General features: G+C 42.0%; 2 protein-coding genes, 1 long non-coding RNA gene and 1 pseudogene across 11 annotated transcripts; all 4 read right to left on the bottom strand.

Moving 5' to 3' along the window:
- Window positions 1-13,473: 13,473 nt before the first annotated feature.
- LOC133042323 (uncharacterized) lies at window positions 13,474-23,786 on the bottom strand. The gene is made up of 3 exons (XR_009689471.1): window positions 23,701-23,786; window positions 14,209-14,304; window positions 13,474-13,701 (listed from the first exon to the last, which is right to left on the bottom strand). It is a non-coding gene; the product is annotated as an uncharacterized LOC133042323 (long non-coding RNA).
- A 22,792-nt stretch (window positions 23,787-46,578) lies between these two features.
- Window positions 46,579-48,200, bottom strand: LOC133042209 (peptidyl-prolyl cis-trans isomerase FKBP4-like; annotated as a pseudogene).
- A 32,307-nt stretch (window positions 48,201-80,507) lies between these two features.
- Window positions 80,508-327,822, bottom strand: ZNF704 (zinc finger protein 704). Of its 2 annotated transcripts, XR_009689561.1 has the most exons (10): window positions 327,334-327,822; window positions 272,949-273,190; window positions 136,164-136,267; window positions 130,683-130,915; window positions 115,205-115,305; window positions 106,727-106,994; window positions 104,327-104,431; window positions 94,146-94,243; window positions 92,161-93,233; window positions 80,508-90,638 (listed from the first exon to the last, which is right to left on the bottom strand). XR_009689561.1 is itself a non-coding variant. In XM_061123549.1 (9 exons), the coding sequence occupies exons 1-9, from the start codon at window positions 327,820-327,822 to the stop codon at window positions 93,122-93,124; spliced, it is 1,752 nt and encodes a 583-aa protein (XP_060979532.1). In that variant the 3' UTR covers window positions 80,508-93,121. The 2 variants fall into 2 exon arrangements, 1 of the variants encoding a protein (XP_060979532.1); XM_061123549.1 differs by having other exon boundaries at window positions 80,508-93,233.
- A 76,128-nt stretch (window positions 327,823-403,950) lies between these two features.
- PAG1 (phosphoprotein membrane anchor with glycosphingolipid microdomains 1) lies at window positions 403,951-566,243 on the bottom strand. Of its 8 annotated transcripts, XM_061123557.1 has the most exons (12): window positions 565,752-566,243; window positions 522,421-522,518; window positions 516,222-516,292; window positions 511,327-511,429; window positions 473,966-474,063; window positions 471,044-471,121; window positions 432,295-432,502; window positions 430,636-430,687; window positions 427,390-427,486; window positions 424,711-425,312; window positions 419,867-419,926; window positions 403,951-413,432 (listed from the first exon to the last, which is right to left on the bottom strand). In XM_061123557.1, exons 7-12 carry the CDS (start codon window positions 432,417-432,419, stop codon window positions 413,061-413,063), a joined length of 1,308 nt encoding a protein of 435 aa, XP_060979540.1. In that variant the 5' UTR covers window positions 432,420-432,502; window positions 471,044-471,121; window positions 473,966-474,063; window positions 511,327-511,429; window positions 516,222-516,292; window positions 522,421-522,518; window positions 565,752-566,243; the 3' UTR covers window positions 403,951-413,060. The 8 variants fall into 8 exon arrangements, 7 of the variants coding, with proteins under 7 accessions (XP_060979540.1, XP_060979537.1, XP_060979535.1 ...); XM_061123554.1 differs by lacking the exon at window positions 471,044-471,121; XR_009689562.1 differs by lacking the exons at window positions 471,044-471,121; window positions 511,327-511,429; window positions 522,421-522,518 and having other exon boundaries at window positions 403,951-411,291; window positions 412,095-413,432.
- Between the last annotated feature and the right edge of the window lie 10,473 nt (window positions 566,244-576,716).

A 576,716-nucleotide genomic window follows, 5' to 3' on the forward strand; every position in this document is an offset into this window, starting at 1 on the left:
TTTTGCAGTTGTGTTTTACATTTTTAGGGCAATGTAGCTTACCTGATCATGACATCTGACAGGAGTAAACATCAGTAATAAGTTGTCATAGTAAAGAAGATCTATTTACATACACTTTATCATATATATACATACACACCTACAAACACCTATCTGTTGGAAATGTACTTTTTTCTTTTTTCAAACTAGCAGATTTTGTCCTAATGCTTTTATTTAATCAACTATAAGGCACAATGTTGGATAACTGCTTAAATGACCTTGTTAGAATGACAATATTATCACTTTAGCATTGTATTATTCAAACACACACATGTACAAAAATAAAAAGTGGAATTAAAATTACTGTCTTTATCATCCAATATTTATCTGCAGAACAAGAAAAATACAAATAAAAGTCAACAGTGAGGGGAGAAAAGATGAACAAAACACTTTCATGGGTAGAATGTGTCATCATAAATGTAGAAAAGCAGACCCAAGGCACTCTGTCAATGCTCTAAGGACAAAACCTGGTGGATGTCACTGACGGACAGACAGGCAAACTATTCCAGTGAATGCCTGAGGTTCTAGAAACCCACGTAAAACAACAGTATAAACCAAACATGTAGGCGTGCTACCAACATAGGCTGAGGCGCATTCAGTACCCTAACCGATATGTTGATTTCTCTCACCAAGCCTCTTTCTGTTAGTGATTTACTGTTCTTTTTAAAAGCCTCATTTTCTTTTCTGAAGATTTAAGATGGCATTATCTTGCCTTGTATAAAAGAAATCATTGCATACCTAAGTTTCCAAATACATAATAATATTTTTCTTTTGGATATTCTATTATGCCAAACAAAAATTATAGCAGAAAAATACATTTTCTTGTAAAACTGTAGGCATATTTAGGTCAGGATTCAGAAATGTAAAGCCTTGCCTCCCTCTCGGTCAGGGTTTGTGTTCTATCTAGTTTTGAGCCTTAATAGCTTTTGTCCATTTCTAGTCTCCCTACACTTTTAAAGTAACTTAAGAGTTTATTTTAGTTTAACTCTGAAACCTTTTTCAGATTGGATTTTAGTAATTAGCTAATTTAGGACAATTTACTTGTATTTTAATTTTTTCATTTGTTACTGAAACCACGCCCGATGCTTGCTTAGCATTTTAGACTTTTTTCCCCACAAGCATACTTGGAAATATCCAAGTTCCTTCCCTCTAAAGTGCCACTTACAGATTTTGTATTTATCTGTTTTTGGCCTGTGTGTGTTCTCATTCTTTCTCCTCTTTTAGGTTATGTTAGGCTTACCTACGAGACCCTGCCGTCGAGGGAGAGGCGCTCAGCGTGGACAGTACCAAGTTGAACAGTTTTTACAAGTCTGCCCTCCGTGACCTTGTGAACCTCGGGCGCGCGGTGGGCGGGTGTTGATGACGTCACGGCCCAGATGCTCGGGCCGGCAGTGACCTCCTACGAGCCCCTCGGGTGTGGGTGGATGGAGCAAGGAGGGAGAGAGTTAGGATTTCACACCGTCGTGGGGCATCCGTGTTTTTGCCCATGGGGTAAATCTCGTTTTAGCCTGGCCCCCATCCCTGCTCCAGGAGGAAATAAAACTCCCTCCCATGTGCGCCCCTGGACTGTTTCAGAATGAGAGGGGGTAGGAGGGAGATCAGAGCCTGGTGTGAGCAGGAAGTCAATCCCCAGGCGCTGGAAATAAAGGGCAGGAATTCGCCGCCACCTCCCAAGAGTATCTGTGTACAGGAGATTTTCCTCCCCGAAGTAAGCTACCTTCAGTGGGACTAAAGAGATACCTCGCAAGGAGCACTCTGGAGCCGGCACCCGTGTAGGGACCAGGAGAACTTGGATAATTTGGGGAAAATTCACTCAATTATGGGGCTATTCTGTTGCACACCTAGCTAAGATTTTTACGAGAGTAAAGAGGGATAGGAAATGAATCTGTTTGTAGTCACATATCAACCAGATAGTGTACAGTGTTTGTAGTTCTTATTCTGCAGTGTCGGTTCAATCATTACTACCATCAGTTACTCCTTTTGTTGTCTTTATAAAGCTCTGGTGTAAAGAGCTACCATGTTGTTACGGATACATGTTTGGGCTGGCAAAACTCCCACATCACTCTAAGTGACTAGTAGGCTGTTTTTCTGTCTGTTTACTTCAGTGCTGCACCTAACACTTGCAATAACAAATACAATGAATGATGACATGAGTGAAAAATGACCAGCAAATGGGTAAAGTAAATTACAGTAAGCTGACAATAGCTTCCCATTTAGTGACTTGCACTCTTCACATCTCCATTCCTTCTATTTACTTTGGGAAGAGAAAAGCCCTTTGAACCCAAACATTTATTGACCCCAGAACCAGACAAGTCACAGAAGAGGCCAGAGGGAAGGCCACTCTCTCCAGCATCTACTTCTACCCTGAGTAGAATTGCAGGGAGTGACTGCTCAAGGATAATTTAAGCAAAATTGGCAGTTTTCCGTGACACAGCTAAAAGAATGGACTTGGAAACCACCCTCATACAGCCAGCTACTGAAAACATAAGTACAATATATTTACCAAATTGAATGTGAGTGATGTTTGAATTGTTCTCACTGCTGTTCTTTCTTGTAGATTCTCTTTAATTACCTGAAATAAATGTATGTATTTTGGTTAAATAAAAAGAAGGAAGGAGGACTTTCCTGGTTATCCAGTGGTTAAGAATCCACCTGCCAGTGCAGGGGACACGGGTTTGATCCCTGGTCTGGGAAGATTCCACATGCCCTGGGACAACTAAACCCATGTACCACCACTACTGAACCCAGGAGATGCAATTACTATAGCCTGAGTCCCTAGAGCCTTGAAAAGAGGCCATTACAATGAGAAGGCTGAGCACCACAGCTAGAGAGGAGCTCCTGCTGATCACTTGAAAAAGCCCATGTGCAGCAATGAAGACCAAAAGTTAATTAATTAATTAATTATTTAAAAGGAAGGAAGGGGTAGGTTGTGAAATGATCAGAAATAGAGGCACCTATCTTGAAAGTATCCTGATACTCTGAGGTGGAAAAAAGAATTCCCCTACTTATATATAACCAGTTTATTGATACTTCTTTTATTATCTGTTTTCTAACTTTTAGAAGTGTGGACAGCAAGATGTTTTCAAGGATTACAAAATTTTACACTTGATCTTAGCCAAAAGGCTGAGAAGCGGTTGATCAGAAAATTTTAAATTAGTCTGAATTTCTAGGAAGTCGGAGAATTTGAGAATATCTACAAAGTGAGGTTCGTGGTGGTAAAACTTGGATTTCAGTGTTGTTTGAAAGGCAAGTAGTATTTCCATGTACTCATGTGTATATTACTCTATAATCACTTACCATCTGTCTGAACCAGCTCTTAACCTCAATTTTACACTGCTTTGGGGAAACATCATGCTTTTGATACCCAAGAAACTAAAGTTTATTCCAAAAAGTAGTAAATAGGTTTTGAAACTTTCAAAGTATTTGTTCTGCATAGAAAGTGAAAGGAGCTCTTTTGTTTGAGAAATTGTGGTGGATTAAAGATGATTGTAAGTTCTGTCATCACCTCCCTTCCCTCAAAGGTGGAATTTATTTCCCCTTACTTTGACTAGGGACTGACTGTGCATGTGTGTGAGCTCGGTCTCTTGTCGTGTCTGACTCTTTGTGACCCTATGGACTGTAGCCCGCCAGGCTCCTCTGTCCATGGGGTTGTCCAGGCAAGAATACAGGAGTGAGTTGCCATGCCCTCTTTCAGGGGACCTTTCTGACCCAGCTATCGAACCCAAGTCTCCTTCATCTCCTGCATTGCAGGTGGATTCTTTACTGCTGAGTCACTGGGAAAGCCCACGGGCTAATTCTTGGACTACTTAATTAATAGAAGATGGCACAGAGAGGATGTGCCTGGTTTAGGCCTAGGCCTTACGAAGGCCTGGTGATTTCCATTTTGTATTTCCTTTGGGGAGCCCCAACTACCACACAGAGAGACCATATCCCCTGAATGGAGAGAAGAGAGACTCAGCCTGCCTGCCTGCCTCCTGGGGTGAGGGGAGGTCTCCCCATGCCTCCAGTTCCAGCCATCCTTTGGATGACTCCAAAAGAGACCAGCAGAACTGCCAGTTGAACTGTCAACATCTAGAAAGCAATATCTAGGAAGCAAACAAAGTGGTTGCCTTTTTAAGTCACTAAGTTTGGGGTAATTTGTTCCATAGCATGAAATAACCAAAATAGGAAGCAAGCCATTCATGGTCACCTGTAACTCTTGGCTCATAGGGAGTGGCTTTGCCTTATAGAAAAGACAGCTAGATGGGTTTCTGGCTGATACATTATTGTGAGTTGCAAAGGACTTGGGCAAGAGTTCCCTTAGTTAGGGAGGGTATGGAGATGAACTCAGAAAAAATGGTGCAGAGAGTTCAGTAGCGAGTAGGGGGCAAGAAGTGACCTTCTGGGCCTGGGATTCTGGTGGTAGATATGAGGAACCAAATAAAGAGCTGTAAATAAAACCAATGACCAAGGAAGCGTATAAGAGGTGGGTGGGTGGAGGGGTGAATGATAAAAATCTATGCATGATTATTCACATAAAAAGTTTATTCAGGGGCAGTGGAGAGATAAATTAGGTGTTCGAAATTAATATAGACACACTACTATATATAAACTAGGTAAACAACAAGGACCTACTGTATAGCACAAGGAACTATATTCAATATCTTATAATAACCTATAATGGAAAAGAATCTGAATTAGAATATATATATATAATAAATATATATATATATCTGAATCACTTTGATATACAGTTGAAAATAACATAACATTGTAAATTAATGATGCACCTCAATAAAAACTTTATTTATATGCTACATTAAATTATTTACCCCACTACAGTTTTGGAAATGCTGCCTAGAAATAACACCCTTTTTATACCTCATGACTCCTTCTCAAGAATTTCTTCATGAGAAAGTAAATACATTGGGATTTTCTCATTTTTTAAAAGACTGAGATATGTTTTCTTACATAATGAAACTCAGATCTTTCTTCATTGCTCCATGTAGCAGTCACACTTAGCCCCATCAACATGGTTAGGCAGATACATTCACATACTGAGAAACAACACACACAAACCTAGGCACACACACAGTCCCAAACATACATTCTTTAAATGGATGTTTTTCAAATTGGCAAACAGGAAGAAAATTTATCAATTTTTATACTTACAAAATTTCCTAATATTTGTCAATTTAATAGCAATTTTAAGGGAAATAAGTTTATTCATGTTTTTCAAATATGTCAGCATAAAACTGTATAATTTTAAAAATCATATATATCCTTGATTGCATAACTGCCTTAACATTTAACTATAAAGTTGAGATTTCATGGCTAGCCTTTTTTGAAAAATCAAAATGAAAGTAGGCTCATTGGGGAAAACAGTTTTTCTTGTTTTAAAAAAATTTCAAATTCTCCCATCTCTTGAAACCTTGGGCTATGGACACAGCAGCATGTAATTTTGCCTGAGACATATTAAATAATTCTTTGAATCACACTGTCTTTGCTTGTAAAAAGGGTTTTTATCTGCTTCAGAACAGGATCACTGCCATAGGATAATCCATGTTTAAAGAGCTCCGTAAACTACAGAAGAGAATAACTTGGTTAAGTCTTAAAGATTTAACATACAGTGTTTCATTTCATAATTTTAAAATTATTTATTGTTAAGACTGTTTTTTCCTTTACACAGTGGTTACAAGAGCATTTTCTTACAATTCTTAAGCAGTTCATTATTTGGGCTTTGGTTTTTAAATATCCTGGATTTTTAAAAATTGCATTTATTCTGAGTACTATCTACCCCTTTTGCATTTTATTATATGATAGATTTCTCCTATTCTTTTTATATATTTATTATGGATCGGTGGGAGCAGTCATGGCAGTCCCTTAGTTCTTATCCAACCATTTCATTTGGTAATGGTGACCCAGAGAGAGTCATTTTTGCATGTGATTTCTCCAAGAGATCTCATTTCTATGATGCAGCAGCGCTTTTAGCAGAGGGAACATTGTGCCCTAGAGGTGAACCACAGCCCAGACACCATCACTGACCTTTCTTGGAGCAAACCTTCTCCAGAATGCAGAAGATTTAGAAGAACACCACATGTTGAGACCTGATCATCCCAAGTCCTGCCCTTGGAAACATTTGTATGATTGCATGGCACCATGGCATGATCACCGTGACAGAGTGAGCCCATCACTAAAGGTTGCCCACCCTGAGCTGAGACATACACTGGTGGTGAAGTTCCTGCTCTTCCTTTTTTTGCTCTTTGTCTTGGTCCCTGATACACTTGGGTGGAAAGCAGCATGTTACAACTGAAAAGGCTCTGTACAAAAAGTTCTGCCACCTGTGAGGTGTGTGACCCCAGGCAAGGCACTTAGCACCTTTAGTTCTTAATAGACTGGATTAGTACGGCAGAGAGTGAAGAGGAACTAAAAAGCCTCTTGATGAAAGTGAAAGAGGAGAGTGAAAAAGTTGGCTTAAAGCTTAACATTCAGAAAACTAAGATCATGGCATCTGGTCCCATCACCTCATGGGAAATAGATGGGGAGACAGCGGAAACAGTGTCAGACTTTATTTTGGGGGGTTCCAAAATCACTGCAAATGGTGACTGCAGCCATGAAATTAAAAGATGCTTACTCCTTGGAAGGAAAGTTATGACCAACCTAGACAGCATATTAAAAAGCAGAGACATTACCTTGTCAACAAAGGTCCGTCTGGTCAAGCCTATGGTTTTTCCAGTGGTCATGTATGGATGTGAGAGTTGGACTGTGAAGAAAGCTGAGTGCCGAAAAATTGATGCTTTTGAACTGTGGTGTTGGAGAAGACTCTTGAGAGTCCCTTGGACTGCAAGGAGATCCAACCAGTCCATCCTAAGGGAGATCAGTCCTGGGTGTTCATTGGAAGGACTGATGCTGAAGCTGAAACTCCAATACTTTGGACACCTCATGCGAAGGGTTGACTCATTGGAAAAAACCCTGATGCTGGGAGGGATTGGGGGCAGGAGGAGAAGGGGGAGACAGAGGATGAGATGGCTAGATGGCATCACCAACTCAATGGGCATGAGTTTGAATAAACTCCGAGAGTTGTTGATGGACAGGGAGCCTGGCGTGCTGCGATTCATGGGGTCGCAACGAGTCGGACACGACTGAGCGACTGAACTGAACTGAGCTGAACTGAAGATAAATGAGAAAAAAACAACTGAAGCTTGTGTTTGTGTGTCCTCAGTTGTGTCTGACCCTTTGTGACACTGGACTGTAGCCTGCTAGGCTCCTCTGTTCATGGGATTTTCCAGGCAGGAATATCAGAGTGGGTTGCCATTTCCTTCTCTAGGAGATCTTTCCGACCCAGGGATCATCTGTCACTGTTTCCATTGTTTCCCCATTTATTTGCCATGAAGTGATGGGACCGGATGCCATGATCTTAGCTTTCTGAATGTTGAATTTTAAGCCAGCTTTTTCACTCTCCTCTTTCACTTTCATCAAGAGGCACTTTAGTTCCTCTTTGCTTTCTGCCGTAAGGGTGATGTCATCTGCATATCTGAGGTTATTGATATGTCTCCCTGCAATCTTGATTACAGCTTATGCTTCATTCAGCCCACCATTTTGCATGATGTACCCTGTATATAAGTTAAATAAACAGGGTGACGATATACAGCCTTGACATACTCCTTTCCTGATTTGCAACCAGTCCATTTTTCCATGTCCCGTTCTAAAGGTTGCTTCTTGACCTGCATTCAGATTTCTCAGGAGGCAGGTCAGGTGGTCTGGTATTCCCATCTCTTGAAGAATTTTCCACAGTTTATTGTGATCCACACAGTTAAAGGCTTTGGCATAGTCAATACAGCAGAAGTAGATGTTTTTCTGGAACTCTCTTGCTTTTTCTATGAGCCAATGGATGTTGGCAATTTGACCTCTGGTTCTTCTGCCTTTTCTAAATCCAGCTTGAACATCTGGAAATTCTCAGTTCATGTACCGTTGGAGCCTCCCTTGGAGAATTTTGAACATTACTTTGCTAGCTTGTGAGATGAGTACAATTGTGCGGTAATTTGAACATTCTTTGGCACTACCTTTCTTTGGGATTGGAATGAAAACTGACCTTTTCCAGTCCTGTGGCCACTGCTGAGTTTTCCAAATTTGCTGGCATATTGAGTGCAGCCCTTTCACAGCATCATCTTTTAGGATTTGAAATAGCTCAATTGGGATTCCATCACCTCCACTAGCTTTGTTTGTAGTGATGCTTCCTAAGGCCCCCTTAACCTCACATTACAGGATGTCTGGCTCTAGGTGAGTGATTAGATCATTGTGGTTATCTGGGTCATTAAGATTCTTTTTGTATGGTTCTTCTGTGTATTCTTGCCACCTCTTCTTAATATCTTCTGCTTCTGTTAAGTCCATAATATTTATGTCCTTTATTGTGCCCATCTTTGTATGAAATGTTCCCATGGTATCTCTAATTTTCTTGAAGAGATCTCTAGTCTTTCCCATTCTATTGTTTCCCTCTATTTATTTGCATTGATCACTGAGGAAGGCTTTTCTTGGGCTCCAAAATCATTGCAGTTGGTGACTGCAGGCATGAAATTACAAGACACTTGCTCCTTGGAAGAAAAACTATGACAAACGTAGACAGCATATTAAAAAGCAGAGACATTACTTTGCCCACAAAGGTCTGTCTAGTCAAAGCTATGGTTTTTCCAGTAGTCATGTATGGATGTAAGAGTTGGACCATAAAGAAAGCTGAGCACCGAAGAATTGATGCTTTGAACTGTGGTGTTGGAGAAGACTCTTGAGAGTCCCTCAGACTGCAAGGAGATCAAACCAGTCAATCCTAAAGGAAATCAATCCTAAATATTCATTGGAAGGAGTGATGCTGAAGCTGAAGCTCCAATATTTTGGCCACATGATGAGAAGAATTGACTTATTAGAAAAGACTCCAGTGCTTGGAAAGATTGAAGGCAGGAGGAGAAGGGGACAATAGAGGATAAGATGGTTGGATGGCATCAGAGACTCTATGGACATGAATTTGAGCAAGCTCCAGCAGTTGGTGATGGACAGGGAAGCCTGGCGTGCTGCAGTTCATGGGATCGCAAAAAGTCAGACACGACTGAGTGAACTGAACTATACTTCGTTGCCTTGCCATAATTCAGCCTTCCTTGCTGCCCCTTATGTTGTTCAGTTGCCCAGTCATGTCTGACTCTTTGTGACCCCATGGACTACAGTACAGCAGCCTCTCTGTCCCTCACCATCTCCCAAAGTTTACCCAAGTTCATGTCCATTGCATTAGTGATGCCATCTGGCCATCTCATCCTCTGACGCCCTCTTCTCCTTCTGCCCCTTAAACCAGAAACAAAAAGAATGGAGGGGGGAATTCATGGAAGATTGTGGTCTATCTTGTGGAAGGATGAAAGTGTTGTGAAGTTGGGGCTATGGAAAGTAGAGAACACATTTATTATTATTTTTAAAATAATGAGAATGAATAGCAATAAGCATGGAAAAAGGGGAAAAAAGCATATTTTTGAGAAGAAGGAAGTCAAGATATGAGGATTTAAAACATGATGTGGGGATTGTGTAGGAGACTGCCTTTCTAGTTCATCTCAAAGCCCTTTCTCAGAGAGGGACCCTCCTCCCTATATGGTATCAACATCCTCAACTCTGGGTGACTGGCTCACGGGCGGACACGTGACTGAGTTGATCAATCTCATATTTGCCCTCACATTTGGCTATGAGATTCAGTGTGTAGTGTTCCTGGAACTAAAGTGATGTAAATTAAACTCTTCTCTGACTTCACTGATCACATGTTCAGAGGAGCAGCAGAACAGATCTGCAGAGGTGAAAAGGTAAGGGCTCCTGAAGAAAAATAGAAACAAAAGGCAGAAATGGGGAAGGCACTCTGTCTCACTCCTGACGACCTTTGAATTTAGAACCAAGTCCTTTCTGGGCCAGGGTGCACCTGCCCTTGGGTGCCATGAAATATGCTTATGGCCCTGAATCCTGACAGTAAACTCCCTGGGTAAACATTGTTAAGGCATCATATAAAAGGGGGCGGGAATATTCTTGTCTAATTTAGGCTAATGGGGAAGATCAGTAAAGATAAAACATGTCCTTGGTCTGGAAGTTTGGTTGTTAGACAGCAGAGGAAAGGGTGGAATCCCAGAAAAATTGAAGCTGTCAGTTTCACAAGGTCTTTGCAAAAGCTGCCCCAAACCAGCCCCACCCCCCACATCCCCATCTCTCTTCCATCCCAGCTCTGCTCAGGGTTGGCGCCTTCTTAACCAGTGCAAGTGTTAGTCCCTGAGTCCTATCTGACTCTGTGCGACCCTATGGACTGTAACCAGCTGGGCTCCTCTGTCCACGGGATTCTCCAGGCAAGAATACTGGAGTGGGTTGCCATTTCCTTTTCCAGGGGATCTTCCTGGAAGATCCAGAATCAAACCTGGACCCAGGGATCAAACCTAGGTCTCCTGCATTGCAGGTGGATTCTTTACCATCTGAGCCACAGGGAAAGCTCATTAAAGCAGGTGGAAGTCCTGCTAAATAAAGTCAGCACCTCAGGGAGACCTTCCCTCCTCCGTCCCAGTGCTTCTATCCCTGATTTTCCTCAGACCATAAAGAAATACACTAATGATTTCCAAATAAGCACATTCCACAAAATGAAGATCGTTTGATTAGATTTAATAATAAACTTATTAACATTATCCTCCATCCTTATTTCAAGTTTCAGCTAGTAGATTAGCTAAGAATGTTTCTGTCCCATTCTTCTTCAACTCACTCCTAAGCAGTCATCACCCCCTCAGTTCTATTAGGTCAAAACTTTTGGTTTAATACTGAAAACTACAGTCAGTCTTCTGGATTTTTCTAAGCATGTCTTGGATGCTCAAGAGATAACCTCTGCTTTCCACTCAATTCTGGGTAAAAGAGATGATATTATCTAAAAACTTCTCTCCGTAAGGAAAGCTAGCAACACCCCCAGCTCTGATGCCTCCCCCAGTGATACGACTAACACAGAGTACAAGACTAGGAGCTCTAAACAGCTGAAAAGTGCTTGTCGAGGTGTTCTTTACCATGGGGGTCTCCATCCACCTCCCCCACCCCCCACCCCCCCACCACACACTAATCACTGGGATGGAAGGATGACAAGGGAGAAAGGAGAGGGAATTCCATCTTTGCCGCCTCTGTCCTGGGTGTGCTGGGGTCAGTTATTCAGCCTATGCCATCCTCAGGCTCCTCACCCGTACAATGGGTCAGCGTTCGTCCTTCAGTCATCCAACTCTTTGGGACCCCATGGACTGTAGCCTGCAAAGCTCCTCTGTCCATGGGATTTTCCAGGCAAGGATACTGGAGTGGGTAGCCATTCCCTTCTCCAGGCGATCTTCCTAACTCAGGGTTTTGAACTGTGGTCTCCCCATTGTGGGCAGATTCTGTACTATCTGAGTCACCAGGGAAGTCTATACAATTGTGCAGTAGTAATAATACAGTGGGTGAGAGAGTCTTATAGGGTCAATATGAGGATGGCAAAAAAATAAATATATATAAGGATGGCAGATAATATATGCAACTTTATTGCCCAGCATCTTGCACACACACAAAAAATGCCAGCTATTCTTCTTTTTATCCAAGCAGAGAAGCCCACCTGGACACTCAGTCTATCACTCTTGTCCATTCAGACTTCTCTCCTAACGTAGCCCTCATCCTGAGTCTTATCTTCTGTCTCTGGACAGTATTACAGCTTCCGCTAAATAATGTCCTGCCCAATAAAGTTGTTTTCTAGTGTGACAGTGTCCCAAGTCCCATTTTATAAGTTTTTCCTCTTTTCCTCATGGTAATGAGGTCCAGATATAGTGTTGTTGCTTTTATTTTTCTAAGAAAATATATTGCTTCCTTTCTATGTAAATAGCACATGTGCTTAGAATTATTTGGTGATCAATACTAATTAGGTATTCTGTTCAGTGGATGTTTAATGCTTTAATTCTAGACTTTCATCTAGTTAATTTGAATTGGTTAACCCAAACTCTATATGGATTAAATAGTCTTCTTTTTGTTTGATCTCAGCTGTGAGTATAAAAGAAAAAGCAAGGCATGCAATAACGTTATGGCAAAATGTTGTCTATAAATTCAATTAAAATGAATTCTGTTGAGACAAAACCTAGAATCCTGTGAAAAATTCTTATCATCTCTCTTTCTCTCCCTCCCTCATCCCTTCAATCTTATTTTCTAATAAATGTTATTCAGACTTGAAACTCTACTGGGAAATTTCACTTTTGGTTTTGAGAAATGTCATCTGCCAGTGGTGGGAATATCACAATTTTTAAGCAGAGATAATAACCTCTCTCACACATGTTAAAAAGAGTCACAGGGCATTCTCCCTCACTGCTAAATTCTGTAAAAGGAAAAAAAAAAAAAGACTACCCCCTGGACTAAATTAATGAAAAAGTGTTTTCCTAAGAGGAAAATCTTTTTAGAAAACTAAAAGAAGCACAAAGATTTGAAATTGCAGTCACTCAGCAGAAGGACAGAACTGCCCCATAGCATCTGCTCGGGTAGAGCTCATCAGCTCCCTTTCTTTCCTTCCTCCCTTCCCCCTTCCTTGGGACAGGTCATCAGGGAAAATGGCTCTGGCCATGACCAAACATCCTTTTTTCCCCTTCAGTTTCTCAATTCAGTTCAGTTCAGTTCAGTCACTCAGTTGTGTCCAACTCTTTGCGACACCATGAACCGCAGCACCCCAGGCCTCCTAGTCCATCACCAACTCCCGGAATTTACACAAACTCATGTCCATTGAGTTGGTGATGCCATCCAACCATCTCATCCTCTGTTGTCCCCTTCTCCTCCTTCCCTCAATCTTTCCCAGCATCAGGGTCTTTTCAAATGGGTCAGCTCTTTGCATCAGGTGGCCAAAGTATTGGAGCTTCAGCTTCAACATGACTGATCTCCTTTAGGATGGACTGGTTGGATCTCCTTGCAGTCCAAGGGACTCTCAAGAGTCTTCTCCAACACCATAGTTCAAAAGCATCAATTCTTCAGTGCTCAGCTTTCTTTATGGTCCAACTCTCACATCCATATATGACCACTGGAAAAACCATAGCCTTGACTAGACAGACCTTTGTTGACAAAGTATTGTCTCTGCTTTTTAATATGCTGTCTAGGTTGGTCATAACTTTCCTTCCAAGGAGTAAGTATCTTTTAATTTCATGGCTGCAATCACCATCTGCAGTGATTTTGGAGCCCCCCAAAATAAAGTCAGCCACTGTTTCCACTGTTTCCCCATCTATTTGCCATGAAGTGATGTGACCGGATGCCATGATCTTAGTTTCCTGAATGTTGAGCTTTAAGCCAACTTTTTCACTCTCCTCTTTCACTTTCATTAAGAGGCCCTTTAGTTCTTCTTCACTTCCTGCCATAAGGGTGCTGTCATCTGCATATCTGAGGTTATTGATATTTCTCCTAGCAATCTTGATTCTAGCTTGTGCTTCTTCCAGCCCAGTGTTTCTCATGATGTACTCTGCATATATGTCAAATAAGCAGGGTGACAATATACAGCCTTGACATACTCCTTTTCCTATTTGGAACCAGTCTGTTGTTCCATGTGCAGTTATAACTATTGCTTCCTGACCTGCATACAGGTTTCTCAAGAGGCAGGTCAGGTGGTCTGGTATTCCCATCTCTTTCAGAATTTTCCACAGTTTATTGTGTCTAGCAGGAGAAATAAGGAAGAGTAAGTTTGAGTAAGTCCTAGGACTTCCTTGGTGGTCCAGAGGGCTAAGATTTTGTGTTCCCAATGCAGGGAGCCTGGATTTGATCGCTGGTCAAGGAATTTGATCCCATAAGTTGGAACTCAAGTTCCCGCATGCTGCAAGCAGAGATCCTGCATACGACAACTAAGACCCAGTGCAGCCAAAGAAATAAAAATAAATAAATCTTAAAGAAAAAGAGAGTAAGGCCCACCCTCTGAAACTTCCTGGGGGCCTGGCTTCTTGGGCAGACATCTTATCTCACCTCTGGTGAGTCAACCGAAATTCAAGCTTGACTTCTAAGCCAAGCCCAAAAAGAAGCTCTTGCTTCTAGTTAGCCTAAAAATTGGACCTTAGCCTTCTTACCAGTTCTCATCTCATTCCCCATCCCTCCTCCATCCTGAGTCTTGCCCATTTTGAGTCCAGCATTTGCTAAACCAGCACATGAAAAAATCAGGTCTTTGCTTACTTCTGTGGCAAATGTTCCACTTCTGTTTCTTCTGTATTCCTTTCCTTTCCTTTTCTTCCTTTGTTTCCTTAGATGGGTCAAGTGAAGACTGGAGAACTGATTCAGATACGAGAAGAGAAAAGATTTCAGAGGCAAACATTTTAAGGGTGGGTATAGTCTCATTGGGGACTTCCCTGGTGGCGCAGAGGTTAAAGCATCTGCCTGCAATGCGGGAGACGTGGGTTCGATCCCTGGGTCGGGAAGATCCCCTGGAGAAGGAAATGGCAACCCACTCCAGTATTCTTGCCTGGAGAATCCCACGGACTGAGGAGCCTGGTAGGCTACAGTCCACGGGGTCGCAAAGAGTCGGACACAACTGAGCAACTTATTCTCCTATTCTATAGTCTCATTATCTACTGACAGAGGCTAAATTCAGCAGAAGACTGAATGTCTTGGAGTGTGCAGGTGATGCTTATCCATTTCTCCAAATTTGCAGATGACTAAGAATTTAAGGTTGTTGTCAAATCTTAGATAAAAAAAATAAACAAGTCAGTATAAGTAACAGGACAACCCCAAATGTAGGGAAACTTGCATCCATCCAGGTTCTGGATAAAGAAAGAAACTTAAGGCAAGGGTAATCAAAATAAAACCACCTGTGTGGTCTATAGACCCTTAAGTTTTCCTGGCTTCTATGGCTGTCCCTGGAGTAGGAAATGGCAACCCACTCTAGTATTCTTGCCTGGAGAAAATCCCATGAGGAGCTTGGCAGGCTTCAGTCCATAGGGTCGCCAAGAGTCAGACACAACTGAGCATGATATAACAAGAATGGCTGTCATCTTTCCAGCCCCCAGCCACAGACTCAAACTGGAAATACCAGGGTCACTCATGATTCAAAATTCACTTCCTCTGTTCAGGTGCCTATACCCCTGAATAGAAAATTAAGTGAGAATGAGGCTTTAATCAGCATTCTTTCCTTAACTCTTAAAGATATTGAAGAATTTGCCACTAAAGCAAATAAAAATCCCTAGACTGTCTGGCTAAAGTTGTTCTTGATGATAGGATAGCCCTTGATTATCTGTTAGCTGAGCACAGAGGTAACCATCTGTGCTGTGATCGACAGTTACTACATTTCTGGAGAAGTTGAGACCAAGCTACATAAAGTCACTAAGCAAGCCACTTGGTTTAAATAAGTGGCTCCTTCAGCAGACTTTTTCTCTGATCTGCTTGATTTAAGTTGTTTTGGGTCATAGGGACCATGCCTTCAGAGTGCCCTCCAATCATTGGGTATTATTCTGTGTATAGTCTTTCTAATCATCTTTCTGGCTTGCTGTATTCTCTCAAAAGCTTTACATGCATGCATGCAGTTGCTGATGACCAGACAAATGATCTCCCTTTGCCTAGAATGCCAAAAATGGGATGAAGAAAGTCAGCTCAGAGAACAAGACTTTGATATTCCAACTTTTTTTTTTTTTTTCCAGTTGGAGATTCAACCTGACTCCAACATCAACAAGTGGTAGCTCAGAGTAGCACTAATACCTTAAACTTTGACTACAACTGAGAAAATTGATCAAAAGGGGGAACTGATAAAGTTAATTTGAATATTGGCACCCATAAAATGGAGGCCAACTCAGTGGCCTAGCCCATGTCACAAATCTAAACTTACGTCAGCCTGCACTTATGGGAAACCCCTGTCAATGAAACCTAATATATATCTATCATAATCCTCCAACCCAGCTTTAGCTAGCTTAACTTACCCTAGAAAACAGGACTTTCAGGCTTTCTAAGGAAATCCCTGATCTCCTAGTTAATCATGCCATGTTTCTATATCACCTCTTTCTAACTCTATAAAACTCCCTCTTGTCACAGATTCCTAGAGAGCAGTACTCCTCTGCTTATGAGGCACAGTACTCCATGATTCATAGATTGTTTTCTCTTGAATAAAGGACATCAAACTCTATTGAAAAAAAAAAGTATAAGCAACAGGGTATAAACAACTAAAAATGTTTGGTTTATCATTGAACTCAGAACATATGCTTTCACATGTTGCCACAATTCTAAGTGCTCATGTGAAACTATATTAACATTTGTACTTAGTAGGTTTGGGCCTGGTAGGTTGCTGCTTTTTATATTTCTGAAGTTTACAATATAGTACCAAGATTTTTTAGAGGAAGACTTAAGAAATAAAAAAAATAATAACTTGTGAATTTACCTGTCTATCTAATGCCAGAAAAACTAGGTGAAATTGAGAAATTCAGTTAACCCATACACATATTGATCCATAGTTATATTCGGTTAATCCATACATATATTGATCCATAGCTATATTCAGTATTATTCTAGATGAGATGTAAGAGAAATCCCACCCTTGAGGAATGTGTGGTCAGGGAACACACTATTCTGTGACAGCTGGCTTCGTGGGTCTTCATCCCAACCTTTCTAACTACAGTTGTCAGGATCTGCACATGTTTTATGCCCTCTCTAAGCCTCAGTTTCTTCATCCATAAAATGGGATAGTATTAATATTTACTATGTTTAAGAAGATTAAATAAAATGCTAATGTCTATAAATTTCTGAGAATAATGCCTGGAATGCAGTGAACTCTCAAAAACTATTACATACCAACTAGTTGGGAAGTAAAGACTAGAAGTCATTCGTTTTATGTCAAAATAAGTTAACATTTAGAACAGACATACTTGGAAGTTTGCCTATGTTTTCATCTTTTCTTTTTGGTCAAAGAGTTGAAACCAGATGGGATATTGTACAATTACAAGCCTACAAATTTTCCTGTTTCTTTTAATTTGATACCTAATTTGGGAATATGTGGGGAAAAGAAACCAAAGAATATTCCTCTGAGTGATTACCTGAAAACAAGAGTTACAGATTAGGGTTTTCAGAATAAACAACAAAACCAAAGCCCTGGCTATCTACACAGAAAGTGTTATCTTTAAGGCTTGACAGGATTCTTTGACCTTCGTTTTATGAAACATGGACAATCTTACACTTGATTGGTGAATTTTCTGCTGGCTTTTTTTTTTCTTCTTAAACCATGTTCCCTGCCTGCAAAGCTAAACCTATTTATGGTGAGCACTGTTTTTTCAATTAGGTTTATTTTCATTTTCCCATAGGCCAAGTTAGCTGAGAATGTCCCAAAGTTTATTTTCCTTTCCTTTCCTTTGTATAATGGTTTTTAAAATTAAAATATACAGCTCTTATAGCTATTGATTTTTTTTTAAATAGTCTAATTTTTTTTTTCTTTTTTGCACATTAGTGCTACGTCATGAGACGTGTTATTCAAAATACTTTTCACTATTCAAAAATGCTTCTCAAGAGTGTAATGGTGGTCCATTTTTGTGGTCAGCTCTTAGAGAACAAGGATCAAGTGCATTCCGCCAACTTTGTGAAATGTCTCGTACAAGCTGGTGCTCAGCAGAGTACTTAAGAAAGCTGATGTGTTTGTGACTTGGCTTTTCCCCAAACTTTTCAGCTGGATGTCAGCATTCCATCCAGATTGTCAATTTCTCAAGCTTAATACTGGCAAAACATCCTTTCCAAGAGGCCTCTCTTTTTGGGGGTGTGGGTGGGGGTGGGATAGGGAGAAAAGGACTCTAAGCTCTGCATCAACTTTCTAATAGTTTTGTAACACTATTCTCTGGTGAGAACCCTGGGTGAGAGCGAGTCTTAGCTAAGAACTTTGCTTTCGGGAGAGCGCTTCAGGTTTACAGCCCTTAGGGAAGAGGGTTTGCTCATCCCTGGAAAACTGCGGGCGGCTCTGGGGCCGGGGAGCTGCGGGCGGCTCTCGGGGGCTGGGAAGGTCACCGCAGCTGGAGAGGGGCCCTCTAGCCTCGGGGTAAGGGGAGAGTCCTCGTTCGCTCCCGGGGCGCTCCCCACGGGCAGGGGTGGGCGGACCCCCGGACCCCGGAGCTCCTCCCCGCGCGGCCTCCAGCTTGCCGGCCGCGGTCCCCGCCCGCGCCAGCGCTCGGCCGCCAGCTCCCGCCCAGAGGCGCGGGGGCAGGAATTCGGCCGCCGAGCTCCCCGGGGCACCGCGCCCTGGAGGGCTGGGCCGCGCCCTCCTCCCCGGCTCCTTCCCCCGCCGAGCTCCCCTCCTCCCGGCCTCCCCCTCCCAGCGCTCTCCCCTCCCCATCCCGGCCGCTCCGGACTCCTCCCGTTCCCCTCCTCCCCGCACTCCTCCCTGCCCCCCACCCACGCTCCCTCTCCCTTCCTTCTTTTCTCGCCTGGGTCCTTCTTCCTGCTCCCTTCTCCTCCCTGCTCCCCTCTCCTCCCCGCTCCCCTCCTCTCTTCCTCCAGATACCCATCCGCGCCCATTCCCCACCCTCCCCTCTTCCTCCTCTGCTCCCCCTGCGCGCGCCTTCTCCGAGCTCCCCCCCCCCCCCCCCCACTTTCCTCCTCGGTTCCTCCCTGGACCCCCTCCCTTCTCCGCTCCTCCCGGCTTATTCCTCTCCTCTGCTCCCCGCCTTCCTGCCGGGCTCCTCTTTCCCGGTTCGCGGAGCTCCCACGCGGTTGCTATGGAGGCGCCCGCGGCTGCTAGCCGCCCGCCGGGAGCTGCCCTGGGGCCCCGGGGACAGAGTGGTGACTCTGCCCGAGGCCGTGGCGCCTCGCCCCCTTGGGGCCCGGGAACAAAGCGCGCCTTCCCCCATCTCGGGAGTGCCCTGCGAGACCTTCAGGCGCCCCGGACCCGGAGGGCGAATCTGCTGGCCCCCAACCTCTGGGGATCGGACCCCAGGGGTCGGGGTGACCGCTGCGTGCTACGAGCTACCTTGAGGCCCCCCGAAGATCACTCCCGCGCTCCCCCATCCCTACCCCCCATCCCGGAGGTGTCTCTGAGGCCGGGAGACGACCAGATGGCCCCATTTAAAAGGATCGTCCCCTTTTGTTGGGGGGCTGAAGCAGCGCCCAGGCCAATTTACATAGGAAAATGGGGTTTGTGTCCCCAATTCAGGGCGGTGCCCCGACAGCTGGTGGTTCTGTCATCGTGTCAGGACCCCACAGCGTGGTGTTTAAAATGACTTGATGTGTGCAGATGTTTGCGTGTGAATAGCAATTGATTGAGAACCGGTAGCTATTAGGTCAGGCTTGGAGAAACTCAGTTCACAGAGAAAATTTTTATCAGCCTGGGCACAACGTAAGATGGTAGAATGGAATTATCCTGCTGGACACTTAGGATGCTCTCTTAGAGAACTTACAGTTTATCAAAATCTAAAAAGCCCAATAGTTGAACCTGAAGAGAATTTTGAAATCCTTACTGTTCATTTTGGTTGCTCCTTGTCAAAGTTGTAAGGTTGAACATAAAGAGGTGAGGAGGACTGCTAGGACTTCAAAATGATCCATGAAAGATCTAATCTAATTAATTTTATTAAAATAATTCAGCCAGCTGCTATAGCCTGTAGCAGACTGAAAGTTGTTGCTAGTTTGAAATCAGTAGTTTAAACATGTATATGTAAATGACAGACTGTTTAGAACAGAGGACCTTCAATTCTTATTTTACCAGTAAGGAATTTGAATCTCAGAGAGGTTAAGTGATTTTCCCAAGATCATAACAACTCTTGGAATATGATCTCAACGAAGGAAAAGGAAACTTTAAGACAGATTTAGGAGCCCTTGAAAATACCCTAATCAGGACGCTCTCAAACCTTTCCACCAGTCCGCTGGAGCCACCAACAGGTAACTCCCTAGAAGACAAGGAATGGAGAGGAATTTTTTTCCCTCTGTCTGCATTCATCAACTTCAGCTCAAGTCTGTTGTTCTTGTTGTTTAGTTGCTAAGTCGTGTGCAACTCTTTTTTGACCCCATAGACTAGCCTGTCTGTCCATGGGATTTCCCAGGGAATACTGGAGTGGGTTGCCATTTCCTTCTCCAGGGGACCTTCCTTACCCAGGAATCGAACCAGCGTCTCCTGCATTGGCACGCAGATTCTGTACCACTGAGCCACCAGGAAAGCCACAGGGCTTTGGAGCCAATTTCAGCCACTAGACTCTTCCTGAACCCTGAACTGAAACTTGTGACTTCATTTCCATCAGAGTGTTCATTTTGTGATGAAATGGAAAGGGACTGGTTAGAATTTGTATGAAATGGGAAATCAAAGCTGGGCAGGAACGCTTGGTCTCATTTTCAGGAAGAAGGCCAAAGTGATCAGTGGAACCAGTGTTCACCTTACTAGAAGGTAGGATAGCTCATTTGGAAAGGCTTTGTGGTTAAGACTTTATACTCCCAATGCAAGGGGTGTGGATTTGATCCCTGGTTGGGAAACTAACCCTACATGCTCCAAAAAAAACATTGAAAAGAACATTTGAAATGTGGTCTCCTTAGTTCAAGGATTGTGTTGGAAGAGTTTTATCTGCTAAACTTGCCAGTAGACTTATATTGGAAAAAACTTCTGCTTTTAAACCTGAAGTAACTGGGAAAAATTAGGAAAGAGTGTTTCTGGGTAAGATTTTAGAAGAATTGTAGAATGCCACATAAAAGAAGAACATGAGTTCACACACTGTACTTCAAACATGAGAAATACCAAGAAATGTGCAGCTGGGTTGGAACTGGACATGGGTGTTAATTTATGCTCTGCCTCTTCTACCAAACAAAGCAGCGTTTTTTTTCTGCCTCCTATTTACTTGGACCCAAGTGGTACTAAGATGAGAGTGCCAAATATGTGATGAGTATATTAGGTAATGAATGTAAGAACCTCTCGATTCTTAGAGAGTACTTTTAGAATTATATGCTATATTTAAAAAATAACTATACTCAAGAAAATTATTTGAAATGGACTCCCACATTACTACCACATATGTATTCTCTTATCTCTCTTTACTATTTTGACTACCCTTTAGTACTTGTATTGGTTAGTTATTGAGGTGTAACAAACAACCCCCCAAAACACCAAAAAACAGCTGTTTATTAGTATAGCTCATGCACCCATGGGTTAGTAGGAGGTCAGCTCCTCTAGGTAGGGCGCATTGGTGGCCCTGCTAATGCTGGCTCAGTTTAAGCATGCATCTCAAGGTCTCCTGGAGCTCTGCTTTAGACTAGGTTTGGCTGAGGAAGTTTAGCTGAAACAGCTTCACTCCATGTCTTTTATCCTCCTGGCGGATCATCTCAGGCACCTTCTTCCCATGGCGATGATAGAGGAGCAAGAAGGGCATGGGAATCATGGGCTCTGGTGGTCTATATTTTACTAGAGTCAGGAGCTGGCACCCTGCACTTCTGCCTTATTCTACTGGCCAAATCAGGTCACATGGCCAGACTTGATCAAATCAAGTCACAATGAAAGAAGGAAGCCTAGCTCACTGCAGAAAATGGGACAGAGGGAATGGGTAGAGGTAGGGTAAAGAATTAGTGCCTTGAATGCAGTCAAACACAGCTCTTGTCAACGTCTGCTATAGTATTCATTTACTTATAAGTTTATTCAGAAGTTTTGTTTCTGTTCCTGCTAGAATGTAAACTCCATATGGGCAGGAATTTTTGTCTGCCTTGTTTGTTGCTAATCCTCAAAATCCAAAACAGTGGCACATTTTAGATGCTTAATAAGCCTTGGATGCATCTTTAAGGAGGTTTACATTAATTATTTGGCTTATATATAAAGCCCAAATTCCCTGGGAGAGAATGTAATTTTATTAGTTTTTCTTCATCTTCTGATTTAAAGATCATGGTTTGCATTTGCTCACAATGGAAACTGCTGTCTGTTTGGTATAAACATTATTTCTTAAGTTTTTAAAAAATTTCCAGATCTCAAAGTAATTTAACATTTGTCTAGAACATATAAATAGGTACTACGTAAAAGTTGATTATTAGATGGGCAGAAAATTTGCAGGAGAGGGAGGATTTTACATATATTTTGGCAAAGAATACATTGATTCTTCCGATGTGGGAATAATACTGATAAAAATTTCAAACTTTCAGAATTTGAATCTGAAAAATAACCAAGATCTTTGAATTTGAAGTTCTCCAAAATGTGTAGGGTACAGGATAGTTGTTGTCATTGTTCAGTCACCAAGTCGTGTCCGACTCTTTGTGACCCCATGGACTGCAGCATGCCAGGCTTCCCTGTCCCTCACCATCTCCTGGAGTCTGCCCAAGTTCATGTCCGCTGAATCAGTCATGCTATCCAACCATCTCATCCTCTGTTGCCCTCTTCTCCTTCTGCCTTCAATCTTACCCAACGTCAAGGTCTTTTCCAATGAGTCAGCTGTTCGCATCAGGTGGCCAAAGTAGGTACAGGATAGTACCTACCCAAATTATCTTTGTTGGCCTTTTGGGGCCATAGAAATTCAATCATTTCTTTCTCCTCTCTACCCCTGTTTACCCTATCCAAAAGACATAGGGCAAAGGAGTTTTCTTAAGGTCATGCATGAAAGGGGAATTCCTGTGCAATATATTTTTTTATTTCCTTGAAATTTGAGTTTATGCTGCCACTTTTTGACTGTGGCAGAAGATGTGGTAGGAGATAAAGTAGGCGTTAATGCTTAGTTACATAAAGGGGAGCTTTGCAAATGTCCATACTTAGCAGCAGGTTAATTTGGGACTCCCATGAGAAACCCAGGTCTTGGACACTGGAGTGAGTGTCTGAATTGTCATCATGTCAGGTGACTAACTCCACAGACACGCAGGTGTTAGTTAGACCTGAAAGCTCGATTCTAGGTGGATCTATAATTTTCGAAAAGACAGTAACCTGGAAAGTTAAGGGCTTAGAGACATCCTGAATTATAGTCATTTCCTTCTCTGTCTCCCTCCCAACCCCCTCCTGTCTCCACCCCTTATCCCCTCTACATCACTCAATCGAGTCCCCACACAATGACTATTGTGTTATAGATCTGTAAGTTGTGAATATTTCTCAGAAAGGTTTTACTTACAAATTTATGATTAGGGGCTTCCCAGGTGGCGCTAGTAGTGATAAAGAATCCGCCTGCCAATATAGGAGATTTAGGAGATGCAGGTTCGATCCCTGGGTCAGGAAGATCCCCTGGAGAAGGAAATGGCCACCCACTCCAGTATTCTTGCCTGGGAAATCCCATGGACAGAGGAACCTGAAAGGGTGCAGCCCATGGGAACGCAAAGAATCGCCTTATTAGTAGTGAGTCTCTAAAAGCGCACACTTTGTTTCGTTTAACTTTGGTCTTTGGGGTTGCAAATTTGGAATTTAGAGGTTTCTGCATTCAGCAAACAGCAGCCTGGTGAGCTACAGCCCATAGGCTGGCAGAGTCAGCCTGGCTGAAGCGACTTAGCACAGCAGAGCACACTCAGCAAACATTCATCAAAGGGCTCCTGGCCGCACTAAACACAGTTAGATGAAGCCCTGGGCCCTGAGAGAGCTCAGAAACTTGGGGAAGATGTGCAGGTTGATGGGCAGTTTCAGCACAGGGGGATAAAGGCTGCGGGTGAGGAAGACTTGGGGTGGGAGCTCAATGGAGACAAAGTAAGCAAGCTAACACTAGTAACTGAATAATGCCTTCCGATTTGCAGAAGTTCTCTTGCATTCATCTCCTTTCATCCTGGCAGTTTCCCTACCTGCAGGCTGGGACAGGGTATTATCCCCATGATGTTCAGAGGAGGAGACAGCGAGAGCCATACTCTTTGTAAGGGGTGAACCAGCCTTCACACTTGCCTCCCCTAAAGCTCTCTTTCCAGGCTCTTTGCATCCTGGTTCTGCTCCTGCTCCCTCTCTCTGCCAGACTTGCATGGTTTCCAGAAGTGTGGTCTGGTCCAGGCCTTGCATCCCTCAGGTGTAAAATGAGTACATGGTTCAGAATGATTTCTAAGATCTTGCGTCCCTTTATTGTTACTGTTCAGTTGCAGCGTCCTGTCCGACTCTTTGAGACCCTGTGGACTGCAGCACACCAGGCTTCCTTGTCCTTTGCTGTCTCACGGAGCTTGCTCAAACTCGAGTCCATTGAGTCGACGATGCCATCCAGTCATCTCATCCTCTGTTGCCCCCTTGTCCTCCTGCCCTCAATCTTTCCCAGCATCAGGGTCTTTTCCAGTGAGGGTCCTTTGCACCCATAACTGTCTCAGATTCCAAGAACGGTTGCTTTTGTAGTCAGTCTGAGGAAGTTTAATGTGAAAGTCCTGTTAAGTTTTTATTCATGTTTTGCAAACCCCTTTGTGGCAGGTTGGTCTTAATTTTTTAAAAAAAATACCTCTTTCAAGATGAAGATATTGAGGAAGTAGCACCTGCCACTTCTCTGTGGCCCCATAGTGTCCTGGCAGGGTCAGCATTCACGCTTCTGGCTCCTGAGTTTCTGATCTCCTATTCTTGTCTGTGAAATGGCTTTCCTCGTAACTCTTAACTTTTATTTTACTTCCTTTTCTAATGGGTAATGTTTAAAACTCTGTTCTGTTATTAAATGTCCTAAGTGGCTTCTTGCTCTGGATGTTTTCAAGTATGTGTGTATGTGTGCCTGCGTCTGTGTCCTCCGTAATTTGTTCATTGCTCCAAAGAGAAGCCGCACACTGAAGGTTGGAGAGTCAAACATTTACTTGCAGACATATTTTTGTCAACTTTTTTACTTTATATTGGAGTAGAGCCTATCAACAATGTTGTGGTGGTTTCAGATGGACAGTAAGGGAATTCAGTCATGCATATACATGTACCCGTTGTCCCTCAAACTTCCCTCCCATCCAGGCTGTCACATAACACTGAGCGGAGTTCCATGTGCCATGCAGTAAGTCCTTGTTGGCTATCCATTTTAAATATAGCAGTGTGTACACGTCCATCCCAAACTCCTCAACTATCTCCTCCCTCATTCTTCCCCTTGGCAACCATAAGTTCATTCTCTAACAGATAGATTTTAAAATATTGTTTTATTTTGAATAAATTACCCCGAACAATGGTATACATTCCAAAATGACTTGTATAAATATTTTTAAGTTTAAGCTGATATTTAATGATTGAGGAATTTCAAATATAAAAATCTGGGTTTATGACTTTTCATGAAAGTTAGATCTGGCAACTTGGCCCAGATTTCCTATTATGTCACCAATCAGTCTTACCTTCTTTGGGTTAACTGTGGGCTCCTCAGACCTCCCGCCCCCCCCCCCCCCCCCCGACTCCCAAGTCCTCACCACTGACAGCTCGGTGAGTCATTTAAATCCCTGGCTGGCCCCTTTAGACATTAGTGGTTGGCCTGCTCACCTCAAGTATTTGTACCTTAGATGTCCCACCAACACACAAGGGAGCCTGGTGGACCTGGGGCTGACCTGCTCTGAGGCAGCTGATGGCGAGAAGGTGTCTTTCACCTGCAATATCAGGATGAAGTGGGTGGAATCAAACAGGAGGCCCAAGAAGAAAATGCCAATCAATCAGGAGGAAAGCTTGGGATTGGCCGGGTTATTTGTCCTTTGGAAAACAAGCAAGAAAACAGCAGTAACAAATAAAATGGGAAGACCAAGGGAGAAAGAAAGGAAGAACAAAATAGGGCCTGTTGAAGGACAAAATGTACCAATGAGAGCAAACTGAAGCAAGACACGAGATGATGAACATGAACAAATTTATTATCATTATTATTAGGCTCGCAGGATCTCAGTTTCCTGAGCAGTGATTGGACCCCAAGCTGTGGCAGTGAAAGTGTGGAATCCTAACCACCAGGCCACCAGGGAACTCTCCATGAACAAATTATTAATTTCCTTAATTCTCAACCACAAAATGGGGTATTTTCCTTAAAGGGTAGTCAAGAAGATAACAGGCAGTGTAATTGAAGACTTGACCACAATGCCTGGACTTTGACAGATGCTAGACGACTGAGTGATAACTCGCGAGTCTCTGTGTAACGGCTTTACTACATGCTCTAGAGAGTAAAAAAATACATCGCTTTTCCTGGATAAAATTCTATTTTTAAATAAAGCATCTGTACTTTGCGGAGGCTTTGAGAATAAGCTTTTGAATATGGCAGCGTTTCTCTTCCCAGTTTCATGGGGGCCTCCTGGTCCCACAGGTTACACAGGGCCTACAAAACAGGCAGCTACACAGTCAGGGTGACATCTGGAATTCCCAAAGTAAGCTGACCTCACCAATCTCCTCACCACGGCAAGGTTCTGGCTGAGCCCCAGCCGGGGTTCAGAGTTTGGCTGTGTGTGCCCCTGACAGGGGGTCACCAGCTATTTGAATGGCTTTATTTGATGGCATCAGGCTCTTCACAGCTATTCTGCTTCTCTTCCTTCCAAGCACATAGTAAGATTGTACTTTCCTGTTGTCTTGAGTTTGGGCACACCCGTGACACTTTGGTTGATGAAATGCATTTAGAGGTGATTTGTGTCACATGGAGCAGCTGCTGGGCCACGAAAGCCAGAGGAGCATGTTAAGATGATACTTCCATCAGCTTGGTTTCCTAGGTAACCCAGGTGAGCAGAGAAACCCCCTGACTGCACTGAACACACAGGAGACTCAAGGAATACACTTTTGCTGCTACTCACTGTTAATTTTGGTTTGTTACTGCTGCATAACATGGCCTATCCTTACTGATAGAGTTGGTATTCTAGAGCCTTTTTTTCTTTTTTAACTGAAGGAGGAGAGAGGTTTTTTGTTTGTTTCTCTTTCTTCTTTTATGGAGAGAAAAGGAGGGATGAAAACAAGGATGGTGGAAAGAGATGGCCTTGGTGTGTATCTGTTCTCCATCTAGGCCCTTGACCTAGTTGGAAGGCCCCACTGGAGAAAGAAGTTGAGCTGGAAGCTGAAAGAACCCTTCTTTAGGTGATTTTCAGAGAATCTTGCCATAAGTTTTCAGGCCTGAGTGACAGAGAGGTGCCCTGAAATCAGCAAGAGGCCATGCTTGCCCTTCCCCCACCCCCACCCCCACCCCATGACATCTCATGCACTGTGATTCTGGGAAGATCTTGACATGGCCTTTCTTTGTCCCACACTGGGGAGCAGCAAAGGCAGGTATGACATCCTGAAGGGACAGCAGGAGCAAGGAAACGTGAGTAGATTTGATAGGACGTGCCCTAGGTATCACTCTGAACGCTCCCAGAAATAAGCGGGGAAGATTTGGGAGGAGCGATAGCATCCTGGCATCACACTGGGGATGCCAAGAGCCACTGTCATTTGAAGTTAATATTAGTAGGACCTCAAATGGATATTCAGGCTTGGGAGGTGTGAGGACAGTGAGTCAGCTGCTTTGGTTCAGCTGGCCCTGAGGTCTGGCTACCCGCTGGTTACTATACACACCTACTGACCTTTCTGACCGCCCACCAGCTTTTCGTTCTGTCATTTTCCCACATAAGCTACTTTTTAAAAAAAACCATTAAAAACTGAAGTATAGTTGATGTACAATATTATGTAAGTTAAGTACACATAGACTACTTTGATTTGACCTTATGGATCAATGTTTATTTTCTTCAAAGTCAAATTGATGCATGAAATATTCATTCCTTGATGAAGAAAACCAAGCTGTCTGATATTATTTTAAATACCACTGTAATTTCTAGACTTTGTTACAGGACTAATTTTCCTTTAATTTTCTTTTTTATTAAAAAAAAAGAATTTCTTTTTAGGCAAGAGTTTGGGAGGCAGTTTGCTAAACTACACTGAAATTTCCTTGTCAAAGAAATACCTTTAGGAAGCCAACATATGCTCCTAAGGGAGATTTGATCATGAGTGAAGAGTGTTTTAAAGAAAGAAATAGAGAAACTGCTATAGAAACAGATATCTGTGTTAGTCTGAATGATGCAAAAAATTAGAGATTATTTTATTATAATCAAACTGAAACTGGGTTGGGGGGAGTTCCATTTTAACACTCTTTACAAATCCACAAATTCAGTCCTACCACCTAGGGAATGTTATTAACAGCTTGCACTCATACTCAGATAACAAAGGGGGTTATCTGCCCCCAGGAGGTGACCTAAGAGGATTGACTGCTCCTCTCTCTCTCTCTTAGTTTTATTATCTTTGTCCCTGTCTTTAGGCAGCAGCAAATTTCCTGATGACACCTGCAGTGGTGAAGCTGGCTTTGAGAATCCATTAATTCTTCTCCATCTTCTTGGATCGATGGCCTAGGCAACCCTGGGCATTATGGTCTTGTGCACAGGGAAGCCATCTTCCTCTTGAAATACAGTGCAAAAATCTGGGACAACATCAACATGGAAAATAGTTTTCATTCTCTTTGTGTGTGTATGTGTGCGTGCGCACTCAGTCGTGTCCAGCTCTTTACAACAGCATGGACTGTAGCCCGCCAGTCTATATGTATAATTCTCCAAGCAAGGATACTGGAATGGGTTGCCATTTCCTACTCCAGGGGTCTTCCTGACCCAGGGGTTGAACCAGCATGCCTTGTGTTTTCTGCATTGGTAGGCGGATTCTTTACCACTGCACCACCTGGGAAGCCCTATTCTCTTTATAAGCAGTGACAAATTTTCGTACTTGTTAATACAGTCACATTTCTTTCAGATATTATAACTTAAAATTTATAGCCATCTTTCAAATACATTAATACAATTTCTCACCCCTAAATGGTGAAGTCCTAAGTCTTTCTCAAGGTCACCAATTAGAAGCAGAAATGGAATTCAGACTCAGGACTTCATGCTCCTTGATTGTCCCTCTCCTCCCTTAGTTTGGGGACATTGGTAAATGATTAAAGGGGTGATGTTTTCTATAATACTTTTAATGCTTCAACACTGTTATTTTGCTTTTATAGAAAGGATTACAGAAAAAATATTTCTCTTTTGATGTACAGTACAATGGTATGCTACCAGTGCATGAATTGCTATATTTCCCTGAATAAAGCTCTCTTTCTTAAACTGGCAAAACAAGTCTGTGTTTCTATAAACCACCCTACAAATTCATCCAAAAATCTAGTTGCCGAAGAGCGTATATAAAGCAGATAGCTAGTATTTGACAGTTAAAGAATATTGAGAGAAAAGTAAATAGTTGCCTTTAATTAATCCAAACCCTCCCTTATTAGTTTTAAAGAGAATAATAATAATAGACTGTCAGCAGCAGCCTTACTGAATGACTATTCTGAGGTCAAGTGTGGCACTCAGCCTGATACTCATCTCCTGTCATTTAATGCTCACGATAACCCCTTGACGTCAGTACTATTTTAGCCCCATTTTACTAGTGAGGAACTGAGGTTTATAGAGCTTGTGCAACTTGTCCAGGTTTAACTGCAAGCAAGAAAGCAGCTGAGTGGTGTTTAAAACATACCACTGCTTTTTACTCTTCTATCTGAGGAAACCTCATTTCTGGAAAAAGAAATTTTTTCCACACACACATAAACAAATTCAGCCAACAGAGAAATGAGTTGAAGAAGCCAAGAGACCTATGTAACCGATTTCAGCTTCACTTATTGGAACCTGGCTTCAATGGAGACTTATTAATCTTGTCAATTTCCTTGGAAAATTAATTTGCTTTGAAGCAAAGCCTTAGGACTATGTATATTAAATATTGCAATTAAGCTAGACCCAGTCTACATTTAGCCAGGCACAAATTGTATAATTTAGAGGGAAAAAACAGTAAATTAAGATGAAGCAACATGAAACATTTTTCATTTAAAGAAAAGCTAACAGCTCAATATATTATTTTTTCTAGCTACAGGGGCTTGACCCTTTGGGGATGTTGAAAGGAAAGGAATAATGGAATTGATTGAAGAAAGGGAAAAACAGCAACTTGAAAATGGTTGTGGCAGATTAGATGGCATTATAATGCCTGTCATGACTTCCTCCTGCCAAAATGAGATTCATTAAAGAAAACTCTTAACTAAATGAAAACTCTTCTCACCAATATCCTCCCCTCCAGATGTGAACAGCAGACTGTGGCCTGGTTAACAGGACTGTGGGTAATGGGCGGAAATATTTCATAACATTCTAATAAGAGGAAGACAAGAAACACTGAGAAACATTTTATTTACTTTTAACCCCAAATGAGGAAGACAGCTGGTTGACTGATGACTTCTTGTATCAGGAATCCGCAAGGAGACAGCGAGATGTTGTCTCCGTGAGAGGCGATTGCTCAGCTGCGGCCACTCTGCTCTAGCGCCATGCTGTGGTTGTTGCCTGACTTACACACAGGATGAAAAGAGGGTTTAAGAGTGGCAGCGAGGAGGAGCAGTTGGCTCAGAGAGCGTCAGTTCCTTGGGTGAATTGTGTTCTGTTCTGGACTTTACTGGGATCATCTATACTGTGGGAAACAGCAACAACTCCTCCTGTGGGCATTTCAGTTTATGGAACGTGGTAGAAAACAGAACTGTCCATGTCAAACAAAATACACTTCCAGTTCTCTTTTATTATTATTATCTAAAATATTTATTTAGTTAGCTGTGCTGGGTCTTACTTGTGGCTTGTGGTATCTAGTTCCCCACTCAGGGATCGAACCTGAGCTTTCTGCATGGGGAGCGTGGAGTCTTAGCTACTGGACCACCAGGGAAATCCCTGTTTTACTGTTTTTTTGAGAGAGCTCTCAAAAACTTCCTGGGTGGCTCAGATGGTAAAGAATCTGCCTGCAATGTGGGATACCCAGATTCAATCCTTGGGTAGGGGAGATCCCCTGGAGAGGGAAATGGCAACCCACTCCAGTATTCTTGCCTGGAGAATCCCATGGACAGAGGAGCCTGGCGGGCTACAGTCCGTGGGGTTGCAAAGATTGGACATGACTGAGAGACTAACACCTTCTCTCAAAGGGCACGTTGGATTATTGGAGCTGCTGAAAGATGCAGCTCCCGCGCAGTGTGGCAGGTGGAGTTCTGCTCCTGGAAGAAGATGGTGTAGGTCACACATCTTGTGTTTCATTTAACTCTGAGGGGGTAGTTTAGAGTTCCTCCCTCTGTCACCTAAATCCCAGGGAATAGGAGTGTCGACGTGAATCAAGGTGCTATTTGTTTCCTTGAATCTTGAAGAATTTTTAAAAATTAATTAATTGAATTTTCCTTCAACTTACACTGAGTTGACGTTCAGCACTGTATTTTTTTTAAGGTGTACAGCGTAGCGATTTGGCTTACGTGTGTGTGTGTGTGTGTGTGTGTGTGTGTGTGCACGTGTTAAGTCGCTTCAGTCATGTCTGACTCTTGGTGACTCTATGGACTCTAGCCCACCAGGCTCCTCTGTCCCTGGGATTCTCTAGGCAAGGATACTGGAGTGGATTACTATGCCCTCCTCCAGAGGATCTTCCCAACCCAGGGATCAAACCTGTGTCTTTCATGTCTCCTGCGTTGGCAGGCAGGTTCTTTACCACTAGCGCCACCTGGGAAGCTTGATTTGACTTACAGACACCATGAAATGATTATCACAGTAAGTTTAGTGAACATCTACCATCTCATCTCATGGATGCGAAATTAAGGAAATAGAAAAAAATGTATTCCTCGTAATGGGAACACTCAGGATCTACTCTCTTAACAATCTTCATGTATAACATACAGCAGTGTTAATTATATTTATCCTGTTGTACATTACATCCTATAACTTATTTATCTTATAACTGGAAGTTTGCACCTTTTGACTGCCTTCTTCCAGCCCTCTCCTTTCACCAGGTCGCTGGCCTCTGGTAACCATAAATCTGATCTCTTTTCCTGTGAGTTTGTTTGAAGCTTATTTAACCTATAATATTATGTTAGTTCTATTACACAACATAGTAATTCAGTATTTCTATACATTTCAAAATGATTGCCAGGATAAGTATAGTTACAATCTGTCACCATAAAAAGATACTGCATGGTTATTGACTGCATTCCCCACATGATACTTGTCATACCCAGGACTCATATATTTAGGAACTGGAAGCTTGTACCTCAACCTTCCCCACATATTTCTTTTCTCTCCCAACCGTCCTGCCCCTCTGGCAACACCTGTTCATTCTCTGTATCTATGAGTCTGTTTTTGTTTTGTTTTTTAGATTCCATATAAATGAAATCATACAGTATTTGTCTTTCTCTGACTTATTTCACTTATCCTCTAGGTCCATCCATGTTATTACAAAAGGCAAAATTTCATTCTTTTTTGTGGCTAAGTAATATATGTATATATATATATATATATACACATATATTTATATATCTCATCTTCTTTATTCATCTATTGATGGGCACTTATGTTGCTTCCCTATCTTGGCTATTATAGATTATGCAGCAATGAACATAGGAGTGCATATATCTTTTCTAATTAGTGTTTTAATTTTATTCAGCTAAATTCCAAGGAATTGAATTGCATAATCATTCTATTTTTAATTTTTGGAGGAATCTCCATACCATTTTCCACAGTGGCTCTGCTGATTTACATTCCCACCAATAGTGCATGTTGTTGTTCAGTCGCTCAGCCATGTCCGACTCTTAGTGACCCCATGGACTGCGGCACGGCAGGCTTCCCCGTCCTTCACTATCTCCCAGAATTTGCTCAAACTCATGTCCAGTGAGTTGGTGATGCCATTCAACCATCTTATCCTTTGTCACCCACTTCTCGTCCTGCCTTCTCCCTTTTCTCCACATCCTTGCCAACTTTTGTTGCTGTTGTTGTTGTCTTTTTAATAATAGCCATTCTGATAGATGTGAAGTAATTAGTTATGTTGACCATATTTTCATGTGCTTGTTGGCCATATTTGCTTGAATCTTTTGCTAGAACATGAACTCCTTAAAAGCAGGGACACAACTTGTTTAATTATATTCTCAACTTCTAGTTTAGTGCTGGCTCATAATAGGAACATAAATATTTTGAAGGAATGAATGAGTTTAGATCTGACTATAAAATGGAGTTCAGTTCAGTTCATTTGCTCAGTTGTATCTGACTCTTTGCGACCCCGTGGACTGCAGCATGCCAGGCTTCCCTGTCCATCACCAATTCCCAGAGTTTGCTCAAACTCATGTCCATCAAGTTGGTAATGACATCCCACCATCTCATCCTGTGTCGTCCCCTCCTCCTGGCCTCAATCTTTCCCAGCATCAGGATCTTTTCCAGTGAGTTGGTTCTTCACATCAGTGGCCAAAGTATTGGAGATTGTTTCAGCATCAGTCCTTCCAGTGAATATTCAGGATTGATTTCTTTTGGGATGGACTTGTTTGATCTCCTTGCTATCCAAGGGATTCTCAAGAGTCTTCTCCAACACCACAGCTTAAAAGCCTCAAAAGTAAAGTGGAGGAGGCCACTTTGTTCACTATCTTGGAGGATGCTGCACTTAGGCAGGAGGCAGGGGTGCCTTTTGCCAGGGGAGAGTCTCACCCTTAGGAGACAAGTGTGTCCCATGTGTGCACGAGGGGGAACGGAGGTGTGGAAAGGGCTGCTTTGCTCACCCTGTCCAAGAGCTTAGAAAAGGAGATACTTGTGGTTTTAAGTTTATCCTAAAGCCAATCTGGAAGCCATTTGGAATTCCCTATTCTCCTGAAAGCCATTTGGAATTCTCTATTTTTACCGAACTTCAGAAGCTACTGGGAATATTTTTCTTAAAATATAGATGCCTACTCCAGACTAATTAAATCAGAAGCTGGGATGATGACACCAAAGGGAAAGAAAACTTCAGAAAGTCTCTAATGTGTAGCCAGAGCTGGGCCACAGTGCCAGTTCAGTGGTTCTGAGCCCTGTGGGTGTTAGAATCACTGGTGAATGTTCAACATGTGTAGCTGCTTGGCCCACTTCCAGAGGTGGGATTCAAGAGGTCCACTGGGCTCACACTTCTATATTGACACAGGGTTTGGAAAAACATCAAGGGCTGAGAGAACTCCTTGGCTGATGGTTTCACTGTTCTAAGAACAGTCTGAGGTGCTTGTTGGTGGCTGAGTAATATTCCATGGTGTATATGTACCACAGCTTTCTTATCCATTCGTCTGCTGATGGGCATCTAGGTTGCTTCCATGTCCTGGCTATTATAAACAGTGCTGCGATGAACATTGGGGTGCACGTGTCTCTTTCAAATCTGGTTTCCTCGGTGTGTATGCCCAGGAGTGGGATTGCTGGGTCATATGGCAGTTCTATTTCCAGTTTTTTAAGAAATCTCCACACTGTTCTCCATAGTGGCTGTACTAGTTTGCATTCCCACCAACAGTGTAAGAGGGTTCCCTTTTCTCCACACCCTCTCCAGCATTTATTGCTTGTAGACTTTTGGATAGCAGCCATCCTGACTGGTGAGGCTTGTTGGGAACACAGATTCTGGGTCCTCCAGCACCTACTGTCTTGACTCTAACAGAGGGGCATGGGTCTCGCTAATTTTAAAGGTGCTCCAGGTGATTCCCATGATTAGGGAAACATCACTCATTTTGTGTTTCTCAAAGTGTGGCTCCCAGACCAGCAGCATCAGTACCATGTGGGAATTTGTTCCTACAGATTCTGGGGCTCCACTTTAGGTCCCCCAAATCAGAAACCCTGGGAGGAAAGGCTTCCCTGGTGGTTCAGTTGTTGAGAATTAGCCTTGCAATGTAACAGTTTCAATGCCTGATTCTGGAAGATCACATATGCCTCGGGGCAACTAAGCATGAGCTTCACAGCTGCTGAGCCCTGGAGCTGCAACTACTGAAGCCTTCGAACCCTAGAGCCTGTGCTCAGCTATGAGAGAAGCCACCGTAAGGAGGAAGCCATGCGCAGTAGCTAGAGTAGCCCCTTCACTCACTGCAACTAGAGAAAGCCCACTCGTAGCCAAAAATAAACAAATATTAAAAAAAATAAAGAAAGAAACCCTGTGCGTGGGACCCACCTCTCTGTCATCTCACAAGCCCTGCAGGGGATTCCAGCACTTCTAAAACTTGAGAACCACTGCTCTAGTTCCTGTTTCTCAAAGTGTGGGACCCAGACAAAGGCATTAGTATCGCCTGGGAACTTGCTAAAAATGAAGTATCTCAGTATCCCCGCCCCAGACCAAATGAGTCATAATCTACATTTTAAAAAGATCCCCGGTGATTCCTATGCACATTAAAGTTTGAGAAGCCCTCGTTATTATCCAGATAAATATCACTTTGCTGTGGAAATAGAAAAATGTAAGCTGCTTTAATAAGAAGCAGAACCAAAATTAGTAATACGTCTCCCTTTAAGAACAGAAGTGACTTTAATTAAAGAGAAATTAGGAGGCAGATCATTTAGAGCTGTATTAATGATAATAAATAAATCCCAGTTTTGTGTTGTTAACTGGGTTAAAGAATTGAAGTAAGATTAAATGTAAAGATATTCTAACTCCTATTCTATATTATTTCTCTCCATAGTGTTTCTTAATTCAATATACTACTACTACTGCTACGTCACTTCAGTCGTGTCCGACTCTGTGCGACCCCATAGACGGCAGCCCCCCAGGCTCCCCCATCTCTGGGATTCTCCAGGCAAGAACACGGGAGTGGGGTGCCATTTCCTCCTCCAATGCATGAAAGTGAAAAGTGAAAGGGAAGTCGCTCAGTCATGTCTGACTCTTAGCGACCCCATGGACTGCAGCCTACCAGGCCCCTCCATCCATGGGATTTTCCAGGCAAGAGTACTGGAGTGGGGTGCCATTGCCTTCTCCGTAATTCAATATAGGGTCTATAAAATTGTTTTACTCTAGAGTCTGACTCCATTCCTTTGGAATATAAATTTCTGCTGTGTGTATGTATACATGCACTCATATACACGTATTAATGTGTTAGGGTTCGCCTACAGTTCAAAATCTGTAGGGCAGACTGGCAGCCTAGAAATTTCAGCAAGAATTGACACTGAAGTCTTGTCTTCAGTCTGGAGACAGAATTTCTTCCTTCTTGGAGGATGTTATTCTTTTTCCCTTAAGGCCTTAAACTGATTGCATGAGACAGTAATATATAGAGAATAATTTATGTTAATTAATTAGATTAAATAATTAATCTCCACTTTGTAGAGAGTAATCTATTTTACTCAAAGGCTACTGATTTAAATGTTAATAGCATAAAAAATATCTGCACAGAAACATCCAGATTGGTGTTTGACCAAACTTACTGGGTACCACAGTTGAAGCCAGTAGACACATAAAATTAACCATTTGTATTCATAAAACATATCTTTGAAAGTTCTAGAAAGTCATAAAATACGGCTAGAATTAGAGTTAGTGATAATTCACTAGCTTTCGTCATGCATTTTAAATGTAATTGAGCTCTTTGAGTTTTTCTTCTGCCCCCTCCACCCCAACTTTGCATTAAACTTCTGTTCAGACAGTATAAACTCTTAGTGCAACCTCTCTGCTGTTACACTGGCTCGTACTTTGTTAATAACAAATTTGATTTAAATAAATAATTTATGACAGTTGTAAATTTTTAAAAAATGAAGTATAGTTGATTTACAAAGTTGTGTTAGTTTCAGGTGTATAGCACAGTGATTTAGTCATATATATGTGTGTGTATATATATATATATATATATATATATATATATATATGTATATATATATTCTTTTTCAGAGACAGTTGTAACTGAAAACAGACTGTGGATAGTCATTTATCGTCCACATTGCTCTCTTTAGGGGTTTAAGTCAACCTAGCCTGAACCCATTTTTCAGGTATGAAGTCCTTCTTACTCTTATTTTGAATTGCCAGTCTAATTGCCTCACTTCTCCATTTGCCTCCACTTCTGTATCCAGGTGTTTAGTTATGGCCCCAGCTGTGCAGAAAGATAAACTTGGTCCAGACAAAGGCAATGAGATAGCCCTCTTGGTGACTGTCATCTATTAATTTTGAGATCTTTTCCCTTAGCGTGTTATTTCTTTAATGAGATAAGTGATTTCTGTATGATAGCATGGAGGTAATTTTGTATAACCAAGACTCTGAAGATACTGTGGTTCTGCATGGCCCAAAGAAAGAGAAAAGAGAATGTCTGTGTGTAGTCCCAGGTAGCTCCCTGGATTTGGACTTTGGCTTGTCTGAACTGCTATGCAGATGAGTCACTCTAGAGGACAACGGAGGTAGGGATGGCTGGTACCAAAATCATGCAAAACTCTGTGCAAATGACAGCGAGTCCACAGATGCCTTTGGCCACCATTTAAGGTGAATGACTTCCCTGGTGGCTCAGAGGGTAAAGCATCTGCCTGCGATGCTGGAGAGCCGGGTTCGATCCCTGGGTCGGGACGATACCCTGGAGAAGGAAATGGCAGCCCACTCCAGTATTCTTGCCTGGAGAATCCCATGGACAGAGAAGCCTGGCAGGCTACAGTCCATGGACTCACAAAGAGTCGGACACAACTAAAGCAACTTGGCATACAGCATGTATGAGGCTGAGAGCAGCTTCAGGCACTCGGGGATGGCTTATCCCTCGTCGTCTTCTCAGGCTTTGCTATGAGGTAAGTGGGGCCTGATGCTGACTGAGCTGAGGTCAGGTGAGTGTCACTCATGGTCAAAGAGGGAGCAGGCTTTCTCACCTGCCTCAGCAGAAAAATCTCTGTTGAGGACTTCACTTGGCCCCAGTTGTGTTCCATGCCCATCCCTGGACCAGTCACTAAGGCAGGGAGAGGGTCTTGTGACACTCAAGCTGGGGTCACATGTGTACATTCTTAAGGAAGGGGGTTAGGGTTTGTTTCTAGGGAAAGTAGAGACAAAGTGGGCTGGGCAGATAAAAACAAAAGCTATTGGGGTTAACCAAGAATTAATTTACTTATTCATGGATTTTAATAGCTTTATTGGAAGCCCCTTCTGTGAGAAAGATCTGCTCTTCTGTAAGAGGATTTTCAGCGTTTTGTTGTATGCTTCCCAAGGTAGCCATTTTCTCCCATGGAGGGTTTTCACGTTCCATCTCATATTTATTTATTTTCCTTGGGGAACTCTTGCTATGATGACAAGATATTTTATTTTGTATATATTGAGGTTCTATTTGATGATGGTATTGCGTTATGTGATAGGTGATATAATAGTTATTTTAACGGTTTTGTAAGTAGATACTCTTGTACTTTACTTAGCCAACCCTGTGGGACACCTAAAGTATTTCTACTTTTTTCCTCTTGTAAATGTGGCAGGATGGAGCTATCTTTCACCTTCAAACCTACCTTTCCTTTCTCTCATAATCTTTTGTGAGAGAAGACATTTTGTAGACAGAGTAGAGACAGATTCTGTTGAATAATAACTTCAGAATTTTGCTATGGGAGGTGGCCAATGTGAGGAAGTAAAAGGTTTGTTTTTCCAGTAGAAGTTCTGCTCTAAAGAGTATTAAAGTCCAAAACTTCTCCCAAGAAGCATGATGAGAACCTCCTGTGACCCCTCAGGTTGGAGAAACTAAGGACTTCGTGGAAAATGCAAGAAGGAGCAAGTATGATGAGGGGGAAAAAAGGAAATTAAAAAAAAATTTTTTAGCTTTTTATTTTATATTGGAGTATAGCTGATTAACAGTGTTGTGATAGTTTCAGGTGGATGGCAAATGGACTCAGTCACATATATATATATATATATATATATATATATATATATATATATATATATATATATGCATCCATTCTTCCCCAAACTCCCTTCTCATCCAGGTTGCCACATAACACTGAGCAGAGTTCTCTGTGCTATAAAGTGGGTCCTTGATGGCTATCCATTTTAAATATAGCAAAGGTGGACATGTTGATCCCAAACTCCCTAACTATCCCTTTACTCCTTCCTTCCTAAAAAGGGAAAAATGTTTAAAAAGACAAAGAAGTGGGGAGAACATAGAAAAAAGAGGTTCCTGAAAACTTATCCTTGGAAAAATCTGGAGGGATAGTAAGGGTTACATAAGGTATACAGAATAGAAATCAACTATGGATAACTTAAAGATTGGAGAGGTATGGATAAGTCATGGGATTTAAAAATAAATTCATGAACTAGACTCAGAGAGGACACTTGGAAGAGCAGCTCTACCCTGTGAGTAAGTTCTCGCTGGTTACCAAATTTGTATATAGTAATGTGCAAAGTAGTGTCATTTCCCCTGGAGAAGGAAATGACAACCCACTCCAGTATTCTTGCCTGGGAAATCCCATGGACCAAGGAGTCTGGTGGACTACAGTCCATGGGGTTGCAAAGAGTCGGACACAACTGAACAACTGAGCACATACACACACATGAAAAACCTGTACACTTAAAGAGAAAAGAAAGCATGGAACCAAGGAGAAATGTACAATAACTAGTTTATGTCTTAAAAATGTGAATGCAATCAAATACTTTTATATAAGGGTGATAATATATTTGATAGCTATAGGTGGAAAGATTTTGCTTTTTAAAGATAGTGAAGATAGTGCAAGATGTTATAAATATAACAGTTTTAAAAAGAAAAATAACCTTATTATATGTAAGAAAAAGAATACATGATCTTGTTGAAATAAAAATGTGTATTCAGTGGTTTTACTCTATAACTGAAGTTGTTTAAAACAATAGCCATTAAACTGAAGAAGAAGAAAAAAAAAGATCAGCTCCAGAGACCTAGGGAGCAGGAACCCATGAACAGTCTTCAGGGCTAGACTCAAGGATAAATTAGCTTCAGTTACTGGCTTACCTGGGTGTGGTTCAAGGATTCTTGGAAAGTCACACCAAGTCTTGGCACAGTGGTGCGAAGGTATTTCTCAAAGCAAACTCAAAGTGTTTGTACCCAAAGAAAAGGGCATGGATGCTGTCCAGGCAAAAACAACAGTCGAGGAAAACCAAACCCTGAGCAGGGTGCTCGTGCCTCACCACTCCTTTGATTTTGCCTGTAAAAGCACCGACCACTCTCCCAGAAAGACGTTCCCTTACTTCCTACTTATATTCCTAAAATTGTTTCAATTGTCAAGTTGGGCCTTTCTTGCTCTTGAGCCCTAATAGAAAATTGCTGATGGGACCTCCTCTGTCAATGCCCACCTGTCTTGGGTTAGACAGATTCAGAGATGGTTTTATGTATATATTTTAGTGAAGTATAGTTGATTTACAATATTGTGTTAATTTATGCTGTATAGCAAAGTGATTCAGTTATACATACATATATATATTCTTTTCAAAAAAAATATTCTTTTCCATCATGGTTTATCATAGGATATTGAATATAGTTCTCTGGGCTATACAGTAGGAAACTTGTTTATGAGATGATCCTGTAGCTGAGCATGAGAAGGTATTGAGGAAACCGTGGACAAGTCTCCGCACGGCAGATCCCAGATGGCCTCAGACTTTCCAAGCTTGCAGAGGTGGGAGGAGGTACAGGCAGGCCTAACAGCCTGGTTTCTGATTTCCAAGGCCAGCACTTTTATTTTGATGTACCTGGTTGTGATGGTTAATTTTATGTGTCAATTTGACTTGGCCTTGGGATGTCCAGATAACTGGTTAAATATTCTTCTGGGTGCCTATGAGAATGTTTAGGCTTCTCAGGTGGTGTTAGTGGTAAAGAACCTGCCTGCCAATGCAGGAGACAAAAGAGACATGGGTTCGATCTCTGGGGCGGGAAGATCCCCTAGAGGACAGCATGGCAGCCCACACCAGTATTTTTGCCTGGAGAATCCCATGGACAGAGGAGCCTAGTCAGCTACAGTACATAGGGTCGCAAAGAGTCAGACATGACTGAAGCCAACTTAGCATGCAGGCACGTGAGGTTGTTTCCAAGAGAAATACATGATTTGGTGGACTAAGTAAAGCAGATGGCTCTCCCCAGTGTGTGGGGGTATCATCTAATCTCCTGGTGGCCTGAAGAGAATGAAAAGGCAGGGGAAGTTTGAATTGTCTCTCTGCCTGACTGCTGAGCTGGGTCATTGATTTGGAAGCTCCTGGTTCTCGGGCCTTCAGACCTGGACTGGAATCTACACCACTGGTTCTGGCTGTAAGGCTTCCCAACTACACCATCAGCTTTCTTGGGTCTCCAGGATGATGGTGTGGGACTTCTTAGCCTCTGTAATATTATGAGCCAATATATGATAATAAATAAAGAATGTATGTATATAATCTCCCACTAGTTCTGTTTCTCTGGAATACCCTGACAAGTACACTAGTCATTACAACTTCAGACAGAAGGTTGTGCTCCATGGATGTGTTTTTGCAGAATTTGAGAATCTCTGTGAAAAGTCAAAGAATAATTAAACCAAATAGTTGGAAGGAGAAATATTATTGATGGTAAGGGGGCATGAATGGGACAGAAACATTTCAAGGGAAGTCTTAGATTTAGAATGGTGCTATTGATGGGACATAAGGCAAGATGCTGCAGGCAAAAAGATGAAGCTCTTTATAACTTAAAAAAATTGTATATTTATTTTAAAAATTATTTATTTATTTATAATTTTAGCTGTGCTGTGTCTTTGTGGCTACATGCAAGCAGGGGCCACTCGCTGGTTGTGGTGCATGGGTTTCTCATTGCAGAGTACAGGCTCTAGGCATTCGGGTTTCAGTAGTTGCAGCATGCAGGCACTAGAGCAAGGGTTGTTGCCCCTTGGCATGTGGGATCTTCCTGGACCAGGAATGGAACCAGTGTCCCCTGCATTACAAGGCAGATTATTAACCACTGGACTACCAGGGAAGCCCGATGGAACTCTTTAATCCTGAGACCGATTGATATATTACAAGCACAAGATAGAAATCAGTGTCCACAAATCTAAAAATAAATGATACAAATGAACTTACAAAACTGTAAGAAACTCACAGACTTCGAGAAAGAATTTATGGCTGCCAGGGGACAGGATGGTTAGGGAGCTTGGGAAGGTCATATAATCACACTGCTATAGTCAAAATGTATAACCAACAAGGACCTATGGTATAGCATGTGGAACTCTGCTCAATGTTATATGCCAGCTTGGATGGGAGGCAGGTTTAGGGGAGAGTGGATACATGTCTATGTATGGCTGGGTCTTTTTGCTGCTCACCTGAAACTACCACAACATTGCTAATCAGCTATACCCCAATACAAAATTAAAAGTTTAAAGTTTGGGAAAAAAAATCAGTGTCCACAGAGAAAGTTCACTTTTTGATACATACATATTTTGTCCCCCCACAATCCATAAAACACTATGTTCTAGTTCAGAAACAAAGAGTAGGGGGTAACAATAAACACAGATCCTGATAGAAGTGAGGACCAAGAATCAGGCTCAGGCAGGCTCAGGCTAAGTGTCTGCATACTCCAGACTCAGGTCATTTCAGGGTGAAACAGGAGGGAAAGACAGATGAATGGGATGCTGTCTAGAAAACAAAGCAGAGAGATTTAAAGGACTATAGCCTGTTGGTTTAGAACCTACATAAAACACAATTAGATGATGTGGCTATCAGACACAGCCAGAAACTAGTTACACCTGTTCTTTAGTTTTACAAACTTTGTTTAAAAATGATATGCTGAAAGAGTACAATAGTAAAAAAGTTAGCACTCTCTGTTACAATTCCTTAAATTGAAGTTAAACTCTGAAGCTCTCAAGTTCTGAAAACTAAGGTTAAAATTTTGTTTTCAGTTTTCATAGAGAGAGCAAAGCACAGGTGATTTGGAACAGCTGGAGGGGTGAGCTAACCTAACCGTGCAGCCACAGAGACCACATAAGAGCCAGGACTACAAAGAATTAGAAAACTTTAGATGTGGATGGTATGTAAAAAGTACTCACAAAATCTGCTCTGAACTGACCTAAAGCTTTTTTTTTTTTCCAACTTTACTTATTTATCCATTTGGCTGTGCTGGGTCTTAGCAGCAGCATGTGGGATCTATCTAGTTCTCTGACTAGGGGTCAAACCTGAGCCCCCTGCACTGGGAGTGCAGAGTCTTAGCCACTGGACTACCACGGAAGTCCTATTTAAAAAAAAAAAAATTTCCCATTTAGTATAATAATTTTTTCTGCTGCAGAGTTAAAAAACATTTTTTATTGCAGTATACTTGATTTATAATTTGTGTTAGTTTCAGGTGGATAGCCAAGTGATTCAGTTATACATCTATATATTGTTTTTCACATTCTTTTCTCTGATAGGTCATTACGAAATATTGAGTATAGTTCTCTGTGTTGTACAGTAAGTCCTTTTTGGTTGTCTATTTTATGTACAGTGCTGTGTACACGCTAATCCCAAACTCCTAATTTATCCCTTCCCTGCCTTTCCCTTTCGGTAGCCATAAGCTTCTTTTCTGTGTCTGCTGATTACAGGCAGCTTTTGGGCTCTCATTTCACATACATTCTATTGCCCAGGACTTAGGAAATAGTCATTCTGGATACTTCTTAAGGTTTTCTCTTCCTGACCCTTGATTTTGGCCTACAGCAGATGTTTCCATTATCCCAGAGTTGTGTCCCAAGATAGGATGGGAATGGAACAAGTGCCTAATAGGATGAGCAAAAAAGAGCGAGGGTAACTTGCCACGTCTTGATCTTTCCCCACTTGCCTTCTTTTATGATTCTACTTCTTGAGTCTTCGTTTGGAGTTCAGTGGAAAACTCCCAAGTGAGAAGAAGAATTCTTTCCCATCCAGAACTTTTTCCCATCCAGAAATAGTAAATCACTTTCTATCTCTGTTATTAGTACAACTTCGGCATCCCCCGTCACACAAGCTCCCTGCCCATGCCTCCAAGGACTCTTCTTTGCACCTGGAAATTGTTACTTGCCTGAGCCTTGACGTGTTCTTCTCCCTAACATGACCTTGTTTGTGAGTACTCTAATATAAAATATGTCCAGATATTAAAATATATAAAGTATATAAAATATATAAAGTATATAGAAAGTGAAAGTGAAGTCACTCAGTTGTGTCCGACTCTTTGCAACCCCATGGACTGTAGCCTAACAGGCTCCTCCTTCCATGGGATTTTCCAGGCAAGAGTACTGGAGTGGGTTGCCATTTCCTTCTCCAGATCTTCCCAACCCAGGGATTGAACCCGGGTCTCCCATGTTGTAGGCAGATGCTTTACCATCTGAGCCACCAAGGAAGTCCATAAGGTATATAACGCAAGCATAATTAATTTGCACACAATATATTGAATACTCATGAAAATAACACATTTCCTGGCATTCTATTAAGATTCCATACCACATCATCAGGATGAGCATGTTGTTGATGTTGACAGTAGTTATGATCTAAAAGCCAGACTCTCCAGTCAGCCTTGTCATTATACCACACTCATTTCCCTTACTGGTGACCCTGAGCTCATCTTGTACTTTCTGATGCTTGTTGTTTGGGTGAAAGCAAATCAGGTTTTCCCATTTTCTTGGAATCTCAAGGATCCAGCTGAGTTCCAGCCTCTCTAGGTCTTCCTCTGGATTGTATCGTCATCCAGGGAAGTGGCTTGGACAAAATCATCCCAGGACTGATGATTTTGGGCAGCACAAACTTACAGGTAGAAAAGCCTCTCTGATTTATCCTAGAACCGTGGTTATATTCTCTCTTCATACATCATAACACTACTTACTTCTTTTTTTCTCTCTTTCAAGTAAGCCCACCTTTCCCATCCCACAAGAGAATAACAAATTCTGACTCTGAGAATACCTCCACAAGTTCCAAATTTGCTGCCTTCTTGATGCTTCCAAGAGCAAATTCAAATATTATATACCTTTGCTCTCCCTGGAAAACATATAATCTATGAATTATTTAGCTTCTTAACCCACATAGAGTGTTCATACATTTTATTTCATTATCATATTAATAACCAGTGCTTATTGCAGATGAATTAGAAAATATGCATTTTCTACATATGAAAAAAGGAAAACAAAATTATGTGTAATTTCAACATCCAGGATTTTCTCTGTTAGCATATTAATGTGTGGGCTTCCATATTGCTTCATATGGTCCAGTCCTTGAGATGGGATCATTGCATACATACCATTTTTAACCTGATTTTAAAAATTTTAATTTAATATATTTTGAAAATCTTTACATATTAATAAATCAAATCCAGTGAAAACCCATCATTGAGGTTTGATGATGGCAAAGAGGGGACATATGGTATGTAGCAAACAATCTTACTGATGGTTCATTAGCATCCACATGGAACCCCAAAATACACAAACATCACTATAGCCAAGGCCACCACATGTCTTGCCTTGTTGTTCTTAAGAGATCTTATCTCTGCTTATTTTTTTTTTATGTGTCATTTGTGGGTTGTCTCTCCTCCCAGAAGAATATAAGCTTTGTTTTATTTATCATCATATTGCTGGCACTAGAACTATATCTGGTACAAAATCTACTACTCAACCCAAATTTGTTGAATAAATTAATGAATAAACCCCACATTAGTTCATTAATTAATTAATAAAATTCATGTCACAATCTGTGATTCCCTCCTTGCTTATTTATCTGGTATCTTGTTTATTGCCTAGGTAAGTGAGAAATAAAACTCTGTGGCAAGAGGGCGGGGGGTTGTTAAGCCACTGATTTTTAGAGTTTTTCTTTTTAGGACTTACTGTAACATTAACCAAGATTATCCTGACTAACACATATATAAAGCCAGAGCTAGAAATTTGCTCTTTGGCCATGGAATTAAACAAATTCAATTGATATAAACTAGGATTTAGGCCTATGGTTTTCACCTAATGGTCTTATTTTCTTTTTTGTTATTAGAATACTCATCCTGCACTCCTGGCCTAAAAGCAAAAGATATAAACCCTGAAAACATTCTGAATACAAATTAGATTTCTTCAGATATTTGTTGAGCTTGAAATAAAATATTTCAGTTTCGTATGCTATCTAGATTGTCTCTATTGTAAATTCGAATTTCACCAAACCCATAGTTGTTTATAATACTGAATGGGAACAATTAATTCCCTTAGAGCTGGAGTAAGAAACAAATATTTGTGCTCTTTGTGGTGGGGGTGATCTTATTTTTAGGCTGATAGCTTCAGTGATGGTAAATTTGAGGAAGAGAGAGTGCTGGAGTAAAGTATTTACCTGCTTCAGATTTTCCCAAACTTTCTAGGCTCATGGTTATAGTCAGCTCAGTTATTTATTCATGGGTATATGTATAAGGTTTTAGATTATTAAGTAGTTAGATCCAAAGTAATTTACTGACTGTAATTTGTATGGCACCCAACAAGTGTTCTTGTGTTTTCCTCAAAAGTTTAAAATGTCCTAAAAAAATAAATAAATAAATAAAATAAAATAAAATGTCCTGCAGGGTTCATCTGATTCACTGCAGTGACCCTGGGTCCCTCAGCACACATAGTTTGGGAATTATAGATCTCTGACTTGATAGGTGGAAGGATTTGAGGAGCACTATATTTGGAGGAGATCTTTGGGGAAGTTCCTAGCTCTGCGTGAGCTTCTGTTTTGTTTTGAGGAGTCTATATTTTATTTATTTAAGTCATTTTTTTAAAGCTCTAATTCACTGAAAATTCTTCAGTTTGTGGTGGCTCAGGTGGTAAAGAATCTGCCTGCCATGCAGGAGACCCCAGTTCGATCCCTGAGTGGGGACGATCCCCTGACCCACTCCATAATCTTGCCTGGAGAATTCCATTGGCAGAGGAGCCTGGTGAGCTACAGTTCACGGGGTTGAAGTCAGACACAACTGAGAGATTCTCTCTCTCTCACACACACACACACACACACACACACACCCCAGGGTAGAATAGGGTGGGGGCTAGGGGTCAGGGGGACAGGCAGTCGTGGGGACAGGGTTGGGGCGAGGCTGAGGCTGCCCCACTCCCACCCCCTCACCGCCCCCCGTCATTCTTCTGCTCTCTCATCTCCATGTCAGCCGGCTGTTATCCTGCAGCCACTGCGGCCTGGGCCTTTTGCTTGCCTCCTCAGCCAGCCTCTCAGACATGTTGGCACAGAGCTTCTCCCCTCCAGCTGCTTGTGGATCTGCTGCGGGCACATGGCCAACTGAACCTTGGCCGCCTTGTTGCTGGGTAGAGCTGCAGGCCCTTCTGCAAGTCAGCCCGGGCGTTCACCGCCAGGTGGGCCTCTCCCTCGTGGACAAGGCCCTTCTCATCGTTGCTGTCTGCTTCATGGGCCTTGTTACTGTTTTCAGTGGCAGCTGAGAAGACTTGCAGCTTCAGATGACACATGGCCAGGTTGAGGTGGGAGACCAGCTGAAGGGCCTGCACCTTCTTGTGCGTCCTCCTCAGAGAAGCTCCACTTTTATTCCAGCCAGGACACAATCTTTTTTAAAAAAAATTAGTTATTTATTTATGTCTGTGCTGGGTCTTCCCTGCTGTGTGCAGGCTTTCTCTAGTTGCAGGGAGTGGGGGCCACTCTCTAGTTGGGGGGCACAGACTTCTCACTGCCGTGGCCTCTCCTTGTGGCAGAGCACGGGCTCCAGGGTGCTCGGGCTTTGGCAGTTGGGACGCACGGGCTCGGCTACCCCATGGTATATGGGATCTTCCTGGACCAGGGATTGAACCAGTATCCCCTGCGCTGCAAGGCAGGTTCTCAACCATGACCACCAGGGAAGCCCCAGGACACAGTCTTCTTCTACTGCAGCACAGCTTGCTTGGACTTGGCCTTCCTTGAAGTTCACAGTACCTCGCTCCTTCACTACGGTCCTCTGCTCCAGCGTCTCGGAACTCATCTCCCAGGACTCAGCCCTCTCAAATATTCTTGTGCTGTATTTCATACATCAGCTCAGCATTTGGTGGGATCTGGAACTTCTCCTTCCCAGCATTGCTGAAAGCACACAGGTATTAAGATACACAATGGAATGTTCTCTTTTATCCACACACTGAATGGCTTTCTCCAGCCCACAGGGCAAGATGCATGCTCTCTCCCTCACCAACTTCAAAGCTGAGCTCCCGTGGGTCAAAGATCTGGTCCTCGAAGTATCCTTCCAGTGCAACCTCCAGGGTGGCGCTGTCATTGGACTTGGCGTAGCCCTTCCCATCACCTCCGTATTCTCCTGATGATCCCTGTGGTCCTCTTCCTTGAACTCCAACAACTCCACCTCAAACACAAGTGTGGTGTTGGGAGGGATCCTGGGAGGGCAGCCTGCTGAGCCCTAGGCACGCTCTGACTTGCAGGTAATGTGGCACAATTCGCCTGCCTTCATGGTCGCTACAGCAACATCCCAAGCCTTGATGACCTTCCCTCTCCTCAGGTCAAAGGAGAACCTGTCCTTGTGGTCCAGGCTGGAGTGGAACTTGGTACCATCGAGCAGCCAGCCCCTGTAGTGGACAGAGACTCAGTCCCCGATCACGGGCATCTCTGTGCCAGGGCCTTCTCGCTTGATGAATTTAAGCACACTCTCATCCTGCTTGGGGCTGAGGTCCACTCCCTTGAGGGGCTGCGGCACCAACTGTGCCCTACTCTTGGCCGCCTTCATCTCCTTGGTGGTCATTGAACTGTTTCTTGGGCAGCGGTTGCCAGTGGCTGGCCCGGGCTTGCGCCTTATTTTTTTTTTTTTTAAGTATTTATTTATTTATTTGGCTGCTCCAGGTTTTAGATGCAGATGTAGGATCTTTCATTGCAGCATGCAGGATCTTTAGTTGAGCGTGTGAACTGAAAGATTTCAAAACCAAGGATCAAACTGGGGTCCTCTGCATTGGGAGTACAGTGTCTTAGGCACTGGGCCACCAGGTAAGTCCTTACATTTCATCTTATTTCTTTAAAAACGTTTTCATTTTACATTGGAGTGTAGTTGTTTAACAATGAAAAAGTGTTAGTTTTAGGTGTACAGCAAAGTGATTCAGTTACACAAATACATATATTTAATCTTTTTCAAGTTCTCTCCCCTTTCAGTTTATTACAAAATATTGAGCAGAGTTCCCTGTACTATATGAGCTTTTTTTTTTTTTTTTTTCGGTAGAGAAATCTGAGTATCTATGGACAACATATCCAAGGGAAGTAACTTGAGCTTCCAGTGAAATTTGGAGCATTGTTGCCATCACTCTAAATATTCACATTTCACTGAAAGAAGTCACCAGCATAGATGACACCAGGTGAGGTCAGTAGATAAAAGACTAAAGTGGGTGAGCTCGTTCCTGGTGCTTTCAGCCTTTGTTCTCTTGGCTTCCAGAGTCCATGCTCTTGTGGATTTCCTGTGACCTGCTCTGGATAATCCTTCGCAGCTTCTTTGATCAACTAATCCTTGCTATGGAGCTTTTAATTGTTGACATTCTTCGGGTCTTGGTCTTAGATTTCAATTATAGTCTATGAGCAGATGGCTCTCCAAACCTTTAATTTTTTTTTTCCTTCCTATTGGTGTTTTCCTTTTAAAATCACCCCAGTCCTTTAGTAAAAGAAAATCAACCTTGACAGCCATATGCAGAGACCTTGGGGAGATAGAAAGGCAGGGCAGTCTAGGGGTCCCTCTGTCTAGCCCCACAGAGAGACATGGAATTCTTTGAAGGGAACTCAGATACGGAGGTTCAGGGGGTCCCCAGCCATTCAGTAAGGACTCAATGGAGGAGACACATGACACCCACACACAGCGTCTGGGGACCTGACTCCAAAGACATTCAAGAGGCAAAGCTTCCACTTTTCCATGGTATGCTAGATCAAGCGTTCTTCACTCTGGATAAACAACAGAATCACCTGGGGAAATTGCTAAAATGCCAGAGTCCCACCCCGACCAATAAAGTTAGATTTAGAAAGAAAGGCTTGGGTATCGGGGATTTTAAAAAACTCCTGAAGGGATTTCAATGAGTAGTCAGGATTGAGAACCACTTTGCTAGAGGAGGCTGACTTGAAAAACTGGTGGAGACATGATGGAACAGAGTGAATGTGCACTGCTCCTGGCCCACCAGCAGGTTCAGAGGAGGGGCCTGGGTCTGTGGGCAAATATCTTGCCACCATGTGAAGCATAGGAATTAACCCACCATGGAGGACTATAGAGCCAAGATATGGAGAAAGGCCACATCTTGATGACACCCCTGAATTTAGCACGGTGTCTGAGAATTTCAGTTTTATTTCTCATGCTTCCCTGGTGGGTCAGTTGTTAAAGAACCTGCCTGCCAATGAAGGAGAAGCAGGTTAGATCCCTGGGTTGGGAAGATCCCCTGGAGAAGGAAATAGCCACCCACTTCAGTACTCTTACCTGGGAAATCCCATGGACAGAGGAGCCTGACTTATTTCAGTCCATAGGGTGGCAAGTGTTGGACATAACTTAGCGACAACATCACCACCACCACTTTCTCTGTTTACTTAAGCCAAAATCCACATGGACAGAGGAGCCTGATGGGTTACAGTCCATGGGGTAGCAAAGAGTCAGACATGACTGAACAGTTAGGCACAGCACATAGAGAGACAGCAGAGGGCTGTCACTCCCTGCTCCCCCTCCTCTGCCAACAATCTTCAAGGTACCTTCACATTTTATTTTTTGGCTGTGATGGTCGTTGTTGCTGTGCTTGCAGGCTTTCTCTACTTGCGGTGAGAGGGGGCTATTTTCTAGTTTTGGCGCTTGGGCTTCTCATTGCAGTGACTTCTCTTGTTGTAGAACCCTGGGCTTTAGGTGCTTGGGCTTCAGTAGTTGCAGCTCATGGGCTTAGCTGCTCTGTGGAATGTGAGATCTTCCTGGACAAAGGATCAAACCCATGTCTCCTGCATTGACAGGTGAATTCTTAACCTCTGGACTACCAGGGAAGTCCGACATTAGCATTTTAGACCTTCTTTAGGTCTTTGTTTTTGCTTTGGTCAGTAAAGACTACTCATTGTGTCCTATTATTTATTCTCCCTTTTTTCCACAGCACAGTTTTCTAGCTGAACTTCCCAGAGAAAGAAAGACTACAATTCTTAGCCTCCATTATAGCTATGGCCATACTAAGTTTTGGCCAGTAGGATGCAGCAGGATAATGTGATTTTATCCAGAATCCTTAAAGCAAGAACAGACCGTTTTCTCCATCCTTTCTCCATTTTGCTATCTGAAACATAAATGTTTCCATCTTTGACCTGACGATGAGGCTGTATCTTAGGAATGGGACAGACGGGGAGCTTGAGTCCTGGGAATTCCAGGGGGTGGAGCCACCCCATTGACTCTGGCCTGACACTTCCAGAGTTCATTTGTGTGAATGAGAAATATCAAATTTCTCTCTTGTTAAGCCAATGCTATTTTGGGTTTTCTGTCACTCAAAGCTGAATTTAATCCTAACTAATATACCCTATTAAGTTTCACCTTGAGATATTTGGACCATCACTTTATGTCTTTGGGTACTAATGTCATCATTCAACATCTCTATGCCATCCAGCTCTCTATCATCGGTTAATGAGATGGGTGTGCCATCTGTGCTTCCACCGTCATTAATAAAAATAGGATAAGGAGAGGGTCAAGGACAGCAGTCTCCAGTCTACTCTGAAGAGCTCTCTCCTGGTGATCTAGCCACCTTCTCTTTGGACACAGGTGTGAGGTGGTGCGGAGGGAAGCTGAGGGGTGTCATCCACAGATCAGTGGATCTCAAGCTTTAGTGTGTAGCAAGACCACCTGGAGGGCTTGTAAAAGCACAGATTACTGGGCTTCAGCCCTGGAGTTTCTGATTCAGGATGTCTGGAATATGACCCAAGTGTTATTTTTTAAATATATTTTATTGAAGTATAGCTGATTTACAATGCTGTATTAATTTCTGCTCTACAGCAAAGTGAGCCATATATATATGCATATATACACACACATATTCTTTTTCATATTCTTTTCCACTATGACTTATGACAGGATATTGAAGAGCTGATTCATTGGAAAAGACCCTGATGCTGGGAAAGATTGAGGGCAGGAGGAAAAGGGGATGACAGAGGATAAGATGACTGGATGGCATCACTGACTCAATGGACGTGAGTTTGAGCAAACTCCAGGAGACAGGGAAGGACAGGGAACCTTGGCGTGCTGCAGTCCATGGGGTCACAAAGAGTTGGAGATGACTTAGTGACTGAACAACAACAATTGAAAATAATTCCCTGTGCTATACTGTAGGACCTTGTTGTTTATCCACTTTATATGTAATAGTTTGCATCTGCTAATCCCAAACTCCCAGTCCAGCTCTCTCACCACCCCCTTCCAAGTATTTGTGTTTCTAACAAATCCCAGGTGATACTGATATTGATGGTCCAGGGACATACTTTGAGAACCATCATCCTAGCATATCATCTTTCAGTTGGAAGATGATTTATAAAAGAGAAAGAATATTTAAAAGTTGTTTGCAGATGGAAAGAAAGTCTTTGAGGGGACAAAAGGGGTGGACTGCAGAATATCATGGAGGGTTGGATGCTGGTAGGACCAGAGCACTGTCTTGTGGCTTCCAAGAAGACCAGCAAGACCGGGAGCAGGTAAAGGCAGACTGGTCCATTTGCTTTGAGGAGGCTGTAGGGGCTTCTGTCTAGGGTCTTTTATTTTCTCAGTGAAGAATATACAAGGGCATTAACTGAGGCAAGGGACATTAGCTGAATGAGAAATTTTGAAATACTTTTGGCATGTCCAATATCCCAGGGGAGTGTAATATGCACCAGGAAATGATAGGACACAAGCAGGGTTGATATCTGTTTAACGAGCTAACTAACTAGTTTTTTTGCTTTAGCATATTACTAAGAACATCTAAATGTTAAACCTTAAGCAGTTCCACGGAAGATATGGTACTAAATTCACCAAGATATCTCCAGACCCAGAAAAGTGCTTAGTGAATGTTCAGATCAGATTTAACAGTAAACAAGCAGGTGAAATTCAATTTGTAGTTAAGATTATACCCTTGGGGGAAAAATGACACAAAATGACAGCTCATTACTTTTTCAGTTAATTATTTAATTAATTATTTAGGCTGCACTGACTCTTTGTTGCTTTCTCTAGTTGTGGTGAGCAAGGGTTACTCCTTGTTGAGATACATGGGCTTCTCATTGCAGTAGCTGTTCTTGTTGAGGAGCACAGGCTCTAGGCATGCAGGCTTTAGTAGTTGCAGCCGTGGGCTCTAGAGTACAGGTTCAGTGGTTGTGGCCCAGGGGCTTCATTGCTACATGGTATATGGGATCTTCCTGGACCAGGAATTGAACCTGTGTCCCCTGCATTTGGCAAATTCTTACCTACTGAACCACCAGGGAAGTCCTCATTAGTTTTTACATGGATATATTTTTTGTTACTTCTAATGAATTAAAACAATATTCTGTTTCGTGGCCAGGCATTATATAATGTGTGATTGTCTTAATCGAAATAACACTTTGCACATTGTTGGAGTCTCACATCTTTAAAAAAAAAGAAAAAGAAAGACTACAAGTGTATAGCTGCCAAATCCTGAAATGCAATTTTCTTTCTAGAGTTACAAGAAATTCCAACAGGTTCTGCTACATGGAAGCACATTCTAGCTTACTTGTGACACACATGAGCAGCTAGAATCGTAATTTGCTAGGCTTCTCTCTGGGGACATGAGAAGTCAGGTAATAAATCTAGCGACACTTGGAATAGCTTCACACACCTCCACAGAGATGGAGACTGGCTTCAGATTGCCACTGGTTCTGAGAGCAAGAAATTAAGACCAGGAGACATCCAGAGAACAGGTCTGTCACTAGATTGGGTCCTCAGAGAAGAGGGTGGTGACCCACTGTCCCAATTTGCCTGGGTCTCGGGAAATGCCTGGGATGTGGGGTTTTCAGTGCTAAACCTCTGATGGTCTAGGACAAACCAGGCCAAGTTGATCACCCTAGCAGGGGCTGACCATTTTGGGGAAAATTCCCCAATATAGCTAGTACAGCAAGACTGCTGTTTTGATTTATGGTGGCTTATTTAGCTTCAGGAGTGTGCGACTGGTGTAGTGTAGTCACCAAGGGCCAAAGCCTCAGAAGGGCCCAGGCTTGGTAGACTAAGTCCCCTACATACCAACCTTCAAGTTGCGTACTTTCAGAGGTGGGAATGTGTGTTCCATCAAAGTCGGGTGTGAGTGAAACTGCAGCTTGCCCTCCACCTCATATTGCTGACGATCCTGCAGCTCTACCATCTCCCACCTCCACTCTCTCCTCCAGTCAGTAACTCTTCTTGCTTCTTCGCTCGATGCCAGCCCTGTATGCCAGCTGCTGTATTGAACTAGGAAACTTTTCAAGGTACTGTGATGTAAGCTTTAAAATGCTATCTTTATTTTTTTTGTATTTGTATGTTTTTGTGTATAATTTGTGTGAAAAGAATTATAAACCATACTATAAACAGAATTATAAGAATTATAAACTGTACTATAAATTATAAGCATACTATTGTGTTAACTGGATATCCAGGTTAACTTTGTTGGACATACGAACAAATTGGACCCATGAACACACTCTCAGAACGGAACTTGTTGGTATATAGGAGACTCACTGTTTAATACTTTGGTATCGTCACTTGAAAGTCTTAATAACATTTGAAGGAAGTGTTCCTCACTTTTATTTTGTACTAGGTCCTGAAAATTGTGTCTCCATTCTGCAAATTATGTAGGAAGGGAGCTGGGCCTTCTGTTTTTATTTCTTTGTGTCTTTCCTGACGAGAGATGGAGACAGTTTTCTCTCCCCGCTCTGCCTCTCTCCCTCTCTGCTTCTTCTCCTCTTTTTGGTTAAGCCAAACCTACACGAGGTATTTCTTTATCCATTAATTTTTTTAAAAGGCCATGCTATCTTATCACAAATGTTAGTGTCTGAAAAATTAAACTTGGCTCAAATGCAGCCTTTCCACTCTGGATGTGTTTCTGCCAGTAACGAAAAGAGAGCAGGGGAAGGAAGAAGGAAAGTATTTGGAAAAGCTGAAAGTGTGGCAGAAATACCAGCTGGGAGTCTCCACAGCGGGAGAAGCCACACACAACTCTGGATCAAAGGAAGAAACCTCAGGGAAGATGAAAGGGGGTGATAATTGTAAGTGGAGACAGAGTTTCATAATAGAGGTGATAATAACAGGCATTTATCTGTGAACCTGAGGGAGAGTTAAAATTGAGCAGGGTGGGTGTTGGCCTGAGGACGGTCCCTTGACTTACCTCTTCTGTGGAAATTTTCATTCTTTCCAAGTTATGTCTATTTCTCCTCTTGGGTGTTAAAATCAAACTTTTCCCAACAAAAAAATGTTTCACTGAGGTATGGACTTCTGTTTTTAAACATGGACCATAAGGAGGACAGGAGATGGTTAGCTGAGAGAAAGTAAGGAAGGCTGAATTTGGACTGTGAAGCCAGTGGCTGAGCTGGGTGTCAGGCTGTAAAGGTGACCTTCAGGAACTGGCTGAGCTCTGCTGTGTTCTAACCCTGACTGCGTCTCGGAACAGGACCCAGAGGGCGGGTTCACCGTCCTCGTCCCCAGGGATGGGGTGTGCGGGGACCTCATTCTCCCCTGGCCAGGCCGCCGAGTGACAGTCGTGTTGGCCGTCGTTGCTCTGAGCTGCTCCGGGCAGCAGGGAACCAGACACCGCAGCTTAGAAAGGTAGGTGGGGTAGGGCCTGCTGTGAAAAACACAGGCTCTTGGAGATTTAAAATGTATTTTTCTTTCTGTCTTTGGATGGATAGATGTAAAAGCCGTGTGATAGATGAGGCCTGGGAAGGGGAGTTGTCATCAGATGCAGAGATTCTGCCCCCAGGCGCTGAAAGGATGCTCTGGTCCCTGTCGTCTCTCTACCCCCATCCTTTGCTTGGACGTAATTGGATTAAGAATCACTCTGTGGAGATCTGGACAAATCATTCTGGGTTTCTTAGGGAGGGGAAAGTATTCTGTAAATACAAAGTCTGACCTGGCTGGAAAAGAATAATTTTTAAAGCTTAGAAAACTTGGCAGCATGTGTGTGTTTGGGTCCCGAGTTTCATTAAACTAAGTGATGAATGACTTCCAGGCAATGAGGCAGAGAGGCTAGAGAGAAGTTTCCAAGTAGCTGCCAATATGTCTAGAGCAAGGACACCAAATCCAGGTTCCCCAACTGCTTTTTTGCTCAAATGCCCTTACATTGTAAAAGTTGCTCTTTTTTTCTGTTTTAACAGTATTCAGACTCAGAACAGGGTTGCTGGGATGTGATTTTTAAAATATTGTGCATACACATGGCATCATTGACACAATGGACGTAAGTCTGAGCAAACTCCAGGACATAGCGAAGGACAGGGAAGCCTGGCAAGCTGCAGCCCATGGGGTTGCAGTCAGACACGACTGAGCAACTCGACAGCAGAAACAACACAGTTCTAGAAGCACCTTGTTATGAAATAGTATGCATTTAAACTTTTTTTGGAGTGTTTGTGAAGTCAACTCAGGTCTGCTTTAGAAAGTAAAACTATATTTATGTGTTAAGGTAAAAAATTCTCAGCAGGGCAAATATTTAAAATATTTCAGGAAATGATGACAATATCAGATAGAGGTCATTGTTGTTGGATGGTGGCTATTTAAATTCAAAAGACATACATCAACGCTGTTCTCTCCTTTAAAACATATCTGAGCCTTAATTAAACATCTATTTTTAGCAGAAGGTTTTACTAGTGTTCCACTAGAGGGCAGCATTTGATAAGGGTTTGATATATGGATTCACGGTGTGTAGCTATCATAGAAGTTTAATTTGTTTTTTAAACAATGATAGTAGTAGAAAGTACTTATCCTGCTTTCATCAGCACAACTAAAGTAAAGAAGCTGTGCTGTGCTTGGTTTGAACATGGGGTAAATAGTCCTTAAAGCAGCATATCCTGAGTTGAAGAGGGTGTGTTTGTTTTGTAGTTTTCAAGATGAAAAAGCCATCAAAGGAACTAAAAACAATTTAGGTGGTACTTTACAAGGGCTGGATTGATCCCATTGGCTTGCTAAAAAGGAGTTTGGTTGTTTTAACTCAATCTCCAACACACTATTTACCCTCCCTGGGAAACCATCCAAATTTGGCTGCATTCCATATGCTAGAAAAAGCTCGGAGCAGGAGCCAACTGTGGGTTTGACTGAGGTGGCAGAATAGCCCAAGGAGAGGTTGCAAGCTGCTTCCCAGGGGCCAGAAATGTCCTAGCCGCACCCGTGGGGCTGTAGTGACTGGGAAGAAGCAGAGAGGTGTGCCTGGCTCATGGGTGTTAGTCAATAAAGATTGTTTTTCTTTTATTCACTTGCTGTGCAATTGTATCCTGTCTTGTGGTTCTGCTTACCTTATTACAATTTTAAAAATTGAAGAAACTCATGCACATGGTAAACAAGCAATGTAAGATGGAGCATGATTAAAACTGCCTTTCTGAACTCCCAAACCAGACCCACTGTCCAGAGGTAACCACCAGCAATATCATGCAGAAAATTATTCTTGCAGAAAGATGCTTATATCATTATATGTGTATGTTATATAAATAGGTGCAAAGTATATTATATAGACATTAGTCTATACTTCGTTTTTTCTGTTCCACAATGCATCTTGGAAGGCCCCTATATCTTATGGCTTAGCTTTTCAATTTTATTTCTCTAGTGAGACATACTTCTCAATGGCAGGAACTTCATTTTTTCCCTTTTCCTTTTTTGCCTCATAATGTCAGAGGGACTACTGTCATCAGTCTAGGTGTTTAATAACCATTCTGAGGATAAAGAAGATGTCATGTATGTGTGTGTGTGTGCGCGTGTGTGTGTGCGTGTGTGTGTACGCGTGCATGCATGGTAAGTTGCTTCAGTTTTGTCTGACTTTTTGTGACCCTATGGACTGTACCCTGCCAGGTTCCTCTCTCCATGGGATTCTCCAGGCAAGAATACTGGAGTGGGTGGCCATGCTCTCCTCCAGGGGAGTCTTACCCACCCAGGAATCAAACCCATATCTCTCACATCTCCTGTATTGGCAGGCAGGTTCTTTACCACTAGCACTACCTGGGAAGCCTATATATATGTGTGTGTGTGTGTGTGTGTGTGTACAATGGAATTACTCAGGCATAAAAGAGTGAAATAATGACATTTGTTGCAACATGAAGGGAGCTAGAGATGATCTTGTTAGGTGAGGTAAGTCAGAGAAAGATAAATATCATGTGATATCACTTATACGTGGAATCTCAAAAAATGATGCAAATGAACTTATTTACAAGACAGAAACAGACTCACAAACTTGGAAAAACAAACTTAGGGTTACCAGAGGGAAAAGGGGAGGAGGAGGGACAAATTAAGAGGATGGGATCAAAGATAGATACTACAATATATAAAATAGACAAACAACAAAAGCCTACTGTATAGCACACAGAACTCTATCCAATATCCTATCATAACCTGTAGTAGAAAACAACCTGAAAAGCAATGTTTATATATTTTCTCTTATTAATATATATATTCTGAATCACTTTGCTGTATACCTGAAACTTTGTAAATCAACTATACTTCAATAAAAAAAATTAGAAAAACGAAAATAACTATTCTGGGATTGTTAGGCTGGAGTGTTAGTCTGCTCCTGGTGAGAAAGAAGGAGGAAGGTTTATAATCATATTAAGAAATTTGTTTTGTTCATTTCCAAAAAGCAAAAACTGGAAAGGGTACAGTGGATCATCTTGTCTAGTACTTTACTCAGCTTCTTATGCTTGAAATTGACTGCAAAAGCCTTGCATTATTTTGGTCTGCGGGTTGCCCCAGCTCTTTTCATTTGCCACTCAAGAGTGAGCTGTGCCTTTGAATTGACAGGTGTTCACAATCTCATTATTATGACTGGATGCCCTGTGCTAACAGGGTATAAAGGGATCCTCAGACACCAAAGATGGCATTCATGTGGGTCTAATATTCCCATGCTATAGAGCACTGATGGTGGTCCTTCATCTTAAAGGTTGTGTGTTAGGAGAGCTGAAATCGCATGCCAAAATCTTAGTAGTTTTTACATTTTATCCTTTGCTTAGCTTTTATAGCCTTGATTTGAGAAAACTTTCTGTTCCCAAAGGATCTGTGAATCAGATCATTTAGAAATAATCATATCTAGAGACTTGACTGTTGTGTAACCTCTCAATTTTTTCCCCAAGTCCTTGCATAAAGAACTAGAGGGTGTTATGCTAAGTGGCATGTCAGACCGAGAAAGACACTATATGATTTCACTTGTGGGTGGAATCTAAAATACAAAACAGAGGAACAAGTGTAACAAAACAGAAGAGGTGTTATAGATACAGAGAACAAGCAGGTGGTTGCCAAAGGGGAGATGAGTGAGGGGAGGGAAGACATAGGTGAGGGAGACTTAAAGGTACAGGACTCCAGTTATGAAATGAATGAGCCATGGGTATGAAATGTACAGTGTGGGGAATACAGTCAATAACTCTGTAGTGTCTCTGTAGGGTGACAGATCGCAATTAGACTTGAGCTGATCATTTTGAAATGTACAGAAATGTTAAATCACTACATTGTCTAACAAGAACTAATATAGTATTGTGGGCCAGTTATACTTGATAAACAAACTCTTAGAAAAAGAGACTGGGTTTGTGGTTACCAGAGGTGGGGATGGGGAGAAAGGGATTTGGATGGATGAAGGCAGTCAAAAGGTACAAACTTCCAGTGTTAGATAAGTAAATACTAGGGATGTAACGTACAACATGATAAATACAATTAACAATGCTATATTATAAGTGGAAGCTGTTAACAGTGTAAATCCTAAGAGCTCTCATAGCAAGCAAAAATATTTTTTCTATTTCTTTACTTTTGTATCTATATGAGTTGATGGATGTTCTCTAACTTATTGTGGTGATCATTCCATGATGTCCATAAGTCAAATCTCTACACAGTATACCTTAAACTCATACAGTGCTGTATGCCAATTATATCTCTATAAAACAGAGGAAAAATAAATAAAAGTATTCTGATACTACTTTGGAAATTAAAATATAAATGGTGAACCACAACCACTTCCTGCTAAATAAAGGCAAAGTCTCTTAATTTGGGGCAAGATCATGGTGAATTTTACATGTCTATTTTCCTCCAAGAACTCATGTGTCAACAAAATGGACTGTTTGCCAAACCTGCTCCCACTTTCTTGCTTCTGGGCCTTTTTTCCCTTGTTTGTCTTTAGACAAGTTTCTTAAGGCACAGCTTTGGTTCTATCATTTGCATTCAAGCCAGCAGACATTGAAGGACCTCTGTGTGCAGAGATGCGTCACGGATGCCTGGCTCTGGGGAAGACAGTATAGATAAGGCTCAGTTTCTTTCCTTAGCAAATCTGAGGGTGATGGGGACCACAGCTGTATGGACAGTACTTCAAGGGAGGCTGCAAATGTGCTTCAGGAAGAGACAAAAAGAAGTGATGAGTTCACACTGGGGATGACATTGTGGTTTCGAAGAGGTGATGTTTGAGTTGATTTTCCAAGGGTTTGAAGGTCTTGGTTGACCAATTACAGTGGAAAGATCTTCTAGATTTGTAGACACTTTCTAATGATGACACCGTTGAAAATGACAAACAGTCTGTGTCTAGAGGATCGGGTGAGTGGAAGAGGCTAGAGGCAGACCATGTCTACTTTCAGAAGAGCTTTAATTATCATGCTCCAGAATTTGGATGAAAATCCTGGAAGAATGCCATGCAGTGGATGATTGGATGGATGATGATTGTGTTAATCAATACAGGTAACATAGAGAATTCCCTAGTAGTTAGGACCTGGCACTTTCACTGCCATGGACCTGGGTTCGATCCCTGGTTAGGGAACTAATATCCTGCATGCAAGCCACTAGATACCACCAAAGCAAACAAACAAACACAAACCCCCAAACCCAAACAAACCAGGTAACATAGGTGTCCAGGGAGGGAGAAAGGATAGAATTATGTGGGCAGGGTCTTATACATACTGAGTTTAGGGCACATCAGAGACTTTTCATTGATGGTTTCTGATAAGATTTGGGGAGTTCAAGCGGGCCAAGAATGGCAATGAGTGAGTAAAAGATGAACAAAGCATGTTCTTCTTTATGAGAAAAAAACAAAATGGCCTTAGGTTACTTTTCTAGCTCTGCTTGCCTGGCAGTCTGACCGAAATGGATGCTAGCTGTGTTACCAGGCAACACTGCTTCTGGGAAGAATGACCCATGGTTGGTAAGCTGTGGACTAGGATGTCCGTAAATGAATATAACTGCCTGGTGAGGAGGCACAGCTTTGGGCTTCTCCTCATCGGGACCAGGAGGCTGTGGCTCAAGGACTGAAGCATGGGGCTTCTCCCCCACCTGCATGTTGCCAGGCTCCCATCTCTGACCTATGACACACATCTTTACAATTAGCCCCTGGTCAACTGGGAGCATCGCGACTGGGGTACTGCTTCCGGTCTGGGATCCCTAGTACAGCCAGCACCAGATGAGGCTCCTTGGGCCCTGAATGTTCCCTTAGCTGAGCCAAAACTACAAAGAATGGGCACTGCAGGAATAAGTGTTGGATGTATTCATATGTGACTGGCCAAAAAACTTAATTTCTTCTTTCTGCCCCTGTAAGAATATTCTGGCTTTGTGTGAGCAACGTATTCCTCCACTGAATCCCAACAATGATTCAGGTATATGTCCTTAGCATCTAGCACAGTCAGGGGTAGTCTCATGGCAGACACTTAGTCAATAATTGTATAACTAATATCAATAAGTAAATATTACATTCAATATATTTCAAGTCCTCTGTTAGTTGCTGGGACACAAATACATGTCAACATAGCCCTTCTCTCAAGATCTTCACATTCTACTAGATGGAAGGTTATATTTAAACTCTCACATTTTTCTATCTTTCTCTCTACCAGCTTCTCGCTAATTATCCTCCCCCGCATCATTATAGTTTGCACTTACTGAGCACATATCTGCCAGAAACTATGCTTGGGGCTTTATACAGATTATCTAACTAAATCCTCATAACAGTCCTATGAGGTAATTTCTATGCTTCCCCATTTTACAGAGGAGAAAACTAAGTTTGTGGAACCAGGATTCAAACCCCAAAGTGTGACTCTAGAGCCCACTTTGTTTTTTATTGTTCCATTTTTTAAAAGATTGAAGTCTACTTGATTTACAGTGTTGAGCTAGTCTCTGGCATACAGTAAGGTAATTCAGATACATATATATATATTCTTTTTCAAATTCTTTTCCACTATAGGTTATTACAAGGTATTGAGTATAGCTCCCTGTGCTATGCAGTAAGTCCTTGTTGGTTATCTATTTTATATATACTCGTATGTAGCTGTTAATCCCATCCTCCTAATTCATGTTTCACCTCCCCTCTTTAGTAACCAGAAGTTTGTTTCCTGGGCCTGTCAGTCTGTTTCTGTTTTGCAAATAAGTTCATTTGTATCATTTTTTAGATTCCACATAAAGTGATGTATATCTCTCTTCCTCTGACTAATTTATTTCACTTAGCATGATAATCTCTAGTTCCATCCATGTTTCTGCAAATGGCATTATTTCATTCTTTTTTATGGTAGATCCCACCTTCTTAATTACTCCACCATTCTGCTTCTTGCTGCCATCACTTCAGCGATACTTTTGCTAAGTCACTTCAGTCGTGTTCGACTCTGTGCGACCCCATCTCTGGGATTCTCCAGGCAAGAACACTGGAGTGGGTTGCCGTTTCCTTCTGCAAAGCATAAAAGTGAAAAGTGAAAGTGAAGTCGCTCAGTCATGTCTGACTCTTTGCGACCCCATGGATGGCAGCCTACCAGGCTCCTCCGTCCATGGGATTTTCCAGGCAAGAGTACTGGAGTGGGGTGCCATTGCCTTCTCCGTCAGTGATACTTAGGTGACATATATTTTAGGCATTTATCTGCTTGGGCCATAAGAGGGACAGAACTGCATCTTGTGTTTGTCTAGAAGGAAAGCAAAGCCAATTATTCTCCGACGGTTTCATGTGTACAGTGGGTTTAGGACTGATGTCATAAAAATGTCTAGTTCTCATTTACAAAATTGCTAAGTGGGAAATCACTTAAAATCATGTGTAAGGCTTTAAATACACATGAGGCAAAAAACCAAATTATCTAATTTTTAAATGGGCAAAGGACCTGAAGAAACATTTTTCAAATGAAGACAGACAAATGGCTAACAGGTATGTGAAAAGGTATAAACATCACTAATCGTCAGGGAAATGTAAGTCAAAACCATAATGAGATATCACCTCACATCTCAAAAAATGAAAACTAGAACTACCATATGATTCAGCAGTCCCACATCTGAAAATGTATCTGAAAGTAAATAAAGTCAGTATTCTGGAGCAATATCTGCAATCCCAAGTTCATTGCAGCTTTCTTCATGACAGCCAAGATATGGAAACAGCCTAAGGGTCCATGGATGGACGAATGGATAAAGGCATGGTAGGTGTATACAGGGGGATATCATTTAGCCACAGGAAAGAAGGAGATTCTACCATTTGTGACAACATGGATGAAGCTGGTGGGCATTACACTAACATGAGATAAGCCAGACAAAGATCAATACTGTGTGATCTCACTTACGTGTGGAATCTAAAAAAGAAGAAGGAGAAATGTGTTAGAAGAGCAGATCTTGTCTTCTCACCACACACACACCACACACATAAGGCAAAAACACTCATGAACAAAGGAAAGGTTGAATTCAAAGTTAGAAATTAATGCCTAATATATTTTAGATAGGGCTTCCCAAGTGCCGCATGTGGTAAAGAACCCGCCCGCGAATGCAGGAGATGTAAGAGACACGGGTTTGATCTCTGGGTCAGGAAGATCCCCAGAAGAGGACTTGGCAACCCACCGCAGTATTCTTGCCTGGAGAATCCCATGGACAGAGGAGCCTGGCGGGCTATAGTCCATGGGGTTGCAAAGAGTCGGACACGACTGAAGTGACTTAGCACACAGGCACGCACATCCTTTGGATAAGGCTCAGGCTATAGGACGTTTTGGTTCCACCTTACCTTCCACATGCTGACTTATTTTATTTTATACTGGTCAGATAATTTTATTTTAAACTTTAATTATGCTTTGAAGAATTTTTCAAGTGTTGGTATGGGCTTAACTGCTATAGAAGGTTCTACATACTAATACTGAATTTTTTCAAGCACAGGGAACTGGAAAGACTTTAATCTGTCTAATTTTTACTGGTAATGCTTGGAAATGCTGGAGAGACTCTATTTCTCTTTCCTTTTTTCCTTGACAGGCTCTCCTTACTCTGTCTCCCCTCTTCCGTCCTCCTCTAGTTTACTTGGGAGAGACAGTTTGGTCTCACTCCTGTCCCAACCAGGCCCATGTGAAGGCCCCACCATGTCGTTTGGCTCCTCAGCTCCTGGGTCTGCCTCTCCCTCCCCCAGCTCTTGTAGAGACTTCTGGGGAGAGGAGACAGAAAGTCCAAGTACAGTCCTGTCCCTAAATCACCCTGACACTGTGAATACAAGGCTGTGTGCTTAGGTAAGGAGTCCAAACGGGACACTTGTGAGAGTGTTAGCAGTTATACCAGGACGTCATACAGACACAAAATGGCAGTTCCAGGCAAGCTGAGATGAACGGTCACCTTAGTACTAGAGGCATTTCCTGAAGGTTTGTGGACAACAAGAGGGAAACACAGGGCAAGTAACAGCTTGAACTTGACTGTCACTCACTCATGGCCTTCTGGAAAGTTCCTCAGTGTCCCTGCTCTGGGAGCTTCCTGGTGTCCTCAGACTGCACCCTGTTGCTCATGGCTCAGGTTTGGGGAGGAGGAGGGATAGATCTGAAGGGTCCTCTTTCCTGCAACGTCCATTAGGACAACCATTGGTCACATTTGGAAATTTAAATTTAAACTAAATAAATAAAAAAAATTCAGTTCCCTGGTAACATCACCACCTTCCAAGAATTCATAGGCTAACGTGGCTAGTGCCTATCATGTTGGCTGGCATAGATGTAGAGCATTTTCATTATCTCAGAAAGCCCTGTTGGACAGCACTGTTCTTTCCTCTAATCTCCCACTTCCGTTTCTAGTCCCAGGTCCTTTATCCTTTCCTCCTTCCACACACACACACACACACACACACACACACACACAAGCTCAACTGTGTAGATAACATTTGTTTATTATGTGGGCTTCTCAGGTGGTATTAGTGGTAATGAACCTGTCTGCCAATGCAGGAGACATAAGAGACTCAGGTTTGATCCCTAGGTCAGGGAGATCCCCTAGAGGAGGGCATAGCAACCCACTCCAGTATTCTTGTCTGGAAAACTCCATGGACAGAGGAGCCTGGCGGGCTACAGTCCATAATGTCACAGAGTGAGACACAATTGAAGCAACTTAGTATGCACATTATGTACAAAAATTGGCTACCCAGTCTTGCCCAAAGTGTCTCTTTTCTTTCTACTAAAAAGAACTATCAGTGTTCCCTGAGGTGTTTTCCTCAAAACTTAAGACCCCTCTAGCTAGAGATGTAAGATCCCTCTCTGCCACAAGGCAGAAATATCTACTGTTGGTTCTGGTTTCTCTAAAGTTATGACACTGATTTTCGAACATGACATTTGGAAACATTTTTATTACTTTATCATCATATGGTGAAGAAAGAAGTAGAAGAAGTTCTAAATCAACCACTTTGTTTATTTGGCTATAAAAAGTAAAGAGAAGAAAATGAAAAAGAGTTACAGCTCAACCTTCGGCACAAAGTCAACTTTTAAATAGAAGATATTTAACTTGTACCGGGGAAGAGTCTGCACTGTGTTAAATAATCTTGCCAGATGGCCGTCCAAACAAATGAAGTGAAGCAAAACAGGCCAGATTTACAGTTTCATTGCAGTCAAAAATAACTTTTCTATTATTGTTGTTCAGTCACTAAGTCATGTCCGACTCTTTGCAACCCCATGGACTACAACACTCCAGGCTTCCCTGTCCTTCAACATCTCCTGGAGCTTGCTCAAAATCATGTCCATTGTGTTGGTGATGCCATCCAACCATCTCATCCTTTGTCGTTCCCTTCTCCTGCTGGCCTCAATTTTTCCCAGCCTCAGGGGTCTTTCCAATGAGTTGGCTCTTTGCCTCAGGTGGCCAAAGTATTGGAGCTTCAGCTTCAGCATCAGTTCTTCCAATGAATATTCTGGATTGATTTTCTTTAGGATTGACCTGATGGATCTCCTTGCTATCCAAGGGACTCTCAAGAGTTTTCTATTATTAAAAGTAAATAATTTCATGTTAAGGTGTTGCAGCTTGCATAACAATTTGGGGTTGTGAGACATGCTAGAAAATAGCTATATTGCATGAAATGGCAAACATATGCCCAACAAAGAGGCTATTCCCTTTGTCTAGGCAATGCCAGGGGTGTATGTTTATAATCCAGTTTTTCCAAATGATTATCAGATTATTAAACTTCTAGGGTTTAAGCTTCTGTTCAGAAACATTTGTTGCTTGTGTCTTCTTAGAAAACCACCTTCCTTTCATTGCTATCCCCTCAAAAAACAAAACGGAGATGCTGCTCTTCATATTTTCTTTCTTTTTTTTTTTTGGTAACTCATTGTTTTGAGAGAAGATCTGACTCCATGTGACTGAAGTAGCCTTGCAGTTTTATTCTGTTTATTCATTTAATAAACTTTCAAGTGCATTTTGATGTCTCTTCCTCTCAAGTTTGTTTGGAATTTAGGCTTCCATTTCTGTCTTTGGTAGACTAGATAGACAGAGGCTACGGCATTATGTACAAGGAAAGGGATGTGCCCAATTCACTACTGGAAATTTTGATCAACTGAATGTGATAAACTGAATGTGATAAATTAAGGTGCATGAGTTGGGAAAATAATACATAAGAAAGGATGATCAGTATCGAGTACAGTAAATCTCCTACATACAAACCTTGAAGTTGCAAAGTTTCAAAGACGTGAACGTGTGTTCTCAAGTCCAGTCACATAAGTAAATTCACTGTTCTGGCACACATTGTCACACACATGCATCCTCTGTAAGTGGTTGTGCGTTTGTGTATTTTATGGTACAGTACTGTATGGAGTACAGCAGTCCAGGGTCTTTATTTCAAGCCCAGAATGTCCAGAAGCAAGTGCAAAAACAGTGGTGATGTAGCTAGTAGTGCTAAGAAGGGCCAGCTCTTGTTCTGGACTACTGTACATTTCAAGGTACTGTTCTATAAGATTAGAAATTTTTTCTTTATATCTTGTGTTTGTTTTTTATGTATTATTTGTGTGAAAAGTATTATATAGTACTATATAACTGATTTGGCTTCCCTGGTGGCTTAGCAGTAAAGAATCCACCTGCAATGCAGGAGCCACAGGAGACCTGGGTTCGATCCCTAGGTCGGGAAGATAACCCGGAGGAGGGCATGGCAACCCACTCCAGTAATCTTGCTTGGAGAATCCCATGGACAGAGGAGCCTGGCAGGCTATAGTCCATGAGGTCTCAAAGAATCAAACACAACTGAAACGACTTAGCATCCACATATAACTGATTGTGTTATTTGGGTACCTAGACTAAATATGTTGGATTTGACAAATTGGGCTTATGAACGCTCGGTTGGAAGAGATCTTGTTTGTATGTAGGGGTTTTACTGTACAGACAAACACTTTGGGTACCTAAGATTTAGTTCATGTTTCCTACTTGAATCTCCTTCCTTTGTATTCATTCATTCATGACCCACTGTATGCTATGTACTAGAGAAGCAGCAAGTAAGATCAGCATACTCCCTGCCTTTACAGAGCTCCTGGGCTGTGACTAAGAGAATCCTCACCTCTGGCAGGGGTGGAAGGCTTCTCTGAGGAGGTGGTGAGGAATTAGCCAGATGAGGAGATGGGAGTGGAAGTGAGGGTAGGGAAAAGGACAGTAAAATGCAGGGAGAGCTCTCTAGGCAGAGGGAAAAATTAGGACTAACGCGGGATTGGAGACAGAATGTGTGTGTAAGGGGCTGGAGGGTCAGCAGGTGTCATGGGGAGGGTGACTTTGAACATAGCTGAAGTGGGCAGGGACTCATATATGCCAGCCTGGGCAGGATCCAGGTGGCACTAGTGGTAAAGAAGCCATTTGCCAATGCAGGAGATGTAAGAGACTTGGGTTTGATCCCTGGGTTGGGAAGATCCCCCGGAGGAGAGCATGGCAACCCACTCCAGTATTCTTGCCTGGAGAATCCCATGGACAGAGGGGCCTGGCAGGCTATAGTTCATAGGGTCGCAAAGAGTCAGTCACAACTGAAGTGACTTAGCACATACGTGGGTATTGGATCCGGAGTTGTATCCTGAGAGAAAAGGAAATTTGCCAAAGTACACAAAATAGGATTTACACAATCAGATTTCTGTTTTTAAGATCTCTGTGGCTTCTGTGAGGAGAGTGCTTTGAAAGGATGCAAAAGTGGCTCAGGGAGATCTGAGAAAGTACAGGTCGTAAATGATGAGGGCTACCACCTGGATCAGCAGAGGAAACAAAATTGAGTAGATTTAAGGGATATTTGAGAAGGGCATGGCTACCCACCCCAGTATTCTTGCCTGGAGAATCCCATGGACAGAGGAACCTGGCAGGCTACAGTTGATGGGGTCAAACAGAGTCGAACATGACTGAAGTGACTTAGCACGCACGCATGAGATATTTAGGAGGTAAAATCCAATGGACTTGGTAATATTCAATAGATTTGCCACAAGAAGAAAAGGAGAAGGTGATGTCAAAAATGACACTGGGCTGGGAGAAGTATAGGATGCTCTAAGGTGAAGACTAACTGGGGAAGGGAAGGAGGAATTCCAAAGAGGCAGAAAGGACAGTGAGGAGAAAAGTGCTGGCCTGGTCTCACCAGAGGTCCTACAGGAGCGGGAGATGTGAGCGGTACCAGTACATTTAGGGTGGACCTGTATACAGTCGAGTGGGCCTGTGCCCTGATCTCCAGAGGATGCTGCAGACAGTGGCTATCTTGACACCAGAGAGGCCATGCAAGGGAGGTAGTGTGGCAGCCTTCCAGTCTCCCAGGACTCCAGGAGGGAGGGAGAAGGGTTGAGACAGACCAGGAGGCTGAAAGAGTTCTAGAGGGAGTAACATGGGACATTATCAGAAGTTGAACCATGGACTGTGGCCAGCTAGAGACCACAGCAGAGTCATGATGGATGATGAGTCAAGAGTGGATGATGGTCAAAAAGAATGAAATAATGCCATTTAGAAGCTACATGGATGGACCTAGAGAAGATCATACTTAGCAAAGTAAGTCAGAAAGAGAAAGGCAAATATCATATGATATCACTTATATATGGAGTTTAAAATACAACACAAATCAGTGTATCTATAAAACAAAAATAGACTCACTGACATAGAGAACAGACTTGTAGTTGCCAAGGGCTGGTGGGATAGGGATGGGGAGGACTGGGAGTTTGGGATTAGCAGAGGCAAACTATTAAATATAGGGTGGATAAACAACAAGGTCCTACTCTATAGCACAGGAAACTATAGTCAATATCTTATAACTAAATATAATGGAAAAGAATATGAAAAAGAATATCTGTGTTTAAAAAAAGAACAGATGATGGGATGGTAGAGACAGGAATCCAAAGACCAGGTGGAATTAATTTCACCTTAGATGAAAATACATGACTTTCTGGGACCAAAGACTGTTTCACATTACCATCTCCATGCCCGAGTGCTTGCTCAGTTGCTCTGTCCTGTCCTACTCTTTTGAGACCCCATGGACTGTAGCCCACCAGGCTTCTCTATCCATGGGATTATCCCAGCAAGAATACTGCAGTGGATTGCCATTTTCTCCTCCCGGGGATCTTCCTGACCCAGGGATAGAACCTGCGCCCCCTGCATTGGCAGGTGGATTCTTTACCACTGAGCCACATGGGAAGCCCTAGCTCCATGCTTGATATCATGTGCAAATGCTCAGAGAAAAAGGAGGCAAGGGTAACTTGGGTTAACTGAGTTTAAACAGGAAAAAAAGAGCCTTGAGAAGATCCATAATTTTATAACAATTCAGTAGCTAATGGTAATCAGTATCTGGAAAAGGACTGAGTTAATTGTAAATGAGATTGGGACAATTAGCCAGCTATTTCGGGAGAAAAAATACATTTTAAACCTTACCTATACCAAAATATTCTAGATAGAAAAAAAAGAGCCATAAATAAAACCTGAAAGAAAATATAAGGGAGTATTTCCTGACACTTAAATGTGAGGGGCTCATCTAAGCTATAAGTAAGATGTGAAATTAAAAAAAAAAATTGGCAGACAATGATAAAAAGATTTTAAAATTTGCATGCAAAAATGTCTGATGACTGCATTTAAAATGTACATAAATTGGATACTACTTAGCCATAAAAAATGAAATATTGCTATTTTTAACAATGTGGATGGGCCTAGAGAACATTATGCTTAGTGAAATAAATCAGAGAAAAACAAATACTATAATTACTTATATGTGGAATCTAAAAAATAATACAAATGAATGCATATGCAAAATAGAAACATAAATGCAGAATCAGAAAATAAATTTATGGTTACCAAGGGAAGAAGGAAGTAGGGAGGGACAAAATTAGGTGTATGGGATTAACTTTGCTGGCAGATTCTTTACCATCTGAGCCACCAGGGAAGCCCATATAGAAAATAGATGAGCAAAAAGGATGTACTCTATATCACAGGGAATTGTATCCATCATCTTGTAACAACCTATAACGGAATATAATCTGCAAAACTACTTAATCTCTATGCTGTACATTTGAAATTAACACAATATTGTAAATGAAATATAGCTCAATCAAAAAATGCTCATAAATTGAGATAACTATTATAGCATATAAGGCAGATATTTAAAGCCTAACAATCTAAAGAATACCTACTAATACATAAGGGTAAGTTTTCAAATGATGAATAGGCAAAGGACGTGAAGTGACATGTTGTCAATAGAAATTATAAATGGCTGACCTAGAAAAATGATTAATACCATCAGTTAATATTCAAAAAATATAATTTATTTCTTTAAATTTTGTTTTTTTAATTAAAAAAAATTTTTTTTTGGCCATTCTGTGTGGCATGTGGAATCTTAGTTCCCTAACCTGGGATGGAATCTCTGCTCCTATAGTGGAATCATGGAGTCTTAACAACTGGACCATTACAGAAGTCCAAGAAATATAATTTAAAAGAAGAATGATGTGCTTCTTAATATATATCAACTTAGGAATGATTTTAAAAATGATAACACTCATCTTAGTTGATCATACAGAAAAACATCCATTTTGCTGATGGGAGAGAAAATTGAGCCAGATCATTTGGAGAGTAATTTGGCAATCTGGATTAAGGGTTTAAAAGAGTTTAAAATTGGAAATAACCTATGTTTTCCAAGTAGGGTACTATTTTAAGAAATCAGTATATATCTGTATACTGTACTATTACCCAGCCATTAAGATAGAGGCATTTGAAAATATTTAATGATGTGAGAAAATGCACATGCTATAACATTAAGTGGTTAAGAGCAATGTGCTGAATTATATAAACAGTGTGATCACAACTATGCAAATAAATATGCACAGAAATAGTTTGAAAAAAAAAAGTAGCAATCTACCCATGCTTATTTTTGAGTGTTGTAGTTATCAGTGATTTTATTTTCTTTCTAGTTTTCTGCACTTGCATAGTGTGGAAGAATTCTAAATTGGAAAAAATTATAAAATAATCTTTGTTAGAAGTAAATATATACTTCTAGCTTTTACTGTAACTTAACTAATGACTCCTTGTTCTAATAGTTTCTGGATGATTTTGTTGACTAATGCATTTGTCTCAGGGTATTTAAGTGATGACACTGTTGATGACTCATAAACTTTTATGGCCCTCCATCTGTGTCAGGCACAGTTTTAAATACTTTACACTTATTAACTCATTTAGAACTCACAGTACTCATATACGGTAGGTCATATTAATACCCACATTTTATGGAGCAGGAAATTGAAGGACAGATAGGTTAACTAATCTTTCCAAGGACACATTGCTAGTAAATGGTGGAGCTAGAGTTTGAACTCTGGTAGTGTCACTTCAGTGGTCCTACCCTCTGAACTTCACCCTGTTATGTTTAAGAGAATAGATAACCTTGTCTTTCAGAAAGCTAGCCAACAATAAAGGCTTATGAAGACAGGCTAGCATCAGATAACATTGTTGTTGTTCAGTCACTCAATCGCTGGGTCCGACTCTTGGCGATCCCATGGACTGCAGCACGCCAGGCTTTCCTGTCCTTCACTATATCCCAGAGTTTGCTCAAACTCATGTCCATTGTGTTGATGATGCCCCCCAACCATCTCATCCTTTGCCGCCCCCTTCTCTTCCTGCCCTCAGTCTTTCCCAGCATCAGGGTCTTTTCCAATGAGTCGGCTCTTCGCATCAGGTGGCCAGAGGATTGGAGCTTCAGACTCAGCATTAGTCTTTCCAATGAATATTCAGAGTTGGTTTCTTTTAGGATTGACTGGTTGGATCTCCTTGCAGTCCAAGGGACTCTCAAGAGTCCCCTTCAGCACCACATTTCGAAAGCATCAATTCTTTGGCTTTCAGCATTCTTTCAGGTCCAACTCTCACATCCAAACAACATTAATAAATATAAAAGGGTCATGAATCTCTTGGGTCATGAATCTCATCTATGAAATAAGAGAGTTAAACTAGATGACCTTTAATATCCCTCAGATGTAAATTCTATAATTATATTTATTAGCAAAAAATATGGACTTTCATTTCCTATACTAGGAGTGACAGCTATTTTCTCCCTCCCCATCACTGCCTTGCCAACCTCACACTTTTTAATTAGAGACCCTCCCATGTGAATCCTGATACCACTGAGCCCAATTGATTGGAGCAAGGAAAGCTATTTCGTCCAAGCCTGGCCAATGATTCCTGAGTTTGGGACTGGTGATACAAAATTCTAGCACACTTTTGACCACATGTGCTGTGAATTCAGTGTTGGTCTCTTGTGGCCATTTTTCACCTTCTGCCCATTTTTCATCTTGTGCTACAGAAGTAAAGATAGCAGCTATGTAGAGAGAGAAGAAAAGAAACCTACAGAGAGGAGTCCTTTTTCTGCTACCTCATGGAGGTGAGAGAACAGGACTGGGAAGGTGGGGAGTGTGGATTGCTTGCTTCCTAATGGCTTTCTCAATCTTGGTTCTAGGACTCCATGATATCTGGCAACTCTGTCTGACCTTGGATCCTATGAGAGACCCTGTGTCCTCTCAATAAACCCTGCACTTGTGTTTGCTTAATCTAGCTTGAGTGGTTTATTACTCACTTTCAGCCATGGGTGCAGCTGGTCCCCAACATGTCTGGTATGCGTAGCCAAACAGTGAACAACTTTTGCATTGAGCCTTTTTGCAAAATCTGACTTGGGATGTTTTCCTGCAACCATCTGGGCTTTATCATGAAATCAGTTACAGTAAGGGATACACTAAAAACTGGAGTGACAGTAAAGATGGTATTAAAAGAGATGGCGTGGGGGACTTCCCCGGTGGCGCAGTGGATAGGAATCCACCTGCAGGGGATTGGATTTGATCCCTGGTCCTGGAAGATCCCACATGCCACGGAGCAACCAAGCCTGTGGGCCACAACTACCAAGCCTGGATGCTATAACTGCTGAAGCCAGAGCACCTAGAGCCTGTGTTCTGCAACAAGAGAAGCAACTGTAGTGAGAGGTCTGAGCGCTGCAACAAAGAGTAACTCCTGCTCACTGTAACTAGAGAAAGCCTGAGTAAAGCAATGAAGACCCCGGAAAAACAAAAATAAATTATTTTTTATAAGTAAAATTATTAAAAAAAAGAAAAGAGAGAAAGCGATATGGCAAGGGACCTGCTAGCCAGCTTGTTGGCTGAAGGCTTTGGTCTGGGTTTCAGGGTTAGTTGGCAGGTTTAACATGGAGCTGAGGACTTTTGGTTGTTTTCAGTTTACCCAGGGCTTATCGTGCTTTGGAGGGAGTTGATTGTTAGTCAGCCATCTCCTGAGAGACTCTGGGTCAGGCAGTAGGACAGCGTCTTGGTGTTCAGGGAGAGAGAGGTGTGTGTTACTCAGAATTTTATCTCTCCACTGTCCTGTGTGCAGGGGCCCCCTTGGAGCAGAGGTGCTGACCTGTGCTGGGCACTTTGCCGCACTTTATGTATCCTGCAGCATTGTGCGGGACCCTGTCTCTCTTGGTTCTGATACTGTTGATGTCTTGGCCTGGGCTGGTCTTTCTGTTTGCCAGGCAACACTTGCACTGCTGTTGCTGGGTCACTCAATCGTGTCTGACTCTTTGTGACCCCATGAACTGCAGCACACCAGGCTTCCCTGTCCTTTACTCTCTTCCGAAGTTTGCTCAAACTCGTGGCCACTGAGTCAGTGATGACATCTAACCATCTCATCCCCTGTTGCTCTCTTCTCCTCCTGCCCTCAGTCTTTCCCAGCATCAGGGTCTTTTCCAGTGAGTCGGCTCTTCATATCAGGTGGCCAAAATATTGGTGCTTTGGCATCAGTCCTTCCAGGGTTGGTTTCCTTTAGGATTGACTGGTTTGATCTTCTTGCTGTCCAGCTGTCCAAGGGATTCTCAAGAGTCTTCTACAGTACAACAGTTTGAAAGCAACAGTTCTTTGGCACTCAGCCTTCTTTATAGTCCAATTCTCACATCCATACATGACTACTGGAAAAACCATAGCTTTGACTATAAGAACCTTTGTTGGTAAAGTGATGCCTGCTTTTTAATATGCTGTTTAGGTTTGTCATTGCTTTTCTTCCAAACAACGAGTGTCTTTTAATTTCATGTCTGCAGTCACCATCTGCAGTGATTTTGGAGCCCAAGAATACATTTTCCCCATCTATTTGTCATGAAATGATGGGACTGGATGCCATGATCTTACTTTTTTGAAAGTTTTAAGCCAGCTGTTTTACTCTCCTCTTTAACCTTTATCAAGAGGTTCTTTAGTCTCTCTTCACTTTCTGCCATTAGAGTGGTATCATCTGCATATCTGAGGTTGCTGATATTTCTCCCGGCAATCTTGATTCCAGCTTGTCAGTCTTCCAGTCTGGCTTTTCACATGATGTACTCTGCATATACGGAGAAGGCAATGGCAACCCACTCCAGTAGTCTTGCCTGGAGAATCCCATGGATGGAGGAGCCTGGTAGGCTACAATCCATGGGGTTGCTAAGAGTCGGACATGACTGAGCGACTTCACTTTCACTTTTCACTTTCACGCGTTGGAGAAGGAAATGGCAACCCACTCCAGTGTTCTTGCCTGGAGAATCCCAGGGACAGGGGAGCCTGGTGGGCTGCTGTCTATGGGGTCGCACAGAGTCGGACATGACTGAAGTGACTTAGCAGCAGCAGCACACTGCATATAAGTTAAATAAGCAGGGTGACAATATACAGCCTTGACTGTAATCCTTTCCCAATTTTGAACCTGTCTGTTGTTCCATGTCTGGTTCTAACTTGCTTCTTGACCTGCATACAGATTTCTCAGGAGACAGGTAAGGTGGTCTGGTGTGCCCATCTCTTTAAGAATTTTCCATTGCTGTGCAACTTAGCTTGTGCTCCACAACCACTGAGCCCCTGCTCTAGAGCCTGTGAGCCGGAACTACTAAAGCCCGTGTGCCTAAAAAGTCATGCTCCACAACTAGAGAAGTCAGCACAATGAGAAGCCCTCGCACCACAACTAGCGGGTAGCTCCCACTCACTGCAACTGGAGAAAGCATGTGCAGAGCAACGAAGACCCAGCACAGCCAAAAAAAAAAAAAAAACCCCAAAAAACCACCAAAGTTGGTGTTACTTCCCACAGTGAAATTTGTACTTATAGAGAGTTAATCTAGAGCCATACCTGGCTGCTTCATTACATACAATCTGAATGGCAGAGTGTATGGTACAAATGCGGTTGCTACTAAAACATTTACATTGGGAAAAAAAAAAAGAATTTTCCACAGTTTGTTATTATCCACACAGTCAAGGGCTATAGCATAGTCAATGAAGTAAAAGTAAATTTTTTTTTGGAATTCTCTTGCTTTTACTGTGATCCAGCAGATGTTGACAATTTGATCTCTGGTTCTTTCGCCTTTTCTAAACCCAGCTTGTACATCTGGAAGTTCTTGGTTCACAAACTGTTGAAGCCTAGCTTGAAGGAAATTGACCATAATCTTGCTAGCATGTGAAATGAGTGCAGTTGTACGGTAATGTGAACATTCTTTGGCATTGCCCTTCTTTGGGATTGGAATGAAAACTGACTTTTTCCAGTCCTATGGCCAATGCTGTTTTCCAAATTTGCTGGTATATTGAGTGAAGCACTTTAACAGCATCATCTTTTAGGATTTTAAATAGCTCAGTGGGAATTCCAACACTTGCATATAATTTAGAAAAAATGTAATCAAGTTAAACAGAACTGGCTGCTTCTCAAATTGTGATGAAGGGCGGAAAGGGGATGAGCAGCAAGGCTTCCTTTCATTATAAGCATTTTACTGCCCTGATTTTTTTTTTTTTTTTTTACTGTGTACATATATTACCTGGATGTGAGCAATTACTATTATATCCAGATCCTCATCGTAAAATAGTGTTTATTTTTTAGTGCCAACCTAGGTTCTCTCTCCTCTGTTATTGACTCAAATCCTATTGACCTTCTTCCATTTACTCTGCATGCTTTTAATAGTACAGACCTATGCTGCAATGTATTTCATTTTGAAGCATTCATTTTTTTCACTTACTACCTTTATTGAATTCTTGTTATGTGCAAGGAACTTCTACATAAAACCAGTGGGTGTTACTGTACACTTTGTCCTATATTAGATAGTTGTTAGGTAATCAACAGTCATTTGGAGTTGGTGATTTTGAGAATACATGTCTTCTAAAGAAACTTTAAAAATGCTACTTAGACCAAATAAATGTCTATGTGCATGCATGCTAAATTGCTTCAGTCGTGTCCGACTCTGCACAACCCTATGGACTGCAGCCTGCAGGTTCCTCTGCCGTGGGATTCTCCAGGCAAAAATACTGAAGTGGGTTTCTGTGTCCTCCTCCAGGGGATCTTCCCGACCCAGGGATCTAACCTGCGTCTCTTACCTCTAACCTGCATTGGCAGGTGGGTTCTTTACCACTAGCATCACCTGGGAAGCCAATAAATGTCTATGCTAGGCTTCAAAATGTTCACTTCCTTCTTCCCTCTTTGCTTTGTTTGGGCCATGGTAGATGGAAAGCAGGGAGCATATCTACAGCCTGAAGAAACGCTCCATCTGAACAGTTTTTCATTCATTTACTTAAAAATTTATTGAGCACCTACTACATGCCAGAGTAAGAAGTGTAAGGTCTTGGAGGGTATTTTTTCCAAGGAAGGTGGCTTACATTTTTTTTTAATATTAAAATAATTCATTACTGGGACTTCCATAGTGGTCCAATGGTTAAGACCCCATGCTTCCACTGCAGGGGGCAAAGGTTCAGTCTCTGGTTGGGGAACTATGATCCTGCACGCTATGTGGAATGGCCAGAATAAGAAAAGAATCCAATACTTTGTTAGATGTTTGCTGTAGCCTCCCGTCAAATAGTAGGCATTTGGTCAAAACTTGTTTTGCAAATATATGATTGACACATAACTTTGTAAGACGACATCTCCAGTCCAGTTTCTCAATATTTTCTCCTGTCCCCACCTGAGGGCCATGCAGCTTCCTGGCAACTCTCGGGAGAGCAGAGTTTCCCTGGGACCTTGGCCAGAGGGCCTGGAAGAAGCAAGAATGTGCGGTTTGAACACCATTCATAGAGGTTGTTACAGCTATCCTTCTCCTTGGCAAGAATGTGGGCATTAAAAGTGAACTGTTTAGTAGTCATCTTCGAGAGCCCTGAGGCCTGAGGATGACAATGCTTTGTGCGGAAGTATGTGACATTTGATGTGGCCGCAGGCTTGGCAGACATGCTGTGGGAAGCATGGGGAGAAAGAACTCTAACTGACGGATGTGAATACAGGGTCAAGCCTTCCCTGCAGTGTTTTTTTTTTTTTTTCTTTTTTTCTTTTTTAATGAAATATAGTTAATTTGCTATGTTGTATTAGTTTCAAGTTATTTGTGACCCCACAGACTGTAGCCCACCAGTCTCCTCTGCCTATGAGGATTTTTCAGGCAAGAATACTGAAGTGGGTGGCTGTGCCCTCCTCCAGGGATCTTTCCGACCCAGGGATCAAACCCAGGTTTCCTGCATTGCAGGCAGATTCTTTACTATCTGAGCCACCAGGGAAGCTCAAGAATACCGGAGTGGGTAGCCTATCCCTTCTCCAGGGGATTTTTTGGACCCAGGAATTGAAACAGGGTCTCCTGCATTGCAGGTAGATTTTTTTTTTTTTGCAGGCAGATTCTTTACCAGCTGAGTTACCAGGGAAGCCCAGTCTCAAGTGCACAACAAAGTAATTAATTTTTATGTGTGTCTGTGTGCATTTCCTTTCTCAGATTCTTTTCCATTATAGGTCATTACAAGATATTGAATATAGTTCCCTGTGCTATATAGTAGCTCCTTGTTGTTTTTCTATTTATTTATTTATTTAAAAAATATTTATCTATTTTTGGCTGTGTCAGGTCTTCATTGTGGCATGCAGGATCTTTACTCATGTGGGATCCTTGCAGCTAAGACTCTCTAATTGTGGCTCTCAGGCTTAGTTGCCCACGTCATATGGGATCTTTGTTCCCCAGCCAGGGATCGAAGCAAAGTCCCCTGCATCGCTAGGCAGATTCTTAACCACTAGACCATCAGGGAAGTCCCCTGTTTTTCTAGCTTATGTATCGTAGTGTGTATCTGTTTCCCTGCTGTAATTTTAGATTATGGGGACAAACTGGCAAAAGAAGTGATGGGAATGGACAGTGTAAAGAGGAGGGCAGGGTGGGGAGAAAAGGCAGCATAGGGTGAAGAGCAGCCCATACCTGGTTCAAAGGAGGAGGAAACCATGAAGCAGAGAGAAGAGAAAGGAGCACTGTCTTTGATTGCTCACAGCAGATACATAGACTGAAAGCCCCTAAAAAAGGAGAAGAACCACTGGGTAGTGTCAGAGGCAGGGGACATCCACGCCTATGTAAGCTCTGTGACCTCAAGACAGTTAGCGAACCTTTATGAAGGTTTTTCATTCTGGATAAAATAGGGTGGTGGTTCCCACACGCAGAGCTGCTGTGACAGTCAGTCCACCTGGAAGCCTCCAGTACTTGCTCGGCACAGAGTAGGAGCAAAGTGAGTCTGGTCTCCCATCCTCCTGCATCACAGGAAAGGTCAAAGGGCTCAGGGTCCCTGTGCCAAACACAAGGGAATCATAGAGGTTCAACGACAAGCAGCTGGGCTGGGGGTTGGGCTGGTGGAAGAAAGCAGTGGGTGTGCAACTGCACAAGCTTCTAGTTATCAAATAGGCTGAGCTTTAAAACTGTTTCTCCAGATCTGAAAGAGACACGTGCACCCCAATGTTCATCGCAGCACTGTTTATAATAGCCAGGACATGGAAGCAACCTAGATGCCCATCAGCAGATGAATGGATAAGGAAGCTGTGGTACATATACACCATGGAATATTACTCAGCCGTTAAAAAGAATTCATTTGAACCAGTTCTAATGAGATGGATGAAACTGGAGCCCCTTATACAGAGTGAAGTAAGCCAGAAAGATAAAGAACATTACAGCATACTAACACATATATATGGAATTTAGAAAGATGGCAACAACAACCCTATATGCAAAACAGAAAAAGAGACACAGAAGTACAGAACAGACTTTTGAACTCTGTGGGAGAAGGTGAGGGTGGGATGTTGCGAAAGAACAGCATGTATATTATCTATGGTGAAACAGGTCACCAGCCCAGGTGGGATGCATGAGACAAGTGCTCGGGTCTGGTGCACTGGGAAGACCCAGAGGAATCGGGTGGAGAGGGAGGTGGGAGGGGGGATCGGGATGGGGAATACGTGTAAATCTATTGCTGATTCATGTCAATGTATGACAAAACCCACTAAAAAAAAAAATAAATAAATAAAAAAAACAAAAAAAAAAAACTGTTTCTACTGCTGAGGCTATTAATGGATGAAATAATGATGGCCAGGAGTAACCAAGAGAACATTCAGATGTGGTATGTAAGCTATTTACTAAGGTTGGACATTTTTTATTTTAGAAAGAAAATTCTTAAATCGAAAAGAAGTTCTGCAGACACTCATGAGTTTCAAGGCACTTAATCCAGATATCTGAGGATTCCAGTATTAGAGTATTGTGGCCTCCATTTGGGAAACAGTTCTCTGTGTATGATGACCTGTTATTCCAGGTAATTCTGACAACAGCTCCATGAGGTAGGAGCTTCTTGGAAGCAGGCAGCAGACCATGAGTCATAGCCCTCCCCACCCCAGCTAGGGAGGACTAGACTAGATCAAGATTTTGCCTAAGCCAGGCTAATTAGTTTTCATCTCTCCTATTATCATTCCTAATGTAAGAACAAGACTTAAGAGGTTAAATCTCGTGTCCAGTTATCTATCTCGCAAGAGGCGAAACTCGGATTTCTGTCCAAATCTGTTGAACTCCAAAGCCTGCTGCCTTGCTGCACAAATACATATGCTTGGTCTTTGGAGGTGAATATGTCAAGTTCTAGCGGACATGGCCATGCCTTCAAGGAGGGTCTCCAGAGTGGCTTGGCACTAGACTAGACATTGAGTTTCCTCTGTCTGCCAGCTTGAGTTCACATGATCTGGGCAACAGGATCAGCAGCACTGGGTGAGAAGTTGATGTATCTGGGCACTCATTGCCAAGGGAATGGGTTTGAGTTGAAATTATCCAGGCTGAACTCTAGACGTGAGATGTACCTACAACATGTTTCTAAAAATAGTCTTGATGGCGAGCAGCTGCTATGGGAAAGAGATCCCTTTGGTTTAAATTTTTTTTTTTTTTTTACAACTGTAGGTAAAACCTCAAACTCTCTAACCCCTGAGAACCTTTCTTGGGTACCAGTTGGTTATCCTTTACTCAAATCAACAGCTCCCAAATAGAAGCAGATACACAAAAACTTTTATTAAGTGGAAGTTAGACTTCATGGTAATTAACCAGTTACAAGTGCATTTAAATGCATGTGTGTGGACACCGTAGAAGTCAGAATGGTCTTCCTGAAAGTCCAGTGTTCTGGCTCGGCACGTGCCAGTGCAACCCAAGGTAGAACCATACACACAGGAAATACAGGGTGACGATGACGTCAGACTAGATTGGCAACACCATATTCATTGTTACAGCTAAGCATTACAGAACATGAAAGTCCAAAGACCAGAAGACTATTACTAAAATGATTCTTACTATAGACCCTTACTTCTACTTAAATGCTTCCTTAGGACCCATGTAGCAAATCCTCAACTCTGGGGGGACAGCACCATTTCTTGATTTTACACTTAAATGGGCCACAGAAACTGTAAACGATCAGGGGTCCTTCTGATGCCCATGACAGGTAGATGCCAGCTGTCCCCTTGGGAAAGTACAGTTTCATTTAACTGGTGTCAACATTTGATACTGTAAATCTTCCATCTGAAAATCTGCCTTCTATTTCAATTAGCACCAGTTTATTTGAAATTGTTTTCCTGGTGTTAAATATTTAGGAAACATTTTTTTTTTTAAACCAACACACAAAGTCCCAAACAATGGAAAGCAAAAAACATTCAAAAAGTTGTTTTAGATAACAGCATTTAGAAAAACAGCATCATTTAAACATTCAACAAATCTATGTACAAGGTGCCCAAAGCTGGCAAGGAGCATGGCTGAGGAACAGTCACGTAAAAGGTTTATTAACCTGAACCTCCTCAGGCTGTATTTACAGTCAGATAGGTATTCAGAAATGTAGTATCAGAACATCTGGATTTGGCTAAAAATCATATAAAAAGACACATCCCAGCCCCCAATAACTTCTAAATAGGTAGCAAACATATCCAGTATAACCACAAGTACCAGGTTTAGAAGTATATTTTTCCATATTTTACAAACAAACAGCTGAGAAACTTTCTCAATGGACACAGAAGAGATCCTAAGTGGCAGAGAAATGGAGTTCTTTATGTCAACATTGTCAGATGAAGGAAAGAATTTTATTTTTCATGCCGAGTAACATAGGAAAGTACTGATTAAGGAGCAAGAATAAATTATTAGGGGAAAAGGTTTCATGGGAATACAAAATCCCCAAGAATGCTGAAGACATGTGTGTTTATTTTATATGGACTTTCCAAAAAAATATAGGTGATGATCTCAGTTTAATTTTGAAAAAAAAAAAGCCAATGATTTTTCTTCGCAGGACAATATTTTTATATTCTGTTTATATTTCTATATTCTGTTTTTATATTCTTTAAAACTATATAATCCAAACCCTTTGGAGAAGTGTTTTTCCCCCCTTAGATTGCGAATTACACACAATAGACACAGCCTATGCTATATTTATCCAAGGCAATATTCATTAACTTCATGCAGTTTTGTTTGCTTGCTAATCCAGTTACTAGAACACTTACCTCTAAAAAAAACTGGGCCCATTTTGTAACACCCACATTTCCCATTTCTGCTGAAGAAGTAAAATATAAACCATTTCTCCTTTAATCACCTTTGTGGCTGAGATTTGTTTAGAGCCTGAAGCTTCAATGCACTGTCTTTAAAAGTATCAGCTAGAAGTGTATAGCTGGAAGTCCTATATCTCCATAATGATATGCATTCAAGTCTGTTTTGAATAATTTGTAGTTGTGGTAAGTCTCTATGAAAAAAAAAATTGAATTGGATACAAAATAACATCACCCTTTGAAAATGCATAGCTTGTCACTTTTACATTCATTCACTAATATTAAAGACTTTTATACACAAGTACTTACCTCTAAGTAGTGGTAAGACTGTATTTTGAAAGATTTCTAAAAATTGGAGAGCACTGCCTCATTGTTTTTGAACTAGTGCCTGATTCCAAGTTAACACTGTCATGTTAACACTTGCATCTCACAGGAAGGACTGAGTCTTCTTTTTTTTTTGTTAGCAGGCACTAAAAAGCAATGCTTTCTACTGACAGCATTTCCACTAAAAACCCCATTTTTAGCTATTTTGTCATTTTATTTGAATAGGTTAGATTTGGTGTAGAAAACAACTTGAAAGATGGCTTAATTCTTAAAAGTAGAATGTTTTAAAATCTTATCATGGATGAAGGGCAACAGAGGTTTTGTGATGACTGTGGTTCTCTCACTCCCCGGCTCCCTCATTCAAAAAAGATGACCACAGGCCACTCGGCAGTTGTATTTGATGATAGTCACGAACCCTTTGGGACCTAGCGATTTTTTCTTATCCTGAGTTCTTCCTCTAAGTATATAGATTTTGATACATGAAACACTTTGGAAACTACACTAATGTCTGGTTATTCCAGAGAGCTTATGTTTCAATGGCTGACTATCGTCCAACCATTAATTATAAAAATAGGAATTTAAGGTCGTGTTGTAGGAAAATATTGATTAATGGCATTTTTTTAAAAACATATATGATCTGCCTGCCTGGGTTATTTTACACCCAGGATATTTTCAGTTATTGAAGTCATGGAACAAGTATATTTGGGGGGTATTGAGTTCTTCCCTAAACATCTAAATCTATTCTAAAGCTTTCTACCAGTGATCACAGAGGTTCCCTAAACAGCTGGGACACTTTGGAAGAAGAAGCTTTGCTATCATCACAGGGCTTGGTCAAATCACAGTCATTGCTTTCCAATTAGCAGAGTGTAAGGGAAAAGGCGTAAAGAGCAAAGCAACAGTTTACAGTCTGCAGTGATGCATCTTTCTCTCCCTCTCTCTTTTTGGCTGCACTGCACAGCATGTGGGATCTTAGTTCCCCAACTAAGGGATGGTACCCGTGTCCCCTGCATTGGAAGCACGGAGTCTTAACCGCTGGACCACCGGGGGAGGGGGGCCCACAGTGACGCATCTTTTTTTAATTTCCCTCAGGTGGGGGTAGTTTGTGATTGCTATACCGTAGATCCCTGAGGGGTAATTCCACTGGCCCCCGAGCTCTGCCTCTTTCCTGTCTTGGTCATCTGTGCCCAAAACATGGGAAGGAAGCTCCACTGGAGTGAGAGACACGTGCTTCACAACACGAGCAGACTGGAAGAGCCTTCTCTTTGCATAAACTTAAAACAAGTATACCCCTCAGGAGCCACTTCCTTTTCACATAATAAAGGTCAGTTCCATTTTCACGCTCTGTGATCCTGGGCGGAGGTCAGGGCCCAGACCAACGAACGTGAAGCTCTCTTTCTCTGTCCTGATCACTCCATTGGCTTTGCTCCGGAGGGGGACTCATGGGGGTAGAGGACTTGCAAGGGGGGCTTTGAATCAAAGTGGAAGGACTAGGTATCTGCCTTGCTATTCTTTGTCAGTGAGTCTGACCGGATCTTTTGTGATGAATATGGCAGGTTGTCTGCTGATCAACCTGCTCTCTGAATGGTCATCCCAAACTGTGGAGACAAATGGAAACGTTTCACTGAAGGAAGTGAGGCGCCTCATCGACTCAGCCTAACATGCAAGTCCTGGTAGTGTTTATCCCCTTGGACCTTAATTGAAGAGTGAGAAAGCAAGAGTACAGAAGCGAAAATGTTTAATCCAGGGCTTTGGGAAGCAAACATACATTAAAAACAGCATGGCCGCTGGCTCAGGCAGATTAAGGCAGAGGGGAGACGAACATTTTGCTAGTGAATTCAAGACGGTTGCCAAAAGGGAAAAAGGGACTATTGACTAGAATGGGGACTGTTCTTTCTCTCCCTTAAAGTCTTCTCCTGCTGCTGGTTTTTCCTCTTTAGTCAGGGATGTAAAGAGAATTCAGAAGGAAATAGATGAGAAACTTTTTTTTTAAGAAAATTTTGTTCTTTAATGACAGTGCTCTTGCCTTTTTCAGGAGTTGCTGCTTGCTCCCCTGGCTAATTTTCTGAATTAAAAATTTAGAGAACTGCCCCTAGTAAGTATGTAAATATAACAGTTAATCAGACATGAGAATTAATTTTTGACACTTTCATAATATAAATAGCGGGGAGCTTTCCTTTGAAAGCTGGCAGTTAATAGTTATGTGGATGGTGCTCAATAGGAAAAGAATATTTTGAAGAAAAAAGGACTATGGCCTAAGTGTTGAAGTCATAATCTCCACCTTCTTTCAAAATCTACAGTTATTTATTTTTTGAATGGTAGCTTTTCTCTTGTTCCCAAGAACTCGGGTCCTTTTAAGTCCTGCCACTGTCTTGGCATTGGGGATAACCATTGCAAAATGGGCTTCTTTTCCACCAGAATAGGAAAGCTCACAATTTCCTCTTCTAGTACTGTATTGCTTTAGAAACATAATAAAAGGATAATTTATCAAAAAGCAGGTGATGGGCCAAAATGGTTTAGGCCCATCTAGCTCCATGACTAAACTTGTGAGTGACTTTACTCAAAACCTGTGAAACCTGTGAGCTGATGAGAGAAGAGGACCATCCATTCATGGACTGGTCAACCTGTCAATCATATGATGACAGAACCATCAGGCATTGTCAATGTTGTTTAAGTTGCATTCATATTTACCATGTGACATAACAATATTACCAGCTATTTCCAACTTTGAGATGACAGTATTTTTCAATTTAATCCTTACAAACGGTAAATTTGAGCTTATTTTCAAATTTGGGGGCATCAATACAAATTTACATGGATAGCAAAAGCTGACTGTTAGCAGCAAGATAACTTTTTTCAAAGGAGTCAAAAGTTTAACTCAGAACATTGCACTAGCTGGTCATCTCCTATAATTAACCACTTAAATGGCTAGAATTTAGGGGATGGGGGCCTGGAAGGTAGGCAAAAGGGATAAATTTCAGAGTGAGTCTGCATTTGACACTGTGAATGAGAGGGTTCTTTACTTCTATGCTGAAATACTTGGATTGTTAGGATGGGTAAAGAACATGGGTCCCTGGGGTCTTCTCAGGTCTAGAGTCATTCTGGAAGATTGAGGTCTAAGCCAGCTCTTTAACTTGCTCTTTCCCTCCTCCCTGGACGTAGTAATGAGGCTGACTCAGGTTCAAGATAACTTGCACCAGGTTTGGCTTTCGAAGTGGTGGTAGTAATTTTAAATATTCTCATTCTATGCTGAGTACTAGGGAGGGTCAAAGGAAGTCATGTATCTGAAAGAGACATACTTTCTTATATATCTGAAAGGGTTAGTGATTATCCCAATACCATCAGGACTCTGGTGTAAGATACACTCTAAAATTATCTAGTTTATCCAAATGAAGAAGGCAACTTCTAATTTTTTCCATGACACATTTATTCCTACTTTGTCTTTGCCCTCAGGGAAAGATGTTAAGGTTTTCTACATGGAAAAACTCCATTTTGAGGTTAGTGGACACTCTAAAATACCTAAGGACCTACCAGTTATGAAGCAAGGGTTTTGCTGTGTCAGAGGTGGAACAACGGAACTTTTATCCTGGGATGAAAACTCACGAGGCAGGATGGAGTGGGAAGGGATGTGGAGGGGTTGGCAAAGGGCTTTGGCACAAGGAGGCAACGTGTGCTATCTGAAACTGCAGGGGCTCCTGGCTGCCTTCGCTGAAGGCACAAGGCTGCTCTTTGCCAGCCCCTCATCACAGTGGTCACGGCAGTGAAAACAGTAAGGAAGTTAGGATTACAGTCATTCAATGTTTAGGGGCCCGGCCTGGGCATGCCAGGAGGCAGAGTGAGAGCTGAATAATACTTCGGTATATTTTGATCAGAAGCAAGGCTAGTTTAAGGATGTTGTATTTTAATACTCAAATCTTCCATGAGAGTGATTTTTGGGGAGAACTGACTTCTCTCCCTTTTTAAATTTTAGTTGCCCAGATAGTGCCAATGTGTGAGTTGGGGGAGCTGCTGGAAGAACTTGACTTGATGGCTATGGAAGGTGAAATCTGCTTTTTCCCAACAGTTGAAACCAGTGCCCAAAGGCTATGTCTGTCCATATACAGGTTCTCTTTGGTCTGCACACTGCTGGCCAAGAATCTGAATTTTGATCAAGTGTCAGGTAACATATTTCCAAGTCAGAAGGTCTAGCGCCCTGGGCCTGATTTCTGCATGGTTCTGATTGTCTACAGCTGGGGTCCCCCTTCAATGGGGACACATGTCCTCTGGTTCACTGTGATCTCTGTCATTCTCTAGTGTCCTTCTTTTGCCTGATCTGAATCATTCATTTACACAATTTGCCTGTTCTTTCTAACGCATCTGCTATGTACCATTAGGAGGCTTCTATTTAAATATGAAGCAAGACTCATTTGATCAAAAACCATGCAGCAATGAACACTTCTTGGGAAACTGTAATGCCAACATTAGAGATATTCCAAGAGAATGAAGAGAGACATTGGACTGCCTCATCTCAGAGATGAAGCTGTACATGTCTTCCCGTAACCCTTTGCATTTCTAGTCCTCATGTGTGCAGATTCTGAAGCCTGTGAAAGCAGAGTCTGAGTGACCCTTTGACCACCTCACAGGGGTTGCCTAATGGGTGTAAGACTGTTCTGTCCTAGCTTTTCTTTTGATGTTATCTGCATACTTGACTAATTAGTCTAGCTTTTGAATTACTAAAATCTTAGAAAGAAAAGATGTTTTCTTGCTTAACAGTGAGTGGGCTAGAAAAAAATTAATGCATTATGAAATGGTTTTGGCAAAGCTCAGAATTATTTGTGTGGTTAATCAACTCTCCATGGTAGCCTTCCTTGTTCCCTGACTCCTGGGAATATAGTGACTTTCTGATCTCAAACTTGCCTGTCTGTGAACTTCTCATGTGAAAAATCAAGCACTTGTTCTGATAAGGAAATGAAAGTTGTTTAGTTAGTGGTGAGCACAAAATTATTTTAAACATCACCAATCAGCTAAGAATTGTATCTTTGGGCTTATACACTATGATTTTAGAAATTACCATCAAATGACACTTGCTAGTCAAATGCAGCTTTGTGGTTCTGGTAGGCTGAGCACTAAGCTTGTCCTTGTGACAGAAATCTATCACAGTACATGACAGAATTTACAAGTTTATTTCTCTCATTGCCTATAAGCATATCTATTAATATTTTAAAGATTTCAGATATATGATTCTTAAAGTGTTTTCTTTTCCCCAAATACTTTGAAAAAACACTGGTAAAGATAAAGGGAGTAGCTGTTGCAATCTTGATTCTCTTGTAATAATCTTTCCATCTGATCTGCATTTCTACTCTTGCTGCAGAGGGTGGATTGAAAAGATATCCATCAAAATGCTTGCTTAAAAGAGGCATAGCCCTTTGTTTGGAGAGCAGGAATTGCTTACAATATTAACACTTCCTGTCTGGTAAAATATTGTATTTTAAAAAATAAGCTACAATGTATAAAACCAAGGTCATTTCCCACAAAATGTTCATGTTCTTTGTGATTATAAAACGCTGCATCTTGTAAAATATTTCCAGTTCTGTTAACTTGAGAAGTTAAGTACTAATGCTTATTATAAAAATGTCACATCTTTCAGAATTGTAGAAGCCTACGCAGTGTATTTCTTGCCTTATTTGGAAAATTAAGTTATAATTATTATTGTATTTAAGATCACATTTTGACACAACACATTACTACTGTGATTCTCAGACTCACAAGAAAAGTTATAAAACATGAGATTGTCTTCAATTAAAAAACAAAAAAGGAACTATTTACAAAACAGGACCAGAAGTAAAATTCCCATTTTGATTTCTAGTCCTATGATAGATACACCTTTTAAAGCACATGTATCATTGGATCTGGGTTTTTACAGTTAGTCATGATAAGCAAACCAGTCGGTCTTAAATACATTTTACACTTTCTTGCTCTACTGGTGTGCATTACTTAGTGATACAATTGGTACCTAAAAGTGCTTATAAGCTCATTTCATTTACCAATTTCCAGTTTGACTAGTTACAATGTGAAAGAAGGAAACAGTTCCGCTCTGGAGGAAGCCCCACAGGTATGGGGAACAGAGAGAGCGTGTGTGCTGCTGGTTGGGTGATTTTCTTAGAGAAACGAAAATTCCAGTTGACCCATGTGCCCAGCACTTTCTCCACAATGATCCGCATCCTCATACATATTCATGAATCCTGCTCTTGTTTCCACTCATTTGTATGCACAAATTCTCCCCTGCGTTCATATAGGTCAGAGCTACAGTTGATGTGGTCAATAGAAATTCTACAGGGTCATGAGAAAAGGCAGCACCTTGTCCACAAAAGTCCATGGAAGTTTGCTCCTTAACCTGTCATTAAAGCAAAATGCACAACTTTCACATCCCTCCCCTACAGAATTCTTGCGTACAGCTAATAATCAGTTCTCCAACCAGCCGATTATAAAAAGGAACACCAAGGCGTCATATTCATAATTACATTCAGAAACAGCCTTATATGAGTCTGTGAAAACCCACCAGGGACTGTGTTGTGGTTCAGACGTCACCCTTCGAATGCAGGTCTAAGAAACAAAGAAACTGCTCCATTTCATAGAGCATTCCTCCACACCTCAAAAAGTTAGTACTGTCCAGTTCATGGAAATTGGTCATGAAATGGTATGTTCATTAAAAAACAAACAGAAATTATTCTGACCAGAAAAGATGCTGGAGATAATAAAAAAACCTTTCTAGTCTTAAAATTCTCCAGATCCACTTTTCACATACCCTTTAGTTTTCCCTGAGGAAATGATTTTTTTTTTTTTTTTGCAGTATTTTGCTACTATTCTCAAGGTATTCTCTCCCATATGTACAGTTCGTGCCACTTTTCCCTAAACTTTCCCAAGTGAGTGCTGCGTTTTCCTTTTCCAATGAAGTCAGATGGAGGCGGACATGGGTTGAGCAGTGCTGGCCAATTCAGAACTGCTTTTGAGTGTGGCTTAGTGTGACATCAGTGACAGTAGACTTCAAGTGATCTTGAAATCTGACAGAGAGCATGTTAATTTCAGACCCTTTTTACAACATACATGTAACTTTTTTTTTTTTTTTTAAATCTTTGTTGGAAAGTCCAAGAACTGTAACGTGCATCTTTCTCTATTGAAAAGTTTTCATCTGCAACAAGGTTATGACTGGACAAAGACTCCTCTCATAAAGGGCACCTGCCTTGTTGGTGCACGGAGTTTATGACAGGCACGCACATTCCTGCTCAGAAACCCACTGCCCTCTTCCTGACACTGACTTTCGCCAAACAATGGAGGGAACTTCTTAGCAAGCGAGGAGGAGAGTAGCACATGCCCACCGGGGATGTGCGTGGGGCATGCAGCATCCCTGCCCGTGCACTTCCCATGAAGGAGCTGTCTCTTGGCTTTAAGCACTGGCTCCTCGGATGGGAACATGGCAGCTCCCTCGGAGATGCCCAGGGACAGTCACCACCAGCTGATCCGCACTAGGATGGTGAACCCCAGTCAGGGGTCCAGAGTCCTCCTGTATCCCCTCTCTGGCTTCCCACCCACTTGCTACCGGATGTTTCCTCCAGGTGGTCACACTGCCTCCCACTCATTGGTTGCACATCCTCTGGGAAGGACTAAGGCTTAAAATGACTGCTGTCTGTTGTGCAGCTATCTGGAGAAGCCTGTCCATCACCAGGGAGTGCTTTCTTTGGAGAGAGATGAGAAATCTTTTCTGCAGGAAGGGGAATCGGGGAGAGAAAAGTCAAAGGCTACCACATGCCTTCTTTAGAAAGACTCTGGGACCAGAACGCATTGCCTTTGCCGTTCCTTTTGCACATTCTCTGAGCTGCCCACGGTAGGCGGGGCTGCCATTAAGCAGCTCCGTGCCCTGGGACTTCCTTCTCACTCATCTCCCTCCTCCCCCTGACAAATGAAGACACAAAAGAACATGGTACCACAAAGAAGGCATAAAATAAATCCTGGGCTTAATTTGGCACATCATTTAGTTCCAAAATATAACAAAATCTCTCTCTCTTTTTTTTTTTTTAATTTTAGCATTTACAATCAGTGTTGTATATTACAATTTGTAGCTCTCTGGGTGGCTTGAAAGAAATTTTATCCCTTTTCTTGAAGGTCAGCCAGGTGAAGCCTGGTGGTCCCCCAGTCATAACGTGCCTTGGTGCAGAGAATAGGTGTCTGTGTGCAGGAAGTACTGAGGGTCTGTGCTCACCTTGGAGTTGGAGCAGAGGACACGCAGAGTCCCGGGCTGGCCTGAAGAAAGGAGACCCGCATGGGTCAGAGATGTGGACAGTGTGTGAGAAGAAGGTTTCAGAAAGGAGAAGAAATCCCAGGGAAGCTGCATTCAGGTCTACACTTCTGCTTATACCCGTGCATCAGCTAATAATCAGGTAAGGACTGAGCTTGGCTCAGCCAGGCCAGAGCCCAGAACTAGTCATGGACTGTCCCTCTGGGGGCAGAATCACAGAGCCGCACACCAGGACTGTCCATAGCCACCATCTCTCCCAAAGTTCTGGGAGTGGGAGGATAGCTTTAACCCCTTGCCATTTTAATCTCTTTTGATTAGTGATTTAATCCAAGGAGCAAGGGCCATGGAACTTTGCTGGAGAGAAAACCCTCTCCTCCAGGGTTACACCCAATAGCACTGAAGTCCACAGTGAGCCTGCTCATGGCTGACCAGTCTGGGACTCACCAGTGGGCACTGTGGCCGCTGGGCAGTCCAGTCACAGCGCAGGGCTTCCTGGTTCAGGCCAGAGCGTCCCCTTCTAGCTGAGATGCCAGTGGGTGAAGCAGCAGGATACCAGGGAGAAGAAAAGACAGGCTGGGATAGAGGGTGCAAATACGTTTCTGTTCTTAAAAAACCCTTTCCCGGCTGACCTTGTCATACACTATAGCTGGTACTGTACTGATTGGTAATCACAATGTGATATTAAAAGAGAAGCTCTTTCTCTGCTCTCTTAAATGTTTTTAAAGAAAAATGAAGGAGGAAAACAGGATCTCTTTCAAGGAATAATTCTTCAAATGTCATATGAGAGTTTAAAAAATAAAATCGCCAAAATATATGAACGCACAGATTATTACACTGTAGAACCTCCTTTTTCCCCTTGTGTATTAAAAAAAACCAAGGATATCTGTTATGACTAGATGACTTCTTTCTACTCTTTAAAAAAAAGTGTATGTACAACCTCTAAATATATTAAACTTTGCTCTGTGCAATTTCATTCAACATTCCTATGGCTGATCCTAGGCCCCCGTCCCACACGGTGCATCCTATAAGGTGCTCTTGCGTCTTTGCATAGGTACAGGACGAATAACTCAAGCAGGGCGATCAAGAGGAGGGTAGACAGAGAATGAGCTTATTTATAGGGCTTGAGAACTACCCCTGTCCTGGCACCACTCCTAGCAAGACGGACGAACAAACACACACCAGGCTAGAAAGTCTAATAAATGGAACACAGTGCAAGCCCTGGTCCTATTGAATTGAGAGATTCCTATACCAACACGCAATTTCCTTTTGGTGTTTCGTACATTCCCTTCTGAGCGAATTCTTAATGAATAGCTCCAATAATCTGATAAGAAAAATAAAGGTTTGGACCTTCCCTTACCCCATATAATCTTTATAGTGTTCATGAACCCATCTCCCAGGTGCACTAAAGCCTAAAACCTATAAAAGTGCACTCGGGATGGATGTTGACCTCACATGACTTTCTGAACGCATGGAGGCTGTGCTCTGCATGGTCTGAAGCAACCTACTGGGATGGTCTGAGTTCTCTACCTTTTCTGAAACCAGTCTGCTGTGGCGTTTTGAGGGAAGGCAGGCCTGGTGAGCCACTGACCCGGCAGCAACTGTCAGATGAGCAGTGATGAACAGATCTGAGCTGGGGTTGGCATCGCATCACTGAAGGAAGCTTCGAGGCTTACCCAGATGGCGACACATCAGGTCTTGAGTGCACTGTAGCCAGGAGAAAGTAGGTGGGGCCATCTCTCAGGGTGGGGCTTCTGAGGGAGACTCCCAGACGTTTTCCAACAGTGACGAGGGATGTCCTGAACTCAGCTGGGGCTGAAATCTGCTGGTGATGTCCACTATCAATCTCTTTTCGGGCTTATGCCCTCCAGGGCCCTTCAAGCTAACAGCTCTACCATGGTTCAATTTGGGGCCATTCTTCAAAACAAAACAAAACAAACAAAAAAGACATAGAAAAGATACCCAGAGTGCTGCCACTTCCTGGCAACACCTCATGATGTGAACTGCTCCCAGAAGTCCGATTGAGAACAGGGAAAAGACTTCACAATGAAAACAGCTATTGTTCTTTATACAAATGCTACTGAGTAACTTGTAGCTTCTTAAGTGTCAAAAAAAAAAAAAAAAAAAAAAAGATCTCAGAAATGGTATTATTGAGAAAGTTTATCAAAATAGGCCTCCTTTCTAGGAAAAATGGGCTTGGTTGGTTCAATTGCTACAGAAGTCCACAGTTTTCAGACCTAGACCTACAGCAAAAAAAAAAGTTGACTTTTCTTTTTAAAGAAAAGAATAGTTACAGCTGCTCTCAGCTGGGTTCTCAGCAAGAACAGGGAAGGTGGTGACCTTTTTTGCTTTTTGCTGTGATTTCACCAAGATTCCTAGAAGTGCTTTCCCTGGGCTTCAAGTCGGTTTGGTACGGAAGGAAAAGCACTTTTCAACACCCTCGGAAGAACACGAGGGCAGGAGTGTCTGGGGCGGGCTAGGGGCCCACGCCTCAGTCAATGAAACGCTGGCAGGCTTTCTTCCAGCGGCAGGCTGTGCACCACATATCCCGGTTCTCCATGCCGTACACCTTCCGGCACTTCTTGCCCTCTCCCCTGGGCTTCCTGTAAGACAGGCCAGGAAACGGCGTTCAGTGCGAGGGATTCTAGAGGCATTCTTTGGAGACCTCAAAATCCCTGGAAAGCTCTAGAAAAAGTTAGGCCACACCGCAGGGGGTCTCTCTAGGTACAGAGGTTAACCTGTGTGGGATGTTTTCACCATACTTCATCACTCACCTGCACGCAGTCTTGTCTGCCTCTTTGCAACCCCTTGGGCTGTAGCCAGTCAGGCTGTCCATGGAATTCTCCAGCAAGAATACTGGAGTGGGTTGCCATTTCCTACTCCAGGGGATCTTCCTGACCCAGGGATGAAACCCGTGTCTCCTGCATTGGCAGGCCTATTCTTTACCACTGAGCCAGGTGGGAAGCCCTTCACTGAACTGTTAAAATTCGCTACTTTTAAGAGTACTTATAGCCTTCTTCAGCTTCTACATGTCCATTTAGAGACATGTCCATTGGGACATCTTCATTACACTGAATTACATGAGCAAATACAAGAATTAACAGCAGTGAGCACTACTCTTTCAAGTTTTAAAATATGTACTTTCAAGTGGTGTCTGGCTTCTCAAATGTCTAGCTTTCTGGTCAAGGGAATCCTGGGGAGGTCCTCCTTGATCTGGGTTAAAAACTAAAATTCATATCATACCGAGGTTAATGCAACATGCCTTTAAAGAGACCCAGTAATCAGCATTACATATTCTGCAAGAGAACTAACCATGAACTGTTGCCCCGGAAAAATGAAAAATCTTTATTAATAGTTAATGGATGGGGGGAACCATGGGAACGAAAAAATGGGTGTTTCACCCATTCCAGGGGAATTTTATGGAAGATTGTACCTCTGGTTTCTCTTTGCCTTGTGGTTCTATTTTTTGGCTAATTCCCTAGAGAGGAGGCATGTGGGGTTTCAAGCACTCATACCTTAGGCTGACCGTCCCTCTTGGGGGGGAGGACAGGACGGTGTGAGTGTGCGGTCTCTGCTCTCCTGTGCCCACCGGGTGACTGTGGGTTGGTGACACCTGTAAATACATGGGAAACAAAGTTGACGGGGCAGGCTCTCCTCGCCATGCATTTCCTTAGCCTTTGCCACATAGGCAATGGTATCTGACCATTAGACACAGAGAGGCAGTGCTTCATTCATAGAGACCACAGGTTAAAATGGATGGGGTGATGCTCCTGGTGGAATTTAAACGCAACCGCCAACAGAAAAGATCTGGCAACAAGGAATACTTCAGAAATCTTCATGACTTCACATCCCTGGCATTCCAAATTGCTCATTTTCACTTGAATAATATTTTAAACCTTGAAGGATATTCTTCTTCCAAGCTTCAATCATCTCTCTTTTAAAGAAGAAAAGAGGTTCAGAAAGTTTTCTAAAATTATACAGCTACTCAGTGGCAACACACAGTGTGGACCTTGGCCTTCTGTTTATTCAATTAGATTATTCACAGTCAATAACATAAATGGCTTCTTGCATAAGACGTCCACATGGCAGATTCTGGGGTCCGAACAGGAACAAAGGCAAGCAGCAAAGAGCCTGAGCAAAGCAAGAATGAATGTCAACCTTGTAGAACTTTTGAGCACCCACTTTGTGCCAGGGTCCCTGACAACAGCTTCACTTTCAACAACTACATGTGATAAGTGTTCACCGTTCCCATTTTACAGACGAGGAACCCAAGCACAGGGAGGTTAAATAACTTGACCAGGGTTGTGGAAACTGTAATGGCCAGAGTTGAGCTCTCCCTGATGCCAGACTGTGTGTTTAACCGCCTCATGCTCTTGTCTCTCAGCTGTGATGATGGGAGAGTCCGCTTTGCTCTCCCTTCCACTTGTGTTTCTCACTTATTCTCTTTGCATCACCTGCTCACATAACCCTAAATATCTCCCAGCAAATGGGATTCTCAGAAGCTCCAAAAAAACTAACAAAAGACAAATGCCGTGTCATGTAAATATACAAGATTGCCATACACAAAAGAGCAAACATTTAATAAGCTTAAAAACTTTTATCACTGAGAAGCCAGCATGACCACAGGAATACCAGTACCGATCCACAGTCATGGGAACATCCTTACGTGCACTTAGAGAACTGACTTTCTCTAGTATAGGGAGCTGGACTTTTAATTTTTTTTTTCAATTAAAAGATTGAATGTAAAAGAATGGACATATAAGTGCTATTTTCCCAGCTATAAATTAAGAAGAATTAAACACGTAAGAAAAAAACTAACATTTTAAACCACTGTTGCTATAAGTCTGATTTATTCTGTACCATTGGTCTTCACCTTTTTTTTCTTTTTTAAAAAACTTTATTTTATTGTAAGAAGAACTAACACGAGGTCTACACTCTTAGCAACTTTTTATGTGCACAATACAACACTGCTGACTCTAGATATAATGTACAGCAGATCTCTAAAGCTTATTCATCTGGTTTAATGGAAACTTCATGTCCATTGATTAGTAACTCTCATCTATCCCCTCCTCCTAGCCTGCATGGTCTCCCCTGGTGGCTCAGACCATGAAGTATCTGCCGGCAATGCTGGAGACGCAGGTTTGATCCCTGGAGAAGGGAATGGCAACCCACTCCAGTGTTCTTGCCGGAAAGTGAAAGTCGCTCAGTCGTGTCCGACTCTTTGCGACCCCATGACCTATACAGTCCATGCAATTCTCTAGGCCAGAATACTGGAATGGGTAGCCTATCCCTTCTCCAGGGTATCTTCCTGACCCTGAAATCAAACCAGGGTCTCCTGAATTGCAGACAGATTCTTTACCAACTGAGCTATCAGGGAAGCCCCATTCTTCTTGCCTGGAGAATCCCATGGACACAGGAGTCTGGTCGGCTACAGTCCATGGGGTCACAAAGAGTTGGACGCAACTGAGCAACTAACGCTTTTACACTTTCCTAATCCCTAGCAACTTCCATTCTACTTTTTGATTTTATGAATCTGACTATTTTAGATATACCATACATTGTAAATGAAATCATACAATATCATATAATATTTGTCTTTTGGTGACTGTTTCATTTCACTTAGCATAATGTCCCTGGGGTTTATCCACATCAGCATGTATTTTAGAATTTTCTTCTCTCTCAAGTCTTGAATATTATTTTACTGTGTGGAATATACTAGGTTGCTTTTTAAGCATTCAGATTCACAAGTATCAGTCCAGATGTACTGAGAAAATGTCTTGGGATGGGTTTCAGGAATTTACATTTAAAGTCTTTCCCCAAATTCTCATGAAAGTGAAAGTCACTCAGTCATGTCTGACTCTTTGCAACCCCATGGACTGTAGCCTGCCAGATTCCTCTGTCCATGGGATTTTCCAGGCAAGAATATTGGAGTACATTGCCATGCCCTCCTCCAGGGGATCTTCCTGACCCAGGGATCGAACCCTGGTCTCCTGCATTGCAGGCTAATTTTTACCATTGGAACTACCACAGAAGCCAAATTCTCATGCTTATTTACTTTTGAGAACTAATTAACACCATGAGAAATACTCTGCTTGTTGAGATCATTATAAACTCCATATTTACCTGATACAGTGCAAATAATTACTGGAGGAATAAATGAATATGTTAAATAGGGAAGAGCAAAGATGAAAGGGCATTTCAGAGTTCAAAGCCTACAGCAATGGTGTCCTCAGGGAATGACTAGCGGCCAGTGTATCTGGTTCCGTCTTGTCCTTGAAATACCAGAATATCATTTTCGTTTTCTTTTTCATATCAGGATGAGAATTAATTTTCCATTAAAGAATTAATTAACTGACTCTACTTTTTGCTAAAGCTGGGGGGATTGAGGGCCAACAGAGGTGAGTAACATACATAATTTTCTTATAAAATGAAAGCTTTGGAGTTCAGTGTATGCGTTTGATGTGGATGGGTATGTTCTTCCAGAAGCAGAATCCCCACACATCCCCCATCCCGTTGGGATCAGGATGCATGCCTGTGTGCTCAGTCGCTTCAGTTGCGTCAGACTCTTAGTGACCCCATGGACTGTAGCCCTGCAGGCTTCTCTGTCCATGGGATTCTTCAGGCAAGATTACTGGAGTGAGTTGTCATTTCCTCCTCCAGGGGATCTTCCCAACCTAGGGATCAAACCCCCACCTGTTATGTCTCCTGCATTGCAGGTGGGTTCTTTACCACTAGTGGACCAGGATGCATATTAGCAAACCAGAGGGACTGAAGGCTTCACTCCACTGTACAGCTTACCCCCACTGTAGATAATCTAGAATATGCTCATATGAATTAAGTGCTCAGGACAATGAAAAAAAATTTTTTTTAATTATTGTGGAACTTGTAGAAAAAATTTTTTTTTAAATTATTGTGCAACTTGTAGAATCCCAAGAATACCTCCTTGTTTCAGTCAGAGAACTGGAAACATTTAGGTGACACGCCAGGGACACTATTTCCATCAGTTGGGGATAAAGTGGAAGGTTCTAAATTTTGCAAAATGGCCATACCCTTTTTGTGTGGGCTGGTATGAGATGGTAAAATGCTCTTCAGTCAACAAATATTTATAGGTTCTCACCATGCCCAGGTGGCGCTAGTGGTAAAGAACCTGCCTGCCAGTGCTGGAGACATAGGAGACTAGGGTTCAATCCCTGGGTCGGGAAGATCCCCTGGAGGAGGGCACGACAATCCACTCCAGTATTCTTGCCTGGAGAATCCCATGAACAGAGGAGTCTGGCAGGCTACCGCCATGGGTTGCAAAGACTGAAATGACTGAGCATGCACGCATCCATGTCCTAGGCACTGTTGTAGATTGTGGGGATACAGCACTGAACAAGATAAAATCTCTGCCCTCATAGAGCATAGCTTCTGGTGGAGAGAGAGACAATAAGCACAAAAGAAGTAAGGGCATTTTAGTGATAAGGGCATGAAGAAACTAGAACAGGCTACCAGACCAAGGGTGATGGAAAGCATATTTGTTAAGGGTGGTGAGGGAAGGCCTATTGCATTGGCTACCTTTGATCTACAGGGCACTCTGGGGAAAGGGGAAGGCAAGGGCCAAGACCTCCCAGGTGCAGAGGCCAGTGGGGCTGGAAGATGCTGCAAGGGAGGCGGAAGGCAGGAGGATGGGAGGTGGTGGATTCAGGTCAAGCCTTGAAGCTGTGATGAAGAATTTCAGTTCCATTCTAAGTGCGAGGGAAGCCAGTGGAACATTTTAATAAAGTGAGACATCTGATTAGTGCTTTAGAAAGATCACTCTGGCTCCTTGGAGAATGAATTGGAGACAGCCCTGGACAGGGCTGAAGACTACTTAAGACGCTTTTGCACTAACTTAGTGGGGAAATGCACTGGTGATTTAGATGGGGGTGTGACAGTGTTGGGAAGAAGTGTTTGGATTCATATCCTATAGAGGCAGACTCTGGGACCTGCTGACAGATGGTCTACAGGACAGGAAATATGAAGACAAATCTTTAGATTAGACAGGGATGAATTAAGAGGAGTCAAGGATACATCCTAGGTTCTGGCCTGAGAGGATGAAGGGATATTGGTGCCATTTGCTGAAATAAAAAAACCGGTGACCTGGTCGGCTTACGGGAGGATGAGGACCAGGTTTGGACGTACTCCAGGGAGACTCCTTCTCTATCGTTCTTCTTTCTGCTAATGGCTTCTTTAACTCTAGAGTTGAGGGCACACCTGTTTCGTGCTTGGTCCTGTCCAATGGCAGCCCCTCCCGTTTCACAACACACCTGGGGTTTCTACAGCCTTCAATGTAGCAGAAGCCAGGACTCACTTCACATACCAGCGTGTGGCCCAGTTCTACGGGAGGATGAATACAACCTAACTCGTGAGCTTTCCTGGAGACTTTTAAGATCAAGACGATCATGTTTTGGCGTCTTATGTTAACCGGGGCTGAGGGTGGGGAAGTCAAAGGGAGAGACTGGCAGAGGGAGTCTGCCAGCATTTATTCAGTGCTTGCAAATGTGAAAGATGGGCCACTGGATTATTTATAATCTCTTTTAATATTCACCAAAAAGCCTGAAAAATAAGCAATATCTGCATTTTGTAGGTAAAATAATTTAGGCTTGGAGCAGGGAATTGGCTTATATGGACCCCAGAGTTAAAAGCAGCAGCAGTAATTTCCTAAGAACTTGTTAAGCTAAATACCTTCCCCCATGTTATCCAATTTAATCCTCATAATGACCCTGCATAAGCAATGCTATCACTTCCACTTGAGATGGAGAAGGTAAGGAAGTGGCTGAGGCCACGCAGTTAGCAAACAGTGGGACACTGTCTGTCTGACACTCAGGGATCTTGGTATTTGGTTCTGCATGGTGCTAATGCCCTGTTTTCTGCTGTCTTCTAACCTGCCTCATAAATGATGACAATAATGAGTGCCCTGGAAAACGTGATTTCAGCTCTCTTTCCCAATGGCTTCCATATTTTGTATTTATTTGTTTTATATCTTAACTTTTTAAGTTCTATTTGGGGATTTGTTTTATAAAGTATATAGCATACTTGGAGAGAGTACTATGTGGTATTACTTCTAAATTAATAAAATGGGCTACATGCCTATAATTTGTCTCCTGATTAGGTGTGATTTCAGGAGAGTGTAAAGAACTCTAAATTACAGTCTGCAAAAATTATGGCTGATTTCTCCCATATGTTGAGTATATTTGTGATATATGAGTCAATCCCAATAAGGAGAATCCACTTTCTCTGCCCCCTGTTTAATAGTAATGAGATACAACACAGATAACAACACTAGTAAGTTCTACTCAGCGTCAACCAGTGCCAAGCATTGTACTTGAAAATACAATACAAGGTAGTGGTTGTACAGCTAAGTTGAAGGCATTGCTTATGAGAGGTCCTGTGACTGACTGGCCAGAGGTCACAGCTTGTAAATGCCAGAGATAGTATTTGCCTCACATCAGATCAGTAACGGGCTTCCCCAGTGGCTCAGTGATAAAGAATTCGCCTGTAATGCAGGAGATGCAGGTTTGAACCCTGGGTCAGAAAAATCCTCTGGAGAAAGGAAATGGCAACCCACTCCAGTATTCTTGCCTGGAAAATCCCAATCCATGGGGTTGCAAAAGAGGCGGACATTACTGGGCAACTAAACAAAAACAAAAGCAGTAATGCAGATATGTCCTTCTGTAAATATGTTAGAGAAATTTCTTTTCTTTGTGATTTTCTATCTCTCAAATGGAAAAAAGGCCCCTGTCTTGGTTTTAATCTGTTCTAACAAACAATTTTGAATCCTCCATCAAAGTGTTTAAAAAAAAAAAAAACAAAAAAAACAGTTAACGAGCTAATAAGTACTATTTCAGGTCTGGAGATGATCTCTCTGACCTGAAGCCTCTTGGCATGGCCCTTGGATAGCAGATTGATTAGCTCCTACTTACTTGCATGGGGCCTATTATGGGCCAGATTTTGTGCAGTCCTACCTTCACATGTCGAAGCCCTAATTCTCATTGTGGCTGTATTTGGAGATGGAGCCTTTAAGGAAGTAATTAAAGATATGTGTTCTGTGTGTGCTAAGTTGCTTCAGTCCAACTCCTTGTGACCCTATGGACTGTAGCCCACCAGGCTCCTCTGTCCATGAGATTTTCCAGGCAAGATGCTGGACTGGGTTGCCAAGCCCTCCTCTAGGGGATCTTCCTGACCCAGGGATGGACCCTGCATCTCTTAGGTCTCCTACACTGGCAGACGAGTTCTTTACCACTAACACCACCCAATGAATTAAAAAAGGTGGGACCCTGATCCAATAGGATTAGTGTCCTTATAAGAAGGGACACCAAAGGGCTCTCTCTCTATTTCCTCACGTCCAAAAGAAAAGGCCATGTGGGGACATACTGAGAAGGTGGCCCCTGACAAGTCAGCAGGAGGGCCCTCACTGGGAATTGAGTCAGTTAGCACGTTGGTCTGAGATTTCTGGCCTCCAGAACTGTGAGAAAATAAATGTGGGTTGTTTAAGCCACCCAGTCTCCTATTACGGCAGACTAACACAGGGGCCAAGAGCTCTCAGCTTTCTGCCCTGAGAAGATAGCGAAAGAAAGGGAAATAATTAGAAGAAAAGAGGAATCACTGGGGAAAAACAGGTCAAGAAAGCTGTAATTAACCATGGTCTTCTCCCTACCTTATGCCCATAGCCTTGGGCTAGAAAAGACTGAATCTATAGTTAGTTTGTGAATATGCAGATCGACTTTCTCAGCTATACACCTCTGGGAAGAAGTCTTACCTAGGGAACTTATTAAAGCCCCCAGTTCGGGAAGTCCAGTGTAGGCAAATGAATAAATAAAATTCTGCAAACCTTGGGATTTCACAGAAGGAGATTATTTCTACTTTCTAGGAAGCATATGAAAGCATCTCCTCTTCAACACTAGGTCTCAAAGACAGGGGAGAAAAGGAAATCTTAAATGGGGTTGACAACTTCAGGGTACTTGCTTTTGAGTAAAACAAGAAATGCGTTCATTAAAGAGGATTGGCTACCCACTCCAGGATTCTTGCCTGGAGAATTTCATGGACAGAGGGCTACAGTCCATGGGGGTCAGAAAGAGTCAGACATGACTGAGTAACTAACACTTTCACTTTTAATAAAATGGCAACTGCCCTGTTCATCAGTTTGGATAAAGTTGAAGCCACCCCTAATACTAGTGCCTTATCATTTGAAACTTTTAGAGCTTTTGTCTGAAAACCCTATTACACAAATATAGGAGGTGGGGATTCATGTGTTCTCAGAGTCAGCCTGGCTCCCCATCTTCTAAGGGTGGGACTAGCACATGTGGAGAATTCAGGGATGGTTGTTGGCACCCAGTCAGTGGACATGTGAGAGTCCTAGGCTAGGAGGTGTGGTGTTGTGAGATCCAGCCCCCAGTGTAAGTGGGCAGACAGCAAGCAGCTACATTTTTACTTTTTTAAAAAAAGACATGCTTGAGAGTAGGATAACATAAACACTTTGAGTAGTAAACCTTCTGTCATCTTTCTAGAATAGAACAAAAGCCTTGGAAAAGGGCAGCATTCCCTACTCCCTTACCTTTATTTTTAAATAGTAATGGCAAGCTTGACTGCTAAAGTCATCTAAAATCAGATAGATTGGGAATTCTCTGGTGAAAGAATAAATTAGTAGCTCACATAGGATTTTAGTGGGAATCTACTTAACTCAGTTATTCTACATACTTTCTGTCAAAGCTCTAGTCCAGGATGTCCCTGGTAACCAACAGTGAAGTGAGGAACTCTGAAAAATCTAGGACCTTGAGAGGAGGGCCGAGATATCCATAGTATCCATAGAGAGAAGAGTCTTAAACTTTTCTTGTTGAGAAATCAACAAGAGGAGGGAACCTGACTGGTGTCCTGCTGTGTCCACCACTTAGGAGATTCAGGGGACTTAAAACTAGTGAAAAGCCACTTACAGTGACGTCACTTTATTTCAAAAGGAAATGATTTAATTAATAGAACAAAGGGGAAAATATTCCATTTGGGCTGATAAAAAAGGTAACTTGAAAGGAAATCTGAACTGCAATGTTCTGTCTACATGCTATACTTATTTTTTCATCAGATGAGCAATGTGGGGTATGTTCCTGAAAATTCAGCTCTCATCAAAGACAGGAGTGAACAGAATTCAGAAGAGCAGGTCTCTGTAATTCTATGTTTGGAGCTGCCTCTCTGGGTTAGAGGGGTAGTCTCAAATGTCATATTGAGAGCCACTCAGGTCTTTTTATGTCTGTCCAAAAAAAAAAAGTTGCCAAAAAGGCTGACACCCACCTCGGGGGAATTATTGTTCTTGCCAGAAGCAAAACTAATACCTCCACATCTAATCTCGTCTTTTTAAATGTTTGTAACAAGGTCATCCATCGTATTCTTGTTCTTTGAGAACAACCAGCAGTTCCCACTCTTCATGAAGCAGGCACCTTTCATAAGTACTCCAGATCCACAATACTGCTTAAACATCCAATTCTAGGAGTATTTTCTGGAAGCCACAGATTTTCAAATTGCAGCCAGCAGGATGCTTTTTTATTGTTGGCTATTCCTCTAAGGAATTTAATAAATATTCTTTGACAGAGCACAGCATAATTGATTGAGCCACTTTCATTTTTATCAGCTCCACAGGAGGCCTTAGTATTTGCTGGAAACCTCTGGGAGTTGCCAGCAGTTGCAATAAGAAGCTTTTGTGAGGTCCTTGGGGAAAGGGGTGGAGAGGAGAAAGTAAGGTTAATATCTATTATCATAAGCCACTTTCTGAACCTTATCAGGAGTTGTAAACCCCTGAGCATGAGCAATGTGGAGGTCTATGGATATTCTGTGATAATCTGTAAAAGACTCCATATCTTCTAAATGAATAGTTAAGAATCAAGTAAATTCATGGTGAGTTTTCAGACAGTAATTATTTAATATGTCAAATCAATTCTAAAATAATCCTTAAATCCGATGGCATATTTCAATACTCATTTATTTGCAAATTACCCATCAGCATGGATTATTTAGGCTTTGGAAGAAAAAAGTTGATTTCAATTTCTACTATCTGAACTTTCAAACAATAATTTCAAAGTCAAATTGTATATAGTTGAAAGAAAAATTGAAAGTGTTAGTCTCTCAGTCGTGTCTGACTCTTTGTGACCCCTTGGACTGTAGTTCACCAGGCTCCTCTGTCCATGGAATTCTCCAGGCAAGAATACTGGAGTGAGTAGCCATTCTCTTCTCCAGGGGATCTTTCCGGCCAAGAGATTGAACCCAGGCAGACTGTAGGCAGATTCTTCACCATCTGAGCCACCAGAAAGCTCATAATAATATATGCCATTTACCTGTAGAGTCTCTTTCTTTTATCTTTGGGGTCTGAGTTCAACTATTAATTTTATAAAATCTTTAGGAAACATACAAATACACCATCCATACAAAAAAATCTTGATATATTTCCAACAAGTTGTTTATCAACAGATGAAACTGTCTTTTAGTTTCTAAAATTCCAGTCAAAACACCTTTTCACAGAGAAGTTGGGCTAGTCTGGACCACAAGATAGCTTGCTAAGTTTACAAATGTCACTTAAAAAAAAAATTATTCTGGCATTCCAATTTTTGTCTTTTCCTTGCATGTTTCTATCATTTGTTCTCTAAATGTATGCTTGGCTCTGACCAGATTTCTGGCTTTTTGCTTTTCTACTTACTGGAATGCCTGTGAAGGTAACTGGAGGAGACTGCCAAGAAATGCTGAAGCTGCTGCCATTGGGGGTGAACTTGGCTGCTCCTGGAATGGTCACAGGGGGCGTGGCCTGTCAAATAGAAAACAGAGAAAGTTGTTTTGAAAGAATATTTCTCCTTGGAGTCCTCAGCTGTCATTACCAAAATAAGGCTTCGGAAATAATTTCAGCTTTATTAATGAAAAAAATTATAATAGGAAGAGATTAAACACAGTTAAAGAAAGTAGCTAGAGGTAACCTTTTATACATCTAAGCAATCTAAGGTATAGAAGGAGAAAGTTTTTGGCTGCTGATTTCTGAATAGAAATTTGATTATATATACACATACCTATCTTAGGACATCTGTGAGATACAATTCCTTGTTATCAAGTTGGGAGATCAGCTTTTTATAAGTGATGGTAGGTTGTCAATTACATTTTGGGAAGGTAATTTGGCAATACATGTCAAAATTCTTAGTGTTCTGTACACTAGCTATTCCACTTCTAGAATTTATTCTAAAGAAATGGACACAAGGATGTTCATTGCAGAGGTACGTATTATATGTTTTTTAAAAAACTGGAAACACATAGGGAAGATGATGCTGAAGAATACTCATTGGCATGGTAAAATGTTCATGAGATCTCAAGTGGAAACAGCGAAGTACAGTGGAAACAGTACTGTAATAGATTCTGCTTTTAAAAATGCGCACAAAAATAAATAAATAAATAAAAATGCGCACAAAGAACAGTCCTGAAGGACCTACCAAAAATATGAACCAAGGGGCTTTCTTGTTGTTGGGACTTGGGATGGATTTTCTTTCTTTGCTCATGTTTTTAATATCTTTATGTTGAACACTTATATCTATAAACAGAAAAATCCCAATGCTGTGAATCTATAGTTTGAAAAGGCACTTCTAGATCCCTTAGTGTAATGTTCCAACTCTCATTATATACATAAGAAAAATAATTTAAGTTGGTTCAAGCCCATGATTTTGGACCTAAATGCAATACTGACAAACGAGAACTAAGGGATGAATTACTCTTTTTGAATAGAAGAGTCAGGAATGAAAGTTGCTGCATCAACTAATTTAATAATCAGCACTATTCCATTGCTCTTGAGTTGAAGTCTACTTAATAAATGGCTGAATGTCTCCTCTACAAGTTTAGTTTTTCTACTTTTATAAATATATTTGCTAGTGGCAGTGGTTTTGTAACTGGCACCATTGGAAAATATTTTGGCAATACATAGCTGTTCATGCTCTATCCTAAGACTCAATAATTTCTCTTCTGGAAATTCAATGGGGAAAAAAAAAAAAACTACTGGCACGGAAGTGTCCTCAGTAGCCTTATTGATGATAATTAAAAAGTAGATACCTAACATAAGAGAAAGAAACAACTTGGTGTTTTGATTTAATTGAATTCAGTCATATATTCAGTTCTACAGAGAGTGTTTATAAACAAGAGTGGAAGAATACAAATTACAAATATGTACAGGAGAGTTTTCTTTTAAAAAGTTACATAAAGTAGTTGAAAATTATGGGAAAACTTTTCATTTGAGCGTATTGAAATTTTATTAAATCGACACTTAAAAGAGTTCAGAATTGCTGGGAGGGCGGGGAAGGAGTTTTCGCTATGTCCTGTATTTGCAGGATTTGTCTCTAAGGCCTTAACAGACTTTAGAGTGAGGCAGAATCACCTGGAGGGTTTGTTAAACACAGACAGCTCGGCCTCACCCCTCGCTTCTGGTCTGCAGGTCTAGTAATGTAAATTTCTAACAAGTTCCCAGGTGACGCTGACACTGTTGATCTGCTGAACACTGACAACCATGGCTCCAGCCTGAGAGAGTTAGTTACCAATTCAGAGAGGCAGGGCACAAAGTCCTGGATCTGCAGTACAGGATGAGGCTGTCATTGTGCCAACGCTTTTCAAAGTTCATCTTTTCATTTATTTAATTTTTTTATCTAACAAGTACTCACATCATGTACCAGGCACCCTCCTGATAGTGTTACAATATTAAGGATTTTAATCCTCATAACAACTTCTCAGGGATCAGATCTTCAGTCAGTACTGGGAAGTTCAAGAACACCCTAGGGTCCAATCTGCATGAGATTCTGGCTTTAAAAGGAGAAAAAAGGCGAACTCTGCTACTGGGCTCTCCTGGATGCTGTTTTCCCACTGAGCTATCCTTTACTCACCTTGGAATAGGAAATGGCAACTCACTCCAGTATTCTTGCCTGGGGAATCCCATGGATAGAAGAGCCTGATGAGCTACAGTCTATGGGGTTACAAAGAGTCAGACACAATAGTAACAACCCTTAACTCACAGGTCAGAATGCTACTGCTTCTGGTTAGGAGTAAAGTGATACTCTCACGACCCCTGGCCAGTCACCTGGTAAGCGTGGTCAGTATGCACGAGGTAGAGGGTGGTGGGAGCAGAGCGGCTCAAGGGCGTCATCAGTTTTGTCTCAGTTTTGGCACAAGGAGTTTCTGTTCGGCTGGAATCTGGGATGGGAAAAGTAGGAGGCGAAGCCAGGGATTGGGAAGGCGAAACTGGGGCCAGACTGCTCAGACCGTCTGCCACGGAGTCCGTGTTGAGCTTGATCTCAGTGTAGTAAAAGTCTTCTTCTCCATCACTGTAGTCAGACTCCCCAACACGCCTAATGCAAAAGAGAGCAAAGCAATCCTACTCACCCACACTGCTTTCTTGCCTTGAGATCTCGTACATGCTGTTCCTTCTGTCTGGAATGCTTGTCCTCTGTCCTGTCTGCTTGGCAAACTTCTACTTATCCTGCAACTGTCCACTTCCGGGGAAGCCTTCCTTGATATCTTAAAGCAATTGACTCAACTAATCAACCAATCAATTATTCAAAAAAAAAATTTACTGAGAGTCTACTATGTCCAGGCACTTTTTTAGGAACCCAGTATTAGAGTGAACAAAACAGATTCTGCCCTGATGGGACATACAGTTTAGTGGGAGAGGCAGACAAGAAACTTGTAACAGAACACATCAAAAATAAATAATAATATCCCTAGGAATAAACCTGCCTAAGGAGGTAAAAGACCTGCACTTGGAAAACTATCTGACACTGATGAAAGAAATTGAAGACAACACAAACAGATGGAAAAATACACCATGTTCTTGGATTAGAAGAATTAATATTGTTAAAATGACCATGCTCTCCAAGGCAATCTACAGAGTCAATGCAATTCCTATTAAAATACTAACGACATTTTTCACTGAACTAGAACAAATAATTTAAAAAGTTGTCTGAAAACACGAAAGACTCCAAATAGCTAAAGCAATCTTGAGAAAGGACAGAGCTGGAAGAATCATTTCCCTTGACTTCTGACTATCCTGTAAAATCACAGTGAATGAAACAGTATAGGACTGGCATAAAGGGGATTCCCAGTGGCTCAGTGGGTAAAGAATCCACCTGCAATGAAGGTGATACAGGAGCCACAGGTTTGATTCCTGAGTCAGGAAGATCCCCTGGATGAGGGCATGGCAATCCACTCCAGCATTTAGTTTTAGTTTGGAAAATCCCATGGACAGAGGAGCGTGGCAGGCTACAGTCCATAGGGTCTCAAAGAGTCAGACATGACTGAAGTGACTGAGCATGCATCCACTGGCATAAGAACAGATACATAGATCACTGGGACAGAACAGAGAGCCCAGAAATAGACTTACACACTTACGGCCCATTAATCTATGACAAAGGAGGCGAGAATATACAATGGAGAAAAGGTAGTCTCTTCTACATATGTTGCTGGGAAAACTGGACAGCCACATGTAAATGAATGAAATGAGAACATTCTTTAACACCATATACAAAAATAAACTAAAAATGGATTAAAGAGCTAAACGTAAGACATTACACCACAAAATTGCTAAAAGAAAACATAGGCAGGGCACTCTTTGACATCTATTGTAGCAATATTTTTTTTTTTCGAGTCTGTCTCCTAAAGCAAAGAAAATAAAAGCAAAAATAAGGAAATGGGACCTAATTAAACTTAAAAACTTTTGCACAGCAAAGGAAGCTATCAACAAAGTGAAAAGACAAACAACTGAATGGGAGAAAATATTTTCAAATGACATGACTGATAAGGGGTTAATATTCAAGACATATAAATAGCTCATTAACTTAACATTAAAAAAAAACAATTCTATTTAAAAAATGAGCAGAACTAAATAGACTTTTTCCCAAAGAGGACATGAAGGTGGCCAAGAGGCACATGAAAAGATGCTCTACATCACTAATTATCAGGGAAATGGAAATCAAACCAATAATACCAACAATGAAGCGTTACCTTACACCTGTCAGAATGACTATCATCAAAAAGAACACAACAAATGTTGGTGAGCATGTGGAGAAAAGACAACTCTCATACACTGTTGGTGGGAAGGTAAATTGGTGCAGTCACTGTGGAAAATAGTACGGAGGTTTCTCAAAAAATTAAAAATAGAACTACCATATGACCTAGCAATTCCACTCCTGGGTATATATCTGAATAAAATAAAAAAAAATAAACCCACCAGAAACATTAATTCGAAAAGACACATGCACTCCAATGTTCATAGCAGTATTATCTATAATTGCCAAGATATGGAAGCAACCTAAGTGTCAATGAACATACGAATAGATGAACATGTTATACACACACACACTGGTGGCTCAGATAGTAAAGAATTTGCCCACAATGCAGGAGACCTGACTTTGATCCCTGGGTTGGGAAGATCCCTTGGAGAAGGAAACAGCAACCCACTCTAGTATTCTTGCCTGGAGAATTCCATGGACAAAGAAGCCTGGCAGGTTACAGTCCATGGTGTTGTAAACAGTCTGACACGATTGAGCTACTAACACACACACACACACACACACACACACACACACACACACACACTCATACTACTCAGGCATAAAGAATGAAATTTTGCCATTGTGACAACATGAATGGACTTTGAGGGTATTATGCCAATGAGATAAGTCAGACAAAGACAAATACTATGATATTACTTATATGTGGAATCTAAAAAATACAACAGACTAGTGAATATGACAAAAAAGAAGCAGATATAGAGAACAAACCAATAGTTAAGGAGGGGGAAGGGAAGAACAGGGGTAGAGAATTAAGAGGTATAAACTATTATGGATAAAATAAACTACAAGGATGTGTGTATGCATGTGAAAATTGCGCAGTTGTGTCCAACTCTTTGCAACCCCATGGCCTATAGCCTGCCGGGCTCCTCTGTCCACGGAATTCTCCAGGCAAGAATACTGGAGTGGGTAGCAATTCCGTTCTCCAGGGGATCTTTTCAACCCAGGGATCAAACCCAGGTCTCCCACATTACAGGCGAATTCTTTACCATCTGAACCACCAGCGAAGCCCAAGAATACTGGAGTGGGTAGCCTATCCCTTCTCCAGCAGATCTTCCCAACCCAGGAATAGAACTGTGGTCTCCTGCATTGCAGGTGGATTACCAGCTAGGCTAAAGGATGTATTATTGTAAAACACAGGGTGTATAGCCAATATTTTACAGTAAATATAAATGGACTATAATCATAAAAAATTGTGAATTACCATACAGTACATGTGCATCTTATATAATACTATTCATCAACCATAAGTCAATTAAAAAAAAAAGTAAACCCATAAAGAAACAGATATTTAATACATTGCTGCTAAGTCACTTCAGTCGTGTCTGACTCTGTGCGACCCCATAGACAGCAGCCCACCAGGCTCCCCCATCCCTGGGATTCTCCAGGCAAGAACACTGGAGTGGGTTGCCATTTCCTTCTCCAATGCATGAAAGTGAAAAGTGAAAGTGAAGTCGCTCAGTCATGTCTGACTCTTAGTGACCTCATGGACCACAGCCTACCAGGCTCCTCCATCCATGGGATTTTCCAGGCAAGAGTACTGGAGTGGGGTGCCATTGCCTTCTCCATTTAATACATTAGGTAGAGATAAATCCCAGAAAGAAAAATTAAGCAGCATTAAAAGCATCCTTAATCAGGGAAAGTGATGGGGGACATTATTTTAAATAGAGTATTCATAGGAAGACTCTCTGAGGAGATGACATTTGAGCAGAGGTCTCAATGAGGTGAGGGGAAAACCCTTGTGGGAACTATGGGAGAAGAATGCACAGAACCTTGGGGCGGGCTGGCTTGTTGTTTTCTGAGAAGGACCGAGAGGTAGGTGGCTGGTGCTCAGGGTGCCAGGCAATGAGTGATGGGAGAAGAATAGGAAGGAAGGCGGAGACGCAATGGCACAGGGCTGTCAGCCCTGGGGAAAAACTTGGTATTTTGTTCTGAATATGATGGAAGCCTCTGGGGATTTTGAAGAATCTAGGTTACTTGTTATTTTTGTTTTTTAAAATTGAAGTATAGTAAGTACAGTTAATTTACAATGTTGTGTTAGTTTCAGGTATACAGCAAAGTGCCACATGCGTGCGCGCGTGTGTGTGTGTGTGTGCGCGCGCGCGTGCGTGCGTGCATGTGTGTGCGCGCGCGTGTGCATGTGTGTGTGTGTGTGTGTGTGTGTGTGCGCGTGTGTGTGTGTATTCTTTCCCAGGTTTGTTTCCATTGTGGGTTACCACAGGATATTGAGGATAGTTCCCTGCACTATACAGTAAGTCCTTGTGGTTTGTCTGTTTTATACATGGTAGTGTGTATCTGTTAATCCCAAGCTCCTAATTTATCTCTCTCCACTCCACCCCTTCCTCTTCTATGCCATTTGAGAACCATAAATTTGTTCTCTAATGCCATCTAATGCCATTTGCAACATGGCTGGAACTAGGTATTATCACATTAAGTAAAGTAAGATAGAGAAAGACAAATATATTCTACCACTTTTATATGGAATCTAAAAATAATGATACCAATGAATTTACCTACAAAACAGAAACAGACATGTTACTTTTAAAGGGCTCACCCTGGCCATTGTCCGGAGAGAGAACAGAGGGCAGGAGGGCGAGAGGAACAGGAGCCAGTGAGCAGGCTGTGGAGCGGCTGGCAGCGGCTGGGCGAGGGGTCGGGGCGCAAGTGGGCTGAGCTCTCAAACTGGGGACTTCGTTTGAGTGACAGGCATCAAGAGTTAGCATCAGTTAAATCCTCTGAGCTCCTTTTGAAGAAGCGGAAGTGAAAGTCGCTCAGCGTGTCTGCTTCTTTGCAATCCCCTGGAATTCTCCAGGTGGTCGCAATGAAGTGGTTGGATGTTCCCTTCTCCAGGGGATCTTCCCAACCCAGGGATCGAACCCAGGTCTCCCACATGGTAGGCAGATTCTTTACCGGCTGAGCCACCAGGGAAGCCCAAGAATACTGGAGTGGGTAGCCATTCCCTTCTCCAGGGCATCTTCCCAACCCAGGGATCGAACCCAGGTCTCCTGCATTGTAGGCAGATTCTTAACCATCTGAGCCACCAGGGACTTACTCTGAAGTGTGTTCATTTCAATTCACTTTATTTATTTAATGATTTGGTACATTTCTGTAATTTTTTTAAACTTCTGTTGCCTCCCTAAGACAGATTCTTTAGGGCTGTGTCTTGTTCATTTTTGTTTAACAGATACCACATGTTTCAGTGCATCTGGCACACAGTAGGTGCCTGTTAAATGCTGAACGAATGAAAGAAAGAAGCCGATGCTATAGCACAGTGATTACCAACATGAATTCTGGGGTTACATTGGCCACGTTCAAATCCTGACACCTCCCAGCTGCCTTCTGGCAGCCCGTGCCCTTATATACAGTAGGACAGCAGAGCTGGCCTTCCGGGTCCACCGGGAGCCTGCTGAACACAGTGCTTAGAGGTGGAGTGCGCTCACGTGTAATAAGCACTAAATGTTTATTAAATAAAAATAAGGCTGAAGCTAGAAAGACTCAGTGTTTACTACCACCAGGAAAGTATCTTCTGGTGCTTCCACAGGTTCTTCTGAGACACAGAAAATTGTGCTTTTCCACAGTAAGTTTTGTGTAAAAGAAAATAACTGTCCAGTGAGTGTGTGTGTGTGTGTGTGTGTGTAGGCGGGGGCTCAGTCATGTCCAACTCTTTGCAATCCCATGAACTGTAGCCTATCAGGCTCCTTTGTCCATGGGATTTTCCAGGCAGGAACACTGGAGTGGGTTGCCATGCCCTCCTCCAGGAGATCTTCCCAACCTAGGGATGGAAGCGGCGTCTCTTGCGTCTCCTGCATTGGTAGGTGGATTTTACCACTGCACCACCTGGGAAGCCTGTTAAATAACTAACATTTGTTGGATTTGAGGATTTCTAGGGAAATGATGCACATTCTTGTACCCGGTTTTATGGCATGGGATCTGTAAATCTTCCTTTCCTGGGGCATCTCCAAGTTTCATGACCATATCTGGCAGCAGCAGGGCACTGACTCAGAATAAAGTTTTTTTCCCACTGACAATCCCCGTACAGAACCTAAAATACAAATCTCCCTTTCTCCTGGGCCTTTCTGTTCAGCCAGATCAGCGGCTTCTCCCGGCCTGGCTCCGTATCCCCTGAGCTCTCTGGCTGAGGCGTCTAGGGAGGTGTCTGCTCCGTATCAGGTCAGGCAGGGCTTGGCTCTCCTACAAGCAAAGCATCAAAGACCCCAGAGAGTGGGCCGAAGAATGTGCATCTGTTCTATTCCTGTCCCCACTTCCTCTCCAGGAAAGGGTGAGGCGAGTCGCTACCGCCTGCCGAGTGCTACTAATAGACACGCAGGCCTGGGGAAAATGGTGTGTCCTACACGGGGGTAAATCAGGATCAGCCCCTGGTGTGTAAGAACGGAGTGAGAATTCAGAGAAAAACAGTGTACTTCTTATGCTGGCGTGGTGTGCACTGCAGCTCTATCAGACACAAGATAAGTATTTTGGGGCTTGGGGTATGCTCCCTTCTTCTTCACAAGCAATCAACACTCATTAAAAACTGCCCCATCCTCCTATAGCCTCCCAGGCTCATTCCTGGGCCGTGGCTGGCAGAGATGGGGATTCTAACTCATCAAGGCCATGTGAAACATGCAGAGTAAAAAGGGAATCCCAGGGAAGCAAATACAGCACCTACTGTACTTGAATTTCACCCACCAGGAGAGCATCCTGGAAGCTCAAAAGAAAATCATGTGATGCCACTCACAGTCTATAAACACATAGATAGGGTATGTGTTTCTGTGTGGTGCTGAATAGGATTTGACTTTTTGGGCCGATGGACTTTAAAACAAAGACCCCCAGCGCCTGATTCTAGCTTCAGGAAGCTCTTTCTAAACGTTCAAATAACTGAGATATTTACATTGTGAGCTGTCCTGATGGTGAGAGGTGAGGGGAGACGCTGAGGGGTTTCCTTCCCTGAAGGAGTGGGTTCTGTGTGGGGTTTCTTGGAGGGTGAGGTGGACCCTCTGGCTCGTGGAGCAGAAGCCCTGCTTTGCTGGGCCACGACCACAGTGCTTGGTGATTTTTCACATGCCATCCTCTAGAAGGGTCTGGCTATGTGCCCGGCATTCCCAGCCTATGGGTGAGGGAGCTGGATTCCTGCTTCTTTCCAGCCATGGCAGGAGCCCATCCACAGGAATCAGCAAAATCACCTTGGAAAAAATCACCTTATTGTTTTCTTTTTCTACCACTTTTTACGGATGATGCCTTCCCTAGGTTTATCCTTGGTTGGGCAAAGTGATTGTAGTGCTTATTTCTCAGCAGTCATAGCAAGGAGACCCAACCAGTCCATCTTAAAGGAAATCAACCCTGAATATTCATTGGAAGGACTGATGCTGAAGCTGAGGCTACAATTCTTTGGCCACCTGATGCGGAGAGCCAATTCATTGAAGAAGACCCTGATGCTGCGAAATATCAAAGGCAAGAGGAGAAGGGGGTGACAGAGGACGAGATGGTTGGATGGCATCACTGACTCAATGGACATGAGTTTGAGCCAACTCAGGGAGATTGTGAAGGACAGGGAAGCCTGGTATTCTGCAGTCCACGGGGCTGCAAAGAGACACGACTTAGCGACTGAACAACAACAACAACAACAACATCTTTTCGAAAAGATCCTTCTGTGTCCAGGCATTTGGGGGGCTCGGTCATGTGTTTGGATTTGCCTTGTGCACAGTTTATCACTTACAGCTTCTCAAGATCCCTTCCCAGTCCCACATCCCCATACAAGAAAGACCCACAGGCCAAAGAACAAGAGGCTGTACCATCACAGCCCTTCTGGAGTGGCCCCTAATCCCTGCTGCCCAAAATTTCCTTTTATCTTTCCTTGGAAAGGTTTTTGTATAACACAGGGAAATGTATCTGTTGTACAAATAAAGGACTTATTTGGGCAACAGAAAAGGATAGAGCAGGTCACCAGGCTTCATAAGAATAGAAACACTGATTGTCACTGTGTTTCTTAAACCCTTTTCAGGGTATGTCTGCCTTTGAGGCTCAAAGTCATGAATATACTCCACTGGGGAAAAAATTGCACATATAATTTTACAAACATTTTCAGGGGGGTCTAAGGACTCCTACCCTATCCTGGTGCTCCATCTTTTACAAATCACTCTCACATACATTTTATTTTTGACCATCACACATGACCCTGCAGGGCTGATATTCTGAGTTTCCTTTTCAGACGGAACTGGGGCTCCGAGCAGCAGCTTGCTTAATGTCACTTAGTGAGTGTATTAGGGAGGCTTCACAGCTCTAAGTTCATATTCTTTCCACTTGTTATACTGGCCTGTATTATCTGCATGGCCATCTCCATAATCCATCTCTTGATTAGGAAGACCAAGCAGGCCCAGGCTCTGCTTCTGTGTTCGGAATTTTTAAGGCACAGTGTGAAGTGTAATTCCGAGTGCAGGTGGTCCTGGACTGAACTTGATGGAGATACACCCAGCTCCAAAGAGGGGGCTCCTTACCCGAGATGAATGGTCCGGATGTGCTTCTGGATACCCACTGCAGTGCTCAGAACCTTCCCACAGTTCTTCCAGAGGCATTTGAACATCACCTTCATGGAGTTCTAATAAGGGAAGACAAGGTTACATTAAAATGAAAACTAACCCATCAACGTAATAGCTTCCCATTCTCTTGACTATAACTCAGCACACCATTCTAGGAAACCCCCCAGGCAAGGATCCTAGTGACCTCAAGAGATTTTCTTGCTTCCTTCTTGAATACTGAGCCCTGCTGGAATGTTTAGTTTACTTTTTTAAAAAATTGTTTTTAGTTGAGGGATAATTGATTTATAATATTGGGCTGGTGTCTGCCATACATCAACATGAATCAGCCACAGGTATATGTATGTCTGCTCCCTCTTGAACCTTCCTCCCACCTCATTAGTTCACTTTTTTTTTTTAAGGTGGTTACAGTGTCTTTTAGGCATTGTTCTGTGCTTAGTCGCTCAATCATGTCCGACTCTTTGTGATCCCATGGACTGTAGCCCACCAGGCTCCCCTGTCCACGGGGATTCTCCAGGCAAGAATACTAGAATGGGCTGCCATGCCCTTCTCCAGGGAATCTTCCCAACCCAGGGATGGAACTCAGGTGTCCTGCATTCCAGGTGGATTCTTTATCATCTGAGCCACCAAGGAAACCCTGCATTAATGACAGGGAATTTTAGAATATTCATTGAGCACTTAGTATGTGCCAAGTGCTAGTCTAAGAGTTTATCTCATTTAATCCTAAAAGATGGATACTATTATCATCACCGCTTTACAGATTCATGGAAAGCTTCAGTAAAACATGCCTAGTCAAGGGAGCCAGCTTCTAGCAAAACCAGAATATGAATTTTGGAAGTCTGGCTCCTGGAACTACTCTCTCCACCAGGACACAAATCTATCTTCTCCTACAAGGATCTTAGAAGTTTTCCAAAACAGTCCAGCAAAATGATTGAGAGCACTGATTTTGGACTTACTTTCTCAAGTTCTAGTTTCCTTGTTTATCAAATAAGAACAATAGTACCTGTCTCACAGGGTTATTATGATGATTAAATGAGGTTATGAAAGCAAATCGTTTAGCACAATACTGACAGGAGTAATTATTCAACCAATGGCAGCTATTATGGTCTTATGATGATTATACTTCCTGGAGTGAATTTGACAGGGAGTGAGTTTTCTCCCATGTGCTCACCAAGCCCCATCCTTGTTTCCTCCTGAGAACACAGCTAGACTTCATTTCCCAGCCCCCTGTGAAGTTAGGCGAAGTCACGTGACTGAATTAGGGCCAATGGAATAAGGGCAGAAGTGACATACATTCCTTCTAAGCCTCGTCCCTAAATTACTTTTCAATGTCACTCCAGCCTGTTTGGCTGATTAGAGGTTGGGGATACTCAAGGACTTAGGGGACAGTAGCACCACTAGATCAGGGAATTTTTTTTTCAATATTTTAAAAATGGAAGTATAGTTGATTTACAATGTTGTGTTAATTCTGCTGTACAACAAAATGATTAAGCTATACATTCTTTTCTATATTCTTTTCCATTATGGTTTATCATGCGATATTGAATATAGTTCCCTCTGCTATATAGTCAGAACTTATACTTTAGGGATTTTTAATCTTTTGTTGGCCATGAATTCTTTTGGCAGTCTGCTAAATTCTATGAACCCCTTCTTAAAGTAATGTTTTTATTAATAATGTTTAAAATAAAATACACAGGATTAAAAAAACTGTGAGTGTGCTGAAATAGTTATCAAAATACTAAAAAATTTTGTGAAGCGGTAATATATATACTCTTTAACACATAAACTAATAAGATCTTTAAGTGAATCTAGTAACTACCATAATTTCAAAGTAGTGTTGTGCATAAATGATATTTCATGATATCTGCTAAGATTGTAGGATGATATGGAAATATCCACGTTTCATATTGGTAGTAACGTCACATGAGGCACTAATACTATTGTGGTTTGATGTCTCCAATCATAATTGTAGGAAATGCTAAATTATAGTTAAAACATTAATGACAATAAAGATTACTTTTTCTCCCATCTAATTTCACAGACTCCCTGAATTCTTTCCGCTCCCTTTGCGGGACTTGTGGACTCGAAGTTAAGAATCTCTGCACTGGGAGGAAGGGGTCTGGGTCCCTGGAGAATGTGTAGAGCAGAAACACTCCTTCATCACTTCTGCTGACCTGACTGGATTGTGACATGAGAAATCCTTTATATAGTTAAGCCACTGAAGTTTGGAAATGGGTTGTTTCAACCGTAAGCCTCCCCTGACCAATAAACAATGACACCTTCCCTGAACTGACGGAATTGCTGTAGGTTTGTTTACAAGTCTAGTAGGATTTCTGCTCTCTAGCCCTGTTCTAGAAAGCCATCATTTACACATTTAGAGGATGACTCACTGGCTATTATAATGGAATTAGTACCCTGATTCAGCCAGTCACCCCCACCCAAATCTTTCTCAATTGAAACAAAATACCTAGGAACTTATAGAAGTGAGGAGTATCCTGTGTGTTGGGAATGATCACTTTCGGGGTGGCAAGTGGAAGACACAGCATGGTGGCACATGGCTACAGTCTGTTGCAACAGATAGAGTAGTGGCAGCAAGAAGGAGCCCATGCCTCCTGTGAGCTTCATGAGCCCAGGGAACTGGGGGATCCCAGAGGTCCCAGGTGGCTGGCCTTCCTGACACTGCAACCTAGCCATTCCCACTGCAGCTCCCAGGCACTGTGGACAGCTCGCCCATGCTTCTTGCTGCAATGAGCAGTATTGAGCTCCAGGAGCTAGCTGCAGCAGCAAAGAGCTGGAGCAGAAACTGAGAGAGGGATGTGAGGGGAGCTGAGAAGCAGAGACAGAATTAGGACACTTTAAAGTACACTATCCTGATGAGTTGGTGTTTATTCTAAGGAGATCATTCACAAATTTCAGGCTCCCTGATCTTCTCGAGCCACTGATCCAAATGCATGAAATGGAAGATGAACCAAAGGGGAAGAATTTAAAACCTGCCCTGCCCTCTACTCCAGCCCCAAGGTTCACAAAAAAGAATTTGGCTTGATTTTTTTTTTTTAATTCAGAGCAGATGACGACGATATTAATGAACAAATCCTCACCCTATGAGTGCTTTCTGCTCATTTTTCAAACAATGAAGCTGTTCTATTAAAAAATATCTTCCACTTAAGGGAATTAATGACTCAAACCAAAATTACAGGTATCTGAGAGTCCAAATATCCATCTGGAAATGAAGTCATGATAGATGAAAGCACTTTTTGATTCATTCCTAGCCTTCTTGCTGATGGTATTCCTTTATTCATTAAATTAAATAGCTACTTAGCAAGGAATATTCCAGTGGCTGTAATGGAAAGAAAAGAAGCTGTTCTTCAGGAACTTACATTCTAATGGGGGAGAGACAGAAATGATCACAAATGATGATTGTTTCAGGTATGGTAATGTTTCTGGAAATGGGGGTGGGAAACGCTAGGTCAAATGAAGCCTCTAGAAGGTGACTTGTGAGCTGGGACCTGAAGGTTGGAAAAGGAACCAACCATGCTATGAGCTAGAGTTTTCCAGGTAGAAGGAAGAGTTAATGAGAAGCCGTGAAGATGCAGAAGAGCTTGACATACTGTAGGGCCAGAAAGGAACGGTTAGTTTGGAGGGAAAGGAGAGACGGTGTGATCTGTTTGAGATCGGTGGAGAGGCAAGGAGGGCCATGGAGGCAAGGAGGATTACGCAGGGTCTTGTAGGTAAGGGTAAGGAATCTGGATTTTATTCTAAAATAAAGAAGCTACTGAAGGGGTTGAAGTCAGGGAGTGATATGATATGATTTAGATTTTAAGAAAATATCACTCTTGGACTCCCCTGGTGGTCCAGTGTGGTTAAGACTCCATGTTTCCAACGCAGGGAGTGTGCGTCAGATCCCTGGTTGGGGAACTAAGATCCAACATGCTGTGTGGTATGGCCAAAAAGAAAAGAAAAGATCACTCTGTTCTGTTCTGGGGAGGAAAAATAAGGTCACCAGTGTAGTGCTACTGCGGGTCAGAAAAGATGGCGGCTTGAAGAAGGTTTGGGCCATGAGAACAGAGATAAGTAGACACTATCAGGGTCGATTTTGGAGGCAGATCCAGCAGTACCTGTTGTTGGGTTGAGCATGAGGAATGTTAAAAGGGATGGTATTAAAGATGACTTCTGCATCGAGATGAGTTGAGGTTCTCTTTGGGATACATTCATTTTGAGATACCTACTGGCTAGTAGGACAATGGATCTATGAGCCTGAAACTGAGAAGAAGTCAGGTCTAGAGATATACATTTGGAGTCAGGACCTGAAGGAGTTCTTATAACAGATCTAGATGAGACCATCTAGGGGGATATACAGCTAGAGATAATTAGAAGGCCCAGCATACTGCAGATTCAATATTTCATGTTGGAGACTGAGAAGGAAAAGACAGAGAGACAGGGTGTGGGCAGTAGTGGTAATCAAGATAGGGTGGTATTACCAGCACAAATAGAAGAAAGTGGCTTAAGAAGGAATATGTGACTTATGCAGTATCATTTGATGTTCCCAGGTGGCGCCAGTGGTAAAGAACCTGCCTGCCAATTCAGGAGATGTGAGAGACGCAGGTTTGATCCCTGGGTCTGGAAGATCCCCTGGAGGAGGGCATGGCAACCCACTCCAGTATTCTTGCTTGGAGAACCCCATGGATGGAGGAGCCTGACAGGCTACAGTCCTTAGAGTTGCAAAGAGTTGGATACAACTGAAGTGACTTCACATGTGCGCATGTACAACAATTAGTCAGTTATTAACAGATAGTCTTTCGAAATTAATATAATAGTATTACATAACATGCAGAGCCAAATTCCTCCAACACCTTAGGAATTTCTTACGGTCAAATTGGTAACTGTTTTGGGAAATGACAATCACAGTGGTATTTCTGCGCCATAACAAGTATTATTGATAAGACTGCTGTTCCTGGTTCTTGCAATAACACGTCAAGCATTTGCTTCTTGAATTGATTAATAAAGCCTGGTACTAATGATAGAAAAATAAATGTCATTGGTATAACTCCTTTCCTTAGGAGGAAATAGCTGATACAGAGGTGTCAAACTCTCCAAATACAATGAAGCTGACCAACATCCTCTCTAAATCCCTTGGATTTTGGAGAACTACCAATTACAAGTGTTTGTGTATCATCTCCTCGATTATGTGCTGTATACTTAGTCAGTCATGTCTGACTCTGCCACCCATGGACTATAGCCCGCCAGGCTCCTCTGTCTATGCGGATTCTCCAGGCAAGAATAATGGAGTGGGTTGCCGGGGGATCTTCCCAACCCAGGGATTGAACCCAGGTCTCCCGCATTGCAGGTGGATTCTTTACCAACTGAGCCATTAGGGAAGCCCAAGAATACTGGAGTTGGTAGCCTATCCCCTTTCCAGGGGAATCTTCCTGACCCAGGAATTGAACCGGGGTCTCCTGCATTGCAGGTGGATTCTTTACTCATACCCATAATTTTCTGGGCTCCTACTAAGGGCTCCAAAGAAATCTGTTGTCCAAACAAAAGTAGATAATGGACATGAAGAAAAATGATCAACTTTATTTCTTCTTGCTTTTCTCTTTTGCCCGTGGGGTACTGCATCATCTCTTCTGATTTCTTCCAGCCCTATTTACTCCTTTATAAGAGTCTCTTTATTAAACTCTTCTCAGTTACCCCATCTGAGAACACCACCAACTTCTCCCAGGACCTTGATTGAAATGAGGCAAAAGTAGGTTATAAAAGAACATAAACAACATTATATATTTGGGGGGTTATTTAAGGCAAATAAAAGTTGCATGGTGAAAATATTGTATGGTGAAAATTATTGCATGGTGAAAATATTGGGGAAGGGTATTTTAATTTTACATTAATTTCCAAACATAGAAGTTGTGTTGTTGTTCAGTTGCTCCATCGTGTCTGACTTTTTGTGACCCCATGGACTGTAGCACGCCAGGCTCCTCTGGCCTTCACTATCTCCCAGAGCTTGCTCAAAGTCACATCCATTGAGTTGGTGATGCAAAATATAAAAATTACCCTATTTTAAATTAAAATAGAAGTCAACCTATAATATTAATACTTGCTTGATTAATTTTTAGAGAATACAACTATACTAGCACAAGAGCCTCAACTTTAATGCAGTCAAGTGACTTTTTTCTATCTAGGTGAAGGTGTGTCAAACCATAAGGTCTCTTAAATCAGTGGTCCCCAACCTTTCTGGTGGGCTTTCTCAGTGGCTCAGTGGTGAAAAAAAATCTGCCTACAATGCAGGAGATGCAGGAAATGTGGGTTTGATCCCTGGATTCGGAAGATCCCCTGGAGGAGGGCACTGCAACCCCTCCCGTACTCCTGGAGGGAAAATCCCAAGGACAGAGGAGCCTGGCAGGCTACAGTCCGCAGGGTCTAAAAGAGTCAGACATGACTGAGTGACTAAGCCCTCAAGCAACCTTTTTGGTACCAAAGACCAGTTTCGTGGAAGACAATTTTTTCATGGACTGGGGTCAGGGGATGGTTTGGGGATGATTGAAGTGCATTACACTTACTGTGGACTTTATCTGTATTATTAGTACATCAACTCCAATTCAGATCATTAGGAAATAGATTGTGGAAGTTGGGGACTCTTGCCTTAAATAGTGGTTAAGTACTTTTCAGAGTACCCTGGTTACTTTCAGTGGAGACAAATCCTTTGTCTACAGAACTACTCCCTGTTACGCTAAAGGAAAGTCTGCCATGGGAGGAGCAGAACAGGAAGACATAGCTAAATAAACAGCACCCAGATTGCCACATGGGTCCAAGCTCGCCCAAAGAAGCCAAACTAAGCAAAGCGGCCGGCAGAGTCGCAGCCGCCAAGCCTGAACGTGACCATCTGTGCCTCAGCCCTGGCTTCTCTTTTTCAGCTTCAGCAGATGTTCACCAAGCTGGGATGTCCGAGGTAGGGAGAGGCCACTGTTGGCTGGGAAGCTCAACGAGCTATGGTCCTCCACGCATCTGCCTGGTCTAGCTGAAGCTCCTGGCAGTTGGGCTTCTCAGGTTGCTCAGCAGTAAAGAACCTGCTTGTCAATGGAGGAGCCGCAGGTTCCCTACACTGCAGAGAAGGAAATGGCAACCCACTTCAGTATTCTTGCCTGGGAAATCCCATGGACAGAGGAGCCTGGCAGGCTACAGTCCATGGGGTTGCAAAAGAGTTGAATGTGACTTAGTAAACGACAGCCTGACAGTTATAAGCCGACTCAAGGAATCTCACACATGCTCAGTGTGATGTTCACAGCAGCTTCCAGGAGCTGCTTCTTTAGAATCACTCAACTTTGGCCTTGGGGCTACTGTGGTTGGAGAGAACTTCCTGAAGACTCATCACCTTTGTGGCAGCTCCCAGGATGTCTCTGATACCAATTGCTCTGGGGTGATAGGCTGAGATCTTTGGCCAAGCCTTCCTTCATCTTCTCTCTGCTTCCCTCTCCATGGCAAGCCTCCATGCTGGTTTTGACTTGTTTCATACTTAGGATACATGGAGTGGCTTCTATTTTCCTGAGAGAACCCGGACTGGTACACAGGACTGCTAAGATGACCACTGAAGTCACCTTCAGATACAAGAGTGCAAACATGGCTGGATTTTGAAGTAGACAAAATGCCAGGGATAAGTTCCATTACAGCTATATTCCAGAAGGTACATATGTATGACTTTAATCATCACATGACTGGTTTACCAGATAGCAGCCTGGGGTTAATACCAAGTTGCCTTTATTTGGTAATTGGCGTGTTTGTGTGTGTGTGTGTGTGTGAGTGTTGGGATAAAGGGTGGGTTGATATTCATGCATTCAAACTTCCCAGAGAGAAGACAGTCCAGTTATTCTACATAGGTCAATGTGTTGCATCACACACGCTTCCTCAGCCTATCTCCTGGGAACTCACAGCTTTGGCAGAGCCTCCAGGGGCTCTTTCAGGATCAAGAAATCCACTCAGACCCTCAGCAGGTTCCAAAAGACTGACAAATACGGTCTTTAAAAAAAAAAAAATCAGTAACTGTTAGAAGTTGAAGGCATTCCAGTTCTTTACTGGGACCATAGCCTTGTACATGTCACCTCACTAGTTTGAGGCTTTCTTTCTTTCTTTGTAAAACAAGAAGAATGAACAAGATTAGTGACCTTGGATCCATGAGGTGTATAGGAAAATTCAGATGTATATCAAGCAGGGATTAAACATTTCCCACCTATTTGTCCCATTTATGGGTGCTGTGTGAATACATAAAATTTAAAAGTAACAAAAAGATTTCTATAAATGGAATAATACAGAATGTATTCTCATGTATCTGGTGTCTTTGTCTGAGCATATTTTTTTTTGAGCTTCATCCCCTGTTTCATACTTCAGTCATTAGTTCCCTTTTACTGTGGTACAGAATTCTGTTGTATAAATATATCAGAAATTATTTATCCACTTCCCTGTTAATGGAAACAGGTCTCTAGTTTGGGGTGACAATGAATACAACTCCTATGAAACTTGTCTACAAGTGTTTTTGTGGACACGCTTTCTTATCTCTTAGGTAAATATCTGAGAGTGGAATTACTGGGTCATATGGTGAGTATATCCTTAACTTTATAAGAAACGGCCAAACTGCTTTACAAAGGGGTTGTACCATTTTACACTCCTAAGAGCAATCAATGAGAGCTCCTGTGGCCCACGCTTGGTACTTAGTATACCAAAAAGTGCACACTGTCTGATTCCATTTACAACAGGCAAAATTAATCTCTGGTGACAGAAGTCAGGGTTGCCTGTCTGGGTTGGGCGTTAGCATTTGACTCCAGAAGACACAAGAACTGCTGGCCTGGATCAGAGTGGTGATTACTCACGTGGAGACATTAGTTAAAACTCACTGAATGGTATGTTTAAAGTGGGTTCATTTGATTGTGTGGACATGATACCTAAATATGGAGTCAATTTTAAATGATGTCTAAAACCACAAACTAAAGTATTCCTGAATTAATAGAAATTCCTAATCATTAAATTAAGTTTTCTCCATCAGTGAATTCTAAAAGTGCATCTCATCTTTGGGGACATCTGCACATTTCCAGACATGATCCAAGCGGTCCTGAAACTTGGAAACGTTGAGCCTGGGCTCGATGATTTTTTAAGTCCTTTGCGCTCCTGGACCACACACTGCCTGGCAGACTATTCTAAGATGCTGTCATTAAATTGCCGAGATCTCTCGTCTTTACCCTGATCCTCCCTGAGGTCAATCAGCTCTCTGACTCTGGCGGGCCATGCTGTGTCATCACCCTGAGATCCACACGGTGTGACCCCGAGTGGCTTTTCTTAGCACTGCCCTCCCCAGCACTTCTAACAGATGGCTCTATTTCTGGAGCAGTTCTTCTTACAGAAGGCACTTCTCTGCTCAAAATTCGTGGGTTAGCAATTAAGTCAGCCTAGAGACTGGCAGCAGGCATAACTGTGAGGGCCGTGAGGGTCTCTTGGAGCAGTCATTCACAACTTAAGAGTGACTCACTGCTTTCTGATTCCGAAAGATCGAACACGCAGAGTAGAGCAAATGATTAATTCACTGTTTACTACCGTACAATGATGAGCGAAGTATCTTACGTGAACGGAGCTATTTTTTTCCCTTCTGACTTGAGATTTCCCCAGTCTACAGGTAAAGTGGTTCATGGTCAAGATGCCTGTGAGATAAATGAAAGTGATGAAGACTGGAATTTTGCGATTGCTTTTGAGTCGTGCTGATGTTTTGAAATGCAGAGTCCTGAGTCAGGTTTCCTCGGGAGACCCCGACTTCTGCCAGTGTCATGGCTTCCTTCACCCCTAACCTCACGTAGGCTGGCCTCTTCCACTAACCCTAAGTAAGCCCAAGGTGACTGAGGTGGCCGAGGGGCCCTGTCCTGAGCTGCAGCAGCCCTGGTCCTATGGGGCCAGAACGGAGGATGGAGGCAGGCAGCCTTCCCTGTCCACACTCACGCTTCTCAAATGCCATTCAGTCCGTTGTCAAGTGGGTAAAAAAGGGAAGCAAAATATTAGCAGCACCCTCACAACAACTTGACCATTACGGTGCTATCATTTTTCATATTTTACAGATGAGGAAACTGAGCCTTAGAGAGGTCAAGTTATTTGCTACGCTCACGTGAGTACTGCGGGCTTCCCTGATGGCTCAGATGGTAAAGAATCTGTCTGCAATGCAGGAGACCCCGGTTCGATCCCTGGGTAGGGAAGATCCCCTGGAGAAGGGAATGGCTACCCACTACAGCATTCTTGTCTGGAGAATTCCATGGACACAGGGGCCTGAAGCCCTGTGCATCCGTGGGGCTGCAAAGACTCGGACGTCACTGCGACTAGCACTTTCACACTTTCATGAGTACTGTAGCTGGGGTGCTAATTCCAGAGCACGAACGGTTTTGTCCTGTTTAGGAAAGGACAAATCCCAAATCTGACTGAACTAGGAATCTGACGTGGAAAAAAGCACAGTATTAATTAGTTATGAGCCCTTCTTGATTTTCTAGAGGTCTTCGGGAATTGAATGTTAACTCTTGGCCTTCCATAGAACTGTTTTCTCCCAGACGCCCGGAGCGGCTGTATTTGGGGCCATTGCATCACCTTGTGGTCAGGATAGGAACTGCACCTTCCCGGTAGTCCCGGAGTCCCAGCTCATGCTACTAGGCTTTTCTCAACATCTGAGTACACTCAGTCTGAAATTCCAGAGGAAAAATTCTGCTAGAACGGGGCTTGAGGCAGTTGGCTGGCTGATTTCCAGAGCCAGGAGAAAGAAGCCTTTCACTTCCCCTCCTCGCGTTCCCACCTACCTTGGCTAAAGAGCCATGTGCCCTTCCCGCAGGAAGCTGTCCGCCCCCACCTCCCTCAGCACAGTGGTCCACAATCCTTTTGGCATGAGGCACTGGTTTCGCGGAGGGGGGATGGTTTCAGGGTGATTCAAGCATGTTACATTTATTGTGTACTTTATTTCTATTATTATTACATCAGCACTACCTCAGATCATCAGGCATTAGATCTCGGAGGTTGGGGACCCATGCCTCAGCAGACAGCCTGGAGTTCCTCTGTCTTTGAGTTCTTTGTAAGCCTCTGCACCCCACTCCCACCCTGCCATGCTGTGCTGGCTGTAACTGGGTCTGACTGTTTTCTTTCCATGTTATTTTCTTCTGGGTGCAGAGGGAAATGTGGATTCTTTGAAATTGCCTCAAGAGTTTCATCTTTGCTATTTCAGCTAAGCTGATCTTATTTCTAAGATTATAAGCTACAGGATTTTGGATAATTCACATAACCTCAGTGAGCCTCTTCTGCACAATGCGGATATGACTAGGCCAAAGATGTTCATGATGATTAAATGACATGCTGCATTTAAAAGTATTTTGTAAACTATAATAAAATATACAAATATAGTTACTTATATATGTATATATAAATTTGATAATATCAGCAATTGTTTCTTGCTCACCACTGAAAGTAGGCAGCAATAATGCCTTATTTAGGCAATAAATCTCTCTTCCTCTTTACACAAGTGGAATAGGGATCATATAAGAGGTGAGAGTGAGAAAAAGTGTTAAGATAACTTCTGAATAAGTTTTCATGAGGAGGAAGACCAGGGTCTTTGCTTCATAATTAGTATAGGGTATGCCTCTTCCCACTTTGTTTCAGGGTCTTAAAATAGGTCTATTACAAAGTTGCTACATTCTAGTTTTAGAGCTTATAAGCCCTTCCTATACTTATGGTTGGTCACACTTAGTCTTCATGATAGTCCTGAGAGAGGTTTGATAATATCTGTTTGCCTGTTTAACAGACAAAGAAGTAGATGATCAGACAGATGAAGTGTTTTCCTGAAGTTCTCAGGGTAGCAAAGTTGAGTCTAGAATGTGGATTTTTAGATTTCTAATCAGGACACCTTCACTTACCACTTAACATGTTCTCTCTTTATACTAACGAATAGGGGCTTCCAAACGTTTTTGACCATCAGCCACAGTAAGAGACACCATTTGTAAAGTAGACACATAGGTGACAACTGAAACCAAAGCACCAAGGAACAGTACTCATCCTGATTATGTCCACTGCACCCTGTTCTGTCCTGTTCCTTAAAGATGTGCTGTTCACAGTCATTAAAAAGATTCACAACCCACCAGTGGATTGAGACATGCAGCTTGGAAAATATCGATCTAGAAGGTTCTCAAACAATCCCCACAGGACATATGCCCAATACAAGTTCACGGTCTCAAATGGATATTATAAACCTCAGGGGAATGAACAGGAAAATAAAATGAATCAGAAAGTGTCCCCCAATGAGAACATATTGTCTATGGATTAGACAGTTAACTCTTGGAAATCGTTTGAGGTATGACTTTAAAAACCAAAATAGCAGCACTGCAGCCACTGTGATTCCACCCCATTATGTGCCTGGTAAGTCACTTCAGTTATGCCCAACTCTTTGAGACCCCCGTGGACTGTGGTCTGCCAGGCTCCTCTGTCCATGGGATTCTCCAAGCAAGATTACTGGAGTGGGTTGCCATTTCCTCCTCCTGGGATCTTCTGGACCCAGAGATCAAACCCACAACTCATGTCTCTCTGCACTGGCAGGCGGGTTCTTTACAACTAGCACCACCGGGGGACCACACTGTGAGCACAGCATCTATCGCTCATAATTATTATTGCCTTTTTATACATCAGTGTCCACCTGCCTAACTTTCGACCTTAAAGGCTTCCTTGGGCTGCCCCTTGGGCTGCACTTTAATCTCAGGGTATTGAGCATTGTGCCTGTTGGATGCTCAATAAATATTGGTTCACTTGATATACTAAAAAAATGAATTATGAATTGCAACCATCCTACTTTCTTGTTATTACCACTATTCAAAATAACTTTAAGTTCAAAAAGCAATGGCTTGGTGTATGTACGATTCATGCATTAAAAACTAGGGACTACTTGGGACTTCCCTGGGGGTCCAGTGGTTAAGACTTTGTGCTCCCAATGTAGGCAGCAGTGCAGGTTCAATTACTGGTCAAGGAACTACGACCCCACAGCAAAAAAAAAAAAAATAGGGACTACAAGCTTCATCCTTTTGCTATCACCCTGGGGAAATCCAGAGTCTGAATGGAGGGAGAAGTCACAAAGAAAGAGGGAGAAACATGGCTCCCAAACTCCTGAAGAGTGGGTCTGTGCTATTCAAATAAATGCCAGTTTGTAATGATTTTTTTTTTTTTTTTTCATTTGGTGACTTGACTATCTCCTAATTGAGTTGAAGCCTAAAGACTTTACATACAAGTCTGACCGAGGCAACCAAACTGCAATGCAAGAGTATGAATTTTGGCTCGTGGCTATGTTGGAAAGGAAAAGCTGTGATGAGCCTTCCAGCAGGGCACCTTACAAGCACTGGGGAGCTCCCTCTGCTGTGAGTCTTTGCCACAGGCTTGGCTGCACTTAATGAGAGCCACAGTAAGAGACACCATTTGTAAAGTAGACACATAGGTGACAACTGAAACCAAAGCACACACACTCCGAAGGCCCCAGAGACAAAGTCTGTGCAGCCTGAAGCAACAGGACAGACTCCAGGTCCACACAGCTGTCCTGCCTGTGGGTTCTCACAGATGCAAGTGCAGCCTCTCTCCCCAGGTAGTCAAGACCCAGGGTCTCTGGGGACCCACAGGATGCCTGGACAGCTCCAGGACCCTGCCTGATGGACTGGTGTGTGAAACAGCAACTCTTCATGCCCCAGCCTTTGGGAAGGACCAGAGATGACATCAATGCCCTGTTTGTTCTCCGGGCAGAGAGAGTGCGTGTACCACCAGCACCATTACACATGCTGCCTGATGCTAAGAGAGATGCAGGGACGGATGGTGTTGGATCAGCGCCATCTCTTTGTTTTTCTCTTTGAAATGAACTGGGAAAATAGGTTGCACTGCAGTCCACAGGGTTTTCTTTGGATTTTTGTTTGTGAATAGTCATTAATAATGAAGCTACCAACTGCAAACTAAAAAACTAAAATATATTTAAAAAGTCTATTTACATGGAGATTTAAAAATAATGTTACAACGTTTTCTAGATATTGCAGTAGTATTTCTTTATTCTATGAAACAGAAATGCTTTTTAAAATTGTTAGTGAACATTGTCACTTAAATGTGTATGAAGAGAATGAAAATAATATGAGCTTTCAGTTTAGGCAGACCTGGGTTTGAATGGCAGTGCTGGCCCTTTCTAACCTGCATGCGTTCGTGTTAAGCTGCTTCAGTCGTTTCTGACTCTGTGCAACCCTGTGGACTGTAGCTGGCCAGGCTCCTTTGTCCATGGCATTTTCCAGGCAAGAATATTGGAGTGCATTGCCATTTCCTTCTTCAGGGGATCTTCTGGACCCAGGGATCGAACCCACTTCTCTTAGGTCTCTTGCATTGGCAGGTGGGATCTTTAACCACTAGTGCCACCTGGGAAGCCCTCTAACCTGCACGACAGGGGTGAAATGTATAACTTCCCTGGGCCTCGATTTCCTATTAAGATGGGAAAACAATACCATACAGGACTGCTGTGAGGATTAAATACAAGTGCAGTCAAATTAATTTATTAAATCAGCGAGATCTACTTTTTCACTTCTAATTTAATAAATACATAATTTGGGGCATGTAAATACTACATATGTTTACATGTTAGCTTTCATGTATATTTCACATCTAGTTTTATAAACATAAGTCAGAAAATCTTCTTTCCCACAACCCTTTATAAGTCTGTGAAGCAGAAAAGAGTAAGATATAATTTTATTTTACAGATGAAAAAGTTAATTCCCACAAAGAGAGTGAGTTAATTATCAAACCAAGCCTGAAGTTCAATTTTTTGACTTCCAAATACTGGTAAAGTCCCAGGTGGAAGTGTTGTGAAAGTGTTAGTTGCTCAGTCCTATCCAACTCCGCGACCCCATGGACTATATACAGCCCACCAGGTTCCTCTGTCCATGGGATTCTCCAGGCAACAATACTGGCTGCTGCTGCTAAGTCACGTCAGCTGTGTCTGACTCTGTGCGACCCCATAGACAGCAGCCCACCAGGCTCCTCTGTCCCTGGGACTCTCCAGGCAAGAATACTAGAGTGGGTTGCATTTCCTGCTCCAGGGGATCTTCCCCACCCAGCGATCGAACCTCAGTCTCCTGTGTTGCAGGCAGATTCTTTTCTAGGTTACCTGATGTTACCAGTGCAGCAATTTACAACCAGGGGAGAAGACGGGATGAGATTGGGGGTGGGGTGGGGATGCATACTTGGAAGAAATATAGTAATATTTTAATCATTTCTATTTGTCTTTAATCATGACCCTTAATTTATTTGAAGACTTCAAAGGACATTAGAGGCGAACACGGGCTGTTTCTGTCGATCAAAAGGGGCGTGTGTTGGAGAAGTGCCAAAATCACCACCCCAGGAAGCGGATTCCCCCCAAATGAAACCTGAAACCAACCTTTCGTTTCCTGGGGATGGGCTCATCAAAGAGCAGGTTGCCGGCCTCCGCCTCGTCGATGCCGTCGTCGGGGGGCGCTGGGCTGCGGAAGGGCTTGAAGCTGTCGGCGGACAGCGGCGGCGAGGGCGTGGACGGGTTGGACTGGTCGCTGGGGGCGCTCCAGCTCCAGTAGCCGCTGCTGCTGGTGCTGGAAGGCACGCCGCCCGCCTCCTTCCAGGATCCGCTCAGGCCCTCTGTCGGAGCACACAATCACAGTGTCAGCGCCCAGTCCCCGGCGCCCGGGCGCCCAGGCCGGGGTCAGAGGGGCGGTGGGAGCCGAGATTCCCGGCTGCTGAAAGCACCTGCAGCCCACTCGGTAACCTGCAACAGCTCAGGACGTACGTTATACTCTATTTATACTTTCCAAAAATTTGCATGATAGTTTGTTTATAAACGTTTGTTTTAGCCATACGTGTGTGCGCGCTAGGTCGCTTCTGGCCTGTGGACTGTAGCCCACCAGGCTCCTCTGTCCATGGGATTCTCCTGGCAAGAATACTAAAGTGGGCTGCCATGTCCTCCTCAGGACAGGCCTTTTCTAAGAGTTTTCTGACTGATGTTGTTTTATGCAACACTAGTTCCTTAGGATGATAGTGGAGAATACATGAAAACAAGGAGAAAAAAAGATGTTATGGTTCACTAAGTTTAGGAAGTTTAGGTGTTTATGGACTATGTTATAAGGGAGTAATGATTTGCAGTATTTTTCCAAACCCCATCCCCACATTTTAACACTTTAAAAGGAATTTCTTACAGGGCTGTGATCTTTGGAATACATTTATAGACTTGATCTAAGACTTAAGAACCTAAGAGAGAGAATTTCTGATTAGTTACCTAAAGCCATTTGCCATTCAGCTAGTTATAATAAATAATTGTGCCATGTATTTGGTGTGTGTTTTACATCTTACAAGGGCCTCCTGGTAGCTCAGCTGGTGAAGAATCCGCCTGCAATGCAGGCGACCCCAGTTCGATTCCTGGGTTGGGAAGATCCCCTGGAGAAGGGATCAGCTACCCACTCCAGTATTCTGGCCTGGAGAATTCCATGGACAGAGGAGCCTGGTGGGCTACAGTCCATGTGATCAAAAAGAGTCGGGCACAACTGAGCGACTTTCACTTTTATTTCACTTACATCTTACAAAGCTTATTCACACAATCTGATGCATTCTCATAATATCTATCTTTCAGAGTAAGGATTATTATGCCCATTTTACAGATGAAGTCCCTGAGGCACCAGGAAATTAACTGACTTGCCATGATTAGTACATAATGAGGATGGGCCAGGGGCTCAAATCCTGGTCTACCAGTTGGCCCTGCTTCTCCTTCAGTATATGCAGACCCTGGGTGTGAACATCCTTGTTTCTTTCTGGCAAAACTGAGATCAGAAAAGAACTTATTGGTAATAATTACTGATAAGACTGGTGTTGAATTTTACCTTTCCACTTGTGGGAGAAAACATGATGAAATGCTTGCTAATAGAGATTTTTGCCCAGTTGGAATGTCTTCAGGGGCTCTCTTAATCACTGAAGATTTGCTTTACTTTTCAAAATGCCCAATCTTAATTAGCATTTGTATAAATTTGAATTTCTTTTGGATAATTTCTCCTCCATATTAATATGCATTTTGAATATATTAAAACTATATCCTAACTACAAGAAGGAAAAAAATCCCAAAATGCCTCATTAAAGAAATGCTATTAACGTCTGTGTAATTAGTAATGAACTGAAGACAAACAACATGCTAGCATTCATCGAAAAATTTCTTGACTATCTTCACCTAATTATAGGTTTCCAGCATATTCCTCAACTATGTCAAGCAAAAAGTTCAGTTAGATGAATGAAGTTTTAAGTGGAATAGCAGAAGTAAGTTAACCATCTCATTAAAGCCAAGCTCTAGCAGAATTACAAGGTCTGTTATGCAAGCTCACACCTTGATAACGTTAACAAAACCAAACCAGCATTTCACTCCCTGTGGTCTACACAGAGACTGAGATACTCCCTGGTCTGGAGTTGCCTCTACTAAATAAGAAAGCTCTTTTCAATACATAACTTCAAGAGCAGTCTAGTGTAAGGCCTTAGGTAATATTACCTGGTGGACAAACTCACTTGGCAGGCCCAGGAGGCTTTAAATATATTGAAGCATACACTTGTATAATAAAACAAGTTCGTGGTGCAAGATCTGTAATCATGTTAAGTATGAGGAACTGGCAGGAGGAGAAGGGGACAACAGAGGATGAGATGGTTGCATGGCATCACCGACTCGATGGACATCAGTTTGAGCAAGTTCTGGAAGTTGGTGATGGACAGGGAAGCCTGGCGTGCTGCCAGGCTTGGGGGGTTCCCAGTTCATGGGGTCGTAGTCAGACAGGACTGATCAACTGAACTGAACTGATGAGGAACTGAAATAATTTTGAAGCCAACTATTGTTACAGTGTGGTTACACACTGCTTCCTGCCAGTGCCAAAAGTTAATTTATTTGTTTCTCTGTGAATGGCATTTCCTTTAGAAACTCTATTTAATCAGAAGGACAAAGGAATATAGAAATAAATCTTTCAGAAGCCAGTTTCTAGTGTTTTTTAGAGAGCAGTGTCTTCTTATCTTAAACAAGCTTTTGCTAAAAATTCAGACAGGCATTTTGCTGGAATCTCCCTCGTTTTGGACCCACATCCTAACAAAATGATCCTTTCCTAGCACAGCAGAGGATCACAACAGTTTTCAAAAATTCACTGATATGCAATGATTCTGGAGATAATCTTCATTTCTAAAAAATAGCTTTCATTATCATAAATTGCTTTCCCTTTTTAAGAATTTGCTTCCTTTTGCAGAATAAATGAGAGATATCAGATATTTGGGATTACTATCTGGATAGTTATTTTTTTAAGTCATAATGAACACTCTCTTTATAACTATGCTAAGAAAAGTTTGTAATGAAGACGCAAAAGGCTTATTTTGATCCTAACATTTCAATATAAAGGAATATAAAAATGTTCTTAATTTAAAAATTCCAATGGTAAAAAGAATGAGCACATAAAAATTATGGTTTTCCCCTGAGGATTCCATGAAATTCTGTCATTCTTTTTTCCTAGAATAGGTTTTGGGGATGACTTCAGCCTTGCTTTTCCTATCATCTTTCTTTAGCAGCTTTGCCAGGCTGAGAAGGGTATCAGGAAAGATCAGGCTCATCTCAAGAGCATGGTAGCTACTCTAAGTGAAGTGACATCACCCCAACTTGTGGGGAATCAAGACAGTAGGCACTGCTGATTTCTGGTACTGATCTGAATTCCCAGCATCTTGATCATTCTTCCCACTTCCAAATAGATTGCAGTAAGTTTGGATGAGGACTTGACGGATGTTCCACAAATTTATTTTAACACCTCCTGTTTATAACCAGATTACAGGGGAACCCTAGCTCTAGCTTGCCAGTGACTAGGCTGGCTTTTGAGAGGAGGTTTTCCCTGGCTGGTAAGTTCTACCCGGCGGCCTCAGAATAACATTTCACTGATCTGCAATATGGCTTCCGCTCCATGGGTCGTCCACTGTAAATGCTCTTTTCAAAGCCATCACATTCTTCTTGATGTGGAATTGAGTCCTTTTCACCTCGACCTTCTGAAGTCCTTTTCACCTCGACCATGTTTCAGCTGTTGCTCCCTGAAACAAGCTTTTCCCTTGACTTCCATGAAATCACACTCTCCTGCTCTCCTCTGCTTCTCCAGTTACCCCCTACCTTCCTGGGTTCTTTTCCTTACACAAGGAGGAGGCTCACCGCTTCTCACTTAGCCACCTTCTCATCATCCTTTACTTTTCCACAGCTCTCTTAGGGTCAGCTCATCTACAGTCATGGCTTCAAAATGTCACCTTTCAATTCTGCATCAGCCCAGATCTCTCTCCCAGGCTCACCCAGAACCCCATCAGATGCTGTCCTTTGGATGATCCCCAGGTACTCCCTACTAAACGTGTTTCAAGCTGGATCTCTCATCTTCTTCGGCAACCCCAACTCTTGCTCCTAACATTCATCAATAGATCTCTTCCTCTGCCTTTGCTCATCACCACAGGGAATGGACTTCCCAGAAGTCACCCTTGTCACTCCTTCTCCTTTATCTTCTCTGTCTATCACCAAGTCTTGCTGATTCTGCCTTCTTCTTATTTCTCAATTATGCCCTATATGCACCCCCACTGTGACCACCAAGGTTCAGGACATGCACATGGTTTTTTTCTGTTTATTTATTTTTTTGTTTTTGTCTTGCATACTCAATTATAACTTTCCAATGTTTCAATCATCTAATAGCTCTCCTATAGCTCAGAAGAATGTCCAAACTCATAACCAGACAGATATGACTCCTTGATTTCCTGCCAGGCTCTCCAGCTTCATCTCCTACTCCCCTACTGATTTATCATATTGAATTATATGAGTCAATATTATATCATGACTGAGACAGGAGATCTGGAATCAGAATGATATGGAAAGAAGTTCAGCTCTGTTTAAAGTCAGCTAATCCTCAAGTGTCTCAGTGTACTCATCTGTAAAATAGTGATAACATCTCATAGAGTTGTGAGAATTACATGAGATAAAGTAAACCTAGTATATGGCACATACTAAGTACTCAATAAATGCTAGCTATTAATACAGCTGTGATAGTTTTTTTCCCCCCAAAAGATTGTACATTACCTAGGAGTATGGACACTGTTTCAATGATATATTCAAACCATCTATTATGGTTGTTGTTCAGTCGCTAAGTCATGTCCGACTTTTTGCAATCCCATGAACTGCAGCACGCCAGGCTGCATCTATTATGGTACCTAATAAATATATACTGAATAAAAGAATGGATTAAGGAGCCTGGGATAATGCTTTTTCAAGATACTTAATCTTCAGAGTTCTTTGGTCCAACTATCCCTCCAACCAAACAGAAAAAAAAAAAAAAAGGCTGGGGAAGTAACTTCATGAGACCAATCTCCATCTACCTGGAGCAATATGGAACACAAGTTCTTAAAGATAAGTTGGAAAGGTGGTGGAGGTCAGTAAATGTACACTCAATGGGTAGACGTAGGAGTGAGATGCAGTGGGGTCTTTGGGACGATGAGGAGGAGGCTGGTAGCTCCAGGGTCCATTTCTTTCACATTTCCGCTCACTTCCCACTAGTGGGCGAGGGTCCATTGTGTGTGTCGGGAATGAGTCTGCACGTAAGTGCAAAGACCAGAGTCTGGAAGGATGTGTTCCAAACTGCTGAGAGCGACCGCCTTTGGGGAGGGGCTGGCCCTGGGAGGGTTTGTGCAACACAGGGCTGAATTTTAAAGTACGGGTGTGTTCATGTGCTATGTCATTAAAAAACAACCGGGGAACAAAAAAAGGGAAAAAGGGGGAAGAGAAAGAGAAAAAGAAAAGAGCTTCCTCAAAGAGCAGCTCTGCTCCTGGTGTGAGAGGACCCTTCCCCTGCGTCCTGTGCAGGCTCACCGTTCTGCCGCACAGGAGGGCTCCGAACCAAAGGGCTGGTGGACAAGCTCGTTAGGACCATGGCTGCTGTCACCTTATCCATGTCCAGCTCCTCCGAAGATTTCCTGGAAGACAGGAAGGGACGTGGTTAACTGTTCATTCTGCCTCTCTGTGCCATGTTACCACACATGTTTGCCCCTTTCGATTGTCCCCATGAAAATGCAATGCTTTGTTAGTTTTATTGTACAGATGAGGAAGTCAAAGTCCAGCAGTTAAGTGATTCAGTCAAAATCATATAGTATTGATGGTCCGCGGTTAAGACTCCGAGCTTCCACTGCAAAGGTTACAGGTTCAATCCTTGTTCAGGGAACTAAGATCCCACAAGCTGCACAATGTCTCAAAAATTTTATTTGATAAAAAAATCTGATTAAAAATTTTATGTACTATTAGGAGGTGTCAGGTTCATCCATCGGTCATTCATCTAACAGGCGTTTATTCAGAGCGCAGTATGGGGCTAGACTCTTCTAGGCATGGGTGATACGTGGTAAACAACACACAAGGCTGGTGAGGAGAAACACAGGATCAGCAAACAACCAAAAAGGGAGAGACTAATTTCTGGTAGTGACACGTGCTATGTCGGGTACAGACAATTTGACATGACAAGGACCGTGGACAGCTGCACTTAACGGGGTCAGGGAAGGTTCTCTGAGGAGGTGACCTTTCAGCTGAATTGTGAAGGAGGAGGAGGATAAATTGACCCCCAGCAGCAAGACAGCTGTGTGAAGGCGAGGCATCAGGAATCAGCGCTGGACATTTGGAGAGTGACCCACTGGTGTGAGAAGGGGAGAGTGGTGCTGAGCTGGTCATGCAGGGTCTTTTAGCTGTGGGAGGTGCTTCGATTTTATTCCAGGTGGAACAGGACATGACCAGAAGGCTTGAAGCAGGTCTAGTGATGTAAAATGATTCATATTTTAAAAATCACGACCTGAGCTGCTATATGGAGAATGAGTTCTAGGAAAGGTAGCATAGGGGCAGGGAGGCTAGTTAGGACATAATTGCTAGGAGTTCAGGCAGGGGGACAGAGTCTCATGGACTAGGGTGGGGGCAGCAGCAGGGGCCTTGGAAGATTGGCCGCTGCTCAGGGTGTGCGGGGTGAGCAGAAGGGAATGTGCCCAGGTGTCTGGCTGGAGCATTAACTGGACTCATTTACTGCGCTGGAGAAGGTGGGAGCAAATGCAGTGAGGGGTGTTAAACTCCAGTGCTGGCTTTTCCACATTCTACAAGAGGAAGGCTAGGGCAGAGAGTAGTTGCTGTGTTAACATGAAGAGCCACTGAGATGAAGTGGTTACTCTGGTTCATTAATTTTGGCCAGCTAACCCTGAATAAAGGCTCATCAGATAATGATCATTGTGAATTGAAACCAGCTTGTTTAAATTCATTTCAATAATGAAGTCAGCATTGAGAGGGAAAAATGTGTGCATTAATAGTACCCTGACATTAGATAAATTGTACCGCCTCCTCAGAGATGAATATTTTATTTCAAACGAGGGAACAACTGAAGGAGCACAGAGGAGGATTAATAAGTCATATCCATAAAGGAACTGACATTTTGACAAAGGTGGTTTTCATCCACAGGTGTGCTGTATAGTTTGTAAAAGCAATGAACTCTTGAGAGACAAACTTTATAGCATCGCTTCAAAACAACAAAGGGAAAAAAGATTCCTGACTTGGAGAAAAATCAAATGGTTCCCAGTTAAGGCAGGTTGGGGAACTGCTCAATCAATTTCATCATGAAATTACAAAAATTATTACAATTTGGCTCTCTGATGTTCACCATAGTGCTGAATTACTAAGCAAAGCTTACTCTTTCAATCTAAGGTACCAAAAGATGGGAATGTTTGAAATTTTCTTCTATAGTTCTTCTCAAAGTGCCTTATGCTCTCTCTCAGCAAATTGATCCATCAAAAGACAAATTACTTGGTTCAGAGAAAAGTACTTCTAGAAAGCAAGCTTGAGAGCACACACAATGAAATTCACTGCACAGAAACTTTCAAGACAGTTTCATACACTTAGGGAAGAAACCACTCACTCATTTGGCATACCATTAAGAGATTTTACAGTATCTACAATTTATAAGATTCTCACACTTGGGAGTAAAGGTGATCCTAAATTTTTTTTTTTCCAGAAATGAGACCTACTGAAACAGCACCAGGGAAAGAATGTAAAGCATCTTAAAGTAATTCTGAGTGTTTTATGCCTCAGTCTTCCCATGTAGTCATGGCCACAGAGGGAAGAGGTTACTTGGGGGGCGTGAAGGAGAAAAGCTTGCTGTAGAAACGGTTACATATAAATAGATGGTGGGGCGCCTCGCACAGGCGGCTCCGGCCCGAGCTCAGCTGTCAGGACCACTCCAGGCCAGCAGGGGGCGCACCTGAGCAGGCCATGCTGCCATCTCTTCCAGGACTGAATGGGAGCTGCTCATTTCTCTTTCCAATTATCAGCCTTCTCTTTTTTTTGTTAACAAAAGGTTTAAGAACCTGGAAAAGAGTTCCATGAGCCTGGCGCAGGGAAATGGCATGACTCTGTAGGGAGAAGGTCCCCTTGCCACTTGCTCCCGTCCCTAAAGGGACCTGCTATACACACAGTCATGGTTCTCCCCTCTTCTATCTCTCGGTTTCAGGGACCTTCGTTTTTCCTTCCTCAATCTGCTCTGTGGCTTTTTTGATTTTTCACATCTAACATACACGTTTATGTTTTATAGGTTTCATTGATAATTAACACAAAAGCTGATTTGTGTGTTAAGTATGACGATCAATACAGCATGTATCATTATAAAATATGCATTTATTTTGCATTTCCAAAAGCTGACATTTCAAAATAATTATTGAGTGTCATAAAGCAGACTTCTGATGAGCAAAAAGAGGAATAAACATTAGTATAATCAGGGTGTTTTTGTATTTGGATTACCTTTAAGTTTCCCACCGGTACTGGAAGTTACTAAAAACAACAATAAAAAAATCAAAAGAATACATAGCTAATGATTCAGTTAACCTATATTTCTTGGGAAGCATTGTTATCATGCTACATGAAACATTACCAGATGATATGGCCTTCTGCTGAGTTATGTTTTTGTTTTTATCGTTGTTTAATTCTTTTGGTACAGTACTGTCTAATTACTGATTACTTGGTGCTGTAAATTCAAATCCTTATAATTAAACATGAAGAGATGATATACAAAGTAGAATTTGTAACACTTTGAGAAAATCGCTACAAAGGCCCTCTGGTAGATTTAAAGTTGTTGAGGCAGGGGAAAAAAACATTATCGGTAATACTAAATATTCTCTCCTAGTTTGAAATTGAATTTGAGTCTACTGTAGAAAACCTTACTAATCATATGTTTACAAAAGGTTTTTCAATTTTTCTTTTCTCTCAAACTTAGTTGAGTATTAGAAGATTTAATAATACTTAGAATTATTTTTTAAAAAATAGTAATATTCATTGTTACTCTAAATGTCAGTGGTCTTGAACCTTCTTGGCACCAGGGGCCAGTTTGGTGGAAGACAATTTTTCCATGGCTTAGGGATGTGGGGGGATGTTTCAGGATGATTCTCACAAGGAGCGAGCAACCTAGATCCCTTGTATGTGTGGTTCACAGTAGGGTTCGAGCTCCTTCAGTTCCATTCAGTTCAGTCACTCAGTCATGTCCAACTCTTTGCAACCCGATGGACTGTGGCACGCCAGGCCTCCCTGTTCATCACCAACTCCCGGAGCTTACTTAAACTCATGTCCATTGAGTCGGTGATGCCATCCAACCATCTCATCCTCTGTCATCCCCTTCTCCTCCTGCCTTCAATCTTTCCCAGCATCAGGGTCTTTTTCAAATGAGTCAGTTCTTTGCATCAGGCAACCAAAGTATTGGAGTTTCAGCTTCAACATCAGTCCTTCCAATGAACATTCAGGACTGATTTCCTTTAGGATGGACTGGTTGGATCTCCTAGCTGTCCGAGGGACTCTATAAGAATCTAATGCTGCCACTGATCTGACAGGAGGCAGAGCTCAGGCGGTAAAGCAAGCGATGGGGAGTGGCTGTAAATATAGATGAAGTCTGATCACACGCTTGCCACTCACCTCCTGTTGTGTGGCCCAGCTCCTAGTAGGCCATGGGTCAATCCCATGGCCCTGGGGTTTGGGGACCCCTGCTCTATGTGATTTGTCCCTCAGGTTGACCTGGCTTACTGAACAGGATGTCAAAGAGGGGAGAAGCACATTTCAGGCAAGGAATTAGGCAAGTCCTTGCCTTGTAATCTGCCTAGGAGTCCTATTAGAAGGATGGGAGATGAGGACACAGAGCCTGGGCCAGTTCTCAGGGCCTCACATGCCAGGCTGAGTGGTTTGTCATGTCCTTGTAAGCAGAGGGAAGTCACTGAACCCTTTTGAACCTGGGGGAGAGATAGATGACCAATCTGTATTTCAGGAACATGTCAAAATGGAACATGTAATGGAAAGGGAAGAAGCTAAAAGTAGGTTGTTTAGCTACTGATAGTTAATCCATAATTCAAACCCCAAGTAATAGACTAAGAGACAACTATTCCTCAATGAACAGATAGTATTTAGTCTTTTAGTACAGACTCCCTATATATCTGCTAAGGAGGTGTCCTGGGCTTCTCTGGGAGAGGCAGTAAAGGTAATGGCTAAGAGCACAGGCTCTGGAATGAGTTAGATCATGTGGCTTCAAATCCACTCTGCCATTACTAGCTGTGTGACCTTGGGTAAATTACTAACATCTTGGAGTCTCTGTTTCTTTATTAGAAAAAGGAAGACAAAACATAGATCTGTTGAGGGGCTTCCCTGCTGATCCAGTGGTAAAGAATCTGCCCGCCAACAAAGGAGACACAGGTCAGATCCCTGATCCAGGAAGATCCCACACGCCATGGGTCAACCGAGCCTGTGCGTCATAGCTACTAAGCCTGTGCTCGAGAGCCCGGGCGCCACAACGACCGAGTCCATGCACCTAGACCCTGTGTCTGAACCAAGAGAGGCCACCGCAAGGAGAAGCCCATGCACTGCAACAGAGAGTAGCCCCTGCTCACCGCAACTAGAGAAAAGCCCGTATACAGTAATGAAGACTCAGCACAGCCAAAAATAAAGTTCAAAAAGAACAGATCTGTTGAGAAGATTAAATGAAAAAATGTACACGAGTACCAACATACAGCCTCACTAGAATCAGGGTTCCATGGGTGTTAGCCTTTACTAACCTTCAAGTCCATGAACACGCCCATAGCACATAACCCCCATGAAAGAGGAAAGTGTTAGGTTTCTTCACTTGCTCTTCTTATTCAGCACCAGCATTAGCAGTTGTTGCTTTTCTTTTTTGGTGTGTGTGTGTGTGTGTGTGGTGGTGGTGGTGATGGTATTATTTTTCATAAAGACACAGTTGTAACTTCACAAGAAGTGCTCTGTAAGAGGTGGCAACTGTGTAGCGAGGAGCAGCTGCTGGGCTCCTCACTAGTGCCACATGCTCCAGCCTTGGCAAGGATGTGGCTCTTGACATCATGGCTCTTAAGGTCCCCCCACAAGCAGCCAAAGCCTCCAGTGACCATTTGGATTTTATTTCTGCTCTCAGCCCTCATTCCTGCACTACTAGCTATATGCTCAGGGCTCTTTTCAGTTCAGTTCAGTTCAGTCACTCAGTCGTGTCTGACTCTTTGCAACCTCATGGACTGCAGCACGCCAGGCCTCCCTGTCCATCACCAACTCCCGGAGTTTACTCAAACTCGTGTCCGTTGAGTTGGTGATGCCATCCAACCATCTCATCCTCTGTCGTTCCCTTCTCCTCCCACCTTCAATCTTTCCCAGCATCAGGGCCTTTTCAAATGAGTCAGTTCTTCACATTAGGTGTCCAAAAAGCTCTTTTGGTTCCTGGAAATACTGTTTCAAGAAAACTCAGCAGAGACTCTGCCCTCCAAAGCATGTGCTCTGTTGGAGAACCAGACCTTCATCAGACACATAGATAAACATAAATTTAGCTTCTCAGGTGGCTCAGGGGTAAAGAATATGACTGCCGTTGCAGGAGACGTGGGTTCGATCCCTGGGTGGGAAAGATCCCCTGGAGAAGGAAATGGCAATCCACTCCAGTGTTTTTGCCTGGAAAATCCCATGAACAGAGGAGCCTGGTGGGCTACAGTCCGTGGGGTCACAAGACTCAGACACGACTCAGTGACTAAACCACCACTCACAGACGTGACAAATGCCAGGTAGGAGTGGCTGGATTGGGGGCTCCTGGCTAAGGGGAAAGCTCCCAGCTCAGGACTGAAGGGGGGCACTGGCCGTAGCCTTGCTGAGGGTGTGGACAAGCCCAGGGCCGGTCAGTACAGGAGCACAGGCCAGACTGCCTTCAGAAGCAAGGCTGAGGGCGGTGGGGAGGGCCAGCTGGGTCTGGCAGCCCTCCCTTGGGGAGGGGCAGCTGGGTCGGGCCTGTGGAGTTCTCTAAGGCTCTTACCTTAAAGGCCTGGGAAGCACTGAGGTGTTTCCAGCAGGGTCGGGTGGGGAGGGGTCAGGTCAAGTTGAGGTGATGCTATCAGATTTACTTTTCAAAAAGCTCACCCTGGCCGCCATGTGGAAAATGAGTTTCTGGGGTTTGACAACGGATCTTTTTATCCGAGGAACTGATTGCCTGGTGACTGTGGCAGCAGGTTGCGGGATGACAGCACCTGTGACACGAAGAGGCAGTCAGGGGGTGAGTGCAGCATCGGCGGCCGCGGCCCCAGGCCCCGGGTCTCCAGCCGGGTGGGTGCGGCCAGCTGGCCCTGAGTGCTTGGCCCTGGCCTGCGCCGACAAGCCCGGCTATTGTTCACGCCTCAAGAAGCGTTTTTCTTCTTTCGAAGCACGTCATGCCTGAATGCCATCTGCTCGGAGGGTGTGTACAAACACGGTCTCCCCTGGCTAGCCCACCAGCTAACAGAAAAGTGTTTCACACCCCAGAGAGCCATAAAAGACATTTATCTGCAATTAAAATGCTGTAGTAAGAAAACGGAAATAAAAATGAATACTACATCCCTTAGATTAGAACTAATCTAGTCCCTTAGCAACCACTGAAATCTGCTGTCTAGACCGAGTTCAATTACTTTTAAAACTTGTGGTAATCTTCAGACAAGGAATAAAGTCTGAAAATAAACTCTCTCCCACTAGAATGGGCACAGTGACATCTCCAATCCTGGAATTCTGGGAGAGCTTTCCCTGAGAGTTTGGAAAACTGGATTCAGTCACTGTTAAATGTGATTAAAAAGCACAAAAACTTCATTTTCTTTCTAAAGGGATCTTGTAGCAAAAGTGGTCCATTTTCTTCCAATTTCATTTTAGCTGTTGTTTCCTTGAGACTACAAGGAAGATGAGAGAAGCTGCCTATTGTATTAAGGTGTCCAGTGGCCTTGATCAAACAAGATGGGAAAATGAGAGCAAACACATCATAATACATGAGGCAACACAGGTCAGTACTTCTGAAAGGGGAAGTGGGGAAGGATAATTTTTAAGAAATTTCTAATCAGTCATGGATCAATACTTTTGTCAAATACAAGGGGGAAAATGACCCATTGAAGATGTGCATGCTAAGTCGCTTCAGTCGTGTTTGATTTTTTGCAACCCCATGGACTGTAGTCCACCAGGCTCCTCCGTCCATGGGGATTCTCCAGGCAAGAATACTGGAGTGGGTTGCCATACCCTCCTCCAGGGGATCTTCCCAACCCAGGGATTGAACCCGTGTCTCTTATGTCTCTTGCACTGGCAGACGGGTTCTTTACTACTAGCGCCAGTGGAAGATGTGGTCATGTCAAATTGCTATGCGAGTTTCTAAACTGCTGCTTCCTCTCAGTTTCTGTACCCAGCTCACTGTGGGCTGATGACAGAGTGCACACTAGCACTGGTCCATAGAGCACCCATTGAGTACATGGCACCAGGCAATTGCTTTCATGTCCATTTCACTTTGCCTGAAAAGTCAACATCCAGTCCCCTCCCTCTTTCCCCCACTTGCTGCTCTGGTCCCCTTGGGTCCTCCCACCACCTTTGTCACTTGGTACCCCGGGGCCCACGTTCCATCATCAGTAATTCCTCACCCTCTCCCCTCTACTGTATCTCGGCCCTCCTCTGAATTCTGTCCTCTTTTCCATCAGAGTTTCCTGTCAGTCTCACTGAGATCAGGTAGATGCTCACCTTTGACCTGCCCCCCTAGCATACCATCCCCATTCACCCTCATGCGAAAACCCCTGGGCCTCTGAGGCTCAGCTGTGCAGCTACCTGACTCTCTCCTTCTTTCTGTTTGAGCCATCACCAGCCTTTCTAACAGCACCTCTCTCCCCTAACAGTCATCTAATATTTTGGCAAACACATTATAGCTGTTATTTTTTAATAATTTATAATTATAGCTATGCTCCTAGGAGACTGATTGAAAGCATCCAATAACCTAACTTATGTGCCCCTCAGTTCAGTTCAGTTCAGTCGCTCAGTCGTGTCCAACTCTTTGCGACCCCATGAATCGCAGCATGCCAGGCTTCCCTGTCCATCACCAACTCCTGGAGTTTACTCACACTCATGCGCATCGAGTCGGTGATGCCATCCAGCCATCTCATCCTCTGTCACCCCCTTCTCCTCCTGCCCCCAATCCCTCCCAGCATCAGGGTCTTTTCCAATGAGTCAACTCTTCACATGAGGTGGCCAAAGTACTGGAGTTTCAGCTTCAGCATCAGTCCTCCCAACGAACACCCAGGACTGATCTTTAGGATGGACTGGTTGGATCTCCTTGTAGTCCAAGGGACTCGAGTCTTCTCCAACACCACAGTTCAAAAGCATCAATTTTTCGACGCTCAGCTTTCTTCACAGTCCAACTCTCACATCCATACATGACCACTGGAAAAACCATAGCCTTGACCAGATGGACCTTTGTTGGCAAAGTAATGTCTCTGCTTTTTAATATGCAGGTCATAACTTTCCTTCCAAGGAGTAAGCGTCTTTTAATTTCATGGCTGCAGTCACCATCCACAGTGATTTTGGAGCCCAAAAAAATGAAGTCTGACATGTTTCCACTGTCTCCCTATCTATTTCCCATGAGGTGATGGGAGCAGATGCCATGATCTTAGTTTTCTGAATGTTAAGCTTTAAGCCAACTTTTTCACTCTCCTCTTTCACTTTCATCTGTGCCCCTAGCCTCCCAGTATTCAGCCTAGTGCTGAGCTTAAGCAAAGACCCTACAGCCAAGTAGACTGAGGGTTAATTCCCAGCAACTCCGTTTACTAGATGAGTGATTTTAGGCAAACCTTGTAGCTTTGTGCAGTTTCATTCCTCTTACATAAAATGGGTATAATAATGATCTCTGAATATGAATATAATGAATCCTGATCTCACAGGGTTTTGGAAGAATTAAATAATTTACGTAAACTATCTGACCTATACTATGTATGTGAGTGAGCGTGCATAGTCAGTTCCGACTCTTTGCGACCCCACGGACGGCAGCATGCCAGGCTTCCCTGTTCATCACCAACTCCAGGAGTTTACTCAAACTCATGTCCATTGAGTCGGTGATACCATGCAACCATCTCATCCTCTGACGTCCCCTTCTCCTCCTGCCTTCAATCTTTCCTGGCATCAGGGTCTTTTCCAATAAGTCAGTTCTTCACATCAGATGGCTAAACTACTGTAGCTTCAGCTTCAGCATCAGTCCTTCCAGTGAATATTCAGGACTGATTTCCTTTAGGATTGATAGTCCATGTTGCTGCAAATGGCAAAATTTTATTCTTTTTTTATGGTTGAGTATAATCCATTCTGGGCTCATGACCCAGATGGTAAAATGCCTGTGGCTTAGACGGTAAAGAATCTGCCTGCAATGCAGGAGACCTGGGTCAGGAAGATCCCCTGGAGAAAGGAATGGTAACCCACTCCAGTGTTCTTGCCTAGAGAATCCCATGAAGAGAGGAGCCTGGTGGGCTACAGCCCATGGGGTGGCAAAGAGTGAGTGACCAACACTACTACTGTTATATTCCATTGTAATATATACTATACCTTCTTTACTATACTATACTATATTATATTCATCTATAGTACAGATGAATACTATATTCATCTGTTGATGGACACTTAGGTTGTTTCCAGGTCTTGGCTCTTGGGAATAGTGCTACTATGAACATGTTTCATGTATCTTGTTGAATTAGGGTTTTTGGCAAACAGCAGATACTCTAACCTCCTATATTTTACAGTAAATTAAGGCCACCAGGCATGACCTCTCACATTTTGCCTCTTCACCTCCTTTCTCCAGCATCACAAGTAGGTTCAAGTGTTGCTTTTCCTGCTTGAAGCCTTGCTCCAGTGGACCCATCTTCATCCTCCTCTAAGAGCCTGCTCCTCCTTCTGTGCCCACTAGCTTTTTTCTCTCCGTCCACTAACATGCTTAAGGGCTTCTTCCCATCTGCACTTGGGGTCACGGAGCAGGAATGGATGGGGTAGAATGGGAATGAGGACAGGGGTTGGAGATCACAAGGGACAAGAGACTCTCAAGGAGGGACAGGCTTATAGTGTCAAATGCGGTGGAGACCAAGCCCATCAGGACCAAGGGAACCAGCAGCCAGGAAACAGAAGAAACTGTAGTAGGGATGGAAGCGACATTGCTGTGGGTTGAGGAGTGAATGGTTACTAGGAGGTGAGAAATCCAAGGCAGGGATCATAAACGACTTTGGAAAGAAGCTTGGCTATGAAGGGAAGAAGGCTGCTGTTCCTGGAGGGAGTTAGAAGGTATTTGTTTGTCTTCAGATGGACGGGCTCTGTGCTCAGTCGCTTCAGTCGTGACTGACTCTTTGTGAAACCCTATGGACTGTAGCCCGCCAGGCTCCTCTGTCCATGGGATTCTCCAGGCAAGGATCCTGGAGTGGGTTGCCATGCCCTCCTCCAGGGGATCTTCCTGACTGGGGGATCCAACTCTTGTCTGCCTGTGTCTCCTGCACTGCAGGTGGATTTTTACCCACTGAGCCACCTGGGAAGCCCAAGTGGGAGTCTAGTGCATTTAAGTGCTGACAAGAAAGGGCCAGTAGGATGGAGAAGTTGGAGATCCAGGAGAGAAGAGATAATAAATGGACAAGGTCTTTACTCAGGCTGCATAGAGTGGGGTCCCCAGCTCAGGTGGAATCCACTTTATACTCAGGCAGGAGCATCGTCCCTATAACGAGCGAGCAGAGCGCTGGTGGCCTGGGCACAACCACATGTGTAGTGTGGGCTCGGGGACTTGATGACGTGTCTTTACGGAGGTTTTCTGCTTTAATTCTTTCCTCAGAAGCAGGCATGGTTCTCTGTGGGGAGTGGGGGACGGGGCCCTGGGCTGAAGGTTTGACATCAGAGTTATGAATAAGGAGAGAGAAAGCTGAACAGGACACCACAAGACAGCCATCAAGAACAGCTCCGCTGAGAGGCGGGGGTGGGGGCTTTGAGAGCTGCAGGAGGGGGTAGGGGGGCAGCTGCTGGATTTTCCTGGTGGGGGGGGGGATTCGATGAAGAGGTGTGTAGAGAGGGCCGTGGGATCTTAGTTTAGGAAATGAGTGAAGGCTGGAGGGGCCGAAAGATGGGGGAGCAAATGCAGAGAAACCAGAGATCTTAATGAGATCTAAATACAAGTGGGTGGGAGCAAGAGAGAGGAAGGGCTGAAAGAACTGGAGGTCATGAGCAGGCGTGGAGTACTGGAGATGGAGATTCGAGAGAGAGAGAGGAATTGTGGCAGACAGCAGGGCCAGGGCCTGGCCACAGGAGAAGCACAGAGGTGGAGGAGGGGTGAAGTCACTGCATCACGAATGGTGAGGCTGCCTATATAATGGTCGCTCATGTCACCCAGGAGAGGAAAGCTGTGAGCAGGTGATGCAAGTCTTTAGTAAAGGGTGAGTGACGAGGATGTCAGGAGAGTCAGGCCAGGGGAGAAGTGGAGGGGCCTCAAGCAGCAGGGGGGTTATGCGGGAGTGGAGGAGCTGACAGCTTGTTAACAGCCCTGGGGACTGGGAGGCATTCCTTCCTGAGAGGTTCCCCACCGCCTTCGGGATAAGATTCACAGCCCTGCGCAGGAAGCATAGGCAGGAGACGCGTGGCCCTCTCTAGCGGGGTCGCTGTATCTTGCCCCCATTTCAGCCCAGGTGCTCCGCAGGGCTTCCCTAGGCGCTCGGTTGGTAAAGAATCGCCTGCAATGCGAGAGACCCGGTTCGATCCCTGGGTTGGGAAGATCCCCTGGAGAAGGGAAAGGCTACCCACTCCAGTATTCTGGCCTGGAGAATTCCACGGACTGTATAGTCCTTAGGGTCGCAAAGAGTCGGGCACGACTGAGCCACTTTCACGTTCACTTTCCACAGGGCAGCTCCCCAGTGGTAGTCACACCCTCCTCTCTGTTCCTGGGCACAAGTTACGCCCTCTGCTTTGGGAGCAAGCTTCCTCTGGGTTCTCCCTGCCCTGCCTGTCTCCCCCTCGCATCGTCAGCTCAGTCCCGCAGGGAGTGGGAGGAGGGTGTGGGAGTCCTCCAGGGAGGAGGCCTGCGGACCCTTGCCCGGCGGGCCAGCTGCCCCCGCGCCTGCGCTGTGTGGTCAGGTGCGCGCTCCCCCTCGCCCCTGGACATCACGACTGTCTGACATCTATTGCCAACATGGAGCACAAAACCTGGCTTAAGGGCAACTCTTCGTGAAGAGTTTGGGAGGAATCAGTGTCAAGTAGAGGCGGTGGGCGGTGGGCAGTGGGCGACGGGCAGTGGGCGACGGGTGGCAAAGAGCAGCACAGGAAGCCCAGCTGAAGATCTTGCGCCGTTTTCTTCCGCTCATTAGACCCGGTAATTCATTCAGTTCCTCAAGTGGAAAGCAATTTCTCAAAAATTCAGCTATTAAATAAATCATTCACATGAATATCTTTTTTACTGGCTCCAAAGAGTGCTGGCCTATCTCTGCAGAATTGACGCGGGACCGGTGTCTAGGGCCCTGCTCCGTATTCACCAAGGCCCGCAGACCCATCAGCGCACTCTGAGATGGCAGCAATAACATTATTAAATAATAAGTTCCAAATCCCCTGAAAATAATTCTGTGTGATGAGCTGGACTTCTGCATGTGAGCAGGTTGCGGAGTGTAGCCCCGGGAAGCATTGAGAACACCCCTGGTGGCCTTTTTGCGGTGTAGGTTTGCGCTTTTGATTGCAGTCAGTGTGTTCTCCAGGAGCCACGAGACTGGGCTGAAATCCACAGTTTTCTCTGCACACAAAGCCTTCTATAAACGTGGAAGTGCCCTTCTGGGATGGCCTTTTAGGCAGCAGATGCTGGAAGACCAGAGAGGACATGTCAAATCCTCTCTTGTGACAGTGTGTGTGTGTGTGTGTGTGTGTGTGTGTGTGTGTGTGTGTGTGTATCTGTGTTATCTTCATGGCCTCTTTCTTCCTGAACTCTGGATGGCCAGGTTCTTGCTGACTCTCTGTATTCCAGAAGCATCTGCCTGCCTCTCAGCAATGGCCAGGCAAGGTAGTCAGTCTGTCTGGAAAGGGCCCATGGATGTTTTAGCGGGTTTTTGCTTGGGCTGCTGTCTGTCTTTCCCAGTTGGTGCTAGTGGTAAAGAACCCGCCTGCCAATGCAGGGGACACAAGAGACGTCTGTTCGATCCCTAGGTCGAGAAGATCTCCCAGAGAAGGGCATGACAGTCCACTCTGGCATTCTTGCCTGGAGAATCCCCATGGACAGAGGAGCCTGGTGGGCTGCAGTCCACGGGGTCACAAAGAGTTGGACACGACTGAAGTGACTTAGGATGCATGCAGTCTGTCTGTCTGGGCAGCCAGCCAGCCAGTCCTTGAGTTCTCGGGAGCACCTGGCTGGGCAGAGCCGGCCATGTGTGCAGAGGCGGTGGGTCCCAGGCCAACGGAGCCGAAGCTCAGGTCATTCAGGTCACCTGCAGGTAACAGGCTGCAGGTCACATGCCACAGCTGTCCTCAAGAAGGAAAGTGTGATCACAATCGCATCTCTCACTCTTACTTTCACATCCGAGTCAGGTCATTCCAGACTTTCTGGTGGGGTTAATTACATTGTTGCTCCAAGGCCTGAAATCCATTTAGGCCTCAATGACAGATACGCAACAAGAAATGAAGGTTTACTCTCTAGCACAGGAAACCATAGTCAATATCTTGTAATAACCTATAATAGAAAATAATCTGAAAAATAATAACATGTATATGTTTAACTGAACCACCTTGCTCTGCACCTGAAACACTGTAAGTCAACTATACTTCAATAATATATATGTATGAAGAAAAAAATTCATAAGTTTAAAGATTAAAAAAAAATAATTTCCAGCTACACTGATGGGAATAACAGTTATTTCATGAGGGCAATTGGGAAAAAACCAATCGAGTGTTTTCTAGTTTGCTAATTTAGGAGAAAAGTGATTTTTTTCCTCTAGATATTTATTTTTTAAAGTGAGGTTTAAAAATACTGTTTCTTATTTCTCTTACTTCTCTTTCCTGAGTGGTTATCATTATTATGCTGGCAACAGGCCTAAGTGTGGGTGAGGAGTGGTCATTGTAGCTGTCTTACCTGACTTTTTCCAAAGAGAGAGGCTCCTATTGTTTCTAAGCAAGCCGCCCCAAAAGGCTTCTCGGGAGCAAGAGGAAGCCCCCTCTCGCACCAGGGTAACTGCCCTGCCTCCCAGGAGTGGCCACTTGAGCTGGGCAGATGAAAACTGTTAGCAGGTCAATGGGCTAGCTCATTCCCCTGCTCTAGGCTGGGGCGGGGCTGGGGGGGGATGTAGGGGGTGGTGGGAGGGTGTGGATATGGAGCTTGTTGTTCTATTTATAAACTTTGGTTTATTTCATCTTTAGCTTGTCTGGGGCCTGCTTGCAGACTTCAGTCACTTCTGGCTACACCTATGGCAGGACTGATGTGTGCACTGTCTCATGCTATTAAAGAAGGGGGCAAACTGGTATGTATGTTAATGAATTAACTCCTTTTTAAACTGCTCATTTTAGATTTGACTTAAAAAAAAGAAAAAAGTCATCTTTTTTTTCAAAAACATCTTTTTTCTAATAATAGATAATATTTATTGAGCATTCCCAATGCCAAATGCCTATGTACCTTATTTGAAATGGTCACTTTATTGATATTACTGCCCATTTACAAATGTGGAGACTGTGGTAATTTCCTAAGGGCACTTGGCCAGTCTGCTAGCCCTGCCTTATTCCAGTGGTCCAATGGGAGCTTCACAACATACACAAATGCCATTTTCATGATCTGCTCTGTAACCTTGTTTTAAATTCAAGACATGCTTGTCACCTTCTATAAGTGCAATATATTGATGAGGTTAGCATGATCTGTTTTAGATTACACATTTTTTCCTATATTACACTTCAGATTATCTTATAATGAAAAGGTTTTCTCTATAAATATGGGTGATTCCACATTAATGAGAATACAAAAGTTCAAGTAGACAAAAATAAATTTTAGGCTTATTATTAATTTTTAAAGGGGTTTGGCTTTCAAAAAGATTCTCTATGGGTTTTCTTTAAATAGAATTCTTATAACATTCTTAAAATGTTTTGAATGATTAAATTTCAATTCAATTCATCCACCCAAATTCTAACCCCTACACAAGTACCTGTTATATACTGTTAAGTTGAACCATATGAAATTGCGATATTCACTCTTTTCTAATATACCAAAGTGGCAGTTTCATAGGCTTCAATCTGATTTCTGCTCTTATCAAACATTTATTTTTAGTTTCAGAGGCTAGAAGTGAACCAGTTTATCCTCAATTTAAATCGATTGTTTGAGATCAATAAGCCAGACAGTGGTTCTTTCCTTAAGTGTGTACTGTGGGTAATTTTATTTCTGGAGTTGGCTTTTATTAAAGATAATCTCCTATTAATATAATTCAAGCAAGCTTCAATTCAATATCTACTATGTGAAAAGTACTTCTTTAGGCAGAACTCCTTGCCCCACACCTCATCAATGTTCTACATGAGACACTTGGAATGTCCAGATTCTGGGAAATGAGTGCAAGCATCTACATCGCCCTCTAGAGGACTCACATACACACAACATCACTGGCTCTGCTGGCTGAATTCTCTTCTTTATATTTTAACCATGTTAACGATATATATTTCTGTCAATTCATACACCTATTATTTGGTGACAGATCAATTCAAACTGTCAGTTATGAATCTTCTCCCTTGAAAATGGTAATTCTATCATTCTTAAATGTGTTCATAACAGTACAATCTGAGCTCTAAGAAATCAAACCTATTTATTGAACACCCAAAGTCTGAACAATTGCACATTTTGCTTTGTATACTCTGTGTATGTGGGAACATGACTTCCCTGAAGGAATAAGCAGGAGAATCTGATATAGTTAGGAACACAATGCCAAGGTTACTGCTGGACATAACAGCAGATCAGTGACACGGCTGGATGGCTACTAGCCAGGGCATATCCAGTTTCCTGTAATAAGAGGTGGATGAATACAGGTTAGGAATGCCATAGAGGGCTTAGGCTGAAGCCAAGAGAGGTCCACAGTGCCAGAGAAGTAAAGCATTGTAGCTACTATTTCACGTTTCTTCTGAAAACAATATAAATGGCTTATAAGGCTAGGATGCTGGAATTAATATTTAATGTAAAAAGCATTACTGAAAACAATTGTATAGCTATCAGGTATAAATAATAATTTCCACCTCTGCTGGTAATTTTTCACTCATTTAGGTTGACACACTAGTGTACCAGCAGTTTATAGGTGCACTTAACTCTAATGGCACATTGATTAAACTATGGCAGAATTACCCATTCAATATATCTTTCCATTCTGTACTATTATGAAGTTCTAAATATTTCAAATGCAAATAGACCTCTATTAGTCAACAGTTCAGCAGTTACCTGTCTTCCTTCCTTTTTTTGGAATCATTACAAAGGCTTATAAATTTACTTTTCTGCATACTTGTACCAATAATCTTATGATAAGGAATTAACACACATACAGGCTAAGAATCTGGATTTATTTGAAATATGATGAGAAAATGAGCCAATTAAAATGAGTATAAAAATATGGAGGAAAAAACCCTTTGACTATGATACATCACTGACTCCATGAACATTTCTTTTCTCACTTGGTATGCCATATCTATGAAGGTTCATCCAGCACAGACAGAAATAAGCATCTGCTTTCATTTGTAGGCAGGTAAAACTTCTAGAAGTTCAGAGAGGGAGCGATAGCTCTGTGTCAGTCTGAGTGCTTCCAGAAGCAGTCACCAAGACAAGAGCAGCTCTGTAAGTTCACTTACAGAAGACTCCCTGGGAAGAGGCTATGAAAGGAGGTGGGCTGGGAGCACGGGAAAGTGGGGGAGCCTGCCCCCATCCCCGAGCCAGGGCTGACACCTGTGAGGAAAGAGTAAGGACAGAAGATTGGGTGCTAAGTCACTTCAGTCGTGTCTGACTCTTTGAAACCCCATGGACTATAGCCCCCTCCCCAGGCTCCTCTGTCCATGGGACTCTCCAGCAAGAATATTGGAGTGGGTTGCCATTTCCTCCTCTAGGGGATCTTCCAGACCCAGGGATCAAACCCACATCTTTTGCATCTCCTGTATTGGCAGGCGTGTTCTTTATCACTAGCACCACCCGGGAAGCCTGAGGATTGGGTAGGAAGTACTTGGGAGCAATTCGAAGAAAGCCTCAGCTCCAGCTGATGGGGTCCTGAACCAAGGTTGCCCTTTAGAGGAACTCCAGGTCAGGCAGAATGGCCCATCTCTAGGAGCCCTGTTGAGCCAGGTCCTTGGAGGAGGGCAGCCCAGGGGAAGCGTGGTTTTACCAGCTGCAGCGGATTCAAAAGAGTGGCCTCAAGAGGCTGGCCAGCAACTGTGTTCCCCACAGCTGCAGCTTCTTTTGAAAGGAGATCTGAGTGGTGTACTTCCATCCCCTCCACAAGTACTGTTTCTTTTTGGTGACTATGCAATTTAACACAGGGATCTTGTTTCTTTCAGAGAAAACTCAAAAATCCCCCGGCTGGACATCTTCCTCAGCTTCCTTGGGATACATTCCTGGAGGACCAGCTGTGTGCCTGTGTTTCCCTGATGAGATACGGGTTATATTTGCTGTCGTGGTTCAGAAGGCTGAGCGCTGAAGAACTGATGCTTTTCGAACCGTGGTCCTGATGAAAACCCTTGAGAGTCCCTTGGACTGCCAGGAGATCAAACCAGTCAATCCTAAAGGAAATCAAACCTGAATCCTCTTTGGAAAAACTGATGCTGAAACTGAAGCTACAATTCTTTGGCCACCTGATGCAAAGAGCTGACTCCTTGGAAAAGACCCTGATGCTGGGAAAGTTGGAAGGCAAAAAGAGAAAGCGGATGACAGAGGATAAGATGGTTGAATGGCATCACCAACTCAATTGACATGAATCTAAGCAAACTCCGGGAGATGGTGAAGGACAGGGGATCCTGGCATGTCGCAGTCCATGGGGTTGCAAAGAGTCAGACACGAGTTAGCAACTGAACAAAAGCAAAACATAGTACAGAAGAAAAAGATAGTCAAGTTAAATAAAACATCTGGAAGGATTTCCTGTCTCCAGAACTGTCCAAAGATCACTCTGACATTTACCCAAGCGTTTCCTTTATTAGGGGCTTCCCTGATAGCTCAGTTGGGAAAGAATCCGCCTGCAATGCAGGAGACCCTAGTTCAATTCCTGGATCGGGAAGAACCCCTGGAGAAGGGATAGGCTACCCACTCCAGTATTCTTGAGCTTCCCTTGTGGCTCAGCTGGTAAAGAATCCACCTGCAATGCAGGAGACCTGGGTTCGATCCCTGGGTTGAGAAGATCCCCTGGAGAAGGGAAAGTCTACCTACCCACTCCAGCATTTCTGGCCTAGAGAATTCCATGGACAGGATCACAAAGAGTCAGACACGACTGAGTGACTTTCATTTTCACCTTCCTTTATTATAACTCCTTTGGATTGTGGGCCTTCTGGGTCAAATCCAGGGTATAACCTACCTCCTTAAATAAGTCACAATAGTTAACATTTATGCAGCATTTGCCATATGCCAGCTACTGCTCCAACCTTTACTTTTATAAACTCAGTTAATCCTCAAAATAAGTCTATGAGGCCAATATTATCATTACCTCCATTTTTAGGGATGAGGAAACTGAGGCACAGAGAGGTAATGGAAAGTAATCAGTAGTGGGTACTGGATTCCCATCCAGGCAGTGGGACACCACCATATGTGTTTCTGATTGAGTGTCTGTGTCCTCCCCGAATTCAGTGTGATGGTATTAGGAGGTACAGCCTTTGGACTTAATTAGGTTTAGATGAAGTTATAATAGTGGAATTCTCCAGGCAAGAATACTGGATTGGGTAGCCATTCCCTTCTCCAGGGGATCTTCCTGACCCAGGGATCTATATTGCTTATAAATATGATATTCCATAGCCTGAGCTAAGACACTGTTTCTACCCAGTATGCTAGGGAAAGAGACGGGTAAGACCTCAAGTGGATAGGGTGGCAGACATGTGAGTGTAGTTGGCCACAAGCTGGAGCTCAGTGACACGCTCACTGTGCAAGCTGAGCCAGCTTGGTAGCAGCGAGGGAAAGGGCCCACCTTGGTGAAACTGGGGTGCATGGCAGCATTGCCAGGCAACGCCCAGAATCTTAGGCCAGGGGGTACGCCATTCTTCCTGGTACATAGTGTACTTTTGGCCACAATCCGAGTTACTTCACGAGCTGTGTATGTTCCAGCTTCCTAGTGACAGATGTCAGGGACTATAAGCAACTGGGAAGATAGAAACTGACGACAGTCCTGATGACGGTGACAGTTTTGATAGTAGCAGCAGTGGTAACAGAAGTGAATAGTAGCAAACAACAACAGTCTCATGACAGTGGGACTAATGATGCTTTGGTCACATACAAAGAAGAATAGAGAAGCCCACTGTGAGTGGCAGGTCAGGTGTAAAGTTTGAATCAGGAAGGAAAAATGACTATATACATGAGCACAAGATTTTGTATATTATTTCAGTGAATTGATAGATTGCTTGAAATTGATCCACAGCCTCCAGCAGGTTACAAACTGTTTTAAAGAAACTTAAGAGAGAACCTACAGAGCTCAAAACATATAATCTGTCTTTAAATAGCCCTGTGCTAAAGGGCAGAATATAACTAATTTTATAAGGAGTCCCAGGGGATTATGGAAACCTACAACTACTGAGGCTCAGATTTTTTATCTTTGATGTTGGTCAAAGTAAAAAAGTGGGGCCACAGACACTGAGCAAATGATATAACTTCTGCAAAAGCAATTTATGGCTGATTCACCCATTATATTGATAAATTCTTGAGGAGAGAAATATGCACGTAGATAGAGGGGAGGCAGTGAAGGTAATAGCTCACGGCCCTCTGTCTTCCCTACAGATGTTTAGTGATAGTGCCGAGTGGGTTAGACCACACACAGCTTCCAAACCACTTCAGACTGCAACAGGAAATACACTGAAGGTAGCCCCTTTAGTCTTTTTCTTTTTTAAAAAAAGCTTTAGTCTTTAAAAATGCCTTTAATACAATTCCACCTTATAGACTATTTTTAAAAAGTGGAATTACCAGAGGATTGAGGGAGCCTTGTCATGAACAGAGAACCAGTTTAGAAACAGGAAACAAGGTGGAAATGAATGGGTACCTCTCTGCATGGAGACATGTTAACAACCACGTTCCTGCGAAGATGCTGCTTGGATCATTTTATAAATGATCTGGACGAGGGCACAGAAAAACATTTGAATTTGCTGACAATCCTGACTTTTGGTTGATAAGGATAGATTTCAGAAGATATTTTAAGCTCATGTTAAATAGACAAAAACATTGGTGCATGTGATTGTGTGAAACTGCAAGTAATAAATGTACTTAGAGGGAAAAAAAAAAAAGTATCACAGACTTCCAGGCATATGAGAGCTGAGAGATCAGTTACAACCCGCAAGAGTTTCTTGGGATTAGATGATAGAATCCACTCATAGGAAAACTATCTCAGGGTCAGCCAGTCCGACCTGTCATTTGAAGCCACACCTGGCCTTCCGTAGCATCCTGACCACATGAACTCTGACTGCTTGCTCTCACAGTGAGGAACTCCTCATGCTCAGAGAAAACTCTGTCTTCATTGAGACAATTCAGAAAGAAAGTTCTCCTTCGTGCTGAGGCAACACTAGCCGTTTCCTCAGGCAGCTCAGGGTAACAGAGCCCGGTTCTGATTCCTCTCCCACATAAACACCAGGCAAATTTGAAGAACTGTGTCCTCAGCCTTGTTTTGTTAAAAAAAAAAAAAAGGTTAAGCATCTGAAACATTCTCAATGTTCTGCTCAGAACAAGTCTAAATGTCCTAACTATTGAAACTGCTTTCCACTGGTGACACAGTTTTCCTTTGCTTCTATCCCGGGTGCCCAGGACTGAATTCAGTGTTTCAGGCGGGAGGTGACAAGTGCTCTATGAAAGGGACCTTGTTCTGGGGAAGCCTTCCTCCTGCCACCGCCCCCTCCCCCATTTTATAGCTTTGCATGCGTGCGTGCATGCTGTCCCTTTGGTCGTGCCCCACTCTTTGTGACCCTGTGGACTGTAGCCCCCAGGCCCCTCTGTCCATGGGATTCTCCAGGCAAGAATACTGAAGTGGAATGCCATGCCCTCCTCCAGGGGATCCTCCCGACCCAAGAATCAAACCTGAGTCTCTTATGTCTCTTACATCAGCAGGAGGGTTTTTTTTATTAACTACTAGTGCCACCTGGGAAGCCCAATAACACCTTTATTAAGGTATAATTTATATATCACAAAACTTATGCTTTTAAAGTGTAAAATTCAGTATTTTTTTTGTGGTTTTTATTATGTCTACAGAGTTATGCAGTCACTATTGTTCAGTCGCTAAGTCATGTCTGACTCTTTGTGACCCCATGAACTGTAGCACACCAGGCTTCCCTGTCCTTCACTATCCCCTGGAGCTTGCTCAAACTCATTTCCATTGAGTCAGTGATGCCATCCAACCATCCCATCCTCTGTCGCCCCCTTCTCCTCCTGCCCTCAACCTTTCCCACATCAGGGTCTTTTCCAATGAGTCAGCTCTTTGCATCAGGTGGCCAAAGTATTAGAGTTTCAGCTTCAGCATCAGTCCTTCCAATGAATATTCAGGGTTGATTTCCTTTAGGATCGACTCCTTGATCTCCTTGCAGTCCAAGGGACTCTCAAGAGTCTTCTCCCACTTCCAGAACATCTGCATCATCCCCCAAAGAAACCTCATACCTATCAGCAGTTTCTGCTTATTTCCCACCTTCTGGCAACCACTGATCTGTTTCCTGTATATACTTGTCTCTTCTGGACATTTCACATAAATGGGCCGATGGGTGTGAAATCACTTTGATTTGCCTTACCCTAGTGACTAATGATGTTGAACAAGATGTGACATTTTGTGACTGGCTTAGTGTTTTACTTTCACATTTATATTTTCAAGCTTCATCCGTGTTGTAACCTGTATCAGTACTTCATTGCTTTCTATTGCTGAATAATATTCGATTGTATGGATACATCACATTTTCTTTATCCATTCATCAGTTGATGGACTTTGTGTTCTTTTTAACTTGGGGATATAATGAATAATGTTTTCATGAATATAAAAATAAAAGACATACAAGTGTTTGTGCATGTGTTTTAATTCTCTTTGGTGTATACTTAGGAGTGGAATTGCCAGGTCATACAGTAATTCCATGGTTAACCTTCTGCAGAGCTGACAGAATGTTTTCCATAGTGGCCGCACCATTTTATAATTCACCAGTAAAATATGAAGGTTCCAATTCCTCCACATCCTTTCCAACACTTGTTGTTATCTCTTTGATAACAACCATCATAGTGGATACAAATCACTTTGACTTGCCTTGCCCTAGTGATTACTGATGTCAAATATCTTTACACGTGCTCATTTTCCATTTGCATATCTTTCTTCAAAAGCGTCTATTTAAGTTTGTTTTTTTTAATTGAGTTGTCTTTTTATATTGAGTTGTTAGAGCTTTTCTAAATTCTGGATATTAGATCAGTGTCAGGTATATGATTTGAAAATATTTTCTCCCATTCTGTGGACTTAGTGTTTAACTTTGATGAAGGCCAATGTATCTAATTTTCTTTTGTCACTTGTGTTTTTGTTGTCATACTTAAGAAACCGTAGCCTAACTCAAGGTTATGGACTTTACCTCTATGTTTTCTTCTAAGAGTTTCATAGTTTTACCTCTTACATTTGATCTTTAACCATTCTGAGTTTAAATTTTTTAATATGATTGAGGTATGGGTCTAACTTCATTCTTCTGCATGTAGACACTTTGTCTTAGCATAATTTGTTGAAAACACAATCCTTGAATTATCTTGGCCCCCCTGTGGCAAATCAATTGACCATAATGGGGGACACATTTCTAGTAATGATATTGGCCATTTTCTCTTCATACTATTGACTCATACTGAGTTTATCATACACAAACTCCTGTAAGTGTTTCATAGGTGTTGCTCTTAAGCCAAGCTTCCGCCATCCTTCTCTTGTGCAGATGGAAATGGGGGCCCAGAAAAGAGACTTCATCTTTATCACTCTTAAATGTCACCTTGTCAGTTCAGCTGGTCATTCCACTAAGCTGACAGCTTCGGGATATGGAGCCTGATGTCCCTCCCAGGTTTATATCATCTATATCATCAGTTATTCAGCTCAGTCATGGAATATTTAATAAAGTTCTTATCAGGCAACTGGTCTATGTTGGCGAAGAAGACAAGAACCCACCCTCATGGAAGAGGCACAGAGAAGGCAGATAATACAGAAGTAAGCTAACAAACAAGATAATGTCAAATAGTGAGCTTCTTCAGTAATGGATCATTTAGGGAGGATGCATGCATGAGTGCTCAGTCGTGTCCAACTCTGCGAACCCATGGACTGTAGCCCTCCAGCCTCCTCTCTCCATGGGGTTCTACAAGCAAGAATACTAGAGTGGGTTGACACTTCCTACTCCAGGGGATCTTCCTGACCCAGGGGTTGAATCTGTGCCTCCTGCCTTGGCAGGTGGATTCTTAACCAATTTCACCACCTGGGAAGCCTGGATCATTTAGGGAAATCTCTTTCATTTACAATTGCTTTGGGTTACAATTATGTTTCCACTATCATCTTAGAAGCCAATTATGTCTAAATGTCATTGCTCAAGGTTCATTTCAGAAAGTCGTATACTTTGAGAAGGGCCTTCCTTTTATCTGATGCAAACATGAAGGAGAACTCACCCTCTCTGGTGCCACTCAGAGGGGCACATGGTAGGGATGCTGGGCCACGAGCCTCACCTGGCAGAGTCGGGCTTCAGATTCTAGAAGAATACTCTGCAATCCTAAAATGACTCCTGCAACCCGTTATTATTAGAGAAGGCCTGATAACTCCGCTGCCACTTTTTCCTGGATGAATAATTTCTGTCTGAAGTTTTGGTCCAAATTGTTTCACTGGCAGCCACAACAGCACATGCATGTTCTTCCTCTCTGTCAAAAAAGTCACTTTGTGGGAAGTCTGTAGTCAATAGAGAATGATGTTTGACTTCAGAGTCCTACTGCAGCTGATGCAAATGAGAGGCACTGGGGGGAAAACCTTTTCCTAAACCTCTATCCCCTCTGAGATGAAAGTCTATCAACCCTAAAGGAAAGCAACTTTGTTGCTAGAGCTGAAAACAATGCCTGACAAATCCATCAAATCGTGGTTGAACAAAGGAGGGAATCAAGGAAAATTTCTGCACAGTTCAAAAGTTTGGCCTCTTCTGTAGGTTCTTGTTCATGGGATATTTTTAAAAATTAATTTTTATTGGAGTGTAGTTAATTTACAATGTTATACTGTCTGTACCTTAAGGTGAATCAGTTATGCATACATTTACATATATATAAAATCTATCTATCTATTTATACAGAATCTAAAAAAGTATATATATATATATATATATATATATATATAGGTTATGCTAGTGGTAAAGAATCCACCTGTCAATGCAGGAGACATAAGAGACATGGGTTCCATCCCTGAGTTGGAAAGATCCCCTGGAGGAGGGCATGGTAACCCACTCCAGTATTCCTGCCTGGAGAATCCCATGGACAGAGGAGCCTGCTGGGCTACAGCCTAGGGTTGAAAAGAGTGGGATATGACAGAAGCGACTTAGCATGCATGCATATATTTCCCATATAGGTCATTACAGATCATTGAGTAGAGTTCACTGTGCTACACAGTTGGAATTTTTAAAAACTTTATTTTGTATTGGGGTATAGCCAGTTAACAATGTTGTGACAGTTTCAGGTGAATAGTGAAGGGATTCCGCCATACATATACATAAATCCATTCTCCCCCCAAACTCTCCTCAGTAGGTTCTTATTAATTATCTATTATATATATATAATGGTGTGTATATGTCAATCCCAATCTCCCAGTTTATCCTTTCCTCACCCTTTCCCCCTTGTTTTCTATATCTGTGACTCTATTTCTACTTTGTAAATAAGTTCATTTGCATCGTTTTTTAAGATTCCACATGTAAGTGATACCATATGATATTTGTCTTTCTCTGTCTGACTTACTTCACTCAATATAACAATCTTTAGGTCCATCTATGTAGGGGCAAATAGCATTATTCTGTTCTTTTTCATGGCCGAGTAGTGTTCCATTGTGTATAGGCACCACATCTTTATCCATTCCTCTGCTGATGAGCATTTAGGTTGCTTCCATGTCCTGGCTATTGTGAATAGTGCTGCAATGAACACTGGGGTGCATATATCTTTTTAAATTATGGTTTTCTCTGGATATATGCCCAGAAATGAGATTACTGGATCATATGGTATCTCTATGTTTAGTTTTTTAAGGAACTTCCACACTGTTTTCCATAGAGACTGTACCAATTTACATTCCTACCAACAGTGTAGGAGGGTTCCCATGAGACTGTTTTAAAGTTCACTGAGCATCAAGCTTTTTTTTTTTCCCCCTAATTTTGTTTTTAAATTCCTTCTTGATTAATGGACCACTGACTACTCCCAAGGGGCTAAGAGGGTATTAGTGATTGTCTGGGAGCTCTTGGTATCTTTAGACAATCTCTTTCCATGAAATTATTGGATGCTGTTAATGATCTCCTCTGGTCTCCTCTGGGTACCTTTGATCTTTTTCTTCCTGGCTTCACATATTTACATCAGCAGTTTTCTGCAAGAAAGGAGGGCTCTAGAACTGTGTTTCTCTTATCAACCACTGGTTTCCATTTGATGGATGTCGCCTCATAAAGCACAATTGTGAATAACATACAGTCCCCATTCGAGGTCACATAAAGGGGATGGTGAGAGGAGGCTGAGAGGGCTGGTTCTGTGATATTTCAGTAAGTATATATTTTAACACAAAACCTCTCTATTACCACTGATCTTTCTTTTCTCCCATTTTGCCTCCATGCACACAAGGAGCAGTCAGATTTAATATTCATCAATTCAACAGACTCCATGGAAACAATAGTGATTTGTAAGATGAAAAAGAATTACGGATGCATGCTGATCATATTTCTTGGCTGCAAAGCCCCAAATTCTGACTCATCAAATTAAATTACTCATTAAAATACAGGCCAAAAAAGTATACCCCTGCATTCAGGTACTCTTGTCTATCAGATAAAACAGAGAATGAGATAATATCATGAAAGAATAATTCACTCCCCTGCTTTCTTGGGCAGAAGTGCAGCACACATTTCTGGGATCACTATTAATTTATGAAGGCCACACAAGATGTGAATTAAATTGCCCCTGTCCTTTGTTTTCAATAATGTCTAAGGTGCATATTTTTATACTCCTCAAAGTGGACATTTTATTATTTTTCTCATGAGAGGGGCACTGAGACCCCGTTGGGGCTTCAGAATGGGCTCCTGAGGGCACAGCATTTGGGGACAATATCCCCAGGCAATAACTCACTTAGGGTGGTAACTCTGGTGTTTGAGTTAGGGTGGTGCACTCCTTGGCCCTCTATACTGTGCCTTCAGGCTTCTGTTTTGGGGGATGCAGGGTGACAGGGGAGTATGAGGCCCAGGGAAGGGGTGAGGGCAGAGGTTCCAGAGAGGTTCCACCTTCCAGAGAGGTTCCCCACTTTCCAGTGGCAGAAGACTCTCACCTTATAAAGCTGGTCTACAGAAACTATAAAACTCTTAGAGGAAAACACAGGCAGAGCACTCTCTGACATAAATCGCAGTAAGATCCTCTATGACCCACCTCCCGTAGTAGTGGAAATAAAAACAAAAATAGACAAATGGGACCTAATTAAACTTAAAAGCTTTTGCACAACAAAGGAAACTAAAAGCAAGGTGAAAAGGCAGCCTTCAGAGTGGGAGAAAATAATAGCAAATGACACAACTGACAAAGAATTAATCTCCAAAATACACAAGCAGCTCATGCAGCTCAATACCAGAAAAATAAACAACCCAATTAAAAACTGGGCCAAAGAACTAAACACATTTCTCCAAAGAAGACATACAGATGGCTAACAAACACATGAAAAGATGATCAACGTCACTCCTTATCAGAGAAGTGCAAATCAAAACCACAATGAGGTACCATCTCATGCCGGTCAGAAAGGCTGCCATCAAGAAGTCTACAAAAAATAAATGCTGGAGAGGGTGTGGAGAAAAGGGGACCCTCTTACACTATTGGTGGGAATGCAAACTAGTACAGCCACTATGGAGAACAGTGTGGAGATTCCTCACAAAACTGGAAATAGAACTGCCATACGACCCAGCAATCCCACTGCTGGGCATACACACTGAGGAAACCAGAATTGAAAGAGACACGTGTACCCCAATGTTTATCACAGCACTGTTTACAATAGCTAGGACATGGAAGCAACCTAGATGTCCATCGGCAAATGAATGGATAAGGAAGTTGTGGTACATATACACAATGGAGTATTACTCAGCTATAAAAAAGAACACATTTGAGTCAGCTCTAATGAGGTGGATGAAACTGGAGCCTATTATACAGAGTGAAATAAGTCAGAAGGAGAAACACCAATACAGTATATTAACACATATATATGGAATTTAGACAGACGGTAATGATGATCCTATATATGAGACAGCAAAAGAGACACAGATGTAAAGAACAGACTTTTGAACTCTGTGAGAGAAGGCAAGAGAGGGATGATTTGAGAGAATAGCACTGACACATGTATATTACCATATGTAAAATAGATGACCAGTGCAAGCTCAATGCATGAAGCAGGGCACTCAAAACTGGTGCTCTGGGACAACTCGGAAGGATGGGGTGGGGCGGGGGAGGGGGTTTCAGGATAGGGGGACACATGTACACCCATGACTGATTCACATCAATGTATGGCAAAAATCACCACAGTGCTGTAAAGTAATTAGCCTCCAATTAAAATAAATAAATTAATTAAAAAAAATAAAGAAAAAAAATAAAATTGGTCTAATTCTGTATCCCCCTTACCCTACACACATTAGACCTCCTTGTCCAGATGTCCAGCTCCATCCCAAACTAATTAAATCAGAATCTCTAGGGTGGGCCTGGGGCACTGATAGTTTTAAACCTTCCTAGGAGACTCTGATGAATGGCCTATGTTAAGATTTGCTGAGTCTGATTCTGAGGTTAACAGGTGAGGAATCCCTCGTGACAAGGGGCTGGGGACTTCTACCAGCTCCTTTCAAAGGACATACTTGATATCACTTAATTTCTTTCCTCTTTAATTACATATACCAGGAATAGAGTATTAAACCAAATTTCATACATATTAGAATTAATGGGAGTTTAAGGCTTCCCAGGTGGTGCTAGTGGTAAAGAAGCCACCTGCCAATGCAGGAGACTGAGAGACTTAGGTTTGATCCCTAAATTGGGAAGATCCCCTAGAGGAGGGCATGGCAACCCACTCCAGTATTCTTGCCTGGAGAATCCCATGGACAGAGGAGCCTGGTGGGCTACAGTCCATAGGGTCGCAAAGAGTCAGACACAACTGAAGCGACTTGGCATGCACGCATAAATTCCAAAGGACTTGTTGGTGTTTGTAGGTCAGAAAACAGGACTGTCTCCAACGCTTAACAGGACCCATCTCCTTCTGCCCATTCTGCTTTCTAAAATACTTCTTTCCCTTGACAGGGTCAAAGGAAATCAGATCACTTAAGAAGAAGTCAGTGACTCACAGAAAACATCTTAATGCATCTGAGACCCTCTAGCCTTGGCTCACTCAAAGACGTCTTAGCCTTCCAGCTCTGGAGCCAGAGTAATCAAGAAGACCTTGAGCATCCTTAAACACTGCAGCTGAACCTGATTACTCAGAGGAAACTAACTACATCAGGACTTGATCCACAGGAGTTTTAGAATAGACACCTAACTACACGTACAGAAAACTCATTCATTTTGAGTCATTTAGTCTCTTTATGTTCATGTGTGTTAGTCACTCAGTCGTGTCCAACACTCTGCGTGGACTGTGGCCCACCAGACTCCTCTGTCCATGGGATTTTCCAGGCAATAATACTGGAGTGAGTTGCTATTTCCTCCTCCCGGAGATCTTCCCAACCCAGGGATCGGACCTGAGTCTCCCACATTGCAGGCAGATTCTTTACTGTCTGAGTCACTAGGGAAGCCCTATTTTTGTTCATAACTTAACAATTTTAAGCAAAAGAGCTAAATTTTGGGTCCTGGTCTTGGTTCTATATCCTTAAGATTGCACATTTATTCCTAAAATCTGGAAACAAGAACTCAAGAGTCTATTCAAAGTGGGATTACAATATTCATCAGCTTTATCTACTGAGGGAGCTTTATATTAAATTCTACATGGTAGGCATGTGCTGTCAAGAACAATATCTAAGAGCCAGATCAGCAAGGTTTGTTACTGCTCTTATTCACTGTCAGCTTCTTCTGCTAGTTTGGTTTATCTGCCTCAGGGAAAACTAAGAAAAGCCAATTAAAACACTGCTTAAACTTTATCACACTTCCATTTGTAAGTTGCAAAGGCATTCCATACTCTTTAAATAGCTCTAGTAGTTAAAGCTTCTCTGAATACTTTGAGGTAATGTAAAAGCCCCCTTGGTCGGAAAAAGTTTAAGTAGAAAACATATATCTGGAATATCTTAAGTCCAATCACAGTCCAATTCTCACCTTCAAGTGAAAAGTGGAAGTGTTTGTTGCTCAATCATGTCTGACTCTTTGCGACCTCACAGACTGTAGCCTGTCCATGGAGTTCTCCAGGCAAGAATACTAGAGTGGATTGACATGCCCTCCTCCAGGGGGTCTTCCCGACCCAGGAATCAAACCTGGATCTCCTGCATTACAGGCAGATTCTTTACTGTCTGAGCCATCAGGGAAGAAAAGAACAGAGCTAAGCTTGCACATAAATGTTGAAGTGCGCACAGGTGAATTTTTCTAGGAGGACACTTCAGAGCATCCACAAAGTTGCCATCCCCTAGAGATTTTTCATTCACTTATTAAACTCAGTGTTGTCCATAATGTTCTCAATGGAGTTCACTTTACCTGGAATATACAACCCCTCAGCTTGGCTAATCCATATCCTACCTGCTCTTTAAGTTCTCTCAAATTCCATGTTCTCCAGAAAGTGAAAACTAATTTCCCCAGCTAACATCAATTACCCTCTATATTATGTCCCCCAACACTTTGAAATTCTATTATATCATTGTGGTAGTGAACATCATTCTTCCCAGTCCCTCACTTTCCCCTGAATCCATGCCCTTTTTGAACTGACACTTTTCTATTCTCTAGAGCAGCGGTCCCCAACCTTTTTGGCACCAGGGACAGGTTTCGTGGAAGACCATTTTTCCATGGACCAAGGGGGTGGGGATGGTTTGGGGAAAATTCAAGTGCATTACATTTATTGTGCACTTTATTTCTATTATTATTACATCAGCTCCCCCTCAGATCATCAGGCATTAGTTCCTGAAGCATGGGGACTCCTGCTCTAGAGGCTGAGCATTCTTCCTCACCCCATTGTTTTGGGTGTGCCAGTTCTGACCTTAGGCTTCAAGGCGGGGGCATTGCAGGTTTCTGTTCTTCCCTGTGGCCATTTCACCATCACTGTGAGAACATGCTCTGGCTAGCTTGCTGGTCCAAAGAGGAGGAGAGTCATATGGATCAAACCTGAACCCAGCCCTACCAAATCCAGTCTAGATCAATTGACCCCCGACCAGCCTATATGAGTGAGGATATATAACTGTGGGTTGGTATGCTCTTTCATATTTTTGTGACAGAAGCTAATGGATATAATTTTTGTACAGTATTGTATTTTAGCTTTTCATATACACAGGTCTGTTCCTTCCAGTAGGCAGAAGCCACACTCTTCATCTTTGTATTCTTTAGCGACTTAGTTTCTTTCACTGAGTGGGCATTCTATACATTGCCATTGGTTTCAATCAGATAATAAAAGATTTTTTTAAGGTTTAAAATCAACAGAGGGAGCTCTTGGCTAGTGATGTCTTGATTATCATCAAAGACTACCTCGTGTGCTCTGGATGGCGGTACCAAAACAATTTGACAAGCTTCCATGGAATGCTTCCAGGAAAGATCAAAGTAACAATAACTACTGATTAGTACACAAATAACTCCTAGTTGCTAGGCCAATAATGGCAGGGTTACTCTTTTCACAATGTGACATAGGTCAATTATCACAAAGCTTTAAGGAGATGGGACAAAGGAACCATGACTTGTCTTGTAAATAGCAGATTTGGGGGTCTTCGACATGTGCTCAAAGAGGTTTCCAGTTTCCACAAACCTCTGAGGCTTTTTTCTTCCTTTTCACCAAGCATTTTGGCTAGTTCGTGGCTGTTTAACTCAAAAGAGGTTTGTTTACCACTTTGTTTTTAGGAGCTACATTAGGAGCCGAGGGCTGGGAGAAAGCAGGTCACTGACAGAAGTATTGATAGGTTACCGAGTACATGAGCAATGAGCCAACTCCAGTTGGAGAACTGGGTCTGCCTTCCGGCCTAGAGTGGCTTCCATAGAACAGATTGTTTCAGGAAATCTCTTAGTTTACATGACGTGGAAGGAACCATTACTGATGGGATGCAGTCATTGGTCTCATATTCTATACATGCTGTCTCCTTTCATCCTCACAGTAATACCATGGGAAAAGGGAAGAGCTTTAAAGATGCTCATTCATCCAAGACTGCATGGGTATTCAGAGAAGGCAATGGCACCCCACTCCAATACTCTTGCCTGGAAAATCCCGTGGACGGAGGAGCCTGGTAGGCTGCAGTCCATGGGGTTGCTAAGAGTCGGACATGACTGAGCGACTTCACTTTCACTTTTCACTTTCATACATTGGTGAAGGAAATGGCAACCCACTCCAGTGTTCTTGCCTGGAGAATCCCAGGGATGGGGGAGCCTGGTGGGCTGCTGTCTATGGGGTCGCACAGAGTCAGATACGACTGAAGCAGCTTAGCAGCAGCAGCATAGGTATTAACTGATAAAGTTCAGGTTTACTTTCAAGTCTGTCTGTCTGTCACTCAAACTCAAGCTCTTCCTAGGACACCAGTGTCCTCTGTTGGTGATCCCTGGTGCCTTCTTCCATCAGCAGATGTGACTTCCTTGGGTATCAGCCTCAGCCCAGGTTGCATCTGGGGTTGTCGAGCCCCCTTCAAGGAGAGGTATATTTTTATGTCCCACATCCACTGGAAGTCAGTCCTAAGGCTTTCAGCCCCAGCCGCCAAGCCACTTCTATTTTCTGTGCTTTATCTTCCTTCTCTCACAGTTTCAGTCAAGGTCACACAGATTATGAGAGAACTCCTGAACTTTCTTTTTATACATGTTTGTACATGAAAGCGAAAATTGAAAGCGAAAGCTGCTCAATCATGTCCGACTCTTTGCAACCCCCTGGACTATACAGTCTATGGAATTCTCCAGGCCAGAATACTAGAGTGGGTAGCTTTTCCCTTTTCCAGGGGAATCTTCCCAACCCAGGGATCGAACCCAGGTCTCTTGCAGTGCAGTCAAATTCTTTACAAGCTGAGCCACAAGGAAGCCCAAGAATACTACAGTGGGTAGCCTATCCCATCTCCAGCAGATCTTCCAGACCCAGGAATGGAACTGGGATCTCCTACACAGCAGGCAGATTCTGTACCAACTGAGCTATCAGGAAGTGCTAAAGTATGAAGTGAATTTTCAAGACTAGTTAATAGAGTAGTCTCTGCGTTGTGGCCACAAGAACTTCCTGTATAAATTTCCTCCTGTATTATTCCACAGTGTTCAATGTTAGTAACTCAGCATGGAGAAGCCTAAGTACCTGGGAAGGAAAGGAGTTGTCCTCCTGCTGCCTGTGGTCTTTTCCTTTCAGCCATACCTAGCAGAAGCAGTTAGTCACTCAGTTATGTCCAACTCTTTGTGACCCAGTGGGCTGAAGCCCACCAGGCTCCTCTGTCCATGGAATTCTCCAGGCAAGAACACTGGAGTGGGTTGCCATTCCCTTCTCCAGGGGATCTTCCTGACCCAGGGATTGAACCCAGGTTTCCTGAATTGCAGGTAGATTTTTTGCTGTCTGAGCCACCAGCGGCCAAAGCCATAAGGGAAGCCGGAACCCAGCAGAAAGTTCATCTCATTTCCCTCAGTGGTAATGTAGGAAATAGAAGGACGGTTCCCATCAGCCCCACTTTCTCATCCAGAAGGGAAAACTTAAAAGCTGGTAAGAAAGCCCTGCAATTAGCCATTCAAAGGTTAACCAGATATTGCCCTTTGGTGAATCTCATCAATCTCAGTCAACCAGCTCACCATCAAGGGAGTTAGTGAAGTCATCAGTCCACCAACCAGGCAATCAGAAGCTCCTGGGCCAGGCAGAGAGGTCAGGCATTTACAACACAAAGGCTGATATTAGATGCCACCTCATCTTCTAGGCTCTGCCAGGGCATCTTTCACAAAGTACATACACTGCCCCACTTGTGTCACTTTTCAAATTTGATTTTGGATTCAGTTGCTCACAACTTCTTCTCAACTATAAGCTCTGTGAGGGACAAAGCATTTTGTTTTTTGCTCCTATTCTACTGGACATGGAACAATAGACTGGTTCCAAATCAGGAAAGGAGTACATCAAGGCTGTATATCACCCTACTTATTTAACTTATATGCAGAGTACATCATGCAAAATGCCAGGCTGGAGGAAGTACAAGCCGGAATCAGGATTGCCAGGAGAAACATCAATAACCTTAGATATGCGGATGACACCACCCTTATGGCAGAAAGCAAAGAAGAACTAAAGCGCCTCTTGATGAAAGTGAAAGAGGAGAGTGAAAAAGCTGGCTTAAAACTCAACATTCAGAAAACTAAGATCATGGCATCTGGTCCCATCACTTCATGGCAAATAGATGGGGAAACAATGGGAACAGTGACAGACTTTATTTTCTTGGGCTCCAAAATCACTGAAGATGGTGATTGCAGCCATGAAATTAAAAGATGCTTGCTTCTTGGAAGAAAAGCTATGACCAACCTAGACAGCATATTAAAAAGCAGAGACATTACTTTGCCAACAAAGGTCTGTCTAGTCAAAGCTATGGTTTTACCAGTAGTCATGTATGGATGGGAGAGTTGGACTATAAAGAAAGCTGAGCACCAAAGAATTGATGTTTTTGAACTGTGGTGTTGGAGAAGATTCTGGAGAGTCCCTTGGACTGCAAGGAGATCAAATCTGTCAATCCTAAAGGAAATCAGTCCTGAGTATTCATTGGAAGGACTGATGCTGCAGCTGAAACTCCAATACTTTGGCCACCTGATGCGAAGAACTGACTCATTTGAAAAGACCCTGATGCTGGGAAAGATTGAAGGCAGGAGGAGAAGCGGATGACAGAGGATGAGATGGTTGGATGACATCACTGACATGATGGACATGAGTTTGATTAAGCTGTGGGAGTTGGTGATGGACAGGGAAGACTGGCGTGCTGCAGTCCATGGGGTTGCACAGTGTCAGACACGACTAAGCGATTGAACTGAACTGAACTGAACACAGAGTCTGGCCTGTAGGTATTGCTTGAACAGAGATTTGCAAATTAAATGTTAAATTTTGAGAAAGCTAAATTTACTTTGGAATGATGTAACTTTAAGGAACTAGAAACAGGAAGAAACTTGAGGTTCCTTAATATAAAAAGGAAGGATATATGCAAATGTTGCAGTCTGAATATCTTAGATGGGCTAAATAAAAGTGGGGAGTTAGGGAAGAATGGAAGGTTCAATCGCAGAGGATAGAACAGCTCAAGGATACTTAGTATTAGAAGTTGCACTGGGGTTTGTCTGTTAAATTAAAATATATTGATATTTACAGTGTTCACAATTCTCTGTGATGTACCTAAAGGGATTCTGAGAACTTTTTAAAAGGCACACTATAATGAGAGAAATACATGTCATGTTTGGCAAAAATTAGGAGAACTTGTTCAGAGCTGCAGAAAACACTTTAATATTCATTTTCACCAGGTATACAATGATTTATTATGTTTTTGTAACCAAACTGGCTAAGCAGCTTTTGAACACTAAGAGGTGCATTGCATCACTCCTGACTTGCTCTTTCTAAAATAATAACCATAGCTTATTATTTAACATTTATAGTCCTGCAGAAAACCTCTTAACATGCTTGCCTGATCAGTTAATCAAAGAAACTTATTAAAGAAGAAAATGATAAAAACGCTATAGGAGTGTAGTGTTAGTCACTCAGTCGTGTCCAACTCTTTTTGATCCCATGGACTGTAGCCTCCCAGGCTCCTCTGTTCATGGAATTCTCCAGGCAAGAATACTGGAGTGGATTGCTATTCCCTTCTCCAAAAATGCTATATTATGGGCCTTATAAATTCTATTTTTAACTCAAAATCATGATCTTTGAGTAGAGGTTTACTTATTAAGAATATAGACTCTGGAGCAAGAGTGCTTGGTTGTGTCATTATTAGATGTGTGATCGCTAGCAGTTACTGTCTCTCCATCTCTGTTTCCTCATCTGTAAAATGGGAATGAAAAGCTATCTACCTCATGGGGTTGTTGTGAGGATTAACTAATGAATACAAACAAATTAGTTAGGTAGGACCATTCCTGGCACATGGGAACTGTGTTAATTAACCTCTTATAAGTGTTAATTATTGTTGCATAAACCATGCATTGTATAAAATAATTAGTTGTGATTGAAAGTGAAATAAGAATTTAAAGACATTTACCAAAAAAAAAAAGAAAAAAAAAAAAAAAACCACACAAAGGGGTCAAAAAAAAAAAAAAAAAAGAAAAAAAAAATAAATAAAGACATTTACCAAGCAAGATAAGTGCCTAACTCAAAGATTTTTCCAGTCTCTTTTAATGTTTTGTAGCATCTAGCATGTGATTAATTGTTAAAGCAACTTGCCTTTTTCAAAGCAATTAACTTAGTTTTTAATAGAAATGACCTGTTACTACACTCCTTCACTTGTATACACATCTTCTAACAACTGGTCTGAGAATATATTTGCTATGAGACAGGGGGAGTTCTTTCTGTCTGTATCCCAAAGCACCTTGTCCCACTTTATCAAAAAAGGCAACTTTTCATCTATCTGTAAATTACTCTTCCCTGGTAGCTCAACTGGTAAAGATCCACCTGCAATGCAGGGGACCCTGGTTTGATTCCTGGGTTGAAAAGTTTTCCTGGAGAAGCAATAGGCAACACACTCCCGTATTCTTGCCTGGAGAATCCCCATGGACAGAGGAGCCTGGCGGGCTACAGTCCATGGGGTCGCAAACGGTTGGACACGACTGAGTGACTAAGCACAGCACAGCACACAGATTATTCTAGTGTAGTAAGATCTCCAGGGCGGCACCTGGAGTCAGTCAGAAAAATTAGTGTTGTTGTCAGAAAAAATGAATGACTCTGAGTATTGGATTTTAAAAGTTCTTTTGCAATTTAAGTGGTTTCCAATTCTTTGGTTTCAAGAGAACTGAAGGAGAATCTAATCAAGTCAGATCATTAAAAAGTTTTTGATGATTCAGTACTGTGATATTTGGCATTTATCTCTCTTGAAAGCAATTTCATTAATTGAGTGACTCTGATATAATGGGCTTCCCAGGTGGCTCAGTGGTAAAGAATCCGTCTGCCAATGCGGGAGACACAGGTCTGATTCCTGGGTCAGGAAGATCTCCTGGAGGAGGTCATGGCAACCCACTCCAGTATTCTTGCCTGGAAAATCCCATGGACAGAGGAGCCAAGTGGGCTACAGTCCATGGGGTCACAAAGAATTGGACATAACTATGACTGAGCATGCACGCACAATATAATGAAACTCTCTCTTCCTATTTACCTGTCTATGTGTACAAATTTTTTTTCAGTGCTCACATTAAAAAAGAAAAGTGGGAATAAAAATGCTGCTGAATAGTGTCTCATTCTCATAGTATAAAATATTTTCCACAGACAGATAATTAACTTAAAAAACGTATATCTCATTAGAGATGTGGTTTTAATAAAACTGTACTTTATATTCACTTGTTTATCAAAATTTTAGTGTGTTGTGTTGGTCAAATGAGTACTACTAATAATTTTAAATATAGCTTACACCAGAAAAAATGTTAAGTACTCAGAAACATATGGTCACAGGAAATTTATTTTCACAGACTTTATTTTCTTGAGCTGCAAAATATTTTAATTTAAATTTATAAATATATTTTTCTTGCAGAGAAGTATGGTGGGATGACCAATAAAAATCTTTAAAGCATAAATATATTAGGATAAAGTTCTGTGCACAAAGTGGAATGGACACTGAACTAAAAGGAAAAGGAACAAGTAGAATTTATGCCAGTTAAAAGTTTGTGTATTATAAAAAATGGATGATGGTAGGTATTTAGATCTATATGGTATTTAGATTCCATTGGATACTTTAGAAGTGATGTTACAGCTTTTTTCATCAAAATATCAATATTATTATTTAAATTACTATTAAATTACTACTTAAATCTACAATGTAAAATTTAAGATGTCAACTTTAAAATGTGTTAGGGAGTGCATGGTTTTCAAAATTCTCTGAATTTTGCTCAGAAATCATGAACAAAAAGTCTCCAATACCCTCATCTAGAGAGTAGCCTGACAGTTTTGAGTTTAAGCCTCAAATGAAAAACACTGGTTAGTCCAGTGCTGTGATAAGTCACTTCAGTCATGTAAGTCACTTCAGACTCTTTGTGACCCCATGGGCTGTAGCCTGCTCCTCTGTCCATGGAATTCTCTAGACAAGAATACTAGAGTGTGTTGCCATTTCCTTCTCCAGGGCATCTTACCAACCCAGGGATCGAACCTGTGTCTCTTATGTCTTCTGCACCGGGCACTGGTAGGCAGGTTCTTTACCACTAGAGCCTCCAGGAAGTCAGTTAACAGACATTCTATTGTTCTAAGGTTTCAAAAACCTTTATCATAGCTTAGTTATAAATGAGGGAAATGGTATTTGGTGGTGACTCACACCTTGATTCTTATCAGCTTCTACAATTCCAAAGCCATTACAAGCCTTTAGGTAGAAAAGTATTATCTTTATGCATGTACATAAAAATAGAACTGCTTTGAAGATTCTTAAAAGGGATTGCTTTTAAATAATATTTTATCATCATCAATAATTATCTTGTGATTTTGGAATTTCATTTTTTTCCTCTTCCATCTATGCAAATAACTTTGTAGACTGTATTCAATTGGTCTTTAACAAACCTGATGAAATAGGTAGTAGCAATCTTTCTTTAGGAAGTCAGAGATAGTGTCAACAGTAAATCAAATCAAATGATTGACTCTCCCTTTTTATAAAAAACATTCTGGATGTAGAACTGCAAGGCGATTATTCCCTTTCCAGGCTGATGCTAGGTTTGGGCTCACTCAATCATTGCTGGGAGAAATATCAATAACTTCAGATACGCAGATGACACCACCCTCATGGTGAGGGTGAACTCAAAGAAGAATTAAAGAGCCTCTTGATGAAAGTGAAAGAGGAGAGTGAAAAAGTTGACTTAAAACTCAACATTCAAAAAACTAAGATCATGGCATCTGGTCCCATCACATCATTGCATATAGATGGGGAAACAATGGAAACAGTGACAGATTTTATTTTCTTGAGCTCCAAAATCACTGCAGGTGGTGACTGCAGCCATGAAATTTTTTTTTTTTTTTTTTGCAGCCATGAAATTAAAAGACACTTGCTCCTTGGAAGAAAAGCTATGACCAACCTAGGCAGCATATTAAAAAGCAGAGACATTACTTTGCCAACAAAGGTCTGTCTAGTCAAAGCTATGGTTTTTCCAGTAGTCATGTATGGATATGAGAGTTGGACTATAAAGAAAGCTGAGTGCTGAAGAATTGATGCTTTTGAACTGTGGTATTGGAGAAGACTCTTGACTACAAGGAGATCCAACCAGTCAATCCTAAAGGAAATGAGTCCTGAATCTTCATTGGAACGACTGATGTTGAAGCTGAAACACCAATACTTTCACCACCTGATGCAAAGAACTGACTCATTGGAAAAGACCCTGATTCTGGGAAAGATGAGAAGGGGACGATAGAGGATGAGATGATTGGATGGCATCACTGACTCGATGGATATGAGTTTGAGTAAGCTCTGGGAGTTGGTGATGGACAGGGAAGCCTGGTGTGCTACAGTCCACGGGGTCACAAAGAGTCAGACATGACTGAGTGACTGAAATGAACTGAACCATCTGCAAATATATAAATACGATAAATATGTATCTGCAAAATGGCATTTTCCAGGCCCCCTTCTGATTCAATTTTATACTCTCACTCTTTACTGGCTTCATCTATTATCATGGCTTTAACTCTCAATGATTCCCCCAGTGACTCTCTGATGATTCCCCCAAATGTCTTCCTGTCCAGACCTTCTAAAACCGTCCTCCTCCTGTGCTCCAATGCAGTGGTCCCCAACCTTTTCAGCACCAGGGATCTGTTTCGTGGAAGACAATTCTTCCACCAACCAGAGTGGGAGCATGAAGGGATGTTCACTTCATTAGCATAATGCTCAGGATGATTCATGAGCATTGTATTTATTGTCCACTTTACTTCTGTCATTATTACATCAGCTCCACCTCAGATCACCAGGCATTAGATCCAGAGGCTGGGTACCCCTTGCCTAATGGAATCTTGTCCAGACGGCTGTAGAACCCATAAACCTGGGAGCTCTCCAGGCCTTGTTCCCTTCTCCCCCCACCCTCATTCTTGAACTCATACCCAATCAATCCAAATTTTTACTGGTTTTACTTCAGAAATAACCCTAAAATGTTTCTCTCATTTTGATGTTTCACCACCACTGCTTAATACCAGCCCTGGTCCATTCTCCCCAAACAATAGACACTTAACTGGTCTCCCTGGTCTCCACTTCACTTAACCCATTATCCACAATGCCATTCAAGCAACCTCTTCAGAAGTTAATTTGCCCCAGAAGTAAATTGCCCCATTCCAGACCTGAAAATTTCTGATGTCTCTCCAATGTTTATCATTTGAATTCACATTTCTAAGTGTGCTTTATGAAGCCCTTCATCATCTGTCCACTGTCTGCTTTTAGAATGACACTGCCCAGCTCGCATTTTTGGTCATTCCAATCTTCTTGCTTTTCCCTGAGTACACCATGTTCCCTTCATTCACTCATGCAACTATTTATCAAGTGCTCCCTCTGTGCCCATCTCAAGTCAAGCATGGGGTCATATCAGTGCAGACAAGATCAAGTTCCTATCCTTACAGAGACCGCATTCTGGGTTTTTTTAGCCCATTCTTTTGTACTTGACAAGCTTTCTTCCTGGAGTGCTCATTTTCTACCCTTCACCTGTCTAGCAAGCTCATACCTTACTCTAGGACTCAGTCTATTCATGAAAAATCTTGGAAGGCTTCCTGGAAACTCATTCACATCTACCCATTGGATATTCCTTCTTCAGGAAAGGAACTCCGGGGAAACATAGGCTTTCCTTGTACACAGTTGCATGCTCAGGGCCTAGAACACTGCCTGGCATGTATTGAGCTTTTAATAGCTATTTATCAAACACATCAGACCTACCAAATACCTACCTAGTTATGTGTTTCTACTTTGACACCATGAGTTATGTGTTTCTACTCTGACAACATGTGAGCTCCTAACGATCAGAAACTTATCTAATTCACTCTTTACCTCCACTGCTTATCACAGTGAGTGGTACATGGTTAGGAATGAATAACGGTGAATATAGGCCATACAAGTTTATATGGAGAAAACAAAACAAACCCAAAATCAGTGAGAAAAATACTATGAGGGGTTAATGTTATCCAACCCCTGGAGTGGAAAGAGAGAGTGAGGTGTAAATGCTTAATCTTAGAACTCTAGGCATAAGACACAGTGTTTGTGTATGAAGTGGCAACACATATGACCAGTTAAAAAAATACTAGGGTGTTTTTGTATGTAATTGGAGGTTCCAGCAAAATTCTGTGGTAGCAGAGTGTAGAGAAGGCACTCAGGAAGGCTTCTGGGAGGAAAAGCCAGCCCTTGAAAAGTTTCTTTAGGTTAGCACCATCAGATAAAACCCAGGACTCTCAGTTAAATTTGAATTTCACATAAACAGTGAATAACATTCTTGAATTAGTACAGTATGTCACATGCAATATCAGGGAAATGCTTATACTAAAAATGTACTCATTGTGTGTCTGAGATTCAAAATTAACTGGGCCTTCTGTAATCTTATGTACTAAATTCAGCAACTCCACCTCAGATATGCGGAATAGCTTGAGAAGAGCAGGGGTGGAAACAGATAGAGAATGGCCAGTTGTCTGACACAGCTGGAGTCTCAGGTATATGGGGGATGAGGGAACAAAAAAGTTATGGGGATACTGCTAAGGAAGGAATGAGGCCAGGCCAGAAAGCCTTGGAGTGACCTTGACTTGTCAAAGAAGGATATGATATCATGATGGGAACTTATGCTCAGAAGTGAGAGACTATATCCTTCATGAAAAATAGAGTGTACATAAATTTTTTGTGGACATAATCCATGCCTCCCTGGAGACTTACTGTAACACTGATTATATGAATTTAAATACATCAGGATCTGCACAGGGCTTTCCCTTAAATGGGAAAAGATGTATTTTCTGAAAGTTAAATTAAATGTTTACATTTAACCAAGAACAACTATTGGCAAACTGAATGCTAAAAATTTTTCTAAGTAAATTTCTACTGTATAGTGATTTACAGACATTAAATTAAGAGGAAACAAGCTAATGAAAATGCAGCAAAAAGAATAAATTATGATCTTATTTATACACTAAGTGCCAGTTTAAGTAAGATTTAAAGTCATGTTTAGATAATGAGCACATCAAAATATTGGCTATCTGAATCACAAATACAAAACTAATGACTAAAAAATTAACACACATTTATTATTTGTCATTCTAGTCAGTACAGAATCTCTTACTTTAAGACAAATCATTCAGATTAACAATTGACAAAAACAAATTAGTAATCTGTTTTGGTCCTACTGCATAAATATCAATATTTGTGTTTACTAATGTTTGAAATTTAGCTCTGAAAAAGCCAAGAATCCACATATTTAGAAACCCCTTAAAAAGTCTAAGCATATTTTATGTGATTTTTTTTTTTAAGGTATAAAAAGACGTTTTTGAACAACTGGGGAAATTTGAATAAGGACTGGACATTACATGATAATAAGGAACTATTTTAACGTTGTAGGGTTAAATTAAAAATAAAATCCTTTTCAGTTAAAGTATTACACACTCAAGTATTACAGGTGTGCGTGTGTTCAGTCGCCTCTGACTCTTTGCAACCCCATGAACTGTAGCTGCCAGGCTCCTCTGACCATAGGAGTTCCCAGGCAAGAATAGTGGAGTGGATTGCCATTTCCTCCTCCAGAGGATCTTCCTGAACCAGGGATTGAACCCGAGTCTCCTGTGTCTCCTGCACTGTAGGCAGATTCTTTACCACCAAGCCACTGGGGTCTTCCTTACACACACACACTCAAGTACTACAGGTACAATGATTTCATACTTGGGATTTACCCTTAAAATACTCCTTGAAAAGAAAGGGTGGAGAATAAGTGAAACAAAGCTGCCAAAATGTTGATAATTGTTGAAGTGGCGTGATAGGTATATGGGGGGTTCAGTATTTGATTCTATTTCGGTGTATACTTGAAAATTTCTATAATGAAAGGTTTCTTTTGCAGTGAATGGTTAATAAAGCAGTTGAGCATATATATATTTTATTAATGATCACTCACATGGATTGAGCACATTCCATGAACCAGGCACCGTGCTTAGTGATTATCAGGCAATAGTCATTTAATGTCTGCAGCACTCTTTTGATCTAGGCTTGACTATTATCCCCATTTTAGAGGTAGAGAAATTGAGGCTTGGAGAGGTGACAATTCTCACCATCCTAAAGATACCATATGTGTCTGTGGTGAGATCCAGGCTCAGGATCTCTGAAGCTAAAGTCTGTATGTTTAATCCCTCTTTATACAGTCAGGTAGATTAGCAGGAATGTAAATAAACTCACAATATATGTAATAAGGAAAAGAATGTGGGAAATGGTTCCCATATTTCTCTCTTGCCCCAGACATGGCTCAGGACCAGATTCGTGATCCTCTGAGATCTAGCAGAAGACCTGGGTTCGATCCGTGGGTCAGGAGGATCCCCTGGAGAAGGAAACAACAACCCACTCCAGTATTCTTACCTGGGAAATCCCGTGGACAGAGGAACCTGACCGGCTACAGTCCACGGGGTTGCAAAGAGTCGGGACCCGACTGAGCAACTAACAGGCACACAACACAGATTCAGCCTGGCTTCAGTCACAGATCAAGCTGTTGTTTGAAGCAGAAAAGGGGAAAGGCTGATGGAGACAAAGAGGTGAAGCAAAGACAACCAACACAAGTCTCTTCTCGTTGACAACAGTTCTGCAACCGTGTTTTTGTTTTTTTAATACAAAATAACAACAATGCACGGTTTGCCTTGATTGTGTGCCCTCCGGTGCCTGGTTATATTTTGCAGGACTTCACCTCCGGTTTAAAGCATTCGTCTCACAGTGCCTCTCTTCGGCGCAGGCGGCAGGAGGTGGGTGGAGGGGGCCGCGGGGAGAGGCGGCAGGGGGACGCACATCCTACAAGTAAGGGGCCCGCGCAGCTGCAGCCCTGCGAGACCCCGCCCCATGAGCTCATCCCCTGGCAGTGCAAATTAGGATGACATAATGCTTCTGGAAAGCTCCTGCAGCCCACCGCAGTGGGAGCGCTCTTGCTTTTCCCGAGCACAGGAAAAATTAGCATCGGTATTTCTAGCTGTTCCTGAGGAAATGGCATTTTATTCAGAGGTGTCGAGGGAAACCGAACACCCTGCCTGCGTTAGGATCAGCTTCTGTGGCAAAGGAAGACAGAGCTTATCAGTATAAGTAAGTCACTGATTAGACTAGGAAGGTAAGCGGCATTCTTCAAAAATAGACTCCGATTAAAATGGCAAGAGGTAGCCTTCCAGTTTCTTCAAAGTTATTTTAGCCAAAGAGTATTAAAAAAAAAAAAAAAGGACAACACCATAGCAAAAATATTAAGTAATAGTAACAATCATTACCATTTATTTAGCTCTTGCTGTATGCTAGGAACTATGTTAAATGTTTCACATATTTTATCTAATTTAACCCCGTCTTGTGTGTGTGGGGGGGCTCAGTCATCTCCAACTCTGCAATCCCATGGACTGTAGCCCGCTAGGTTTCTCTATCCATTAGTTTCTCCAGACAAGAATACTGCAGTGGGTAGCTGTTCTCTTCTCCAGGGGATCTTTCTTGACCCAGGGATCAAACCCAGGTCTCCTGCATTGCAAGCAGATTCTTTAGTGTCTGAGCCACGAGGGAAGCCCTATTACAAACTTACTAAGTAGGCATAACCCCCCACCCCCACCCCAACACACACTTTAAAAATGACAAAGCTGAGGCCTGGAGAGGTAGGTAATTTCCCAAGATCAGGAAGCAGCAATTGGCAAAACCCAGGGATTCGAGTCCAAAGCCGGCATCTTTAATCACTGTGCTGCCCTGCTCTGGAGGCCCTGGGACAGGCCTGTGCACGGTGATGTGTAATAACAACTCAACAAAATATAGACGAGAGAACTGTTTCCACCAAGAACTCACAGGCCAAAGCTTGGCATGCTTGGCATGCCTTACCTGCCATGCTTGGCATTTCTCATCTCATTAGAAACCCCATCTGGTAAAGGGGTGAGGAGGGTAGAGTACTGTTTATTAAGAACCTAAATGGAGTTTCCCTGGTGGCTCAGTGGTAAAGAATCCACCTGCCAATGCAGGAGACGTTGGTTTGATCCCTGGGTCAGGAAGATCCCCTGGAGAAGGGAATGGCTACCCACTCCACTATTCTTGCCTGGAGAATCCTATGGGGAAAGGAGACTGGCAGGCTACAGTCCATGGGTTTGCAAACAGTTGGATACAACTTATTGACTAAACCACCACCACCTTCCCACATAGTTTGTCCTCTGCATTTCTTCCATCTGTATCCTTTATCTGTTTATTTTTATATACACTTTTAAAAAATATTCTTTTCCATTATGGTTTATTACAGGATACTGAAGATAGTTCTCTGTGCCATGCAGTAGGACCTTGCTGCTTATCCATCCCATATATAAAAGCCTACATCTGCTAACCCCAGTCTTCCACTTCATCCCTCCCTCATGTCTCCCCTGATCCTTTTATTATAAACCAGCAAAGAGTAGGTAACTTTTTGCTGATGCTGTGAACTACTCTAGCAAATTAGTTGAACCAGAGGAAGGGGTTGTAGGAACCTCAGGTGTGTAGCTAACTGGCCAGAATCCGGGCTTCCCCAGGGGCTCAGCCGTAAAGAATTTACCTGCAATGCAGGAGACACGCGTTTGATCCCTGGGTCAGGAAAATTCCCCTGGAGGAGGGCATGGTAACCCACTCCAGTAGTATTCTGCCCTGGAAAATCCCATGGACAGAGCAGCCTAGCAGGCTACAGTCCATGGGGTTGCCAAAGAGTCAGACATGACTGAGGGACTTGGCACGCACGCATAGTTAAACCTAGACTTGTGATTGGTGTTGGCAGTAGGGGGCAGTCTTGTAGGGCTGGGCTCCTTGCCCCATTTCAGATGCCAGTGGAGGAGAAGAAACAGTAGAGAGAGAAGGTGGGATGAAAGCTACCAAAAGGGGAGGAAATGTGATGTGGCATGATGGTTATGTGTGGGGTTCTGGAGTCTGGGGGATTTAACTTTGGGTACAGGCTCTACTACAAACTCTGGGTGGCCTTGTGCAATAGACTCAATGGGTTTGAGTCTCAGTTTTCTCATCTGGAAAATGCAGGTGATAATACACTCCTCATGGTGTCATTGTGAAGATCACCTTTGTGGTAACTGAAATCTTGTGTCCTCTTGGCTCACAGAGAGTAACCATGTTTCACTGGATTAAGTGAGAACTGATCACTTTTCTGTGAATTTGGGGGGAAGATTTTCACACCAGAAACCCTTTCACTCCCAGCCCACTGTCTTTTAAGCATTTTGGTTCTAACAGGGGTTGCAGTTGGGGAAGCACCACCCAGTTGGCAGATAACTGAACACTTCCACTCAATTGTAGCGCTGATAACTGATCAGAAACGCAATCATGGTCCTGGGGGATTCCAATTGGGCAGAGAATCTATTCTCCATGTGTGAGATTTCATTAAATCTGGGCTTATTAGGTATAATGAAATCTCACCCGTGGAGAAGAGATTTTGATTACTACTAGAAACCCCTGGAGCCAGGATCAAATTTTTGATTAGCTCTACTACCGAGAATCACCTGAATGGCAACTTATTATCTGTGCCTAATATATCTGTCTGTAAAATTACATGCCCAGTTGTTAGCACTTATTAAGCTAATAAGGCAGAGTGATTTTAATAGCATCAAAATCTATGCCTTAAGATGCCAGAAACAGAACACTCCTGGGGAGATGCACTAAGAGAGGAACTTTAAGCTTCAGTCACATGGCAAGGAAGTAGACTAAAAAAATGCAATCCCTATGAAAGCAGTTTTTGTCTTATGGTTAAAAGGAGAAGTACACATACTTCCAGAAAATATTGTTTGTATACTTCATGACTATATCTGAAATCAGGCTGTATTGGTTTATCAATGTTTCATAATAGTTATAGATTTAGCTAACTGTGGTTCCAGACGATAAAGCATAATACTTATCAACAGTAAAAAATATGTTTTAATTTCTAATTAAAAGAAATACCAGGCTGGATGAAGCACAAACTGGAATCAAAATTGCCAGGAGAAATATCAGTAACCTCAGATACACAGATGATACCATCCTTATGGCAGAAAGTGAAGAGGAACTAAACAGCCTCTTGATGAAAGTGAAAGAGGAGAGTGAAAAAGTTGGCTTAAAGCTCAACATTCAGAAAACTAAGACCATGGCATCTGGTCCCATCACTTCATGGCAAATAGACGGGGAAACAATGGAAAAAGTGAGTGATTTTATTTTCTTGGGCTCCAAAATCACTGAAGATGGTGATTGTAGCCATGAAATTAAAAGATGCTTGCTTCTTGGAAGAAAAGCTATGACCAACCTAGACAGCATATTAAAAAGCAGACATTACTTTGCTAACAAAGGTCTGTCTAGTCAAAGCTATGGTTTTTCCAGTAGTCATGTATGGATGTGAGAGTTGGACCATAAAGAAAGCTGAGCACCAAAGAATTGATGCTTTTGAGCTTTGGTGTTGGAGAAGACTCTTGAGAGTCCCTTGGACTGCAAGGAAATCAAACCAGTCAATCCTAAAGGAAATCAGTCCTGAATATTCACTGGAAGGACTGATGTTGAAGCTGAAACTCCGATACTATGGCTACCTGATGCGAAGAACTGACTCACTGAGAAAGATCCTGATGCTGCGAAAGATTGAAGGCGGGAGGAGAAGCGGATGACAGAGGATGAGATGGTTGGATGACATTGCCGACTCAATGGACATGAGTGTGAGCAGGCTCTGGAAGTTGGTGATGGACAGGGAAACCTGGCAGGCTGCAGTCCACAGGGTCGCAAAGAGTCAGACATGACTGAGCGACTGAACTGAACTGAAAAGGTTAGATTTCTTTTCTCCAACTGTGGGAGCATCTCCTTCCCCACCCTTTTAAACTGGATGTTTGCAGACATGAATTCTGACCTTTGCTCTGGTACAATGAAGCTGGTGTTTTATACTAGGGGGAAGTTACTCTTTGTAATGAAACCGAAGACCCTCAAACAACATGAATTGAATTTATTACAAATAGGGAAATGAAAGGTGTGATAAGAATGCCTCATGTGCCCAAGTTTTTATTAAACTTTGAAGAAACACATAGAAACGTATAGTTTGATAAGTGAGACGTTCTTAAGATATTTACTTTAAGTACTCTCATATTTGGATAAAAATAAGTTCATCTGAGAATTTTTTTGAACGAAAGAGAGGCCAGTCTAAGACATAATGGGTTAAATACTATCTGTTTAAAGTTGCCCCTTATGACAACCACCAAGTCATTAGTTGCAGCTGAATGGCCATCTGCCCCTACCTATGATGAACAAGAACCAGATTCTATCTCAAAATGGACAGCATCCTCTAAATGGACAATTCATACCAACATTTTGGGAGCTTCATGCTATTCAATTTATATTGTCAAATTCTTGTCATTACTTTAAATATCTGTCACTTAAAAACAGCTAGTAGAAGCAAAATTGGCAGTTTTTCTTTACACAAAAGAGTCAAGTATGAATCAAGTTAAGTCTCATTGATATAGCACAGTCAAGGAATGGTGTCTGTGGTTATTCATACACTCAATTACCAGTGCTACATGGTCGATTTCTAATGAACTGGATTAAATGATGATGTATTGAACCCCCAAATATAACAAATACATCATAATGTTAAAAGACCTCTTCATGGATCACAGCCTTGTCATGCCGAAGGGGCTTGTGTAACTCAATGAAGCTATGAGCCATGCTGTGTGGGGCTACCTAAGATAGACAGGTCACAGTGAAGAGTTCTGACAATGTGGTCCACTGGAGAAGGAAATGGCAACCCACTCCAGTACTGTTGCCTGGAGAATCCCATGGACAGTACGAAAAAGCAAAGAGATATGAGGCCAGAAGATGAGCATCCCTTCTACCCTCTGTTGGAAGATCAAATTGCCAACATTCCTTGGATCATGGAGAAAGCAAGGGAGTTCCAAAAAAAACATCTACTTCTGCTTCATTGACTATGCTAAAGCCTTTGACTGTATGGATCACAACAAACTGTGGAAAATTCTTGAAGAGATGGGAAAACCAGACCACCTTACCTGCCTTCTGAGAAACCTGTATGCTAGTTAAGAAGCAACAATTAGAACCAGACATGGAACAACAGATTGGTTCAAAATTGGGAAAGGAGTATGCCAGGGCTGTATTTTGTCACTCTGCTTATTTAACTTCTATGCAGAGTACATCATGTGAAATGCTGGGCTGGATGAATGACAAGCTGAAATCAAGACTGCTGGGAAAAATATTAACCTCAGACATGCAGATGATACCACTTTAATGACAGAAAGTGTAGAGGTAAAGAGCCTCTTGATGAGGGTGAAAGAGGAGAGTGAAAAAGCTGGCTTGAAACTCAACATTCAAAAAATTAAGATCATGGTATTCGGTCCCATCTCTCCACGGCAAATAGAAGGGGGAACAGTGGAAGCAGTGACAGATTTTCTTTTCCTGGGCTCCAACATCACTGTGAATGGTGACTACAGCCATGAAATTAAAAGACGCTTGCTCCTTGGAAGAAAAGCTATGACAAACCTCGACAGTGTATTAAAAAGCAGATAAATCACTTTGCCCACAAAAGTCTGCATAGTCAAAGCTATGGTTTTTCCAGTAGTCATGTACCGATTTTGTGAGAGCTGGATCATAAAGAAGACTGAGCACCAAAGAATTGATGCTTTTGATTGTGGTGCTGGAGAAGACTCTTGAGAGTCCCTTGGACTGCAAGATCAAACCAGTCAATTCTAAAGGAAATCAGCCTTGAATATTCATTGGAAGGACTGATGCTGAAGCTGAAGCTCCAGTACTTTGCCTGCCTGCCAAGCTGAAATCAAGACTGCTGGGAAAAATATCAACCTCAGACATGCAGATGATACCACTTTAATGACAGAAAGTGTAGAGGTAAAGAGCCTCTTGATGAGGGTGAAAGAGGAGAGTGAAAAAGCTGGCCTGAGGTGAAGAGCCAAAAAGACCCTGAAACAACTCACTGGAAAAGACTCCAATGCTGGGAAAGATTGAAGGCAAAAGAAGGGGGTGACAGAGAAAGAGATGGTTAGCTATCATCACCAACTCCATGGATATGAATTTTAGCAAACACCAGGAGATAGTGGATGACAGAGGAGCCTGGTGTGCTGTAGTCCATGATGTTGCAAAGAGCTGGACATGACTTAACAACGTTAAAAGAAATATTCTGATGATATTTCAAAACTTCAGAGTCATTTTTACAAATTTCAAATGTCACTGCTTTCTACATGTGTGAAAGTACCAGTTAGTAATAACTGAATACTAGACATCTAGATAACGTCAAGTTAAAGAGAGTTTTATTCTTTGTTACACTGCACATTTTTCCTTTAAATACTTTGGGCTGATCCAAAACCTAGTTACTAAGGACTAGGAACAATTAAGAATGAAACACAAACAATATCAAAATTGCACATCACATTAAGGAAGGACTTTTCCAAAATTACAAAAATGAACAACCCCATTCAAGCCAGCAACAATGTTTTCAAACAGAGGCTAAAAATATTAAGTAAGCAAAGACTGATTATATGTGCTCATAGTGCAGGAGAGACAATGATTTTGTAATTTTATCCTGCTTGGAACTCATAGGGCTTCTGGAATTTGTACCTTGAAATCTTTCAACAGTTATAGCAGAATCACAGTTGTCTCTTCAAATACTGCTTCTGCCTTAATCTCTTGCCTCTGAAAATCCAGTTACATATGATATCCACACCCCCACTTCTGGATTTTCTATCCTTCTGTTTATGCTGTTCTGCGATTCTCTTTCCCTGTTTACGAATTCCTCTACTGTGTCTACTCATGGCAGCCATTATCAGGTGAGCTCCCTGACCTCAATAATCCTTACCATCTAGTTTTCACACCATGAGTAGCTTCCTTTTACATTAGAGCAGGGTTGATTTGTATGACCAGATAGGTATGACAGAATATCATAGGGTCTACAGAAGTGGTGGTGTGAGACTTCTGAGGCTAGGTCATCAAAAGAATTGCACCTTCTGCCTTATGCCCTTGGATTTCCAGCCCTGAGGAAAACCAGCCACCATATTACAAGGACACTCAAGCAGCTCCCTAGAGAAGCCCACATTGAAAGGAACCAACTTCCCATCCATGTGAGTGAACCCCCTTTAGATGGTTCCAACCCCAGTTAAGTTTTTAGATGACTGTCCCCGAGCCAATTATCTGATGGCAACTTTATGAAGGACTTTGGGCAATAATCAGCCAAATTAGCCATTCCTGAATTTTTGACTCACAGAAACTATGAGAAAGATTACGTGATTATTGCTGCCTTAAGTTACTAAGTCTTGGGATGATTTTTTACATGGCAATAATTAGCTAATCCACCCATCAATCAAGTTTTAAAATTCACATCTTGGATATTTCAGGTGGCTCATTTTGAGAGTTTCTCGTTCTTGTCTAAAATTTCCAGTCTTTAAAAAAAATCACAGAACATAATAAGAATATTTTTTGGAAGTCTGTTTGTGCTAAATTATGTGGAGCCCCATGTTTCCATTACCTGTTGTTTTTCTTGTTTTTTTCATCCATATTGTTTGCTTTCCTCATGAGCCTATTATTAAAATAGTGGACATGGTATATGAAAATTTGTAGAAATAATATGAGATCTTGATAACATTCTCTTCCTTGAGAGAGATTTTACTTTGCTTTGCTATCAACAGGTTTAGAAGCCAGCAATCTGAGATCATCTTGATTCAATTTCAAGGATTAAAAATGACTTAAAGTTGAGTTTCCGGCTCTGAGAGGATAGACTATTTACAGTTTAACTTCTGATGGGTAGATATTTAGTGTTTCAGTACAAAGTCTGGTATATTTACCAGCCTCACTTCAGCTTTGGTGGGTTCTCGAGTCCAGTTTTATTCATCAATTCCAGAGGGCTGTTAGGAGTCCCGTTCAATTTTTCAGCCTTTCAGTTACTCAGCATTTCAGTTATGTTTTCTGGGGTCAGCAGACATCTGAGAGAAAAAGTGGCCCCTCATGGCAGGCTCTCTCCTCTAGATATCTTATTTCCCACATTTTCCCCATAATTCTGCCTAGTTAGATCTCTCATGTCTCCAAGCAAGTCCAAGTGAGTATATTTCATCCAGGTTTTATTGCTCTCAGTAGGAGGATTGGCCTAAATTTTGACCGTTACAAGAAGTGGAAGTTTTCACGTTGTTTTATTAGCTAATCTAGAACACCTTAGACGACAAAAACAAAATATGTTCTATTTTTTTTTTTTTTTTTTTGGCTAAGGGCCTAATGGCATCACTTTTTCAAACCACTTTACACAGTATAGGAATAAGTATTCTTTTTTTTCATTTATTTTAATTAGTTGGAGGCTAATTACTTCACAACATTGCAGTGGGTTTTGTCATACATTGATATGAATCAGCCATGGATTTACATGTATTCCCCATCCTGATCCCCCCTCCCACCTCCCTCTCCACCCGATTCCTCTGGGTCTTCCCAGTGCACCAGGCCCGAGCACTTGTCTCATGCATCCCACCTGGGCTGGTGATCTGTTTCACCATAGATAATATACATGCTGTTCTCTTGAAACATCCCACCCTCGCCTTCTCCCACAGAGTCCAAAAGTCTGTTCTGCACATCTGTGTCTCTTTTTCTGTTTTGCATATAGGGTTATCATTACCATCTTTCTAAATTCCATATATATGTGTTAGTATGCTGTAATGTTCTTTATCTTTCTGGCTTACTTCACTCTGTATAATGGGCTCCAGTTTCATCCATCTCATTAGAACTGATTCAAATGAGTTCTTTTTAACGGCTGAGTAATATTCCATTGTGTTTATGTACCACAGCTTCCTTATCCATTCGTCTGCTGATGGGCATCTAGGTTGCTTCCATGTCCTGGCTATTATAAACAGTGCTGCGATGAACATTGGGGTGCACGTGTCTCTTTCAGATCTGGTTTCCTCAGTGTGTATGCCCAGAAGTGGGATTGCTGGGTCATATGGCAGTTCTATTTCCAGTTTTTTAAGGAATCTCCACACTGTTCTCCATAGCGGCTGTACTAGTTTGCATTCCCACCAACAGTGTAAGAGAGTTCCCTTTTCTCCACACCCTCTCCAGCATTTATTGCTTGTAGACTTTTGGATAGCAGCCATCCTGACTGGCGTGTAATGGTACCTCATTGTGGTTTTGATTTGCATTTCTCTGATAATGAGTGATGTTGAGCATCTTTTCATGTGTTTGTTAGCCATCTGTATGTCTTCTTTGGAGAAATGTCTGTTTAGTTCTTTGGCCCATTTTTTGATTGGGTCATTTATTTTTCTGGAATTGAGCTGCAGGAGTTGCTTGTATATTTTTGAGATTAATCCTTTGTCTGTTGCTTCGTTTGCTATTATTTTCTCCCAATCTGACGGCTGTCTTTTCACCTTGCTTATAGTTTCCTTTGTTGTGCAAAAGCTTTTAAGTTTTATTAGGTCCCATTTGTTTACTTTTGCTTTTATTTCCAATATTCTGGGAGGTGGGTCATAGAGGATCCTGCTGTGATTCATGTCGGAGAGTGTTTTGCCTATGTTCTCCTCTAGGAGTTTTATAGTTTCTGGTCTTACATTTAGATCTTTAATCCATTTTGAGTTTATTTTTGTGTATGGTGTTAGAAAGTATTCTAGTTTCATTCTTTTACAAGTGGTTGACCAGTTTTCCCAGCACCACTTGTTAAAGAGGTTGTCTTTTTTCCACTGTATATTCTTGCCTCCTTTGTCGAAGATAAGGTGTCCATAGGTTCGTGGATTTATCTCTGGGCTTTCTATTCTGTTCCATTGATCTATATTTCTGTCTTTGTGCCAGTACCATACTGTCTTGATGACTGTGGCTTTGTAGTAGAGTCTGAAGTCAGGCAGGTTGATTCCTCCAGTTCCATTCTTCTTTCTCAAGATTACTTTGGCTATTCGAGGTTTTTTGTATTTCCATACAAATTGTGAAATTCTTTGGTCTAGTTCTGTGAAAAATACCATTGGTAGCTTGATAGGGATTGCATTGAATCTATAGATTGCTAATAAGTATTCTTTAAATAAAGTTGTAAACATTTACTACAAGTCAGCCCATCAGAAGAGTATAAAAAAACTCCTATTGATAGAAATAAACTCTTTCTAGAGAATGTCAAGCCAGTTCCTCCAAGGCCAAATCACTAGACAGGCAGGCTGTTGCTCCTCACATTTAGCCTTCAGAAAACGGCACTGGTCTAGCTCTGTGGAGAACCTGGCAATCATGTTGTGAGACACTCAGCACTGTGGAGAGGCCTACAGGCCACTGAGAATATTCCCCACCCATTTCTGGGTTGTTTGATACTGTCATTACATCAGAAAGCATAAAAGTTAGTTACTGAGAAAATAAAAGAAAGAAATATTTCAGACATGTAAAGAAATCTTATTTTTATAGTAATATGACTATTAATAACAATTACACTTCCTGTAAGGGTCAAAATTTAGACCAACTCTCCTACTTAGACTATTAGATCAAACAAGATAAACTAGAACTTAAAACATTTTTGATTAGGAGTGGAGGAAACAAATTCCTACATGTAACAAGGTCATTTTAAAAGGAATATTTTAAGTTTGTATTATAGACAAAACCTTTTTACTGCTGAAATACAGTTTATCTAAAATAGAAAGCTAAACATTTAATGAAGATGTCTTTGCAAGTTTTATCATGTATCCCAATTGAATTACAGGATTTTATAAGAACTACAGGACTACAGAATCACACTCTTGGTTTATTGATTTGGGACACGAATGTTCAAAGTAGGTTTTTTTTTTTAACTTTTTATTTTATACTGGAGTAAAATCGATTTACAATGTTGTGCTAGTTTCAGGTGTATAGCACAGTGATTCAGTTGTACACACACATGGAGTTATCTTTTTCAAATCCTTTTTCCATTTAGGTTGTTACATAATATTGAGCAGAGTTCGCTGTGCTGTATAGTAGCTTCTTGGTTTTCTATTTTTAAATATAACAGTGTGTACATGACCATCCCAAACTCTCTAACTATCCTTTCCCTCTCTGTCCTGCCCCCTCCCAACCACAAGTTCATTCTCTAAATCTGTGAGTCTGTTTCTGTTTTGTAAATAAGTTCATTTGTATCATTTTTTAAAGATGCTGCAGGTAAGGGCTATCCTGTAATATTGCTCTTACTCCGTCTGACTTACTTCACTCAGTATGACAATCTCGAGGTCCATCCACGTTGCTGCAAATGGTATTATTTCATTCTTTTTAATAGCTAAGTAATAAAATAGAAGTACAGATAAAAGGAATGGGATAGAAAGCCCAGAAATAAACTCATGCACCTATGATCAATTAATCTATAGCAAAGGAGGCAAGAATATACAATAGAGAAAAGAGAGTTTTTTGAATAAATGATGCTGGGAAAACTGGACAGTTACAGGTAAAAAAATGAAATTAGAACATTCTTTAACATCATACATAAAAATAAACTCAAAATGGATTAAAGACTTAAATTTGAGATTGGATACTATAAAACGCTTAGAGGAAAACACAGGCACACCATTCTCTGACATAAATCACAGCAATATCTTTTTTTTTTTAAATCCATCTCCCAGAGTAATGAAAATAAAAACAAAAATAAACAAATGGGACCTACTTAAACTCAAAACATTTTGCACAGCAAAGGAAACCATGAATAAAACAAAAAGACAGTTCTCAGAATGGGAGAAAATACTTGCAAATGAAGCAACTGACAAGAGATGAATCTCCAAAATATACAAACAGTGCATGCGGCTCTGTATCCAAAAAATGAACAACCCAATCAAAAAATGGGCGGAAAACTTAAATAGACTTTTCTCTAAAGAAGACATACAGATGGCCAAGAGGTACATGAAAAGATGCTCAACATCACTAATTATTAGAGAAAAGCAAATAGAAACTACAATGAGGTATCATCTCACACCAGTCAGAAAGGCTATTATCAAAAAATCTACAATTAATGCTGGAGAGAGTGTGGAGAAAAGGCAACCGTCCTGCACTGTTGGTGAGAATGTTAATTAGTACAACCATTATGGAGAAGAGTATGGAGATGCCTTAAAACAGAACTAAAATAAAACACTAAAAACAGAACTACACTATGACCCTGCAATCCCATTCCTGGGTGTGAATCTGGAGAAAAACATGGTCTGAAAGTATATATGCACCCCAACGTTCATTACAGCACTGTTTACAATAGCCAAGACATGGAAGCAACCTAGATGTCCATTGGCAGAGGAATGGATGGAGATGTGGTACAAAGTAGGTTATTTGTTGACAGAAAGCCCAGTGTTTTTATCTCCATCACTATCTATTGATGGTGATTGGCCACATGAAGCTGGCCCTCAGACTGAGACGCATCCGCTAAAGGGAGACTACGCATCTACTAATAAATAATCATCCAGTTTCTTTATTCATCTCTACCATGTCTGAGATTTGTCTCTAATTTTCTACTCTTTCTACATCATCCTGCAAATTGCTTGCTCCTCCTACCCTTTCTCCTAAACAGCCCCCGCCCATTTCAAACTGTTCAAGAATCTTCAATGATTTTCTGGGTACTTACCCAGATCTTCAAGGATCTTCAACATTATCTGGTCTTGGTCTCCTTATTCTTTCTCAAATAAACCTCTACTTTATATGTCAGTCATTTCACCACTCCCCACATGATGCTTATTTTTGCTTTTGTGATTCTTTTCCAGCTTAGATGCTCTCCTTATTTATTCAAACTATATTCAAGATTGGGTCATCAAATACCAAGGACCGAGCACTCTTATTTATTAGAATCAAACACAACTTTTACCTACATATCTTTTCTATCAAATCTGATCCATGCTTGTAATTCTTTTCATTGAAATTATTTAAAATGCAAAAACTTGAAGTACATTGTATACCAACCTTCATTTTATCAATGGTATTTGCAAACCTGCTGAGTCAGAGGCAAAATCTTCTAGTCTTCTAAAGTGCCACTCACAAAATCTTCATTCAACAAATGCCTTTAAATACACTCTACTTAGTGTCCAAATCTAAGTAAGTCTTTCATTGGACCATAATGAGACTGCTTAGCTCAGAATTATCATTTGATTCACTCCTTTGCCAATAAGTTACCCAGATGACAAAATAAAAAGGTCAAAACTCATTTTGATAGAGACCTAATGCCTGGTGGATTATTTCCTTCCTTGGGTTATGCAAGGGGATGAAATGACAGACTCTGCTATGTTAATTATAGATTTCCTATTTCATGGCTCCATATTTTCAGTATGAAATATGCAGACCTTTTTTTTTTTTTGTCAACTAAAGGATATTTAAACAAGTTTGCAATTAATTTTTTCCTAGATGCCTTAAGCAAATCACTCTCTTAGATTCACGTTCAGCAAATGCTTCTTTGATACTTATGCTTGACAGAGAGAAAGAAAATATAAACAGGAAAGAAGGAATTCCAGTTCAGCATATTAACCAAGGAAAACATTAACTGTCCTTCAGAATACAGTCCACAAATAGTCTGTTTCACTGCCGCAAGGTCAACAGAATTATCCTGTGGTCTCTCTGCCTAGCTGATAAACTCTTAGTTAAAGACTGCTTCATTCCTTTCAAAGGAGGCTGGTATAAGGTAATATGCTATTTCAGTGGACAACTTTAAATTTTCTCTTTGTTTGCAATACATTTTCCTTAATGTATAAAGCCTATTTTGATGAATTAGCAAGAAATAGCACTTTATGCTCCTAAAGTCAGAGGTCTTAGAATTTTAGTAGCCCTTATTTAAATATTAGTGTTTCTATAGCAGTGGTCATTTACCCTGTCTGTCCATGAAAATTACTATGGGAGTTTTTAAAACATTGATTTTTGAGCCCACCCCAGAATTCTTTATTTAATTAATCTAGCCTAAGGCTATAGGCCTTATGGCTTTTTTGTGTGCGGTTTTTCTGATGCTGTGGTTTTTTTTAATTTAATGTGCAATAATGGTTAAGAATCACTATTCCAAGTGGAGAGCAAATGGGAGGACCAGAATAACTGGGTAAGAGAAATAAGTTTTGAAACAATTAAAAAAAAAAAAAGGCAGGGGGGTGGTTTCCTTGGTGGCTCTGTGGTAAAGAGCTGCCTGCCAATGCAGGAGATGCAGGTTCGATCCCTGGGTTGGGAGGATCCTTTGGAGAAGGAAATGGCTACCCACTCCAGTATTCTTGCCTGGAGAAGCCCATGGACAGAGGAGTCTGGCAGGTCTCCATCCATGGGGTCCCAAAAGAGCTGGACATGACTTAGCGACTAAATAACAACAATAAAAATAAAAACTATAATTTATTCAGTACTTATATATGTATACCAGACAGCATGCTAAGCATGTTTCATATTGCATCAGTTATCTATTGCTGCATAACAAATGACCCTAAAGCTTAATGGCTTAAACAACAAGCGTAGTCTCATGGTTTCTGTGATCAGAAATTTGGGAGTTACTTAGCTTGGTGTTCTGGTTCAAGATTTCCCTTGAGTTTGTAGGCAAGATACAAGCCAGGACAGCAATCATCTGAAGGCTTGACTGAGGCTAGACAGACCTCTCATAGAAAGGGTCAATGGCAAGGGGGGAGGCAGGAAAAGGTAGTTCTTTGCTGACTGCAGGCAGGAGCGCTCAGCTCTTTACCATGCGGGCCTCTTCACTCAGCTGCTAGAGTAACTTCACAACACGGCAGCTGGCTTCTCCCAGAGTGAGTGATTCCAGAGAGAGCACGGAGGAAGTCATTTGCCTTTTATCACCTGGTCTTGGAAATTATATATCATCAATTGTGCCATATTTTATTCACTAGAAGTGAATCACTAAACACCGTCCACTCCAGGGAAAGGCAGTCAAGCGCCATCTTTTGGTAGTAGGAGTATCCAAGAATTTGTGGAGAGAGATATATATATATACACACACATATATGTACACACACACACACACACATATATTTAAATAAAGACAAATGTATTAGGTTACAATTCTGGAAGTCAGAAGTTCAAAGCGGATCATCAGGACTGCATTCCTCCTGGAGATGCTGGGGGAGAAACTGGCTCCCTTCCTTCCCCAGCTTCTGGAGGGAGCCTGCACTCCTTGGCTTACGGCCCCTCCCTCCTGGGAAGCATCTTCCAGTCGCTCTCTACTGCTGTTGTCACGCTGCTTTTGATTGCCCTCCCCTTCCCTCTTATAAGGATCTCTATGACTACCTTGAAGTTGAAACTGAATATCCTACCCAGATATTTCAGAATCGCCTGACAACTCAATATTCTTAAATTAACACATCTTTAAAGTCCCCTTTTCAATGTAAGGTAACATATTTCACATGTTTTAAGGATTAACACATGGACATTTTGGGGGGACCATTATTCTGCCACACTGTCTAAGCTGCTGGGTATAGACACCTTCCAAAATCCATTACATCTGAGTAAACATGCCAAAATATTTCTAAGTTGTGTTATACAACTAAAACTGAATACAAAAATGTATTCTCATTGTAAAATATGCAAATACTATCATAAAATTGATTTTACTTCACCACCACATTTAATTTCCTTCCCTCTAGGTGACTATAATTATAAATGAGCACCATCCATGTTATGAAGTCTATCTACATATTTGCATAAAATAAATGGACATATATATTTTTTAATTAACTCTTTATTTGGAATAATTTTTCAAATAGATTTATTGAAGAGTTGTATAAAACAATACAGAAGGGGACTTCCCTGGTGGTACAGTGGTTAAGACTTCACACTTTCACTGCAGGGGGTTCAGGTTCAATTCCTGGTCGGGGAACTAGATTCCACATGCCTCAATTAAAGATCTTAAGTGCCACAATTAAGACTTAGCACAATCAAAAAAATGACAAGTATCAAAAAAACAATACAGAGATTTCCTGTATACCCCTAGCTTCACTTTCCCCTAATGTTATCTCACATTACTCTGATATGTTTGTCAAAATTAAGCCAAAACTAGAACATTACTATTAACTAAACTCCAGACTTTATTCAAATTTCCCAACTTTTTTCACTACTATTCTTTTTTTTTCTTCCAAGATCCATCCAGGATACTACGTTGCATTTAGTTGCCATATTTCCTCTAATTAGTGTGTGATGATTTCTCAATTTTTCCAAGTTTTTCAAGACTTCAGTTGGTTTTAAGGAGTGCTGGTCATTTATTTTGTAAAATGTCCCTCAATTTTGGTTTGTCTGATGTATTTTCTCATGATTAGACTGTGGTTATGTGTTTAGGGAGGGATTACCAACAGAGGTAAAGTGCTTCTCTCATTACACTGCTGCAGAAGGGAGATCTTATCAACATGATGTTTCTCTCATTATATTCATCTTGACCTTTTACCCTTTAGCGATATCTACCATGCTTCTCCACTATAAATTTAATATTTTTCCTTTTCCAGACTCTTTTCTTTAGAAGTGAATCACTAAGTCTGGTTCATACTGAAAATGAAGGGAGTTAATATCTACCTCCAGGAGGAGCGTATCTACCTAAATTATAAAGGATTTTCTGTAGGGAACATTTGAGTGGACATGTTATTTGAGAGCTGCACATATATATTCTATCATTTGGTTTTTACAATGACCCCAGAGGACCATTGCTATTCCTACTTTATAGATAAGAAATCTATACTTCAAAAAAGTCAAGTGATATGCCAGAGGTGACACAGCCAGTAAAGCCTGGCTTTTAATGTGAGGTTGGTTTGATACCAGAGTCTATATTCTTTTACTGAGCCCCTTGACCTTTGTACTATTAAGAACCTGTTGTTGGTACTATTCAAATGTATTTTTAATATTCTACAAAATTCTCAAGACCTTGTTAGAAAAGGCAGTACAGGGCTTGTGCTCAGCTGCTGTCAAGTCTGACTCTTGGCAACCCCCTGGACTGTAGCCTGCCAGGCTCTGTTGTCCATGGACTTTTCCAGGCAAGAATACTGGAGTGGGTTGCCATTTCCTCTTGCAGTGGATCTTCCCGACCCAGAGAATCAAACCTGAGGCTCCTGTGTCTCCTGCATTGGAAGGCAGATTCTTTACTACTGAGCCACCTGGGAAACCCAATTCAGGGCTTGCTTGCTTCTATCTTATTGTGTACTGTTTCCCTGATGTATGTCTGGCTTTCCCAATCAGACTTTGAAAACAGGGACAAGTTTTATACACTCTGCCTCCTCTGAACACCTAATACACTTGGAAAATACTTCTTGCCTGAAAAGAAAGTGACTCCCTTTCCTCACAGTTTCCCATTCTGTCTTGAGCATCTACCAGGGGACATCTAAACTTACAGTGGTTGATCCCTTCATGCTCAGACCCAGGGCTAAGCCCCAAGATATGACAGGTTCACACCAGAATGATTGAACAGCACCTCCAGTTCAGGCTAGAACTGTAGGAAAAGCAAGGAATTTTCCCTCTTTCTACTCTAATGTGCAATTAAGTATCTAATGAGAACAGATGCCAATTTGGATTATTTAACAAGTGCTCAGCCCAGAGATCCATCAGGCTATAAGTACAGTTTTTGGATTTCTAAAGTAGTGCATTGTTTTCATCCCACCAAAGATTAGGAATCATATTTCTGGGTCATACATAACAAGTCATTTTCTCCAGATCTTGGGTTATTTGGGAGTCTTGATTCCAGGAAAACTATTAGTCTTTCTGTCAACCTTTCTTCCATGGCAGGTATCCATGCGGCTCCGGTGGGTGTCCCAAGCGTGTGCCTGCTAAGTTGCTTCAGTCATGTCCGACTCTCTATGACCCTATAGGTTATAGCCCACCAGGCTCCTCCATCCATGGGATTCTCCAGGCAAGAATACTGGAGTGGGTGTCATGACCTCCTCTAGGGGATCTTCCCGACTCAGGGATTGAATCCATGTCTCTTATATCTCCTGCATAGGCAGTATTCTTTACCATTAGTGCCATCTGGGAAGCCCACACTTGGGTTTAGTTGAATCACTCTGTCTCCCTGGGATACAGAAGCAAACCTTTCCTCTGGAGAGGAAGGCAGCAAAGTTCCAATCTTCTTTCCCCATCCTTCCTGGCCTTGTCCTATCTGCTGTGTAGTTGGACAAACAGAAGCAGTCCAAGGGAAGGGGCTAGCTCTGGATAAGCATATTTGTCAACATGCTAACAAATTTACGGAGAGTTAACAAAGTTCTCCAATGAAAGATAATAGTGCATCAGATCAGTTACATTGCAAAACATTTTCCTTCTCTTTCAGCCTTTTAGCAAGAAAGTATGTTCAGAAACCATGTCTGGTTTCTCTCTCTCCATTCAAAGCACTGTCTCCTGGAGCAGCCGTAAAGGAGAAGAAGGTTGTTTCCTCACCTACCTCTAGCCTTAAGAGACTCTCAGGTCTAGATTCTTTACTCACAGACTTCAGAGAAAAAGAAAAAGCCTCCTCACCAACCAATGCAGGGCATAAAGACTCGGCAACATTTACAAATATGCTTAAGGCTGTGTCTCTATGATGGTAGTGAGTAAATATCCTTACATGTCTTAGTAAGTAAATATGAACTAAAATATAAATGTGTTCTGGAAAGAGAAAAACATGGGCGTGGGGATGTTCAGAAAAGCAGGTAGTTTTCAGAGCTAACCTAGCTACTTTCCCAGCTGTGAGGCACCATTGTGCACCTTCTCCATTCCCACCTGATCTCTGAGGGCTCCTGGGAACTCAGTCAGCCCGGAGTCCCCTCTCCAGCCCGGAATCCTCTCTCCAGCACATCACTGTCAGCACAGTAACTCTGCCACCTACTACCCACGTGACCTTCCCTGGTGAAACAATCTCTCTAATCTTGACCCTGCCACCTACTACCCACGTGACCTTCCCTGGTGAAACAATCTCTCTAATCTTGACCCTGCCACCTACTACCAACGTGATCTTTACCAGGTGAATCAATCACTCTGAATCTCTGAATCACTCTAAATACTCAAGAATTATCAGTGCCTAGCTGCATAAGGTCCCATGAGCGTAAATGAGTTAACTAATTAGTGTAACATGCTTATTAGCACAGTGGATGGTTCAGTCTGTGATGGCTTTTATAATTATTGAAATGTCCGTTCCTAATGATCTTAAGACTTCAGGATAGTGAAATGTGGCTCTAAATTAAGGGGAAAAGTTAGGAATTTTCATGACAAAATCAGTGAGTGGCTTCCAGGTGGCAGGATAGGGAGATCTTTCTAGACTTGAAATGAGGCTAGTCTAATTTGAGGTGTGTTGTGAGTGTAAAACAAATGCCAGATTCTGATGACTTATTTTGAAAAAAAAAAATCTAAAACTAAAAAAAAAATCTAAAATTATTAATAATTTAAAAATATTGATTACATGTTGAAATGATACTGTTTCAGACATGTTGGGTTAGATAAAATATAACTTATTAAAGTTAATATCACTTGCTCCTTTTCATTTTTTAAAAATGTGACTATGAGAAAACTTAAAATGACATATGTGTCTTGCAATATATTATTTTTTTTGCACTGTGCCATTCTAGAACACTGAAGTAGCACTGAGAGAAATACTCCATTGGATTACACCCTAGGCCATGAAAGAGTTAATGCATCTCCCCAAGATACTGCTTGAAAGTTACCCAGTTACAATGGAGCATGAAGCCAAATATGTCACAAACTGCTAATCACATCATTAAATATAGTTTCCCCTACTGCATTGTGTAATCACTTATGAGCAAAGAGCTTAGGGACTTTCAAATTACAGAAAATTTCAAATAGCCATTTAAGAAATGTTCTTGTCATCCCTGCTACATTTGTTTTGATCTAATCTGGCTGCAATTTAATGCATGGCATTTTTATCACAATCCACAAATGCACTCAACTAGCACAAATATACTTATTTATGCACAGAGCCAGAGAAAGCGTTATCTATGCTTAAAATAATGTGCTTAACTAATGAACTGTCCCTTTAATTGTTGGGGAGGCCAGAGGTAATGGGCAGACACACATGAACTAAACCAATACTAAATCTTCACACAGTTAATTACATGGTTTACATGAACCAGAGGATAAACAGATGCATCTCTGTTTTTTATGGATCCTCAAAACTCAGCACTAGTTCCTAAACTTTTAACTTACCCCTTGTGGTAGTAAATTGCTATAAAAAGGAATCAAAACAATATAAAAGAAACAAACAAAAAGAAACTACCCCTGTATGCACTGATGAACTCTCTTTTAAAGAAATCTACAGTCAATCATTTAAGAAAAACATTTACAATTGAAATGGTCAATTTTTGAAATGTGTAGGTAAATTTAGAATGAAAATTGTGTGTGTGTTTTTAAGAGGAGAACCATCTCTTCCACTCCTATCATATCATGTAACATTTTCCTAAAATATACTTTAAGTATAGGTATCATCCTCTCAACATACTTAATATAAAAAATTTAAAATTCCCAAATTCATAATTAAGGAACTAAATAATTTTACCTCTTTTGAGCCCCTGTGGAATTAAGCAGTATTACATTATATTTTTCATGGCACCCTTTACTTCTTCAATGTTATTATCTATTATATTAAACTTTAAAGATAATCAAGATTAAAAAAATTTCAATTCAAGGAATCCCTTGAGCAGAGGGAAATTCCTAAGTTACGGTTGATAAGGAGGTGGCAATTATGCAGCTCAGTTCTAGCACCAGAAAAATGTTCTAGAGAAATCTAACTACAGATGGGCATAACAGCTTCCAGGAGAAGTAACGCTCTGTGTTAATAATGTCTGGTATCTTAATGTATTGGCCACCCACTTCAGCCAAAGTTTATTTGAATAGGGGAGAGACCCTAAACTTACACTAAATAGAAAACTCTAAAAAATTTATATGCAATTTTGTTAGAAAGCATGTATATCATAACAGGAAGGATTCCTATACGTTTAAGTGTTTCCATTTTAAAAAAAAAAAAAAAGTACTTTGCAAACTTTGCCAGTCCTCTTTCTGGGCCTGGCCAAATTCCACAGATCAGATTACAGCTGAAAAAACACCATACTTCAAAATGAAGTGGAACACGAGCTTGGAACTAAGCAGATTCTAAAGACAGACAGAGTGTATGAAACAGGAACAAGCAGGCCCTTTGGAAAGATAAGGAAAACATCAAAATCGTCTCAAGTACTCTTAGCTGATTAAATATATTTCTGCCAAGGGAAAGTAGATTTAATTTCCTAGTACAACTCAGACTTTCTCAGGACTCTTGTGAGGACTGCAAAATGGTGCAATCGTTCTGCAGAACTGTGTGACAGTTTCTTATAAAATTAAACAAATATCTACTCTATACCTCTAGGTGTTTACCCAAGAGAAACGTAACCTCACACAGGACTGTTCTAAGGGCTGTTGGAAAGATTAAATGAGATCGTGTGTGTGAAAGTGCACACAGAAGTCGTGCACGTGGTAGGATCTTATGAAATAATACTTTCAATCTCCTTTCATGTATTTGGATATAACAGCATATAGGATTTCAGCAGGGCAGACTCTCATTTATATCCTGGTTCTGCTATTCACCTGTCATATCCATTCATCCAACCTTTTTTGAGTACATACTCTGTGCCAAGCATGCTTCTAGATGTTGCGGATACCATATTGAATGTGATAGCTCCAGTCTTAACTCTCATGGGGTTTACATTCTAGTGCCCTGGGCAGGATGATTAAGTTTTCTTCACTTCCCTTTCCACCTCCATAATTCAATTCAGTTCAGCACCTTTGACGGACTGAGCTGGAGGACAGAAGAATCAACTAGATACAATCCGTGCTTTCAAGTATTTTACAAACAGTGGAGGCAACAGACAATGGAAGCAAATTCAATGGTGAATTTTGGCAGTAGGTGGTATGAGAGGGGTAAGGACTCAGTGCTATGGGGGATGGGCTCTGAACTCTGCTTGCTGGCAAGGAGACTGGTCACAGGAGTGAACCAGAGAAGGCTTCCTGGAGGAAGAGCATTGAAGTGAAATCTGTAGAGTAAACCAGGCAAAACCTACTCACAAATTCACCATATTATCAGAAAGATAAAATGAGAATATAGTTGTAAAGGCACTAATCAGTCCATAAAGTCCTTTATAATTAAAAGCAGGTCTATTTCCACTTTTAGAGCAATAGTATTAAGATGGAAAATTGGTGGGTAGTCTTGAATCCAGTTCATATTCTCTCTGATAGTATGCGTTCTTCCTAACACATGTGCTTAATCTGGGCTTCCCACATCTACCTCCTGGGATCCCAACACTTCGAGCTTTCTGCTTGAAAGGAGGGGGTCACTGAAAAAATTATAATCATACGGGGCCAATTTTGACTTCCAGTCAAGTTTCTGGATTTGCTAAATTTACAGTCTGTGGTATAGCTCTGTGGTTGGCCACACTGGCCTCTAGCCATGAAAGAGGCTTTTGCAACAAACCAAGATTCTTGCTCTTCAGAAACCCATTGAGTACTTAATAATCTGTGTTTTTCAATTTAATCGAAAGGCTCTGTTTATGGGACTCAAATACAGTTTATATCATAAATAATCAGAACTTTAAAGCCATACAAAAAGCACCAACTCTGCTGGAAAACTTTTGATCTGTGCTTGATGCTTTGTTTTATATGCTACATACACCTCTGGGGAAAAAAAAGGAAGTAGGAAGTGGGACTGGGGACACTTGTGCAGAAAATTCCTGCTTCCAACTACTGAGGAATTAAAATGAACTTGGAAAAGGATGTCATTAGAGAAATGTAGACTACGTTCAGTACATCCTCAGTTCATGGTGTGACAGGCTGATCGAAGGCCTTCATGATTGCATTAGCAATTAGGATGGAAGTCACTCCAACTACACGAAACTTAAACCATTTCAGTAACTTTAAAAAATATTTAAAACCCCTCATCTTCCTCTTGGGAGGTTGTGATAGTTAATAAAGCAATAATTCTTTCAATGACAAGGGTTTATGTGATATTATAATTCAATGTTTGAGATGTTTTCTGGATTTTCAGGGGGGAAAAAATGAATTATGATAAAAGATGCCCCTCCCTCAAATAATGGCAAGTAGATACTCAGAAACCAAATCAGTGGTATATCCAACAAAAGTGGGCCCTATGTAAAGTTTAATAGAACCCTCTCCTCAACTGGGGTATACTTGAGCCCTCTCATGTGAGTAGGGAAAGTATTATGATGCAAGATGAAGGAAAGATTTTTTTATTTTGGGGGAAGGACAAGCTGAAACCAAAAAAGGTGCCCAAGGGATCTGAGTCAAGTCCATCAGCCAGTCCTGCCAGCCCTGGCATCAATGCCTTATACTCATACGCAATCAGACTTCTGACTTCAGAGTTCTCACTCTGCCCTGGAAGAATCTCACAGGCTTCCCTCATAGTCTGATGACCCAAACCAATGATTTAGCAACATCCTCTCCTTTTTTAAACCACTATATAAAAACAGTGAAGGACAGGGAGGCCTGGTGTGCTGCAGTCCATGGGATCGCTAAGAGTCGGACACAACTTAGCTACTGAACAATAGCATATAAAAACAAACATCTTAGATGAGTGGAAATAGATGAGGAATGGGCAATGATGGTGGGAAATAGCAGGAGAAAAAGCAACTTGCTTTTGGGTGGGAAGAGGAACGAGCCAGAGAAAGTTCTGGAAAGAAGACTGACTGGAACAAGGGAGACTTGGCTTAGAATCAGAAAAGACAGCACATTTTGGAAACAAAGAAGAGGAAGTTAGCTAGTTTGAAGATGTCTTCAAGTTCTAAGCCTCCAGGAGCCATGTCAGGCCTGGAGAACAGAGAGGAGTACAGAATTTCACCTCAACCATTGTTTATTTAACAAATACATATTCAGCACTTAACTGTCTAATCATTGTTTTTGGTGCTGGGGATTCAGCAATGAACCAACAGAAACAAAACCCCTTGTTCTCTTGGAACTTAGGTTCCCTGGGCAGGTCTAAAGCAGCTGGATATCCAGGTTCCTCTTCCAATGTGAGTGAGGGTGCTTTTGAAATTAAGCAGGACCCTATGGTCCTTGCCCTCTGCCCATGTCCTCCGCCTGCCTTTCGCCTGTGGAAAACTTTAGTCAAAGAATAAGTTTAATCAGAGAAGTGAGAAATGCTGAAACAAAGGAAAACAGTCTAAGAAGACTAAACAATAATAGTACAGTCATTAAGCATAGTCAAGGACCTTTAGTTCTTTCTCAAGGGCTACAGATAATATTCTGAGCCATATCCTGTGAGCTGTCTTAAAGATACTGAAACACCAGGTGGAGAAGTTAACTACATTAACAGATGGCCAGACTATACCCAGGGCATGAGCTGCCACGATTTTAAGAACTGACTGCAAAAAATGGGAACAAATGGACCCTAGAACTGAAGACTGACTGTAACTAAAACAATGAAGATGGTGCTGGTCAGACCACAAATGACCAATTCAAAGATGACTGTTAGAGATCATGTAGCCTCCTACCACACTGTCTATAAAAGCTCTCACCCACTGCTTGTCAGGTGGGGGAGAGTCAGCCTTTGGACAGATGTCCACTACCCTCCCCACCACCCCTAGTTGGCAGCATCTGAAGTAAAGCCAACTTTCCTTTCCACCAACCTGGTCTGTTTATTGGCTTTTGAGCAGTGAGCAGCCAGACCCCCTACACATACCTTTCAGTAATACTTTCAGACCCTCCGCCCACAAAAGAGTTCCACCTTCTAATTCCTAAGGCCTGTTCCATTTTCAGCTCAGTTCAGTCGCTCAGTCGTGTCCAACTCTTTGCAACCCCATGAATCGCAGCACACCAGGCCTCCCTGTCCATCACCAACTCCCGGAGATTACTCAAACTCATGTCCATCGAGTCAGTGATGCCATCCTGCCATCTCATCCTCTGTCATCCCCTTCTCCTCCTGCCCCCAATCCTTCCCAGCATTAGGGTCTTTCCAATGAGTCAACTCTTCGCATGAGGTAGCCAAAGTATTGGAGTTTCAACGTCAGCATCAGTCCTTCCAATGAATACCCAGGACTGATCTCCTTTAGGATGGGCTGGTTGGATCTCCTTGCAGTCCAAGGGACTCTCAAGAATCTTCTCCAACACCATAGTTCAAAAGCATCAGTTCTTCAGCACTCAACTTTCTTCACAGTCCAACTCTCACATCCATACATGACCACTGGAAAAACCATAGCCTTGACTAGATGGACCTTTGTTGACAAAGTAATGTCTCTGCTTTTTAATATGCTATCTAGGTTGGTCATAACTTTTCTTCCAAGGAGTAAGCGTCGTCTAATTTTGTGGCTGCAATCACCATCTGCAGTGATTTTGGAGCCCAAAAAAATAGAGTCTGACACTGTTTCCACTGCTTCCCCATCTATTTGCCACGAAGTGATGTGACTGGATGCCATGATCTTAGTTTTCTGAATGTTGAGCTTTAAGCCAACTTTTTCACTCTCCTCTTTCACTTTCATCAAGAGGCTTTTTAGTTCCTCTTCACTTTCTGCCATAAGGGTGGTGTCATCTGCATATCTGAGGTTATTGATATTTCTCCCGGCAATCTTGATTCCAGCTTGTGCTTCTTCCAGCCCAGTATTTCTCATGATGTACTCTGCATATAAGTTAAATAAGCAGGGTGACAATATACAGCCTTGACGTACTCCTTTTCCTATTTGGAACCAGTCTGTTGTTCAATGTCCAGTTCTAACTGTTGCTTCCTGACCTGCATATAGGTTTCTCAAGAGGCAGGTCAGGTGGTCTGGTATTCACATCTCTTTCAGAATTTTCCACAGTTTATTGTGATCCACACAGTCAAAGGCTTTGGCATAGTCAATAAAGCAGAAATAAATGTTTTTCTGGAACTCTCTTGCTCTTTCGATGATCCAGCGGATGTTGGCAATTTGATCTCTGGTTCCTCTGCCTTTTCTAAAACCAGCTTGAACATCTGGAAGTTCACGGTTCATGTATTGCTGAAACCTGGCTTGGAGAATTTTGAGCATTACTTTACTAGTGTGTGAGATGAGTGCAATTGTGCGGTAGTTTGAGCATTCTTTGGCATTGCCTTTCTTTGTGCCATTTTAACCATCTTCAAATGACCAACAGCCTTTACCCTCCTAGTAGATTATAATCCCTTTATAATCCCTTTGACTTGAAAAGGGATTATCTCTTATTTTATATTTAAAGCACAGAAGGAAACATAGAGCCTGGATCACTTAACACATGTGCAGTTAGCGTTCAGCAAATATCATCTGAGGGAAACAGTCCCTGAAGAGAGCAGCAAGAAGCAAGCCCCTGGGACCCTGCCCCAGGGTGTCAGTCACCGTTGAAGGATGGACTTGTCCTCCATCCCTTCTTCCTTCCTGCTTTCCTGATGTGACTTTTCAAGCTGGATTTGGTCTGTTTGGGTTTTGTGAGGTGTGCAGATCTTCTCTTGCCAGGGCTGTGCCAACTTCTTCTAGGTGGAGGTACTCACAAAACTTCTTTAAGCTTTGGCCTGAAGTTAGTGCCCAGCAAGCTTCTACTCAATATCCTTCAAGTGGATCAAGAATTCTTCCTGGGTGGGCAAGGAAGCTGAGGCCAGGAGTTCAGAGGATGCTTTCCCACTATGCCCTTAGTCCTCCCCAACACACCCCTCAGGCAGCTGCAACACTGCTCAGGGTTGGTCCAGGATAATCATCCCTTGGGATCACTCAGATCCACCCAGTTTACACTTAGAAGAGGCAATGATCACCAAGTGGTAGAATTAGGGGCCAGCTATCATTCCTCACTCTCACTGACTTGGGGTGGTCAGCGGGGGTCTCCTCCTGTTCTCAGGCACCATTCAGGATGAGATGGTTGGATGGTAACATCAACTAAATGGACATGAATTTGAGCAAACTCTGGGAGATAGTGAAGGACAGGGAAGCCTATCATGCTGAAGTCCATGGGGAAGCAGAGAGTTGGACATGACTGAGCAATTGAATAACAACAAAATGTTTACAAAATAATGGCTCTAATAAATTTTGTGTGGAAAAACTTTATTTTTGCAATATTGACTACTAATTTATTTTAGCCAAAGAATGCTATTGTGAAACTTTTGCTCCTTATCAGCCACTAAAATCTGAACATCTGGACACAATGGAAAAATTATGTGGCAAAGCTGAGGAAGTTTTTAGACTTTCAGCCGGCTCCTCACCGCTGGGGGCATTCTGCCCTGACCAAAGAATGATTCCATGGGTCTGTCCCCTGCTTCTTCCTGGGTCTTTGCTTAGAGTGGCAAGACAAGAGACCTATGAAGAGGCATAGAAATAGATTGCATCTTTGTTTCCAACATGTGGGCCCTGATATTTCTGTAGTCTGCCTAGACACTAACAACTGTCCCTCAGATGAATAATGTTTGCTTCCAAGGTGGTGCAGTGGTAAAGATTCTGCCTGCCAATGCAGGAGACATAAGAGATATAGGTTTGATCCCTTGGTTGGGAAGATCCCCTGGAGGAGGAAATGGCAACCCACTCTAGTATTCTTGCTTGGAAAACCCCGTGGACAGAGAAGTCTGATGGGCTACAGTCCATGGGGTAACAAAGAGTTGGACACGACTGAGCACTCATGTACTGAATGATGCTTAATTTTCAGTAAAAATTAGTTATTGACTACTAAATATGAGGTGAACATGGTTTCTGGGGCTGCATGTTGTCTCCCACATATCTGTACTATTTCCCAAATCCAGATGGAAGATATTATAATGATAAGATAAAAATCCATGTAAAAGTATTAGTGAATTACTAGTAATTATTGATATCTCTCTCACATTTCCTATAATTAATGGAGCCTAAAAGTACATGTAAGTATTCATGAAACTGCCTGGTTCTAAAGTATGGCCTTTCAGCATCACAAATCACTCTTTACTGGTTGGTTGGCATTAGTTCACAGTTTTGCTCTCGTTCAAGTGGTTCAACTCATTGTCAGCTAGGGTTCTTCTGAGATGGGAACCTCCCACTGCTTCTCTGTAACTGGGTTTTCTCTGATTAAGAAAACCTGGGTTCAGAACCAACTGTGTGCTGAGATTAATTGCTCAATACTAATACATTCAACATAGATGATTGTATTACATAACACGTGCCAGCTACTTTGCAGTATTTCCTTAGGCATAATAAGCTTTTACCAGTAAAAACCAAATCAGCATTAATCTGCAAAGCTGTCATTTCATGTCCACTGCCAAGAAAAAAAAAGAAGAAGAAAAACAGAGTGAGATAAAGTAAACCTTATCAAGGAAGTGGACCCAAACAGTTGTCCAATCAGTGCTCTCCATCCCCTTCAGGCAATCTGATTCATATTTGGAACTGAGGTTCCAAAGTATATTTTATTTAATTGCTGAGAGCAAGAGCTTGGTAGGCAGTTTTGAGCTAAGTTGTTTATTGTACTGACCTGCTCTGCTTTTGGGGAAAACTGAAAAGTGATCTTCTAAAGTTAGCATTTCCAAGCTGGTCTACTTTTTCTACGTGCTCTATTTCCTTTCAATTGCATCAAGAGGAAACAGGTAGGAAAGATGAAAAGTCACCCTTGCGAACAAGAGCAAAATAGACAAGTTTCAAAGCTTCCTGGCAGACAGTAGCTAGCAACACCTTCTCATATTTCCAAGCAAACACAGGCGAAGCCACATTTTTTCCTACCTCCTGTAAACAACTGTGTTGAAACAAGGCATCTACAATGCCTTCACCCTGGTCTCTAAAAGCTGGCCGTTGTTACGTGTTTAATCACATATCTGCATCCTGAAGAGTAAAGAAGCCAGCTAGGTAGGGACTGTTTGATTTACACCTCTTGGCTGGAGACGTGAGTGCCAAGCCCCTGCCGGAGGGCAACTCAGCCAAAGCTGCCCCGTCCCCCTGAAGGGTGGTGGGGAGTTTGCAGCACACACCAGTTGCGTTCATGAGGAAACCATCTTCCTGCCCACCCAGCACTATATTTAGAGCCATCGCTTGGCATGCAAACTTATATTTCTGGGCTTTCTGCCACTCAGACGGGGGGGAGGGGGGAAGGACCAGAAAAACTGGTTTGGTTCCAATGCTGAACGCAAACAATAAACGTTGAAAGTGGCCTTCCCCACGGCTGCATGTCCGTGTCAAAATCACTCCTTTTTCAAAAGCAATGGGCACTGGATGTGGCTCTGGAGAATGCTTTTTTCTTTACGACCCTAATGAGGAAAATGTGTACTACTCTAAAGGAAGCAGTGAAGCAAATTCCTATGGAAAGGACAGATGATGTTTAACTTTTTAATGTAGTATCATCCAGGCTGGGGTTGTCAACTTCCCCAAAGATGTGTTAGCCCCTGAACAAAAGTGAAAAAGTGTTGGTCACCCAGTCATGTCCGACTCTTTGTGACCCCATGGAACTGCAGCCTACCAGGTTCCTCTGTCCATGGAATTCTCCAGGCAAGAATACTAGAGTGGGTTGCCAATCCCTTCTCCAGGGGATCTTCCCAACCCAGAGATTGAACCTGGGTCTCCCACACTACAGGCAGATTCTTTACCATATGAGCCACCAAAAGTCACTTCCCAAAGCTAGCTCCAAAGCGGATCTAAAGAGAACATGCAATACTAAATTGTTTGGCCTCTCCAAGCCTCTAGTGAAGACCCAACAAGAAATACTCCCAATCATTCTGCCGTTTGGCCACAAGAACATCTGGCATTTGGGAACATCTGAGTTCTTTATCAGGAAGAGAATCGACATAGGAAGGGACCTTGATATACACCCACCCTGAGCCAGTAGCTACAAGTCTTACAAACACCAGTTCCAAACCATGGAGGGCCTGGCCATATGAAAAATGAACAAGGCAAATGGCTCTTTTCAACCTAAGGGCCCTTCCCAACTTTTCTCTCCCAGTGTGTTTTTTTCTTACAGTCATATTTACTGAGTTAATTTCAGTAAGTCTTCTTGCTCAGTATCCTGCCATAGCACTCACTGCCTAGAAATATAGTAGTGGGACAGCCCATTTCGCCCATAAACATAGCTTGAGCAGCACAGCCATTCCGTGGTTTGGGTATTTCCTCCTCATGGGCACATGTCATCAGCTCTAATGACTTTAACAACTATATTAAAGGAAAGAATAAAAATATTCTTTCTGCGGCCGTTCCTCCAACCTAAAACTAATAATATGACAAAAAACAAAACAGTATTAAACAAAAAAAAGCCCTCCACAAAATTTCTTGAAAATAGTAAATGATATGCATGCAAAATAGAGGTACTGGACATGAAGTATGAACACTTCTGAAAGTTACAGTTCTATATAAAACCTCTAAACGCCGGTGGTTCAGTCACAAAGAATCCGCCTGCAATGCAGGAGATGTGGGTTCAATCTCTGGGTCAGGAAGATCATCTGGTGAAGAAAATGGCAACCCACTCTACAATTCTTGCCTGAGAAATCCCAAGGACAGAGGAGCCTGGTCAGCTACAGTCCACAGGGGTTGCAAAAGAGTCAGACACAATTTAGCAACTAAACAACACCACTACCAAATGGACAAGTGCAAAGGAAGCTGACTAGCAGTCAAACAAAAAAACACTCTCAGTGTTTCGGGGACTTCAGGAGTGTTCACAAGGCCTCCTTCTTCTAGGCTCAGGTGGAATTCAAGCCCTGCTCCCCTGAAGTTGCGCACAGCCACACAATTTGCTTGAGTGAGAAGAATGTGAGTACAAGTGACCAGTGTCACCTTTCTAATACTGGTGTTCACGTCTCTGTTCTCTTCTGGGCCAGATGCACCTCAGTTCTAGACAGATATGAAGCATAAGCCGGAAATAAACTTTTGTTGTTTGAATCCGATGAGATATGGGGGTTGCTTGTTACCATAGCAAACCAAGCCTAACTGATCAATACAGTAAATTAGTAAAGAATGAACAATAATTAGCAGAAGATAATTGCGTCACAGGTTCCTGTACTGAAAAGGCACCCAAGTCAATCCTTCCAGGGGCTCCCTCCCACCACAGCTTAATAATTGTAGCTAGTCAACTTCTAAGAACTGTGGTGTTGGAGAAGACCCTTGAGAGTCCGTTGGACAGCAAGGAGATCCAGCCAGTCCATCCTAAAGGAAATCAGTCCTGAATATTCATTGGAAGGACTGATGCTGAAGCTGAAACTCCAATACTTTGGCCACCTGATGCAAAGAATTGACTCGTTTGAAAAGACCCTGATGCTGGGAAAGATTGAAGACAGGAGAAGGGGAATACAAAGGATGAGATGGTTGGATGGCATCACCAACTCAGTGAACATGAGCTTGAGTAACTCCAGAAGTTGGTGATGGAGAGGGAAGCCTGGCGTGCTGCAGTCAATGGGGTCGCAAAGAATCGGACATGACTGAGCGACCGAACTGAACTCAACTCAACTTCTAAGATATCTCTTAGCAGCTCTATTGAAACCCAAAGCAAAGAAAATGTTCAAGAAAAAACAAAACAGAAAGGGTCCAGCTCTGAAAACAGACATGACTGGAGAGAAACGAAGTGATCCCAGAATCTCTAAATCGAATGCTCTCAATCCTATGCGGGCCCGGCTCCAAAGATTCAATAGCTTCACTTGGTTTCAGTTAGAATCCAGGCATCTGTACTGCACGGTCTCCCTCTGTGGTTTCAGCGTGCAGCCCAGTTTAAGAACCATGGCTTCACGTGGCTGGGCTCTGTTATTTTCCAAAACTCAGTCCTGAGACATTAAATATTATAGGAAAAAAAGAAATGCCCCTCAAATAGTGTCCTTAACTGGCATGTTCATGTTACAAGAAATGAGTGTTTTCAAGTGCTGAGATTGTCAGTTTTTCCCTGGTCCAGCAGTAGAACATGTTCTCAATCCGTGGTTAGTGGGTCATTTTGTACTCTTAGCATTCCATCCTTGGAGTAGCTCTAATAGTAGCTCTAAAGAGGCAGTAGCTCTAATACCATAGTATGTGACATTCAACAGTCAGGGAGTCAGCTGTCCTATAGAACTCTAAATACAAGTTCAGTATGGATTCAGCATCAGGGCAAGAAGTCAGCTGGGCTAAGGGACACTACAGATGCATGGGATATGTCAGCAGAGAAAGTGTAGCTGAGGACCTGGAGTATCATCGGAGCCCCTCAAAGAACACATTTAGCTACAACAGAAGGCTAAGTCTTTTGGAGACCAGGAGAGACTATTCAAAAGAACTGTATCGTCTCTCTTCCCTCTAAGAACATCCAGAGCCTCCCCATGAGGAGGTATTATTCTCATTTCCATTTTAGAAACCAGGCAATTGTGACTACAAGTTTAAGTGACCTGCCCACCATCACACGGCCATGAACATCACTGAGGAGTAAAGAGAACACAGGGGTTCACAGTCAGCCCCATGGTGTGGAGTAGAGCTGAGACAGGTGGCTTATAACACTTCTCTACTGCTCTGCCCATTGGCACAATGCCTATTTCCTAGGAACTTGGTATAACCGAGAGAGCATGTCTTCATGGTAGACCCATAATGCAGAATTTTGACAAAGACATCCCCGAATAATTATTTCTGTTCAAATGTGTTTATTTTAAACTGAAATTTTGATAAAGTGTGGTATCAGTATACATAATTCACTCCCCTAAGGTTAAACATCATTTACTCAACCATCCATGAAGATTTTAGAACCTTCTGAATGTTTCCCACTGCATACATAAGGGGAGCAGGAAAGACACAATCACCACCCCCTCAGAGCTTACAGTCTGGCTAGACACACAGACAATTAAATAGCAAGAAAACTGTGCTAAGGGGTACGAAGGGACAAGTGTTATGAAGTCTTTCAAGGAGTCCATGGAGCCAAGGTGTCCATGGCTTTCCTAGTGGCTCAGATGGTAAAGCATCTGCCTGCAATGCAGGAGACCCAGGTTCGATATCTGGGTCAGGAAGATCCCCTGGAGAAGGAAATGGCAACCCACTCCACTCCAGTATTCTTGCCTGGAGAATTTCATGGACAGAGGAGCCTGGTGGGCTATAGTCCATGGAGTCGCAAGAGTCGGACACGACTGAGTGACTAACACACACACACACACACACACACACACACACACACACAAACAAAGAATGGCCAGCTGTCCTTCTGAACATTTGAAAAGCACTGGGCTTTGCTTCTCATACACGCAGCCAATTTAACACATACCCTCTGTGTCCAGGCTTTGTGCTTCTCTGGTGCTATCTTAGAGCTCTGCCTTTAAAGCAACTGATATCAATACCACGTCGCTTCAAATAGCTCTTCACTGTCATTGGAAGCATCGCTGGCTTCAAGCATAAAGGCCTTCCTTTGGTTTACTCTGGAGCAATTGCTCAGCCAGTTGCCAAGTTATCAGCTATCACAGGAGTAGGCAACCGAGCGGAGCTGCATTAAAAGCTGGCTTTCAACCTGTTGAGTTACTAAGCATAATTTGGGCCTTTATTCTACCTTCGTTTAAGACAAGACATGTGGGAAGCACGCTTCCCACCAAAAGCCCTTTGTCAAGTGTTACACTTATTAAGCTTTTTGTACAGAGTCATAGCTCTGAGACAGACATTTTGCCAATATCCCACTCCTTATCTGCAAAAATCAACACTGGCTTTGTAGATCTGGTCTGCAACTCAATTTCAGACATTAAAAAAGAAAACAACGTACAATGATTTGCTTTCAGAATTTCCAAGATTACCATTGCTAATGACAATGAAATAGCTAACATTTATTGGGCTCTTACTATTTAAAAAGCACCATTTGCTAGGTGTTTTATGCATGCTATCTCATTTAAACTTTATAAAAACCACATCAGATCAGTACTAGGCCAATACATACATTCTAAAGCACACATTTCCCCCACATTCTATGTTAGTAAATAGGGTACACCTTAGAATAAATCAAGTTATATCACAGTGTAAGACTCACAGGTATCGAACAGACTTGTGGTTGCCAAGGAGGAGGAGGGTAGGAGACAGATGTATTGGGACTTTGGGGTTAACAGATGCAAACTATTATATATAGAATGGATAAACACCACGGTCGTACTGGATAGCACAGGGAGCTATATAGGATTAAACCATAACAGAAAAGAATATAAAAAAGAAAGTATCTACCTATCTGTCTACAACTGAGTCGCTTTGCTGTACGGCAGAAATGAACACAACATTATGAATCTACAAGACTTCAGTTTTTAAAAGCTATATCTAGTTTAACTGGCAGCAATTTTTCTCTGTGAAATATACATCAAATAATGGTGCACTTTAAAATCCAGGGTGCCTCGGATGGAAAAGATTATGGCATTACTAGCTCCATTTCACAGATGAAGAAACGGAGGCTCTGAAAAATTTAAGTATCTGGCCCACCGTTACATAGAAAATAAATGGCAGAACAAGGATGTGATCCCAGGTTTTTCTAGCTCCAAAGTTTGTGCTCTGGACTGGAACATTGTACTGCTTCAAGACAACCTTTAATAAACATTAATTCATTAAGCTCCTAGCATCTGATATGAGTTAGTCACCAAGTTGGGAATGCTGGAGGTACAGGGTAAGACACCTCTTCATAGCACTATTTAAGGACTGTGGGAATCTGAACAATGAATTAGAATGTTAAGCTTCATATACTTTTGATGGACTCCAGTGTAACACCAGATCTAAGCCTGGACTTTCTTTTGGAAGTCTTTTCAGGGTCATTTCCCCGCCCACCCCCACTGAGAGCTGATTTCATTAGCTAAATACCTTACTTCTAGCCTTACACTGGGTGAATATTATGTAAATCAACATTTTAGTACGACAGACAGATGCTGAGTTGCCCATCAGTGGTATTTCCCCGCTACTATTCACACCTTGTGTAATATCATCCCCATGAGTGTGGGCAGGACCTGTGACTTACTTGTGACCAATTGTCATTGGCTGGTTGCCCAGTCAAGTCCAATTCTTTGCAATCCCATGGACTGCAGCACGCTAGGCCTCTCTGTCCCTCACCATTTCCCGAAGTCTGCCCAAGTTCATGTCATTGCATCAGTGATGCCATCCAGCCACCTAATCCTCTGACACCCTCTTCTTCTGCCTCAATCTTTCCCAGCATCAGAGACTTTTCCAATGAGTCAGTGGTATACATCAGATGACCAAAATACTGGCTTTTGAGCTTCAGCATCAGTCCTTCCAACAAGTAGTCAGGGTTTATTTCCCTTAAGATCTACTGGTTTGATATTCTTGCTGTCCAAGAGACTCTCAGGAGTCCTCTCCAGCACCACAGTTCGAAGCCATCAATTCTTCAGCACTCCACCTTTTTTACAGTCCAGCTCTCACAACCGTACACGACCACTGGGAAGACCATAGCCTTGAGTATATGGACTTTTGTCAGCAGAGTAACGTCTCCGCTTTTCAACACACTGTCTATGTTTGTCATAGCTTTCCTGCCAAGAAGCAAACATCTCCAAGTTTCATGGCTGCAGTCACCATCCACAGTGATTTTAGAGCCCAAGAAGAGGAACTCTGTCACTACTTCCACCTTTTCACCTTCTATTTGCCATGAAAATAATGGGGTCAGGTGCCATGATCTTAGTTTTTTCAATACTCAGTTTTAAGCCAGCTGTTTCATTCTCCTCCTTCACTCTCTTCAAGAGGCTCTTTAGTTCCTCTTCACTTTCTGCCATTAGAATGATATCATCCACATAGCTGAGACAGTTGATGGTTCTCCTGCCTCTCTTGATTCCAGCTTGTAAGTCATCCAGCCTGGCATTTCTCATGATGTGCTCCAGTATTTAGTTTAAACAAACAGGGTGACAGCAGACAGCCCTGTCATATTCCTTTCTCAATCTTGAACCAATCAGTTGTTCCATACAGGATTCTAACTGTTGCTTCTCGATCCACATACATGTTTCTTAGGAAACAGTAAGATATGGTCTGGTATTGCCATCTCATTAAGAGTATTTCACAGTTTATTCTGATCCACACAGTCAAAGGCCTTATCATAATTGATGAAACAGAGCTAGATGTTTTTCTGGAATTTCCTAGCTTTCTCCATGATCCCGCAAATGTTGGCAATTTGATCTCTGCTTCCTCTTCCTTTTCTAAACCCAGCTTGGACATCTAGAAGTTCCTGGTTCACATAATGCTGAAGCCTAGCATGCAAGATTTTAAGCATGACCTCACTAGTGTGGGAGATGAGTGCAGCTGTCTGACTGTTAGCACATTCTTTAGTACTACCCTTCTTGGGAATTGGGATAAGGATTGACTTTTTCCAGTCCTGTGGCCACTGCTTCCAGATTTGCTGACATATTGAATACAACACCTTGATAACATCACCCTTTAGGATCTTGAATAGTTCTGTGGCAATAGAATATGGCAAAAGTGATGGGCTGTCACTTTTGTGATTAGGCTACATGACTGTGAATTCTATCTCACTAGCAGACTCTCCATTTCACTGCCTTTGGTGAAGCAAGTTGCGGAGACCCACATGGCAAGAAGTTGAGAGCTGCCTCTAGACAACAGTCAGCTAGGAACTGAGACCCACAGTCCAGCAATCTTCAAGGAAGTGAATCCTGCAGATACCCATACAGATGAGCTTGAGAGAAGACTCCCTCCCCAACTGAGCTCTAGATGAGACCTCAGCCCTGGCTGAAAACTTAAATGCAGAGAGACTGATGAGACAGACTTGGAGCTAAGCTGTGCCCAGATTCCTGACCTACAGAAACTATGAAATAAAAAATGTGTTATTTTGCACTGCCAAATCTGTCATAATTTGTTATGCAGTAATAGCTGAGTGCTAAAGAATTGATTCTTTCAAACTGGTGCTTCAGAAGACTCTTGAGAGTCCCTTGGACAGCAAGGAGATCAAACCTGTCAATCCTAAAGGAAATTAACTCTGAATACTCATTGGAAGGACTGATGCTGAAGGTGAAGCTCCAATACTTTGGCCACCTGATGCAAAGAGCCGACTCATTGGAAAAGAGCTTGATGCTGAGAAAGATTGAAGACAGGAGGAGAAAGGGCCAACAGAGGGTGAAATGGTTGGATGGCATCATAGACTCAATGGACATGAGTTTGGCAAACTCTGGGAGATAGTGGAGGGAAGCCTGGCATGTTGCAGTCCATGGGGTCACAAAGAACTGGGTACAACTTAGCTACTGAACAACAACAATAGCTAATATACTTGGTGAAAAAGCAAATTTCTTTGCCATGTTGCAGTCCATGGGGTCACAAAGAACTGGATACAACTTAGCTACTGAACAACAACAATAGCTAATATACTTGGTGAAAAGGCAAATTTCTTTGCCATGGACCTTTATGATGTTCTCAAATAGTTGATACCACAAAATTTCAATTGTGATTTCAGTCTCTTGGTTACATAAAAATATATATATATATCAGCTACCACTTACTGAGCATTCTCTGAGTGCCAAGTAAGTTCTAGCATGGTATTAGCGAACCAAGGGCCACAATTACCAAGCAATAGCTCATTAGTGCAGTTAACTGCATATATAAGAAATATTACATATTCACTTCATTTCACAATTTAAACAAAAATGTTAGTGGACTTATTTTATTGTCTATTCCCCTTCTTTTGGTAAATGTAATCTTTCCTTCTAGAAAATGCTTCTTCCTCTAATTCTAGTCACTTTCTTCTTATCTAACCCACTCACTGCTCAGTGACTGATCCAAGCTTGGGCACCTCATCACACAAGGCTGGGCTAACAAGCATCTTTCTCTAACCCTTCTTGAGTCTTACTGCTGTGAGAGCCCAACGTTGAATTCTCAATGGCCATGCTCCCTGCAATTTGCAGGAAGACATTCTGCAGGAAGAGAGAACGGCCTGATACTCAGAAAGAAGCAGAGACAGACAGGAAGAGCCTGCTTCCTTCCAGTCCTTGCTGATGGAGTCCCGAAAGTCCAGCTGTGCCCCTGCCCTTTCTCCAGGTCACAGAAATCTAACCGTAAACTTACTCTGAGATCCCAGCCAGCATCCATCAAAATTCAGTCACTTCCACTGAAAAAGACTCAGGTAACACATGGACGAAGATTTTTCACTGTTTTAGACTATCCTTTCCTGATCTATGTTACTGACGTTTTGAAATATCTGGGCCCCTCATGTTTGTTTAAAAATAACTGTTCTATTACTGAATTACACCACACCCAGCTGATTGCTGCACCACAGAATGTTAAAGTGGGAGAGACACTAGGGGTTATATTGTCTGACTCTCATTCAAAAAAGAGGAAACTGAATCTAGGAAGGTGAAGCTACTTTCTTTCCGAGATTAAAGTGAGTTTGTGCCACAATTTCCTAAAACTTGAACTTTTGTACCCATTCCAGTGAGTTTTGTCTATCATACAGCTTTATTTTGAAGAATTTATAGAGGCTTAACTTAAAAGAGTTTGATTTTTGTAATAAAGCTCCTTCAAAAATCTGTCATCTCTCAAAGACTTGTAATTAACTTGGCTAATTAATAAATAACATAAAAATTAAGAATAGTTTATTTGACTTCACCCATAAAAGCACTTATTCCTGATTCTAGCCACATGTGAAACAAATGGTCACCAGTTTTCAAATGATTTAAATATAAGGAACTCCGTGTTTACTAATCTATATTCTGGTTTACTTTAAGCATTTTATTTTGGACTGAGTTGTATTTGCTACACAAATAAGAATAATTAAATTTATTTAATAATCAATAATGCTCTTTCATTTTCTAATTCTGTATGATTTTTTCAATCACAAAATAATACATATTTACGGAAATATGAAAAGGCAGAAAGAAGACAATGACTTATGACATGTCTGAATTTGATATAAGCAATGACCTTGAATTATGTAATTCTTAGGCTAGTTTTTATAAACTTTTTAATACAGAGTAGTTAAAATCCAATGTCCCAAAGAAACAGATGTTAATATGTTAATCAATACCCTGGGTGTTCTCTCATAACCATGTTTAGAAAGAAATTGTCCCACTTCCCTCTACTCAGCTTTTTTGCTGCTTTCAAAATTGCCCTCCTCAAGCCTGTGTCATTAAATCACACTTCCTATAGGTTCCTTTGCTTGCAGCACAACTGTTAAGAATCCAGGTCTACTAAACACCTTGAGCTTTAGAAAATACTATAGTGGCTTCTCTGAGGTTTTCTTGGACCATTTGGCTGACTTGAAGTCTCTAGAACAACCCAAATACACAGATATCTTTGGAATAGATACACCATGCCAAAGCAAGCAGAGATTGTGGCCAAAGGGCATGTGTGTTGCAACACAAGCTTTGAGTGTAGATTATGTAGCAGCTGCAAGACAGAGTGAAGAGATAATATTGTCTTTGAAACACTTTTCAGAAACATTCAACAAGACTGAAAACAAGCAGAGGGTAAGGGTGATTAGAAGTTAAGTCTTTAATACTGAGAAACAAGCCCATAGTACAAAGCCAACAGACTTCTCCTTTTTGGATTCCTTAAAAACAGAAAGTTTTCTATTGTATGTCCTTTTAAGTATATCACCCATAAGTCATCACCCCCAAGAATAAATAAAAAGGCAAATCATGAAAACTTCGGCTACTTCCACTGTGAGTTGGACTTAGTGTAAACCACTGTAATTCACACTTCTCTTAGCTCTCCATGCAGATGTCCTATCCATCATGAAAAAGAATCTGTATTTACCAGCAGTAAGCCATGTTCTTTTTTATTTCTGTTTGCTAGATGGAGATCTTGGATTTATTCTGAGCCAACTATTTACTAATTCTCATTGGATCTCTTAAGCCAATATCCTTGTTGAAGAGACTAGGGAATAACCTGAGGCTCAGTTCTCTTTTTAATTTTAACTGGATGATGAAAGGTTGATATCAGAAAATAAGAGTATATAGTAATACACACTGTCCAACTCTGTTTTGTCCAGCTCATACTGGCTCATGAAGGGTGATCATTAACACCACTTCTGGACTCTGTGTGTAGTTAGACACTGTGAATTGATTGAAAATGACCAAGTAGAAGTATTTACACCAGAGAAGTCAGCAAATGATGTGAATCAGCATTTTTTTTTTCCTTCTGGAGAGTTAATTATTAAACATTTACCAAAAAAACCATTCATCCATCCATCCAACAAATTTTTATTGAAATCTAATATGTGCAAGCTAGACCTTGTGATAAAATTTGAGGGTACAAAGACAGTCTGGACAAAGACAATGTCCCCTTCTCCTCCTGCCTTCAACTTCCCCAGCATCAGAGTCTTTCCTGTATTATGACTGATTTTCCATTGAAACCTGGACATTTGTGTACGATGTATGCGATGTAGACGCGGGACGCCATTTAGGCCTCCTGTTTTAACTGACTTTCCTTGACATGCCTCTGGCAGGGAAGGTGGGGAGGTCCTGTCCGGCTACTGCATAGTGGAGGAAGACGTCCAGGTACCCTACCCGGGTCTCCTGACAGCCAAGGTAGGGGGCTCCTGCTGGTTGGTGGGGGAGTTCCAGTTCTCCGCATGGTCTCCACTGAGGGGGCTTCATTACTGCCTGGCGGGGATGAAAATCTAGGCTTCCTACTTGGCCCTTTCTGGAACACCCCAGTGGGTAACTTTTTTTTTTTTTTTCATCCCACTCATAGCTTCACAAGGGTGGAGACCTAGGCCCTCCGCTGTGCTGTGGATGGGGTTGAGCCCATGGTTTTTCCTGTGGTGTTTGGTTGAAGTAGAATGGTTATTGTCTAAAAGTTTTCTGTCTTCTGAGGTTGCCCCTTTCCTGTCTTTAGACTAAGAGACAGCAGGCTTTTCTGTTGTTAGAGCTTTTTTTGTCTGTGCCATTGGTATTTCCTGACTCCCAGTTTCTTCAACAACAAGTCTGGGATATATGAAGCAAAAAACTCAGCCCCATGTTGTTCCTCTGATCCTGAGGTTTCTAGCCAGTCTACCTTCTCTCCATTTTTCACCTTTATATTTGTTTCATATAAAATGTCCAGAATTTTTAGTTGTTCTTAGGGGAAGGAAATACAGAAAAGTATATTTACTCCATCTTCTGGAAAACTTGTCTTCCACTTCGCTATTTTTTAACTACCTTGTCATCTGAGAGATTAAAAAAAAAAAAAATCAGTTGATATTCTTGCCATAATTATAAAACATCAAATATCTTGCTTAGATTAACTGCAAGGAATTTACTGCTAATGTGTAGAGAAGATTATGGATTTTGTGATATTTGTTTCATTCCCTGTTTACATGACATAGAATAGTTTTTAAATTAGAATATCAACTTTTCTATCTACAGTAGGATAAAAAGCATGGCTGTCCTCTAAGTCTATGTTTCTAAATTTGTAATAATGGCATCTGAGAGGCCATGGAAAGTGTTTGAAGGTAAAATAATTATAAAGTTGCTTTCAACAAGTTATTTTTCACTGTTTATAGAGTAGATATACTCCATTTTATGGGTAGACCTGTGAGCTCTGTACACAGTTGGGACCAAATCTATGGTAGGCAGAATTTTAGAATAGTAACCTTTAGTTAGTGGAATATCCCAAATATATCATTCTCTGGGAATATCTTCCCTCAGTCTGCTTGTTGATTTACTCACGGTGTGGTAAAAATGATAGGGTAGAAAAATGAGAAAATTATATAGCAAGTACAACAATAAAATACAGTTATTTAAATACTTATCTTTCTGGACAGTTCTAGAGAAAAATGGCAAGTGATGAAATTTTGCTCTAAGACATAGATAAATGCTGCCTTTCACAGGAGACTTCACTAAACTATTTTTCTTCCTTGATGGAGGAAAAAAAGATATACTATAAGGAGATAAACTTTGGTAAGATGAGTAGATTTTTATCTTAATGATAAAGAGTCTCTCAGAAAGTTGGCTTTAAGTATATCATTTGTATTATGCATGTAATTTTTCAACATTTTAAAACTTCACATTTCAAAGGAATATTTTTCATGCAATTGCCATAATCATTATTTTAATAGGTGCACAATATTCCTTTGGGCATTATATCATAATTCATTAAATAGTCCATTATTGCTAAACAGTTAACTCACTTGTAACATTTCACTTGTATAAATAATGAGTGATATGTTTTTGTACATAGTTTTCACCCTACCTACTATTTTGGATTATTTTTTTAAGCTAGAGCCTGTGAAACAGAATTACTGAATCGACAGTATGATGATTCTTATGACTCATAACAGGAACCACTAAATTATTTCCCAAAGGACTTGTATGCTTTTATAATGACATCAACAACATCAGAGAACAGGAGCTTAGCATCCTCTCCAGAAAGTCACTGTTACTGAAAAAAAGAAAGTGACTTTAAGGTTGAAATACTAATTGCTTAATTTTAATGATTGAGTTAGCAGTTGTTTACTAGTTTTATTTCTTTTATGAAATATCTGTGGTTGACCTTTGCCATTCTTCTTCTCAGATTTGGGGATTATTTTAAATCAATTCGAATGAATTCCTTATAGTAATCAAAATATTAACCTACAGATTATTTTCATATTTTTAATGTGATAAGGTTTTCATTGCTATAGAGTTAAAATTTCTGATTCTTTGTGATTTGTTCAGTTTATTCTAGGTTTAGAATGTCATTCATTATAATTCTGCTTTTCTTTTCCTTTTTAAACCTATGTATATTTTAAACTTTTCATCCAATATAATCTAGCTCAGTGTTTGTTTTGAGCAGATGGGCAAAGTTGATATTTTTTTGAAAATTGCTAAGAATTTATCTCACTATGATTTCATGAATAATCCTACCCTTCACTATTGATTTATCATGTGAGAAATTTTTAGTTATGCCAAGTCTTTGGACTGTCTATTTCAGCTCACTGAGCCTTCTTTAACCTTGTGCCATTACTGTTTTAAACACCGCAGGAATACAGAACATAGCACGCAGTCAATGACTGCTTGTTCAGTGAATACAGAATCTGGCAGGGTTACTAACCCTCATTACTAATTTTCTAGAATTTTCCTTAACATTGTCTCTCATGTGTGTTCCTCTCTGCCCCCACATTTTTTTTTTTTTTTTTTGACCAATTTAAAATCAACAAAGAAGCTAAAAGAGGGCTACAATTAATACCTATATACTCATCACCTTGATTCAATTACTAACCTTATTTTCTCTATACATATTTGTATACAAAGCACAGACATACAAACTTATTAATTTTTTGAACTCTTTGAAAGTGACCTGAAGACATCATATCTCATTTCTAGATATTTCAGTGTACATCTCTTATGAACACGGCCATTCTCCTTTATAACCACAATACATTATCACAGCCATTATTATTACCCAGTTTAAATTTCCCCAATTCTCCCACAATTAACTTTATCAGTTCAGTTCAGTTGCTCAGTCATGTCCAACTCTTTGTGACCCTATGGATTGCAGCACGCCAGGCTCCCCTGTCCATCAGCAACTCCCGGAGCTTGCTCAAACTCATGTCCATAGAGTCGGTGATGTCATCAAAGCATCTCATCCTCTGTCATCCCCTTCTCTTCCTGCCCTCAATCTTTCCCTGCCTCAATCTTTCCCAATAGAAAAGACCCAATCAGGTTCTTTTCTAATAAGTCAGTTCTTCGAATCATGTGGCCAAAGTATTGGAGTTCTCACTTTAGCATCAGTTCTTCCAATGAATATTTAGGACTGACTTCTTTAGGATTGACTTGTTTGATCTCTTTGCAGTCCAAGGGACTCAAGAGTCTTGTCCAACACCACAGTTCAAAAGCATCAGTTCTTCAGCACTCAGCTTTCTTTATGGCCCAACTCTCACATCCATACATGACTACTAGAAAAAACCACAGCTTTGACTAGACGGACATTTGTTGGCAAAGTAATGTCTCTGCTTTTTAATATGCTGTCTAGGCTTGTCATAGCTTTTCTTCCAAGAAGCAAATGTCTTTTAATTTCATGGCTGCAGTCACCATCTGCAGTGGTTTTGGAGCCCAAGAAAATAAAGTCTGTCACTGTTTCCATTGTTTCCCCATCTATTTGCCATGAAGTGATGGGACCGGATGCCACGATCTGCTTTTTGAATATTGAGTTTTAAGCCACCTTTATATATATATAAATTAACTTTATAGCTTAAAACAAACAAAAGACCTAAGAATCACTCGTTACATTCAGTTGATGTTATGTCTCTGACCTCTTTTAATGCAGGTCATCTGACCACCTTCTCTTTCTCTTTGTCTCACTCTCTGCCCCTCCTCCCCTCTCCTCTCCCTCTTTCTTCCCCTCCTCATCCACCTTCTTGTGCTTTCTCTCTCTCACTCTCACTCCTTGTCTCCATCACTCCCTGTTTCCTCCTCTCTTTTTCACTTTCATGGCATGACATTCTCAAAGGTCCAGGCCAGCTGTTTCACAGAATATTTTAAAATTTGTATATCTCTGAGAGTTTCCTTGTGTATTATTTTAAATACATTTTGAATTCTTTTAAGCTTCAGTCTCATGTTTCTCTCTTCACATGTAATTCTACCATCAAAATCCTATTGGAATTTTGATCAGTACTACAAAATATAAATAAAATTATTTAAGTAGTCCAGAGAAAATTGTACTGGATTTTACAACAAATTTATTAAGAATGGACATTTTTATATTATTTAAAAGAGTGTGTATTTCTTTAAGTCATCTTCTTTTATAACTCAAAATTTTGAAAAATTCTTCATATAGAACATATACTTAGAAATATTATTTTGTAACAGTTACACTATTTTGCAATTGAAAAACTTTTTTGAGAATTTTTTAAAGTTACATTTCCAACTAGAGGGTGATTGCTTTTTTTAAATTGGTCTTATTTGTAGGCAGTTTACTAAACTCTTAAATTACTTCTACTAATATCTTAATATTTAAATTTTTCTAGTATGTGATCAAAGTACCTGTATATAGTAATAATTTTTATGCCTTTTTTCTCAGCATTTATACATATTATCCTACTAATGTGACCAAAATGTTCTAAAACAGTATTAAATATGAAGATGATAGTGACCACTCTTCTCTTAAAGACACTGAAAAAGATGCTTCTAAAAGAATTCCAAAAATGTTTTTAACAAAAACAGGCTTATTGAAAACCAGGAACTATAATTACTGAATAGTCATATAAGTATTTTAATTTATAACTCATTTGATGGAATACATTTTTGTATTTTTATTGTTTAAAGGTTAGTTTTGGATGCTCTTTATACATCTATTTTAGCCCCAATCCAGCATATTATCTTTTTCAAAGAAACTTTAAAATAAAAGTAATGCATTAACCAAGAAAATAGAAAGTATTTCCTGTTACTTTGTGTCTATAATCAGAAGGATGTACTTACAGACAAAACCCAGGGTGCAGTCAAGTTGCTTATAAAACAAACATTAGCAGTTGCCATCTCTACTTCCACCCCTGCTCCACTCCAGCCCTATTCACCCATCAACATTGCTTCTCCAGAATCCCACACAAGCCATCTCACCTCTCTTCCTTCCATCACCATTTTTTCTCCCTTAGAAAGACCATGTACAAGCCGCGTTTTCCCTTTCCAACACTCACAGAACATCAAAGTCATCACAAGAGACTTATTCGGGGCATGAGAGTCTTCGCCCACGCTCAGCTTCCCCAGGCTGACTCTCATTCCTACGTGTCTCATGAAAATCACTCTTTACTTCACTAGGACAAGTACCAAGAAGACTGCACAAAGAAATAAAGTGAAATGAGACTTAATATAACTTCAGTTCTTTGAACCTGCCTGTAGACACTCACAAATCTCCACCTATATTCTTACTCTATGTATTCCTCTAATTAAGCTTGCTTTTCTTTCCTTATCAGCATCAAGATTAAGAAAGCTCATCTTATTGACTTTTTCTGTTATCTTGCTTTGGTTGAATGAAAGGTATTGAAGTGGCTCAGCTTCGATTATCAGCAGGGCTTAGGGACACCACACGATCACCTGAGTGGTATAGTCGGGGCAGAGGGGAACAGATGTGGAGATGGATGAGGGACAAATAGGAGAAGCTGGGGTTCTGGAAAGTCCATGACAAAAGCAGCAGCTCTGGGGAAGGGTCAACATCACCAGTCAAATCCAAGTGAGAGCCAGGGCAACACCAAGACCAATGGCAGCTGCAGATAATACAGTGGGGGCAGTAGAGCATCCCTGGGAGCAGGACGTGGGTACAGCTAATTGCCTGGAGGTCATAAGTGAAAGTGAAAGTCACTCAGTTGTGTCCGACTCTTTGCAACCCCATGGACTATACAGTTCATGGAATTCTCCAGGCCAGGATACTGGAGTGGGTATAGCCTTTCTCTTCTCCAGGAGATCTTCCCAACCCAGGGATTGAACCCAGGTCTCCTGCATTGTAGGCGGATTCTTTACCAGCTGAGTCACAAGGGAAGCCCAAGAATACTGGAGTGGGTAGCCTATCCCTTCTTCAGTGGATCTTTCTGACCCAGGAATCGAACTGGGGTCTCCTGCATTGCAGGTGGATTCTTTACCAGCTGAGCTATCAGGGAAGCCCCTCTTGAGGTCAAAATAGAGTATTATACGGGGAGTACAGTTGTACCTAGAAAAATGCATCTATAAAGTTGCACAGGGAGGAATGAGGGGAGGCCAGGGTCTGGAGCTTAGACGCTGGGGATGGACGGCCTGGGTTGGAATCCTGGATCTCATTTTGTTATCTGTTTGATCTCAGCATCTTTCTTAACTTCTCTAGTGCTTTGGTTTCCCTTATCCAGAAAATGGTGATAACAAATCTCATAGAGCTGTAAAAACTAAATGAATCAACATCCGAAAAGTGTTTGGAACCGTATCTGGTATACAGTAAATGTTATAGGTACATTAGTGTTCATTTATAAAATCATTATTATAATTATTCTTCAGAGTTTCCAGACTGAATGAGAAACCCTGCATGCCAGATCTGGATGTAAACTGTGCAAAGGAAACTACCATCTGAGGGTCCCTAAAATCTAGACAGCTTTAGTTTTCAGCCAAAAGACTTCCCAAATCCCAGAACAAAGAGAGAGTTTGAGAGAAAGATGAAAATTATCTACTTGGCTGTTCTGCCCTGGTTTCTGAGGATGAGATTCTTGCCAGGTGGCAACATGCTCCCTGTGGATAGGTAGGGTGGGCAAAGAGGGACAAGTAGTATGCTTTTAAGGATACATTTTATTGTCAATGTATTACATTTTGGCTACATTGTGGGTTAAAGTGGCTTTGTTGTTTTTGTTTCTTTTTTGAATTATCCTTAGAAGTGAGTTTAGTAACTTTGCTTCCATGAGGAATATATACATTAAATTCCACAATAAATGACTCATAAAGAAGGAAAATCCATTTGTTGGTGAATTTATGCATGTCTGGAAGAAGTTTATTAACATCTAAAAGGGCCTGCAATAGGATTGCTCAGTAAAATCCCAAAGAACTTCCAAAGAGCAAAATCCTGTGGGACCAGAAAGCCTGACATAAGAACCCAACATCAGGTTAATCAGGTCCCTGCTGTACAAACTGCAATCTCTGAACAGGGGCAGACTCATCGTGGCAATCCAACTGTATTGCCAAGTTCTATAATTATAGCAACTCCTCCAAAATGTGTTCAAAATATGGTTTTAAGCCAGAGCTCTGCCCACATTCCTTTACTACTTCTGATCAAGATACCCAGAATTGATATTTTGAAGAACACACCTTCAATCCTCTGTAGAACCATGTTCATCAACGAGGCTAAAAGCCTTAAAACCAGCCACCTTCTAAACTCACCCAGCCTCAGAAGTCTGCCTTCAAGGCACCCCCTGAGGCCACCAAGAATGTCCTCTGCCCGGAACCCATGCCCTACAGAAGAGCTTGTCAGATCATGAAGTAAGTGCAGTCTTCTGGGGCCATATTTAGTAGGAGTTGCTACAAGGGCACTCTTCCTTAGGATTGTCACTATAGTCTGAAAAGAAATCTATAAATTACCAGTGACTAGCAGGTATCATGGAGAAGGCAATGGCACCCCACTCCAGTACTCTTGCCTGGAAAATCCCATGGACAGAGAAACCTGGTAGGCTGCAGTCCATGGGGTCGCTAAGAGTCAGACATGACTGAGAGACTTCACTTTCACTTTTCACTTTCATGCATTGGAGAAGGAAATGGCAACCCACTGCAGCGTTCTTGCCTGGAGAATCCCAGGGATGGAGGAGCCTGGTGGGCTGCCGTCTATGGGGTCACACAGAGTCAGACATGACTGAAGTGACTTAGCAGCAGCAGCAGGTATCATAGGCCCATGGCTCCTTTCCTTTTCCTAGGTACTTGCTCCCATCAAAGGACTTCATGAAAGTTCTTTCTCCGTGGTTACTTCAGGCTATTTGGTGTTTGGCTACAAACTAGGTTGTAAGATAGAACTCACCAAAAAATGAAAATCATATTTAACCACCAATTATCCATTTGATGGGCTTCCCTGGTGGCTCAGATGGTAAAGAATCTGCCTGCAATGTAGGAGACCTAAGTTCAGTCCCTGGGTCAGGAAGATCTCCTAGAGGAGCACAAGGCAACCCACTTCTAGTAGTCTGGTCTGGAGAATCCCATGGACAGAGGAACCTGGTAGACTACAGTCCATGAAGTTGCAAGGAGTCATACACTGCTGAGACATTTTCACTTTCTCTATCCATTTGATGAAGAGAAACAGAGTCAAAAACATTGTGACAGAATTTCTAAGAATACTCATATCCAGCAAGACAGAAATTTGGTTTACTTATACTGGTTCTTGCTAAAAACATGTCACACCTAGAGAAGGGTTCCAAACAGAAAACCTCAGGTCACTGTTTCTGGTTTCAGGTTTGAATTGGATCAGTTAAATTCTATACACATGTTTTCAGTACCTACCTAAGGCAGTCCTTGTGTTTGCATCAGGAAATAGAGATAAGACAATAATGACAGCTAAATTTTACATGCTTACTGTAGTCCAGGTACTTTACATGCATTTTCTCATTTAATCCTTAAAATCCCAGAAAGGAGTTATTATTAGTATTGTCCCTATTTATCATGAAAAAACTATAGCAAGGAGACATTAAACAATCTGCTGAAGGATACATAGTACTAAGTGCCTGGAGGTCTACTAGGCAGTCTGACTCAGAGCCTTAGGTCTCAACCACTGAGCAATACTGTTTCTGACAGTCCCTGACCTGAGGAGTTTAATCTAGAGGAAGTTTACATCTAAGGCCATGATAATGCAAGTACAGACATCATGACACGAGGTAAGGTAAGGTAAATACCATAAAAGGTGCAGATGGTTCTGAGACTCATATCCAGTGGGAAGAAATGGTAAAGCTCTCAAGGGGAAACGGAACCTCAGAAGGGCTTCGAAAGATGCTTAGGCCCTAAGTGATGCAAGAGTGGGGATGATGATGGAGGAAGAGCCAGTCCCCTGGTCTTCCAGGAGGAAGGAACAGTGTGGATGAGTTCAGGAAGAGGACAGAAGTGGGGAGGGTGACAGCACAGTGTGAATAGCACAGTGTGGCTGGAAGGCAAGGGACACATGAGGAGGAAGAGCGAGAATGAAACAGAAAACACCACTGGCAACATGACTGCAGAAACTCCTAATTCCAGGCTCAGAAATGGATCCAGAATTTGTAAAGACCAGGTGGTAAAGAACCCACCTGCCAGTGCAGGAGACATAGAGACATGGGTTCAATCCCATAGATTGGGAAGATTCTCTGGAGAAGGGAGTGGCAATCCACTCCAGTATTCTTGCCTGGAGAACCCAATCGACACAGGAGCCTGGTAGGCTGCAGTCCACAGGGTCGCAAAGAGTTGGACATGACCGAAGTGACTTGGCACACACGCAGGACACCATCATATATCTCTGTGTCAGGAATTCCTGTTGACAGAATGGAATCATAACAATACTGGAGAGGGAGCGATGGAATCTTGAAGACTCAGAAACTGAATGGACAATGGCATCTGTACTGGGTTGAATGGTGGCATTCCAAGAGGTCCATCCATTCCTAATCTCTGACCTTAATTTGGGAAAAAATGTCTTTGTAGATAAAATCAAGTTGAGGATCTTGAGATGAGATCATCCTGGATTATCTGTGTGGGCCCTCTATCCGATGATAAGCAGCCTTACGAGAGAAAGACAGAGTAAGATTTGAGGAAGAGAGGAAAGCCATAGAGAAGAAGAGGAGGCAATGTGGCCATGAAGGCAGAGATTGGAGTGATGAGGCCTCAAGTTAAAGAATGCCAACAGCTACCAGACCCTGCAAGATGCAAAGAAGGAACTCTTCCCTTAGGCCTCCCAGAGAGAACACAGCTTTTCTGGATTTGGGATTTCTGGCTTCTAGAACTGTGGGAGAATACCTTTCTGTCGTTTTAACCAATTTGCCGTGATTTGTTATGGCAGCCTTAGGAAATGAATATAAACATTCTTACTAAAAGATAGACAAGTCTGGATGAGAGCTGATTTTGAGAAGTGCTTAGAAACTGATCGATATAATTTATGCAGTTTCTAGAAAAATTATGGCCCATAGGATAAGGGAGTAAGATGGGCAGAAAAAGAAGGGTAGCATTTCATCCTTCCATGTATCTGGCTCATTATCTCTAGTTTTGTCTTTAGCGTTTGTCTAGGTGTGCACTACACTAGCTTGGGCCCCATCTCCAGGTTCTGATCCCTTTGGTGTGGGGTGGGCTCAGGAAAACAGTTTCAAAAACATCCCAGTGAATCTGATGCAAGTGATCCTTTAACACGTGTGTGCTAAAGTCGCTTCAGTCATGTCTAAATCTTTGTGACCCCCACGGACTGCAACCCGCCAGGCTCCCCCGTCCATGGAATTTTCTAGGCAACAATACTGGAGTGCGTTGCCATTTCCTCCTCCAGGAGATCTTCCTGATGCAGGGATCGAACCTGCCTCTCTTGTGTCTCCTGCATTGGCAGGTGGGTTCCTTACCAGTAGCACCACCAAACTTTATCCATGAAGGACTAGATAATAAATATTTTAGGATTCATGGGTTGTAAAGTCTCTTGCAAGTATCTGAATCTGCTCTTATGTCACAGAAGCCATTGACAATATGTAGCAAATGAAAGGGACTGCATTCCAATAAATTTTTATTTTGCACACTGAAATTTGAATTTCACAAATTTTCATGTGTCATGCAACATTATTCTTAAAAAATTTTTTTTACCCTCAACCATTTAACAATCTACAAAAACAGGTGGTAAGCCAGATTTGGTCCACAGGCCATGGTTTGCCAATCCAAGCTTTAACATGCTGCAGTTGGCAAATTGCAGCTTTAAATGTTAGAGCTGCGGTTTTTCTAGCCAGTGGCATGCCATGAAGCAGCAGGAGAGAGAGGAGTGGTGAACATCTGATGCACCAGGATCAGCCTCAGCCTGCTGGCAGCCTCTGCTCACGCAGCAGCCATGACGTGCACCCACCCTGCAAGAGGGCGCCACCCATGGGAACATGATCCCCCAGGCATACCATGGACTTCAAAATAGATGGAGGGCCATTGTGCTGGAGCAGTGATGGGCAAACCTGGTGTATAGGCCGGAACCTATATGAGAAAACTTGGTTTCCACTGGTTTCATTCCAGTTCTTTCTTTCCCCCTGAAAAGTATCTCAGAGAATGAAAGGGAGTGGGAGGAATGATAAAGATGCTTTCAAATTCACTCTAATTTTTAAGTCTCTGAAAAAATTTCAATTTGTTAAATGCAATTAGCAATGGATGACATTTAGTATACTTTACCTGGGTGCTTCCCAGGTGGTGCCAGAGGTAAAGAAACCACCTGCTAACGCAGGAGATGTAAGAGATGTATCTCTGGGTTGGGAAGATCTCCTGGAAGAGGAAATGGCAACCCACTCTAGTATTCTTGCCTGAAGAATCCCATGGACAGAGGAGCCTGGCAGGCACGACTGAAGCGACTTAGCAGCATGTATACTTCACAATGGCAGGTCAAATTGTGACCTAACACACACACACACACACACACACACACACAAATAGTACAGAATTTCTACTTTGTTAGAGAAGACAGGTTGTCTTCTCCATTCCTGGGCAGTCCTCATTGCTGTCTCCTCCTTGCTCCCCTGTCTTGAGTTAGCCCAGATGGGATAGATTTTTTTGCAAGCTTCCTCTATCTGGGTCATAGACATAAGCAAGTACACATAACAGAAATCCATGACTGAACCAAGATTCAATAAGATCTCAACAGGCTGGAAAATAATAAGATGAAATTTAACTAGGACAAATGTAATTGTCTGCATTTACATTTAAAGAGATTCAATTATAAAAGCACAAGTTGCAGGAGAGACTTTCTGAGCAGCTGTGTGATGTACCAGTTCACAGGATAAAGGCCTCAGGGATGTTTTTAACTACAGTCTCAACAAGAACTACTGAGATAGGGCTGCTAAAGTCCTTAATGCAATTTTTGGCTGCATTAAAGCGATGACAATGTCCAGATGAACACAAGAGTCCACTGTACTCTGAAATAATCAGATGACACATAGAGTCTTTGACAATTCTGGGCACTAGGTTTTAAGAGGAACATTAAAATAAAATAGTAGGAAAGGTATTTAGTAATAGGAATGTAAGCAGAGGAGGAAGAAAAGAATAAGAGAGACTGAAAAATACATTACATTGAGACTATTCAAAGGGGTTGGAACTGTCAGTGGAGTCTTTGAGGAAGTACTTGGAAATATTTGGCAACGAAGGGAATGTTACATTTTGAAAGTTAAACTACACAATCTAAGCATAAAGGGTGAAGGCCATAAAGGTATAAAGTCTAGACTCTCGGACTCCTGGATAGCAGAGCTGAAGGTACCAGATAGAACAAAATGTGTGCTCCGGCAGAGGTATGGCTGTCTATCAAAAGGCAGCAACAAAAGTGAGTCACAGAAGCAGATACTCGTCTTGCCCATCCTCCACTGCGCAGGGAGAGAAGGCCTGTCCATCCAAGAAAGATGAGCACACTCTGTTACTGGAGTTTGAAGTCATTTCACAATTTATTACCTATGTTTTTAATAGAATGTACTTAATTTTGCCTGTGTATGCCCAGTTGTGTCCAACTCTCTGTGACCCTATGGACTGTAGCCCACCAGGCTCCTCTGTCCATGGGGATTCTCCAGGTAAGAATATTGGAGTGGGCTGCCATTTCCTTCTCCAGGGCACAATTTAAGTCATACAACGTAAGTCTCTTCTTGTTCTTACTCGATGTTCTATCAACCTGGTTAACCCTGGGATAATCTGACCTCCATTCAGCTTGCCTACCAGGAGAGGATGTAATTTAAATTATTTTAAAAAACAATACACTTAATTTTTTCGAACGGTTTTAGATTCACAGCAAAAGTGAGTGAAAAATCGGAGTGTTCCCACATATGGACAACCCCATCCACTACAGGCATCCTCCACTACAGTGGACCATTTGCTCCAATCAATGAACCAACAATGACACATCATTATTACCCAAAGTCCGTAGTTTATTTTAGGGTTCACTCTTGGCCTCGTACATTCCGTGGCTTTCCACAACTGCATGACTGCCTGTACCCATGCTTGTAGCATCACAGAGTACAGTTCACCCTGAAAACCCTCTGTGCCTCGCCGATTCTTCCCTCCCTTATCCCTGGAAAACCACGGCTCTTCTTACTCTCCCCACAGTTTTGCCTTTTCCAAAATGTCCTGTGGTTGGAATCATACAGAATATAGCCTTTTCAGACTGGTTTCTTTTGCTTAGTAATATGCATTTCTGTTTCCTCCATGTCTTATCATGGCTTGAGAGCTCATTTCTTTTCAGTGCTGAAAAATATTCCATTGTCTGGATGAATCCCAGTTTCTTTATCTGTTCACCTACTGGGTGACATTTTGGCTCCTTCCAAGTTTTGGAAATTATGAATAAAGCTGCTATAAACATCTGTGTGCATGTTTTTGTGTGAACACAAGTTTTAAACTCCTTTGGGTAAATACCAAGGAGTGCGTCTGCTGGTTCACATGGTGAGAGTATGTTTAGTTCTGTAAGAAACTGCCAGGCTGTCTTCTAAAGCGGCTGTATCATTTTGCATTCCCAGCAGTGAATGAGAGTTCCTGTTGCTCCACATCACTGCCAGCACCTGATGTCACCAGTGTCCCAGATTTGGGCCATTCTAATAGGTGTGTGGTGGTATCCCATAGTTTATTACAAAATTAATTTGCAATTTCCCAATGATATATGAGGCTGAACATCTTTTCATGTGCTTATTTTCCATCTATGTATCTTTAGTGAGATGTCAGCGAAGGTCTTCTGCTTGTTTTTTAAATTAGGTTGTTTGTTTTCTTATCATTGAGTTGTAAGGGTTCCTCGTCAATTTTGGATAGAAGTCCTTTATCAGATGTGTCTTTGGCAAATATTTTCTCCCAGTCCATGACTTGTCTTCTCGTTCTTTTCTCATTGTCTTTCACAGAACTTTTCCATTTGAATGAGGCCCAGCTTATCAATGACTTATGTATTGTGCCTTTAATGTTGTATCTAAAACTGCATCACACACCTAAAGTCTTCCAGGTTTTCTCCTAGGAATCTTTTACTATTTTTTTTCAAATAAATTTTACTTTTTAGAACAGTTTGAGATTTACAGAAAAACTGAAAAGACAGTACAGAGTTCCTCTAAACCCCCTCATCGAGTTTCCCTGATTACAAACTACTTACATTAGTATGATACTTCTGAAACAATTAATAAACTAGCATTGTTGCTGCTGCTGCTTAGCCACTTCAGTCATGTCCGACTCTGTGCTACTCTATGGACTGAAGCCCACCAGGCTCTTCTGTCCACAGGATTCTCCAGGCAAGAGTACTGGAGAGGGTTGCCATGTCCTCCTCCAGGGGACTTTCCAAACCAGGGATCGAACCCAGATCTCCTGCATTGCAGGCAGATTCTTTACCACTGAGCCACCAGGGAAGCCCATATGGTATTGATACATTATTATTTACTGAAGTCCATAATTTTTACTAGGATTTCCTTAATCTGTCTAATGTCCTTTCTCTGTTATGGATTGATCTAGGATACCAACACTAAATACAGTCAATATATCTCCTTAGGCTCCTCTTGGATATGACAGTTTCTCAGACTTTCCTTGTTTTTGATAACTTACAGTTTAAAGGACTGCAGGTCAAGTGTCATAAAAACACCCTCATTTGGGATTTGGATGATGTTTTTTGCATGATTATATTGAAGTCTTTGGTTTGGGGAAGAAGACCACAGAAGTAAACTGTCGTTTTCATCACATCATATCAAGGTACGCAGTAATAACAGGACTTACCACTGTTGATAACCTACATGAACTGTATTTGTTAGTCTTCTCCACCAGTTATCATTTTTTCCTCCTTTCTATACCATACTCTTTAGAAGGAGGTCACCTTCTGAGTAGCTTATACTGACAAAGCAGAGGATTATATTATGCACTATGTCCTTGAGGTGGGAATATTTGTATGAATTCTTTGGAATTCTTCTGCCAAGAAATTTATTTAATTTCTCCCCTATAATTCATCAATTTTATACATATATGTATATATATATATATATATATATATTTCGTTGTTTACATTGTTTCTGCTTTGGACACTGGAAGCACTTTCTGTCAAATCTGGGCTCGCTGATGTGCACCCAGCAATGTAGCTTTTTTGTTTGTTTGACTTCTGCTTTGTTCTTCCTTGCTTTCTGGCATGATGAGGTTCTCCAGGCTCATCCTGTATATTTCCTGCCAAAGTACTGGCGTCAGTCATTTCTCCGACCCTCAGTTCCGAAAACCAAGATCTGAGCGTGAGGTGCACTTGTTGCTGCCTCTTGAGCATCTCAGCTGACAGAAGGAGATATATGTGTGTCTACTCACCCATGTAAACAGACATGTTTATAAATTCTGCCTCTGCACTTAAACCCTCTTCTCATATGAGCTGCCCAGCTGCTGAGTTGCACATAATTATCTGGCCAACTCTGAAGAGCTTCCACTTTGGTGTCTGCCTGAAGCCTACTGGCGTTTACTTGGAAAAAAAAAACGCCCTGCTACAATGTCACACACTACTCCTCCTTTGCCTCAAACACCCATAGGGGTTTTTAGTCTGGAGAAGAAAATATTTAGAAATATTTTAATAGTTGCATTCAAATATGTGAGTGTTTCATAAAAGAGAGATAATTTGGGGTTGCTCCATAGGGAAGAACCAGAACCAACCATTAAATTTTACAGAAGACAATCTGAAGTTAATGTTAAGGAAAAAAATATGTAAAAATCAGAATGTTATTTTAAAAAGGAACGAACTGGTTTTGAAAAGTCATCAACACTGTATAAATAGATGTGCTCTGAGACTGGATCACCATCAGCTTGTCCTGGAGGTTATGATGGAGACCCTTGTACTGGGCATAAACTGGACTCATTGAGAACCATGAGTCTTAAACCAAGAGCTGCTTTTATAAAAATGGTCTTAAATTCTAAGACCATAATCTAACCCCCCAAGACTGAGATTTATTATCAATAAATGAATAAATATGACTCCTGATTATTATTATATTAAAAAAACCTATATTTTAATAAGTCTCTTTTAGTTGTTAAATATGGAACTAAAATATACTAAAGAACAGAAGAGGTTTATTTTTATTGAATAAGTATGAGTGAAGTAGAGGTGGATAGTATACACTTTAATTGCTAAGATTACAGCAAATATTTGAACCATTGCAATAACCTCATGCAGAGAAAAGATTTCAAGCGCTATTTTACATCTGCTGTGAGCTGTGTGCTAGTTCATCTGATGAGATGTTTCTGGGATAACATCCAAGGAAATCAGGCAATTCTGAACACCTTTTTCAGAAGCGCTGCCAGATTTTTTTTTTCTCTTTACCTTTCCTTTTCCTTAAAAATTATGCATATGGGAGCACAGATAGGTGCAGGCACACACATACACTTTCACTCTCTTTAAATAAGTGATAAAGATCTATCATGTCACCAACACATCACCAGAAACCCAGATGTTCATACTCAGGAAAAGAATAACACAAGCCCTACAATAGTTAGAAGATGAAAGTGCTTCCTAAGTGAAGCTTTCAATAACCACAGCCATGGCATCATGTAGAGGGTAATTGTATTTACACAGGCAGCTAGCTATGCTCTTATAAACTATGCAGGATGAAGTCATCAGAAATTTAAATGAAAAAAAGAAGTACTTCAACTGAGTCAATGAGAATGGCTGACTCATCTAATTTTCCTCAGTTAAAAAGAAATATTTAACAGCAAGGCAAATTTTTATTACCTTGTGTTCATCCCTTCCCAGTATATTTTCTGGTGACAACAATTACAACTCAGTACTATTCTCCATCTCCCCAAATTCTGGGATCTAAGATCCACCATGGAGCTTTGACTGAAAATGACCCATAGGTGACACCAGTATGTTGTAAAGAGAGAAGAAAAAATTATAAAGAAATGTATTTCTTTAAAAAACGACCTTTCATAAAATCTTAACTACAATATATTTTCCATCTAAAAAATGCCCACTGTGCTGAGAGGGGAGAAACAGTTTCTTTGCCATATTGTAGCCATAGTGATTCAGCAGGTTCCTGTTTTCCCATATTAGTGGGATTTCAAGAATATTTGCAAATCTCAAAATCAAAACACCAGGCAGCATGAAATTATGACACATTTTATTTTTATTAAAAAAATTCCATGCATGACAAGAATCAGAATTTTGTACAAATGCAGTGACACGATTTTTAAAAAGTGTTGGATTAAGTATGTGAATACTTCTAAAAACATAGAAAAAAGGAAAATCAGTACAGTAAAACTCCTCTCAGTTGAACCCAACACATTTATAATTTATAAAAATCTAGCAAATGCCCGTTTTGAGTTAACAACTCTTTTTTGCTTATATTTTCTTTTGTTTTCCTTTTTTAAAAATTGACTTTTAATGAGGGAATAATTGCTTTACGAGTTAGTAACTCTTTTAAGATGATAAAATCCTTAAATTTTAGCAACAAATTATGATAGAAAAAGTAAAACGATGAACTAGAATGGTAGACACTGCTAGTTGCCAATTCTACAACCAATCTCCCTTTCTTTCTTATTACCAGGATGTTTGGTTTATTTGAGATGGCAATGTTCCCAGCTAAAAAATGACATTTCCCAAGTTGTAGAAGTGGCCAAGTGACAATTCTGTCCAGTGAGATGTAACTGGAAGGCACAAGGTAGGCTTCGGGAAAGGTAAATTCTGGGAAAGCTCTTCAAAAGGGCAAACTCAACTTGTTACCATTTACTCTTTATCCTTCCTCCTATCTCTGCTTGGAAAAAAAGGTCAATGTTGGAAGCTAAAGAAGGAATCTTGAGTCTATGTGGATGACAGTCATGCATGAAGGAAGGTAGAGAGTGAAGTCAAGAAGCATGGGCTTCCTGTGACATCCTGGATGTTATTACATAAACTATGCATATAATAACATAGTTATTATATAAACTATGCAGCGGTTCTTAAAAGATGTCTTGTTACATGAAGGAGGAAAAAAGCTAACTTGTTTAAGCCACTCTTAATGAGGTTTCTACTACATGTTGCCAAACCAATTTTAACTATAAAAATAATGTTGAGCACCCTTAAGTAATTTAAAAACACCCACTTGAAAATAGCTAATAGACTAACCACTACCCAACTGTTCTCACAGCAGATCTCCTGAGGACCTCTGCTCTGAAATATGACTGAGCCTAAATAAATATGTGCTCCAGCAAGTAATGTACTGTTTTCATTAAGAATACTTTAAAATTAAAATCATCATTGTTTGAGGGATAATGTACGCCGAAGTGTTCAAGTAAAATAAATACTGTTATGTGTACAGTAATTGGTTTCAGTTATTGAGCTTTCCTATACACAATGGCACAATGCTAAGCCCAAGGGAAAACATCAGTAAACATACTCCAAAAACACTCATTAGGAAGAAACCAGAATGATTCGGTGAAAGAAAATGCTGTCTCTCACAGCATTTTTGATGAGAGTTTTAAAGTGAGGAGATGACTAAAAACTGGCCTAAATTTGTGGGGAGTTATGCAGCGGGTACCTCAGCATGTGCTTCTGAGAGGGTCTCAGCATAACTGTGAAAGGCTCTGGTGGGACGGGAACTAACTCTTGATTCTCATGACTAATTTGAGTTATCACACTTAGATTGGTATATCAACAAACAGAATATATATTGTAGACTTAGATGAAGTCTTGTTATGGGCTAAATTAAATCGCTTGTTAAAGATGGTGAACACCAAGAATAGTCCAAGGATCATAAATACTAACCAAAACAAAGCCCTGTGGTTCAGGTTCAACAATTAATATGGATGAATCAAATAAAGTAAGTGTCCCCAAAGCTTCTGCCATTCTCCCTAGGTTGTGCTTCTGTTTGATGGGGACAAAGATTATCAGACTCAACAAAGGTTGTCAAGAAGAAATAGTTAGAGGAAGGGTAGATCATCTCAAATGTGTTATTTGTATGTTAAAGACAACATGTCAATCAACAGACATTTAGTGATAAGTGTGCACTTCAGCATCCGGTCAGAGAACAAAGGTAAACAAGGTGGGGAAAAATTCTGTGTGGGACTGTGTGGAGCTAGTTATAAATGCGGTAACATTGCTGGCATGTTGTATCAGCCAGAAGCTGTCATCCTCACTCCTGAGTGCTTATCTCGGTGGGAATACAGAACAAAAACAAAGCCTGAGTCCCATCCAAGAGTTCAGGTTTCAGTTGTTCCAGGACCCAGTCCAGATAAAATATTATTTGAGAAACACCTCAGGTGATGTTGCTGTCAGCCAGGGTTGAAATTCCTGGACTGGAATGATAGGGGATGGGTCTTGAGTTGGACCTTGAGGGTGGACAGCACAATAGATCAGTGGGGAGAAGGAAGATGAGTATCCTAGAGTCTACTAGATCTAACAGATCTAATCTAACAATCTAATAGATCCTGGTATCTATTTCCTACCCTAGGAAATAGAAAAGGGATGGAGGAAGGGATAACCAAGGACAAAAGACAGTAATGAATAGTAGAAACAGTGTATTAGAAAGTTCTAGAAAATAAAAAACACATACATATGAGGCATATATACATAAGATCAGACCAGGTCACAGACATTTTTCAAAACAGGGGTAGGAAGTGGGAAATTCTGGGCAAGGAAGTGACCAGGTAAGGAGAATAGTAGGTCAAAAAGCATAATGGATTAGGGCCAATGCTGAGAAACAGGAGCAGGAAGAGCAGCTAAAGGCAGATGCAGAAGTCCCAGGTGGAATGAGAGGTGCAGGCCTGAGAAGGTCAAGCTAGGCAGAGTGGACAGCCGGGAGGAAAAGCAGCTCTGGGGGCATGGAGCCGAGAGGATATTGGAGGATACTGGGGACATCAAAGGAAAAGGGCGAGGAACAAAATGACAAGAGGTGACACTGAAGGAGCTACAGACAACTAAGAAAGAAGTAACCACAACTCCAAGCTGAGAGAGCCTTGTGAAAGGGAGAAAAGAAGCTGTACACGGCAAGCCCCCTGTGTCAGAGGGGAGAGAGAGTGAATGAAGAAGCAGAGCCCCCACAGTATTCAAAGATGCAGTAGAAGCTTAGCATAGTTTAGTTGCTAAGTTGTGTCCAACTCTTTGTGATCCCATGGACACAGGGGAGCCTGCTAGGGATTGCCCAGGCAAGAATACTGGAGTGGGTTGCCATTTCCTACTCCAGGGGATCTTCCCGACCCAGGGGTCAAACCTGTGTCTCCTGCATTGGCAGGTAATTCTTTACCACTGAGTCACCTGGGAAGTCCATTATGAGCTTGGGGGAGGGAAACTCTGGCCAAGAATTACAGGTTGACGTGGGGCTGGTTTGCTAAATGCATCAGTTCATGGAGAGTGAAAAACAATTGTTCTGCTCAATGTATTCAGGTGAAATGAAATTAAAGTGAGAATCCTGAATGTAAAATAATTTATTTTCCATGTGCAAACTTACTTGCACTTTGGCGTAAGGGGGTAATTAACAAGGACCTCCTGTTCTTGCTCTGCACTCATAAGAGAGGAGTGTGTACAGGGGTGAAGTGGGATGATGGTGTGTCACTAGCTAAAGCAGTCCTTGTCCCTAGGGAAACTGAGGCAGAAAAAAAAAAAAAAAAGGATTGCAGAATCTTCCCAGAAAACAGTAAAGAAATTTCCGTCTCCAGTCAGAGCAGGTGATAAGTTCAGGATCCGGAGTTACAAATGATCAGAGTCGAGGTCCATCACAGCTGCAGGAAATGAGCTGGGTGGTGGGGCTGGGGGGAGTTTGGTGGCCCACCCAGGGGCATTCTTAGTGGGGAGGTGACCACTGAATCTCAGCCATGGGAGCCCATGGCTTATCGCTCTTATTAGCAGACTGACTTGTCGGCATACATAGCTCACTGAACTCCCCTACACTGAAAGCGACGCCTACCTACACCTCCAAAACCCTTCGTGACCCTGTGCAGGGAGAATCGGCTGAGGCTGTCACTGCTGAGACTTTTCTGTGTGCAGTGAGTGACCTGGCCTGGCAGTACTGTCAGCAAGAGCGTAGGGGGCAGCCAGGAAGGGAAGTAGCTGTCGCCAGGAGGAAGAGAGGACCAAGCAAGTGATGCATTTGGTTGGAGAGGTTAAGTCTGAGGCATGTCCAGGACATCCAGGTAGGCATAGCTGAAGGTGGCTGCACTATTGGAGCAGAACCCAGGAGATGGCCTGGCTGGACTTCTGCTTGGAAATTCACTCACAGTGGGGTGTGCCTGTCCCATGAGTGGGTGGAGCTTCCTACAGGCACAGCACACTGTCAGCCCTCAAACATCAGCTGAAAGACTGGAGAAAGGAAAACGGGTCTTCAGACTGAGCCTTCAGACACATCTTATGGGGGCAAGGGGAGTAGAAAGAAGAGTAAAGAAAAGAGATAAAAAGGAGACGGTCAATGGGCAAGAATACTAGAGAGTTCAACACCACAAAAGCCAAGGGGAGAGATTCAGAGGAGTCCCATTTTTTTCACTTATTAGACTGATAATAACTGTAAACAGAGAGAACTGCTCAGTTTTTTGGAGAGTTCAATTGCTGTTGGGGATGCAAGCTTGAACAACTTCTGCAAAGCGATTTGGCAATAGACATCAAAACTTCCCCAAAGTACACATAGCTTTTGATCAAGAATTTTTTCCCTTGCGTTTATCAGTTGGAAATATGAATGAATATGCATGAGGCTTAGCTACAAGATAGTTAATATGGCTGGAATGCTCTAAGATGAATCCCAGTGATCCCTGCCTCCTGGTAGTCAGTCACACCCTTGTAAAATACCTTCCGCTTGACTGTGGTCTGTGCTAGTGACTTGCTTCTAACAAACAGAAGGCACTTGTTTGGGTTATGATTAGGTGGCATAAGATTGTGCTTTTGTCTTGCCGTACTCTCCCCAGTAAAATAAGCGCATGCTATCATTTTGACATGTCCAGGATAAAAAAGGATTTCTCTTGCTGGCTTTGCTGAAGCAAACTGGCATGCTGGGGAGACCCATACGGTAAGGACTGGAGAGCCACCACCAGTCCACACCAGCTGTGAACTGAGCCCCTCACCTCAGCAGCCTTGGAAGAAGTGAACTGTGCAACAGTCATATGAGCCTAGAAGGGCATGTGTCCTTGATTGAGTCTTCAGATGAAATCCAGTTCCAGCTAACACCTTAACTGTACATGTGTAAGACTTCCTGAAGCAGAGGACTTAGCTAAGCCACGGCCAGATTTTTGACCCACAGAAACTGTGTGTTCTCTTAAACCAATAGGTTTGCAGGTAATTTTTTATACAACAATATGCAACCGAGTTAACTACAGTGCTATGTCTAATAAGAAATAAATGGAAACAAACTAAAATGACCAGGTAATGATTGAAGTAAAAAGTATACAGACATGATATAATCCACCCATTAAAGTTATGCTATAGATAAATATAGATAAATATTTGTGGAGTATGCAGTGTATTCATTACAATACATATTTTAAAGTTTAAAATACTCTGTGCTATAAAAACATTATTTGAAATATGTCTTTTTATATATATAAAAAGGGTGAGTAGAATTATACACAGAAAGGTGCCAACAGTAGTTATCACCAAATCATTGCATTAAGTGTATTTTGGGTTTTTTGGTTTTATTTCTTCTGCTGATCTATACTCACAAATTGTTTAAAATGACTATATACTACATGATAATAAAAAAGCACAATTAAATGCATGAGTAAAAGAACAACAACAACAACAACATAGAATACCACAAGAAATTAAGGAGGTATCATTCATTTTTTTTATCAGTTGCCTTCTATGTGCCGGGATGAAAACTGAGAAGAGTTATATGATTTAATTTGACAGGAAAGAATGTGGAAATGAAAGTGTCTGTCACTCAGTCGTGTCCGACTCTGTGACTCCATGGACTGTAGCTCACCAGGCTTCTTTGTCCACAGGATTCTCCAGGCAAGAATACTGGAGTGGGTTGCCATTCCCTTCTCTAGGGGATCTTCCTAGCCCAGGGATCAAACCCAGGTCTCCTGCACTGCAGGAAGATTCTTTACTATCTAAACCACCAGAGAAGTCCCATGCAGGAAAGGAACAACTGGTTAACTACGACAACGTGGCATTGCCTCTTCATCAGTGGAAGAAGGGTAAGTGATTCGCTCTGACTGGCTAAATGCACCTGATAGTATACAATATAGATAAAGAAAGGAAAGAATTTCAAAGACTGTTACAAAGACATCATAATTGTTACACATGGATAGGATTAATAGCCAACATCTGAAATTGATACATGATACAAAAAATAAGAAAATTGAAATCAATTAGACAAAATAGAGGTAAAAAAATTACAAAAATAAGAGGGACTGAGAAGAGCAAACACAAATAGATAATATGTGCACACAGGACAGAGGAAGTGAAAGGTATTACTGCTAAGGAAATCTTTTTCTTTTATTTTTTAATTGAAGGATAATTGCTTTACAGAATCTTGCTGTTTTCTGTCAGACCTCAACATGAGTCAGCCACAGACATACATATGTCCCCACCCTTTTGAAGCTCCCTCCCTTCTCCTCCCCATCCCACCCCTCTAGGTTGATACAGAGCCCCTGTGTGAGTTTCCTGAGGCACACAGCAAATTCCTGTTGGCTATGTATTTTACACATGGTCATGTAAGTTTCCATGTTACTCTTTCCATACATCTCACCCTCTCCTCCTCTCTCCCCATGTCCATAAGTCTATTCTCCATGTCTGTTTCTCCATTGTTGCCCTATAAATAAATTCTTCAGTACCATCTTTCTAGATTCCATATATATGAATTAGAATACAGTATTCTCCTTCTGACTCACTTCACTCCATATAATAGGTTCTAGGTTCATCCACCTCATCAGAACTGACTCAAATGTGTTCCCTTTCATGGCTGAGTAATATTCCATTGTGTATATATACCACAACTTCTTTATCCATTCATCTGTCGATGGACATCTAGGTTGCTTCCATGTTCTAGCTATTGTAAACAGTGCTGCAATGAACAATGGTGCTGGGAAAACTGAACAGTTACATTTAAAAGAATGATATTAGAACACTTCCTAACACCATACACAAAGATAAACTCAAAATGGGTTAAAGACCTAAATGTAAGACCAGAAACTATAAAATTCTTAGAGGAAAACATAGGCAGAACACTCAATGACATAAATCAAAACAAGATCCTCTATGACTCACCTCCTAGAGTAACAGAAATAAAAACAAAAGTAACCAAGTGGGATCTGATTAAACTTAAAAGCTTTTGCACAGCAAAGGAAACTATAAGCAAGGTGAAAAGACAACCCTCAGAATGGGAGAAAATAATAGCAAATGAAACAACTGACAAAGGACTAATTTCCAAAATATACAGGCAGCTCATACAACTCAATGCCAGAAAAACACACAACCCAATCAAAAAGTGGGAAAAAGACCTAAACAGACATTTCTCCAAAGAAGATATACAGATGGCTAACAAACACATGAAAAGATGCTGAACATCACTCATTATTAGAGAAATGCAAATCAAAACTACAATGTGACATTACCTCACACCAGTCAGAATGGCCCTCATCAAAAAGTCTACAAACAATAAATGCTAGAGAGAGTGTGGAGAAAAGGGAACACTATTGCACTGTTGGTGGGAATGTAAATTGATACAGCCACTATGGAAGACAGTAAGGAAATCTTAATATTGTTTTTTTGTTTTGTTTTGTTTTGTTTGGCCTGGCTATCTCTTTCTTTAGTATACAGATCATTTTAGGGCAGAAATGAGTTTCTTCAATTCTATTGACCTTGTGAAGAAACATACCCATACGGTAATCAATCAGTTTGATTCTAATGATAATTATGTAAGAAAAATATTAGATCAAGTTAACTATCAAAGGAAACTATTGTTCATTTTGTTGCTCTATATTTCAAAAAGACTACCCAATATGAAAACATTCTTTAGAAGACAAATCAACTATCTGGAGAAGCAAGATATGCTGAAAAAAGCTAAAAAGTTTTTTTTTTTTGCATTAAGAATATTGAAGTATAGTTGATTTACAATGTTTCAGGTATATAGAAGGTGACTTAGTTATACATACATATATATACATTGGTGTATATATATATTTTTCAGATTATTTTCCCATATAGCTTATTATAAGATATTGAATACCGTTCCCTGTGCTACACAGTAGGTCCTTGTTATCTATTTTATATATAGTACTGTGTATTCAATAATCCCAAACTCCTAATATATACCTTCACCTCTTTCCCCTTTGGTAACCATACGTTTGTTCTCTATGTCAGTAAGTCTATTTCTATTTTGTAAATAAGTTCATTTGTATAATTTTTTTTTAGATTTCACATATAAGTGATATAATATTTGTCTTTCTCTTTCTGGCTTATTTTACTTGTATGATAATCTCTAGGTCAAGCCATGCTGCTGCAAATGGCACTATCTCATTCTTTTTTAATGGCTGAGTATAAACATTTATTTTAATTTTCCAACATGTCTCCCTTATCCCCAGGGAGAAAGCTATCAACATGAAGCAGCAGCTCCTAGACCAAGCAACTCAAACAGTAACACTACCAAGGTCTTTGCAGACATGTGCAGAGTTACTTACAATTCTGTTTTTGTTTGGACACACACAAAGCTGTGTCTGGGTACAAACCAACAAATGGATGTTAAAAAGCTTTGAATAAGTGAATCATTGGTGGTAAATGTATAAAAGGATGAAACTGCAACTAAACTTGGAGGCTCTGAGTTAGGATTATTTTCCCTGCCTGGTCTCTATGGTTCAATGAGAAGAATTCAAAGGAACTTTTTTCATGCAAGTTTATAAAAACACATCTGAGGAGCCACAGCACAAATGTATGGTACATGAAGCCCCAGGTGGCGCTAGTGGTAAAGATCTTGCCTGCCAATACAGGAGAGGTAAGAGACATGGGTTTGATCCTTTGGTCTGGAAGATCCCCTGGAGAAGCAAATGGCAATGCACTCCGGTATTCTTGCCTGGAGAATCCCATGCACAGAGGAGCCTGGAGGGCTACAGTCCACAGGGTCACAGAGTCAGACACAACTGAAGCAACTGAGCACGCACACACCCACACACATGGAGCATCGCGTGGGGATAGAACCACAGAGGGTGAACACAGAACTGAGAAAGCCTGCATTCAAAACCAGAAAATGAATGACATCTTACTGCCTGGATGCAGAGAGGATCCAGCTGTCTCTCCCCCAACCCTCAACACACATGGAGAACCTACATGAATAGCAGCAGAGATAATCAGCTGGGACAGCCAAGAAACACCAGCACCCCAAAATGTAGACAATTCAAATGAATGACCCTTGGGTTTCTGAATGGAACTTTTTCTTTCTAAAAAATGTTGTTCATTCTGTTTAAATGGCACAGTATAAAAATGGCACTGTAACTTGTAATTTCAAGATATAAAATGTGAAACAGAAAACAAGGGGTTATAAATCAGCAGGAGACCAATTAAAATACTTAGACTGTCATTCAAAAACATTCCACAGAATGTAATAAAATGAGTGGGTGGTTGGTTCTATTTTAATAACTGAAGGCTGCAGGAAGATTTTATTTCTTCAAACTATCAGCCAAATATATCCAGGACTGGCTGGAACATGGAAAACACAGTTTTACATTATGTTAAGCTAAAAAATAAAATGTCTCAGAAGACTGCATCTGAACAGTGTTCTGATTCACAGCAAGGCTCACTTGAGGATAAGCCACCCTTTATATGCAGTATTTTGTGCAGTTAATCTCATAATCAAATTGTATTCAGCTGTTATTCTACAATTTTGTCATAAACATAAAAGCAACCAATGTTTCACAATGAGGGTGGGCTGATACTTGGGGCACGAGAATTCTTCATTGTGGTGGACTATTTTGCACAACTAAAACTGCCTCTGAGACATTTCCAAAATGAAGCAGGGCAAAGACTAACAGAATTTTGTCAAGAGAACACACTGGTCATAGAAAACATCCTCTTCCAAAAACAAAGAGATGACTCTACACACGGACATCACCAGATGGTCCATACCAAAATCAGACTGGTTATATTCTTTGTAGCCAAAGATGGAGAAGCTCTATACAGTCAGCAAAAAAAAGACTGGGAGCTGACTGTGGCTCAGATCATGAACTCCTTATTGCCAAATCCAGACTTGAAGAAAGTAGGGAAAACCACTAGGCCAATCAGGTATGACCTAAATCAAATCCCTTATGATTATACAGAGGAAGTAACGGATTCAAGGGATTAGATGTGATAGAGTGCCTGAAGAACTATGGGCGGAGGTTTGTAACACTGTACAGCAGGAGGTGATCAAAACCAACCCAAAGGAAAAGAAATGCAAAAAGGCAAAATGGTTGTCTAAGGAGGCCTTACAAATAGCTGAGAAAAGACAGGAAGTGAAAGGCAAAGGAGAAAAGGAAAGATGTACCCATCTGAATGCAGAGTTCCAAAGAATAGCAAGGAGAGATGAGAAAGCCTACCTAAGTGAACAATGCAAAGAAATACAGGAAAACAATAAAATGGGAAAGACTAGAGATCTCTTCAAGAAAATTGGAGATATCAAGGGCACATTTCATGCAAGGATGGGCATGATAAAGGACAGAAATTGTAAGAATCTAACAGAAGCAGAAGATATTAAGAGGAGGTGGCAAGAATACACTGAAAAACTACACAAAAAAGTCTTAATAACCCAGATCACCACAATGGTACGGTCACTCATGTAGAGCCAGACATCCTGGAGTCAAGTAGGCCTTAGAAAGCATTACTACGAACAAAGCTAGTGAAGGTGATGGAATTCCAGTTGAACTATTTCAAATACTTAAAGATGATGCTGTTAAAGTGCTGCACTCAATATGTCAGCAAATTTGGAAAACTCAGCAGTGGCCACAGGACTGGCAAAGGTCAGTTTTCATTTCAATCCCAAAGAAGGACAATGCCATAGAATGTTCAAACTACTGCACAATTGTGCTCATTTCACATGCTAGCAAAATTATGCTCCAAATCCTTCAAGCTAGGCTTCAGCTGTACGTGAACTGAGAAGGCTGTATATTGTCACTTACATGCAGAGTACATCACGTGAAATGCTGGGCTGGATGAATCACACACTGGAAGTAAGACTGCTGGAAGAAATATCAACAACCTCAGATGTGCAGATGATACCACTCTAATGGCAGAAAAATGAAGAGGACTTAAAGAGCCTCTTAACAAGGGTGAAAGAGGAGAGTGAAAAAGCTGGCTTAAAACTCAACATTCAAAAAACTAGCATCATGGCATCTAGTTCCATCACTTCATGGCAAATAGAAGGAGGAGAGGTGGAAACAGTGACAGATTCTATTTTGGGGGGCTCTAAAATCACTGCCAACAGCCATGAAGCCATGAAATTAAAAGACACTTGCTCCTTGGACGGAAAACTATGACAAACCTAGACAGCATATTAAAAAGCAGAGACATCACTTTGCTGACAAAGTTGATACAGTCAAAGCTATAGTTTTTCCAGTAGTCATGTATGGATGTAAGAGTTGGACCATAAAGAAGGCTGAGCACTGAAGAATAGATGCTTTCGAATTGTGGTGCTGGAGAACTCTTGAGAATCCCTTGGATTGCAAGATCAAACCAGTCCATCCTAAAGGAAATCAATCCAGAATATTCATTGAAAGGACTGACATCAAAGCTGAAGCTCCAGTACTTTGGCCACCTGATGCCAAAAGCCAACTCGCTGGAAAAGACCCTGATGCTGGGAAAGATTTAAGGCAAACAGAAAAGGGAGCAGCAGAGGATGAGATGGCTGGATGGCATCACTGACTCAACGAACATGAGTTTGAGCAAACTCTGGGTGGTAGTGAAGGACAGGGAAGCCTGGGGTGCTGCAGTCCACGGCGTCACAAGGAGTCAGACATGACTTAGTGGCTGAACAACGGCAACAAGAGGTCACTAATGTTTTAAATTGCCTACAATTTAAATATGAAAAACAACCTCTCACCTGTGACCATGATGTCATAAAAGAAAAGCCACTCTAACACCAAATAGTGTAGAACCACACAAAGAACAGCCTGTTAGACTGAAAACTTCATCCTGGCCCAGTGTGTGGAGGCTCCAATATACCGCTTGATTATTTTACCAATTTCTTATTTGTGATCCCCATTGCAGGCATTCAGTCAGTGACTACTAGGTTTATTAGGGCTTTTAAAAATGCTCTTGGGGGAAAACATTGATATTCCTTACGATTTGCATAGCTCTATTCTATTAAGAAAGAATTTTTGAATAGAAATTTGATTTTCAAACTATGATACCAAAAAGGAGAAAAGAAATCAACACCCCTGTAACTCTGCCCTATCCCAGTTGAAGGTTAATCCTGATAAGATTTAAGTCATAGATTGAATTCACCTCATCTATGAATAGAAGGAACAGCATTATATTCAGTCATACATGGCATTATAGAAAGATCTTACAGCAAGACTAGTCATTTCATAGGAGGCCATGGGGAGTTATGATTTTAGAAAGACTCTCCCACTAACCAGAAAAAAAGTGCCTTCAGGCTAAGGAATTTGCTCAGTGAAATAAAGAAAGTGAAAATGCAAATATACCAGGCTGTCATTACATGTTAAGCAAAAAAAAAAAAGCTACAGGGACGTAACTATCAGTAGTGTGATTAAACTATAAACATTAAATAGTTCACCACTGAAATAAGTAAGTTCAGTTCAGTTCAGTCGCTCAGTTGTGTCCGACTCTTTGCGATCTCATGGACTGCAGCACACCAGGCCTCCCTGTCCATCACCAACTCCCAGGAAATACGTAAAGCCTAGGTATATAAAACTTCATTCTTCCTCAACAGACTAGTTGCCTGCTGTGGAAGTTTCAAGCTTGGGGGACTACCTTGTCATTTAACGAAACGATCATGATTGCCTTCGAAGCAGTCATCCCATGCTTTTCCTCGGCACTTCTGGCTTTTGATGCTGCAGCTCTGGAGAACATGAAAAACAAAGAGGAACTGGGAATTCCCTGCTCTCTGAGAAGACACTGCTCTGTGTTCCTGTGTCCACAGCCTGAGACCAACACTAACTCAACAGCAGGGTCTTTAAGGAAATCATGGGGGACCCAGCCTTGATCTAACATGCCCTCTTAAATAACACAGGGAAGGTTTCCTGGGAGCAATTTCAGTCAACTCAGGGAAAGAAAGCCCCCAAGAGTCAAGGAATGAACTTTAAAACTAGAGTTTGGGATTAACATAAACACACTGCATGCATGCTAAGCCACTTCAGTCATGTCCATCTCCCTGCAATCCTATGGACTGTAGCCCACCAGGCTCCCCTGTCCATGGGATTCTCCAGGCAAAAACACTGGAGTGGATTACCATGCCCTCCTCAACATTAACACACTACTAGATATAAAATAGATAACCAACAAGGACCTCCTGTATAGCACAGGGAACCATACTCAATATTTTGTAGTAACCTATAAGAAAAAAGAGGGCTTCTCACGTGGCTCAGTGGTAAAGAATCTGCCTGCCAATGCAAGGAGACCCAGGAGACACAGGTTCATCCCCCGGGTTGAGAAGATACCCTGTTAAAGGAAATGGCAACCCACTCCAGTATTCTTGCCTAAAGAATCCCATGGACAGAGGAGTCTGATGGGCTACAGTCCACAGGGTCACAGAGTTGGACACTACTGAGCACACACGCATGGATAAGAAAAAGGAATCTGAAAGAGAATAGGTTGGATGTATATGTATTATTGAATCACTTTGCTGCACACCTTAAACTAAAACAACATTATAAATCAACTATACTTCAATTTTTAAAAAAACTAGCTACTCCATCTTTCTTCCTATAGGATTACTAATTTTTGTTTCTTTCTCACTAAGTTTGAAAAGTTTTCTTCATTTGTTTTTCATGTCCAAAGGTAAAGGAAAAAGAGAGCAAAGATAAAGGGTTCTATCCATTGCATTAAACATCCATTTTCCCAAATGATCATAATTCTGACTAGAGTAACAGTGGACTTTTTAATATTCCCTAGAACGGTCAGATTTACCTGAAATCATCGCCTGCCTTTGACTTTCAGCTTTCCCCCTTTACTCTAGGATTCTCGCTGGGCTCCCGCACATCTCCACGCAGCAATGCATCACACTGGTTGCACTGATCACCCCCTAAGCTGCCACCTGCTATCACCTCCCACCTTTGATCCTTTGCCATCATCAGTGGAGCCTTCAAACAGCACTGCTGTGTTCTCACTGCAAAAACAAGTGCACTCCTCAGTGGAAAAATACCGCATTCCAGCTTGGTAAAGCAGGTGGTGTGTTTCAGAGGATGGAGCAGAAAGTAGTGTCTCTTCCTTTCAAACAAGAAGGAAGACTATTAGCACATCCGCAAATAAAGTCCTGCTCGATGAATTTTAAGTGCTGCCTCACAAATGAAAATGTGGCAAAATCTGAAAACTCAGCTTTTAGCGAGAGTGCTTCAGTCCATTTTACAATCCCAAATTCTGGACTTTCTTTTAAACCAATCTTCCTATCTTTCAAATAATATGGAAAGATTTTCAAGATGCTCATACTTCTTTTTGCTCTGTGAGACAGAAAACCCTGACACTGGCTTAATACAATGACCATCACACCCAGCATTACTCTGGCACACACAGGGCAGATGCCTGACGTGTCTTAGAGGTATTATCTGGATGAAATAGCCTGTTTCATTGCTATCCCAGGAAAGCAGAAGAAAAGGCTTGTGTTTTCACTTTATTTGGGTAATTAGAATTTATATAATTAAATTACTCAGAGTCTGGGAAACAAAAAGAAAGCAGTGATCATATTTGGATTTTGAAGTTTCAGCTATAGGCTCAGAAAAACTTAGTTTTCTTTTTTTTTTCCATTTCTAGAGGTTTTTCCGCCTCTATTAAGGCTGGTTCCTCTGCAGCCAAATAGGACACATGGAGTTTCAATAACGTGAAGACAAAACCCCATAACCATGAGTGGGAACTGTCCCTCTGCCACTGACAGAACTTTATAAATGCAGGGAATTCTGCTCAGTTTTGATTGGGGCTAATAAAGAAGACACACCAAGCAAAGAGATGTCCTTCATGGCAAACACCTCAGCACTGGGAAAGTACTAGATGTGACAACTGCTGTCCTGGGTCATGCTGTCATCAGACTGATGCCATAGACACACAAATCGTTTTTCATTTTCGCACACAGTTTCACCACACACAATGAAGCAATGGCTGAAGCAGAAGTTACTTCTTTTTTTTTTTTTTTTTTTTGCCACAGATGCTGGAGCACGCTTGCAAACGGGTGGATTCACATTTGAGATCAAAGGAAGCCAACATCAGACTCAATCAGCTCAGCTGGGCATGATTTCGAAGGAAGTGTAAGCAGCTTTATGACTCCAACATAATCATGTCTCCCTCTATTTACAAGGGTGGTAAGCAGAAGGACTGATTCAGTACATACAGAAAATTCTGAGTCTGGAAACATCAAACACATTAATGAAAAGCTGTGGAAACCTGTTCCTTCTGGACGTGGTGCCCTGGCCCCCTCCTGCTCGTCCAGAGGGTACGCACTAACCTTGTCTCTGAGTGACACATTCAGGTGGCACCAGTGGGGGCTGCTCCGTCACCGCTACGTGGAGTTTACATGACGTGATGAATGAAGCAGGGAATCCTCATGGCCAAGAACAACGGATAAAAGCTCATTTAATCAGATTCCTACAGAACACCAACTCACTGGAGAAACGTGTGTGGTTTTCCTTTTTTTAATTGAAACATATTAGTGGATGTATATTAGTTTTAGGTGTACTCTTTAATGATTTGATATTTGTATATATTATGAAATGATCACCATAGTAAGTCTAGTAACTATCTGTCCCCACACAATGTTATTATATTGAATAGTATTACTGAGCATATTTCTTATGCTGTACATTACATCATTGAAGCTTATTTATTTTATAACTGGAGGATTGTGCTTTTTAATCCCCTTCACCTATTTTCCTTACTCTCCCAACCCTCCCTTCTGGCAACCAGAGATTTTTTCTCTGTATCTATGAGTTTATATTTTGTTTTGATGCACATATATGTGAGATTATGTGTATTTGCCTTTGTAGGACATTTCACTTAGTGTAATAACATCTAGATCCATCCATATTGTCACAAAAGGCAAAACTTCATTTTTTTTTAATGGCTAATGAAATTCCATTGTTCATATATGCCACATCTTCTTTATCCATTCACCCACCAATGAACACTTAGGTTACTTTCATATGTTTGGCTATCAGAAACAATGCTGCAGTAATGGAATGCATATTATCTTTTCAAAGAGTGCTTTCTTTCTTTTGGGTAAGTACCCGTAAGTGGGATTGCTGGATCATATGGTAGTTCTATTTTTAATTTTTTGAGGCATCTCCATGCTATTTTCCATAGTAGCTGCACCAACTTACATTCCCAACAACAGTGCACATGGGTCCCCCTTTCTCCACATTCTCACCAACACTTGTTCTTTCTTGTCTTTTTGATGACAGTTATTCTGACAGGTGTGAGGTGATATCTCATTGTGGTTTCAATTTGCATTTCTCTAGTGATTAATGATGTTGTGTATCTTTTCATGTGCCTGTTGGTCATCTGCACATCCTCTGCCCATTTTTTAACTAGGTTGTTTGGGTTTTTTTGTTGATACTGAGTTGTATGAGCTCTTTGTATATTTTAGATATTAACTCCTTATCAGTTATATTGTTTGCAAACATCTCCCATTCAGTAGGTGGACTTTTTGTTTTGTTGAGAGTTTCCTTTGCCATCCAAAACTTTTTCAGCTTTATGTAATCACATTTGTTTATTTTTACTTTTGTTTCACTTGCCTGAGGACACAGATCCAAAAAAAATATTATTACCACTGATGTTAAAGAGCATACTGCCTGTTTTTTTCTAGAAGTTTTATGATTTCAGGTTTTAGATTTAAGTCTTTAATCCACGTTATTTTTTTCTACATAGTGTGAAAAAGTAGTCCAGTTTGATTCTTTTGCATGTAGCTGTCCAGTTTTCCCAATATCATTATTGAAAAGGCTGTCTTTTCCCCATTGTAGATCCTTACTGCCTTTGTCACAGATAAATTATCCATAGAGTATGGACAACCCAAAGTTTTTTTCTGGGTTCTCTGTTCCATTCCATTGGACTATGTGTCTGTTTTTGTGCCAGTGCTATACTGGGTTTGTTTGTTTGTTTGGTACTTTAAAAAATTCATTTTTTTATTGAAGTATAGTTTTTTTCTTTTAAGGTTCTTATTAGTTATCTATTTTATACACAGTAGCAATACTGTGTATATGTCAATTCCAATCTCCCAATTCATCCCACCCCGCCTTTCCCCTTGGTATCCACACATTTGTTCTCTATGTCTATGTCTCTATTTCTGCTTTGTAAATAAGATCATCTATACTTATTTTTTCAGATTCCGCATACAGGCATTAATATATTATATTTGTTTTTCTCTGACAGGTCTGAGAAAACATGTGAAGTCTAGTCAATTTACAATGTTGTGTTAATTTCAGGGGTACAGTAAAGTGATTCAGCTATACACATTCTTTTTCAGATTCTTTTCCCATAAGGTTCTTATAAAACATTGAGTATAGTTCCCTGTGCTATATAATAGCCTTGTTGATAACCTATTTTGCATTTAGTAGTGTGTATATGTTATTCCCCAAATCTTAATTTTTCCCTTTCCCCACCTTTCCCTTTGGTAACCAAAAGTTTGTTTTCTATGTCTGTGAGTCTGTTTCCATTTTGCAAATAATTTTATTTGTATCACTGTTTTTTAGATTCCCCATGTAAGTGATATCATATTTGTCTTTCTCTGACTTCACTTATATGATAATCTCTAGGTCCATCCATGTAGCTGCAAATAGCATTATTTCATTTGTTTTTATGGTTGAGTAGTATTCCATCGTATATATACACCACATCTTCTTTATCCATTCATCTGGCAATGCACATTTAGGTTGTCTCCATACCTTGGCTATTCTAAATAGTGCTGGTATGAACATTTCAGCATATGTATCTTTTCAAATTAAGGTTTCCTCAGGATATATGACCAGGAGTGGGATTGTAGGATCATAAAATAGCTCTCTACTTTTAGTTTTTTGAGGAAACTCCATACTGTTCTCCAAGGTGGCTGTACCAATTACATTCCCACCAATAGTGTAGGAGGGTTCCCTTTTCCCCACATTCTCTCTAGCAATTTACTATTTGCAGCCTTATTGATGATGGCCATTCTGACTGGTATAAGATGACAGGGCACTGCAGTTTTGATCTGCATTTCTCTGATAATTCCTGATGTTGAGCATCCTTTCCTGCGGCACTTGGCCATGTTACCATACTGTTCTGATTACTATAGCTTTGTAGTATAATTTGATATCAGGTTCATGATGCCGTCAGCTTTCTTCGTTCTCAAGATCACTTTGGTATTCAGGGTCTTTTGTGTTTCCATACAAGTTTTTTATTTGTTCTAATTCTCTGAAAAATGTCATTATTATTTTCATAGGAATTGTATTGAATCTATAGATTGTCTTGGAAAGTATGGTCATTTTAGCAATATTAATTCTTTCAATTCATGAGTAAAGTATATCTTTCCAATGTTTGTGTCTTCTTCAATGTCTTTCCTCAATATCTTTTAGTTTTCCAAGTACAAGTCTTTCACCTCCTTGGTTAGATTTATTCCTACATATTTTACTCCTTCTGATGCAATTATACATGGGAGTTTTTCATTTCTCTTTTGGTAGCTCATTGTTAGTGTACAGAAACAGAATAGATTTCTGAAACTTTATTATTGAATTCATATATTAGTTCTAATGGTTTTTTTTTTTTTTTTTGGTGTTGTCATTAAGTTTTTCTATATATAGTATTATGTTATCTGCAAACAGTGACAGTTTTACTTCTTTTACAATTCAAATTCCTCACTTCTTTTTCTTCTCTGATTACCATGGCTAGGATTTCCAATACAATGCTGAATAAAAGTGTTCAGAGTGGACATTCTTATCTTGTTCCTGTTCTTAGAGGAAGTTCTTTCAGCTTTCCACCACTGAATATGATGTTGGTTGTATGTTTGTCATGCTATTGTTGTTCAGTCAGTCAGTTGTGTCTGACTCTTTGTGACCCCATGGACATGCCAGTCTTACCTGTCCTTTGCCATCTCCCGGAGTTTGCTCAAACTCATGTCCATTGAGTCATTTGTCATATATGGACTTTATTATGTTGAGGTATGTTTCCTAATACCCAGTTTGTTGAGAGTTTTTAATCATAAATGGATGTTGAATTCTGTCAAAATTTTTTCTGTATCTATGAATGAGTTTTATTATTCAATTTGTTAATGTGGTGTGTCACACTGATTGATTTATGGATACTGAATCATTCTTGCATACCTAGGATAAATCCCACTTGATCATAAGTATGAAAAAACTGAAAGTGTTAGTCTCTCAATCATATCCAAGTCTTTGCAATCGCATGACTAGCCAGGAGTAGCCAGGCTCCTAGAATTTTTTCAGGCAAGAATACTGGAGTGTGTAGCCATTCCCTTCTCCAGATGATCTTTCTGACCCAGGGATAGAAGGTGGGTCTCCTACACTGCAGGCAGATTCTTTACTGTCTGAGTCACCAGGGAATGTAGTCCTGAATTTGGTTTGCTAATATGTTGAGGATTTAAGCCTTCCTCAGTGATCAACACAAAGAAATAGAGGAAAACAATAGAACAGGCAAGACTAGAGATCTCTTCAAGACAATTCGAGATACCAAGGGAACATTTCATGCAAAGATGGGCACAATAAAGGACAGAAATTGTATGGACCTAACAGAAGCAGAAGATTTTATGAAGAGGTGGCAAGAATACACTGAAGAACTATCCAAAAAAGATCTTCATGAGCCAGATAACCACAATGGTGTGATCACCCACCTAGAGCCAGACATCCTAGAATGTGAAGTCAAGTGGGCCTTAGGAAGCATCACTATGAACAAAGCTAGTGGAGGTGATGGAATTCCAGTTGAGCTATTTCAAATCCTAAAAGATGATGTTATCAAAGGGCTGCACTCAATATGCCAGCAAATTTGGAAAACTCAGCAGTGGCCACAGGACTGGAAAAGGTCAGTTTTCACTCCAATCCCAAAGAAAGGCAATGCCAAACGATGTTCAAACTACTGCACAATTGCACTCATTAACATGCTAGCAAACTAATGCTCAAAATTCTCAAGGTAGACCTCAATAGTATGTGAACCAACAACTTCTAGATGTTCAAGCTTGATTTAGAAAAGGCAGAGGAACCAGAGATCAAATTGCCAACATCCATTGCATCATAGGAAAGGCAAGAGAGTTCTAGAAAAACATCTGCTTTATTGACTACACCAAAGCCTTTGATTGTGTGGATCACAACAAACTGGAAAATTCTTAAAAAGTTGGAAATACCAGACCACCTGACCTGCCTCCTGAGAAATCTGTATGCAGGTCAGGAAGCAACAGTTAGAACTGGACATGGAACAACAGACTGGTTCCAAATAGGGAAAGGAGTACGTCAGGCTGTATATTGTCACCCTGCATATTTAACTTATATGCAGAGTACATCATGCAAAATGCCAGGCTGGATAAAGCACAAGCTGGAATCAAGATTTCAGGGAGAAATATCAATAACCTCAGATATGCACATGACACCACCCTTATGGCAGACAGTGAAGAAGAACTAAAGAGCCTCTTGATGAAAGTAAAAGAGGAGAGTGAAAAAGTTGGCTTAAAACTCAACATTCAGAAAACTAAGATCATGGCATTTGGTCCCATAACTTCATGGCAAATACATGGGGAAACAATGGAAATAGTGTCAGACTTTATTTTCTTGGGCTCCAAAATCACTGCAGATGGTGACTGCAGCCATGAAATTAAAAGACACTTGCTCCTTGGAAGAAAAGTTATGACCAACCTAGACAGCATATTAAAAAGCAGAGGCATTACTTTGCCTACAAAGGTCCCTGTAGCCAAAGTTATGGTTTTTCCCGTAGTCATGTAAGGATGTGAGAGTTGGACTGTAAAGAAAGCTAAGCACCAAAGAATTGATGCTTTTGAATGGTGGTGTTGGAGAAGACTCTTGAGAGTCCCTCGGACTGCAAGGAGATCCAACCATTCCATCCTAAAGGAGATCAGTCCTGGGTGTTCACTGGAAGGACTGATGTTGAAGCTGAAACTCCAATACTTTGGCCACCTGATGGGAAGAACTAACTTATTGGAAAAGACCCTAATGCTGGGAAAAGATTGAAAGCAGGAGAAGGGGACAACAGAGGATGAGATGGTTGGATGGCATCACCAACTCGATGGACATGAGTTTGAGCAAGCTCCAGGAGTTGGTGCTAGACAGGTAAGCCTGGCATGCTGCAATCCACCGGGTCACAAATAGTCAGACACTACTGAGCAACTGAACTGAACTGAACTTCTCATTTATTTTGAATAAATCAGGGACATTCATTTCTTGTGGTGTCCTTGTCTGGTTTGGTATACAGGTGATGCAGGCCTTGTAGAATGAGTTCTGGAGCATTTCTTCTCCTCAATTTTTTAAAGAGTTTAAGAAGGATAGATGCTAACTCCTTAAATATTTGGTAGAATTCACCTATGAAACCACTTGGTTCTGGACTTTCATTTGCTGGGATTTTAAAATCACTGACTCAATTTAATTACTGGTAATTATTCTGCTCATACTTTATATTTCCTATTGATTCAATCCTGGGAAACTAAGTTTTTAGGAATTTATCCACTTCTAGTTCATCCATTTTATTCATAGTAATCTCTTATGATCCTTCGGATTTCTGTGGTGACAGTTGTAACTTCTTTTTCATTTTTGATTATGTGGGCCCTTTCTCATTTTTTCTTGATGAGTCTGACCAAAGGTTTATCAATTTTCTTTATCTTTTCAAAGAATCAGCTCTTAGTTTCATTGACCTTTTCTATTTATTTTTCAGCCTCTATTTCATCCATTTCTACTTCAATCTTATGATTTCTTTCCTTCTACTAACTTTGGGTTTTGTTTATATTTTTCTAATTCCTATAGGTGTAAGATTAGAGTGTTTCTTTGAGATTTTCCATAGGTAGGTTTGTATCACTGTAAATTTCCCTTAGAACTCTTTTTACTGCCTCCCACGGATTATAGATTGTTATGTATCCATTTTCGTTTTCTCCAATCCTCTTACATTTTCAAATCCTCTTTGATTTCTTCAGTGACCCATTGGTTGTTTAGTAGCATACTGTAAACATGTGAAAAAGCCTTCATGTGTTTGTGTTTTTGCAGTTTTCTCCTTGCAATTGATTTCTAGTTTCATGCTGCTATAGTTGAAAGAGATGCTTAATATGGTGTCAAAGTTCTCAGATTTACTGAGACTTGTTTTTGTGGTCTATCCTAGAAAAAAAAAGTGTGCTTTTCCAATAATGAGAAAGAAAGCTTACTTAATTCTATACAGGATAGACCCTGGTACAGCATACTATACATTAAGAGGACACTCAATAAACTTCTAAGTGGTTATCCAAACAGTTGACGCTTGAACAATGCAAGGTTTGGGGCACCAACATCTGTGCAGTTGAAAATTCATGTATAACATTATAGTCAGCCATCAATATGTGTGGTTCCACATTTATGGATTCAACCAACCACCAATTGTGTAGTACTTTAGTACATATTTATTGGGGAAAAAAACCCATGTATAAGTGTATCCATGCATTTCAAACCCATGCTATGTTGTTTAAGGTCAATTGTAATTGATTTTAATAAAAGTTCTCCAATAGGCAATGAACCAATGTTTTCAGAGGAGAAAGTGTGAGCAACAGAATGTGCTTGTGAGAGAGTCATTTCCTAGGCAGGTTGATAAGAAGTCTAGGGGTCCCCAAGGAGAGAGAGGTCTGGGATATTCAAGGAGGAAGAAAGGACAAATTTTTTTACTTTTTTTCCTCTACATTCCTTAGGATTATATAACAATAATGTATCCTGCCTGAGGACAGTCTTTGGATTAAACCCTCTGGCCAATTCTGTTATCTTAAAACATAAATTATGGGAGTAGGTCTGGTCTTTACAAGGATGTATCCTGCCTGAGGACGATCTTTGGATTAAACCTTCTGGCCAACTCTGTTATCTTAAAATGTAAATTATGGGAGTAGGTCTGGTGAGGTCTTTACAACCTCCAGACATTCTTTGGATTCATTGGAGAGTATATAACTCCATTGCTAACACGAGCAAAGGGGGTACTCTTTTGCCCCCTTCTGATGCCTATGTCAGAAGCTTTCTCTATCTCCTTTATACTTTAATAAAACTTTATTACACAAAAGCTCTGAGCAATCCAGCCTCGTCTCTGGCCCCGGATTGAATTCATCTCCTCTGGAGGCCAAGAATCCCGCGTCTCATCGTTCAGCAACAACCTTTCACTTGTTTAGCTTATAAATATATCAGCTCTGCTTATTGGTCTTTTTGTTTTTATAGAGAAATAGTTGAAGTATAAAAAGTGTAAAGATATATATAATATACCACTGACTGATATACCGAGGAGCACGATGACCCTTTTGCATATTCATTACTTAGTTACAAAAAACTGTTGACGATTTATTTTAGCAAACTAACACTTTGAAATCTTGAGTTGAATATATTCATATTTTTGAAATGGGTTTTTACTTCTTTTTAACCTTAGGATATTGCTGAGTCTTCTAGCTTTGAAGGAGATAATAAAGACCCAAACCTTCTTGGTTTCTATTATCCAGTCTGATTATATCTATGGGAAGCACAGCCTATTTTACAAGATTTGGACAGTGTTCAGAGAAGGGAAACTCCTTGGCTAGCTCGAGAGAAGCTGAGATACAGCCAGAAAGTAAACCATCCAAGGGGAAGAAGCATGGACAGTGCCTGACCCTGGACACATGGGAGAAGGTCAAAGGACTTCCTAAAGATCAAAAAGCAGCAGAACCCCAAATTCCTCCCTCCTAAACACCAGTTCTATTTTTAAAACTACTTTATCTCTAATATAGAAACATGCTCTTCAAGAATTTCCTTATTCCTTAAAATTATATTTTTTCCCAAAGTGATCTGAAAGTGACAGCAGACTTGTTTTTTACTTTATTTTGTTTACATTGCCTACAGAGAAAGGGACAGTTATTAATTGAATGTGAAGATGAATTTGAGACAACATATTGGTGGAAAATCACAAAAATTCATTACTTCTCAAGTTTTCAGCAGTTTCTCTGCAAATACAAATGTTAATTTTCACTCTGTGTCATTATCTGTAGATATGTGGAAAATATGACTGCATAGTTTACTCATTAGGGATAAATCAAAACAGACAAATAAAGCTTGTTTTAGCTCTGAAAAATAAACATGTGCGGGAACACAATTCTTAAATACAGCTTTCCCCAACCTTTTCGGGGGGGTGGGGGGGGAAATATAGCTTTCAGCTTTCTGTGAAGATTACAAAGCACAATACAGGCTAAATGCCATGCTCCCCATGCCTCTAACCCTCCTTATAAATGTGGTGCAGCTGTCTGGCACTTTCACCAGTGATAGCTCTGTGTGATCATCAACACTACCTGCTTAGTATTTGTGAAATTACATTGTATGTGCAAAGAATTGAGGTGATATTTTGAAACCCACATGGTTAATACATTTACCAATTCGTGGTTAGAGAGCATGGTTTTTCCAAAAACAGTATTTAAGATTCAAAGTTGTGCTTTATTCAGTGGCTTTGCACAACTTGGTACAGTGGTCACATTCAAGTAACCTCAAAGATTAGAGTTATCCTGATGAAATCAATCCCAGGGAACAAAAATGCCAAGTTTGAAGCTCCATGACTTTGGCCACCGGATGTGAAAATCTGACTCATTGTAAAAGACCCTGAAGCTGGGAAAGACTGAGAGCAGGAGGAGAAGGGGCAACAGAGGATGAGACGGTTGGATGGCATCACTTTTTCAAAGGATAGGAGTTTGAGCAAACTCTGGGAGATGGTGAAGGACAGGGAAGCCTGGCGTGCAGCAGTCCATGGGTTTACAAAGGGCCGGACACGACTTAGCAACTGAACAATGTGATTTGATGAAATCGCATATTCTGAAGATGAAAGCCACATTTTATTTATTTTCTAGTACGTGGTCACACATTGGATATAGAAAATAGCAGATAACCTTATGATATGTTATTCTTAGAAAGGGGCAGAGAAATTAGGCAAGTCTATCAAGTGACTGAAACTGATTTAGGAAAGTGACTGAAAGTGATGATTTAGGAAAGGGGAGTGCATGCACTCCATTAAAGAAGCAAATGTTTGTCAAATCTGGTCAAAACAAACCCTGAGCTGAGGAGAGTCATCAAAATCTTTTCTTCATTTAGAGATTAAACTCTATGAGCAGCTCTTGCCTCAAGAAAAGCCAATATATGAATATCAAGATGTGGAAAAATGATAGTTATGTTAAAATAAAATAAACTAGTAAGCACATCTAGTAATGTGTTTACATTATGACTGTGCTTTGCTTCAGTTGGTCTATATACTATTCTTCATAAATACATTTGACATATTCATATGACTTTTGCTCAGAGTACAGGCCTTTGTTACTATAGTTTTATTGTTAAAGGTAATTTGGATTTAACATGTTTAAAACCAAACCCCTTTCCTCCATCCAATCTATTTTCTCTTGTATTACTTCTGAATTACTTTTTTTTTTAAACAGCATCACCAACCACTTTATTCATCCAGATATGCACAACACAGTTTCTGGAACCATCCCGAGTACTTACTTAAGCTTCCCATCTGCTTTATTTCCCCAAGTTCTGTAGAGTCTGCGCTTCACACTCTTGAACATAGCCCTCTGCTGTGATGCTTCTGTCCTAGTTAAAGGTTCCACAATGATCTCTTTCAGATTTCTACATCTGCCTCTTATTCTTTCTGGCAGTGTCAGAACTTACACAGATGTCCTCCCTACCTTCTCATCTCCACAGATACCAGACGACTTTTCTGAAATGTCAGTCTATCACTTGAATAACTTAACAGATAAAAATCAAATTCTGAAAGTATTTCAAGTCAAGCCTAACTCTCCAGCGTAACCCCTTATCTCTTCCACCCAGAAATCTACATATAGGAGGGGAAAAAACAGGTCAATATTTAAAAGAAGAATAATTAATAGCTTTAAGTTGGAAACAAAGTAAACCATTTGTTCTTTGGAGTCATTCTAAAAAATGATATATTTGTTGTATTTTCTACTTTACCAGTAGTATGCATTCATTAACTATTTTGTTACTATATTAAAAAAAAATCATAAGAAATGCAATAAGTGTGACAAACCAGGTCCAAGCCTAAAGTCTTGACTTGGCCTGTTAGAACTGGTAACAGCTGCTACCGTAGGGAATGTCAGAGTATCTGGTAACAACTAAAGAGCCATTTTCAAACTCTGGAAATGAAACTGCTTTCATATTTTAAAAAAAGCCAGAACTGTGGCTTTATCAATTTAAACTTTCTTTTATTTGGATGGAATTTAAATATTCTCATAGTAATTATAATTGTACAAAAACATTAATTATTCACAACTGGAAAGGAAGGGACATATCTTGGATCTGTGCTGCAGATTTTTTTCTAACTAAATATTCCCTGATCCACAGACGCTGAAATTCTCTCCTTACATGGGCTACTGCTGCGTCCCTCACTAACCCTTAAGAAACACTGCGGTAGAAGGCTACTGTTCCACTGCATCGCTGTGAGTGAGGCATTTTCTTCATGTGTGTCGGAGCAAGAAAAAAAGAGAAACCCCTGTCGTAGGGATAAAGGATAAGCTGGACTGAAAGGTATAATAACCAATGATTTACTCTGAACATGCACTGTCTAGTAGTCATCACAACCTCTGTAGCTACTGATCATTTGAAATGTGCCCAGTCCAAACTGAGCGGTGTTGTAAGAGGAAGATATGCATTGCATTTTTTAGACTTAATATGCAAAAAAGAATGTAAAAATCTCACTGTTGTTTAGTTGCTAAGTCATGTCCCACTATTTGCCACTCCATAGACTGTACTTCTGTTCATGGAATTTTCCAGGCAAGAATATTGGAGTGGATTGCTATTTGTTTCTCCAGGGGATCTTTCTGACCCAGGGATTGAACTTGTGTCTCCTTCACTGGCAGGCAGATTCTTTATTGCTGAGCCACCAGGGAAGTAACACTTTATATTGATTAAAGAGAGATAATGATGTTTGGGATATGTTGAGTTAAATAATAGATAGTATTGAAATTATTTGCACCTGTTTCTTTATCCTGTTTTTAATGTAACTATTAGAAATTTTAAAATTACATATGTAGCTCATATGAAAACTCTATTGTACAATGCTGCTCAGACACGATTTGTTTTAAATAAATGACCAACATCTTGTTTAATTATTATTTGCCTTTCTGTAATTAAAGCAGAATACAGAATTTATATTGACAGGAGGAAGTAGGGAGTGGGAGGTAGTGGGAATCCAACTGTTTCTACTCCCTCGTTGTTTAAATTTTGAACAGAAGTAGGGAGGGGGGAAAAAGATGTGTAAAATCTAAACCTAATCCAATTCTTCAGAGGCAACCAGTGGCATCAGAAAAGCAGAATAATGGCACTCGTAAGCATTCTGGAATATTCCCATTTACCCAACCTGTGCAACAAAGTTAGTGGTCCACTCAGTACAACAAAGCTACTGGTCCACTAAAAGCTTTGGTATTAAATTTTCTCCATTTTGATGCTAGAAATTATTTTCACAGAAGAGCATTTATTAATTATCTAAGGACTCCCTGGAGGTGATGCCTGCAAATGCTTGAATGTCACACTTCTTAAAAAACTGAAGTAGAGTTGATTTACAATACTGTGTCAGTTTCATGTGTTCAGCACAGTGATTCCATTTTTTTTTTGCATGATAGGTTATTAAGAAATACAATAATCTTATAATTAACCTTATAATCTTGGGTATAATTCCCTGAGCCATACAGTAAATCCTTGTTGCATATCTCTTTTATATATAGTAGTTTTTATCTGTTAATCCCATACCCCTAATTTTTCCTTTCTCTCCACTCTCCCCTTTGATAACCATACATTTATTTTCTATGTCTGTGAATCCATTCCTTGTTTGTATATAGATTCATTTGTATCATTTTTTTAGATTCCACATATAAATGATATCATATAATTGTGTCTTTCTCTGTCTGACTTATTTCAGTAAGCAAAATACTCCCTAGGTTACACTTCCAGTATTTTACTCAGTACTGCCCAACTGATGCAGAGAGAATATCCTTCATTAATAGCAAAGGGACTTAAGTTACTTATCATTTAAAAATCCACATTAATATGCAAAATTCAAAATTCACAATGAAGTTATAAACAGGTGGCACATTCTAATTTGCCATTAATGTGGTACTTATAATAAAGAGATATAACACAAAATGACTGTAAATGAGTGAAAAGACCCTGATGCTGGGAAAGACCAGAGCAAGAAGAGAGGGGGGATGACAGAGGATGAGATGATTGAATGGCATCACTGACTCAATGGACATGAGTTTGAACAAACTCTGGGAGATAGTGGAGGATAGGGAAACCTGGCATGCTGCAGTTCATGGGGTCGCAAAGTGTCAGATATGACTTAGCAACTGAGCAACAACAAATGCCATGTTTAAAGTCAACACAAAAAGTGTGCAAAGTTGTCTCACACATACACAATCTGAGCCAAACTTATATCACAAAACACAAGCTTTCCTAAGTTATCACGAAGAAAATATTGCCAGTCAATGTCATCAGAGTCAGCACAGGAAAGAACCACTGTTTTAGAATTGCTGGTTCCTGATACCTTATTAACAACTTTCATAATTTCATAGATAATTATGAGAGTAGAGTTGTAGCATATGTGCATTTAGATCATAGAAATTCAGCTATAAGCATTTGGCAGGAAGAGAGAACCTTAAAAAAAAAACACAACAGACAGAAGTCCTACCATTCGGTTCAATGAAATTTTGTGTAGGAAGGGAGAGAATAATTGTCTTTTTTTTCAACTGGTTTCTGATCTCAAGTCTTTCATGGAGGGTGCTGGTCTCATGGGTGATCAAAGACATTGTAAATAATAACTTTGTTTCTACTTAATCTTGATTTATTTGTTGACTTTAAATCCCCAGCAAGATGTGACTTGATGGTGTCCTGATAGCACCTGATAGTGTTTCATTTAGTCCTGATGTCAATTATGTGGGTTCCTAGAAACTTCCTGTCTCTGTCCTCTATCCACATTATTGTACCTGTGCTTTGGGAAGATCATTTTGGCTGCTGTGTAAGAAACAGACTGCAGCAAGAACAGGAACAACAGTTATTTGCTGACCTGAATTACTGAAAGGATAGGAAGGGATGCAAGTGGATAAAGCTTTCCTGGAAAAGATGGTCTTAAAAGCTACTTTGTAGAGATTGCTTTGGTTCTTAACAATTACATAGCATTAGTCTTTCTCCAACATAGGTAGGTACATTTATATTGCCCTCCCAAGATATTTTGTTAAAAAGAATATGTTCAGTGAGATTCTTCAAGACCTTTAACAGTTTCCTTCTTTTCAGTAGTTTCATACTGGTTACAGAGTTTGTGACCAGAAGTGTTTTTAATACATTTAAACATTAAACAGTTGCCCCAGAAACTGATATGCGTCTGGTGATTCAGAAATAATGATCGCAATCTTGCCTTCTCTCTCACTTCATTCCAGGTTAGACATAAAAGACTTTTCTATCAGTCATACACAGGACATGAAAGACAAAGAAGAAAATGTGGGGAACACCACTGAGAATGACAGTCCAAATTAGTTCACAAGTTTCCATGTACACATAAGATATTGCTCAGATCCTTTCCTAACTTTGAACTCAAAGGTTAACAAGCTTCTGAAGTTCTTTTTCAATGATACATAATTCCCAGAGAGGCATTCTATAAGGAGAAGATGACTTCATTTTACCCAGCAAGTGATATATCTGACATCACTATATTTTAAAACCCTGCAAAACAAACAGGGCCGTATGGCTCCATTTTTTTTCCAACAGCAATCTAACAATCTGGAAGATTCTAATTAACTGCTGTTAGGTCTAGGAATATTTGGGGCCAAAATTTTCTTTGTTTCCCTCATTATAACTAGTTTGCTAATAGATTTCTTTAGCTTTAGCGTTATAATTAGAAGACAGTTACTACTTTGCATAATCACATTGTAATTGTTATTTGGGTGAAATCCAACCAATTTAAGCATCAGTACTTCCAAAAAACAATGTCTGACAAAAAGAATAACAAATGCCATGCTCTAATGGGTCCAGGTTATCTAATAATGTTTGCCTAATGGTTTAGTCTTTTTTTTTTTAAGAGGCTCAACAGCAAGTAACATTAGAAATCAATGTATTTTAAGGCATCACAGTTGTAACTGGCAATACATTAATGTTCTCTGATAAACACTAATGATGATACTAAGAAACAAAAATTCACGTGGGGTCAGAAACCTAGCCACCTTAGATCTGTCATTTGTTAAATTTGTGTTCCAGTAGCTGAATTTATTTCCAGTGCCTGGAGAATTTCCAAACACACACATCTCTTGCTTCAGAAGCCAAGAAGCTCAGTGGTAGGCCCCAGTTCTATAGAATGAATGAACACAACTATGTTTCTAGCTGCCCACCCTCCTATCCACTTTTTAAGTTGATTATTCAGCCTTCCTAGAAACTTCATAACTCTTTCAGGAAATTCCATCCTTTGTTCAGCCAGCTCTTTGCTGTTGCTTACAAGCAAGAAACCTCACGTCTACTTCAAAAATATACATGCGTCTTCCCACTTCATGTCAGCTGTCATTACTCCAGTCCAAACTCCCATGACATCTCTTCTGTACTAAAGCAGTAGCTTCCTGACTAGTCTTGCTGCCTCCATTCCTGTCCCTCTCCCACCCAATCTATGCATGCTAAGTCACTTCAGTTGTGTCCGACTCCGTGACCCCACAGACTGTAGCCCACCAGGCTCCTCTGTCCATGGGATTCTCCAGGTAAGGATACTAGAGTGGGTTGCCATGTCCTCCTCCAGGGGATCTTCCCAATCCAGTGATTGAACCCGCGTCTCTTATGTCTCCTGCATTGGCAGGCGGGTTCTTTACTGCTAGCACCACCTGGGAACCCAATCTATATGTAACATGATCTAATGTGATCACACCTAAATACAAAAGGAACATTAACCATTCTTTTCTTATCAACCTAAATATATACTTTAAAAATCTTTACCTCAATCAATATAGCTCCACGTGATTTGGCTCCTGCCTGCCTCTCCAACCTCATCTCTGGCCGCTCTCCCCAATTCTCTGTGCTTCAGCCACATAGGCCTTCCTTCTTACCTCAGAGTTTTCATGAATATTCTCCTCTCCCTGGAACACCTTCCTCCCTAGTCAATATAACTCTTTCTCATTCTTTAGGTGTCAGCTAAAACGTAGTTTCCTTAAAGAGAGCTTTCCTTATGCTTCAATATAAGTCTTCTTACTTATGGACCTCATAATGTCCTGTACATTTAATAGATTGAATGTCCTGGACATTATAAATTATATAATTTATAATTATATATTTATATTTGTATTATTTATAATATCTCTCTCCTCAATTCTATGAGAGCAGGAAATATATTTAATTTACTCTACCTTGGATTTCAGTATCTAGTACATAAAAATACACTTAACTAATAAATATGTTGAATAAATTAAAGAAATGCATATTACTCAGTGAAAGAAGCCAATCTGAAAAGGCTGCATAGGAGATTATTCCAACTACAGACATTCTGAAAAAGACAACTAGGGACACAGTAAAAAGATGACTGGCTTCCAGGAATTCAGGGTAGGGAAGGTATCAATAAGCAGAATATGGAGTATATTTTAGGCAGCAAAAAAATAAACCCTCTGTATGATACTAAAATGAGGGAAACGTCCTTATACATTTAATGCACAACACAAACATGTATAGAAGTAAAATTTAGGACAAAAACAATGACAGATGGAAGGGTGCGATGTGTGTGTGGGGACACAGGATATGTGAGAAATCTCTGTAACTTCCTTTCAATCTTGTTGTGAACCTAGAACTGCTCTGAAAAATAATAAAATCTTTTTAAAAATAAGGTATTGAGGAACAAATCCAAAAGAAAATGAAATAGAATGTATAACTTTATAATCAAGCTAAATGAATTAAACAAAAGGTAGGAAAAAGAAAACACAGTAAATCATCATTTAAAAAAATTAAGTTGCCAAAATTATCAGTAATTACAATGAATCACATATCAGTAATTATAATGAATGAAATGAGTTAAATATCCTATTTTAAGAATATGCTGTATACTTCTGTGTTCTGGATTGTTTTTCCAACTACTAATAATAAGATGAAAAATGTATCTCTTTACTTTTTAAAAGTAAACCTAATTATAGCAATCCAATTTTAAAAAAGAAACAACTGAACAAAATTTGGGAAGTACATATAAAGAAGTGATTTCCCAGGAGGCTCAGAGGTAAAGAATCCACCTGCCAATGTGAGATCGGTTCAATCCCTGGGTCAGAAAGATCTCCTGGAGAAGGAAATGGCAACCCACTCCAGTATTCTTGCCAGGGAAATCCTACGGACAGAGGAGGCTGGCGAACTATAGTCCACGGGGTCACAAGAATTGGACACAATTTAGAGACTAAACAACAACAATATAAAGAAGTGCTTCAAAGGAGTCATAGCATATAACTTATAGTTGTAAAGAAGAAAAGTCTATAGTTAACAATCTAAAACTCTACCTTAAGAAACTAGAAAAAGAGGAGGAATTTATACTCAAAATAAGCAGAAAGAAAGAAATAATAAAAATAAATCAGTGAAATAGAGAATGGATAAACAACAAAGTCAATATATGCAAAAGCTGGCTCTTTGAGAATTGCCATAAAAGTGATAAACTGCTAGTAGACTGGTTAAAAAAAAGATAACACACTGACCAATGTCGGATTTGAGAGAGGGAACATTCCTGTAGATTCTCAACATTTTTTTAAAAGGCAATATTCTGAACAGCTACATGCTAACAAATTTAACAATTTATATGCAATGGATAAATTCTTTGAAAGACACAAATTACCAAAATTGACTCAAAAAGAAACGGGAAACCTGAATAGCACTACAGTTGACCCTGGAACAATGTGAGGGTTAATCTGCATATAATTTATAGTCGGCCTTCTGTATCCATGATCCCTCCACATCTGCAGATCCAACCGAGGACCATGTAGTACTATAATATTTACCACTGAAAAAGATCTACATTTAAGTGCAGTTCAAACCTGTGTTGTTCAAGGGTGAACTATATATCAATCTTATAAATTGAATCTGTAATTAAAAAAACACTTCCATAAAGAAAACTCCAGGTCCAGTTGGTTTTACCAGTAGACCTACCTTTTAAGGAAAAAATACCAGTCCTAAAACAAATTCAGAAAATAAAGAGGGGGAAACACTTCCTAAACCATTTTATGAGGCCATCATTAAATTGATATCAGAACCACACAACAATCTCCAAGAAAATGAAATGATAGGTCAGTGGGTGGAAATGAATGAATCTTTAACAGATTTTTAGCATAAATTATGAATTCCAGGTCTCTTAATATATAAAATGGTCTAATGAAAATTTTCCATAGAGTAAGTTCTGTAGAATTGCAAACTGGCACCAAACTATGTGACAGTGGGAAGTCTAATTCTTGTCCTACAAACTTAGGAAAAAAATAAAACCACAGCTCTTCACATTCAAATTACATGTCATTCATTTTACCTGTGAGTCAACCAAATAACAGATATGAATTGAAGGGCTTGTCAGGTTCAGGTCATGATAAGACATTTCATAGTGAACTCCCAGTTAAAGGAATTAATCCTAAAGAATTTAGCATGTATTTTATATGAAAAAATTAGACAAGCAAATAATTCCAAGTAGTTAAGCAGAGGTAATGAACATATGAAAAGTTTCAATTAAAAGTTAAGGGAAAGAAAGAGGCCTATAATTTTACAAAGTTTGACAAATTTGATAGCAGAATAGAAAAATAGGTAGTTTTTTAAGAGAAGAGACTTATGATTTCATATAAAAAGAAATGAAATTCTAATTACAGGCAGTGAATAGGTAGAAAAGGAATATTTATTCCTTTTCCAAAGATACTATTTTTCTAGTTAGCTGTCAGAAACCACTTGCACAAATGCAGACCTTCTACCAACAACTGCTTATGAAGTTTCATTATAGGTGGTTTTTGGTAACAAAATATATTTCACACATTAAAAATTAGCAAGCTTTCATGCAACAGCATTTCCTTTCTTTTCTCCACTCAACAAATATTTACTGAGCCCTTAATATATAATTAAATATGGTCCTAGTGCTAGAAATGCAGCATAAACAAGATGGACTAAAATCACAGCCGACATGGAATTTACTTTCTATCTGAGATACATGAGAGGCCAGAAAATAAGTTAAGTTCTAGCATGTATATTCTACTACTATTCCACTGTCACTCTGCCATAATATTATCCTCTGATTCAGTGCTATTGGATGGGGTTTAAGTAGAATTACAATGTGATAAAAGCCTTTTGATATTGCAGATAAGCCCTCTTGGCCCAGTTCTAAGCTAGATCTGTCTTAAAAGGATTACCATGATATAAACCAGGAATCACCAAACTTTTCCTGTAATGAGTCACATATAAATATTTTAGGCTCCACAGGCCACCTATGATCTATACTCCATATTCTTCATTTTTTTAATCCTTTAAAAATGTAAAACTGTTCTTATCTGGCACGGAATTCTCCAGGCCAGAATACTGGAGTGAGTAGCCGTTCACCTTCTCCAGGGGATCTCCCCAACCCAGGGATCAAACCCATGTCTCCTGCATTGCAGGTGGATTCTTTACCATCTGACCCACCAGGGCAGCCCTCTTATCTGGCAGGCCAAACAAAAACAGGCCAGGGGCCAAATCTAATCTGCAGCCACAACTCTCCAACTCTTGACCAAAGGATCTCAATATCCTTGCTTGTAAGTGGCTATGCTCAGTCCTACACTTTGTATTTCTTTTAAATTTTTTTTTATATTTCTTCTCTTGCTGTTTGTTGTTTATTTGCCAAAATCTAATAAAACGTGCTTTTCTAGAGCTACAGTAGTTCGACTGCTATAGCTTCAAAGTCAGCTCTGAAGAACAGAACCACCTGCTCCGTTTCACATAAGCAACAGAAAGATGTTCTCAGCAGAAAAAGCCTTCTATGTCTGCGTACTTTAGAGAAATCCAGCAGAGACAGTACCTGCTCTCCACTGACTTCCTGGGGCAGACACATACAAGGTCTAATGGTCCCTTACCTTGCTGGAGGAACATCAATATTGGAAGAAACAACTTTTCGTTTTTGCTCAAGGAGACAGATGGAGCGAGTGTTTTCTTTTTCATGGTCAAGTGCTCGGTTGGCTTTTTTGGTGTCTGCTGTTTTCGCATCTTCCTCCATGGCCAAGGGAAACAAATGTTGATGGGACATTTTTTTACTAGAGTCACGTTTTAAGTCCTCTGTTTGAAACGTGAAGGTCATTTCCCGCTTAATGCTCCCCACCTGTGAAACAAAACACAAAAATTCTCACTCACCCAAAATATCAGCTTTACATGACTATGTGCAGATGGCCAGAGGACAGACCACAGACACTGCTGTCCCTGTTCATCTTGAAGATTTTTTAATTTAAATGGGGGAAATCTAACATGGAAATAAAATAACTGACTTTACAAAGTAAGGTACAATGGACGTGCTGCCTGTCATAATGCAAGCAACAAGCATCATGAACACAAGAGAAGCCTTTCAGATGGGCAAACATTTTGAAGACTTGAAAGCATGAGGCTTCTAAAAAAATGAGAATTTAAAACATCATTGTTTTCTCTTCTACAACTGAGAAAACTCAAATAAATAAGTTCTTAAATATTTCATGCTGATTATGCTTAACAGAGGTTCAGTCCCTGGGTTGGGAAGATCCCCTGGAGGAGGGCATGGCAACCCACTCCAGTATTCTTGCCTGGAGAATCCCATGGACAGAGGAGCCTGGCGGGCCACAGCCCATGGTGCTGCAAAGAGTCGGACACCACTGAGTGACTAAGCGCAGCACATGCCTAACTGAAGAGAGCTATACATATAAAAAAATCAAGTCTTAAATCTTTGATTATGAATAATGACCTTAACCCCACTCTTTACCTCATGAAAAATGGTTTTTTTAATTCTTTATCTATAGCAGTTTTGATCTTAAGGAAATCCCTTCATTAGTATGACAATTAAAAAGTCATAACACTGGAACTTCCCTGGAGGTTCAGTGGTTAAGAAGCCATCTTCCAGTGCAGGGGACGTGGGTTCATTGCCTAGTTGGGGAACTAGGGCCCCACATGTCACAGGGCAAATAAGCACCCACATGCTGCAACTATGGAGCCCACAAGCTCTGGGGCTCATGTACCACAACTGGTGCGCTCATACACTGCAAAAGTCATAATAATCTTTATCATTTTTGACTAAATGCAATGTTTAAGACAAATGTAAATTTAAATGTCAAAGGAATTATATCTGGTGATTTCAGAGTTTAGAATTGTGATAGATGAAAAAGGAGACTAAAGTTAAAAAAGGGGATTTTGTATTTTTAAGATGACTGGCACTGTTCGTGAAGTTTAGAGTGACCCTGTTAAGCCCTGGGCTTCCCAGGTGGCTCAGCTGGTAAAGAATCTGCCTGCAAATTGGGAGACCTGGGTTCAATCCCTGGGTTGGGAAGATCTCCTGGAGAAGGGAATGGCTACCCACTCCAGTATCCTGCCCTGAAGAATTCTATGGACTGCATAATCCATGGGGTCGCAGAGTCGGACACAACTGAGCAACTTTCACTTTTTACTTTGTTAAAGTCCTAAGTGTACAAAGAAGAGCTGGACTATCTGTCAATCCGGAGCCTCACTAATCAGTGAAGAATGTTTCAAAATATGCGTGGCTATGAGACATTTCACAGGTCAGAGTCACTCTCTCATGAAGTCCATGTGTAGAGTCAGTAAACCTTCACTCACCCACTTAAATACAAAGTATGCTCGTTTGTCTCTTTTTGATTTTAGGTAGGAGGAAAAGCACAAAGAATATGATCAAGCAGATTTAGAATTTATAGAGCTAAAGCCACAAATATAGGGGATTTTTCAGAATGAAATGGAAGTATGTGTGTTCAGTGAAGCAGAGACAGGCAAAATATGGTGTGAATGGCTAGAAATTCTCAGACTACGAAAAAACTTGAAGCTCTGTGTTTGTTGGAGCCACAGAACCAGCTCTCATATGTATTCTCCTTGAGCCCAGGGGTGACTTGTGAGCCTCAGGATCACCGTGGCTGGAATGTATCTTTCATATGAACCCGGAGCCCTAAATTGAGCTCCCTGCTCTCGTTGGCCTGCACTTGTCAGGCAGAAGAGACTATCTTCCACGGTGTTCCGGCCACACTGAGCCTGTGTGTCACAGGACAATGTCAGTCACTTTGGTACATTTGCAACTCATTAAAAAGTTGCCATATTTCTTAGAATGTATTAATGAAAGAACCAAAGTAAGAGTCCAAGAAAAATGAGTGCTTTTAAGACCAGTTTCAACGACATCAATACTCAATAGAGAGGAATAAGAAACTATTTCATACTTCTAAAATTCAACACATTTTCAATAAAAATGTAGTTTGGAAAACTAATATAATTATAAATGTTTTAAATATCCGTCACTAATCACTTTCAGTGCAACTTCTTCTGCCTGGAGGTAGAAGGGAGTGGGAGGCAGTTTTTTCACTTCTATAGCAGCTCATTCCCAACTATGTTACAAAAGGAATACGCCAAACATCAGCCACAAAAGATGAAAACAAAGGCCTGGCTTTGATGATTATAAATAGTTTCTCCCTAAGTGTCAAGTATTACATTAATTAAATATTTAAGTAGTCATTAGTATTAAGTTGTAGCAATAATTGACAGCCATACCTCCCCAGGGACCAATTCATCTGATTAAAAGAATTCAATCCAAAGAGAGGTGGGGTTGAGGGAGAATATTACAGGAAGGTTAGCTTTTAGCTTCAAAACTTTAGGGGAAAAAAACAGCATTTGAAGCAAATTAATACAAAGTAGAATAAATTTCCTGTAGAAATGATAGTATAATCGTATATCATGCTCTTAGCCAAGACCTCATAATAAAGTAAGCTATGGTAATATTCAACAACGTAAGCTATAAATCTTCCATAATACATTCTAAACATAAAATTAATCTCTAAATGGTAATCAGGAATGTTTAGCAATGTGATTAAATTCAAAGACTATTCAGCCCAGACTCCTTTTATAAAAGTGGAGTTAAAATGAGTTAGCTAAGATCAAAGAGGACAAAAAAAAATGCAGAGATGAGCAAGACATTTTTGATACTTTGAGTCATGTGTTCCACTGTTTGTAAGGCTGGTGGAAGGAGCGGGTGACAGATGTAGATGTTCATTATATCTCTATGCTTTAAAGTTTACATATATATATATATATATATACATATATATATATATATATATGCTCTTTTTAATGTTCTTCCACTCATATCAGATACTACATTTTTTCAAATTTTAAAAGGAATAGTCACAGGGGAGAAGAGAGTAGAGAGAGAACATGAAGTCAAATCTTGAGACATGGGCTCAGAAATGGCCCAGAGAAATACGGTGGTGGCTGGAGAGGATGCTGAACCAGGGAGAAGGTTCGAAGACAGAAGGTAACAGAGCATGTCTGAATGCTGAGGCAGGATGGAAAGAAAGGGATGAGTGAGGGTTTGTAGGAGCACTAGAAGAGGGCAGGGCCAACATCCAGCCACCACACCACCAGCAGATCAGCAGAAGAAAGCAGCAAAAGGAAGATATAACCCCAATTCAATTTGAACCCCTATCAGATTGGCAGAGGAGAGCAGCTAAAGGAAGATAGGATCCCACTTACATGAGATTTCCAGAAAAGGCAAAGCTATAAAGACAGAAAGCAGATCGGTGGATTGCCTGGCACTGGGGTTGATAAGGGAAACTGATTGCAGATGGACACCAAAGAACTTTGTGCCGTGATGGACATGTTCTAGAACTAGACTGTACCGATTTGTACCATGCTATGAATTTATAAAAAAAAAAAAAAAAAAACCTGAACAGTATTCTTACAATGGGATGAACATTATGATATGTAAATTGTACCATAATTGTACTGTTGATATTAAAAAAAAAAAAGAAAAGAAAGAACCAAACCAGGAATAACTGGTGTAGAAAGTATATTTCCCAAGAACCCCCAGACCAGAAATTGGGAACCTGTGCTGCAAACAGGCAGCCACGGAGTGCTATGACAACGCAGGCTGCTGCAAGTAGCTGTGCTAATATATCCTGTTCACAAGTAAGGCTGGCTAAAATCCAGTCCCTCCTCAAGCCAGGTCCCCAGGCCTCTTCACCCATAGAAGAGGGACATTTTTCTAATTCATTCATCTGGAGAAGAACTTTTTATCTATTTGCCCAAAGAGGGCACTCTTTCTTGTTTTTGTTCCCAATTTGCACAATGCCCTGGTAACAAAAGGAAACCTTTCTGGTGGTGTGGAGGGCCTGCGCCAAGTTAGCTTCCTTCCTTGAAGCTGATATCAATTAATGATGTGACTCATATGAGCTGATATTTTTAATAATAGAAAGCTAAGGAAATCTGAAAAATCTTTCGTATCATAGCTCACAAGGAGGCAAAGGGTTCAACAATACAAGATACCCAGAGGAAACAAAGAAACTCCCCAAATCTAGAAGTCCTGGGTGGCAAATAATGAAGAAAAACAGCAAAACTCTTAACTAGGAATTTTAAGAAGAAAACACAAGGCAGAGGTTTAGGAATAATCTTAGTCTAGATTTTTAAAAATTCGTCTCTTGCATGAGGGAGGATTAATTTGATTGTATCCCACAATGACGAGACTGTAAGTTGGAAGGCAGTACTATTTGATTCTGGTCTTCTAATTTCAAGATGGACATTGACAAACTGGAACAAACACAACAGGGTGATCAGGATGACAAAGGATCCTACTGGGAGGAACTGGAATATTTCATCTAAAAGTCAGAAGGTTTAAGATTCACAGGTAGCAGTAGGGATAGTCACTCAGTCATGTCCAACTCTTTATGACTCCATGGGCTGTAGCCCGCCAGGCTCCTCTGTCCATGGGATTCTCCAGGCAAGAATACTGGAGTAGGTTGCCATTCCCTTTTCTAGGGGATCTTCCCAACTCAGGAGTGGAACCCGGTCTCCTGCATTGCATGTGGATTTTTCACCATCTGAGCCACCAGGGCAGGCCCACATAGCTTCTCTTAAATATGGGTAGAGCCCTCTTGAAGAAGAGGAATTTGAGTACCGTGTTTCTTTGGAACGAGGGTCAATGGCGCCCACTTCTGCTTCCAACTGACTCCATTTTGACCATACGGTTTACTCTCTCTTCCTCTTTTTTCTCACTCTTCCACCACATTGTGAATGAAACATTCTGTATCTATAAAGAAGACTGACTACTTTTCACCTGACTGATTTCATGAACTCATAATCTGTGAAGCAGGCATTATCTTAGAGACTATCTAGTCTCACTTCAATGTTTTCTTTTTCATTGTTCCTGTAGAGCCTGAGTGTACTTTTCATTTTTTCCAAACATTCATTTATTACAAAATATATGCTTGTTGTTAAAATTTCCATAAAAATGTGTGTAAAACAATATGGGGACAGCTTTATATTCCTCCCCATTCTCCTCCCAACCCTGCCCAGTCAGGTCCAACCCCTAGAAAGAACAGCTTTTAACAATTTACTGCAAAGCCTCCACTTATTTAAAATGCATTAAATTCCTAACTGTGTATATGTCTGTTTGGGGTGTCTAAACATGAATGTACTACATGTATCATTCTGCAACTTATTTTTTCACTTCACAATAAATCACAGGCATCGTTTCACGTTAGTAGTAAATGTACTATATTTAAGTTTTGAATACAGTAACATTTCACAAGATCACATGGTTTAGCCTGTCTTTTCCTCCCAGACATTGAGGTACTTTTCAATTTTCCAGACATTGAGGTACTTTTCAATTTCTCATCATTAAACATAATGCCACAATAAATACCATTGTTGTATGTATCCATGTACCTCTATACACTTGTGCAAGTCATTTTTGTATGAAAAATTCCTGGAAGTTAGAATTGCTGAGTCAACCAACCAAAATTTTTCCTTATGGAGGGACAAACTGTGGGATATCCATACAGTGGACATACCACAATGTCACTAAAAAAGAAGAACATCAGAAAAAATCCATGATGTATTATGAGGAACACATTCACTCGTGATTTACTAAGAGAAACAGGTAAGCTGCAGACTAATATATTAGGCAGGATTTCACTGCTCTTTGAAAGCAAAGTAGTTTGTTAAACAGTTACACACCTTATGGGCCAAGAAGGTTCTACCTCTTTCCTTATATAATTAGATACTGCATACACACACAGACAGACGTACAAACAAGTCAAAGCAGTGAAATTATGGGGACTTTTTAAACTTTTTTTAAGGTTTTCAAATTTAAAAAATTTAAACAAAGATACAATTTTATAGAGATTCACAAAAATTGTAAGGAATAATGCTCTTTGCTGGTCAACATATGAGGGAACTGGCACTCTCAATTGCTGTTGGTGGGAACATACATGTTGGAGGAGGCCAGCATGCAAAAGGCAATGAATTTAATGGTACATCCCTTTGATTCAGCAGTTCTATGTCTATAGAGAAAAAAACATCTAGAAAAGCACACAAGAAAGTTTAGCACAGAATTTCTTATATTACAAATATTATGGGGAATTAAATATGAACAAATAAAATGTATAGTTAAAAACAAAGACATATTTCTGTATTTATTGAAATGGAAAGACATTCAATATACTATTTGAAAAAAGGAAATCCAAATGAGTCTTATGTAATATAATCTTGGGGAGGAGGGATATATATATATATATATAGAAAGAGAGAGAGAGAGAGAGAAACAATTCTGAAAGGACATTCCAAAATATTAAGAATGCTTTTCCTTGGAAGCAGATTTACAGTCTAATTTTGCTTTTTACCCTGTTTGCAATTTTTACAATATTCATGTATAGCTTAGTATTTTAAAACCTATAAAGTTATTTCAAAAAAAATACACATTACTTTTATACAGTTAAGTTTCTCAAGAATACAGCATTTACATAATAATTTTTTTTCTTCTACCAGCTTTCAGTTATTAGTATATATGCATATGCATGTGTGCATGCTCGGTCACTCAGTCATGTCCAACTCTTTGCAACACCATAGACTGTAGACTGCCAAGCTGCTTTGTCCATGGAAGTTTTCAGGCAAGAATACTGGAGTGGGTTGACATTTCCTCCTCCAGAGGATTTTCCCGACCCAGGGATGGAACTTGTGTCTCCTGGCGCTCCTCCATTGGCAAGCAGATTCTTTACCACTGAGTCACCTGGGAAGCCCATATTTGCCTATACTAAAGGGGAAAAATTAATTACTTCAAGCTATCCATCCAGTTGCACTATCACTTCCCTTGATCACCAGTACCTCTCAGCTATATCATACTACAATGATTACCACTGAATTCCTTCTTCCTACCCAACACAGAAGCCCTTCAACAGCACATCACAGACACACACTATATTCAGTGCAATTTCTTGCAAGAGAACAAAGCTTCAGTGTTCACTTATATGAGAATACTACCAATTACCAAGTTAACTAACAAGTAAAATTCAAAATTTCTATTTTGATGAACAGCTTTTGTTTTCCTAGATAAAGATAAACTATATCTATAAATATGATATACTTGGGGAAATTGCAATTTTTTAAACAAGATGCTAACAGTATGTATTTCCATCTTGACTTTCTCTAAATGGTGTCCTTTGTAAACTGGACTAAAGCTCACTGGCTTTCTTCAATACAAAAACATCTGCTTTCCATAGGAGGACTCTAGCAGCACAACAAAAAAGAGAATGGCTTCTAGCATCAGCCCATTTACTCAGTCAATCCTTCCTTCTGTCCACACTCAAGTGCATTCCAGACTACCTTAAACCCAATACCCTCCCTATGAATATATGATAATAAGGTGCCAAAGTGCATGAGTCAATATTCACTCTCAGAAACTGTCCTCATTTACTCATCCCAACCGAATAAGATTTAAGGAATTGGCTCTGGAGATTAATTGGATTTCCAGGAATAATCTAAAGAAAGTCAACCCATTTGCCTTCTGGAACTTTCTGAATAGTAAGAAAGTAGTAGAGACATTTTAGAAAAGAGAATCACATTCAGGCCACAGCAAAATCCACTTTTGGAGAGCAAGCCACGGGAGACAAGGGAATGGACCACTTGACCAAGCAACTTTTTTCAACTGACTCTTCCATTCACCAGGCAAGCACACAGTCACAAATTTGACACATTATAAGAGAATTTTCCCTATTTCAGATTGTGCTTCCACACCTTAGTATTTATTTTTTTAACTTGCTTTAGAATACATAAATATGTATGTTTAGTGATTGATGACAATGACACATCAACCACAGTGTAGAGCATGTAATCAGACTCCCACATTTTAAAATATGCTACGAAAGAAGCAAAAGTTATATTAATAATAGGAACAATTGATTTTCAAATTAATTTAAAATATTGCAACTAAAGGTCATGCTCAAAGAAAGACCAGACTCTTGAGTCAAGTGATAAAGACTGCGTCTAAAAATAGTCAACAGAACTCTGCTCATCACTTCAGATTAAATTCTTCACATTTCATGCTAGATACACAAGAAAATAAGTTGGACAGCAAATCTATCCAGTCCTAGTGATTAGTTGTAGTAGAAACAGTTTAAAAATAACTGCTTCCAATCGCTAGCCCTTTGATTATATTATTCCTTAAGCTCTCTGAAAAGAATGAAGTGGTTTTTTGACTGCTTTAACTTCAAGTTTATAATTTCTCAATACCAACACAGACTAACTGGCTGGTGAAAATCAGCCTGGTTTGGCAGTGTGATGATGGGTGAAAAGTAAAACAGAGTTGAGATCCTGTGATGGCAACCACAGCGCTACACCACTGTAGCCATCGATGTTATTAATGCCGGGATTCCTACAGGGACCTTCACCTCTAATATCTTGACAATTTAATGTTAAACAAACCATGACTTGGCATGCCTAATGACAGATTAGTCAGCCACACATTTAAGAAATTTATTGCAAAAACTTTTGGTGGAAGACAATTTGGCTGAAGTTTCAAACCTTCTATTAATAGTAACATCATGCAAGTGAGAACAAAGTATGTAAGTATTTTAAAAACACTTTCTGAAAAATTCCAAATAGAAATAACCATCTCTATGAAGTCCAATATTAAGGTCAAGCTGGGCTAAAGTCACCCATATATTTTCCCAAACAAATGTAAGGAAAAAAAGGAAACATCAGTATGGGTTGACCTCACTGGATTTAATTTTACTATAGAGAATTTTGAACTTCACACAGTAATTAGATATTCCACTTATTTTATATAAGTCAAAGTTTAATTCAACCAATCACACCCAGTTCAAGTGAAAACTCTGTGGCCTTTCCCTTCAGAATATATCCAGAATCCAGTCACTTCTTACCACCTCCACAGTTACCATCTTGGTCAAGCCACCCTCATCTCTTGCCTGGATTGCTACAATAGTTTCTTCCCTGGATCCCCATCTCCATTCTTGCCCTGCCTTTCCCACACCCCAGTTCCTTCTCAGTAGTAGTAGCCACCTTATCCCACACAAACCAGAGTCAGATCATACGCTTCTTTAGCTGAAAACCTTCCAGGGACTCCCCATTTCATCCAGAATAAAATCCAAAGTCCTTGCAATGGCCTCCCAGGCCCTGTTTGTTTTTCCCTGCCCCTCATCCCATATCCTTCTTTTCTCCCTCTCCTCTTCTTTCCTCTATCCTTACCTTTCCCTCCCACACTTGCTGGCCTTGATCAGGCCAGGCACACCCCTGCCTCAGGCATTCTCACTGGCTGCCCCATCTTCCAGGAATGTTCTTCATACCTCCCACTGCTGGCTTCCTCACCCGTTTAGTCTTCATTCAAAAGTCTCTTTCTCAGTGAAGCCAACTCTGACCCCTCCTATTTAAATTTCAGTGCTCCTTACCCACTCCTCATCTCCCATAGTCTATTCTACTATTCTTCTACAGCACTTATAACAAAAGGTATAATTTACTATTTCTTATGTCTATTGTCCAGGATGTTTTTGTGTATTGATACTTCCAGTACCGAGAAGAGTATCTGAAACAGAGTGGGCCCTGAATAAGCATTTGGGGAACAAATAAATGAATGAATTTTCAGGTGATTATATGTGCTATATGGTAGCAACTACTAACAAAAGTCTAAGGAGGCTTGATGCCAGCTTGCTGGAGCTGCAAAGAGTAGAGTCATAGTCAAGAGAAATTTCCTAAGCTACCAAGAAAGAAATAGTGAATTGTGCTATAATTTGGAGAATAGGTGGAAAATAATTACAGGAGAGCTACCATATTAATCTTTTCTTTACCAAGTGTTCAGTTTCATTTCATGGAGGATTTTCTCTCCAGGCATACAGTCCTTATTTTATAATAAAATCTACAAAGCTCAGTCGGTAAAGAATCTGCCTGTGGTGCAGGAGATCCAGGTTTGATCCCTGGGTTGGAAAGATCAACCCACTCCAGGATTCTTGCCTGGAGAATTGCATGGACAGGAGAGCCTGGCGTACAGTTCATGGGGTCGCAAACAGTAAGACATGATTGAGTGACTCAACCACCATAGAGAAAATAGGGTTGGTTTTGTTTTTAAATTAAGGGACTCTGAACCTTCTTTCTACAAATATCACCCAGCTATATCAGGGCAAACCTGTTGAGAGATGAGGCAGAATTTCAGAACCAAGTCACAGTTAAAAGTTCTCTACTTTTCAGACTCCTTGGCAGCGGAGATTCCTATAAGGGGCAGGACCAGGAGCAGGCTGGTCTCCAGGGAGGCCCAGGAATGCTTCCCCCTCCTGTCTGAGGCTCACAGCACAACCAGCCCACTTACTCTCTCTGTGAATTCTAACATCCACAGTCAAGAATAACAATGCTGATAATCACTGTCATCTTTAATTTCTTCCACATTTGGCTCACAGAGACTATTTTTGCTGATGGGATTTGGGCCCCTCCGGAAGTATTTTCTTAGAAGTTTCTTTCTGAAGAACAGGCAGCTGTGTTGCTGAGGGGCTGCTGACCTATAGAAGACTTGTCCACTCCAGCTGCTGTGACTATGTAGAGCCCAGAACTGAAACTCCTGCAGCCCCTGCCAAGAGGAGCTGGATCCCCAGACACAAGCTTCGCGGTCTCTGACCTCTTCTCACTGCAACTTTGCTCCAGGGGAATGTCGCAGTCTCCATTCACAGGAACATTCCTCAGCCCCTCACACAGAGAGGCTACCCTGGAAACTAATGGTCCACAGAGCCTTTTCCAAGTCCCTACTAGAGCCCACCCCCATGTCCCAGAATTCCTCTCTTCACTCCCACTGAGTGTCTCTGAGCAGCTCTTTCTCCACCTGGCCTGAATCCTAGGCACAAACACACACAGCAAAGAAGAAGAGATTCTTGGCAATTCAAGGAATACATTAGAGTTCATTTTCTTCAGGGGTTACTGGTTTTTTGCCATTGACCTGGGACCCAAACCACACTCTAAAATGTGATTTTTCTGACCAAACCACACATTTCTCCAAAGTGGTTAGAAAAGAACTTTTTGTTATCTTGGACAATGTAGTTCTGAAATGTATAAATTAACCCTAGTGGCTCAGACAGTAAAGAATCTGCCTGCAACGTAGAAGACCAGGGTTTGAACCCTGGGTCAGGAAGATCCCCTGGAGAGGGGAATGGCAACCCACTCCAGTATCCTTGCCTGGAGAATCCCATGGACAGAGGAGCCTGGCAGGCTATAGTCCATGGGGTCGCAAAGAGTCGGACAGGACTGAGAGACTATCACTTTCACAAAGGGTGAATCAGCTTTCAAAAAGGACAACGCACAATTTCTCTGGGCACAGAGCACCAAGAAAATCCTTTCTTTCAGTAGCCTAGGTTGAGGGACCACAAACTGAGGTCCAGTAGCCGTGGAGGCTTGGAGTGACGGTGTGATCAGGCTGTTAAGGGCATGTGAGAAAGTAGAGGACACCAGGATAGAGGGAGGAGGAATGGGGTGCTGCCAGCTTTGGAGAGAAATAGAAACATGGGACGGGGGTGGGTGGGGATGGGGGGCCTCAGAGAGACGAGGCGTCTGAGAGCTGCCAACACCCCTCCCCAGCCCGTCAGCATCCACACCCAAGCACACTGGTTGCAGGTTGTCTCTGCGCCTGCTCACCTGCCTCTCCCTTCTCATCACCAGAATCTCCACACCACCCACCTCACCCTACCTTTCTTTTTTGCAAAAAAAAAAAAAAAGATTTATTTTTATTTTTTGTTTCTTTTTGTTTCAACTTCTTGCAACAAAAAGAGTTGGACTAACTAACCCAATGCCTTGAATTCCTTTGGCAATAAGAACTATAAATACGGCTTCTCCAAGTCATCAGTGGCTGTCACAGGCTAACACAACTTCTTCAATTTTTCAAGGCAGATTAAGAAGCCATTTTTAAGTAAAAAAGAATGCTGGTTGCTAAGGGTTCCTCCTGAAATAAACATTTTATTTAAATACAATTTGTCCTTCCTTTGAGCAGTAAACAGCAGGTGAAATTAAAAACTGAAGTTGAAAGCTAATGAATTCACATTTTAGCTTGAGTTGTGCTCTTAACTCACAGACAGCCAATTACTTCTACTAGCTGCACAGATGACTAAATAAAATCTGCTAATAAATGCAGCTAGAGTGTATTCAAGAAAGTAAACAGTACATATTAGAATAAATCTGTATATCTGCTTATCATAAATTTAATTCTTTAGAATAAAGGTCCAACAGGTATTTGGGAGAGTGGATGGGAATATGAGAGAGAAATGCCTCCCACTTCAACACAGTCCTTCACAAGAAGGTAGATGGCTCAACAGAAGAACTGGGCTGACCCAGGATAATGAGTGTAGGAGGATCTTAAGATAGAAAAGTGTGCTCATGGGGTTTCAGTCTGGTCACGATCCTTCCTTCCTGCCTTGCTGCCTGTGGACTTTAGGCTTGCTTAGCCAGCTATAATAAATATGCAAATATGTGTGCACATGTATGTATCCATGCATGTATGTAGGAATGAATAAATAGAACACACACACACACACACACACACACACACCTCCTAGTGGTTCTGCTCCTGCTAGCACTCTGACTGATATAATATAAAACTTGGTATAAAGTAGTCATGCTCCCCCAGCCCTCTCCTCTAGTGTTCCAGATGCTAGTTAGAGGTGGAGAACAAGTTCTACTCAGTTTTGTGTCCCAGACACCTAATGTATGCATACTTGGCACATTCAGGTGCTTGGTAAATGTTTACTTAATTAATGTAATTAGTGATGATAAGATGGCAATGGGGCCAGCTTGCAAGAGCTGAAAGGAAGACTTGTAAATTCAGAAGACAAAATGATTCCATATTCACAATACTCTAAGGTATACAGAAGACAGTAACAATAAAAATAGTAGTAATAGCAATAATACTAATGGCTATGCTTATGAAGCCTTTCCCTAGAGTAGGAAATGGCAAACCACTTTAGTATGCTTGCCTGGAAAGTTCCATGGACAGACAAGACTGGTGGGCTAAAGTCCACAGGGTCACAAAGAGTGGGACATGACTGAGCGACTGAGTATGGTATTAAGCCCTTATTAAGTACCAGACGTTGCATTAAAATTTCTTCATGGACATTATTGCACTCCAACCCAAAAAAAACTCTAAGACGAGGATCTTATTATCTAAATTTGTTAAGGAAACTAAGGCACAGAGTGAGTCAGTTTGTCACTCAGTAGTGTCTGACTTTGAGACCCCATGGACTGTACCCTGCCAGGCTCCTCTGTCCGTGGAATTTTCCAGGCAAGAATACTGGAGCGGGTTGCCGTTTTCTTCTCCAGGGGATCTTCACAACCCAGGGATCGAACCCAGATCTCCTGCACTGCAGGCAGATTCTTCACCAACAAAGCCACCAGGGAAACCCTAAGGCACAGAGAAATTATGTAATTGACTGAGGTCTCACAGATATTTCCCCTCATCTCTCTCTCCTCTCTTCTTGATACTTCCCATCAGCAATCAAGCATGCTCCACTACCCCTTATCTTTAAAAAAACAAAACAAAACAAAACAAAACCTTCTGGCCTCTGATGCTGCTCAATTACAGCACCTCTACTATATTCCTGTCACAGTCAAGTTATCAATAGAGACATGTGCATGAGCTGCCTCCATTCCCTACTTACTGTTTACTCTTAAACTTATTGTTGCTGATTTCTACTCACTCTGAAACAAACAAACAAAAAAACCCATGCTTTTGCTAGAGTCACAGTGAACTATATATATATATATATATCACTAAATTTAATAAATATACACTTTAAAATTTCCGTTATTAATTTAATTTCCATTCTCTCAGTACTAAACACAATTAGCCTCCTTGAAGCTAACCAGCCTCTTCTCTCTTTATCTTCTTTTGACTTTATGATAGCAGGACCAGTTGCAATTCTTATTTGCAGAGCAAGACAACAGATTCTCTAAGAAGCCTGGAGGATCAGGCTGGGCTGCTGAACAAGACAACCACACAGAGCCAGAAGGAAGGTCCAAACACACCACAAGCCTGCACTAGCACATGTACACAGCACTGCCTCCCACCACTCAAATCCCATGACAACAGGCACAGAAAGCTAGACTTCCACGACAGATGCCCCTGCAACTCTAGGAAACCGTGGCACTGTGTTTTGCCGGAAGATCAATTTTGCACACAGCGACCCCTCACTGCCTTCCTTGTGCCTCGTCACATGCCTCACATGGGTACACTGCTCTGACAGAAGCTAAGTCACACAGAATTCTAGCTGCAAGGTATTCCGGGAAGTTCCAGCCACAGAAGTACAGAAATATAATATAGGAAGGGGATGCAGAGGTATTAAATGAACCAATACACAATATTTCCCATGCCACCACCTGTTTCTGGACTTTTTTATTTCCTTCATTTTTTTAATTGGAGGATAATTGCTTTACAATATTGTGTTGGTTTCTGCCATACATCAACATGAACCAACCACAGGTATACACATGTCCCCTCCCTCTTGAACCTCCATCCCACCTCCCACCCCATCTCACCCTTCTAGGGTGTCACAGAGCACTGGGTTTAGCTCCCTGCGTCAAACAGCAAAGTCCCACTGGCTATCCATTTTACATATGGACAAGTATATGTTTCCGTGCTATTCTCCCAATTTGTCCAATCTTGGACTTTTTTATTTTTTCCTTGCAGCCTCCTCTGTCTGCTACCCCCTGCTGCATATTTTTAATCTATGTATTTTATTTCTATTGCCACCATCAATTTCTTTGGACTACAACAATAACTTCAGGCCTAATCTACCCATTTCTATCCTTAACTCCTCAGAATGTTATTGCGAGAATCAAATAAAAAGGTTTCATAACTTTAACATAGCATATAAAAATTAATGCTAATAAACTAGTGTTTTTAGTTATAACCATTAAATTTAAAAAAAAAATCATTTAAGTAGGCAACTATCTATATGATTCAACTTGAAAGTGAAAGTAAGTCTTAGTCGCTCAGTCAGGTCTGACTCTTTGCAACCCCATGGACTAGAGCCCACCAGGCTTCTTCATGGGGTTCTCCAGGCAAGAATACTGGAGTGGGTTGCCATTTCCTTCTCCAGGGCATCTTTCCAACCCAGGGATTGAACCCATGTCTCCTGCATTGGCAGGCAAGTTCTTTGCCATCTGAGCCACCAGGGATAGTGCCATAAAGAGCCCTTGTCGAGATTACATTCCAATAGCTAAGAATGATGCCAGAAATTGTATCAACAGGGTTAAATCATATTTACATCGTTAACCCAGAATCCTTGGTTAAACTGTAAATATCCCAGGAAAAGCAGTCTATGTTTGCTGTGAAATCATATATTACTGGAATCAAATTCCAGCCCTGCCACTTGCTAGGTGGTTGACTGGGGAAAGTTTATTAACCTCTCTGCATTTCAAGGTCTTGTCCTCATCTATAAAATAGGGATGACAGGTCGGTAAGAAGGATCAAAGGGCAATATCCAGTGAAGTAACTGATGCATGGTGAATAGGCAATGAACTGTAACCCTTCCTCTCTGGCAGCACTTACTGAGAATTAGCTTGTGAGAGTAGTTCATATCCAGTTTGCTGATAAAGGAAAGAAAAAATGCTGTAGCAATCCGACATGCATCAAAGGGACCACAGACATACAGAAAGGAGGCTCTGCTGGAAAGAATGGGGCTCTGCTCAGAGAGAACGGATGGGTCACCAGGGGCAGCTAGAGGTACATAAGGCTTCTGGGGACCTTGAGTGATCATAAGGAAAATAAAAATAGCAATAAAACCAGGAAGGGATAAATAACGAAACCCACCTCTTTCTTAAAAGCTTTTGCCTGGAGTGAGCCCAATGGGTGTCATCAACATCTCTCACCATGGTCCAAATCATCCCACTTCCTGAACTCTAACCTCACTCAAGAAAACACAGGAAATAGAATCCGCAGTGGAAGATGGGCAGGAAGCAGGAAGTGTTTAGTGATAGCACATCATTCCTTGTTTTGCTGTATATCCCAGAGCTTATTCAACAACAGTAACAATCGTCTTCACATCAGTGGGGTCCTGCATGAGTCTCCAAACCAGAGACAGAGGGCAGGCTGCAGGCTGGGAAACATGCCAAACAGAGGTGAACCTTCTCACCTGCTGACATCTGCTTTCGTCTTCAACTCAAGAAATGAGCCAAGAGATAACACTGCTTTGGCTGTTGCTAAAATGCACCGGTAGCAGTTTACCACTGCAAATTGTGCAGAAGAAACTACGTTCCACCAATTTTTTTTTAAATGTATTTAGCCTCTGGGTTAACTTTAATTTTTGATTTTCTGAAAACAAGAACTCTGTTCTGATATTACCTTTACTAATTTAGTAGGAATTTTGCATTAGTTTGATATTCTAGAATGGTGGCATCTAATTTACTGCTTTCAAAGACAGAATAGTTAGGAGGCTGGGATTCTGCAAGTCATTTAACAGGTTATGTATATTGAAATTCTCCTTATAAATACAACTATGTGGCCCTGACATCTCCAGTATAAGAAATGAAACTTGGCTGGCAGCCAAATAGCACTTATCACAGGACTCTACATAGACCAAATGACTCATATGTGTTTATGAACGTCAACGGGCACACGTTCAGTTTTTTAAAAGTTGAAGTCTTTTGTTCACACGATAGCTATTTAAGGGACATTCTATAAAAAGAAGGTAAAATATGAATAAGCCACAATTTATTCTCTAGCTTCAAAAGGCAAATAAGTTGTTTACAGCCAGAAGCATGTACAGTCTTCCAGGAAAACAGCAGACAAGTGATAGACACTATATAAACACCTTCTGCATCTCTGTGTAACACACAATTTTAAAGTATATGTTAATACATTAATTTCCAACTAAAATGTCTCTTTAATTTTCTTATTTAAAGATCATTTTCCTGCTACTCTTTATAAAAGAGGTTGTATAAAAAGATTTCAAGGGAGATAAAAATTCTAAAGCTTGAATATTTATTCAACCCACACATAAACCAATCTCTTTTTTTTAACCAGTGATAATAAGAAAGGTATTTTAGTAGACCTTTGAAAAGAGTGTTTGCTTGAAAAGTAGGCATTCATTTAACAAATATTTTTACTAGGTATTGTAGGTACAAGGGTTAAAAGTGATAAATATATATACATATACTAAAAAGGTACAAAAGTCCCTACATTCCTACTTGAGATCAGTGGAAAGGAGGGGCATAAATAAGTGAACTATACAAACTGGTGGCTCAGATGGTGAAGAATCTGCCTGCAATGCAGCAGACCTGGATTTGATCCCTAGGTCAGGAATGGCAACCCACTCCAGTATTCTTGCCTGGAGAATTCCATGGACAGAGAAGCCTGGAGGGCTAGTCTATGGGGACTCAGGAGAGTGACTGAGTGGAAGTGTTAACTTTCTATGAAAGTCAAAGTCGCTCAGTTGTGTCCGACTCTTTGCGACCCCATGGATGTCCATGGAATTCTCCAGGCCAGAATACTGGAGTGGGTAGTCGTTCCCTTCTCCAGGGGATCTTCCTAACCCAGGGATTGAACCCAGGTCTCCTGCATTGCAGTCAGATTCCTTACCAGATGAGCCACAAAGGAAGCCCAAGAATACTAGAGTGGGTAGCCTATCCCTTCTCCAGTGGATCTTCCAGACCCAGGAATTGAACGGGGGTCTCCTGCATTACAGGCGGATTCTTTACCAACTGAGCTATCAGGAAGCTATTAGGGAAGTATCCACTTCTATACTTCCTCACAAACATAAATAATATAACAACTGCAACAAATACTCCGATTTGAGAAGTATACAGAGAAACTCTGAGCACATGAAAGGGGGAAAGTCAGAGAGGTCTGAGAAGGAAATTCCGAGAAAGTATCTTTGTTGGTTTGGGCTGCTATATCAAGAATACCATCTACTAGATGGCTTAAACAACATTTACTCCTGACAGTTCTGGAGGTTAAGTCCAAGGTCAACTCACTGGCAGGCTTGGTGCCTGGTGAGGGCTGGCTTCCTGGCTCATAGACAGCTGTGTTCCCTGTGGCAGAGAGCGCGCGCACTGGACTGTATGAGGACATCAGTGGGGCTCTACCCACCAAAGACCTCAACCAAATCCAATTACCTCCCAAAGGTCCCATCTCCAACACCATCACACGGGGGTTTAGACTTCCACATATGAGTTTGCAGCTGGGGCCGAGGGACACAAACACTCAGTCCATAGCAGGAAGTGATGTTTGGAGTGAGGTCTGATGAGAGATGGTGCTATCTTGGTGAAGAGCAGTTAGGGAAGGAAAGTATAGCAAGTTCAAGAGCTTGAAAGAAAGCCAGTGAGGCTGGTGACCAGAGTAAAGTCTGTTACAGGGCATGAGATGAGGTCAAAGAGATAGAGGGGGCTAGATCATATGTTATGAGCTGAATTGTATCTCCCTACCCTCCTAAATTCATGTGCTGAAACTCTCATTCCTAGTACCTCAGCATGTGCCTGTATTTGGAGATAGGGCCTTTAACTAGGTAATTAACACAAAATGAGGTCTTAGCTACTGCTGCTGCTGCTAAGTCACTTCAGTTGTGTCCGACTCTGTGCGACCCCATAGACAGCAGCCCACCAGGCTCCCCTGTCCCTGGGATTCTCCAGGCAAGAACACTGGAGTGGGTTGCCATTTCCTTCTCCAATGCATGAAAGTGAAAAGTGAAAGTGAAGTCGCTCAGTCATGTCCAACTCTTGGCGACCCCATGGACTGCAGCCTACCAGGCTCCTCCGTCCATGGGATTTTCCAGGCAAGAGGACTGGAGTGGGTTGCCATCGCCTTCTCCTGAGGTCTTAGAGGTGGGCTCTAATCCAGTATGACTGGTGTCCTCATAAGAAAAGAGATTAGGACAGAGATAACACACAAACCAAGGGATGACCATGTGAGGACACGGAGAAAAGGTGACTATCTTCAACTTAAAGAGAGAGAGAATGCTGAAGATACCACACCTGGCCAGGACCTTGATCATGGATTTTGAACCTTCAGAAGTGTGAGAATATAAATTTCCGTTGCCTGAGCAACAGAGTCCATAGTACTTATAGCAAAGTATGACAGCCTTAGCAAACTAAGGTTATACAAGGAATGGTAAAAAACTATGGTCTTAATGCTCAGATCATAGAATTCACAGATGGGGCTTTAACCGGGAAGAGGAAGGGTTATAGATTTGGTGTGCCATGTGTCTCTCTGCAGTGTCAAGGTGAACTGAAAGAGGCTGAGTGGATATAAGACACAGTAGGCTGAATGCTGTTGTTGTTTAGTTGCTAAGTCGTGTCCAACTCTTTGTGACCCCATGAACTGCAGCATGCCTGGCTTCTCTGTCCATCATTATATCCCTGAGTTTGCTCAAACTCATGAGTCAGTGATGTCATCCAGCCATCTCATCCTCTGCTGTCCCCTTCTCCTTCTGCCCTCAATCTTTCCCAGCATCAGGGTCTTTTCCAAGGAGTCAGCTCTTTGCATCAGGTGGTCAAAGTTTTGGAGCTTCAGCTTCAGCATCAGTCCTTCCAATGAATATTCAGGGTTGATTTCCTTTAGGATTGACTGGTTTGATCTCCTTGCTGCCCAAGGGACTCTCCAGAGTCTTCTCCAGCATTATTCAGTAGGCTGAATAATGGCCTCCAAAGACATCCATGTCCTAATCCCAGGAACCTGACCTTAAATAGCAAAGTGACTTTGCAGATGTGACTAGGTTAAGGATCCTGTGATACAGAGATTACCCTGAATTATCCAGATGAACCCTAAATGTAACCACAAGAGTCCTCATAAGAGGGAGACAGAAGGAGATTTCACCATAGAGGAGAGGGGCATGTAACAACAGAAGCAGACAATGGAATAATATGCTTTGAAAATGGAGGAAGAGCCTACAAAACAAGAAACATAGAGGGGCCATTAGAAGCCAGAGAAGGCAAGGAAATGGATTTGCCCCTAGAGTCTCCAGAAGAAACCACTCCTGCCAACACCTTGACTGTAGCCCAGTGAGTACCTGTGGATCTCTGACCTCCAAATCAGTAAGAGAATACACCTGTGTTGTAAACCAAATTCATGGTACAGTAACCTCTTACAGGGGCAACAGAACCCTAATACACGGGAAAATGAGCCAGGGGTCTGCAAGCAGTAGTCTAATGTAGAGATGCTTGGATAGTGATGGTGGGAAGAACTTGAGAAACAGGAAGCAAAATAAAAAAGAGTGGATGCTGGATTATGTTTGGGGGAAAAGGAAGGGGAGGGAGCCAGTGAGAAGCACTTGTACTCTTCCCTACCACAACCTTCAAATCCAGGCAGGGCAATGACTCTACCATCCCACTTTGGGAGTCATAAATCTGACGAGGCATTTACTGATTTGAAGGCAGGAAACAAAATCTGTTTTCCTGATTTATTAGGTTAGCAAAAAAAAAAAAAAAAAAGGTAGTTCTGTTTTTTCCTGTGTCATAGAAAATCTTGAATGAACTTCTTTGGCCAACCCAATACTTCATCTCGGAGTTTAAATTTTAAGTCTAATATGCTATTAAAATTTTATGTGGGGACAATCAAAACCTTTAGTTTAAAAAGTACTTCTGAAATGTGAACTATTTCTTGACTTTGATTTCAAGAAAGCCTGGAGCCCCTGAGGTGCTTACCATAAAGATTGATAAATGCAACGTATAGAGGACCTATTCTCTTCTATTCACTTACTATATATTTATGCTCTCCTCAATACACTTTCAGCCTCTTAAGGCCACTGAAACCTAATACACACAGAGGAACACACATTGCTTTGCAATATATAGCCCTACAGCACCCACGCCACACCCTTCCTCGCTTTTGTAGTGACTCGGATCCCACGGAGCTCAGGGCAAACACAGTCATCAGCAGGGCCTTCTCGATGCCAGATCTATTGCAGGTCATTTCCTGCACTTGCACTTCAATTTCCTCACACCGGAAGCTGACCTTGCTGATAAGAAGAGTCTTGGCTACACTTAGGAAGTCCATGCACTTGATGATTAAAAGTGGTGCTGATGTGACCTGTACAGTTGCCCTCGCTCACACTAACTGCCTAGCTTACATCAGAACAGAAAACAGCTAGTATCCTCCATTTTTCTGCATTCTTCTTTTAAAGGCAGGAGTATTCCACCTATCTTAGACACAAACTTCTACAAATATTATAGAGAATTTGGTAGAACCTCTCAGTGTTGAGAAAGGAACTATCAAGTCTTAAAGACTGTGAGCTTTGCTGTAGTAAAATGGTAAGACTATCCTCAGAATCATGAATTTAGACTTGGTTTTAAAGTAAGATTTTGAAGAAGAAGAGGCACACCCAAGTATCTTTAAACAGAGGAAGAACACCAAAAATCTGCAAAATTATGGCAATTGGGAGCCATTCATTCAGATGTTAATGACTCTGAGTGACATAAGAGTCTCCACACTAAAAGCACAGTATCTGATGTTCTTAAGTTGCTGTGTTCATCCTCAGTGGGGAGGGAAGTATGTGCTTTAATTTTAGAAGATTTTAATAAAAATTGCTCAAGTAAAATGGCTAAGTCCTCAACCTCTGTAACACCAGAAGTTATGTTGCACTATTCATTTATAGTAATACTAAACTAATGAAATAAAGAATCTCCTGTTGGTTTCTATATTGCTGGGTTTATGAAATGAATGTTCAAGATTTTTGAAGGGCAGGTTGATGCTATCTTGGGTTGTTACCAGGAAATGCTGTTTGTGAATCATGCATGACTAAATCAGGCTTTTGGTTTTGCAGAGATTTGCATTCCTCTCTAGGATATCCGAGGTCATACTGATCTCACTGATGGACTCAATTCATTGACAATGACTTACGTACTCTTCACTGGTGTTTTTTTAGCAGGTGCTCATGAGGGAAATATACATGTAGTTTCTAGCAGCAACTATTTATTTCCTAAGCAGGAACTTTAAAATATAATAGATATTTATCTTGGAGACTACAAACTAAAAGACATTCCAGACTTACCAAGTAATCCAGCTCTTAAAGTAAAGAGACTTAATACACACACACACACACACACACACACACACACACACACTTATCAAGAAGTCTTGATTCTTCTACTTTGAGAATATGGTTACCAGTACATTTTTAAAGGAATCAAGAGATCTTGGGGCTTTACTAGGGAACTGAATAGATTATCTAAATCAAGCAGTATGTCTTCCAGGAAAAGCTAACTATGGCACTGTCAGAACTCTCAAAGGAGGAGGCATTTTCTAGGCAAGTCTACTAAAGTGGTCCCGTTTGGGTTAGTAAGTTCTTTTGGTTGGACTTGGGCTCCCCTCATAGCTCAGATGGTAAAGAGTCTGCCTACAATGCAGGAGACCTGGGTTCAATCCTCTGGGTTGGGAAGATCTCCTGGAAAAGGAAATGGCAACCCACTCTACTATTTTTTCATGGAGAATTCCATGGACAGAGAAGACTGGCAGGTTTTAGTCCATTGGGTCACAAAGAGTCAGACACAACTGAGCAACTAACACACACAACCTAGTTTCTACTCCAGAAAACTTAACTTGGTTTCCACTCATTCCATCTTCACTGCAGATAAAGAATAATTATTCACTGTCCTTTTAGATTTTCCAGAGCTAAAAGGATTCCAAATGTAGCTCACCAAGGTCACAGGATACAAGATGAACAATGCAAGAGACAATCACATTTCTATATATTGCAATACTTATAACAAACACATGGAAACTGAAATTTAAAACACAGTTACACTTACAATCACTCAAAATAAAATTAAACACCTAGGTATAAACCTAGCAAAAACATGCAGAGAATAATCTGTTTCCTGAAAATTCAAAAGACTTCAAAAAGTAGTTTATTTATAATGGTATGTTAGTTTCAGGTGTACAGCAAAGTGATTCAGTTATATATATTTAATATATTTATATAATAAAATGTTCATTTTCAAATCCTTTTCCCTTATAGGTTATGACAAAATATTGAGTACAGTTCCTTGTGCTATACAGTAGGTCCTTGCTGGTTATCTATTTTATACATAGCAATGTGTGTATGTTAATCACAAACTCCTAATTTAGCCCTCCCTCAAACCCCCTTGGTAACCATAAGATTATTTTCTATGTCTGTGGGTCTATTACTACTTGATATATAAGTTCATTTTTTAAGATTCCACATATAAGTGATATATGATATTAATATTTGTGTTTCTCTGGCTTACTTCACCTAACATGATAATCTCTACAAATGGACATGCTAATTCTAAAATGTATATGGAAAGACATAGAGCCTAAAATAACTGAAACGATTTTGATAAAAAAGAATAAAGTGAGAGTAGTCACTCTACTGTGTATAAAGGTTTATTCTATAACTACTATACTCAAAAGAGTGTGACATTTGCACATGGAGAGACACAGAGATCCACAGAACATAACACAGAGCCCAAACAAGACTCGTACAAACTCGCCCGACTGATTTCTACAAAGGTGAAGACGCAATTTAAAGGACGAAAGATAGCTTTCTAACAAACGGTGCAGAAGTGCCGCACATCCATAAGCATAAACATGCATCCCGCAACTGACACCTCACAAATTTAACTCAAAACACATCACTGGTATGAATGTAAAATGACATAGTCACTACAGGAAAAACTATGGCAGGTTTTTACAAGACTAAACATACATGTTCTTCCTGTAATTGAACCAGCAACTCTACTTTTGGACATTAAGCCTAGAGAAACAAAACTTTATAAAAGTGTGCATTCATGTACAAAATGTATATATGAATGTTCACAGTAGCTTTATTTATAACAGCCCAGAACAGGAAACAAACCAAACATTCTTCAATTAGTTAAACAAACTGTGATATATCCATACCATGGAATACCACTTGGTAATTAAAAGGAACAAACTACTGATACATGCAACAACTTGGGGTTTGTTCAAAACCTCAGAATCTTCCTGGGTGAAATCTGGAATTGGTCTCCATACATAGACAGAAACGGAAGAAAGAGGCAGCCACTCCAAGTGGTGGGTGGTAATTTCAATAAGCAAGGGAATTTACATAGGAGGCTTGCCTTGGGCGGCTACCAGATGACTAAATCTCTGCACACCCACCAGAATCTTAACAGCTTATTCTTGTTGTTGTTCAGTCGCTAAGTCATGTCTGACTCTTTATGACCCCATAGACGGCAGTATGTCAGGCTTCCCTGTCCTTCACCATCTCCTGAAGTTAGCTCAAACTCATGTCCATCGAGTCAGTGATGCCATCCAACCACCTCATCCTTTGTTGCCCCCTTCTCCTCCTGCCAGCAATCTTTTCCATCATCAAGGTCTTTTCCAATGAGTCAGCTCTTCACATCAGGTGGCCAAAGTATTGGAGCTTCAGCTTCAGTCCTTCCGATGAATATTCAGGGTTGTCCAGAGGCTGTAACTGAGTTCAGTCACGATCTAATCTTGATGGTCTCAGCAACACCTTACTCTTCTAAGGCTACTTAGAAACAGCTCCTACTGTGCAAATAGTGGGCAGAATGTACACTCCAAGGACAGGGGAGGGGTTGAGGAGCCTCCTGTTGCCCAGGTCCAACCCTTGGGTCACATCTTCTTGATGACCTCCTCCAACACCTGAGTGGCTCTCAAGAGAATTAGGATAAGGCAATAGCACCCCACTCCAGTACTTTTGCCTGGAAAATCCCATGGATGGAGGAGCCTGGTAGGCTGCAGTCCACGGGGTTGCCAAGAGTTGGACACAACTGAGCGACTTCACTTTCACTGTTCACTTTCACGCACTGGAGAAGGAAATGGCAACCCACTCCAGTGTTCTTGCCTGGAGAATCCCAGGGACGGGGGAGCCCGGTGGGCTGCCGTCTATGGGGTCGCACAGAGTCGGACACGACTGAAGCGACTTAGCAGCAGCAGCAGCAGCAGCAGAGGTAGGAAAGAGGTAGGTGTGGCTGTACGAGGGCAACTTGGGGGACCCTTGTGCTGGGACTGCTCTGTACCTTCAATGTGACATTGGTCACGTGATGCACACATGTGACAGTATTGCACACACACAAGTGCATGTAAAACTGGTAAAATGTGAATAAGGTCAGTGAACTGTATCAATGTCAATTTCCTGGTTGTGATACTGTACTGGAATTATGCAAGATGTTCTCACTGGAGGCAACTGGGTGAAGTATACAGAGGATCTCTCTGTATTAATATTATTTCTTAGAACTGTGGGTGAATTTACAGTGATCTTCTTAAGCTTTTTCAAGTAAAGAAATGTAAAAAAGAAAAATATATAGTCTATGCCCATTTTACAGATGAATGAAGGAACAAGAAGTAAAGAAATTTACACAATATTACACTGTATTCTTTTAGTTAGGAGGTAGGTCAAAAATAAGACTTAGGCCTCTGAATTTCCACTATGCCACATACCTTAACACAAATAATAAAATAAGCTATCACTACTGTCCCACCCCTATTGGGGGATTAAAATAATAAAGGTATCTTTAAGCAGCTAAAAATGTAGTTTAGATATACAGAATAATATTAAGGGAATAAGTGAGTACTACATTTAAGTATTATATGGCTCTAATTTAAATATGATAAGAATACATATAATAAGAACTCAGAGAAAAAAGGTACAGACATTTGTCACACTATTCTACTGCAAATCTGAACAAATCCAAGGCAAGTAACCTCATTTATATATAACACACAGGAAAGAGACTTATTCAGATTTACCTCCAGCTATGTACGCTTAGAATACTGTGTTATGGGCAGAAGATGGACTGCCACAGATGTTAACCACAGGCTACTGGTTACCAGATACCCCTGCGCTACCCTGCCCCCACCCTCCTCGGTGGCAAGTCCAGCAACACAAAACATCCCAGAAAAGAAACACGCCCTTTCGGTCACAGAAATAAGCCACATGCAACAAACGAATCCAGCCCATCTGAAGCAGAATTCATTACTTCTCTCAGACTCAAGATTTAAATTTATTACTATAACAATCTGTGGCCCAGAGATGAAGACAAAGGCGTTACCCTGCAACAGAACACTATAAAGAACTGAGGCGTGGTCCCCCTGCACAGGGTGCGGACTAAATTTGCAATGCAGTGAGTTCCAAAAATGACTTTTTAACACTGAAATCCTTTTAAAAAAATTTTTATTTATATATTTGGCTGTGTCAAGTCTTATTTGCAGCACGCACAGCCTTTTAGTTGCAACATGCAGGATATTAGCTGCAGTATGTGAACTCTTAGTTGAGGCACCTGGGATCTCGTTTGCTAACTTGTTTAGTCGCTAAGTTGCGTCTGACTCTTTTGCGAGCCCATGGACTGTAGCCCGCCAGCCTTCTCCATCCATGGGATTTTCCGGGCAAGAATATTGGAGTGGGTTGCCATGCCCTTCACCAGGGGATCTTCCTGACCCAGGGATCAAACCCTCCTCTCCTGTGTCTCCTGCATTGGGAGATGGAGTCTTTACCGCTGAGCCCCCTCCCCATCCCCCGGTGGGGGGTGGGGGGGCGGAGCCAGGGATCAAACCCAGCCGCCTGCATTGGAAGTGCGGAGTCAGCCATTGGACCACCAGGAAGTCCCCAATAATGATTTAGATTATGGTAATGATGTGGATTTTCAGTCTCTATTTACCTGGCTCTGAAGGTGATAACTTTGAAGTTCTCAGGATGAAGATGAAAACTTTTGATATTTTTGTTACCATTTTGAGAGCTTGTTATATAGCTTAAATGTCCACTGAAATACATTTCTTTTTAGAAATCCATTTTTCCTTCCCAATAAAAGATATGCTTTTATTGTACCATGAGTGGCACACCAGGATTCCATTCCGTTTGTTCTACTACGTTTCACATCAGTTTTTCCCGAAATATTTTTTTGAAAAAATTTTTTGCATTCATATTCAATGGTAACTAGGACTTTTCTCAAATTTTTTTGTAATTTTGCTGACTTTGTACCTTTATATTTGCTTTTCAGTCATGTAGTGGATAAAAATGCATTCTTAGAGACTGACTATTGTTGTGGCTTGCTTTTAAATTACAGCCCCATTATTGTTTTTATATAACATGCATGACATGGACTTAAACTCACCAGAAAGTTGTCTTTTCTGGTTGTTTGTGTTCTCTAAAATAGAAACTTCCCTGTTCACACTTTTTTTTTTTTTTTTTTTCAGAATCGATAGGCCATCACAATGTTTCCACAGCTTATTATTTCTGTATTTATATGAATACATCTTAAAAATCATGTACAATATGCACATGCAATAAAAGTACTTAAGCACCCCTCTCCCGCCCCCCTCCCAAAAAAATGTCCTTATAAAACTGAAATGCTTCTCACAGGATGGCATGTCACCAGAAAGTCAGCAAAACCGATGATGTCTGGCACTAAGGCTGGCCGCCACCAGCCTGTCCTTGCACCAGCCTCCTTCCTGTCCCCTGGTCTCTGCCTTTGCTCTGTGCTTCTCACTGTTGTTTTGTTTTGCTTTTTATCTAGGGGTGTCATTCTCCTCCTTCTCTACTTTACAATCTCTTTCTCAGGCCTTAGACTTCGTTCTAACATCATTTACCCCAAAGGCTTTATGAGCTCCCCTGAGCAGTTAACTTCCCCCTTTCTGTGTTCCCGGAACACATCGGAGCTCATTACTGCAGAACTCAAAAGGCTGGGCTGTGAATGTCACAAACATGTCTGTTTCCCCCATTTGACAGGAACACCTCAGGTGGGGACCATGGGAAGGCGCCTGACATAGAACAGGTGACAAAGTGAGCAGGCTGGCTTCCTGATCGGCCCCGGCCCTCGGCCTGCTGGTTTGAGCTATTGTTTCATTTTCGGAAAACAGGGGCAAGTTTATTCTCGTGATCTAGGGAAAAGGCATGAGCCAAGTACACAGGCTGGGACTTTTTATTTTTCCAGCTGACCCAGGCAGTGATCTCTCAGGACTCCCATTTAGAAGTAAGAGCTGAGACAGAAAATCCATGTTTGCTCAGAATCCTTTATTTTAGGAGCCCTGTGAGGGTAGGACTTGTTTTTCTGGTAGGTGAATCTAGAGGGCAATGCAAGTTGGAAAGCAATATCTAAGGAAAGAATCCAGTGTCCCTGGTCTTGAACACACACTCTGTTATAAGTCTGGTGTACTCTGGACACTAAGGTTAGAATATCATCTCTTGGATCTTTAAGATCTGCCCTTGAGAAGGAAGGGCAGGAAAACGACATGGAGCTTTGCGGACAAGAACCCTCAGACAACTGTTGAGGATGAATAAAGTCATTTGGGGGTGTACTTCCATGCTGGTGTACACATAGTAAAAACAGTAAGTCTAACAATGATGGTGCAGCTATGCCACATAAATCAATTTTTAATATAGGAAGTTTCTACTGCTTTGACCAATAAACTTTAACCATTTTTGTTGTATGTTTCTTGGAAATGCATTAGTTACTTTCTTGTTTTTCTACTGAACAAACTTCCCTTGATGGTACAATGTCATAGAAAGACTATAAAAAACTGTAACATGGAGTCATATGCCCTCAGGAACTCCTTGCAACCATATTAAATGACTCCAGAGTTTTAAAACTATTTCATATGCTCACTTGCACAGTGTTTTAAATATAGATTCCATATGTTCCATCAACGTCAGTTATACGCCTGCTGCTCTTAGGACACTGACTGTTAGTGGAGAGATGTACTGTCTTGCTACTTCCCAGGTTTTCACTGGCTGTGGGCCAAGAAACCTCACAGACTTCCCAGGTGGCTCAGTGGTAAAGAATCTGCCTGCCAACGCAGGATATGCAGAAGACTCAGGGTTGTCGGAGGAGGAAATGGCAATATACTCCAGTATTACTGCCAGGATAATCCCATGGACACAGGAGCCTGGTAGGTTACAGTCCATGGGGCCGCAAAGAGTCAGACAGGAGTGAAGCGCCTGAACACACACATGCAAGAAACCACATTTTTGGGGACTGGATGTTAAGACTGAGTAAGGCAACAGGTTCATGTTTCTCACTGGACTGAATATTCCTAGAAATAACTAATCATTGCTAACTTTGAGCCCCCAAAATGTCTCGCATGGTGTTTTTATACCATGGCCCTAAGCAAATGTTTTCTGATTTGAATTAAACAAGTACGAGCTGTGTTTTTTTACATCTACTTCAGCTCCTCAAGCATTGTTAGCTTAATTTTTTTTAAGGTAGGTTGCCAAGAACAGAATTTGCAAGATAAGTGATCTCCCTATAAATGACATTATTCTTGTGGTCCAGAAACATAAACACAGCAAGGTGAAGGATCAGTGTAATTCTAGACGATTATTAGTTCCTTCTTTTGTCTTATGGGGACTTTTGAATTATCAGGATAAGAACTGCTCCTATGATGTGAAAAAGTTACATAAAACCAAAGATTATTTTAGAAGTTTTGTGGAAAACAGACTTTAATGAGAAGGGAATGGAAGCAACAAGGATACTACAGGAATGAAGAGAGTGATTTTTAGGGAAGAAAAAAACATGGTAGAAAAAAATAAATATGATCTGGTAATAAATAAATAAGATACAGAGAAGGAAGGTGGTAGAGGAAAAACAGAGAATGTTTGTACAATGGCATGCTTATTCTTTCATTTTCCGAGCATATAAACATTTATTGAGCACCCACTCCTACTCGAGTAAGTTTAGTGGGGTCTAGTACCACTAATAATGGAGAAAATCAGAATCAAAGAGTGGTTTCGGAGGAAGGGAAGACAATGATGGCTTGGAAGTTACTGGGAAACAAAATAAGTATCACTAGTTCAACATGGGTAAACAGAAGACTAAAGCAAGAATAAGTCATAGTTGAACATGTAAACATGAAAATCTACAAATATATGGCAGATGAGACAAAAATGGGGAGAATCAGAAAGAAAGAATTCGAAGTCATTTATGAAGTCATCTTGAAGTAGTCATTTAACCTCTAGCCAGGGTTGCCTTCTGATTTAATTGAAATGATAGTGACTGTCAAAAACATAAGAAATACAAAAGGTACTGTACGTGAAATGTACTAAAGAGTACAAAGCACTATGGAGACATAAGGCACAATATATATTTCGGCCACAAATGCAAGGGTAAAAAGGACAAATGTATTCATTCCCAATAAATGTTTACTTTCAAAAGCAAAGTCTTCTCTCCCAAGTGAAATGCTCTGAGTCCTATCTTTTTCTCTGCACTTCCCAGCACCTTCCTGTTAATTCTGCTAACTTTGGAAAAAGGACAGACTGCTTAGCAAAGCACAGATGAGAGGGGCCTGCCTAAAAAGAGCTCTCCTTTGCAACTCACTGGGCACTATACAGCAAGAGAATATCCTTAGAGAAACTTACCTAACTTTGATGTTGACATCATAGTTTGAAAAACTAACTTCAAAACAAGGCTTTAAAATGGCAACACTGAAGTGGAATTTATTTAAATAGCTCCAATCCCATTTCTCTTCTTAGTAAACTAGAAGCATGAATACCATTTGCTACTTGATCCTGGCCGCTAAGCTTAAGTTTAAAATTCCACTCCCTTTGCTTGGAACAGAAATTTAAAAAAATAAAAAGGTCGAGGGCAAGAGGGGAATAGGTGTCAGCAAATATGAGCTTAGACTGGCTTTGCAACTTAGCAAATTATTAACCACTGCCCGGTTTCTACATTTGTAAACTAAAACCATAATATGAGTTTTACACTTCCACCATCCTTGCACTTGTCATTTCATATTATAATTATTTATTTGTTTGTCTCTTTCTCCCACTAAATTGAATGTTTCATGAGGACCACACCTTTCTTGTTAAATAGTATATTCTCTGCATTCAGCAAAAGGACTGTGCAGAGTAAACACAAAATGAATGCAATGTTTGGATAGTCCCAGAAAAAAGTAGTAACAGAGGAAATCTATTTAATTATTAACCCAGTCTCTTAATTGTCTTTTGATGGTCATACATATTTAAATTTTATAAAGTCTAATTAATTGTTTTTTCTTTTATATCTCAAAAGTCGTTGCCTACCTTGAGGTTGCAATGATTTTCTCTTCTATTTTCTTCAAGAAGCTTTATAAAGTTTTGGCTTTGATATTTATGTTTATGTTTCATTTTAGAATAATTTTTGGGTATGGTGTAAGGTAGGCGTAGAGATTTTATCTTTTCTTTCTAGGGCCATGAAAAGACTTCGCCACTGAATTTCTTCAGTGCCTTTTAAACCATTTCTGTGTGGGTCTATATTTGGCCTCTCCTCTGTTGCATGAATCTACCTTTCTATCTTACAGTACACCTGTAGCACACTATTTGGATAACTCTCACTTTATAGCAAGCCCTGAAATCAAGTAGAGTAAGTATTGCAATTTTGTTCTTATGTTTGTTTCCATAAACATTTTCTATTAGCTTGTGAATTTCTACAAAAATTCCTGCTGAGAATTTCATTGGGATGGCATTGAATCTATAGATCAATATGTGGAGAATTGACATCTTAACCATATTGAATTCTCTAATTGAACATGGCATATCAATTCATTTGTTTAGGTCTTCTTTAATAACTCCCATCAATGTCTAGTAGATCTTGCATATAAAAGTAGTAGTGAAAGTCATTCAGTCCTGTCCAACTCTTTGGGATCCCACGGGCTATACAGTCCATGAAAGTCTCCAGGCCAGCATACTGGAGTGGGTAGCCTTTCCCTTCTCCAGGATCTTCCCAGCCCAGGGATCAAACCTAGGTCTCCCATATTGCAGGTGGATTCTTTACCAGCTGAGCCACAGAGGAAGCCCAGGAATACTGGAGTGGCTAGCCTATCCCTTCTCCAGTGGATATTCCCGACCCAGGAATTGAACTGGGGTCTCCTGCATTGCAGATGGATTCTTTACCAACTGAGCTATCACTGGGATGGCACTGAATCTATAGATCAATATATGGAGAATTGGCATCTTAACCATATTGAATTTTCTAATTGAACATGGCATATCAATTCATTCGCTTAGGTCTTCTTTAATTACTCCCATCAATGTCTAGTAGATTTCACATATAATTTTTGCACAGTTTCATTAATTTTATTCCCAAGTGTTTAGATTTTGACGCCACCATAAACAGTTTTTTAAATTTCATTTTTCCAGTGCAGTACACACAACTAATTTTTGTAAACTGACCTTGTATACTAAGTTCACTGATTAGTTATGGTAGTTTTGTTAGGATTTTCTCTGAAGATGGATCATATCATCAACACATAGAAACAGTCTTATTTTCTCTTTTTCCCTAATCTCTATGCCATGCACTTATTTTTCTTCACTTACCACACTGGTTAAACCTCCAGCACTATGTTGAATAAAGGAATTAGCACACACATCTTTGTCTTGTTCCTCATAGTGGTGGAGGAAATTATCTTTTGCTATTAAGTGTTAAGATGTTACAGGTTTCTTATATATGCTGTTTATCAATTTGAGACTTTCCATCCTTATTTGTTGAGAAGTTTTTCTTTTTTAAATCATGAATAGGTGTTGAATTTTGTTTTCTCTGCATCTATTAACATAATCATGTGACTTTTTCCTTCCTATCTAATATAGTAAATTATACCAATTGATTTTCAAATATTTAACCAAAATTACATTTATGAAAGGAAAAAAAACACAACTTTGGTCATAACCTATTTTCCATTTCTATATGACTAGATTTGATTTGCTAACCTTTTGTTTAGTATTTTTGTGACATGTATAATAAGAAAGACTAACATGTTATTTATTTATGTTATATGTTTTTAGTATTAGAGTTATGTTGACCCCATAAAATTTATTGGGAATATTCAATCTTTTTCTTTTTTGGTAAAGGCTTTTATAAAACTGAAAGTGAAAGTGTAGCCACTCAGTCATGTCCAACTCTTTGCGACCCCATGGACTGTAGCCCACCAGACTCCTCTGTCCATGAGATTCTCCAGGCGAGAATACTGGAGTGGGTTGCCATTCCCTTCTCCAGAGGATCTTCCCAACCCAGAGACTGAACCCGGATGTCCCACATTGCAGGCAGATTCTTTACCATCTGAGCCACCAGGAAATTGTACCTTTGTAAGATTAGTATTGCATATCTCTTCCTTAAATATTTGACAGATTTCACTAGTAAAGCATTCAGGTCTGGAGTTTTCCATGTGCAAAGGTTCTCAATTATAAATTCCATTTCTTTAACAGATGGTAGGTTATTCAAACATCCTGTTACTTTTAGTGGTCAGTTTTGTTAATTTGTGTTTTTCAAGGAATTTACCCATTTCATCCAAGCTGTCAAATGTATTGGCATAAAGTCCTCTACTAACATCAAGTAATATGTCGTAATTATTCTTTTAAAGTCTGTAGCTCCGTATGACACCCTGTCTTTCATTCTGGATTGTGCTTTCCCTCTGTGCAAAATCTTTACAAAACTAGGAATTTATCAATTTGATCTGCTCAAAGAATCAGCTCTTGGCTTCACAGATTTTCTCTATTGTTTTCTACTTATTTCACTGATTTCCTACCATATCTTGTTTCTTCCCTCTTCTTTTTCTAGCTTCTTTAGATGGAAGATTAGATCACTGATTTAAAGCAATATATTTCCCTCTAAGCAGTGATTTAAGTTCTGCAAACTTTGATAGGATACATTTTAATTTTAAATTAAAGTTCTTTTCTAATTACCATTGTGATTTCTTCTTTCTTCCAAGTGATTATTTAGAAGAATACTGATTGATTTTCACATATTTGGGGATTTTCTAGTTTTTTTAATTGACTTTCAAATTTAATTCCATTGTGGTCAAAGAATATATTCTGTTCGATTTCAAGCCTTTGAAATTTACTGAGACTTGGCTTTGCCCCCAGGATATAGTGTATCTTTGTAAATATTTATCATACAATTAAAGGCAGTATTTATATTTCAATTATTCAGTGTGGGGGATCTATAAATGTTAATTAGGTTAAATTGGTTGACATTACTGTTCAAACAGTCTATATTCTTACATTTTTTTTGCTATCAACCATCAATAAATGAGAGAGTAATTAAATTATACAGCTATACTTGTAGATTTATCTATTCCTCTCTCTTTGATTCTATACACTTTTGCTTCATATATTTTGAAGCTATATTAGGTGTATAAATATTTAGGATTTTATGTCTTCTTAATAAACTGACCCTTAGCAGAGACATTACTTTTCCAACAAAGGTCCATCTAGTCAAAGCTATGGTTTTTCCGATAGTCATGTATGGATGTGAGAGTTGAACTATAAAGAAAGCTAAGTGCTGAAGAATTGATGCCTTTGAACTGTGGTGCTGGAGAAGACTCTTGAGAGCCCCTTGGACTGCAAGGAGATCCAACCAGTCCATCCTCAAGGAAATCAGTCCTGAATATTCATTGGAAGGTCTGATGCTGAAACTCCGATACTTTGGCCACCTGATGCGAAGAGCCAACTCCTTGGAAAAGACCCTGATGCTGGGAAAGAGTGAAGGCAGGAGGAGAAGGGGACAACAGAGGACAAGATGGTTGGATGGCATTACTGACTCAAGGGACATGAGTTTGAGCAGGCTCTGGGAGTTGGTGGTTGACAGGGAAGCCTGGTGTGCTGCAGTTCTTGGGGTTGCAAAGAGTCAGACATGACTGAGTGACTGAACTGAACGAACATAATAAGATATTCTTTTTATCTCTGATCACAGGTTCTAGGCTCTAGGGCTAGAAAGTGGCCTGGATAGGACAGCTGTTTTCCTGTTGAAAAGACATGCACGCCCCACGCTCAAGTAAGAAGATAAAACATAAGACCAGGTTAATAGGCTCAAGAAGCTACTACTTTGTGCGACAGGACTCTCTCCAGGCAGGGCAGGGCTGTTTCCCTGTCTTGTCTTTCCCATGACCCACTGTTGGTACAGGGTGCTAGGAACGATCATAAGCCACGGGAGATGCTAGCAGGAAAGACAAAAGGGGAGGGACTGGGGTAGTATCTGAAGGCCGGCTGCCTCAGGCACGGTTCATTCCCCTGCCGTTCTGATCTATTACACATTTATTTGCTCATAACTCTAACTTGGGTCCGGCTTCCCTCAGGGTGCTGACAGCACTAGCTATGCAGGAATGACAGTCACTCTGTACTGAGTCTTTTCTTCATTTTTCTTAATATAACTCTTCTTTGTATCTTTGAATACATTACTCTGAGAGGCCCTCATGTGCACACCGTGCTCTCAGGTGTAGGAGGAATCTCAGGGATAAATAAGTCAGTAGCTCCAGGTGTGGAGAGCAGGACCAACTTTAAAGAACAGCTCTGACTTACCTCTCAGATGTATGACTGGAAGTCAGCCCTGAACGGGAAGTGACACAGAGGTTAGAATAAGTCAGAGTTGGCAAAACGGTGTGAATGAAAACAAAAAGGCTTGTGTGTGTGTGTGCGTGTGTGTATGTATATGTGTGTGTGTGTGTGTGTGTTTGTTTTTTTTTTAAGAATTCCTGACCAAATATTTAATCCTGGGACACTGATTCACTTTCCATATGAGATCTTACCTTCTGCTGGATCAGGCTGTCTACATTGCCCAAAAGTGGGTGTAGGATATGTGTGTGTGTGCACAGCCACACTCACGCTTGCAGTATAAAGATCTCAAGATAGTGTTAGGGAAGCAAAATTTTAAGAATGAAACCTCTGTACTCTCTCATGCTGCCTGGGAGGCATGCCTGGAACAAAATTAGAATCCTTAACCTTTCAAAACTCTGTACTTTTGTATGGCTCCCAGATGATCCTCTAAACAAGAGCTTCTTTGTGATTCCAGGGCCAGTGTCCCCTGCTGCAGTGGAAACAACAGTGCCAGGGTAGCTAACGGAGAAAGGACAAATTAGGAGATCAGCACAGACCTACCGCACCGACCACTGTGTGCTAAAAGATGCCAAATGAAATAGGACACAATGAACAAGGCATATCACCCTGGATGCTAGTTCCCTCCAGTTTCTGGGTTTATATGAGCTTTGCAGGACTTCACAAGTTACCATTTGGTGTGATCTATTTTGTGTGATATTTTATGTGATCCAGTTTGTATAAGTATAATATGCTGGCATTTCTCACGTTGTTTGAGCGTGTTTATTGTTTACAAATTTCTTTATGTATTGAAAGAAAAATAATCAAAGCATTTTTGTGAAAAGATTCTGCACCAGGCAAGATGTGACCTGTGAGGTTGGTGCCACTTTTCACAAAGCGGAGTTCCTCACCCATTCTCTCATTCTTCTCCATCCCTTACTTCCTATTTCGGACAAGTTTTTTTATCCTGAAAACTTGACTCCGTCCCACCTTTAGCCAAAACAAACAATAAGACTCTAAATCCTAAAAGATCTGCATAAAACCTCAACAAACTGGGAACTCTCTACCCCCTCTTTCCAATGCCAGAAAGGAGCTTCCACATAGAAACTCAGAGTGGGAGACTGAGAAAGGAAAGAAAGTCTGCCCAATTCATTCAGGGACTTTTCTGCTGATGCCAAGAATCTGATGTTAAAGTAGACATAGGATTACCTAGTAGGATGTAGACTGGATGTAATTCAACTTCATGTTCACTGCTAGAAACCAAGTTTTATCTGGAATTGACAAGAAAGAGAGTGGGGAAGGAAAGTGAGGGCCAGTCTGTGTGCTGTCTCTGATTCCTTTCCCCCTTTTTTTCTGAGCTGTAGGAGACTGGACTCCCTTGAGCTGTGGTGACCCCCTCACTGGGGTATATTCATCAAATGGGTGATTTTGCTGTACTGGCTTTTCTTTTCTCTTCCTCCTCTTCTTGTTTTCTAATATATGTTAACCCTCATCTCCCTCCTGCCTTCTTTCCTTCCTGAAAAAGCAAAAGGAATGAATAGTGACTTACTGACACTGAAAAATAAAACCAAATGAGTATGCTGCTGCTAAGTCACTTCAGTCATGTCCGACTCTGTGCGACCCCATAGACGGCAGCCCACCAGGCTCCCCCGTCCCTGGGATTCTCCAGGCAAGAACACTGGAGTGGGTTGCCATTTCCTTCTCCAGCACGTGAAAGTGAAGTTGCTCAGTAGTGTCTGACTCTTAGCGACCCCATGGACTGCAGCCTACCAGGCTCCTCTGTCCATGGGATTTTCCAGGCAAGAGTACTGGAGTGGGGTGCCGTTGCCTTCTCCATCAAATGAGTATAGGTGCACATAAAGGAGCATGGAGTCGTGACTGCTGATGGCTACAGTGTTTCTTTAGGGCTTCCCTGATGGCTCAGATGGTAAAGAATCCGCCTGCAGTGCAGGAGACCAGGGTTTGATCCCTGAGTTGGGAAGATTCCCTAGAGAAGGGAATGGCTACTCACTCTAGTATTCTTTTGGGGAGTGACAAAATGTTCCAAAATTAGATTGTGGTTGATGACTGACCAACTCTGCGACAATACTAGAAAGTACTGACTTGTGTACTTTAAAAGGAGCATTATAGACCATTATATGGTCCATTATGTGAATTATACCATAATAAAGGTATTGAGGGAGAAACAGACAAAGGAAGCATTACAACTGAAGTGTTCCAGAGCTCCTCACTCCTAGGCACCTTCCCTTCTCTACCCACACTCTCTCCCTAGAGGTGTTCTCACCGTTCCCTTACTGTAAATATTGTCCACATACCCATGACTTTTGATGTCCATCCCTGCTTGTCTTCTCCACCTACCTCCTGCCTACCTGACATCTTTACATGGGGGTCTAACAGGCATCTCACACTTAACACAGTTAAGATCCTTAACAACAGTTAAGGGTGAACTGTTGATTCACCCTTTCTAGCCCAAATCTTCTCTTCCTCCATGCATTCTGAGCTCAGCAATGAACCACCATCCACAAAGTTTACTGTCTGTCTCTCCAGCTAGAATGTGAATAGAAACCCTTCCCAAGTCTTTTTTCTTCTGAGTCCTTGAAGCTGACAAAGAGTATAGCTGTTGAATGAATAACCATGGGATTGAATGAAGTAGTAACCCCCCACCCTGCAAATTTCTTTAAACAATCAAACCATTAACTTGTCACTGAATTTAAACAAGATCTTCAAGATATCTCAATTTTAACACATAAAAAATAGGCATAGTTTACAAACAATGAAAACTACATCATTTCTATTATGGTTTTTAAAGTAAAAAGAATTTTCTCTAATAACCTCTGTGCTAGATTTCAAGAAAATTTCAAGTGACAAAATCAATACAGAGAGTTGAGAGACCTATTTGAATAGAAATCTCTTTTAGAATAAGAATAAAGAGCTGAAAAATATTGCTGTCACCCAACAGATGGCTAAGAGCGCACTTTCAGAACCTCTTAAATATCTACCAAGTACTCACGTAATGGGAAATCCAAATAGCAGTCACTGTTCTCTTTCCATAAACCCTATCTTGGATTATTTCAAACCTTCCAGTGGCTCCTCCATATTATCAACCTCCTCTTTCCCACCTAAGATGATACAGTGTTCAGTGCTTACATAGGCCCAAGGGTCCATTTTCCTCCTTTTTCTGAGACAACTTTTATTGCAAGTAATATCTGATGGAAAAGATTGTTTTTCCTTCAGTTACTCTTCACATTTTCATTTTCATAAGTCCTAATAGCAAGAAGATCAAACCAGTCAATCCTAAAGGAAATCAACCCAGAAAATTCATTTGAAGGACTGATGCTGAAGCTCCCATACTTAAGCCACCCGATGCAAAGAGCCAACCCACTAGAAAAGACCCTGATGCTGGGAAAGATTGAAGGCAGGAGGAGAAGGGGACAACAGAGGATGAGATGGTTGGATGGCATCACCGACTCAATGGACATGAGTCTGGGAAAACTCCAGGAGTTGGTGAAAGACAGGGAAATTTGGCGTGCTGCTGCCCATGGGGTGGAAAAGAGTTGGACACAACTCAGTCATTGAAGAACTAAAGATCCTTAGGCTAACATTTTGACTATTTTTCTAAGTTTGTTAAACTAGTTCTGAGTTTTAAGTATATGAACTTACTAATTGAAAACACTGTCAAAAGCTTACATTAAAAAAAAAGAATTGTTAAGCTCAACTTTGGATCCTAACCCAAACTGATACAAATTAATGGTTTGTTCTTCAGCAGGCACTTGTAGGTGAGTTTTAAAGCATAAACAAGCTAAGTGAAAGTGTTTATGACAACCTATGAAACTGTATTCCATGTTGTTTTAATTTAAAATTTATTCCAAAATAAAGTCCTTCTCTCCTTAAATTTCCATTGTTGCTTAGGTAACAATTCCAATTATTTTTTAAATCTGTTGGCCCCAAATGTTTTCTGAAATGTTTGACAAATATGTCATTTGGTAAAAAAAAATTCTATATGTATGTGTATATATATGTATATACACATACATATTGTCCACAAAAACTGCCCCATTGTTCTCCAATACATTTTTCACATCTATAAAATGGAGATAATAAAATCTACCTTCCAAGATTACCAAGGTAGCTATGACTTGTTGTTGTTCAGTTGCTCAGTCCTGTCTGACTCTTTGCAACCCCATGGACTGTAGCACGCCAGGCCTCCCTGTCCATCAACATTTCCCAGAGCTTGCTCAAACTCATGTCCATCCAGTCGGTGATGCCATCCAACCATCTCGTCCTCTGTCATCCCCTTCTCTTCCTGCCTTCAGTCTTTCCCAGTATCAGGGTCTTTTCCAATGAGTTAACTCTTTGCATCAGGTGGCCAAAGTACTGGAACTTCAGCTTCAGCATCAGTCCTTCCAATGAATATTCAGGAGTGATTTCCTTTAGGATGGACTGGCTAGATCTCCTTGCAGTCCAAGGGACTCTCAAGAGTCTGCTCCAACACCACAGTTCAAAAGCATCAATTCTTCAGTGCTCAGCTTTCTTTATAGTACAACTCTCACACCTATACATGACTCCCGGAAAAACCATAGCTTTGACTATACGGACCTCTGTCAGCAAAGTAATGTCTCTGCTTTTTAATATGTTGTCTAGGTTTGTCATAGGTTTTCTTCCAAGAGAGTGATGAGCATCCTCTATAAATTATAATGCATTAAATGCTGGGTAACATGGAAATATTGAACAATAGCCAATAAAGAGTGCGACATAGGGTACTGAGTTTTCATAAATGCTTAACCCCTTTATTTGCAGTAGTCATACTGCTATTGACAGAAAAGGTGTCAATCCTACTGAATGTATATGTTCCTTCTCATTTAAACAACTGTGATACTTTCAATCTTGTGAAAACCATATTATTAAATACACCCGCCTTGGTATCAGCACTGTGTGATATTCTGCTCCCTGGGCACCTTGTAATTCTGTCATGATAGCACTTCCCACATTTCCTGTCTCCCCCACTGGACTCATCACAGAGCCTGATTTACCAAGAGAAGTAGGGTTTTCTACCAGGTTTTAAACTTCACACCAAGGAATGGTGTTCACAGATACACAAGTGAAAATTCACTACATAGAACACTCATTTTTTTTATAGTGAAGAAATTAGCAGCTTTATGAGGAAATATGTTTCAAAGCTTGCAAGACCCACTAACAATATTTCAACCTTGCTCTGTGACAATTTATTTCTCTAATAATGATATTTTAGGAATTTATGCCAAGCATAAGCCACTTATCCATGGATTTCCCATTTAGAAAAAATAATTTTAAATTGGAATTTCCCAAAATGCATCTGAAGGGAAAGGTGTTCTAGGAAAAAAAAAAAAAAGGCTCCAATAAATTTGTAAATGGTCCAATAAATATGTAAATGCCACAATCTATATTCACCTTCTTAGAAATTCAAAATGGCCCTTGTTATCTACAGTGAATAATTTACAGGTATATGGGTATTATACTTCTCTTTCAATTTATTTTACATTTAAAACATTTTATAACTTACAAAAAAAAAAAAATCTGTATCTTTCTTTTCAACTGAAATTCCCCTAAATTGTTAAATTAGAGTCCTTTTCTCCTCCTTCTAGATATCCTCCTATAGTGGAAGCAAGCAGTTACAAGCATTTAGAAGAATACATTGAGCTTTGCATCCCCATTTACCCAAAGAACAAAGACTTGACCAAGCAAAAGTACAACAGGTCGTAGACACCAATGCAGAGGTTTTCAGCCCCAAGCAAGTTAGAGGTGAGAGGTAACATCATTGGTATTTGCATCACAGGTCTCAGCGACACATAATTCAATGTGTGTGGTAAGACTTTCCCCTCCTGCACGGCTTACAGCCAGGCTTTTTCCAAACTAAGAGCTATACGTCTGAACAGACTGATTGAACTTGAGAGCAGGAATGTTTTCGTCCTCTTTGCACAAGTAGATAAATGGCTCTCAGCTTCCTGAGATGAAAGGGAAGATTCAAGCTCACCACTGATACAACGGAACACTCAGAGTTCAGATGAACGAAGTCACTTCAGGAAGCAGCTCTCTGAGATACCTCGGGAGTGTGGAACAAGCGGGAGGCTCTAACAGTCAAAATGACTGTAGGATTTTGGGTCCTTGAACAAAGTTCTACAAAAGATTCTTTTCTGGAACCAAAAAGGAAATAAATTGCCATCCATTTCTAATTTCAGGAGGTCTCTGGCCATATTTAATAACAATAGGCAAATTTCTCTGGTGATCCAGTTGTTAAGATTCCGCCTGGGGACACGGGTTCGAGCCCTAGTTGGGGAAGATTCCACACAGCATGGAGCAACTGAGGTCATGCACCACAATAAGAGAAGCCACCACAAGGAGTAGCCCCCTGCTTGCCGCAACTAGAGAAAGCCCAGACACAGCAACGAAGACCCACTACAGCTAAAATATTTTTTTTAACTTAAAAAAAATAACAATAGGCAATGGCAAGACAATATTATCCCAATTTTATTTGATAACACTGAAGCACTGAGACATCAAGTTACTTGATGAGGCCATGCAACTAGCAGTGGAGAAGCCAGAATTGGAACCCAGAGCCTGCGTTACCTAATTTCCTGATTTATGAGAAGGAAAGAGTGGGGAGGGGGCAGAGGGCAAGGTCATCTGCTCTGACTCAGTCATGTTCCCTCTTGCCTTACTAATGAGCCCACAACACAGATCATACTAATGGACTAAAATTACCCTGCTTACAGGTTTTACTACATGATATTTCAAGGCATGTAGCCTTTAAAAAATTGGATTTAATTTAAAATGTCAAAGCACTTTTGACATTCACTTATTTTGACCATCCATCCCCAATTAGTCCTACATCAGGAGACTTGACTTTTACTCAGCCTTCCAGTAGGACAAGAACATAAGGAAAGCAAGTGTGTTACTGGTAAGTGTCGTGTGTAGCCTGGAAAACTCACGCTCTTAGTACACATGGAGCTGTGGACAGGCAAAATCCTTTTAATTCTTTGCATCTCAAAGCTCCATGGTCTTCTGCAAGATGAATGAACCCCTCTTGTATGTTACTGCAGAGTTCTTACCCTAAAATTACAGACTCTCCTTCAAAACTCTAGTGTGTGTGTGGGTGTGTGTGCACTCAATTATCTCCTGACTCTTTGTGACCCCATGGACTGTAGACCACCAGATTCTTCTGTCCATGGAATTTTCCAGGAAAGAATACTGGAGTGGGTTGCCATGTCCTTCTCTAGGGGATCTTCCTGACCCAGGGATCGAACCCAGGTCTCTTGCACTGCCTGCATTGGCAGGCAGATTCTTTACCACTGCACCACCTGGGAAGGCCCTTGAAACTCTAGAGTCGAACCTATTTCCCCCATGTGTAAATTTTTTTTTTTTCAATGTTACAGCTCTATTTATTTAGATAATAGCAGGAAAATCCATCTTTGAGGCATGAGGGCACGTCGATCCAAAGACGTGAAGAGAAAATTGCCCCATCGCGCGGGAGAGAGCCCCCCACGTATAAATTTTAACTCCAGATTTTCCAAATAGTATCTTAAATGAAAAGTGAGAACTTAATCACTCTAATTCCACTACACAAATCTCAGAGTTATTACATTCTGTTCCAATTCATCCAGAAAATGAGAGCAACAGAAGTTATTTGTCAAATTTATGATCTAAACTCATCCTTTGACTAATTACTCAGGAATCACCTCCTGTCCAAATCATATAATCTTCTTCATATAGATTGGCTACAAATGCTTTAGGATACATATCAAAATTTCATCCCAAACTGTAGTAGCCATGCAAGGTCTCTCAACAGATCTAATCTTGATCTTGGGGATAAAGAGGAAAAGGGGCTTTGAACCTCTTTACCAATAACTTGGCAGGAATCTGCCAGGCTGTGGGCTCCCCAGAAGTGGAAATCAGCCTTATCCATTCTTGTCTCCTACATGTATATCAGGAACATGGCAAGGCCTCTAATAAACATCTCCTGAGGGAATGACCAGAAACCTGGAGAGCAAACCCAAAGAAAATCATCTTTATTTCAAAAAGAGATTCAACTACGCTGGAAGGTTGGTTACAAGTGCCTCTGAAAGCGTTACTCACTCACTCATGTCTGACTCTTGCCGACCCCAAGGGCTATAGCCCACCAGGCTCCTCTGTCCATGGAATTCTCCAGGCAAGAATACTGGAGTGGGTAGCCATTACCTACTCTAGTGGATCTTCCTGACCCATGGATCAAACCTGGGTCTCCTGCACTGCAGGCAGATATTTTACTGTCTGAGCCACCCACCAGGGAAGCCCCAAGGGCCTCTAAGTCTCAGATATTTCAGAAAAGTCTAATGGAAACCATGGGTTTACCTTAAAAGAGATGGGACAGGGCAATGAAAGGTCAGGTTTCCCCTGCATTAGCAGACATTGTATCAGGCCATGGTGCAAGACTGGCTGCTCCACGTAGACCAGAAGCTCTGACAGTGTACACTGGGGTGGGGAGGGACAGGCTCCCACACCTCTCCCCTCGGAGGCCCCCTGAGCGGGGAGGGCGGGGTAATGAGACCAGGACAGATTTACTAACGAACAGTGTCCAGGGGCTCTCAGAGGTCAAGGGCATCCTGACTGTATCTCTTGCTCCTTCTCACTAAGCTCAGGTGAGCAGATCCCAGGCAGGGCTGACTTCTCACCTTTCCTCCTCCTTTCCTAACCCTTGTGCTCTGGGACACTGCAGGCTCAACTGGTAAAATCTGGTAGAGGAGGAGAGGCCCTGCTTAAGGGCTGAGTATAAACTGTTTTCTAGGCTGGTTTACCAGGTGCACCACACCAGAAATTAAGGGAATTTGGTTCACAGTAAAATGGGGTTCATCTGCCATTTATTACCATCCACTGGAGGCTCAGTGGTAAAGAATCCGCCTGCCAATGCAGGAGACGTGGGTTCAATCCCTGGATCGGGAAGATCCACTAAAGAAGGGAATAGCAACCCGCTCCAGTATTCTTGCCTGAAAAATCCCATGGACAGAGAAGCCTGGTGGGCTACAGTCCATGGGGTCGCAAAGAGTTGGACACAACTTAGTGAACAACAACAACAAACAGCAACAAGAAGTCATCCTCTGAGTACACAAGTGCCTTGGGAACTGCACAGAAGGGGGGCTGATACAAACAGGATTCACAGAGGGTCCTGCCCACCTCCCACAGCCACAAGTGAGACCACCTCTTCCTGATGTATTTTAGAAGGCAGAGTGTTCCCAGAATAGAAGTGGATAAACAGTGGGTGGTGGATCATTTCAGGAAACTGATTTTTCTAACTACAACTCCAAGGGAGTAAACGAGGTACAAACAGATCATTCCAGGCACAAAGGACTACTCGGCAAGGAGGGTGATAACTTGGCTTTGGCAGACCAGGTGCTAATCCTGGCCCTGCCTAACTGGCTAGTCAGCCCTAACTGGACAAGGCATTTCTGATTTCCCAGCCCCAGTGTCGTGAGCAGTTGAAGGAGGGTGTTGGGTTACCAAATGATCTGTTTCACTTCCACGTCTGGCAGTCGACAATTCAGTGAATGACAACTTTGTCTGGTATCAGAGGCACATGCCTTCCCCTCGAGCCAACGCAGACCGTGTGCAACACATATACTTGTTAATAAATTGAAATTCAGTGCTGGCACACAGTCCCTGCCAAGGGCTTCGTAGAGTCATCTGATAGCCCAGAGATAGTCTGAGAGATATCCCTGCAGAGCCAGCACACATGAAGCAGATTCCTCTTGATTAACATTTATTAAGCACTGAAAGTGGACACTTTGACATATATCATCTCACTTAAATGCCAAAGAATTGATGCTTTCATACTGTGGTACTGGAGAAAACTGTTGAGAGTCCCCTGGACAGCAAGGAGATCAAACCAGTCAATCCTAAAGGAAATCAGTCCTGAATATTCATTGGAAGGACTGATGCTGAAGCTGAAGCTCCAGTACTTTGGCCACCTGATGCAAGGAGCCAACTCATTGGAAAAGACCTTGATGCGGGGAAAGAATGAAGACAGGAGGAGAAGGGGATGACAGAGGATGAGATGGCTGGATGGCATCATTGTCTCAATGGACATGAGTTTCAGCAAACTCAGGGAGATAGTGAAGGACAGGGAGGCCTGATGTGCTGCAGTCCATGGGGTCGCAAAGAGTCAGACCTTACTGAGTGACTGCTGCTGCTAAATCACTTCAGTCGTGTCAGACTCAGTGCGACCCCATAGACGGCAGCCCACCAGGCTCCCCCGTCCCTGGGATTCTCCAGGCAAGAACACTGGAGTGGATTGCCATTTCCTTCTTCAGCGCATGAAAGTGAAAAGTGAAAGTGAAATTGCTCAGTCGTGTCCGACTCTTAGCGACCTCAGGGACTGCAGCCTACCAGGCTCCTCCGTCCATGGGATTTTCCAGGCAAGAGTACTGGAGTGGGGTGCCATTGCCTTCTCCTACTGAGTGACTAAACAACAACAATCTCACTTACAAACCTTTCTTCCCAATTTTTCAATAGATGAACTCTTAATACAACTACCAGCAGTCTTTCAGGTCCAGGTTTCTCCTAAACTTATTATATAACAGTACATGATCAATCTCTTCAGATTCTCTGGCTCTCATCCCTCAACTAATACACAGCATCACAGAGCAAAGTCTGGCCTTGTTATCTCAGCCCCCTACTGCTTTGCCTTCACTAAGTAACAACTTATACTAGGATCCTTCCTCTGATTGATCGAGTCCTTGTATTTTTTCTTTTATAAAAAATAAAGTTCTGGTTGAAGATATTTACCTGCTATTCATCATTCAAGGACCCAGGAGGTTAGTTTCTTTTGGTTCTGGGGGCTGTGTGGATCTTACCATTGCAGTCAATGTGAAACTTCTTTGATCAGAAATTGACAACTATGTAACACAAAGTTTCTCTTCTTGTCTCATTTAAAGCCCAATTTAGTGTCCATGACAGTAATCAAGCATCTCAGATACTTAGTATCTATTCCTCTAGTCCCTGAGTTGTAGCAAATCCTCAACAATGTAAATGGACATAAACATTGCAAACAAATAGAGATTAAAAGCACAGGCTCTGGATGTGAACCACAGCTCTGCTGTGACCAACAGCCTCAGGTGTGTTATTCCAGGTCCAAGTCGGTATATTCAGCTGGAGCAGGCGTGCATGCATGCTCAGTCACTTCAGTCGTGTCCAACTCTTTTCAACCTATGGACTGTAGCCTGCCAGTCTCCTCTGTCCATGGGGATTCTCCAGGCAAGAATACTGGAGTGGACTGCCATGCCCTCCTCCAGGGGATCTTCCCTACCCAAGGACTAAACCTACGTCTCGTGCATTGCAGGTGGATTCTTTACTGCCGAGCCACTGGGGAAGCCCCAGCTGGAGCATACCAATTCCCAAATCATAATTTCTCAGGAGAGCCTCCTTCATATAAAGTATTTAGCACACTTCCTGGTTTATAAGTATTCAGAAAATATTCATTAACATTATCTTGGAATCCAAACTGTCCTGCACTTCATTCCTATTCTTTTAATGATTTTATTGGTTCCCCTTTGTTTTCTCCAATCCACTGACCCCTAACTTTTTACCAGCCCATGGCCCCTTCCTGTCCTTACTTTTCTTAGGACCCATAGTCCATCATTATAGTCACAGCAGTATCAACTTCATCAACAATATAGTCTGTCTTTCCATTGCTCAACCACCTGGCTAAACTTCATCTCTGCCAAATATAGCTCTCTGCTTTGTCTCCAACAAGAGACATTAAAGTGTAAGGCTTAATGGTACTAGATGTGGAGTTGGACTGCCCAGGGCTCAAACCCCTGATCTGCCACCTAACACCTGTGTATTTTTAAGTAAACTGCTTATCACTTCTGTAAAATGAGGATGATATAATAATGCCTGACAGGGATATGTAATGAAGTTTCAATGAGACTGTACACTTAGACTTGCACTGAGCGTGCATGCTCAGTCATATCTGACTCTTTGAAAACCCACTGGACTATCTCCTGCAAGTCTCCCCTGTCCATGAAATTCTCCAGGCAAGAATACTGGAGTGAGTTGCCACACCCTCCTCTAGGGGATCTTCCCAATCCAGGGATTGAACTGACATCTCCTGTGTCTGCTGCATTGTAGGAAGATGACCTCTGAGCCACAGGGGAAGCCCAGATTTGCGCTAGCATAGTAATTAAATAACTTAATAAACATTAGCTTGGATTCTTTTTGTTATTATTATTCTGTGTCTGAACCAATGGAATGAAGCTGGGAAAATCACACACCCAGACAGAGTCCTTACTCTGTCCATGTAGAAGCACCAACATCAAGCAGGTCCTTGATATTATCCAGCTGCTCTATTTGATGTCTCTGGTTCATCTGTTCTCCTGCTCTCTCATAGCACTACATCCTGGCTTCAGCTCTTACTTCAAAGCTCCTTCAGTCTCAGCTGATGACCTTCCCTCCTGCTGCAGGGGGAAACAGAAGCCATCAGATGAGTACTACTTCATCTGACCACCATCCAATGCACAACCACCCACATCGGGGCCCACTTTCCCTACCTTCTCTCTAACTCATTGGAAGAAGGGTCTTTGCTTCTGTCAAAGGCCAGTATCAATACTTGGCTTCCAGGTCCCCTTTTCCAAGGACCTTCCTCTTGCAGGTATCCCTCTTTTCTCTGTATCTTCGGCTCCTCCCTAAGGCAACCCACAACAATCCTCACCTCTTGGTATTCATGCCCTTGCATATTTCCTCCCCTCAAGTGTGGGCAGGACCCATGTTTCACTTTTAAGCAATAGACTATGGCAATGATGATGGAGCACTGCTCCTGTGATTACAGTGCCTTATATGAGACTCCACCTTACCACAGACAGGGGCTTAGATTCTCCTTGCTGACTTAATGAAGTAAGAGGCCATGCTGAGGAAATCATGCAACAAAGCATTGCAGAAGTGGAGGTGGGGCTGAGGGAAAGGGGCTCCAGGAACTGAGGCCAGCCTTCATAGGAATAGGCAGCAAGAAGCTGGATCCTCAGACCTGCAGATGAAAGGGAATGGATTCTGCTAACAACCAGAGGGAACTGAGAAGTGAATTCTTCCCCAGGCAAGCCTCCCAGTGAGAACACAGGCTACCCAACACTTTGACTACAGCCCTGGGAGACTCAACAGCAGACCCAGGTAAGCCTGACCCTGACTCCTAACCCACAGATGTTGGGAGAATGCTTCTAAGCCAAAAAGCCTACGCTACAGTAAATCCCCTACATAGAAAGGAGTTCCATTCTGAGAGTGCTTTTGTAAGTCTAATTTGTTTGTAAGACCAACAATGTTAGCCTAGATACCCAACTAATACAATTGGCTCTACGCTGGGTTCGGTGTTTGTGTGTGCTCAGTCATGTTTGACCCTCTGTGGTCCCATGGACTGCAGCCCACCAGCCCCTCTGTTCATAGAAATTTCCAGGCAAGAACACTGGAGTGGGTTGCCATTTCCTACTCCAGGGATTGAACCTGTGTTTCTTGCATTGGCTGATGGGTTCTTTACCAGTGGCACCACTGGGAGACCTGGGAAACTGTACTCGATAGGTTTATAATACTTTTCACACAAATAATACATTTTAAAAAATAACAAAGACATAATTTTACAGTACCTTGAAAAGTACAGTAGTACAGTATAGCAGCAGGCACAAAAGGGCTGGCATCAAGTGAACAAGGCAAGAAGAGTTGCTGACTGGAGGAGAGAGAGGAAGTGGGAGATGGCAGAGCTGAAGGATTGTCAGCAATAGGAGATGGAGGGCAGGCTGCAATATCACATTGATGACATCAAGCGTGAGTGACACGCAGCTTGCCCTCCTTCGGACAGTCCTGACATAGACATTCTCTCTACCCAGTGATGTCTGGGTAGTGGCTCTTTTTTTCTCATTTTCTTTGTCATCGATGACACAGCAGCACTGGATTGCATTCTGAACAACTGCTGCAACCTTTGTGCCCTGCTCTACCTTTGAGTCCTGTGACTCAAAAACTAACAGGCCTTCCTGCGATAAAGAACATCTCCTTGTCATCTCCTGTGCTGTGACACTCTTTGGTACTTCAGTAACTTCTGGAAGCATTTCCGGACCTTCCCAGGCAGCTCCCGTATCTGCACTCGCACTAGCTGCCTCACCACTTACTTTTACATCATGAAGGTTGGCTCTAGCCTTCAACCAATGACACCAGCCATAGCTGGCATTAAAAGATGTGCCCTTTGATTCTTCACTGTGTTTCTTCAAGTCTTCATAAAGGCTTTTAGCTTTCTCTCAAATCAGCAGTAAGCTGAGTGGGACTCTGACCCTGCATCCAAACACTGAGAAGTTTCTCCATCTCCATCACTTTTCTACGCTTCTTCAATATTATTGTGGGCATCATTGGCAGAGCAGACTTAACGTGTTCCATGATCTTGTCCTTACAGTTGTGCTGATGGCTGAATGATTCATGTTATAGAATAACTGACATCTACCATCTTTTTGCCTCACTCCACCCTCAATTATTTTCACTTTTGTTTCCATTGTTATTGCTTGGCCCTTCTTAGCAGTACCAGCTACATCACTGCTGCTTTTACACTTGCTTCTGGACATCCTGGGCTTGAAATAAAGACACTGTACTACTGTACTCTATACTGTACCATATAGTAATGCATACAGAAGCACAACCACTTGCAGGGGATGCACACGAGTGACAAAGTACGCCAAACACATGAACTAACTTACATGCTTGGACATGTGAATGCACGTTCGCATGTTTGAAAGTTTGCCACCTGAAGGTTAGTATGTAGGGGGCTTATTGTACTTTGTTACACAGCAACAGAAAACAAATATACTTCCCATACAGGTAACAGACAATTCCTACTGTGCTACAGTCTCTACATTAGAGCCTACTGTGCATGTGTGCGTGCTAAGTCGCTTCAGTTGTGTCCAACTCTTCGCAACTGTTCGGACTGTAGCCCTCCAGGCTCCTCTGTCCACGGGATTCCCCAGGCAAGAATACTGGAGTGGGCTGCCATGCCCTCCTCCAGGGGATCTTCCTGACCTAGGGATTAAGCCCCTGTCTTCCGTGATTCCTGCCTTGCAGGCTTACTGCAGAGTCTACTGTATCCTATCTTAAAAAAATTCTAGACCATATGTTCTCCAGATTCTCCCCCTTCTCTCTACTTTCCTTTCTAGCAAAGGGCTTTTAAAAGAGTTTGAAAGAGTTTTTCACTGTGTTCTCAACTCTGCTCACTGCTCAGGCCACTCAGGTCACACCGCTGACTTTACATGCTTTGGTTAAAGATACCAATGCATTGTGCATTATCTAATCCAAATGAACATGTCTCTGTCCTTGTCTTACTCAGTATCCCAGTGGTATTCAACACAGTTCATTACTCCCTACTTCTAGAACTATATCTTCTCCTGCCTTACTGTACTTTCTATTTTCTAGTTTTCCTCTGACTTGTTTGGTTGCTGCTTCTCAATTGTCATTGCTGGCTTCTCCCTCCATACCCAAACTTAAACAGTGCTGGCCCCAGAGTCTAGCACAAGACTGTCCTCTGGCTCGCTGTGCTTCCTTTCTTGTCCCCAGCTTTACAGGACATCAACACATCTCCCAACCCCAACCTCTCCTCTAAGCTCCACACCTTACAGCCATCTGCCTACTTGCAGTTCCCATGCCTATGTCTAAGCATCATCTCAGGCTTAACATACCCCAAAGAGAATATTTGATTCTTCCCCTCACAAAAACCTGTTGTTCTCTAGTTTTCCAAATATCAGCAAATGGCACATCTAACCAACCTTTACACTGGGGTCTCATCCCTGATTCCCTTGTGTCTGTCAACCCCCCGCCCCCTGCCACCTAATCCATCAGCAAGTTATCGCAAATGGACCTTCACAATTGATCCTGAATTTGTCCCCTCGTGTCTAACACCACTCTGGTCCAAACTGCCTGGCCTCTCACATGCACTTCAACAATCACCTTCAAACTGGATCCCTGCCCCTCCCGGCTGCCTTCTATACCCTACACAGCATGACCCTATTAAAAATACAAACCATGTATCAACCTAGAGGGGTGGGATGGGGAGGGAGGTGGGAGGGAGGTTCGGGAGGGAGAGGACATATGTATACCTATGGATGATTCATGCTGAGGTTTGACAGAAAGCAACAAAATTCTGTAAAGCAATTATCCTTGAATTAAAAAATTAATAAAACTTTACAAACCACTTTGTACACCTTTACTGCTTAAAACCTTGCAAATATTTTTTCTCCACTTTAAAAAGGCCCACCAAGCTCTATGTTGCTGGCCTGTAAGCTAGCTACCTGACATATCTCCTACCTACCAAGCTGCAGCCACACTCGGCCTTTTCTCCTTCCCACCTCAAGACTTTTGCAACTGTTATTCTGGAAGGATCTTCCCAAACTACACGTCTCAAATCTCAGATCAAATGTCCCCTCCTCAGGGAGGTCTTCTCTCTACTAGCTTTCTCCTCTTCCTCCTAGATGGTATCATTTCCCTTATGAGGGGATGCATCACAGTCTCAAGTACCAGGCTTCTTTGTTTCTTTGGATGGTTGTTGCTCTGGTTTTTCTTGCAGGATGTGGGCATCTGAAAGGTGCTGTGTTCTAGAATAGTACCTGGCACATAGTAGGTGCTTAATAAATATGTGAATAAATGAATGCCTAAGTATATATAAAATATTGACATTCTTGGGCTTCCCAGGTGGGAAGAATCTGCACTGATAAAGAATCTGCCTGCAAAGTAGGAGATGTGGGTTCAATCCCTGGGTCGGGAAGATCCCATGAGTATTCTTGCCTGGAGAATTCCAGGGACAGAGGAGCCTGACAGGCTACAGTTCATGGGGTGGCAAAGAGTTGGACATGACTTAGAGACTAAACAACAAATTGACATTCTTAAATGCATTAGAATAAAATGACCCTATTTTATTCATTAGAAAACCTCTTTAGATGCAGTGTCAAGATGACTTTAAAGCAGCAAAGATTATAAAATTATACCTCCAACTATTCAATATATAAATTCCTGAAAAGTTATGGGCAACCCAAAATGTTATAAAATAAGGCCCATTTAGAAAGAATTTAACAGAAATTTTCCTGGAGATGTGAAAATCTTTTTCTGATAATATGAATGATCACATTCTAGTTCTTTGGTTTTTATAAATTTGATTTTTTTTTCTATATTGGGTTTGCTTTGATCACAGGACATAAATTATAATTAATTTTTCCATCATAACTTGTGCAACAACTGTTCAAACTACAAAACATCTTTTCAGTATTTCTGGACAAAAATGGTAAGGAGTCACTACTCTTGTTACTTAATGTCACTGATGCCATGTGATTTAATTCCAAACCCAGCTATATCCTGTAGCCATACAATGCAAGCTTTTTATTAGACCATGGTAATGAGGGTGGTCATGGTCTGGATTCCAACAAGCAACTGTCAAAAACTATCATCCCAAATGACCACTTGCTGAAAATTTCTCACTCCCAGAGCTGGTACTTCCAGGGTGGTCTAGGAAAGAAAGTTGTGCCCATGTCTACTGTGTGGCTCTTCAAATGCTAATATTTAACATTTCTTTGGAACTGCAATTTCATGCTTTGAGGAGTAAGACTTTTTTTTCTGGTTCCTTTTTTTTTAAAGTTTTTTTTTTTTTTTTAATAGTCTCTATCTATTAAGCTCATGTGTTTTTCTTCCTGAAATACCAATATCTTGTGAAAACTCCCATCAACAGTGTTATTCAGTGGATTTTAAGCATCACTCTTCAGAAAAATCACTCACTCCATTGCTTACCACTTGCTGCCCTCAAAACTTCTTAGCAACATACACTGTGTATGAACCTCAACGTGGTTTGCTTTATCCAATCACATGCCTGAAAGCCCAGCCAGTCAGTTGTGTAATAATAAACCCCTTATCTCCTGAAGATACACAAACGGAAAGATCTCTCAGTGCTTCAGGACACAAGGGACTTTGCTTGAACTCTCAGCTGAAACACACGTCCATTTTAAATGCCAAATGACCCCCACTTCCTCTGGTTTCCTATTTTTTTTTCTCTCTCATTTGCAATTTTGAGGAGGGGGGGAAAATACCACAAACGCTAAACAATGTCGAGTTTAAAAGGGGTGGGGAGTTGGAAGGTGGCAGGCACTGCCAAAAGCTGCCAGCAAAATGCATGTAGAAACCCAGGGCTTGGTTTGTGTCCTGTCCTGGGCTTACCGGTTCCCTCACAGGCGCCGGTGATGGAAACTCACCCACAATTGTTCTCGGCTGCAGAAGGGGTTGAGAGATTGACAAGAGAAGCAGTTTGCTAGTTTCCACGCGCTAGACTAGTCCTCGGAATAAGGGGAAGGGGGACCCTCGTGCTTCCCGGGGAGGAATATGACCTCACGGCCCCCTACCTCGCCCGTCCCCACCAGGCGCAGACCGGCTCCTACCTCGTCCCGCCTCCAAGTTCCCCGCCTCACCCGGGAGAAGCGTCCTTTGCCCGCAACCCACCCCGGACGAGCACGCCCGGCCGGCCGGCCCTGGAGGAAAGGGGGGAGCGGCCGCCCGGGGAAGGTGTGGGGCCCGAGCGTTGAGCTTCATCAGTCCCCTCGCTCGGCCCGCGCGGCCGCCGGACACACCCCTCCCGGGCCGGCCTCTGCGGTCGCCGGTGCCGGCCTCAGCCGGCGCCGCGCGGGAGCCCGGGGCCGGTCCCCTCCCCGCGCCCGAGGGTCCCGCGCGCGCCCCCGCAGCCGGCTCGCACCTTCAAGGCGCCCCGGGCCGGGCCCTTGGGGAGCGCGCGGCCGGGGCCGAGGGCCACGAAGCGCTCGTCGCCGTCCTCGTCGTCGTCGTCGCCGTCCACCACCTCGACGACCACCTCCTCGTCCTCGTCCTCGTCGTCGTCATCCTCCTCCTCCGCGCCCCCTCGGGGCTTCGCCGGCGCCCGCCCGAGCCCCCTCCGCCGCCGGCTCCCGCCCTCTTCGTCCTCGTCTTCCTCCCCCAGAAGCAGCAGCACCGGAGACGAGGCGGCGGCGGCGGCGGCGGCCCCGGCGCGAGGGGGGTCGGTCCCGGCGTTGCGCGGCGGCGGCAGCGGCGGCCTCCAGCTCTCCGGGGCCGGGGCCGGGGCGGGCGGCGGGAGCCCAGGCAGCGCGCCTTCCCGGGCGGGCGCGGGCGCGGTGCCGGGCGGCTGCAGCGCGGCGCTGCCCCGGCGGCTGCCCAGGCTGGAGCGCTTGGCTAGACGCCGCGCCTGCATGCCTGCCCGCGGGCTGCCGGCCGCCGCGCCGAGCCGGAGAGTTGGTCACCTCCCCCTCCTCGTCCTCCTCCCTCTTCCTCCCCGGGCGGCCGCTGTGGTCGCGAGGCGCCCGGGCGCGCGGAGCTGCCGGGGGGCTGCGGGAGCCGCCTCCCCGGGGCCGCCGGCTGCCACTGGCTGCAGAGGCGCGGGCGCCGCCTTCGCTGGACCGGCCCGCGGGGACGCCGGCGGCTACGGCGGGGCGGCGCGGCGGCCGCGGGCGGGGGTGGGTGTGAGCGAGCGGCGCGCTGCCGCCTCCGCCGCCGCCGCCGCCCGGGAGCCGCGGGCCGCGCTGCGCTCCATGCGGCCGGCGGCCGGGCCCGCGCGCTCCGGGCCTACAGCTGCCGTTCCCTGGCGCGAGCTGTTTGTGTTGTGTGTTTTCCACCACCGCCCCCCTCTTCGCGAGCCGTTCCTCGCAGCCCTCCGGTCCCCCTCCCCCGTGCAGACAAAACCCGGACTGGATTTATTTCTCCAACCCGCAGCCTCCGAAAATCGGGTCCCTCAGACCAGTCGGCCCGGCGAGCCGCGGGGGCCCGCGCTAGCCCACGGCAGCTTATTCCCTTCGAAAGGAGGATCGACCGGGCTTCTAGAAGTAAGGTTGGCGGTCCAAGTCAGACTTTTGAAGGAAGAGATTTGCCACAAGTCATTTGATGATCTTGAGCTTGACTACTCTTGAGCTTGTACGAAATCTCGAGGAAGGTGTACCAACCCGAGAATTGGGGTTAATTGCTAACCTGAATCATTTGGATTTTTGAGATGCTGTTTCTGGACATTGCCCGCCAATCTCTCCGGCTCCTTGAATACACCGTTCTAGGCCCTGTCTTTTGAGTTCTCTTGGCGCTGTGCTTTTTTTTTTTTTTTGCATCTTTTATTTCTGCGTTTTTTACCTTGAGTGCCTGATTTTAACAGCTAAATTGCAAGAAGCTTTTGGCTCTCACTATTCAATGTGCAGACTGCTGGCGCTGTCCGGACCGTGAGAGAATCAAACTGGGGCAAGGGTTCAAGATTACTTGAGTTTGTTGTTGTTAAAATTAATATGAAGTGAGATCAAGTGTGGACACCAAGCACAGAACCAGTTTGCCACATGACATTGTCACTTTCTAAGGATTTTCACGTGTGACAAAGAGAAGGCATTTGCTAGTGTTTGGGGTTAGGCTGTATGGTAAGCCGCGTTGTTTACATTCAAATTATAAGCCAGCTCCACCTTTGTTGCTGAGGGCTCTGGAGGATCTCCAAACACTATGCAGGTGCCTTCAGAAGACCAGGGTAAACGATGCCTTCGCCCAGCTCCCTTTCACGGTAATGACTGTAGATTTAACATCACATGCCCTGTTAGACTCTCGAAGGCTGCTCATTAAATGCTCACTTATGGTGTCTTCCAACTGTTGAACATTTCCACTGGGATGATGACGAAGATTCTAAAATGAACTTTTTGTTCTCCCTGAATCATATTAGCTTCCTGATAGACCTATTTCAGTAATGACATTCTCATTAGAATCATTCAGGCCCAAAATAGCGGTTATTTTATTCTTTCCTTTCTCTACCTTATTCCTAGAGGCAGTTGCCCACAGCTCCACTGGTCTTTCTGAAATGTCTCTGGAATCCACTCATTCCTTCTCATTCCCAAGCTCCTACAGAATTTCATGACCATAAAAGTTAGCATTTCTAGCAAGCTTCCTCTACCTAGTTTCTCAATAACACACCTTCCCCTGACCCTCTCCAAATATAAGCACCAGATTCATCTTCCCCAAACTTCATTCAAATCAAGGCATTTTCCGGTGGAACTTCTCATGTCAATATTCCACTGAAGAATTCAGAGAGAGAGAGAAGGAAATGGTCTGAGCATTTTAAGAGATGGGTGTGCTTGATGAAAGCATGAAACAGCAGAGCGGTCAGCTAAGAAGTAAACTACTCAGTATTCGTGAGTGTGAAAAATGAAGGGTCACAGAAGTGATTTCATCCCAACTGCAAGAAATTTCCCTTGGTTGATTTGGAGAATGATTTTAGAGAAAGACAGCAGAGTCTGTCTCTGACCAGGAAGAATAAAGATCGGAGGCAAGGGGCTGGCTGACAGATACAAGGAGGGTGGTGGAGGGAAACAAAGGTGAGACAAGTGGGCTAGTGGGTAACCACGTGGTCTCAGGAGCTAGAATATCTGGGTCTGAATCCCAGCTCTGAACTTAACAGCTATATGCCTTTACTCACCCTACCTCTGTGCCTCAGTTTCCTTATCTTTAAAACAGGGATAATAGTAGTACCTACCCAATATGGCTTCCCAGGTGGCACTGCGGTAAGGAATCCACCTGCAGTTCTGGAGACTACCTGCAAGGCAGGAGCTGCGGATTCAATCCCTGGGCCAGGAAGATCCCCTGGAGGAGGAAATGGCAACCCACCCCAGTACTCTTGCCTAGGAAATCCTACGGACAGAAGAACCTGGCGGGCTATAGTCCATGGGGTCACAAAGAATAGGACACAAGAGCACACACACAAACACATACACCCGTAATAGTTAAGTTGTTTTGTGGGATAATGAACTAATATGTATAACATCTAATATGTTATATATTAGATATATATACTAATATATCTAATATATTAGTATAACATATACTAATATGTATAACATATATAAGAACGTCTATATAAGGGCTTCTTATAGTAAATGTATTCATGGTGGTGGATAAACAAGGTGTTTTGGGGGTACTGTCAAAGAATAACAAGGTAACTTTCCTTTAGCAAGTTCAGAACTGTCAGTAACTATAATAACCTGCCTTTAAAGTCCAGCTAGATCTTATCAAGGGGCTGTGGGCAGGCCAAAGATAAGCTTTTTATGTCTGAAACTGTCATAGATAATGGAGAGTATTTTCCTGACAACTGAGAGGAAAGACAGAGTAAAGTGAGTTTGTGATTGGTGTTCGTGGTTTAGTGGAAGAGGTACTAATTTACACCATTGTACCTTCTTTCAAAATTGCTACATGTGTTTTGAAATCAACTGTTCTTTCGCTCAGACCACCTTAATGGAGTCCACATATACGTGTTCCCTGGTCCCACTAGGCCCGAGATGCTCCCCTCGGAGTGGGAGAAAAAGACTGACTTTCGTGTACTGGGACTACTAAGTTGAGGTTAATGTTACAGAAAGGTTTGTTCTCAGCTGGGCTTTGAGGGAAGAGGAGGATCTAGATGGGCAGGGAGAGCAGTATTATCCAGGTAACTGCAGGCTACCGCAGACCAAGCTCATGAAATCAGAGCATATGCGGCAAGAAGTAAAATCAAATTACCTAATTCATCAGGAACCAAGAATTATGTCATAACATGGGCTCATGGCGCACTGCTCATGGTACTCAGGGGCTCAGAAGTCAAGAACTATTAATATCTCATGATGCCAGACATGGTGCCTGACAACTGCTCCCCTCTCCTCTATTCCTTAAACATAACACATTTTTACTTGTAATGCTGGGAACACTTGCCATTGAGCATGAGGTGTGCCTCTTAAGTCATGGGATGCAGAAGGCATGTCTCCAGAGAGTCCGGTTTAACATGTCATCATTCATGCCACCATTCATTCAATATGTATTTATTGAGCTCTGCTAAATGCCATGCCTTCTTCTTGGCACCGGTGTGCAATAGCAAACAAAATAACCCTCACTGGAGAGGGAAAATAGATAACCATCAAGGAAAATAAGTGAACTCTATGATTTCATAGATGCCCTAAGTGCTACAGAGGAAAATAAAGCCCGGAGGTAAAGAGTGCTGGAAGTTTAAAAAAAGAAGTAAATATTTATACTTAATATTTATTTAATGTACTTAATTTCTTCTTATTAGTTGTAGTTATTTTTAAAGTAATTTTTATTTGCATATAGTTGCTTTACAGTGTTGTGTTGGCTTCTACTGTACAGTAACAAAACATGTACAGTAAAATGAATCAGCCATGCTCATACATGTATCCCCTCCCTTTCGGACTTCCTTCCCATTCAAGTTACCACAGTGCATTAAGTCGAGTTCCCTGAGCTATACAGTAAGTTCTCATTAATTACCTGTCTTACACATAGTAGTGTGTATCTGTCAATCCCAATCTCCCAGTTCATCCCACCCCCACCTCCTTTCCCCCTTGATATCCATATGTTTGTTCTCTGTGTCTGTATTTCTATTTCTGCTTTGCGAATAGCACCATCTTTCTAAATAAGACCATTTTTCTAAATTCTACATATATGTGACACTTGTTTTTCTCTATTTATTGTAATGATCTATAATTATATTTATTAAAATTTATTATATATTTCTCAGGTAAGTATATATTTCATATTATATTTAATATAAATAAAAATATTAAAACAAACTGAGAAACAGTACGGTCGTAATGTAAAAGTCGAATGCAGCGAGTGCTTTCAAGCATTATAGTGAACTCTGTCTTTTTCCGTGGAACAGAATCAGTTCTCTTATGCATCCTGCAGGCTTTGTCTGAACAACTGGAGAAGGGCTGATGAGGAAGACAGATGATGGACTTTGGAGGAAGTGCCACCCCACAACCAAGGAGCAACTGGCTACCTCGTGCCTGGTTTCTTCTGATCCTAAATGATCCTTAAACCATTGAATTCTGAGTCCCAAAGATAACCAAAGCATTTTTTAAAAACATGTACGAAGAAATTGTACAAAGAAAATCAGGCTCAATTTAACATTTTGTTCAGTTTTTTAAAATCTAAGATTCAGAGAAAGAATAATCACACTCCCCAGATCACAAAGAACTGACTCATTGGAAAAGACCCTAATGCTGGGAAAGATTAAAGGCAAGAGGAGAAGGGGATGGCAGAGGATGAGATGGTTGAATGGCATCACCAACTCGAAGAATGTGAGTTTGAGCAAGCTCCAGGAGTTGGTGATGGACAGGGAAGCCTGGCATGCTGTGGTCCATGGGACAGCAAAGAGTCGGACACAACTGAGCAAATGAACTGAACTGAACTGAGATCACAAAGTATAACCATAACCAGGACAGACATGTAACAAATGCCTACCCTCACATGAGAACTCATTTCTGTCCTTGAGAACCTTAAATAGATGGATTCCAGCTCCTTTTAAAAACTACTTTAAAACTAAAAGTAAAAATCTGCCCTTTAAACAAGTTATAACAGTAAGATTAAGTTAGTTTTTCCACACTTCTGGGAAACTTAAAAATGGTTTCAGATGATGACTGTCATCCCACCGTATGAAAAATAGATTAAGGTTAAGAGAATCACTCATCTATTACACCCTTCAGGCTAAAAGCCTATATAAGTCAAGCATAAACCTCCACGCAGATAAATGTTTCTTCCATGAGTGATTAACTCAAACTCTCAACAACACAATGTACTTTCTACACAGTTCTTTAAAATATCTCCCAGAGACTTGGATCTTTTTTCAATTTTTCAATATTATTATTTTTAGTGAGCATAAAACTGATAGAATTACTTTTTTTATGAGACACACATTTGCTGTTTTGGGGTGGGGTGAGGTGGTGTGTAGGGGGTGTGTGTGTGTGTGTATGTGTGTGTGTGTGTGTAGAGAGAGGGGGGTTTTGTTTGTTTCCTGATCATGTTAGTCATCTTACATTTGCACTTGAAAGGCAATAGAAAGAACATTGGACTGGGATCCCAGAGACATGGGTTTGAATCCTGATCTGAGGATTATTTGCTGTATGACTAGTTATGTAATATGCTTAGTCACTCAGTCGTATCCAACTCTTTGCAACCCCATGGACTGTAGTCTCCCAGGCTCCTTTGTCCATGGGGATTTTCCAGGCAAGAATACTGGAGTGGGTAGCCATGCCCTCCTCCAGGGGATCTTCCGGACCCAGATATTGAATCCAGGTTTCCTGCATTGCAGGCAGATTCTTTACCATCTGAGCCACCAACTGGTTAAGTCCCTTGATTTTGGCAGACTTCACAAAGTAGGATTAATGAGTTGTAGTCTTTAAGGTCTTTCAACTTTTGAGTACTATAATGGAAGATACGGACCTGAAGTATGTTTTAAGTTTAAGATTAAGCCAAATGCCCATTATTCAAATCCACAAGTGGCATCTAGTGTGTAAACCTACAAATGTATGTAGGATTTTTTATAGACAACTCCTATAAGCCAATGTGTTGTGCTGTATCTTAGGACTGCCATCTCAGTTCTGATCACTCTCACCCTTAATTCCATAGCCCCTCCCTGCTTTGCTGGGAATCCAAAATTATGAAAGTGTGCAAACACTTGCTGCCATCTTATTTTATTAGTTATATCTTTGGTGGTAAGATGCCCTAATGACTACAAACCAAGTAGTTGCTCCTTTGCATTATTTGTATTAACATCTTTTCCCACAAAATGAAGGTTGCCTCCACCCAAGATGTATATTTACTTCCTATTAATGATATTCTGAAGTTTTGCTCTCATCTTTCTTTTCCTTTCGCTTTTTAAAAAAAGTCCAAGATACTTCTGGTACAAGTAACTGAAATCCCCATTTACCCAAAATGAAAAAGAAGGGAAGGGATTTATTCGTTTGGGTAACTCAACCACATTTTAAAAATTAAAATTTTAAGACATTAAAAAGCAGAGGCATCACTTTGCCGACAAAGATCCATTTAATCAAAGTTATGGTTTTCCCGGTAGTCACGAATGGATATGTGAGTTGGACCACAGAGAAGGCTGAGAGCTGAAGAATTGATGCTTTTGAACTGTGATACTGGAGAAGACTCTGGAGAGTCCCTTGGACAGCAAGGAGATCAAACCAGTCAATCCTAAAAGAAATCAATCCTGAACATTTGTTGGAAGGATTGATGAAGCTCCAGTACTTTGGCCACCTGATGCGAAGAGCTCACTCATTGGAAAAGACCCTGATGCTGGGAAAGATTGAAGGCGAAAGGAAAAGAGGGTGACAGAGGAAGAGATTGTTAGATAGCATCACTGACTCAATGGACAGGAGATTGAGCAAACTCAGGGAGATAGTGAAGGACAGCGAAGCCTGGTATGCTGCAGTTCATGGGGTCTCAGAGTCAGACATGACTGAGTGACTGGACAACAATAACTCAACCACAGATGAGCCTGGGTTTGGGGAAATTTAGATTCAGGGCTTACGTGATATGTGGTTGTCTGTCTTTCTCTCTGTGTGTTTGTGTGACTTGTTTCATTATTTGGCCAGCTAGAACCAGCTCATAGGCAGCTCTGACCATGCATCTGCCAGTCTTATAACCAGAAGCAGAGGTGCTCTCTGCATCTGTAACTGTTAAAGAAATCCTAGCAAAAGACCCTGGAAGGCCCTCTGAGTTGTGAGCCTGTGTCTGTGGCCAAGGGTGGAATGCTGTGATTGGTGGCCTTCACTCTACAACATGGTTAAAGGGGAAAAGGGTGATTACTGTCCTGAGCAGAAAAAGAACATAAGAGACCACTATGTCTTATAAATATAACCAATACTATTTAAAATCTGAAACATGAAAATAGGTCAAAGGAAAAAAAAACACATCTAATCTAATCTCCCTATCTGAAGACAACCACTGATATTTGTTTTGGTGTGTTTATTTTAATTTGTTTTCTGTGCATGCTTTTTTTGTTTCATATTGCTTTTGCACCTGTTTTTACAATTTAAGCTTTCACTCACAGGTAGCAATATAACTTGTAGATGGATTATGAGCTAGAAGGAAAGAAATAAGTCAGGAAAATATTACAAGAAAATGTGCATGAATATTTTTTATAAACCCTGGGGAATGACGGCCATTATAAACAGGATATCAGGTCAGAGCCATAGCAAAAGGCTGATAAATTTGACCACAAAAAAATCCCCTTTAAACTTTATGGTAAAGGTACCATTAAAGAGTTTTAAAAGGCAAAAGATGGTTGACTTTCAACTTAAAATCATTGATTAATATGTAGCCAAATACAAATAATTCAACATTATTAAAGCAGTTACATACAATGCTCACCTACCAGACTGGTAGAAATGTTAAAGCTATGAAAATATTCAGTGTGACATACAGTATGGACAAGCAGGTCCTCATATACAATATATATCATAATTCTAAAATGCACTTGCCATTGGAAACCACTGATTTCACTTCTGGCTGTGGATCCTAGAGAAACATTGATACATGAGCACAAAGGAGCACAGAGACGGTCCTTGTTGCAGTACTGGTTTTCATAGCGGAATGTTGAAAGCAGCATAAATACTCATCATAAGGAGAATGGTTTAAAAAGAAGCCTTTGACAACGTAGGAACCACCATGAAGCAGCTAAAAAGAGTTAGGGAGATCACTGTATACCAAAAGGGAAAAGACTCAAAGTTTTTAATGGAAAAGGCAAGTGGTAAAATTTTGTTGATGCATGTTCTCATTTGTGTTTAAAGCAAAACCCCACAGAGTATAATGTACACGCTACATAGTGTGATTTCAGATGGGAAGGTGGACAGATCAATGGGAAACTGACTAAAGGTACTGCGCAAACTTGGGAGAGGCTAATGGGATTGAAGGAAAAGATAAAGGAGGTCTCCTACTTTCTATATTTTGGGTTTTTAAAAAACTTGAATTTGTATTCAGATATTGCATGGATCAGGCTTCCCAAGTGGCTCAGTGGTAAAGAATCCCTGCCAAGCAGGAGACGTGGGTTTGATCCCTGGGCCAAGAAGATCCACTGGAGAAGGAAGTGACAACCCACTCCAGTATTCTTGCCTGGGAAATCCCAAGGACAGAGGAGCCTGGCAGGCCACAGTCCATGGGGTTGCAAAAGAGTGAGACATCATTTAGTGACTAAATCACCACCATTATATCAATCACTTTAAAATAAAGTCAAAACTCTTCACAGCATTATTTTTTGTAGAATATTCTGTCCTGCCATTGTGCCATGATTTCACCATATCTTGCTATTTTCAAGGCCACTTCTGTACAGAAAGTGCTGGACATCTTCTGGATTCCTTCCTTGGGACCAGAGCCAGAAGTGGAATCAGTGGTCCCAGGCTGTGCACATTTTCCTGATAACATTTTACTAGACGGCTTTCTGGAGGAGTTACCGCAATGGACGTTCTGACAACCATGAGAAAGTGGCCCATTTCCTGCACTCTCCCATGCTTTGATCATATCATATCTCATTCTTTCCATCATTTTCCCGCTCTTTGCTGCTTTGATAAATGTTCCATCAAATCTCATTTTGTTTTAATTTCTTTCTTTGATCATTAATGAAGAAAAGTATTTCCCCATGTGTTCAAGTTTTATTTCCCTTTCTGCAAATTCTTTTCTTATCCTTTGCCCATATGCCTACAAGAGTCTGGGTTTTCCTCTCCACTGGTATGAGCTCTCCACATTAAAAGTCCTCTTGTCATAGCTTTTGCAGATACTTTTCTAACGTTGCTATTTGTCTTTAAATTTCTTCACGTTTTCTTTCCCAAAGCTTTAGACTTACCTATGAGCCTTTCTTTTCCTTCCTTTGCTGATTTTATTTACAAATTCCTATCTCTGTTTTTCCCTGAGATTTGCACTAATAACCTCTGCTAGACTTCATCCCTTATCATTTTCCTTCAATGCTTTTTACTTATTTATTTACCTATTTTTTGCTGCAAGGCTTCATTTCAATTTTATTTATATGTTATCCAACATAATTTCCTTATACTGCAGAATATGCTATTATTTATTCTTAAAATTAAGTTTTCAGACTTGATTCTCATTTACTTAGTATTGATCACATGCCTTCTTTTCTGTATTTTACTAAATAACTTTCGATTAATAGTTCATTCAAATAAATATATTTTTAAGTTTAAATAATTCTCATCCAAACAATGATATCTGTAATAAATAATGTTTTCAAAAATACCAAAGTTAACCCTTTTAAAGTATTTAATATTAATACAAATGTGAACATGCAGATAGTTCATCTGCCAGCACATCCTGTAAAAAAGGAATTGGTCTATAACTGTACGGTCCAATATGTTAGCCACTTGCCACAGGTAGCTCTGGAGCACTTGAAATGTGGCTAGTACAAATGAAGACCCTGATGCTGGGAAAGACTGAAGGCAGGAGAAGGGGACAACAGAGGATGAGATGGTTAGATGGCATCACCGACTCAATGGACATGCATTTGAGCAAGCTCCAGGAGTTGGTGATGGACAGGGAAGCCTGGCGTGCTGCAGTCCATGGGGTTGCAAAGAGTCAGACACAACTGAGCAACTGAACTGAACTGAACAAATGAAGAACTAAATTTTTAATAGCATTTAACTTTCATGAAGTTAAATAATCACAGGTAGCTAGTGGCTGTAGGACTGGACAGTGCAGGCTCAGACCTTCCAAGGATCATCTCTGACTTCCCAGATCCATTTTTAGGTGCACCTGACTGAGCTAATTAAAGAAACAGAAACTATACTCCTGATACCTTGCTGCAAATCCAAAATCAAAGCTACCATAACTATGTTTTCTCATCTATCTGCCCAATTTGTTTTTTAATTATTAGCTTATATTTCACAATTCTCATTTATTACCTTCATCAGGCTTCCAGTTGGGCTATTTTTCAGGTTTGAGGTTGATGAGATGTCAGAAGCACCCAATCTCTCCCCTCTGCCTCCAGGACTATTTTTACCTACCCCATTTTAGTTCCTATGTTTGTTATTTTATTCTGAAGCTATTCTAAAGAAAGAAGTACCTGAGTTAACCCCAGTAACCTATTATAAGAGTCTTGAAAGCCATAAAATATAATGAGACATTAACGCATGCTGATATAAATGCCCCTGAGATTTCTTAAAAGCTAGTTGTAAATTTCTTTTTGTTGACATTATTAAGCCTGAAAGAAAGAGAGACAGACAGAATTTTACAAACTGTCTGAAAATTCCTTGGAGCTCTATACCCTCAATACTAAGATCTAGAATTTCCCCTGAACCAGTATAGCTATAAAGACTGTCCATCTGGTCACATGCCTGGAGTGAAGGAGGGCAGGGGGTAAGGAGTAGTGGCCTTGGTCATCTTCAGTTTCTTTCATTAGGGATGCAAAGACTATCTGCAAGTTTTTTTCTATCATTTCTTTAAAAGCGATGGTGGTGCTGCATGTCCTCCAATGTATAAACCACTTCCCATATGTAAACCCCACTAACCACAGAGCTACTGCTACTGCTAAGTCACATCAGTCATGTCTGACTCTGTGTGACCCCATAGACGGCAACCCGCCAGGCTCCTGTCCCTGGGATTCTCCAGGCAGGAACACTAGAGTGGGTTGTCCTACTAACCACACAGCCCAACTAAATCCATCTGTTTACCTAGTCACAGCCACCACTGCCACTGGATGAGCTACTTCCTTACGGCAGACAAGGCTGATTTCCAGGACCTTTGGCCTAGACTGAAATTTCAAATACAACCTGGTACAAATACTATTGTTTCTTGCTCCTTTCCAGAAGTTAAGGGAAGGGAAGAGAAGAAAGAAAAACAGAAAAAGAAGGAGGAAAAAAAAAGGCAGGGACATGAAGGGTGAAGAGCAAAAAATATAACTGTCTTGGATCTTTGATAATTTACTATGCTATATATACACATAACAGATTTTCTTCTCTTTATCCTAAGTGTGTCCTTCAGAAAACTAGGGCTAATTTCCCCTTATTCAATTCTCAGTAAAAAGAAAAAATTACTAGTTATGATCTTGGATATAAGAATAATGATCTTTACTATTTTTTAAAAATCTTTCCCAATTTTCAATATGGCATTTCAGCCACAATGCCAGTCATTTCCCCCATGCTGTCAGATAAAGTTTTTGTTTTTTGTTTTTTACTGCTTCTATATTATTCTACTGTTAGTGATATCATTTTCTTGTTAGCTTTAGACCTCTCTCCCATTCTCACTTCGTGTTCAATTTCCTATTCTCAGTGACCTCTGTATTCCTTTTAATATCTTCCAACTCATCACTCATTCTCTCTCTTTCAGAATCTAAAATCAGAGGTCACTCTAAGTATATAAACTGCCATCTTTTAGAAGAGCATTCAGCTTGTGTTACTCAGGACTATAAGATATTACCAGCCGGTACTGGCTGCATAACTTGCAGAGCCTATCTTGGGCTTCTTGCTCCAGATAATTGCACATTTCAAGATGGCAGAGCACTAAACCAAATGTGGGGTCTTCTAAGTGTGAGGCCCCAGGTGACAATCAGCCTATGAAGCAAGCCCCATTTCTAGGTTTATCCATGACTCTCGGAAGGGTGGTTACAATACCCTTATGGTTTCTTCCACTTCCTGTTCTCCAGATTCTTCTCTTTCCTTGGAGAAGAATTCCACATTAGGAACTGAGAGTTATTTTGTGGGATAGGGTGGGGACGGAGTGGGTAGAGGGGTTCGGGATGTGGGGACACAAGTGTACCTGTGGCCAATTCACATTGATGTATGGCAAAAACCATCACAATATTGTAAAGTATTTATCCTTCAACTAAAATAAATTAATTTAAAAAGAAGCAGAAATGCAAAGTCTTAATCTATACCTACTGAATCAGAAAATCTGGGGGTGGGCTTTAAGAGGCCCTCCAAGTGACTCTGATATACTTTAAGGTTTGAAGAGCACTGCCTAGATCATGGCCATCAAAGTGAGATCTGCAGACAAGCAGCTAATTTGAAATGCAGAATTTCAGCCTTCCCTCCCCCAGAATCAGAGTCTGGGTTTTAACAAGATCCCCAAGTGGTTCATAAGCACATTCAGCTAAGAAGCACTGAACTTAGTAGTTTATGCTCTCAAGGGGTATTTATAGATTAGCCAGTGGAGTCTAAATTGGGGGATGACTTTTAATGGAGTAATTTCAGGTTCAATTTAGATGGGAGGGGATATGTCACATTTAGAGGTAAGTACCCTGCCTGACACCATTTACTTGCACATTTCAAATGACACCACGCAGCACACATTCTGTCTTCTTCCATGCCTTATATATGAGAGCAAGATTTGAAAATATGAAACCAAACCAAACAATTGCAACTATGAAGGCCAATCTTTTCACAAAGATGGTTGGGTGTTTCCTGTGTAGGCCAAGGTCTTTGCTAGACTCTGAGATGCCCAGTTCCTGCACTCAGGAACTCCCAGTCTAACAGAGGACATAGTCATGGGCTGACATTATCACAGTGCCTCTGACAAACGCATAGTGATAGTGTTAGTCACCCAGTCATGTCTGACTCTTTGTGACCCCATGGACTGGAGCTCACCAGGCTCCTCTGTTCATGGAATTCTCCAGGCAAGAATACTGGGGTGGGTTGCCATTTTCTTCTCCAGGGGGTCTTCCTGATTTAAGGATCAAACCCAGGTCTCCTGCACATCAGGCAGATTCTTTACCGTCTGAGCCACCAGGGAAGCCTGGCAAACACATAAGCATGGTCTTCAAGAGAATTTGGCAATCTCGGAGAACAGTGAAGCCTGGCTGGCCAGAGTGGGCCAGAGATGGTTTATGGAGTGAGGTCTTGCCGGAGTTGAGTGTTACAGGGTGAGTGGGGATCCACCAGATGATGAAGTGGCAGGAGAGGAGCCGGGGAGCAGAGATGCAGGGACAGCACCAAAAATTCAGGAATTCTGCCCTGGGGATGGGAATACATTTGTGGCAATGCCAGGACACATCTCATTGAAATAACGGTCCTTTTTTATGTTTCCGCTCCAACGTCTATACCGTCTTCCTTCTGAGCACAACTCATCTTGTGCAGGCATGTGGCTCAGCTGCCTGATGGAAGGATTCAACAGTGGCAGCAGCACGCCATCACTCACTTCAAACAGGAACCAGCCGTCCAGACAGCAGGAAATCCAGAAGTGTCAGGTGGTCCGTGGAGGAACCCCTCCATCATCACAACCTCTCCTCTTCTCAGTCCAGTAACCTGACTTCAGCACCATAGAGAAATGTGAATACACTTGTTGGAAACATTTGACTATCTCTTTTCTCCACCAGGGGCTTCCCTGGTGGCTCAGATGGTAAGGAATATGTGCAATACAGGAGACCTGGGTTCGATCCCTGAGTTGGAAAGAACTTCTGGAGAAGAGAATGGCAACCCACTCCAGTATTCTTGTCTGGAGAATTCCTTGAACAGAGGAGCCCAGTGAGCTACAGTCGATGGGGTCGCAAAGAGTCGGACACAACTAAATGAGTCACACTTTCTTCACTCAGTGTGACTAACAACACCCCAGTTTTTACCCAGGACAGGGAATGGGTTCCTCTGTAGACCTTTTTCTCCTCCATCCCAGCTTTATCTTTAAAATACATCTTACATCTAACCGATCCCACCACCTCCACAGTTATCATACTGATCTAGCTCTCATCATCCCTAAGGTGGACTACTGTGCTAGAACTCCAAGCTAGACTTATTGCTTTCACTTTCATCTTTCTACAGGCAAACCTTCACATAGCAGCCAAATGGCCTTAAGTACAGAGAGCAAAGTACAGCCCTCTCCTGTCCAAGAGCCTCCAATAATTTCCCAGCACATGCAGAAGGAATTGAAACATCCTTGAGAGGCTTAGAAGACCCTGTACTATCCCACCTCTCAATCACCTGGTCTCCTCTCCTTGTCCACTGTCCACCCTGCCTTCTCAGTCCTTCTTGATCAGACCGGCTCTTGATTCAGGCTCACGTCAGGCTGTCTCCTCCCTTCCGCCAGAGTGCCCTCTTGCACGTCACTTGGGCATCTGCTCAAAGTTCACATCCTTAAGAGGCCTTTCTTCACCACCCTGCTAAAAACAGCACTACAAATCTGATGCTTTTTTTCCATTAGAGCACTAATTACCAGCAGCTAGAAGGTAAGCTCCATGAGGTTGAGACATCATCTGTTTTGCTAGAATAGCACCTAGGATTTGTAGATGCTCAAACATTTCTTTCCTGAATTTAAAGTCATACTCAACTCTTCCATCTCCATTGCTACAAGAATGGTTATCCAGTCTAGTGAGCTGACAAACTGAATTTGCATCTTTTTGTGGCAAGCTTCAGTGGTTCTCAAACTTCCCCTGCCTCAAAATCAGCTAGAGCGCTTATTAAAACACAGATTCAAACAAACATAATGAGTTAGTAATAAGTAAGAGTTGAGACTGGGCCTCCCCAGTGGTGTAGCTGTAAAGAATCTGCCTGCCACTGCAGGAGACGTGGGTTCAATCCCTGGGTCAGGAAGATCCCTAAAGAAGGAAATGACAACCCACTCCAGTGTTCTTGCCTGGGAAATCCCATGGACAGAGGAGCCTGGTGGGCTACAGTCGATTGGGTTGAAAAAGAATCAGACACAACAACAACAAGGAAGGTGTTGAGATTAGTAAAACTAGTACTTAATTATACTTGGAACTTTGTATTTCTTTGAATCTCCACATAAAGTATGAACTGTGATTTAATACTCGAAAAAGAAATAGCAAAAAAAGAAAAACACACAGGTTAATGGCACACAGCCTCAAAATCTGATTCCAAAATGAGGTTGGGGCTGGAAAATAGCATCAGGAACAAGTCACTGGATGCAGCTGATAGTGCTGATCCAGGAACCACACTTTTGTATAAGAGATCTCTGTGCCAAACATCCCCTCCAGCAGTGTGTCTCCTTCTCTTTTGTCTCTCCCAAGCCCACTACTCTGTTCATAATTGCCAATACAGTGAGTCCCCTACACACGAATCTTCAAAGGTTCAAAGTTGAGAACTTTCCAAGACGGTAATGTGCCTTCGCACATCCAATCACTTGTTAGTTCACGCATCTGACGTACACTGGCATATGTGTACATCCTCAACAACTGTTGTGGTTTTGTGTACTTCACAGTACCATATAGAGTACAGTCGCACAGTATGTTTATTTCAAGTCCAGAATGTCCAGAAACAAGTGTAAGAGCAGCAGTGATATAGTTCATATTACTGTACTTCTCAAGGTATTATAATGTTAGATTTAAAATGTTTTATTTTTTGTGTTTGTTTTTATGTATTATTTGTGTGAAAAGTATTAGAAACCTATTTCTGTACAGTATGATACAGCCAATTGTGTTAGTTGGGTATCTAGGCTAATTTTGGGCTTCCCTGATAGAACAGACAGTGAAGAGTCTGCCTGCAATGCAGGAGAGCTGGTTCAATTCCCGGGTGTGGAAGATCCCCTGGAGAAAGGAAAGACTACTCACTCCAGTATTTTGGCCTGGAGAATTCCACTGACTGTATAGTCCATGGAGTTGCAAAGAGTTGGACGCGTCTGAGCGACTTTCACACTAGGCTAACTTCATCAGGCTGACAAACAGATTGGACTTAAGAATATGCTCTTGGAATGGACTCATGTGTAGGGGCTTGCTGTAGTGTCATAAAGTGAAGGCAAAGGGGAACTAGTGCCTAGGCTCTGCTCCTGGGTAAGAGGGTGTCCTTATGATATGAAGCACAAAACCTCCACTTCTCACTCTGGGGATTTAGTGTTATTATCAGGCTCTGAAAAAAAAAAAGTCTGTGGGGAAAAAAAAATGCTTGTGGAACATTATGCATTCTAATTATGTTAGAATCTGTAAAGGGAATGCTTTTCGCTCTCACAACCTGTCAGGCTATAAGCCAGTGCTTTCTGCGCCTTGTAGAATATGTCAGGGTCACCAGCACTTAAAGTTTGTGGTTGGCCACAGACAATCGAACAGGGCTCTGTGGTGGCGATTGCAAGACTAGGCACTAGCTGGTGGTTTAACTTCTGACCTGTGCTATTCAGAGGGAACAGACCAGAGATTCAGTTCTTGGGCTCCAATAGGGAGACTTCTTATTTATTCCAATAGGTGATGGAGGTGGTGATGAGGGGGAGGTTTCTGAAAGTCACCTCATTTTAAAGATGTGTGCTGTGGTCTGAAGGTTCGTGTCCTCCCAAAATTCATACTTTGAAACCTAACCTCCAAGGGGACTGTTAAAAGGAGGTGGGGCCTTTGGGAGGTAAATAGGTCATGAGGGCAGAGTCCTCATGAATGGGACTAGTGTCCTAATAAAAGAGGCCAGAGACAGCTCCCTCATCCTTCCTACTACGTGAGGTTGCAAGGAGACGATCATTGTCTGTGAGGAAGTAGATCCTCAACAGACACTGAATTTGCCAGGGCTATGATCTTGCACTTTTCAGTCTGTGGAACTGTGAAAAACAAACCTTTGTTGTTTGTAAGTCACTCAGTCTAGGGCACTTTGTTATATCAAATAGAAACCCAAATGGACTAAGATAGTGTGTATTTGCATGTGTGTGTGTGTTAATGCTGGCACACTTTTGGTCAATAAGAGGCTTCTGTGTTTCTTTCCCATCTCAATCTTCTTCATGCACATTGAAAGTCCAGTAATAATTCTGAGCCCCATTTTCCTCTGCTTTTTCCCTTGATGTTCTCCTACTACTCAGAGAAAAATTATTGAACCTCTCTGAGAATACAGTGATCTTGGTGGTGTGCTCCATTCAACACTTGTAATCCACTAAACCCTAGCCATGGGCTTCCCAGGTGGTGTTAGTGGTAAAGAATCTGCCCACCAATGCAGGAGACCCAAGAGATGTGGGTTGGATCCCTAGGTCAGGAAGATCCCCTGGAGTGGGAAATGGTACCCACTCCAGTATTCATGCCTTGAAAGAGGAGCCTGGCATGCAGAGTCGGACATGACTGAGCAACTGAACTGAACTGAACTGTAACAGAATTGTTCTGAATCTTGACTGTTGTGGTGATTACACAAGTCTACATGTAATCTACATCTACAGGCTTCAACAGTATACGTGAACCATGAACTTCCAGATGTTCAAGCTGGATTTAGAAAAGGTACAGGAACCAGAGATCAAATTGCCAACATCCGTTGGATCACCAAAAGAGCAAGAGAGTTCCAGAAAAACATCTACTTCTGCTTTATTGACTACTCCAAAGCCTTTGACTGTGTGGATCACAACAAACTGTGGAAAATTCTTGAAGAGATGGGAATACCAGATCACCTGACCAGCCTCCTGAGAAATCTGTATGCAGGTCAAGAAGCAACAGTTAGAACTGCACATGGAAGAACAGACTGGTTCCAAATAGGAAAAGGAGTATGTCAAGGCTGTATATTGTCACCCTGCTTATTTAACTTATATGCAGAGTACATCATGAGAAACGCTGGACTGGATGAAGCACAAGCTGGAATCAAGATTGCTGGGAGAAATATCAATAACCTCAGATATGCAGATGACACCACCCTTATGGCAGAAAGTGAAGAAAAACTAAAGAGCCTCTTGATGAAAGTAAAAGAGGAGAGTGAAAAAGCTGGCTTAAAACTCAACATTCAGAAACCTAAGATCATGGCATCTGGTCCCACCACCTCATGGCAAATAAATGGGGAAACAGTGAAAACAGTGGCAGACTTTATTTTCTTGGGCTCCAAAATCACTGTAGATGGTGACTGCAGCCATGAAATTAAAAGATACTTGCTCCTTGGAAGATAGGCTATGACCAACCTAGACAGCATACTAAAAAGCAGAGATATTACTTTGCCAACAAAGGTCTGTCTGGTCAAAGCTATGGTTTTTCCAGTAGTCATGTATGGATGTGAGAGTTGGACTATAAAGAAAGCTAAGTGCCAAAGAATTGATGCTTTTGAATGATGGTGTTGGAGAAGACTCTTGAGAGTCCCTTGAACTGCAAGGAGATCCAACCAGTCCATCCTAAAGGAAATCAATCCTAAATATTCATTGGAAGGACTGATGCTGAAGCTGAAACTCCAATACTTTGACAACCTGATGCTAAGAACTGACTTGCTAGAAAAGACCCTGATGCTGGGAAAAATTGAAGGCAGGAGGAGTAGGGGACGACAGAGGATGAGATGGTTGGATGGTATCATTGACTTGATGAACATGAGTTTGAGCAAGCTTGAGGTGTTGGTGCTGGACAGGGAAGCCTGGTGTGCTGTAGCCCACGGGACTGCAAAGAGTCGGGCACAACTGAGAGACTAAGCAACTGAACTGAACTGAGTACATAAGACAGGATTGCACAGAAGTAAATTCACACACACATGACTGTATGTAAAACTGGTAAAATATGAATAAGGTAGATTGTATTGATGTTCGTTTCCTGGTTATTATATTATACTATCACACTAGATGCTAATATTGGAGGAAACTAGATGAAGGATACACAGGATCTCTCTGTGTTATTTCTTACAACTGCATGTGGATCTACAATGATCTCAAAATAAGCACTTAAAAAAGAAGTGCTGCAGAGAGGACAAGTTAGTTGACATCAGAATGCAGGGTCCTGGGCAGCTGGGGCATCGAAAGGGCAGTAGGCCCAGAGAAAAAGAGAGGACCTATATTTAAAGGGAAGAGAGGCACAGACATGATAGGATATATTCCTAAGAAAAAAATTCCTTCTCCTCCTGTCCTTAAATTATACTGCCAGCAAAATGTAGTCTATCACCAAGCCATCATTTCTAGAATGCCAGCATTTCCATCATATGCTGAAGGTAATAACAATAATAGCTGACACTTAATGGGTGCTGCCAGTAGTGCCAGTGTCTTTCCATGAGCTATCTTATTTGATGCTGTCAACAATCCTATGAGAGAGGTACTATTATTATATCCACCTTACAGATGTGAAAATTAAGGCACAGAGAGATGAAGACATACAACTATAACTGGCAGAGCCAAGATTTCTCTGATCTCAGCAGCAGCACCACCAACAATAACTGGACGCTCATAAGTGCCAGGTATACAGGCCGCAATTCATTTCTCTTCATGAGAAAGAATGTGACTAACATCCTCCCATTATTTCTGGAAAATTCTCCATGATATTTTGGCATTGATTAACCACATTTGTTTATTATGTGCTAAGTGCCAGCCACTTTACATAATTTATTCCATTAAACCTTCACAGAGAGTCTGGATTATTATCTTCACTTCATTAATAAGAAAATGGAAGCAAGGTCTTGTCCCAAACCACATGACCAACAGACACAGCCCTGGTAGTGGCCGTCAGGTGAGCAGACTCCAGAGCTACTGTTTTGCGTCGGAGCTCTGCTGCCACCAACCTTGAAACTCCAGACTCATCATCATTTAATTTCCCTCCAAAGCTAGATGCTTTTTACTCTCCTGGTCTCCACTGACTAGGCATGAATCTGTTTTATTTTGCCTCCTGTGTAACTGATAACAGATCTTGCACATTCATTTTGCAAAGCACATTCTGGGAACTTTCTTTGCTATGTTACTCTATTCGCTGCTCAAAGTTCAAGTTACCAAACCACATAAATAAAAAGAATTTCTGGTTAAGCACACATCAGCAAGAGCGATAGAATGTTTAACAAGCAGCATCATGATGATGGCAATGACATTTTGCCTTGAAGGGTTGCAGGAAGCAATCAACATCTTAAACCTCTAAGCTATCAGCAACTTCAGTTTCTCTCACCCGTGCCACTGCAGAGCACCTGTGATGGGGTATTCAGAGCTTAACTGTTCATCTATCAGTCCCCTGCCCCTTACAAGTAAGGAGGACACATTCTGTTACTCTGTGTTAGTTGCTCAGTTGCCTCAAACTCTTTGCCACCCCATGGCCAGTAGCTCACCAGCCTCCCCTGTCCATGGGGATTCTCCAGGCAAGAATACAGGAGTGGGTAGTCATTCCCCTCTCCTGGAAGTCTTCCCCAACCAGGGGTCCAACCTGTGTCTCCCGCATTGCAGGCAGATTCTTTACTGCCTGAGCCACCAGATAACTCGTGTGTATGTGTGTGTGTGTGTGTGTGTGTGTGTGTGTTAGTTGCTTAGTCCTGTCCAATTGATGCGACCCCATGGCCAGTAGTAGCTCACATGTGTGTGTGTGTGTGTGTGTGTGTGTGTGTGTGTTAGTTGCTTAGTCCTGTCCAATTGATGCGACCCCATGGCCAGTAGTAGCTCACCAGGCTCCTCTATCCATGGGATTCTCCAGGCAAGAATACTGGAGCAGGTAGCCATTCCCATCTCCAGGGAGTCTTCCCAATGCAGGGATCAAACCAGGGTATCCTGCATTGCAGGCAGATTCTTGATCACTGCTGCTATTGCTGCTTTACCCTTGAGCCTCCAGGGAAGCCCAGGGAACTCTCTATTGCCCTGTGATCACAGAGATTGTACGCACGGAATCAGAAGGGTTTACCAGGGAAATTTCTTGTAGGAGTTTACCAAATAAGCTCACAGCACCTTGCTGCAGGCCCCGGGTGACCACGTGGCTTCCTAGGGCGGCGGGCTACATACTGGCACTTTTCTCCCGGGGCGCCCGCCCGCTCCGAGCCAGTGACTCCACGTCCTGGTTTTCCCCCGGCTTCCTCCCCGGCCGCGGCTGCCTGTAAACACGCGGGGCTGCAGGCAGGGGAGCCGCGATTGGAGGAGCGCAGCCCGGCCTCCCCTCCGCCGGCTGCCGAGCTGTCAGTTACCAGTACGGTGTGAGCTAGATTTTGGCGCCACAGCTGGGGAGTGAGGCTTTTGTTCCATAACAAAAACAAGCGCCTGAATGGCAGGGCTGCCAGCGCCCAGCCCGGCGAGGCAGGCAGAAAGGAACCGCCTGGTGACTGTTTGTGACCTGTCATTAGAGACAGCTCTCTCTATTTCTAAATGATCTCTTGGAGGCAATGTGGCGTCCCCGCCACGACCCGGCTCAAGCCTCCCTCCCGGGTGAATATAGGGCTCCGTGCTTTAATAACCGGCCTATGAGCTCAGGTGGAAATCCACCTGGGTGGGAACCAACTGCAGTCCCTTCCAGCGCTTTCTGCCTTGTCTGTCAAAGAACTTCTGTTTTCCCTCTGCAACTGAAAGGCCGGCCTTCTGGCTGAGACAAGTTAAATGATGGATTCATTTATTCCAGGAAGAAAAGCGAGGCATTGAATGTCATAATGCAGTTCACGAGATTGTATTCTCTATAAATGCATAGACAATCTCTACTATATGATTTGTTTGCTTTTGGCTAAGTTAGAACACATCCAGATCCAAGCTGCTACCTACTCCGGGAATATTCCAACAGAAGACGCCGGTTTGATCCCTGTGTCGGGAAGGTCCCCTGGAGAAGGGCATGGCAACCCACTCCAGTATTCTTACCTGGAGAATCCCCATGGACAGAGGACCCTCGTGGGCTGCAGTCCATGGGGATCGCAAGAAGTCAGACACAGCTGAGTGACTTAGCACACATCCTCATTTCAGGAAGGATTCTTTAAGTTCCAAAAGCATTTAGAAGACTTGAATATTCCACACCCCATCCACGCCACAATCTAGGAAAATGAAAAAAGAAAAAACAAACCCTCCATCTCAATTAGTGGTGCTGCTATTTAAAGTGTGATGATTAAAAATTTATTCCTTCAGCTGTAGATTCAGTCTTGTTGGAATGAAATGGTTTTGAGGAAATTATGAGGTTGAAAGGTAGTCATTTACACCTCAGTGTGAATGAGTTTAATGACTTTGCTTGGGAACAGGTTTTCAAGAAGGGGAGAAACTAGTTGCAACTGAGTTCCTGAAAAGATACAAAGGAAAATATGAGTGGCCATGAAGGCACAGAAAGAGCGTCTGGATGCCTCAGAACATAGATGTTTGTTGTTTCCAATTCTGAGAAAAGTCAGCTTTTTAAAGAGAGCAGGTTTTTTGGATTTGTTCTTTTGTTTTTGCAGGACTGTCCAATAGAACTTTCTGTGACAATGGGCATGTTCTATATCCACACTGTTCCAATATAGTAGCCACTAGCCACATGGAGCCCTGAAATGTGGTTAATGTGATTGAGGATATGAATTTAAATTTTTGTTTTATTTTGATAGCCCTGTTCCCATGTTGAACAGTGCAGTCTCAAAGTATTTTGAAAGTTGAATTTGCCCACAAATCTTTAGGAATAAAGAATTGCATAAAGTTATTGTGGTGGGTAGCCTCTAAGATGACAACCAATGATCCTGCTTCCTGGTAGATCCCCTGCTGGGTGAGACCCCCCTCATTTGAAGGAGGCTATACCTATAGACTTGCTTCTAAAAATAGAATATAGCAAAAGTGAAGGGATGTTATCTCCAAGATCAGGTTACACAGAGACTGTGACTCTGTCAGGAGCACCCTCTATGACTCTCTTACACCTTTGTTCTGAGGAAAACCAGCTGCCATGTCATCAGCTTCCCAGTGGAGAGGCCCCTCAGACAAGGAACTGATGTTTCCAGCCAGCAAGGATCTGCGGCCCTTCTAAAGTCACTTTTCTAATGGCAGAGTGACTTCTCTGCCATTAGAGCCTTGAAATGACTGCAGGCCTGGCCAACACCTTGACTGTAGCCTTCTAAGTCCTGGAGCTAGAGACACCCAGCTAAGCCATGCCGAATTCCTGACCCCCAGAAAATGTGAGACACTGAATATATGTTGTCTTAAGTCACTACATTTCGAGGAAATTTGTTATATAGCAATGTAATAAATTTGATTGTAATATGGTTGTATGTGCTTGTGTGTGTTTAGTCACTCAGTCATGTCTGACTCTTTTGCAATCCTATGGACTGTAGCCTGCCAGGCTTCTCTGTCCATGGAATTTTCCAGCAAGAATTCTGGAGTGGGTGGCCATTTCCCCCTCCAGGGAATTTTCTTGACCCAGAGATTGAACCTGAGTCTCCTGCATCTCCTGCATTGAAGGCAGGTTTTTTACCCACTGAGTCATCCCATTTAAAAGACCTTTGTACTAGTTAGGGCCTCACTAGATCCAGAGAAACTGGCAAATATTAATGTCTAATGCAATAAAAGTTCCATTCTTTTAACATTCCAGTCTGGGTAGTCTTCTGGTGGTGATTCAGGGGCTCAACCCCTTTTTGATTATGGCTTTGCCAACTTTCACTTGTGGCTGCTTAGGTCACCAACTAGAAGGTGAAAATTGCAGAGTGGAACCGTGGCGGAGGTGTTCTGGTAGAGGAAGAGACCTGGAGATGGTACGTATCATTTCTGCCCAAGTTCTACTGGCTAGACCTCAGTCAAATAGTCCCCCTGAACTGTCAGACTTGGAGATATTGCCAGACCCCAGGGTCTCACTGGCAAGGCTCTCTTTACAAACAGCAATGATGGTGATGAAAAATGAGAAAGGGACTGACTGTGCTTCCCAGCACAAGAGGGCCACTCACCAGAGTTATCAGAACATTCTATTCCTATAAGTGCCCGTGATTGAGCCCAAAGTTCACCAAATCAGAATTGTTCATAGGAAGGCTTGGGCACAATTTTGGAAATGACTGTGGGAGAATCAGGAAAAGATGTCTGTGCTTGTTCAAAGGGAACTTGGGAACCACAGAATGGGATCTGGGGTAGAATTCTGTGAGCCAAGGAGGCATCACTCAGATATGAGTTCAAAGGCACTGTCCAAAGTCTGTCATTGCTTCTGAGGCCAACTCGCATTTTCCTGGTGCTGCCCAAATGTCACCATCAGTCCTAGGGTCTAGTTCTTGTTCAGTTGCTAAGTCGTGTCCGGCTCCTTGTGACCCCATGGATGGCAGCATGCCAGGCTTCCCTGTCCTTCACTGTCTCCCAGAATTTGTTCAAACTCATGTCCCTTGAGTCAGAGATGTCATCCAACCATGCCATCCTCTGTCACCGCCTTCTTCTCCTGCCATCAATCTTTCCCAGGATCAGGGTCTCTTCCAAAGAGCTGGGTCTTCGCATCAGATGTCCAAAGTATTGGAACTTCAGCTTTAGCATCTGTCCTTCCAATGAATATTCAGGGTTGATTTCCTTTAGGATTGACTAGTTTGATCTCCTTGCTACCCCAAGGGAGGGACTCTCAATATCTATAGAAAAAGGCAAGGAAATACTGATTTGATCAATTTTTATTGTTTTAAATTGAGGAGCTATCACTCATATATTGATACTCTTTTCATCTCTCTGGGCCTTCCACCCACCTCCCTTCATCTCAAACTGTAACTTGTTCCCAAAAACAAGTCAGTGAAGGTGGGAATGTTTATTTAACTGAGTGTGGATCTGTCAACATGACTTTAAAAAAAACTTTGGCAACATGAAGCAGTCACATAACCAAAAGAGAAAAAATGGAGGAAAGAATGGAGGAAGGGAAGGAATAGAAAGAGAAAACAAAAGAATGAAAGGAAAGAGAATGTTTGGAGTTCACCCAAAGGCAGATGTGCTAGGAGCTAATGTAGCTCAAGCATCAGGGTTCCTCGCTGGCTGGTGCCCCTTCCAAGGTTTTGTGCTCTCCTCCGGAGAGGAGCAAAAGAAGCAGAAGCTCAAGCCTGTGCCTGAGGCCAGGAGAGCTGCCCCAGCCTGGGCTCCGCCTGTATATACATCATTTTAAGAACTTTATTGAGATATCATACACATGACATAAAACACACTTATTTAAACTGTACAATTCAGTGTCCTATAGTACATTCACAAAATTGGGCAACCATCAGCATAATCTAATTTTAGTACACTTTCATCACTCTCTAAAGAAACCCCAGACCCATTAGCAGCCTCTCCCTACTCCTACTCCCACACCCTTAACTCAGGCAACCACTACTTTACTTTTTGTTTCTATAGATTTGCCCATTCTGGACATTTCATATAAACAGAATCATATAACATATGCTCTTGTGACTGATTTCTTTCATTTAGCATAAAGTTTTCAAGGTTCACCTATGTTGCAGCATGTATCAGAATTTTGTTTCTTTTTGTTGCTAAATAATAGTCCATGGTACAGATAGACCACATTTTCTTTATCTGGCCATCAGCTGATGGGCATTTGGGTTGATTGTATAATCACTTTTGTGTCTATTTTGTATGTGCATGGGGCTTTCCAGGTGGTGCTAGTGGTAAAGAACCTTCCTGCCAAGTCGGGAGATGTAAGAGATGTGGGTTCGACCCCTGGGTTGGGAAGATTCCCCGGAGAAGGGCATGGCAACCACCACTCCAGTATCTTTGCCTGGAGGATCCTATGGCCAGAGGAGCCTGGCAGGCTACAGTCCATGGGGTCGCAAAGAGTCAGACTACCAGTCATCCCAGAGTTGCGGGTGTGGTCGGCAGACTGTCAGCACTATCTTCATGTCCACCTGACCTCTTCTGACAACTTGACTCTGTCAGTTTTCAGGGAGCATTTGGGCTTTATTTTTGAGCCCCAGACCAAGATTGAACACTGCGCCCTGCCCAGGGTACCTTATGACCCAGACTTCCGAGTGTCTTCCCTCAACCCCAGGACCACACCAACATGGATAGGAGTACGAGGGAGAGGTGAAAGGACCTGACCAAATCTAACTAAGATACTGGCTGCAGGAGCCACTCCAGCTATGACAAAGAGCTGGAGTTCTTTGAGGGCTTGTTCTGGTAAGAAGCCCTGCCTGAGCGAAAACTGGATGAAGTTATAAATGTGGCATTCCTTATGACCACAACACAATTTTCTAAATTTTTTTAAAAAAAGTTTAGTCAACTATGCTAAAAGAAAGACTCAATCATCCTTCTACTTTTTCAATAGAAATGCATTGCAAAACTGTTTTTATATGAAGAAATAGTAAGAGTATCCAGAGAGGAGTGATGTCAGTGAAAATGGAAAAGAATACAAATATTCTGTGTCTCCATAAAAGGAGAAACCTGGCAAAAGTGGTCAGGATCAACTACTGCAACCCTGGAAATGAACTAATGGCTTGCAGCAATCAGGGAGTGCTTACTCAAGGAAAAGGGGGGAATCTCATTTGAGATTGGCAGCTCTTTATTCTAGCCTTAGACCTGCCCCACATCCCAGCTCAGAGGTAGCCTGGAAAACAGAGCCTACATTTCCAGTACTGGAGGCACAGAATGAATATCATTTGCAAAGAAGTGTAATTACTTTCTTTTTATCTGGTGGCTCCTTGGAAGACTAACTCAAAATGCTTGTCTTTACTTGCCCTGTTTTGGAACTGGCCCAGTTCAAAAGATACTGGGAGGGAGTGGGGCATTTGTCCAAAGCATTTACTGGCAAGTGTTTTAGCTGCTGCTTCTGGGGCTATAGATAACAGTTGGCATAAACCACAAATCTTGGGAGAAAAGGCTGGGAAATGAGGTGTCCATAAAGGCTTTGACAAGCTCACACACATTCCTGAAAATTAGAATACTGTGGGTGCTCAGGATCAACATGAGAAGGCTGTAGGATCTGCCATTGGGCTGACTTTAAGGTTCTGCACAAGAAGAAAAGGAAGGCTACGGCAGAGTTGTAAACTGTCAGGTTGCATGACAAAGGCCTGCCCACCCGCTACACCCCCCAACAGAGCCCCTTGACCAAAACTTTGAAATATTTTTGGTATCAGTTTTTTAAGGAAATAACCAACTCTTGGAAACTACCCTGATGCTGTGAAAGAGTGAAGGCAGGAGGAGAAAGGGACGAGAGGACAAGAGGATTCGATGGCATCTCTGACTCAAAGGATATGAGTTTGAGCAATCTCTGGGAGAGGGTAAAGGACAGGGAAGCCAGGTGTGCTGCAGTCCATGGGGTCACAAAGAGTCAGACAGGGCTGAGAGACTGAACAACAACAAATTTAACAAAATATCTGTTCAATCATCAGTGGACTACTAATGTGAGCACACACAATCTAACAGAACAGTGACTTCAACGGCCACATATGACAAAAAATACAGAGTTTTCAGGATTAGTTCATAAAAATCACTAAATAAACAACAATAAGTAAAACAAACAGCAAACAAACAAACAAAAAAACCTTGGAAAGAGGAGAGAACCTGATTTCTAGAGTTGCCACATTATAGTATTCAAAATGTCCAAGTTTCAACTAAAAATTATGAAGTGTGCAAAGAATAAAGAATACACAAACACAGGAAAAACAAAAATTAATAGAAGCTGTCCCTGAGAAGATCCAGACATTGGATTTACTAGTAAAAGACTTTCTTTTTATTTGTTTATTTTTTTGGCTTCACTGGGTCTAAGATGTTTCCTGCATGTTTTCTTTAGTTGTAGCAAGTGGGAGCTACTCTCTAGTTGCAGTGTGTGGGATTCTCTTTGAGGTGGTTTCTCTTGTTGTGGAGCACAGGCTCTAGGGTGTAGAAGCTTGGCGGTTCAGGCACTCAGGCTGTAGAGCCCAGGCTTCAGCAGTTGTGGCACATGGGCTTAGTGGCTCTGGGGCATGTGGGATCTTCCTGGATCAGGGATCACACCTATATCCTCTGCATTGGCAGGCAGATTCTCAACCACTGGACCACCAGGGAAGTCCTAGTAAAAGACTTTAAATGAGCTACCTGAAATATGTTCAAAGAGCTAAAGCAAACCATGTCTAAAGACCTAAAGCGATGTATCAGAATGATGTCTTACCCAATAAAGAATATCAATAAAAAGAAATTATATTTTTTATACAAGAACCAAATAGAAATTCTAGAACTGAAAAGTGCAGTAACTGAAATAAAAAATTTACTAGAGGAGTTCAACATCAGGTAGAAGAATCTACAACATTCAAACAAATCAACTGAGGTTATCCAGTTTGAGGAACAAAAGCAAAAAATGAATAAAGTTTTAGAAATCTGTGGGACACCATCATATGTACAATGTGAGTCCCAGAAAGAGAGAAAAAAGAGAAAGGAGCAGAAAAATTGTTGAAGAAATATTAAACTAAAATTTCATGAAAAGCATGATCTATACATTCAAGAATTTCAATAAACTCCAAGTAGGAGAAACTCAAAGAGATTCACAATGTTGTTGTTATTTAGTCAGCCAGTCACATCCGACTCTTAGTGAACCCATGGACTACAGCACGCCAGGCCTTCCCATCCCTCACTATCTCAGGAAATTCGCCCAAGTTCATGTCTGTTGCATCAGGGATGGCATCCAGTCATCTTGTCCTCTGACACCCTCTTCTCCTGTCCTCAAACTTTCCCAGCATCAGGGACTTTTCTAATTAGTCAGCTGTTTGCATCAGGTGACCAAAATACTGAGACCCACAATAAGACACATCATAATTAAACAAATCAAAAGACAAAGACTCTTGAGTGCACAAAGAGAAAAATGACTCATCACCTACAATTGCACCTCAATAAGATAAACAGCTGGTTTCTCATCAGAAACCAGGGAGTGAAACCAGGAAGCAGTGGAACAAGACATTTGAATTGCTCAAAGGAAAAAAGAAGTCAATGAAAAGTTTTATATCTGGCAAACGTATTTTTTAAAAATGAAGAGAAAATAAAATATTCCCAGATAAACAAAAAGAGAGTCTGTTGCTGGCAGACTTATCCTACAAGAAATGCTAAAGAAAGTCCTTTGGGCTGAAAGAAAAGGATGGACACAAGGTGGTAATTTGTAGCCATATGAAGAAATAAAGATTTCTGATAAAGATAATTACATGAGTAAACATAAAAGACAATATGACTGTATGTTTTGTTTGAAATTGTATTTTTTTCTATCTGATTTAAAGACCACTGCATAAAGCAATATTTATCAACATATGTTAATGGGCACACAATGTATAAAAATGTAATTTGTAATAGTAACAACATTAAGTGGGAAAAGAGGCAGAATTGAGCTATGTAGCAGGAAAGACTTGGAATACTAAAATTCAATTGGTGTTAATCTAAATGAGATTGTTATAAATTGAGAGGGTTATTGTAATCCCCACCACAACCACTTGGAAAATAACTTTAAAAATTTATAGTGAAAGGAATGACAAGGGAATGAAAACGGCACCTAGAAAATATCTATTTAACATAAAAGAGCATTAATGGAGGAATTGAGAGACAAAAACTATCTAAGACATATGAAAAACAAATGGCAAGATGGCAGAAGTTCTCCTTCATATTCAGTTGATACCTTAAAAGCCAATGAATTAAACTTTCCCATTAAAAGAAAGTGGTAAAATGGATTTTAAAAATCCAATTATATGTCATCCTACAAAAGACACATTTTAGATTCAAAGATTACAAATAGCTTGAAAGTAAAAGGATGGGAAAGGATATTTTGTATAAATGGCAACTAAAAGAGCTCAAGTGGACATAGCAATAGATAAAACAGACTTTGTTACTACAGTAAAGGATATTTTATAATAATAAGATTCTATCCATCAAGAAGATATAACAATTATAAACATGCATACACCTAACAGTGGAACTCTGAAATATTGAAACAAAAGCTAGCAGAATTAAAGGAAGAAATAAACAACTCAATAGTTAATTGTGGGAGACTTCCATGTTCCACTTTCAATAATGGCTACAATTAGAAGATCAGCAAGGAAACAGTAGAATTGATAGGAACAAACAACACAATAAAGAACACTTACAACTCAATGACAAACACCCTGATTAAAAATGGGTACAGGATCTGAATACATGTTTCTCCAAAGAAGATAAGCAAATGGTCAAAATGTAAACCTAAAGATGCCCAGCATCATTAACTATTAGGAAAATGCAAGATAAAATAATAATGAGATACCATTTCACACCCACTAGGATGATCATAATAAAAAAACAGAAAACAACAAGTGTTGAGGAGGATACAGAGAAATTTTTATACATTCAGGTAGAAGCTAAAATCCCTTAGCTGCTTTGGAAAATGATTTGGCAGTTCTTCAAAAAGTTAACGTAAAATTATCATATGACTCAGTAATTCCACTCTTTGGTATGTACCCCAGATAATTGAAAATGGCTAGTCAAAGAAATCCACATACACATATTTTAGTAGTACTGCTTACAATAGCCAAAAGGCAGAAAAAACATATTTCCATCAGAGTAAGAGTGGATAATTTCCATCAGAGTAAGAGTGGATACTTATCATACTGTTCATGGGGTTCTCAAGGCAAGAATACTGAAATGGTTTGCCATTCCCTTCTCCATGGCAAATAGATGGGGAAACAGTGGAAACAGTGACAGAGTTTATTTTTCTGGGCTCCAAAATCACTGCAGATGGTGACTGCAGCCATGAAATTAAAAGATACTTGCTCCTTGGAAGAAAAGCTATGACCAACTTAGCATATTAAAAAGCAGAGACATTACTTTGCCAACAAAGGTCCATCTAGTCAAAGCTATAGTTTTTTCAGTAGTCATGTATGGATGTGAGAATTGGACTATAAAAAAGCTGAGTGCCGAAGAATTGATGCTTTTCAACTGTGTGTGTTGGAGCAGACTCTTGAGAGTCCCTTGGACTGCAAGGAGATCCAACCAGTCCATCCTAAAGGAAATCAGTCTTGAATATTCATTGGAAGGACTGATGCTGAAGCTGAAACTCCAATACTTTGGCCACCTGATGCAAAGAGCTGACTCATTGGAAAAGACCCTGATGCTAGGAAAGACTGAAGGCCAGAGGAGAAGGGGACGACAGAGGATGAGATTGGCATCACCAACTCAATGGACATGAGTTTGAGTAAACTCCGGGAGTTGGTGATCGACGGGGAGGCCTGGTGTGCTGCAGTCCATGGTGTCACAAAGAGTCAGACACAACTGAGCAACTGAACTGAACTGAAGAGTGGATAAACAAATTATGATACATTCATACAATGTAATATTACTTAGCCACAGTGGTGGTGGTGGTGGTTTGGTCGCTAAGTCGTATCTGACCCTTGCGACCCCATGGACTCTAGCCTGCTAGGCTCCTCTGTCCATGGGATTCTCCAGGCAAGAATACTGGAGTGGGTTGCCGTTTAAACAATAAAGTACCAATATAGTCTACAAAACCTTTTGTGAAATGGTAGAAACCAGATACAGACAGTAACATACCATATAATTCCCTTCATGTGAAATAGGTAAATCCATAAAGACAGAGATTAGATTGGTGGTTGCCAGTGGCTGGGGGAGGGAAAAAGGAAATAACTGCTTAATGGGTGTGGGGTTTCCTTTAGAGCTGATAAAACTGTTCTGGAACTAGATAGAGGTGATGGTTGTACAACACTGAGAATGTACTAAATTCCACCTGAATTGCTCACTTTAAAATGGTTAATTTCATGTGATATAAATTTTACTTCAATACATTTTTTAAAACACATAATATCCTCTACAGCATGGATGAACCTTAAAAACATCATGCTAAGTGAAAGAAGCCAGACACAAAAGGACACATACTGTATGATACCATTTCCCTGGAGAAGGAAATTGCAACACATTCCAGTATTCTTGCCTGAAAACTTTCATGGACAGAGAAGCCTGGCGGGCTAAAGTCTATGGGGTTGCAAAGAGTTGGACATGACTTAATGACTAAACAACAACAACATGATACCATTTATGTGAAAAGTCCAGAATAGACAAATTTATAATGACACAAAATAGATTAGAATTCCTAAGGGACAGGGAGTTGGGGATAGTGTTGGGACTGACTGCCAATAGTGACAGAGATTTGGGGGGCATGATAGAAATGGTTGGTAATTAGATAGTGGTTATGATTCCCTGATAGCTCAGTTGGTAAAGAATTGGTCTGCAATGCAGGAGACCCTAGTTCAATTCCTGGGTTGGGGAGGTCCACCGGGGAAGGGACAAGTTACCCACTCCAGAATTCTTCCGCTTCCCTTATGGCTCAACTGGTAAAGAATCTGCCTTCTATACGGGAGACCGGGGTTCGATCCCTGGTTTGGGAAGATCCCCTGGAGAAGGGAAAGGCTACCCACTCCAATATTCTGGTCTGGAGAATTCCATGGACTGTGTAAGTTCATGGGATTTCAAAGAGTTGGACACGACTGAGCAACTTTCACTTTCACATTCATGGTTGTATGACAATCAATATACTAAAATCCACTGAACTGTACACTTTGAAACAGTGAACTTTATGCTACATGACTATTATAAATAAATGTCCACTCAGTCTCCTGCAAAGAAATTAAAACTCAATTTAAAAACAAATACTCAGAGAAAGGATGTTAGGCTCCTAATTAATAATAATTATAAGAGGGACTTCCCTGGTGGTCCAGTGGTTAAGGTTTTGCATTCCCAGGCAGAGGATGTGGGTTCAATCTCTCCCTGGTCGGGGAGCTAAGACCCCACATGCCTCAGGAACAAAAAACAAAAAAATATAAAACAGAAGCAATATTGTAACAAATTCAATAAAGACTTTAAAAATGGTCCATTTAAAAAAACTTTAAAAATAGTTATAATAAAGTTATGTCATTTTCTTTTTCAGCTTTTTATTTGAGATTTGTTGTAATTTCCTCTCTCCCTCCAATGAATATTCATTTTTGTACCTATTTTGTATTTTTTTTTTCCCTAAGAAGGCTCTTAAAGTTAATTAAACTTCAGTTCAGTTCAGTCGCTCAGTCATGTCCGACTCTTTGCAACCCCATGAATTGCAGCACGCCAGGCCTCCCTGTCCATCACCAACTCCTGGAGTTTACTCAAACTCATGCCCATCGAGTCGGTGATGCCATCCAGCCATCTCATCCTCTGTCGTCCCCTTCTCCTCCTGCCCCCAATCCCTCCCAGCATCAGGGTCTTTTCCAATGAGTCAACTCTTCGCATGAAGTGGCTAAAGTGTTGGAGTTTCAGCTTCAGCATCAGTCCTTCCAATGAACACCCAGGACTGATCTCCTTTAGGATGGACTGGTTGGATCTCCTTGCAGTCCAAGGGACTCTCAGGAGTCTTCTCCAACACCACAGTTCAAAAGCATCAATTCTTCGGTGCTCAGCTTTCTTCACAGTCCAACTCTCACATCCATACATGACCACTGGAAAAACCATAGCCTTGATTAGATGGACCTTTGTTGGCAAAGTAATGTCTCTGTTTTTAAATATGCCATCTAGGTTGGTCATAACTTTCCTTCCAAGGAGGAAGCATCTTTTAATTTCATGGTTGCAATCACCATCTGCAGTGATTTGGGAGCCCCCCAAAATAAAGTCTGACACTGTTTCCACTGTCTCTCCATCTATTTCCCATGAAGTGATGGGACCAGATGCCATGATCTTAGTGTTCTGAATGTTGAGCTTTAAGCCAACCTTTTCACTTTCTTACTTCAGGTCATTTAAAACCTGGATGCCAACCCTTTATTAATGGGTGCAGAAACTCAGCCACCCATTGCTCTACAAGATGTAGGAATTCTGTTCCCAAGCAGGCTGTGCAGTTTCAAGAGGACTCACTGCTGACTCCTCCACCCCTCTCTGCCCAGACTCCCAGGTCTCCAGTCCTCCTCTGAGATGGCCAATTCTCAGCCTCACACTGCCACTACTTCTCCCGGTCTTTATCAGCCATATCACCTCACTGCTTTACAGTTTCACAAACCACTTCCTCCAATCATTCTCCAAACTGCTGCCAGGGACAATCTTCCCGAAACACATCTTCTCTCCCTTCTCATCCCTACCACGAAGCCTCCCAAGGCTCTTTATTTGTAGGGTAAAGAACAAATTTCTTAACTAACAGGTCCCAGCTTGTCTTTGCAGACCCAACTCCTAGTCTTTATCTCACTAAAACACACCTCTGCATCACATGTCACGTCCTACTCTTCTCCTAACCTCAGGTTTTCTATGTCTCCCCCTTAGCTTTTACATGGTTCTTCTCTCACCTTCTCCTCTTCTCCTTGAGGAGTTCTTCATTTGTCAATACCCAACTCAGGTTTTGCTTCTGCAAGGCTTCCCAATCCTCTCTGCAGTGTTTATGATCTCTCATTGTGCTTATTAGTACAGGTAGTTGTGCATTCTATACATTCACATATGTTTACAAATCAACTAAAGATTTTTAACTATTTCCCTGTATATATAAAAATATTTAAAACTCACACACACATGTATATTATATGAAAAAAAGGGTAAGTGTTAGTCATTCATTCATGTCCAACTTTTTGTGACTCCATGATCTGTAGCTTGCCAAGCTTCTCTGTCCATGGAACTCTCCAGGCAAGAATACTGGAGTGTGTGTGTGTGTGTGTATATATATATATATTCTAAAGATTTAGGTGCCTATCAACATACTCAAAGCAAAGACAATGTCATATCTATTCTAAAAATGTTTTCCTTGATAGTTACTATATTTTCTGTACATAGTATGTACTTACCCATGTTCCAGGCACTGATTGAATCAGAAGTATCTATAGATGTGTGTGTGTGCTGTGTGTGTATATAAACACTGTTTTCCTTAAGGACTTTATACACTGAATAAAGAAACAAGTACATGAGAGCAATTAAGAATCTCATTATTATAAATAAATGTCCAGTGGACCACTGCAAACCAATTAAATGAGCACTGATGGCTCCCAGAGCAGAGTGCATTGAAATCTACATGCTCTTATACAGTGACCAAACACTCAGATGTTTTAAACAGCCATAACTGGTAGCCTCATACCTTAAGACAGAATAACCATCCTTTGTTTGGCAAATGTATTACTTACCCAGGGCATTCCTGGGCACTAGACACGAGGCACTGTGACAGGTGCTGGGGGCAAGAGCAAGGGTCCCAGATCTCAAGCTGCTCACAGCCTCTGTGGGAGGCAGCCAAATTCACCAACAGGCCTTCACATCCTTGAGTACTTTGCAAAATATGTTCTGTCTTTAGTTCATTGTAACTCAGCTCTAATATTACAGGCGCTGTGAGAGAGAATACAGAGATAAATGCCTGGACTCTACCCGCCCCCAAGGAGTTCAGAGTCTAGGAGGGGAGACAGGCATATCAACAAATATTAACAGTGCAGAGTGATTCATCAACACTGTAAGTATGTGAAAGTTTCACTGGCAGGAAAGAGAAGGGGGTGATTAGTTCCTCCCAGCTCCCCTTCCCCACTGGGACAGAGTAAGTGCAGGTGCATTTGTGGAAGAGGTGACACCTACCTACTCTGGGTTTTGGAAAGCATTCTGACAAGTGGGTTGAGACACAAAAACATAGAAGGATATTGCTGGAGGGTGAATGGTGGTGGAGGTGAGTGGATGAGAATGTGAGGAAGGCAGCAATGTGAAGGGCTTTAGATGCTGGTCAAGAGTTAGACAAATGTTGAGGAGGCACAGAAGACCACAAGGAGTAGAGAGAGATGGATAATGCAAGCTCCTAGGTAGGATCACGGCACACTGATGAGGTAGGGACCACGCTGGAGGTGGAGAGATGGTCTGAAAGACTATGGCAAGTATCCAGACAAGAGAAGATGAGGGTCAAACACAAGTCCATGGCATTGGGAATGAAGTGGAGAGGTTACACTTGAGAAGGTTTCAGGGAAGAATCTGAAGATTTCGTGACTGGATGTGCAGGAGTAGGAGGCAATGAAGAAAAATGTCCAGAATTAAACTCAGGTTTCCACCTCAGAAAAACTGGGTAAATGAGGATGTTACCAGCCAAGAGAAAACATAGAAGGAAGAGGGACAATGGGAAGAAGAGAGAGAGGGAAATCAGTTGTGTCGGAGATAGTGAAGGAGCGTTTAAGTGGAGATTATCACAAGAAATTTGGGTCTACATGTCTGGAATAGGAGAAAGTAGAACTAAAATATAAATATAAAATCTTCTGGAATTTGGATGTCAGAGCCAAGAGAGAGGTTGAAATCTCCTAAGCAAAGAAGACAGGAGAACCCAAGACAGAATCTAGTCTCTTACAGGATGGGTTCAGTTCAGTTCAGTTTAGTTCAATCGCTCAGTGGTGTCTGACCCTTTGCGACCCCATGGACTGTAGCATGCCAGGCTTCCCTGTCCATCACCAACTCCCGGAGCTTGCTCAGACTCATGTTCATTGAGTTGATGATGCCATCCAGCCTTCTCATCCTCTGTCATCCCCTTTTCCTCCTGCCTTCAATCTTTCCCAGCATCAGGGTCTTTTCCAATGAGTCAGTTCTTTGCATCAGGTGGTGAAAGTATTGGAGCTTCCAGCATCAGTCCTTCCAGTGAATATTCAAGGTTGATTTCCTTTATGATTGACTGGTTTGATCTCCTTGCTGTCCAAAGGACTCTCAGGAGTCTTTTCTAGCATCACAGTTCAAAAGCATCAATTCTTCAGTGCTCAGCCTTCTTTATGGTCCAACTCTCACATCCATACATGACTATTAGAAAAACCATAGCTTTGACTAGATGGACCTTTGTCAATAAGGTAATGTCTCTGCTTTTTAATATGCTGTCTAGGTTGGTCATAGCCTATCTTCCAAGGAGAAAGTGTCTTTTAATTTCACAGCTGCAGTCACCATATGCAGTGATTTTGGAGCCCAAGAAAATAAAGTCTCTCACTCTTTCCATTGTTTCCCCATCAATTTCCCATGAAGTGATGGGACCAGATGCCACAATCTTAGTTTTTTGAATGTTGAGTTTTAAGTCAGCTTTTTCACTCTCCTCTTTCACTTTCATCAAGAGGTTTTTTAGTTCCTCTTCACTTTCTGCCATAAGGGTGATGTCATCTGCATGTCTGAGGTTATTGCTATTTCTCCTGGCAATCTTGATTCCAGCTTGTGTTTCATCCATCCACAGGATGTGTAGATAAAATGATTATGGGAAAGACATTATATAGGAGAGAGTGGAGTTCTTAAAGTGAAGAGGATTTCAAGGAGAAAGTAGACAAAATTATCATTGCTACGGAGTAACTAAGAAAGGCTAGACAGGAATTTGGCAGTTAGGAAACTGCTGGAAATCTCTGGCTGATATCTTTCCTTGTGTTGTAGGGACTGGGAAACCAGGTACATTCAGGGTGAAGGGGTAAAGGAGTGGAGGTATTAGTAGAGTTTATTCCATCAAGAAACTTGACCTTGAAGGCATGGGGGGAGAAAGGCCAGTAGTTATTAATAGAAGGGGGCATTGGATTTGGGGAAGTGTTTTATGTGTCAGAGTCTTGAATGTATTTATTGATTGAGAGGAAAGAGCCTGTAGAAAAGGAAGCTGAAGAATCAGATGCTCTTAGAGGGACAGAAGGGGGTAGATTCTGAAGCAGAGCTGGAGACATTAATTTTCAAGAAAAAAAAAGAACAAATCTTCACCTAAAATTGTAAGAATGGCAATGGATGCAAGAAGGTTGTATGTGGGGAAAAAAAGTTTGTAATGTGTGTGTGTATGTAAGGAAAATTTAGGAACTTCAAGCCTGATGTCCTCTATTACTTAAGAAGTCAGTTTTCATGGCTAAAGAATCAAGAAAGAGAATGGGAACTGGAGGGCACACAATGTTTTTATGTGTCCTGTGGACATTGGAAGAATGAAACTGAAATGAAACTATCTCCTTCCATATTAATAAACAAGAAATATCACAGCCATCAGTGATTTCTGGCCTCCAAATATGAATCAGGGTTCCCAAAACTGCAATCCAGCAGATGCTGCCACCCCTGATGGTGATTGCTGAGGAGTTGGGGGAATGCAAGAAGCAACTGTCTGCCACTGCTTAAGATGAACAAGGAAACAGGATTGGCACCAGATAGCTGAGGTGATATGGAAGGAATGAATTCACCAAGCCCAGGGTGTTGCATCTTCCCATACATAGAGTGCTAATTCCTTAACCTGATACCTGATCTTTGATGTTCGGGCTGCCTTCTCCCTTTGTTGCAAACTTGTATATAGCCTGACTTCCCCTTCTGCCTCCTTGGAGCAGTTTTCTCAGAGCTCCTGAGATGCTGTCTCCAGGGCTTAGAGTCCTAAACATTCCCACCAAAGAAAAGAGCTTTCCACTTTCAGGTTGTGACTATATTTTTCAATTAACGAAACTTACAAAATGGAACTAACGGGGTGTTGAAACCACTGGAGAGATCATAGGTTAGTGGAAACACTGTCATCAGTATAGAGGTTCAAGTGCCTTGCTCATCTCACACTAATAACTCAGGTCTGATACACATTTAAGCAGGTTGTGTAATTCCTAGAAGCTCAGGGTTCTTTCCCAATTAGCTAAGTATTTAAGTTAATGAATTAATATAAAACCAATGTCAGAGAAGGATGGTGAGATCACTGAATCTGTGGACTCAGCCACTGGCGACCAAGGGCAGGTGTTCCAGGGGGAAGAAAATGCTGTCTAGCTGTTGGTCTTCACTGAAGACAGGACAATAGACAATGGGCTTAAATTGCAGCCAGATGTCAAGAAAGAATAATATTCTAAGAATACAAGAGGGGGACACAGAGCAACCTGCTTTGGTGATCCTTAGAAATAAGTGCACCTCAGGTGGTTCTGATTCCAGCCTTGGATGATGGCTTATTTGTATTTTTTACTTTCCCTTTTAGCTCTATGCCACAGTCTGATGTTAAGCGAAAAGAATATATAGTAGCACACCCCAAACAATGGAGACAGCAGAGTAGTTTGTTTTTCTTTGCTTTCCTTTTTATCTTACTCTTTTCTCTAATGGGCACATGAGAAACAGCTACTATGTAAAAATAATCTGGACATTAAAGTAAAACAAGTCATATGTAATTATTAACTGTGTCATAGCCCAATCAAAAGAGAGAGAGATTTAAACCCCTCAGTCCTCTATCCTGCCTTGTTGGTTATCTCTAGCTTGATTAAAGGGAATGAGACTCATTTGTAAATGCATTTGGCAAACTTACCCTGCTATTGTTTCCATTATTTTGCAAATTACAGACATTGAGATGAAGGCTCTGTAATTTCCTAGCATTCCCTTTATTCCTGCTTGGAAAACTGGTATTGCCCTGGCATACTTCCACTTTGCTGTTATTTCATTTGAATACAGCAAATTCTTTATTATGATTAACAAAGACTTCTGCTCCATCCCTCTTTGAATATCAGTCTGCTCTTGGAGATGAGTTGATTTTGAGCCCTGCTGTCTCCTTGAATCTCTCAAAGATGTTCAAGACAGCAGACACCAGTGTATTCCTAAATGACATGTTTTCTGTGTGTTCCCCCTTTTGAATTTGTTATATGTTTAGTAATTTTACCATCGTCTGGAACTTTTTTTCTCTTCTATCAATTGTCTGACTCTAAATGTCTCCTACACTCGTTACTTAAAAGGCTGCAAATATGCAAGTAGTTGGGTTTAGTAATCTTGTTATTTTTATTTTTTTTTTTTTTTCTGTTTTTTTTTTTGTTTGTTTTTTTTTTTTTAATTTTTTTTATTATTATTATTATTATTTTTTTCCAGTGGGTTTTGTCATACATTGATATGAATCAACCATGGATTTACATGTATTCCCAATCCCGATCCCCCCTCCCACCTCCCTCTCCACCCGATTCCTCTGGGTCTTGTTATTTTTAAGCTTCTTTCTCTTTTCAGTTTTCCTTTATCCTCATACATACATTTCTCAAGATTTTACAATGTTTTGTAAGCAGTCTTGATACCAGGCACTTTGCGTGCATATATGCTAAGTCACTTCAATTGTGTCCGACTATTTGCAAACTGTGGACTATAGCCTGCCAGACTCCTCTGTCCATGGGATCCTCCAGGTAAGAATACTGGAATGGGTTGCCATTTCCTACTCCAGGGGATCTTCTCAATCCAGGGATAGAACCCGCATCTCGTGGGTCTCCTGCATTGACTGGAGGATTCTTTGCCGCATTTCAAATAAATAGATGTTCTCCTGAAGCACTATATGTTTCTAGTCCATTCATTTACCATTGCACTAGAATCACATTCCCCCAAATAAGTCTCTTCCTCCTTAAATGTCCACCAATTTAATACCCCTGTAGCAGTCCTCACACTTAGAGAGTACTAGCTAAATATTCATCTCCTAAGATCAGTCATATTGTTACCCGAAAGCTGGGTTTGCTGCTTGGTGGATATTGAGCCAAAAAACACAACCAAACCAAAGATTGGGAGATGGAAAGATTTATTGCTTGCAGTAAGTAAGGAGAACATGGAGGATTTTTCCCAAAACAATGTCTCTCCAAGGAGTCAAACTGGGGAAGTTTAAGCTAAGGGTATATGTGTATTCATGAAGGGCCTTGAGCAGAAAAGGAGAATTCAGCAAAGGTTGAGGGCCAGATTATTATTTATATCACTGGAGGAGGAACTAGGACTCTGTTTATTACCAAACTACTGTTTCTTAACTGTTTTTCCTTTGTTCCTGCATTCCCTTACTTCCCTTAAATAAGAGACCTGTGTAAGGCCTTACTGAGACTTGTGTAAGGGCAAGCATTGGGGCCAGGCTTAGATCACAAAACTTTTGTGTGATTACCAAGTTGTATCTGACTCTTCATGATCCCTTGGACGATAGCACACCAGGCTTCCCTGTACTCCACTGTCTCCTGGAGTCTGCTAAAATTCATGTCCATTGAGTCGATGATGCCATCCAACCATCTCATCTTCTGTTGCCCCTTTCTCCTCCTGCCCTCAATCTTTCCCAGTTCAGGGTCTTTTCCAATGAGTCGGCTCTTTGCATCAGTGGCCAAAGTGTTGGAGCTTCCACATCAGTCCTTCCAATGAATATTCAGGATTGATTTCTTTTAGGATGGATTGGTTTGATCTCCTTGCTGTCCAAGGGAGTCAAAAGAGTCTTCTCCAACACCACAATTCAAAAGCATCAATTCTTTAGTGCTCAGCCTTCTTTATGGTCAGACTCTCACAACCATACATGACTATTGGAAAAACCATAGCTTTGGCTATATGGACCTTTGTAGGCAAAGCAAGATCTCTACTTGTCAAGAAATCTATGCCTGATTCTCTTTCTCTGTGAGCCCCTATCCTATCTGCACACAAAATTTAGAAAAAGTCACATTCAAAGGATTCTTCTAAGCCACAAGGCTTGGTACAAAATGCTGGAAGTGAAACAGGTGCACAATTGTGACTTGGGGGCTCCTCTTCCACAATCAGATATCAGAGCACAAAGTTCTTCTCTTATTCCTCTTTGCCTTCATCTCCTCGTGCCTTATTTTCTCTTCTCCTCCATGACGTCAGCATCTTTAGGAACCAGACATCATTTCTTTAACCTAGTTGGGCCAAATATGTGGAAGAGTATACTGAGGTGAGGGTAGTTTAGCCCCGTTTATTCATGTTGGGTAGGTAGCATTGTAGAAATTGAGGATAATACCAAGGGAGTTGGTATGTCTCACACTATTGAGAGCTTATTATATGCCAGGTATTTTTTCATCTGCTGTACATGTTTCATCTCAGTTCATCTCAACAATAAGCGAGGTGGACCCTCAGGACTCAGAGAGAATGAGGAACATGCCTAAGACCCCGCAGCTAGCCACTGAGAAGCATGTGCATGAGAACCTGGGGTGTCTGATGGCAGAGCTAGGACTACACTCTCTCTGTGCAGAGGAAGCATGCAGTGAATTGTTAGCATTTTATGGTGATCATTGTTCAAATATTTCTCTCCCATGTATTGAGAAGTAATGCATGTTAGGCTGTGTTTGACCCTTTCATTTTGTGAACTGAAAAAATAAAATTCACAGAGTAATTGTTGTGAGTTAAGTTTTATTTGGGGCAAGATGAGGACTATAGGCTGGGAGACAGCATCTCAACTCTGAGGAACTGCTCTGAAGAGGGATTGGGGAAGTCAGTACATGTGTGATTTTGTGAAGGGGAATATGTGCAATCAAGCACGCATTTTTGCAAAAGGTTGCTGCTAGTCTCCTGATGGTTACTTCTAGTCAAGAGAAACAGATGCCTCCAATAACAATTTTAGTGCCTTTCTAGATGTGAGAGGATGCAAGAATTTGGGCCTTTAGCTGATTCTCTGAGCTCTATCCTTTCAATAAGTGACCTTTCATGTAAAAATACCCAGGGTATATTTCTGTTGTACATCATTAAGGAGCCTGAAATGCACACGGATTTACAAGGTAAATGTCAAGAAAACTTTGTGGTCCTTTTCCCGCTTCTTTTCATCCCCCTCTCTCTTAACTTCTCTTCTGCTCCCAAGTCCCCATGGGTCAGGTTAGCCTTCACTGCTCAGACCCTCTCATGCTGCTAATTTTACTAAACTTCCCTTTCCAGAATCCAGAGCTCTGGGTTTCCTTCTCCACTTTTTACCACAATCCACGTGACAGCATATCTCAAATTTTCTTCAGCAAGGGCTGCTGTTCAACAGGACTTCATGGTTGTAAAGCGATACCATGAAACTGTATATTTTATTTTATTTATTTTCTTTTTATAATTTTATTTATTTATTTTTGGCTGTGCTGGGTCTTCATTGCTGTGTGGGCTTTCTCAAGTTGCGGCGAGCAGCGGCTGCTCTTCACTGCAGTACACGGGCTTCTCGTCGTGGTGGCCTCTTCTGTTGTGAAGCACAGGCTCTAGGGCACGTGGGCTTCAATCACTGTGGCTCCCGGGCTTTAGAACACAGGCTCAATAGTTGTGGTGTACAGGCTTAGGTGATCCATGGCATGTGGACTCTTCCCAGATCATAGATCGAACTTGTGTCTCCTGCATTGGCAGGCAGATTCTTCACCCCTGAGCCACTAGGGAAGCCCAAAGCCACATAGCTTACCTCACAGACTATTCCTGAAACAAAGTCTTATAAGAGCAATATGTGGACCAAACAAAAGAGCAGCTGCTCTGGCCCCCATTAAGCTTGGAAACACTTGGGAAAAAGTGTTATAAGCCAATCTGTGAATCCTCTCAGCTCCTTGAGAATATTCACAGCTGATAATGGTTCTGAACAGGCAACAGAAAGAGTATTTGATGGAGCCAACTCCTCCCATCTCTACCACCGACCCAATGTGTAGTATTAAACAAATCATTGGACACTTTTGGGTTTTACTTTTTGAGTTTGGAAAAATAAGGCATTATATTTTCTCTAAGTTTCTTTCAATACTATGATCTGAGTGTTACATATCCCATTAGATTTTTCATTTTAATAGAAGACTTTAGAAAATGTCAAACTTTTGAGTTCCAAGCACATCATCACTATACTGAAATAAAGCTTTATGACAGGCTAGAAGGAGGAATAGTTTTGGTTGCTTGGTTGGTGGTGAGAGAGAAGGGAAGAAGAGAGGTGAGGTACCCTCAAATTTTTTGGTTCAGGTTTCCTGGCAATTGCAACTCCACAACCAATTCTTTCTCTCATTAGACTAAGAACGCCAAGAGCTCAACCCTTCCCCCTTCCCCCGACCCCAGCATGGTAGGAAGGCGCTCCCTAACGCACTTCCATATTTGGCCCAAGCTCAAGACAGTTGCTCTTCTGGTATTACTGACCACAGTTCTTGGCCTCCTTAATTAATAGAAATTGCTAAGAGGCCAGACAAGAAATTCAGGCAAGGCTTTATTGGGACTTCTCTTGCAGAGAGGGAGAGAGTACAAGTAACAGGTTCCCTTGCTTGCTTCCTGGTGTGGGGACGTGGGGGGGTGAGCTGCTTCCTTATATGGGTAAGGGTAGGGGTGTATACAGGGCGACCAGCTGGAGGGGTGGCTTAGGTCACTTGCCCACCTCTTTGGTGATGTTGTGTGCAGGGGGCATGCTCAGTACCCTGTTTTTGCTCTGGCTCTTCAGAAGCAGCAGTTGGGTTTTCGGTCTTTGTATATCTTGTTGTCCATAACTTTCCCCAACTGGCATACACAGTTATTTATAGTTTCTTTGTATTTTGTTGCTCAAGGAGACGCTGCAAGCACTGCAGCAAAGAGTCCCAGGTTCCAGGTCCCAGCCTGTCTCACTGGTATTAATGCTTGTAGAGCATTATCAGTCATCACTCAAACGCAACATTATCAACTCACATTGGAGTGCTTTGGTTCAAAACACAGTAAGTGGATCCACAGTTTCTCCTGGAGGAAACAGAAACCCCCACTTGTCACTCTGCACAGAGCAGGGAAGTTTCTTTTCTTATGGGTTCATGTGTGAGTGCTAGGTCTCTTCAGGCATGTCTGAAACCTTGCAACCCCCTGGGCGTAACCCCCCAGGCTCCTCTGTCCATGGGATTCTCCAGGCAAGAATACTGGAGTGGGTTACCATGCCCTCCTCCAGGGGGTCTTCCTGACCCAAGGGTTGAACCCACATCTCCTGTGTCTCCTGCATTGGCAGGAGGGTTCTTTACCACTAGGGCCACCTGGGAAGCACGTGTCTTTGTATTTCTCTCCCTTGAACTGGGGGGGATACATTCACATTACTACCTCAGTTATAACTCATACCAATGAATGTTAGCTATGATTACACTGGTAGTAGTTACTATCTCTTCAATTTTGCTCTAAAGTTATAATGTTTGTAAATTCTTTAAAAATAGTACCATTTACTTTCAACATTTGTATGGAAGAAATGTACTCTTATCTTTATTGTAGATGAAGAAACCAAGTGATGAAAGTATGGGTAACTTCCCCGAAGTCTCACAAACTGTAGGAGGCAGAACTGGGACTATGAACCAGCGTTGTTGATCTGTCTCCAAGTTATTATTGCTGAAAACAATCTTGAAGGAGAAGGAAAATTTTCCAGAGCTTGGGCAGATCACCTTGGAAATCGGAGGCAGATAAGCACCTATTTAGTCTGTATTCATTTAGACTCAGGGCTCTCTAAAAGCAGGAAGTGGAAGGCGCGAGGGTTTGCCACAATATTTGTCGTTCATAAGTCAGAAATAAGCAATCAGTCCCTTTTCACGTAGGGCACTATAATAAACACTGGCACAGTCCCTGCAATTTGGTTTTGCAAAGAAAACAGGAAACAAGCACATTTTCACTGTGGCTTCAGTCTAAGGAGGGCTGGCATCTGCTGACTGGCGGGCTAGATTTTCTTGTCAATACCCCGTGTTTACTATCCTGGTAACATGAGCAGAGGGAGGAGGGTGAGTCACAGTAACTGACTGCTAAATTAGGAAAATGTAATCCATTTGTTTCTTTTAAATTAGATGCCCCCAGAGCATTTTAAAGCTTTTTTCCTCAGCAACCATAGTCACAACCTAAACAGTTAATGGATTCCTAATTTGTGCTAATCTAGCTATTATAAGTAAATAAATGATCATTTTGTAGCATTCTTTTCCTATGTGAGGGCAAGACTTTGAATATGCTGCTTTTCATCTACAAATGTCAAAACCCTGTAGATTTTCTGTCTTTGCTTTTCTCATGCTCGCCCCTCACTACTTACCTGCAGAGTCATCAAAATACAGTGCATCACTTTGCACGTTACATTGCTAGCAAACAACATCACATTTCTCAACCAATATGAGTCACTGATCAGCAGCTCTGCAAGGAATCAAAGGGGGTCACTCGATGTGCTTCTCCATTTTATAGATAAAACTGAGGTCCAGCAAGGTTTAAGGAATTTGATGAACTCCAGGTCTCTGGATGCCTAATTCCCCATTAAAGTCCCTTTCTTTTCCCTGTGGTACACCTGCACTCCGGGAAATCAGTGTCACTCAAGAAACCCTGGTTTGAATGAGTGAAATGTATGATGATCAAAACAATCAGTCCATTGAGCAAATAAAACAGCAGATCCACGCAACAGTCATCATCCCTCAAGAGGAGTACTGGGGTAAAGTCACTGGCCAGGAGCTTTTCATAGAAAGTACTTCAGTTTAATCTCTAGACCTGCACCCATTCTCTTAATTTCCTTTTAAAATTTTCCGACTTGAATCAGAGCCTGGTTTCTGGTTTTACCCAAACTTAGCAATGAGGTCCGAGACATCTGGATTTATTCACGCATAAACATGAGGTTGCCTGTTTTGAGCTTTATTTTCATGCTGCAGCTCTTTGAAAAACCTCTGATTGGTGTTTCTCCAAATGAATAGAGCTATGCGGAGCACAGAGCAAGCACAAAATAATTGTTGTCAATGATGGTATTGACCAGGATAAAGTATGGGAGACGATAGAAAGGGTGGAGGTGGGGGGTCAGATAATTCAGGATTGAAAAGGTGGATGAGGGAAAAGAGAGGTTGAGGCTTGGGTAGTAAGGGCAGAAGTGATGAGCACAGGAATTATGTAGGAGGACATGGAACAGGTGATGCGAATTATCCATGTGTATATTAAATGAGAAGGAGATAGAGCAATTTTTCCATTAAATTCCAAGCAATGGGCTAGTTTATAGTAAGCCGTCTTAAAGTCAATGGCATGGTTAATACTATGTGGTGAGAAGAAAGTCAATGAATTCAAAGCCAAATGCGTAGCTTTGCAAGCACTGACTTGTGAAGTAATCCACGTTTCAGCTTTAGAGAGAATGTTCACATCAAGGAGCCATGTATTTTAACATTCCTGGGTGCAATAAAGCAAGAATGGTCAGGGCACTTTGGTGAGCATGGACACATTGACCAGGTTTCAGGACATGAGTCTCTAACATTTGGCCCTGCCACTGTGGAGCAGTAGCTCTGATTACAGTGTTTCCAATAAGCACTTTCGAGGATATGACTCTGGGGAGAAGAATACCAAGCCTGTGATTGTGACTGCAACACAAATTGGCTCTGAGGGTCCTTTAATGAAAAGATTTCCACATCACCTCCATCCGCCTTTACCCTCCCTCCACTGCCCCCCCCCCCCCCCACCGCCACCGCCTCAATATTCTGGCCATGTTAGAGTGGATGTGAATTCCATAAACTGCATACGAGAAAAAAAAAACAACAACTGTATTTTTAGTGTCAAAACACAGAAGGGAGAAGGGGGAGGGAATAAGATATAAGTGCTACAGACCCTTGGGACTCACAGCTATCTTGCTCCTTGGGGCTTAGAAGTTTCTTTCTGGCAGATGCTCCCTTGAAAGGGGGAAACAGAATTCAGACTTATTGCAGGTAGGTGCTTCCCAAGTGGTTCAGTGGTGAAGAATCCGCCTGCCAATGCCCAAGATGCAGTAGACGCAGGTTCAAGCCTCGGGTCAGGAAGATTACCTGGAGAGGGAAGTGACCTCCCTCTCCAGTATTCTTGCCTAGAGAATCCTATGGACAGAGGAGCCTGGCGGGCTACAGTCCATAGAAGCACAAGGAGTCAGATATGACTGAGCATGCACTCACTTACAGCAGGTTAGTGTTCGGGAGGCCTTGATGGTTGCCATGGGATCTGGGGAAAGGTGGTATCAGTTGTGTTTGCAAGCTCTGCTTCTGTCTTGCAAGTGTGGTAGGTGGAGTTTAATGAGCAAATATTTTCAGTTTCCTCCCTCTCAGGCCCTTATCTCTTCCATGGATTTCTGTGCCTCCCTTCCCATCTACTGCATGAGAATCCAGTTGGATTCTTGGATGGTTTATGAACAAAACTTGGGAGAATTGAAGAGGGTAGGCTAGATAAAAAGGGGGTCAGAGAAGTGAGGATTGAAATGGAAAGGTTGGTGGAAGGGGAATGGGATGGGATAAATTGCTTAGTGTGGTAATGTGAGCATCTTAGTCACTCTATCACGTCTGACTTTTTGTGACTGCATGAACTGTAACCTGCCAGGCTCCTGTCCATAGGACTGTCCCAGCAAGAATACTGGAGTGGGTTGCCATGTCCTCCTCTGGGGTAGGTAGTATGGCAATGCTGAGCTACCAAAGAAGAGAGGAGAGAAAACAGGGTGGGCTCTTCTGGAGAGGGAATTTTTTTGCAAATGAGGGAGGCAGAAGGAGTGTACAAAACCTGTGAGTGTGAAAGAAGGGGCTTGCCCTCAATTAGAACCTCTGAGAGAGACGAAAATAAAGATTCACGTCTTCTTAAATTGCTACTTGGCAGCTGGGCCAGTCCTCTGAATATAGAGATGAGACCACAGGAGATCTGCTTATATTTGGATTATACAACAAAGGTGGAGACTTAAATACCCTCTAGTATAAATTGTCTCTGTTTTTCTAAGAAAGAAACCCAGGGAATTCCCTGGTGGCCTAGTGGTTAGGATTCAGGGCTTTCACTGATGGGGCACAGGTTCCATCCTTGGTTAGGGAACTGACATTTGGCAAGCTGTGTGGTGTAGCCAAAAAAAAAAAAAAGGAAAGAAACCCAAATGATGCAGAGATCTTTGACTGCAACAAAGATTGGGGAGAAGCCAATAGCTCTGAGAAGCTGTGCTCAGTCGCTTCAGCTGTATCCGACTCTCTGCGACCTATGGACTGTAGCCTGCCAGCCTCCTCTGTTCATGGGAGGAGTCCAGGCAAGAGTACTGGAGTGGGTTGCCATGCCCTCCTCCAGGGTATCTTCCCAACCAAGGAATCGAACCCATATCTCTGGCATCTCCTGCATTATAGGCAGTTGCTTTAACCACTGAGCCTCTTCAGAAGCCCATTGGCACATTAAGACCCCCTAAACCTTGTTCCCATTAGCTCATCATATTAGAATGTGGAGAAGCAAACCTCTTCTCCAGGGGGTCTTTCTGTCCCAGGGATCGAACCTGGGTCTCCTGCATCGCAAGCAGATTCTTTATCGTCTGAGCCATGAGGGAAGTCCCTCTGAGTAGCTAAACTCTCCTATTATGAGACATTGGAAACTTGTTTCTATCTGATTTAGACTGAGATGCTTAAAGGGGTTGTCTTTGCAGGGCACTGGTTTTCAATGGCTGTATCAGACGGAGCTGTATCTCTGCAAATGTTTCTTGCAGAGAAATTGCCCCTCCACCAAGAATGTGAACTGTAAGACATCCTCAGTTACAGAAGCAGGTGATATCCTGGGAAGTTTAAAAGCTGAGAGAACTCTTCAAAGAAATTGAGATCCATTGTTTTAGGAAGATTGCATTCCAGAGACATTCATTCAACCAACTACCTCCTTCTTGCTTTCCAAGTTAAATTTCAGGGAAATTGAAGTTTTGGTTATAAACTAGCTGAGAGTTTCATTTAATTTGTTCATCATGGCCATAGTTACAAAGGGCTCTGCTCATTTTAAGGTATCCATTTCTTTTTCTTGTTTTTAAAATTTTCTATTTTAAGAAAATAAAGAATACCCCTCAGAAAATAGCTCTCTAATTACCGCTTTCAATCTTTCGGAAGGTCCTAGTGTGGTCATCAGAGCCCCCGTTCTGGTCAAATCTTCATTTCTTTGAAGAATACTTTTAGCTGTTGCTTCCTCCACTGTGTGACCAAAGGGAATGCTCCCGGGGTACCTGTTTAAAGAATGGGTGGTATAAGAGGGAACCATAAACAGTCCCAGACCAGGGACTCTTTGCAAGGCTTTGGTATAAAACAATTGCCTGAGTGTAACTGAAAATTCCTATTTATGTATCAGGTAGTATTTCTTAAACCTTGGATTTAAAATCAGCCTGGGACATTAAATCTCTCAACCTCCCACTGTCCCCCCACCTTAGTGAACTCTGGGGAACAACTACCGAACCAAACCAAACCAAACCAAAAATTGTACTTTGAATTCCCTTATGTTTCAAGACATACACGTCAGAGGAAACTGTTTAAAATGACTTACCCCAACACAAACAATTGTGAGGGAGAAGGAAGGAAGAAAAACTTGCCAGTTCACAGGATCGCTTTTCCTCTACTTACTGCCTGCTTTTGCTGACCTGACAAATTAAAAATACGTTATTTCCTCAGAGCATTTTAGACATACTTGTAGCAATATTTTGAAAGAGGAAAAAGAGTTCTGTTTGCTTCCACCCTCAGGCCTCTTGGACTTTGGTTCCCTGAGCATGATCTTGGGTTTGGAAGCCCTCCAAGTGACAGAAAATTGGCGGGTTCCTCATCATTGATTCCTTGCTAGCTCTTTGGGGAGAAGAGTTCTGCTCAGGACTTGGCCGCGTTCTTAGCTTGGCGCCCCAGCCAGTTACTCAAAGTTCAAGGAACTTGACAGACAGAGGCTGTTTGTCTGGCAAAACGATGTGAACTGGCCGGGCCGAGCCTGCCATCTCACGCCGGCACCTTCTGTCTCCTTCCAGGGAAGCTTGTTTCCAACCAGGCTCTCAAGGCTGTGCTCTGTGTGACAAGACCTTTGCCCATCATGGGTGACATTGGCCCTGTGTTGAGGCGAATTTTGGATCTTTCTAGAATCCTAATCCATACAGTCTCATACCACTGCAGGAGCAGTGGTAGTGTGTGTGTGTGCACGCATGTGCACGCGTGTGTGTGTGTTTAATCCAAACAGTTAAAAAAAAAGACAGAAGGCTAAGACAGATTTCCAGGAAACAGACTGTGTTAGTCTAGACTAGCAAAATCTAGCCAATTTAATTTCTGAATTTGTGATCATTATTTCCATACTTATTTTGTATTTAATCTCCCTAAGAATGAGTTCAAAAGTGAGGAAAACAATGTTTGTGCACTGAGCTTTCAAATGACCAACCAATTTCAACTAGATGCCATACTGGCATCTAGAGAGCTAAAATTCCAAGAATCAGATTTCTATATTGTTTCTATGAAAAAGAACCTTCTTGTGCATCTTATTTTTTAATAGCAAAAGCAACACATGTCATTGTTGAAACTTTAGGAAAAAAATAAGCAAAAAGAAAAAAATTAAAATCATATGTGTTCTCCCTATCCAGATACAAGATAACACTGTTTTGTTAGGTAGGAACTGATTGAATTAGGTAGAACAAAATTAGAATTATGGGTTTAAAGGCATGATTCAGAGCAGGTTCATCTACTTAAGCATTAATTTTCTCTAATTTTCTCTCTGTAAAATGAGAAACCTGTGTTTATAAGAGTGTTGGAAGATTGTGGCAAAGTTCTGGGGCACAAAAATAATTGTTGATTGATAATATCTGTATTTTACTGCCTAAACTACTCATAGCTTGTTATTAGTTTTGTACCACCTTCCAAACATGAGCTCATTTAATTAGTCTTATGCTTCTTTCCTGTGTTGTGATGACATGAATTTATGGCTCTAGTATTCTGGTTCTTGGGTCTGTTACTTAACACTTGTCTGGGAAAAGAAGTATACAGAGCCATATTTTGTAGTGAGCAAATCTAGTTTCATCACTCCATTATTTTTGGCAGTAAATGTTGTTGAGGCAAGTCTGAGACCAACTAGATTTTCTTCTTTTTTAAAACAAATTTTATTTACTTACTTGCTTGGCTGCATCAGGTCTTTGTTGTGTCCTGTGGGATCTTTCCTTGCAGCTCATGGACTCTCTAGCTGTGACACGCAGGCTCCGGAGCACACAGGCTCAGTAGTTGCAGCTCATGGACTCTAGAGCGTGGGCTCAGTAGTTGTGGCTCACGGGCTCGCTTGCTCCACCGCATGTGGGATCTTTGTTCCCTGATCATGAATCGAACCCGAGTCCCCTGCCTTGCAAGGTGGATTCTTAACCACTGAACCACCAGGGAAGTCCTGATTTTTTCTTTAAAGGTGATTTATTTTACATAGTAGATGCCTGAAGATTTTCTTCAAGTTCAGTGATGTACTCAGGATAAACTTTGATATTGATATTGTAATTTAAAGGTTCTTGGAACATGGTATTCACTTTTCATCTATAGTTTCAGTAGTATCTCAAAATTCAGACAATTCTCTTGTATTATATCTTAGAAAATATCTTCTATTTTGAGGTTTTTCAACTCAAATGTATCAATTATTCTTTTATTGGATTATGTCTATCTACCATATATTGTTTTCTGTATAATTGCCTTGTTTTTTCATTTGTATCCACTGGGTCAGTAATTTAATTTTCAGCAGTTTTTATTCTCTTTAAATTTTATTAACTCTAAAACATTGCTGGTTTGTCTTTCAATTTGTTTACTTCATCTAGAAATCATCTTTTTAAAAATCTCATTTCCTTTCTATTTTATTAATTTGATCTTTTTTATTTGATTGTACTATAATGAGAAGGAAGTTGAGTAATGTGCTTCTGTAGCTTGAGTTAAAGTTTTATCTAGAATAGAATTTTCATCTTTTGTTTAGTATAATGTCTTTTTCCCCCTTTGTTTTCTTCTGCTTAATGCTTTTTTTGTCAGACTTTTTATTTTATTGTATTCTTTTATGTGTTTTTAATTAAACTTTTTATTTTGAGATAATTGCAGTTGCACATACGTTGTAAGAAACAATATAGAGAAATTTTGGATATTCTTTGTCAATTTCCATCAGTGATAACATCTCATAAAAACTATACTACAATATCACAGCTAGGATATTAGGGTATTGGCATTACTACAACCAATCTTATTCAGATTTCCCAGGTTTACTTGAACAGGCATATCTCAGAACTATTTTGGGTTTGGTTTCAGACCACTGCAAAAAAAGTGAATATTATAATGAAGCAAGAATGGAGCTGGAGGAATCAACTTTCTGGACTTCAGGCCATTCAACAAAGCTACAGTCATCAAGACAGCATGGTACTGGCACAAAACCAGAAGTATAGACCAACGGAACAAGATAGAAAGCCCAGAGATTAACCCACACACCTATGGATACCTTATCTTTGACAAAAGAGGCAAGACTATACAATGGGGCAAAGACAGCCTTTTCAATAACTGATGCTGGGAAAACTGGACAGCTATGTGTAAAAGGGTGAAATCAGAACACTTCCTAACACCATACACAAAGATAAACTCAAAATGGATTAAAGACCTAACTGTAAGACCAGAAACAGTTAATTTTTGTATATGGCATAGGTCAGGGGTCCAATTTCATTCTTTCATGTGTTGATATTCAGTTGTTATAGCACCATTTGTTGAAATGACTATTGTTTACTTATTGCACTGTCTTGGTATCCTTCCCCAAAATCACTAGACCACAAATACGAAGGTGTTTTCCCCTCTGAACTCTCAGTTCGGTTCCATTGAGCTATATGTCTATTCTCATGGCAATTGTTGATGCCTTCTCCCTAGGCCTGTGTGTGTCCTGTCCCTCTCCCTTTCTCCCCAGTTCACTCATACACATGATTACTTTTAATTTTTTTGGCTGTGCTGGGTCTTCGTTTCCACCTGTGGGCTTTCTCTAGTTGCAGTTGAGTGGGGGCTACTCTTCATTGCAGCCTGTGGGCGTCTCATGTGATGGTTTTTCTTGTTGCAGGCTTTAGGACACACAGGCATCACTAATTGTGGCCCACAGGCTTAGCTGGCCCATGGCATGTGGGATCTTCTCAGACTAGGAAATGAGCCTGTGTGCCCTCCTTTGGCAGGCGGATTCCTAACCACTAGAGCACCAGGGAAGTCCCAAACGTGACTACTTTGAGATTGCCATCATTTCCCTTAGAGTCTCACCTCTGCTGCTTCTCAGGGCCTTGGATGTCTTATTGCAGTCCTCCGCCTGTAATCTCTTGGTTCAGACACCCATGGTCTGCAGTCCTCCTGCGGCTCTCCCCGTGGCCACTGCTTTCAGCCACCTTCAGTTTGATATTCCAATTACACCATGATTCCAACAGCCCTCTGTGTTAGTCAAGACTGAGACAGTCCCTTATGGAACTCCCAGACAAGCCTGAAGGGTGCAAACAGATTTCACTTTTTTCCTTCTGTCCTGAGAAAGGAACTGGGAGTTGGACGGCTTCCTCAGTTCACCACGGTGGGGTGGAGATGGGAAAAGGGTGAACAAAAACACCAGAATGTCCTACCATTCTGAGAGTGACTTCTTGTTTCGGGATGGGCCTGGTTGCTGTAGATCCCAGCCAGTGTCTACAGTCCCCACGAAACTGCTTGGTGTGTGTGCAGCTTACTTGGTGTTTCACGGGAGAACAGAACTGGTAGCTTCCTAGTCCACCGTCGTGCCGATGCCACTGCCCTGTTCCGCCATTTTTAAGTCTCTCACAAGTGTGTTGCCTCGGCTCTGGCAACCATGCTTCTCACCCTTGGTTGTCCGATAGATCACCTGGGGAGTTTTAAGAAAAATCCCAATATCCAAACCACACCCCAGACTATTTCAATCAGAACCCACAGAGAATGGACCAGGTCATCAGGATTATTTTCTTTTTTCAGACATTTTTCTTTGGTGGTGAAAATATTTGCCACTTTAACCATTCTTCAGGGTAGAATTCATTAAATCATTCATTTAAGTACACTCATGAGCTTTGCAACCATCATCACCACCCTTCTCTAGAACTTTATTATTTCAAGCAGAAACTTAGTATCCATTGAACACCAACTCTTCCTTCCCCTTTCCTCTCCAACCCCTGGTAACCACTATCCTAATTTCTGTCTCTAGGAATTTGTCTATTCTAGACAAGTCCTGTAAGTGGAATCATACACTTCTAAGTGGAATCATACAGTCCTGTTGTGTCTGCCTTATCCATTAACATACTGTCTTCAGGTTTTATCCATGTTGTGACATGTGTTAGAATTTCCTCTTTAAGGGTGAACAATATTGCACTGTATGTATATACCACATTTAGTTTATCTGTTCATCTGTTGATGGACACTTGAATTGCTTCTACCTTTGGCTCCTGTGAATATGCTGCTGTGAACTTTGGTATATAAATATGTATTTGAGTCCTTGGTTTCAATCCTTTTGTGTGTATACTCAGAAGCGGAACTAAGGGACCACATGGTAATTCTTTAATATTTTGAGGCACCTACATCAGTATGCTTCAAGTTCCCCACGAGACTCCAGGGTGCAGTCGCATTGACTTTCACTGCCATAGAGACTTAGTTGTTTCTTTCAGTTAAATGTTACCTCTTCTCTTTTGAGTTCAGTTAACATTTTAATGAATCTTCCTTATGGCACCTGTTTATTTCTATGTTATGTTATTTATGTTGTTATACATAGTATTTGTGCTAGATGCCAAGTATACAGTGACAGACACAAGCCCCCCCCACCCCAAACTAACTGCTTTCATGAAGCTTGTAATTAATTGGAAGAGACAGATATTAATTACACAATTATGTAAATGTATAATTACAAACTGAATTATCTGCTAAAAAAAGAAACAAACATGGCTCTATTGAGGGCAAATTAAGAAAGAAGCTGACCTAGATTGAAGGTGGGGTTAGGGAGTCTTCCCTAAGGAAGAACTGCTGGAGTTTAACAAAATTATGAGGAGTTATGTCAGCATTTAGTAAGAAGAAAGATCATTCCAGGTAAAATAAACATGAAACAAAGTGGATGTAAGGAAGGTCAGTTTGTCTATGATATGGGAAGCCAGGGGCCAATGTTGCAAGAAAAAGTTGACCATTAACAGGGGATGGACCATCTAAGACATTGCAGGTATTTTAATGATTTGGGTCTTTATGTAAGAGCAATAGGGAGCCATTGAAGGGTTTTAAGCATTGAAGAGTTTTCAGGAAAGCTCATTCTGCTGATGTGTGGAGAAGGGATTGGATGGGATTAGAGTGATTTTGAGGAAACCAGGTGATTACAGTGGTCCAGGAGAGATGCTGCTTCCTTGGATGAGGGAGGTAGCGGTGGTGATGGAGAAAAGTGTCAGAGTTGAGAAATACTTAAGATGGATGATCTTTGATGATAGGTTTAATACAAGCAGCCAGGTGAGGGCATTGTCAAGGTTGATGTCTACTTTTCAGACTTTCCCAAAACTTTGAGATTATGACTATGCTTGATTAAACTTTGCATATATCCTGAATAGCCTGCACAAAACATATGTTCACTGAAAAATAATCTTCAAATGAATGAATGAGTCAATAAACCAACCATTATATTATATTGGACACACTCATATCAAGCAAACTAATAGTATTATCTTCTAGATTCTTTTTTTTTTCTACAGATGGATATTTGCATGATTATCTGAACTGAATTCAATTCAATTGAATTCATTATAATGAATTGAATTAAATTCAGAATTTTTCTTCTGCTACAGTTAGCATTGTGCTAGGCACTGGAAATACATATATAGGCAGGATATTATCTGGCTATAGATAGTTCCAAATATAGTGGAAAAAGTACATACAAATAAATAGCTACAACAAAGTATAATTATAAAAATTATAAATGCATACTTTAATTGCAGAAGAAGTATAGAGGAGGCAGTGATTGATCTTTTTCCCTAAGATAGAAAGGAAGCTTCCCAAGGCAGAAACGGAAGCGTAACATATTCCAAGCTGAGGGTTTTTTTTTTTTTTAATGTACTTGCATATGTGGGAGAATAGCTAGCTTATTGTGGTTAGAGCATGGGATACCAGGAAGACAATACCATGAGTGTGGAAAAGGAGCTGAGAAAGATGAAGGAAGAGGGATATTTGATCAGAGGCCAGAGCATCATGATAGCATTGACACTGGAAAGAGTGAAGAGGCCAAAGTATACTCCCTAGTACATTGATCTTAAGATATTTTTTTAAATTAAAGGATTTTGTGGTCAGATAACTTTGGTAGACATGGATAATTGCACCTTGGAGATTTGTACGTACACTGGCATATCAAAGGCTCTGCAGGATAGACATTGGTTTAATTGTGTTTGATACAGTATTTCTCAAACTTATTTGACCAGTAAAACCCCTCTTCTCCCATTTAGCATCACACCTATTGACATCCTGCAGGAGATAGCAGTTTGAAATGTGCTGTATTGGGCTATAGATTGAAAATGGTTGTCAACTACAAATTGGCACTTGCCATCCACCTCTACAAAGATTAAATGATGTGCTTCTGCAGCTGCTGATTTTCAACACCCCCTGAAAAGAGTTTGTGGTTGAGAGCAGAAATGAGGTACTCTGTGCTCTGGGAAAAACTGGCAGAATAGGTCTTCAGACAGTTAGATATTTTCAGGAGCTGATGTTATGAGCCCAATTCTTATATCTCCTCATATCAGAAAAGCCCCAGAATCCTTCACGGTGATATTTGCTCCTTGTGACTAGCAGAAACCTTCTGCAAAAAAATATGTGTTTGATTGCATGTACTCCCTCTTCACCAAAACCACATATATACTGACCTTCCCCCCTACTTCTTTGAAGCAGTTTCTCAGAGCTATCTGAAATGCTGTCTCCTGAGGTATAGTCCTCATTTTACCCCAAATAAAACAACTCACAACTTTCACCTTGTGCATTTTTTTTAAGCCAATGGTTTTTTATATGGTTTTGCTGTCATCAGGGTCAAGGTATAAAGTGCATTTTTGTTGCTAATGAGTGTGTATGATGTGACAATAAATCTTTCAAATGGAACCCTGAGCTGAGCAGGATACAATAGAGAGCAGGGTTCAGCTCTCTGCTGGCAGGAGGCAAAAGAAGAAAGACACCAATGGATGTTTACTAAAACACCCAAAATGCCACCCCAAGAGTAGAAAAGACAGGGTGGATAGACTCCTAAACCCTTGTGACCCTGTAAGAAGTGGATTGTTTTATAAGCACTGTGACACATGCTTACATTCTAGTAGTGATGGTGTTGTCATTATTACTGACTTGCTTAGTGTTGTTTTGAGCTTTCACTCCTCCTGAGATTGCTGCCCACGATTCTAATATTTGAAAGCTTCCATGAAAAGAAGAAGTTGAAACTCATTGCTACATCCTTGTCAATGACTGAGGGACACCCAGAGTGTCCGTCCCAATTCTAAGGGACCAGCCATTTGGGCGGGTGGGGGTTCCAGTCAGATGAGCAGAGCTCAGGGGCTGCTATTGTTTTTCTATGTCTGGCATCTATTTCCCCTTTTGGTAAAAACATCCTGATTTTCCTTTCAGGAACAATTTCCTGAAATTTACTTTGGGTAGTTCAGTATAAAAGAGTCATCTTATTCCTATGTGGTAGTACAGCACATTGCTCTTTTCCTCAGGTTTCTATATTACTCTTCTGTTTATAAATTCTTTTGCTACCCAGTGGTGCATGGGTTTCTTCTATGATGATTTTGTCCTAGGGAGCAAAATCTTTTTATTTTTTACAGGATCCTTCCTACAGGTCCTAGATCGTACATGTCATATCACTGGGACTAAAAATACAATGAATAAATGATGACTAGATATAGCATAAAATATCTCTTCAATCAGAGACTTGCTAACCCACTTCATTGCGATGCAAGCCATTATACGGTTCCCAACAGAGCCCACCTAACTCTTATTTTCTCTGAATAATAATTATAACAGGCTTTTCTTTCTTGCTGCTTCAGGACTTACCATAAGTTCAGATCAAATGGCACCCTGGAAGCCTTTATATTTTCCAAGAGAAAAGAAGTATTAACTTGGTATTCCACTCACAGAAATTTGCTTTTGCTTTTTTAGGGTTAAAGTTCTTGGTTTGCAACCTTTAGTGTGCTTTCAAGTATTTTTTATTTGATCTCCCTTTTGAAGCTCATGTAGCTCTTCCAAGTCTAGAATAAAACAATTCTTTCTTCTGTCCTTGGATTTCTTTAAAAACAAATAAAAATAAAAGACATCTCATTCTCGATGATTTGGAACTCATCTAAGAAAGTAAGTTTTACCTGAGGAACTTTTGGTCCCAATGTATTCATTTTTCTTGTACAATTGTAGTCTGATCTAAGCTCACTTTAAAGTTCTCTCACTTGGGTGAGACAAGTTTATTTGAAATAATATGAACTTTTATGTGAGTCTCATACATTTTTTCATGGCATCAGATACTAGCATATTAATAGAGTAGCAGGAACAGAACTCGAATAGTCCATTGTATATGCGTGTGTGCCCAGGTGCTCAGTCATGCTTATCTGACATGCTCCCTAGGACAGAATAGGACAATTTTTACCACTTCCAGCAGAGGAAATCAGAGCTATTCTATTGGAATATCAAGGGCTCATTTACATTTCCTTTACATTTTACAAATTTTACAACTGTAAAGGAAATGTAATCGAACCCTTGATCCAATAGAAGAGCTCTGATTTTCACTGCTGGAAGTGGTAAAAATTGTCCTAGGGAGCATATCAGACAAGCACAGCTTGTTTCAGTAAAACTCACTGGGTTTCAGGAAGGAAAGACCATGACTTTATCCATGTCTGGAAATCTTGAAAGGCTTTAGTGCCAGAGTAAACAGAAAGTATTAATAGACACAGTTGTCATCTTGGATTTTTTTAAAGGTGTAAAGAGAAGACTGGGCTTCCCTGGTGGCTAATCCCCAACACAGAAGCTTCCCAGACCAAGACTGGATCAAGTAGGATATTAAAATAATGTACTTTATATGAGAAAACAGGTCTTTGGTGACCCAAAGGAAAATTATAGCATAGCAGGTCCAGTAATATCCCACTGTTCTGAATTCATTAAGGAAAAAGGGAAACGTCACACTGGTAAAATGTCTAGATCATGTCCACTTATTTTCACCCATTCCCAGGTGGCTCAGTGATAAAAGAATCCGCCTGCCAATGCAGGATACGCTGGTTCAGTGCCTGGGTTGGAAAGATTCCCTGGAGCAGGAAATGGCAACCCGCTCCAGTGTTCTTGCCTGGAAAATCCCATAGACGGAGGAGTCAGGCAGACTACAGTCCATAGTGTCGCACAGAGTCAGACATGACTGAGTATGCACGCACTTAAAAAAAAAAATTGTGAAATTCCTATTACATACCAGGAACTTTCCTACGTGCTAGAAATAGACTGTGGAGAGACAGGCCCTGCCCTTGTGTAGTTCACTTTCCAGTGGGAGACAGACAACTTATATATATGAAATTAATAACTTTTTCTTATTGGCAACAATGAGAATGTGAACAGAGAAACAGGATAGAGCATGACTGACAGAGGCCAGAATGAGGTGAGGACTCGATGAGGACCATCTAGGACACTGACCTCTCAGAGCTAGAGGTTCTGACCTCTCACCACATCAGAACTGGAGCTGATGGATGAGAAAGAGTCAGTCCTGTGAAGGTGGCAGGGGAACATTTTAGGCACAAGAACAGCAAAAGCAAAGTTTTTGTTTACCTTTCTCTGTCTCTAGAAAACTGGGTGAAACAGTTATCCGTCCCGTTCTTGAAGGGGTGTCCTAGCATGGGAGAACCGCAATGCAACCCGCTTATGCCCGGAGGCGTTGGTGGGGGAGCTGGTTCTCAGGAGAACGCTGGCTGTATTTTCTCCTGAGGCGCACTCACAGCCACAACCTTGGTGGGAGGTGGGGCTGGAGTTGGAGGCGCTAGACCTGAGCTGGGGTGTGCCTGGGCTTCTCCTAGGCTCCACGGCCGTCACCACCCTGACTACTGGGGGCAGGGATGGGGCCTGACTGGCTGGAGCAGGAGCCCTGAGGTAATAAGGCTTCTCCCGGGAAGGACGGAAGTCTCTTGTGAGCTTGGGGCTGTGCTTCTCTTCTCTTCACATTGCCCTCTGTGAGCATGCCTTGGCTAGAGACTGGGTCAAGGTCTGAGGAACTGGAGTCACACTCGTAAGCTGGTTTCACTCCCTCCCAAGTACGCTCACAAAGTGCGCCAGCAACGGTGGGCTCAGCCCTGGAGCTGCCCTGCTCCCTCCTGATGTGTGCTGGGGACAGCTGCCCCCACCCTGGTCAAGGGTGGGCCTGGACCGAGGTGGTTCCTTCTGTCTAAACGTATGTTCTCCTGGGCACCCGTGGCCTCTGCCTCAGTGGGAGCCTCGCGGGAGCAAGAGGGGCTGGAGCAGGAGGCAGGGTGGGTGCGGGTGCCCTAGGGCGGGCCTGGCAAACTGGCCAGAGGATTAGCGCTTCTCCATCTGCTGCCTCTGTGCTGTGCCCTGGAGCAAGCGAGCCCGCACTCTTGCTCTTCAAGAGTGGTCTAGGTTTCTCACAGCACTCCAGTAGCTCCCCTGGTTTTCAAACAGGTTAAGGGTGTGCTGGAGGAGTGATCTCATTGGGACTCACATTCGTAGTGGGAGAGCCAGAAGAAAAGGGGAATGTCACAGGCTCAGGGAACCTTGCTGAGGAGTAAAGGGTTCAAGCTGTGTACTGGGCCACCCAGTACTGGGGTCCCACGTGGGGAAGATAAGCCCCTGTCTTATTGTTGTTCTTAAGACTCTTGAGAGTCCCTTGGACTGCAAGGAGATAAGACAAGTCCATCCTAAAGGAAATCACCCCTGAATATTCACTGGAAAGACTGATGCTGAAGCTGAAGCTCCAGTATGTTTGTCACCTGATGCGAAGAGCTGACTCTTTGGAAAAGACCCTAATGCTGGAAAAGATTGAGGGCAGGAGGAGAAGAGGGTGACAGAGGATGAGGTGGTTGGATGGCATCATCGACTCAATGGATAGGAGTCTGAGCAAACTCTGGGAGTTGATGGACGGGGAAGTCTGGCGTGGGGTCACAAAGAATCAGACACAGCTGAGTGACTAAACAACAATAACAAGGGGGCTTATCTTCCCCGTGTGAGACCCCAGTACTGGGATGCCTAATACACAGCTTGAGCCCCTTGCTTCTCAGCAAGTTTCCCGGAGCCTGTGACATCCTCCTTTTCTTTTGGATCTCCCACTAGGGACATGAGTCCCAGCAAGATCACTTCTCCCTCTCGACCGACTCCACATGGATCTTTCTTTACAGCCTTGTTATTAGGAGAAGCCAGCCTGCTAGTCTTCAAGTGTATTTTGTCAAGAGTTGTTGTGTATATGGTTGTAGTTTTGTTAAGTTCTGAGGGGAGGTGAGCTTACCATCCTCATGCTCCACCATCTTGGTCCTGCCTCACAAAACCTTTTAAGGCAGGTGATCCTCAGTAAGCCATCAGGGATAAAATGTAACCAGAATTTAAACAGACATAGAGGGGTTTTCTTTTGTTTCCTCTGTGTGTGCATTTAAGAGAGAGGAAGAGAGAAAAAGAAAATTTAATGAGAATTCAATGATATGGAAGGACTGAAAACTAAGTGGCTGGCAGACGTTCCATATCTCTCTTCTCCCTTTTCCCTAGAAACCCTGTAAGCACCCCCCACACCACAAATGCTTAAATGAAATCTATTCTATTAAAAACTAGAGAGCGTATTTGTTTTTGTTGTTGATGTTTAAATAGTTAAATGATATGGTTGAGTGCAGTGGCATGGGCTGAAGCCAACAGTGGTCATGAGAATAAAGGAAAGAATTTGGCAGACTTTGGGCCTCTGCAGGGCACGGAAAAAGAGGTCAAACTGACCTTATCCATCACTCATAGGCCAGGCTGCTCCAACAAACATCTGGAATTCATATGTAGCCACAAAGGCAGCATCTTTCTATCTCGTCTCCTGTCTTCATAGCTGTGTTGGGAAATGTGCATGTTTGCAATTTTGGAGAGGGTTTCTGAGGGTTAGATTGAAGGCAATTCCACAATCCTAGAACCTCACGTTTTCTGGTCTTTTCCTCACCTCCTTGGGGAAGAGCTGCTCTGATAGCCAGTGTAAGGGACCTCGCTCTTCTCTCTGGTCATTTTAGCTCCTATCTGAGACTCCGCCCAGACATTTTGTTCATTAATTCACTCATTAATTTAAAAAAATTTATTGAGAGCCCACTATATACCAGGTATTGTTTTAAATGTTGGGGATTCAGACCAAATAAAACAGATAATAATATTTATCTTCATGGAGTTTAAATGTTAAACCATTTCTTCCACCTTGATTGATACTAATTCTCAGTGTCACGCTGAAAAATTGATGCTTTTGAATTGTGGTGCTGGAGAAGACTCTTGAGAGTCCCTTAGACTGCAAGGAGATCAAATCAGTCAGTCCTAAAGGAAATTTTCCTCGAATATGCATTGTAAGGACTGATGCTGAAATTGAAGCTCCAATAATTTGGCCACTTGATGGTAAGAGCTGACTCATTAGAAAAGACCCTGATGCTGGGAAAGATCGAAGACAGAAGGAGAAGAGGGCAAGAGAGGAGGAGATGGTGGGATGGCATCACCAACTCAGTGGACATGAGTTTGAGCAAACTCCAGGAGATAGGGAAGGACAGGGAAGCTTGGTGTGCTGCAGCTCACAGGGGTTGCAAAGAATCAGACAGGACTTAGTGACTAAATAACAAGAACAGCACAGTGTCACTAGAGGGAGGAGAAAATAATCACATGTCACAGAGGCTGACACATGCCCTCATGGAGGAAAGGATTCTCTGGTGGCTTAGACGGTAAAGAATCCACCTGCAATGCAGGAGACCTGGCCTCTATCCCTGGGATGGGAAGATCCCCTGAAGGCAGGCATGGCAACCCACTCCAGTATTCTTGCCTGGAGAATTCCCATGGACAGACGAGCCTGGTGGATTGCAGTCCATGGGGCTGCAAAGAGTGGGACAAAACTGAGCATCTAAGCAGGACACGACTGAGCATCTAAGCACAGCACTGTGGAATTATTGAACCTATCCTAGGGAATCAGCGAGGGTTTCCTGCAGGTGGTATCAGCCTTGGGCAGGATGATCATGGAAGGCAGGTTAAAATTTCCACTGTCTTCCTAGGGAGGACTAACATAAAACAATTAACAGGGGAAACACATATAAGTTTTATTTATATGGAGCCAGAAGAAAAGTGAAGACTCAAAGAAATGACTAGGCCTAAGTGTTACTATAGCAAGTTGAACAAAGGATAGCCATTTTTGCCATAGTATAGAAGTAACCAAAACATATGGGTGAGCTAAAGGAAGATAGATGTTTTAACAAAGTCTGCTTGTCCCATTTCTCTAGGCATCTACTCTCTGTCTCTGATGGCGAGAATGTTTCTTTCTCCTGGTAGTGAGAACATTATTCACACTGGAATTTAAGCTCCTATTTTTTGGAAGAAAAAGGAAGGTCAGGGTGCCTTCTTTGCATTTGCAGTTTTTCAAGTGTCTTTTTTTTTTTAATGTGGACCATTTTAAAAGTATTTTATAGAACTTGTTACAGTATTGCTTCTGTTTCATGTTTTGATTTCTTAGCTTCAAGACATATGGGATCTAAGCTCCTCAACCAGGGATCAAACCCACACCCCCTGCACTGGAACGCAAAGTCTTAACCATGGACCACCAGGGAAGTCCCTTTCAAGTGTCCTTAACTCAAAATAATCAGCATGCCAAAGTGACACATTTTGGGGCAGCATGTTCTGAACCCTTTCAAGAAGGAATAGTTAGGTGAGAAAATGGGGCAGGTGTTCCTGGAAGAGGGTCAGCAGCCTGGGGGACTAACCCCAGTGTGGCTCGGGTGTGGGATAGGAAAGGAAGGATTGTATAACCTTAGGATTTGTAGGAAAAAAATAATCTAATTAAGTTTGAGACACACCCCATAGTGTGGAGAAAAGGAAATTAGTTTTTAATCCTGGTTTAAGGCATGACTAACTTTGGAACAAAGGCTAAGTCTTCCTAGAGAATTCCCGTACTTTTCCCAAGAAGAAGGTTTTGCTTCATTTATAAAATGGGGGTGTTGGGCTAGACCATCGCTGAAGTTTTCTCCATCCTGACTTCTCTGATTCTGTGAAAAGTAGATGGGGGTTGTTTGCACCTGATCTAGACAGTGGCTTAAAAGTAAATCAACACTTGACTGAAAAGACCATTGTGCATGTAACCAAAGAGCTCAGGCTGGGTGAGGTACCATCATTTCACCAAACTACAGAAGACTAGAGCAAATGCTTCAAGACAGGGAATGTGAATGACTCCGTGAATCCCTAGAGCTGAGAGACTCTGAAATTCTCTGGATGTTTTCAAAATAAATGTAACCGGTTTTAGTTTCAATTCCTTTAAAGCTCACAGGCAGAAAGAGTGAAGTGAGGAATGGATTCCCACTGTGTCCAAGGGGACTCTTGGTGGCAATCAAGGGGAGCGGCCTCTGTCTTGGGAGTATCTAGAGGACCCAGAGATTGGCTGAGGGGCTGAAGGACCATCAGGGAACAAGGGAGCATGGAGACCTCGAGACCAACAAGGAGGATGTTGCAGAAATGTTTGGGACATTGTGCACCCTTGTTTTTTCCAGAGTATCTGACCTTAAATTGTCCCTCCCATCTTTGGGTTAGCAGCTGGAGATTCAAATCCCCAATGGGGATGATTGGTCACTTACCCACTCCCTTAGCTGAAGAGGAAGAATCCATCCCCTCAGTTTGGCTTCCCAAGTAGCTCCCTATCCACTTGGGAAGAAAAAAGTCAAATTTTTAAGGTGTTACCCTTTGTGTGTCTGGGGGCTTCCCAGGAGGTGCTAGTGGTAAAGAACCTGCCTACCAATCCAGGAGACATAAGAGACACAGGTTTGATCCCTGGGTCGGGAAGATCCCCTGGAGAAAGAAATGACAACCCACTCCAGTATTCTTGCCTGGAAAATCCCATGGACAGAGGAGCCTGGCAGGCTACAGTCCATGGTACTGCAGAGTCAGACATGACCGAAGTGACTTAGCACACATTTTGTGTGTCTAAATGAGAGGCTGGAACCAGCATGCTGGCCAGCAGGAGAGGGGCTGGTGGATCAGGTTTGATGAGTTCATATCTGTGGCAGTCCCCAGACTGGTTGCAGAGAAGCAGACAGAACAGAACCACTTTTTCTTCTCTCTGTACCATTAGAATGTTGGACATACTCACAGCCAGTGACTTTGCCATGGAAAGCAGCGGTAGCCACGCCTTCAGGAGGATAAGGTGCTTGGGCTCGTGTCTTATCCTTGTCGTGTGTGCTGCAGGGGCTGTTAAACCACCTCCGCCCCCAGTCTCAGGGAGGGAAGAAGTCAAGAGTAGCAATTGGGAAGGTCCATGGCCAGGGTGGGCTGGCCCTTCCCATCGAGGCTGAAGGCTGATGTGTTGCTACCCACCTCAGCACAATCACTGGGGTTGGGGGTGAATGAAGTGAGAGGTCGTGGGAGGAACTGACATCACCCCCAAAGACCAGACCTGATCCTAACCTTGACAACCAGAAGCTGGGAGGCTACAAGGAGCTATATGGGAGAGCAGGTGAGGAGAGAGACTGTGCTTGCACTTCTGGGTGGGACAGAGGATGTGGGGATGAGAGGAGGTCACAGGCACCCAAGAGCACCATTTAGAAAGAACCCAGGATTCCCTGGCTGTTCAGTGGTTAAGACTTCACCTTCCAATGCAGAGAGTATGGGTTCATTCCCAGGTCGGGGAGCTATGATCCCACATGCCTCTCGGCCAAAAAACCAAAACATAAAGCAGAAGAAAGAACCCAGCCCTGGAGACCTGCCCATGGGGGCCCTCACTCAGCCTGTGTGGAGTTGCGGGGTAGCACCTGGGGGCAAGAACTGAGGTCGGGGCCAGAGGTTGACTCCAGTGTAGGGTGCATGTCCCCTTTGGGCACCTCTGAAGGTCCCACTGATTCTCCCCCTCAAAGAGACACAATTCGGTTGTCTGCAGTGGCAGAGAGACTGAACAGCTAGGGTAGAGGTCTTTTACTTCTTTTATTTTCACCTTCCGTTCCTATGCTTTCACTCTCCCCAGACCCTGGAGTGGCCTGAAGTAGCCAATAGAGGTAAAGCAAGAGAAGTGAATTCAGGTGAGGAGAAGAAAAGACCAGACTCCCCACCTCCATTGCTGCTGAGCCCTGCAGAGAGAGACCATCAAGGCAAAGGGCTGCTGGCAAGTTTGAGAGGGAATTAGGTATGAGCTGTTATTCAGTTGGGAAATAGAGGTCTGAGTTATAGAGACCAGTACTTTAACTCAGGTTTTTGAGAAGAGTCATAAAGTGGGATCAAGAGAATATACATTAGTGGGATGAAAATGGTGTCATGTGGCAATTCCATTTCTATTCATTCATTCATTTAACAGACATCAATTGAATGCTTGCCAGAGGACTGCTGCATCTATAGAGCTGGTCTTTCTGTATTTAGGGCTTCCCTGATGGCTCAGTCTGTAAAAAATCTGCCTGCAATCCAGGAAGACCTGGGTTCGATTCTTGGGTCAGGAAGATCCCCTGGAGAAGGGAATGGCAACCTACTCCAGTATTCTTGCCTGGAGAATGCCATGGACAGAGGAGCCTGGCAGGCAAGAGTACATGGGGTCACAAAGAGTCTGACATGATGGAGCGACTAACACTTTCTGTAGTTAGCACTGAGAGGGCTCAAGCCTTCTACTGAATTTCTATAGCTGTGGATAAGATCCCCCTAGTGGCCCTTTGAAGAAGGAAATGGCAACCCACTCCAGTATTCTTGCCTAGAGACTCCTGTGGACAGAGTACCCTGGTGGGCTGCCGTCCATGGGGTTGCACAGAGTCGGACACCACTGGAGCAACTTAGCATGCATGCATGCGTTGGAGAAGGAAATGGCAACCCACTCCAGTATTCTCGCCTGGAGAATCCCAGGGACGGAGGAGTCTGGTGAGCTGCCGTCTATGGGGTCGCACAGAGTCGGACATGACCGAAGCGACTTAGCAGCAGCAGCAGCAGTGGCCCTTAGATCCATCTTCCATAACACATTGAAGTTTCCTTTCTTGTTATTACCAGCATTGTTTAATCTAAAACACACCCACATAAATCAGATGAGTGATCCTGGACTGAAGAGGGAATATTTTATTATTGTACTCTGGTAGTTTATTTTCCAAATATTCCGAAATGAGTCAAGTGCCCAGAAATGGAGAATCTGTAATCCTTCTGAATGCTGCCTGGTAGGTTCAGAAGTACCAACGCCCCCCACCATTCTGCTTCTGCCTCAGATCCTAGGAGAAGGGGGCTGTTTCTCAGCTCTCTGTCGCTAAATTAGAAGTGAACCGCTTTCTGCAGCTGAATTAGACGTTTGTGCTGCAGCCAAAACACAGTGCGGATTAGACAACTAAAGATGTCTTTTCAAGGAAACAAAGAAATTAATTAAAGCCAGACAGGAAGCGTCTCCGGTGCAGCGTTTGGCATTGTACCCTCTCTCAGGCCTGCGGGAGCCAACAGCGAGGGTGCGATGTGGCAGGTGGTGGTTGGAAACCTTAGCCAGGCCTTGGGGTTAACGGAGAGCCCCTCATGGGACGGGCGGCTGCCACCACTGTGAATGCCGGAGAGCAGGCTGCTGGAGCGTGCCCCCGGCAAGGAGTCGTTGTGTGTGAGCGCACGCGTGTCAGTGTGAGTGCCTGTGTAGGACCGGGCCGGGGAAGGGAATAGAGCCATTACAAAGTCTCGATGGGGATAAACGGGCACCTTTTCTTTCCAGGGTAAAGGGACAGACAGGTTTCTGAGGGAACAACAGCAAAACGACACGTTAGGAGGAAAAGAAGTCAGGCATGTTCATTAATGCTATTCAATATAGAGTAGGTCCCATATAGGGCTTCCCTATATATGAACCTTCAAGGTGCGAACTTTGAAAGATGCAAGTGTGCGTCTGTGCATCTGGTTCCAGCAGATGCTGTCTCCTGTTGCTGACGATCCTTCAGCTCTGCCATCTCCCACCTCCTCTCCCTCTTCAGTAACTCTTCTTGCCTGTTCACTCTATGCCCGCCCCTGTATGCCACCTGTTGTGCTGTTCTACTGTCATTTTCAAGGTACTATACTGTAAGATTAAAATTCTGTTTATGTATAATTTGTGTGAAAAGTATTATAACCCATCACAGTACAGAACTATATTGCCAATTGTGTTATTTGGGCACTTAAGCTGACTTTGTTGGACTTAACAAACTAATTGGACTTAGGAACTCGCACGCTGAACAAAACTCATTTGTATGTGGAGGACTTACTGTAATTCACTGAGGTGAGTGTTGTCCCATTTTTAGAGATGAGCATGGTGAGGTAGACAGGGATCAGTTACCCTGACGATGCTTAAATGGTGAACAAGTGGCATTACTGGGACTTGAATTCTGGTCTTTGCCATCAAGGCAAGGTTGCAGACCCCGTTCCCCATGCTGCCTCTTCTATGACCCCTTCTTGCAACGTTTCCCAAGGGCTGGGTATGGTGGCGACTCACTGAACAGAACTCCAGAGGAAACCCACGTGGCCTCTTGAGGCCTCTGGGCCTCCATGGAGAAAAGAGGAAGATGAATTACTCGAGCTCGAATCACTTCTGGGGCTTCCCTAGTGGCTCAGACAGTAAAGAATCCACCGGCAATGCAGGAGCTGTGGATTCAATCCCTGGGTTGGGAAGATCCTCTGGAGAAGGGAATAGCTAACCACTCCAGTATTCTTGCCTGGAGAATTCCATGGACAGAGAAGCCTGGGGGAGTGGAGTACTGCCCATGGGGTCACAAAGAGTTGGACTGAGTGACTAATGTTTTCACAAGATCCCTTCTAGCTCTAACATTCTATTTGTAAAGCCTGAAGGATTTTGGGGGTGGGGCAAGATAACCCAGACTCTAGACTAAGCCGATTGTGGTGGAAACCTTACCTTATTGTTGTGTCCCAGATATAAAGGATGGCATTTAGTTTCTCCAGAGAAACTTGGAGTCAGACACTAAGCCCCACTCTCTTCAACTGTAGTTCTACTGCTTTTAGAGGGAAACAGAGTGCCTGACACATTAAATACTCAGTGATTATAGGATGAATGAATGCAAGATTGAATGGAACCCAATGCTTAGTTGGCCCTGAGAGTGGGGGTGGGGATGGGGAGTGAAGGACCTGTGTGCAGAGGTGCATAGAGATGCATTTGGACATAACAGAACTTAAAATGAAATTTACAACCAGAACCACGTGGTGAAGTCTATTTTTTTTTTTTTTTTAAAGCAAACAAAGATGGAGTTTCAGTGGGTTGGTTAAATGACTTTGATGTGGCTACTTTGTAGATGCAGTTAATCAGCTCTGCACAGGCTGTCTGGTAGAAAAAGAAGCCAAATGTTAAAGCCACTGCCTGATTATCTTTGCTGCAAAGAGATAGACCCCGAGTAGATAATCTTTTGTCTCCGGGAGCCCATTAATTAGTCTTGGAACACATCTTGGATGGTCTCCGGCTCTGCTGGGAGTGGAGAATGGAATTGCACAGCGTGTTCAAATCAGGAGATAGGGAGGGGGAGCATTGGGAGGAAGAACAGGATGGGTGGGCACCTGTGGTGCAGCCGGGGTGCCTAAAATGTGGTTCTAATTTTTACCTGCAGTGACATCTGTCACCTCAGAAGTGCTTTATGGAAGTGATTTCAAGGGAAATTTGAAAGGTGGGGTCTGGATCCTGGAAGAACAGGAAGGAGAACAGTTGCAGGGGCAAAGGAGAAAGAGAGATGGATGGTCCAATAAGGAATGGTGTGCCCCCAAGGTTCGGCACTCCACAGAAACCTCCAGCCACCCTGGGACTTCCCACTAGATATGGGCACCAATTTGTTACATTTCAAAAGAGCATGACCTGACCGTAGCTGACACCGCGCAGCCTGATCACAGAGTACAGAGTGTGTGGGCATCACCAAGGCAGGGAGAGAGGGCATTTGCCTTTGGAAGCAGTTAAGACGGAGCCCGGCATGCACACGGCTGCTGGATTTCAAGGCTCAGTGGGAAACTACTGGGGCCAAAGGATATGAATATGTAATATTTTCCTAAGGAAATAGTCAATCTGTTGGTTTTACCCTTCCCCGGGTAACAAGATATAGATGATGAGCAAGTGAAAGTCACGGGGGACAATGGAAGGTGACTGAATCCAACTGGTTCTGCAAAAGAATGAAGGGAGAAACACCACAGGATGGAAGCCCATGCAGGAAAAACACAGTAAGAGTAATTGTAATTGACAAGCATCTCTGAACTAAAACCATTTCATTTTCAAAGGCTTCCCAGTCATTAATGAGTAATGAGTAAGAGGAGAGAGTAGGGAATATGTTTGTGGGAAAATTATTTTTACCTTCATTTAAATATTGTCACGTAGAGTTTTATTCCCTGTGTGTTCTGCTTTCCCACTAACTGCCGGCTGGCTCTCTGTTTCACTGAGCCTCTATTCAGTTACTACGGTAGGCTTCATTCTGGTTGACTGTAGATTCTTTCATCCAGCCCTGGTGGTGGGTGATTAATATACAACCTAACACTTATTCACTGGGGTTAATGTAAACTATTGATGGAAGAGAACTATGAGTTTTCAACAAATCCTTTCTTGAAGCCCTCACATGGAAGGACCCACAGATTCGGATCATATCCATTTAATCATGTTTTGGTGCAGACTCCATAGTTTTCCAATTTATTATGATCAGAGAGTTTACATCTCTGCCCTCTCTTCCCATGGCATCATATTACATAATGGCTTTCACCAGGAAGCTCAATGTAATTTTATTGATTAATTATGAAACCAATAGGTAGAAAGCTAATAAGTATATATTGTACTACTAGCTGTGGAAATGGAGATATGACTATTCAAAGCTCAAACTGAAGTCATTATGTAGCCCCCTTCAAACACTCTCTGTCTCCACTTATAGTTCATTAACATTATCATCATCTATCTAGAAACCCAAGAGTTTTCATCTATGCCCCCAATCCCCTAGATCTTGTCAGTTACCAGATTCCTTCTGTTCTACTACCTGCTTATGTCTGCAATGAGCATCGTCGTTTTCCCTGTTCCCTCTGCTCTGTCCAAACCAGTCTCAGCATCCTATGGTACAAGCTCTGAACTTCCCAACCTGGGATCAAACCTGGGTCTCCCACATTGCAGGCAGATTCTTTACTGTCACCTCCCCACATTCATCATCCACCCTTGCAGTACGTGTTTACTGAGCTCCTACTATGTGCATACACAGTAGTGGAGAAATGAGAATATGGCAATAAATAAAACCGATACTGTTGTCCTTACAAATGTTGCTTCTTACACTGATGCATATATTTAAACTTTTATAAAGAAGTTCTGTAAATTTATGGAGTCAAACATATCGGCCTTTAAAGGTATTATTATTTGTGGTTTTGTGGACAGTTGACCCTTGAGCGTCACAGGTTTGAACTGTGTGGATCCACTTACAGGCAGATTTTTCAGTAAATAGGTGCTACAGTATTATTTAATCCACAGTTGGTTGAATTGGGGATGTGGAACCAAGGGTATAGTGGACTGACACTTAATATATATACATACTCAAATTTTTGACTGTGTGTGGGTCAGCTCCGCTAACTTCCCACATTGTTCATGGGTCAACGGCTTCAGAAATCTTTTGCTTCAAAACTATAATAAAAATCTCACATAGACCAATAATGATTAAGAACTCAGGACAGCAGTCAAACTAAGTTTACATCCTATCTTCGTCAATGAAAGCTAGGCAATTTAGTCAACTCTTCTTTACTTCAGTTTGGTCATTTGTACAGCTAAAGATTATTTAAGGGTATTTAACTCATTGCAGCTGTTTTGGAAATCAACTAAAATTAAATGTATATAGAAAGGTGCTGACAAACTGCAACTTTGTATTATTATGGCTATCATTTTACCATGTTTTTTATGATTGCCTCTCTAATCCATTTGAAATTTATTTTCATTTATGGTGTAAATTGGGAGTCCCATTTTATTTCATTCTTCATATGGAAGACCAGTTATCCCCTAACTTTTGTTTATGGTTTTCCACAGTTTCTCTTTGCTCTTCAACTCAGGATGATTCCTTATCTTCTCCACTGCCTGGGTTCTCGCTCCACCTGCATTTCAGACCTCCCTTTTTACCACTCTCTACTTCTGTGCTACAGCCACACTTGCCTCCTTTGTGGTCCTGGAACATACCATCCTCTCTTCCTCCCCAGAGCCTTTACACTTGCTATTTTCTTTCCTTGGAATGTTTTTCTTCCCACATTTTCTATGGCTGCTCCCAGTCATCCAGGCCTTTCCTCTCCACTGAAGATAAAGCACAGCATCTCTTCCCGCTCCCCAACCCCTCACCCCCAAACCACTACTTACTCTCTATTTCATCACCATTTTACTTACTTTGTTCCATCTTATTTCATTTGTCACATTTATGATCTGGAATTTGTTTTGAAAATCATTTCTTCCCTTCCCTCCCTGGAAAGTACGTTTAATCGGAACAGCGATTCTTGCCTGTTTTATATACCGTGGTATCTGCAGAATCTGGAATAGTGCCTAGGAAATAGTATTAAAATAATTACCTTATCAGGAAGTCTCTCTTCCTCCGGACCAAACCAAACTTGCTTTTTAGAAGGCTAATCCTGGTGACACTATGGAAGTCGGTTTGTTGCATGTCTGGAACACTCTCTGTCTTATCCTTTCAGTCTTCCCTTAATTGTAACTTGCTCACACAGAGAAGTATGAGGATTCAAATCAGATCAGACATTTATTTGGCACTTGCTGTGTGCAGGGAACTGTGGTATATGTCACAGGGAACACTTAAAAGCTAAACCGTGCCTCAGAGGGCAAGGGGGACAGCTGGGAAAGAGTCTCTCCACTCCAGAATGATCACATGTGAGTTGATATCAGGACATGCAGATGGAACAGATCCTGGAAACAGATGTGATTCCTGGTAAACAGTTGGTTCTGGAGCCCCTGAGGTCCAGCCTTGAGATTTTAAGAGTCATCTTAGATGAGAGCAAACACTGAGGATGGTGACTGTAAAGGGACAGAGTGCTGTCATTAAAAAAAAAAAAAAGAATTGAAAAGAATCCTAGTGCAGATCCACAGAGGTAGGAACGTAGACCGATGAATGATTTTTAACAATAACAGAGGAGGGTGGAGTGTGTCTGGCTCAACTTAACAAGAGTCTTGGAATTCTCACTCCCCCTCACAAACGCATGCCCTAGAATTGGCAGCTCATCCCTGGCAGAGTTGCCAAGACTCCTCCATTCCCTAGGTGACTGATCATCTACCAAATTGCTGAGCCCCAGAAAGTCTGTTTCCCCAGGTAGCCTAAGTGAGAAACCTGATCCTGTGACCCAAAGATTCAGAGTGAACCTTTAACTGGGAGCTCAGTACACAGGATGGAGTGGGCCAAACAGCTCTGGGGAATGAGGAAATTCCCCTCACGAGGTCAGAAACGAAGCAGGGGTTTGAGACCAAGATGGTCAGGCTCTTCCTGCTTTTGCCATAAGGCTGTCATCATTGCTTTGCATCACGTGCAAGAAAGCAAAACCCCAGGGTGAGCTCAGACTCAGACATGGTGTGTGGGTTTGCAATGTCCATTCTGAGGGCCAAGGGTATGGTAAGGGTGGTGTGGGCTCAAGACTGAGAAGGTAGCAAACCCCTTAAACTGTCAATGGTCTAGGAGTAAGTGGGGAGAGTAACCTGCATAGGGAGGCCCTGGTTCCACAAAAATAAGCAGGTCAGTCCAGGGGAGTTTGGAACAGGGTGAGTGTTTATAATTGCACAGATGGGATGGGGTCGAGGAGGGAGATGGAAAAGGCGGGGCTAAGGTCAAAGGGGTCTTATAAGAGGCAATTTGTGGGTTTGGGGGTACCCTATAGTCAGGGGCACACACGCAAAGGAGACAGCATACCTAAGAGAACCCTCCCTTGATTCACCTTTTGGCCCCCAGGTCTGTCTTTGGAGATTAGGAAAGAGGCAGCTAGGGTCAGGTGCTGGCTAAAGCCATTTGCCTTGAGACTTCCTGCAGGGTAACACTCCCCTGCCCTCAAGCAGGTGGGCTTTCCTCATGGCCAGGGGCATTCTTTGCTCTCAGCTTGCATTTCTTCACAGGAATGCCTGGCCACATGGGTAAATGCCATCAACATTTCCCCAGGCTTCTTGTGAAGAGGGTCTGTGAGCATTTACAGGGCATTTAGCATCTTCAAAGGGCTTCCCTGGTGGCTCACAGTAATCTGCCTGCAATGTGGGAGATCTAGGCTCATTGCCTGGGTCCAGAAGATCCCCTAGAGAAGGAGATGGCAATCCACTCCAGTATTCTTGCCTGGAGAATTCCATGGACAGAGGAGCCTGGTGGGCTACAGTCCATAGGGTTGCAGAGAGTTGGACACGACTGAGCCACTGACACACACTAGCATCCCTTGGACAGCAAAGAGATCAAGCCTTTCATTTCTAAAGGAAATCAGTCCTGAATATTCATTGGAAGGACTGCTGCTGAAGCTGAAGCTCCAATACTTTGGCCATTTGATGCAAAGAGCTGACATATTGGAAAAGACCCTCATCCTGATGCTGGGAAAGATTGAAGGCAGGAGGAGAAGGGGATGACAGAGGATGAGATGGTTGGGTGGCATCATTGACTCAATGGACTTAAGTTTGAGCAAACTCTGGGAGATGGTGACGGACAGGGAACCTGGTGGACTGCAGTCCAAGGGGTCACCAACAGTCAGACACAACTTAGAGATGAAACAGCATCTTCATGTGCCGAGTTCAGTACCTTACAAGGGGTGGTTGAGACAACCTTGTTTGTAGGTGTATTTTTTTTTTATATGTATAATTTTGTTTATTTATTTTTGGCTGTGCTGGGTCTTTGCTGCTGGGCGCGAGCTTTTCTCTAGTTGTGGTGAGCAGGGGCTACTCTCTAGTTGCTGCGTGTGGGTTTCCCCTGTTGTGGAGCACAGGCTCCAGGGCCCTAGGGCACATGGGCTCAACTGCTGCGGCGTAGCGGCTTAGCTCCTCAGTGGCACGTGGGATCCCCAGATCAGGGATCGAATTCATTTCTCTTGCATTGGCAGGCGTTTTCTTTACCACTGAGCCACCAGGGAAGCCCATTAATAGATTCTCTACTATGATTCCTCACTTTTTTTTTTTTTTTGAAATTTGACAGACTTTTATTAGAGAAATTTCCCCCAAAATGTTAATTTTTACCAAGAGTACCTTTCATCAACAGTGTTAGATTGTATTATCTGTGTTTTTTTAAATTAATTTTTTATTGAAGGATAAATGCTGTACAGAATTTTGCTGTTTTCTGTCAAACCTCAACATGAATCAGCCATAGGTATACATATAACCCCTCCCTTTTGAAGCTCCCTCCCATCTCCCTCCCCATCCCACCCTCTAGGTTGACACAGAGCCCCTGTTTGAGTTTCCTGAGCCAGACAGCAAATTCCCATTGGCTGTCTATGATTCCTCATTTCTTAAGTGGAAACAGAGGCACAAAGAAGTCCCATGGCTTCCTCAAAGTCACCCTGGAGCTGGGACTCAAACTCAGGTTCTTTTCTACAGAGTTGGCAGCTCTAACCACTGACCTCCACTGCCTGCTTCTCAGGCATGACCTTCTTCCTGCCAGGCGGTGAGCTGATTGTTAAAACTCCCAACCCTGGTGATGCCCTCAGGGCACATAAATTAGCCATTCTTGATCTTCCCAAATATCAAATGAACTTAAACAAGCTTTTATATAAAACTGATCTTTATTGCAATTAAAAAAGAACAAAGACAATTTGATAAATGCCTTTAATTACAACGTACCTGCTATTTACATGTAATTATACTTCTATATACAGCTTGAATAAGATTCATTACATGTAAACTACAAGATATGACAAGTTAAACTCCAGCCTTTTGGGAACATTCAGAATAGAAATACTATGGGCAGAAACACACAGAAAACAAATACAATTTCAGTACCATTACTGGATGATGATCGCTCTCTGGCCACAGAAGAGAATTGTAAATATGCATCAAATTGAAACTTATTCTTAACATGACTAACAGTATTGCTATTATTTAAACTCTAAACATAACAATTGGATCATTAAAAACAACACAATTTCAATTTATATAGCACCTTTCTTCCAGAGTTCAAAGCATTTGTATTTATCTATATTATCTCAATTGTCCCCATAACGTCCCTATGAGGTAGGCAATGGTTGGTATCATTATCCCCATTTTGGAGAAACTGAGGCACAGAGTAATTAATCATTTGCTCAAGGTCACACAGTAAAATCAATGCTGAAACGGACCACAGAGCCATGAGCTTGTCTCAAAACCAATGCTTCTCTTTAAACTAAATTGGACCCTCTGAGAATTTAATTCAATACTTCATTTTTCCAAGAAATAAAAAATGTGCATTTTTTTCTCCCATAAAAATTGTTGAAATACTATAGGCAAGAAGCGAACACTCTAGGGCAGATGTGAGACTGATGCCAAGATTCCCCAGAGAAGGGAAAGGCTACCCACTCCAGTATTCTGGCCTGGAGAATGACTTAGCACTCATGCTCTTTTAGAAAGTGTTTATGGAAGTTTCTTATTGGTTTTGTTTTTTCATTACTAGGAGGTTCTTTCCCCAGTTTTACAAAAAGTTGGAATGAAACATGTTTGAAAGGTTGTTCCTAGTAACCTACAAAATTATGTCTTTAGTAGCCATCTCTTGCTAGCCACAAGCTTATTTCTGAGTTTACAAAGAAGAAAACACCTAAACAATAATTTATGTCTTTAACATCACCTTTCTCAGTCTTATACACATTTACAGTGTGCTCCTTAAGAGACTCAGAGTGGTAGGTAGTGCGTTGGAATTAGACAGTTTCCAGGGTCACATACACAGGGGCCGGAAGTCATGCCCACATCATTAGTTCAGACTTTATTTCTAATCCCTGCTCTGCCAGCCCCCCACTCCACCCCACCCCAAATCAAATATGTAGTTAGTACTCAGAAAAAAATAATTTAAAAAAAAGTGTCAAAATCTGAGGCATACAGGACTCTTTCAAACGTTTGTTGACTTGGATGTAAAATCCAACTTTCCCAACACATTCCACGAACTTCTCCCTCTGAGGCAAGCACTGCCAACAGTGCTGCCAAGCTTCCAGGACATCAAGAGGCAGCCGTGGCGTGGCCCACAGGAATTCAGTTTCTCGTATGGCTCCAGGTAAAACAAGGGAAGCTTATATTTAAAAAGATGAATGCGAAAAAAGCAAGCAAGCTTACTGCCTGGGTCACGATCATCATGCCAGGTTCATTTATGGGTTTCACATTAAAAATACATAAAAACTTGTCAAAGGAATGTTCAAAGACCGACTAAAGCCTTTGGTTCTAGTCTCTTCGCCTAGGGAAAGGCACCGCTGTCTGTCAGGGAAGCCTTTACTACCTAAATGGGAGCTAAAATTACATTTCTTTTTTTCCTTAAGCATAAAAAAGGAAAAGGAAAGAGTCTGTTTACACTCATGGTTTCCCACTTGCTGAGTGAAAAAACAAACAAAACAAAATTAAACCAGACATTACAACAAGCCGGTTCTGAAATGCAGGCTCCAGGGGCCAAAACTGGTCTCTCTCTTTTAGCCTTAATTATCCTGTGAAGGGTGCCTAATAGGTATAGCAGGTAGGCTTTCAACAATTAAATGTATAATGAAAATGAAGAGATACCTGTTCTGTTAATTTGGAAAATAATTACACTGGAATACATATTTTAGACCATGATTTTATTTCATTTACTTTGGTAATTCCAGATGAAGACTCCAATTTAACACAGTTTCTGGAATGATCTCTTTTAAGTCAAACACTACCTTAGCATGATGAGAGTGAAGTTTAAAAAAAAAAAGAAAACTAAACCAGGCCAGGATCCTCCGGAGTATAGAAACAGAGGCCCTCAGTCACTGAATCACCCATTGACTCCAAATGTTGGAGATTTCATCTATAAATGGCCAAGTTATTTTCAACATCTGGTAACTTCAGATGCTTGAACACCATCCTCATTTCCTTGAGACCTAGGAGAGCAGCTCAAACTAGTTACAGCAACTGTAACTCATAAGCACTGTTTCCCAGGGGTGGGGTGTAATAGCTACAGGATTTAAAAAAATGTTACACTCAATATACTTTAGAAGTGATTCTTTCTTATAGGAAAGGGTTTTCCCCACCTCCCTCCTAAAACAATCAGTGTCCTTCTACTTTACGGGTAGCTACGGGTCTGCTGTTCCAGGATTTACCTTCACGATCAGTACATTGTAGGGGCTGTGAACTCACCCGGTGAGGGCACAGTGCTCCTTTTTTTACATTTGTGAGTCTAAATCCTCAACAGAATGTTTTAAAAATTCTTTTTCATTGGCCCTTTAGTGCCAACCACATCTCACAAAAGACGTGGGCAAGAGTATACATGATTGGTGTACTGTGCTCATTAAACCATGTCTGACTCTTTGCGACCCCATGGACTGGAGTTGACCAGGTTCCTCTGTCCATGGAATTTTTCAGACAAGAACATTGGGGTGGGTTGCCATGTCCTACTCAGGGGATCTTCTGGATCTGGGGATCGAACCTGCATCTCTTGTGTCTCCTGCATTGGCAGCAGGTTCTTTACCACTGAGCCATCAGGGAAAAGGCTGAGAAGCAATGGTTTACATGGTTAGCAAAGTTCCTGACAAATAACACCTAGCATCTGCTGCCCCAAGTGGGCCTGAGGCTTATCCAGGCAGCCCCTGATGCTGTAAAATGGGAACTGGGCAGAGCTGGGGAATGGTTCCAAGCTGCCAGGCAGGTCTGTGATACTGAAGATTGTAACTGCTATTGGAAAAGAAGGCATGGAACATTCTGGGAGTAGCAGACACACAGGGGCCAAGATGGTGCCATGCAAAGTGACAGAAGGTTTTAAAATTCCAAATATTGAGAATAAAGAAGGCTGAGTGCCAAAGAATTGATGGTTTTGAACTGTGATGCTGGAGAAGACTCTTGGGAGTCCCTTGGATTGCAACGAGATCAAACCAGTCAATCCTAAAGGAAATCAATATTGAATATTCATTGGAAGGACTGATGATGAAGCTTCAATACTTCGGCCACCTGATGCGAAGAGCTGACTTATTGGCAAAGACCCTGATGCTGGGAAAGATTCAGGGCAGGAGGAGAAGTGAACAACAGAGGATGAGATGGTTGGATGGCATCACTGACTCAATGGACATGAGTTTTAGCAAATTCTGGGAGACAGTGGAGGACAAAAGAGTCTGGGGTACTGCAGTTCATGGGGTCACAAAGAGTTAGACACGATGTAGCGACTCAACAATAACAATATTGAAAACAACTCTCCCACTCTTTTGTGAATTGGACAAATTTGACCATTACAAAGACCTTTTGAGACGAGTTACAATGATGCTGTCATGAATTATTTTTGAGTAGTTTTGAGTAAGAGGAGTACTTTGAAACTGATTGGGACCATCTAACAGACAATATGTTACTTTTTTTGGAAACCATTTTTATGAGGGAAAAAAATGCATGCACAGTGAAATGCAAATTCCTATTGTTTAGTGATATTTCAAACTTCCCCTGAAAACATGAGGCATGTTAATACAGTACAAAATTTTAAAGGTAACAACATTAAAACAATTTACTGTTGCCAATTTAACATACAGAAGTCTGAGGAATGACAATTACCAACCTTTATAATAAGTTACAGGAAGTGATCTGAGATAGAGCACATTTTTAACAGTGAAAGTGAAAGTGTTAGTCCCTCAGTTGTGTCCAACTCTTTGCAGCTACAAAGACTGTAGCCCACCAGGCTCCTCTGTTCATGGGATTCTCCAGGCAAGAACACTAGAGTGGGTAGCCATGCCCTTCTCCAGGGGGTCTTCCCAACCCAGGGATCGAACCTGGGTCTCCTGCATTGTAGGCAGATTCTTTACCATCTGAGCCACATTTTTAAAAAATACTCACAATATGGAAGTGGTGAGCAAAGAAAAGTTGAATCTAACTGCATTAAGATAGATGATAACCAAAATAATGCTTTAAAAAAATCATTTTTAAAGCAAAAAATGTATCTCTCATGTCATCTGTCATTAAGAAAAATCTGAACTACAATTTCCTAGTTAAATAAAAGAAGAACCTAGAAAAACAATGAAATACTTTATAAGTATTGGAGACTGCATGTAAATACAGCTTCAAAATGAGTAGTAGGGGTAAAAAACCATTTATGAATGTATGTTCTCTTCTAGACCATGATTTTATTTAATTTACTTTGGTAATTCCAGATGAAGACTTTAACACAGTTTCTGGATTGATCTTTTAAAGTCAAACATATTCTAAGTGTGTAAAACTTGTCTAGTGATATTGTCAGAAATAATATATTTAAGAAAAGCTATAACACAGAGCAAGAAAATACTACTACAGGACAAAGAATTTAGACTTCACTGCAAATAAAGTCATATTTGATATTATAGACACATGTTCCTATTTTCACATTAGTCAATTATTAACACCAAACATTACACTTTAACTTTTCCCAGTTACACAGTACAATAAGCCTGTCAAGATTTCCAGGAAATAACCATCAGTACCTACTGTGCTTCCAGCAACCAAAGCTAAGCTGGTTGGTACCAGAAATCAACACTTTCAGAATGGCATCACTAGACCACATGGACTCAGAGCAACTATTACCAGGAGCATTTACTCATTTACAAAGTCCTAAATCAGTCTTGAACTGAGGCTCTGAGATTCTAGCCGTGATACGTCACCATCTCAGAGCAGCACGTGATCCTCCACCACTGCTGTTCCTTCTGTGCTAAAATCTCACTGTTTCTGGAGACAGTGAAGTCAATACCTGCAGGTGATAATGGGCCCTGCTTTTGCCACCGGGTTGTGTGTGTGGGGGGTCACTATCCTGGCTCACATGGCCCTTGCTGCCTTCGGCCAAATCTCTCCTCAAATACCTGTCTGAGAAGGACACCTACTTTCATTTCCTTCTGTCAGGTTGAATATTTAGGGAGCTGCATGAATAAAACTGTTTAAACACACCACTGTTTTTCAGCTAAGAGAATGATGGGCATAGTTTAAAATCAGAATTTGTTAACTAGAGAAATTCACTGAGGGCCAGTTAAAAGGTTTTCCGCTGTCAAATGAAAATGATTGGGGAAAAAAGAAAATGATTGGACAACTGTTTCTTCTGTTCTGCTTTTATGACAATAGTCATCACACTAGTAGGATAAACATTCAAAATACATGACAGGATGTATCCTAATTAATTAAGCACCAGAGTGACTTTATATATATACATGTGCATATATGTACGTGTGTGTACGTAGCCTGCCAGGCTCCTCTGTCCATGGCATTCTCCAGGCAAGAATACTGGAGAGGGTTGCCATTCCCTTCTCCAAGGGATCTTCCCAACCCAGGGATCAAACTTGCGTCTCCCTCATTGCAGGCATATTCTTTACAGTCTGAGCCACCAGGGAAGCGCTATATATATAGTTACTGGTAAAAGTAAGTAAATGCTCTAATTTGAAAAATTAAAATCAAATATGACAGCTAGATCTAGTAACATGCTGAGGTTAAATTTCAGTTCTTTTTGCTAGCTACCTATTGTTAATCTAGTACTCAATTAGAATCAATGCTCAGATTTTAAGGGCAGATAAATCAGTAATTAGCCTTTTTCCTACAAAGGAGAGTGGCACCTTCAAAAGCTTTAATAATCCTAATGATAGAATTTAGTGAAGGGCAGGAAAAAAAATATTTGTGCAAAGATATGTGCAAAAATTACTTCCTCCTATAATTTAAAATCTTCTTGAACATTTCACATAAAACAGGTTACACTTCCCTGCTGGCAGACAATATCTGAGAATCAGTAAAAAATTCTTTGAAACTTTCAAAATACATGAATAAAAGCAAAGATCCTAGGCAAGATTATAATAACCTAGGTTATTCTGGTTCAATGCATACATAATATGGATGTCAAATTGAATTTTAAAGATACAGTAAACTCATTCTTTCTTGATAATTACCTTTCATACATTTAAACTATGTAGCTTTTAAGACGAAAACTTTTTAAAGAAACCATAGGCTTCCAACCTAAAGATTCTAGCATGAAGTTTCAACAAATAAAATTTTTAAAAAGTGATGAAATTTATGAAATACTGTACTATAGGTTTAAAACAGTGATGCTACATCAATAAAAATACTTCAGTAAGGTACCTAATGGTCTAAAGCGCAGAGCTATCTCCCAAAGTTCAATCTGCTTCTCTCACCCCCTAGCCCTCAGGCATTGTGCTATTACTTACTCTTTCAGGATGTGTTCTGGAGGCCCTTACAGTTCCCTTTTAATACTTTACATCACAACTTATTCTTAGCACAGGTTCTCCAATCGAGAGAGAGATTTCACCGCACACTTTATGGCCATAACGCATAGCCCTTATTTGGAAACTTCTGGGGGAATTCCGATAATGAAATTTCAAGATGATATGACTATTTATAAAGAGCTTCCTTATCTAGAAACAGCTTTACTCTTTAGAGAACATACCCATTTCCTTGGTCGTAAGTGAGACATCATGAACTACAACTTTTGAGCAATCAGGTGCTCATAAACGACGTGACTGCAGCATGCACAAGGCTGGGTGAGCAGTGTGATGTGGCTGTCAGCAGGTACCAAAGCAACCCCATGATACTGAGGTTGCTGGGTCAGACTCATTCATAATAAGCAAAGAGAATCATCGGGCAAACCAGTGCTTACAAAGGAGATGAATTCAGAGAGTATGGGCCTTGCACCTTTCTGATAAACTTCTCCCTGATCCAAGGTTATTCTCCAATGATCTTTTGATCAATGATGATTGTGCTTTTATGCACATAAAATCTTCATGGGAGAGACCAGGCTGATTGGAAAATAACAAGCAAACCATTTACCCCAACTGAGCTACTTTACAATTGCAGAAACGTATTACAGAGCAGTCACAAAATCAAGCCATGAATGCAAGGAATGGAAAAAAACATGCCCGGGAGCTGGTCCCTACAATTTTCAAGATGCTTCATCCTCCCAACTGCATTCTTTGTCCTAATGAGTGAAAACAGTAAGATTATTCAATCTGAAAAGTCGCAGATGTCACAGCAGTACAGAATAATTGCCTGTTCTTTTTTTCTTTACAGTGTAGGAAAAGCTTCTTTTCTGTAGCCTACACTACATAATAGCACTTCAACCAGGTTCCTTTTGAAATGAAAAGTGAACAAGTTTCCCAATGTCGGCCTTATAAAATCTAAAGAGATGATTAAATTCAAACCAGGCTGAGCTCTCAATCTGAGTTATTTCAGCCACTAATTTTTATAAAATGAAGGGGAAAAAAAAATCCCAACAGGCAATTTACATTTGCAAGCACCAGGCTACAGAATTCATCACCTATTTCTTTAAAAACCTTAATGGAATCATAATACTTTCATAAGGTTAATCATCAGTCATCCCTAGTCATATCTTGTTCCTCTTTCCATTTTTACCATTTCAAATATTTCACTATTGCCTACCACAAACCATTGAAAATGATCATTTATGTTTATTCCACTTATTTCTCCAATGAGTCAGCTGATTTTTGACCAAGAGCTCCAAGTACCATTTGAAAAGTCACGTCTTTAAAAACCTTCCATGTTTTAAACACTTGGTTAGAAAAAAGATAACAACTACTGGTACAAGCTTATGTGCTTTATGGTGTCTTTTCAAAATGAGAATATAAATCATTGTACATCAAATCAAAATAGTTAATATATATTTTATCTGGCACTTTCTAGAAATTAGGCATTAAACATAAAATACCTTATAAATTTATATAACAAAAATAAATGTTTATATTTTAATCTCAGATAGATTACCTTAGGGGAGCAGTTCATGTATGAACTCCTGCACCGTCAGTGTGGCAGCGGAGATCATCAGAAATACACATTCAAGTCCACAGCCCTTGGGAAGAGATGGATGCAGGGGCTGCCACCCAAACACGTGGTCTGTGTCCCAACGTGGAGATTAAGGCTCTCTGTTTTGGAAGAATGAGCTGGACTAAAACAAGTATAGAAGTACCATGATATTCTTTGAAAATACTGAAAAGACTCTGAAGAGTTTCAAACACTGGGGGGAAAAAAAACATGTTGACTATGAAAATAAAATAAAGCATCTAACAATGACTTCAAGTACTTTGGAAGAGGCTGCTGACATGGAGTGCCCAAATCAGAAGGAATGAAGAGCTAGGAAACCCAAGGGGCGTCCCCACTGGTTGGGGCTCAGGTTCCCAGGTGCAGCTCTTTGAAGGGGCTGGGGAGCGGACCGGAAATAGCAACCACAATTTCTCAGCAACGGAAAACACCCACTTGAAGGCAAAGGCCCAGCCTGGTGGGAGAAAATCCTTGGAACGAGCCATTAAAAATCGGAAGATGTCAAAGAGAAAAATGCCATTCATCTTACTATCAGTAGCAGGCAGCGAAGAGGAGAGAGGGAGAGAAACCCAGCTCCTGTGAATGGCAGTGTTTCAGGCAGGTGAGCTGTGGTTTTTGAATGTCATTCTTTCTCACAGAGTGGCTTTCTTCATGAAGAGGGTGAGACGGCTGACAGCCGGGATCCTTCTAGAGGGTGTGGGTGCTTGACGCAGGCGTGCCTGGGTCTGCCAGGGCTCTGGCAGCAGGGGGCCTCCCTCATTTCTCCCCAAACTGAGAAGCAGTCCTGGCATCTCCGATCGGCTTCCCTTTCCTAAAGCAGCATATGAAGCGTGGCTGACGTCGCTTCTTGTCTTCTGCAGCAGCCCTGGCTTTGCCGGCTGGTCCTAGGCTAGCTGGGTCCTTTCCAGGCTGCTAGAGCCTGGTGATATCTCGGCATTGCTGCTGCAAGTCCCCGATGCTCTCGTAATCATTCTCCTTTGGGCAAAGGCCATGGTGACTGTTGGTCTCTGAGGCAGCCTTCTCTTCCTCTCTGTTTAGAGTCTGTATTGCTTCGTAATCTGGCTCAGGCTCCTCGCTGGGCCTGCCTGCTGCTGGAAGTGTGCTGACACTATTCGGCATCTTCTCAAAGTCTTTAACGGTGGCATAGAGATCGTTACAGGAAGAGGGGGACCTCGGAGCAGCTCCTTGCATGGAGGTGTAGGAGGCCTCGGGTACTTTAAGTGACTGTCCTAATTTGTTCCCTGGCTGTCCTTTTTTATGCACTGATGAATACATGGCCGAGATCTAGAAAACAAAGGGGGAAAGTGAATAAACAAGCTTCAAGCTTGATTCCTCTCTCCCCCTTTTAGTGACAAGCTAGATTCTTGGGACTATGGGGCTATGTGTCCCTTTAAGAATTTTTTTCTGATTCCCAAACTTTACAGAGATATTATTCACACACAATACATGTAAGTTTAAGGTGTGCAGCATGATGATTTGAAAAATATATTGTGAAATGATTATCACAATAAAGGTAGTTAACAACTTCTTTACTGTAATTACCATATTTTTGGTGTGTGGTGATAACATTTAAGCTCTATTCTCTTACGAGTATATACACAGTATTGTTAGTTCTAGCCACCATGCTGTATTATATTTCCAGAACTTATAGATGGAAGTTTGACCCTCTGACCAACATCTCCCTATTTCCCCCAGACCCCAGCATGAGGCAACCACCATTCTTCTCTATTTCTGCCTGGCTTTTCTAGATTTCATATCTATGTGAGAATACACAGTATTTGTCTTTCTCTATCTTACTCATTTCACTTATCACAATGCCCTCAAGATCCATCTATGCTGTTGTAAATGGCAAGATTTTCTTCTTTTTTTATGGATGAATAATATTCCATTATGTGTACAAGCGTGTGTGTGTATGTGTGTGTGTGTGTGTGTGTGTGTGTGTGTGTAATTACATTTTCTTTATCCATTCATCTGTTGATAGACAGGTTGTTTTCATGACTTAGCTATTGTGAATAATGCTGCAATAAACAGGGAAGTAGAGCTATCTCTTGTAGACAGTGTTTTCATTTCTTTTGAATACACACCCAGAAGCCGATTCTTCACAATCTATGCTAATCCTGGAGTACATAACAACAGAACAATTATATGTGTCGTCTATAACTTTGTAAATAGCATAATTCTATGAAATCCAGGTTCTCTCTAGGTCTGCTGAGGATTTGAGGAAAGCAGGTAGAGTGGGCAGCTCAAGACCCCCAGGACCTGACCTCAGCATCGGGTTTTATTCGATTTCTTTATCACAATGATATTTCACCAGAGGAAAGTTTTGACTGCTTTACAAAAAAGGGTAGAAAACATATATCATACTGGTGATACTCAAAAGGCTGGGCTTCAAGTCAGCAGCAGCAGGATCTGGACATTTTTTGGAAAGGCAAACCCTGGGGCCCCACCCCAGATCCACTGAGTCACAAACTCTGGGGGTGGGTTGATTCTGATGTCCACTAAGTTCGAGAACCACTGAACCAGACTGTTTAATCCACTCCTCCCGCATCACAAAGGTCTAAACAATAGCTTCTGGATGCTGGTTGGCAGTATACATATATCTGTCAGAGGATCACTCTCCACTATTTTCTTTCTGATTTTATTAATTTTATTGAAGGATAATTGCTTTACAGAATTTTGTTGTTTTCTGCCAAATATCAACATGAATCAGCCATAGGTATACCTCTCCCTCTTGAACCTCCCTCCCATCTTGCTTACCATCCCACCCCTCCATTATTTTTTAAATTAATACTTCATTGCATACTAAGTGAAGTCCCTCAGTCATATCCGACTCTTTGCGACCCCATGGACTGTAGACTACCATGCTCCTCTGTCCATGGGTTTCCTAGGCAAGAATACTGGAATGGGTTGCCGTTTCCTTCTCCAGGAGATCTTCCCGACCCAGGGATTGAACCTGGTTTTCCCGCATTGTAGGCAGATGCATTACCATCTGAGCCACCAGGGAAGTCTATTGGTTAAATAGACATTCAGAGATGGGGCTAAGTTTTCTTCAGTAGGAAAATTCGTTCTTATATGTCATCAACAGAGAAATGATATTGGGAGACAATCAACTTAGGGGATGGGCTTCCCAGGTGTCTCAGTAGTGAAGAACTTGCCTGCCAGTGCAGGAGATGTAGGAGACCAGAGTTCAATCCCTGGGTCAGGAAGATTCCCTGGAGAAGGAAATGGCTACCCACTCCAGTATTCATGCCTGGGAAATCCCATCGACAGAGGAGCCTGGTGGACTGCAGTTCATGGGGTTGCAGAGAGTCAGACACGACTGCAACTCTCATGCACCAAAGTCAAAAACTTAGAGGTCACTCTTTCCTTTGGGAAGAACAGACTGTTTTCCAAGCAAACCCACTCAGTCTCACTAATATACCTCATCTAGCCACAAATACGGAAGGCAGGGGGAGAAGGGGATGACAGAAGATGACATGACTGGATGGCATCACCGACGCGATGGACATGAGTTTGCACAAACTCCGGGAGACGAAGGACAGGGAAGTCTGGCGTGCTGCAGTCCATGGGGTTGCAAAGAGTCAGACATAACTGAGCAACTGAACAACAACAAAGCCACCAATATCGGGAGAGGTTTCATTTTCTTTGATACAAAAATGGACTGACTAGGAAATTTGGGAGGGAGGGTATTGTTTTATTGTTAGAAATCATGGTTGGAAGTAAGTAAAAATATCCTTCATTACCTGCAGTTATCTATGCCACAGCGATTGATATATTAAAACACCCAGGAAATAAGGGAACATACTTTCTGACAGATGCTTGGCTTTGCAAGTGCAGAGGGAGATGTCCTACTCTCACATATCCACATGCTGGGCAGAAAGCTTCCAGCTGGCCTCCAGAGCTTCTTAAGACACGCCTGGCGCACGCTAACTGTCATTTGCATGAGAACTTTCCCTACAGGCTGGTGGCTGGCATTTCCCAGGCCTTGACAATCCAAAGGGTTTGAGTCAGAGAAATAATTTTTGTGAAACTCCTGCCCTGTTGATTTAACCATTTTCATGCATATTAAATTAACATTCTCACCTGAGGGGTTTTAACTAAAAAATTCCTTTCAAAATGAGGAATTAAGAGTGTCTTTCCATTTCAGAAGAATAAAAAACAAGGCATCTGCTTTTTGTAGCAAGTTGCCAACATATGAAACTCTTTATTTAAAGGGTTCAGTTCAGTTCAGTTGCTTAGTCATGTCCGACTCTTCGCGACCCCATGAATCACAGCATGCCAGGCCTCCCTGTCCATCACAAACTCCCGGAGTTTACTCAAACTCATGTCCATTGAGTTGGTGATGCCATCCAGCCATCTCATCCCCTGTCCTCCCCTTCTCCTCCTGCCCCTAATCCCTCCCAGCATCAGGGTCTTTTCCAGTGAGTCAACTCTTTGCATGAGGTAGCCAAAGTATTGGAGTTTCAGCTTCAGCATCAGTCCTTCCAATGAACACCCAGGACTGATCTCCTTTAGGATGGACTAGTTGGATCTCCTTGCAGTCCAAGGGACTCTCAAGAGTCTTCTCCAACACCACAGTTCAAAAGCATCAATTTTTCGACCCTCAGCTTTCTTCACAGTCCAACTCTCACATCCATACATGGCCACTGGTAAAACCATAGCCTTGACTAGACAGACCTTTGTTGGCAAAGTAATGTCTCTGCTTTTTAATATGCTATCTGGGTTGGTCATAACTTTCCTTCCAAGGAGTAAACGTTTTTTAATTTCATGGCTGCAATCACCATCTGCAGTGATTTTGGAGCCCCCCAAAATAAAGTCTGACAGTGTTTAAAAGGTGGGCCAAGCCAAAAATATGAACAGATTATAAAGGGGTGAGTCATGCATGATAGGGCTTCCCTGGTGGCTCAGAGGTCGGCCTGCAATGCAGGAGACCAGGGTTCGATCCCTGGGTTGGGAAGATCCCCTGGAGGAGGAGGAAATGGCAACCCACTCCATTATTCTTGCCTGGAGAATCCCATCGACAGAGGAGGCTGGCAGGTTACGGTCCACGGGTCACAAAGAGTTGGACAGGACTGAGCCACTAAGCATGCATGCATGGATAGTAATGAAGGGAGCTGGTGTCCTGGATATTTATTCCTCACCTTCAGTGGTAACATCAGGAAGACAAACACAACTTTATCTGTGAGAGTAACAGTGAGAGCCGGGGCCCCCCCACCATTTCTGTTTCTCTTCCTCCTCTCTTCCCCGTGGTTCTGTCATGATGGCCTCCACTCTTTGTAAGTACGTGGGCCTTCTTGGCTTTTACAGTCTTTTCTTTCTTAAATTGCAGGCTCTTCCATTAACTTGCAACTTAATATTATCCCTGGGCATGAACCAAATGTGCGGGAGGGTGTCATTGTAAATTTGAAATCTTATTAACGTTTCTCAAGCCTTCTAATATTCTTTTTGAATATCTGTCTCCTATGACTATTATTTTTATTTTGTATAAATAAAAGGTTTCTCTTCAAGCCCTCTTACTATTTAGCTTTGCAATTTTTCTCTTTAACATCTTTCACCATTATTATTCAGTCTGTAAATTGTTATTATGTTCTCATAAATTACCCTCTTTTCCTCATTTCTCTTCTTTTTATACTCAACCCTTCCCCCATCATTCTGTTAAATTAGGATAATAGTACTTAAAATTCAGGTCTCAGTTTTAGTCTGGACTAACATTATATCACATGAATATAAAAATAAATGATCTCCATATTTACTTTTCCTAAATCTTCTTCCTAGAATGAATACATGGGAGTCACAGTTCTTTATTCTATGTTAAACATTCTACAGTATTAACAGGGTCCTATTTTCAAAAGCCACAAACAAATGTAAGATAAGAGGAAAAGTAATTAAAAATTTCACATAGTCTCAATTTATTTTAAAGAATTAGTTTCCAGATCTCTTATATATATATATATACACATATATATATGTATATTTGTATATGTATATATATGTATATATGTGTATATATATATATATATATTTTTTTTTTTTTTTTTTTCTTCAGCCTGGCTTGTAGAATCTTAATTCCTTAACCGGGGACTGCACTCATGGCCTCAGCAGTGAAAGCACCAAGTCCTAAAAACTGGACTGCCAGGGAATTAAAATATTTTCTTACCCCAATGGGATGGCTCCAGGACAGTGAAAAATGCTGGAGGAGGCACAGGAGCCACTTCGGGCCCTGGTAGGAGGGCCCTGCATTAGCCTCGTGAGGGGTGGGCCCAGTAGAGATGGACATGAGTGGGGGAACATGAAAGTTAACTTCTGAGGTGGAACTGAAGGGCCTGATTACTGGCTGCATCTGAAGACAGTGAGGAAAACGGGGTGTTCAGAAGGGCCCCAGGGTTTTGGCTTCTGCAACCAGGTGGATAGATGGCAGTTCCATTCCCTGGAGCAGGAAACATGGTGGGGGCTGGGCAACATCACATATGCATGTTGCTTTTGCATGTATGTGCGTGCCAAGTCACTTTAGTTGTGTCTGACTCTGTATGACCCTATGGACTGTAGCCCACCAGGCTCCTCTGTCCATGGGATTCTCCAGGCAAGAATATTGGAGTGGGTTGTCGTGCCCTCCTCCAGGGGATCTTCATGACCCAGGGATTGAACTTGTGTCTCTTATGTCTCCTGCATTGGCATGTGAGTTCTTTACCACTAGCGCCACCTGGAAAGCCCACATTGCTTTTGTACACATACACAATTTACTAAGCTAGGCATGCCAGAATGGAGAAGGCAATGGCACCCCACTCCATTTACTCTTGCCTGGAAAATCCCATGGACGGCAGCCCACCAGGCTCCCCCGTCCATGGGGTCGCGAAGGGTCGGACACGACTGAGCGACTTCACTCTCACTTTTCACTTTCCTGCATTGGAGAAGGAAATGGCAACCCACTCCAGTGTTCTTGCCTAGAGAATCCCAGGGACCGGGGAGCCTGGTGGGCTGCCGTCTATGGGATCGCACAGAGTCGGACACGACTGAAGTGACTTAGCAGCAGCAGGCATGCCAGAAAGAGTCTTTATATAGCTAGGTAAATTAAGGTGTTCGTCATCTAGCTTGCTAAATCCCATAAATACTGGCTTTTACAATTTTAATGCTTCATTGAAAGTTTAACCATGACTCTTTAGCCCCAGTCCTTGGGAGAATACATCACTCTTTCTTGTTGGTGGCCATGTCTAACCCTACTTAAAGTCTGGAAATGTTTTTGAAGTTCCCTGCTCTCTGTCTCCCAGAAGCCTAAGCCCTTCTTCCCCTGTCTCCTAGCCTGGAGCAAATTCTCTACACCCACCTGTTCCAATTCTCTGCATATTCCAAACCACTATTAACTTCCTTCTAATGGGAACTTCCTTCTAATGGGAACTTCCTCCCTGATTAAAGCTCACACACTTATATTTCTCTCTTCTCATTCCTTTTTCCTCCCCTCCCCTTTCTATTTTTGTCTTCTCCTTCTTCCCTATTGAGTTTCCTTGTTCATCTTGTCCTCTTTCTTGTCTTCCCATCCCCCAGTTACTCTCTCTGAACCATGATAATGCCAATATCGCCAACTCTGATCTCCAACCATAGGCCTAAGAGTCTACTTCAGCTTTCTCAGATGAAGGGTAACATGACACTGCATTTACTTAAGGAAGGAAGTGCTATTCTCTATTAAAAGAGATTTTTGATTATTTAAAAGTAACAAAACTCACCTCTTCTTCTGTAAGAGTTGGGTCTTCTTCCCGGGACTTGTATGACAATGAACTAAGTCTCTGTTAGAACAAAATAAATCAAGAGAAGGGAGTTTAAAGTCAATAATTTAACCTTTTTTGGGGCATATGCTTTGAGGCATCTATCTACAAAAATGTTTTTAAATGATTTTTAGAGAAGAAACTATTTTCTACAAAGAATATATAAAGGACCTCAGGAATAAACACATAAGTATGATTTTATATACCCACCAGTATTACATTAGATAAATTTCTTCTAATTTTTTAATTTGAATCTGTAGGTACAGAAAAACCAAATGATTATGAAGATTACTGTTTCAATTCCTAATTATCACTGAAGGACTGATCATCAATGAAAGATTGAAAAACTGACTGAAAAAATACCACAGTGTTTGTCAAATCCCTAAATTTTTTTATTTCTACAGTTTGCATGAGTCATCAGGAAGATTCTTAAGTCATCTGGAAACTTTAAACAACTAGTGGAGAAATCAACTCACATTTTCTGGCCTCATTTCTTGATGATTTTGGCTCCGGGTTCATTGAATCTTTAGCACCTCTCCTGCCTGAATTCTTGCTGATTTCAACCAACCTGTATCCTTCCAAACCTGCCCGCACTCCTTGACCTCCCTGCACTGACCCTGTGTCCTTGCCCCACCTCTCTGCTCCGTCTGCACCTCAGACCCCTCTTACCCTAAACCACAGCAGCCCCACCATCCCATCTCCCTGCAGGCCCCTTCAGACCAGCACTCACTGTTCACGCCTACTCCTCCCATAACCCAGTTCCAACAAGCCTGCAAAACTGTGGGGCCCCCAACCATTTTTTCCCATGTCTCACTTCTCCTCAGGGTCCTTCCTTCCTACCCTGTCAAACTCCAGCGCCATGGCCAGCCATCACTGTCATCCTTTAAGTACTCCACTCCCGTCCTGGTCACGGGAGAACTCACCCCTCAAGTGAGTCCTTAATGCTGCTCTCAATCTTCCTACACCTGCTAGTAACCCCGGACCCTGCTCTCCTAGCTGCCTTCTTCACGTCTTCTCCTCTTTCCCCGAACTCCCAACACCTCGTCCCTAGCTAAGGACCTTGAGAAAACTGAAGGAATCAAACGAAATTTCTATAAACTTCTGCCTCCCCATTACACTCCCAGTCTCTGCATTCACGCGTCTTCCTTCCTGCCCGTTGCCACAGGTGAACTTTCCAGGCTCCACCTTAAGGCGATCCCTTCCTCCTGTGTGGGAGACCCTGACGCCTTACACCTACTCATGGATATAAGCGCCAGCAACGCTCCATTCTGTCTACATCAACTTTCGCCTCTATGGAGTCATCCTCATCCACATAAAAACAGGCTATAATTTATCTATTCTAAAACCCAAACCAAACCAACCTACCCTTCTAGTTCTATTACTAATTCCATTACAGCAAAACCTCTTAAAAGAGTTGTCTAAAAAAAAAAAAAAAACATTCAATTTTTCTCTTGCTATTCTCTCTCTAAACCCATTTCAGTCCAGTTTCTGCCTCCTAGACTCCAAAGAAACTGCTCTCGCCAAGGACACTGATGCCCACCGTGTCCCTGATCTCTCCTGACCCACCTGCCGTGTGTGCTGCAGGGTCACCCCTTCTTCCCTCAACATTCACTCCTTAGATTCCAGGACACTGAATTTTCCTGTTTTTCTCTCCTATTTTCCTCTCTCCTGCTGGCTCCTTTCTTTCCTGGACCTGTGTCCTTGGAACTCTTAAAGTCCCCATTCACACACACTCATGCAGTGAACTCACCCAATGTCAGCTTGAAAAAACTAATTTCTGCTGCTGACTTCCAAATGTACAAGCCCAGCCCGGGCCTATCCTCAAAAGCCTGCTCCTCCATCCCACTGTTCTCTGATGTTGCTACTTGGATGACCAATACCTATCTCAAACCGATATGTCCAGCCCCGAACTCCCAAATTTGCTTGGCCCATGGTCCTTCTACTTCAGTTCATGGCAGTCCCACACTTTCAGGGACTCAGGCCACACCCTGGATTCATCACTGTTTCCTCATCCTTTCATCCACATCTGGCCCATTGACAAATCTCCTGGTTCTAGTTTAGTGTCTCCCATTACTTCTGCTGCCCCTACCCTGATCCAACAAGAGTTTTTTGTCTTGCTTATTAGAATGGCTACCCAACTGGTCTCCTTGCTTCCATTCTTCACAGGTGAACGTCAACTCCATCAGAGGGATCCTTCTTAAAGCCAGAAGAAGTCATCCTTCTGCTTGAGGCTTTCAAGCAACTCATTTTATTCAGATTATAAGCCAAGGCCATGCAGGGTTGGGCCCCCAGTTATTTCTCTTCCAACTGCTCTTAGCCTTGCTCTCCTCTCCAGCCACACCAAACCCTCCTTGTCCCTGGAGAGGCTGGGCCTTCATACAGGGTGTTCCCTCTACTTCATTTGCTCTTCCCCCAAAACATGAGCCAACTCACTCTCTCAACTCCTGTTAATTTTTTGTTCAAATGCCCCTTTGAACAAAGGCAGCATGCCCTGATCACTCTCCTCACAACTGTGCTCCTACCCAACTTTCTCAGTCCCCCAGATTCTGTTCTGATTTTTTTCCTTTATATTTTAAAGCCTTCTAAGATATACTTTTGTTGTTTAGTCACTAAGTCGTGTCTGACTCTTTTTGAACCCATGGACTGCAGCACGCTAGGCTTCCCTGTCCTTCATTATCTCCTGGAGTTTGCTCAAACTCATGTCCATTGAGTCAGCGATGTTATCTATATAATTATATATGTATATATGGGGCTTTCCTGGCTGCTCAGATGGTAGAGTCTGCCTACAATGCTGGAGACCCGGTTTTGATGTTTGGGTTGGGAAGAGCCCCTGGAGAAGGAAATGGCAACCCACTCCAGCATTCTTGCCTGGAGAATTCCATGGACAGAGAAGCCTGGTGGCCTACAATCCATGGGGTCGCAAAGAGTCGGACACGACTGAGCGACCTCACTTTATATATAGGCATATATATAAAAAATATACCTTACTTACATACCTATTTATGTCTTTATCTCCTAACTAAAATGTAAGCTCCACAGGGGCAGAGATTTTTGTTCATTTATATGTTTGTTCACTAGTGCATTCCCAGCACCTAGATCTTGCAGCTTACGGTGAAAAAGCTCATTAAAATCTTTTTGCAAATGAATGCATGAATATTAAGCATTTCAAGTTCTCCCAATCACTAAAATGAGAATGGTTTATATGGAAACAATGGATCATTCATCCTTATATTCCTACAGAAAGGTAATCTGATTTCCCAGATGGATATTTCCAGTTTCTAATGTGACATCTGGAGAACTGCTTACTTGGCAGTGGTTAGACAATCAACTCACTTATCTATCAACTGCTTGTAAGTAAAAAAAGGTTTAACTGTTTTAAGCAGCATAAATTTCACATTAGTTTTATTATCTTTGGTTATACAAAGGTCAAAAAATTGAGCTGCATTTTTGCCTTTAACGAACATGCTCATAAACACTTCACTGGTGCTATCAACAGTTTACTTCATGGGTAACATGAAAAGCTGAAATACATTCAGAGACACTATTCAGAATGACCCCTTGGAATAAGGGCTTCCCAAGTGACGCTAGTGGCAAAGAACCCACCTGCCAATGGAGGAGACAGAAGAGATGCAGGTTCCATCCCTGGGTCGGGAAGATCCCCTAGAGGAGGGCATGGCAACCCACTCCAGTATCTTTGCCTGGAGAATCCCACAGACAGAAGAGCCTAGCGAGCTACAGTCTATGGGGTCGCAGAGTCAGACATGACTGAAGCGACTTAGCACGCACATATAACCCTAGCCAGGGTTCCTGTTTTGATCAGGAACTCCACAAGCTTTGTAAGGCTGCTATTGACTGACTAGCCCCTACTTGGCCTTCCTACCGAAAGCTGGACTTTCCTGGTGGCTCAGATCGTAAAGCGTCTGCCTACAATGTGGGGGACCCGGGTTTAATCCCTGGGTTGGGAAGATCCCCTGGAGAAGAAAATGGCAACCCACTCCAGTACTCTTGCCTGGAGAATCCCATGGACGGAGGAGCCTGGTAGGCTACAGTCCACGGGGTCACAAAGAGTCGGACATGACTGAGCGACTTCACTTCACTTCACCGAAACCTGAGAAGAGAAACCTACTGTTGTCTCTGCAGAGAATGGAAAATCCCAAGGTAATGCTGACAGCTGGAGATGAGAATTCCAAGCTACTGTGGCTCAGATGTCAGCTCATGGGACACACACAGAGAAGGCTCAGGGATTCTTACTGCATTTTAGAGTTCGATTGAACATCTAAACTTAAAGAGTCACACATGTTATTGTTTAGAAATTGTCATAAAATAAAATCTCTTACTTGACTCCTATAAAAGTCTATATCCATTACCAGATATGCCCGGCAGCACCTGCGGGCTTGTTCCTGGGCTCTGATTTCTGGGACCCCAGGCGGAGGGGCGGGGATCACCCTACTGCTTGGGATGGCGACAAGCAGAAGAGGCTAAATGGGCAGCTAAGTCTCCTCTTTCTAGTTCTTGGTCTTCAAAATGAAGAAAATAATACTTGGCCCCAATTAGACATGATGCAAAAACTGGAAAATATTCAAGGTGCCAGGACAGAAATATTTTGTAAACATGAGTTTTCAGTATTTTATTACTTGGAGGGGTAAAAAAATTCAAACACAGCTTACATGCAAACAGCCTTTATCATTTAATGCACGTGAAGGTGTCAGTGTGTATTTCTTAAAATACCGTGCAAACAAATGCCCCAGGTTTAGCTAGATTCCCAATTGGGACAAAAACCCTGAAACGAAAGTGCAGGAGCCCACCTTGTTGGTTTCACTGGTCCCCTCCGCGGCTCCCTCTTCTCCTGCTTGACTCTCTTCCTTCTGAAGGTTTTCATTTTCGTCTAGGAGTTTCACAGGCACAGGAGGCGGGGCCTCCTCTTCTGGATCACACGAATTTCCAAGAAGAATCTCCGCATTGACACTTTGTCGACACTTTTTGTTTCTGTCCACGGAGGCATACTCAGCAAAGTCTGTTCTGCTGTTGGCCTGCGGCCCCGGAAGCTCTTTCACACCAGAAGTCAATTTCGACCTACCGCTGTGGCCTCGACTCGGCTGGGCAGCTGCCGTCACCTCCTTAATTTCGTTCACGGTTTCATACAAGCAGTCTTCCACCATGTTTTCTTGCGAGGAACTATCCTTGAGCACTTCATAGGGTCCTTCCATCCCCAGACCCTGGTCCCCATCCGCACTTCTGCCATTGTGCATCGTGTCCACTGAGCTCTCAGGGGGAATTCTGGGCAACTCTCGGCTTTGATGACATTTTGGCTTCCCTGTGCTGTCCTGGGAGTCCAGCAGATCCGAAGCTGAGGTCTGGACTTCCTCATAATGTTGCATGCAGGTCCCCGTGCTGTCTTCTGAAAGAACTAAAGCAGCAGGAGTATTAAAAATGGAGAAAGATGCTTCCTTATAGAATCATTACAGTGACTCGGATAATGTCAAGTGAGGTGAAATTAAGCTACTGACTTTTTATTTGACTCGAGGTTGCAAATTGTACATGATGTAACTGTTAGTGGAAATCTGGGCTTCCCTGGTGGCTCAGATGGTATAGAATCCGCCTGCCAATGCAGGAGATGCAGGTTCAATCCCTGGGTTGGGAAGATCCCCTGGAGAAGGGAATGGCCACCCACAACAGTATTCTTGCCTGGAGAATTCCATGGACGGAGGAGCCTGGCGGGCTACAGTCCATGGGGTTGGAAAGAACTGGACACAACATCTGGGGAAACTGATAATGGATCTCTTGATCTGTGAAGTTATCACCACCACCCACTGTGTTTTGCCCTCTGGATTTAGACATCTGCGTCCTGGTAGACAGAGAACCAGCACTGGCATCTGAAGACATGGTGTCAATCCTGATTGCCCCACAGTTTCCTGGTCTATAAATGGAGGTAAGAAGAGGATTTGCTATTTCAGGTGACAGCATTCTATAAACTGCATCATGCAAATGTAGTTGTGACTTCTGTCAGCATTCACATCAGGCAGTGAGTGTGTAGACGGGGTGCCTAGGACTCAGATCCTTAGTGCATAGATCATAAGATCTTAGGCAAATTAACAACTTCTCTGTGCCAGGCGGAATAATGCACCCCTAGGTGTCTGCGTCCTAATCCCTAGATTCTGTGAATGTGTCTCTTTACGTGGCAAGGGAGGAATTAAGGATAAGGATAAACTAACTACCTGTTGACCTTGAGATGGGGAGGAACCTGGGCATCCAGGTGGGCCCAGTGTAACTAGGAGGGTCCTTATAAGTGAAAGGGGCTTCCCTGGTGGCTTAGACAGTCAAGAATCTGCCTGCAATATGGAAGACATGGGTTTGATCCATGGGTGGGGAAGATTCTCTGGAGAAGGAAATGGTAACCCACTGTAGTATTTTTGCCTGGAAAATTCCATGGACAGAGGAGCCTGGTGGGCTACAGTCCATGGGGTTGCAAAGAGTCAGACAGGACTGAGCAGCTAACACCTGTGAGTGAAAGGGGCAGGAGAGCCTGAGAGGGGCTTGACGATGGAGAGAAAGGCCTGGACCAACGAATGTGGGCAGCTTCTAGAAGCTGAAGCAGGCGAGGAACCAGATTCTGCCCCAGAGCCTGGGGAAGAAATGCTGCCCTGCTGCTACTGGGCTGGACAATACTTACAGATGTTAGCCCAGGGAGACTGGGTTCAGACTCTGATACCCAGACTGTAAATTAATCTGTGCTGTTCTCAGACACTAACTGTGTGGTAATTTGCTGCAGCAGCAATTAATGTCCTCATCTGTAAACTGAGGACAGTAATAATTTCCATCTTACAGGGCAGGAATAATACTAGCAATAGTAATCTTATAGGGTAACAGTAATCTTAGAGTTGTTAGCATACATGAGTTCATAAACATACAGATCTTAGAGTGATGGCACACAGCAGCCAACTCATAGATACTAACTTTTCATCCAAATGAGATTATTTTTGCTAAAACTGGCAGCAATACAAAAGGAGAGCAAGAACACATTTCCTAGTTTTTTCAAGCTACATTTTCTTTCTTCAGGTGTGAACGGTTTATTGAAAAGTATAAGAAATACAGTGGATAAGGTAGCCAATAAAGCCTGCATTGATAAACCAGCTTCAAATACGTGACTGGAGCCAAATCCTGCAGGAAAAGTCTGGAAAAACAGAGCAATAAACAGGCCTACAAGTTATCTCAGCCAAGGGACAAGGGACCCCTCCTTGTACCACTCATCGGTGAAGGACTGCCTTGGGAAAGATATTAATTCCCAGGTACTTCCGTCCAGGTCATGCAGGCAAGTGGGGTTCTAGCAGTTTTGCCGGCAGGAGCAGGAGCTGGTGTTATAAAGAAATGATGATGGTAACTGCAGTGGTGTTCTGAGCGACATTTTCTGACCTCTCTGAGCTACATTTCTAGTCCTTTCGCAGGTAATGAGGCCTGCCCACAGCTGGAGCTGTGGCAGCACTTACTGTCTCCGTTGGTGAGAGCTCCGTTCTGCTCGCTGCTGGGGGGCGCGTCTGTGGCCAGGCTGGTGACAGAGCGGCTGAACATCTCCTTGTCAGAAGGCTACAAGAACAAAGGTGCCAAGCGAGTCAGACTGCGGGGCAGAGGGGAATAGCCCCACCTTTTTGTTGTTGTTTTATTTATATTTATTCATTTGGTCAAACTGCACAGCCTGTGGGATCCTAGTTCCCCAATAGGGATTGAATCCCAGCCCTTGGCAGTGACAGCGTGGAGTCCTAACCGCTGGCCCACCAGGGAATTCCCTCCATGGCTTTTCCTAAAAATTAAAACAGCAGCAACAAAACCCAAATCTGCTACTTAGATGCAAATTAAGTGAAATGAAATGAAATGGAGTTCCTCAGTTGGACTAGCTGCATGTCAAGGGCTCAACAGCCACACGTGGGTAGCGGCCATTCTGTCAGTGCAGTTGAGCCATCTTGGTGGAAGGTTCTATTGGACAGAGCTGTCCTGGGAATCTTCTGAGGCTGCCACCCACAGAGCTTCCCTTCCCAGATCACAAATGGGGTATAGTAGGTCATGGGGAGTCAGTCTCTTAGCTCAAGGCAAGGCAGGACGGGGAAGCCCCAGGGTTGATCAGAATCAGCTCCAGCAGACAGCAGCCTCATCTTTCTCCCAGAGATGCTGGAAATGTTACCCTTTTCAAAGGTGTGTCACGCTGAAGAAAACAAGGGAAAACATCACCTTTGTCATCTGAAGGGAAGAGACTTAAATCTGATCAAAGATAAATGTCACTGACATCTGAGATGTTCATAATCAGCCAAGTCTCTGCTTGAAGGTTCACAAAAACTGTTGTATGCTAAAACTTAGGTCTGCAAACCTTCATTATTCTCACAAACAAATTCAGGACCCTTGGGGGGAAGAATGGCATTGATCATTTTCCACTGGGCTTATCAGCATGAGTGGACAATACAGGGCATAATACACAAGGCTGAGCTACAGTTGGAAGTAAGTTGCTAGATCACGTATTTCTTGAAATATGCCACCTGTCTCATGTAGCAGCTGAATCACTGCTGATATGATCTGCTCCCCGATCCTGCTCATAGAGTTCATGCAGGACCCAGGTGGCCACACTGGCCAGGCTCCAGGAGTCCACACAGGAAGTTCTGATGTAAACAGCACCACAACCTTGGCTACCTGGCTTCTCAAATTCTCTGACTCCTGACTGGCAACCAAGTAATAATAACAGAGGGGGCTTCCCAGGTGGCTCAGTGGTAAAGAATACACCTGCCAAGCAGGAGACACGGGTTTGATCACTAATCTGGGAGGATCCCGTGGAGGAGGAAATGACAACCCACTCTAGTATTCTTGTCTGGGAAATCCCATGGACAGAGGAGCATGGTGGGCTATAGTCCACGGGGTCGCAAAGAGTTGGACACGACTTGGTGACTAAACCACAAAAATAATAACAGAGTACGGAGCTCACACTCATCATGCTCCAGAAGCTTACAGGGAGTCAACTGTTTCAATCGCATGAAAGGGGACCCGCTTTGCCCTGGGTCACCCTTGGACCTGCGTGTGGGTGAAGCTATAGCAGAGGCGCCACTTTCTCCCCCACCTACCTTCTGGGTACAGTCTAACAGAGGTGCTGGGGACAGGTGAGAAGTGGGGACACAGACAACCAGAGACTGCAGTGGGGGTAACAAAGTGAGGGTGAGAGGGAAGGTGGTGGTGAGAAGCTGGAAGAGGTGGTGGGTGAGCCGCCTGCACAAAGACAAAAGGAAGGATCCCCAGGGGCTCCTAGGAGAGGCCATCTGACCACTTTGTTGCCTGGGCTGGAAGAGTTTCCACATTCATAGGGCAGGGCGCCTGGGACTGGAGACGCCTGCTGGGGGGGCGGGGGGGCTCGGAAGCTGACTGCTGGCTGCTTTTCTCATTCCAGACCTCACGTGACATCCCTCACTCATCCATCCTTCCTCTTTGCCCCTTCTTCCTCTGACAGATTTACAGTTGTTCTTGAGAAATTACATCTAGGAGAGGAAGCATCTTCACAGTTTTATCCTGTGTATATGAAGGCAGGGGCTTCCCTGGTGACTCAGCAGAAAAGAATCCACCTGCCAAGCAGGAGATATGGGTTCAGTCCCTGGGTTGGGAAGATCCCCTGGAGGAGGGCATGGCAACCCACTCCTGTATCCTTGCCTGGAGAATCCCATGGACAGAGGAGCCTGGTGGGCTGCAGTCCACGGGGTCACAAAGAGTCAGACATGACTGAGTGACTCAACAACAACTTAGTGACGCAACGACAACTCGAGGGTGGCCCATGCCCAGCTGTTAGTGTTGTCCGGCCAGTTAAGGGCAGAGGCCCGAGGGGAACAAGGTGGGACCAGCACACTCAAGCTGCTCCCCACCTGGGTGGATCCCAGAGGCCCTCCGGGCTTGTCAGGGCCCTACAGGACACAGAGCAAGAAAACTCGGCCAGGCCATCTAGGATGCTGGGTCTCAGGCTCCTATGAGTTTACTGATCAGCTGTCATGGGTTGAATTTTCATCCTCCCCAAATTCCTGTAGGGAAGTCCTAACCCTCAATACCTCAGGACTGACCTCCTATGGACTCAGGGTCACTGCAGATGAAACAGGTTAAGATGAGGGATGAGGTCACATCACAGGACTTCTAAAAGGGGAACTTGGACAGACACAAACACACACAGAGGGAAGATAGTGTGAAGAGTCACAGGGACAGATAAGACAGTGAGGGCAGAGTCTTCAAACCAAGCATCGCCAAAGGCAGGTGCTTCCACCACTGGAAGCTAGGAAAGCAGCCTGGAACACACTCACCCTCAAAGCCTGCTGCTACTGTGATCCTGAATTTCTAGCCTCCAGAACTGAGATGATAAATTTATTATTTAAGCCACTCAGCTTGCGGTCCTTTGTTACGACAGCTGTGGCCAACTAATAAACCGGCTGGAGCTGGGTAGAGGCAAAACAGAAACACCTCTGCGGTAAGCTGGAACTGTCTGAGCATCTTTCGAGCAGTGGTTGCAAAGAGCCGGACACAACTGAAGTGACTGAGCACGCACACACGCTAGCCACGGGGAAAATAAATCTGCAGCATGAGGGCACAGCCCAGGCAGCCAGTTAACTCTGGCTGAGTTGCTTCCCTCAGCTTGTGAGCTTGCAGGGACCTGCTGAGAGAAGTGGCTGATGCCTTAAAGTGTACATGTGTGTGCACACACACACACATGCATGCACACTCACCACGTTCATCAGGTTCTCATGGTCGCCGCTGTGCGGTCTTGGCTTCTTTTCTCTGAAACAGAAAAGGAAACATGACTGTAATATCCAATGTGCCACCTAAAATCAAATAAGATCAAATATCCAAACTGTATAAACACTTAAATCCCTCTTTGGATAAAGAACCAAGTTTATTTTACTGAGAAACCAGAAGCCAGACAACTTACCCCTACTCTGCAGACAGCAGGGTCTGAGGGGGTCAAGTCCTAGCAAGGGCTGGCCAGCTCTCTTGCCCCCACTTCCTCCAGGAGTAGAAAATACAAGTTAACAAGAGGACTGGGGCAGTCTCCTGAGTAGGAGTTGTTTATATCTAGATTACGGGGATGATTTCTTTTTCTTTTTTTTTAATTTTTAAGGAAGTCCAGACAATTCTCACATCTTCATTTTTCTTAATTCAGTCTTTGCAAAGTCACACACTGCCAGGGGATTGAGAAAATAAAGAAAATACAACTTTTGGCTTGTTGGGAAGGGTACATGCTCTCAGGATGAGTCATGTGTACTTCCAGACTATGGAAAAGTCCATCCAGTAAAAATAGAATTTATTTTTACTCAGGACAGGCTAAAGAAAGCCATCAGTACTAGAGGTTACCTTTCCCATAGATGTATAAGGCAACAGTGACACCTAGCGGGAGCGTAAATAATTACAGAGGTAGGCCCTCCCAGGCCCAGGAGACACTCCTCTCCTCTTGGGTCTTATTTCTTCATCTTCCTGGCCAGCTGGTCTCTCTCCCAGCTCAGGAGACCTGGGTCCGAACTGGCACTACTTGAGTTCAGGGACTCCAGATTTTCTCTTTTCGACATTCAGCGCAGGAAGCCATATACGGACTTTTAAATGACACTTGGCGACTCTCTTCCAAGGTTACTGAGGAGAGGGTTGGCTGCCAGCTGGTCTTCACTGGCTGCTCCAGGAGCAGCCAACTCGCCAGAGAGCGGCATATGTCATAACAATGCTGAACACCTGGAAAATCACTCTGGCTTCGGAAGGACTCTGCTTCTCTCCAACCTAAGATCTCCTTTTTTTTCTTTGTTTTGGTGGGAGGGTTACACATTTTATATGAAGGAGTTGAGAGAGAGAGAGAAGTACAATTCTAAAATAAGACAAGATGGTTATTTCATACACAGAATATTTCCCTTTTAGAAAAATCTGTTTCTTAAGAAACTGCAGTTCTAGATTACAAATCTTTAATAAAATGACCCCTCCACAGCTACAGAGCAGCAAAAATTCTCAGTAACTCTCAAATAGTAGCAAAAAAGAGTGTGTTTAATATACATTGTACTTAGATTTCCAAATGTCCACCGATGGAAAAAGACAATATAAATTTAGACATGGGTGTGCTCATGAGAACAGCAAAAAGTTCCTTCTGGGAAGTTTCATATATAAGGTCTTTCATATATAAGGTCTCTTCCAGTTGCTCCCCAGGAAAACCAAATATGGCTTCATTGAGCTAATAAAAAGTGTCCCGGGCTGGCCCCTTTGCAGGAGAGAAGGCAGTTAATCACAGGAGTGTCTGTGAACGTCTATGCAGTGGGATGCCATCCATCACAGGCTTTTTAATACAGAAAGTCTCCTGGGTCCCAGGAACGTGTTATTTTAAGGCTCCAGTAGACACACGTCACTCTCACCTGTCGCAACTGGAACACAGAAAGATGAGGAAGGTGATGAGGAAGAAGGTGGCCACAGATGCCAGGCTCCCCAAGAGAATGATCTGTGTTTGTCCCTCGATCAGCAAGCTTCCCTCGGATCCCATGGTGGGCGCGGGGAGTGGCACGGGCTGCTGGGGTCAGTTAGTCCTTCCAAGGTGGCGACATGGGGGCAGAGGGCAGCGTCCTCCTGCAGAGAGAACAGCGAGTGTTTTGACAACTTCTCAGGAGAGGTGCTAGAATCTGGTAGCAAGTTCCTGTGGGGGAGGGGCTAGACGGGAGTGGGGGTGGGGGCGAGTCTGAGCAGAGCAGGGAGGTGTGTACAGAATGCACTGGACTCGGCCTGGAACAAGTACCCCTCTGTGGTCCAGGCTTTTGTTTTCTCACCCAAAATGCAAAGCAGGAGTGTGCAGTGCCTAGCTCTGTGTTTGAGGCCACAGATGTTATTTTTGTGTGTTTGGGGGATAGATTCTTAATCTTTTCAAGTAAGACTCCAAGTCTTTCTAATTATTATTTTTCACCTTTAAATATTTAAATAAATGCAAAATGTTTCACCTGGAGAAAATCTGCTGAAAAATAAACAACAAATAAATACACGTATATTTGGATTCCTCTTTTCCACAGAACACTGTAAACCATTTATTACCGCTTTCACAAAAACGTAGTTTGCAACTTCCCCACTTGAATCCTCAACTCCCCAAGCCTGCTTCTCTCCGAGAAGGTTTAAGGTCAATACAATTAATGACATAGACAGTCTTTATATTCACCATGAGAAACCTGTTCTGAGCCTATGACTTTATTTTCAGGGTTGGCTTTCACGAAAGTTTGTAAGCATTCAGTAAGTCTATTTTCAAGACACTGGAGGAAAGTCTGTGCTGAGAACACATCACCAGCAGCAAAGAAGCGTAGTGATAAACAACTACAAACTGAACCTAAGAGCTGTCGCCAGGACCTTGTAGTACCGGGCACATGGGGGCTTCCTAGGTGGCACTAGTGGTAAAGAGCCCATCTGCCAAGGCAGGAGATGTAGGAAGCTCAGGTTCGATCCCAGGGTCAGGAAGATCGCCTGGAGGCGGGCATGGCAACCCAGTCCAGTATTCTTGCCCGGAGAATCCCATGTACAGAGAAGCCTGGTGGGCTACAGTCCATAGAGTCGGACACGACCGAAGTGACTTAGCACACATGCAGTCAAGTGCTTTCCTCATTCAATCGCTGACACTAGCCTGCGAGGAAAGCATGCCCAACTCCCATTTTTCAGACAAGGAAGCTGAAGGTCAGGCACTAAGTCCCCCCGCGGTGTCGTCAGGCCCAGCGGCAGCGGAGGAGCGGAGTCCGTCAGCTCTGACTCCGGCACTTGTGGCCTCTGCCCCTAGAGGGCGCTCCTTCTCACTGGGGGCTATTGCGCCCAGGTCCAGTGAGTTACAAGGCTTCTAAATGAAAACAGCCAATGAGCTTTGTGAAATATTTTAAGATTTAGATTTTGAAAAACAGAGCACTATTTCAAATGAATGATTTGCTTTCTCATCAGAGATGCCTTGTTTAACGAACATTTGCTTTGTTCAATTCTAGAACATTTCTCACTTACACAGCCTTAGCTTCATTCTCAAGTTATGTGAATAAAGTCAGCAAATAAATATTTGTGTCATGACAATACATCAGAACTCAAAACACTTTTTAATAAAAAGGTTGGTTGATATTTGCATTTCCATTTGCTCCTTGACAGAGCTGGGCCTACGTAGCCAACCACTGAGCACCTACATCAAGCCTGCATCTGGGCAGCTTAGGGAGTGCACTGTGGTTCAATGGGAGAAAATTTTCTCCAGGTGAAACATTTTGCATTTATTTAAACATTCAAAGGTGAAAAATAATAATTTTCTAAAAAGCTGGAGAAAAAGAAATTGTATCTAAGTATGCAGAGAGAATTCTAGGAGATGAAGCTGACTGCTTTCTATATGGCCTTAAACCAACACGAACACGTCCTAAAGCTCCATAAATACATAAACGTACAACTTCCTGGGTAATAAAGAACTGCATTCTTCCTGTGTTGGTTATATATTATACCTGTGAACACTGCATGCATACTGTCATGGACGGTCACATTGCCTTTGCCTGTTTGCCCCTGGACAGCTATAACTGAAGAGCGCTTCTCTTATGATTTGTGGCAACAATGAATAATTCACTTTAAACTTAGGCTACAAATTGGCACCAGAGTAAGTTATTAAAATACATTCAAGCATGCATATAAATCAATAAATGTTTATATCCAGGTCCATGCGCAGCACATTTTAAGAGGCACAAACAAAGGAGATCTGTTGTGCGGGCATTTGTGTGTTCCTTCTTTCATTTGCTCACTCATTCGTACAATGATTAATCAGTGTCTATAAAGAGCTAGGTTCTTAGAAAATAGTTTCCTTAGTGAATTATTCAAAAGCCCCATATCCATCCAGCAAGCCCCTCTCTCATCTCTGTTTTTCCTTCTCTCAACAAGGGGAGGCGATAGAACATAACATGGTGCTCCACCTCGCAGAGCAGTGTGGGGAGGAGAAGGATGAAAGCAGATTATTACCAGTGACTGAATAAAGGATATAACTCACAGAAAATGTGTCAAAACTCCTGGCTCACTCCTCTTCCACTAGAATCTGCAGAAAAGCTACTGAAAGTAACACTTTTTCCAAAAGTTCTGGTGCACACACACAAAAAGGCACAGTGAAAAGAATGATCTGGTGTGTTTCTGAGTCAGATATTATAATACACTGTAATCCCCCAGGGCCAGGGCTCCGATTGTGTGGGCAGCTTTCACCTCTCGGAAACTTCTGCAAGCAACTGAAGGAGCCACACAGGCCACAGCCCTGGTGGGGAGTGTGGCGGGAGTCCCTACCCTTGCAGGGGCCAGCAGTGTGTGTGGGAGGTGTCTCCACACATAGACTTCCAGGCGGGATTATTCTTGTTTTAGAGAAAATCCACACCACTGTTAACTCTTGTCTCCTAGTCTCTTTCTGGTATTTTGTTTCCATAGTTCTGCCCATTTCTTCTCTGGCCATCTCCTTAAATTCTGGTGGCTTATCTACTATTCAGACATGACTGCCTTCCCCCCATGGGTGTTCATGGACCGCACTCTCCGGTGTGTAGACAGACTACCTCTACCCCTCCCAGTGTGTGTAGATGGCCTGTTCATTCTCCGTATGTGTAGATGCACATGTTTGGCTTCCATGTTCCTCTTTCCCAGTGGGGATGAGAGGGGAAGCCCTGTGCTAATGGTCCGGGGCTTTCCAAGAAGCGGAATGGACTTTCCTGCCCAAGGCTGGGCCCTCACACACTGGTTTCACCGAGCTTAAATGCAGTGCGCAGGGGTCCTCCATATAGTTCATCTTGAGCAGTGGAGCCATCCACATCCTTACCAAAGGTTGAAGATTTCTCTCAAGAGTAGCAACAGGGGGAAAGAAAACAAGGCACAGTGTCCGGGAAGTAAGGAGTCACCCTGAAAAGGAAGGGCCCCCCAAGGAGTGAGGGTTTCCTATACCTTACACTCTTTGCCAGGGTCCACGTGGAAAAGATAGTCCAAGGTTGATGCTGTCACTGGTCTTGGGGACCAGCTTTTGTGCGTGTGTGTTTAGTCGCTCAGTTGTGCCTGACTCTTTGCAATCTCATAGGCTGTAGCCTGCCAGGCTCCTCTGTCCATGGAATTCTCCAGGCAAGAATACTGGAGTGGGTTGCCATTCCCTTCATCCAGGGGACCTTCCTGACCCAGGGGTTGGACCCAAGTGTCCTGCACTGAAGGTGGATTCTTTACCATTTGATCCACCAGGGAAGTCCATGGGGATCAGTTTCAGTTCAGTTCAGTCACTCAGTCATGTCCGACTCTTTGCGACCCCTTGAATCGCCTCACGCCAGGCCTCCCTGTCCATCACCAACTCCCGGAGTTTACTCAAACTCGTGCCCATCAAGTCGGTGATGCCATCCAGCCATCTCATTCTCTGTCATCCCCTTCTCCTCCTGCCCCCAATCCCTCCCAGCATCAGGGTCTTTTCCAATGAGTCAACTCTTCACATGAGGTGGCCAAAGTACTGGAGTTTCAGCTTCAGCATTAGTCCTTCCAATGAACACCCAGGACTGATCTCCTTTAGGACGGACTGGTTGGATCTCCTTGCAGTCTAAGGGACTCTCAAGTGTCTTCTCCAACACCACAGTTCAAAAGCATCAATTTTTCGGTGCTCAGCTTTCTTCACAGTCCAACTCTCACATCCATACATGACTACTGGAAAAACCATAGCCTTGACCAGATGGACCTTTGTTGGCAAAGTAATGTCTCTGCTTTTTAATATGCTGTCTAGGTTGGTCATAACTTTCCTTTCAAGGAGTTAAACATCTTTTAATTTCATGGCTGCAGTCACTCTCTGCAGTGATTTTGGAGCCCCCAAAAATAAAGTCTGACACTGTTTCCACTGTCTCCCCATCTATTTCCCATGAGGTGATGGGACCAGATGCCATGATCTTAGTTTTCTGAATGTTAAGCTTTAAGCCAACTTTTTCACTCTCCTCTTTCACTTTCATTAAGAGGCTTTTTAGTTCCTCTTCACTCTCTGCCATAAGGGTGGTGTCATCTGCATATCTGAGGTTATTGATATTTCTCCCGGCATTCTTGGTTCCAGCTTGTGTTTCTTCCAGCCCAGCGTTTCTCATGATGTACTCTGCACATAAGTTAAATAAGCAGGGTAACAATATATAGCCTTGACGTACTCCTTTTCCTATTTGGAACCAGTCTGTTGTTCCATGTCCAGTTCTAACTGTTGCTTCCTGACCTGCATACAGGTTTCTCAAGAGGCAGGACAGATGGTCTGGTATTCCCATCTCTTTCACAATTTTCCACAGTTTATTGTGATCCACACAGTCGAAGGCTTTGGTGTAGTCAGTAAAGCAGAAATAGATGTTTTTCTGGAACTCTCTTGCTTTTTCAATGATCCAGCAGATATTGGCAATTTGATCTCTGGTTCCTCTGCCTTTTCTAAATCCAGCTTGAACATCTGGAAGTTCTCGGTTCACATATTGCTGAAGCCTGGCTTGGAGAATTTTGAGCATTATTTTACTAGCGTGTGAGATGAGTGCAATTGTGCGGTAGTTTGAGCATTCTTTGGGATTGCCTTTCTTAGGGATTGGAATGAAAACTGACCTTTTCCAGTCCTGTGGCCACTGCTGAGTTTTCCAAATTTGCTGGCATATTGGGTGCAGCCCTTTCACAGCATCATCTTTCAGGATTTGAAATAGCTCAACTGGAATTCCATCACATCCACTAGCTTTGTTCGTAGTGATGCTTCCTAAGGCCCACTTGACTTCACATTCCAGGATGTCTGGCTCTAGGTGAGTGATCATACCATTGTGATTATCTGGGTCGTGAAGATCTTTTTTGTACAGTTCTTCTGTGTATCCTTGCCACCTCTTCTTAATTTCTTCTGCTTCTGTTAGGTCCATACCATTTCTGTCCTTTATCAAACCCATCTTTGCCGGAAATGTTCCCTTGATATCTCTAATTTTCTTGAAGAGATCTCTAGTCTTTCCTGTTCTGTTGTTTTCCTCTATTTCTTTGCATTGATCACTGAGGAATGCTTTCTTATCTCTCCTAGTTATTCTTTGGAACTCTGCATTCCAATGGGATCAGTTTATTCTCTCCTAATTCCTTCATCAAGTAAGATGTCTTCTAAGCATCCTGAATCAAGCCATATCAGCACAAATGCATGAACAGTTTGGGGCGCTCTCTCATGATTTTTTCAAGGAGATACTTAAGCCTATTTCTCTAATTTTCTTCCTACCTATCACAATAAAATTACATTCAATTATAGAATGCTGTTTCTTCAAACAGCATCCCATTGTCAGATCTCATGTGTACATATTTTATGAGCTTTTCAACATAGGGCAAAGCAGGACCATTCACTGACCTCAGTGAACATTTATTAAGACACCTGAATGTCCCACTAAGATGTGCTACAAAAGATCATATTAGTGAAATAGCAGGTTTAGCCTAATAGTTGTACATCAACTCTTTCTCTTTTGGAATAGGCTTTACTGTTTGCTGCATTGATGCACCATTCATGACCAGCAATAATTATAGTATTGCTCTTTAAGAGCTTCCCAGGTGGCTTAGTGGGAGATGCCAATGCAGGAGATGCAGGTTTTGATCTCTGGATCGGGAAGATCCCCCTGCAGAAAGAAATGGCAACCGACTCCAGTATTCTTGCCTGGAGAATCCCATGGACAGAGGGGCCTGGAGGTCTACGGTCCACGGGGTCAGAAAGAATTGAACACGATTTAGGGACACAGCACACACGTGCGTACGCACATACTCACCCACCCAACCACCCACACGCTGCTCTATAAGAGGTACTGGTATCTCCCTACCCCTCAATTTCAGACTATTATGAGAACTTGTCACTTGGCCTTAAGAAAGGTGGGTACTTGAGTTTACAGGACTTCTGTTGGGGATTTTTTTAGAAGTTGTGCTGGATAACTGTTTTGGACTGAGAACTCCAAAATTTCTCATACTTTTATATCCATTCATTTCATGGTTTAATCAACAAGAGATTCGATCTTGAGAAAAACCCAAAGCCTTTTACTTTAAAAGCACATGCCACTTTCAACCACAAGGGGGCAGTGTAATTCTATCCTCAGCCCTAGTCAGCAGGCTTCTCGAGGAGAGGCCTGCTATTCTTGCTGTTAGTGCCTCTGCTGAGCACTTTAATTGTCTTCATTAGCCTAGACCATCAGCCACCCCAATCAAGTCCAACAAGAAAGAAAAACAAAAACTGGGTAAAATGAATGAAAGTTGCAGCCCAAATAATAACAAGTGCATGCTCAGCCATGTCCGACTCTGTGACCAGTGGATTCTCCAGGCAAGAATACTGGAGTGGGCTGCCATTTCCTACTCCAGGGGATCTTCCCGATCCAGGGATCAAACCCACATCTCTTGCGTCTCTTGCAATGCAGGTGGATTCTTTACCACTGTGCCACCTGAGGATCTCAAATATCAGCTATTTATTTCTTTAGCCAAACACATTTAACAGGTAGATTCTGATACCTGCAAATCCTGTAACTAATAACTGTGTCGATTTTGGGATGGCCTGTGAGATTAGCTATGGCTCCTTTGAAGCTGGTTGAGGTCTGTAATGGTGGTCATTATCATTTTACAGCTGTCCTAGTTGACTCATAATTACACATGATGGAAGCCACCTCCACGCATGACCCCTCACTGATGCTGAAATAAGGAGGGCGAGGACCCATCCCCGTGGATACGCCTCCTTCCTGGTTGTCACCAGGTGTGGGAACCATGCAGTAAAATGACACTTTACAAGCAACAGATTAACCAGACACATTTAACAAGGGCTGAGGACCGAAATTCTCTGCTGGGTTTCTGTCCCATGAAGCAGGTAGAGGTGCACAGGCTACAGTGGCAAGAACCCCTCCACGGAATTCTCCTGTTTCCTGACTCTTAAGCTAAAGTATCTGAATTCAGGTCACTTTCTCTTCAGACTAAAGGGGCCCTGCTGTTGGTAAGCTGTGTACACTGAACTCCACGGGAGAGTCAAGCAGGACTGCTGTGAACACCGAGTCACCTCAGGCAACGTCTACTGTCCATGGGGGCCCTGCAAGGACCCAAGGGTCTCTGCCAAACCGGTTGCTGTAAAAATCACCCCACTTCTCTTTCCCTGAGTCAGGGAGAAATACACCCAAAGAGCAGAAGACAGCAAAGGTCTCCAAGGTGAGATTTTCTTGATGGTTTCCCAAATCATTTCACCATCACTCTGGAGCAGCATCTTGACATTTCTTCCTTCGGCAACTTGGAGCACAAGAGAAACACTTGACGTCAGCAAACTGGCCCTGCCATCACGGTTCATTGCTGCTGCTACCGCTGCTGCAGAAAGAGCGGAGCGTTCATCCCCAGGGCGGGTTATCAATCCTTCAGGCCATCTGTCAGCCTAACCTGATTTCATCTTGTACACACCAACCCTATTGATCCCCACAGGAAATGGGAAATCTGACCCTCTGAGGGTGTGGGGGGGGCGCGGGGGGGGGGCGGGCTCTCATTTCCAAAATACACTAAACTTATATTACAGAATATAGTTTACTGCTTATCAAAGTCCTGGAACCATTTTGGTTTTGCCTTGAGAAAAGCCAAAAGGCGAGTGACTTTGGTGGGTAAGGAATGCCTTCTAAGGTTATTGTTCTTCATATCCTGACTTGAAAACCAATTCCCAAGGTTCATTTTTTATTTTCAAACGTAAATCTCATGAGAAAACAGGAGAGGAGGAAGGGGGAGAGGGAGAGAGAATGATTTTGACAGACTGGGTGAGGAGCCCAGGTAAGGGGTCTTCAATTTGCATAAGCAAGTCTGAATGGTCTTTTTACAAAGTATGCAGTTGGACCTTTCAGCTCTATTTCTTCCTGCCTTGCATGTTTGCTCTTCTGATCTGAATTAAAAGTTCCCTGAGGGCAGACACATATCCACCTCACATCCCATCATATTCTCAACGCCTCCATGAGCTGGAATATAGGACCCAGTCCAGAAATTTTTACATTTCTGTGAAAGGAAGATTCCCCCCGACTCTCAAAAGGCAAGTTTAATGAATAATTTATCAGGTCAGGAAGAAAAGAAGAATTAAAAGAGATGAGCACATCAAGCAAACAATTAAATAAGCCAAGGGTTTAACTGGCAAACCCTTAGTTCTGGAATGAACACAGACATATGCCTTCTTTGTACTCTCACTGAAGCACCCGGATGGTTCTTGACAAAGGCCTTCAGAGACAGTAAGAATTAGAAGAAATTCTTTTTCTCAGTCTTCTCAAATGAAACTGAGGGATAAGAGTTAAGAAGCTGGTCGGCCTGCCTGCCTACGTGGTGGGGAATCTCCATGGTGCGGCTTCCATCCTACACACGAGCAACTGGCTTCTCCCTGCATGCCTCCTCAGGGCCCTGAAGGGGCCAGGCTTGAAATAAAAAACACAGCCATCTCCACCGTGTTCATAACCCTCAGGTGTCCACGTGGCTGGGACACGCACAGACAGATGCGGGCATGGGAGCCCTGGCATCCTCCCGGCAAGTTCAGCTTCACGCTGTGGTGACTGGTTTTCAGTACTGGAGAGAACACTCATTCTCTGCTGGTTTGCCCACTGCTCACTCCCAGCTTCGTCATCGTGGGCCTTCCTTCCAAGGGAACTAGAGCACTTTGCAGCCCTGGCACCATCCGCTTTGCTGGAGCCCGGTGGGGATGTGGTGTTCACACAAGGGCTGGTTTACAGAGATGAGGACTTTTATTTATTTCTATTTTTAAAATTTATTTTGTTAAAGTATAGTTGATTTACAGTGTGAATTTCTACTGTACAACAAAGTGATACAGATACACACACACACACATACATTCTTTTTCATATTCTTTTCCATTATGGTCTATCCCAGGATATTGAATATAGTTCCTTGTACTCCACACTAGGACCTTGTGGTCTATCCATTCTCTATATCATAATTTGTATCTACTAATCTCAAACTCCTAATCCATCCTTCCCCACCCCCTCCTCCCACTTGGCAGCCACAAGTCTGTTCTCTATATGAGGTCAGGACTTTTAGATCTCACTCTGTTAAGCACCACATTGCACTTTTTATTTGGTTTCAGATGCTCAGGTGATTCAGCCGCTGTTTTTCATAACAGTAAACATAACTTAACCAAGAAAACCCCCTCAACCTCTTTGGTCAAGAGGTTCAGAAATTCACCATGTGACATAAATGCCTCTCAAAGCCTCCACTCATGGATCATGATATTTAAAAGATCAGATTCACTGTAACACTTGGACTGAGGTTGGACAGCTAATTATAGACGCTCTAGTATCTGTCACATCCCAATTAGCTTTTACCAAGCCCTCACCTAACCCGGCTACCTCATGCAGACTGGACAACAAAGGATGCTTACCCTGGGAAAAGGAACACTTCAGGATGGAAGAAGTAGAATTTCAGAGATTAGACTGCCTTTAAGCCACGTCCCAGAGGAATCCTAGTTCATAGCGCTGGCTTCCTTGTGCGTTCGATCCACCACACCCTCTGATGTACCCGGATGTAAGGGCGCTGACTTAACATTATGCCCAGGCACTAGCAAGAAGGCAGCTCGACTTCCTCCTCAGCGGTTAACACATCAAGGCCATCTTTTACTCTCATGCTTCTCGCATTAAAAAAAATAATAATAATAATTTTGTTTATTTTTGGCCGTGCTGGGTCTTTGCTGACGTGCGGGCTTTTGTCTAGCTGCGGAGAGCGGGGACTACGCTCCAGGTGCGGGGTGCACGCTTCTCCTTGTGGCGGCTGCTCTTACTGGGGAGCGGGGGCTCTGGGCATTCAGGCTTCAGGAGGTGTGACACGCGGACTCGGCAGCTGTGGCCCCCGGGCTCTGGAGCACAGGCTCAGCAGCTGGGGCCCACGGGATCTTCCCGGACCAGGAATCGCACCTCTGTCTCCTGCATTGGCAGGCAGATTCTTTCCCACCAAGCCACCAGAGAAGCCCTCATCTTCCCTACGTTTTGAAAACATTAAGCATTCTTTAGATTATAAAACTGGTCCACAAAATATGTTTCACGGACTGCTAGAAAGCAAGATCTGCAAAAAACATGCCTGCAGGTTACTTGTCAGCGTTCCCAGAAACTACTTAGGGCTCGGGAGACAGAGCGACGGCTTAATCAGAATGAGTCAGAACTCGTTATTTGAAAATGGATGTTCTTGGGGCTCATCATCAAGGCTTCCTGCTGGAAGGGTGTGGGCAGTGGGTGCAGACTACTCAAGGAGTATGGCTCCCCAAGCCCCTTGTAGAAGATGCGACAAGGTCGTGGTCTTTGCCGAGCAGAGCTTCTCAAATGGGGGGTCCTGGAGCAGAAGCCTCATCATCATCTGGGAGCTCGCTAAAAATGCGAAATTCTGGACCTTCCCTGGGGCTTATGAATCAGAAAGTCTGGGGTGAGGTTGGGCGAGCTCTGCTTTCACAAGCCCTCCAGATGAGGTGATGCTTGCTGAAACTGGAGAAGACAGTTCTGGGACAGTACCTACGGCCTCTGCAGAACACCTGGGGATCTTGTTAAGCTGCAGATTCTGAATCCTGTAGGCTATTATTATTTTATTTTTAATATTTTTTAATTGGGGCTTCCTAGGTGGTGCTTGGAGAAGGAAATGGCAACCCACTCCAGTATACTTGCCTGGGAAATCCCATGGACCGGGAAGCCTGGAGTGCTGCCGTCCATGGAGACGCAGCGTCGGACACGACTGAGCGACTGAACAACAGGTGGCGCTAGTGGTAAAGATCCTGCTTTTCGGTTGGGAAGAGCCCCTGGAGGAGGGCACGGCAACCCACTCCAGTGTTCTTGCCTGGAGAATCCCATGAAGAGGAGCCTGGTGGGCTACAGTCCGTGGGGTCGCAAAGAGCTGGACATGACTAAAGCCGCTTAGCACACACACAGCACACGCGATTGAAGTACAGTTGATTTACAATGTTGTGTTAATTTCTGTTATATAGCAAAGTGACTCAGTTTTTTATATATATACATTTTTCCTATTCTTTTCCATTATGGCTCATCTTAGGATACTGAATATAGTTCTCTGCACTATACAGTAGGGCCTTGTTTATCCAATCTATGTGTAGAAGCTTGCACCTGCCAACCCCGACCTCCCACCCCACCCCCCGTCCCTCTCCCCCTTGGTAACCACCAGTCTGTTCTCTTATATGTTCCTGTGAATCCTGCATTCCTACCTGGCCCACAGGCAAGGTCTAGGCTGCTGGTCTGAGGGCCGTGGATGAGTAATTCTATTGCAGATTTCCTCTTCCTTAACTAGGGTTGAAGGGCCATCCAGCCAGATCCCCGTGCTGAAACTTGACCTTCATCTTACTCAGAGTTATGTGAGATGCGGTCAGAGCTCCCGAGTCTCTGGAGCCTTCTTGATTCCCACAGAAGCACCCACACACAAGGCCGCTCTCTCCAGAGTCTAAGGAGATGGCAGTGAGTGGACGAGTCATGGCTGTGTGGAGTCACAGGCCCAGCTCCCGCTCCATCCCTTCCCACAGCATCGCTGTGTGGCCTGAAATGAGCCCAAGCCTCCTGTGCCTCCGTTGCTCCTTCTGAAAAGTGAGGTCACTTATAAGGTTTCTTTCCATCTCTGAGAAGAAGTGAAGTGAAGTGAAGTTGTTCAGTTGTGTCGGACTCTTCTCGACCCCATGGACTGTAGCCCACCAGGCTCCTCCGTCCATGGGATTCTCCAGGCAAGAATACTGGAGTGAGTTGCCATTTCCTTCTCCACTATCTCTGAGATCCTTTTATAAAAGAAGTTGCTGAGTCCTAAGTGCTGAGACACAAATCCTCAGCGGGATCAATAGTGTCAACTCCCCGGGAAGCACAGTCCTAGTGACTCATGGAAACCATGATGAGGTCACACGTGTCTGGAGGGGACACCAGGGGCGGACTTTTTCTTGGCTGCCCCGAGTCTTGGCTGTGGTGCGTCCCTTCTCTGGTTTCAGTATGCAGCGGCTTCTCTTGTGGTGGGGGCGCGGGCTCTAGAAGGGCTCTGAAGCCGTGGTGCACAGGCGGAGTTGTCCCACAGCATGTGGGATCTTAGTCCCCCGACCGGGGATGGAACCTGTGTCCCCTGCATTGGATGGTGGACTCTCTTTCTCAGCAAAAAACAAAAAAAACAAAACACTTGACTGAGTCACAGCCAGTTGTAAACAGTCACTGTGAGAGCACATGGATGGTGGGTTCTTAACCACTGGACCACCAGGGGAGCCCCTCATGGGAGGTCTTTACGGTCAGTGTCCAGTATCAGAAGTCAATCCCGACAACCCCTGAAACATCAATAGAACTTCTGACAACATGGGGCTTCCCGGGTGGCACGGCAGGTAAAGAATCCGCCTGCCAACGCAGGAGAAGCAAGAGGGGTGGGTTCGATCCTTGGGTCAGGAAGATCCTCTGTGGGAGGAAACGGCCACCCACTCCAGTATTCTTGCCTGGAGAACCCCACGGACAGAGGAGCCTGGCGGGGTACAGTCCATGGGGTCACAAAGAGCTGGACACGACTCAGCGCGGCATGCGTGCTTGGAAACACCAGCACTGCACACTGGCTGTAGGGCTGACCTAAGTCTCTTCATTTTCTCATTCATGTCCAGTTGATATATTTGCACATTTACAATTCATATTTATAAAAGTCTTTCAACAAAATGCGAGGATCAAATCAAAATGTGAAGACGGGCGCACACAGGTATGGAAAGAGAAGATGCTGCTGCTGGAAGCTGCAGAGGCTTTTTAAGGCATTTGCCCCGAATCAGGAAAATCTTACAGAGAAAAGTTTGAAAGTGATCCATCTACTTTGCAATCTCAGTACTTGATAAGCCTGAGGTGATTCCAAAGATGACAGAACATCCCGGAGACTTTCTCTGTCTCCATTATTAAAGATGCTCAGCTCTTCAAGTTTGTTTCATTGGTCTCTTGACAGCCAACAGTTCTTACTCTTTGACTCTAAGGCACAAGCTGTATCTTACTCTTTGATACTCCGTAATTCACTGAATGAATAATTGGTAAATATCTACTGTGTGACAAGCACTGCTTCATCTTCTAATCACACCTTGACTATGAGATGACACTGGTCTGATGCAATTCAGTTGTAAAATTCAACTGGCAAGAGGTGAAAAATCTCTAGAATTAAGTCCCTAATACATAGGGCTTCCCTAGTGGCTCAGATGGTAAAGAATCTGCCTGCAATGCAGGATACCCGGGTTGGATCCCTGGTTGGGAAGATTCCCTGGAGAAGGAAATGGCTACCTACTCCAGTATTCTTGCCTGGAAAATCCCACAGACAGAGAAGCCTGGTGGGCTATGGTCTGTGGGGTTGCAAAGAGTTGGACATGACTGAGCAACTAACACTTCCATTTTTCTTAATACAGAGATATATTTTGATCAAAGATGAAAAGCAATTTACCATTGAATTCCAAGCATGGGAAGTTAGGAAAAAACAAGAGCCAGAAGTCCTTTCACTTCCACCATGTCGCATGAGAAGCCACATCTAGTTGCAATAATTGTAGCGTGATTCTGTTTGGCTTGACAGCTGAGGCCATGGAATCGACACAGCTGCAATGCCCTTGGACTGATGTTGTTTCAAGCTGAGAACTGCCCTCATTGTGTCTGGAGGATTCCAAGGACAGCCTTTGCATGTTCACAGGGTGGCCAGGACCGCCTCTGGGCGCCCACGCATGCACTCATCACAGTCAGGGTCAGCCAGCCACTGAGGATGGGTTAGATTCAAGGACCCAGGAGGGCACCTGTAAAGAGTACCCCCCATTCTGCCGACCCCCCACCCGGAATGCAAGAAAACTGCTTTCATTTTACAGTTAAAGCAAAGCTTTAAAAAAAAAAGAGAGATGTTCAGGAAAGAAGTGGCGCATGCATTTAAAATCTCATTAAGGCATAAGTGATGGAACAGAGCAAGTCACCTGGGGAGGAAAAAGGACGAAGGAAGAAGGTGAGAGGGCTGCAGGCAGATTGCAGACACACCATGTGTGGAGCGAGGCCAGGGGAACGGACTCAGGACTTTTCTGGGAATTTTTTTCTGGTTTACCACTTTGTCCACAGCTGGCCTCACTCCACGGGGTACTTTGGGAATTTAAGAATGACATGTGTATGTACATGTCTACATACTTTAGTATATCTATTTTCTTCTTCTCCTTAGACCAATTTAGGGAAGATAACACTCTGTGGATGGAGGTAGGGGAGGTGAGTGTAAGAGAACAGAAACCCCTGTGGAGATTCTGTTCTTACAAAGTGACTAAACATGGAAACTGTCACCTTCTTTGGATGAGGTCCCTGTTCTTTAAAAAGGCCATTAATATCATGACAGCCAAACACATTTCAAACCAGATACAAAAGGCAATATGGAGTGTTTGAGAAGATGTGGCAAGATTTAAGATGTCACACACAACACACACACCCACACACAATGGAATATTACTCAGCCACAAACAAGAATGAAATAATGCCATTTGCAGCTACATGGATGGACCTAGATAGTATCAGGCTAAGTAACTCAGAGAAAGACAGATACATGCAATTGCTTACATGTGGAATCTAAAAAATAACACAAATGAACCTATATACAGAATAGAGTCAGGCTCACAGACAGAGACAACAAACTTACAATTACCAAAATGGAAAGCAGGGGTTGAGGGGGAATAAATTAGGAGTTCGGGATTAACAAAGACATACTGCTAAGTGTAAAATAGATTAGTAACAAAGATTTACTGCATAGCACAGAGAAGTAGGAAATAATCTGGAAAAAAAATCCCATATATAACGGAATCACTTTGCTGTACCCCTGAAACTAACACAATATTGTATATTGACTATAATTCAATTGAAAAATGTTGTTCCAAAATAAAAGGCAATATGGGGGAAACTGTAGGGTCCTGAGTAGACATGACAAGTAGAACAGTATCTCACTCGTGAGCACGAGAATATTTTCTCAACTTTGACGGCTGAGCAGTTCTGACTAGGGCCCTAATGAACAACTAGCCTTGCTGGCATCAGCGGGCATGGCTGCTAGGGCCCCTCCATCCATCAGCCCCATTGGTCTCACAGGGCTTCCTTCTCAGGCCCCGTGAGAGCATCAACCATTGTACAGGTTCCCCTCAGAACTCCTCAATCCCACTCACAACCCCTGGGACAAGTGTTACACTACTGATGCCCAGGCCTGACCCTCAGATATTTTGACAGATATTTGAGGTCCAAGAATCTGTGTTTTTAACGTGTGTCCTAAGTGATCCTGAAGTAAGCAGTCCACTGAAATCCCTGGGCTCAAAATTTGTTACAAGTCCTAAGGGAATCCCAATGAGGTGGGAGTTACTCTTCAAGTCTTTAGACACTTAGAATTACTGAAAACTGACATAGCATTTGGCCAGGGGAATCATCGTAGACAGAATTAGGAAAGAGTGAGAGGAACATCTGTGTGAATATGGCGTCTACAAGCTGTATCATTTTCATTGGTTCATCCTAGAAAAGGTAAAATCTATTCCCGTGCTGGAGTCCCAGCGGGCAGGGGTAGTGGAATTCTGAAATCCACTGGGAGACCTCTGCAGGGCATTTTCTTCCTTACAATGCCACGTAGCTAATGTGATTATAAGACCTAATGAACTGAGACTAATGCAATTTTGAAAATCTTCATAGCTAATGAAAATCACATCTTCTCCCTTAAGATTCGCCCCCCCCACCCCCGTTTTTTTTCCTATTTGTAAATCATGAATGAAATGAAGTAATGGGTTAAGGCTGTGTTTAGGAAAAGTCTTTTATAATTTGTAGACTTTGACATTTTACATGTCACAGTGGTCTCCAAGTGGAAGGGTCATATTTGGAATTTACATTAGATGCCAATAAAATGTAAACTTTTCAGAGAGACCTAGAATATGGATTTATAACACTGATATTTAAAAGACAGCTGTTTCTCCTGCTAGTTCAAAGAATTTTGTAGGTCACGGTGTCAATGTCGTCACTCTGCCCCAATTTTCATTTTTTTCCCCTTGAAATTAGAGAGCAATAAAATGAGAGCTAATATCAGGTATGGCTTTGACCTCACCCCACCCCCTACTCCACACTGCTCTGTCCTATGTTTTTACCCCTTCTGGGGAAGGAACATTTCAAAGGCATGAAATTGAGAAGCAGAGGAGTGGGCTATGGTGAAACAGTAGATTGGGAGAGGTACACCTTAGAGACACATTGTGGTAAATTCAAGAAAAGGTGCCAGCCACCTCTACCCAACTGCCAAGGTACTCAATTTTAACTTTTATTTGTTAATAAAAGAAACACAGATATTTATGGAGTATGCGTGCATGATTAGTGGCTTCAGCTGTGTCTAACTTTTTGCAACTCTATGGACTATAGTCTACCAGGCTCCTCTGTCCACAGGGATTCTCCAGGTAATACCGGAATGGGCTGCCATGCCCTCCTCCAGGGCATCTTCCCAACCCAGGAATCAAACCCACGTCTCTTATGGCTTCTGCATTAGCAGGCAGGTTCTTTACCCCTAGTGCCACCTGGGAAGCCCAGATAAAACTATTCAGAGCTTAAAAAACAGAATATGGGAACTCAAAGAAATGTCGCACCTGGAGTCAAAAATTTGCATTCACTCTTCTCCACCACGGAGACTGTTAGTAGCTCTGATTGTGCTAACAGCACAGACCTTAGCATGTGAGTGGTGTCTCCCTAGAGGTGTGGAGTGTGCACTGCGTAGGCATAATAGCAGCTCTGTAGATGCGGATTGTGGAAATAGAACAGTGGACTTTGATCCCGAGAAGGTCACTGTTTATTTCCCATGCTTCTATTACAGGAAAACTTCAAGAAAAATATACTTAGAAAATGGAACAATAAGGTGTGTTTTCGGACAAAAGGAAAACTCGTTTAGAAAAACAAAGTAGTTACACCTATCTATTGCTATTGGGAAAATAAGTTAGCAGTTATCATTTTAGTTCATTAGATTAAAAAAATCTAAGCCAAGTGACTTCATTCCAGTTCTTTTGGTAAACAATTATTTCTAATGGTTATGTGATTTCTCAATACTAATTATAAAACAGTACATTATTATACTTTAAATTTAAGAGAGTCTGTTTTACATTATTTTTCTTAAGCCTTTCTCCAAACTCTCTGAAATCCTAACTCATCCAGTTTTTTTAATACATTGTCATATTATATTAAGAACAAGCAAATTTTAGTGACAACTGGTCCACGGGCAGCCACTGACACATTGTGCTTCATCTTACTGAGAATATGACTAAGAATAATCATATGTATGATATATATGATAATCATATATAGAATATATTAATATTTATTAATGTATACATATATATGTGTGTTTAATTATGGTCTTGATTTGCATTTCTTTCATGATTAATGATGTCAAGCACTCTTTCATGTACCTGTGATCATCTGTATGTCTTTGTTGGAGAAATTTCTGTTCAGGTTTTCCGTCCATTTTTTAATTGAGTTCTTCTACTATTGAGTTATAGGAGTTCCTGTATATTCTGTTTATTCTGGAATTCCTGTATATTGTAGAATATAATATAATTCCTGTATATTCTGCAATATAATGTATTCTGTATATTCTGGAATTCCTGTATATTCTGGAATATAATATAGTGTTATATGGAATAATATAATATGGAATATAATGTATTCTGGAGCTCCTTTCCAGATATAAAGTTATTAATATTTCCTTCCTTTCCACAGGTTGCCTTTCACTCTGTGGCTTGTTTTCTTTGTTATGCAGAAGATTTTTTTGAGCTTGATGTAATTTCACTTGTCTCTTTTTACTTTTGTGGCTGTGCTTTTGGTGTCATATTCAAGAAATCATTTCCTAGACCAATGACATGATTTCTTCGATTTCTTCTGATAGATTTACAGTGTCAGGTCTTACATGATAAAGATTTCAATCCATTTTGACTGGATGTGTGGGTATGGTGTAAGATAAGGGTGCAATTTTATTTTTTCACATGTGGATATCCATTTTTCCCCAGCACTATTTGTTGAAGAGACTATCCTCTTCCTACTGTAGTATTGGCAGATTTGTTGAAAATCAGTTAACCATATATGTGCAGGTTAATTTGGGGGATTTTTACTGTGTTTCATTGGTATATACGCCTGTTTTATGCCAGTACCACACAGTTTTAATTATGTTTGCTTTGTAATGTATTTTGAAATAGGAACCTGAAGTTCATCACAGGATGAATTCATAAAGAAAATCTGGTATATGTATACGGTGGAATATCATTCAGCCTTAAAAACAGAAGGAAGTAATCAAAGCAGAAAGAAACCAGATTCTTTACCCATATAGATTATTACAAAATAGTAAGACTCTGGAAAAGAATGAATGTTTGTGTTTGTATAACTGAATCATTCTGCTATACACCTGAAACTGACACAACATTGTTTATCAACTATACTCCAATTAAAAAAAAAAAACAGAAAAAAAAGAACAACTTTAGACATTCTGTGACACTCACTACCACACGTCTTTGACTCTGTAGCCAGGATCCAAGATGCCAAGGTGTACGATTCCAGCACAGTCCCCAGCTAGTACTATTCTCCCAGACTGTGTCATAGTAGCTACCACTGTAAGATTAGGCAGGGTAGGGATAGGCTGAAAAATAAAATTCCAATCTTTCACATTATTAACCAAGTTGTAATCAGATGTCTTTTCCCCTAATTTATCACCAGGTATGGCTTTTAGATGAACTGAAGGCCACCTTCTTGCCAATGCAAACTGGAAGACAAATATCCTCTATCTTGTGGCTGACACTGTCCACTGTCACGAGCTAGTGGGTAGATTGGAAAGCAGCTGAATCCACTGACTAATTAATGTTATAAAAGGTGGCTATTATCAAATATTAACAGAGGGAACTGCCATGATTTATCTGTATTTTTTCTGTAAAACTATGAATTATATTGTTCTATTGTGTAGTGTATAAAGCTTTGTGTGATAAACTCAGAGATTTCAGTGCTTAGAAGGTGTTCTTTTTTTTTAATCCTGGTAAGTTAGTTTTCTTTTTCTTATAAAAACTAATATACATATAAAAATCATATTTCCTTTTCTCTGGCTGGAAGCTAAATGCTGTAATTATCCTTCAATTATAGCAATTACCTTAGTCTAGCTCTTTCTTTCCTCTCTCTATCACCAACCCCAATTATAAGTTTTTGATTTCACACATTTCGCAGTCTTATAGAAGTGTTTTTATTATAATAACCTCAATATTTCTTAGAAGCAGATCTTAAATTTCTAAATATTGTATATATGAAGCTTTAAATTTAATTGCCATGTACTATTCCTTTATAGATTTAAAAAACTTTCAATGTCCAGATGCATTTTTAAAAAGCAAAGGATGAAAGAAGGAAGGAAGGAAGGAAGGAAAGAAAGAAGATCTCACTAAATTAATCTTTGGGATCATAAGTTCTGATCTCTACTCAGAGAATAATGAAAGGAGTATTCAGATGATATATGAGATGCAGACTAAGATGATTAAAATCAAACTACCTTTATCCTAAAGGCTACAGAGAATTATTAAATTCTTATAAATTAGACTAGAATATTCAACCCTGGCTATACATTAGAATCATTTGGGAAACCTTTTACAACATCCTAATGCCCAGGTCTAAGCCCAGAAATTGACTTAATTAAGTAGAGATTTGGTCTGGATATTTATAGTTGTAAATGTGTCCCCAGAACATCTGAATATAATTTTGGCTGAGATCACTCACCTAGACTATTCATTCATACTTGTAAGCTCTTAACTGACAAATGCTACTTCATCTAATTTCCTACATTATTGGAACATAGCATAGTCAGGATATGACAATATAAAACAGATATAGTTCATCTTTCCTCTTCCCATACAAGTCCACACTGGGAACCACGCAAAGCAAGTTTTTTGCAGCACTTGTATAACCTCAATACCCAGACCCAAACATAGCATGTATAGTCTATTCCAGAAGGTAGAATCTGACCTTGCAACATAAAGACACAGACTCAGAAGTGTGTTGAGCTATGTTGATTGTCTGCTAGATTATGCCTACATGTTTATCTGTGCATCTCTCCAATATGGATCTAAAAGTTGTAAGACTGAACATAATTCATTGGCTAAATTAAAATAGCACTATTTCAAAGTATTTTCAAATGTAAAGATTTCAACAAGAAATTCTGGTCTGTTACTGGTTCTCACATGCTGTTTGTAGGTTGCATGCCAAAGTTGATCTGAACACTCATTAAAATTATTTGTCCATTTACAAAATGATCCATAATTCTCAGAGGTAAAGAATGTACTAGAAACCAGTAGATTATTATGACAATACCTTTCTTTATGTTTTCAGCTACTTGAATTTTTCTCTTGATCTTCATTACTTAAACAGACACAACACACTGTTCAGGTCATTTTAACAAGCAACTTACTGAAAGATGACCATGCGTCAGGCAGGCCCAAGCCCTCCCAGCTTCAGCTGGTTCCTTAGTCTCCTAGGCCATGACGTTTCAAACCTCTGGGCTATTTCTTTCTAGCTCTTGGACATATTGAGTAAAGTGAAAGTTGCTCAGTTGTGGCTGACTCTCGGTTGATTCTATGGACTGTAGCCTGCCAGGCTCCTCTGTCCATGGAATTCTCCAGTCCAGAATACTGGAGTGGATAGCCATTCCCTTCTTCAGGGAATCTTGCCAACCCAGGGATCAAACCCAGGTCTCCCGCATTGCAGGCGGATTCTTTACTGTCTGAGCCACCGGGGAAGCCCCATCCTTTTATACTAGCTGTCTATCTACTGGAATAATCATATTTTGGGCCATCATACCACTGATTTCGCCTTCCTTTTCTTCATCCTGTTCAAGTATCATGTTCTCAGAGAAGTCTTCTCTGACCAACCATCCCACAGCCCTCTTGTGCATCCCCAGCTAAGCCTTATCCCATCACCGCCTCTTCCTTTCCTGACGTGTGTGTGTGCTGAGTCACTTCAGTCATGTCCAACTCTTTGCGACCCTATGGATTATAGCCTGCCAAGCTCCTCTGTCCATGGGATTCCCCAGGCAAGAATACTAGATTGGGCTGCCATGCGCTCCTCCAGGGGGATATTCCTGACCCAGGGATAGTGCCCATGTCTCTTACGTTTCCTGTACTGGCACACAGGTTCTTGACCACTAGTGCCACCTGGGAAGCCTTTCTTGATACTTCATCTGAAAGCATCTTATGTACTGGTCTTAGCGTTCATGGTTGGAGGACGCACTCTAGAACACATAGCCTCCCTGAGCATAGGATCTGTGTCTTGACAGCAGTGACTGCAGCACCGACCACAGTCACACACACTCAGTGAGTACCAATGGCGTGAACGAATGCATGCCTTTGCAGTCTCACCAAGAACAGTTCCCCGAAACAGTCCTGTACTTTTTAAGACTGAAACTACTGAACAGATAATACATGAGTGGGTACAGCTGCCAGTTAACCTATAGCTCCCCTCACAATATGCACGTGTTAGCATTTTAATTGGACCCACAGTGGCAGCCACGTCTGCACAGAAGGCGATTTGTACCCTGTGGCTTTGTTGGCTCTCAGTTTCTGCCAGAGAGAGCTTCTCTTTTTGCAATCTTGGCTGTTCCTTTCACTTCCCAGCAGAAAGCGGCTAGACATTAATGCCTGAAACTGCACTTCTAATGGTCTGTAGAGGTTTCTTTAGACCACTTTACTGGGGGTAACTGTGTTTACTTAGCGTAGGGTCCTCAGTCTACCATGCAAAAGTTTTGGGGTTTCTTGCTATTGTCCATCCCCACACATGTCTGGCTTGGGATGGAAGTTACATTGCAAACAGCATCCACTTAATGTTGGTGGGTGTGTTACAGCCTGGGATCTTTTGTCAGTAATCTTATCCTTCCATTACAACCACATGATACGAACAGCACTGGCCAGGAAGTCAGCTGTCATGTCTCCAGGACAAATTCTCTTGACATATGGAATCGACAGTTGGAAACTGCCTCTATTTCGAGGCGCTTCTGTTTGGTCTGGGTTAGCACTTTAAGCCATATTGATACCACACTCTGTCAACCTTCCAAACAGGCACCTAGGTTTGCATGTCAGCTCCACTCAGCATCTTCAGCATTTCCGTTTTACATTCTGTGTAGAAAATTCTATTTGCTGTCACTAACAAAGTCAGTTACATTTGTATCTTGTGAAACATGCATAGTTTGGTGCCCTTGCTCAGAAAAGGCACCCGATAAATAAATATTCGTTCCTTCTGTTGCTTTCCTGGCTATTTTAACAACTTATTTTATTCAAAGATATACTTAAAGAAGAATCTGCGTCTGTTAAAAACTCAATGTACCTAAAGTATTCAAATGTACACCCAGCGTCTGGTTATTTTTCTTTGTCAGCTAACTAGAGTTATGTTAAAGTCAAACTATAAATTGTAATCATTATAAGTATCAGAAAAAGCTGCTTCAATGCAAGATGTCCAATGACAGTATAAAGTTCTAAGAGATCTTGCTTTGACCAAATCTAATGTATATAAAAATTTGTATTCGTAAGAGTGGTATTATGAAATAATATGAATATTTTTCACAGATACTATTTTAAATTATGATTGATTCAAATTTCTTTAAGATATAACGCGATTTCAAATAGCCTTTCACAGAAACGTACAGGAATCTATGTAATGCCATAGAGGAGGCCATGAACAGACATAAAATCAACCCAGAAACTAATGATTGCTTCTCAGCAGTGATACAAGGCTGTTCAAACTACAGGGCTGGGGCTGATGGGAAACTGCAGTGAGGGAGTCAGGATGACCACACCTGAACCCCCGATGAATCTTTAAGCCATGCAAACAGGCACAGCCGGATACCGGGTTGTGTGATGTAAGAGGAGGTGGGAACTATGAAGCCATCCTGCCAAAAATGTGGACCTGAACTGATTAAGCCTCCTGACTTGCCACCAGGCTTCTATTTATTTTTATTTTCACTTATTTATGTTTTTTAAAAAATTATTTGTCTGTGCTGGGTCTTAGTTGTGGCACACAGGATCATTAGTGGCAGCATATGGGATCTAGTTCCCTGACCAGGGATTGAACCCTGGCCCCCTTGCAATGGGAGCTTGGAGTCTTAACCACTGGACCAACAGGGAAGTCCCTATTTATTTTTCAATTCTATCACTTAAATGTGCTCAGTCATTCAGTCACGTCCGACTCTTTGTGACCCTATGAACTGTAGCCAGCCAGGCTCCTCTGTCCATGGGATTTTCCAGGCAAGAATACTGGAGTGGGTTGCCATTTGCTTCTCTATTATCCTTTAAGAAACCAAAGAATAATCAAGGGTTGTGTCTACTCCTGTCCTTTAACTCACATTCACAGGATTGTGAGGTTTGTGCACAAGCTTCTATAGGTGACTATATTTATTTAAAAAAATCAACAAATTCTATATGTGCAACTTGAGTAACCACCCATAATGACTGTCCTCAATGTGTCCATAAGAATGCCATCGTATTGAATGGAAGGAAATGAGAATGACAGTTTGGTGGTAACTACACACTTGAGATGGAGAAGGCAATGGCACCCCACTCCAGTACTCTTGCCTGGAAAATCCCATGGATGGAGGAGTCTAGTAGGCTGCAGAGCATGGGGTTGCTAAGAGTTGGACACGACTGAGCAACTTCACTTTCACTTTTCACTTTCACGCATTGGAGAAGGAAATGGCAACCCACTCCAGTGTTCTTGCCTGGAGAATCCCAGGGACGGGGGAGCCTGGGGGGCTGCCGTCTATGGGGTCGCACAGAGTCGGACACGACTGAAGTGACTTAGCAGCTTAGCACACATTTGAGAAGATACTCCCAGAGCTTCCCTCCTCTCCCTGACTGTGTAACACAGTAAGTCCCCTACACACTAATGAGCTCCCTTTCAGGAATGAGTTCATAAGTTCAATTTGTTCGTAAGTTCAACAAAGCCTAGGTACCCAACTAACACAATTGGCTATATAGTATTAGACTTAGTAGGTTTACAAAACTTTTCACACAAATAATACATTAAAAAAAAACACAAAAAAATTAAGCAAACATTTAAAGTCTTACAGTACAATACCTTGAAAATTACAGTAATACAGTACCGCAGCTGGCACACAGGGGCTGGCATCGAGTGAACAGGCAAGAAGAGTTACTGACTGGAGGAGGGAGTGGAGGTGGAAGACGGTAGAGATGAAGGATTGTCAACAATAGGCGATGCAGGGCAGGCTGCAATGTCAGTCACACCTGACTTGACGGAACACACATGTGCATCTTCAAAAGGTGCAACTTGAAGATTTGTATGTATGAGACGTACTGTACTGTGATCCTTGTTCTTTGGAGTTCAGTCTTAGGCTTTATTCCTTATTTTGCCTCATATTTTCTTCTTGACATTTTAGCCATACCCATAAATTCAATTCCCTTTGTGTTTCCTTGATTCCCTATTTGTGGTTCTGTTGTTTAGTTGCTAAGTCATGTCTGACTCTTTTGTATCTCCAGCCGAAACCTCTGTGCTGAGCTCTGGAGTCCAGACCCAGCTGCCATGGGCCCACTCCACCAGCATGTTTTCAGGTCCCTGGCTTCTGCACATGTGCCTGCTGGACCCCCCTTTCCACCCCCATCCCTCTGTGAATGGTGCTACCCTCAGCTCGCTGTGCAAGCTCGCCTTCCAGGGTCCTGCCTTTTACCACCCTCTCAGTTCTCCCCCATGTCCAATCCAACACAGCAAGCCCTCTTGGTTTCATCTCCAAGATGCCTTTCAAATCCCTCTCTTCAACTGGTCCTTGTCTCTGCACCCCCAGGGTCAGCCCCCTCCTCAAGCTACAGAATTTCTTGTCTTGGCTATTGGATTCACCCTGCTGCCTCCCCGGCCAGAAGGATCTTTCCAAAAAGAAAATCTGATCACACCAAATCCTCGGCTTAAAACCCTTTAATAGTTTTCCACTGATCAAAGCATACAGGAAGAGAATTCACATCAAGTAGCTGCCACTTTCTGCAAGTTCTGGATGTGGCCTCCCTCCTTCTTCTCAGTCTATTGTCTAACTGTCTCCATCTCACTCACTTAGTCCTTATCCAGAACCTCTTCAGCCCCACCCGAGCCCTTCTCCTAGTTAAGTTCTACCCTCCATCAGATGCCAGGAAGGCCCTCGCATGCACAAGGCCACTGCTCATTGCTATGTGCATTTCTCTTTCGCAATGCCTCTTTTTCCTATGCCCACGTATTCGTGCCACAGGTTTGACTAATACTTGCCATATCTTCCAGATCATATGGGAACCCTATTATGAAACTGCACCTGAAGTACTAGTCAGTAGATACTGTACTTTGTCATCGAGGAGTACTTGGCAATCTCTCCTCCAGTCATGCTTGGGTAATCTTGCTGAATCTGGAGATGCTAGTCTGTATTGGTTTTTGTTTGTTTTTGTTTCCATAGTTAGTTGTGATGTACAAGGTCAGATTTAAAAGAGGCCCCACATGCACAGGGCCTGGCAGGTAATGTAAACACTGAGGCAGGCCAGGTTAACCATGTGGAAATATTTTTCTCCTTCTCAAGGAAGCATGATGTTTCTCATTTTTCTTTAAAGATGTGATCTGCTCATTCTAACTTTCATTTTTTTCTTTACTTTAAGAAAACCACAGGACAAAACTAATGGGAAATGGTGATCACTACTCAATTTGATGGTTGGGGAATAACAAAGTGGGGTGGGGCTGGGGCATATTATTATTCTATGCACTCCAAGTTGGGTGTGGGCTGCCATTCTTTCAAGAGACAAAAGGAACAAAATTCTCTAGTTTTAAAATATAGAATGTACATACGTGTGCCTGCGTACTAAGTCACTTCAGTCTTGTCCAACTCTTTGTAACCCATGGACTGTAGCTGGATAGGCTCCCGTGTCCCTGTGTCCATAGGATTCTCCAGGCAAAGATACTGGAGTGGGTTGCCACTTCCTCCTCCAGGGGATCTTTCCAACCCAGGGCTCGAACCTGTGTCTTGTGTCTCCTGCTTTGGCAGGCAGGTTCTTTACCACCTGGGAAGCCTATACAGATATGTGAAATAGAACTAGTATTCAAGTTTTATTAATCATCTTCTAAAATCTGAAGGATTAAATAGATTGTTTACTAAATTTGTGGATGGCTTTCAATTAAATAGGGGTTCCAACAACTCTTAAGGCATATACTTAATATAAAATGTTTAACATATTATAAATCCTTTACAGTAGTAACATTAAAAACCCGAGACTGTCCACAGATCTTTGAGATTGAGTCCAACATATCTGCATTACATTTTAATTTGTAAAAAATAAAGTTGCAGGAATTTAAGATACTTGCAGAGTTTGCAAGGGTAAATTTTTCTTATCCTGGATTTAGAAACCTTTCTACAACTTCTAGTTTTTCAAACAAATGTCAAAAATAGGGAATTCCCCTTAAAGATATTATATATAAATAAAGTTATCAAATTTAGAATAGCAAGCCCCAGATGGTCTACCAGCAGCAACGAAACCACTTTCCTTGCCAACATGAATTTCAGAAAGCAGAAATCATTCTCAGGCACACAGAGACAGACATCAAGTCCACAAATACTTGCGGCCATATGCTCAGTTCCAGGTTAGGTACTTTATTACACAGCCCATAAAACATTACTTTAAAAACAAACACTGTGTGTTCAGTGAACACTGTTTAGCTGTTATGGAATGAGAGACCCATGCTCTTGTGTTTTAGAGGGAGAGATGGTGGTGAGTTCACACATGATGGGTAGAATTTAAAAGCACAAGCAAGGCTATCAGCAAACCTGTCTGGATTGTGTAGCTTTGGACTTTTTACCTTCTATTGCCTTTTTCTTTCTGATAATCTGTTTAACCTACAGACTTCCTTGGTAGCTCAGGTGGGAAAGAATCTACCTGCAATGCAGGAGACCCGGGTTCGATCCCTGGGTTGGAAAGATCCCCTGGAGAAGGGAATGGCAACCCACTCCAGTATTCTTGTCTGGAGAATTCCATGGACAGAGAAGCCTGGCAGACTACGGTCCATGGGGTCACAAAGAATTGGACACGACTGAATGACTAGTACTTTCACTTCACTTTCCTTTAACTTGCATTTCTGGGATTCAATATTTGGGACTACGAATGTGACAGAACCACCATGGAAATATAAGTGTCTTCATAGGATCCTGGTTGATGGTGTAGGAACTGAGCCATATAGAGTTCCCCATCATCCCTATCCACACCCTTGACTCCCCATCACTCAGAGAAAAAGTGAGAGAGATGAGGATGAGAGCCATGGGTCTCGATCACTCCACCATCAGGACTTTCTAAAATCATAAAAGGAACTGCAATAGAGTGGAGACTCAGGGCTTGAAAGCTAAGTGTAAGCAGACAGACAGCTTTTTGAAGGTCTTGGTGCTCCTGGAGAGTGGGGGGCTGGGTGATGCAAGCTGGGCTCAGGTTGCAGGGCCCAATGATCACGTAACATGTGTTTGTTGTTGTTGTTGTTGAGTTGCTAAGTTGTATCTGACTCTTTTGCTACCCAATGGACTATAACCTTCCAGGCTCCTCTGTCCATGGGATTCTCCAGGCAAGAATATGGAAGTAGGCTGCCATTTTCTTCTCCAGGGGATCTTCCCGACCCAGGGATCAAACCTGCGTCTCCTGCATTAGCAGGCAATTCTTTACCTTAAAGAGCTTCAAGTTCCACAGTTATAAAAAGCAGACACCATCCTCAATGAACATTTGCCCTATTTCTATACTGTACATTCCTGAATAACCTTTGAAGCTCTATTTATTTCAAAGGAGATAGTTTTTTTTTTTTTTTTGACCCAGTTCATAACACTGATTATGGATATTCTAGTTACCAGATAAATAAATCTCCATTGAGTCCAGTTTGTGGGATCCAACAGCAATTTGTGGGTCAATCTGGAATGATATGGGGCTTGGCTGGTTTTGTGAAAATAGTTATAACACAACAGTGAAGAAATCAGTAAAGAATTATTAAGGTTTTGCTTTCTTTGCATAGGTTTAAAAATGAGTTCTGACCCATTAAAAAGGCCTTTAATATTTTTGGAGTTGAAATATCACACTTTACTGTCTGTGATTCTCTTCCTGAGGTGACCCTTCACATTGTATGTCTTTCTTCTCAACAGCTGTGACTTTGTCTGGCTTCGGCTGCCAGGCTTTGTTTGGTTCTTCAGGTGATGACACCTGAATTCTGGGCCAAGGTATACATGCTCTCAAAGACAATGTGCTTTCCCCTACTTATATTATCTTTCTGCAATAGAGAAAAAAATATATAACATTTAAGCTTTTTGAATACCATTTGGAGGCTCATCTGATACTCTTTACAAGTAGGCAATTAAAGAACTTGCCTGAAAAATCTGATTTTTAATATATGTAAGGAAAAATTAACAGCTTCTACTTATTCAACATCCACTGCTTGCCAGATTCTTTTTAATTTGGAGCCTCACCTAGATAGCTGAAGAATTGATGCTTTCAAATTGTGGTGCTGAGAAGACTCAGAGTCCCTTGGACTACAAGGAGATCAAACCAGTCAATCCCAAAGGAAATTCAATCCTGAATATCCACTGGAAGGACTGATGCTGAAGCTGAATCTCCAAAACTTTGGCCACCTGATGGGAAGAGCTGACTCACTGGAAAAGACCCTGATGCTGGGAAAGATTGAGGGCAGGAGGAGAAGGGGGCAGCAGAGGATGAGACAGCATCACTGACTCAGTGGACATGAATCTGGGTAAACTCTGGGAGTTAGGGAAGGACAGGGGAGCCTGGAGTGCTACAGTTCATGGGTTCACAAGAGCTGGACAACAATTATTTACCTAGAAAGATTCTTACATTTCACTTATTCTTCATAGGATTGTTGTGAGCTACAGGTTGGTGTAGGAGATTGTATCAGTGGCCACAAATCTACCCCTCCCAGTATCCTTACTCTTTGCACTGTGACTTTTGTAGCTCCTTCCAGAGATGAAAAATGTGTATTTCTAAACCCTTAGCCTTTGGGTTAGGTTTGGGCTGGCCTTTGTCTCATGGAATGCAGTGCAAGCAACTGAGTATCACTTCTGAATCAAGACTACAGCTTGGTATGTTCCCGACTCTCACACTTGGAGCTTTGCTGATCCTCCCTGTGAATAAGTCCAGACCAGGCTGTTGAAGGAGAGACACGAGGCCCAGGTGTCCTCACTGTCCCCCAGTGGTCAGTCAACTGCCAGGAGCTAAGACTGGGAGTTGACTATAGACAAAAACATGAACCCAACTGAAACCAAAAGAACTGAGTCAGCCCAAACATAAACCCAGAGAATTCAGGAGCTAAGTAAATGGTGGTTGTTTTAAGTTGCTAAACGGGGGGGGGGGGTGTGCTTTGTTATGCAGCAAAGCTAACTGATACAAAAGGCATTATTCTCATCATTGTACTAAAGAGAGGCAGAGAAAGGTTAGTAACTTGTGCAAGGTCAGTTAACCAGTAAAGTGGTAAAGCTATCAAGTATTACATCTGTCTCATGGTTCCACTGTTCTGACTCTCTGATGCAAATGAAAAAGTCTATGTTAAGTGCCTCCTACATGCTCTGTGTTGGGCTAGGTATATTTCCTACATTTAGGAAATTTACAATCTCCATTTTGTTTTTCACTAAGGAAACTGCAATGTGATAGTTTTGTCCATTCTAGTGCTTTCATCTAAAATATACTTTAAATTTATTTTTCACCTTTTAAACCAGATCAAATGTAACCACCTCTCAGAAACCTTCCTTGTGTCCCAAGACAGAATTAGAGTTTCCCACCTGTGGTTTATTGCAAAAATAACCACAATTACTCACTCCTTCCTTTATCCTCACACTTTGTAATATGACTTTTCAGTACTATCTATTAGGAGATAAAATCTACTTCCCTACCCCTTGAATCTAGACTGGACTTGTGACTAACTTTGGGCAAGAAATGCGGCAGCCGTGATAGGGTGCCAGTTCTGAGATGAAGCCTTAGAGGCCTTGCTTACTTGCATTCATTTTATAGGTGACCCTAACTGCATCATGTGAACAAGACTAGGCTAGCCCTGCTGAAGGGTGAGAAACCATACTGACCAGCACTCCATCAGCTAGGTTGTCCCACTGAGGCCCCTAGACATATGAGGACCCAGCAAAGGTCAGCAAAGCCAAACCACAGTGAAAAGTGCTGTATGTGGTGGCTAGCTGAGACCAGAGGAACTGCTCAGCTGAATCCAGCCTAAATTGCTGCAGAGTCAAAAACTAAATAAATCAGGTCATATTAAGCCACTAAATTTGTTATGAAGAAAAAAGATGATAGATACAGATCCCTTTGTACTTTTCTAGCATTTTAACCTTATTTTTAGAATAGCACAGGTATTTGATGAGTTCAATCAATTAATGAATAAATGATTAAATATTCAATTACACTGAGATAAGATTTTTCTAACAAAATAGCAGTCTATTTTTAACTCCTATCTCCCCTGGTTGTGAGACAGAGCCATATTTACAGGGCTTGATACTTACCAGGGGTGCTCAATAAATGTTAGCTCTCATTGATCCTGATGTGAACTGAAATGCCAAACAAAACAGAAGCCAAAGCAAACACTGTAGCACTGAGGCACGCAGGAGATTTTTTTCCTGAAACCTTTCAAAATCAGGACAAACTCTCCTGGTGTTTGTGAGGTGGAGATCTAGGGCAAGGGACATTCTTTTTTCCCCCTGAATATTGGCAAGCTTCTTTCTCTTTGAAAGTAGACACTTTTAAAATGATCAGAGCTACTCAAGTCACCCAGTTTCAAAGAGTGGGAGAATTATGTGATAGAAAGACCATCACAAGAGGCACTCCCCACTCCCTTAAGGCTAATGGTTCTTCACTTTGGTTGCACAGTGGAAACACCTGGGAAATTTTTAAAAATGCCTCTAGACAATAGGTTTAATTAGTTTGGGGTACATTCTGCACACAGGGACTTTTAAAAGTCCTGGATTGACTTTATTGAATTAGTCAAAGTTGAGAACCACTATTCAATCCCTCCCTAGGGTGCTTCTACTGGCCCAGTGATAATTGGATTAAAAAAATAATAATTTATTTTAATTGGAGGATAATTACAACATTTTGATGGTTTTTGCCATATATCAACATGAATCGGCCACAGGTATACATGCACCCCCCCATCTGAATTTTTATTTCTTTATTTATGGCTGCACTGGGTCTTTGTTGATGCACACAGGCTTGTTCTAGTTACAGTCTGAGTGGAGGCTACTCTTCAGTTGCAGAGCTTCTCACTGCAGTGGCTTCTCCTGTTGTGTAGCATGGTCTCCAGAGCACAAGGGCTCAGTGGTTGTGGCGCATGGGTTCAGCTGCCCCATGGCATGTGGAATCTTTCTGGAGCAGGAATTGAACCAGTGTCCCCTACATTGACAGGCAGCTTCTTAACCACAGACCACTAGGGAAGCCTCTGGATTTAACTTTCAAGGAAGACCTAAGTAAACTTTCTTTTCTATATGCCTCTAATCAAAACACAGCACTGAGACCCATAGCTAGAAAATAATAATTTCTTATAATGGACAATGACTGACTCAAAAGGAATTAAGGAATAATTATTGGATGAGTAACTTCCTGATGATGAACTCAACAAGCATAATATGAACACTTGGCATGGTCTTAAACGTCTCTAAGGCCTTAAGTATAATTGGGTATTCAAAATTTTATTGTCCTAAATTAAAGCACCACATAACACTATAAATTATATTAAATAAAAAATTCAAACTAAATTACATTGAAGCATGCATGCATGCTCAGTAGCTCAGTTATGTCCGACTCTTTTCAATACCAGGGACTGCAGCCCGCCAGCCTCCTCTGTCCATGGGGTTCTCCAGGCAAGAATACTGGAGTGGGTTGCCATCTCCTCCTCCAGGAGATCTTCCTGACCCAAGGGATCAAACCTGAATCTCCTGTGTCTCCTGCACTGGCAGGCAGATTCTTTACCACTAGTGCCATCTGGGAAGCAAGCACATTAACCTAAAATCTTTGTTTGAAAATGTACCTTATATGAATAACAATTTATCACAAATTAAGGTACAATTTAATGTTTAATATGATTTTGAGTTCAGATTCAATGTGGTATTTCAAAAAACTGTGGTCTTATCTTCCTAATGTGTAAGTGGCTCTGACATGACAACAGCATTATTTTTAAGGACTTTTTTGAGGGTGGGGTGCAGGGCACAAAAGTGCTAGAAAATGAGAAATAATAACTTATGCTATAAACTATACAATGCATGCAAACTGCTTCAGTACCAAAATTTTAACCTCAATAAATTCCATAGTTGTAATTACAAATAAACCTCTGGCACATATTCAGAGAGTCAGAATTTTTCTAAGCCATGGTTTTCAGGACAGAAAAATCCGGCTTGACTCTCTGATTTCCCAGAAACGGAAAATGAGGTCCAGAGAGGTTAACAAGTCAAGCAAAGCCCCCAGTACCCAATGGCTGGAACTCGAGCCCAGGAAGGCTGAGCTACCAACCTCTCACGTCTCCAGAGACAGGTACAGTGAAGGTAACAGCCCCATGGTCACTGAGGCTGGGATTGGCCTCTGATAACAGGTGGCTGTGTCGCTAGAGGACCTTGGCAACAGGAGAATTAGTTATCACTTTCTATCCCATTTCCTCTTATGACAAAAAGGCTGGGGTCAACTCTAGCCATTTACTACATTAGGTATAAATATAGTTACTGTACTTTTTCTATTCTATTATTAAATTCTTACGTTAACATGGTACTTGTGTTATAATTAATAAAAAAATGTTGGTACACTATTACAAACTAAAGTCCATATTTAATTCTCAGAAAGATCCCCTGGAGAAGGAAATGGCAACCCACTCCAGTATTCTTGCCCGAGAAATCCCATGGGCAGAGGAGTCTGGCAGGCTACAGTCCATGGGGTCACAAAAGAGTCAGACTTGACTTAGCTAAACAACAATACTTAGTTCAGATTTCCTTAGTTTTTTACCTAATGTCCCTTTTTTGGGTTTGTTTCAGGATCCAATGAATTATTGAAAAAGCAAGACAGTTCCAGAAAAACATTTATTTCTGCTTTATTGACTATGCCAAAGCCTTTGACTGTGTGGATCACCACAAACTCTTGAAAATTCTTGAAAAAAAAAAAAACAAAACTTTTGAAAATTCTTCAAGAGATGGGAATACCAGACCACCTGACATGCTCCCTGAGAAATCTGTATGCAGGTCAAGAAGCAACAGTTAGAACTGGACCTGGAACAACAGACTGGTTCCAAATAGGGAAAGGAGTATGTCAAGGCTGTATATTGTCACCCTGCTTATTTAACTTATATGCAGAGTACATCATGAGAAATGCTGGGCTGGATGAAACACAAGATGGAATCAAGATTGCCAGGAGAAATATCAGTAACCTCAGATATGCAGATGACACCACCCTTACGGCAGAAAGCAAAGAAGAACTAAAGAACTTCTTGATTAAAGTAAAAGAGGAGAGTGAAAAGTTGACTTAAAGTTCAACATTCAGAAAACTAAGATCATGGTATTGGTCCCATCACTTTATGGCAAATAGATGGGGAAACAGTGAAAACAGTGACAGACTATTTTTTGGGCTCCAAAATCACTGCAGATGGTGATTGCAGCCATGATATTAAAAGATGCTTACTCCTTGGAAGGAAAGTTATGACCAACCTAGACAGCATATTAAAAAGCAGAGACAATACTTTGTCAACAAAGGTCTGTCTAGTCAAGGCTATGGTTTTTCTAGTTGGACTATAACTAAAGCTGAGTGCTGAAGAATTGATGCTTTTGAACTGTGGTGTTGGAGAAGACTCTTGAGAGTCCCTTGGACTGCAAGGAGATCCAACCAGTCCATCCTAAAGGAAATCAGTCCTGAATATTCATTGGAAGGACTGATGCTGAAGCTGAAACTCCAATACTTTGGCCACCTGATGCGCAGAACTGACTCATTTAAAAAGACCCTTATGCTGGGGAAGATTGAAGGCAGGAGGAGAAGGGGATGACAGAGGATGAGATGGTTGGATGGCATCACAGACTCAATGGACATGAGTTTGAGTAAACTCCGGGAGTTGGTGATGGACAGGGCAGCCTGGCGTGCTGCAGTCCATGGGGTCACAAAGAGCTGGACACAACTGAGTGACTGAACTGAACTGAACAGCATCTGATCCAGGATCCCACATTACATTTAGCTTTCTATTTTTCATTAGTTCAACTGTGTGTTGGGATATGTGTGTGTGGGATAGAATATCTCTCCTCTTTAGCCAATTAAGGGCAAAATCCTACAAATTACTGTTCACAAATGCCGTAATCTAAAAGATAAGGGCATATGTTAATGAAGTAATCTGGAGTTTTAACTATGAGAAAAATACTGCCGTTAAGAGGAAGTTTAGGTTAAACATTTTTGACACTTGGAGGGACCTAGAAACATGATCTCTGACTTCAACATGGATTAACAACAGTCTAAAACGTAAGGAATAGGACAGGGGAGTGTGAGTTCAGAGTAATAAAAGACAGTTCATATAGAATTATAGTAATGCAGAAGAAAGGAATATTGTGAAATATACCATCCTTTACTTTAGGGAAGTCTGCATTTGTAAAATCCATAGAAACGCAGTCACAATCTTCTTGCCAATATTTGTATAAAACGTTTTCCAAACAAGAATGATTCATCTTACTCTGAAATGAATTGTTAGATCACAACAGAGCATGTTAAAGAGTTTGCATCCCTTATAGAAATGCCAAACATTCACTCTGCCTGACGCTGTACTATAAATAGGGAAATCCAAATGCTAAAAATGTTCTTCCAGTTGCCAAACATAGATCTTTAGCATCGACTTCCTACTACAAATGACTCATCCTTCCAAAGTTTGAAAATGAAAGCTAGTTACAATTCACAGAGTAACGGTGTAGCATATGCTGATAAAAAGACAAAGATACTTCATTTATGTGTATTTCTTTTTCCTTAGATCATATCTATTGAAATCTTTCTTCAGAATTTTAAGAGGTTTTATTAAAGCGTAGTTACTCCCATGAGAACCGGATTTTTAAATTAACAATTAGAATAGCCAAGTAACATGAATATTATTAGAAAATAATAATGCTGACTTAAATCATTTTGAAATGCGTTAGCTTCATTTGGATATAGTAGATGTAAAATGTATTAACTGTAATAAAATAGGTTAATAATGAAGTCATAACATGAAAACTAATAAATTCACCAAACAAGATGGTACAAATGAAGCCCTGATGTCTAAGAATACAAGGAAATTAAACTCTAAGAAACTTTACTTGATTAAGAAAAGCAGGACTCTTGGGGAAAAAAAATCCTTTGTTGTAAAGAAAATAATAAATCAGGAAGGTCCCACTGATTTATGATGGGTATTTCAAGACAGTGTATCTCTCTCTATATATCTTACAATAAGTAAAGAGAACATAAATAGTATAGGGATTTGTGGAGCACACTTGAGGTTAGGTTGAAGAGGTAACTGCTGATTTTTACTGAGAGCTGGAACAAAAAACTACAGGAGATGCTCATTTGATGTGGGTGGAGTAAGGCAGGCCAAGAGTGGATTCACACTTTCTTCTAATCAACTGACTGTACCACTGGACTTTAATCTTCCTTCTGCATCTCACTAGACCTCTTATTATCCAATTACCAGTTATTTACTGGAGGATGGCTAGATTCCCTTTAAACTGAATACAAATAATTATTGCAACCTCTTTTCCTGGGTTTATTAAAGGCTTTTTCACCTGTTTTGACTTGTCTAGTGATACTTTAGCAAAGTTCTCCAGGAGATATCTTAATTAAACATTTTGTGGTACACAAGAAAGAAGTGACTTAAATAAAATTACTCAATTTTAGGTAAGTTATTATTCAAGACTATTTGTCATATTCATTTAAAAACAAACTTTAAAAATCCTGTTTTGACTTTTCCTATTTAATAAGTGATATGCTATTTAACTAACTTCACATTCAGTATCTAATAAAATACATGACTTGAAGACAAATATTTGAAAAAGCATACTGGTGTATAACTGATTTGGAACCAAATATATGAGCTTAAAACTATAATATATTCTTATATCAAACTAGAAAATAATTGTTTTCATTAACATATATCTGGGTATCTTACATTTTGAACAAAAACAATCAAAATATGATAATTTTTGTGTTTACTTATAAAACAATGAGATAAGACAAAATGTCTTAGGTGGCAGTTTGTAAGCATTTCTCTGCAATTAATACATATTTTGACTTGTCTGTGTCATCAGTTTACCTGAAGGAGTGTGAGGATATATAAAAGGATATGAATAATGTTTGTTTCTAATAAATAAAAAGCCAAATTGTATGCGATTGTCACTACTTTTTCTTTTTTTAACACTGAACTTTGTATCAGACAGATATCCTAATAGACTAACATAAAACTTACCAAATACATTAAGATATTTAAGATTTACAAGAAGTGTAATTCAACAGATGGGCTTCCCAGGTGGCTCAGTGGGTAAAGAATCCACCTGCAATGCAGGAGACTGCCTGCAATGCAAGAGATGCAGGTTCGATCTCCAGGTTGGGAAGATCCCCTGGAGAAGGAAACAGCAACCCACTCCAGTATTCTTGCCTGGGAAACCCCATGGACAGAGGAGCCTGGTGGGCTACAGTCCCTGGGGTCACAAAAGAGTCAGACACGACTTAGCGACCTAACCACCACCACCACCAGAATTCAACAGACACCCAGGTAACCATTACCCAGTTGAAAATAAAATATGGCCAACACTGCGAGAAGCATGTAAGAATTTTGACCAGATGACTACGGCTTATAACGTCACATCAACGCCCCTTATGCTTCTTCACTAATTCTTCACTAATCAGCCACCCAGGAGATCTATAAGAGCCACCATCGGTCAAGGTGCAGGATCCACCCAGTGAAGAAGTGCAGAGTAAGAAGGACAGCAGCCACGTCTGGGCTTTCTCCCAGTGCTGCTGGGTGATGATGTGCAGGACAGCTCATCTGACAGCCTCGGGACACGGGGCCTGGAAGCCTGGGTTTACTGTGAGGCATTAATCACACCCGCTTTGAATTCTGCAAGGACAGACCTTACAAATTCTTCTTCCCCCTACATAAACACCAAGAGCCAAAGGGTGGACAGTTCCCAAACCAGCAACGTCACACGCACCGTGCGTAGTCCTGCTGGCTGGCCTGTGTGTTCAGAGACCCCAAAGGGACGTGACAGTCCCTGACGGTCCTGGCCACAGCAAGCTCTGCTGGGACACAGAAGCCGCCTGGGGCGGCGCGCGGAGCCCTAAGGCCTAGCCTCCTGCTGGTGACCCTCCCGCCAGTGCTGCCGGCCCTCACTGCCTGTGGGACCCTGCAGCTACTCACCCTCTCTGAGCCTCAGTTTCCTCTTCAGTAACATGGGAATCATCCTAATAGTAGTAGAGGAGTCGGGCAGATTAAATGATTTAATATTTGCAAAGAGCTATAAGACCAGCACCTGCCTCACTGTACATACAATACAGTGCTTGTTAAATAGAATCATTAAGTGCTTACTTCACTTCCTTCTATTGGTATAGTTCTCCTTTCGTGACAGACAAAGATGACACATAACGTTGGTGAGAACAAGATTCCCGTGTGCCTCGCTGTGAGACGCCAGGCCTGACTCCCTACAAGGATACAGATGAGGCCAGGCCAGGCTGTGCCCTCTGGAGGTGCGGACACTGGCTTCCTGGTGGGCTGGGGTCACCTGCAATGGAAGCCTGGCTGTCACTCACGCACGCTTGTGATCAGGCCTCATGTTCCGTTACCAGGGATTCCAGCAGGAAAGGAACAAGGAGGCAGAACGAGAGGCAGGGCTGCCAGAATCACAGGTGAGCCAGCAACTGCCCTACAAACTGCATCTTTTGCATCGTTCAGGGCTTGCCCAGGCCTCCCGGCTTGTAGTGCCTTCCAGGAGCCCCTGCCCCAGGACAGAAATAGTCCTGTCTCTGCCTTACTTCCCTTCAGAGTCCTGAACTCAGCTGGAAAAACAATAAAACAGGACTTCCCTGGGGGTCCACTGGATAGGAATCCACCTGCCAACGCAGGACACACGGGTTTGATCCCTGGTCTGGGAAGATCCCACATGACCTGGACAGCCGAGCCCACACTCACAACTACTGACCTGTGCTCTACAATCCGAGAAGTCACCTCAATGAGAAGCCTGCACACCACAACGAAGAGCAGTCCCCACTCGCCGCAACTAGAGAAAGCGTGAGAGCAGCCATGAAGACCAGGGCAACCAAAAAATAAACAAACAGATAATAATAAAATAGAAACTACTTTAAAAACAGACAAAATAAAAGTACCCTTGACACAATGGAGGGAAATAGTTTCGTAACACCTTGATTAATTTTTCTTGATGTCTCTGGCATTTCCTTGAAAACAGCATCATATAAATATATTTTACATATTTTTAAATGGTTAATGAATTCATCTTTATAAAGATTGTCAAATATGTTTTAAGGGAATGTATATTTCTTTAGAAAAAAACCAAAGCAGATAATGTACATGAATGATGTCCTAAGTGGTAGAGTAAAAGAGCTCCATGAGGTGTGTAAGACTAACCTTATGTAAGGAGCTTAAAATGTTGAGATAGGTATGTCATTTAATAGTCATTAGATGACAGTCATCTAATAGCTGATTGTATACTGATGTCATCATAACCATAATTTTAGAAATGGTATAGTTTATATCATGAAGGAAATTGCAACCCATTCCGGTATTTCTTGCCTGGAAAATCCCATGGACAGAGGAGCCTGGTGGGCTACAGTCCATGGGGTCTCAAAGAGTCAGACACGACTGAGCATGCACACTCACACACACAGTTTTTATCTAAAAAGATACAGGGAGTTCTTCTTATAGATACCAGCCGAGACTGGAATATGACAAATCTCTCTCCGAGCGTAGGAACACGGGGCCATGAACATGGCTGGGGGTGGCCGCGCACACCTGCTCTCAGCACTGCCCTGGACCAGCTCGCGTGCTGTGTGTGTGAACACACAGCCTGCAGCCTGGCAACGCCACTCTCTGTTCTGGTAATAAACACACACGCACATACATACACACCCTGAGTCCCCGCACACCTGGGGCTGTGCTCAGGAGGCGGGGGAGCGGGGCAAACGCAGAGCCTGTAAGAGGCACAGACCCCAAGCCTCGGTCTGGGTTTACATTTCCGCCAGCTCCATCTCCAGTGCAGCGTCTGCACACTGCTTTGAACCTTGGCTTTTACAGTTGTTGCCTTTAAAGTTCTGGAGCATTCTGAGCATGGCGTCTTCTCACACTGTCTCTGGCAGGGCACATCTTACCTCAAGGCACATCTTTGAATTTGTCTTTTTTTTCTCTTATCTCAGGCAGCCCCCACTTGTTTCTGTGAGTCATCCCATGACACGCACGGGTTATTTTCCATTGATTCCGACATCTGAATGCTAATATGCAGGGAGCAATCTCAAAGCAGGTCTAGTGTGTTTAGAAGGTAATTCTCACCTTTCATGATTTTAATTTCTGTTACTACAGTATCTAGAAAGGCAGGCTGCTATCTTAATGACTTCTTCCAAGTGAGACATGCGAAATGTAATGTGAAGAAAGCAGTCACTTCAAGGAAAACTATCTCCCCACGTTATGACTTGCATCTACAGTCATGGAGGCTATTAGAATTTATATATATATATATATTTTTTAAAAAGCTCTAAGCTGATATACCGCTCAGGATTTTGAGATTTCCCACTGCTCTGTGCTGTTACATTCTGTATGCACAGCACAGATTCCTGGCAACCCTATTACAGTGAATAAACAATGTCTTCTCTGTCAGATCAGAGAATGAATAGTATCACACAATTCTCCTCTAATGTACAGCCTCCACTTCCTCGATCCAGCCCCTTCAGAAGAGAACAGGCAGAATAAGGACTGGGGAGGAAGGCATTCTTCTCACCCTGTCAATCTGGAACGGCATTCTAGCTGGCTCGAGACGAAGTAATGTCAACTCTCTATCAACTGCTAAACAGAGAAGGTTGACAAGTTTATTTTTTTTTTAAATTGGATCGTAGATTTTTGCATTTCTGTGTGTGCGTGCCCATGAACATCTTTCTCGAAGGAAGGAGGCAGTTCATCAGCTATAATCTCAGGGCTTGGCCAAAACAGCTTTTAGCTACAGACTCAGCAACAACAGGGGAACTTCAGAGAAATGACACAGCAATTTGTGTTAAAATACTGGCAGCTAATTCATAAATGTTGAAGCTAACTAGGAAATTTAGCTACCTCTGTGAAGATCTTTATTCCCACTAAGCTCATGATTCACAAAGAAAATGCCTAGAGTTACTTCCTAAAATGTACTGTATGATGCTGACAGATTTCTCTTTAGTGTGTCTCTCATATTCACTCTCTCTATTTCTCTCTCTCTCTCTCTCACACACACACACACAAACACTGCTTCCCCTCCCCAAAAGAGGCATTAAGAATATAATCTTCCCAACAAGAGCATTCATTCATGAGGCATTTACCAGCAGCCAACAATTTACTTAGTAGGTATTTTCATAAAAGAAGAACATGGATTTCTTTAAAATCTTCCATATTTATAAGTCTTAGTTGGTTAAAAATACCATGATTCAGGTTTTCCCCTGCCTCGTGATGTGAAACAGTGTAAGTCTTATTTTAACCCCTAAAAGGAATTACCCAACTCTTCCCTCTTAAAAGAAGAAATGCTATTTTTACAATCAGACCACATTGTCTTCTGCTCTCATGAATATCTGAGAGACACTGAAAAGAAGAAAAAAAAATACAGCTTCCCCTTTCTCCCCTTTCTCCCACACATTCGGAGTCCAGCTCAATGGGCTCCCAGACTCTGCCGGCGTTCTCCTGGTAACACATTCAGAAGAGACTGCAGGAGATCCCAACAGCACGACTTTCTTTCCTCTGGCCCCCTCTCCTTCTCTCTCTCTTATCACTCTAGGTTTGTACTAGACTAAACAATTAAGCCTTTGTGCACTCCCACTGCAATCTGCAAATTCTAATGATGTGCCCCCATTGCTGGTACAATGGTAATATTTACCTTGGAGAAATGTCTGTCCAAATAAGTATTCAAAACGCTGGCAAAATGTATTCCTTTTGAAATGTTGTCGTGTTGAATGTTTTCTCTTCCTTCTTGGCCTATAACCAAAGAGAAAGAAAGTTAGGGAAAAAAAAAAAGATGGATAAAGACTGTGACAGATTCTGGTCTAGTTCACGGTAAAACTCCAAACATAGAGCTTCATATTCCTTCTTGAACAAAGCAAACTACAAAGAAGAGGCAAAACTACACATAGTAGTGAATGAACAAAAAATGTCTCAAAATAGCAGCCAAGTCAATGTGTAATCAAATACACACCAATGTCCTTGCTCTTTCCTGATGTTTCCCCATTTTACAACAAAGCCATCTATGTGTTATTGGAGTGATATTAAAATTCAAACAACTGTTGTCTGAATTTGAGATAAAACAGGTGATTTATTTGAAGAGAGTATTTATGCTTCTAGGTAAGGTAAGCTGTGATTTAATTGTGAAAATGTCTTATTAAAAGCAGAATCTTTGGTGCAGCATGAACAGGGCAGGCCGAATGACATGCAGATCTAATCCCAAGTGTTCTTTCATCTGTTCCACTGTGAAATGGGGAAGATGTGCAGGAATGGAGGAGACCACAGGGATGACTTCAGCTCATCTCACATCCATGGCTCTGCTCTATGGCCATACTTTTCCTCCACCCTACTTTCCTCTCTAATTCTCTTCCCACCCTCTAATAAACATCTCCTGAGCTGAACCTCTATTTTTACATAAGACACCATGATAAATGTAATATAAGAGAGGGGGGAGGGGAGAAGGATGAAATGAATGAATAAATGAATCTCCAAGGAGAATATCCTGGAAGTTGACTAAGATTCAGAACGGCTTGATTATTTAACAGACTAATGTATAATTCCTGATTTAAAATCTAAAAAACTGAATACAACATGAGCCTTCTAGATTTGCGTCTGGTGGTGTTCTTTTATCAACCACGCATGATCGCTTAGACTGAGAGTTTCTATTTTCCATAGCAGAATCAGCAGATTATTTATACTATCTTTAGGTACAGCTATTGTTTCCCTGATAGTTACCAAGTAAGAAGCGGCTGACTTTTGTTTGCCGCTGCATTTAGCTACATTATTTTTTTCCTTAAAAAAAAAGTCTAAAAAGATTAGAATAAGTCACACAGTCAAGGGCTGTTGTTCTCCAACTCAACTCCAGGTCTTTCCACTGTCAATCAAGCAAGCAGAGAGGCCAGGGCTTCACTGGGTGAAGGGCTTGACAGAAAAGAGCCATCTTTCAATCTTTCATTAGATTTCAAATCAAACCCTCCTCCTGAGCTCCTGCCATACAGATATATTTAGATACAGATTACAACTGCAAACCTCTCCACTCTCCCACGTTGTCACTGTCAATCCCAGAGAACTCTCTTGAGTTCATTAGTGATATGAGCAAAATTTATTATCTAAAGCAAACTGCTACATTAAAAAAATAAAATGAAAAGAATAAACATGCTTCTTAAAGAGCCAAATCTTACCAATATGTATGGGAATTAACTTGCTTGCGTATGCTATCTGTATTACTAGACAGGGGTAAGGAGTCTGATTTTAAAACTGAACACATTATTTGACTGCTAATTTAATAACATAAAAGTGGTACATAATTTTGCATCTTCAGACCATGCATTTCACCAGTTAGAAACATTCCAGGGAAATAAGGTAATCAAGACAGTGTGGTACTGGCATAGGAGAGACATCTAGATCAATGGAACAGAATTCAGCATCCAAAAATAAACCCGCAAATCTATGGCCAATTGATTTTTGACAAAGATGCCAAGACTATTCAATGAGGAAAGAACAGTCTTTCCAATGAAAGATTCTGGGGCAACTGGATAGCTCCATGCCAAAGAATGAAGTTGGATCCTCAACTCAGACTGCATAGAAAAGTTAACTCAAAACGGATCAAATGCCTAAATTTAACAGCTAAAACTACAAAACTCTTAGAAGACATAAGGGTAAGTCTTTAATGAGCTCAGATTTGGCACTGGTATTTTATATGTAATACCAAAAGCACAAGTAATTAAAGAAAAATAGATAATGTAAGCTTCATCTAACTTAAAAACATTTTTTATGTTTTAAAGGATACTATCAAGAAAGTGAAAAGACGACCCAAAGAATGAAAAAATATATGTGCAAATCATATCTGATAAAGCAGCAGTCCCCAACCTCTTTCTGGCACCATGGACAGGTTTTATGAAAGACAGTATTTCCACGGATGCGGGAGGGGGGATGGTTCAAGCAGTAACGTGAGTGATGGCGAGCAGCAGAGGAGGCTTCATTGTCCCCATTGCTCACCTCCTGCTGTGTGACCTGCTTCCTAACCTGCGAAGGTCTGGTCTGTGGCCCAGAGGTTGGGGACCTTTTATCTAGAATATACAAAGAACTCTTATAACTCAATGATGAAAAGACAAATAACCCCAAAAAACAGGCAAAGGATTTGAGAAGATATGTCTCCAAATGGGGCTTCCCTGGTGGCTCAGTAGTAAAGAATCTGCCTGCCAATATAAGAAATGCAGGTCCGATCCCAGGGTCGGGAAGATCCCCTGGAGGAGGAAATGGCGCCCTGCTCCAATATTCTTGCCTGAAAAATCCCTTGGTCAGAGGAGCCTGAGGGGCTACAGTCCATGGGACTGCAAAGAGTCAGACATGTCTGAAGCGACTGAACACAGCATATGGCAAACCCAAGGGTAATTTTTGCTGGAATCACTGGAGTTGCTGCACTAAAGCTGGATCACCCAGCTCCACTGAAAACTACCACAGTCTGACTGAGACAAGCTGAATATAATTCTGTGTGGACCAAGTTTTCCTTCAGGTCCCATCTCAGACCGTGACTATCTCTGAGTGTGCACAGCAGCTAATTACCGCAAATGATGACTTATCCACGCTGACTTCTTTTTTCTGCTAAATGGAATTTCAGGGTTTCTGAAACCAGGTATCTACTCAACTATGACTGCCCCCCATCCCGCCCCCCACCACATACACTAAATCAGCAGAAGCCAAGCTCAGCACTGCTTCTTCTCCACCAGCTTCTCTGACAGACAGTTCTCATGGGGACTCTAACCAGGTTCTTAACATGGATGAGGTCATTCATAAGAGGCTCCAACAAATGGACTCTGGGAATTCATGTTGGTTTTTTTTTTTCCTTTTTTTTTTTAAATTGGAGGATAATTGCTTTACAATATTGTGTTGGCCTCTACCATACATCAACATGAATCAGCCACAGGTATACATATGTTCCCTCCCTCCTGAACGCCCTCCCATCTCCCACCCCATCCCACCCCTCTAGGTTGTCACAGAGCACTGGTTTGAGCTCCCTGTGTCACGTGGCAAATTCCCACTTGCTATCTATTTTACACATGGCAAAATGTACACATTTCCACTCTCCTCTCAGCTCATCCCACCCTCTCTTTTCCCCACTGTGTCCACAAGTCTGTTCTCTAGGTCTGCATCTCCACTGTTGCCCTGCAAATAGGTTCATCAGTATCATCTTTCTAAATTACATATGCATGCATTAATACACAATATTTGTCTTTTTCTCTCTGACTTAGTTCACTCTGTATAATAGGTTCTCGGTTCACCCACCTCATTATGACTGACTTGAATTTTGGTGACTAACCTGAAGGGTCACTCTAGCTAAAGCCTCTTAAGAGCTGAGCTGAAGTCGCTCAGTCGTGTCCAACTCTTTGCGACCCCATGGACTGTAGCCCCGCCAGGCTCCTTGGTCCATGGGATTTTCTGGGCATGAAAAGTCTCTTAGAGGAGCTAAAATAGAATTTGAATTCTGGGCCACTGGGACCCCAAGGGATTGGTTACACACTTGACAGATGGCCTGGCCCAGCTGCCATTGCTGAAGAGAAGTTTAGGGAGAGGAGCACTTCTTGAAAACTATGCCCTACAGCCCCTCCTAGGGCAGCAGTGATGACGCTGTTAGCACACCTCCCTGCAATCTGGGTAGATAAATACTGGGATCTGGTAGTACAGATTTGAGCAACTCGACTCCAAATGCATGCTTGACAGGCCAGACATCTAGCCAATATGAGACTAGACACAAGGAGCTCCTTTATAAGGAGACATTTACTCAAGAAGTTCAATGAATAATTCTCAAATTTAAAAGAAATTTAAAGGTGACCTATAAATCCAACCTCACTTGATACTTGAACCCTTTCTCCAATGTCTGTAACTTCTAGCTCATGAGTGCAATGTCAAAAATACTCAGCTTAAAATAGCAGTTAAATGCTCTAAGCAATGAATCACAGTGCCTAAGATACAATAATCACTCAATATTTATTCACTGTTTGAGTGAATTTTAAAAAATCAGAGCAGACTCCAGGATATTGCAATAATGAAGCTGCTCTCACTTGCAGTCCCTGAAGACAGAAAAAGGAGTAGGACTGTAGGTTTGCTCATGATGGACGTATTACCATGGCAATATATCTCATGTGCAAATGCCAGCTAAGTAAACCCTATCCTATCCATGTTTTAGTGGAAATAAGGGCTTCCCTGGTGTCTCAATGGTAAAGAATCTGCCTGCCAATTAAGGAGATGTGGATTTGATCCCTGAGTCAGTAAGATCCCCTGGTGAAGAAAATGGCAACCCACTCCAGTATTCTTACCTAGGAAATCCCATGGACAAAGGAGTCTGGTGGGCTACAGTCCATGGGGTCCCAAAGAGTTGGACACGACTTAGTGATTAAACAGCGGCAGCAAAATGGAAACAAACTGATAAACAAAACTTCAACATGCTGTTCCAGCTTATCATGGATTCCCTCCCATAATGAAAGGTGTCTAGGGGCTTCCCTGGTGGCTCAGTGGTGAAGCATCCATCTGCTAATGCAGGAGACATGGGTTCGATCCCTAGTCGGGGAAGATCCCACGTGCCCTGGAGCAACTAAGCCCTTGCACCCCAACTATTGAGCTCACACAGCCTAGAGCCTGTGCCCCTCAACAAGAGAAACCACTGCAATGAGAAGCCCACACACTGCAATGAGGAGTAGCCCCCACTTGCTGCAACTAGAGAAAATCCCGCACAGCAACGAAGACACAGCACAGCCAAAAAATAAATAAATTAAAAAAACAAACAAAACGAAAGGCTTTGAGAAGGAATCCCTTTCTGTCTCTGGGAAGCACTGTCAGGTTTGAGCTAGGGGTAAGGGAGGTTTGTGGCTGTAGACTAGTTTGAGTCCTGGTTCTAATTTCTAGGGTTATGCAGGACAAGTCCAGTACTGTTCTACAGGGCAACATCTAAAATACTTAAAGACACATATTTAAAGAGATCCCTGTTTCCCTGACTTTGACTGTCCCCTTCTCCATTTCAAAGAGTGTAGTTTCGAGTATCATCTAGCGTGACTCACTCCCCTGGTTCGCTCCCTGGAGAAGGGAATGGCTACCCACTCCAGGATTCTTGCCTAGAGAATTCCATGGAGAGGAGCGTGGTGGGCTACAGTCCATAGCGTTGCGAAGAGTCGGACATGACTGAGTGACTAACACTTTCATTTTTAGCATGACTCATTCCCTTGGAGGCTCAGACAGTAAAGAATCTGCCAACAATACAGGGAACCTGGGTTCGATCCCTGGGTCCCCTGGAGGAGGGCATGGCAACCCACTCCAGTACTCTTGCTCAGAGAATCCCATGGATAGAGGAGCCTGGCTGGTTACAGTTCATGGGATAGCAAAGAGTTGGACATGACTGAGTGACTAACCCTTTCACTCGTTAGCATGACTCAAAGAGAACAAAGGCTGCAAGGAGAAAGGAGCTGAGTCCTGGCCAGGCCTGCTCACGAGAGCAGAGTAGGCAGCGAGCCCAATCCAGCTGCAAAACCCAACCCAGGAACCAAACGCAACATCTGATGGATAAGGTAACCTCGATCTGATTTAGGAAATCACCCTCATCTGGGTTTCAGGGATGGTGGGAGGGGAATTCTCAGGGTCCAGCTATTGCAGGAAGGGCAGAGCTCTCAGCAAGGAGCAACAAGCTGGTGAATCAGGAAGGTGCCCGCTACCGTCCTTGAGGTCCAGTCATGGCTACAGAATCTTGCCACTGGGCAAGGAGGCAGGGTAAGAGGCACAATTCTTGGCAAGATCATGATAGATCATGGTACCCAAAGTAGATTATGAGTTCCAGACACTGAGACAGATGGGAAGAGAAAGAGTTAAACTTAGAAGGCCCAGCAGGGAGTTTCCTGGGAAACTGGAGTCAAGCCTGGGATACCAGATCTTACATCTGTATGGTAAAGAAGGCTACTTGGAAAAAAAAAAAGAAGGCTACTTGGAATGCACAGTGGTCATCCCAGTGGTCAGCACTGAGGCAATACCATTCTCAGCATGGGAGATCAAAATTCAACCAACACTCAGTCAGCACTGAGCAAGACGACTGTGGGCAAGACTTAGAACGTGATGGCTGGATGCCCTACACACTGTGGGTAGGCTTAAACATCTTAAGTATTTCCTGCTTTAGAGAGAACAATTCGAAAGCATCAAACCTTTGGCACTCAGCCTCTTTTATGGTCCAACTTTCACATCTGTATAAGACTACTAGAAAAACCATAGCTTTGACAGATTCAGTTCAGTTCAGTCACTCAGTTGTGTCCAACTCTTTGCAACCCCATGAACCGAAGCACACCAGGCCTCCCTGTCCATCACCAACTCCTGGAGTCCACCCAAACCCATGTCCATCAAGTCGGTGATGCCATCTAACCATCTCATCCTCTGTCATCCCCTTCTCCTCCTGCCCTCAATCTTTCCCAGAATCAGGGTCTTTTCCAATGAGTCAGCTCTTCACATCAGGTGGCCAAAGTATTGGAGTTTCAGCTTCAACATCAGTCCTCCCAGTGAACACCCAGGTTTTCTAAGTAAAAGTGTAGTATCTGGACTGACACACGTAAGAGTCCTGTGCTCCTCTTCACGGGTGCAGTGTTAATTCATCTGGAGAACTGTCTTCGAATGTCAAAAAATGAAAGCGTCAGCACCCAGCAAGTCTCCTCCTACCTTCTCTGTTTCCTCCCAACTTGGTCCTCTTCATGTATCATCTCCCCAGCCCCAGGGGAACTAAACATCTCTCTTTACTGCCTTTTTGCAATTTAATTGGCGGCAGTGGTAGTGAGGTGCTCTTGACATCCCTGTGCTATATCTGCCTTAGATCTGGGTCACTGTGTTAAATGTCGAGATGTTCTCCAATTCTGTTTCCTTCATTTGTTATTATATTAGCCATCTCGCCCAGTTTTGGGCCATGCATATTTCTAGTGTTTTACCCAAGTGAGTCCTCATGTTTCCTAGAACAGGATTAGGTTCAAATTGCTGTTGTTGTTTAGCTGCTAAGTTGTATCTGACTCTTTGCAACCCCATGGACTCTAGCCTGCAAGGCTCCTTTGTCCATGGGGTTTCCCAGGCAAGAATACTGGAGTGGGTTGCCATTCCCTTCTCCGGGGGATCTTTCTGACCCAGGGATTGAACCTGTGTCTCCTGCTTTGCAGACAGGCTCTTTACTCCTGAGCCATCGGGGAAGCCCTAGGTTCAAATAACAGAAACCTTTTTCCAGGAAGAGAGCAATTTACTAGTTTCCTCTCGACAGACTTAAAAAACCAGTTATTAATCAAGTTCATTATACATACCCTGTCTTTATCCAAATATTAAATATTAGCAATGTGATACCCTTTTGGTTAAAGAAACAAATATATCTCTAAACAAATATGTGCTATTTGTTATTAATCCTGCTGAATTCTATAATGGGTTTAAAAAACTGTCAGTATAATAGATATCAACCTCAAAACAAAGCCATATTCTTCTGTTAAAATTTCAATATTGAGCCTTTCACTGTAGTCATCCAAGAAAACTACATAGTATTCAATGGTATGTGTACATAGTACTCAAAACTACATATGCTCAATGGTACAGCAATTATATGGGCTAAGGTATACTGTGAATTCTGGAGAAGGAAATGGCAACCCGCTCCAGTGTTCTTGCCTGGAGAATCCCGTGGACAGGAGAGGCTGGCGGGCTACAGTCCACGGGGTCGCAAAGAGTCAGACACGACTGAGCATGCACACATACTGTGACTATTGGAAAAACATGACTTATGATGCTTCCTTCTCCTGCATTCTTATTTTCCTTGGGCTGCACTTCTCTTGTTAAGCTCCCTCATGTTTTCTGGCCATTTTTCTTGCTGGTTCTCCCAGCTGCCTCATCTTTTCCACCCCACCCCCCTACCTCAGACTGCTTTAGCTCACACTTCCAGCCTTCTTGGTATTTACCAAGTTAACACTTCTAGTCGTCACACCATCTGATGTCTCTTGCTTCAATTTCACACAATCTAACAGCTGAAATCCCTAGTGTATGCAAAGCAACAGTCCATTAAGAAAAGAGTGTTTTTGGGGATTTTGTTTTCCTTACTGAGAACAAAAAAAATGGAAAAGGCAAGAAAGAGTGGTTCACAGAGGTGTCAAAGAGAGACCACTCTGAAGATAAGATGAAGGGGAAAAAAAAGGATTTTTTTAAAGCATCAAAAATTTATGACACTGGGAAAATAATTCCCTCTGAAAATCCCCTTCACTGGTGTGGCTTAATGAAAATAATCCCCTTTCCAAGAAGACTATATTCGAGGAAACGGAAGATGAAAATCCTTCAACACAGATCCTTATACTATCTACAATATATGGAACCCAGGGAAGCATACAGTAATAATACATATACTGAGTCATTAAATGACATTTTATTAGACATTAATAAATGACATTATTATTAACAAAACTTCTTTTTCGTTAGTATCGTCACTTGGAAAGAGGCTTAAAATGACACCTTTTACTATAAGTCTTATCTGTCAGCCTGCATCCCAAGTGAGCAAGGCTTGGGCATGAATTTCCTGCAGTTTCAATATTAACAGAGAAAAAATAAAAATGACCAAAGCACTCAACAGTTAAAAAAATCCTTTCTTGATGGCAAAAATCAGAATACTTTATGTTATGCAAATTTAATGTATTTGAGGAAAGCTGCATGCCTTTCAGATATCTGAACAAAAAGCAAGGTAGCATAAATACTAACATTAAAAAGCTTAGTTTCGGAACTTACATCTTGCTTCAGCAAACAGAAAATAAACTGACTCCTCTAAAGGTTAGTTTATGACTGGGAACTTAAAAAAATATTTAAAGACATCGTAGCCAATGTAAATAAACAGGGAATAATAACCCAGGCAACACACAAAAAGGTCATTCATTCATTCATTTCCTTATTTACCTTTCAATGGTATTTCTTTGCTAAAACAAAAACAAAAACAAAAGGTAAATATGACTCCATTCCCTCCCACTCTGTATCTGGGAAGCTGTCTTTTGGACTGGGACTTAGGCCGCCATATATTTAGCCTATGGCTTTGGCTAGGTTCTGCCTAATGACGGATATTTAACTGGGTAGCCAGCAGGCCCACTGCTGTTGTTTATCCCAGAGCCCAAGATCAGCCTCTGGACATGTCCTGATGAGGAATAACCACTGTTTTAACTCATCCTGGGACCACTGAAGGGGTGGTGAAGGTGGAGGGTTGCTGATCACCGATCTTTTTAGGAAGAGGTTGTGCAAATGGGTGTATACGTGTTTGGTGGTGGGCAGGAGTGAGGTGGGGGGTGGTGGGGATGTAAGAAGACTTCTTAGGTAGGAAGCTGGAGACCTGAGGTTTGCCCATCTGTACATTCAAGATTCAAAAATTCACAGAAAAATACTGCTAGGAGTCCCAGCCTCTGAGTAATTCAAGACAGAAAGGGCCCTTCCCTCTCTTCTTAAGGTTCTAAAGAGCTGGCTGTGTGGTCTGTGTTGACCTGAAGGAACAGCTCTGTGGGGTCAGAGCACAGGTCACACTTGAGCTCTGGCTATTTACCCCATTATTGAAAAATTGTTGTCTGTAAAGTCTCTGAGTTTCAGAGGGGTGTGCAGGGGTGTGACTTGGTCCTTATAAAGGGGAAATTTGAGAGGTGCACACAGGAAGAGCACCCTGGGAAGCCTGGAGGTATGTTACCACCATCCAAAGATGTACCAAGAGCTGGAGAGAGGTCTGCAACAGGTCCTGTCCTAGTATCTTCAGGAGGGAAATGGCCCTGCTGACACCCTGATCCAGGATACATTTCTAGATCTAGAATACATTTCTGATGTTTAAGCTACCCAGGCTTCCCAGGTGGCTCAGTGGTAAAGAATCCAGCTGCCAATGCGGGAGATGCAGGAGAATCAGTTTCCATATGGTTGGGGAAGACCTCCTGGAGAAGGGAATGGCAACCAGCTCCAATATTCTTGCTTGGAAAATTCCATGGACAGAGGTCCATGGGGTTGAAAAGAGTCAGACATGGTTGAACAATTGAGCACAAATGCACGAAGCTATGCAGTCTATAGGACTTTATTATGGTGATTCCAGGAAATTAAAAGAACTAGTATATGAAAAAAATATATATATACACACACACACAGACATATGGACTTCTTAGGTGGTACTACTGGCAAAGAACCCGTCTGCCAATGCAGAAGACATGAGACATGGGTTTGATCCCTGGGTTAAGAAGATCCCCTGGAGAAGGAAATGGCAACCCGCTCCAGTATTCTTGCCTGGAGAATCCCATGGACAGAGCAGCCTGGCAGGCTACAGTCTATGGGGTAGCAAAGAATCAGACATGACTGAAGCAACTTAGCACACGCACACACATATACACACATATAATATATATATACCCACCCATATATACACATATGAATCACTTTGCTATATATCTGAAACTAACATAACACTGTAAATCAACTATACTCCAATACGAAATTTGAAAAAAATAATAAATAGGACTAGAGATGAGTGTTACCAAGGCAGCATTCATCACTTTGGCTTCTCATATCAAGAAGTTTACACAGCAACCCAGCAGCTACACTGGAGTTATTTCTTCATTGTGTATGTGCGTTAGTCACTCAGTTGAGTCTGACTTTTTGCAACCCCATGGACTATAGCTCACCAGGCTCCTCTGTCCACGGAATTCCCCAGGCAAGAATACTGGAGTGGATTGCCATTCCCTTCTCCAGGGGATCTTCCCTACCCAGGGATCGAACCCAGGTATCCCACATTATCGGCAGATTCTTTACTATCTGAGCCACCAGGGAAGCCCATTTCTTCATTATATGAATTCAGGTGAACATGGAAATAACAAGCAGGTTCACATAATTCATGATACAACTTCAAAGGAGGAATTTGTATTTTTTAGATGGTGTTGTCAATAATAGATTGAGAGACTGATTACTCAAACATCATGAAGCAGAGTTAGAGAAAAGTTTCAGTCATTTCTTTAATCTTGAGGAAAGTTCTGAGAGGATTCCCTAAGAATATGATTCAAGTGAACATTCCACTGACAAGCAGGTTCACATAATTCATGATACAGCTTCAAGGAAGGAATTTGTATATTTAGACATTGTTGTCAATAATAGTTGAGGAACTGATTACTCCAACATCATGAAGAAGAATTAGAGGAAACTTTCAATCATTTCTTTAATCTTGAGGAAAGTTCTGAGAGAATTCTCTAAGAATCTCACTTAACAAAATTCCTAGGGATTTTTTTTCTTTCACTTTATTGGGACATCTCTTTAGACTGATGTCATAGCTCAGCTTATTTTCTTTGACTCTTGGGTCATTCATGTTTTTCCTTGAATTCATCCTTAGGCCTGCCCTGCTTTATTGTTTAGCACTTGTACATATTTCAGAGTTAGATTAATGTAATTTTAGAGTGAAAGGAAACTGTAATATTTCAGCTCAACTAATTTTAGCCACAAGGAAGCTGATGCCCAGCTGTGATCACACAGCTGGTTAAGGTAGAGGCTGAACCAGAACCACTTTTCATTACCTCCAGATCTGTGGCCCTGGCCTCACCATGTTTCATAGAAGCTATCTGTGCATGTCTCTCCCTCATCATATAAATCTGGCTCCAGGGTTGGTGCCTTTTATGTTTTTCACATCTCATCCAAAGATTCTCCTGCAATGATGCATTCAGAGCAGGCATACCAAAATGCCCATTTAAATATGGACTACTGATGATTTAGGTAAGTTTCTGTATGAAGATACCAGCAACTGATCATACATGACTGCTCTTCAGTACACTGTTATTTTTTAAGGTTAGAGTGCTGTGTTGCTTCAGTCATGTCTGACTCTTTGAAACCATATGGACTGCAGCCCGCCAGGCTCCTCTGTCCACGGGATTATCTTGGCAAGAATACTGGAGTGGGTTGCCATTCCCTCCTCCATGGGATCTTCCCAACCCAAGGATCAAACCCACATCTCTTATATCTCCTGCACTGGCAGGCAGGTTCTTTACAACTAGGGCCACCTATTTTTGTTTTAAGTCTCTTCAATTTATTTACAATCTAGAACATATTTCCTTTAATCTGACCACAGAACTAATTGGCATTATATATAACCCAGGTCTTATTTTCTTCTCTGTTTTGATCTCTAGGCCAATAGCATTTTAAGTGAGATGTGAAATCTGAGGTTTACTTACTGTGGCCCTTTGTCTGGTCAAAGAAGGAATGTAAGCCCATCTACTTGGTTAAGTAAGGTGGGAAGGGAAAAGAGAAGAAGGCAGTAAGAGAAAAGATTAGGTTTGACATTAACACACTACTAGGTGTAAACAGATTGCTAGTGGGAGCCTGCAGTACAGCCCTGGGGCTCAGCTCAGGGCTCTGTGATGACCTAGAGGGGTAGGAGGGATGGGTAGGAGTGGGGATGGAGAGAGGTCCAAGAGGGAGGGGATATGTAAACATAGAGCTGATTCACATTGCTGTACAGCAGAAACTAATTATAAAATTAGCTTTTATAATTATACGCTACTAAATGAAAACAGAAAAAAAGAGAAAGGGAGAAAGGAAAAATAAGTTTTAAAGGTTTAGAAAAAGTAAAGATTTTGAATTCCCTTAGACAAAGATATGATTTTTATCACAGTTAGTAAAAATCATTAGACAACAGACGCTCTAGGAGCCAACACAGCTGCATCTTCCCAAGTGAAACAGCTGAGAGCAGTTTCCATATCAATCTGTCCAAACAGAGAAAACTGGGGTCACTCTCAAGCCTGGAAAGAAGAAGAAACAAAGACATTCCCCGAATGCAACTGTGAGAGAGGGAAACAGACAAACAGGAGCAGCCTCCTCACTGCAGAATTACATTTTTTTTTTTCCGTCTGCCATCAACAGGTGTTGCCATGGTAACTGTCCTGTAGTAAAGAAGTAGTAGAGGTAAGAAAATCTATACAGACCCACATGAAGGGGAAAGGAAGAAAGGTGTGTTGTAGACACACTCACCTCAGATCTCGCAGGATGAGCCACCAGAGGCTTGCTCTCCTGTTCGGCAGGTCCCTGTGTGGCTGGAACAGGGCTCAGCCCTGGTGTGGCCCCTGAAGAGCCAGGGGACTCTCAGGGCAGCTTTGTGGCCCTCAGTTTACCTTAGGTGCTAATTTACATCCCCACTCCACGAGTACTCTTTATAGCTCTGTGATGCCTTGGGGGGAAGGTAACAGTTTTGCAATGTAGTGTCTGGAAACTTGTAAAAAGGGAACACATGTCACTGAACAACTTCCTTATCGTCCTCCTGCTTCTCTCAGGTAGTGTGATAGTGACAATGTCTTGGCTTTCTCCCTCCAAATGAAGAAGCTAGGGTTTGCATGCAATGAATTAGTGAAATAATAACAGCTATTTCTTCCTGTGAACAACTATAGCCAATATGTGTAGCCCTGGTATCAGGGTCACACCTCAGAGGCTGCCTGGGATTCGAAGCCCATCTCTACAGTCCTTCCTCCATTGCGTGCGTGTGTGCTCAGTCACTTCAGCCGTGTACAACTCTGGGTGACTCCATGGACTGTAGCCCCACCAGGCTTCTCTGCCCATGGGATTTTCTAGGCAAGAATACTGGAGTGGGTTGCCATGGCCCTCCTCCAGGGTATTTTCCTGGTTCAGTGATCAAACCTGCATCTCCAGCATCTCCAACAGATTCTTTAAAGCTGAGCCACCGGGGAAGCCCCCTCTTTCATTACTCACAGCTAATGATAGCATTTCATACCTTTAGCATCCCAAATACACTAGTATCACAAATGATAAAATAATATTCTGAAATACTGCATTTTTATTTTGTAAGCTATTGTTGGTGACCCCCTGAAAAAGCACAACCTATCCCCCTTATTTACCCAGCTTTTTGTTGTTGCTCAAAGGACCACTCCATTTTATAAATAAATAACATGGATAAATACAGTTTGCTGACTTCTGTGATCCTTTAAAATTAGTTAGGACAGCTGATGAAACAAGCTTGTTAACATTTGAAAGGTTTAACTTGAGAGACAAATCAGTATGGTATCAAGGACACTCTGCTAAGGCCAAGCAAGCATCAGGGTGCTGGGCAAAATAACAACAGCTGAGAAACTGAGGTGTGAGACCTGCCTTTTATTCTCTTGCCCATTTCTGGGACTCAGAGTCCTGCTCCCGAAAGAGACAGAAGCTCCTGCAAAGGGCTGGTGTGAGGCTCAAATGAAATAACGCCTATCTACGAAAGCATCATGTTGTTCATAAACATTAACCACTAGGCAAATTAAAAGCTGACATTGTCACTTTGTTTCTCAAGCTATCTACAAGTCTGGTGCCACCTGGTTCACAGTTTTGAGGATAAAGCAGGCCACAAAATTTTCACATGATGTTTTTGACAGAAAAGCTCTTGTGATTAGTTGGAGGTGCTTATCTCTCTGGACGTCACTGTCTTCTACTAGTTCCTGTTCTTTTTTGTTCGCAGGCTGGCAGATGCGTATCATGGGACACACGTGTGTGTGCGTGTGTAAAAGAGGAAGAAGGGGCAAGGGAGGGAAGAGAGAAAGGAAGGAAAAATGAGAGGAACAAATGAGTTACCAAAGTGAGAAAGAGCTTTCATTCCAGTTCCTCAGATATGTAGCCATCCCTGATGGTATTTGTTACTTTATGTACTATCTGTGGATCCCTAAGCATACGTTCTTGGTGGCCTTACCCAGTGTGTAGCAGGAGCAATTCTACTCTGCTGATGACACGGATGCCTGCCACTGACTCTCCTCTCACGATGCTGTTTCTCCATTTTTATGCCAAATGGCTTTGCCAGTTGTAGTTCAAGATGCATGAATCCTTCTGTCTCTCAACTAAAACCCTAGATCTCTTTTACAGGAAGATACACAAACTTCTTTTTTGTGTGCTTGTTTTACTAAAAAACAAACAAAAAAACCAGCTCCCTCTTTAAAATGTCCTTTTACTTCTGAGTGTTTTGAATTCCTGGTCCCCACCTCATCCCTCCCATTCTGTCTCCCATCGTCCGCTTTCCTTAAAGCCTGCTGGTCATCACATTCAACTGCTGACTGAGACACCCATGAATTCGACCTCTTTACATTTTTGTTAGAGTTGAGGGGAAAACACCTTAAAAAGGCCTTAAAAGATATAAAAATCTAAAGGTATTTTTTCTTTCTTTGTTACATATTTGTTATGGTTTTCTACACAAGACATGGTTCAACTATTTCTTCATGTCCAGTTATTATACCTTAGAGAACTTTCTGTGTTAGTAAACACTGAGTTATCTCATTTCTTTAAACTACAGAGCCTTCAATGGTATTACAGATATACTATATTTAGACATTTCCAGGTCAATGGATATTTAGGTTATTTCTGATTTTCCTAAGTTAGAAACAATGTTACAAAAATTACTCTTGCAGGTATATCTCAGTGTAAGCGTGGGAGCACATGGATGGGACTGACTCCCAGACATGGAATTGATGGTCACAGAGCGTGTGTACTTCTTGTTTAACTCTCTGTCCTCCTTGACCTAAAACTAAAGTTGCATTAATATACAGTCTATTTAACTGTAAAAGACAGTGTACCTCTCAGTTCTGTGGGGCTTCACCACCAATCATATTCATTTCTCTTAACAACTTCTGTGATTCTTGGAATCCCTGTCTGCGGATAGTGTTTCTTTCAGGTTTTTCAGTGCTATTGTGGATTTGTGACTGTCTTCATTTCTTCTTCTTTTTTAAAATTTGGTGCATGAAGGATAAAGCAGCACCCCACATACTTGGTCAGCTATGTAACTGCCATAAAACCTCTTGCCCAACCTCTTACCCCGTGTGCATTCCTCCTTCACAGCTGTCCAAGTCACCCTCTGAAATGCAAAAATAATCACCTGACTCTCCTTCTTAAACTTGGTCAATAACACCCTGATGCTTGGTGGGTATTATGGAATGGATTTTGTCCCTTAAAAATATATGTTGAAATCCTGGCCCCCAGTATCTCAGAACGTGACCACGTGTGGAAACAGGATCGTTTTACAGAGGTATTTACTTAAGATGAAGCCCTGAGGGTAGACCTTAATCCAATAGGACTGTGTGCATTAGTTGCTCAGTTGTGTCTAACTCTTTGTGATCCTGTGGACTGTAACCTGCCAGGCTCCTCTGTCTGTGGAATTCTCTAGGCCAGAGTACCGGAGTCGGGTTGCCATCTCCTTCTCTTGGGGATCCTCCTGACCCAGGGATCGAACCCTAGTCTCCCACTATGCAGGCAGATTCTTTACCGTCTGAGCCACCACGGAAGCCAATAGTACTGGTGTCCTTATAAAAAGGGGGAAGTTGGACAGAGAGATAGACATGCATGGAAGGAAGATGAAGGCAAGAAACACAAGGAGAACCAAGCAAAGACGGAGGCAGAAGTTGGAATTATGTTGCCCCAAGTCAAGGAAATTTTGGGGCTACCAGAGGCTGAAAGAGGCGAGGAACGATCTGACCCATAGGTTTTAGAGGAAGTATGGTCCTGCAGGGTTGCCCCGGTGGCTCAGGGGTAAAAAATCTTCCCTACAACGCAGGAGATGAAAATTTGATCCCTGGGTGGGGAAGATGCCCTGTAAGAGGAAATGGCAACCCACTCCAGTATTCTTGCCTGGGAAATCCCATGGACAGAAGAGCCTGAGAGGCTACAGTCCATGGGGTCACAAAAGAGTCAGACATGACTGAGCGACTAAACAATGACATGGCCCTGCAGACACTATGATTTGGAATTCCAGCCTCCAGAACTGTGAGAAAAGGAATCTCAGTTGTTCTAAGCCACCCAGTGTGCAGTACCTATGTTATAGCAGCCACAGGAAATTAAATCAGGGACTAAAGTCCAACCTCTTAGGCAACTCACACAGTACCTGTCCTGCAGTGGCTCAGGGCCCTCTGCAACCCACTCACTGCCTTTCCTACCAATGCCCTACTTCCTTATCTGCTCACGTCCCAAAGCTCTAGGATGCTTCCCAGAGCCATGCTTTTGAACACCCTGCTCCCTCTACCTAAATTCCCTTCTCCACTCCGCAAGAATTACTAATGTGCCTCAGCTAATCTCCAGGGTCACCTCTGTTATGAGCTGTTTCTGACATTTCCCTTCTCCACCAGAGTCCCCAGATACAACTACCTGTTCTCCTGAGTCCCCTCTGTGCTGGCTCTAGAGTACTCTGACATTATTTTGCACTTGCTTGTTTATATACATTCATCCTTCTCTTCTATGCTATTGAGTTCCTTGAAGGAAGAGCCATTCAAAGTATTCTAGCAAAAATCCCTGCATATAACATGCTGAAATGGGATTTGGCTCAGTGAACAATGCTACGAAAATATAAAAGTTGTATGCAACTTAATGTTTTTTTTAGTTTCTATTTTACATTGGAGTATAGCTGATTTACAATGTTGTGTTAGTTTCAGGCATAGAGCAAAGTGGATCAGTTATACATATACATATAGCTATTATTTTTCAGATTCTTTTCCCATGTAGCTACAGAGTATTGAGAAGAGTTCTCTGTGCTATATAGTTGTTGTTCAGTCACTAAGTTGTGTCCAACCCTTTGTGACCCCACGGACTGCAGAATGCCAAGTTTTCCATCCTTCACTATCTCCCAGAGTTTGCTCAAACACATGTCCATTGAGTCAGTGATCAGTGATGCCATCCAACCGTCTCATCCCTCTGTCGCCCCCTTCTCCTCCTGCCCTCAATCTTTCCTAGTATCAGGGTCTTTTCCAGTGAGTCAGCTCTTTGTATCAGATGGCCAAAGTATTAGAGCTTCAGTTTCAGCATCAGCCCTTCCAATGAATATTCAGGGTTGATTTCATTTAGGATTGACTGGTTTCATCACTGTGCAGTCCAACGGACTCTCAAGAGTCTTCTCCAGCACCACAGTTCAAAAGCATCAATTCTTTGTTGCTCAGTCTTCTTTAAGGTCCAAGTCTCACATCTGTCCATGACTACTGGAAACATCATCACTTTGACTATACGGACCTTTGTTGGCAAAGTGATGGCTCTGCTTTTTAATGCACTTTCTAGTATGTGCTATCCAGTAGGCCCTTATTAATTATCTATTTTATATATAGTAGTGTGTACCTTTTGACTTTATTCTGTTAAATGTCTCTCATGCACAGAGGTGGAGTAAAGTAGGTCTGGGATGATGACAAAGAGTGATGCACACAGGTGACACTGGCTGAAAAGTACTTTTCTACACACTTTATTTGTGGCTACTTTCAGCTTATTATTATTTTTGATGAGACTCATTCTTCTAACCAGTCACACTTAGGAATATCACACTATTCCTTCAGATATTATAAAGTAGCAGTTCCAATCATCAAAAATAAGTCCATCATCTGATAGCCTCTGACTGCTTTCTTCATTAGAATGGTTTATTAGAGGCATAAAGTTGACCTATGGTTGCCTAGGGCTGGGAACAGTGCAGGAGATGGGGAAATCGAAGTGGGTGGTGACAGCTAAAGGGTGAGGGACTTCCCTTTAGAGTCATAAGAATGTTCTAAAATGGATCGTTGCGATGGTTGCAAGACTCTGTGAATATACTGAAAACCACTGATCTATTAATTAATTAGGTGAACTGCACACACACTCCATTGTATCTGACTCTGTGACTTTATGGAGTGCAGCTTGCCAGGCTCCTCTGTTCATAGGATTTTCCAGGCAAGAACACTGGAGTGGGTTGCCATTTCCTTCTTCAGGGACTCTTTCTGACCCAGGGATTGAACCCACATCTCCCGTGTCTCCTGCATTGCAGGCAGATTCCTTACTGCTTGAGCCACTGGGGAAGCCACTGAACTGTAAGTACACTTTAAATGAGTGAATTGCATGATATGAGAATTATAGTTCGATAAAGCTGTATTTTTTTTTTAAGGCAGAGTTCATTTAATCCAATCTAGTCCACAAGAATTGCTGTTAAAACAAGTCAACTCCTTAGAAGCCAAACAGCCACAGAGATAAAATGAAATATACCTTTTGCGCTAATAAAAAAGAAAACAAACACACACAAAACTGCAGCTTGGAATGTATACAGCATCCAACAGAAAACGTGATGGACCCCAGGGCATTTCCCATCTGGCTCAATCACTAGACCATCCTACTGCCTAGTTGTAGCAGCGTAACTAGATCTCAGAACTTTCCTTTTGTCATGAAGTATCCAATTTTCTCTTCTTTCTATGTCAATTAGAGATACAATTTTCTATGTCACTAGAGATACAGTAAGTTGGATAAACATAACAGTTAGGAGGGAAGTGAGATAAAATGATAAACGATAGTCAAAAAACAAACTCTTAAAACTACCAGGCTTTAGACAGTGGAGGGAATATCAGTTTTGTGGCGAACCAATGACCTCTGTGCTAAGTCAAGACAGTAGCATTTGTCAGGGTGTCAGGCAAAGGAACACGACATCTTTAACACGTGCCAGACCATTCAGTACGTCTTCTGAAGAGACCAGGCAATGAATGACTAGCAGCAGATATTCTGGTCCTTATTCATACACTGTTTTGTATTAACATTTATCACCTGCCATGCAACTCTTGTCATATCTCCCCAGTGAAATTCCAAACACCCCAAAGACAGGGAAAGAATCCCATGGGTTTTCTCTCCTCTCACCCACCATTCCATACTCAAAGTATTCAGCAAAGAGTTAAAACTGCTTTATGGGGTACAGGATTCACCCATCTTAGAGTCTTACAGTACCAAAGACATTTTTTTCCCCCTTTTTAATAATGCTGTTTTGGAGCAAACATAATTTAATGAATGGAATATCCACAAAATCTATGTAATAAATAATTTCATAATTGATTGTTATTGTTCCTTGAAGCCCAGTTTCTAAGGACTTTAATTTGGAGAAATGTTTACTATGATCCATAAACAACAGAAGAAGTCTTCAAATATCAACAGGCTGCTGGCTCCTGAATGTATTAGAGCATGTCTTTACAAGCAGGATTCTACTGGGTCCACCCAGACTGACATAAACTACAAACTTCAGTTTTAAAAACTATCTTCAGAACTAAATCTTTTTTAAAGGTACCTTTTTAAAAGATGTACTAGAGTATAGTTGATTTACAATGTTGTATTAATTTAGGGCTTTCCAGGTGGTGCTAGTGGTAAAGAGCCTGCGTGCCAATGCAAGAGATGCAGGAGACACAGGTTTGATCCCTGGGTTGGAAAGATCCTCTGGAGGAGGGCATGGCAATCCACTCAGTGTTCTTGCCTGGAGAATCCCATGGACAGACGAACCTGACGGGCTACTGTCCATAGGGTCACAGGGAGTTGGACATGACTGAGCAACTAAGCATTCACACACATTGTATTAATTTCAAGTGTAGAGCAAAGTGGTTCAGTCACACATACATTCATCCTTTCTCAGATTCTTTTCCCATATAGATCACTACAGAATAATTTCCTGTGCCATATAGTAAGATTATCTATTTTATTTATAGTTGACTCCGATGCTGGGAAAGACAGATGGCAAAAGGAGAATGGGATGGCAGAGGATAAGAGGTTAGATGGCATCATCAACTCAATGGATGTGAATTTGAGCAAACTTTGGAAGATAGTGGAGGACAGAGGAGCCTGGAGTGCTGCAGTCCATGGTGTTGCAAAGAGTCGGACTGGCCTTGGCGACTGAACAACAGCCATGTGTTAAAGGTAGCTTTCAATGTAACTACAGACAAGATTTTTATCACAGAAAGAGAAGGAATCATTTCTCTCTGCAACATATCCTTACATAGGTCATATAGCTTCAAAAAATTATAGACTCTTTGCTATTGAAATCTAATGATTAGTCACTGAGTTCAATATATACTTAAAAGCCTATAGTTAAATGTAATTAGCCAGGATAAATTACAGAGAGAACCATGCAAACACATGAAAACATTCTGAGTTCAGTGTGCTAGGAAGCAACAAAGGAAAAAAGAAAAAAAACTCTCTCTTAACACACATTCAGAAAGAAATACTCTAGTGTTCCACTTCTGAAAGCTCCTTGGTTAAGGAGGGAGCTCCCAAATTCCTGTAGCAGGGACTCTAAAACCTCTCTGTGACTTGACTGGCCAGCCAAGCTCCTTTCCAGAACAAATTCACCTTCCCCTGTCTTTGCTGCTATTATTCTTGTCTGGAATGTTCCACTCCTTCTCCCCTCATCTCTAACTCCTGACCATCCTTCTTGGTAAGGCTTTTCTCTTTTCCCTCTGTCCTTACTTCCTGCCCAGTTCATTTGGCATCAAATATTCTTACCTGTCCTGTACTTTTTTTTTCCTGTCCTGTATCCTTTTTCCCTGATCAAGCAGGTTAAGCAGATAACACTTCTGGCTCTTTTGACTTCTTTATTTAAGGGGAGGGAGGTGGATCAGTGTGTGATTCCAGGGAGCATAAACTAGGTACCCTGGTTTTATTGTTGTTCAGTCACTAAGTCATGTCCAACTCTTGTGTGATCCCATGGACTGTAGCCCACCATGCTCCTCTGTCTATGGGATTCTCCAGGCAAGAATACTGGAATGAGTTGCCATTCCCTCTTCCAGATCTTCCCAACCCAGGGATTGAATCCATGTCTCTTACATCTCCTGCACTGGCAGGTGGGTTCTTTACCAATAATGCCACCTGGGAAGCCTGGGTGGCCATTTTAGCTCCTCTCTATCTTCTTTAGGGATGGAGCTGCCTGGGAATTGGCCTCTGACCCTCCATGCCATAATCTGATCCTTCTGGCCCACAGGCCTGTCCCAGCCACTATGACTTGTGCTCACCTCTCAGGTTCTGCATCACTACAATAAATAAACTTCACCCTCCCATCTGGCCTATACCAGTTAATGATGACAGTTGAAGCTTATCTGCCAATTATTTTATCCTCGCTCTTGATTTTTTTCCCCGAACTTGGGAGGGTTACAGGGGTGACTGTGGTTTTCATCAAGGACTCCAGAATCATTCGTGTATGTAAGTTTACATATATTGATTAGCTGGCTTTCAAAATTGATGTGAGATCATGTCCCATCTCCCTGCCTGGACATAATTTAGGGTCATAAATCTTTGCTACCCAGGGCTTCATCACAATGCCCAATGTACAGCAGAAATAAACTCGGATACGTTAAATCATGAATACACCATCTAATTAAGGACATATAGAGAGAAGACTGAAAACAAAACTTAGGACCACAGTATTTGTGATTCCAGCTCACAGTTATAAGTTTATTAATGCCTTTTTGGTGTCCCTTATCAGCAAGTGCTAGCATAAAGTTAATATAGGCTGGGTGAGTATAAAATTAATATATGTGACACTCTGTGGTCCTGCAGAGTCAATTTAATTGCACACTGAGCAGCCAGAAGAGAGAATAAAAGATAAGGCATATCCTGATTGATTTTCTTCATCAAAACCCACCAGATCTCATTTCAACAAAACCCTGTCATTAAATTTCCAGCATATCTAACAGTGAATTTTATGTGATATATATCTGAACCTAATTTCCAAAGCAGTGGTGGCAATCTATCATGAGCCAGGTTTTCAGTTATCCACATCTTAAACCTTCATATTGTGGCTTCCATTATCCTTTTCTTGCTCTTACATAAGAAGCTTCTCATGTATTTAAAAACCTATTTATGGGCAATGCTGCTGAGAAATAATAGTTCAGCTGTCCAAGTATATGCTTTTGAGTTTCCTTCCCCAAAGAAACAACAAAAGTAGATTAAATACATAAAGGATTTACAATTATGTCAAAATAAGGACAGTGTTTCAAAAAAACTTTAGAGGTCAATTAAAGTGATTAAACCACTAATTTCCCTTCAATTTTAGTTTTAGTACTTTTTTTTTGTTTCCAAGTCTGTTTATTTACTTGTAGTTAAAGTACAGTCAACAATATTATATTAGTTTCAGATATACAACAGTGATTCAATATTTTTATAGATTATACTCTATATACAGCGAAAGTTGCTCAGTCATGTCTGACTCTTTTTGATCCCATAGACTGTAGCCTTCTAGGCTCCTCTGTCCATGGAATTCTCCATGCCAAAGTACTGGATTGGGTTACCATTTCCTTCTCCAAGGGATCTTCCTGATGCAGGGATCAACCTGGGGTCTCCCACATTGCAGGTGGATTCTTTACTGTCTAAGCCATCAGGGAAAATATTGGCTATATTCACTATGTTGTACATTACAGCCTTGTATCTTATTTATTTTATACATAGGAGTTTAAACACAATCTTTTTTTTTCTTTATTTAAGTATGCATTTATTGAATGCTAACAGGACACTAGTACTAACTAGTAAATGGTACTAATAAGCAGTACCTAGCAACACAATAATTCTCAAAATGATTGCCTATATAAAGCACTTTCCAGTTTTCAAAGATGTCACGTACTTTTCCTAGACAATCACAGTCTCCTTTTAAAACAACAGAGCAAACATTGTCATACCCACTTTGCCAGTGGGGAAACTGAGGCTTAGAGAGGTCTTGAGCACTGGCAGGGCTGGTATTTACAGTCTAGACTGCTGACGCGAAGTAGTTAATCAGTTGTTTGGAGATTCAATAAACAGTTATTCAGCACCTACTAAGCAGCAAATCCTGTGTTGCAGCTGGGGACAGAGGCGGTGCCTGCCCTCCCAGTCTCTCCCTGGGTTATCCTATTTGACACAGGACCAGTCATCACCATTCATCAAATCAACATGCACATTATACAGTCCACATAAGATTTTTGTTTTATACATGGACAAAAACAAAAATAAATTTGTTAATATTTCTCCTTTAAAAACAAAACTTTGGAAGACTTCCTTAAAGTTAATACAATTAATCATTTACTTTAGAAATTAAGAATATACTTCATTGTTACTCCTTAAGGCTCTAATTAGCTAGTGTTTCCATGAAAACTGAGACTCCAAATTAAAAATACCCTTTGGCATTTTTCAATGAAGCATTTAATCTTCTATCAAATGAATGAGAATTTAATCCCATGAATTAGTCTACCTCATTCATATACCAAAATGTCAGAATTTATCTAAGGAGACAATCTTAGACACAAACATTCTCAGGAACAGTGCTGAGAATACTGCTAGAGAAGACCCTTCTTGAAATTCGGTTTTGGGGTTCACATATTTCAAATCACAGGGATCTGCATTCCTGGTACCACTGCGCAGTTCTTGAGCCAAGATTTTAATATGAGGTTGCCCCTTACTTAAGTGCAGTTGTCATAAAATGTCATAAAATATGAGAGAGACAATCCATACTGAGTCCTGAAATGAAAAGGCATGGCAACCACCTGGCCTTTTCTCTGCTTTTGCCCATGAATTAATTCATCAGTAGTAAAGGCATTTACATTTAAGGCAGGTTTCCTCTCAGGTAGGAACACAGATAGACAGACAAGACAGACAGATATGACTCAGAGAAACCAGCAGTCCTTCTGTAAAGAAACTCAACGAGGCACTGAAAGAAGAAATGTATTAATAGGTGGCAGATTCAATCAGTCAGAGAGTTGATTTCACAACCTCGGCCTCACACTCTTGCTGATAAGCGAGTGGAACACAGTAGAACATGTGCTCATTACAAATGAAACCCAAACCCACCACTTCACCCTCCAAGAGCCATCAGTCTTTTGGAATTGAGCAAGTAGAGAAGAGTGCAAAAGTGTGTTTCAGTTTTCTGTCTCCTTCCTCCACTCTCTCTGTCGCTAAAGGATTGTTACCTGATGTTTATCTCATATTTTTCTTTTTTTGAGATAAGTCTATATATGTATTTTTTTTTAAAGCCTTACTCAGTGTAGCATTATTTCTTATGTACATACATTTCTGTGTCAGTCTGTCGGCTACCTTAGGGTAGATAACTGTGATGTCAACTGTATCACATGCCCAAGTCCAGGGTCATCCACAGGGCCTGGAGGCACTACTCTCGTGTAAAACTAGCCCTAACTTATTAGAGTCCTGTTAGATGTGATAAGAGGAAATAGAAAAATGAGACACAGGCTCTAATTTATATAAATCACCTGTCAGATGCCTTTTAAAAAAGACTTAAGCTTTTTTAAACCCTCAGGTCCCAAACTGCCACATAAATTTCTATAGAATGATACACTGACTCATGCATTTCTTTATTGGTATGGGATTAACTAAGCATCTAAATCCCTGTTCAAACGTTCTACCTTCTCTGATTTATTGAACATACACAAGATTTTGGCAACCTAGGAAGAAAACAGAGATAGCTAAAGAGGCCTAATTTACAAATAAAATTATATTCCAAAAGTTCATCTTAGCCTGCCATTACGAATACCGAATACACTGTTACATTAGAATGAGTAAAGGAAGTTATTACATTATTAAGAAAAATAGGTAATAGCAATTTTTATCATGTTAAACAACTTTGACTCTTGAGAGTTCCTTGGACTGCAAGGAGATCTAACCAGTCCATCCTAAAGGAGATCAGTCCTGGGTGTTCATTGGAAAAGACCCTGATGCTCGGAAAGATTGAGGGCAGGAGGAGAAGGGGACTACAGAGGATGAGATGGTTGGATGGCATCACTGACTCGATGGATGTGGGTTTGGGTGGACTCCGGGAGTTGGTGATGGACAGGGAGGCCTGGCATGCTGCAGTTCATAGGGTCGCAAAGAGTCGGACACGACTGAGCAACTGAACTGAACTGAATTTTGTGTAAAGCAATCAATGAACATTAAAACCCTATTTACTGTAGTCTGAAGTCTCCTTGATCTTTGATTTTAGAGAAACATTTACCAAGTTGCCAGCAAAGAAATACTGTTGTGTGTCAATTTGTTAGTAGGTCAAATATGTACTTTCATATTTCAAAATAGCCTGAATATGTCATTTAAAAATTACAAAATATTGTATACTTTTTATATGCTGAGTCACTTCCTCATTGTTAAGGCAACTAGTTCTTTTAAAAAACATGCCATTATAAATGGCCGCACAGTGACTTCTGCACATTTTCCCCCATGAAATGAAGTTATGATCTCATATGACAGAAACACAGCATCAGAGAAGAGTCATCTATTTATCAAGATTAAACTTCTTTCACTCTGGTAACTGGAGCACCAGTGAGTGACAAGGACAACATCAGAAAACCGAATGGAGATGTTGAATAATTAATGAGCGTAAGGCCTCAAATACACTGCTGATTATTATTATTATTGTAACATCATCAAGCAGTTCACCACAGTTGCCTAAGCAGCTACCACCTGCTAGGTGCTTGGCAAGCATCATTCCCATCTTTTATAATGTAGGGATTATTAGTGCCAGTTTAAACATGGAGAGGAGTTAGGGGACTCATCTAAGGCTACGAAATCTCCATTAACAGCTGTGCTTCTAACAGAAGTCCCTCTTTGTTCTGCCCCAAACTGCCTGTTCTTAGAAAAAGGTCATTGAAAGGAACTATCAACCTGCTAATACGCATTCACTAGTCGAAAGTGATTTTTACGTGAGACTTTGTAGTGAGCCTTCATGTGTCAGCTCTGAGCTTAGGTGGGAGGTCTGCTGGGAGGACCAGTCACCAGCAGATGGACTAGTGACATTTTAACAGTGGCAGCAGCAGCCACCTCCACAGAAGGGGTGATGTGACCACAGGGCACTGGGACCACACTTCAGCGTGATGTCCTTAACCACTTACTTTTTTCTCTAAGTATTTCAGCTATTTTGAAGTCTGATCAGAGATGGCATTTCTCTCCAAATCATAATGTAAAAATCATCCTTAATTTGACAGTAATTGAGCTACATCATTTCTTTACATGTCTGATCAAAATACAGCTTTGAAAGTCTACAGACAATTGAAATTTTAGGGAGTATTTAGAGAAGCCTATTAATGTATTACATAATCATCAACCGAAGAAAAATATTAATCTTTAAGATCCCTGTTGAGCATGGGGATCTATTATTCTTGGGATTATTTTGTGTAAACAAGTCCAAATCCTTATGTTACACAAAAGCTAATGTCTTTGCTCAGAAGATCTGAATTAATTTACAACCTCTGCTTTTGACTTAAATGCTATAAACATCTCTGTTGTTCCTGAAAACAAAGGCTGTTCCTGCATAATTTTTCAAACAGAGAAACAGAAATTAAAGTACTATGAAAATATTTACTGGATAAAACAAATGCCAGATCGAAAATGTTAAGACAATGAGTGGATATTTATTATCCCCACTAATCCTTTCATATTGCAAAGTTTATTTATTTTTACTCGGCTCTTCTATGCTCTTTCATCAGTTATTATAGCATAGTAATTTTAAATTCATAAAAGATGATGCAGAGTTAATAATATCATGAGCTTTACAATAATATTCAAGTAATACTAAAAAGGATGGAAATCCATTTGTTATCTGAATATGCTCTTTGGATGAACCAGTAAAAAGGATAATCTAATGTTGGAGTTTTGACTCCTCATGATCTGGTCAGCGAGGCTCGGCATACAGAACAGAGATTTAATTTTAAAATGCCAGTGATGAATAGTTTTAAAATAACAATAAGTCAAATAGTAACGCTCTCTTCAGTGTATTTTAATAATAAATGTACAAATTTTACAATATTCTGACTTCCTAGCACTGCTAAATTCTTGTGAGGCAGTATCTGAAGTTAAGACACAGACCAACGTCTCCATGGCTTATTTGATGAAGACATCCTAATAGTTATTTCTCAGGGAATGTAGTTTATGATGATTTCTAGGGAACTGTTAACGGGAATTTCTGATTGAATGCAGCTGGGACCTGAGAATACCAAAATGAGAAAGTACTAAAAACCTAGATTATTGTCTTTACGGTGTTCATTTTTGTCTTTAATCTGTAACTTTATATTTGGAGCACATGTGGTATTAGTTTCAGGTGTACAGCCAAGTGATTCAGGTCTCCATATACATGTATCTATTCTTATTCAAATTATTTCCCCATATAGGCTGTTATATAATATTAAGCAGAGTTCTCTGTGCTACACAGTAGATCCTTCTTGATTACCCATTTTATGTATTTGTTTATTTTTGGTTACCCATTTTAAATATAGCCCTGTGTGCATGTCAATCTCAAACTCCTAACTACCCCCTCCCTGCAACCTTTTCCCGCTGGTAAATTCTTTAGTCTCTAAGTCTGTTTCTGTTTTGAAAACAAGCTCATCTGTAACTTCTTTTTTTTTGGTAACATTTTTTGACAGATCAGGCATGAGAAATACAAAGAAGGGAAGCCCCTTGGGCATATGGCAGTGCCCTTAGCTGGTTTAGGAAATGAGGAAGAACTGATAAAGAAAGAGAAATAAACACAGAAAGAATTTAGTTTGGTAAAGATTGATTTTGGGCCATAGGGTCGAAAAGAGTTGGACAAGACTGAGAGACTGAACTGACTGATTCTGGGGCTTCCCAGGTGGCATGAGTGGTCAAGAATCCACCTGCCAATGCAGAAGGTGTAAGGGAGACTCGGGTTTGATCAATGTGTTGGGAAGATCCTCTGGAGTAGGAAGTGATAACCCACTCCAACGTTCTTGCCTGGAAAATTCCACAGACAAAGGAGCCTGGCAGACTCAGTCCATTGGGTCACAGAGTTGGACACAACTGAGCAAATGACTGAAAGGCTGATTTTAAGGTGGATACGGGGCATAGAGGTAGGGAAATCTTGTGGGTGGTTAAACTTAGGAATTAACATCTTAGGAGAAAGGTTGAAAGTAGTGAGCAAGATCAGGATACGCAAACATTTTCTGTAACAGGCCAGAGAATAAATATTTCAGGCTTTGAGGGCCTTACGGTCTATCCCAACTACTCACTTTTGTGACTGCAGCAGAAAAGCAACCATAAGCAATAGCTAAAGAATGAGTGTGCCTATGTTCCAATAAAACTTTATTTATAAAAACAGGCGTCAGATGTATTTGGCTACAGGACACAGTTCACCAAGCCCGGAGTTTGATGACCCAGTAAAGTCCTAGGAAGGGATAAGCTCACTCAGGAAGAACATAAGTAAGGCAAAGTAGTATGACATGAAATCTGAAAACACAGAACTCTTCACTTCTCTTGAGTCCAGTACAGACAAGGCTTGTAGTCAAATGAAAGTGAAAGTGTTAGTCGATCAGTCAAGTCTGACTCTTTGTGACCCCACAGACTGTAGCCTGCCAGGCTCCTCTGTCTATAAGATTTCCCAAGTAAGAATACTAGATTGGGTTGTCTAGTTTCCTACTCCAGGAGATCTTCCCGACCCAGGAATCAAACCCAGGAATCCCACACTGTGGGCAGATTCTTTACCATCTGAGCCACAAGAAGAGCCCAGAATGGCTCCAGTTCATACTAACTGTATGTGAAATTGGGCAAGTTATTTAAGTTTGAGTTTAGTCCCCTTGACGGCAAAATGAGGATGACGATAATGATACTAACAGCTAATACCAGGCACAGTGCTAAAGAACACCTTAATATTTGTGAACGATCCTCAGAATTAAGTACCGGGCTGGCCAAAAAGCTTGTTTGGGTTTTTCTGTGAGATGTTATCTCTCCCTTTAATGTGGGTACTGAAGCACAGGAAGACTAAACAGCACACCTACGTGACTCACCGTGTAAGTGGTGGGAGAGGTCTGGTTCCAGCCCAGGCAGCTGGCCCTAGACTCCCACTCTTAACCTTACAGAAATCACAAAAAGTCATGATGAGGATCAGATAAAAGTGAAGCCTTTTATCATTGTGCTCGGTGTGTAGAATGAACCTAGTAGGTGGTGGTCATTATTATCATTATAATCCAGAGTGAGGTAAATAGACTAAGGACACAAAGATGACTTCGATAAGGTCAGTCTTGTCCAAGACACTTACTTTCACTAAATTTCTAACACCAACTTGAAAAATTTCAGGCCCTCAAGTCAACTCCACTGATAATTTTCAGGCTGCCTTTTCCTTTAGGAAAAGACACTGGGAAAGAAAATCATATCATCCTTTGTTACCACTTGCCTGGCATCTTTGTTGTCAGTTTCTACCAAGTGTTCCTAGTCAAGTTTGGTTTATTCTTAAGTGTTCATACACAGAAAGTTACAGAAGGATAGTTTCTTTTCCTTGTGTTCCAAGCTGCTGTAAGGATCTACAGGTCCCTATTTTTGGGTCCATGGTAGATTATGTTTTAACAAGCATTTCATTTTGGCAGGAACTAATGAGCCCCCACAAGGACACTTTTGACCAACCAACTCCTGTTTACACAGTAAGGTCCAGCTCAAATTCTCCCTCCTCTGCAGAATTCCCTGGTCCCTTACGTTCCATTTCTCTTGGCAAGTTTCTGACATCTCTCTTAGGGCAGTAACCATGGTTAGCAGTTTATTTGGTACCTTCTGCTGAAAGAGGAATTCCTTGACTGATGGTATTAGTTACTTTTACTTCTTTTCTTGATATGTGGAATAAAGGCTAGCATAGGAATTTACATATATAAAAGTAAGGAGTACAAGAAAAGCCATTAATTAATCCCCAAAGAAAAAGGAATGTAAGTCATAAGTAAAAATAATGGACTTTCCATATTCTAATTTAAGTGATACTATCTTTCCAAACATTTTTTAAAAGTTTAAGCATCACAGGAAACATACTCCATTATTATTTAAATTTACTTAACTATCAATTGTTGCTGAAATGGAATTAAGATCAGTTTTTAAATTTTCCAGGGGCTTCCCTGATAGCTCAGTTAGTAAAGAATCTGCCTGCAAGGCAGGAGATCCTGGTTTGATTCCTGGGTCAGAAAGATCCACTGGAGAAGGGATAGGCTACCCACTCCAGTATTCTTGGGCTTCCCTTGTGGCTCAGCTGATAAAAGAATCCGCCTGCAATGTGGGAGACCTGGGTTGATCCCTGGGTTGGGAGGATCCCCTAGAGAAGGGAAAGGCTACCCACTCCAATATTCTGGCCTAGAGAATCCCATGGATTGTATAGCCCATGGGGTCACAGAAAGTCAGACACAACTAAGCCACTTTCACTTTTCCAAAAGAACCTTAGGATGAACTATCCCTACCCATGAAGTGGATGAAATTTTTACATACTAAAGACAAACAAAGGAAGGTAGAGCAAGAGAAAATATAATGATACTATATAAGGGCAAACAGCAATTGTAACATTTAAAAATGTTTATTTCTATAATAAAGTTAATATATGGTTATATAAGATATTAAGTATTTAATAACTGTCAACATCTTAAATATAAACTTTATTGCAAAATAAATAAATATTGTTTCTGTTTAAGTACAATCCAGCAAAAAATTCAAATATGTCTTGGGTGATATGTTAATGCCAGGGATTAAAGAACTAGCATTTACAGGACAAAAAATTAAGCACGGCCCCTACTTGGAAGATATGAGTCAGGTTTGTTTTGTTTTAACCTGGGCCCACGAGGATAGATCCCAAAGGGTCCTGGACCAACTTCGGAGGCTCTGTACACAACTTGCAATTATGTGCAAAGCTCTCCACGCCTGTGTCCTTCTTCAGAGAACTCGTCTAGAACTGTCATGAAATTCCTGAAAAAGTCTATTACCTCCCTTGTCAGCATCTACAGACAAGACTCCCCGAAGCACATTTATCTTACTTAAAAAGTCCTTTTTTGTTAATTTCCTACTTTTGAAAAGAACAGAGGATTAGCTTATTGGTCAAATTAAGTGAGTAAATGTGTGTCTCTGCCTCAGCTCACTGACATTAGATGTAAAGTCAATATTTTGTCTATTAGTGAGAAGCCAAATTTTTCTCCATTAACCCACAGAAACTTAACCTTAAAAATTTTAAATAGTTCAGTGTTTTCATGGATCTGAGGTGTCTGTTTATAAAGCTTGCAGACAAAAATCAATAAATACTCCAAGAGCCGAGCAGTTCTGAAATGCTTGAGTGTTAATTGGCATGCTTTATTTTCTAATTAATCTGTGGAGTTAACTCTATTTAATGGGCTTCAGAGGTGGCACTAGTGGCAAACAATCTGCCTGCCAATGCAGGAGACCTGGGTTCAGTCCCTGGGTTGGGAAGATCCCCTGAAGGAGGGCATGGCATGGCAACCCACTCCAGTCTTCTCACCTGGAGAATCCCGTGGACAGAAGAATCTGGTGGGCTATAGTCCGTGGGATTGTAAAGAGTCAGACACAACTGAACAACTCAGTGTGCACACACTATTCCATCCATAGGCTGTAATCCATCTCTTATAAATGAAAGATGTTTCAGTATCTCTTGGGAGAGAAACCTATTCTTTCCATAACAAAATAAAGTTCTCTCAAGGATTAGATTCGAGAGATTCTATAGCATGTACAAAAGGCTTTTTGCAATATCCTCCTGCTAATTTAATTTTCTGCCTTTTTCCTTGTTGATAGCTGGGACCAATTTGGAATACCTTTTCCATATTATTGAAAATCAGTGGGCAGTAATGTCATTAATGCTTTCAGGCCACTAATGTACAAGAGGTTATTACTTCAAAGTACAAAAGATGATCGAAAATGAGTTGACCTTCCTAAAGTAAGAATTAAGTAGCCACGGCCTGAGAGATTCAAAAGCTGCTTTCTGTTTTCCTGAAACTGTCCAATAAGCTTATCCTTACTAACCACAGAACCAACGTTTCTTTGCTTAACTTGACATAAGGGATCATAACATTATATTCAGGCTCTACAGTAGCTTCGCTGCTCCCTGAAAGAAGAGTATGATTCATACCCATTTCAATTTCTATCTGTTTTGCATAAATGAAGCAGGCTTGTAGAAAAGACTGATTCATTATCATGTAAAATACAGCCATTAGGAGAAAATGTAGTAACCACATTCTGAGACATAACAAGATCAGACTCTCAGGCTTCTAGACTGAGCTGGGGAAAGAGATATGGAGTGTTTCTAAAAAAAGAAAGTCTTCCTTCTGAAAGAGGTATGCACAGTGGTAAATTAAAGGAATTTTACAATTCCTTAAAAAATGGAAGCCACCACAGGCCATTCCTTAAGTCCATCATCAAAGCAGAACATTCTATCCAACTGACCCTTAGTGTTAATACTGGTGTAGAGGTAAGTCATAAAACTTGTAATCTGTTTTATTTCTCTTTCAGAATCTTCTTTTTCCCCCCACATTCACCAATTTATTAAAGGATATGTCAAAGAATGGGCTTCCCCAGTGGCTCCTGGGTAAAGAATCCTTCTGCAATGCTGGAGCCGAGGGTTTGATCCCTGGGTCAGGTAGATCCCCTGGAGGAAGGCATGGCAACCCACTCCAGTATTCTTGCCTGGAAAATCCTATGGGCAGCATAGCCTGGCAGGCTACTGACCATGGGATTGCAAAGAGTTGGACATGACTGAAGAGACTTAGCACACATGCACACATGTTAAAGGATGCATATAAACAGCCAGACAAAAAGGTACATAAAGTGAGATCTGGGAGAGGCCCACATGCAGGTATTTTTGTACCCAATCTTAAAGCTCTCCTTACCCTCTATTACAGGGGCTTCCCTGGTTGCTCAGATGTTAAAGCGTATGCCAGCAATGCGGGAGATCTGGGTTCGATCCCTGGGTCGGGAAGATCCCCTGGAGAAGAAAATGGCAACCCACTCCAGTATTCTTGCCTGGAGAATCCCATGGACGGAGGAGCCTGGTGGGCTACATTAGTCCATGGGGTCGCAAAGAGTTGGACACGACTGAGCGACTTCACTTTATTAACTGAAGTATAGCTGTTTTATAGCATTGTGTTAGTTTCACATGTACAGCAAAGTGATTCAATTATACGCACGTGTGCACACACACACACATATATATATACTTTTTCAGATTCTTTTCCATTATAGGTTATTACAAAATATTGACTATCATTTCCTGTGCTTTACAGTCCTTGCTGTTTATCTATTTTATATGTAACTATCTTGTGGTTGGAAAATTTAACAGGAACCACTTGACTCAAGTGCCTATCACGGTAACAGCCAATGTGCTATCGTTGTCCCTGCCTATCAGATGCTACCACCAGGAAGGAATTGCTGGGTAATGACAGAAATGTAAAGTGTTAAGTGCCACAGACTCCACAGCAAGGGGAACAGACAGGAAGGCCTGATTCCTGCAGTGATAAAGAAACAGCCTCAGGGATGGAAAGAGGAGATGATCCGTAGAAGAAAACAGGCGAATGGGAAGAACCTTTGAGAGCTTATACAACGCCCCGCACTGCTCTAGGCACTGAGGATACAAGGTGAACAAAACAGACGACGTCTCAGCTGACCTCCCCACAGGTGAAGACTCACGAAACACCAATTAACACTAGAGTATCAGGGAGGGGAAGTAATTTTTTTTTTTTTTAATTTTTAAATTTTTTTTCAAGGTTTTAACTTTTTTAATTTTTCAAAAGTTAATTTATTTATTTTAGTTGGAGGCTAATTATTTTTAAGAGGTAAGTGAGAGAGGAAGGACAGAGTGTTATGAGGGGTTCCGGAGCCCTGGCAGTCTGAGGAAGCCCTTTTTGAGAAAGGAACATTTAAGTTGAGATCTGAATACAAGAAGGAACCATCCTCTCTATTCCTGCAGCTTATATAAACTGTCTTTGACGGGAAAAGGGTATCAAATGGCAAACTGAAGGGCTGTGACCCTGTCTTATAATTCAGGGGTTTTCACCACTTTTCCGTGTATGTTCGAGGCACATTTTCAAATGTCATAACATGTATTAGATTATAAGAAGGGATTATAAAACAAAGCAATTTGAAATCAGTCAACAGGAATTCAATCCTGTCACTCACAGCAGTTCCACTAACAGTGCCTCAGGTGTCTACGAAAACACCCCTTTTCCCCATGGTCGTCTTGAAGACGCAATTCCGAGCTGCTGTTTGCAGCCCACACCACACTCTTATACACCCAGGAGGCAAACTCGTCTCCAGTACAAGGAGATCCTTCTATAGCAGACACTCAAGAATACACTCAACTAAAAATTAAACTTCCCTTTTGGAGAAGGAAATGGCAACCCACTGCAGTATTCCTGCCTGGAGAATCCCATGGGCGGAGGAGCCTGGTGGGCTACAGTCCACGGGGTCGCAAAGAGTCGGACACAACTGAGCGACTTCATCCTATGTGAACATACCTGTTTAGCTTCATAACTGCCTAACAACACCTGTAATTGTATATACACATTTTATAAACTATACATACTCAAATGTGGAAAAATAAATTTTATTAAAAAATTTTTAAAGCTCTTTACTGAATTTGTTACAATATTGCTTCTGTTTTATGCTTTGGTTTTATGGTCTTGAGGCATGTGGGATCTTAGCCTCCTCTCCAACCAGGGTTCAAATCCATACCCTTTACACTGGAAGGCAAAGTCTTAACCACTGGCCCACCAGGGAAGTCCCTGGAAAAATCAATTTTAGATACCAACATTGGACAGCACGCCTTTCTGCTTTGGGTCATTTTCTGGACAATGGCAGATGATTGTGGTCATGAAATGGCAAAGCCTGGCTTGCCATTTTTGAGTGTTTACATTTTCTGGTTATCCCATAGGAAATATTCACTTTCACAGAATCCTCCATTTTTGGTTCTTCCCTTACATGATGTGACAGGGAAAGTTTTATTTATTTTATTCCCCCTCCTACCTTGTTCTGTGATTCTTCATAGTTAAAAACCATCAGAAAACGGCCAGCAGAACAGCTTGCCTGAAACCTGCAGAGAATGAGTAAGGCTCATGCAGAAGGAGGGACCCTAGCACTACCCAGTAACACAGCAAAATTATAGGAAATTATGGTTGATCTCAGAAGCCCACCATTCAAAATTACCATGTGTTAACTACTTGGATGTGGGGCCATCTTGCGATGATGTCACTCCATTAATGACTGGGGTTGATTTGGTGAGACGTGTGTTAGTCACTCAGTTGCGTCTGACTCTTTGTGCCCCTATGAACTGTAGACCACCAGGCTCCTTAGTCAATGGAATTCTCCAGGCAAGAATACTGGAGTGGGTAGCCACTCCCTTCTCCAGGGGATCTTCCCAACCCAGGAATCAAACCTGGGTCTCCTGCACTGCAGGCAGATTCTTTACCCTCTGAGCCATCAGAGAAGCCTGTGTGGGGAACTGGGGTTCCTGGGAACCATAGGTCTGGCCAGAGCCCCTCTCTGCTCTCGGGAGCAGGTGCTGGGGATCTCAGATTCTGAACTCAAGGTACATCCTTGATGGCTCAGAAATTTCTAAGAAAATCATGACTACTGATAACAGCTCGGCATGTGAAATCTTTTCACAGAAAATCACAGTGTTTTCACACTGGAAGAAAGTTTATTCTTCATGAAGAAATAATCCTCACTTCATCTGTCCCTTTTTTGCTGTTTCATTTCCTCTTTCCTTCTTTTCGTCTTTTTAACAGCAACTAGTTATTTTAAAAGAAAAAAAAAAAAAGAGTCCTGATATACAGAAAACTATGGAAGTCAAATAAATGCCTGCCAATTTCATGCACCTTCCCTCAACTTTACTTAAATGAAAAATTCAAAACAGAATAAGTAAAAGCAGTCCTAGAGAAGTTTTGGAACTTACCTGGGGTCACACAGAAGCCAGAGTAAATAATGAAAGCAGTATCTAGGTCATCTGACTTCCCAACCAAGTTCTACCTTGTTGAGATCACATACCTAATAGAAAACTGATATTTACAACTTTAGATGAGGACAATCTAGTGATTAGATGCAATTTTAACCACTAGAAAAATCAGTTAAGGTTGGGGAAACCATTTGAGACATATTTTAAGTTAAAAAATTCTAATAGTAATTTTTATATATTAAAAACTTCTAAAAAGAAAATAGAACACACACAAAAAGTGAATATTGTCAGGATATACTCACATTCTAAAAAGTAAATATAGTGCAAAAAGTGAATACTCTTAGAATGTATTCTACACCATGAAGCCAAATGACAGTGTTATGATCAGTAGGGCCAGCAAAGCTTTTGAGAGTAAGTCAACAGATTGGTGTCAAAAAGGGACCAGTGCTGAAGCGTGGTTCTATCCAGTCTGATGCTATATAGCTGAGGCCAACCCTCCAGACAGTAGCAACTCTGTGTATAATTTATAGCGGGCCGTATGTAACCATGGTTGCTCTACCCATTGTTCTTCTTCCATGGATTCAACCAATCGCGAATCATTTAGTACTTACTATATATAGTATTCCCTATTGGAAAAAATCCACATATAAGTGAACCTGCACAGTTCAAATCCACGTTATTCAAGGGTTAACTGAACTTCCTTTGAACAGCAGCCTAGAAAACAGAAGAATGAAACTTAACTAGAGGCTGAAATTCTCCTTTTACACTTGGAAGCACAGAAAATGCACTCTCTCAAGCTTATGAAGTAACCCTCCAGCATCATTGATTTTTGAGTCTTACAAAAGCTCTTCGTATTGTGCCTGCATCACAGATTTACACTGCCATAACTCCTGTCAGACATCATCTTGGCTTTATGAATAAATAAAACTATGCTCTAGGGAAACATTGATTTAAGAAGAAAAATCAATACCCATCTAGCATGTGATAGACCTGGGCATTAAGGCTACTTATCCTCCAAGTACAATACTAAATGGAAAACCATACTTTCTGCTTCCTAAGTAAAAGCTGGGTGAAGGTGTATGAAATTGGCAGGCAAATGATTGCCTTCCATAGCCCTCTTTCCAAAATCAGGATTCCTCTTTCCTTTTCAAGGTAGTTAGCCAATACTTCCAAAAGAAAAGAGGAAGGGAAAGATTAAAAAGAGGATGACAGGGAGGTGGGAGGGGGGATCGGGATGGGGAATACATGTAACTCCATGGCTGATTCATGTCAATGTATGACATAACCCATTGAAATGTTGTGAAGTAATTAGCCTCCAACTAATAAAAAAAGAAAAAAAAAGAAAAGAACAGAGAAAAAAAAAAAGAGGATGACAAACCAATACAGGCAAAATCTTGGTAATCTGTGAATTTAAATAGTGAGTATACGAGAACTCACTGTATTATTCATTCTCTCATGGATGTAAAATTTTTCATAGTAAGAATTTGAAAAGTATGCATCCCTGCCTGGAAGAAACTCTATTTAAGGCTAACATCAACCAAGATGTTGACAATGGTTCTTTTTAGGGTACAGCCTTGTAGGAAAGCTTTTTTCTTTCTTTGGAATTTCATATTTTCCAACTTTCTATAGTGAATATGTATACTGCTTTTATAGTTCAGAAAATACTCACATAATAAATGCAAGGAAGGGTAGCAAAAAAGAGAAAAAACAGGATTAATTAATTGACTGCAAAGTATTTTGTTGACTACTGACCTAGAGACAGCTAAGATATACATTGTAATGTTTATTTATATCAACTCTTTTTTAACTGCTTCAGAGTGCAAGGAGGTTGCTATTAAAATTGGTTTGAAAAATAAACCAAACACTGTACACTGAAATTAACCTCATCTTTGCGAGTCAGAGTTCACATGGGAGACAAAACCTGGCTAAAGTCATCATTTCCTCAGTTCTGGAATCACCGTACAACCTAAGCCTATTTTCACAGTGGAGACAGCTTTTCAGAGTTCTGATGGGCCCGTGGTAACCTCTGATTACAAAGCCACTCCAGAGGCCAAGGCTTTTGCTTTGTTTCTCGAATTGGCTGGAATTAAAAATGAATCCCATTATGTTTCCCGAGCTCCTCAAAGACACAATCCATTGCTAACTGTGTTAACTGCAGCCTTCTTGTTTTGGGATTAGGGCTCCTGTCCCAGCGGACAGTTCCTGATGCTGTTCTCATAGCTTGTCTTTCTCATGTGTGGAAAGAACAACTCTGGTGATCTGAAACACACTTCCAAGACATGGGCACACGAGAAGACTGAAAATGAGTTAGGGTAATTTAATTTTAGATTCAAACATTACACAAGTAACTACTGTCCTCACCCAGATTGGTGAATGCACTGACTAAATCTACTCTCTAGGTGGAAATGCCTACACAGTTGCCAGTTCCAAGAATACGCAGCCACCATTTTAGTTCTGACAGCCATGCCCCCTCTCTGGTTTGGTTGCTCAGTTGTGTCTGACTCTTTGTGATCCCATAAACTGTAGCCCCCCAGGCTCCTCTGTCCATGGGCTTTCCCAGGCAAGAATACTAGAGTGAGTTGCCTTTTCCGTCTCCAGGGGATCTTCCTGACCCAGGGATTAAACCCGAGTCTCCTTAATTGCAGGCGGATTCTTTACTGTCTGAGCCACTAGGGAAGCCTGTAGAAGAGGGAAAGGGGCTGTAAATGGGTCTTGGCAGCTCTTCTTTAATCCATAGATACTTAAAGTCTAATAGAAAAGCAAAACATTATTGTTGAGAAAAATGCTTATACATAGAGAATAAGCACAGCTTGAGATTCCTTTTTATAAACACTATCTTCCATTTTTGGGATTCCCCAGTGTCTCAGCGGGTAAAGAATCTGCCTGCAATGCAGGAAACACAGGAGGCGTGGGTTCAGTTCCTGGGTTGGGAAGAGCCCCTGGAGAAGGGAATGGCAACCCACTGCAGTATTCTTGCCTGGAGAATCCCATGGACAAAGGAACCTACCGGGCTACAGTCCAAACAGTCGCAAAAAGTTGGACACGACTGAGTGACTATACACATACCTTCCTTTTTATTACAGTGTCAGAGATACACTCATTTAAATTAGAGCGTCCACTTTGTGTTACTATGTGCAAGGCATCTATTATATGTTGTAGATACAAAAATAATAATATCTGAATCTTACCCTCAAGCTTAGTGTCCATAGGAGGGTCAGATATATTAATGGATAATTAAGTGTAGTCTGACCAGAGATACAGCTGAAGAATCATGGAAACCCAGTTCACAGGAGGGAAATGTGGGGGTGGGAGCGGCTTCTCAGAGGAGATGGAAATTGACGTGGACTTTGAAGGATGCATAGGGATTTATCAAGAAAAACTGAGCAAGGGCATTATCAGGAGTGAGACCAGCACGTGCAAAGCCTGAAAGGACACGATGTGTTGAAACAGCCGAAGAAACTCAGTCCTAATGAAGCACAGACAGCAAAGCAGGGGAAGGCAGGCAGTGTGCTAGAGGGCTGCGCAGGGCTGATGGTGGAGGTATACACCAAGATGTCTGGGTCTATTCCCAAGGTTGCAAGGGCCCACGGAAGTCACCGAACAAGAAATCACACTATATAGTGGGGAGCAGGGTCCCTAGAGTAGGGACAATCTGTTGAAAGACAGCCACACTAAGTGAGCTCCAGCACAGACTGGAGTGGAGCTGATGAGAACCAGAACTGATGTAGTGACAGTGGGAGGCATAGGATAGCTGAACTGGAAGGCTATTTACAATTAACATTTGTGACAGCTGGCAATTAATATTTGACCTCACCAAGCGCCACTGTTTGGGGGAACTTTCACATGTTCTTTTAAATCCGGGATCCAGTGTGTACTGAATGCAAAGAGTGAAGCAATGTCAGGATGGAGATTGCTGGCTTGAGTTACGAGGTCGACAGTGATGCCTTTAATTAAAATATTGATTCCAGGAGAAGGTATCAGTTGTGAGGAGCAGACAAGTGAGGAGGGGTGGGGAAGAAGGTTTCACTGTACACAGATTCAGTTTTGAAAACTGCTTGGGATATACAAATGATGATAACCAAAAGCTGGGGTCAGGAATTTGGCAGAGAGCAAACTGCAAATTCCAGATGAATTAAAAAAAAAAAGGCAGAAAAACATCCCCACAGTAAGACTGAAGCAATCTACCACCTACCAAAAAAAAAAAAAAAAAAAATGGTTTATAGAATCTTAAGAGGACCGTGTGATGCCTCCACAGAAACATCTGAGCCCTATTCTAAAATACATAGATTCTTAAGCTAAATCTTAATGCCCCCTAACTAGAAAATGCTCTATAGTTCAGGCCCACAAATAAAATGTGTAAGGCAAACAGCTATAGTGAAAATGGAAATGCATTAGAGAAAACAATATTTAATCCCTGATTCGAGATTCTTGTCAAATGCCAGGAGATCAGAGGAAAGCATTTTTGGAGCGTGGATAATCGAAGCTCCTAATGCACTGACTCTTAAGCTGAACTTAACTAACAAAAGGCAGGCTGTTTTCCAGGACCCGCAGTTATATTTAGAAAGACCTCTGAGGGGAACCCCAGTGACCCTGAAATAGCACCCTGCTCTCCTAAGAGGAAAGGGTTCCTCTAGCAAAAGAAAGAGCTTCTCAACAAGTTAAAGGAAAGATGTGATTGAAAGACAGTGGCCTATTTTACAAGATTGCTTCTGTGAAGAGATTCAGACCAGATGTACTCCTTCCTTTCTGGCCCATAAGAGGAATTGGATAATGATGTATAATGGACAGAGGTCAGTCAGGTCACGATGCTCGAGGTTTGTAAATCTTTTAAATGGGTGGGCAGAGCACTTCAAAGTCCAGGATTCATTAGAAAAGCAGATAACCATGTAGCGAACTAATTGCTAACATCAAATAAAGAATGCCTTTGCGTTAACTTGTTCGTTTAGGCTGGCTGATTTTTTTCTGGTTTCAGTTCTGTTCATAGATGACCTAAAGTCATTAAAGAATTTTTATATAACTTTATTATAAGCACTAAATGAGATGACCAATACTACTGATAATAATAACAGTAAAAACACAGTCTAATATATATTTTGTTGCTGGTATTGGTGGTGGTGGTGAGCACTGTTTGGAACTGGAAACTCATAAAGGTATCCAATTATAGTCTCCATCTCAAAGATGAACACAGAGCTTGAATGAGGTTAGGCACTTTATCTAATTTCACATAGGCATTAAAAGGGAGAACCAAGCTCATGCCCATCACTGACCAAAGGGAAACACCATGTTGTAGGAAACATGGTGGGTGGTGTCTTAGAGGCTGGGGCAGAAGCCCCTTGGTGCTAACTTCAAAATACAATTAGCAAATACCCTTGAGATTTTTCAGCTTCAAAGCTGTGTGTCTCCAGTCCCACATCTCAGTCCCCAAATATACCCTTGATGCCTATACAAAGTGAAACTGTAAGCAAGCATGGATAAACAGTGTAGAATAAACCAGAAAAACGAATACCTCACAATCACTCTCTCCCAGCTCTGAAGTTGCATTCAACTGTTGAAATAAGAGAATGACCTCGGGGTTTTCTGGAAAGGAAACACAACAGGAAACAATTTCAAAACTCTGAACTGGATTAAACTGCAGTAATAAAGGGCTTCCCAGATGGCTCTAAGGGTAAAGAACCTGCCTGCCAATGCAGGAGACACAAAAGATGTGGGTTTGACCCCTGGGCAGGGAAGGACCTTGGAGGAGGGCATGGCAATCCACTCTAATATTCTTGCCTAGAGAATCCCATGAACATGCATGCAAGCTACTTATGTGTTCACTGCTCAAATCAGGCCATCTTCTCATTGTTTTCTGTCATATTTACTCTTTGGGCTTCCCTGGTGGCTCAGACGGTAAAGAATCTGCCTGCAATGTGGGAGACCTGGGTTCAGTCCCTGGGTTGGGAAGATTTCCTGGAGGAGGGCATGGCTAACGCACTCCAGTATTCTTGCCTGCAGAATCCGCATGGACAGAGGAGCCTGGCAGGCTATATCATCCATGGAGTCGCAAAGAGTCAGAAAGTGTCAGAGTTAGAGTCTCAAAGAGCCAGTAGTGTTGCAAAGAGATACTACTAAGTGACTAAGCACATCACAATGAAGGGTAAGATGATAATCTTTTCATTTGCTTATTAAAGTTCTGAGCAATAAAGAAAGTAACTAAGAAATAATTACTTAACCTCTAGTAAGGTAAAAAATAACACTGAAAAACAAAAGCTAAAACTTGCTCTGCCAATATTCACAGATCTATGTATTATCACAAATTTTATACCAGTGGGAAAGTAAAAATGATTGCATTAATCACATGTGCTGTCAATGATTACTAATTACACCCATGCTTTATGTCTTACTCATAACTTCATTCCTTCTCTTCTCACAGACACTAACAGTAACTATGGGTTAGCAATTCACATCACAAACATGTGTACCTTCCAGGATGCAAGGTACTTAGAGATTAAAACAAAAACAAAAACAGTTTCATGCCTCAAGAAGGTGACAGTCATATCAGAATAAATATATATCTTATCTGGAACAGACTGGAACAAAAGTCTGTCTGTGCGCTCAGTTGTGCAGTCATGTCTGACTCTGTGACCCTGTGGACTGTAGCCCGACAGGCTTCTCTGTCCATGAGATTTCCCAGGCAAAAATACTGGAGCGGGTTGCCATTTTCTTCTCCAGGGGACCTTCCCCAAATGCATAGAACTGTGTGATAATTGTTATAACAGATTTAGCCATACTATTTTATGTCTTCATCTTGAAACATGCCTTATTTTTGTTAGCATGGTTTCCTATGGTTAAGATAAATCTGTATCACTTATAAAGATCACTTCCTCCAAGAGGATGCGTGATTCAAGCTTGAGGAATGTAATCACAAATTTAATATTCTGTTTTTGTAGACTGTGGATCTAAGAAGGTATCTTAAACCATTAGGCGGAAGTAAAAAGCATTGAGTGAAAAAGAATGATCCAATAACTAGATTGAATAGTCTTAGAAAAAGTACCCAATAAGGTAAACCAATGCAATTTTTTTTTCCTTTTTGGTAAGAGTTTAAAAGAGAAAAGAAAGAGCTATTTATTAGAAATGAAATGCAAAGCAATTCAAGAAAAGCAAAGGGAAATGGTGAGCAAGGTGGTGGTCCCTCTATGGCCTGCCAGCTCAGACTATCCAGAGGTCAGCAAGACAGGAGCTCCCCAGCCCCCATCCCATGTCCTAGGGCCCCTAACCATGTGAGCTAAGAGCCCCCTGGCTGGAGCTGCAAGAGAAACGTGCAGCAGAAGATGAGGGAGAGTGTCTGGTTAGGAGAAAAGGGTAAAAGATCACATTGGCAAAGGGTTTGCTTTCAACATAGAAAAGCAATGGAAATTCTCTCCTCTTTGCCCTTCTGTGGGGAATTCCCCATTCTCAAATAGGAAGCAAGACAGTTCAGCAAAGCCGTGAGCTCTGGAAGGTTTCCACACCAGCCACACCATTGTTTATGAAACCACGAAGCTGCGTTTCAAGCTCTAAACAACTGCAACAGAAACAAGTGTTTGGGAAAAGCACCTGTTCCTAAGTAGAGCAATAACTATTTGAGTTAAATACTGATAGTTTTTGTTCAGTCGCTCAGTCATGTCTGATTCTTTGCAACCCCATGGACTGCAGCACGGCAGGCTTCCCTGTCCTTCACCATCTCCAGGAGCTTGCTCAAACTCATGTCCATTGAGTCGGTGATGCCGTCCAACCATTTCGTCCTCTGTCATCCCTTTCTCCTCCTGCCTTCAATCTTTGCCAGCATCAGGGTCTTTTCTAATGAGTCTAACACTGACAGACCTCTATGTTACACAAAAGCAAAGAGGCCTAGTTCAGGAAACCAAGTTACCAACACATAAGATACAGAGAGACACAAGTAATAAAAAGTGCATACAGGCTGAAGTGTGTAAAAGCGTGAAAGTGCCAGTTGCTCAGTCATGTTTGATGCTCTGCGACCCCATGGACTACAGCCCACCAGGCTTCTCAGTCCATGGGATTCTCCAGGCAAGAATACTGGAGTGGGTTGCCATTCCCTTCTCCAAGGGGATCTTCCTGACCCAGGGATGGAACTCCGGTATCCTGCATTGCAGGTGGATTCTTTACCATCAGCCCTAAGGGAAGTGGGCATGTGGCCTGAGGAACTGTTGTTAAGTGCTAAAAGGTTACAGCTCTTTGTCCATGTCCCACATGAAGATAGGAAGCCCCACAGCCCCGAGCAGGCGGTGGGTTAAATCCTGACTTAACTACTGACCTCCCTAAAAGCAATTAAAGAGAGAAGGAAGGACAGGAATTTCTGGAAAGAATTTAATGCTAGTCATTCTCCCTCCTGATCCCCCAAGGGCTTGGAAGGCTCAATGATTTCTATTACATTCAGCACACTCAGATGAAAAAGAGTCCCAAAACAGGTAGCCATGTCAATTCAAATGATCCAGAGTGAGTGGATGGCATCACCGACTCAATGAACATGAACTGCAAACTCCTGGAGACAGTGAAGGACAGGGAAATCTGGTGTGCTGCAGTCCACGGGGTCATAAAGAGTCAGACACAACTGAGCAACTGAACAACAACAGAGTGGCTTTATGAATACATATGTTGGTATGTAGTTTTTACTAACTGGCTTTTTCTGATTCTGTTCTAGTTTAACCACATGTTCCTGGTGGCTGAGATGGTAAAGAATCTGCCTGCAATGTGGGAGACCTGGGTTGGATCCCTGGGTCGTGAAGATCCCCTGGAGGAGGGCATAGCAATCCACTCCAGTATTCATGCCTGCAGAATCCCACAGGCAGAGGAACCTGGCAGGCTACAGCCCATGGGGTCGCAAAGAGTCGGACAGGACTGAGCAACTAACATTTTCACTTCCACTCTAGCATCTGTTCAGCTATTCAAGGGGAGTTGTCATGTGCTGGCCACTATTCCAGGTGGAGTTTCAATACTGATGGAGACACACAATTCCCAGCCCTCTGGGGCTTTCTGGTGCAGGCGGGAGACAAACCAGCCTTCTGACGAGAGTTATAATAATCACTGAGGAAAATAACAGAAACCAGTTGGGGCCGAGTGCTGCCCTGGGGTAGGCACTACTTTAAGTACGGAGTTGGGAAAGACCTCAGGGGGTAAAATGCTGAGCAGAGCCCTGAAGGTGGTGGGAGGGGCTGGGTGAGGGAGTGGGCGTGGCTGGGAGGGGAGGTGGGCGGGGCTGGGTAGGGGGGCGGGGCTCATGGTGTAGGATAGGCTAGAGGTTGGAGGACCATCAGGGGCCAACTGTGGACATTGCCACTCCCTGGAGAGTGGTGGGGAGGCAAGTCAGAGAGGGGCTGGTCACCCTCGGCCCCGAAGTGACCACCATGATGCACGATGAATCGGAGCATGCCCAGTGTTCCCATGGCCGCTGCAGAGAAGGCCTGGGCCAGTGACCCACACACAAACATGCAGATCCAGCAGAGGAAACTGGAGGAAGTTCTCTTCTAAGTCATGATACAAAGAAGAAAAGTGGAGGCAGAGATATTAGCTGACACTAAGGGTGGGGAAGGAAGCAGTGGAGGTCTGACAGGGGAGAAGGGAGGAGGAAGAAGTCCTCCAGGAGAGGGAAAGAGTAAACCGACAAGGAAGAAGGGCCCACGGAGAGGAAAGTGAGACCTCCTCGTGCAGCAGTGTATGTTTCTTCAGCCACGTCACAGCACAGGTGAAGACGCGGAGGAGGTAGAGAGATGAGTTATGCCTTGGAGGTTAGCAGGGCACATGGATTGCAGGTGTAGGTGGAGTGCAACAGTGGCTGGAGTTACGGTACAAGACCAGGGTTAACTAGAAACAGCTGGTGACCAAGAATGGAATGCGGGAGAGAGAGTGGGTTAAGCCCTTGCCACTCAAAATATGGGCTTACCAGGTGGCGTGAGTGGTAAAAAACCTGCCAGCCAATGCAGGAGACACAAGGGACTTGGGTTTGATCCCTGGGTTGGGAAGATCCCCTGGAGGAAGGCATGGCAACCCACTCCAGTATTCTTGCTTGGAGAATCCTATGGAAAGAGGAGCCTGGTGGGCTACAGTCCATGGGGTCGCAAAGAGCCAGACACAACTGAAGCGACTTATCACGCATGCACCCACTCAAAGTGTAATCCCCAGCCGAGCATCGCACATCTGTGGCTTGCGTGAAATGCAGAATCTCAGACCTACTGAATTAGAATCTATGTTTGAACAGGTGAGCCATGTGCTCATTGAATTTGGGGAAGAACTGGCTTCCGTTTGTGCCAAGCTGGGTCAACCTCCACTTGCCCAGAAGCCACAGGCACCCTATAAAAAGTGTTACTAAACGGGTTTCTGAGCCGAGGGACTTTCCTGGGGCTCTGCTTCCCCTCTTCCACCTAAAATGGCTCATTTTGGCTTTGTGGGTTTCCACTCAGCTGCCTCCTGCCCTTGCTTGCTCCTGCCTTTCACTCTTACAATATATGGTTGACAGGCTTTGGATTCCATTTATGGAAAGCATGGGGCCCTTGGAGCGCCTCACCCGAATTCCCACCCTGTCTGCAGCAAATGGCATCGCCTCCCTTCCTGAGACCAAGTTCCAAATACCCCTGCCCTTCTGCTGTCAATTAGCTTTGAGGGGCAACCAGCTACTCCGTGCCCTCAATCTGGCCTGCACAGTTCCCAGTGCCCACAGAGGTCTATTACCAGGCACTAATGCAAAATACATAGTGTTGCCACTGTGGCTTCATAAAGGTCTAGCTTCCGGCTCTAATAATTACTCAGGGTTTTTATGTCTTCTTTAATCTGAGCAGACTGCCTTCACTCTTTCTAGTTAATTTTACAAAACGAGGGAAACAACAGCTGTATGTGACAGAACTGAATGAACGATGAAGTTGAGCCTAATTAATGCAAGCTTTGCTCCAATAACAGCTTTATTCCTAATAAACAGAGTGTGACATTCTCATTAACCTAGATACAAACTCCCACACAAATACTCACTCATGAAATAATATGAAAATGCTGAATTTAGAATCTCTGCTCCCTTTCAAGACTCAAATGATTTCAGATGCTGTCATCTGTAATAGTTTTATTATGATTACTAAAAATTACCAGTTACAAGGCTTCCTATTAATATTTGCAGGCCCTGTGCTGCACATTCCATACACCCACATCTCATGGGATCTCCTGGGAATTCCATGGATTCTGTTCTATTGTTATGCTGATTCTACAGATGGGGAAATGGAGGCTTGGAAAAGGTAAGTGACACAGCCAGTGAGTGGTGAAGCCAAGTTTCAAATGCAAGGGTACCTGACTCCAGAGGAACACCTCACTCAAATCATTTTGGATAACACACAGCTGTCGCCTAGCGGTGTGGCCAGATAAAGTTTCTCTGCACCTCTGCATTCCTAAGCACATACACGCATGCATGAGTGCTAAGTCGCTTCAGTCGTGTCTGACTCTTTGCGATCCTATGGATCGTAAGTAGCCTGCCAGGCTCCTCTGTCCATGGGATTCTACTGTAGTGGGTTGCCATGCTTTCCTCCAGGGGATCCTCCTGAGCCAGGATCGAACCCACATCTCTTCTGTCTCCTGCACTGGTAAGCAGGTTCTTTACCACTAGTGCCACTGGGAAGCCCAAGCACATACATAGTCACTGCTAAATATTATATTACTTGAATCAAGAAAGTATAAACCAATAAACCAACCGTCTCTAATCCCATGATGACTAATATCTGACACAGGCATCCTTGGTGAGATGTGACCATTTTCTAGCTCTGTGATAATTCTTTCAGCCGTTTCTTGGCTAGAAGAGATAAATGAAAAGGGTGAATCTGAAATCACTCTGTTAAACTGTGATAAGTTATAACAAACCTGCTCAGCACCATGGGGACCTGAATGCAATCTCCAGTGGGTGGATGGCCCATCAGGAACAAAATTTGTTCTGCTCTCAGGAGAGAATGCTGGCAATGGCCACTCGTTGGATCCCTTTCTCCACCACGGCAGCCAAGACCTTGGGTGAGTTTAGCACATGTACAGACAAAATAGAATGGAATCTAATAAGCCTTCCCAAGTGAGTTAATTACCATGAGACTCTGGATACACCAGAAGCACCCACGATTCAGAGATAACAATGTCTGGTCCTGCCTCTTTTGCTTCCTAAGGACTGTGTGAGAATGACTTGACGGGCTTAAGGCCCTTAGGTAGAAAGACCTGAGGTTAATGAAACTGTGTCCACAACCTCAGGCCAAGACACACATACGCGGTAATCAGGGTTAGGCACATGGGGCTCATAGAATATTTCTTTTGACGTTAGTGAAGCTAAAAATAAATAAAACAACAATAACAAGAAATCTTACAAAGGGACCCTCCCCTTCCCCAGCCACCATCTGTAAAGCAGAAAACTCTTTTTCTTTAAATAAAAATTACAGTCAACATTTTTAGTTTCTCAGATTTTGAAAAGGTACAAACACTGTAAGAAAAATAAATATCCTCAGGTCCATGCTAAATACATAACCTTTTTTATTTTAATGTTTTATATTAATATATGGATGAATATTTACCACTCCATATTTATTACTGCCTCAATATTTATTACTGTCTCTGTGCATATTTCTCCAGCTGTCTTAGGCTGTCAAGTCTGATAACGCGGGGGCCAAATCGAGTTAGTTCTCTTTGTAAAGCATGTGAAATTGTCATGCATAATTAGGCACATAAAGGGTTTTTGATGAAGTTGATTATGAAGAATGAGAAGAGTGACTGCCACGGCAGGCACGTTTCCTGCCACCTTCCTGTCTCTCTGAAATGCCAGATGATCACACGCTCACAGACATGCAGAGCTCGTGGAAGCCCGGGCTGAGAGATCCCGCCGAGCGAGCTGAACACCATGTGGTCTGTGGCCTAGCAGCAGCGCCGGAAGCCCGTCAGAAAGGCAAACCTCGGCCCCACCAGAGGCTTAGGAACTGAGAAGGTACAGTGTCACAGGATGCCCGGGCCATCTGCATGCACATTCAAGTCTGAGAACCACAGGTTCAGCGGCTTCCTTCTACAGACGAGGAAAGGCTGAAATGTCTGCACTTGCAGATACCTAACTAGGTCTCATCCCCCACAACCCCTCCTGCTCTTCAGGACTCTTCCTCTTTAAATTACTCTTCTGTGTGTCTACAGCTTGCTGCTGAGAACGCTGGTTGTTTGTGTTTGTAACCGATTCCTTTCATCTTTCAATATTGTGAATACACTTAGAGATGCTGGAAATGGAAATCTAGAAGACTGTCCCAGAGTAGAAGAAGGCTTGCTGGTTACACACTGCCCACATCGTGATGGTGTGTGGAACTAGCCATGAGGCTTCTTGGTCGAGATCTGGATCTCACATTTGTGGTACCTTTTGGGTCCAGTGTTTTGCCTTCAACCTCTGGTCCCTACTTCACTAACTGCCCCTAAGTCCCAGCTACACATGGCCCTGCCTTGGAGTTCTGGAGACCAACCAAATGAATATTATTCAAACCCTCAAGGATATGCCTTCCCACAAAAACAAAACAAAGCCAGAACCATGTGAAAACTTGTAAAAATTCTGAGTCGCTCTTGATCTGCTGATCTGTCACTTCATCTCTTAAACCAGTTTCCTCCACACCTTCTCTGTCCAGCCGTATTTCATTCTTCCTATTTCAGCTGGGAGCCTTTCATTTCTATTTGGTTGTTCAGTCACTAAGTCTTGTCTGACTCTTTGTGACTCCACGGACAGCAGCACACCAGGCTCCTCTGTCCTCAATCATCTCCCAGAGTCTGCTCAAATTCACATCCATTGAGAAGGTGATGCTATCTAACCATCTCATCTTTTGCCACCCTCTTCTCCTTTTGCCTTCAATCTTTCCCAGCATCAGGGAAACTTTACTATGAGTTTTTCCTCAGGATTCCAGCCACAAAAAGTAGCTAGTGAGGAATATTCAATAATATTCAAATTCCATCCCTTTTGGGCCACTACTTGCCAAAAGATTAATAAGCACTGGCATACACTTTCATCACTACGTGGCAAACACCTGTCCTGACTCACATTTGAATACCAACTGGCACCCTCTCACTGCAGTGACTTTTCTGGAAAAAAAATTTCTCCAGGTATTAAAAGATTGGCTCTACTTTCCCCCACAAGTTTCAGTTTCTTTCTATGCATTTAGATATCAGGAACAGTTTGTTCGATAATAAAGAATAAGTATTGCATTGAAGAAGGCATGTTATAAAAACACAAAAGATTAACTGAATCAAAATTCCAAGTTTGGTGTAGAAGTTTGGAAACAATATGAACACTTTGCTGAAAGTCAAACATTACATTAGTGGGAGACCAGGATAGACTGACATTGCTGTGGGCAGCAATTCCTAAATAAACCTTGAGAGGGACTGCTAATCAAAGAGAGCCAGAAGTACCCAATCCTACCTTGGAAGCACTCTCCTCTCTCTCAAGGCAACATCCTTCATAAGAGAATATCATTCTGTCATCTGGGGTACAAAGCATTCCAGGAAATACTAGTACATGAAGGGGGAAAAGTACAAAGAGAAGATGCTGCTGAACTGCACATCCCAGGAAGTCTGTCATGAACTGGTTGAGGCAACAGGTTTGGGGAAACCTTCACTACATTTTTGGAGATGTGTTAAATGAGTATATTAAACATTTAGAACAGGGCCTGGGCTTTCCCAGTGGCTCAGCAGTAAAGAATTCACTTGCAATGCAGGAGCCACAGGAGACATGGGTTCAATCCCTGGGTTGGGAAGATCCCTTGGAGGAGGAAATGGCAACTCACTCCAGTATTCTTGCCTGGAGAATCCCATGGACGGAGGAGCCTGGCAGGCTACGGTCCAAAGGGTCACAAAGAGTTGGACACGACTGAAGCGACTTAGCACTCACAGAACAGGGCCTAGTGTATATCATGTGGGATATAAAATCTCTCAGCGTTGGACTTGTATTCTCAAGTTCCCTCAAAGCAGCAACTGAGTGAAGCTCTTGAACTGCTGCCCTTTAGATGAGGCACATGCTCTCTGCAGGCCACAGTGCTCACCACTCCCTATAGTCCCCCAGATACTGCAGCCAAGGACCAGCTGCTTTTGAACACTGCATGGTAGTGCTGTTGCTAAAGTAGAATAAAAGGAAAGGGATGGAGTTTTACCCCATCTCTGTACCATCTGCTGACCTCCTGAGAGGGCTCTGAGACCCTCTGGCTCATTCACTTCTGGTACCCCTCTGAGTTTCTTGCCCTAGCTAATGCTATTACCTCCATAAAGCTGCTACCTCTGCCAGGGACATGCTCTGCTCCTTGGCCCTCCTTTCCCATCTGCCCAATTAGAATTCGGTTTTCAAGGCTTTTGCCGTCTTTTTGACCCAGTCAGTTGGAATCTTCTGCTTTATTGTTGGCTTCCCTGGTGGTTCAGATGGTAAAGAATCTGCCTGCAGTGCAGGAGACCTGGGTTCGATCCCTAGGTTGTGAAGATTCCCTGGAGAAGGACATGGCAACCCACTCCAGTATTCTTGCCTGGAAGATCCCATGGACAGAGGAACCTGGCGGGCTATAGTCCAAAGGGTTGAAAAGAGTTGGACACAACTGAACGACTAATATTTTCACTAAAATTTTAGAACTAGTTCTCTGGACTCCATTTTAGGCCAATAGCTGAATCATCTGATCTTTCCCCTCACAATTTTAAGGTCCTGTTTTGCTCACAACACCCAGCTATATGTTCTCAAACTTCTTTCTATTGGAGCCCTAATTACCCCCGTCCTACACACACATGCACACCTCACAATGGACGTACAGTGTAAGTGTGTATGTATGTGACTGTGTGTGTTTCTGTGTGGCAAGGGGGTAACTGCTGGCATCGAGGCCAGGAGGAAGAGGGGAGGTAAAAAGGGCAGAGGAGGCATTCCTATGTTTCCTCGTTGGATCTCCCATTCCCATGAGACCTAGCAAGAAATGAAGTAGTAAAGGAGACCGGAGGAGATGAAGAAAACAAAGTTGCTTCGTTTTCTTCTGGAACTCCCTTCCCAGGCTTCCACTCTGCAACCCAGTGGGGATGTCAGTTCTATGTGACAAGGTGGGATCAAGAGTGAGGAGGAAGAGGGGGCAAGAGACAGGGAAAGAAACAACCCCACTTTTACTCCTCACAACTTCATAACCCGTTCTCCATAATCCCCCATGTCAGAGATAAAGTCTCTGCTGCTGAAAGAACAGGAAAGAGAGAAGATATTGGATAATAAAGGGCAGTCAGAGCTCAAGTCACCCTTCCCCGCCATCTCAAAAGTCTTTCAATCTCCTTCACTCCTATGTCCACTTCTCAGTCCCAACTGTCTCCATGGCAACATGAATACCTATCGTATAATTCTCTCTGCTCCTTCTCCTCCATCCCTAAGTCTACTCTAAGGAGCCACACCGGGGGCTGGAAGAGCAGCTCCTTGAAGACAGGACTCCCACCTTGTCCACCTGGAGAGAACCATGCCTGCTGGTCTGGCCCATAGGAATAAAGCCCAGTGCATGGAACTGGTTCATGAAATCTCTGAACTCAAGAATAGTTTTCCTCACAGAAGCATTGTTATAAATGTATTCAGCAAAACTCCTGACACACAGAACTAGGAGAAATACAGCAAGTGTCTGCTAGTTTATTTCTTTCAATGTCAGAGTTTCTGGATTCAAATTACATACTCAGTTTCATATTATTTATTATGTACTTGTTTCTTGAGATAGGGCTTCATAGGTGGCACCGTGGGAAAAAAACCCAAAACTGCCTGCCAATGCAGGAGACATAAGAGACCCAGGTTCAATCCCTGGGTTGGGAAGATCCCCTGGAGAAGGGAAGGGCAACCCACTCCAGTATTCTTGCCTGGAGAATTCATGGACAGAGGAGTGTGGTGGGCTCCAGTTCATCGGGTTGGGAAGAGTCAGACACAACTGAACGACTAGTGCTTTCACTCTTTCATTTCTTGAGATAAAGTGATAAACTTTTAATCTGTTTAATAAAATCAACTTAAAAAGTGATTTGAATCTAGTATGAAAAACATCTTTAAAAACAAGTGTCTTGAAAAGAACTGGGGACAATCAATTCTATTATAATATGAAGGTTTTTCTTCTCTAGTCCTTAATGAAGTAGAGATAAGAACTAAGACCTTTTCCAACAGAGTCAAAGATTTCTATAATATTTTATACGTCACAGATGGACTTATTTCGGAAATGAGAAGATATTTGGGTTTAGTGCAAAGACCAAGCCTGAAAAAACATCTAAAGCTGGAAATAGGTTTTCCAAAGAGACGTCTGAAAACATACAATGCTAAGCGTCCCAAAAGCATGCAGAGCTTTGACTTGCCATTCTTTATCCTGCCTTACTTTATCTAAGTTATTTTCTAGGCTCCAGACTTATTACATTAAAAGACAGGCTGTTTCAGATGACCTTGCAGGTACAGAATAAAAAGAGCAATTGACAAAGAAGGGGAAAAAAAATTGTACAGTGAAGAGATGTTGCTACTTATGAAAGGAAACATTGGCTGTCTGGTACAGGACAGAACAAGCCTGTCTTCTGGTCCCGGCTCTGGGAGCCTCCCCTTCTGTAACAGAAACACTAACAGTGGCTGACATCTTATGCCAGGCATGTTCTACATACCTTTCATGTGACAACAGCCTTATGAGGGAAATACAATTATTATCCCCATTTTACAGACGTGGAAACTGACATTTAGAGAGGTTAATTATCTGCTCGAGGTCACAGAGCTGATGGGGGAGGGGCAGGGAGGCAGGCACATAGCAACAAATAGTCTGGCTCCACAGTACTAGCTCTTATCCTCTCAAACTTGACTCTGTTCCACACCCTTTCACTCACTTCATCACCTTCCTTCTCTCCTGCAAATGCTCAAGGTTTTCCTACAGTGACATTATGAGTTAAAAAGTCACTGATGTCTGGGTCTGGTAAGAGCCGAGCCACATCTCAGCCTTCTCAGACCTTCCCTGCAAATAAAGATAACAGAGATTGGCAGCAAGATGGGTGTAGAGCCCACAGCTTAGATCCCAAGCAGCCTTCCCATTCCCGCAATCCCCCCCACCCCCCCATCTTCTATCAGCACTAGTCACATGCCCAGCTTGAAAGGTTATCATCTTCCTGGAACTTTCCATCATCCCTCAATCCTAACACAATGGCTACAAACAAGGCAGCCCCTTGTCATTTACAGTTTGGACAGGAAAAAAAAAAAACATTTCTAAGCCTAATACAGTAGTGAATTACTTAAGAGTTCCATATGGAATATTATCAGCTCCTTCTGAATGTCTGTTCTATAACAACAGTGTGCTAAGTACTACAAAGTATATCAATATGAATAACTGATTAACCCTTCCCTTGTGGTAACTTCCCCTTCTGTGAAACTCTTTACTTCCATTTCCTAATAGATCAACTATTTCAGATTGAGTATCTAAGAACTGCATTTCCCTGGTGGCTCAGTGGTAAAGAATCTGCTTGCCAGTGCAGGGGACCCCGGTTCAAACCCTGGGTTCGGAAGATCCTCTGGAGAAGAAAATGGCAGCCCACTCCAGTGTGCTTGCCTGGGGAATCCCATGGTCAGAGGAACCTGGTGGGCTACAGTCCATGGGATCACAAGAGTCAGACATGACTTAGTGACTAAACAACAACAAATCTGAGAATCAGTAGAGACACTCAGAATTGGGCTTCTTTGTAGAGAGATGGGACCTTTGAGTCATAAAATTGAAAACACCTTGAATACTTTGTTAGAAAGCCAGATGCAGAAGAAATGCATGTGTGGAAGCAGAAGAAATGTGTGTGTGCTAAGTCACTTCAGTCGTGTCTGACTCTTTGTGACCCCCATGGACTGTAACCCACCAGGCTCCTCTGTCCATGAGATTCTCCAGGCAGGAATACTGGAGTGGGTTGCCATTCCCTTCTCCAGGGGACCTTCCTGACCCAGGAATCGAACCTGCATCTCTTACATCTCCCCCACTGGCAGGCAGATTCTTCACCAACTGTGCCACCTGGGAATCCTGAAGAAGAAATATTACTACTTATTACACATATTAAGTGTCATGAAATTAATTCAACTGATGAGCACCTCATTGAAACTCTGACAGAATTACCAGAAAGTCTTTAGCAAGAAATATTAAAGTAACCATAGCAATGAAGTAATTGCACAATACTCTTTATTACTAATTTGAGAAATGCCAAAGAAGACACTTTATTTTGTATGTGCCTATTTTATTTCAGTGACTATCTTTCCTAGTTGGACTAATGATTTCAACTCCTCCAATTCTATGGGAGTCTTAAGTATGACAACTGTAAATTCTCTAATAATGGAGGTTTTTAGAAATATAACTTTAAATAGTTTATAATCAGGGATGATACATCTAGACAAATTGCTAATATAGAAGGTAGAATATTAAAGCCATGAGAAAGAAATGTGACTTGTATGCTAAAAAAAAAAAACCGGCAGCAATAGATTCTTAGTGAAGAGATAAGAAAGGCTGCATAAACTTGGAAGAAAGAGGCCCCTGCGGGCAGGTGAGAAAGGGAAGGATACCACGGTGTCAGCAGTAGTCACAGCTTTGCCCTGTCATGAAGGGTGAGTCATAAATTCAAGTGCTGACCAGGGTCAGGCAGGATCAGATACCATAAAGGACCATATGAGTGAAGTGTGTGTCAGAAGAACATAAAGCCGTCTCAGATGGTCTATGATTTGGTAGAAAGGCAGGTGAACAATGTTGCCTTCCTTTATTCTAAGGAAAACAAGTGTCATGCCATGATAAAAAGGCAGCTGATGGCTGGCTGCATTTATCTGGGAGGCAATAAGGAGTGGTAAGGACTGTGGCAGACATGCCTTGTGTAGATGGGCAGTCACAAAGCACATGTATTAACATCTAACTCCTTTGGGGGAACTTGGGAATGTGAACCCAGTGTTGGCAAATGTTTTGCTTTCCTTGTTTTTTTGTTAAGAGAATGTGGAAACATGGATTTTCACATGATATGTCACTATGTTTAAATACATGCTACTACTAATATGCTTTGAAAAATAATGCTCTACCTTCCGTCACTAAGCAGGCCCACAAAACAGGCTTGAGGATCAGGTTTGAGGGTCATCTGATATATAGCTTCTGCTGAGGTAGGAGCAGGATGGAATTTGGATAGCAAAGGCCTGGAATTTCAATCTCAGATGTACTACTGTGGGGCCTAGGAAAAGTGCTTAAACTTCCTAAAGTCAGTGCCATGCACCACAAAGATGCTTGGAGGCGAAATAAGCAGCTAGTGTGAACAGGTAGAAGAGTGTAGTCACTAAGAGAAAATGCAGGTTTCAGAACCAGTTCAGACGCGGCCTCATTACTCATCAGGGCAAAGTATTTCATCTCTCTGTGTCATAGTGTCCTCTTCTTTAAAATGCTGTTGACGTCGCAGAGTGTTGGGGATTCAACAAGTATTAACTATTTTTGGACATATATGGTCAATATAACAGAATCCCCTGCTTTCCTTCTCAACCCCCACCAAACAAAAGAATAACTATACTTTAAGAGGCAATTTCATCGTAATAACTTTCTGAATTTGGATAGAGAAAGTTCTGTGTAGTACGATACTGACCCAACTTTTCAAACTGAAATGATCTACAGGACATTGTAAAAGTTCTTCACTCAAAAAAAAAAAAATTTATTTATTTATGTTTGTGTCAGGCCTTGGTTTTCCACTAGTCACGTATGGATGTGAGAGGTGGACTATAAAGAAAGTTGAGCACCAAAGAATTGATGCTTTTGAACTGTGGTGTTGGAGAAGACTCTTGAGAGACCCGTGGACTGCAACGAGATCCAACCAGTCCATCCTAAAGGAGATCAGCCCTGAATAATCATTGGAAGGACTGATGCTGAAGCTGAAACTCCAAATGGAAAAGACCCTGATGCTGGGAAAGATTGAGGGCAGGAGAAGGGGATGACAGAAGACGAGATGGTTGGATGGCATCACCGACTCGATGGATATGAGTTTGAGCAAGCTCCAGGAGTTGGTGATGGACAGGGAAGCCTGGCATGCTGCAGTCCATGGGGTTGCAAAGAGTCAGACACGACTAAACTGTATCGGGTCTTAGTTGCCCCATGTGGGCTCTATAATTATGGTGAGTGGAGTTCAGAGCGCATGGGCTTAGCTGCCCTGTGGCCATGTGGGATCCTGGTTCCCTGACCAGGGATGGAACCCTTGTCTCCTGCATGGGAAGGCAGATTTTTTTTTTTTTTTCAACTGAAGGATAGTCACTTTACAATATTGCTTTGTTTCTGCCATACATCATGATGAATCAGCCACAGGTATACATATGTCCCCTCCCTCTGGAAGCTTCCTCCCATGTCCCACCCTTTCCCACCCTTCTAGGTTGTTACAGAGCCCTGGTCTGAGTTCCCTGAGTCATATAGGAAATTTCCATTAGCTATCTATCTTATATACGGTAGTGTATATGCTTCCATGCTACTCTCTCCATTCTTCTCAGCCTCTCCTTCCTCCTCCCGCCCATGTCTCCGTCTTCATGGCTGGGAAGGCAGATTCTTAACCACCGAACCATGAGGGAAGTCCCTTGACTTTATTTTTTTAATTCAGTTTTTATTTTTAGATGATCGTAGATTCATATGCAGTTGCTTGTAACACAGGGAGATCTCATGCGTCCACTGCTCAGTTCCTCCCAATGTAATTTCTGGAAACACTATAGTACAACATTACAACCAGGAAACTGACAACTATGCAGTGAAGGCACAAGACATTTTCATCGCCACCAGGATTACACAGGTTGCCCTTCTACAGCCACACCCACTTCCCTTCTGCCCCTAGCACATCCTTAACCCCTGTAAACCACAAATCTGGTCTCTATTTCTATCATTTTGTCATTTTAAAGAACATTATGTAAATAGCACAATACTGTATGTTACCATGTTTGATTGACCTTATTCACTCAGCATAATTCCCTGGAGACTCATTCAAGTTGCTTCATTTATCAGTAGCTGGCTCCTTTTTATTGCTGAGTATATATATAATACTTTGGCCGCCTCATGCGAAGAGTTGACTCATTGGAAAAGACCCTGATGCTGGGAGGGATTGGGGGCAGGAGGAGAAGGGGATGACAGAGGATGAGATGGCTGGATGGCATTACCGACTCGATGGACATGCGTTTGAGTAAACTCCAGGAGCTGGTGATGGACAGGGAGGCCTGGCGTGCTGCAATTCTTGGGGTCACAAAGAGTTGGACACAACTGAGCAAATGAACTGAACTGATTATATATATATTCCATGGTATGGATATACCACATTTGTTTAACCATTCATCAGCTGAAGGACATCTGAGCCAGGTTTGGCTGTTACAAATAAAGCTACTACAAATATCTGAGTAAAGATTTTGGTGAGAACATACTTACTAATTTCTCTTGGATAAATGCCCATGTTTAAGTTTTTGAAGAAATATCGAAACTCATTTCCAGAGTGGTACATTTTATATTTCTACAGCAATGTGAATGATCTAGTTTTTCCATATCCTCACCAGCATTTGGTGTTGTCACTATTTTATATTTTAGTCATTCTGGTAAGCGTGCAGAGCCATTTCAATGTTGTTTTAATTTGCAGTTTTCTAATGGCTAATGATGTCGAACATCTTTTCATGGGTTTATTTGCCATCTGTGTATCCTCTTCAGTGAAATGTCTATTTCATAATTGCCTTGTTTGTTTCTTTTTATTGTTGAATTTTACTAGTCCTTTGTTAGACACATGGTTTGCAAATATTTTTTCCCACTCTGTACCTCGCCTTTTCATCCTCTTAGCAGTCTTCTGCAGAGCAAAATTTTAAATTTTGGTTACATCCAATTTATCAAATTTTCCTTTTGGTGTTGAGTCTCAAAACTTTTTACCTAGTTATACCTTAAAGATTTGTTTTTATAGTTTTTCCCAAGAGATTTATAGCTTTGTGTTTTACATTTAAGTCCATGATCCATTTTGAATTAATTTTTGTAGCTGTAAGGCAGGTCAAAGTTCATTTCTTTTTAACATTTGGATGCCCAGCTGTTCCAAGGGTATTTATTGAAAAGGCTAACTTTCCTTCACTGCACTGCTTTTGCATTTTTGTTAAAAATCAGATTCCCTTCGTGTTGTTTATAAGCCATATAGTCTCCAGTATTCTGCTAGACAAGCTCAAATGGACTAAGGCAGTAGTTAAAAATATCTCAACTTTATAAAATAGATCTGGAAGTCAGAAGACCCACTGCATTCCCTCTGGTGGTGCTAACAGTTAGAATCATTTTTCTCACTTTTTCCAGCTTCTAGAGGCTGTCTGTAAATCTAGTCCTGTGACCTTGCATCACATCACCTTTTCTCCTGCTTCCATCCTTATATCTCTTTGCCTGGCCCTCCTATTTCACTCTTATAAGAACTCTTGTGAATTCACTGGGCCCACCCAGATAATCCAGGAGAGTCTCTCCATCTAACAATCTGTAATTTACCTCTGTAAAATCCTGTGACCATGTAAAGTAACCGATTTAACAGGCCCTTGGAATTATGATGTGGGTATCTTAAGGGGACCATAATTCACTGTGTTGGTCGCTCGGTTGTGTCTGTACTCTGTGATCCCATGGCCTGTGGCCCACCAGGATCCTCTCTCCATGGGGTTTTCCAGATAAGAACACTGGAGTGGGTTGCCATTTCCTTTTCCAGGGGATCTTCCTGACCCAGGGATCCAACCTGGGTCTCCTGCATTGCAGGCAGCTTCTTTGCCGTCCGGGCCACCAGGGAAATCCCTATCTTAAGAGGACCATTATTCAGCTTACCACACTTAGCTTCCTGTGACTGAACATTTTTATCTCTTGCCAAATTGGCAAGTTTGCAGCCCTTAGTTCTTCCAGTACTTTTTCAGCCCCTCTCTCTTCTTCATCTTCTCCTGGGACTCCAACGCTACAAACATTAGATCTGTAGTCACAGTCCCACAGGTCCCCAAGCCTCTGTTTTTATATTTTCTTTAGTCTGTTTCTCTGTTTGCTAAGATTTGGGCAATTTGCATTGTTCTATTGTTCGGGGAACTCACTCCTTCCTCTGTCTCCTCCATTTTGCTGTTCATCCCATCCACTGAGAGTTTTGTCTTGGTTGTTCTATTTTTCCAGCCTAAAATATCCACCAAGCTCAAAATTATACATCCTATTTATTTGCTGAAACTTCCTGTTCACTGTTCACAACTGCTCAGTGAAGCATGTGGAGGATGGCTGCTTTAAATTCTTTCTCAGATAATTCTAACATCTATGTCATCTAGCTCAGTGTTGGCCTCTACCGAATGCCCTTTTTTCACTCAGTTTGAGATCTTCCTGGCTCTTGGAAGGACATGTGATTTTTTTCATTGAAATCTGGACATGTGGGATATTATGTTATGAGACTCTGGATCTTATTTATTTATTTATTATTATTATTATTTTTGGATCTTATTTAAACCTTGTGTTTAGCTGCTTTCCTCTGACACCACTCCGGCAAAGGAAAAGGCAAGACTGTGACATTATTGCCCCATGAGAGAGAACAGGTTCCCCACTACACCTCCACTGACATCTGAGAGAGGGGCTCCCCTCTACCACTGGGCAGGGGGAGTGCTGGCCCCCACCCATGTCATCCTGGCTGGGAGGAGCAGTGTTACTGCTTCCTATGTGGTCTCTACTGACACCACCCTAGTGGTTGGGAGGTGTGCAACTCGACTCCTCGTGTGGTTTCCACTTGCACAAGGGTGGAGGTGGCAGGTTTTGGTACTACCCAGCAGAAATCAAAGTCTTGGCTCCCTACCGCTCAGCTTTCTGCTAACACCACCCTGTGAGGGAGGGGGCTGGGGTGCCTCCTTGGAGCCTGGCAAGGGTGGAAGTTCCAGCCTCCCAGTCAGCCTTTGCTGGCAGGGTGGGGCCATAGTTTTTTCTGTGATGTTTGGCTGGAAGACAGCAATTGTTGAAAAGTTTTCTGTCCCTTTTCTGGTCCTTAGGCTAAAGGGGACAGGCTTTCGTTGTTGTCACTGTTGTTTTGTCTGTTCCTATTAGTGTTTCCTGATTGCTGGCTTCTCTGACTCTACATTGATTGCTGTTCAGTCACTCAGTTGTGTCCGACTCTTTGCGACCCCATGGACGGCAGCACGCCAGGCTTCCCTGTCCTGCACTGTCTCCTGGAGTTTGCTCAAACTCATCTCCACTGAGTTGATGATGCTGTTCCACCATCTCATCCTCTGTTGTCCTCTTCTCCTCATGTCCTCAATCTTTCCCAGCATCTAAATTTGATATATTTTGCCAAATATATGAGGCAAAAAGAAAACCCATGTAACAAATCGTCATGTCACTCCTTGGGTCTTAAGGTCCATAGATAATCTGCCTTTTTTCCTCCACCTTTCAGTCTTATTATATCTGTTTTACAGAGTACCTAGGGGTTTCACTTGTACTTTGTCAGAATAACAGGGAAAAGTATGGCCACCCCACCTTTCCAGAAGCATTAGTAGTCCTTCCTTTCATTTTGAGGTTAAAATTAGAAACGTTATCAAGCAAGGAAATTGCACTTAACTATGCTGAGGACCCTACATCAAGTAAGGGCAAAAGAATGCATCAAATCAATTTCAAATACTTAGCAAATAATTTAAGGGAAAGCTTTAAAAATGTGCCATGGCATTTAACCCATAAGAGAACTAAGTTTAGAAAGAATATCTTTTAACTGTGTTTTCAAAAAATATACCCATCAAGATTTTAGTTAACTTTTAATTTAAAGATAATTTTAGAAAAAGAAAGGGACTTTTCCTTCGGCAATGTTTTGCAATCAGTTACCTACAATACTGAGGTTTTTAGTAGTTTTTTTCCCCCTTCCTTCAGTTCGTCTCTGAAGGCATTTTTCTTTCCTCAGCTCTCTGTAAGAACTGGCAGCATGGATATTATGTGGGATTGTATTTATATTATTTGAAAGCTTTTCTCCCATGAGACATCTTTATAGAATTTAAGAGAACGAGATGCATGCATGCTCCAGTATGCCAGTCATTAATAAAGAGCAGACACAGTTCCAATATTACATCTATTTTCCTTTAATCAGCCCTTTATTTTTAGATGGAACAGACAGAGTGGCAAAAGCCCGGCTAAAAGTAAGTAAAAGTCTGCTGAAAATACAGTGAGATGAGGTCTGTTTTCAACAGAATTTCCTTTTTTTTTTTTTTGCAGATCAATGTGAAAGGTTACTCTTTAGGTTTAAAAAGTACCCAAACCAAATAAGATACAGCAAGTAGCAAGAAATGTGTAATTCAAAAGAACTCTCAAGTATATAAAGGCACTTGAAAAGAGCCTAAGAGGACCTCTGAGTTAGGATGATTTGGCATTTACTCAGAACATTTCTGCAAAAATTAGGGTTTGAATTTTATGTTCTACTTTTAATCAGAAGCAAATGGCGACTCCTCAGGGGAGACTCTAAATTCACCACATTACTTCTTCATGGAGCTGGTTTCTGTTCCTTGGGTGAACAGAAGGAAACTGCATGGTACAGTACTCAGTGAGATGTAAAATAAGGATTAACAAGCCATTCTGGAGAGTTAGCAAAAATTAAGCTTCATTGACCAGCTTGACTCACAGCCAATCTGGCAAAAAAAGCACCCTAGAAAGCAAACAAACAGTGAAGTGACAAGCAGCACAAAAAAATGAAATAACCCACAGAAGCATTAAAATCATGAAAAGATGTATTGTGTTTGTGATCAGCCAAGTCCATTACTAGAATAACAAAAGGCTGACAAAGGTCTGTATAGTCAAAACTATGGTTTTTCCAGCAGTCATGTATGAATGTGAGAGTTGGACCCTAAAGAAGGCTGAGCGCTGAAGAATTGATGCTTTTGAACTGTGGTGTTGCAGAAGACTCTTGAGAGTCCCTTGGACTGCAAGGAGATCAAACCAGTCAATCTTAAAGGAAATCAATCCTGAATATTCATTGGAAGGACTGATGCTGAAGCTGAAGCTCCAATATTCTGGCCACCTGAAGAGTTAACTCCTTGGAAAAGACCCTGATGCTGGGAAAGACTGAGGGCAAGAGGAGAAGAGGGCGACAGAGGATGAGATGGCTGGATAGCATCACCTACTCTATGGACATGAGCTGGAGCAAATACTGGAAGATACTGAAGGACAGGGAAGCCTGGAGTGCTGCAGTTCATGGGGTTGAAAAGAGTCAGACACAACTTAGAGACTGAACAACAATTCTGTACCCAATGTGCTTAGTTGCATTGAGTCTTTATGACCCTATGGACTGTGGCCCACCAGGCTCCTCTGTCCATGGAATTCTCCAGGCAAGAATACTGGAGTGGGTTGCCATGCCCTCCTTCAGGGGTCTTCCCAACCCAGAGAGTGAACCTGCATTGCAGGCAGATTTTTTACCGATTGAGCCACCAGGGAAACCCCTGTACTCAATAAGCTAGTCCAAAACAGCCCACTGGCCACTATAAAATCTGCTTAGGAAGTAAATAGTACATTCCCCTTCCTATCTCCACAGAAGAAAGGAACACATAGGCTAGTGGAGAGACCTATTACCCCTTTATCTGGAAAGGACAAGTGAGATGTCCTTACAGAGCGGAGGTGAGCAGTAGCAGAAGGAACCCTCAGCCAGGGAGCTGCCCTGCAGGTAGGTGTCACTTGGACGGGCCAGGCAGCTGAAAACACAGAAGTTGGGCAATTCTGTCTGCTGCCCACCATGGTTTGAAGACTTCAGTTATAGGAAGGGGAGGCATTTTAATGCCATTGGGCTCTTCCCAAGATATGTCAAGGATCAGGAAAAAAAAAAACAAATTGATTTAAAACTTAGGTTCTTTAGGACTACCCATTTACTCTAAGTTTAAGATATTTTTAATGTTGCCTAAGTACCTCATGTTTTATCAAAAAAGTAACTCTTTAATGTCTATTATCTTAGAGCTTCAGATTTGGGTACAAGTCTTTGACGATGTATTATTTACATGCCAACTCTCTCCTAAAAGGATTAGAAGCTGTCTAAATGATCTATCAGTTTATGGGAAAAATGTACTAAACCCAAGTGCATGTATTGTAACAGAAGCTCACTAAAATCAAAACTAGATGTAAATCTTACATTTATGATCTTTAATCACCCAAAGTGCATTTCTCTCCAAAGGAAGAGACCAGAGTACTAAAATAAACATCCTATTACCATTATTAGTCAGGGACTTTTCTTTTCTCCTCTCTGTTAGTGGTGCTAGAGATAAAAAAAAAAAAAAAACCTGCCTGCCAAGGCAGGAGCTTCAGGAGATGCTGGTTCTATCCCTGGGTTGGGACGATCCCCTGGAGGAGGACATGGCAACCCACTTCAGTATTCTTGCCTGGGGAATCCCATGGACAGAGGAGCCTGGCGGGCTACAGTCCATAGAGTTGCAAAGAGTCGGACACAACTGAAGTGAAAAAATGCATGCATGCATTTTTTTCTCTAATGCATATAACCCTGTGTTTATCTTTGCTATGAGTAAATAGCAAAATGATTATGATATCTTTAGATGTAATTAGAGAAAACTGGGTAAGGAGATCTTGAAAAATAGTTGGAAAGGTGCTAAGCCTTTAAAAAGAAGCCAAATAAATCTGCCTTGCCAAACAAACATTTAAACCAAATTACAATGCACACATCCGGGGGAAAAAAAAAACTAGCTTAACATGCCAGTAGAAAGAAGTAGAGATGCTAAGCTCTAACAAGGGCAAGGGAAAGTCATTATCAAAAATGTCAAAATGAGAGGCTTTGGACAAAATGAATAGGTTCATTTACCATCCTTGGGGGCGAAAAGTTAAATCAGCAAAGAACAGTTTCTTTCTTGGCAATAAGAACTGGTCTGTTTGTTTTTTAGCTTTCTGAGAAATCACAGTACGAAATTCTTACTGTTTCCTCTTGAAATTCAATTTGCTAAATTATTTTACAAGTGGAGATTTATCACAACTCTGTCAAGAACTGTGAAGGCTCCGAGATGATATCCAACTTGGAAGCTAACAAGTTGCCTGCCACATTTCATGGATGCTGTAAGAAGACAGAACTGTGAAGGCTCCAAGATGCTATCCAACTTGGAAGCTAACAAGTTGCCTGCCACATTTCATGGATGCTGTGAGAAGACACAAGACTCCTGAGTCAGAGACAAAGGGTTGTATTACTTAGGGTCCGGCAAGCAAGCAGCACGGGTTTCCTGTTCAGTCACTTCTGCTTGGTGCTCAGGTCCCAGGGGTGCTGGGGGTGGGGGCTCAGGTGGCTGCCGTGCCGGCAGCGTGCCTTTGCACCACACCTAGAGAAACCTGAGTCTGGGAAACATGAATTATTCATCACAAAACTTTGCCCTGAATGGAGGCATTTTTATATCGGATAGTAAATAAACCTATCCGTTGCTCTGAATATAGACAGGATCCCTGTCCTCTAACGCTGTTCACATCACAAACATCCTTGAAAAAATAGTGCTTCTATTTGTAAGACACGCGGAAATGTGAGACCTTTCCCAACACTCTCACTGAAAACAAACAAAAACAAACAACAAACTCTGTGAAGACTGATTGAAATTGCATTCTAGTTACAGATTAACTTGGGGAAGGACCACATCTTTCCTATACTGAGGTTCCCAATCTGTGAACACTGTATGTCTTTCCATTTACTGAGTTCTTAACATGTGGTGTGGCATGTTGCAGTCCATGGGGTCGCAAAGAGTTGGACACGAATGGGCAACTGAACAACAAACAAATTTATACTTCTCTTCATAAAGGTAAGATCATTCTTGAGTCCTCTGTAGTTTTCTATTGCTAACACAAATGATATTTTTATATTATTTAAAACAATTGTGTAATTCTCCCTGGTATACAGGGACACAATGATGATATATCCTACAACTTTCTGAACTTGTCCCCAGGTAAATTCTGGAACTCCCTCTTTGTTTTATCAATCAGTCAACAGCATTCTGCAAATATGCAGCAGGTACCTTAATACATGTCCTTGGGGCAGACTATAAACACAGCTAAGCATTTATGGAGCTCTTGGTGTATGCTGGGTATATAGTAGTTTTCTTATTTCTCAAAACATCCTAAGATAAATTCTATTATTTAGATGAAGTCAACGAAATAGAATATGTCACTTGCCTGAGATCACACAGTTGGTAAATAGATCTTGGGATCTAAATGATTTCCTATCAGTCCAGCTTTAAGATTTATGCAGGTGTGAAAATTTCAATTCCTGAATAACAGTGATTTTCCTCCCCAGTTGGGAGTTTTCAGGATTGGCTGAAATGTCGCTCTGGATCTCAAGTCAGCATCACCTCTGGCTTTTCGATGAGTGCAGGCAAGTAACGAACCTGCTTAAGTCTTTGTTTTCAACACCACAGTGAAAATGCTGCTTGTTCTATCAGTTTCACAGGCTTTGAAAGAAAAGCAAGAGGATAACAGCAAATTGTGTAAAATGTCATAAAATGTAGATGAAGTGCAAATTGCAGGTATTGATCCTTACTCTGATTTGGCAGTGTTTATTAACAGTCATCATGATTTTATCTTCAGTTCATTTCAGAATCAATCTAGCAAATGTTTGATTAGTTACTATAAACCAGTTTCACCACCACCAGATGACACCACCCTTATGGCAGAAATCGAAGAAGAACTAAAGAGCCTCTTGATGAAAGTGAAAGACAGTGAAAAAGTTGGCTTAAAACTACACATTCAGAAAACTAAGATCATGGCATCCAGTCCCATCACTTCATGGCAAATAGATGGGGAAACAATGGAAACAGTGAGAGACTTTATTTTCTTGGGCTCCAAAATCACTGCAGATGGTGACTGTAGCCATGAAATCAAAAGATGCTTGCTCCTTGGAAGAAAAGCTATGACCAACCTAGACAACATATTAAAAAGCAGAGACATTACTTTGCCAACAAAGTTCTGTCTAGTCAAAGCTATGGTTTTATCAGCAGTCAAGTATGGATGTGAGAGTTGGATTATAAAGAAAGCTGAGTGCTGAAGAATTGATGTTTTTGAACTGTGTTGCTGGAGAGGACTCTTGAGAGTCCCTTGGACTGCAAGGAGATCCAACCAGTCCATCCTAAAGGAGATCAGTCCTGAATATTCATTGAAAGGACTGATGCTAAAGATGAAACTCCAATACTTTGGCCACCTGATGCAAAGAACTGACTCATTGGAAAAGACCCTGATGCTGGGAAAGACTGAAGGCCCGAGGAGAAGGGGATGACAGAAGACAAGATGGTTGGATGGTACCACCGACTCAATGGGGATGAGTTTGAACAAGCTCCGGGAGTTGGTGATGGACAGGAAAGCCTGGCGTGCTGAAGTTCAAGGGGTCACAAAGAGTTAGACATGACCGAGCAACTGAACTGAACTATAAACCAGTTTCAGTGCTAGTGCTCAGACACTTTTCATATCCAACTCTTTGAGACTCCATGGGCCATATAGCCTGCCAGGCTCCTCTGTCCATAGTATTCTCCCAGCAAGAATACTGGAGTGAGTTGCCATTTTCTCCTCCAGGGGATCTTCCTGACCCAGGGATCAAACCTGTGTCTCCTGCATTGGCAGGTGGATTCTTTATCGCTGAGCCACCAGGGAAGCCCCAATCCTACACACTGGGGAAATAAACATTAATATGTTGTGATGTCTACTTTTAAGGAACTCATAGTCCAACTGGAAAAGGGAGACCACTAACCAGGCGATTATGATACAGTGTGAGCTTCTCTTGATAAGGGATACTCTAATGAAGCATTATGGGAATGCAAATAAAGGACATCTAAACCAGATTCGACTGGGGTGGGGCTAGGTGCTCAGAGAAAGGGGCAGTTGAAGCGAGAAACAGGAGTTAAGTCAGTTGAAGGATTCAGGGAATAGTTTATGCAAAATTTAAGAAACTTTGAGTTGATGTATAATTGGAACACAGAACACACAGGGAAGTGTAACAAATGAGGCTGGATAGACAATCAGGGGCCAGATCACTAAAGACTTTGTATCCATGCTAAGGAGTTAGTGTGCTTTGCTGGAGACCACTTTTAGAAAACTAATGAAGAATTTTAAAGGATGGCATGAATAACTCTGCACCTTAGATAATTCTCCCCAGCACCAGGGTAGAAAATAGCATAGTTCTGGCTAAGTATGGCCGAATGGAGACCAGTTAGAAAACCTTAAAAATCACATTGGGCTATACGTCATCCAGATGGTAAGACTCTAAGAGAACAGCAGAGGGATTTGAAATTCAAAGGCAGATTCAGTATTTAACAGACACAGTGTATAAACCTTGGTGACCAGGCACTATGAAGAGTGAAGGATACAGAGGCATCAGAGGGACTTCCTGTTTTATTTGCCAGGTCTACTGAATGGGTGATGGAAAGACTACAGGAAGAGATCAAATGTGGCAGAGGATAGCCGATGGGAGCAGACCGATCAGCTGGGTATTTGAACACGTTCAGTTAGAATATCATACAGCAAATACTCATGTTGTGTCAGGCACCAAGAGGAACTCCAAAAGAAGCACTAAAAACACAATTCTTTTCCTCTATGGTCTGGTTAAGAATACACATATATGAGGCAATATATGTATATGTATTGCTGATTCACTTTGCTGTATGCACAAACTAACAGGACATCCTAAAGCAGTTATTTTCCAATTAAAAAAAGAATACACATATATGAATAAACTATTCATAAAAATAACTGATAAACACTAGGGTCACTTCAACAGTGAGTGGCCAATTTTAACAATGAGTTGTATTTACCACAGTAGTTGTATCCAAGATCATGGGGTAAACCAAAAGACCCTGACAATATTAGTTTGGACATCTGTCTGAATAAAGATAAATCCATTTATGAATATTAAAATGACATTACTTTCTACAATGAGGCTTCAGAGAAAACATTTATTCTGAATATGATTTCACCTTTGTCAAATATGACAAATCCGTTGCCTCTCAGAGAAAATGTTAGTGTTAGTCACTCAGTCACGTCCGACTCTTTGGGACCCCATGGACTGTAGTCCACCAGGCTTTTCTGTCCATAGAATTCTCCAGGCAAGAATACTGGGAGAGGGTAGCCATTTCCTTCTCCAGGGGATCTTCCCGGCCCAGGGATCAAACCAAGGCCTCTAGCATTGCAGGCAGATTCTTTACCATCTGAGCTACCAGGGAAGCCCTATCTGAGAGCAAAGAGGTTTTGAAATGTCAATCAACTCATCATCAAATGTTGATGTATCTGCAGAGATTCAATAATATTAGCTCGGTCCAAAATTTTATCCCCTGTCAGTAAACTGATCTGATAACTGCTTTGTAAATTAAGTTCACTATTTAACAGCATGTGTTTGCCAAGATAATACAGAAGAAACAATCAAGAAAATTATTTGTCAAGTCAATGGTATTGTATACCATTTTACCTAAATTAGAAGGATGTGTAATCTGATCCAACAATTCATTCTTTAATCCCTAAGTGATCTCAAAAATAGTGTCAATTTCTTGTGGTGTTGAGCTCCAATAGAGAAAGCACAGGAAAACAGAGGGAGTAAAGCATAGAACACAACTTTCATCAGATCTCCCTTAAATCCAAGAGAGAGCTTCCGAGGTGGCTCAGTGGTCAAGAATTCACCTGCCAATGCAGAAGACTCTGGTTTGATCCCTGAGTCAGGAAGATCCCCTGGAGAAGGAAATGGCAATCCACTCTGGTATTCTTACCTGAAAAATCCCATGGACCAGAGGAGCCTTGTGGGCTAGTTCATGGGATCAAAAAGAGTCAGACATGACTGAGTGACTAAGCACAGAGCTCTTCAATTCATGACACAGGTGAGTCATGCTACCACTTCAACTTGATCTCCTCTCCTACAGAGTGGGAATTGTGAGGCCTTAATGAAGGCTATGGTTTTTCCAGTGGTCATGTATGGATGTGAGAGTTGGACTGTGAAGAAAGCTGAGCGCCAAAGAATTGATGCTTTTGAACTGTGGTGTTGGAGAAGACTCTTGAGAGTCCCTTGGACTGCAAGGAGATCCAATCAGTCCATCCTGAAGGAGATCAGTCCTGGGTGTTCATTGGAAGGACTGATGCTGAAGCTGAAACTCCAATAGTTTGGCCACCTGATGCGAAGAGCTGACTCATTGGAAGAGACCCTGATGCTGGGAGTGGTTGGGGGCAGGAGGAGAAGGGGATGACAGAGGATGAGATGGCTGGATGGCATCACCGACTCGATGGGCATGAGTTTTGAGTAAACTCTGGGAGTTGGTGATGGACAGGGAGGCCTGGCGTGCTGCGATTCATGGGGTGGTGAATAGTCGGACACGACTGAGTGATTGAACTGAACTGAACTGAATGATACACATGAATGTGCTTGAAAAATACTTGGTTTTCAATTAATGTTTAATGACTGAAGCCGCCAAGATATATACTGAACAAAAAAAACTACAAAATGAAGAAAATAATATGCTAATAATATGCAATCTTTTTGGCACCATCAAAACTAGCTGTACAAAAACAGAAGTACGTATCTGACCCGAGCCTGCCCAGGGAAGTCATCTTACCTTCACTGGCAAAGCCAGAAATCAAGGATGCAGCTAGCGTTTGGGGGTAATAACCTAGCATAATTAATTTTAACTCGAAGGTGGCCATAAAGTCTAAGAATTGGTGAACACACATAACATACGGTATATCAATATTACTTCGTGTACATGTATGCTCAGCCATGTCCAACTCTTTGTAGTCCACCAGGCTCCTCTGTCCATGGAATTTTCCAGCAATAATACTGGGGTGGGTTACCATTTCCTCCTCCAGGGGATCTTTCCAAGCCAGGGATTGAATCTGCATCTCCTGCGGTGGCAAGCAGATTCTTTACCACTGAGTCACCTGGGAAGTAATACTACTATATTACTTTACAATACACAATATGTTCTAGGACATATATGTCTATTTCCAGACTTTACAGCCACTCTACATAATCAACACAAAATGCTTTCACTGCAATTAAAAAGCCAAAGTCTCTTCCTGCTTCATAAATCGACGTTCTTTAAACTGCAGTTAAACCTTTGCTTTGCTTTTTATTTCAGGACTGTGGCTGAAGTTCCTCTTTTGCTTACAGACACATGCTTGGCAGGTAGGGGGGTAGGGGACATTTTGCTTTCACAATACAATTGCTTGTCTTGTATGTCAGACCTCCAGACGTGGCCCTAAGCCCACCTCCCAGCACTAATGATGGAAATGAGGCTGACCCCCAACAATAAGCAACAAAATGCCACACTGGGAAAACCTGTGACTATCATGCTGGGGTCTGGAAGGGCCAGCCTTTCCCCTGGCAATTCTGCAGGACCCAACAGTCAGGCTTCAAGGAAGACAGAGCCCCTTCATCTTCCTGGAAGCTCATTCAAACTGGGTTCATGCCTGAGGCAGGCCATTCACAACTGGGGTGGAGGCCAACAACCTAGAGGATGCTGGTCCCCACCTTGGCCTGCCTGACCAGGGCACCCAACAGAGGGGGCGTGGCAGCGCAGGGTTGGGGGGTGGGCACCCTGCTCTGGGAGAATTTTTTCTTGCTTTGTTCATGCTCTTCATCTCTACATATTCCCCAGGGGCAAAGGTGTGCTATGAGCTGAGTGATACTTCCCCAAAATTCCTATGTTAAAGTCTTAACTCCCAGTGGCCCAGAGCATGACTGTATTTGGAGTTATATGGCCTTTAAAGAGGCAATTAAGTTAAAAATCAGGTCACTAGAGTGGGGCCTAATCTAATCTGAAGAGTGTCCTTATATGAAGAGGGGAAGACACACAGATATCAGGGATCTATGTGCCAGAGGGACAATGATGTGAAGAGGCAGGGAGCCAAGACTCCTCAGAGGAAACCAGCTCTGCTGGCACATTGGTCTTGGACTTCCAGCCTCAAGAGCTGTGAGGATACACATTTCTGTTGTTCAAGCCATCCAGTCTGCGGTACTCTGTGATGGGAGCCCTAACAGACTAATAATACAGGATGCCTTCCTTCCCCAAAGTCTGCTGCTGCTGCTAAGTCACGTCAGTCATGTCCGACCCTGTGCAACCCCACAGATGGCAGCCCACCAGGCTCCTCTGTCCCTGGGATTCTCCAGGCAAGAACACTGGAGTGGGCTGCCATTTCCTTTTCCAGTGCATGCATGCATGCTAAGTCCCTAAAGTCAGGCCCACCCAAACTTTATTATGAAGTTAAATCTCCAGATAAATACATCCAATATCCCACCACCAGAAGAAAATAAAGCTGGAACCTCCCTCACACTCTCGAATGGAGGCAGGTGGGTCATTGACATCAATGTGTTTTCAAGCCAGCTTTTACACAAGATTTCTAATTATCAGTGTGCTTTCCACGCAGCAACCTCCTCCAGCTCGTCAACATCATTTGCACAACTCTTGGTTCAAGAGCCACTTAAGAAATAAATGATTCATGGCAACTGAAAGCACGATAATTTTCTGTGAGGCATGATGGTTGGGTTTCTAGGTTTATGGTGATTAAAAAAAAAAAATGCTACTCCTTAAACCTCTTGGCTTCTTTTATGGGAAAAAAAAAAAGGCAAAAAGAAAAAGACCAATGGAGATCAAATCTCTCCTTTGTAATACACACCCCCCTCCCAATTCCAGGACTTAAAATTCTATCTTTAAGAAAGAACATTAAACCTTTCCTCCAGAAAAGCCAGCAAAAATGGACATTTCTGGTTCTGTCCCAAGATGGGATGTACTGGATTTGCAAGAAGGACCATGTTCATTCATGAGACAGATTAACCCGCAAAAGATTTCTAAAATTTTGCAGAGCTGTTCTTCCCATCTTCACGCAGGCAGCAGTGGCTACAAATAAGGGCAGACTGCTTTGCCAGTCACAACATGCATGAGCAGTGTGACCTTGGGCCAGAGGCTTAATCACATCGAGTCTGTTTCCCAATCTGTAACCCAGGGAGCATACATTCCTTTTACAGAGCTGTTCTAAGAACTACACGGGATAGTCGAGTAAGCAGAGCCGTTAGACATAGTATTTCTCCAAAACCAGGTCCATGGACTCCACACATCAGACACCGGAGGCTTAATGAAGTCTTGGGTCCCACTCCCTGCTACTAGACCAGGTTGGGGTCTGGAAGTCAGCACTCTGAACAAGCATTTTAACAAGTGGATGGAGGCTGGTGATGTCAACAGGCCACGAGGCGCTGTGAGTCAGGACAGAGGGCAGAGGAAGAGCCCAAGATCAGCAATCTAGCATCAAGTCAGCAGGCTGCCCGTTCTGCTCCCAGCAGGTCCCCTGGGTCCAGATCCGGACTCCAGCCTGAGGCGCTAGAATCCCTGTTCTGGTTCAGGTTCCCCTTATGTCCTGCTCTGAAGTGATCTTCCTAAAATACAAACCTGGTCAGGCTGCTCTCTGCCCTTCTCCGACTGCCTGAGTCTGCTCTGGCCAGGCTGGTCTCTGAATTCAGGTCAGCCTTGCCTGTTTTGGTCACATGTAGGCCTAAATGTCACCTCCTCCAGGGCGCCCTCCCTAACTGCCCAGTCACTCCCAGTAACATTAACATGTTTTACTTTCCTAGAACCTAATACCTGCTGATATTCTCTTGTTTATGTGACTATCTCCTCCCACGAGAAAGTCAGAGTAGGTAGAGCTTGTTTGTTGTTCCATCACGGTGTGCAGAACACAGAAAGAACTCAATAAATGCATACTGAATGGATGAACACGTTAATTAATCATTGGCCTGCAGTGCCAGCCTTGGCAAGGCTCTCACTCTGTATGCAGGAGGCAGAAAAAGTGCATTTTTCCATGCAAGCCAACAACTGTGGGACAAAGTTTGAATTACATGATATCTGCTCAGGGGAAAGTGTTACAGAAATACAATTTCTGCAAACTGATCCCGTTAAAGAAAGCTGGCATTTAAGTCATTCCTATATCTTTACAGTAGCTCTTAAAGTGAAATATTCCTTTTCTTTTCTTTCTTTGCACAGCTGAATTTTCAAAAAATTTCACGAGATGCCCTTAAAACAGTTAGCTGTGCATCACTAATGCCAAAATCACCTCACTTACAACTTTCTACTTGCCGACACAAATAAAAGTATTGTCACCGTCTTTGGAACAAAATATCCCTTAACAAGGGGAAGCAGTAGGGTCCAGAGGGTATGGTAGGCCCACTCCTGTTGTAACTGTTCTCAGCTCCTTTAGACACTGCGGGACAATGGAGCCTGTCCAAAGGGTCCTGTGTGCTGCTCTCAGAAAATGGACGTGCATTCTGACCACAGCACGTCTACAGAAGAGGCTGGATAAAGAGACCTTTATAAAGAAGCCTATTCGAATGCATTTCTGTCTGACTCTGGGACTCATTAATGTGTAAGGAAAGATTTCCGAGACCCATAGGTGCATTAAGAATAAAAGCAAACTATGAATAGATGACAGCTCCATTTTAGTACTAGCTTCCCCTCTCCCACTAATTCAGAAAAATTACATTCTCTACAATAGTTTTCCAGCAAAGACCCTGCCACCCATCTTTCTCGTAAAGGAAAGGCAAAGTGAAAGTCTCCACTTGGGAACTTTAATTGGTTCTCCTGCGTGTGTCGTCGTGGGGAGTGAGTTGCAAGTGAACTGGCAGCAGATGAGGGAGGAGGGCGCCCAGCTTCGGTTTACAGAGTTACACAGAGAAAAAAGGAAAACAGTTGGTTGCAAGGCTGGAAGCGAAAGTTCTGAAAGGAAAATCAGGCCCCTGGGTGCCAGCCACATGAGATAAGCACAGGCTTCGCCCCAAATGGTTTCTGTCCCGCTGAGGCTACGGGGCCACCCGGGATTTACTAATGGGAACACGGTTCAAGGGGGGAAGTGGTCACACCAGCTGGGTGTGTGCAGCTGCCCCGTACAGACACCCACACCCCTGAGCTGAAACTCAACATAAACTGGGGGATGTTGCTATTGTTTCGTCTCTTCCTGCCCTTTTTCAAAAAGCATTAGTTTTTAAACTGAAGTATAGTTGATTTACAATGCTGTGTTAATTTCTTAATTTTTACTATACATCAAAGTGATTTAGTTACACACACACACACACACACACACACACACACACATATATGTATTTGTGCACGCTAAGTTGCTTTAGTCGTGTCCGAGTCTTTGCAACCCCATGGATTATAGCCCATCAGGCTCCTCTGCCCATAGGATTCTCCAGGCAAGAATACTGGAGTGGGTGCCATTGCCTTCTCCAGTATGTACATACACACACACACACATACACACACATCCTTTTTAAATACTCTTTTCCATTATGATTTATCACAGGATATTGAACATTGTTCCCTGTGCTATACAGTAGGACCTTGTTGTTCATCCATTCTAAACATAAAAGCCTATAACTGCTCACCCCAACTTCTCACTCCATTTCCCCCCAACTCCTCCCCCTTGGCAACCAGACTTCCCTGCTGGTCCTTCTAGTGATTCGATGGCTTGTTACCAATAACAATAAACAGGTGCTGCCCCTCTACACAGGTGGTTCTCAGTGATGGCTACATCACTTGGGGGAGCTTTCCAGCACCAGCCTGGCAAAGCTGCGCCCTCCCCCTGGCACTCCCCCCCCACCACAGTATGGTAATCAGGAATCACAATTACTAGAGGGAGCCCTGGACATCACCAAGTATTAAATCTCTCGAGGTGCTTAGTCACTCAGTCGTATCCGATTCTTTGTGACCCCATGGACTGCAGCCCGCCAGGCTCCTCTGTCCATGGAGATTCTCCAGGCAAGAATACTGGAGTGGGTTGCCATTCCCTCCTCCAGGGGATCTTCCCAACCCAGGGATCGAACCAGGTCTCCAACACTGCAAGAGAATTCCCCAGGCGATGCTTTTTGCAGCCAGTGTGGAGAACCACGGCTCTAAAAGCAGCTGGAGAGAGGGAGAGAGAGAGACACATGAGAGGGATCAGAGGGGCCACTCCAGCAGTAGGTGGCAGCATCCTCACAGCACAAAGAAGGTGGGGGGCATATTTAAACGAGGAAGAAGGTGCAGTGGTAACAAGGTGGGGCCCTTGTGCGCTGTCAGCCCTTTGACAACAGGAAATGTGGTAACAACAAGCAATGTTTGAAAACTCAAGGAAGGAAGACGCTTGGCACGAGAAGACAAACTTGTCCTGACAAAACCAAGACAGGACGAGAGGAGCTATTTAAAGCTGGGAGATAAGAGAGAAAACGAATCTTGGGAAGAGGTTGTAAAACCTGAGAGGAAAGTTTGGCTGAAGCTGGAGAAGGAGGTGTCAACTAAGATGCCCCAGAAAGAAGTCTATGCTAGAAAAGGCGGGGCTTGCACTTTTACTGCCAAACAGTGATGACACAACAGCTGTACACACGGACGGTTCCCCTTTAGACAGAAATTTTGGTGTCACCCTTGAAGCAATTAAGAACTGTAAAAAAAGAAAGAAAGAAAGAAAGAGGCAGCAAATCACAGCATGTGTGCAAGTGCCCACTAACTTTGGCTTACATTGCTCTTTAAGAACTTAGTACTGCCTTGATGATGTTTTGAGTCTTAGAAAAGCAAAATTCTTGGATGTTTCTATAAATGTGCAGTTTTTCTCTGATGCTAATTCAACACTAAACTCTCCTCTTTTTTTCTCATTTGCAGAAATGGATTCCCTCGTTTATAAATGGGTCCCACAGTCTAGAGTACAATTCTAAGTAACACCGCGGTAAGGGCATGCTTGCTCACATGCCACAAAAGCAAGTGTACATGTTGATCAAAATACTCAATGCTCATTCTACAGCTCCCTAGGAGAAGGCCAGCTAAAACCCACTGCCATCTCAGTTACAATCTCACCACTGGAATCTGGAAATTAACAGAGATGTGAAATTTATGATTAAAAGACTAACAAGGTTTGCTAAATGCCATTAGGCAAATATATAAGATGATTTGCAGGATTTTAAGCATTCTGGAATAAGTCTGAAATATCTTGCCTTGATGAGTGTCCTCCTTCTAAGTTGTGATCCCAGTAAAGACCCTTATGTCATTTTCTTCATGTCTTTCTTAAATTCTAAATATCTTTACTTCAAGAGAACTGACTTTTCTCTTTTCCTTTAGCTGTTCAGTCCCACAGCCCACAATTTTGTGACAGGCGTGAAGGTTACCAAGCATGAGTATGGGGCTACTGCAATGATGTCTACCATTGTTACCTTTGGATTTTCTTCAAGGCCATCTTTTCTGATCCTTAAAAGCTATCTTCATCATCTGGGGCCCTGGGCCTAGGCGGGGTGGGGATGGGCTAGATGAACATGGCTATAATCCAGGCCTAAAGCAGGGAGGTGAAACCACAGACATAAGGAAATGTGGGTCTGGCTGGCCATAACACATCCATACCTGGCCCTCATTCACCGAAAGTGAACAGCTAATCTGGCATTTTGTCAAGTCTGATGGGAAGTTAATGATGTGAAAGAAAGACAAGTATACCCATGGCTAAGCTGTATGAAGCACGTATGTGGCAGAGGAGATGTTGGGGGCGGGGCTGAAGGAGGATGGGACAATTATTTTTGAATGTAATATCCTGGACAGGTTCATAAACCTTTAGCCACAATTTTAAAACGCAAAATTTTGTGAAAACAGAGTGTCTTTGTTATTTTGCTACCAAATGAATTTGTTCCAAACCCTGACCTGAGCTGACAAGTCTTTTTCTGTCCAACTAAATGAGAATATTCATCTACTTTGCTGGAGAAATGACTGTGTCTCCCGTATGCCACGGGAGTATTACCTAACCTACAGGATGCAAACTGCATTCCCTCTCTGAAAGCTGGATGGATTCTAGAAGACATTTGGCCCCAGAGTGTTGGGCTAAAGAACTGCTGACCTGCATACAACTCCCCAGACAGGTGAGTTCTCCAGATGTAAGCCTTGTATTGTTCTCCCACATCATGCAAGGGTTTACCAGACCTCAGCTTTTTAATGATTTCTACAATATTATTTTAGTAGACACATTTACAGGGAACTAAACAGGGCAAAGCTAAGAAACAGGCATACCATGTATGATTTCAAACATGCTGCCTTAAACACACGTGCTCATCTTTTCCTCTGTCACCTTTTTCACTGTATCAGTCTGGGAGTTCTGACCCCGAGCATACCCAGTCTGTGCTACAGCAGGTGTATTGGGCAGGTAGTATGAAAAGCAGAAACATGATGCTGATTTTCAAAAAGAAGCTATCAAACTATGTTTTAATGTTCCTAAGAATTTTTCATTCTTCTAAAATTTTATGCAAAAAATTAATATTCCAGGGCATGCCTGGTGGTGCAGTGGATAGGAATCCACCTGCCAATGCAGGGGACATGGGTTTGATCCCTGGTCCAGGAAGATCCCAAAAGCTGTGGAACAATTAAGCCTGTGTGCTACAACTACTGAAGCCTGCGTGCCGCAACAGAGACCTGGCACAACCAAAAGAAAACACATTAAAAAAATAAATTTCAAAAATTAATATTCCAAATAACATATCCACAGATTTGCCTCTTAGCAAATGGAGACAGAAAGTGAGACAGAAAAGAGAAAAAAGACATAAAGATTAGCTCTTGCCTGGGACTGGCAGTGAGAATGCAGAATGAACACAAAGGGGCGCAAGGGATGTTTCTGGGGTGATGGAAAAGCCCTAAAACTAAACTGTGATGGAAGTCCCGTAACTTTCAGTTTTCTACAAATCTATGAATTGTACACTTAAAATGGGAGAGTTTTATGTCATGGAAATTATACCTCAATGAAGAAGTGGAAAAACTAACCCTAAATGTTGGAAGTAACACTGTTTATGTCCACACCTCCTCTTTTGGCCTGATGTTTTAAATTAACACCAGTTCAAACAGGGGAAGAAGGATGCAGTAAATGAGATCCATTCCTGATCGTTAAGGGAAAAGGAGAAATTTTGCTCCCAAATGACTAATTTTACATCCAGACAGAGGAGATGAGTTCTTCTAGATATTCCCCCACATGTAGCAAATGAAATCAAAATTATTTCGAGTTTAACACGCCATGTGTACCTCTTCTAACTACCGTACATCACATCAAACGGTAGTATTTTGTTTACCACTCATCCTGCAAAGACGGCGGAAACTCCTGAGGACGATGTCATGGTCTTCCCCACATTTTTAGGACCTAGCAGGTGTTGAATATATGAGTTTATTGAATGGAAGGATCTCTTCATCAGAACCACTGAACACACTTCCATTTGCTTGAACAATATAAAGCAAATTAGAAAGACATTCCCTACTTTCTAGACCAGGGTTTCCCAACCACAGCACTGTTGACATATTGGCCCCGATAATTCTTCCCTGTGGAGGAAGGCTGTTTCGTTCACGGTGGGATGTATAATAGCATCTGTGGCTTCTACTTGTTTATTAGATGCCAGCAGTAGGCCCAGCATCCCCCTCCTGGCCCCCCAACCCCCACCCTCACCCAACAGCTGTGACAACCAAAATGTCCTCTGGGTGGCAAAGTCACCCTTCCTTGAGAACCACAGCTTTAAACAGAAAGAGCATAATGAAGATCAAATCAAACTGTTGTGTTCACGTGTCAGCAGTGCTTTTCATGTTGTCACTTCCTAAAGCCAGTGAGAACATCAAAAGGAAAATGCATGTGACTAGCAAATGATAATTCTCTGACCACGGGCCTTGGCATTTTATGGGGAGAAGAAAAGTTCTTTTTAATTTCCTTATAACTGTGAAGATGCAAAAGGCTTGTTCTGATCTAAGGCTGACAGTTTTCAGGATATGTGGAGCTAGAAAAATCCATATGAGAAGGGTCCAAATGTCAAATGGCCTATGGCTATAAAACAGTATAAAAGCAGCATGCTCTTTGCCAGCACTGGGCTGTTTATTATGAACTGTAGCTAGGGGAACAATTTTGAAAATGCTATTGAATATTTATTAAAAGAAAAGATCTACAATAATGCAGGTCCTGACCAGCTGCTATTAGTAAACCACTCAACCAGTTGGAAAGGTTAAGAACTGTGGTGGCAAAAACCATTAAGTGCAAGTTTGATCCTTTGGCATTTTCTCTTTTCTCAACCACCATAGTGTTTAGCAATCCTCTTCCATACACCCTGGCATAAGATCTGAAAAGCTGTTATCCATATTGTATGCTTTAAATGAGTCCCTGAACATGTCAGTTTCGACTCTTACTTTGGAGATATTGGGAATTTCATGCTGATGTTAGAAGCTTAAGATGTATATTTTGGGCAAAATGACTATAATATAGCACAGCAAAGAAAAAGTTATCTTATATTACTTGACTGTGTTTTGTTATCAAGATTCATAATACTTTACTGCAAAGCATTATTTTTTATTTAGGAAAACAGAGAAATACACTCCTAACCTCAACACTAACAATTTAGGCCCTACAAATGACATCGTTGGTTTCAGCCACTTCTGGATTTAGCAGTCTATCGCGTATGAGAAAAGGTTATAGCAGACAGTTTACCTGTCAATTCCTAATATCTGAAAAGGAAGCATATCTTTTAAGATTATGTTTGTAAAAATATTTGTATCTCTGCATGTCTATTGGCAAACATAAGTAGGTTTAGGATTCTGAAACATTAAGCATATAATTCCTCAATCTGCTAAGAGAAAGAGCATACACAATATGCAAAAAGCCCTCTATTCAAACAAGCTGTGACTGTATACATAACTATGGCATTCAAATTAGATTACTAATTTAGACATGTTCTATTATGTCAAGTAGACACTAACATAAAAAAATGTCAGAATAAAATTCAACAGGAAGAAAAACAAGGTAAGGAAAATTTAATTACTCTCTTCAGAAAATGAAAACTCCTAGTACATAATATTAAAATACATACTTATGGAAAGATTAGTGGGAATGCAGCTTAATTACTCATCTTGGTGGTGAGTAATAAACACAGTATTGGCAAATCACCTCTACAGGATACTACCTCTGTGCCCTGGATTATCATATTTGCATTTGGATGAAACTGGGACACATGAGGCATGAAATGGCCAAACTAAGTTTCATTTTACCTCGTTTGAATTTCCTCACATATTATTATAAAATGCACTAAAATCACACATAAAATACAATGTTATTTGATATTATTATTTAAATTCTCATATGCCTATATTGTAATTTCTCAACTGCAATGGACTAAGTCTATTATAACAACACCATGTATAGTGATAATTACTAGAACTAATATAGTTGCCTAACATTTTTATAAAACTTTAAAAAAATTTATAAGTGTATGGTGATTTTAAAAAATCAGCACTAATAATAAAAGATCAACCCACCAAATGCCACAAATGCATAAACGCTTTTGGATTCAATTTTTTTCCACTAAAGCTAAAATGTAAAATTGGCACCATGAAGCTTGAAATTGAGATTTAAAGATAAGCACTAGTACCAGCATTTTGCTACTTGCTAGAAATTGCTTTCATCTGAAAATTGCTATTTAGTAAGGCCCACAGATATTTTTTATGAAATAAATGTAGCATCATAAACTTTTCAAACAGCTGTAAGATTCCATGAACATTTCATGATTCTAAACATTTCTATATACTAATAGTTAATATCTGCCTTACCAGTAGCAAAATTAGGTAAATTTCAGAATATCTGAAGTTAAAATGTAAAACTAAAATAAGCCCTTTCGATTTATCCTGCATAATTTTACACTGCTTAAGAAAAAGACAAATGTTTTAATGCTTTGGCATTAAAAGGGGAACATGATAGCTTCTTTGGCAAGATAAAGCAAGCTACATCACTTAATGCATTTGGAGAATTCAGGAATGATATTATAAAAGGAAAACCAATAGTTTAAACTTAATTTGACTAAATCATACCACACACACACACACTTCTCACCTACAAAGGCCATTGTAACAGTTGAAAAACAAATTTCCGTTATACCAGAGAGCAAGTTTAACTACACCAATTTTACAGTTTAAAATGTTGAATGCTTTTCTTTTTAAATTTAGATGCTTTTTAAAAGATTTTTAAGATACTGAAAGAAAAAGATGTTTGTCTCTAAAAAAAGCTTTCCCCCAGTCGGACTTGATTGCATACATTTGCATAAAGAATCTGTGGTTCATCAAATATAAAGACTGCAGTCAATATAGCTTCCACTACTGGTGCTTTGAGCAGACTAACGATAAAAAAAACACTCTTTTTTAAAAAAATTTTTTTTTTAAGTAGCTACCCCCTAATTTTTCTTTAGTAGCTAGTCATGAAGACACAGGCAACATAATGGAATGGCAAGAAGCCAGAATTTGAAGTCAGAATGCTTAATTTGGGGTCCTAGGAGCTCTACCATTTACTAGCTATGTTATCTCCACACAGTCACCTCAGTTCCCTCATCTCTGAAATGGGAATAATTCCACCTTTAGGTCAAAATGAAAGGAGCAAGGACTGATATGCATGATTTTAACTAAAACACATGGTAATTATTTTCATCATCCCCCCAATACAGCAGCTTGTCTATGACTTAATGTTGCCTGTCTCTTATAAGACAAGTGAAAATTACAGGAAACTGTACCTAATATATCTCAAATAATCCAGTGAGCCAAAAGGCTCATTAATAACTCTAGCAAGATTGGTTCAAAGGTTCAACCCTCCAAAGATGCTGCAGCCATGAGAAAAGCTTATTTTTGTAAACCACCAAATAATGGGTCATCATCACTGTCCCTTTCGGCGTGCTCATTCATGGGCACAACAAGATGTGCCTGTTATGAAAACCAAGAATTTTGTGCCAAGAAAGTAATTCTTTCATTCTTCCCACTTTCCCAAGTGCCCGTGTCCTGCTGTCAATGAAGGAGAAAAATGAATGAAAAGGGAAAACAAGAAATGACACTTCTATGCTATAACCAGCTTGAGATCAAGGATTGTGCTTTATTCATGATTTTATTTATTTCTTTCCTTGACCCCACTCCCTGTCCCTTTTCCACACAGTAGATTCTTAATACTTCTTCACAAGCCTTGAAAGCTATATGAGACATAGTCACTGTCCTGTGTGTGGTTACAAGTGCGTTAACAGTCAGACTGTTCCTCTGCTCTCTGCCTTTGCTTGGTATTTCACTCCTTTTGTCACTTGGCTCCCATTCCATCAAGCACCTCATTCCACTTTGCCTCTGGCTTCTGCCACTTTGTGTCCAAGCACTTGTCGATAACTTCCCTCACTTAATCATACTATTCCCCCATCTCCTTTCCCTCTGCCTGCCACCTTGGCCTTCCGGTTCCTTGGAAAAGCTATGACAAACCTAGACAGTGTATTAAAAAGCAGAGACTACTTTGCTGACAAAGGTCCGTCTAGTCAAAGCTATGGTTTTTAAAGTAGTCATGTATGGATGTGAGAGTTGGACCATAAAGAAGGCTGAACTTTGAAGAATTGATGCTTTTGAACTGTGGTGTTGGAGAAGACTCTTAAGAGTCCCTTGGACTGCAAGGAGATCAAGCCAGTCAATCCTAAAGGAAATCCATCCTAAATACTCATTGGAAGGACTGTTGCTGAAGCTGAAGCTCCAATACTTTGGCCACCTGATGTGAAGAGCTGACTCATTAGAAAAGACCCTGATGCTGGGAAAGACTGAAGGCAGGAGGAGAAGGGAACGACGGAGGATGAGATGGTTGGATGGCATCACTGACTCAATGGACATGAGTTTGAGCAAGCTCCGGGAGATACTGAAGGACAGGGAAGCTTGGCGTGCTGCAGTCCATGGGGTTGCAAAGAATCAGATACGACTGAGCAACTGAACAATGACAACAATGCACCTTCTCAGTCAGATTACAACCTCAACAACAACTCCAAATACACAGAAGACTTGCAAACCTGTATCTCCAGCTCAGCCTCTGTCTTAAATTCTAGAACCACAAGCCTGTGCAACTGTCAATAGAATCCCAAGCCCTGAATGTTGCCCTGGTTCCCTGTATCATTACACAAATCCATACCTGAAAGCATTCTCTCTCCCTACAAACAACATCATCCTTTGTATTCACTATCATGACTTTTGTATTCACTATCAAGAACAACTCTGTCCTTTCAGTCACCCAAGCCAGAGCTCTGGGAGTCATCCCTAAAGTCACCACCCCTTCCTGCTTCTCTTCTCCTTCTCTGTCCCTCCCGCACCTCCCCATCAGTCTAAGTACAGACCTTAAATCCATACTAGGATTCAACGGCTTTTGCACACAACTGCTCTTTTCCACACAACCATCCTCACATCCCATCCATTCTCTACAACACACCAGACTGATCCTTGTAAAAGAATGGCCTGAAATGCTCAAATTCAGCTGGACCCAATATGCCCTACAAGACCCTTTCCAAAGTGGCTCCAGCCTCCACTCTCCATTTCCAGCCCCACCTACTGCCCCTTACGTGCACCTGCCGCAGGGAAAAACCAGCTGTCTCACAGACACACCACACTCTTCCGTGCCTTCACTGCACCGTTCTCCCTGGTCTCTCTCCTCAGAAAGATTTTTGCCATCCCACTCCTATCCTCAGCTGCCCGGTCCCTTCCAACTCACTCTTTCAGACTCAGACCCTGCCCTATTCCCTAGGGGTAAGTCATCTCTTTGGAGTCAGGTACCCCTAACAGAGCCCAGCATCTTTTATGCACTGGTTAAAACTGGAGTTAAGCATCATTTCCCCTCCCAAGACGGAGAGTTTTGAGAGATGTGAAAGGAATCCTCTTACGTCTGAGGTTTCATTATCTAACACTATGCCTTGTATATCGATATTTATCTGGTGAATGCATAAATGAGTAAAAACCAGTCCAATTAAGTTTGACTCAAACACTGCCAAGCTGCTAGCGGCTGATTATGTGTGAATGAGAGGCTCACAGCTCTTTTTAGAAGGGGTCACGGAAAATACCATAAAGCCACTCTGGCTACAATTCCCAAGTGTTGAACACAGAAGTCGTGGTGTTCCCCTGTGTGGCCATGTTACAGATTGGCTCTTTTACAGTTTGTTTTTTTTTTAATTGTCTTGTACGGTTTTATTGCCTGTGATCTATAACATGCACTGCTTCAACATTAAAGTCTCCCAAAAGCTTCAGCAAGTTCAACCACACAGGGGTGATGGAAAAAATGAGTATAGGTCAGGGTGAAAGGCCAGAGTGAGTGGAAGCAACATTAACAGCAATGACTGAGTCACAAATACCTTGAGACCTGAACCTTAACAACCCATCTGAATGCCCTTTATTCCTTAGGGAACAAATTCACAGGAGAGCTTCCACATGCAACCCTGGAGCTCCCTGAAGACCGAAATGACAGATGTAGCAGTGTTGACTAGTCACAGCTTTTGGTCCTTTTAGAAAATCAACTGAAGTTGATCACTTACAAATGAACACTAGAACACAAGATACAGGGACTGGGTCCCATGAAATTAAAACAAAGCACAAAGCTACTGTTGGTCAAATAAAACACTTAAAAAAAACTTGCCTACTCCATGAGGTTCATAGGGTTTCAAGTGCTCTGTAGTTTAGCACGCACGCACCCGAAACAGGCCAGGTTTCCCTGTCCTCTACCATAAAACCCACATTTAGAAAATTGAAATTTTTTTAAGTTTTTAATCACTCACAGACTTGGAAATTATACAGTCCCATAAAACCAAGAAGGGGGAATAGGTTAGACATTAACATACCAAATATTACAACAATGACAACAACAAATATAATAACACAAAACCCAAGGGATATGAAGAACTTTTTAAGGGATTTTTAATTTTTTAATTGATTTTAAAAATTGTTTTATTTGGGGAAAAAAGTGCTCCTTACAAAAGGGTCGCTGCAAATTACAGAGACTCTGCAACAAATATTGGCTCCAGTGTGAAATCGTGAGAAAATAGAGGAGATGCCATTCACAGTAAAGGGTTTTGAAAATATTAGACATTGGTTTTAAATTCTGCCCTTTCCCTCTGCACTTCAAGTGCAGTTAGAGAGACTAGGATGCGGACACAGAAGATGTGACACAATGTTCATTTTCTGAGACAACATGTTTGTACCTTACTTGTGAGACACACATGTTCATTTACTTAAAAACCATAGTCTCACTGTGATACATGACATCACTACAGTAATGTTCACTGCTGATTAAATCAATTTTGATTCACTTTTTTAGAAATCACCTGAGAAAATCTCAGATTGTTCTTTCTTGAATGAGAATGACGCAACTCCGTGACATCAAACACAGATAAAGTTTGCAAGCTTCTTCACTGCATCCCGTTATCAGTGGATGGGTATATGCTTCCTATTTCACAATGCTAACATATGGGTTTCTTTTCTGAGATCACTGAATGAACTAAGCTTTAAACTCCTCCTCCACAAAGATCTAGAAGATTGTGGGCACAGACCTTCAACCATCCCTTCAGTTCTATCCCAGGGTCACTATGGGGATGGAGTGAGACTGAATAGGATTATTTCGAGAAGCACAACACAAGACATCTATGCAACAAAACTGGGCGATAATGAAGGCTCCCAAATTACACAGTAGAACACTAGGCCTCATAGACTCCTGGACTCCACTCCTGGGCCAGAAACTCACTAATGTGCTCTTAGACAAGTGCTCTGATCTTTCTGCTTGTGCAAAAAAAAACGATAACAAAGTAACCACATAAGGTCACTGTGGGGATTCACGTAAATCGAGTATGTAGTTCCTAGCAGGGCAGCCAGCACACATGAAGGGTTCTGTGTTAGTTATTTGTTCCATCCAGTAAGGATGTGGCAGACAAATCATGGAGCTGTCTGTCCCCACAATCACCCCCACCCTCAAATTCAGCAGCATCCCAGCCTTGAGGGGCTGTCTCTACCGTGTTGCACATGCACTGCTTGTTTGGAGAACTGCTATCACCTTCCACGTGTTTCTCCCAGATGTCTGAGGCAAGAGCTTTAGAAGTACAATCAGCCCCCAACTCCCCAAGCCTACAGGGAAGATAATTCAAAACAGGAGATGACTGGGGAAGAGAAATGGTCTTCATTCATTTTATTCATACCATAATTAGCCTGCATTTCTGGTACTTATATCTTCTGACAGCTGGATGTTGGAAGAAAGTTGTCTGGAAACAGAGATGGTCACAGATAAGCCAACAAACAGTTAACAAGAAATAACACTACGCAAATTCTAAAGAATTAGTTGAAAGTAACTTCTGGCCCCAACTTGAGTCACAGAAGTGACTGACGAAGACTTTTACTATCAAATCACCCAAAGCAGAGGAACATTTGAAATGTAAAAGCACTTAAAAGAGTAAAGGGAATATTTGTGCTCTGGCAGGAGAGCTAAAACTGAAGAAAAGAAAGTATTTCAGAGAGATGAGGAAAGCCTCAGCTGATGGCAAGGACCCTTTCTGATACCCTCCAGGAACCTTGCACCCACGGACTATTAAATTTTTTAATTGAGATATAATTAACATGCAAAATCATGTTAATTTCAGGCATACAACATAATGAATCAACATTTGTATATATTGCAAAATGGTCGAGATGAGTCTAGTTAACATCCATCACCACACATAGTTAAAAATAATCTCATATGAGAACTTTTAAAATATACTCTTAGCCACCTTCAAATAGGCAATACGGTATTATTAACCTTAATCACCATGCTGTACAGAGAATTTTTTATTTAAAAAAGCCAAGGCAGAATATCTGTCTTGAAGCACCTTTCAGTGGCAGGATACCAGGTTTAATTAAATATTAAATCAGTCTGTAAACTGCCTGTGGCCTATGTGCCCTTGATAGCAATTACATTTTAATATCTAGAAAATGAGTTAATATTTACCAAGGGCCAGAAAACTATGTAGATCTGGATGATACTCTAAGGAAGCCACAGGAAAAAAAGTACCTTTTCAATCATTCTCAACTTCTGGAAGTCAAGTAAGATGCTCAACAGGCTGTGGACCAGAGTTTTAATGAAGTGCAGTCCACCAGTCCATGGGCAATTGGTTCTAGAACCCCCAAGGATACCAAAATCAGTGGATGCTCAAGTTCTTTATATAAAATAGCATTATATCTGCATATAACCTTAAAGTACATTCTCTCACACACCTCATCTCTAGAGCTCTTATAACACTTAATACAATGTTTATATGCCATGTTAACACTAAATATGTAAATGCTATATAAATAGCTGCTGGAGCAAAGTAAGTTCAAGTTTTGCCTCTTGGAACTTTCTGGAATTTTAAAAATATATTTTCAACCCTTGGTCAGTTGAATCTACAGATGTGGAACCTACGGATACGGAAGGCTGACTGGGCAGCTCACACATGACCCCTGAAACTGCTTCCGACCACTGTACTAAGGCCCAGAGGAAGCATGCTTATTTAACATGAAATATAAATTATTGCCATTTCTGAACAAACAGTACAATATGCAGCAAAGTGTACACTCTCTCTCTCTGCCCCAGGGGTACTCTCCAGCCAGGACTGAACTCATGCTCACAGATGATGCCAATTGCAGATGAATGACCTGCTTGCGGTGGTTCGCTAGGCCGTGCGGATCCCGCAGCTTCATCTGCAGGCAGCAGACAAACCCGGGAGGGGCAGACTCCAGCAGGAACCGTCACACACCACTCTCTTTCTCTCAACTCTCTGAATATATGAGCAGGAAAGGAAAAAGCAATGGAATCCACTTCAAACCAAAGCATAAAACCCATTTCACCTGCTGGTGTCTCTATCATGTGCTAAGGTAGACAAGCCTTTTAACAATAATTATGAGAATAATAACAGCTCCCAGTCATGGAGAACTATGCTGTGAGTTAAGCACTCTGCATACTTTACAGCTAAATGTAAATTTCCTCATCTGTAAGTGAAAGATAAGAACAGTACCTATTTTATTATGTTATTATGCGGATTTGAGGAGAAGAGAAGAAAAAAGCATTCTGGAAGTTGAGGCAGCAGGGCCAAAAAGGATAGGGTTTGAAAGAGACAGACATGGGTTAAAAGCCCAAATGCGATTTCTTTTATTTGATCTTGCTGAGTTCCAGTTTCCTCTTCTCCAAAGTGGAGATGAAGCCACCACCTTGAAAAGGAATCGAAAGAGACGATAGGTCAAATACCAGCTGGTGTCTACATTACCAGGAGGTGTTCAATAAACGCTTATACCCTGTATCCTGTGATACATGCGAACAGCTTCTGTTAACCTCTGTCGGCAGTCGTTCAATCACTCAATGTCAAGAGTACCCACAGAAGCACTTCCTTTAGTAACAATCATACTTTTACCCAGTTTAATAAGTCGGACACTGTTTTAACAGCTTTACGTCTTTGAACTCATTTAATCATCATCACAATCCAGGGAGGCGGGTACTGTAATCCCCATCTTACAGACAAATACACTGAGGTGCAGAGTTCAGGTAACACGCCCAGGCTCAAACAGACGGTACCTGAGTCAGCAGCACGTCTCCCTAGTCTGTCCTCCCAACCTTGATGTGACAGCCTATATGGAGGTCAATCTGTTTCAGCTTCTATACTTGGATATATATCTTGAGATAAGCAATGGATGTTCTCACCAACTACAATGTGTTGAATAACTTATCAACTTCTGAAATAACATTTTGTGTATTTTCTTAGAATTCCTTAAAATACTATGATTTTAAATGAGATGCCTTTTAAATGAGATGCCTACAACTAGTTCATCTTGTTCCATGTGCCAGAATGCTATAAATAAATGTGCTTCTTTTTCTAAGGAGCACCTAAAGAAATCTCACATTAAACCACAATCCTGAGTTTTGCAATACAAGTCCAAATCAAAAGAAGATAAATTGGGGCAGTCTGAATGTTATTTGTTTTACTAAACTAATAACTTCCATACCAAAAAAATCTGAATATTCTCCTTATCTCTAATATTCATGTCTTCACAGTCATTGCAGTACTGTATGGTATTTCAAACTATCCTTTTACAAATTTAATCAACTCAAATATTAAACATCAATGATGATAATCTATTTCTCTGCTTAAGAGGAATCTCTGGGGGAACAGATGAGAGAGAAAGGTTAAAAAATTCTGGAATTCTATCCATCAAAGTAGGACAGGGCAGCTACCTATAAATCATGCTCTTTGTTTATTAAGATAATTAAGCCTAACAGTACACTTAACTTTCAGACTCAACAATTGTCTGGCATGAACAATTTCCACTTTTCTAAAACAAAGGGGTTGTATTCAAAGGTGTCCTCTGCAAGCTCCCTGCACAATGCATGCTATTTTAAAACATGATTTATGTGTCTAATTCCTGGAGCTGCCTTGAAAAATATACTGGGTTTTTCCTCGCATGCACCCTATTAGAAGACACTCATCTGAAGAGTGCACTCTGTTTCAGACTGCAGGGCGCTATATCATGTCAGCATTTTCATTAAATACGTTCAAGCTGGACCTTAAACAAATGGAATGGAGAACCACAGCTGCAGCCACTGCAGAGAGACAGACTTATCCGGCAGGGAGGCTTACATAAGAGGTGCAGGACAGTCAGGGTGAAACCCAAGTGTCATCATCTGAACACGACTGCTTCGAGATTTGCTCACATTCTTTACATAAATGGAATCACACAACACTGAGCGGATTTCTCATTTTATTTGCCCTGTAGCACAAAACTGTAGGTTGACATATTAAGTTGTTTTCCCCTAAAGGATTGGGCTCTAATTAGGGAAACGTTGGGAACTTCTGCCTAGAGGGAAAGTGGGATGCGCGGGAAGCCTGGAGGCCAGAGAAAGAATGACTTAGCCTCCATCCCTGAAGACCTAGCGCATCCAGGAATATTACTGGAGTCACTTCCCTGAAGACCTGGGACGGAGGTGACAAGACCCCCGTACCTCCTGTGCGCGCGCGCGCACACACACACACACAACACATATACAGTCAAGGAGCTCGGAATGAGCAATCAGCAGCAGGCGAAATGCCCTCGGAGCACCTGTCCTCTCACAGCACATTTCCAACTGGCATGTTCAGCAGAGACTGGAGCCAGCCCGCCCGGGACGGCTGCCTCTCCCGGCGAGCCCTGTCCGCGGCTTCGCTTTCTTAACTCCCCAAGCTGGAGCCCCGCTAACAAAAGGTGCTTCCCACGACGTGAAGATAATAAAAACGAACCTTTCCTTCCCGCGGCGCCACCCTCCAACTTTATAAACTACAGTCAACTTACTGGAATGCAGGCGACAGGGAGCCTTCAAGGGGGACAGCTCTCCGGCTGCGCAGAGCCCCGCTGGCCCCGCACTGCCCCGGCTGCGGCGGCGGCGGGTGCGGGGCGAGGCGCTGCCGTTCTGCACCAGCCGCCTCGGCTCCGCGCTGTCCGGAGCCCGGCAATCGCCGGGGCGCACCGCCTGGCGGCTGCGGCGACGACGAAAGCTACACGGGTCCGCGTGGTTCCGAGCGCTGCAGCAGCCGCCCGCCCCGGAGTGCGACGCTCCGAGCCCCTGGTGCGTGTCTCCGGCTCCGAGGGAATTGCGGCTCTACAAGAAAGACAGCCGGGGAAAAGCCGAGGCTCCGCTGCCGGGAGCGCCGCCAGCCCGCTCCCAAGCAGTCGGTCACATCGGGGGCGCGCCGGGAAGCGAGCCGGCGAGCAGGCACCGCAGCTAGCACTCGCAGCCGCGCCGCGGAGAATGACAAGCTCCGAGGCGGTGCAGCCGTGCGGGGCGCGAGGTGCCACTGCGCATGAGCCCGGCTGGCTGCGGCACGTCACGGGGGGGCGGGACGAGGAGTGGGGGGGGCGGGACGAGGAGGGGGGGCGGGACGAGGACGGGGCGGGGGGGGCGGGACGAGGACGGGGCGGGGGGGGCGGGACGAGGAGTGGGCGGGGCGGGACGAGGAGTGGGCGGGGCGGGACGAGGAGTGGGCGGGGCGGGACGAGGAGTGGGGGGGGGGCGGGACGAGGACGGGGCGGGGCGGGACGAGGACGGGGCGGGGGGGGGCGGGACGAGGAGTGGGGGGGGGCGGGACGAGGACGGGGCGGGGCGGGACGAGGACGGGGCGGGGGGGGCGGGACGAGGAGTGGGGGGGCGGGACGAGGAGTGGGCGGGGCGGGACGAGGAGTGGGCGGGGCGGGACGAGGAGTGGGGGGGGCGGGACGAGGACGGGGCGGGGGGGGGGGCGGGACGAGGAGTGGGCGGGGCGGGACGAGGAGTGGGGGGGCGGGACGAGGAGTGGGCGGGGCGGGACGAGGAGTGGGGGGGGCGGGACGAGGAGTGCGGGGGGGGGGCGGGACGAGGACGGGGCGGGGGGGGGGCGGGACGAGGACGGGGCGGGGGGGGGGCGGGACGAGGACGGGCGGGGAGGAGGTGAGCCGGGCGAGGCCGGGTGGGAGCGAGACGCCCAGCTACCCCGCGGGAAGGTACAGGAAGTCAGCCGCCTGGGGTTTTGTGAACCTAAAGCTGTTGTGGTTGAACTTGTTTGTCTCCAGAGTCCATTGTCCCTTAAAAACTACTGTTTACCCTAAGTGATCCTTTAAGGCTCTGGGCAAACCTGCAAAAGTCAGTTTAACTCATGTTATGGTTTAACCTTAAAGAGCTGGGATTTAGGGGACAATGTACCTTGGCTGTACATTAAAATAACTTACTGAGCTAAAAGGAGCCCTTTTGCCCCGGCCACACCCCAGTATCCAGAATAGAACGTACATGAGAGTCTCTGGATGGGGCCCAGCTATTATTAGGCTGCAAAGCTTCCCAGTTGAGATCGAGGTACAGTAGAGCTTCTTAAACCTTTAATGTGTGATAGAATCTTCTGGAGATTTTCTTAAAGTGCAGGTTCTTATTCAGTGAGTTTGGGCACTGTGGGAAGGTTCTTCATTTCTAACAAGCACTCTTGATGTCAGTGCTGCAGGTCTGGACCACCCCATCTTTGCTACTCAAGTGTGGTCTAGAATCTAGAGCAGAGTTTTCCTTCTGCATGAGAATCACTTTCGTAGCTATCTGAAAATATCTCCAGGCCTTATCTTCAGTGGTTATGGCTCAGCCCCGGGCAAAGGTGGGACCTTGGAATTTCATTCCTAAGGAGCACTCTGATGAGTCCGATTAGGTGGTGTTTGAACCAAACTTCAGATTATTAGACCAGCAATTAGGAGTTGGGAATAGACCTTTGAAGTGGGAAGCACCAAGCCTGGTGTTGAACTCAGGACATCCAAGTCCAAGTCTGAATCCCAAGTCCGAGTTTAGCTCCAAGCCCAACTCCCACTGAAGCTTTATCTGATTAGTCCAAATTTTCTGTAATTATTATGCATTACTTTACTTAGGGAAAATATATAAATCACGTTACATACACAACACACATGCTGTATTCCTTGCACATATCATTTGTGTGTGTGTGAGTGTATGTGTGTCCGACTATTTGCAACACCATGGACATAGAATTTTCCAAGCAAGAATACTGGAGTGGGTTGCCATTTCCTACTCCAGGGGATCTTCCTGACCCAGGGATCGGACCCACATCTCATGTGTCTCCTGCATTGGCAGATGGGATCTTTATCAACTGCGCCACCTGGGAAGCTTACACATATAATTAAAGGAGGCTTAAATATGGCCTGGGAAGAAGGTTTATTAGGAGGGGAGGTGTGGGTGTAGAGAGCAAAGTTATGGAGTAAGAAATGTTAGATGGCTTGTTTCATAGTGCACATAGAGGGAAGGATACATGGGAAGAAGCAAACCTTGGACTCAACCTAGGTCCTGGAAAAGTGACTTGGAGAAGACTTAGTCTCCTGGACCAAGGACCAGACTTGGCCTCCTGATCGGTACCATCAGGTGAAGCTCAGTGTTCCAAAACATATGAATGTATGACAAGTCGTGTACATTACCTCACTGAAATATCACAATGGTCTTGTTAATTGAATATAAAAAAAGATTTATGCTCATTTTACTAATTTTAAAAAATTGCCTTGCTCACACAATGGAACTTGAATGAGACTACAGATCTGAGTGTTAGATGCAGCTTCTATAATCTAAGAAAAACAAGTAAGCTCTTATAAGGAAAAAGATTTCTGTTTATTATTCACATCTGATTAAGGTTGTGCCTAAGTTCTGAGTTAGCAAATCTTTCATTTTTGGAGAGAAGAAATCCATTTTGCATCTTCACCCCAGTTTTGCAGTTGCACAAACTGGGATGCAAAATTTTGTCCTAACAGCATCTCAGGGGCTTCCCTAGTGGCTCAGATGGTAAAGAATCCACCTGCAATGCAAGAGACCTGGGTTCAGTTCTTGGATCAGAAAGATCCTCTGGAGAAGGGCATGGCAACCCACTCCAGTAGTCTTACCTGGAAAATTTCATGGATAGAGGAGCCTGACGAGCTACAGTCCATGGACTCGAAAAGAATATCACCTCCCCCTTAAGCCTCCGTCCCCCACAGCCACCCCCCATTGACTTTGCGTTCCCCGGTGGCTTAAATGGTAAAGAATCTGTCTGCAGTGCAGGAGACCCTAGTTTGATTCCTGGGTTGGGAAGATGCCCTGGAGAAGGAAATGGCAACCCATTCCAGTATTCTTGCCTGGAGAATCCCATGGACAGAGGAGCCTGGTGGCCTACAGTCCATGGGATCAAAAAGAGTTTGACATGATTGAGTGACTAACACACTCACTCAAGATCATCTCAGTTTTAGGACATTACAGTTGCATAGTGCAGGCTTCACTGAGAGCTTCAAAGAGCAACACTCACATTTTCTGGTGACTAGCATGATTACCATCCTCATTTTAGCCAGGGATAAAGAAACTAAGTGGTTTAGACAAAATCTAGGCAAGAGCCAGTCTCAGGCCTTGGTCCTTCTTCTCTGCTCTCCTGTTACCAAATGACCCCCTGAATATTGTTTTTCATTTCCAAATTTTTACTGAGTTTCTATCAGTAAATTAGAACCCAAAGATATTCCAGAGCCACTCCTTGATATAAAACCAGAAGTGTAGGGAACAATTATTGTTGTAAGTGTTCTGGACTATACTTCCAATGTAAAGTTTTTGAAGAAAGTGTGTGATATATGGGCTTCCCTGATGACTCAGATGGTAAAGAATCTGCCTGCAAAGTGAGAGGCCAGGGTTGGATCCCTGGGTCAGGAAGTTCCCCTGGAGAAGGGAATGGCAACTAACTCCAGTATTCTTGCCTGGAGAATTCTGTGAACAGAGGGTGGGATGTTTATACACAATCTACCAATCCAGAAGTTTGCTTCAGAATGCTGTATTGTAAACTACGTCTGACCCACCCTTGTCTTTCAGTTCAGTTCAGTTCAGTCTCTCAATCAGTCACGTTCGACCAATTGTAACCCTATGGACTATGGCACGCCAGGCTTCCCTGTCCATCACCAACTCCTGGAGCTTGCTCAAACTCATGTCCAGCGAGTCAGTGATGCCATCCAACCACCTCATCCTCTTCTGTCCCCTTCTTCTCTGGCCTTCAATCTTTCCCAGCATCAGCGTCTTTTCCAATGAGTCAGTTCTTCGCATCAGGTGGCCAAAGTATTGGAGTTTCAGCTTCAACATCAATCCTTCCAATGAATATTCAGGACTGATTTCTTTTAGGATGGACTGGTTGGATCTCCTCGCAGTCCAAGGGACTCTCAAGAGTCTGCTCCAACACACACAGTTCAAAAGCATCAATTCTTTGGCACTCAGCTTTCTTTATAGCTCAACTCTGTCATCCATACATGACTACTGGAAAAACCATAGCTTTGATTGGACAGACCTTTGTTGGTAAAGTAATGTCTCTGCTTTTTAATATGCTGTCTGGGTTGGTCATAGCTTTTCTTCCAAGGGAGTAAGTGTCTTAATTTCATGGCTGCAGTCACCATCTGCAGTGATTTTGGAGCCCAAAAAAATAAAGTCTGTCACCATTTCCAATGTTTCCCCATCTGTTTGCCATGAAGTGATGGGACCAGATGCCATGATCTCAGTTTTCTGAATGTTGAGTTTTAAGCCAACTTTTTCACTCTCCTCCTTCACTTTCATCAATAGGCTCTTTAGTTCTTGTTCGCTTTCTGCCATAAGGGTGGTGTCATCGGCATATCTGAGGTTATTGATATTTCTCCGGGCAATCTTGATTCCAGCTTGTGCTTCATCCAGCCCAGCATTTCTCATGATATACTCTGCATATAAGTTAAATAAACAGGGTGACAATATACGGCCTTGATGTACTCCTTTCCCGATTTGAAACCAGTCTGTTGTTCTGTGTCAAGTTCTAACTATTGCTTCTTGACCTGCATACAGATTTCTTAAGAGGCAGGTCAAGTGGTCTGGTATTCCCATCTCTTGAAGAATTTTCCACAGTTTGTGGTGATCCACACATTCAAAGGCTTTGGCGTAGTCAATAAACCATAAATAGATGTTTTACTGGAACTCTCTTCTTGCTTTTTCTATGATCCAACAGATGTTGACAATATGATCTCTGGCTCCTCTGCCTTTTCTAAATCCAGCTTGAACATCTGGAAGTTCATGGTTCATGTACTGTTGAAGCCTGGCTTGGAGAATTTTGAGCATTACTTTGCTAGCATGTGAGATGAGTGCAATTGTGCAATAGTTTGAACATTCTTTGGGATTGCCTTTTTTGGGGATTGAAATGAAAACTAACCTTTTCCAGTCTTATGGCCATTGCTGAGTTTTCCAGATTTGCTGGCATGTTGAGTGCAGCCCTTTCACAGCATCATCTTTTAGGATTTGAAATAGCTCAAGTGGAATTCCATCACCTCCACTAGCTTTGTTCATAGTGATGCTTCCTAAGGCCCATTTGACTTCGCATTCCAGGATGTCTGGCTGTAGGTGAGTGATCACACCATCATGGTTATCTGGGTCATGAAGATCTTTTTTGTATAGTTCTGTGTATTCTTGCCACCTCTTCTTAATATCTTCTGCCTCTGTTAGGTCCATACCATTTCTGTCCTTTATTGTGCCCATCTTTGCATGAAATGTTCCTCTGGTATCTCTAATTTTCTTGAAGAAATCTCTAGTCTTTCCCATTCTATTGTTTTCCTCTATTTCTTTGCATTGATCACTGAGGAAGGCTTTCTTATCTTGCCTTGCTATTCTCTGGAACTCTGCATTCAAACTGGTATATCTTTCCTTTTCTCCTTTGCCTTTCATTTCTTGTCTTTTCTCAGCTATTTGTAAGGCCTCCTCAGACAACCATTTTGCCTTTTTGCATTTCTTTTCCATGGGGATGGTCTTGATTCCTGTCTCCTGTACAATGTGACAAACCTCCGTCCGTAGTTCTTCAGGCACTCTATCAGATCTAATCCCTTGAATCTATTTGTCACCACTGTATAATCCTAAGGGATTTGATTTAGGTCATACCTGAATGGTCTAGTGGTTTTCCCTACTTTCTTCAATTTAAATCTGAATTTGACAATAAGGAGTTCATGATCTGAGCCACGGTCAGCTCCCACTCTTATTTTTGCTGACTGTGTAGAACTTCTCCATCTTTGGCTGCAAAGAATATAATCAGTCTGATTTTGGTATTGACCATCTGGTGATGTCCATGTGTAGAGTCTTCTCTTGTGTTGTTGGAAAAGTGTGTTTGCTATGACCAGTGCGTTCTCTTAGCAAAACTCTGTTGGCTTTTGACCTGCTTTGTTTTGTACTCCAAGGCCAAATTTGCATGTTACTCCAGGTATCTCTTGACTTTCTACTTTTGCATTCCAGTCCCCTATAATGAAAAGGGCATCTTTTTCGGGTGTTAGTTCTAGACGGTCTTGTAGGTCTTGATAGAACCGTTCAACTTCAGCTTCTTCAGCATTACTGGTAGGGGCATAGATTTGAATCACAGTGATATTGAATGTTTGCCTTGGAAATGAACAGAGATCATTCTGTTGTTTTTGAGATTGCATCCAAGTACTGCATTTTGGACTCTTGTTGACTATGATGGCTACTCCATTTCTTCTAAGGGATTCTTGTCCACAGTAATAGATCTAATGGTCATCTGAGTTAAATTCACCCATTCCAGTCCATTTTACTCCCAATGTAAAGACAATGTAACATCTTTACTTCAATTAGAGCTACTCTTCTGTGTGATTATGAAAAAATTAATAAATGAACAGGCTAATTAAAAGAGAATTCTCTGTAAATTAGGGAGTTGATTGTGGAACTCTGTTAGTTCAGTTTTTAATAAGAAAATATTTTAAAGAAAAAAAAAATAAAAAAGTCAGCATAATAGTCATGTTGGGATTTTTAGGAGAGGTGTCCCAAGTTGTGATCCTGTTTTCTGAAGTGTTAGAAACTTCAGTCAAAAATATCTATCTGTAGAGTGTATGAATTCATTTAAATATTGACTTTTTGAGAACCAGGATTTAATTTTATAAAAAGTTAATTAGTTTGACCCACTGCCATTGTATTTTGAGCCACTATCACTGGCATTAAATACATGAAATATATAACATTGCTTTAATATTAACCGTGTCTTAATATTGATTGTGTCTGATTTAGAACTTGTTTCTCATTAGCTTCTGTTGTGGCTGGCACGAATAGCAGCAATGTTTTGTTGTTTTGTTTTCCCTCTGAGGTTTGCATTCCTTATGGGTCAGCAAAGCCTGCTCTTTGGCTGAGAATTTCTTCATTCAATGCCTCTAAAAGTCCCAATGGTAAGGATTTCAATTATACAGATACTAGCAACTCCATTGAACCTATTTTCTGCTCATTCAAGAAACTATACCTAGAATAGATTCTTATCCAGTTCTTTCTGCTAAGAATCACAGGTTGACTGTTGAGCTGAGAGGTTCTGGCCCCCAAATTTTTTGTATTTGTTAATTACATTTCTTTATCCATTTCACTCAAAGAGATTCTTCGACATGAAAATCTTCTACCTTCTGCCTGCTTCATAGTTACAGTCCAGCTCAGAGAACTGTGGGGAGTCCAGGTGACCGGCAAAGCTGAGACAAAAATGGGAACATAGAATTAGATTTCACTTGGAAAGAATGAGGTTGCCATAAAAGGTTAATACAAGTTGTGCTTGATTTCTGGACATGGCTTATTACCAAGTTTGCCTTGTTTGAACACATGCAGCTGCTAGTAAATTCCCTAGAAATCATAACTGAATCCCTGGTGGGATATGGGGGTGAGAGGAGGTGGGTCTGGGGATAGTTAGGTGAACATTCTGTTTTGTTTTGTTTTTTATCTGGAACAACTTATGGAGACTATTCAAAAGCTCAATTCCTCTTTCTCTGACACAGGAAAATTAAGAAGTGCCTGAATTTCAAATGCTTACTTCTCAATTGTTTGTGCTAAATAATTTCTTTAGAACTTAGAGCAGCCTGATTTTCAGGCTAGCTCCAAAATATTTCTTTAAAATAAGTTAATACAGTGTTCAATTGCAACTCTGAGCCTGAAAGAAAATAGGTGCCGGGTGAAGGTTCTGGCCCAATGATAACAGTGGGGTCTGGGGCAGGACAGAATGGAATTTAGGGGTCAAAGAGGAAGACTGACTACGGTCTTGGTGGCTGAGAAGCAGAGACTGATAAAGATTGTTTATCAGTAGCCTCTGAGATAAGCTTGGGATAAGTATTGGCCTGTGACCAAGAAGAGAAATAGCAGTTGAAACTGGACCTGCAGCTTAGAGCCTGTATCTACTAAAAGTGTAAAGGGCCTCACATTTGTCTTAATCTATAGGAAAGAATGATCAGAGATTACTAAATAGGTTATAAATCCCTTACAGATGGATAAATACTTTGAAGAACTGATACAGAAATGTACATTCCATTTTAATATCTAAGAATTACCTACCCCTCTCTCCCAGACATGTTACCCACTAATAGAAGGAGAAGGCGGCCAGTGGGGAGGTCGTGTGCACAGTTAGAACCACACATAGTTGGCTGACCCTGGCTTCTCGTATCCCCATCTGTCAGCTACAATCACATGACTACCATCTTTGATTACCTAACATGGAATAACAATAGTTTTCAGCACATGCATGTCTGCTCAGTCATGTCTGATTCTTTGTGATTCCATGGACTGTAGCCCACCATGCTCCTCTGTCCATGAAATTTTCCAGGCAAGCACACTAAAGCAGATTGCCATTTCCTACTCTAGGGGATCTTCCAGATCCAGGGATTGAACCTGCATCTCCATCATTGGCAGGCAGATTTGTTACCACTGAGCCACCTGGAGAGCCCATAGTAAGTTCCTAATGAATGCCAGATATTAGAACTAACTTTTTTCCCCCTCCTAGAGTCAAAATCTGTAGCTAGATGTCTCCTAATGCCTGTTGTATCATTTTATTGTAAGCAGTGATTAACTGTGGTTCATCAGAGAGTGCTTTCCCTTTTTGACAGAAGACTTAGGAGTGACTTTAGGGCTCCTCTGAGAATAGGGAAACCTTGTAGAAAAGGCTTTCAGGGGAGATCAAGACAAAGCCTGCTAATGTTACTCTGTGGCCTCACACGTACTGCAAAGGTAAAGTCAGGGCTTAAGACTTGACACTTCCAGATCTTTCTACTGGGGGAAAGAAATTGCGCTGGGAAAAGAGACAGTACTTGTGAAAGTGAGAGCAGAGAGTGCCTTAAAGAGGTGTCTTTATATTACAGATTAAAGAATGGGTGTTCCTATCACCGTTTGTCATCCTGACCTTACATATTCCTTAAATTTCTATCTTGATGTCACTGCTTACGATTTGTGGCTTTTAAAGTTATGTGAGAATGTGTTACTCATAATGTTGACAGAGATTCCTTTGTTCACTTTTTACTTGTTCTGCCTTCATCACTTCCATAGAATATAATTCTCATGCACTCCAGTTGGAAGTAAGCACCAGAGAAAACCGTGTGTTTCATTATCAGCCAACAAACAAAAATTCAAGATTGAGGAAGGAAGATGTATAAAGTTGTCGAGAGTTTTACTTCCAGGAGGAGCTAATTGGTTGCTCTCCAAAGTCAGAAAGGTATGAAAAGCTTCCAGGGGCTAAAACACAGCGGTCATTTCTTTCTCCATTCCCACCCCTTCAATGTTTTTTCAGCAAATAGACTTTCCTGCTCTCAGTCTTGCATTGTCCTTGGCATGCAGCCGTATCTTGCTACGAAGGGACACAAGATGACAAGGAGTGGAAATTCAGTATACTGTGGCCTTTTCTTTTCAGTCAGAAGTCCATTTAGGACTAGAGGGATATGCGCTGTTTACTTGAATTTCTTCCTCAGTCTGCCTAAGCTTATTATCTGCAAAATGAGAATGTTAAAGGTGGCTGTTATTATTCTCGGAAAGAGTCAGCGATTTACCTATTCCTTCTTCCCCACGAAGAAGGAGCATTTAGTTTCTGCTGAACTCTCTTTCCTTCCTTATGCCCAAAGAGGAAAACACCTTCTAGAGAGGGGTTCTAGGAAAGACTAGGGAGAATGAGGGCCCCCCAAAGTTTCCACATATTTGGTGGTCAAACCTACTATTCTGAGCAAGTGACTGAAGCTCTTAGAACCTGAGATGTTACTTGTACGGTTGGTGGTCACCTTCTTAGTGGAATCCAACCGTATTCTTTGAGGGATGAAAAAAAAGCACAAGCATGTAGCCTGATAGAAAAGTAGACCTTGGAGATTTCACAGAAATTCACACAGAATTCCCAGAGGCAAAAGCCATAAAATAAACCATCACTCCAAGACATCTTGTAAAAACAGCAGTTGGTTTCAGAAATATTTAATCCCAAATTCCACTGAAGTGCACATGGCATTTCCTGTTTCTGGAAACAGAAGAAAATTAAACTCTGCTTGAAAGAAAGAAGGCAGAGCCAGATGTTGGTGTTGGTAATGATCTGCAGGGCCTGACACTCATGTGGCAGCAGTCCGGGAAATACATGGCAGCTGTCTGAAGCCGTGGGAGCCTAATTTCTCTTGGCTAGAAAAGAAACAAAGTGTACAGGCTGTGTTGTTTATATATACAATGGACAGCTGAGCCCAAGAGACATGGTTTCGGTTTATAGAGCCAGTAACAGCGATTTTAAATATTATTTATATTCCTTTGACGAACTTGATCCAAATCACTTATTCAAGGAATGTTCAGTATCCAACCAACTATAATGCCATTCTAAAGTGATTTCTTTTCTCCAGAAAATGCTAGACTATTAGATTTTAAAAACCAATTATAGGCAATTTGATAGTGGTTTGCTTTGTCTATATTAGTAATTAGAATTTTGTTCTGAAAATACACGATTGGGCTTCTTGATAAAAAGAGCCTTGGCTATA

Source organism: Dama dama, chromosome 21 (genome assembly GCF_033118175.1).
Source record: "Dama dama isolate Ldn47 chromosome 21, ASM3311817v1, whole genome shotgun sequence".
Classification (NCBI taxonomy): domain Eukaryota; kingdom Metazoa; phylum Chordata; class Mammalia; order Artiodactyla; family Cervidae; genus Dama; species Dama dama.

What these genes read in the sequence shown, in the direction of transcription:
- ZNF704 (XM_061123549.1), bottom strand. Translation starts at nt 327,822, where the DNA reads ATGCAGGCGCGGCGTCTAGCCAAGCGCTCCAGCCTGGGCAGCCGCCGG. An exon ending in CGGCCCGGGGCGCCTTGAAG is followed by an intron (nt 273,191 to 327,333) that starts GTGCGAGCCGGC and finishes TTTGTTTCACAG; the next exon opens with GTGGGGAGCATTAAGCGGGA. An exon ending in TTACCTTCACAGGCATTCCA is followed by an intron (nt 94,244 to 104,326) that starts GTAAGTAGAAAA and finishes ATGTATTTACAG; the next exon opens with GTGTCACCAACCCACAGTCA.
- PAG1 (XM_061123556.1), bottom strand. Translation starts at nt 432,419, where the DNA reads ATGGGATCCGAGGGAAGCTTGCTGATCGAGGGACAAACACAGATCATT. An exon ending in CTGTGTTCCAGTTGCGACAG is followed by an intron (nt 430,688 to 432,294) that starts GTGAGAGTGACG and finishes TTTCTGTTTCAG; the next exon opens with AGAAAAGAAGCCAAGACCGC. An exon ending in GGACCAGTGAAACCAACAAG is followed by an intron (nt 419,927 to 424,710) that starts GTGGGCTCCTGC and finishes TTGTTCTAACAG; the next exon opens with AGACTTAGTTCATTGTCATA.